The sequence below is a fragment of the Anolis sagrei genome, chromosome 3, assembly GCF_037176765.1.
Source record: "Anolis sagrei isolate rAnoSag1 chromosome 3, rAnoSag1.mat, whole genome shotgun sequence".
Classification (NCBI taxonomy): domain Eukaryota; kingdom Metazoa; phylum Chordata; class Lepidosauria; order Squamata; family Dactyloidae; genus Anolis; species Anolis sagrei.
The window spans coordinates 42,877,954-43,454,669 of NC_090023.1; the positions used below are offsets into that span (position 1 = coordinate 42,877,954).

At 39.6% G+C, this 576,716-nt stretch overlaps 11 protein-coding genes and 1 long non-coding RNA gene across 25 annotated transcripts; 6 read left to right on the plus strand and 6 right to left on the minus strand.

The window, feature by feature from the left end:
* Positions 1–93,270: 93,270 nt before the first annotated feature.
* On the minus strand, positions 93,271–165,690 carry IMPG2 (interphotoreceptor matrix proteoglycan 2). Of its 3 annotated transcripts, XM_060770706.2 has the most exons (22): positions 165,249–165,690; positions 163,163–163,426; positions 148,214–148,380; positions 137,254–137,285; positions 137,133–137,156; positions 127,104–127,133; positions 121,609–121,658; positions 120,728–120,813; positions 119,939–120,100; positions 115,253–115,311; positions 113,779–113,796; positions 112,187–112,431; positions 109,955–110,019; positions 107,966–108,302; positions 104,548–105,896; positions 103,630–103,849; positions 101,876–102,086; positions 101,259–101,447; positions 100,593–100,791; positions 100,080–100,159; positions 99,108–99,176; positions 93,271–96,234 (listed from the first exon to the last, which is right to left on the minus strand). In XM_060770706.2, exons 1-21 carry the CDS (start codon positions 165,325–165,327, stop codon positions 99,137–99,139), a joined length of 3,906 nt encoding a protein of 1,301 aa, XP_060626689.2. In that variant the 5' UTR covers positions 165,328–165,690; the 3' UTR covers positions 93,271–96,234; positions 99,108–99,136. The 3 variants fall into 3 exon arrangements, with proteins under 3 accessions (XP_060626689.2, XP_060626690.2, XP_060626692.2); XM_060770707.2 differs by lacking the exon at positions 127,104–127,133; XM_060770709.2 differs by lacking the exons at positions 93,271–96,234; positions 99,108–99,176; positions 127,104–127,133 and having other exon boundaries at positions 100,076–100,159.
* A 6,591-nt stretch (positions 165,691–172,281) lies between these two features.
* Positions 172,282–214,482, minus strand: SENP7 (SUMO specific peptidase 7). Of its 6 annotated transcripts, XM_060770699.2 has the most exons (25): positions 214,372–214,482; positions 210,717–210,761; positions 209,434–209,483; positions 208,536–208,643; positions 207,199–207,293; positions 200,865–201,062; positions 199,304–199,498; positions 193,804–193,907; positions 192,266–192,423; positions 191,404–191,743; positions 191,130–191,293; positions 189,707–189,844; positions 189,140–189,173; positions 187,488–187,658; positions 186,685–186,938; positions 183,490–183,626; positions 182,126–182,242; positions 181,725–181,844; positions 180,293–180,385; positions 178,842–179,059; positions 178,029–178,078; positions 176,539–176,579; positions 176,089–176,157; positions 174,720–174,870; positions 172,282–173,700 (listed from the first exon to the last, which is right to left on the minus strand). In XM_060770699.2, exons 3-25 carry the CDS (start codon positions 209,473–209,475, stop codon positions 173,563–173,565), a joined length of 3,135 nt encoding a protein of 1,044 aa, XP_060626682.2. In that variant the 5' UTR covers positions 209,476–209,483; positions 210,717–210,761; positions 214,372–214,482; the 3' UTR covers positions 172,282–173,562. The 6 variants fall into 6 exon arrangements, with proteins under 6 accessions (XP_060626682.2, XP_060626683.2, XP_060626686.2 ...); XM_060770700.2 differs by lacking the exon at positions 210,717–210,761 and having other exon boundaries at positions 209,434–209,480; XM_060770703.2 differs by lacking the exon at positions 210,717–210,761 and having other exon boundaries at positions 183,490–183,623.
* Positions 214,483–214,553: 71 nt separating this feature from the next.
* Positions 214,554–220,416, plus strand: LOC132772023 (putative protein ARB2BP). The gene is made up of 3 exons (XM_067466636.1): positions 214,554–214,621; positions 217,386–217,446; positions 219,213–220,416. Exons 2-3 carry the CDS (start codon positions 217,441–217,443, stop codon positions 220,257–220,259), a joined length of 1,053 nt encoding a protein of 350 aa, XP_067322737.1. The 5' UTR covers positions 214,554–214,621; positions 217,386–217,440; the 3' UTR covers positions 220,260–220,416.
* A 1,395-nt stretch (positions 220,417–221,811) lies between these two features.
* On the minus strand, positions 221,812–225,478 carry TXNL4B (thioredoxin like 4B). The gene is made up of 3 exons (XM_060770696.2): positions 225,299–225,478; positions 222,690–222,841; positions 221,812–222,154 (listed from the first exon to the last, which is right to left on the minus strand). Exons 1-3 carry the CDS (start codon positions 225,470–225,472, stop codon positions 221,989–221,991), a joined length of 492 nt encoding a protein of 163 aa, XP_060626679.2. The 5' UTR covers positions 225,473–225,478; the 3' UTR covers positions 221,812–221,988.
* Positions 225,479–225,566: 88 nt separating this feature from the next.
* On the plus strand, positions 225,567–230,462 carry TRMT10C (tRNA methyltransferase 10C, mitochondrial RNase P subunit). Its single transcript, XM_060770694.2, has 2 exons — positions 225,567–225,675; positions 228,488–230,462. The coding sequence occupies exon 2, from the start codon at positions 228,514–228,516 to the stop codon at positions 229,810–229,812; it is 1,299 nt and encodes a 432-aa protein (XP_060626677.2). The 5' UTR covers positions 225,567–225,675; positions 228,488–228,513; the 3' UTR covers positions 229,813–230,462.
* Positions 230,463–235,917: 5,455 nt separating this feature from the next.
* PCNP (PEST proteolytic signal containing nuclear protein) lies at positions 235,918–248,596 on the plus strand. Its single transcript, XM_060770693.2, has 5 exons — positions 235,918–236,000; positions 243,849–244,069; positions 245,461–245,535; positions 246,271–246,326; positions 248,249–248,596. Exons 1-5 carry the CDS (start codon positions 235,946–235,948, stop codon positions 248,373–248,375), a joined length of 534 nt encoding a protein of 177 aa, XP_060626676.1. The 5' UTR covers positions 235,918–235,945; the 3' UTR covers positions 248,376–248,596.
* Positions 248,597–252,512: 3,916 nt separating this feature from the next.
* Positions 252,513–279,042, minus strand: ZBTB11 (zinc finger and BTB domain containing 11). Its single transcript, XM_060770692.2, has 11 exons — positions 278,357–279,042; positions 272,732–272,967; positions 271,745–271,976; positions 270,087–270,952; positions 268,582–268,761; positions 267,283–267,516; positions 265,729–265,873; positions 259,687–259,804; positions 257,566–257,724; positions 253,974–254,149; positions 252,513–253,287 (listed from the first exon to the last, which is right to left on the minus strand). The coding sequence occupies exons 1-11, from the start codon at positions 278,664–278,666 to the stop codon at positions 252,776–252,778; spliced, it is 3,168 nt and encodes a 1,055-aa protein (XP_060626675.2). The 5' UTR covers positions 278,667–279,042; the 3' UTR covers positions 252,513–252,775.
* A 5,330-nt stretch (positions 279,043–284,372) lies between these two features.
* RPL24 (ribosomal protein L24) lies at positions 284,373–289,533 on the minus strand. Its single transcript, XM_060770691.2, has 6 exons — positions 289,422–289,533; positions 289,210–289,285; positions 287,429–287,539; positions 286,080–286,216; positions 285,470–285,533; positions 284,373–284,498 (listed from the first exon to the last, which is right to left on the minus strand). Exons 1-6 carry the CDS (start codon positions 289,424–289,426, stop codon positions 284,418–284,420), a joined length of 474 nt encoding a protein of 157 aa, XP_060626674.1. The 5' UTR covers positions 289,427–289,533; the 3' UTR covers positions 284,373–284,417.
* A 47-nt stretch (positions 289,534–289,580) lies between these two features.
* On the plus strand, positions 289,581–315,108 carry CEP97 (centrosomal protein 97). 3 transcript variants are annotated; one of them, XR_009631136.2, is made up of 12 exons: positions 289,581–289,703; positions 292,322–292,464; positions 293,655–293,813; positions 294,526–294,627; positions 296,024–296,137; positions 298,648–298,814; positions 300,745–300,909; positions 304,645–304,778; positions 305,861–306,635; positions 308,107–308,182; positions 309,015–311,083; positions 314,153–315,108. XR_009631136.2 is itself a non-coding variant. In XM_060770687.2 (11 exons), the coding sequence occupies exons 1-11, from the start codon at positions 289,640–289,642 to the stop codon at positions 309,723–309,725; spliced, it is 2,610 nt and encodes an 869-aa protein (XP_060626670.2). In that variant the 5' UTR covers positions 289,581–289,639; the 3' UTR covers positions 309,726–313,911. The 3 variants fall into 3 exon arrangements, 2 of the variants coding, with proteins under 2 accessions (XP_060626670.2, XP_060626671.2); XM_060770687.2 differs by lacking the exon at positions 314,153–315,108 and having other exon boundaries at positions 309,015–313,911; XM_060770688.2 differs by lacking the exons at positions 289,581–289,703; positions 314,153–315,108 and adding an exon at positions 289,831–290,099 and having other exon boundaries at positions 309,015–313,911.
* LOC132772019 (uncharacterized) lies at positions 294,861–323,520 on the minus strand. Of its 2 annotated transcripts, XR_009631137.2 has the most exons (4): positions 323,505–323,520; positions 299,506–299,604; positions 297,234–297,328; positions 294,861–295,149 (listed from the first exon to the last, which is right to left on the minus strand). It is a non-coding gene; the product is annotated as an uncharacterized lncRNA (long non-coding RNA). The 2 variants fall into 2 exon arrangements; XR_010909631.1 differs by lacking the exon at positions 294,861–295,149 and having other exon boundaries at positions 296,620–297,328.
* On the plus strand, positions 319,575–354,304 carry NXPE3 (neurexophilin and PC-esterase domain family member 3). Of its 2 annotated transcripts, none has more exons than XM_067466637.1 (6): positions 319,575–319,710; positions 331,435–331,691; positions 336,602–337,347; positions 344,098–344,171; positions 349,025–349,246; positions 353,666–354,304. In XM_067466637.1, exons 2-6 carry the CDS (start codon positions 331,599–331,601, stop codon positions 354,265–354,267), a joined length of 1,737 nt encoding a protein of 578 aa, XP_067322738.1. In that variant the 5' UTR covers positions 319,575–319,710; positions 331,435–331,598; the 3' UTR covers positions 354,268–354,304. The 2 variants fall into 2 exon arrangements, with proteins under 2 accessions (XP_067322738.1, XP_060626672.2); XM_060770689.2 differs by having other exon boundaries at positions 319,576–319,710; positions 349,040–349,246.
* Positions 354,305–369,897: 15,593 nt separating this feature from the next.
* NFKBIZ (NFKB inhibitor zeta) lies at positions 369,898–408,595 on the plus strand. 3 transcript variants are annotated; one of them, XM_060770686.2, is made up of 12 exons: positions 369,898–369,997; positions 398,112–398,254; positions 399,606–399,642; positions 399,746–399,849; positions 399,963–400,735; positions 401,424–401,529; positions 401,817–401,963; positions 403,050–403,113; positions 404,060–404,229; positions 405,291–405,401; positions 405,533–405,700; positions 406,865–408,595. In XM_060770686.2, the coding sequence occupies exons 2-12, from the start codon at positions 398,126–398,128 to the stop codon at positions 406,916–406,918; spliced, it is 1,863 nt and encodes a 620-aa protein (XP_060626669.2). In that variant the 5' UTR covers positions 369,898–369,997; positions 398,112–398,125; the 3' UTR covers positions 406,919–408,595. The 3 variants fall into 3 exon arrangements, with proteins under 3 accessions (XP_060626669.2, XP_060626667.2, XP_060626668.2); XM_060770684.2 differs by lacking the exon at positions 369,898–369,997 and adding an exon at positions 394,155–394,495; XM_060770685.2 differs by lacking the exon at positions 369,898–369,997 and adding an exon at positions 394,155–394,495 and having other exon boundaries at positions 398,115–398,254.
* The last annotated feature ends 168,121 nt before the right edge of the window (positions 408,596–576,716 follow it).

Genomic DNA, 576,716 nt, shown 5'->3' on the forward strand with positions numbered 1-576,716 from the left:
TATTTAGTAAATGATTGGAAATTACTGGTCAATTGACAAATTCTGATTCCTCTACTTGCATGTAGAGAAATTTGAATTAATCTACCTATTAGATTGTCTTCAGCTATACCAGAAACATGAGTGGGCTAATTGAATTAACAATATAGGAGTAGAGAGACAGAAGAAAAGTTGGATGTGGGACCAAGTGTTTGGAAGAAGTGCAATATGTGAACATGGAATGGTACAATGATAACTGGAATGGCCTGGACTATGATATTGGATTATGTGATTTTAATAATTTTAATGAAATGGTGGCAGACCAAGCAGTCCTAGTAAAGGCCAATGGTCTTACATTTTGCCCATGTCAATAATGGTCTGAATTATAAGGGACTTCGATGCTAAAGAGTCTGGGAGTCCTTTTGGACCCTCTGCTGACAATGGAGGCCCAGGTATCCGCCGTGAGCAGAACCGCCTTCTTTCACCTGCGGCAGGCTAGACGGCTGGCCCCCTACCTGTCCAGGGACGACCTAGCTACGGTGATCCAGGCCACGGTCATCTCAAGACTGGACTACTGTAATGCCCTCTACATTGGCCTCCCTCTGTCGGTGATTCGGAAGCTCAAGTTGGTACAAAACGCAGCTGCTCGGCTTCTTGCGGGAATTCCGATGAGATGCCACATAACACCAATCTTACTACAGCTGCATTGGTTACCAATTGAGCACCGGATCACTTTCAAAGTGATGGTACTCACCTTTAAGGCCTTGCATGGTCTGGGGCCAATGTATCTGAGGGATCGTCTCACCCCCTACCAACCCCAGAGATCCCTCCGTTCTGAGGACCAAGATCTATTGGAGGTCCCCAGTGTCAAGACCTTGCGTCTAACGGCAACCAGACGCAGAGCCTTCACAGCAGTGGCGCCATCAGTGTGGAATGTTCTGCCACCAGAAGTTCGTGCCCTGCGGGACTTACCAACTTTCCGCAGGGCATGTAAGACATACCTGTTTCGACAGGCTTTTAATGTTTGATACTGTTGTTTTTAAATTGTTTTAAATTGCTTTTAAACTTTGTTAGATTTTAGCTATTCTTGTAAGCCGCTCCGAGCCCCAGGGGAGTGGCAGCATATAAGTTTAAATAATAAATAAATAAATAAATAAATAAATGTCCAAGGTTGTTGCCTCCAAGATGTATGATCAATATGTGGGGAGGCAGGCCACAGCAACTATTAACAACAGAGGCAATAAACCAGCCTTTCAACAGTGAATATGCTACCAAGGCCCAAAATGGCTCCTGTGCATCTGATGCTCAGCCGAGATGATGAAGCTGTAGTCACAAATCAGGACTCTATGTCAAAATTGCCTGGACAACCAGGAAAACCATGGTTTGTAGCGAATTAATTTCTTAATGGGTTTATTCTGCATCTTCTTGGAAAGCGCAGGATAAACCCACTATTTCTGGTTATGGACTGCAGAATACTGTGGGAGTACCCACCCCTCCCCCCAAGCTACCAGACCCCTTAGAAATGTAATACAAACTTTTCTAAGTAGGGAGGAAAATTGCCCTCCCCTCTCCTGGCGCATCATTTCTATGCGCCAGAAGAGTCAGCTAAGGCTTGTAATGGAGTCCATGTATGTTTTTATTACTTTTCTAAGGGGTCTGGGGGCATGGGGGAGGGGGGTAGGGCCTCCAGACGTTCTCTCGGGCTAATCCTGAGAAAATGTCTGGACACCTACCCCAGAAAGTGCACACTTTCTGTGGTGGGTGTGGACAGGCCCCCAGGAAAATCCACATTTTTAAATGTAGATTCTCCTGAGATAAAGGCCTGTCTAGATCCGGGCCTGGAGGGCCAAAATTTGCCCATGACTGGTTTAAATTGTGTATCTAATAGCTGGCCTTGGGTAAATCACAATCTCTTGATCTCAGAGGGAAGCAAAGGCAATTGTGAACAAATCTTGCCAAGAAGACCCCATGATCGATTTGCCTTAGAGTTGTCATAAATCCAAAACAACTTGAAGGCACCAAAATTGAAGCAATGAAGTTTCCAGCTGCATTGGGAATAAGCTGTACAACTTGGATGGCTTGGATTTTCTAAATGTCTTGTATTATCTGTGATGATTTGACCATTAGACCAATTTCTTTCCACCAAATTATTTTCTTGGCAGGGCTATGTTGATATAATGGATGTGTGCAGGTATAAGAGATAAATTATTCATATGGGTTCTCCTTTCCATTGTGAATTACCATGAGTTAGAAAATGTCTTCTGCAGATATTTTAGCTTAAAATACTTTATGGTGATAGAATAAAGATAAGATTTTATATGGATTGGGGCTGAGGGGGAACACAACACATAATTTCAGCAAGGCTAAGCCAACTGGATTTTTAAAGAAATCATAGTATATACTGCCTCTCTTCATTTTAAAAATATAGTTTTTTCCCCTCATTTTGGATAAATGTTATTCTAAAAATATGCTGCAGCTAGCCACAAAATTTATTTTGAAGCTATTTCTGATAATCTGTCTTTATTCCTATAGCTTTTCTCAAGAGATGGCCACAAATGTTTCATGTGTTCAACAGCTCATGAGTTATTTGCCTGGATCAAAACAAAGATATCACATGAAAGAAGAAAAATCCAGAGTAACAGTTTTTATTAAAAAAGAAATCTTCCTTTCACCAATCTTAACTCAGTAGAAAACTAAAACTGTTATGTAGCTTTGTTTGAAAGCTAAATAATGTATATGTCAAACATGTAACTGTATTTGTGAGGAGCATATAAAATATTAATATAATAACATAATACCAGGGTAGTTTTTATATAATACCAAGGTAGTTCAGATGGAAGAGCTGGAACATAAGGAAGTACATGTGAAAAAGATCTTGGTGTCCTTGTACATGTGAAAAAGATCTTGGTGTCCTCGTGGACAACAAGTTAAACATAAGCCAACAATGTGATGCGGCAGCATCAATAGAAGTACAGTGTCCAGGGAAGTCATGCTACCCCTCTATTCTGCCTTGGTCAGACCACACCTGGAATATTGTGTGCAATTCTGGGCACCACAATTGAAGAGAGATATTTACAAGCTGGAATGTGTCCAGAGGAGGGCGACTAAAATGATAAAAGGTCTGGAGAACAAGCCCTACAAGGAGCAGCTTAAAGAGCTGGGCATGTTTAGCCTGAAGAAGAGAAGGCTGAGAGGAGCCATGATAGCCATGTATAAATATGTGAGAGGAAGCCACAGGGAGGAGGGAGAAAGCTTGTTTTCTGCTGCCCTGGAGACTAGGATGCGGAGCAATGACTTCAAACTACAAGAAAGGAGATTCCATCTGAACATGAGGACGAAATTCCTGACTGTGAGAGCCGTTCAGCAGTGGAACTCTCTGCTCCAGAGTATGGTGCAGGCTCCTTCTTTGGAGGTTTCTAAACAGAGGCTAGATGGCCATCTGTCAGGGGTGCTTTGAATACAATGTTCCTGCTTCTTGGCAGGGGGTTGGACTGGATGGGCCATGAGGTCTCTTCCAACTCTATGATTCTATGATTCTATGAAGATTGAGTGAAGGAAGGAAGCTTTTGAACTGTGGGGGTTGGAGGAAAATTTTGAGAGTGTCTTGGACTGTGAGAAGATCAAACCAGTCCATTCTCCAGGAAATAAAGCCCAAATACTCATGGGGGGGGGGGGGAAGGATATTGACGGCAAAGATGAAGTACTTTAGCCACATAATGAGAAGACAGGATAGCTCGGAGAAAATAATGATGCTGGGGAAAATGGAATGAAAAACTGTGCATCAACATACAATACACTTCAACATTCCATGGATGTAACTGTAACATATGTGACCAAGCAACATCAGAGTGTGGCCAAGATGGCAAAAAGTTATTAATGAGGAGGAACATACAAAGTCAAAGAGGCTCCAGCAGGTCTTCTCTCTTGAGTAGGTTCCAGATCCTGCTGTTTGGAAATAGTATTTTGGAATGGCATTTAGTGATGATAATGAAAAACAGAGTCAAAAGAGGAGATAACTTTTAAATTGTTTATCTCATATTGTACCCATACTGTTACAATTAGCATTCACACCCAAGTCAGTAATAGTTAAATGAATCAGTGCAGAACACCAATAAAAAAGATAGTTGTTTTCCAAGCCTGCTGACATGTTTTTCCCCAAAACTACATAATAGCCAACACATCATTTCAGCTTAGTGGTAAAGACATTCAAAGCCACAACCAAATATTAATTTTAAATCAAACACGGGAAAACAAAAACAGTATTGATTACTTAACATATCAAGTAAATAATTTCCCCTATAGATTCTAAGCAAAGAAACTGATTTCAAAAGTTTTAAAAACGTAACTCTCAAGGACTATGAAATCCTTTCCCACAGACTATTTTTCCTTGCCAATAACTACAATACAATATAGCACTATAATGATGGTCCTGCTATGACAACATTCCACTAAAACATATTTGCTGAAAATAATTATACCCAAACAAAAGTAAAGTTAAAGTCCTCTTAAAATCCAGTGGGACTTAGCATTAATTATGTTGTGACTAACAGATCCTATTCCTTTTTTGATGGAATCTAAGGCCAACTGTTTTTCTTTGCGTAAGAGCCAAAGTGTGAGGCTCATTACAATTTTAAATGTTGCTTCAAGGAGCATCTTTTTTGATGAATATTGTTGTCTTCCATGAAATGCTAAAAAAAAAAAGCCAGCCCAACGAAGATATACTGCTTATATATAAATAAAATATATTTTGTGGCAGTGAGTAGAATCAATAGGGTTGGAGTCACCCATTGGAGTCATCAGAAACTGTTACTATTTCAGGCCACTGGTTGTTGCTCATTGGTTTTTATATTGTGTTACCTATCTGGTTGTTTTATATTGTTTTCTGATGTTGTTATTGAATTTTAATGTGCTATTTTAATTATGTTGTTGGACTTGTTCCCACGTAAGCCACCCCGACTCCCTTCAGGGAGATGGAGGCAGGATACAAAAATAAAGTTATTGTTATTATTATTATTATTATTATTGCAGTAGTTATTATTATTGCTATCATTATTTATGTTTATTTCCATCCTGGTTTTTCTCTCCACAAGGAGACTCAATGTGACTAATATTATTCCCATGGACCTCCCATACCAGATCAGACCACAACATTGTGGCTAACACTGGATCTACACTGCCATATAATCCAGTTCAAAGCAGATAATCTGAATTCTATATGGCAGTGGATCCAGTCTAATGTAACAGGACATTTAACAAAATCAGCATTAGAAATTTCAAAGAGTAAACCATCATAGAATTTTAACCTTTTAGGTATATATACATATATTGGTGTTACAATTTTTTTGTGGTCATATATATATATATATATATATAGGTATATATATATACCTTTTTTGATGAAGCATTGCAAAAATTGATAGGCAGAGATGTTGGTGTCATTCTTGTCTGATAGTGACACCCAATGTCACACTCTTTGCATCCCCTTAATGTTGTGGCTTGTAACAGCCAAAATTTGTTGTAAATAGAAAAACAGCCTAACAGATTCTTTAATTTTACGAATTTTTCTTGGAATATGCTTGCCTTGATTCTGCTGTTGTTTTACCTCTTAAATATTCAAAAAGAATTATATTTTAATAGGGTTTTTTTGCTCATTCTCACTACAGTATATCTGATAGGGCTGTGGAAAATTTTCATTTGTAACTCACATATCAGATCCAATTCGTTGGATTCATACATACAAAACACAAGGGATGGCTATGCAAAAAACGTAAGATTCAAAACACTGAGCTATGACTTTCAGATGATTTAAATAAATTTCATAAATGGTTCCAGGTCTCCATTGCGGGCACTGCTTCTCCCCCAAAAGAGCTGGGTTTGGTTCACCCAAAGGGCCCTGAGGAGGATGGTGAAGCTGGAGTGGAAGGAGAAGCCCTACTCCTTCCCCAAAGGGGATGATGAGGGAGGGAAGGAGGGAGGGAGGGAGGGGGGATGCCTGGCTGGATGGCCAGGCAAGGAAGAAGCCCCTCCGGCACATGGCTGGCCAGAGAGAGAGGCAGAGACCACACTTACATTGAGGCTTTAACACAGACAGCTCCAATCTTTTTAAGTGAGCAGAATTCTGGGAAATGTAGTTTAGGGTGGGGGCTTTTGAATTAGCTGGGGCTGCTGACATGGAGGCAATGCAGCATGTGCATTTTAAAAGTTAACCTTTTAGGTTAAAGTAGCTTCTCCAACTTGAACAGGGAAAACCCAAGTCCTGCTGAACTGGAAGAAATGCAGCACCTGCATTTTAAGTCACTTCTCCAACTTGGAGAGGAAAAACCCAAGCTCTTTAATGCGGGAAGTGAGTACAATTTGGGGAAATGTAGTTTAGGGTGGGGCTTTTTGAATTCTCTGAACAGAGGCCTTCAACTTCTCTAATTACATTTCACAGAATTCTGCTTACTGCCTTGTGCCTCCTCCTCCATCTTCTTTTGGTGGGGGAACACCTGTATTCATTCTCTAAAGGGATTTTGAGATAAAAGGGCATTGTTGGGAGATGAATCAACCCTGTGAGATAGGCAAAGTTGAGAGGAGTAACTCCAAAGTTTATCTAATAGGTTTCCTATTGTTGTTGTTGTTGTTATGATTATTATTTCAAAGGCTGGGTGGGCATCTATTGGGGGTGGTTTGACTGTGCTTTTCCTGCCTGGCAGAAGGGTGTTGGACTGGATGGCCCCTGGGTTCTGCCAGTGAAATAGTACTGTTAAGATTTTGTTGGTTAAAATTCCCTTAAAATCAATGAATGTGCAAATCTTTATAAAACTTTGGGGAGGGGGGTGATGCTCTGGTTATATTGTATCATTTAATAGGAATAGGAGGCCCCGGTGGCGCAGAGGGTTAAACCCCTGTGCCGGCAGGACTGAAGACTGACAGGTCGCAGGTTCGAATCCGGGGAGAGGTGGATGAGCTCCCTCTATTAGCTCCAGCTCCTGATACGGGGACATGAGAGATTTTTGATAAAACATCAAAAATCACCCAGGCATCCCCTGGGCAACGTCCTTGCAGACGGCCAATTCTCTCACAACAGGAGTGCTTGCTCCTGACACGACAAAAAAAAATAAATTAATAGGAATTTAAGGAGATAGCTCTTGTAGGTTTTTTTAAAGTTGTTCATAAAAACGTTTTAAAATTCCCAAAAAATCAGTGGATGAGTGAATTGTTCCGAATCTTTAGTGGTAGTGGTGGAGGGCAGTGGTAAATGTTTGCTACCATTGTGGTTCTAAAGATGAGGGAGAAAGGAGTGCAATTACTTAATAAAAAAGTAACATTTTTTGTTACGATACCCCTAACAATATTTTAGAAACGATTTGCCATCACCCCCTAATTTAGTAGTGAATACTGAAACATTTTTTCATTGACCACACAGGCCAAATATCTGACAGTATCCACATATCAATATATATCATGTACTGCAAAAGGCTGTGAGTTTTTCAATTCTTACTTCATCAACTGGTAAGATGGAGAAACCAATATAGGAGATTTTTTATTCAGTGAAGGACTAGATTAAATTATTGGTTCATATCTGTTAATTAATGGTTTCCTTAAGAGGCTTGGGCTGTTCATATAAACCAGACAATTTTGTACTGACAAGTTCCAGAATCAGCTCAGAACATTTTGGACTCCTGCGGCCATTAAGAGCACAGTGTTCTGTCAAATGAAATTCTCTGGGGTGCAGTCATGCATTTTAGGAATATTTCTGGGTTCCTTTAAGATGGCCTGAGGACATTTACTGCTGCTGTGACCATTTTTGTTTGCTTGTTCTGAAATTATCCTGTTATCTGAGGCTTCTTCTACACTGCCATATATTTCAGATTATCTGCTTTGAACTGGATTATAGGAGTCTACATTGCTATATAATCCAGTTCAAAGCAGATAATCTGGATTATATATGGCAGTGACCTCTGTGACCAAGTCTTGAAGGCAGACAAGAGGACATCCACTCTGAACAAATTTTGCTAGAAATAAATGCTCACCTTAGGGTCACCATAAATTGGAAATGGAAATGGTTTGAAGGCACACAACAACAACAAATGAAGCTGAAATGTACTGACACTCAAAGAAATACAGGAGTTCAAAGAAGAGGTGATATTACCCTCTTCCTATTTATTTTCCCTGTGGTTCGGTTGTTGAAAAAGGCTGGTTTCTCAATTCACAAAATATTCAGTAATTCATTCAGTCATATAATTATTTTTGGTTGTAAAGATGAAAACTCATTGCATTTGGAATTATTAATTAATTAATTAATTATTGTATTTATATACCGCCTTTCTCACTCCTGGGGTGGTTTACAACATACTAATGGCAAAATTCAGTGCCAACGTACAGTACACAAAGAAATTATAACTAATTACTACACATAACTATGAAGTTAAACTCAATTAGAACAATTCAACATAATACACACATAAAATTTAAACATTCAGACAAGCATTAAAACCATCCTAGTATAAACATTAAAATCCCATGATCAAGAAATCGTATACCATAGCCATTCCTAATTGTCATTGCAGATGTTCCTTAATTATTCTTTATACTGCATTAGCCAAAAGCTTGATCCCACAACCATGTCTTTGTTCTCTTTCTAAAGATCAGGAGGAAGGGTGCTGGTCTAATCTCACTGGGGAGGGAGCTCCAGAGCCGAGGAACCACCACTAAGAAGGCCCCTGTCCCTTGTCCCCACCATATGCACTTGTGACGGAGGCAGGACCAAGAGCAGAGCCTCTCCAAATGATCTTAACCTCTGTGATGGTTCATAAAGGGAGATATGTTCAGACAGGTAAGCTGGGCCAGAATGAACCTCTGGGAGTATTAAACCCATATTTATATGGAGAGTGGATACATTTGGAGTTTGTTCTGCTATTAATTTATCTCCAGCATTTTTAACACCACATTTCATATAGGAAAATAACAAGAAAACATAGAAAAATGTACATCAAAATTATTATCTTGTGTTTTTAAATATGGTATCAATGAGACTGGAGAATTAACTGTAAACAATAATCAACTCTCTAATGATGTGTTAATAATATTTATTGCAGGGGAAACGCAGCGCAAACATATATAAAATATCTTGTGGAAAATATGATAAAAGTCCTGTCTTTCTAAATAATTTATATATCGCATGTGGTTTGTATAGTGAATAAGCTGCTAAAAAAGACAACCAAACAATAATTGTGGTGTTGATTTTACCAGCACAGGGAATATGTGAATCATGTGGAAAACATGTGGCAATAATTTCTTAATCCAGCAGATACATTTGGAGAGTATCTTGCAAATTTAGGAAAGCATTGCTGACATAATTGATCTCAGGGGTATTTTTACAGGATATAAACAACAAATAGCCCAGCTTTTAATGCTATGAATTGAATCCAACCATTCTCATTTTGTTAAATTCACACTCTGTGCTTTTGCTGTAAAGCTCAAATGAAAGCATGTTGAAATTTCATGCATTCTGTGGAATGGAATTAACGATGTGCCCCTTCACATTTTCCTCTATGTTGTTGCATTTTGGATAGGTAGAAGCCCTGCCTTGAAAAAAAGTTTTCTATTTAATAATGGGGTTCTGTGCAAATGGTCACCTCCAATTTCTTAGTATTCTTGACACTCATGTAGAAATATTTGCCAACTGACTTCCTTCTTTCAGCTCACCTTTAACTCACAAATGTGGAAAATCAGCATAAAGCAGGTCCTATTGTATAATGACAATAATGGCATGAACAACCCATTAGTACACCATCTCCCCAAGACAAACTCATCTACTATGAGCAAGAAAGCCCATCAATAGCCCTGATCATTGTGCAATGATCCTTATCCACTTTTATTCCAGCATGCCAGCACAAAAAAGATGTCATTGGGCAGGATTATCCTCATTTTTCTCTTTCTTGCACTCCCTCTTTTAGTAATTCATTGTTTAAAGGTGTTTTTCTTTTTTTTAAAAAAAAAATACTATGCTTCACTGGAATTCTGAAGTTGCTTGTAAAAATATTAATTTAAAAACCTTCATGGAGCAGTAGAACTGCAGGAGGACACAGTTATGTCCCTAAAGCAGTGGTTGTCAACCTGTGGATCCTCAGGTGTTTTGGCCTACAACTCCCAGAAATCTCAGCCAGTTTACCGGCTGTTAGGATTTCTGGGAGTTGAAGGCAAAACATCTTGGGACCCACAAGTTGAGAACCACTGCCATAAAGAGAAGTATAACTGTTATAAAGAGAAGTATAGAAGATACATTGTTGGAGTTTTGAAAGTATGGAGAGATACGATAGCAAGGGTGATCATTCTGGAGATTTGTTGCTATCCCAGGTGGAGCAAATGCCACAGAAAGCAGCTTCATCAAATAAAATTCCTTGTTTTAAAACTAAAATTTAATTTTTACAGGGTTTTTTTTTTGTAAAGTGGCAGTGTTTTGCATAGCCACAAGGGTGACAATGTTTTCTAAACTATCAGAACATCCTAAACCATCCGAATGTTATAAACACAATAGAACGTTAAACCAAAGTAGTAATGAATCTGCCCAAATTCAGGAGTCCTTGAAGGTCAAGCTGGAATAACAGAAGTACAAATCATAAACAGATAAGGGTGAGCCAATTCCGAGTTCCAAGTCCAATTTGCCAAAGTCAGGCTAGAGAAGCAACAGAGTCAAGTCAGGAACAAGCTAAAGCTGAGGTGACAATCCAGGGTGAAAAATGCCAGTAGCTCAAAAAACAGCAAAGTCAGGTACACAAAATACACAACGTTGTCTGCCAAAAACCCCTCCAAACTTAGAGTTTTTCATGATCTCAGCTGTTTAATGCTAATTTCTCTGCTAATCTCAAAGACCTGCGATACTCTGTACTCTCTCTTCTGTGATCCAAAGGTAGGGGTATATTTAATCCTTTTCTAGCTTTTTTGAAGTACTTGCTTCACTTGCTCAGACTGCTGGGAAGGGATTGCTACTGTTGAAGGTTCATCTTCAGCAGTGGCTGACTTAAATTGAAGAGATTGTTCCGATGACCTCCATCTCCTCCACTGTCTTGTATCCTGGTTAGATTCTGAGTTTTCAAATGAGGAGGAAAGGTATACTGGGAGAGATTCAGAGGGCCCACAGGAGACTGGAAGCAGCCCAGAGAGGGGTGTTTTGGAATATCCTCCTGGCAGTAGTTTCCAAGGAAATGGAGAAGGCGATATCCATTTCCATGGGAACCTACCAGAAGTGTAGGCTTAGAGAAATGTGGGAGATGACTGTTTGTCTAGGCCAAGGAGATTGGAGTTGAGAAGACAGGGCATGCAATGAAGACACTCACTTCTCCCAGTGATTTAGAGATAAGGAGCGGGAGGGCAGGTGCGGGAGAAATGATCTCATGGGAGGTATTCTGGCTCTTTAAAAGTGGTTCATGCTGGTACATGCTTTGTGGGAGCAATGCTGCATTGAAGTGAAGAGTTCTCAATTTCTTGGGACCTACATTCATGTATTCAAATTTCAAGCTGTTCTTACTTTTAGTTCATGTGTGGCCTAGTTTGTCTGCCTTGGATTCATGTTATATTGCCTTCGGAAATCTTGGGACATTGCTGTTGGGGACTTTCTTTGATTGGATTTTTGGACCCTCAATTTTCATGGAAATTACCTTTTGAACTCTGATTTTCTTATTTGAATTTGCTTACTTTTTATATACTCTGCTTTTAATAAATTTTTACTCATTAGATTGCCAGGACAGTGTGTTGTTTGTAGTGAAAAGAGGCTTCAAGGCCCTAATGCAATACACTGCCCCCTCTAGCTACTCCTCGTCCTCACTATCAGAGCCGGCCATGACACCAAAATTACCTCATCTGGCCTTAATCTGTGTAAAACATGAAACCCCCAAATGTAGCAAAGAAGTATCACTAGTAATTAGCTGGCACAACTAACCTTGGAGAAACCATTGTAGAATAGGCAGAACAGAGAACAGAAAAGGCTTTCATGTGGCAGCAATAAATTTAAATACTCATTCTTTTTTTCTTTCTGTATTTCTGGGTGTTTGTTCTATACTTGTTGGGGTGCTTTGATTGTGTATTCCTGCATGGCAGGGGGGTGGAATAGATGGCCCTTGTGGTCTCTTCCAATGCTATGATTCAGTGATCCTTATTTGTCACAACTTTAGGGGAATTGGCATGGGTACTGGATCTGGGTAAGGGATCAAGGGGTGCACAATGTAATCAGGTTTGGACCAACTTGTGGGACAGGCGTCTCTATGAAACCCCCTGGTAGCAGGGGAAGATGTCCAACAGATATGATTTCCCACGTGGGCACTTCCCTTGCCATCCCATGCATTGCCGCAGTGGGTTGGAATTGATCTTATTGATGAACAGGCAAGTTAGTTGATGCTTGGATCTGGACCCATGTATTCAGACCAACTCCATTTACTGCTATGACTGTAACGAAATATCTAGTTAAACTATGGGTTTTAATAAATGCAGGCCAGCTAAGCTACAGCTGCTTGGTTTTTGTGTTGCCATAGTAACAAAGTTTGCAGTAGAAATGGATCTATTTCAGCAGAGCTCAGGAGCCAAAGGGGATGGAGCTAACTGCCAACAGGAGGAGAGCGGACATTTTAAAAATGTTAGCCAGTCTTTGGCCGGCTGAGCCAAAGGAAGGTTAGTTCTGGCTAGGTTAGAGCTGGACCAAGGAGTTTAAGACTTCAGCCTTGATATTTAAGGAATCAACTGAACCAGTTTTGAATTAGTAACTAGCTTGTGAACTAGGGGAAAGGAATTTCCAGTAATATTTTGTGTCTTCAGTGGGAGAGCTGAAGTAAAATAAAAGGCACAACCATACCTAATGTCAGTCAGATAATAAAAGTATACTCTGAGAAAGAATAATATTTTAAAGTAAAAAAAAAGTTAGTAAAGTCAGCTTGGCAAGAAGATAAGCCATTCTGGAAGTTATATAGAAACTGTTTCAAGAGTTTGTGATAATAAAAGTTAACTGTAACTGCAACTAAGGATTACTGAGAAGAAATTACTGTGTAACAACTAAGCTTTGTGTGCCTGAGAATCCTTAAATAAATATTTCTTTGTTCATTGAATGCAATATTCCTGCTTCTTGGCAGGGGGTTGGACTGGATGGCCCATGAGGTCTCTTCCAACTCTTTGATTCTATGATTTTTGTACAACAAAGACTTATGTCAAGTTTCTGAAGTGAAGATTTACCTCAAAGAAGACGGGTGAAGATCTTTTGGAACAAGATTCAATTTATTATATTTGGTTACACAAATTAAAGTGTCACAATCAAGGTATTTGAAAACCCAAACCTCTCTCATCTCAAGCCTCATACTAGTCTCTGTCTCAAGCCTCACACAAATTATACATATATATATATATAGTGCTCAGTCACAGCTACGCTATACATATATTTCTACTATTTACTCCCCTCATTGTCCAGTTCGTTTTTGTTGATTGTGTTCCATTATTTCTTGGTGGCTGTGTCGTCCCATGTTTATTGGTGGCAGCGGTGGGATAATAAAATATAGGTCCTTCCTGCCCGAAGATTCATAACTGTATTTCCTTGCCTTTGCTGTGCATCTCAGTGACCAATAAAGTTGAGGCTAATTTTTAACAACGTTAAGCAGAGTAGTGTATTTTTTTCAAAGCAATCCACACAGTTGGAATCCAACAAATCAAAAAAGGAAGTTATGGGGGGACTTCATCTCTCTAAACTGCCCTCATTTAGACCTACCTGTTGGGACAAGTCAATGTTGATTGCTCCCAGCTGTGCCAGCCACATCAGCAAGTGTGTTTTTTTTGGTGCAAACTGGAACACAAATATCAGCCTTTGTGATAAGACTTTTCCCTTCAAGGATTGCAAACACAAAGAGGAAATGCAACATCAAAGCATTATGTTGCCAAAAGCCTAAGCCTCTTTTCCCAGAATAATCAAGCATCATTTAATTACATTGACATGATAATTGCCTCATGTACCACCCTGCAATGAAGTAAGTAGGAATCTTCTGGCAAATAGTGGGGGATTTCCAATGTGGAAGTTTCATTATGTGGGTTTGGGAGTTGTTTTTTTTTTTAAAGAAAATCCCTGAAATAAATTCTAAGATGAATTATCCCACATGTTGTGCTTGGAGATATTCCCAGTGATTTGCTCAGCAGGAGACAATTGGGGAAAGGCTCCAAGCTCACCGACCCAGCTCCAGTTTTGATACCATAGTGACAGTTTATTTTCTAAATAAAACAGTGCCATCTAGTTCTTCCCTTCAAGTTTTATGTTAAATATGTATATTCGTATTCTAAATTCTTTCCTTCTCCTATTTGTGTCTAGTCCCCTAAAGCAATACATGTGAGGGAGAGGATGAAATCACAAAGAAAACTGTCTCTGCTATGCTACATCTGGATAGACAATAAGTTAACATCAATGTTATTGAGTTGAAATGCTCATCAGCACCAACTGCTAGATGATTAGGAAGAACACAGTACCTGGATTAACAGGCAGAGCAATTACAACATTCAGTTCTCCTGGCAATCTTACTATGTTTGGCCTGAATTCTTCTAGACAGAGAGAAGATAGAGGCACCTCTTTTTTGGCATAGACAATGGCATGCTCACCTGCAGTTTAGTTCTGCTGAAATACTACACCATCTCAAATTTCCTTTAACATCTGTGCTTCAGTTTCTCCTGTGCATAAAAGCTGTCCAGCAGAGGTTTGTCTAATGGAATGTAGCTACACACTGAAAGTCCCAGGTGAAACATTACTAGAACCTATAATAAACTGAAGCACATATTTATTTCCATTCTTCTCTCCCACCTCCTTAGTATTTTGAGCAGCTGAATGTTGCCATTACGAAGCAACTGGAAAACAGAAGATTGAAGAAAATGCCACAATTTTGTCATAGACACCCCATCTCCTAGAAATGCAAATAAGTTTTAAAGCAAAGTAGCTGCTCTCTGCACAACTAAATTTAAGCCAAAAATATTTCATTTCACTTTGGATTTTGAAAGGCTGTACAGCAGTGAAGGTAACAATGGAGCATCCAAACCTCAATAGTTACATCCCTGGCCTGACCTTGTTCATGGCTGAGTAAGACCTTTTTAACCACCTGAGTAGGAGATAGGGCTTTGAAATATAAGTGTCTACCTATTATTGGCTGCCGAGGGCAGATTGAAATGTTACTTCCTCATGAATGGGGAAGAGAAGACTCTGATGCCTGGAGTGAATAGGAAGCTGTAAGTAAGCAAGTTGACCTCACTACCTCTGAGGATGCTTGCCATAGATGCAGGCGAAACGTCAGGAGAAATGCCTCTAGAACATGGCCCTATAGCCCGAAAAAACCTACAAGAACCTAACCTATTATTTATTAATTAAAAGGATGCCCAGTCAGCTCTCCACATTTGTTAGGAGTTATGAGTGTAGGAGTTCTCCAAAAGTGAAGAAACTGCAAATAAAAGACTTCCAGATTATTTTTAACCTAAGAAGCTCTCTCTAGGAATCTCTAGGTCCTCCAACATTACTCTGTGATCAACCGCTGGTAGAAGTAAACCATATAGTCACATTGGAGGATCCAGGAATTCATAGAGGGAACATTTTTATTGTATCCTCAAAAAGTAAAAACTCCCAAATATGGAAGGCCAATTGTTATTCACTTCTTCTAACACATAGAGAAATTATGCTTTGTTTGCTTAATATCTCAGGATATGTTGAGGCAACCAGTGACAGAAATCTCTGCAAATGCAGAATGGGAATTTTCCCCATAGGAGTGAATTGTTCACATTGATGTGGGAAAAAAATGGTTGCGTGCATTCATAGATAAGCCACTTCTTACTCATCTCAACCCAGACAGTTAGGATAAAATCTACTTTTATTTTTCTGGATTGCTTTCTGGTTGCTTGACTTGTGGAATGTCCTCCTCTTGCAGGCACAACTGAAGCAGACTTTGCCTTTATTACTGTGCCATGTTAAAACCTGGCTGTTCATCCAAGCATTTAAAGCCTAGTGAGATTATGAGTTGTTCTGATTTGTCAGTTTACAGCTTTTGTTTGAACTGTTACATTTTTTAAGTTTTTAAAATGTTGGAGATGGTTTGAAAGTGATTTTTTGACTGCATGTTACCCTGAGATATACTGATGTGGGGCATTATAGAAACACAGAAGGGAGGGATGAAGGGAGGGAGAGAAGGTCATCAGACATTAGTGGTTCTCAACCTGTGGGTCCCCAGATATTTTGGCCTTCCAGAAATCCTAATAGCTGGTAAGCTGGCTGGAATTTCTGGGAGTTGTAGGCCAAAACACCTGGGAACCCACAGGTTGAGAACCACTAACATAGACAGACAGACAGTAGCCTTATTCAAAGTTTATTCAAGTGAGCTATTCAAGTTATTCAAGCCTAAACACATATGGAAGTAGAGTGTACTACTCCTCATCTGTGTTGACTGTGTGATGCTTTTTTTGAATGGAGGACAACTTTTAGAAGAAGGGGACACCCCTTTATCAATAGAAGCTATCTGCTGATTTCCCATTTTCCTTTTAAGAAAGACTTCTATTAATAGAGAATAAGAGGAATGCACATGGCTGAAGGGGGAGGAAGCAGGTATACACTGCAGGGTCCCAGTGCTGCAGAGAAGGTCCCAGGATCTGACTGTGTTACATATGTTGTTGTATTTCACAGTAATAGAGTCATTATGTGTGAAATCCATTAATTTACATGCATTGTCAGATTAGTGGATTTCAAAGAAAACTATATAGAAAATTCTGCATTACAAAATACTAAAGAGTTTCAACTAGTCCACTCTTACTGTATGAGAGCAGTTATTCCAAGCAAGGGAAAGAAAGTCACAGATTAATATATGGACACCGCAGTGCTGGCAAGTAGGAAGAAGATAGTGAGAGTGGTAGAATAGCAGTGTCAGAAAAAGTCATAAGTAAAATGTAAGATCTCTGACTGGAAACAGAAGCACTGAGACAATCAGATCATTGTGGCTTCAGCTGCCCAGAGAAAGAGGAGTAGCCGCAGAAAATCCTCTATTTTGATGGCCCAGGTGAGCAGCCCTCACAATTCTTTGCCAATTCCTCTATCTCTGAGACCAGCTTCCAAATATCTCCTGACAGTTCCAGATTGGCTGTCTCATTCAGAAAGGGGGGCGGGGGTGCTGGTTGTGAAATACTTGAGGGACTCTGAGGGAACAAACTAACATATGGCACCCATCCCCCCTCCATTTTTTTCACTTAGGGTTGATCTTGCTATCAGAGATCCTAGAAATGCACCCTTTCCCTACATGTGTTTTTAGGGTGTCTACTTCTTTAATGCCTAGGTCCAGATCCAGACAGGCCTTTATCCCAAGAAGACATGGAATAAATCCACTATTAAATTAATTTGCTACAAACCAGGGTTTTCCTGGTTTATAGTGATTAACTTGGGACTGTCCAAAACATTGTCTGGACAGCCCCTCCTTTATTGCGGGAGTTCCTGCAATAAAGGTCCTGTCTGGACAGGCCCTAGTAGTGATGGTCTACAGCATGATATTTCACATCAGGAGAGGGTTCTAGACTATTGTGTCACTCCATCCTCTTCCCTATAACCTACTCAATTTTGTTTTTTCTCTACTCAATTTTTGTCTCTACTCATTAGCTCTTTTGTATTGCCCAAGTCTACAGTCCTCCTTCCCCTATCATTTTAAGTTTCCTCTCTTCTTTTTCTTTCTTTTCCTAAATTCTTTGGCTTTTTACTTCATCTTTTTCTCCAGTTATCACTTTTCCCCCATTCTTTTAGTCAAAACCCTGACAATGGACACTTGTGGTCCTTTCAAGGCTCTGCATCATGCTCTAGTTCCCAATGCTCTTAAGGATGCACAACTCAGCTTTCATGCATCCTGCATGTTTCTCAGCTAGATACATACCACTGATAGGGTCATATCAGATCATTTCTTTCCACTCCAGAATGATACATGGATTCCTTATTCATTTATTTATAATTTTGAAGGTATGCCAATAAAGGGATGAGGTGTATTCAGGTGAAGTTCAGTTTTGGTTCAGTTTTGGCTGAAAAGTAAGCCGCATCAGGTCCTTCAGGAGATGCTAGCGGGGTACAAATAAAGTTTAATAATAATAATAATAATAATAATAATAATAATAATAATAATAATGCAGAGGAGTAGAGGACAGTGTGGAATATGTTAACATAATGGAAAGGCAGTGAGATGGGTGGGAAACTTTTTCATCTTTTCTGGTTGGCCAAGAAATTTCTCCCCACCCAACCACTCCAAGGTACATGTAATTTCAAAAGCATCATAATGTTTTGCAGAATCATTTACATAACCTTTTGACATCTCTTTTGTCATTGCATACCAAACAGATTCCATTCCAGTTTTCTCTGGCACCCCTAACTGTCATGTCCTTGTTTGCAGATGAATCTTTCCACCTTGCAAACAAATATCCAATTACAGTTTTCCCTGCCTTGACAACACTTATTGAAAAGTTTTTCTTCTACTCAGATGGACACTGGGCTGTTCGGCTAGAGTAGACAAACTAGATACTCTAGTGAAAAAGCCCTCTCTCACCATTCTTTATTTCTTTCTTTTGTTGTGACTGCAGCAAGATAATTTTCTTGGGTATATGTTGGACACAGGGGAATGGGGGAGGGGAGAAAAGACAGAAACTCTTGCGTGTCCAGAGTTCATGACTATTTTTCCCCTCTACGGATTTGTATAATCATTTTAACACTGCTACACTGTTGTTTTTCACTTGATCTTCATCTGGAAAACATGTTTAATGAAGGATTCAAAGAGGCTTCACATTACACTTGGCTTGTATTTAGCACTGGCCTACTTCCAAAAAGTCAAAACCCATACACATCTACAAACGCTCAACGCAAATGCTAACACTCTCATTTGCAATGTTAATCCCTAGAAGACAAAAGAGCTTTGAATAATAAATCAACACATTCTGATAGCATGCTGAGATGTTTGTATAATCCCAGGAGGTTCAAACCCAATTCCAAGAAGGCATCTGAAGGGAATACGGAAACAGAAAATCCGATCTTTTATTTAGAACACACCCTTTCATTTTGGTATTGTCAACACTTGATAGCAAATAATAGCTAGCTTGGTTGCTTTCAGAAAGCTGTTGTATAGCTTTATACTCTAGCAAATGTGAAATAAGGGCAGCACAGGACCAGACAAGAAGTGTGTTTTACCACAACATAACAAAGTTCTTGCTAACCTACAACAACCCATTTCATGAATGTATCTTTTGGACTCTAACACTAGGAGAGAAAACTGTGGGAGTTCCTCTGTGTAAAAACATGTAATCATCTTTCAGCAGTGATAACCAGGTTTATTTAATTATTTGACTTAAAGTTCTGAGCAAAGAATAAGTATGTGCTGTAAACATTGTTATTTTCAGCCTGGGTTCTCAAAGCAAGGCCACCACCTTCTGAGAATACAGTCAAAACTTTTTATGTAGGGTTCATCCAGAAGGGGAAAATTCTCTGGAATTATTGAGAGTGTCATTTTTTTTATTTTACTTTCATATTCCCAAGTCTTTATACAAACTCTTTCTTGAAATATCACAGGCTTCCCTTCTCCCCCCTTTCCCCCCTCCTCACCTTCCCAATGATGATATGTCACATGTAAACTCATGCAGCATTTCAGAAATTGATTTTCACCCATTTTCATTGAGCTGATTCTCTCATTAGGACCATTTTGTTTTGTTGCAAGCATCCATCTTTCACTTGTGCAATTTCTGTTGAACCGCTGTCCCGGAAACAATAGCTGTGTTTACTGGTGAAGACATCTTTGCTACTTCTGGGATAATACAAACAGGAGCAAGGTTGAGATAGATTTCATTTTGGAAAACACTGGGTTAATTTAAACTGCCCTTGGAAGTAGGAATGAAAGGTCTATGGTGATGCTGGGTGTTCCCCTGAAATACTTCATGATGAACAAAAGGTCATGTGGATCTCCAAAAGAAAATCCACTGGTATATAAATGAACTCATCTGTCCAGTTTTAGATATGTTTGAGATAATTCTCTGTGCCATCTGGCCAGGACATTTCTTACTGCAAAACAGCAAGCAAGTGTGTGATCTGAGGTCTGAAATAGTCTGTAGTGATCATGTAGTCTGCAGGCCCTTTTATAATTTCTCAGTAACCATAAAGGAAGCTGAGGAACAATGACTTCAAACTACAAGAAAGGGGATTTTGCCTGAACATTAGGAAGAACTTCCTGACTGTGAGAACTGTTTAGCAGTGGAACTCTCTGCCCCGGAGTGTGGTGGAGGCTCCTTCTTTGAAAGCTTTTAAACAGAGGCTGGATGGGCCATCTGTTGGGGGTGCTTTGAATGTGATTTTTCTGCTTCTTGGCAGGGGATTGGACTGATGGCCCACGAAGTTTCTTCCAACTCTATGATTCTATGAATCAATACCAGGACATATATACAGGAAGCAGTAAGCAACAGGATGATAGATAAACATTACTAGAGAAGACTTGAAGAAGGTTATTATTTCCAATAGTGTTAAACTTTCAGACTTTTTCTCATCTGAAAGGGCCTCTTGGTGGTGTAAACAAGTTTTTTCTATTGTGTTAGCAAGACAGTCATCATTGCAGTGGTCTTCTATCTCAGTGTTTTCCTGAATCCCTTTATATTTTCCAATTTCTTAATTTTTCCTATTTTAGCTTGAATTTTAACAGTTTCCCCATAGACCCTTAATATGTAAAATTGACCCCAGATGCTTAGAAATGTTTCTTTCATTTTACTGTATTATTCATAATTCTCTTCTTCATTAATGAATGTAACTAACAAGTCCAGAAGGACCTTAGAAAGCCAGAATAAGAAAGTAAAATTAAGCTCAGGATAAAACAATGCGCATGGGTTTGATTTAGGAAGTTATGTTTCATTCAGTCAAAATGCAAAATAATTTTTATTTCATACTTTGGTTACTGGTAATAGAATCAAACAACTAGTCAGTGCTTACTGCCTTCTGTGTTGCGCTAAGAACCGCAAGGAATGTTTTTGCTATGTTAAGGACCACAAGTTACATTGGACCCCATCCGAGGAAAAGGTCATGCTATAAATTCAACAAATAAATACATAAAAATATTCAAGACATTTGCAGGTGCCTTGCTTTTGCAGCCTTTTGCTTCTGCGGCTGTGACATCCACTTGAAAGCTTTAAAGAAGTTTGACAAAGTCATATGTGGAATATCCTCAAGATACCTACTTACACACATACACTTTTATGTTTCATTTTTAAAAGAGCGATATTGAGAACATTTGTACTTCTCCTGGGTTTATGAGGCCCATCATAAATGAATATTACAAAACAAAATTAAGTCATATACACTCCATGTTGTTGACTGTTATCATTCTTTCTCTCAGTCTGGCGGAATGCCTGAGAGATTGGGTTGTTTGTCTGTACTGATTAAAAACTTGCCTTCTATCTACTGGCTCACTAACTTCTGCAGCTGGCCCAGGAGCCAAGCTATTCTCAGGTTGAAAGTCATGGGAATTCTCTAGTAGCAATTCAGACCCTCTTCCAGGGACCATACCATAATCCCCAAACCCTTCAGGAACATTCTCATAAAAAAGACACTTTGAACAGGAATCCCAATGTCACTCCCTGCATCAATAGCAATCTCATCAATAGAAACATCATTTTTCTTCGTGGTCTCTGCGAATGCACACTTGTGGAGAGACTGCGCCTGCGCGGGCTCCAACGGAAACTTCTACATTTTAAAACTTTCAAGTTTTGGCGGTAACCCCGCCCAGCCCCGGCAGGGGATAAAAGGGCGCCCCGCGCACACCGATCCAATTCCTTTTTTTCAGCCGCACGGCTCGCTTCGGTACTTCGATTTGGATAGTGATTCTTCAGAGACTTTCTCTTCGAGTTGTTTGACTGTATTATGTCAACAACTCGCTTCAAAAGATGCGCGAATTGTCCGAAGAAGATCCCTGATTCGGACAAGCACGCTCTTTGCCTTTTGTGTCTCGGTGAGGCACACATTACTTCTTCGTGTCGTCATTGTCAATCGCTGACGGCACAGTCCCGTAAAAATCGGGTCCATCGGCTTCGATACCTTCTCTACCAGCAGACGTTGGCTCCGGTGCCTTCAACATCGACATCGGCGTCAACGTCAGCCGTGGTATCCAGGCCTTCAACATCAGCTTCGACGTCAAAGGCGACATCGACATCAAGACCTGTCGATCCTTCGGCGGAGACCGAGCCTCGCCAGACAAGGGCGAAGAAGGCTGCACAGAAGAGGCCGAGAGCAGCTATGTCGACAACCTCTAAGGCCTCGGTGTCGACAGCTTCCAAGGCTACAAAGCCTACAAAGCAAAAAGCTCCATGCACGGTCACGACCGAGACCGTACACATCCGGCACTCTTCGACCAGTTCTGTGGCGTCGGTGAGATCGATCAGGTCCACGAGGTTGACGTCGGCGACTCCGCCATCTTCCACGGCGGTTTGCATCGCTTTTCGCCGGTCTCAAGAGGAGTCTCGGCGTGCTTCCACCTCTTCCTCCGTCCCGCCCACTCCGGGCAAGTCGGTGTCGAAGACAGCTCAGCCGCCGGCAAAGAAGAAGAAGAAGACGATGCCGCCTCCATCCTCGTCTTCTTCTTCTTCCCGAAAGCAGACCACCGCCTCCTCGGCCACCTCGTCGGCGAGGTCATCGCCTTTGCAGCCAGTTGAACCCCAACCGGCCCCTCAACCTGCCCAGGAGCCACAGCCTCTTCCAGAACGGCCGTCGGAACAACCCGAGTCCCCGGTGATCTCGGTGGACACGGTGATCGAGGCACCAACTCGACATGTGACAGCCAGACAGGAGCTTTTCCCGTCGGTCACGACCTTGACAACTGTGACGGCAAGACAGGAGACTTCTCCAGTGCTGGAGACTCCGGAAAGGGGCAGACAGACTATGAGATTGGCTCTGGCCCGTGCCACTCAGGCTTCAACTACAAAAGCCCCACCAGTGGCTCCGCTACAGCGCCCGAGTCAGGATGTCTCCTCATCCCCTCCTCCTCAATCCGTGGCGGCTGATGATGAAGAAGAAGATGGCGAGTTGCCGGGATCGGTACACTCGGGGTCTGTGTTGTCTCTCGGGATCGAGAGATCACCCACTCACGACGCCTATGAGGCTGATCCTCCATCTCCCACTGACAATGTCCGAGCCTTTGCAGATCAAATGGCTCGTATGGCTGAAGCTCTAGGCCTCGAGGTCAAGCAGACTTCCAAGGCGGTGCAAGACCCGGTGTTTAAAAGGGTGCAAGCGGAATCCCCACCCGCTCCTCTTCTACCCTTCCTTCCCTACCTCCTTGAAGTGATCCAGAGCTCCTGGAAGACCCCTTCCTCCATCCCTCCAACCTCTAAGAAAATCGAATCATGGTACAGAACGGACGATGAGGGCTTGGAGTGGCTGAAACACCATCCCGACCCTAACTCGGTGGTCGTGAAGGCGGCTCAGGGGTTCGGAAGGCAATCGTCGGCGCCGTCCGACCGTGAAGGGAAGAGGTTTGATGCGGTAGGCAGGAAGCCCTGGGGCTCTTCAATGCGGGAACGGATGACAAACTGAAGTCAAATCACGACTTCAAGACCTTGGCTTCTAAGTGTGGGTTCGAGAATCAGAACCAGGCACAGAGGACCAGATGGTTCCAGTACAAACGCCGACACACGGTCCCGTACCGCACCATACAATACCGTCAACCAGCCCGCCCTCTGCATACCTCCCAGCAAACCCATCCTCAGCAACCCCAACAGCAAAGGAGGCAGCACCAGCAGCAACGTTCGCGGTCCCGTCAGGCTTCTGGAGGCAACCAGGCCAAGCGCCGCATTTGACGCCCTAATGGACGATACCGTTTGCTCTTTCGTTACAGATGTTGTTCCCATGTCCCTCCCAATGGTACCCGCCCTCTTCCTTCCATCCGGCTCGACACCGTTCGGTGATCGCCTGACAAACTTTCTCCCTGCATGGGAAAATATCACCTCAGATGCATGGGTTTTAAAGATTGTCGACGAAGGCTATGCATTGGAGTTCGAAGAACTCCCACCAACAGGACAGATTGTCGATACCGAACCGTCCTCGGCAATCCTGGCAGAAGTCGAGACCTTGCTTCTAAAGGGGGCAATTTCCCCTCTCCCGGACTCTCAAAACCATCGAGCCTTCTTCTCCAGATACTTTACTGTCCCAAAGCCGGATGGCTCCCTCCGCCCCATCCTCGACCTCAGAGACTTAAACACCTTCATCGAACCTCAAAAGTTTCGGATGGTGACGGTATCGTCCATCCTCCCGCTCCTCAGGTATGGGGACTTCTTCGCGTCCGTCGATCTTCGAGACGCTTACTTTCATCTCTCAATCAGAAAGCATCACAGGCGCTTCCTGGCCTTCAGGGTAGCGGGACAGACGTACGTCTTCAACGTCCTCCCGTTCGGTCTCGTGACGGCACCGAGAACCTTCACCAAATGCATGTCGGTGGTCGCGGCAGCCCTCAGGAGGGAAAAAATCCGCATTTTCCCGTACCTAGACGACTGGTTGTTGGCAGCACGCTCCCCGGACCTTCTGCGCCTTCAAGTGGCAAAGACGCTTTCCCTCCTCGAAAACCTGGGCCTCCAGCTGAACGAGGAGAAGTCCCATCTCGAGCCTACCACCTGCATAAAGTTCATCAGCGCCATGTTCGATTCTCTCTCCCAGACAGTCTTCCTTCCGGAGGAGAGGTTCAGAGCTCTTCGAGCCGAAGCGCTCAGAGTGCGTCGATCCCGAGTGGTCCCGGCGAAGCAGATACAAGTCCTCCTCGGGCACATGGCCTCCACGGTGATGGTGACACCATTGGCAAGGCTCCGCTTCCGTCCCCTCCAGAGATGGTTCTTGGACCATTTCAATCCCATGCGGGACAGTGCTGCGAAACGCCTGCTGATACCGAAGTCGGTAAAGGACTCTCTAAACTGGTGGATGAACCGCCAGCATGTCTGCAGGGGCGTCCCGTTCCACCCAGAACCCCCAGCTGTCACGATAACGACAGACGCCTCGATGTTCGCATGGGGATGCCATACAGGAGAACTCTCAGTCCACGACCTCTGGTCTCCACAAGAGAGGCAGTGCCATATAAACTACCTGGAACTGCTGGCAATCTTCAAAGCCCTGAGGGCATTTGCTCTCCTGGTCACGGGGAAGTCGGTCCAGATCCTCACGGACAATATGGTGGCAATGTTCTACGTGAACAAGCAGGGAGGAACGGGCTCGAGAAAACTTCTCAAGCTATCACTGGAACTTTGGGACTGGTGTGTGGCCAGGTCAGTGTCGATAACAGCTTTGCACCTCCCGGGAGAGGTCAACGTCGAGGCCGACGCACTCAGCAGAACCAGGGCAACCTCTCACGAGTGGAGGTTGAACCCCGACGAACTGGCCGAGATCTTCAGGGATTGGGGCCTCCCGGCCGCAGACCTTTTCGCGTCGCCGCAAAACGCTCAGCTCCCTCAGTTCGGTGCCCGGCTTGCTCCGAACACGGTACCGGGATGTCTCGGGGACGCGTTCCTCCTAGACTGGTCGCGGCATCTGCTCTACCTCTTCCCTCCCTTCCCGCTCATCCCGAGGGTGATCGAGAGAATCCAGTCGGCACAAACGAACTGCATCTTGATTGCGCCGGAATGGCCACGACAACCGTGGTTCTCGGTCCTTCTCCAACTATCCGAGGGACGGATGAGATGCCTTCCACTTCGGCAGGATCTACTCTCCCGGGAAGACGGTCAGCTTCTCCACCCCGACCTCGCTTCTCTGCATCTTTCGGCGTGGAGGATCCAGTTCTGAGGTCCCTGTGTCCAGGAGTTCTCCCGATTCTGGAGGCAGCCCACAAGCCAGCGACCAAAAAGTGCTACTCAGCGTGCCTTAACCGCTTCCAGGCCTTCCTCTCCAAGAAGGGCCTAGACGATCATCAACCGTCGATACCGTCAGTCCTCTCATTCTTGCTGCACCTTACTGAACGGGGCTTGTCGCTGTCGTCACTCAAATCTCACCTGGCAGCTATCTCTTGGCAGCTTCAACGAACAGGAGAGGCCTCCTTGTTTAAGGAGAGCTCTGTGAAGTCTTTCCTGCGGGGTTTCAACAACCTACACCCCCCAGTCCGCTCCCCGACTCCGGGTTGGGACCTCAACCTTGTGCTGGCTCGGCTCGCACAAGAGCCTTTTGAACCGATAGCATCGATTGACCTTCGACTTCTGTCGTGGAAGGTGGCTTTTCTCGTTGCCATCACCTCGGCCCGTAGGCCTTCGGAACTTGCAGCACAGCGTGTGGACGAACCATATTTTGTTGTCCACGAGGACAGGGCAGTCCTACGTACGGACGTGACATTCCTTCCCAAAGTTGTGTCCCCTTTCCATGCGAATGAAGACATTGTCCTTCCCTCGTTGTGTCAGTTCCCCTCTACCCCGAGGGAAAAAACACTTCATATGCTCGATGTGCGAAGGGCTTTACTCTGTTATAGGGACAGAACTGCTCAGTCTCGAAGGACTCAGAGACTGTTTGTGGCGTATGCCCGGGAGAAATTGGGCCTGCCGATCACGGCGCAACGCCTGTCCCATTGGATCACTTCAACAATCGAGCTTTGTTACCAACTTGCTCGACAGCAACCCCCGTTGGTTGTCCGGGCTCGGTCAACCAGGGCTATGGCGGCATCGACAGCCTTCCTTAAAGGGATTCCCTTGGGCGCTATTTGCAAAGCGGCCATTTGGAAGAATCCCCAGACTTTTGTCTCACATTATAGACTGAATACCAGGTGTACACCTGACATGGCCTTTGGGAGGGCAATTCTGCGGTCGTGTCCGCCATAAACTTTGCAAAGTTTTTTCTTATACTTGATCGGTACCGAGAGCTTCTTCGGTACCGTATATTGTTGTGAATGTTATTTACCATGTTTTACTTGAATTCAACTGTTTACCGGTGCCAGTGAATGTAATTGTGCCTTTACACTTGATGCCTTACTGCCTGAGGCACAGGCAACATTGCACTATAGCCTAATGGGGCTCACCACGGGTAGTGTTTGTGTCGATATCGACGCCTTTTTGCCTCGCTAATGTGTTTTGCACTTGTTAACAAAAACTTTTGTGTAACTACTTAATGTGCCCTCATTGCAATGAGTGTCTTCGAAAATCACTTTGTGTTTTATTTCAAGGGTCATGAAACAGTTCTCATTGTTCAAGAATGCCCTCATTTATTGAGTGTCTTTCACTGTTGATTGGTCACTCTCACGTGACCGGGAGGATCACGTACTCCCATAAGTTTTATGCACTGTGCCCTTCTTCGGAAGTGATTACAATCTCTTGTTTGGTAACTGTTTGCACTTAATAAAATTGTTTGGCCCTTGACGTGAATAGTCGGTTTGCATTCTTCTCGCCTCCGGGACCTGAGCTTGCTAGTCTCCACAAGTGTGCATTCGCAGAGACCACGAAGAAAAATGGTAGGTTACATACCTGTGACCATCTTTCTTCGAGTGGTGCTCTGTGAATTCACACTAACCCGCCCAGCCTCCCCTCTATGCAAACCTCCAATTTCTCGCTACCGTAGCGGCGTAGGAATTGGATCGGTGTGCGCGGGGCGCCCTTTTATCCCCTGCTGGGGCTGGGCGGGGTTACCGCCAAAACTTGAAAGTTTTAAAATGTAGAAGTTTCCGTTGGAGCCCGCGCAGGCGCAGTCTCTCCACAAGTGTGAATTCGCAGAGCACCACTCGAAGAAAGATGGTCACAGGTATGTAACCTACCATTATTAGGTACATGAACCTCATTGTCATTCCCCACATCCAGAGTACTCTGATCATTAGACACAATCACAGGCTGAACTCCAACATTAGTAAACTTTTACTCATAAATAGACAAAGGCTTTCTTATGTTTGGTCTTTAGGAATTGTTTTCCAAGGAACCTATGCAAGTATTCACAGAAACCCTGGGCACTGTAGAAGACTGTGGAGTACAGTGGTGAATCTCACTATCACATGTTGTAAACTGACTGTATTTTCTAAAACGCATGCATGCAAATTACAAAGGCAGTGGTAGGCAGCTGCCTTTCAGCTGTTATTCTGATTATAAAATTCCTTATGAGTTTCCACAGAACCTAGGATTTCCCCAAAGATTGACAATTTCAATTATATTGTATATTCATTTCTTACATATTTGTCAAATAATTGCAAGTATTCAGTTTCATTGGAATTTGAATCTTACATAAGACATGCAAGTAGGATGTTTTCACGCTAAAACTGAAAAGAAGCCAGAAGAAGAAAACATCAGAGCAAAATCCATCTGCCATGCTCCCACAGGACCGATGACAGGCATTTCTCTCAATCTTACCACACTCCCAGGAACGTTTGGTGGGAATGTGTGAGAGAGGGCCTTCTCCATGGTTGCTTCTGCTCTCTGGAACTCCCTTCCTAGAGAGGCTTCGCTGGCTCTCTGCTGGCTTTCTTTCCTTCTATTCTAGCAGTTGTTTAGGAAATGGTTATTGTTTTATGTAATGTGTTCTCCATTTGAGTGCTGCATTTTTTTACTATGCTTAAACAAAGCCTTTCTTACATATTTCTGAAATAACTGCAAGTATTTTAATTCTATAGTTAGTTTAACATTTAAATTTTAACTGTTTGTACATTTCAGCTATGTGTTTTTAATTTTATCCCTTTTTATCTGCAAGTTGTCTTGAGATCCATTTTAGGGGAAAGGGTGGAGCAAAATAAAGACTGATTAATACCAACTTAAATGATACAAGGAAAAGAGAGAGAAAAGGGCAGGCTTAGAAGTCATCAGAAGTTCACTGCTGAGAATTCAGCTACATTATCAGAAGCTTAGGTTTCACCAATCACCAGGAAAATCAGCCAAAGTCAAGAGTCCAATATCAGAGAAGCCCACATTCAGGAGTCCTTGGAAGTCAAGTCAGAATAACAGAAGCACAAACCACAAATAGATAGGTGTGAGCCAATGCTGAGTTCCAAAGTCCAAGGAGTCGAAGTCAAGCCCGTGAAGCAACAGAGTTAAGTCAGGAACGAAACGAGAGTCGAGAGTTAGAAATGCCAGTAGTCAGAACAACAGCAGAGTCAGGATTCAAGATAAGAAACAATTACAATGGCCAAGGTCTCAGTGCAGAGTCAGAAATTATGGTAACCAGAAGAGCAGCAAAATCAGGGTTCGAGGGTAACCATACTTGAGTCCAAGAACTGGAAATACAATTTGTCAGAGTCCAGAAGTGAAACGCCAGGATTTCAATTGGTGAAACCCGAGGATATGGACAAGATACTTGGAGGAATGAGGCCTACCACATGCATCCTAGACCCCTGCCCATCCTGGCTTTTGAAGGAAGCCAGAGGGGGATTGGCCGAGTGGGTAAAGGTGGTGGTTAATGCCTCCCTTCAGGAAGGCAACATTCCAGCGAGCTTAAAACAAGCTATAATAAAACCGCTGTTGAAAAAACCATCACTGGACCCCACTCAATTTGTCAACTATCGGCCAGTTTCCAATTTCCCCTTTTTGGGCAAAGTCCTGGAACGTGTGGTGGCTTCACAACTCCAGGTATTCTTGGACAACACAGATTTTCTGGATTCGGCACAGTCTGGCTTTAGGCCGGGACATGGAACTGAAACAGTCTTGTTCGCCTTAGTTGATGATCTTCGCTGGGAGCTAGACAGGGGGAGTATGTCCCTGCTAGTTCTGCTGGACCTCTCAGCAGCCTTCGATACCATCGACCACGGAATCCTTCTGGGGCGCCTCGCAGGTATAGGCCTTGGAGGCACTGTTCTGCAGTGGCTCCGGTCCTTCCTAGAAGGTCGATCTCAGGTGGTGTTATTGGGAGACACCTGTTCAACCCCACAACCATTGTCTTGTGGAGTTCCTCAGGGTTCAATATTGTCTCCCATGTTGTTTAACATCTACATGAAGCCGCTGGGAGAGATCATCCAGAGTTTCAAGGTACGATGTCATCTGTACGCAGATGATGTCCAACTCTGTCACTCCTTTCCACCTACTACTAAGGAAGCTGTTCAGGTCCTGAACTGGTGCTTGGCCACTGTGACGGTCTGGATGAGGGTGAACAAATTGAAATTGAATCTAGACAAGACAGAGGTACTCCTGGTCAGTCGCAAGGCCGAACAGGGTATAGGGTTACAGCCTGTGTTGGACGGGGTCACATTCCCCCTGAAGACGCAGGTTCGCAGCTTGGGTGTGATCTTGGACTCATCGCTGAGCCTGGAACCCCAGGTTTCAGCAGTGACCAAGGGAGCATTCGCACAGTTAAAACTAGTGCGCCAGCTGCGCCCATACCTTGGGAAGCCTGACTTGGCCATGGTAGTCCATGCTCTAGTCACATCCCGTTTAGACTACTGCAACGCTCTCTACGTGGGGTTGCCTCTGAAGACTGCTCGGAAGCTTCAAATGGTCCAACGATCGGCAGTCAGGATGCTAACAGGAGCGGCACTCAGGGAGCACACCACTCCACTGCTGCGCCAGCTCCACTGGCTGCCAATTTGCTACTGGGCACAATTCAAAGTGCTGGCTTTAGCCTTTAAAGCCCTAAACGGTTCTGGCCCGACCTACCTGTCCAAACGCGTCTCCTCCTATGAACGAATTAGTACATTAAGATCGTCTGGGGAGGCCCTGCTCTCGATCCCGCCGGCGTCACAAGCACGCCTGGTGGGGACGAAAGACAGGGCCTTCTCAATGGTGGCCCCTCGGCTGTGGAACGCCCTTCCTGCAGATATTAGATCGACCCCCTCCTTGCTGGCATTCCAGAGGAAAGTAAAGACCTGGCTGTTTGAACAGGCATTCGACTAAGCAGTGTGATTGATTGACTGACTATCGGAACACAGAATATCGGATAATGAGTTTGGATTCTGATTTCATTGATGAGACCTGATGGATTTGTTATATTGATGTAGTGATGTATTGATATTGATGTTTAATGATTTATGATGCTATTGCTTTTAAATGCTTAATGATTTTGTATTGTGTATACTTAAATTGTTGTAAACCGCTCTGAGTCGCCTAAGGGCTGAGAAGAGCGGTATACAAATAAATAAATAAATAAATAATTTATTGAAAAAAAATCAAGGGGCAGCAGATCCAGGTTCCAGAACCAAGAATGTAACATTGTCTGACACCCAGAGCCACTATACAGAGGGGTCTTTAACTTGAGTTCTCAGCTGGTGCTCGTTTCATCATCCTTTCACAGCTAATATTTTATATTTGTGATGCCTTCCCCATTCCATAGAAGGATATATGCTTAACCCTTCATTAGCTTGATCCAAATGCTGGAGAGTGTCTGCTTCTGGTGAAGGCTAGGCCAGACAGGCTGCTGGGGGCTGCTAGCTCTGACACTTATGGAGCTGGACTGCTCTGTCCATCTACCATCATGTTCCTTATAAGAAGAATCATTTGACAGTGGAGGAAACAAGTGAAGTAATCCAGGCACTTCCTTCAGCTGCACTGTTTTTCCCACCCATCACTGGGTTGCTGTTGTAGTATTGTGCCTTTGAGGCATTTATGACTTATGGTGATACTAAGGGGAGGAGGGTTTCTGGGGCTGAGAGTGTTTGACTCACCCAGGGTCACCTATTGGGTTTTTATGGCGAAGCAGGGAACCATATTCAGCCCTCTAGAGTTTTAGTCCAATTACCAAAACACTACATTGTACTGGATCTTATCCAACCCCTTACCACTAGCTGTCCTTCGACAGAACAGCAATGAAGACTTGTACTGAACTATTTCCTATGTCCACGTAGTGCCATCTAATACCAGCTTTTTTTCTTTGGATCATGATCACTTGCATTATTATTGCATCTCTTTCTTCCACTCACACATCCACATTGTCTTTGTACAAATATTTACCTACTGGGGCTATACAGCACATCACATGAACTGCAATGACAGCATACGCCAAATAAATGCATTAGTTTTTTTAAAAGGTGCCTACAAGAATCTTTGTTGGTTTTGCTATATGCCATTATTATTAATTGCATTTTGTAATGTATTCTGTTGTTACTTGTAAGTTGCCTTGAAATTATCCCTATTCTGAAAAGTAGAATAATTGCAGTAATAACAATGGTGACAGTTTGATTTCCATGCTTTCCACATTTCAGTCATCCTTGTCCGTGAAGCAGTTTATTGCCAGAAAAGAATATTCTAGTTGAATATGAACAATACATTTCTTCTTACCATCCAAAATACTTCAAGTTCCTTTTAAATATATTCTATGCTTCTCGTTGAAGACAGCCAACATGTTATATAAAACTATATAGAATAAAATGATTTATTTCAAACTTCTGCTTTGACAGAATTCAAATTACAGTTACAGGGGAAAAATGACCACCTGATTCAGGGCCCTCCTGTGCACTAAGCATGAACAAATTATCTGAGCAGAAATCCATATGTTGCCAAAATGGAACCATTCACTCAGCAGACATGAAGAAATCTCAAGTTTGAAGGAAAAATACCCCTAAAAACAAAACCAGGAGAAACACCCAAAGTGAGAAATAACAAGTTCATTCAGCATGAGACACTGAATGAATAATCTACATTGTAGAATTAATGCAGTTTCACACAAACGTAATTGCCATGGCTGAATGCTATGGACTTACCAGGCATGTAGCCGGGGGGGGGGGGGGGCTTGAGGGGCTTCAGCCCCCCCCCCCCCCCAAATTCTCATGGTGGTTTGCGAAAAGGCCTTACTGGTGCATTATTTAAACTGTTATGTTTATTCATATCATGTTCTGATCACCATACTCAATATATCCCATATGCATGGGGGTATTGGGGTAATGATACAAAAGGTTTGCTAGGCTAGACCCTCTTTCACTCATTCTCCCCCCCCCCCCCCGAAACCCATCCCCCCCTGAAACCCCCCCTGAAAAAAATTCACACCCCCCCCCCCCCGAAACGAAATCCTGGCTACGGGCCTGGGACTTACGGAAGCTGAGGTTTTACAAGGTTTTTAGTCTTGTCTGTTAAAGATTGCTGGTGCCCCACCAAACTACAATCATGAGGGTCTCATAACATTGAGCCAGGGCACTCTTGAAATGGAGTGGTAAAACAAAATACAATTCTCATGTTATAATACAGTAATGTCCATGCAGGGAGCACCACAAGCATTTATAAACAAACATTATAAACAAGGGAAGACTCAAAGGGAGGGTTTTGCCTTAAATTCCACCTGATATAGCTCATGAATCCTGAGTCAATTCCAAACTAAGTTGACGAAAATTTGCCATCATTATTTGGTGGCCAAAATCCTTGCCCATTTCAGGAAAAATGTATTTCTGACCAAGTGTTACTTTCTCCTTTATGCGCGAAAGTACACAATGACACTTTTAATAACAGTTTTAATAGAGGAAAGTTGAAAGTGTGCACAAGGATAAACAACTCTGTCAACCTCTTTAATGTTTATACTTCTGGAAATGTAGTGTTTCTAAAAATAAACCTTGTACTGTTACATTCTGTTCAGTGTTCTGCACATCTAGTTCTGCTTTTACAACCAATGCATTGCATATTAATAAATAGCAGAAACCGCATGTAGTTACTTTGTAAAGACAAAATATTAAAAATTTATGTGAGCATTACAATGTTTTGCCTGTTTTGTTTAATACAATCAAGTGTGGGCTTTGCCACCATTCGGTGTATCCGTTCCAGCAGCACTTTTGTCTTAGGGCCCTTCCACACAGCCCTATATCCCAGAATATCAAGGCAGAAAATCCCACAATATCTGCTTTGAAACAGGTTATTTGAGTCCACACTCAGATAATGTGGGATTTTCTGCCTTGATATTCTGGGATATAGGGCTGTGTTAGAGTATTCTTATTGACTGCTCAAAAATCAGCATCTTTTCTCATGCATGCCATATCTTCTGAGAGCCTTTCTCCTTTCCCCCGGTCAAATGAAGAGCAGCTGGCTATAAAAAGAAGACATTTTTATATCTGTTGGCACAGAGGAGGAATGTCCTCCCTTGAGAGAATTGCCTGAGACCTACATTGTGCTATTTTCCACACCAGACAAATAATATTTTCCCCACAGGTTTTCTGTCTTTTGATACCCTTTAAAATATGTTGTAGCTTTTGAAATCTTTGAATTAGTGTTTCAGTTGCTGTTGGTTTAATTTTGGTTTCCCCCGGTTTGCAATATTCTATTGCAGATTTTTTAAAAAAATTCTATTTTATGGGTATCTACTTCAAACACTCTCCTGAAGGTCTCCAAAGAGCTTCAGGGGCTATAGTAAGTAAACAAGCAAGAAAATACACACAGAGAGACACATACATAAATGTATTGGCGAAGGCTTTCATGGCTGGAATCACTAGGTTCTTGTGGGTTTTTTTCGGGCTATAGGGCCATGTTCTAGAGGCATTTCTCCTGACATTTCGCCTGCATCTATGGCAAGCATCCTCAGAGGTAGTGAGGTCTGTTGGAAATAGGACAATGGGTTTATATATCTGTGAAATGGCTGGGGTGGGGCAAGGAGCTCTTCCCTGCTAGAGCTAGGTGTGAATGTTTCAGCTGATCACCTTCATTAGCATTTGAAGGCCTGCCTGAGCCTGGGAAAACCTTTTTTTTGAGAGGTGTTAAGATGTGCCTGGTTGTTTCCTCTCTGCTGTTTTGCTGTTGTAATTTTAGAGTTTTTAAATACTGGTAGCCAGATTTTGTTCATTTTAATGGTTTCTTCCTTTCTGTTGAAATTGTCCATATGCTTGTGGATTTCAATGGCTTCTCTGTGTAGTCTGACATGGTGGTTGTTGGTGTGGTCCAGCATTTCTGTGTTCTCAAATAATATGCTGTGTCCAGGCTGGTTCATCATACATAAATGTTTTGGCAAGACTTATGCTTGGGGCTGTTCAGCGCTCTAGGCATTGGTCACAATCCAGAGACCTGCTTTAGATATGACTAAAACATTTGCATCCATTGTCTTTGGAAAATTGAGATTGGCTTTCTATCTGGTACAGAGGATTCCTCTTTGGGGGGAAAAGCCAAGAATGTCTTGTTTGCAACATGCCATGAACTTCTGAGCTTTGGTCAATATGTGTTGTGTGTCTGTTCCCATGCACCAACAGATGTTACTTTGAATTGCACTTGACAGCATGCTCAACTAGTGTTGAAAGACCAAAGCCTTGTTTGTATTCTTTTCACAGCAGGAGCACCAAGACCACTCCCAGGAAGGCCAACTTTTTAGCCTCTTTCTTTCTATGGGAATTCCCAAAGCTAAGACAAGCTTAAGTTGAAATATTTCAAGGAATCAAGATTTTTGGCTGATTTTGCTCCTAGCTAAAGTCTGTTTACCTGCTCATTTTCCCTGTCAGTATGCATGATGTTACATAAACAACAGTTATTCCAAAGTACAGTGTCCGTACAAAAACACCTTTCCATGTGGCAATAATTACTCTCTCTTGCTAAATCTTCTATTCTGGTAACTTGCCTAAGTCCATATTATCACACATGACATTGCACCAAGAAAGCTTTGATAAATTAATAAAAAAAAGACTTCCAAGTGCCAATTTTCTCTTTCCTTAAAAGAAAATACAGTAATAGGCTGTTTTGAGAAGGGGTAATGTTGGTTTGTATCCAACCTACTACCACAGATCCTCATTTATTTCTATTTGATATTAGTGCCACCTAATAGAACCACCATGCCAAGTATGGACAACATTTCTAGACATATGTTATACAACTTCTTCACACACAATATTTCCCCCCCTTCCGACAAACTTCTAAAACAGTTTATAGATTAAGCAACACAAATGCCCTCATAAGGGGACTTATGCCTCTCACCCAATCTACTTCATCTGTGAACTGTCTCTGAAGAGTAGGGAAATGGGAAACTAGAGCTGGTTAGAAAGCACCTTCTAGGCTCCTGATGTGCATGGAAACAGAAGAAAATGGGGGGAAAATATCTGGGATGAAATCTGTCAAATTTGCCTATGTCGAACTATAATAATAATAATAATAATAATAATAATAATAATAATAATAATATCTATGGCGTTGCATTCAATATTTCAATGAAAGAATGACACACAAATCTCAAGTGTGCTTAAATACATTTGGAGAAAAATTATTTGTAGAATTGCCTCTTTCCATCTAATATTTTCATTGTGTTCCAAGTCTATTGGGTAATAGCTACTTGGTGACAGTTCCTGAATTGGGGAAAGGGGAGAGGGGGGATAATTTAAATATAAGTCTGGAATCCAGTAAATAAAATTTGACAGGTAGGTCTGATAAAACCTAAACTGGAAATGAATGAAAGTTAAGTGGGAGAAAGGAGGACTATCCATCAGTTTAGCAGTTGAAAGGAAACTCAATAAGGGATTGAATGAAATGAGTTGGATGCAGATCTATGAGGCAAAGATTTAAAAACAGTGGGCATAATTAATGTGATAATCAAAATGTACTGAAGTTTCAAAAAATGATGTGACTTTAATAGGGTTACTGTGATTTTTAAAAAGATGTAAAGATTTGTGACAGTAACAGTTTCTCTCAAAAGACTTTAAAAGGGTGGCTAACAACATTCCTTTCTGTAAAATACTATGCATTTAATAAACTCATGTAGTTAATTGTGTAGACTTCTTCTCATAATCAAATATTAAGAAAGCAAATGAAGCTTCTTAAGATTTCACACATTTTTATCCATTCTCATTGTCTTCCTCCCATGTCAAAAATGGCTTTAAATAACCTAATATAGAAATGACATTATTTTCATTCATAAAACATTCTGCGATGTCTGCCAAAGATGATATTTATGCAAAGGGATTAAAAACAAAATTAAGACATGAAATATCATCTTCCTTTTTGCCAGTTATAGAAGAGCCATGAAGATGTTTGCAACCTCTGTGATGGTGTGCCCATTCCAAATTTGTTCTTAAACCACATTGTTGGGTCAGTGGGGTGTTTAGGAGATGGGTGGGAAAGCATGACAGCAATGTTGTGCCACTTATATGTTTATCTGATACATACATGATGTGGTTTCTGTGCCTCGGCTGGAAAAGAACTCAGAGGTTTTTCATGCAAATATTTACATCTTTTAGACTTGTATTGTGCAAATAAAATTTCACATAAGCCATCAGAAATCTGAGTCCATTAATCACAGTCAAACTGAAATCCTCAAGTGCTTGTGGGAAGCAAACAGTAAAAATCCAATTAAACTTATATGTGAAGGTCAATGAAAGGCTCTAATGGCTCATCAAGCAACCCCATATACATGCCTCACTCTGAAGAGCTCACAGACTGAGGCACTACATTAAGATCCGTTAGACTGGCCACACTGTCTGAATGCTCGATCACCATCTCCCAAAGCAGTTACTCTACTCCCAGCTCAAGAATGGGAAACATAATGTTGGTGGAAAGAAGATGAGATTTAAAGATGAGCTTAAAGTCAATCTTAAGAACTGTGGAATAGATACCAAGAACTGGGAAGTCCTGGTCCTTGAGTGCTCTAACTGGAGGTCAGCTGTGACCAGCAGTGCTGCAGAATTCGAAGACGTGCGATCAGCAGGCGAAAGGGAGAAATGTGCCAAGAGGAAGGTGCATCAAGCCAAACCTGGCCATTATCTCCTCACTGCGGGAGAACATGCAGATAAGAAGAAGGCTCCACAGCCACCTACTGACCCACCACCAAGACACCACATCTGGAAGACTATCATCCTTGAGGCATCACCTAAGTAAGTAACATGGAGGCAGGTGAACTCTACAGAGAACTTGACTCTTCACTTTACTGAAGTGACAAATGCCAACACGGCTTTCCAGGGAGTCCACCAGGTCCAAATGCCTACAGTATGCTATCACATTACTTCCTTTAGGGGCTCTCACTACAAAATCTGGTGATAGATCATCCCGTACAAGCAAGGTTGTCTAGACATAAAGTCATCTCTTGAATTCCCCCACTGAGGGAGAGAAAGGGCACAGTTTTCAATCAACTACTTCTGGTGTCCTTTTTTACACTTCAGAAATGTTTCTTGCCAACCTTTCTAAATCAATGTCTTGGATCTTTTCTTTCCTTCATTGTGCCTGGTAAGCAGTTATTCTCCCTCCTGTTTCTAAAAGCCTTCCCATTTTTGTTAACATTTCCATGCTTCAATATCGGTTAACATGTAGGAATAGGATACAGTTGAATTCAGTAGTGTGTGTCGTAGTATCCATTGGGTGGCCACATTCTGACTCCATGAAACGCAACTGTAGGAGATACTCCCATAGAAACCAGTGGTTGCCCTTCAACCAGCAATCATCCATTTATTCAGGAGCATCCCAGATCTCTCCCTCTCATTGACAAAACAATGATAAATGACTCAATGGAGGTGTTCTGCTTCCCTTCTTTTTGTCTGTAAAGCCATGTTCAGTTCTTTAAAAATCTGATCTTCATCTCAAAATATGCTTATAACAGGGATGAGAGAATGTTGTAGATGTAGTTGGACTTCAATTCCCATCAGTAGCAGCAGCACAGCCAATGGTCAGGCATAAGGATTGTTGTAGTTCAAGTTCCTCACATGTTCCTGTTCCTACTTTATGATGTGCTACCCAAACAACCGGTTTACTATAAACTCACTTTGATTTCAGATTGAAAATAAGCAGTATCCTAGGACAAGTGTCATGCCACGTGACCTAATCCTGAGAGATCTTGTCATGGTGTTCACACTACAGAAGCTGGCTCTCTGCCACCTTACCCACTACAGAAAGCCAGAAGGTCCATGTTTCAGTTGTTCATATGTCAGCCAAAGGAGCAGCTGCCCTACAAATTCTTACCTAGATTAGCTTGCATGGTTGCCCTTTAACATTGCCTCTTTATTCTGCAAAGCTATATTCTAAAAGCTTACTCTTTATGGCAGTCCAGGCAAATATTATCTTAAAGGCTCAAGGAGAAGATTTAAGCAGCAGCTGAAGTAAAATTGTGCCATTATTCATTAATAGTAGAGCTTTTGATATACATTGCTTATGATAAACATCAAAAGAGACAGGCGCCAACCTTTTAAACTACTGACCAATCCTTGTATATTGCAGTGCCACTTGTTGAGACTCTAGCTAGCTTTCAAAATATTGTGCCAACAGAATAGTTTATACATACCCTTAAGTCAGACACTAACCAGATGCAGTGTGGACTGATACTGCTGACAGATGATTTACACTCTCCTGTTAAAAAAATCACTCCAGCTAACAAAGTGTCCATTTATAATTTACTTTAGGGTATATGACAGACCACAGGTGTTCTTCTTATAGAAAGAGTGGAAGTTAAGAGTTGAGCCAATTTGGAAGATTATGAATATGTGTGTAATGTGCCCTCAAGTCACCAAGTGAATTACATAGGGTTTTCTTACGCATGGAATACACAGATATTGTTTTGCCAGTTCCTTCCTCTGAAATATATTCTGCAGTACCTGACATTCATAGGTGGTCTCCCATCCAAGTCCTAATACCACTTAGTTCCTAAGGATATAACAATAATATCAATAATATAAATCACCAACCAGTTTTTAAAGCAATGCATATATTTGCCAAACTGTCATATTTATGTAATTTTAAATATCTGCTCTCTCAAAGATATTCAAAGCTCCAGGATACCTGTTTTGAAAGGCTGAGTAGCACAAGACATAAGGAGTCAAGAAACATTTGAATTGCTCTAAATATAGGATCTAAATATAGGATCTAATCCCCATCCTCATTATCTCATTCAGAAAAGGCAAGGAGCATACTAAACTATCATACTTAAATTGGAAATATGTTAATATGCAACACAACATGCAGTTTGGCCATTCCATGTGCCCCTGAAGAGTTGTGTAGCCCCACGGGTATTTTAATCACTGGTTGCTATTGAAATCTCCCAATTCAAACTTCCCATATATTTTATGCAAGTTCTTTTCCTGTTGTTATTCACTGATAGAAGGCTAGGGAGAAATTTCAATTCCTGTTGAAACTCAGTGATCTTTCTTCAATGGGTGGAGGGGGGTTGTTCTCTCAGGTGCCCTGTTCAAACAGAGTTGGAAACTCACAACGCAAGGTCTAACAGTAAACAAACAAGTAATTTAATTGTATTGAAGATCAGTACCCTAACTCCTCCCAGGGTCTAACTAACAAACAGTTTCTTGAAAGAACAGATGAAAACTTGGTGCTTAATTGGGATTCTCTTGATTTTTCCCCCAAAGAGATCTTCTTTTTAGGCTCTTCTCTGTATCCTTTGTCTACCTTTGACTTCTGTTAATACCTCCTGCTAAATCCCTTTTCTTCTTTAAACTGCAGATTTGGTCTCTCAGTACTTAAAGCTTGTTTCTCCAAGTCTCAAACTTAACTTCTTAAACATTTGGCTTATTAAACTTTGACTGACCTTTTTTAACTTTTGACTTACTTTCCTAAACATTCAGCTGAGTCTCCTTAACCTTTGCTATGGAAGATATTGCAGCCTCTAAGCTCCTTGGAACCCTTAGACTGAGAGCCCTTCTACACATGGGTAAAAACCCAAAAGTAACTGGGTTAAAAGGGAGGGGTAGCTAAACGATTTAGCCAAAGTGTGGGCAGAATTGGATTAACAGCTGAAAAGCAATGTATTGTCGAAGGCTTTCATGGCTGGAATCACTGGGTTGTTGTAGGATTTTCCGGGCTATATGGCCATGTTCTAGAGGCATTTTCTCCTGACATTTCACCTGCATCTATGGCAAGTATCCTCAGAGGTAGATTTTTAAAAAAGATTTTGGCATACTTGCATACATAATGAGGTATCTTAGGAGACCTGAGCACAAAATTCATGTATATTTTATTTACCTGTTTTAATTAATTGTTTAATGCTTTTAATAGTTTTGATGAATGTTTATAATTGTGACAGCACCAAATGGTGCTTGCTGTGAGGCCACCCTGAGACCCCCCCTCGATGGTGAAAAGGGCGGGTTACAAATATAGGAAATAAATAAATAAATAAAAACGTTGTGCACCCTTGGTGTAACGGCTTAGATGATGCAAATAGATAAGGAGTCGACCTGATTGACATTAATTATTATATTTTAATTGGTTTTTATATGGATTTTTATTATGTGATATCAAATGTTTTTAATTGATATGTATGTATGTGTGTATGTTCATGACATCTAATTGTTGCCAATCTGTACACCACCCTGAGTTAACTTCAGGCTGAAAAGTGTGGGATAAAAATGCTGTAAATAAATAACTAAAGGTCTCTTTTTACACAACAGGAAAATGATGTCACCACAATTCTGGAACCAGTTCATCTCATGTCAATTACGGCTATTACATAAAATGAAATCATGCTACTTTTGCCAATTTGGGACTCTGAAATCTTTTTGGCACAAACTGAAACAAACACTGTGCTCACATAGTATGGTTTTCTTGGAAAGTTCCTTGTGCATTTTGAAAGCTTTTAAATTCACAAATTTTATATTTGATAATCTTTCTATTCAGAAATAGGCAGAGAAAAATACCCCCATTTACAAACTATGATTAGGAATTTATACTTCATTCTTACCTAAAAATTACTTCAAAGGAAATATTCTGGGTTGGATCCAGTTGTGCTTGCAACAGGCTCAATAATATCAATGAAACACATGCTGGTCATGAATATCTTTTATCCTATTGATTTCTATTGACGCACAGTATCCTGAGTGTGTTATTCTGAGTCTCGTTCCAACCTGTGGTGGACTTTAAACAAAGCAAAACAAGTTCCACAGAATACAAAAATAATCTATATTTTTTCACAGCCACAATCTGATCTGGCCATGGTAACACATGCCCTGGTTACATCCTGTTTGGATTAGAGTAATGCACTATGTGTGGGGCTGTCTTTGAAAAGTGCCTAGAAATTTTAAATGGTCCAAAGATCTGAAGCCAGATTGTTAACTGGAGCTGGCTATAGGGAACACAAAATTCCCTAGTTGAAAACATTTAATTGATGTTTCTCCTATTTCCAGTCTTCGGCAGGTAAAAAAAGAACGGGAAAAAATCCCTACTTATTTTTTTTCAACATTCCCAGCCTTCTAAACAAAACATTTGCTTTAATGTTCTTTTTCTTGATTTATAACCCTTCCTTTCATTAGATCTTGCATTGGCTTCTGTCATTTCAGGACTCCGGGCACTTGTTTTGTTCCTTCTTATCAATTTACAACATCTTACCAAGAAGTCTGATAAAGATCAGTTTGAACTCAAGAGATATAAATAATTATATGGAGATGGCAGAAATAATTTCATTTAAATACATAATTATGGGTGCTTCCCCCACCCCAGAGGAGGAGTGTATTGCTGCTGAAGGGTGATAAATTCACAGTTGATTTTGCTGTTGTTTCGCTCCCAAATATTTTAAGTTGGTTGGTGTCTATTTTGGTACCAAACCGTTGGAGGAATTGGGTCTAGCACCATGAAAACGCTTGTACGCTTCAGAAAAGCTGTACAAAAAGCAGCTGTAGGCCAAAAGGGAATTTGCCACCTACATGCTTCATTTATTTATTTACTGTATTTATATAGCTCTTTAATCGCCCCTAGGGGGACTCAAAGTGCTTTACAACATATTAATGGCAAAATTCAGTGCCAAACATACATGTGAAAAGCAAATTATAATGTCAAACAATCAACAATAACATGTAACTATAAGTTAAAATCATTAAAACCATTAAAAATAAAACATAGCAACATTTATAAAACATAAGCAACATTTAAACATTAGGACATAGCATTAAAACATCATAATATAAACATTAAAACCACATAATCCAAAGTTGTAAACTGAAGCCATTCCAAATTGTCAATTACACTTACTCCCTATTTATTTCTTGCACTGCATTACTTTACTGGGCAAAGGCTTGGTCCCACAACCATGTCTTTGTTTTCTTCCTGAAGGCCAGGAGGGAGGGCGTTGATCTACTCTCACTGATGAGAGAGTTCCAGAGTCGAGGAGCCACCACTGAGAAGCCCCTGTCTCTCATCCTGACTAGTTGCACTTGTGAAGGAGGTGGAACCGAGAGCAGGCCCTCCCCAGAAGATCTTAACCTCTGTGATGGTGTATAATATCATGGTACAAAGAGAAGGGTAACTCTTAGGAATATGAAAAGATGGGGGAAAAGCAAAGAGAAGTTAAAGTTAAGAAATGGGTTTCTCTTCACATTACTTCAATAAATTTGATATTTCTACTAAACTCAGCTCCAGTATCATAACTTATTTTTTTTAAAGGAGGAAGAAATAGCGGATGTCTTCATAAGGAATCTATACTTTAAGCCTGCTTTTCTTGGAAGAAGGTCTCATGGAGTCTATTTGAATTTTCAGCATGCAAAGGACTGCAGTTTTTATGTCTACAAACAAGCCACTCAAAGGATGTACTGAATTTTCCAGACATGAGGCTAAACAGAATTGTTCAACACTGTGCATAGGTCTCAATGCTGACTGTCAGATAGTAACAGCTTAGCCACAGGCGGAACAGAATTCAGCAGGTGGATGTTAATCTGAGACTAATTCAACCTCAAAATAAAACATTAACTAGATACCAGTAATGGTAATCAAAGACCCAGTTTTAGTCCCTCATGGGATGTGGACAATTCTGTACTTGAAGCACAAACCATCAGCTGCTATAAGCAGCTGCTATGTGTAAGGATACCCACATGTTGGGGCAAGGAGGGGAAAGGCCTTTTTGAATCAACCCAAAATTTACTGATGTTGTTGATGACAAAATTGAGTACCTGACAGTGACATATCTGTGAGCACCCCCCTACACTATCTCATCAACATTTTATGTGCATATGTCATATTTATTGCATCTACTATTCCAGACCTAACATACAGAGATATGTTCCATCTTGAATCATGCTTTCTTACAGCTTTCCTGTTGAATAACATAATCCATAAGTAACATTCAGCCCTGGTGGCACAACGGGTTAAACCGCTGAACTGCTGAACTTGCTGACCAAAAGGTTGGTGGTTCAGTTCCAGGGAGTGGGGTGAGCTCCCGCTGTTAGCCCCAGCTTCTGTCAACCTAGCTGTTCGAAGAGATGCAAATGTGAGTAGATCAATAGGTTCTGCTTCAGCTGGAAGATAACGGTGCTCCATGCAGTCTTGCCAGCCATATGATCTTGGAGGCATCTATGGACAACTCCGGCTCTTTGGCTTAGAAATGGAGATGAGCATCACCCCTTGGAGTCGGACACGGCTAGATTTAATGTCAGGGAAAACCTTTAGCTTTACTTAACATTCAACAGCAAAGAGCATCAGTATCTTATGAGCCACTTGATGTATGCTTTCATGAAAGTAGTTAAACATATTAGTCACAGCACAGCAAAGTCTGGGATGGTTTAAGGGGAGGATTTAAAAGCGGGTGGATTAAATAAAACAGTACTGTATCTCAATTCCAACAGATCACATGTTGAGGTAACTTGGGAGCTGTACAGGGCCTTCATGTCTCCTCTGTAAATCCTATTAATATCAGAGTCAGCCCAGGGGATATTTACAGGCCTCTTGCCCATTAATAATAGGCAAAAATAACTGGCCCCTCTTATGCACAAATGGAAGCTACATGGCTTAAAAACAGAATATAGAATTTGGGTAAATTATAAAATGTGGACAGATCATTAAGGAAACTGAAATAGAGATTCATGCTGTCTTCTACTACCTAAACAAGCCACAGAATACATAGACTATATTTTAGAATTTTTTCCATAGAGCTAAATGGCTGCCATATTATACTGCATCACTATACCCAGAAAGGCTGGGCAGAGTTGTGGTGCCAGGTTATAAAATGGAATGAGTCCACTGGGAGACAAAGCAGAAGCTACAGGACTAATGCAGCTGTTCAAGAAGAGTCATCTCAAGTCAACCAGCTGCCTAGTGTCTGTCAGTGAGAGTCAGTCTGGAGGACAGTGTACAAATGCTCTCCAGGAGGCTAAATTAAGTCAGAACTTGAACTAACATTCACCAAGTCAGGCTTCTGACTGCTATAAGCATGATTTTATTTGTTAAAAGCTGTGTTCCAGGGAGGTAATGCTGCATCCGCATATTCTAGAAACAAGAAAAGTCTATTATTAAGTACAACTTTCCCCCAACTGGGATCATCAGATGTTCTGAACCCCATAATTCTTGTCCATATATGTTGAATGACATGTGACATGATTGGGGATAAGATAATTTTTATTTAACTCATCTGGAGAACACCAGGTTGAGAAAGATGCACAAGTGAACAGCATCGATACTGGCATGTCTCTAAGCCTGATTGGAATTAGGTTTAGACTCTATTCCAAATGCTAAAATTAAAGGGAATTGGACAGTGTTATAAGGATTAGTTTCCTGTCCATGCAAGAGTACTGATGATAAACAATGTCTTTATATTACCTGCTTTTATACCAAGATGGACTCTACATATTGTTCGACTACAGCTCCAAGAAGCTACTTAAGCTTGATCTCCAATAGGCTGAACAGCTATTGTTCCTCTATTTATACAAATTCTTCTACGTGTTATATATACACAGAACAAGGCAAGATCTCTTTGATGGCAAAACATTAGAACAACTGTCTGGTTTATTCTGGTTAAGTGTCTGATTATTACTGGATAAAATCAGTTATCAGAATTCCTTTCTTCCAGGTGTGAAAACAAAATTACTTTACTATAATATAGTTCCTAAATCTAATGATCTCACTACAGTATTATTTGTGTCATCTAAAGTTATAGCATCAGTTCTCTGGCTAAGGAAGCCCTTTTTACCACATATTGAGAGCCCATATCGGATTCTCCTGAGATGTAATGAAGATGAACAGTTTAAGATCAATGACATACATAGTTAGTTAGGTATGTATATATTGACAATATATTCACACTTCCCAGAGTGAATAGACACATCTCCTTGGTCAATAAATGCCTGCCTTCCAGACAAAATAAGCCATTTGAGGTTATTGTTTATTAAGAAAAAAGAATCACCAGTGTTTATCCTCCGCACAAACTTGTAATTCCAGTTTTGGGGACACAGTGGTCCAATAATGACAACTATCTCTTGAGGAATCTTCAAATGTTTTCTTGCTATCTTGCTGTTTTCAAACACAAGTTAATTTTTTTTTATCTGAGTATCCCCTCCCTGTTTCTAGCAGTTAAAAGAAAAAGAAACCTCTTCCCAAAGCTGTCCTCTGTATGGAAAGGGGAGACACTGTGAGACAGTTCAAGAGTCTGACAAATCTTTCTCTGGAAGTATATTCTACTGAATTTAGTACAACTGATCAATTCTGGCTGAGTGGCTCCATTTTCCCCCATCATGCCAATAATTGAGCATAATAATCTTGAGCAGTCTTCTCAACAACCTTAGGGTCTATAATTAGGTCTCCAATAGACTGAAAATAAATACATGTAGCACAATGGGGAAGCAAGGTATTTGTATAGTCTTGACAGGGTTCCAGCTGTATAAATGTATCTACACAGAGTGTTTTTTCACTGGCAATATCTAACACTAGTGGAATACAGCTACTAGGTTCACATGAACTGACATCCTTGCATATCCTTCTGGAATTTTTTTCCATTGGTTCACATGAAGTTAAAAATTCCTTAACATTATTTTTCCCTTTGGTTATGGTTGCCACCTTCATCTGTTTCATTTCTGGACCATAAACTTACTGCTTTCCCAGTTTCTGGAACTGTTCCTTCAGCATTTCATCACAGCTGTCAGACTTCTAGTCCAACTCAGCTTCCCTAAGGCATGCAGAAAAGACCAGTTAATTTATGGAGTGTGATTTCTCTCTGGTTTATGCATCCAAGAGGACAAGGACATGTACATATCAGGTCCACTGATCATTATCCCTTCTTGCTCATTTACACAGAAACAACTGACACCACCGGGCACCATGAAGAACACATCTGACTATGAAACTCAAGGGAGGAACAGCAGAGAAAGACATTGTTAAGGTATCAATGAGACTATATTTAAAGGGAGAGAGAGAAAACCTTGATAGCCTCAAGTCCTCTCCCTAGGAAGGACTTTATTTTCCTTAACTGAGCAAGAAGTAAAGCTTGTTTATATAACTGAACATGGAGTAGTTAGGATATAATTAAATTCTGAGCAATACAGTCCTCGGGTTCTGAAGTTACATTCAATCATTTCACTTCCATGTTGTGTTTTGTAATTTTATACAAAGAATATGGGATAGTATCTTCACCAAAAAGACTGTTTTCACATCTTGACCAGTACTGTTTCTAATCAGCCATGGTTGTTGGTGGTCTCATGTGGAAACATTCTTAGGTGGAACTGGAACTTCTGTATACAAAACATATGATCTATTGCTTAGTCTATAGCTCCTCTCTCACACATTGCATTGACACCCCTTTGCTATTTTACCAGAGACTCATAATTTGAGCCATCCTATTCAGCTGAAGAAATACTATGCTACAAACACCACATGATTAACATTTAAGTTTGGCATGTATTCATCAGTTTGGCAAAAACCTTTGTTTGTAAGCAATGGAATATTTTAAAAGACCCATTTTTATTACAGGGCAGGTTTCTTCATATCCTCCTACACACTTCAAATGTACGGTTGATTGTTCCATGTTTGGAAAGGAAAGTGCTGAATATGGCAAAACCACAACTATGTAAAAAGCAGGACACACAAAATAAAGGAGAGATTTATTTCAGGTTCATAAATCAAGACGTTTATACAATGCTTTTGTTTAAGCACATGACACAAGTTATAATCCTAAAAGCCTCGATTTCTAAGTGCCCCAAACCAGCAAGAGTCCACAAATATTTGGCTGGCTGGTATTGCTAGTAAGCTATGGTTTGCAGTCACTAATAACTCCTCTGTCCCTGGTGTATACAAAGAAGAGACCCCTTCATGAACTCAGATGATGCTAAAAAGTAGGAAGAGAGATGTTGCTTAGGAGGGAAAGATCTCTGCAGAAATATTCCAAAAGTTATGTTTTGGACCTTAAGACTGGATGTTTCAAAGAAATCTAATTCACTCAAAATATTTTTTCCAAGCTCTGGAGATATGTAATTGAATTTCTCAGGATCTTTCCTACCATCTGCAGAACCCCCTTATTTAGATTAATGCTTGAATGCAAAGAGGTAGTTTTAACACTTTCCTTTGTGCTGAATTTCAGATGTGAATCATTTCTCCAGAGTTGCTATTAACTGCAGAAGGGAAAATACATACTAATATTTTTGAATAGTGTTATTTCTACAAGGAAAGGAAAAACATAATGCAAGGAAACCAACTCCTGCCAAAGAATAATTGAACTGAACCTAGAGCAATTAAGAGAGCCTATTCTCTCCAAGAGAGAGAAAAGAAAACAAGGAAAGAGGTCATCTATGAATAAACACTTTAGAAGAATTTTGCCCATGGAAAGGGCGTTGCTGGACAATCTCTATTGAATGCCATTTGAAAAAGCCATTTTAACTTCACTGCCTGCCAGTTGTGGAAAGCACTTATTTTTTAGCATTGCTGAGATGCTAGTTATTTCTGCAGTGCTGAAGGACTGTAGTGAAAAAGGAAGTTATGGCCATGTGGGATTTAATTTGCACATTTAAGTGTGTTAAACTTTGTGCTTGACAGACCAATGTTTGTGATTTGATTCCATAATGGCCAAAAATATCCATTCCTCTGTAGCTGCCAGATGACTTGTACAATGCAACATCTAAAATCAAACTTATATGAGTTTTAGTAGGGGGAACTCGCCCCTTCATCTATGACTCAATAGATGGTCAACCATCAGCATTGTTCGTGATTAGAGATTGTGGAAGCCATACAGCAGGAGGGTCGCAGATCCTTGGTAGGTTCCACATCTATCAATTTTTTCATATATAGGTGACAACTTGACCTTCTGAAGTAAACTTTCTTTCAGACAGATAAACTTTGTCCTGTTTTAAATGGACAACTTATTTTGGGGTGATTTTCTATTTCTACTATACGCAAGCTACCATTAAGGACTTTCTGCTTTCCATGGTTATGGTTGATCTCTTCTACCCAGTTGATTAGAGTGGAAATCATGTGGCTTTCCAGATGGATTATAGCTGCCAATTTTGCTCACCACAAATGTGGTTAGAGCTTCTGTATCCTGCAGTTTGAACATATGGAAGGCAACATGAATCCCACTAATGCTGATTCAATTCAGAAAATGGCAGTTAAGATTGTTGAAATATTGAATAAAATTACCTCCCATTATTAAAGTGCTTGCAATATGCTTTAGTTCACAGTTGTCTGTTTCAGTATGGTTTTATAGTATCTTTCATTGTGTTGTTTTTTCAACATTTTACTTTTGTTATAAGATGCTTCATGAACTGTATGAACAGAAGAGCATGTCACCTCTAAATATTAAATAAAAGGTTTGTGAGAGGCCCTTATTAAATCCTCTTGAATGGAATACGTTAGAACATGGCTATTCTATTCTTTCACCTGATAGTACACACAAGTCTTTTTCTCATGAATCATTTAGACATCTTGTAAGATTTCATTCCAAAAACAAGGGAGCTTCTTGTAAGAAATTTAGCCAGTTGATCCAAATCTTGTTGAAAATGGCACATTTCCGCTGTTGACAAGGTAATGCAAAAGCCTCTGATCTGTTTGTTTCTTGTATAAATGATGTTATGTGTTGCAATAACAGGGACAAGGATGAGTGAAGTTTTGAAAGTACTCTGGCTTTTGTCACAAAAGAATTATTCTCTAATGAAAACACAGCAGGTTTCCTCTTCCACAAAGAATGCATCTGGGGAGATTAGAATCAGAAGGAGGAAAGCAACAGAATACTCCGAGCCCTCAGATCTGCAAATTAATTAAGAAAGCATTAATATACTTCTCATTAATTAGCAATAGTCCAGATTTAAGACAATTGTGGTCTATTTAAATAAATAATTTTCCTCCATTCATTCATTTTTTACGGATGGGAAAAAATCTCTGAAAGTTCTTTGTTTCTATACAAACCAAATTTATTTGGGGGATCCATATGATGTTTTCATCATATTGAAGCATTTCCTGGGAATACCTGGCATTATCAAGGATGTTAATTCCTGCTTCTCTTAATCCAGTGTTTTCTGAAAGGAATTTCGTTTTGACAGTCAGTTTGTATTATACTGGAACTACAGTAGTTAAGATGACTGCCACCAATTCGGATTACTGCAGATGCAGACTGCAGCCAGGAAATCAGAAGACGTTTACTTCTTGGGAGGGGAGCAATGACCAATCTTGATAAGATAGTGAAGAGTAGAGACAGCCTACTGGCAACAAAGATCTGTATAGTTAAAGCAATGGTATTCCACGTAATAACCTATGGATGCGAGCGCTGGACCACAAGGAAGGCTGAGTGAAGGAAGATAGATGCTTCTGAACTGTGGTGTTGGAGGAAAATTCTGAAAGTGCCTTAGACCTCAAGAAGATCAAACCAGTCCAACTCCAGGAAAAAATGCTTGACTGCTCACTGGAGGGAAGGATATTAGGCGCAAAGATGAAGTACTTTGGCCACAAAATGAGATGACAGGAAAGCTTGGAGAAGATAATGATGCTGGGGGAAATGGAAGGAAAAATGAAGAGGGGCCCACCAAGGGCAAGATGGATGGATGTTATCCCTGAAGCGGCTGGCTTGATCTTGAAGGAGCTCAAGGTGGCAACTGCTGACAGGAAGCTCTGGCATGGGCTGGTCCATGAGGTCGCGAAGAATCAGAAGCGACTGAATGAATAAACAACAACATTGCTTCCAATAGCTGTGTTTATTGGAGAGTTTAGTAGCTCTTAAGCAAAGGAAAGCTAAGGGGTTACACCAAAACAAAATAATCATAACTTCTAACTGGTAGAGTACAACCCTGTACCCATAGGATCAGTACCTACAATTTCATCTGTCCTTATTTGACAAAATATGCTCTCTCTAGCAATTTTCAAGGTTCTCTGGGTGGTTCTATGTCATTTTAATACCACTCAAAATTATCCAGTTTCCTGTGTCCATGGTAAGTAAAGGAACATATCCTCTGTGAACATGACAGTCATACTGCATAATCTTACTGAAGTACTTTACCATTTTGACTAAAACTCTTGAATTATAAATAGGCCTCAGTGGAGATTGGTGAATTTTTTTTAATGTTCCCTAAGTCAAGATAAGAAACATGAGCCATGGAAAGGAGAGGATGATGAAGAAGAAAACCCAGGATATTTCCAAAGAAGTAGCTGCATTAATCTGTTGCAAAACATAAAAAGTTGGTTTCAAAGAAGCTACCACATTTCTTTTTCACTCATTCCCTTCCTGTCATCTTTTTTCTTTTCTTTTTTTTTTTGCTTCAAGAAGAAGTTTTTGATACAAATTTGGAAATGTGAAGGTAAAATCAAAACAAAAGAAATTGATGTTTTTGAATACACAGAACTCGCATTACTAACAGAAAATACTGGGAGCGTTTGGTGGGTATTGACTTTGAGTTTTGGAGTTGTAGTTCACTTACATCCAGAGAGGACTGTGGACTCAAACAATCATGGATCTGGACCAAACTTGGCATGAATACTCAATATGCCCAAATGTGAACACTGATGGAGTTTGGGGGAAAATAGACCTTGACATTTGGGAGTTGTAGTTGGTGGAATTTATAGTTCACCTACAATCAAAGAGCATTTTGAACACCACCAGTGATAGAATTGAGCCAAACTTCCCACACAGAACGCCCATGCCTTGAAGGAACTCGCTGGCACGAGCCTCCCTTCAACCTCGCATGCTCTCCTTCGCCCACACATACACATTATGCTGCCATGAACTGAGCATGCCTGCTCTCCCTCCCTGCTTGGAGTCTCAGAAACAGCCCTCCCCTTGGCTGAAAGGCCTGCCAATCACAGCAGAGGAGGGCTTTTGGTGGGAGGATTTGCCCTCTGTTTCAAAAAAGGAAGAGAAGGACAGACAGAGAGATCTTCAGCCTTCTTTGCCAAAGGGAAGACCATTAGAAATATATGTTTTCTTACAGTCTTTGGTGACCCCTCAAACCCCCTCATGCCCCCCCCCCCAGGGGTCCCAACCCCCAGGTTGAGAAAGACTAATTTAGAACAAAAATACCTTGATTGCCTAAAACTCTGACTAAATATTATTTAAGTATTTAAGCAAGGAAGGTGCTGGGCAGAGCTGCAGCTCACTATTTTGAGAAAGAGGAAAGGAGGTAGGAGTCTTTATGCAATCAGACATGAAATGTTTCCAAGGCCACATGCTCTGGTTGCTCATATTCATGGACACTTTTATGACCATGTATTGCAACAAATGAAAAAAGCTCTAAAGAATCCTATAGCCTAGAGGCATGCAAGAAACCTTTATATTACCTAAAGTCCTGTTGTCTTAATAGCAAGTAAGAGAAAGGGGTGTAGACAGAATGCTTCATTGAGCACTATTTTCTATCACTTTCGAGTAAACCAAATATGTTAGGGCTGTAATGAAAGAAAAACTAGACAAGCAAATCAAGAAATATAGTCTTTCAGTCATCACTTATCTTGAAAGGAAAAGCTTTTGCTTAACATGTCTATGAAAGCATGCAGAGAATCAAACTCTGTGTAAATGGAATTCCACAAAAAAGTTGGCTTCTCTTCTGAATTTTGGAATGACTTATTGTATATACCAAAAACACTAAGACGTTTTTTCATACATTAAGAAGGATTTGTGGTTTCATGCAAATTTGAAACATCATTCCCTACTAAGCCATGTGGGGCTAGGAATGAAGTAAATGAAGATAGCAAAAATGACAAATCAGTATCTAGGCATGATTAATATCCTTTTAGATTCTTGCCTGTAATGTAATAGATTGTTCAAGCATGAATTAAGCAAAAAGGAGAAATGCTGTGTGATGTAGTCTAAAGAAAGCCAGTGCAGTGAAAAATAGGAGGCATAAGATCTCCAAATGGATATATATTAAATCTTGTACATATAACACTAACTTATTAACATTTTTTTTACTAATAAATGTCTAAGATTAGTTTAGTAATAAACACAACTAAACAGGAATATTTTTTAAAAAGGAACAAGTTAGTGGGAACAATCAGGAAGAACTTTTAAGGAGAAAAACAAAAGACAAGGAACTTGAAACAAGAGCAAAAATAAGAAGCCAATTAAAGAACACAAGATTATTAGGTTTAACAATAATGGACAATAAGACCCCTGATTTATATGGAAGATACAGTATATACTCGAGTATAAGCCGACCCGAATATAAGCCGAGACACCTAATTTTACCACAAAAAACTGGGAAAACATATTGATTCGAGTATAAGGCAAAGGTGGGAATTGCAGCAGCCACTGGTAAATTTCAAAATAAAAATAGATACCAGTAAAATTATATTAATTGAGGCATCTGTAGATTAAATGTTTATGAATATTTACATAAAACTGTAATTTAAGATAAGACTGTCCAACTCTGATTAAAGCATTATGCTAACCTTCTTCAATGTAAACATGCTTATGTATCCTTCTAATAATAATAAAGTAAGTAAAATAATAAATGTAATAAAAATAATAATAGAGTAAAATAATGGAAATGTAATAATAACAGTAATAATAGAGTAAAATAATAAATGTAATAATAACAATAGTAAATAGAGTAAAATTATACATGTAATAATAGCAATAATAAAGTTAAATTATATAAATGTAATAATACTAAATAGAGCAAAACAATAAATTTAATAATAATAACAGAGTAAAATAGAAATAAACTTGACTCGAGTATAAGCCGAGGGGGACTTTTTCAGCCTAAAAAAAGGGCTGAAAAACTAGGCTTATACTCTAGTATATACAGTACATCAACTTTGGGGGGAGGTTAGTAGTTATTTATTTTATTTATTTTTTATCAAAAGCATTGCATACATAAGTATAAAACTGATAAAAATAGAAGGAGCACAGGTGGCTAAATACTTTTTGACCACAACTGGGCAACAGCAACCACATTGTCTGTAGCTTTAAACAATTCTTCCTCTGTACATGAAGCAGGATGTTGTGGACAAGCATACAGATGCAGAGTAGTCTGTTCTGCTCCACAGTCGCACAAGGTGGAGGATTCTTTTAGGCAGTTCCATTTTGCCAGGTTGTCTTTTGATCTGCCCACTCCACTTCTAAGTCTGTTCAGGGATTTCCAAGTTGCCCATTCTCGGTTTGCCCCTAGGGGATCATCCAATGGGGATTTCTTGATTTAGCTGCCCAGAGGGGAACTCTTGTTGTTGCTGGAGGAATATTAAGAGGAGTGGTGGTTTTCATTAAGCTTTTCTTGATTTGAGTCCACTGGGAGGAGGCTGATAGCTATGCAAAGGATGGCTTTCAGTGTTCAACCTTATTTCTCTCACAGTTAGCAGCAACTTCCCGTCGCACCTGGAAGAGGGGGGGGGGGTTTCATTGATAGTTAGCTTGTAGAATCTATCAACAGGTGTAGGTTTGAGACATCCTGTGATTATTCTGTATGTTTCATTCAGTGCTAACGTCACCTGCTTCGCGTGACCGGACTTATGGCAAAAGGCAGATATACTCAGCAGTTGAGTAAGACAAGGCCAGGGCTGATCTTTCCATCGGGGACACCGAAAGAGCCTCTTCGAAGGCTGAGTAATACAGCCGGGCGTTGCCTGGGAAATGTTTTTCCCAGGGCTAATCTTTCCAAACCCAAAATCATTGTTTTTAAACCTTTTAAAGTAGTTTAAAATTTGATGTTAGAGTAACAGAGATTAAAAACTGGATGTAATACAGTAAAATGTTATATAATGTTTTTCCCTTGGCCGCCATATCACTCTCCTCTCTCTTGATGATTTATTAGATATTTACTATGATTTATTAATTTACTAACACTAGTCTAAACACTCCTACTCTTCCCCATATCCCTACCATACCCTTTGGAAAAATATTAATAAAAAGAAATATTTTTTAAAAGCCAGGCACATGCAGAGGAGTTTGAACTGCAAAGTGTGACACCATTGGGGGGGGGGGGGGGAGTAACACCAAAATGTGCAGTTTTTCTGCATATTTTTTAAAAATATCCGTATAGGTAGATATAACCACAAACTTACATGTATTTTATCACTCTACCTACAAAGCTAAAACTCTGCTAACTTAGTTTTTGTACCTTAAGTAGGCTGCCCATGAGGAGGGAGAGGCCAGCTCCAGCCTCTCCCGCCTTGAGGCGTGGCCAGCTGGCCAATTTGCCGCCCCAGCTGGATGGCGGGAAACCTTCTGGGAGGAAGAAGCCCCCTCAGGCAACAATGGTGGCAGAGGATGCCCCGCACCACAACGTCCCTGGCCCGATAAGTCAGTCCATGCCTTTTACCAACATTGTGAATCCATACTGGAAGGATATTGACAGCCAAAGAAATTATTTTAAGGATGGTGTTAGATGATGTTGATGCAGAAGTCCTTTCAGTAATCTCATAGGTGCATTCCCATTCAATGTACGTAAGGCCCCTGCTATGTTGTTGTTGTTCATTCGTTCAGTCGTTCAGTCGTCTCCGACTCTTCGTGACCCCATGGACCAGCTCACGCCAGAGCTCCCTGTCGGCCGTTACCACCCCCAGCTCCCTCAAGGTAAGTCCAGTCACTTCAAGGATGCCATCCATCCATCTTGCCCTTGGTCGGCCCCTCTTCCTTTTTTTTTTGACTAGGCGGATCTTTGTTGCCAGTCTGCTGTCTCTACTCTTTACTATTTTATCGAGATTGGACATTGCTCTCCTCCCAAGAAGTAAGCGTCTCCTGATTTCCTGGCCACAGTCAGCATCTGCAGTAATCTTTGCCCCTAGAAATACAAAGTCTGTCACGGCCTCCACGGTTTCTCCCTCTATTTTCCAGTTGTCAATCATTCTTGTTGCCATAATCTTGGTTTTTTTGACGTTTAGCTGCAACCCAGCTTTTGCGCTTTCTTCTTTCACCTTGATTAGAAGGCTCCTCAGCTCCTCCTCGCTTTCGGCCATCAGAGTGGTGTCATCTGCATATCTGAGGTTGTTAATGTTTCTTCCAGCAATTTTCACCCCAGCTTTGCATTCATCCAGCCCCGCACATCGCATGATGTGTTCTGCATACAAGTTAAAAAGGTTGGGTGAGAGGATGCAGCCTTGCCGTACGCCTTTCCCAATCTTGAACCAGTCTGTTGTTCCGTGGTCAGTTCTGACTGTTGCTACTTGGTCCTTGTACAGATTCCTCAGGAGAGAGACAAGGTGGCTTGGGATGCCCATCTCACTAAGAACTTGCCACAATTTATTATGATCCACACAGTCAAAGGCTTTAGTCACAGTCAAAGGCCCCTGCTATATTACCATATAATCCAAATTATCAAAACAGATAATCCACATTATCTGCTTTGAACAGGATTATATGAGTCTACACCAGTGGATCTCAACCTGTACGTTCCCAGATGTTTTGACCTTCAATTCTCAGAAATCCTAACAGCTGGTAAACTGGCTGGGATTTCTGGGATTTGTAGCGCAAACACCTGGGCACCCACAGGTTGAGAACCACTGGTCTACACTGCTATACAATCCAGTTCAAAGCAGGGGTCCATGAAAGACATTCCTTATCAAGACTGTGATAACTTGAATGTATGAGTAGTATATAACATTGATCTAGACTAGCTCAAGATCTTGTACTAATTTTTCTATTTCTTTCGTGTTAGGACAAAATGCCTTTCTTCTAGTCATTACAAAAAGGACAAACTAGTCCTATAGGAGAACTATCTTTAAAACAAAATTAAAAAAGCAAAGCAAATGAATTCTGGAATAGCTGCTGGAAATATGGTGATTACGGAACTTATCTTGGCAATGGATTTTTGTTAAGGTCATCTCATAGGTACACTGTTTATAACAGTGCTGTCTTTCAGACCTTTCCCAGTCTATGTTGTTTCAGCTGCTTCATTTGGATTTCCTATTCTCCCTGAGTACTTTTAATCATTATTGCTTATTAAATGCCCAAGATCACTTTTTCCTGTCAAGCTCATCCAAACTGATTCTTTTTCAACTGTATGCTGTCTTACTAAGTAATCCAAACATTGGTGCATATTTTTTTATTACCTAATTGATTTTCAAAAACCTACTCCTTTTAGGATTTAGTATTTTTCTGCACATTTCAAGGTGTTGTTTTTGTTGTCATTTTTATCTATCATGATCTACAAGATTCCTCTAGCAGTGGCACCCATTTGAATAAGATACATTTTGGTTCAAAATACATTTTTTCAGATTTCATTGTGATCATTAATTCTGATAGTTTTTATAAATGCAAAAATACTGTTTGGGCATCAAAATAACTAAAGTTTCCCCCTTCCGGTTGGAAATATATTTTAAAAACAAACATTTCAAAAATTTGGATAAGAAGGGGGCATAGAATTTGGAAAGACCTTATCAGATTCCTCTTCATAGTAGATATGGGAAAGGGGGAGACAGGAATCAGGGCCACACAGTCATAAAACCCAGAATATCAAGACAAAAAAATCTCACAAATATCTGCTTTGATCTGGGTTACCAGAACCCTCATTGCCATACATTTCTGAACCCACACTGCCATACATTCAGGGCCATTGTTGAAAGGGGGGGGGGTTAAAAGTTGAACCATGTCCTGAAATGTGTAAGGTCAAAAAAGAAATGTGGTTTACTCATAAATTGGTTAACCAGTTAAAATTCATGAGTAAACCAGAGTTTTTTTTTGGGGGGGGGGGGGGTAGAACCCTTTCAGGTACTATGAGGTACTATGTCAGAAAACAAAAATGGCAATTTCTTTATTTGCAGTTTTTCACTTTTATGGGGGTCATCTACCCTTAAACCCAGCAAATGTTGAGGGGTGATTATAGAGTGCATGTGTCGAGTACAAGGTACATGGACTAAATCCAGCCCACCATCATTTTGTGCATCCCATGAGATTTTTGATGCCAGGGCAACATAGTTACATTTTTACAGTCTTACAATTACAAATAACTCTTTGAAAGCAACCATTGGCCTGATGGGTACTCGGTGAAAATAGTTTGACACCCCTAATGAAAAAGGGGGGAGCGAAAGAAAGATGTGTTCTGTGGTTTTCTGATGACATTAAAACACAAAATGGAGGGGGGGGGAATCAAAATTGCTTTGTTTCATAGAACCTCAAAAAAGTCTTTTTGAAGAGTTTCTGCACTGATGGTTAAATTTAGGACCTCATCATACTAAGATTTTTCAGCATCTTGGGCTGCTTCCAGGACACAAGGAAGGCAGAGCTTGCTGGAGCCCATCAGATGACGCAGGGCTACTTCTGGTGGGGCTCAGTGCTTCCAGCGTCCTTGCGGTATCCTAGGAGGCTGCCCATGTTCTCATAGACATGGGATGGGTAAGTGGGTGATGCGGGGTGCAGGTGATGGTTCCCCCCTCTGCCTGCTGGATTCACCCCACTAACCGGTGAATCCCTCCACTATTGCCTGCTCTTTTGATTTCAATGTGATGAGGTGCTTAATGTTGCATGAGTTTGTCTACTTGATTATAACACAATTTTCAGTTTTTTCTCTCTCTACATGTTGCTCAAGTTTTATTATTTAAGTTCATTTGCCCACTAATAACAAATGTAGAGCCTGAGCATCAGTCCTTATGTTGCCAACATTATGCTGTCCACGTATGAGGAAGCTGACAGTTGAATTGGGGTATTCCCAATATTTGTAGAAATACTAAAAAAGAAATTCTTGAAAAGGGGTACTCCAAACCATTGTAATGAGGACTGAATATATTACAGTAAGTGACCATTGACTGTAGAGTGTCTGATTTGTATGTGGGGTGGGATCTGGGGGAAAGGGGGTGGAATGGAATATCCTCCTGGCTGAAGATTTGAATAGGAGCACTATGTCCACACACTGTAACACTTTGTTGTTGATCCCACTCATGTGTTATATATATAGCATTGTTGTCAGTAGCAACAGTGTTTTTTTAAAGCAATCATTTTGGGAGAACAATGATAAACTTTTAAGAAGAATTTCTTACTTTAAAAAAAGTATTTTCAGATTCCACATCTGGGAAACATCCCACATGCTGAAGATACAGGCTTGTTAACTTGTTAGCTTTTGGATCTGCATTTGACTTCAACATCCGTCTTATAAAGGGACAAAATTGGTTGCATATCAAGAAAAGTGTGCATTAAAATACCATTTTCAAACCTCAAATTTCATGCAACTTCATGCCAGCATTCCTTGGGTTTCCGTTGTTTTGCATTTGTTTTAGAAGTATTCAAATGACTTTGTCCTTAGATGTGTTGGTATTTAACAGTGAAATTCTTTGCTGAATTTATAGCGGAATAGAGTGGGAATGTTAATGTCCGTATACTGAGGATGTCCTACCAATCCTCACGTCCATTGACTTCATAGTACATGTTCAATTGCCTTATCTTGAAGCAGCTATAACCATTCCAGGAACTGGGATCCCATTACCCCCAAATTAACTCACTGCAAGTAAAATTGATATTGTAATATGTTGTCTTCAAGGTCTGGTTGCAGAAATAAACTTGCTGCTTGCAGATTTCAGATAAGGTGTTTAAACAATGCGGTGTTGTGGTGTGAGTGTTGGACTAGGACTCAGTGAAGCCAAGGATTGACCCCACACCGGGTAGGTGACCTTGGGTAAATGACACACTCTCAGCCCAGGAAAGCAATGACAAACACCGCTGGATAAATCTTGCCAAAAAAACTCAGTGTGCAGCAGCTGGAAGAAGCTGAGGACATAGCAGGAAGCTGTGAGGAGGAGAGATAAACTGGAACATTTTCAAAGCAGCTGAAAAGATGAGGCAGCAGAGGATTAATTGTAGAAAAAAGTTTTATTCAGCATACATTTAATAGGCTCCAGCACACTTCATCAGATGCCATCTGCATTGGGGTCTGTAAAAGTTTGAGACAAATTAAAGTTGGTAGTCTTTAAGATACCATCATCATCATTATTATTATTTGGTTTTCCTATAACAGACTAACATAACTATTCCCCCTACCCCACCTAGAGTAGATCCAAGACTTGCATTATCTTCTGTAAACAAAACCTGAATATTAAGGCTATGAAGACTCGATATGCATTGAAATAAGGCCATATCTTAAGAATAGTAATTTAAAATGCTTATCTGTCTGTCATTTTATATTTGAAATGTCTTAAATCATTAGTCTGATGACTGATGTTAGCAAAGTCAAATATTATTTGATGGATGGATTGACTTAACAATCATCACTGCCTTAGACTTCTAAACTAGTTATTTGGAGGCAAGTATCATTAAACTAAAAATATGTCTTGTTTACAACTTAGTTGTTATAAGAATGATACAAAATTTAAGATAACATGTTTTAAATCTCAGGAGATTATTACATGAAACTGCTATTCCAAGGCAGTTCACTATCACTGGGACTTGCACCAGCTATATCACACCCTTCATCATTCATGCAATTGGTCTGCTTTAATGGTTTGTGACCCCTGACTTTGGGCCTATTTAAACAATTGGACTGGCTCCAGAATGGAACCAGTCACAGCTGTTCCTACTGCCATCCCGTATTTCTCAGACTTTTATGGCTTAGGAACACAGGATGGCATTTACCATCCCCTTCTGTTCTCTGTGCCACAGTGGTCTCCAGCAATGACATGGGTCTTACCTGTCAGCTATCACCTGCAGTGATGTCAGCTGGGCTGACTGGATGATTGAGGAAGGGAGGGGGGATATGAGGGGGAAATTCTTCCTCTCCCCCTTCCTTCATCAGCCCATCATCCCAGTTGACATCATTGCAGAAGACAGGTAGGAGCCATGTCATAGTCAGAGACCACCACTGCACAAAGGATGGAAGGGAACAATAAGGGTGGCTGTCCAGTGTTGTCAAATACTGGTAGCTGCTGAGTGACCAGAACTCTCTTCTGCCTCTGCAGCAGCCAGAGGAGTGGTTGTCTGTGTCTTGGATAAGTATGGATGAGAGTTTGCTGAGTGAAGGTTTAGCTGTTAAACTGAGCTCAGCCAGGGATAGCAACTCCCTAAGTCACACTCAGAAATAACTACTTAGCCTGCTGGCCAAAGACCAGCAGATAAGATCAAAAATGAGTAGATAAGGCTGAGGAAGAGTTAACTTTGCTTTCCTTTGTGGAACTGAGGAAATAAAAGACTCAGCCAGGGAGATCAGCATGGCTTATGGATACAAAGGCCTGCAATTGGGATCAGCTGTGAAAGCAGCATTTAAGGGTTTTTGAGCGTGTTATCTGATCATTGGTTGCAACTAATATATTCATGACTGGATCTTGCAACCTTGTCTCGCATGTACTTTTTGGAATTTGGATTGCTCCTGGACTACCTCTTGATATAATAGGTCAGTATAGATCTGCCTTAAGTCCAGCACTCAAAGCTCAAACCACTTAAACCACCACATTGGCTCAAATGAATATTTACTATATTAAGGGTCTGAAAAGAAAGCATCCCTTGGACACATACTCTTTGGCTGCATATCTACACATACTCACATCAAACAACTGAGTCCAAGAATATAGGATTCTTGGTATATCTACCAGGTTGCCATTTGGATGGTTGGACACCCAAAGGAAGTGTGATGAACTGTGAAGTGAAAAGCATTCAAAAATGTCATACACCAGTTCATATGTTTGGATATACACACACATATATACTTCATACCTCACACTAAGTTGACATTCTCCAGCATACCACTACCAAGAAGATGGTTTAACAATCAGCTGCTTATATAAAAATTGGGTCATAAAGGATTGAGCTGGTTGCAAAGGAAACAGGGAAAAGTTGGCCATCACAGTGGTATTTGGAAAGCTGTCTTACAGTAAATGTCACCTGCTAGGGGCCAAGTCTATAAATGAGCATTACAGCTGTTATGGTATTATGGCAAGGGAGCACACTTTGTTTTTCTCTTCTTTCTTGTACTTTTTATGTTGCTAAATGTTGGATAGTGAAATACTAAAGATTTGAAGTACTGGCTATAGTGCTCAGCATAGGTAAAAGAATGATGATTTGCCGGAGTGTCTTATTTGTTTGTGAATTCTTTCATGTATCAAATCATATGCTTTTCTTTACCTATTCCTCTATAATTATTATCTTTGCAATCAATTCCTTTAAGATCTTAATAAAAAACAATAGGAATCACTTTTAAGTAAACATGTTTATGTCTGGACTATTCTGAGGTTTCAACATCTGAATAAATGTTCAGTGTAAACATATCTCCTCTTTATTTTACACTTATATTAACATTCCAGATAAAGCGATCTATATAATAGATAAAAAGCAAACTAATGGATTTCAAGTAGGACCAAACATAGAGCAAAGGGAAAGTGATTTTATCCTTCATTCCTTACCTGCTCTTGAAACAAGGAAGGAAGCGCCATTCGCAGGCTGGATTGCAAGGAGGAGGAGATAGCCAAAACATTCAGGTCATTGAAGGCAGAGGCCAGGGATAGCTCCATCATCACTGGCTCCTTGTGAGGATGCAAGGGATGGGAAGTGAGTATGTGTGTGTTCTCATCTTCCTTTGAGTGGGCCAGAGGGAGAGAAGCACTTTGAGCTAGAGTGAAAGACCCCCACAGGCCACTTTTCTGTTCCTTGTGGACCACTGTTTGGGAACCACTTGGTTAGATAGTTTGAGTGATCCAAAGTGTCTTCCTTTTGTGTCCACTTATCCTGACCCAACTGTTGTTTGTTTGTTTGTTTGTTTCACACACTTTTATCCTGTCCTTCTCACCCCTGGAGGGGAGCTCAGGCTGGTTTCACAACACGCAATGATATGATGATGATGATGATGATGATGATGATGATGAAACTTTCTTTATACCCTGTCACCATCTCCCCAAAAGGACTCGGGGTGCCTGACATGAGGTCAAGCCCAAGCATTACAATAAAGCAAAGTAAAATACATGCAACAGATAATAACAACAAATCAAATGTGAACAATAACAAATTAATACAATAGGGCAAACACAAGATATCAAAGCATCATACAACGCTTCCCTCCCTATATGGAAATCTGCCCGCGTTGACTGGCTCCAATGGAGCCAGCATGGATCCTTGCTGCTCGGGCATCACTTCCCCAGTGTGATGGGGGAAGCATCACTGTGAGGGAGTGATGTGTGGGGCAACAGATTCACCCCGCTGCCTCTCTGTTTCTTCTGCAAATCCAGTTGAAGCATACTGCTTCACCTTACTCATGTGATAAGATTGTGATACTCAGGATGTATCTCCACCATATCTTTTTTGCATGAGTCCTCTCTTGACCTCCAAAGATGTAGCTAGTTCAGATCAGCACACTTTGTTCACATCCTATCTTAAAGTTTCCATAATAAAACATAGTTTCTTTCTCCAAGACATTGCACATGTTTGCTACTAAAATCAAGATCTTTATCAAAGTAATGGAACTGATTTTCAACAGGAGACCTGCTGAGAAAAAAAGTGTAAGAATTCATGAATGGTCATAATGTTTGAATAATGCCAGCTCTCTATCCAAAAAGATTCTTTGCTTATACCAGTTGGGTCTTTTTACCTTTTGTTTGCTAAATAATATTGCCAATAAGTACAATTCAAGGTAGTTTGTAGATACAAATATTTCCTGCACATAGCAAAATGTGTGTGGGTTGGGAAAAAACCCCACACATATCCTTCTTGAATGGATGAGTGATGAATTGGATCTGAAGCTTGATTTTAAAATTGTAAATAATTAATTTTAAATGGTCTAATTACTGTACTATACAGGATGTTACTCCTTTTGTTCCTCTCATCAATATGGTTTCAATAAAAACTAACAGTCATTCTAAGAAAAGGGACATTCTTTTGTAATTTCCTTTGAGGCAGTATCTTACTCACAAAGAAGATAATGACCACATTAATTCAAGGCACATTTTCTTTGAAGAGGCTGGCAGAAATGGGTGAATGCTAAACTATTTATGAATATGATGAAATAGTGGAGAAGAATGTAGTTACAGTGTGAGTTCATTCCAAAACCCACCAAAGAGGGATAAAATGAAAGATTTGATTCCTTTGATATCCCGTATGAATTAGAATTGAATGCTACAAAGAAATTGGATAATTATGTTTGTTTGTTTGTTTGTTTGATTGATTGATTGTTAGATATGCTAGTCCTCAGAAAGGATTTCCAAAAGCCTTCATGTATCTTGTAGATTGTGAACAGTGCCTTAAATCACCAGCATTCACTTCCATGCTTTCAGTTACCACTCAGTACATGTAACAACCTACTGCTGGGATAGGTAATTTGTCATTGTCCAAATATTAGACTGTTAGCATGGCCTATTAGAAGGAATTGGTTGAATGCCAAAACATCTAGGCATATCATTTTGCCTACCTTTCATTGTCTTCAGCTAAGCTTTATGAGATAAACTTCGGAAAGGATGATGGTACACATCTTTGGACTACCACCCAAAATATTAGTATCCCTTCAATGCATCTTAAATAGCATCCATATAATCACATGCACAGTTCTTGCAAGAGCCTCTGTACACAGTACACACACCCTACCATAAAACCCCAAGTATGCTTTACCCCCCACTTTAATTAAATTTCTGATGAAGTCTGTTTATGAAGGCTGATGCCACAGTAAATCTAGTAATCATTAAGATGACTGAGAACTTTGCCTTTTGTGGAGAAAATGTTTTTCTGTAGGTGATGATATTATAGAAGTGTTAGTAAAGGTTTTCCATGAGGCTTTCCAAACAACATAACCATATGAATGATATATTTTCTCCTGATCATATCTAACCATAGGGCTTTAGTTATCACACATCTAGGAAGTGATGTATCACATAAGGTAAAGGAGGAAATGTTAACATATTTTAATTTATGATGGGTTTTGAGGAGCAGACTAGTATGCTCCTCAGCATACTACTCTGTTTGACTTTGTTGTCTTTATGTCACCTCTGATATAAGTGGTAAAGTTTTATTCTGGGAAGTATCCCATTACTTTTTGATATCTAGCATGGTGTAATGATTTGGGCAATTATGACTCTGAAGACCAGAGTTCAGAGTTCAGGCATGGAAATCCAATGGGTGACCTTGAGCAAGTCACTTGCTTCAGCTCCAGAAAACCCCATGATAGGTTCACTTTAGGGTTAGCATAAGTTGGAAACAAATTGAAAATGCAACAACAACAACAACAACAACAACAACAACAGCAACACTTTAAGAACACCATAGTACGCTAAGTATATAAGTACTGGCTATTCTTCATAAACCTGGCAATCCATTAAGCTATGTCAACATACTTTTACCGAAATCATTGCTTGATTTAGATAAAACAAAGAAAACCTTTTACTTTTAGTAGAACTTTTGGTTTACTCCTGAATAAAGTCAAAGGACGATCAACTTGTTGCTGTCCCTAGAATTACATGCTTATAACTCTGGGAAAAACCCTCTGATAATATAAATTATGTCATCTTTAAAATATGGAATTAAAAATTAAAACAGTAACTTATCAAAGATTTGGCAAGACCTGCACCAGTTCTTTGAAATGTTCACATAAAATCCAATTTTATTAGACTTTAATTATTGCTTCCTATGATTGGCTAATTGATGCCAATATATGTCAGGAAAACAAAAACAAAAGACAATTTGCAATAGTAATATTAATTTTCACAATAAAGCTGACATTTAATATCACTTTTAATGACTGTCTAATTTGTTATGTATTTTTATAATGAATCTCTTGTTGGAATACCCATAACTGGCTGATGTTTTCCCTTGTGTACTATCCTCACCATAACTAGAGTAATTAATACTGTCAAATAAGTGAAAAGGCAAGTGCTTCAAACCTCTAGGCAAAGTATTGCAATTTGGATGGTCTGTTGGAAATAGGCATCAATGGTATTTATCACTGATGGAAGAGGCAGCTTTTAACTGACTTTGTTTAGGAACTTATCACTGGTCTCTATTTTATTTTCTGTCTGATTGTTTCATCATTCATAGCAGCTGTTTTATATATAAAAAGGTTGCAGACCAAGCTGGAATTTAGCTTTAGGCTACTAGAGCTTTTATTTTAAATTAAATTATTTTCTCTCATTCAAAAGAACAAATAATCAACATTAGCAACTCATCTGAGACAACCTTTCAGACAAGAAAATAAGTACACTCACCTGGCTGGTCTTCATAAACTTTCATGGAAAAACTGGCAGTTCATTGAGATTAGCAGGAAAAAAATGGAGACAATTCTTAAGGTATTCTGTATTGATGTACTGAAAAAACATCCAGTTCACTTACTGTATATACTTGAGTATAAGCCGACCCAAATATAAGCCGCGGCCCCTAATTTTACTAAAGAAACTGGGAAAACGTATTGACTCGAGTATAAGACGAGGGTGGGAAATGCAGCAGCTAATGGAAAATTTCAAAATAAAAATAGATATATAAAATTTAAGTATATAGATAGATACATATATATAGGTTCATTAGGGGAAATGCTTTTATAAGATTAATGGATATTCCTGACTTGCAAGGGCTTCTCTCCCCTCCTTTCCTTTTTCAAAACATTCCAGCCTGGGTAGGGAAACAGAGCAGAAACAGAAAAGAAAACACACTGGTTAGGGAGGGGAAGATGAGAGAGAAATATATCATATATTTCAATCCATTGCCTCCAGGCTACCCTGCCCAGCTTGAGCCCATTATAAGCTGAGGGAGGCTTTTCCAGCCCATAGAAAGGTCTGAAAAACGTGGCTTGTCTTCGAGTATATACGGCAAGTCTGATATGAATGATCTCAAAGACCTTCTTCAGGTACTATATAAAATAATAATATGTGACAAAAGATCAGTACATAATAAAACAATGCATAGTTTTATAATTTTTCTTCTTTTTCTTCAGTAAATGATGTAAGAGTTTCAAATCCAGAAATTTCTAAAGTAAAATTTCAAGCAGAGATATGTACAAATCAATATGGATTTCATACGCTTTATTAGTGTGCACTGTTTGATTCTGGATTCATGTGTTGTCACCATTAAACATATTTATATCCATTTTTTTCTGCAGATTTCATTAGATGCTCTCCTTTTGCGTCCATTTAATTGAGATAAAGATACAATTATCTTACGTCAAAACATGTTTTCAAACTAATGCATGGGGTGTGTATAGCTTTGTTTAATTGTTATTAAGTAGATGGTCATATTTGTCGTTTGTTGTGACCTGGCTGAAAAAATGAACAGTTGTGCACCACATGAGCATGTAAGTTCCTAATGCTTTGCCACCTCTCCCATACTCAGGGCTTCATCACATTGGATATGTAAAGGATATGGGATAGTTGGTTTTCCATTAAAACCCCATTTGGAAATTAAACAGATGATTTCCCTACCCCCATCAAACCCTTCTCCTACACCAATATCTTTAGGATTTATCTATTTGATTTGCCATCACATGGTTTCCTCTCATTGTCTCTCCCTGGTTTCTCTTTTTAAAAAAAACCTTCTGGCTTATAATCCTGATGGTTCAATTTACAGCCTGAAAAACTCACAACATATATAAAGGGGTTATTCTTATATTTCAGAACTGAGAACAGGAGGGAAGGGGAGAATGATACTTTAGCTCTCTAATGTCTCTCTCTGCTAGCCTTTTGATAGGCAAAACAAAAGCCTGACAGCACAGTAGGAGTTTCAGAGAGGCAATTGAGTTCAAAAGGACCTTTATAACCTAGAAGCGAGATAACACATGAAAAGGGGGGAATGTTGAAAGAGGGAGCTTGCTACGGTTATGGAGACACTAGAAGAAGCACAGGATTTGCATGCTTGTTATGTTTTTCTCCTGAATGTTTTGAATATCTTTCAATGTTTGCTATACCTTCTCAATCCCAAAATGGTAATGGTGAAAGAAAGAAATTAATACTGCCCATGTCGGTTCCTCCCTCCATGGTGACGCAATTGTTATATTTACAAATGGCCAAGAGGGAATTCCCATCACATGTTAAATTGGGCATTTTTACACATATCTACATGGGAAAGTGAAGGATACGTTGCTTGCCAAACTGCTTAGGAATTGTCAGGTAAACCCACACTTTAGAAATGGCAAGATACCTCTCCCCACATTTGAAGCTTGCATTGTGTGAAGGTCACCATCAATTGCCGTTTCTTAAGTATGCTGAAATGCTGATTTTATTGCATTTGATGAAGTCATTAGTGAGACTGGGGTTAAGTACCAGTAGTAAATTCATTATTTCATTTTCATTTAGATACGTTTAAAATCCTTTTTAAAAACTGTTTGCTTTGCCTCTCAATTCTGCTATTGGGATCTTATAAATGGAGGAGATTGTTTCACATGATATTGTTTATTAGCTATTAAAATTGTTTTATGAAACTAATCACTTGATTACTTATTATTTAATAGTATAAACCAAAATGGTGAACTTGATGAATCTGTAGCCACTTAATGTCTATTTCTGATTAGTTTTAATTTATGGCCCTATTTTGTAAGTAACTGCTACTTTGAGAGAAAGAGTCCAAAATGTCTATGACATGGTTGTTTAATATTATTCATCGGTATGAGTCCACATTCTCTATATTTTTGCCAGGTTTGGAGAAAATTGTACTTTTAGAATTTCTCCCTGACAGTATTATAGCTTCTCTATGTATAATTTTATTGGCCAGTATAAACAAAGAAGAACATATTGGCAGAGTTTTAAAATCGTAATAATCTCCGGGTAGATCATCTTGACCTAATAATTTAATAGGTTTGAGTCATTTGCTTTTTAATGTAGCTTCATCTGCAGTTATCTTTTGTAGAAAATATTATTGATACTTTCTAGACATATTTGTTTTCCTCTAGATCAGTGATTCTCAACCTGGGGTCCCCAGATGTTTTTGGCCTTCAACTCCCAGAAATCCTAACAGCTCGTAATTTCTGGGAATTGTAGGCCAAAAACATCTGGGGACTCCAGGTTGAGAACCACTGCTCCAGATTATATCTGATGTTTTCATGTGCTGGATGTCCTGAGTGAATTAAAGCATTTTATAAATTCAATTATTTTATAAATTCAGTTATTTTTTGAGTTTAATAGTTTACACTCCTCATCATACAGACTCTTTTCTCAGCTAATTGACTAATATCTTAGGACTTGAAGTTGTTATCCCCTGGCATTCACACAGACTGTGATAGGGGTAATTTACTGGAATGACCATACCTTTTACCACATTTCTCCATGATAGTGCTACACAGAAAATTCACTGCTCCATGATCCCACAGCTATATTTCCTATTATGGCATGTCCTCCCTCCTATGGTTCTGCTGCTCATTAAAAAAAATATATTATTATTTGACAAACTACTTCGCAATTCCAGCAAATCTATCAAAACATTAAATCTATCAATTATTACAAGGGAGAGTGTGAGAGCAGGATGATCCCACCCCAGAAGCAGGTTCAGGAACATGCTACCAGGTATGGAACCATGGTGTGATTAGGGGTTATTGACATGTTTTCCTATCAATAGCAGGGGATGGGTTTTTCCTGGGAAGTGGTTGATCAGCAATAGCATTCTGCTATAGGAATCATTACCAAAGGTGATGACCCTGCTTCTGTGTCGATTTGTCACATTTGTGCAATAAAATCCTTAGATCTTTGTCCTTGAGTTACATTTTTTTATTTAAATGACAAAATATTATGAACCAAGTAATTCTGTCTTCTTTTACTTTTAACCGAGTATGCTTAGCATTTTGCCCCTTCCATCTATGTGGTTTATCTTTTTCTTCCTCAACGATATCAACGTCTGGATAGTAGGTTTTCTTTTTAATGTGACTCTTTTCACATATGATGCCTTTTCACTTTTTTCCCTATATAGATGCCTAATTTATTGTTTCCAAAACTGAGGTATGCTTTATTTCAATTTATTTATATGGGGCCCAAAGCAGCATTTACATATGCATATATAATCATGTGTGCTTCGATATTTTGTGGCTACAATTAAGAAGTCAGTTATTCTTGCATATGCTTTATGCTGGCTTGAGTAATATGTATTGTTCCATGTTTTAGTCACTAACAAAATTACAGTTTCCTCCATTGTAATCAATGTTCATTTCTTTTATTTCATTCTTATTGTTAATATTGTTTTTAATTATTACCATGAGGTCTATAAACTGAATCTCTATTGTTATACCCAGATTCATTAATACATTATTAGTGCACATGAACATCTGTTAAATATCTCTAAGGGTGTTCCACTTCATGTTGAGACCGTGCTAGGAAACCGGGGTCTAACTTTATTGGGGCGGCGTAATAGTCTCCTGCTTATGCAATTTTTATGAGCTGTTTTTATTTCTGTTTCTGATGGGTTTCTTGAAGCGGTGTTACATTTTTTCTCTTCTTTGTCAACATGTTTTGAATCCACTTCCCTTTTACTTTTTTCAACATTTTTACTTTTACATTTACTTTTTACTATGTGGCCTTTAATCTTTTAAATCGTACTAAAGATCTCCGTGAGGTCAGTAGGCATATTGTTTAGTAGAATTCCAAAGTTCAATCAAACAGCGAGCAAGATAAAGATCAATGAACAAAAAAAAGGGCCATTCATTCCCATCATTATTAATAAAACAGCACATCTGTAGAGCAAAGGGTAGGAGGGAGGCCTTCCAGATTGCTACTTGTTTGTCATCTTCTTTCACTGTAGGGCACCTTCAACTATTTTGTATTGCCCTTTTTGCAGGACTGAGATCTAGACAACAAGCTACAACAGCAAATTTCTAAACTCACCACTACAAACCCATATTGAGCTCAATACACACTACATCAAGAACTCAGCCCACTTCATAGAAAAAAATCAGCAATCTTAAGCTCAACACCAATGACAAAAAGCCCAGATTTGTAGATGACACCTTCACCATTTGGAGCCATGGAGGAGAAGAACTAAACAAATTCCTGGACCACCCCAACATCATCCACCTAAACATCCAATTCACTATGGAAAAATACAATGAAGAAAAACTGCAATTTCTAGATGTCCTAGTCATCCACAAACCAAATTAACAAATAAAGTGTATTCTAAAGTGTGTTATTATTTCCTTCTCACTTCCATCTTTCATTGTTTGCAATGTAATCCATATCTAATTAACAGCAAACAACATTGTCTGGTATTGCTACCTAGAATATAACGCTGAGATCCTTGTAGAGCAAAAGTGTAATTAACTGTTAATGTCATTTTTGTGATTAGGAATCTCTTCTCTTCCAGCCTACATTCCTGTGGATTTCAATTTATTTGCATTCATTCCAAACACAGCAAAGCACAAGCTGTTTTTATCCTCAGTTGTTCGCATCTTCATGTGTTTTAAATGGTATGCTGGGATATTTTGGCACATCAGTTATAGTTCTGAGTTTGAATAGGATTAGATTCTTCTGAGATCTCTAACTGTTTTTAAAGCCATTCTCTTGTTTTCTTGACTTTATGTCTTGCCATTTGTCATTTTAATGTGGATGATCATATTTGTTGTACTTTTCTTCATCTTGGCTGTTGCCTCCAGTTTCAACTTCAAAATGATTGTGGAAATGCATTTTTGTTATTTTGTACATATTTATGGTAAATGGTATGCAATTCCTGTAAAAAGGAAAATCCTAAAATATGGTATCCCTCCCTGATGCGGGATTTTGGGTAATGTAACTGAATGGTTTTCTTCTTTGGAGGGCTTCCTGGCAGAAGTCTTGGACTAAAGACATATTATTGCCTTTAAATTCTATGATTGTTAAATGTACCATTGCCGTATGGAGTATTCTTTTACAGCACTGTTTATAATTGTAACTAGAATGTCTCTTGGCTACCTCCCATTTTGAGGCTTGGCAATAAGGACTGAAATATGCAGATTGGGAGACAAAGTCTTAACATGGGGATTAGGAAAACACTTTGGTTATTTTCCTCAAGAGATTCTCTGCTTTTTCTGACCCCAGTGGGCTAAAGGGCTGACATTTCCCTGTATAATGTTCATATTGGCAAAGGGGGAAAAGGTTTGTTGGGATATGTTTGTACCTTCTGTGTTGTTTGGAGCTGAAATTTGGGGCCGTTTTGCACATGTATGGGTGACAATGTGCCACATCCTGTTAGTTACAGATATACATGTAAATGTGGCTTAATGTGTGTATGTCTTTGGTGGGGTGGAGTGTGGGCAAAGTTTTCCAGTCTTTTGTGCTCTATCCAAAATCCTCCCATCCTGGCAGCTGTCAAGCTATGGGAGAGATACTGCCTCTGGGCAAAAAAGAAATTGCCTCAAATCTCCCATCCCACCAACAAGCTCCCGTTTCCACCAAAATCATCATGGTGGAAGAAATACAGAACTGCATATAAGCATTGACATACTCCATCAGCTTGAAGTAGGCTCTTGGCCATGGTTGTAGAGCAGGCCTGCACAACCTGTGGTCCTCCAGGACTTTGGCCCCCAGAATTCCTGAACACTGGACAAACTGGCTAAGGCTTCCGGGAGTCTGGTTCCCTAACACCTTGAGAGCAACAGGGTGTGCAGGCCTGTTATAAAGCATCTACACCAGTTGTTCTCAACCTGGGGTCCCCAGATGTTTTTGGCCTTCAACTCCCAGAAATCCTAACAGCTGATAAACTGGCTGGGATTTCTGGGAGTTGTAGGCCAAAAACATCTGGGGACCCCAGGTTGAGAACCACTGATCTACACTAAAGTTTTAGTTTCTCAACAAAATGATTGGTGGAATTCAAATACCCTATCTTGTAACAATGCAATCCTCCAAATGTTGGACTGGAGTTTCCATGGTCCCTTATTGCTGGCTATATTGTTCAGATTAAGTTCACAATTCAGCAGCAGATCAGTTGCACAACTTCAGCACTTTCCAGTAGCTTCTTCCTGCACAGTATTTTCAGTCAACTGCTCCCACAAACTGCAGTCACTCTGGAACCTTTTACAGACACTTGAGCACATGCCCGGCCATTGTCAGTTTTACCATTGTCTTTCCCCCAGTCTAGATGACATTACAAACTTACCACAGCATACAGTTATATCTTGTCTTAGCAGCCAGGTTCTTTTAATCAATTACATAGAGCTTTCGACGAACAGCATCACAGCACAAGGAGAGAGTATACACTCTACATGACTTCCTTATATACAATTCTATACAATTACACATAGCAATTTCTGATTGGTTCCCAACTCATTAACTTAACTCAGACCCAGGATTACATCATTCACAGTCACCTGGAATAAGCTGGAACACATTCCCCAAATGAAGTTCTATATACAGTTAATGCATTACTCAGCATTTCCAATAGAAGCCCATCAGCAGTGCATGACCCAGCTACACTACATTACAATACAGTGTAAAACCTGACAAATACCCTCTCTTGTAACAATGCAATCCTCCAAATGTTGGACTGGAGTTTCCATGGTCCCTTATTGCTGGCTATGGTACCTAAGATTGGGAGGAACTACAGTCCAACATCACGTCTCCCACCATGAAAACTGGCTATAACGTTTTCTAGGAAATCCCAGTTTTCCTTTCTGACATTTGTACTTTTAGATTGGTGTGCCAAATCAAGATATGATTTTAGGCCTTTTTTCTTTGAAGAAGTATAAACTGTCACAGAAGTTACTGGATTTTTCTTTTTTGTGAAATTCAAGTTGTTTCTCACAGCTGGAGATGGATTGCTATTCTAGTCTGCCTTATGGAATCACCCTCAAACTGGCTGATACTATTTAAAATATAGAGATAGTTATTGCTACAAAAGGCAGCAACTCTTTCATTTCCTCTCTTCTTCCATCATGTCTTTACCGTGCCAAGGTACAATATGCTTTCCACCTGTATCAGTGAAACTAAAACCTGTTTAAGGTTCTTTACATTTCTTTCCTGAAGGACCATGAGTTACTCACTCATCAACCAAGGGATCAGGAAATTTATCTTTGCTACTGCCTTTCCTCCTAACTTTTCATTAGTATTGTTGATATAGATTCTTCGACTCTTATAGCCACTAGTTCACCCCCTTGTTTCCTTACACAATACATTCACATGATCTAAGAAAACATTGAAAGAACTAACTAAGGAATGTGCATTCTTCTGTGTATTCTCCACTAATATTTGGCAAATTAAAAATTCTATATTGCCTTGCTATGAGCTTGAGAACTGCAAAGCATGAAGTCATAACCTTCCTCGCCAAATTATACTGGAACCACCAGAGAATTTGTCATGATCAAAATAAGACTTGAGCATAGTGCTTTTTTCCAGCAGTTATATATGCATGGGAAAAATTACATAAGAATAAGGATTTTAGAGCAGCCTCTGTCCTTGTTTTTCAGGTGTGACAATTTAGTTTGTTAATATTGAATAATAGCACAATTTAAAACCAAGCAAATCCTCAGGTCTTATATAGCACAAGTCATGATGAACTATAACATGTCCCCATCTGCCCTTTGCAAATCAGTGCAAGTTACTTCATGGTGCAAAAATAAAACTAACATTGAGGAAGAGGGTTTGACAGCACAGGGACCTTTTTGTACTCATTCCCAAGTGCTTAAAACACTTGCTGCCTGTATTACTATGCTAGCCAAGATGTTATCTTTATACTTATCATTTTGTCATCTGTTGAAAGATTAGTATGTAATACGAACTCCACACGAATGCTAGTGTTTTCACAGGCCTATTTACTTCTCCATAGGCAAGGGAAGGGCTGAAAAACATTTTAAAAAACCACATCTTCTCTGAATAACCAAAAGGGAAATTATATGTCTCTGCTCCCCAATGAAGAAGAATTTATCATTGTCCTGTATTGTGGCATGGGATCTTGAAACACCTTGTGTGTGGAGCATGTAAGAATGCTTAAACCCCCTCTCCAGAGTCGGACAAGACTAGACCTAATATCAAGGGAAAACTTAGCCTTAATCTTTACTTAAGAATCTTTATTCCATCCACAACTATGACTGAGATAGTAAGTAGGGAGACCTAGCTATAAAGATTGAGCTATTCCCCAAAAACTAGCTTTTTCAGCAGTGCAGCTTCTCTCCCATGACCATTTTCATTATACAGGAAAGGAGGGAAAAGAACAGATATGTGTCTTCATACAGCACCCCAAGATACAGAAAAATAACTGGATGCCTCTCATATCATCCCTCTTCTTTCCAGCAATATAGAAATGATTGAAGTGGATGGGGATGTACTCTTAAAAGGTAGGTTTTGGGTAATACATTTAGTTTTTCCACATAAAACCACTGTGAAAGTGGATTGTGATGTTGAGAGGCAGACTTACACTACTGAACAAGATACCAGCCTATGTGTTTTAATTAGAACATTACTGGTACAGTTATGCCTTGTTTGATTCAGCTAAAATTTGCAAATTATCATATATATATTCGAGTATAAGCTGATCTGAATATAAGCCAAGGCACCTAATTTTACCACAAAAAATGTATTGACTCGAGTATAAGCAGAGGGTGGGAAATAGATACTACTAAAGTTACATTAATTGAGGCATCAGTAGATTAAATGTTTTTGAATATTTACATAAAACTAATTTAAGATAAGACTGTCCAGCTCTGATTAAACCATTATTCTAACCTTCTTTAATGTAAATGTGCTTGCATAGCCTTCCAATAATAATAGAGTAAAATAATACATGAAATAATAATAATAATAATAATAATAAGAGAGTAAAATAATGGAAATGTAATAATAACAGTTATAATAGAGTAAAATAATAAATGTAACAATAACAATAATAAAGAGAAAAATAAATTAATAAAAAATAATAGAGTAAAATAATGTAAATTTAATAATAATAAAGTAAAATAATGAACAACGAATGAACAACGAACAACGGTCACGAAGAGTCGGAGACGACTGAACGAATGAATAACAACAAAAATAATAACTGTAACAACAACAAACAACAACAACAACAACAAGAAGTAAAAGAATAAATCACCTTGAGTATAAGCCGAGGGGGGTTTTTTCAGCCTAAAAAAAGGGCTGAAAAGCTCGGCTTATACTTGAGTATATATGGTATTCCATGTCCTACACCATTTTCTGCTGAAGATTTAGAACCTGGAATAATTTAAGGGTGATATATTCGCTCAGTGAATGAGCTGATTCTAGGCCATTCTGTTCCCAAGCAGAAACTTACTTCTCTGCAGGCACCTGTAAATCTAGGTGTCAAGGTGTTAAAGTAATTGTCTTGTATTTGCTGAGAAGCTTGAGGCATTTTGACCTATGTGTCTTCTTAAAGTCTTCCTCAGGGTGCCTCTTAGATTCAAAACATCGGAAACACCAAAAACATTTGCTGGCAGAATAAAAACATGTACATGTTCATCTTCTCATTCTTTCAGTGTACTGTTTCGGAAGTCCCAGTTTAGAACTTTATGGTGTTTCAGTGGTAAGTAGAACTTTCTGATGTTTCAGTAGATACTGAAGACCTTCAACCTATTGTGTTTCAATCTACTATTAATATCTCTAATTGACATGATCTTATAGGGAACCTTCTTCCCTGCAATTTCCAGCCCTGTCCTTTGAGTACAATAGTGCCATGATTGTAAACATGAATTTCAAACACAAATGGAATCTAGCTTATATATTTGTCAGTGCTCAACTGGATGCTAGCACTAGGTCTTTCTCTAGAAGCATCTTGCATATCTTAAACTACACATCCCTACATTATATCATTTCTTTTAAAAAAATGCCCCACATTGATCTTATTTTCCTTTGTAGGAAACAGTTGGGAAATAGCAGAAATGGAACTGTTCTGGGTTGTCTCTATTACCAATAAATACTTTGCCATCTTCCCCAAGTAGTGGACTTTCCCCTTATTTTATTGCTTTCAAATAGTAAGCATGGTTGACTACTCAGCGTTTCTCTTAATTTCATGTATTGCTGACAATATAGTGTTACAGATATGTGAATGACTTCTGCCCTCTAGTGAGAGACTGTTATATTTCATAAAAGAAAAAAAATATTTGCAACTTTTGAAACATTATTGCATTGGCAGAATTAATGCAAAACCGGCCTTTTTTTAAAAAAAAAGTTTTTCATTTCAAATAAATATTTAAGGAGTTAACACTCCAAATGATGCATCACAGTTGTTGTAAACCCATCAAAATAGAATATGAGGGGAGAGTCTATTAGCTGCAATCAAATGCACTGTGTGTGTTCAAAGTTCATTGTATATGCTTCTCACTGACATAAAAACAACTTAGTTTATAACCAAGACATCTTATTTATTTCAGTGCAGTTTTAATTCAACTAAATTTGGTTTCTGTTCAGAGTTTGTTTGCTTAACTAAAGCAGATACATCAGTAAATTTTAATATATGCTGGATTGGTGATTACAGCTACTAGCAAGTGTTTGGCAGGTTAACCGCCAGCTGCAGTAAATCTTGCCAATTGAAAGATTGGCAGTTCAAAGTCTGGGTCAGGGTGAGCTCCTGGCCTTTAGCCGAGCTTCTGCCTACCTAGCAGTTCAAAAACAAATGTGAGTATATAAATAGATACCACTTTAAAAGTGGGGAGGTATTTAAGGCACCCGTCAGGAAATGCCAGAAAAATGCCAGTGATTCAATCAAGGAGGAAATTTACAAACAAAGCTCTTTGGCAGGGAAAATGGAGCAACAGCATCCCCCCCTTGTGGTTGGAACTGAGCACAGCCTCCAAGATGCCAAAGATAAGAAAGCCTATATATATCTCTATCTATGTTCAGTTTCCTGTCTTGTCAGTGTATAACAGCATTGAATGTTTGCCGTATATGTGTTCTGTAATCCGCACTGAGTCCCCTTCGGGGTGAGAAGGGCAGAATATAAATACTGTAAATAAATAACATAACATAATTTTCCACTGTCAAATAATAAACTTAAAATAAATTATTAAAACAATGATGGGGTACTTACAAAAACATGTGCTACCTGCCTTAAATATTCAGTATAGGTGCATAGTGGCCCAAATGCAATGTCAACATTTGAAAGCAATTTGCAGTTATTTACAATTTGCTTTATTTTTCCTTGACAAAATCTAGCCCCCCAGCAATATCAGTCTATATGCAAACTGTTAGGTGCATATAGATTCCATTGAAAACCATGAATCAAGTTAAACATTACTTAAAATAACATTGCTTTTAATGGGACTCATGTAGTGGAACCACAATGGTGCAATGGGTTAAAGCCTTGTGCTGACTGAACTGCTGACCTAAACATTGGTGGTTCAAATCTGTGAGGTGTGGTGAGCTCCCATCTGTCAGCTCCAGCTTCTCGTGCAGGGACATGAGAGAAGTCTCCCACAGGATGGTAACACATCTGGGCATCCCCTGGGCAATGTCTCTGCAGACAGCCAATTCTCTCATACCAGAATTGACTTGCAGTTTCTCAAGTAGCTTCTGACATGATAAAAAATGAGACTTGTGAACTTTATATTATCTAGACTGAGCTTGATATAGAGCAAGATAGTTCAACAGTGGAATAGACTGTTTTGAAGAGGACAGGTAGGACTTTATCCCAGCCCTGTTCCTTCCTCTGGTTTTAAAACATTTCTAAACCATAGAGGCAATGAAAAGTGATGGAGCCTATTATATGATGCAGACAATCCACTCACTCGTGGGATAAGGATAAAAAATAAATCAACAGATTCAGACATTTCATAACTAATGAACAACGGAAGGCTGAGAAGAGATATGATAGCCATGTATAAATACGTGAAAGGAAGCCACAGGGAGGAGGGAGCAAGCTTGTTTTCTGCTTCCCTGGAGACTAGGACGCGAAACAATGGCTTCAAACTACAAGAAAGGAGATTCTATCTGAACATGAGGAAGAACTTCCTGACTGTGAGAGCCGTTCAGCAGTGGAACTCTCTGCCCCGGAGTGTGGTGGAGGCTCCTTCTTTGGAAGCTTTTAAACAGAGGCTGGATGGCCATCTGTCATGGGTGATTTGAATGCAATATTCCTGCTTCTTGGCAGGATGGCCCATGAGGTCTCTTCTTGACTGGATGGCCCATGAGGTCTCTTCCAACTCTTTGATTCTATGATTCTATGAATAGAGCAATTTGCAATGCTATAGGACTAAACACCACGATTACATGACGCTACCCCCCCCCCCCCCCATGGGATAAGGTCCGTAGACTCTACTTCTTTGGAAGTGTTTAAATAGGGTCGGTTGTGGATCTTTCATAGGCATTGCCTACTCAGTCATTTTTTAACTATGAATCTTAAACACATATCCTATGTTTACGGTATTTTATTTTGTTCTGTGTATTTTAATATATGTATTTTATAAAAATATATTTTAATATATGAATTTTATGCAATGTTTTAGGAAGTGTTTTAATAATGTTGTGCCCCGCCTCAAGCCCCAAGGAGAAGCGGGTAAGAAATAAAGTAGTAGTAGCAGTAGCAGTAGTAGTTATAATTGTGTGTTTCTACATGGTAGGGGTTAAACTCTATGATTCTATAAGAATATATAGTTGTATCCTGTTATTTCTATCTATTAACACATATGATGTTACAATAACCAAGTCCTCTACCTTTTGGGCAACAGGTAGCATAGATTACTAATATTGACACAGACATAGATTACTAATATTGACAATTTGTATAAAGAATTTTTTTTGTTGTGTCAGGAGCGACCTGTGAAACTGCAAGTTGCTTCTGGTGTGAGAGAATTGGCTGTCTGCAAGGACGTTGCCCAGGGGACGCCCAGATGATTTATTTTATTATTAGTACACTTGTATACCGCTAATATCTCAGCCTAAAACGGCGACTCATTGCGGTTTACAACATTTAAAACAACAATAATTCCGATTAAAAATATAAAATACATACATACATATACAATACACAGTATTGGGCCACCAATACAGACCAATGCATCTCTTAATTAAAATCATAATCCAATTTCGTTGTCTATGATTGCCAGTCCTTGATCAAAAACTTCATCGCATCGGATTAGCCGATTTGATGTTTTATTATCCTTGTGGGAGGTTTCTCTCATGTCCCTGCATGAGGAGCTGGAGCTGATAGAGGGAGCTCATCTGCCTCTTCCCAGATTCGAACCTGTGACCTGTCGGTCTTCAGTCCTGCTAGCACAGGGGTTTAACCCACTGTGCCACTTTATTCTTATAAAGAATAAGAAGTACTCATTTCATTCCATTTCTCAGAATTCCATGGATATTCATGCATGCGTGCATTGCTATACATCTTAGTACACATTTGCCCCATGGCTTAAAGTGATTTATGAGTATTTTTCAAGTTCACCCAATCTAGGTATATGAATTTCCAAGGCCTGCTGCACTGCGTGACAAACACACAGGTCTTTCTTAGCTCTGATATTATGAGCTTTTGGGAACTTTCTGACTCAATTGGAAATTCCTGCACAGGTACAAGGCAAGTTAAGGAAAACTTCTGCTGCCTGGGACTGAAAGCTCTCACATTATAGCCCTATTCTTTTTCTCATTTGCATCACTGTCAGAAGCTCTCAGAAGGTCTAAGCAGTAGCAGATTTAATTTCCTTCTTCTTAAGTAGCTCTCAGTATTGTACGCCTATCTTAACTAAGACTAGGCAATACAATTCTTTTAGTCCTATCAGCACACAAGCTGTAATCTAGTTGATTGCAAGAGCTCTGTAAATAGGATCAGTGTCCTTTTGCTGACTTCCAAGCAGAAGCAACATATGGGGAAGCAGCAGGGCTTTTTTAGTCAGCACAATGCATGTGATCAAGGTCCAGTGAATTATCCATCTGTGGCTGATAACATCAGATGAGGAAATTTAGCCTTACAATCCTCGCTGCCATTATAATTGTACATGAATGTGATTTGTTTAGAATAATATGAAAGGAATGTGATAATGTTATGAGAGGCAGTTATATACCACAATTATCGTGCAAAGTTTTGAGTGTATGAGGGTAAAATTGTACAATAAGGAATATAAGAAAAGTAAATTTGTTTCTTTTCCAATTGCAGAACTGACTTGACTTTTACCAGCAGAATCTGAGATTCCTGAATTACTTCCCCAAGATTCAGTGATATTTTAATGCTTGGAACACGAACTAGAGCAAGTCAAACACATGGGATTCATTCAATTCCATTTTCATGATGGATATAACCAATACTTTTTTTCAGTGTCCGCAGGATAAGCTTCCTTTACAAGTGCTTAATTAATTAATGCTCCTGTCCTGAGAGTGCTGCGAAGGTGTCCCTGGGGGATATGCTATATCAGAGACCTGTCCTCAACCACTTACAGCACTGCAAGCACCTCTTTGGTCAGTTGTTCAGAGGCATTCTGGATATGCACGAGTTGAACATCCCTTATTCAAAATCCAAAATTGAATGGCTAAGATGCCTTTACTCGCTGATGGTTCAGTGTACAAAAAGTTTGCTTTAAGTTTTATACATATTGCATAAAATTATCTTCAGGATATGTGTATATATGAAACATAAATACAATTTCTGTTTACATTTGGGTTCCATCTCCAAGATATCATATTATCTAAATGCAATTATTCAGAATCTGGGGGGGGGGGGGGGGGGGCAAAATTCAAGCCACTTCTGGTCTCAAGTATTTCAGATACTCAACCTATACATTAAACAGGATTTCCAGCCATGCAAATCTTCATACATGTCCAAAACCTATTATTATTATTATTATTATTATTATTATTATTATTATTATTATTATTATTATTCTCCTGCTTCATCTCCCCAAAGGTGACTGCAGCAAACCTGGAGGTGATTAGATAGCATCCCTTATATTGCAGATTAATTATCTCAATCATCTCCTTGGATTATTTCTCAAATATCAATCAATGGGAGGAAATGTCTACTTCTCCTTTTTTTTGTAATGGACCACAATGGCAACAGTGCTATGCTTCCTTTACTTCTGCCCCTCCAGTATTCCCTGAACAGAGCATGGTTGCTCCAATGGCAGATCTCACTTCCACCCAGCTAGCTAACAATGTTGAAGATCCTACACTAGGAATGCAGAGTGTAAATATCTACATGTGGAGTTACATGACCTTTGTATTGAGTGGGAACATTGCACAATTAGATATGCCACCACATGTGCGGTTAACCTATACTATCACCAAGTTCAGCAGGATCATATAGATAAAGACTGGCCAAGAATCCACCTCCACCTGGCAACTGGCAAAAAATACACAATATTGCTTCTGCAAATTTAAACCAAAAGTAGATAATGTGCATAGACAACAATGTCCAACTGGTTCCATAGTAGAACCTACACCTCTGTAAGAGAACATGATTCTCGCCATTGTCATCCCCCTGTGCATACGTTCAACTAGAGATATACAATTATAAGAATATTCTAGGTTTTCTGTTATATGAGGAGAAATATATATTTTGTAGGCAAAATTACGTAAAAGTGATGATTGACTCGTACTTGCATAAAAATGTATTCATTAGGGCAAACATGAATTCATAATTACTGTATTCTGGTGGAAATTGACCATAGAGCCATGTTGAAAGATCTAGAGATTTCTAGATCGTTGGTCTCAAGTGTTTTTAGTTGACATTTTTACACTTTCAATGAAGTCCTGTGTCTCTCAGCTCCAATGAATATGAAGGGCTGATTGTAGTTGTTGGTTTATTTTATTTTAATTTTTTTTTTTGCTGTTTAGTAAGTCTCAAACTATCAATGTTTTCAAGCTGGTCAGTACTACCAACCGTTTTGCTAATCCCAATTTGGTTTTTACCATACTGTAATAATGACACTTCTGTGGGAGTGTGGATGGAATTCCCTCTTGGTGGGAAATAGCAGTCACACAAGGTAAGCTGGGCTCATGATTCAGTCCTTCCCACACAATCTGCATTCGGCATGCTATATCAGCTCCAGGTGTCCAGCAATCTGCAATCTCCACCTTCTAAAAAAAGGAAGTGTACCTTGCTACTAAAAATATCTGTCGCTGTTTGGCTGGGCATTACAATCTGCAAAAGCCTCCTGGATATTTATATCTGTGGTTGCTGTCAAACTAGAACCAAAGAGAAGCATCACATACTTTTATAATGTTATAAAAAGGGGAAATACTCATATTTTTGTGGGCGAAACATTGAAAGTAAATGTATAGAATGTACATATGCACATAGAAAGACAAATAACAAAGGTAACAAGCAAGTATTCTGCTGTGACTGAGAAAATATGGAAGTCAAGACAAGCAATATAAGTTTTCATGTCATTGTGACAATGATGTTTATTTCCTGCCATAGCTTTGCAGGAACAAGAAGACACCATCTGATTAATGTTCAGATCAATCCATTTCTGGCAAGTGCCTGCTGAGCCTTATGCTTGATTAGTCAGCTGCAAGCATGATAGTCAACTATATTTAACCCAGCATTTTCCATCAAATGGGAAAAACCTTCTCATCTGATTGATGGGAAACTTTGCAATATACTTTTTCCCAGCCTCAGGACAGAAGAGTACGAGGAGACAGAGAGAAGCTGACAGATTACTCCATAGGGACTGTGACAACTTTTAACTTTTTCTTATTATTTTCCATTGGGACATTAAAATTCTATAAACTGAAGTATGGAAGACATACTCTCCTACAATTCTGGTTTATTCATTCATTTCGAGCATGAATCTAAGTGCTTCAGTTCTGAGCTAAAGATCATGATTAACCTTATTGTCCAGGACACTGGGCTTTGACATCACTTCTTAATAAGGTGTCACTAAGGTAAAATGCCTAGGCGGAAAGGTGAACAAGAAAGGTGACAAGCAAGTACTCTGTTGTGTCTGAGGAAATAGCATAATGCCGTGGGTGGTGACAGTAACCTGAAAAACCGTTTGTGTGGTTTCCCATGTGTACACTTCACAAACTCTAATATGATAAGTATCTGCAATTTATATGACACTTGCATATTGTATTTCAAGTCATAGTACTATATAAAATCAATTAAATATGAACCAAGCAAAACTATTGTGTTCAAAATAACTTTAACGTTATAGTTGTTATTGATTTCATGTCTCTTGCCATGATACATTCTAGCACTGGTTGCTGGAATCTCAGTTCTACTTAGTCTACAACCAAGGGAAAGACAGCTGATCAATTATGTAAAGGGTGTCATGGGGGTTATGTGTGCCAAGTTTGGTCCAGGTCCGTCACCCATGCTTGCCACAGTGGCCTGTGAAAGTGGCAGCCAATCAGAAAGATGCCATATACACCACCCTCCCTCCGCATACAAACACTGACTTTTATTATATACATAGAAAGATTGTCTTCCTGACAAATATAGTGACAGTAGGTTTGTAACACTTGTCAGGAATTTGTTGTTGTGTGCCTTTGAGTAGTTTTAATTTATGGTGACCCTAAAGTGGACCTATCACCGGGGGGGGGGGGGGGGACTTTTTTGGAGGGTGTGTGCCATCTTCTGATGCCAAGTGTGGCTTGCCCAAGGTCAGCCAGTGAGTTCCCATGGCTGAGCAGAGATTTAAACCCTATTCTCCAGAATCCAAGTCCAATGCTCAAAACACTATGCCATTCTGGCCCTTTGGCAGGAATAGGACCACAACATTGTTGCAATAAAATAAACCCTTGTTTGTTTTGTAATTAGAGTGGAGGATTTGGAAGATCCAGGTAGAAATCCCAAAATAAACCATGGAATTAACTCTCAAACTTTGAATCAGAACCTTGTTCTCAGCCTGATCTACTTCACAAGTGAGAGGGAAAATGTAGGAACACAGGAAATTGTCTCATATTGTTGATTTAACTGGCATGATTTTAAACACATGTTTTTATTAATATAATGTATTTTAAAATGAATTGTTTAACTGTATTTTATGTTTGTGATTAACACTAAAACAAGTGCTTGTTGTAGAACTGTCCTGAGTCGTCCCCCCCCCCAACCTGGAGGGGGGGTGTGAGAAGGACGGGGTACAAATGAAATATGAAATATCAAAAATCAGGGTTTCCTTTTGGGATTTCTTTGTGGGAAGGATTCATTTGATATTTTCAAACAAAGTTTAGTTCAAGCCATGAATGAATACAAAATCCTCAGATGCAGATGACCAACTTTAGCAAGAGAAAAACATTTAAATTCCTGAACATTTTGAAATCAAGCATGAATCTGTAAGGCACTCCAGCTCACAATGTTAAACAAAATTTATGAATTATTTAACAAATTTAACCCTATAATCATAGAATCATGGAGTTGGAAGAAACTACAAGAATCATCAATCCAACCTCCTGCTGTGCAGGAATACACAAGTAAAGCACTCTTGGCCAACCGGCCTCTGCTTATAAATCTCTAGAGGAGACTCCACCAAAGTCTGAGGCAGCATATTTCACTGTTGAATAGTTCTTACCATAAGGTAGTTTTTTTTTCCTGGAGCCCATGGTGGCGCATTTGGTTAAAGAGGTGAGCTGCTGAACTTGCTGACCGATTGGTCGCAGGTTCGAATCCGGGGAGCGGTGTGTTAGCTCCAGCTTCTGCCAACCTATTAGTTCAAAAACATACAAATGCGAGTAGATCAATAGGTGCCACTCCAGTGGGAAGGTAACGCCGCTCCATGCAGTCATGCCAGCCACATGACCTTGGAGGTGTCTATGGATAACACCAGATCTTTGGCTTAGAAATGGAGATGAGCACCAACCCCCAGAGTCGGACACGACCGGACTTAATGTCAGGGAAAAACCTTTACCTTTACCTAGTTCTTTCCCCTGCAGTTTGAATCAATTGATCCATGTTCTAGTTTCTAGAGCAGACATGGACAAACCTCGGCCCTCCAGGTGTTCTGGACTGCAACTCCCAGAAATCCCAGCCAGCTTTCCAACTGTTAAGAATTGTGAGAGTTGAAATCCAAAACACCTGGAGAGGCAAAGTTTGCCCATGCCTGCTCTAGAGCAACAGAAAACAAGCTTGCTCCATCTTTAATGTGACTTCCTTTTAAAGGCAACCGTGATGCCTCTAACAGCATTGTCTTTCTGGTGGAGGTATGTATGGGCATTAAATTCATAGAAATAGAACTGGGGGAAATGGATGTCAATCCCAATAGTATGTTGTGCCTCTTTCCCTATGCTCTATTTCAACAATTTTTAAAAATGAGATAAATTATTTATTTTAGCATGAGGAAGTGAAAAGAGTAATTCATATGAATAAGTCTAAAAATAAAATCACAGGCAATAATGGAATCACTCCACTGTTTGAAATGATCTACAAGCCAGAGCCCTGAAGTTATCTTATGTTGAATCCCCTTTCGGGGGGGAGAAGGGCGGGGTATAAATATAGAAAATAAATAAATAAAAATTGTGGAACACAATTGTCAGAATCTCCAACCAGCCTTGTTATCTGGAGATTCTGAGATTTATAACCCCCAAAATAACTTTCCCAAACTTTTCTGAAAACTATTTAGGCATGAAAAGGACCAAAACATTAGTTGTGTGGATCCATATAGCTAGTCAGCTTTTTGTACAGAATGATGTCACAAATTGCGAATTGCAAAAGTATAAGAAATGCTTCATGCCCTCTTCCTGGACAGGGAGATATTTTCTCCTAATTTTATGGTCTCCTTGAACAATAGTTGAAAGCAATTTTCACAAAATAAAGCCTTGACGTTTCAACTCACTCAAACCTATCCAGATTTATTGGGTTCTTCTCATGGGATACCACATCAGTGTAATATGTCTAGTATATTTGCTTTTGCAGACTTTTGAGAATCCAAATATTTGGCTCTTCCCCAATCCATTTGGAAAGAGACAGAGGTACAAGTGGTACATTCAAAGATGAAGCATAAGGCTCTGTAGATTTGCCTGACAACAGTTTCTTTAAAGGGAGATGTTTATTTGTCTGGACAAAGCATATTGAGATTTTTTTTCTCAGAACAAAAAATTGAATCTGTCTGAGATGGTCAGTACATTTTGGCTGCTCAGAGAAGTTAGATCTCCCTTTTGATGATTATAGAGCTAAACTGTGTTACACCACCTGTCTGTTCTAAACTGGATTGAGACTTCCCTCATGCCCCACTTAAATTCTTTGCACTAATAAATTAACAGATGGTAAGTGCTCATCTAGCTGGATTTGAACCAGTAATTGGGAGGAGAAAGGTACCATATGCCGATGTTAATCTCCGGAAGCAACGGGGCCCTCAGCACACCTCTTTTTAATCATGACTTAAAGCAATTCTTCTGTTAGCACTTGCCAGGTGATATACTGGCATCTGAAATCTGTGCATGACTACTTGAAGAAATAAGAATATCTTGCTTTAGAAATAACTTGTTCATACTACCCTGAGTTAATACTTAAAACCCATTCAATGGGCAGCTGAACAGTCTGTGAATACTAGGTTTGTCATAATATGTTGCAACTGGAATTTCTTTCTATCAATTCATAATTTTTTCACAAGCTGTTCCTATTTGGGGATTTCCAGCTATAATAATAAGAAAGCTTGCTGGAGCTGGAAACTGCCAAATAAAAACAGTCTGTCAATTATAATTATAGCAAATATATAAAGTCTATTATTAATGAAAGCTTAATGCAGGCAGAGTACATGTCTTGTGAAGGTGTCTGATTAGAAAACAAACTTTAATCAACCAGGCATTCTCTCCTGACGTTTCACCTACATCTATGGCAAGCATCTGAGGATACTTGCCATAGATGCAGGCGAAACATCAGGAGAGAATGCCTCTAGAACATAGCCATATAGCCCAAAAAAACCTGCAACAACCCAGACAATTTATTATTAGATACAAACAAATTCAGCTTAAGAACAAACCTACAGAACCTATCTTGTTCATAACTTGGGGGCTACCTGTACATGGTGGCAACATCTGCATGGAGACTTCCGAATGTCTGTATTCTTGTAATTACCATTTTAGATACAGGATGCGCCAATTTTCAGTTGGTTGAGTTTGTGGATCTGAAGCCCTCAGATCCAGAGATCTACTACACTTACCTTTTCAATTGTATCCATATTGATGGCTCTAATGGTTCCACTAAATTCCTTGATTTGTTTCATTAACATTACTGACTGCATGATCCATAGTACACCAGACTATAAGGTTTCACACTACTTTGTGGTAAGTATCAATAAGCTGATATTGAAAATAAAAATTGCCATAATGTATATTGTGCTTTACAAAGAAGTTAATTATGTGAGCTTAACTAATGACAGGGGCAGGAATTCCATATCAGCTACTTCGTTCTCACTCGGAAACATCATTTACCCATGCTCGGATTGCTAGCAGAATGGACTTTCTTTTAATTAAAAAATGAGTAGACCTCTTTTTTGCCATGCAGCTGGTGCTCAGTCAAGAGAGGAATTGTGGCAATAATGTCAAAATCGTTCACTAAGTAGAAATCATGAATATAAAAGAATTGCTATTTCTTCTTTATTTACGATACCTATTTAGTCACACTTTGACATTGCTATGGTTGTAACTCCCCCCCCCCCCCCACTTTACAAACATTTGCTTCATTGAGAAAAGGACCAGAACTTATTCAGCTAAGTATCTCAACCCTGAAAATCTATATTTTGACTCAATGTGGGGCAGAATCTTTAAATTATACAAGACAGTTTAAAATAATCAACATAAGAATTCCAAGCAACCAGTCAACAGAAGAAAAAATTGAACTATGGAAAAAAAACTTCTGTGGCTGCTCAGATGAACAGGAGGCATATTGAAATAATAAGCACATGGTTTACAGTTTAGCATGATAGAGAAAACATACTTACCATCTGTTCTTGACCTAGAGTGCATTAAATAACATTTATAGAACTGAAAGAAAATAAAAACCAAACATCCATCAGAAAAATAGCAAATGCTGCAGACATCTACATGAGAAAGGTATTTTTTCAGTATGTTGCTTCACTGAGTTTGCACCTCTGGTTTTTCTCTTATTCAAATAACATATTCATGCTGTTATTACATGGCTACAGGGAGCACACAAGTCTCCTGTTGAAACAGCTCCATTGGCTGCCAATTCATTTCTGGGCATAACTCAAAGTATTAACTTTGACCTCTAAAGCCCTATGCGGCTTGGATCCACATTATCTGAAGGACCACATCTCTCTTTATGTTCAGAATACTACAGTCATCTGGAGAGAGCCCTCTCTCCAGCCTATCACCTTCTGCATCTCTGGTATGGACAGAGCATTTTTGGTAACTGCTTCCAGACTGTAGAACTCTCTTCTTAGAAAGACCAGAATGGCTCCATTCCTGCTTGCCTTTTGTGGTCAGATGAAAATGTTCCTCTGCTCTCTGGCATTTATGGACTGATGAGAGGCAGGGTTTGGGGGAGGGTTTGGGGGAGGGGGGTGACTGGAATTTTGGAGGGTGTGGAGTTTTAATACATTTTAATATTTTAATGTTTAATAGTTTTAATGACACAACATTTCCATTGTCAGTGTTACTATTTAGGGGTCTTTTCTTACTTTATAATTCCACTTTAACAGCCATGGACTTTGAAAGCTTGTATTTTAGAGAGCAGCAATTAGAATTCTCTACCAGAGAGCATGAGTTACTTACTTACCAAATTGCAAAATCCAGGACTGTGCAAAGGAACTTTTGTCAAAAAGGTGCACCACCATGGCTTGATATTTATTCCCTGTTTAGTCCACAGAACAGTCATGGTACTGCATAACTATCCTTATAACTATTCAGCATGGTTGATAGAGACGAGGGAGAAGGCCTTCTCAGTGGTGGCCCCCTGGCTTTGGAACGCCCTCCTCAGAAAGATTAGGCAGGCCCCCACAGTGTCCTCATTCCAGAAGAAATTGAAAACTTGGATGTTTGGATAAGCCTTTGAGAATGTCTAACCCCAATGGTCCGCAATTAATGACAGGGTACTGCACTTTCGTCCCATGCCCTAGTTCATGAGCTACAACTTGCACTATCCTATTCTCCTGTTTCTGGTTATGGTTGGCCATGTTTTAAAACAGTTCTCACCATAGGCTATTGGGCACTGTTTGAGTTTAAATCATTGTTTTATATGCTAGTGGATTTATCTCTTATTGTATTGTGTGTTTATTTTATGTGTTGTTCTAAGCACATGGTGCTGTATGTTAGCTGCCCCAAGTCCCTTCGGGGAGATGGTGGCGGGGTACAAAAATAAAGCTGTTGTTGTTGTTGTTGCTGCTGTTGTTGTAGTATCTATTTATACTCCACTTTATCGCTCCTGCAGGAGAGTCAAAGCAGCTTAACATGAAAGCATGCAAACATTAAAACAAGATTAAATATAAACAGCATTTAAAATTCCCAGTTAAAAACCATTAAAACAAATTTGAAGTTTAAAAATCACAGCACCCCCCAACTTGATATTAAAAACCTTCATCTTTAAAAGCCTGCCTGAATAAAAAGATTTTAGCTACTTGACTACTTTTCTTCCTCTTGTTCTGCTCATGGAAAACTTTGTCTCATACAATTTTCTCCCATATTGTAAATCTGTATACAAAAAGATCTGGGTCACCTTAGAATTAGAATAGATATATTAAGATCTAAACATATAGAGACTAGCTTTCAGTCCATCAGTTGTTTAAAATATATTTCAACAGATGTATAAATATGAATTTCAATGTTGAAACATACAATATTATATTACTTGAATTAATTTTATAAGCATTTCACTTTCATGTTAGAGGTCATCAGAAATTATAGTGCATAGAAACTTAAAACAGAACATGGAGAACCAACATTATTTTTTGGTGCATAGCTCGCAGAATGGTCTATTGTCTATACTGGCCATGTTGGTAGGGGGATGCTAGAATATGTACCCTCAAAAGTAATTGTTAATCTCCTCCTTACTACAAGAATTTTGCATACTGATAAGCCTTCCTTGAGTGCTGCAAGTAACTGAAAAATTGGGTGGCAGGTACTCATGTTTCTAACAGTTGTCGGTGTTCAGAGTGACAGTTAACAACTGCATGGGAAGAATGCTGACCTATTTATAGATAATTGGAAAAAGTGATTAATTAATTTCGCTTAGGGCCCTAAACCACAAAATGATGCAGAAGTAATTTGACTGGGCAGCACTACTTCAGTGAATCTCAGATAACCAGATGTGCTGATGGTTAAGAAATCTTGTCAGAAGTCTTTAACTCACGTGGAGGTACAATCCATTATAAGGAGCTGAACTGTCTTGTTATGGTCCAGCTACTTCTCTTTCACTAAGTGTTTTATGCAAGAGCTTCCAGCAGCCTGTGTCTGCTGTTAGTTCTGTTAGACACTAATTGGAGGAATGCATGGCATCTGGTGCCCTTACTTATTTGGTTTCCTTTACATTACTTGTTCTGCATTTTATATGTCTGTGAAATTCCAGACATATATATGATGGAATTATGTTTACCATTGTTCAAAGCATAGTCCTTGAGTATCTTATTTATTTCAAACATCTCTTCTAGCTCTTCAACTAAAAAACATAGTCTTACCCTCAGGCATATCATGTAAAAGACACCACAATATAACAAAATTGGAGGAAACGGAGAAAAGAAATATTTGTTATGTGCCTTCAAATTGACTCCAACTTATAATTACTCAATCAGTTGACTCCAACTTATAGTTACTTATTAAATTCCTTCTAAGACTGAGATATTATATCTTGCTCAATATCACCCAAGAAGCCAGTGCTGAGCAGGGAATCAAACCCTGGTTTCCCAGACTCCTAATCCAACATTCAAACCACTACACCCCACAGGTCCAGAAAAGCAGGTGTGTGTATGCCTGTTAACTTAAGATGACCCCATGAATTCCAAAGGGCAAGGATTCTCAGGGGTAGTTTTACCCATAACACCTGGCATTAGTTGGTGGCTTCTCATCCAACTCCTAGCCACCAGTTTTGATCCTGCCAAAGTTTGCCCATGTCTGTGCTAAAGTAACTTGTCCTTCACCTCCACAGTCCCAATACTTAGTATAACATTTGTGACTATTTCTTCCTACCATGGGAAAAAGTCTGCGTGATAGCCATTTTAATTTTTTTATAGGATACCTTATATCCTGGAAAATAAACCCTAATATGATTTTTCAGGATGGTCATAGTATAAGCCTTACCCCCAATATAAGTTCCAGTTAAGATTGTTGGCCAGACGGATGCATTTAGTACATCCATTGTAACACACAACAGATGCATTGAATTTTAAAATAATGGTATTCATATATAATAAAATATAAATACATATTATTGTCATTAATACTTAAAATAAGTGATAATATAAATCATAACCATGTATTTGTAAATACCCAAGGGTGTGCCTTTGGACTAGAGATTTTTGTACATGAATAAAGGAATAAATATAGATTGTTGAACATGAAAAAACAAAATAGCCCTAAAGCATTTTTGGAGCAAAAATTAATATAAGACCCAGTCTTGTTTTCAGGGAAATACGGTACCACATATGTCATCAGTGTACTTTGGAGTTATATATAAACATTCCAGTTTAGTCGTATAAACCTATTAGCTTTATCTCTCTTTCTGGAAGGAGTAGAATGGGAAAGGTGCTTGCTTCCTGAGCAAATGCTTATGGACGCTTGCAGTGTGTACTAGGAAATGACTACCTGCAGGTCAAGCAAGGAAAACCCTTCATTTAGTCCTCTGCCAGGCTTGAGCTGCCTCGGGAACTGCTCTGCGGTGCCCTCCTTCTCAGTGAGAGACAACTAATCTTTCACAATATTCTTTGGTCTAATCCTCTTTCATCAAGCTAAGAGAGTTCTTTTGTGATTTGCGTTCACAAGACTGTCTATGGAAAATTAAATATGGATTGGGTTTTTCTCACAGTTATACACTTTTCCCTTTCTCAATCATAGTACCAAAATTTGAAGTTTACCACTGCCCTTTAGCTTAACAAATGGATTGCAAGTCCAGCTTTTGAACCCCACACATATTTGAATCCCATGATGTCTAGAGTTGTTCATATATTTACATGAAAAATAGGGAGTGGGGATGAAATCCGGCTCAAGACCTCAGCTGGGCAAGCAGCTATAACACTTTCTTCCTGCACTGTCATCCTGCTAAGCCTCCTCCCTCCTGAAGATAAAACTAAAAAATAGCTTCAAAGGTAAATGGAAGGAGAGAAATTTCAGTGATAAAGGAGCTGAGCAGCAAAAACTCATGGCTCGTCCCAGGATAACATGGTTTCAGTCTCAACTATCCCTCTGGCTCTGCTCTTACTCCTTACACAGTCATGCTGGAGAGCAAAGGTATGGGACCACTGATTCAGGCCTTGCTACATACTGAAATCACCAATGTCTGGAAAAAAAACCCCATAGATATTTCAAGATAGGCTCTAGCAATTTGGAGACTTCTTAGATCAGTATTTCTCAACCTGTGGGTACTCAGGTATTTTGGCCTACAACTCCCAGAAATCCCAGCCAGTTTACCAGCTGTTAGGATTTCTGGGAGTTGAAGGCCAAAACATCTGGGGATCCACAGGTAGAGAAGCATTGTCTTAGACACAGAACTCCAGTGTAATCCACTGCCCTTGAATTCCACACTAGGCTACAACTGGTCAGAAATGAAAAAATTATCAGAGTCAACTATTAAACAATTATAATGTGTATGGAAACATTGCTAATAGTGTTCAATAATAATCTCATACGTACTTGAAACAAAAAAAGTTTTATTGCAGTGAAAATAAGCAGATATTATACATATTAAGAAAAAATATTTCCTTTATACACACAGAAATTGTAATTTTGGTCTGACTGGAACCTGATCAAGGCTAGCATTCAGGCAATCAGAAACTATTGTTGAGAAAAATGCATAGGACACAGTATGGGGATTTGAGCTACACTACAAAATATGTCTCACACTATTTGATACATTACTTTAAATCCATGTCTGCAGGTTTTAAATCTGCTAACATGATTAAGGTCAATTTCTATAACTACAGTGTATTGGTATATATGAAGCTGAGTCTGCACTGCAAATTATACCAGCTTACATGTTATGCAGCTTTGGTTTGTACTGCTATCAGCACATTTAGTGGGTTCTGTGTTTCTGTGAATTGTCTCTTTTCCTTTCTCTGTTTGCTAGATTGTACTAGGATAACAGATGGTCTTTGAGATACAAGGGCTAGAATGCATATGAGTGTGAGAGAGGGATATTGGGGGTGAGGGGAGAAAAATAAATAAATTAGAAGAATTGTGGACATGTCAGCTACATAAAAATAGCATGTTGTAGACATTGTGGACAAGCAATATTGAGGAGCTTGTCAATATTGAAAGAATACTTTAATTTCCACCCTACTATGAGCACCTTTACTGTTGTCTTTTTGCTGAACTAAATACTGATGTGGTACTGTGAGGGGTGCGGGCTCTTTAAATTGGAGTGATTTTTTAAAGATAGGATTGCTCAGTGCCTGGAGTCCAGTTGTGCAGGGAAAAGGCACTTCTAATTCACCCCAATTGAAGTTTCATGTGCTGTAAAGCAACAGTGCAGACCAGCCCTAAATGGCAGATTTTTGGTAGAGTACAAAGGCAAGCAAGAAACATGAAGATATGAGTAATTTCTCATGCACCATTTTTACACATTAATACATTTCAGAACCAGATCTTATGACAGTGTTCCCCAAATGATGTCCAGATGTGCTGAATTAAAACACCCACCATTCCTGGTATGAAAGCCATTGGTAGTGTGGGCAGAGGTTGATAAGAGCTGTAATCCAACTTGTTTAAAGGGTGCTAGTTGGGGAATGCTGCCCTAAGACATACCTCCAACTGCAAATTCCTAAAAGGACTTTGGAGTAGTCTTCCTTCCATTTGTTGCTCAATAATTCCCATTTTCAGGAATTCCTCAATTGTTCAAATGCATTGCAATGGCTTTGGGAAGCCCAGACTTGCAAACATCATAATTTTAAGGCTGTGGGATGGAGTTACAGAACAATAATCACAAAACAGAAGCTATTTCAAGTGTGGGGAGGAAACCACCCACATTGGTTTGAGTAAAACTTTGAATGTGCCTTGATTCCTGAACAAGGAGCATATCTACTACAGTACTAATTTTAAAAAAGAGTAACTGTGCTGGATTTGAGCCAACTTTACCTTTAACAAAATTCCTTTTCCTTACCCTTCCATGCCACATGACATCATATTGTAATGCCAGCTAATTTAAAGCAGTGATTACCAAACAAAAAGTCTATGAGTTCACATGATAAATACATGTAACACCTATTATATCCACTGGGTTCTCTATTTGTTGCATGTAATAAAACTACGTGGTTCTCTGCCACAAGTCCATAATATATTTTTTTCTATCCAGAAAAATTAGTATGTGCTTTGCTGAAACAAATAATTAGTTTTTTTGCACTCATTTCACTCAAGAAGGGCAGAAAGCTTGAGGGAAAACCTTCATAGCAGTCCCAAAGAATTAAGGAGTTGAATAATATCTGTCTAGTGGATGAATGAAGTGGATTATTTGAATCCAGCCCTAACTTTAATTATGACATATAATAAACTATTCTGAAAAGAACCAGTTACTGGGAAAGAATTAGAAATACAAAATACATACACTAACTTAATAGCTTTTTTTTTTAACTTTCATGTTAATTCAACATCTGACAAGTTAAACTCTTGATAGTTTAAAAGAAACGCTTTTAATTAATTCTAGGATATTCTGCTGTTCTTGCCTCCAGGCATCTGTCTCTGTGATATATGTACAAAACTAATATTCCATCATTCTGCCATTTCTTCAGGTAGAGAGGATAATGTCCTAGGTGGTTTGATCCAGTTTCTCAAGCTTAGGTATAACATGAAAGGCAACAGTAGGAGAAGCTACAAAAGTGTAAGAAACATAGCAATAAGAAATTTCCTTTCTACAGTGGATTCTATACACATGCAATCAGAAGGAAGTACGGTTGATTCCAGCCTTAGCGTGTTCCTAGTAAAAGATTTTATTTTGGAAAATTTATCTAATTTTACTTAATTTTTTTGGCAGGGGAAGTTAAGTCTACCTTACACACAAGACAACTAGATAACGTAACATCTGATTTTATTTTTACTTACTAATGGGCCAAATTGTTTCCTTAAGGACAGAAAACAAGTGTTTAAACTTGTCACATGCAATCCAGCATTGATAGTCCTACCAACACATGCAATCCAGCATTGATATTCCTACCAACAATGTTTAACAGAAAAAACTTTCCAAAGTAGAGATCACCAGATATCAGTCCATATTTAAAAAATGTATTTATATATAAAAAAGAAGAATGAAAACCCCATCCACAGGATAAGAACAAAATAACTGTGGAACATTCGGTTTTTCATTTAAATATTTTAAAAATCTGTTCTTTGTGACAGGTATGTGAAACTGACTTTAATGATCTTTGAAGCTCTATTTGATCTTTCACAATGTTCAATTGCATTCATAAAGTCCAATGTTACATAGCTTTCCATAGTTATCCATTCAGAGGAAAGGAGAATCCATTCATGAGCAATTAAGATCCACAAACTTCACAGAAAATACTCTATGTAACTTTGCAGCAAGATCAGCATATCCTCCTTGTAGTAATACTGTCCATCATGATCTCCTGCAATCTTTCTACTGGATCCAGTTTTTAAAGCACCTTCCTAAAGATAAATAAAGACACCAGGGATTAATTCATTGTCAACAGGTGAAACTCAGACAAGAAATAGATTATTCTCTTCCACTTTCTGTTTTCAAAAATTCCACGATGATGGCCATCTAAAAATTACAAATCTTTTAGCTAACAGTCATTTGGGCCCAACTATACTATTAAGTTTTTGAAGAAAGAGGTCCCATCTTTAGTGTGTAAACAATCCCATCTTTAATATTATTTCTAACTCAGGCTAAATGCTATGATAGCCGGGGAGTTTTGTATAGCATTGTAGACTAACAAATTTATTACTGACATGTCCATTCATGGACATTAACATTCCAATCATTATATGCTTACATAAGCATGCCTTGTGCATAATAAATGTTAAAACTTCAAAGTACTACAAGAGAGCTTCAAGGCTATGGAGCCCTAATGTTAAAAAATAACTTCAGGGACTGATTACTAGTAAAATGAAGTCATGTGCCTCATTAGCATCTTGCATCAGAAATATAGCTACAGTATTATGGTTATGTACTGTCTCTAAATTTGGTCTTCAAAACTCACTTAAAATTCAAGCAGCCACACCAAGAGATAGAGAGTTCTTCACTGCTGGTGAGCAGGGTGTTAACAGGTGGTGCATCCAGACCACTCCTCCCAGTAAGCAGTGGTGCAATGAGAAGAAACAAACATTCCTCCCAACTCCTTGTCACACTGCGGCTCACTGCATCATAACCCACCCTCTGGAATCAGATAATTTAGACAGAGAGGAGGGGACAGGCTGCCAGGAATCTACAGCTCCTGATCATTATTGTCTTGCTGCGCTAAGGTTGAGGCAGAGGGTATCCCTGCTCCCCAGTAGGAGGCTGAAAGTGCTGAAGTTCCATTGCCATTATTTATGAAGCGATGAATAAATAAGGAGAAATTTTGTCTCTCCCAGCCATCATTAAGTAAAATACACTGACCTAATTAGGCTCTTGATATCTTGAAGCAACTCTAAATCTCTCAGCCACTCTGGCAGATTTGTTGCTTTCAACCCACATCTTGGCAACTAACAAAACTCTTCAGAGTTCATGTTCTTCCTGACCTTAGATTGGCTAAGATTTACAGTTGCTTTACTTCTTATTGGCTTTGTTTATCTGGATGACTGACTTGCTGAACAGCTTCTGGATTGACCAATCTGTTGCTTCTCCTTTTAGCTTTCTGGATACCCTGTGGGTAACCTGGACTGAATTAACTATGCAATATCTCTCGTATTCTAACCATCTAGGACAGGTTTTCTCAAACTGTGAGCCTCCAGATGTTTTGGATTTCAGCTTCCACAATTCCTAACAGCTGGTAAACTGGCCAGGATTTCTGAGAGCTGAAGTGAGAGGGGGCTAGATAGGCCATCCTTCAATTCTGCACCTTAGTATGGATGTCTGGATTTTAATATGGATTTGGAGGAGAGGGGCATTTGTGATCAGATCAATGGTCCAATGATCATAAATGTGAATACCAAGATTGTAAATCTCATCTATAAAATCATAATTGCCTAAGAATTTGCCACCCATTGTACTGAAATACAGAAAAAGAAGAGCTATGCAGATCCATTTGACATATATGATTGAAAAGTAACTTATTTAAATACAAGAATGATGCTTGTGTACTTTTCTATTTTTAAGACTGCCCTTCACCCTTCTGAATACTATGGTAGCAAATTAAAACCATAAATATTACAAAACATTTCATCAGAACAAAGAACAGTACTAAGAACAAAAAAGCAGCCAATTAAAATTCCTTGCCAAAACAAAAAGGTTTTGAGAACAATTGCAGTGTTGGTGCCAGATGCATTTGTCTGAAGGTTTGGGCCTCCTTACTTGGAGTTCCACAACTGAGAAGGGTGTTACACTTTGTTGTAACATAGTGTACCTAAGATAATTGGGAAAAGGCTTTTTGTGATAATCATTCACAAGCTGATATAAGGAAAAGTGTGCATGCAGATATTTAATCTTTATATGTTTAGGGATTGAGCATCAAACACCTTGAAACTGGGTTGCTGTAAGTTTTCCAGGCTGTATGGCCATCTTCCAGAAACATTATCTCCTGATGTTTTGCCCACATCTGTGATAGCCATCCTCACAACCTCTGAGAATGCCAGTGATTCTGGCCATGAAAGCCTTCAACAACGCCTTCAACTGGGTTCAGAAATAAATAGTCAGCCAGTGCAGCTCTTTCAGAACTGGGGGTAATATAATCCCACCTGGCTATATTGATCATAGTTGTGTCTGCCATATTCTGCACTTGGTTAAACATTTATATCATCTTGAAGTACAACCCCATATATAAATCCCTCCAGAAATGTAACGGGACCATGTATTCCTCTCCAGGAAAAGGGATGATGGATAAATAAGCCAAAGCTGGCTTTGGCTTATTTGCTTCTAGCTAGGAATCTGAACCTCAAGTAACAATGTTGGATCAAGAGGTGCATTGCTGTGCCGCTGCTCTTTCAGACTTAGCGCAATCCCATCTGGCACAGGATGTACATCCAGTTTTTAAATACAAGAGCCAACTACCTAAAGGGCTTTCCTTTTGATGGGACACGGTCTGAATGTATTGGTTCTCATACACCTACTCTTTCAGGTTTCCCATCCTGTTCTTGAACACAAGAACCACCTAATAGTTTGTTTCAAGTACCCAGGACTAAGACTGCAATGAGACTTTTACAAAGGAGTAGGAATCTTACATTCCCCCCCCCCCCCAGTTATCAGAAGTTGCAATCCAGCCTTATCTGATGAGTCATACAATACCCCCCCCCCCCCCCACTTTAATGTTAACAAGATTGTCTAGCAACCACAATAACAGACATGGTATTTTACAAATGGCTATGCATTCTTCATATATTACCTTGTTGGATTTGTAGAGTTCAAGAAGGACTAACTTGTAGGATTTGGGTTTCTGACAGCTTTCAAACTCCTATTTTAAAAGAAAAAGTATGGAATATTAGCTAGTATTAAACAGAGAAACTGAAATGTCTCAGTGGTTTTCTAAGAATTATTTGGTTTTCTTTAACTTTGCGATTCTTAGAAATAAATACTGTATAATAACAACATTTCTACTACCTTATGAATATGTATCTATCTGCCTTTATGTTCAGGTAAGGTAAGAATAGATTGAACTTGTAACTGCATGATAATTGTCCATAATCAGCTACTACTAAAGATTCATAGTAGGTATCAAAATTATCTCATGTCTTTTGTTGAATGGCTTCCCAAACAGGGAGGTTTTATGTCAGTATCAAACAAATATCCAGGCTCACTTTTATTTTTATTTTTTTTAAAATAATGTTAAGAAACTCTAGATAAAATTCATGACACATAATGTAGAGGAAATTGCACATACTATGTTGGTAATTAAGATGGGAGGGAGTACTGATGTGTCATTGTCAAAGCATAACTATATTTTTAATAATATGTCCTGTATGTTCCATGCTGAAATTAAAGTCACAATATGCACAGTGCAGGACTACTAGAAATTAAAATAATGAAAAAAGTAAATAAATTCTATTGTAATAATGAAGAAAACATATGATGCTTAAATTGTACTAATAGCTACCACTTTTTCATAGTATTGTATCCCCATTGTGTTGTAGAATCAGCCTTGTACTTACTTTTATACTGTAGTGTACGTACCCACTACAATATGATCATTTAGCTGATCACTAGGTATTTACAGAAAATTAATACAGAATGCTATTCACACTAATTTTAATAAAATCAAATGAACCCCAGATGTGCTCTTTGAAAGGGATTTTCTTGAAAGACAGTGAAGAGATATGTTTACAGTTGCGCAGAATAATTCAGAAAACATTGAACTCACATCTGATGCTGTCTTACAAACTCTGCAAACTGCCGATCTTTTGCGTAAAGTTCTATAATTCGTATCCTGTCCTGAATCTCCTACAGAACAACAGAAAAAATGATTGTACAATAATTTTTAAATCTAAATGAAATGCTACCCCCCCCACCCCGCACAGATTAAACTTGTACTACACTTATTTCTGCCAACCTAGCAGTTGAAAACATGCAAATCTGAGTAGATCCATAGGTACCACTCTGGCAAGAGGGTAACAGCTGCCATGCCGGCCACATGACCTTGGAGGAGTCTATGGGAAATGGAGATGAGTACCACCCCCAGAGTCAGACTAAACTAGACTTAATGTCAAGGGAAAACCTTTACCTTTATACTTATTATAATTCACTATACTTATTATAATACAGAATATCCCAATTCTAAATTTATTCTTTTCAGCACTTTTAAGTGTGCTTTATTAGAACTAAAACTAAGGATAGGACTGAAGGGAAATCAAATCAAGTAGATAGATGTACGCACCTCTTTCGTTAGCTCACTGTGTTCATAAATGTGTCTAATCTCATCACTGCTGTACTCAGTAGATGTTTCATTGCTTGTTGAGCTGTATGAAGTAAGCTGGGGATATCTCCGATAGTAATGGCTATGTCCAGTGGCATCACTTTCATACATTGGGTTGTATTTTACTGCATTTTCAATTGATGAGAGGCTGTCCCCTTGACTAACAAAGAACACATGTGAAATATTGTATATCTTCCTTAATAAAATATTTTCCAAAATTGAATTGACATTATAATCTCTCTAGGAACATATTCAAATATTGAGGGCCACTTGAAAATACTGCAGGCTCTTCACATTAGCTGGGATTAGAGGTGCAGGGCCTCACAAAAATGGAAAAAGCACACACACACACACACATATCACTTTTTTACCCTGAGACAACACTTCTTTAGGAATCTCAAGATCCTCCAGTGTGACTCTATAGTGAACTTCCAGCAGAAGTTGATAATAAAGTCACACGGAAGGATCCAGCAATTCCTAGAACAAATACATTATACAAATCTGTGAATTTCAAATCCATAAAAGTAAAATCTACAAATGTGGAAGACCAATTGTCCTATCAGTTAAGAAGGCCCACTAGATTTATACATGAGTATAAACAGTAAATTATTTCTGATTGATACTTACGCCAAGGAGTCTTCAATTTCACTCTTTGAGTACTGGTCTCGAAGGGTTCTGGCTAGGAAGAAAATGACTGCAGATGCTACAAGAAGGAAGCCAGCCACTGAAGCAATTGCAATGCCCACAACAAGTGGCTCTGAGACATACTCTTCACAGTGCTCTCCTCTGTACCACCAATTTTCACCTACACGGCATCTATTGTCCATGAACACCATTGGGGAATTGATAAAAAAACCAATGTTATTCTATTGTGAACCTCTTATGATAAGGGACATAGGAACTGCTAGCATCCACCAGTACAGATTAACTAAGCAAAGTACCAGGAATTGTTCAACTGACTTTATCTGAATTGTATGAAAAGAGGAAAGGGACGTTATCAGGCAGGTTTGAGTTACAATATACTTCCTACTGGTGGATATCATCAAATTTTATTTTGTAGCAACCAATTTATTTAAAATTGATAATGTCATTAGAAGGCAAACCACATGTTTTTGCAAGGCAAACTAATTAAATATAATTTATGTTTTAATCTCAACATACATGTCAAAACTGGAGTAATATTGATGAACCAAACCATGTGGTTTTTCGGATTTTGTAAATTAGTTGAACAAATCTTTACTCACCTACATATTGCCCCTTGCCCTGGGATTATGTCACATTTGCCATCATTTTGACAAAAGTCTGGTTGCAGATCACAAATGCTATTACATGGCAATCCTTCAATGCTTAGGTATCCAGGATAACAAACACATTCAGCTTCTCCACTCCACTGGTTCACCAGGCATTCAGAGAACTCATTGCATGCTTGGAATTTGCAAGGATCCGCTTGTTCTCCTGAGAATGCCAAAAGATAGGCAAGTACTTTTATTAGACATTTTGGAAAACTTTCAACACATTTTAATTATCATAAATATAACAAAGGATTTCAAGAAAAATGAAATAACTACATTATTAAAACCAATCTATAAAACATGGTTGCTATTATAAAACCTGATTTAACAGGGTGATACTATTGCTACTCAAGTCAATGTATACAACCTGAGTCTATGCTGAATAGCACTTATATAGGAAATTTTCGTTTGTACCTACTGAGCAGCATGTTTTGAAATTTGGAAAGCACTGTCCATTCACAAAGAGCAATAATGCTCTGATGGAACAAATTTAAGAGACTGGTAAATTGAAGCCCTTGCTATATCCCAATAGCCACTGTCCTGGCCTCAGAGAGAGAAAAGAGGCTGACATAACTCCATCATGCCACAATCCAGAAGCAGATGTAAGGCCCACTATCTTGGCCTCAGAGGGAGAGAAGAAGAGCCAGTATCTGATAGACCTAATACTCTTCCCCACTTATGTTTCCTTTTACGTGTGTGTCATGTCTTCTTTGGAATGTAAACTTAAAGACAGGGAACTGTCAAATTTGGAATTTGTAAATTGCCCTGAGAGCCTTAATAATAATGGTAATAATAATAATAATAATAATAATTATTATTATTATTATTATATTCCACCCTATCTCCCCAAAGGGTCTTTGTGACTGATATAGATACTCCAAATAAAACAAATAAATAAATGAACAAATAAATTGTGTACCACAAAGCCTCAGAGCCAAATCTAACTTCATTGATGATTTCACAGATTTCTTACAGGGATTACTGAGATGGTAATATGTCTTTGAACATTCAAGAAGCACTATCATTATCACTCTTCATATCCCACTTGTACCTAATTCCCACTGAGGTAATAACTCAGTGGCTTTGCCCCTTCAGTCTGAAGCTGAGACCTTAAAGGATACAGGATACCTGCATACAGATCAGTTGTTCCCAAACACCAGTGGTCTGCAAGAACTAAAATATGGTCCGCGGCCTCACCATTACCACACCATTGCAATGAGAGCAACTGTTCTCACAAAACCCTCATATTGGGCCGAGGCTTACTAAATATGGTTTTCTGTGGGCAAGCAGATGGCAACTAATGGATGGAATATGTTTTGTACTAGAAACTAATGATGATGTGGTCTATGCAATGCAATTTTCTGAATCAGCACCCCAAATAACCAAACCAAATCTAAAGTTGACCAAAATCTGATTTGTAACCCTTTTGGTACTAATGTTGAAGAGTGGTCTCTGGTCAAAGTGGTCCCTCATCAAAAAAGGTTGAGAACCACTGATATAGATAATATGATAGAAATGAGACTAATGTGGAAGTTGCCTCTTTAATATCACATTTTCTATATGGAGGTGGGTTTTTTTTTTGTTTCCTTGTTTTAAGAGCATTTGGTTACTTAAGACTAGTCTGAAATGGTATAGCCCAGACAAGAGTTTGCCATTTCATTCGGAACACATCCTCAGCATCTTGTAGTAAGCAGGATGCATCATACCTGATTCTACATCGAGAGAGTACTTGTCAATAGCCAGGTTCATAGTCTGGTAGGCAGTGTTGCAAAAATCTTCCAGAATCAGGTACACAGCATTTGTCACATTGCGAGGAACAGGTCTTGCAAACTTCATTCGGCTGTTGACTACAATACTACCATTTCTGAAGTTCAGAATTTCTAGATTCTGAAAACCCGTTAGATTGGACTGTAGATAAGGAACAAGCTACAATATAGGAACAAATGAATTAATAAATAAATGAAGTATGCATCCTTTTCTACACACTCAGTCTTAAGGTTGTAATTTGGTACACCTTTACCTGGGAGTAAACTCTATTTAACACAATAGTGCCTGCTTCTTCATTACAGTTCAGCTTTGCTCCTTTATATGTTTTTTTGTGTTTTATATGATCTAAGTGCATATGCACTTTTAAGACTTACAGTTATCATTTAAAAATCAATTAGTAATACAATAGTAGCACATTGTTGGCAATGCATGTTGACCGCACATTGGAAGCGGATATCACTAATCTGAATCCAGATTGTTAAAGTAACATGTTACCCCCAATTTGCCTAGTTGACCATAAAACTACAGTATTATCTTCATAATCATTTAACTTATGCTTCATTTAGTCATTTAGGTGATCCATCAGACAAAACAATTCATCTGGCCATAAAGAGATGCAAATCTTATGTATGTTATATCTTGAAATGTTTCCTTTTTCTTGAGAAATCTGAATCTCTGAATCAAAGTATTTAAATATCAACACAAGCCCAGAGTTAAGTTAGCTACTGCAGTATATGCATCTCAGAAGTGAATGACTTTCAATCAGCCTTTCAAAAGGGTACATGTCTATATTTGCAACAGCCAATGGCAAACTCATGAACAAACAAAACAAAACTGGATTGTAAAACATCTCTTACCAGTTCTAAGAATCTCTGTTCCAGGGCTTTATATTCAGGGGAATTTTTGTTAAATAAGTCCTCAGAAAACATCATGTTGGTAACTCGAAGGCTAAAGAATACCACTAAAGCACGTGCAGGGACAGTAACATTGCTGAGATTTTCATGGGTAGCCCCAGCTACACTGGCCATTTCTGTAGAATGGGCACTTGTAGACAACTCCAATTGACCATCTGTCATACTTCTTCCTTCTTGATTCATTTCTGGAGAGTAATATGTCGTATCTATGCGGCCTTGATCTGTAACATCCAATACTTCTGTGAATAACTCTTCATCCATTTTAGGTGAGATAACTGTAGGCTGAAATACAGTTGACTGTGTGGTAGGCACATCAGAGAGTACATGGACAGGATACTCTGTTATAGTTGTGGGTGAATGTACATCACTGTCAATGCTGCTAGCAATACTGATGTGGGTTGCACTGTACTCTTCAGTGAAGTCTTTGGGACCAGTTACTACTTCTATTAAGTAAGGAGCCACAGTTGAAATTTCAAAACTAGTTGACATTACTGAAGTTGCAAATTCATCTGCAGGCCCAATTGTGGCACCCTCAGTAACAACAGAAGGAGTAACAACATGTTTCAAATCAATTGAGCCAGAAGCTTCTTGAGCTGTTGAATCAGGGATCTGATGTTCTGTCATGAAATTGTCAGTAACTGGACTTTCCACAGTAGGTTTTGCTGTTAAAATTATTTCTGGTTTCTCGAGTCCCATTCTTGGAGAGCTACTGTCTGGCTGTTTTATTGTAATGGCTACAGGAGGAGAATCTGTTGGTGACAGCTCTGTTATTATTTGCTCTTGGATTTGTAAATCCTCAGTAGAATCTTCCAACTGCACTATGCTATACATCTCGGTAGATGTAGTAAGAACATTTTCCACTGAGATGTCTTCTATTTCAAAAGGTGACTGAGAGATGACTTCATCTAATAGGTCCTCAGATACATAGTCTTTTGAAGAATCCAATATAAAATTTGAATCTTTATAGTCATACATACCCGACCCATCTGTCTCCAATGTAGGTGTATACCAAGGCCATATGTTTGTTTGTGGTTCAAATCCTGAACCAGAACCATAATCGTCGATATTTTCTTCCTCTACATATATATAAGGTTGTAGAGTTTCCTCTTCTACAAAACTTGTAGGTAACACTTTAGCAGTGCTAGCCTCTATGGCTGATACAGAGGCCATTGGTGGCACAGGAGTGAAAGGAACCACAGACTCACTTGTGGGTGAGATTTCCTTTGGCACAATGTGACTGGCAGGACTTGAAGGCAAAAACAAACCTTCTGATTCATCAACATCCTCAAGCCCTAAAAAAAAAAAGTGCAAAGTTAAAATGTATATCATGAGACTTTATGCCCTCAGACCCCCCAGAATTTTGCATTCAAGGTAGCTTGCAAAGCAAAACATCATACAAGATATAAAAATAGGATAGCAAACAATAACAGAAGACAATGCAAATATAATAAGCCAAGAAGAGCAACATAAGAACATTTCCTAAAAATAATAGTCATAAAAAGAGCAACATTAACCATGTAAAGCAAGACAACACACAACCAACAGACTTTTCATCTAGATATGTCTTAACCTATTTCCCCAAACATCAAAGTTTCAGGATATGCAATTCTTGCTCGGTAAGGCATTCCACAAGTTGGGTGTCAGCATAGAAAAGGCCTTACCCAGGTGACTGCTCAACATGATTTGCAGCACTGTAAGATTCAGAGTAACCCTCAGATTTTAAAGACATGCGGGTGGAAATATGGAGGAAAGTGATCCATAAATTATCCCAGTCCCAAACTTTCTTGAGCTTTAAAAGTCAACAGGTTTTTGAATTTTGAAAAATTCTTGAACTCTTTGAATCTTGATTTTACCACCAGTTTGGTCTGAACACCTTGCTCCACTCATCACCTTGGCCACAGAATTTTGCATCCACTGCAGTATCCAAATTCATTTTAAGGACAGTCCCATACACTATCAGGAATGCCTGTTGATGATTTAGCTAAAGCCAGAGAAAGGGATCCTTTGTCAATGTTGTCATCTGTGCAGCTAACAGGAATGCCAGTCCAAAGAACACCCCCAACATCAGGCCTGATGTGTGGAGAAGGATTACAGTCTCATCTGAAACAGGCTGCAAACCCAAACCGAAGTAAGGTATTTCACCTAGCAAAGGTACTCTCATTCTTCTTGGATTAAATTGCAGTTTGTTCAACTCCATCCCTTTTCTCAAATTAGATGAACAATAGCTCAAGATTGATAGGCTCCCTAGGATCAGATGTGAATTACAAACAAAACTGGGTACCATCTTCACATTAGATGCGCAACCCAAATCTATGAAAGGCTTAATCCAGTGGTTTCACACTGATCAAGACTTAAGGAACTTTTTCTGTCTGGAGGCTGAATTTCATTCAGGAGGAACAGGGCAGGGTCAAGTACAGAGTAGGTAAGCAATATAAAGCAGGAGGGATGACATATGTTTCTTACCAAATTGGACATTTACCCAAGAAGCATTCAAAGCACAGCTTTTCTATTCATGTTCACTCAGAAATGACCCCTAATGCAACAGCTTTCCTGCCTGCAAATCACTGCTTGCTTCTATGTAGGCTCATTAATGTTTGAATACCTTCAAATACCCTCTTATCTCTAACCACTGATCAGAGACAACAGCAGAAGAAGCTTGTAGGCCAGGTAGAGGACCCCTGCAGACTGGATCTGGGGTATGGCCAGAGGATGTCCTCCATTCACTGCTGAAAATGAACGTATCACGGTAAGAGCCAACGTTCCCTGATATAGTTGTTGAATAGCAAGGAGAATAAGGTGGAACTCAGTGAACCTCAAGGGGCACCAGCCAAGAGGAAGAACATTAGCTTGTCACAACTACCTTCTGGGTCCTCCCTCCCAGGACCATTTGGAACCAAACTGATGCAGTGTCCATTCCCATGAAGGATATCAAAGTATTAAATGCTTTTGAGAGGTTTCTGGAAACAACAGATCACATTCCCCCATCCATCTGCCCATGGAAGTCATCCACCAGAACAACCAAAGCAGTTTCCTCCTCTAAAGCAATCCGCATACTAAAATATCTATATTGTCAATATCTACAATATTATCAAGGTCTACTAAGAAATATGAAGCCTCTCAATAGAATCTCAGTGCATTGTTTACAAAATATCAATTACCTCTGATGTATTTTAATATGTTCATTTGGTAATTTCTTAGTGTTTGGACCACTGCTGAAAAGGCCCTGCTATATGCCTTTAAAATACTGTATGAAGCTTCGAAGCAATCTAACATTTTTTAAGTCCCATCTATGAGATCCCTAGAAAAAAGTCTTTCTGAGACATGTAACTCTGCTCTAAAGAGACACAACAAAATGACTTACCATGTTCTGACAAAGACAAATTAGAAAGGCTGTCCATGGTGACAGGGGAGTCAGTCTCTAATATTGATGGTGTGATAGGATGCAATGTCTGTTCTTCATCCTCAAAAAGTAAATCATCTGGGGAAATTGTGGTGCCATCTTTTGAATGTAAAGTAGGCTTTGGTGTCGAACTCAGGTTACTTTCGGGGCTCACAGAACCATCTGGTCTTAACCAGATTTCATTGCCATTGAATTGTTCCGTATCATAGACAAAACCTGGTCTGGTGAAATCAAGTGGCAAGATGTTGCTTACAGTTGACTCATCTGCAGAGGGCCATTCAGATACCACAGCATGATCCTAAAATACAGCAGCATTGCAGTTATAGATGAAATAATGATAGTAATATGTGATATGACTGTACAAATCATGAGGTGTATAACTCCCTTCCACATTTCACTTTTAACCAGAAGACCGGTATACAAAATTGCTAAATAATAATAATAATAATAATAATATACAAAGACATAAGCTCTTTTCAGAATGAAAAGCCAAAAACTAGAGCTATAGTTGTCTCAGCTCTAAATGCTATAACTCCTTTTTATAACCCTACTACATCCCACCTTAAATGTCATGGCAGTTGGGGAGGGGTTAAAAATTATCAAAAGCTGCAACAAACCATATTTTCCAGCAGTTCACATTTGAAAAATGAGACACTTGTGGCTAGTATGTGGTCAAAATGATACAAACTATTAATGAGGAAGAACAAAGATGCCAGGAGAGGCCAGAACAGTTTATTTTTGCCTGATGCTTCTGAAAGGGGTAAAATTATGCCCCTCTTCTCTTCACGCTGTGTTGAATTAATAGAAAACAAACTATATTTGTACTTTGAACTCAGTTTGTACCAACTGAAGTAAGCCAGAGACAAAGAGGGAAAGTGGGAGAAGAAAACAGTTGAAAAGTGGGATGACAGAGGATTAAAGAGATGGCCTTTGACAAATTGGCACAGTTTGAATACATGTTAAAATCTCAGGATTCCATAGGAATTTCCATGGCAGTTAGTGGAATGCAAATGGACCCCAGATCACTTTGCAGATATGGAGAGAAAAAATAGAGAAATTAACATCTACCCCCATAATCATGCCCTTAGGACCCCAAAGGATGGAAAACTCAAAAATGGAAAATATGGACACGAAAATGGCAAATGGAGAAAGGATTAAGCATCCATCCCCACTTCTCTGCTCACCTCCTCTCTCCACTGAACGCTTTAATTTAAAAAGCAGCTCAGTGCATATATTTTCATAAAACATGGTGTGAAGCAGACAGATTTATTTTAATACTCCTCTTCTACTCTTCCCTCATATCCACTGTTTATCACACTTAAAGGAATCTCAAAAATGTGAGCATAACTGAAAATATAATACTGTGCAACCCTAGAGAAAATATTCAGAATGAAGTACCAAAATAGCCAGAAAGACTGGGAGCAATTAGTTTTCAATAGAAATGTTTTGAACATTTGAATATGGCTGCCAAGAATTACACTTCATCATTTATTTCAATGCAGAGGCATGTTCCTATGACATCTAATATTATTCAAGTGATTCTCAAAACGGCACATCACCTTAAAAGATGTAATATTATTTTGGCAAGTTTTTGCACATGCCATTTGAAGGAGTGGGGAGGGGACCCGATTAACAGGATAGAAAAACCACTCTGCTCTGCAAAAACAAAATATTTTCCACCATTTTCTGCCAGCAAGACATTGTACTCAGTCTTATATTATACTGCCTCACAGAAACGTGCAAAACAATTTAACATAAAACCATCACAAATTATCAAAATCATATGAAGTACTTGCTAAATGCAGACTTTGAGAACATTTTGATTTTCTAACGAACATTTAATGACTAGGTTTAACTTTATTATACTTTAAACTATTTAGATTATTTGGTAAATGGTTGGAAGGCAAAGAGCAACTAGAGTAAGATGACAATGCAGGAAAATGAACGTACGTAATCAATAGGCTTCGTAGTAATTCGAGATGGGGTTTCAGTCACAGATGAGTCCACTTCTCTTACTGTGCAAAAAGAAAGAAGACATTCATTTAAACTATTGGGGTTCCAAATTGACTTTTGTATTAGCTTGGTAAAGAAACACGTGTGCTTTTAATTAATATGGGTAGGAAGCATTTGAAAAGCAAATGTAGAGCAGAGGTGTACAACTCAACTGTTTCTACAAAGACCCGTTAGTCCATCCTGAGAAGAATGACTTAAAATGGAGTTTGAAAATACAGAAAGGATGATGTCAGGAGACATCTCCATCTAACAGGGACACATATTTTTACAAATAGATAATGTCAATCATGTAATGCAAAAGTGCCCACGCATCTCTAGGCAAAGAGCGCATGTACAGCTTTTTAATTGGCTAATATATTCCCCTCCCTTAAAATGCATTGGTTTAGTCACAATAGCTGACACAAAAACTTCTCTCACAAGCTATGGCTTGTGTCCCTTGCAAAAGGCACCCATAAGCTTATGCAAAATGTCTGTATTTCTGATTAAAACAAACACTGATGAATCATAGAATAATAGAGTTGGAAGAGATCACATGAGCCATCTAGTCCAATCCCCCTGCCATGCAGGAAAAGCACAATCAAAGAACTTAAGTGACAACTGCTTTCTTGTGTTTTCCTTAGAGCCTGCCTCCCTGGAGGATTGGGAGTTAACAATCAGATATCCATGATTGGACCAAAGAGTCAGATTGCTTTGTTTGACTTTTGGCAAAGGAGAACATAGTCTCTGTATCCCAGTTAAATTCATGTCAGAATAAATGTTCTTAATATTCCCTTGGATATACGTGCAAAATACCTTTCCTGGTTTTTTTGGAGGGGAGGTTGTTTATGTTCAACTTCCACCAAAGAATCTCATTACTGAACCTAGAGATTCCTAGGTATTTTTTCTATGAATCTCTAAAATCTCTAGCATGGTGCTATGGTCAACTTCTGGTGGGAACTGACTACGGAATAACACTGAAGGACATAAGAGAGCCCCTCACCTCAACACCAACTGCTGCTCTGGGACCATAGTAAAGAGAAGAGCCAAGAAGACAGTGCCATCTTGTCTTCAGTGTCATCAGTGAGGAGCCCCCCCCCCCCCCAACAACCACTGCTGCTCTGGGACCAGAGTAAAGAGAGGGGTCCAGAAAGATATTGCATTTATTTTTTTATGTATTGTGTTGTATATTACTTGTAAGCCACTCTGAGACCCCTTTGGGGTGAGAAGGGCATCATATAAATGTCATAAATAAATAAATAAGAGTTCCCTACAGACAAAACTTTAATCCAATCTGTGAATAATGAAATCTGCAAAAAGTCAAACTTTCAAATGTGGAAGGTCATCTGTATTTAATTGTCTTAGTTAGGCAATAACCTACCATAGGCAAAAAATAAATACTTAGAATTGTCTTTGTTAGACAATTAAAGGCAAGTACCACTTAACAATACATTAACATACCATATTTACTTGAGTGCAATGTTCCCCCTTTTGGGCTAAATTACATGGCCATAATTGAGATGCATATTAGAATCAGTGGCACATTAGAATGGCACACATAAACCCACCTGCGTGAAAAGGAGTGGAAGAGCCTGGACAGGGAGGTTGGGGGGGGGGCATGAAGAGGCTGTTTCCAATGGTGGTAGTAGCCTAGGGGCTCCATGGCACCCATAGAAGGAATGCTTAGTTGGTGACCCAGTCATTCCCGCTGGTTATCCATAGACCCTGCATGCAGTTCCCAACTGGCATCATTCACGAGCTCTTCAAAACCTCGCTCTTGGTTTTGAAAACTTTGTAAATGAGGCCAGTTGGAAATCATGCAAGTCTGGTGAGTTCGCCAGCCTTGGCCTGATGGAGGGGCTTGACTTCCCAACTGGCCTCATTCATGCTGTATGCTCTCCTGACGGGGCATGACTGAGCTGTTGGGTGCAAGCTGTTGCAGGGAAATCCTTTTTCTTTTTTCTTTTGTAATATGTGCCTTCAAAATTGCATTACATTTGATGGTGCATTATACTTAAGTATATGAGACTTGTAAAGTTCTGATGTTGACAAGCAAAACATAATTTTTGACATAGAATTTAAACAGTAGACTTGGTACATATCACATTCCACTAAATTCCTGTAGGTTGTTGGTAGTATCATAACACATATTTCACTAAATGCGTCGGAATTTTATTTTTATTTAATACACACCATTAATGAGTTGGAGAGAATCAGGATCCAAGTTCAATGAAGCATTCTCAAGTAAAGTGTTCTTGTGGAGGATTTCAGCAATATAATGTCTGAAGTCACTGACTGTGTAAACAACGGTTGGGTTATCTTCAATCTCTAAAAAGGCATTGTCCTCCACTTTGTTGGACTGAAGATTGATGAGGTCCCAGGTGGCATTGCTGATAGCTTCCCCATCAAAAACCACTGTGTACAGAACTTCCATGCCACTAAACATTTAAAAAGGGAACTATTAGAAAGAAGCACATAATGCACTACTTCTGTTAATTTTCAATTTTCACCAATAATATACTATTATATTATATTTAGGTAAAGGTAAATGTTTTCCCCAGAGTTGTGTCCGACTCTGGGGATTGGTGCTCATCTCCATTTCTAAGCCGAAGAGCCAGTGTTGTCCGTAGACCCCTCCAAGGTCATGTCGCCAGCATGACTGCATGGAGTGCCTTTACCTTCCTGATGGAGGAGTACCTATTGATCTACTCATATTTGCACGTTTTCAAACTGCTAGGTTGGCAGAAGCTGGGGTTGACAGCGGAAGTTCATGCCGCTGCCCGGATTCAACCCTGTGACCTTTTGATCAACAAGTTTAACAGCTCAGTGGTTTAACCCTCTGTGCCACCGGGGGCCCATATATTATATTTATGATCTTATAATTAAGTTTAAATATGCTATATGAGCAATATTTAATACAGTTCTCAGGCTTGGAAAATGTTGTTCCTAAGATTGTAGCAGTTATTGAGAATGGATTGATAGTCCGAGGGCTGGAGAAAAGCTGATATCTGATAGACAAACAGACTGATAGATAATAGCTAGATGACAAATATAATTATATTATATTTATGATCTTATAATTATTTTTGTCATCTAGCTATTATCTATTGGTCTGTTTGTCTATCAGATCTCAGCTTTTCTCCAGCCCTCGGACTATCAATCCATTTTCAGTTACTGCTACATTCTTAGGAACAACATTTTCCAAGCCTGAGAACTGTATTAGATATTGCTCATATAGCATATTTAAACTTAAGAATATTTTTAACCAGTGGCATGATTTCCATCGGGACTACAGCACAGGATGAAGTAAATGCCAACGGTTGTCTCCTTACTCTGGCTGCGATCCTTACAAAAGTCAACTAAGGCAATTAGCTTTGGGAAAATAGCTTCCACTGGTTCCAATACCTATTGTCAGCTATTTCATTTCATTGCAAAAGGTCTTTTGAGGTCATAATGGATGTTACATATGAGTCAGCTGTTCAAGTATCAGCTACTGGCTGCCACTGGTACAGCTGCTCTGAAGTTACAATTAGCATCACATTTCATAGCCTGCTCTGATATCAGAGCATGGCTTTGACTGCATAGCTGCTGCTTTGGAACACTGTAGAATTCAGCTCAACTAAAGAACTCTGGAGTTTATTTATTCCAACAGCTTTTTTAAAAAAATGCTGTGCAGATTAGCTTCAAAGCAATGGTGTATTTCACTTGCACCATTTTCCCCGCTTGTAAGGTGGAAAATTAATAAAATACCATATGCAAAAATAATTATTTAGATTTTTTTTTACCTGTCATCCTGAGAAGGCCTAAATGATGGAAGAGGAAGAAAAAAATAGAATAATATGTTTCCAAATTAAACAGTATTAAACAGTGGTTCTCAACCTGGGGACCCCAGATGTTTTTGGCCTTCAACTCCCAGAAATCCTAATAGCTGGTAAACTGGCTGGGATTTCTGGGAGTTGTAGGCCAAAACACCTGGGGACCCACAGGTTGCGAACTACTGCCCTAAAAGCTAGAATTAGACAAACTAGGATGTTTTCAAGAGAACAGTACAAAGTTAAATGCAGTAGTGTCTCACTTATCCAACTTTTGCTCATCCAGTGTTCTGTATTATCCAACACAGCCTGCCTCCCACACAGAGCCACAGCTGTTTCAATACATTGTGATGTTTTGCTGTTAAATTTGTAAATACAGTAATTACTATATAACGTTACCATGTATTGAACTGCTTTTTCTGTCAATTTGTTGTAAAATATGTAATTTGATGTTCAATAGGCTTTTCCTTAATCCCTCCTTATTGGCCATTTTATTTGCTTATCCAATGTTCTGCCAGTTCATTTATGTTGGATAAGCTTTTTTTAAAAAAAAATCATTTTTATTATTTTAGTTGATACATCCCATCAATTAACAAACTTTTGCCATATAAGACTTTTCTCAGTATAAATTATTCCAAAAGTAAATATACCTTAAATGACACTTTATACATTCATTTGATGTGTTATGTTGGGCAAGTGAGACTACTCTATGAGAATTATTTTTCATACTGGACAAAATTTTACCTCTAGTACAATTCAATACATTTTAAAATCCGAAAAGCCATAAATATACAGTTTTTCTTGGTCCATGTTGTAATATACAAAGTTCTGGACTTAAGACATACTATTAAATGCAAAGCAAAAGTTAGAAATAAAGCAACACATTTCTATGGTTTCTACCAAAGCACTACTTTGAAGCACTTGATTTCTAATCATTAGATAACTAAACATCTGGCAGGTAAAGATTGGATTGATTCATATACAATGTGGTACTATAGACTGCCAGAAAGACAAATAAATGGGTCTTAGAGCAAATAAAGCCTGGATACCAGTGAAAGACATTATTAAACTGAGCCTATGATACTTTAGACATATCATTAATTGGCATAGCTAACTGAAATATGCAGGGGGAAGCGGAAAGCAAAAGGAGAAGCAGAAAACCACGTTACAGGTGGGCAGACTCAATAAAGGAAGTCATGGTCCCGAATTTACAAGACATGGGCAGGGAAGTTTATGAATGGGCATTTGGAAATCTCTCATTAATAGTGTCAGCTATTATTGCTATTATAATAGATCATGTGGTTTCTCGGGCATAAAATAGTTCAACAAGCTATAGTTTATCAAGCCGGTGTAAATCAAGATTAAATTAAATCTAGATTATATCAGCAGCCTCAATTGCATTAACATATAAAGAGATTTATTTTTCTTTGCTTATAGAATGCCATACCTGAATTCATTTACATAAATATTCTTGTATCCAGGGAGACCTTCATATGCATTTTGAATCTATTTGAAAAAGAGTGACAAAGATAATAAGGAACTTTTCCCTTCCAAGATGCTGATAGTTTATTTCACCATATTCAGTTGTTACTCATTTGTTTTACACACTCTCAATTTAAGTTACTTTCAAGTGGCTATGGTGTATTCCAATGCATCCAAAAGGCACCAAGTAAAGCAAAGTTGATTTCCTTCTTCTATCATTATATTGCAAATGCAAAAATATGATGCTAAGGGAACCAAGAACAGTTCCAAATCCTTGTTCAATCTTGAAGTTTATCAGGTGGCCTTGAACAAGTCAATACTGCTTAGCCTATGCTAACTCAAAGGATTGTTGTAAAACTAAGATCTCCAGTACGAGATAGATCAAGACAGAAACAAATATAGAGAGACAAAAAGCAACACAATTTTTCCACCAAATAGATACTGTGGTCAAAATGAAACAGAGTAAATTATAGCAGAATTGGGAATGGGGCAATTCCTTTTCTTTTCCTTTCACTTTGCTATAACATCCTGTATGCTATTTAATCAGTTCTAGGATGTTAAGAAATAATCAAAGAAGATGTTTGATGGTTCAGAAGGCTGCACAAGGTAGAAGACAATAAGACGATTTTGCTACAAGATATGTATGCGCGTGCGCATTCAAGTCAGCTGTTGACTGTAGGCAAGAAATACTCAGAGGTGGTTTTCCAAGTACTAGCCAGGATTGATCCTCTTTGATTTCCAAGATCAGCCAGGATCTGGTGTCTTATGGTATTTAGGCAGAGTAGAAGTACATTCATACAACATTGGATTTAACCTTTTATTCTAGGTTTTCAAAATCTTTTTCACTGGCTTAGATGTTCAATCTCCCCATTTTCTGAATTCCTAACTTTTCAAAGTGACAGACACGAGCAAGACCAACTTATCTGTAATGATGATGATGATAATAATATAAATTAATAATAATAATAATTTTATTTATAGACCACCCTCTCTTCCCAAGGGGACCTGAGGTGGTTTACACATAAAAAAGGCAAACAAACTCAAATACAAACAATTTAAAAATAAACAGGATAATATAAAAATAATAACAATAAACTTGTGACCAAAGGGAAATTAACACCAAAATGAGGAGCAAATATCAATAATTGAATAAGCCTAATTACACTATTAACATAAATTAACCATTTAAACATAAAGCCTAGAAAAGACAATTAAAATACATTAAAATGAATATCAAGGTTGTTCTTCTCATGTACCATAGCAGCAGTGGAATACCGATAGCATTCCAATGGAACTGAAATATCCTAATCCTCCATAACAAATGATCCACAACAAACAAAACTATCACAGCAGAAGGATACATCAGGTTTCTTCTTTCTCCTTGCAATGAAAGTTCTCTGATTCCCATTTACATAGACAATCTAATGAGATCTTCATGAAAAGGGACATCAAGCTACTAAGGCCCGTTGGAATGCATCATAAAGGCTATTTCAGGTTTCAATATATGAAAAGCAATCCTCCCCATCTATAGATAGAGCTATTCAGACAAGTAAAAGCTTTATTTTCATAAAGTTTAATTTAAACACTGTTTAATTATAAAACAGATTATGCTAGCCATTGAAGTCTATAAACAGACTTGCAAAGGTGGCATTGCAGTTTAGAAATGAAAAATGAAGGAATTGTAACACTGTGCCTTAAATCAAAGGACAATGCGACTTCATGCACAGGAAAGCAATTTGCCTCTTTACCTTAGTATTTATTTCTTCGCAGTAAAAAATCTCTGCATAGAATCAAAACTGTCCAAGCGCTGCCAAATTGGAAAGGTGTCTCTGTCCAAGCACAGAGAGAACTAGGCAAAGGATGAAAGAAACAACCAGCTGCCAAAGTGGCTTTTGTCTGATCAGACATTTCTTTCATTTATAGTATGGCACTGCTTTGTGGTTGCATTTCCAAGAAAACTAAGATGTCTGGACTAATGTGGCCATGGATAGCTGTTGCAGTGATTCTCTTTGGCTATGGGATGGAGTGGGTGTCTATTTTCCATAAGAAACACTGTCAAAAGACTAGACCAGTACATAAATTCAACAGGGATTGCCAAGGCAAGATCAAGGTGAGTTGGGAAAATGATACCATATCTCTTATTTCAAAAATTATATAAAATAATTGTCTTAGTAAGTTGACAAGGTTAGTGAAAGAGTACCCCTGGGTAATGATCATACACATCTTGCCATGCCAACTGGCTAAGAAGACCAAGATAATGTTACATTTTTGGAATATGGTACTTGTGAATGAGACTGTCCATTTCTTTTACTAATTCGATCACCCAGGCTGAGCTAATGTGTGCCTTAAAAAAGACAAATAGATCAAAACTTGTTGTTTTTCTCTTTCAAGCAGTCTGTAATATAAACACAAGCAAGGTCATGGGAAAGGGCAAAATTTGATGAAAAGAGGAAGGTTTAGAGTTACTTCAATGATATTACAGCAGTATGAATACACCTGCATGGGTGAATTTATATCCTGTGAGAGGGCAGAGGAAGTTCAGAGGATTTCCAGGTCACAAAGAATGTATTTTATTTCATTGTCACCCTCCCTCAACAGGGATCCCAGATTAAGCGAAAAATAAAATCCACAGATTTCATAACTTCACACAAAGGTTAATGAACAAGTGAGAGAAGGGCAAGTATAGAGGGGTACATATGGGCTCCTTTAATTGGAAGGCAGTATGCCAGTGTACAGGTATGTGACCCAAAGCCTAAAATATATAATAAGAAAGGTGGATAAACCAGACAGTGGCTGTTTCACTGTTTTAATTTTTTAACTACAAAAATAAGGTAGTATATATGATTTTGTTCTACTTGACTTCTTAGGTGGTGATTGGTAGAATAATGTGCTCACTGAGATACTTTGAAAAGGGTGAATTGCTTTAAGGCCTGTTGAGATGATAGCTTTTTCTGCCATTGGCATTCATAAACTACATAAAGTAATGCAAACACTGAAGTCATTCTCACAACTGTAGCATTATTATTTGCAAACTATATAGCTGGTTTTGTGCTGCAGCAATTCATAGAAATGGGGTACATATACCAAAATAAATATGTATCAACTTGGACTGGACTTTTGCAGTAAAGTGTATTGGAATGTGAAAAATTATGCTACATTTTAGACCAGATATTCCATGGTATACTGCTCTGGAGTTGCCCAGAGCCTTTTTGGTGTCCAGACAGCCAACTAGGCCATGGGGACATTGACACTACCCCTGACACTATGTAACCAGCCACAAGGCGCTCCTTCCCAGAAACTTGTTGGTAACATCACTTTCCCTGACCACATGGTTGTTACCTCACCAGAAGCTATGTTGCCAGCAAACCTCTGCAAGAGAGCTGCCTGTGGCCAGCAATACAAAAAATGGGTTTGTTGGTCAATGAAATACGGATAGATCCAACCTGATTACTCCAGGTTACTTATTATTCCTGATTACTATGGAAGCTCCAGAGTAAATCCCATCTATCATTGAATTGGATTAACAACTGGATGTAGCCATTTACAAAAACATCCAGCTGTTGTCAATCCCAGAACCTCAACCAATGGCTGATGCCAAATGAGAGACTCCCTCCTGGGCACACAGAAAACTGGGCGACTTGGAAGGCGCGAAACAGACTGTGCTCTGGCACCACGAGCCAACCTTAAGAAATGGGGCTACAAAGTGGAATCCACGACGTGAATGTGAAGAAGAGCAAACCACAGACCACCTATTATAATGCAACCTGAGCCCTACCACATTCACAATGGAGGACCTTCTTATAGCAACACCAGAGGCACTCCTAGTGGCCAGCTACTGGTCAAAGGACATTTAATAGAATGCCAAGTTTTCAAACTTTTTTAAAAAAATACAATACAACTGTTTGGTTTGCTCCTGACATGATAAATAAAATAATAAATAGCTGTATGTCAGGTGGATTCTTTGCAGCAACTTAAAATAGGACCCACACTATTTGGCCCATGTAGACATAGCCTCAGTCTATCCTTTGAACTAACAGCTGCTAAACGGTTAGCTAAACAGAAACCCCTAGAATTTTAAATTCCTCCATCTAGAAGCATCATCACACTGAGGTCCCAATTGGGGTGATAGCAGGGGGGTTCGCCATGGATCATGGTGAATTCAGCATGGGGCGTGAGGAACCCACTATCCACATTGCTAGCATTGCCCCTCACCTCATCCCACAGGGGGAAGTATTGCCACCCAGTTTCCTCCTCTTCTTCTCTTATGACAGTTCAACTTCAAGCACAGAGCCCCACCAGAAATAGATCTACATAGTGGGCAATTTTTCCCATGTGATGAAGTCATAACATTCAGCTCAAAGAGATATGTGAGCCAAAATATTAATATAATTTTTCTTCAACTACTTCATCTTATTGGATCAAAATTCAAGAATGATGATCCCACATTATATGATAATAAATTTTACCAAGAGCGTACTGGTCTCTCTGGAAACCAGACATTACTCTCACTGTATAGTTCTGAAGCTCAAATCCTTGAAGAATTTAACTAGTATCCCCCTCCCGAAATACACTACTGAGATTACTAAAGCCACCCAAACAATCTCCCGGACACATAAAGCATATAGAAAAGTATGCAGGTTAACACAATTACTTCAGAAACAAACTGCAGTGAGAGTTGCTGGTACTCTTCTGTAAAGGGGTCACTCAGCTCCTCAGTGAATTTTTCCTCTGGAAGAAGTATGCTGAACTCGACCATCTGTTCAGGTGACGGTTTCACCAGTTTTTCATCATCTCTCTTTATCTCATTATTGATCTAGCAAAAAAAATAGTAGATTTAGAAATCTTCCTCTCAACAGTACAGTTTTTGAAACAGATTACCCTATCTACTCATGTATAAGTCTAGAAACGTCAGTAAAAAAAAATCAACCTCCAAAACCTGGGTCAACTTATTCAAGGTGAATGTGAATACTGTAGCTTAACTCTTTTCAATAAAGTCTCTGAGTCAAATGGTAAAAGGTAAGAATTTCATTTGTTCCTGGAGATCCTAAGCACTGACCTAACTCCCTCCCCACCACTACCACTCTCTTTGTCATGGCACTACTTCTGGCCTGTTTGAATGCCTGTGAAGGGAAATGGTAGAGGTAGCATCCCCCTCCCCAAAGTGATATTGGAGAGCTGGATGAAGTGTGTAGATGGTGTGTAAATGGAAGTTAAGGAAACAGAAAGTTCACATTTTTGTCTCTTATTCTGTTGTGAGCTTAGCATAGGAGTAGTTGAGAATGAGAAAGTGTTATATTGGAGGGCACTGGCTGTGGAGGACTACTTTCACCTCCCTGAAATATTGTTGAGCCATAAACATTTTTCTTTAAAAGTGGTATCAATTCTAGAAGTGTCTTTCCCTTCTACTGGACAAGCATAACATAAAGCCCATTGCACATACTTCTGAGTATTCAATCTTTTCAGTGGTAATGTCTGAAGGGCTCTCAACTGACACTACATCTGGCGGTGGAACATTAGCAGCTGCATCTAGGAAGGAAAGACATAACATGCCTTAGTTAGTTAAACATCATTGTACCTCCATATTTGCAGGTTTAATGTTTATGAATTTGATGATGTACAGATTTGTTTAAAATGTTCTATCTAGAAATCTCTAGTTGCTTCAGTGGTCAACTTTCTCCAGTTATGCTGGAGGACCTAGAGTTTTAGAGAGAACATCGCTCTAGGAACATCTAGATCTTCCAGCACAACTCTATGGTCAACTTCAACTGGGAGGACCTAGATATTTCTAGAGAGGTGTTCTCTCAGATAAAAAAAATCACAATTTCTTTATTCACAGTTTTTCACTTTCACGGTGGTTTTGTGCTGCTAACTCAGTGAATGTGGAAGGCTGACTATATTAGCTCTATGGTAAAATATTATTATCTCCTCTACTCTAGTTCATACCACACAATAAAGCTTTAAAAATACTAAATTGGTGAGAACCAGACCTAGCTATACTGTGCCTTGATTAGACTGACTGAAATAAATTTTATTTAAGTTTCTAGTGACTAGCTCAAGTGCTATTGATTTCAACAAGTGTGCTTGATGTATGTCTAGTATTCATCCTATGGATTTTTGTAAGCTGCAGCAGCACACATATTGACTTCCTTCATTGTGAATGATGCACACCCCACAGCACAGAAAATTGTGTAGTCTAAAGAGTACAGGAGATACCAAGAGCACCTTGATATTCCATTAATCATTCCTTTCATTGAAAATTGAAAATGTCACTCTCCCCATCAATTTAATAAGCAATGAATAATTAAATACAGAAGAACTGACCTCTTAATGTGGTAGCATCACCAGCTGGAGAAGGTGTTGGTACCCCAAAACTGAAAACCAAAGATCACAAAAAGATTAATGGTAAAATTTGGATTTATGTATTTCCTTCTTTTAAAAAAATAGAAACAAAACCGTATGTAAGCGCTGGGAGAACTTTAACAAACTGGGAAGACTGGCTCATCATATAACTTTGATGCAGTGCAAGCTCTAGTTTTCTCAGGCTGTGCTGGGAGCGCCATAATACAAGGATAGGTTATGAAGGATGGGTAATAAGCCCCTTCTCCAGTGTGCCTCCCCTTCCATGAGACAAGAGGGTTAGAGTATAGTATATGCTGTAACTATCGCAATTTGATGATAGTCCCAACGGAGTCTCTATCAACTTGTTCGTGTTTTTAAAATGTCCTGATCCCGCATTTTCCCTTAGTCCTTGGCTCACTTCAATTGCTACAAATGGAATTAAAGGGACAAAAAAGTTTACATTCAACATCTGTAAAATGTTGGAGGGTATGCTACAGGTGAAGTCAGCAGTGCCTCCTCTTCACTGTTGTTCCCATTCCCACTTCACGTTTAGGGAGAAGGCCGATGAATGAGAAACAAGAATTTGACTACGCGGGTGATGATGGGGAGAAGTGTGGCTATAGCGGCATAAGCTTAACATGTTGACTGTCACTGCTGTTGCTACAGAACTCTGATGACATTTTCTTACCGGAGATTTCTCAGTATTATTATTGTAAGTGGCAACATGAGAAAAACAAATAGGACATCACCAGAAATCAGTGGAAAATCAATGCTGGGGGAAGAAAAAGAGAGGTTTGATCTATTTTAGGGGGATCAGTAATTCTTTGAGGAGAACCAGGGTACTTCAAATCCCCACTTGATCATGGAAACCCACCTTGGGCAAGTCACACTCTCTCATCTTCGGAGGAGGTAAAGGCAACCTCTCTCTTAACAAATCCTTCCCAAAAAGCCTTATGATAGGGCCACCACCATGACAAACAAACAACTTGAAGTCATGCAACAAAAATTCTTTGAAAATGCATTTTCATCCTCAGAGATGTGTGACAGGTGATACTTAAAGGACAAGCAATTAATCTGACCATACATCTTACAAAATACTCTGCTTATATATCTCATGAAAGCAGTATGGTTGATAAAGCAGAGTTCTCAACCAAAGGGGCCTCTGTAACCATGTTCAAAAATAGCTTGCATTTGTTTCTTTGCAGTCTTTTCCCATTTACACAGGAAGGGTGGGAATTGAAGGGATGGAAAGGATCTGGAGGACATGTCTCTGTTGCTTTCTACATGCATACTACAATTAATCATGAATGGCGGAGTTTTGTACAAGAACAAACAAGGCAGGGATAGGCCTCAAAAGGTCTGCCTTTTCTTCTTAATAGAATCTAGGCTCAAAATTGTGCTATTGCTAGCTTTTTAACATAACACTGGTCTAATGGAGGGAATGAAAGCCTAGGAGGGGATTGTGGCAAAGTGGTTTATAATTAAACTGGTCTAATGAAGGGAAGCACAACTTTGCAAGAGGGGATGGTTGCAAAGGTTTTTAAAATTACACTGGTCTAATGAAGTGAAGGAAGGCATGGGAAAGACTTATCAAGCCAAAGCGGTTTAAAATCCCCCTGCTTCTCCCCCTCCCCAAAGGAATGAGGTCCATAGTAATCTTGGCTTTAGATATTGAAGTTTTGCCTGATAAAAAAGTAACACGGAGAGGAGGAAGAAAAGGATTTTCTGTGTGATGGTTCGAAGATGGGCAACAATGGGGAAAATATTGGGGGGAAACTGAAGAGGGAAACACATGTGATGGGAAGACAGAACTTAAAATGAGGCAATTGGGATCATAAGATACAATTCCCTTCACTTGACAGACGGTGCTCCATTATTCTCAAGGTGCATGTGATGTCCAAAATCTGCATACACACCCTCAGCATACCACACTGTAACCCAATCATACAGGAATGCCTAAAATTATTTATTGTAACATTTTACTCTGAAGGGAAAGAGTGGGCTCTGCTTCAACCCTTATGAAGGAATCAAAGATGAAATGCTACTGATTAGCACTTCCTGTGTCTCCTTCAACTCTCATAGCATCCAAATATAAAATGAAACATACAGCTCTGAACAAAGACACACAATGTACCAACGACTGAGCTGACTTTTGAACGGAGCTGTACTGCATCTGAAAGTATCTCTTGCATGTGCAATGCTAGATTTTGGTCAAGAAGAACAGTAAAGAGTGGCCTTAAACAGAACTTCAGTGGGTTAATAGACAACTTATCACTACCCATAGCAGAACATTAACAAGGTAAAAAAAAACCCAAGGAACTACAGGGATTTAAAAATATACTTATTGTGGCTCATACACAAACAGCAAATGACCCAGGATTATTGTGACCACCAAAATATATTTATGTTATATTTATTCTATATCTACCTTCTGTTCAGAGAGTAACACTGATTAAAGTATGTGTGTGTGTCCACTACACCTCAATTACTGATTTCATTGTCAACTGTGGAAATGAGCACTGGATAGAACATGGTGGTGACAATGATAGTAGAATCCTTTGTTGGAATTGAGAAAGAAGAATTTGTTTGGGGGGAGGGGGGAGAGAGATTTGGTTCCATAAAGCTGGATGTTACTTTTATAGATAGTCACAATTCCACCCCCAAATCAGGAGATGCATTTTCAAGTTTGGTATCCATATTAGGGTCCGTTGTCCTATGAAACACGTAAGAGTGGACTACATCCAAATTTTAGGAATCACTGAAGTGCATCAAAATATCAATTACCACCTTTTTTTACTACCTCTCTGACTTCGTACCTCAAATCTATAATCAGATTCTGGCTGATTTTGTCAAAAGGGAACCTTCAGACATACTTAGCATTTTTTGATTCTCTAAAGAGCAAATTTAAAATTTAGATGGTTGGAAAGATGTGTACTTTGTAACCATCACAAAGAAAACAACAAAGAAGTTCAGTTCCATTCCCTCCTTTCAAGACACTAAGACAGGGCTACACTAAAAAATCTCTGGATGTTAGGATGGCTTTTGGCAAGTGAGTGCTGCCTTCTTTCCCTCCAACCAAGAAGAAGCTTTTTAGGTGCAGCATGCAAGCTGGAAGAGTAGTCAAAGGTCAAACATTCATATAAATATTGTGAAGTCATTTCCTCTCAAGCAGGACAAATCACGAAGAAACTAAAGAGCACCTTTTGGGAGGATTAAAATAGCTATGGAGGCCCTTCTTGTTTGCATGAAATAAAACATCAGCACACATTCTCTCCTACCACTGTGTTAGGGCTCAGCAACAGGATGCTGGGGAATCCTCAGAGGATGAGAGGATGATGGTTTTTTCATTGAGTCATTATGTAATCAGGCTGAAACACAGGCTGAATTGCAGGCCTTAAATCAGAGAGAAGGACTAGCAGTTACAGAGGATGTTTGGGATCCCGTTTCTCATGGGAATTGGCGTTCAACAGATGAGGAGTTTGCCTGTGATATCAGATTGGGCCTCTGCACAGAGGGAGTGAAGGGTAGATTAATTAGACAGAAAGACTCTGTGAGAAGTCCTTGAAACTCCATGAGAAGTCTTTCAAACCCTGGTGTCAAAGAGATAACCTCGTGGCATCTTGGTAGGGCCTGAGCTTAAATTAAGTGATGTTTTCAGAGTGTTTCCAGAACAGATAAGTTTGCTATAGAATCAAGTTCCTGGATCACCTCTCATGCTCATTAATCTTGTCTCCGGTGTTTGCCTATGTTCCTGTAAGAGTTTTGCCTTGGAATAGCTACTCTTTTCATGCTTATGGATTTATGCCCATGATCTTGATTTCCTTGATTCCATGTACCTTGTCTTTATGGACTATTGAACTTTTTATATATTTACGACTGCTATTTTATAGCACCTTTTCTATTTGGGGGGAGGTTATTCCCCTTTTGTATATATTTTTCTAAATAAACTGCTGTAATTAGATACTACTGGATTTTGGTGTGGTGCTGGGTGAAAAAGGGTGACCTCAAGGCTAGAATGCAACACACTCCTTGCTTGCTTTTCTGAAGTATGACTACTGCTAAATTAAATAGTGAGGGAGAAAGACCTCCAGCTTGCCAAAGTCTCCATTGACAGAAGCAGGTTATAACTTATTAAATTATTTGGAGGAGAAGCCAGACCAGATTGGTTCCCCTAGTCAGTTATCCATAAGAGGAAGAACTTTATCATGATGGAGGACCACAATTCTTCTTTGATCCAAGGCATGGACACTTAACAAGGAATTTTCTGCTTATGGATCTGATAAATGTTATCAGGAAATGGACTGGGATTTAAAAGTATGTGTAAAGAGGAGAAAAAGTGAGAAGGGTCTCAGAAACAAAGAAGTTGAATGACACTAGATCCCTCTAACATCGGCTTGAAGTGGCTTGAGGGCAACTTGACCTATATTCTTATTCTTCACATTAAATAATAAATAAATTCTGTAAAAGGAAAGCTACTTTGCTAGGTAGATTATGCAAAGAGCATTTTCACCGGTTTACTACTGGATGTTATTTGGTAGGAAAATACTTTATCCAGTTTCCAATACAACATTACCAAGTTGGTTTGCAATATCATAAAAAATGAAAGAAAATCATATGGAAAATAAAAAACTCAGCATTTTCCAACAGTAACGCCGATCTTCCTGAGCCATTAAAAAACCACCATGCCACTGAAAGTAACAAGAACACTATTAAAAGCCAAGCAATTACAATCACAGGAAAACACTTCCACTGAGTATTAAAAAGTCATAACATTTGGCTTCAGATATATAACTGTTACTGAGAAGGCCCAATCTTTGGTGACCATGCTACCTCACTTCACAAATGGTGTAGTAAAAAACAGAATTCTGAGTTTTATTTTTATTTACAGAAGCAGAAAATGAGAGCTATTAGGTTTTTAATATGCAGATTAAAAATACCAAAAACCGGAAGTATTTAGATACCTGTTAAGCGATGCAATGTTGCTATATTTAAAGTCAAAATCCTAAGAACAAATCAGACAAAAAGTAAGAGGACCAAATTTATCCTTAAATACATACTTCTGAAGTCAATTATGTAACCATAAGAACAGAAGCTGTCTTTTAATTACCTTAGTCTTCCCTTTTGTATATATTACAATTATAAACAGAAATATATGCTGAGTTGGTTCAGAGGGAGCATACCTACACACCTCTGCTTCTCTTGAAGAACTGAAATTCTTCTGAAAGCCCAGACCCAACATCCAGACATTTCTGATGATAATATCCAAAATGAAATATCTATTACCCTTTAAATAAACATACTGGTAAATAGATGACTGCCAGAAAACATATAGTTACAATAGAATACCAAGCTGGGCAGTGGATGAAGAGCTTGACCTTAGCTACAGTCACACAGCCCAATGACTTCAGTGAGAAAAATTTGGTCCAGCTGCGGTAACATCTAGATAGAAGGACACAACAAGAACATCTATTGCCTACCTGCATATATGAAGCTCTGGACCAGCTTGGCTGGGTATTAAGCAAAATATTAATGTATACATGTATCCGTGCACGAGCAGGTTCTTAAAAATGGATAATGAGTAATAGAACATCAGTAAAAACAGAGGAGTTAATTCATTCAAGACTATGTATCTTAAAATTTGGAGGTCATCCAGCCACAGTAGTGCCCCAAATATGAGAGAGTTCATACTTACTTCTATAAAATATCAAAATGTACAATGAATTTGCCTGTTAATTTTTACAGAGATTTTCAGCCCATGAAGTAACTCAATCTCCTAATTTCTTTCATAGTTTACTAGTGCTTGTTTTTGTCACAGTGAGGTATGATGAAGATAACTGAGCTATATTGGTTGTAAATTCTGGTTAGAATAAAATCTCTGTAAATAAAATAAACAGGTAAATTTAACTGTGGTGTCACTCGATCCCTAGTACTCTAAAACGGGTGAAATTACACATTTACATTTGTAGTTTGGACTTGCATGTTTAATTTTTAATTTTTTACAAACTAGAAGAGCTAAGTTGCAGTGAGTTTTCCAGGCTGTATGGCCATCTTCCAGAAGCATCCTCTCCTGACGTTTCACCCACATCTATGGCAGGCATCCTCAGAGGTTGAGGGATCTGTTGGAAACTAGTCAAGTGCGGTTTATATTTCTGTGGGATGTCAAGGGTGGGAGAAAGAACTCTTGTCTGCTTGAGGCAAGTGTGAATGTTGCCAGTGACCGCCTTGATTAGCATTTAATGGCCTTGCAGCTTGTGGACAATTTCAACAGAAAGGAGAAAACCATTAAAATGAACAAAATCTGGATACCAGTATTTAAAAAAACTTCTAAAATCAGGACCGTAAATAAATAGTAATATTCAAAAAATAGGGGAATTCCAGACAAGAATCAATCAGGGCCAGTTAACACCTCTCAACAAAGGATCCCCAGACAGCAACCATCCAGGCTTTGAAGCTGCAAGGCCATTAAATGCTAATCAAGGTGGCCAATTGCAACATTCACACTTGCTTCAAACAAACAAGACTTCTTTCTCCCACCCTTGATATTCCACAGATATGTAAAACTCAGTTGCCTAGTTTCCAACAGACCTCACAACCTCTAAAGATGCCTGCCATAGATGTGGGTGAAACATCAGGAGAGAATGCTTCTGGAACATGTCCATACAGTCCAGGAAACTCACAGCAACCTAGTGATTCCAGCCATGAAAGGCTTTTGACAACACACAGAAGAGCTAGTATGATAAGGAAGGGATGCATAGAGACAAAGGGTTTTTCTTAGCATTTAAACCCTTATTGGTAAGACATCCATTACATCCCGTAGCTGTTTGTTATATTAGAGAAGAAGTAGCATGGGGACGATGGTGTCCAACAGAATAATGATAGAACAATAAAAGTATCTTCCCTTCATCATGATCTCCCCGAACTTCCACCCAACATTCGAAGTTCTGTAAGGTAAACATGCAAGTCCAAAACAATTAAACAATCCTTATAAATTGTATCCCATTCTTTAGTTTTACAACTTGCTCAACAACATTATCTTACTTTTATAATATCTTAAGGACTCTATTATTTGTTGTGATTCCAGTAGAACATCAAAAGAACTAAAATAAGATCGAAAGCAGTATATACATATATATTTTTGTGAAGCCTCCTTGTTTTCCATTGAAAGAGTCATTGAAATGTTTTTTCTTGCATAATCATTTAAAAAGCATAACTTTGCTCTGTTGGCTGGCCCCATATCTCTGATCCTTCTTCTTGTTAATTTGTGGATACATTCATGTTACCCAATTGTTCTAATTGAGGTTATTGTTTTAGCTGCTTTGTTTTATGTATTTTTAACATTGCATTTTATTGTTGCTTTATTATCTTGGATTATTTTTCATTGTACATCATTATATGGTGTTATACACCATAAAAAGATATACTGTTTAGAAAATCCATAATGAATTTGTGATGCCAGAAATAATTTTATTGTGTATTCCCCATTTTCTATATCTCTTTACTAGTTAAAAATCCCTCCAAAAGGAAGTATTAAACAGCCTGTACATGAAAAAGGAGGTAAGAGTGTGCATGTGGAAAGAAATCTATAAATTCCTTTTAGCCAGTCTTCTATGCAATTGATGGTTCAATTGGCTGAGGCCATTTTCCACATCCAGCAACAATTCATCTACACTATATTCTCTTTTATTGTTATTAGTTACCTGGAGTGCTGTTTGTTCGAAAAGCAGGATACATGTGTAAGAAATAAAAAATTAAATAACACTGGGATAGCAATCTAGATATGACATATCTTGTGTTTCACAACTGTGATAAAATGGTAAAGCATTTTATGTGATGGATTAACTCATTAAACCAAAATGTTCCACTTCGTAAAGGTAAGCATGACATCGAAGAATCTCCTACCTATCTTTCAGGATTAGAAAATTAATCTCATACATTTTTAGATTCACTTGTATCTATTTCAGGAATGTGGATCTATATTCAATCAAATGGATTTACAAGATGGTTTACAGTCAAAGGAAACCGACATATAATAAAGGAAGATGCAGAATTCCAAGTAAAACAAAGAAAAGTATCACTGGTATTGTGAAGCCGCAGTGAAACTATGAAACTATGGAGCCACAATGGTGCAATGTGCTGGCTGCTGCTAACTTGAAGGTCTGTGATTTGAATCCGCAAGATGGGGTGAGCTCACATTTGTCAGCTCCAGCTTCCCATGCAGGGACAAGAGGATGATAAAAATCAGGGCGTCCCCTGGGCAACATCCTTGCAGAAGGCCAATTCTCTCACACCAGAAGCGACTAGCAAGTCATTTCTGACACAAAAACAACAACAACATGGCATAATGAAACATGCAACAAAACAAACATCATAAACAAAATGATGTCCTCCATTTGTTAAAAACTCAAGTGAATACAATTGTTTAATCCTTGCCAAACTCTTTAGAAAACAGACACTTCAAAGGCTACTGCTGAAAGTGTGTGAATGCAGAAATCTATGCACCATCCCTACCGGAGTGAAACCTACCATAAAGCAGACACTTCCAAGGCTACTACTGAAATTGTATGCATGCACCAATCTATACACTGTCCCTACCGGAGTGAAACCTACCATAAAGCAGACACTTCAAAGGTTATTGGTGAAAGTGCATGCATGCAGAAATCTATATACTGTCCCTACCTGAGTGAAAACTGCAATTCCAGTTGGGCCCATCTGTAAATGCGTCCAAACCAGAATCAATATTATTGGGTGGTTGTTCCTGTCTCATCCCAGAATATAACTTTCCTATAGATGCTACAGCAGAGGTTCATGCTGTCAAAGTTAGGAAAAGGTATAGGCTGAAACACTTGAAAAAACCTTATCCAAATGTCTTTGTTTATGGCTTGGGAAAAAAACTCTCCATATCCTGCCACCTGCTTTGCTTATTCTTGTTAACATAAAATACATTTATTTATTGGGAAGATCTGGATGAATGTTGTTGTTATATAACTTGTAAAGTGCCACGTCTATTAACAACAACAACAACAACAACAACAACAGTAACAACAACAAGAAAACAACAACACAGTTTTATACCGACAATTAATATACTACCCGGCTATATAGCAAACAACAATTTTATACTGACAATTAATATACTACCAGGCTATACAGTAAACTCTGAAATGCAACATAAGACCATAAAATTTAAAGAATACAAGTATTAAAAACAATATGCCAGCTCCACATCTGTCAAATGTTACCAAAATATAGCATCTGTAATTAATTATATTACAAATACAGTAGAATGTCCAAACTGACTCTGATAAGCTGGCATAACAATGGTGGCAGTAAGCACAAAAAAGGCAGTATGTCTGTATCAAGATTTAAAGAATACCAGATGACAGAGGGGGAGAAAAGTTGATACTGAACTTTTCCAAGTAGAGAATTCAGTGTGGTGTCTGAAAGATAAAAGTGCTAATCCTGATCGCCTTAATAGAGTTCCTTTGAATATCTCCTATTGAAAGGGTGGGAATACATATAGTAAGTAGTACTGTTCCAGAACCAGGTTATTTAGATACTGATTTGATGGGAATAAGAAACCATTTAACTTTTAATTAAAAGCAATTCTAAGTAATGATATGATAATCTATGCTTCTCGCTCTTGTCTATAGGCCAGAAGTGGGAATTGTGTAAGCCTCCGGATGTTGTTTAAGTTTAAGATCTAACCAGCAAAGCTATTGGTGAAGGGTACTGGAATAACAGTTTGAGAGTTACATGATTTTCATCTTACTGCACTGTCAGCCGTACTTCCAGTAGTTGTGCCTCTGCCCCCCCCCCCCCCCCCCCCGCCGGAGTGAACTACAGATCTAGTGTTCATTTGAGCTGATCTGTGGTCACAAAGAAATTGTGAAATTAGCAAAAATAGTGTGAGATGGGGTCCATAACAGTTTCTGTCCATTTCAGTGCTTGGCATTATGAAAAGGGGCATTCCAATGGGTGGTCCTTAGAATAACAAGTTGTCATTCTGTCATTGCAATTTTTAAAAAAAATAGAAATGACAGATATTGCGGAGTAGAGGCATTGGACAACTGAAAGAACAGGTGGTTTTTCATTTGCTAGTTGGTATAAAAATATTTTTTACTCTTAAGTTCTTTAATTGTTTTCCAAAAAGGTGTATTTGTACTATGTGTATTTGATGTAGAGTTGATATCAGCACTGCAGAATTTAAACTAAATAAAATACACTAATATAATCAGAGAACTTGTTTATAAAATGACAGTTATGCCTCAATTACATAAATCATGTCACATGAAACATAGGTGAAGTCTTGGGAAGATACGGTATTATCATGGCTGCAGTTCTGCAATTTTATGTCAGACTGTTTATAAAACACTGTAGTACTATTTAGATTCTAAAAAAAAAAGAAGATGAAATTAGCTTTTAGTAAAGCATTTTTCATTATAACTAATTTGTATTCTTCTGTTTTGAACCCATGTCCTTGATCACTAGGGCTTATGGCTATGAGTGGTAGGTGGTTACTTTTCAGTTCTCATGTACTATATATACCAGGCACAAGCAAACCCAGGCCCGCAGGCTGGTCATGGCCCTTTGGGCTCTTTGCTCTGGCCCTCATCTGCTCTGACCCCCCCCCCCTTTCAGTATGCAGATGCAGTGGCCAACCTCATCCCCAGTCTAAGAGGAGGGCCGAGTCAGAGATACACCATTGCCAAGCACTTTCTGGAGGGTGCTTGACAGCAGAGTGTTTATCTCCTTCCTCTGGGCCCTGGGAAGACCGGCCACTGCCTTCTCAGGGACCAGAAGAGTTGGGGAAACAAAAGCATCACTGCAAGCTGTGTGTTTGGCTGGCCTCCTCTGGACCCAGAGAAGGCGGGCCACTGTCTTCCCGGGACCCAAAATAGCTGGGGAGGCAAACACACTGCCACCGCTTGACAATAGCATGTTTCTCTCCCCAGAGATAGGCCCGCCTCTTCCCTCTCCTGGCCCCAGCCCTGCCCTTCTGGCCATGGCTCCATCCACTTATGGCTCTGATCCTGGGCCCTCCAGCCCATGACCCCACCAGCCCATGACCCCACCAGCCCATGACCCCACCCCTTCTGGCCCCATCTGCACTTCCTCCTGGCCCGCCTCTTGTGGCTGGGCCCACAAGGAGGGCCCAGGGCAAAAAAAAAAAAAAAATCTCCATGCCTGATATATACTAATGTATGAATCAAAAATTCAACCCAAAAAACAGATTTTCCTATGTCTTGGGGAAAGGCCATGAGCCATTTTAGACACCCCCCACTCCTGGGAGGAGGGGTTAATAGTGAAGTGTTGGTATGGAATAGAAGTCTGGTTTGATGCCTGTGCACCAACATTACATGTGAAAAATGTGCATATGAAAACACTGGCAGTCATTACATTTTGAGTATACATGATTGTGCTTCATTGTTTGTTTGTGTGTGTATGTATTAGCAACACAACAAAACTGCTGTATAGTGGGAATCAGCTTAGTTCCCAGATTATTTGTATAGTTAGACAGCAATGGAAGTGAGAACAAGCAACTATATTAAAATTAATTCTACTTCAGATGTATTTTTATTATTCTCTAACTGCTCTTTGAAAGGGAACAGCTTTTCCTGTCATGTTTAATAGAGAGCAGCATAGTTCTTTGACGTCTAAATACAATCCCTAGTTACAATGCCAGTTCATTGCTTCTTGGAATGTCTGGACTTGGAAAGACTCCCAGGCCTTCAACTGATTGGGTGAAAATGAACACATATTGGCATTTCAGCCTTGGAAACAGAATCCAAGTTCCTGGCACTTGGGTACACATGTTCCAGTTCTTCTAAAGGCACTATGTTGTAAATATGTCTTTTAAAATTACTTGAACTTGTTTGTAATACAGAGGAAATGGCTTGTTTTTAACAAATCATTCTTTACATTAACTTTATTGTTCTGAAAGCACGACACCGGCTTAATTAGCTCTTTGTAGTCATTTTATTTAAAACGGCTAAATGTCAGATTATGTAAAATAGTGCAGAGCTAAGAAAAACTAATATGAAACTGTTCAGAACCTATATTGAAAGTTGCATCTTGACTCTTGAGATTTGTCAATATATTCAAATTTCTGTTTGGATACAGACAGGCTACACAACCTGTGGCCCTCCAAGTATTTGGGCCTCCAACTCCTAAAAGCTCTGTCCAGTTGTTCCAATGGTCAAGAACTCTGGGAGCTGGAGTACAAAACACCTGGAAAGCCACAGGTTGTTCAGGCTGGAATACAGATGTTACACTGAAGTTGCATTTAGTATATATTTAGCTTTCCTTTGCCACACTGTGTGACCCTGCAAAAATTTCAGTCATACTCATGATGGATCATTGTACTGGGGAACTGAACCAATTAGATTCCGGTATCTCCAATCTATCTCAATGCAAACAAACTAAAGGTTCTGGAGCAGCTTTACAGAAGACAGTAGAGAATACAACCCTTGCATAAAGTCATTTGCCCATCTTTAGCCTATCTCATCATGTCCATTCTATCACATAAACATATGGAAGAACTTAAAGGAAGACTGTATCTGTCATAGCATTGTTTTCTTCAGACGAATGATCAGAAGAAATCAAGCTAAATTTGTACTTATGGCTCTGTGGTGCAGTTTCATTTACTGTTTCTTCTAGCTTCAGAAAGATGTAAAAATGCAAAAGCTAGGGAGCTAAAACAATCTACGCATATAACCAGAAATGACCAGTCTGTCAAGCTTTACTTTTGCATTTTTCTCCAAACTCAGAGAAAACACAAAAAGGGCAAAGCAAAACAAAACTCATACTGTTTATGGACAGGACTTTCTTCTGATTCTTGCTACAAGGAGGGTGTGCGCTTCTGTGACCACAACAATGCATAATTCTTAAAGTCATGAACTGGATGTTGACTAGATATAGAACAAAAGAGATCAAAGGATCATGTGGGCATCATTTTCCTGGAGTATATAAGACCTAAATATATTTTGTAAGATCTACTAAGGTAGCATGGACAGGAATGATGCAGAAAGATGCAAATCTATGAAAATAATATTGGCAATCATGTGGTAACCTAGAACTTGGAAGAATCTGAATTGTCCCATAATCATACTGGTGCCTACAGTCCCTTCATGCCCACTGGTGCAAAGAGCAAGCTAGAAAACGTACAAAGAAAATTTTTCACTATAATGTATGTTCCAGGCCTATTTCAGCCCAAAATATCTGTTCCAAAGCTATCTGGGCTAAATCTGTACTGCCTTTTTTGAAACCTGAGGGCTTGTCTATACAGGCTTTAAAATGCAAAGTCAACCAGAAGTTGCTCTTGGGTGCCCAAACAATGTTGCAGGACTTCTGGTCCTTAATATGGTAAAACTCCCCCATGCTTTAGACAGAGTGCAAACAGCATGACCTGCTCTTAAGCAAACTAACCCACCATCCACAAAGGCTGTGCCATCATCCCCATTTCCCACAGGAAAAGGGGGTTGAGTCATGTTGCCTCCTGACACTTCAACAGATAGCCACAGAGCTCCAATATTGGTAACAGGGACAGGAAGGTTAACGTGATGGTCTGGCAATGCTGAATTAGCTTCAGTCCAGCTTGACTACACCTTGCCACTACTGCAGGATAGACGCAGAATACGTTACCATGTCTAGGATTTTGTGGTATGTGTAGATGGACCCTGAGTTGCCATCAATGCACAAGATGCTTGCTTGAGCCATACATTATGACAGGAACTTTTAGTAGCAATTTAACATTACATTACTCGTATGTTATAAAGAACAAATGGGATATAATGGTTTGGGGGTTGGACTAGGACTCCGGGAAACTAGAGTTCGAATCCCCACATGTGCATTGAAAGCCACTAGGTCACCTTGGACATGTCATAGTCAAAGAGGAAGGCAATGATGAACCTCCTCTGGACATACATTGCAAAGAAAACTCCATGATAGGTTCAGTTAGGTTCACCATGCATTCAAAATAATTTAAAGACACATAATAGCAAACTTCTCAAGTGCAAAGGCTCATGATGTAAAGTAATCTGGCATAACAAACAGATTACTATTTTAATCCAAACTTTTAGAAGGTTGAGTTTGAAATCTCATGTGGACTCTCATAGGTAAAAATCAATGGGGGGTTTTCCGTGCAAACACACAATAGCCCTTCAAAGTACATTAGCAAGACAGATGCTGAAAATAATTTCTGTTCTCACTTCATCTCTTCTTTAGGGGTTAATGTTTTACAGGAATGAGATACAATGTAAACCTTCTGTACTACTATTCTTGTTGTTGGACAAGTCACATTACTAAATCTGTAACTACTTATGCTGGCATATAAAAGATACAACTGTCACCAAATATGAGTGTTATGTTACTATAAATAGATATGATAGGAGAACCAAGCATAACAACATTGGAAGGTACCTAAAATGAATCCATTCTCCTGGCCAGTGCCCTAAGTACTTTGTTTACAAATAACCTCTTTAGCATTGTATGGAACAAAACACGCGATGGGAGAAACTGGGTAGATCTGATTTCCCTGAAATTTGTTTCAAATCAGAGAATTTGTAAAGACGAGAAAAGGCAAAACATTCAGTCGTATGTGGAAAACAATGTGTGTTTAATTTAGTTTAGTACCTAAACTTGTCAAATTTTGTTATTTCCCATTTTTAATACTACTGTGGTTATGCAATCATTTTATAAGAACAGTTATATTTTGTTTTAATGAACCTTTTATGTTATCTGTGTTTTAATGTCAACTTACATACCTCAATCTCCTGTCAAAGAATTTATTTGTAGTGATGGTCAATGGCAGCTGTGCCCCTTATGTGTAATATTCAGACACACATTTCAAGGGTTTCTCAGGTGAGCCCGCAGACCCATTTTTTTTACAAACTATTTTCCTTTGAATAGTAGACATTTATGCTACTTTTCAAATTGGTTTTGACAACCCTTTCAGTTTTGAAAGTTATTTGGCATGTAGGAGGTGTGGCTGCCATCCAAAATATATCATGCCCAAACTCCTTTAGGTGCAGGACATCAGCTACCCAACTCTTTGATTTCAAAACTGAAGGGTTCCTTGTCAAACACCAATTAACAGAATAAGAGTTTTAAATTTTTCCTTCATAGGTATGATGTTATTGGACATCAAGCCAGACATCTGAACAAGCAAGGCTCTTTCCATTGGCACTGTTTATATCCTTCAACAGGTTCTCTGTTGTAATTAGAACACTGAGCAGAGGAGGGACATCACCACTTCAAGTTAATGGTTCTCCAGCTCAGACCTCAAGGCACCACTGAGTGGTACATTCGGCACAGAGGCACAACAGAACATGTGGGCTAGACCTGGTTGAAATCTCCATGTAGGATCTTCAATTTGTCTGAGCCTCTAATAAAGCTTAAGGATGTTCAAGAAACAGATTAAACATTTTCAAAAGATCCTACAATGATTGTTGAAATAAAGTGAACATAAGGTATGACAGAGAAGCTTAAATATAGCGTAAATGACTTACCCACAGGACCAATCACTGCAGGAACTGACAAGAAATCAGAATAAAAGATGTATAAATGAATGAAATGGTGCTTCATATCTTTTACAATGTATTTTAAAATAGAGGACATTTAGATACTCACCCACCCACTGCTTCTTTAGCATAGGATAGTTTCTAGGGGAAAAAAGAAAAAAAGGAAAGTCCAAGTAAATATTTGCACTATGAAATTTAAAAAAATATGTGCCTTTGCTAATAGCACTCCCATAGTTTCTATTGTAGAAGAGCATACATAGCCTTCTCCAATGTTGTGCTCACCAAAAGTCATAGGCTACAATTCCCATCATGATTGACGTTACAGTGAATCACAAACCTATGTTGAACAAATTCACAGAGAGAAAAGTCTTGGCTGTATGCTAAGGCCATGCTATTCATAGAGCAGTGGTTCCCAGCCTTTTTTTGACCAGGGACCATTTTGACCAGGAACCATTTTGACCAGGGACCACTCTCCAATATTAGTACCAAAAGGATTACAAATCGATTTTTGGTCAACTTTAGATTTGGTTTTGTTATTTGAGGTGCTGATTCAGAAAATTGCATTGGATAGACCACATCAGCTCTAGTTTTTGATACAAAACATATGCCATCTAGTAGTCGCCACCTGCTCACCCAGAGAAAACCATATTTAATAAGCTTCAACACTATAAGAGGGTTTTGCGAGACCAGTCACTCTCGTTGCAACAGTGTAGTAATGGTGAGGCCATGGACCATATTTTCATTCTTGCAAACCACTGGTAGTCCATAGACCACAGGTTGGGAACCACTGGAGTAGAGGAATATATCAACCCATTGTATTATTATTAAGCTTCAGCAGCTTTTTAACATATTTAGACTTTATGTTAAAATATTATTTCTCATAATCTGTGCATAATAAATTTAGGAGTTCAAGGGAAAAATATATAGCTCAAGACACATCTGTTTTCCTTATGTTGATCTCAAACTCTGTTTTATTCCAGACGACAAGCAGAATTGAAAGGCTATACCCAAAAGATTCAAATTTGTTAAATAAAAAAAAACCTTTAGAAGTGTGTCCCCAAAACCAGACTAGGAACAGTTAAATCAGTAATCTCTATTTGAAAATTCTGGTTACTAATGCCAGTGCAGATTAAATACTAATACAGATTACAATACATATGCTTCAGAGACTTTAAAAAGTTCAATCATAAAATGATTTTTTTTCTTTACACACTGAAACAGTTAAGTGGTTTTTTGTACAGGGTGAGGCAGCTCCACCTCTCCAATAACACACCATCATGGTTGCAATTGGAAAACGGATATATGTGGTAAATCGAAGGCCACAATTTATTAGTTACTGCTGCAATGCAACACATGTGTCCTAGATACTGGCACTGACCAATCCAACTGTTAATGGATGAAACCATTTGTTCAGCCTGATACCAGATCCTTCAAGATGACAGGGAGTTGCCACATGGAGACCCTTCCCATATGGACACCTCTCCTGACCCTGCGAAGACAGTTGACCTTGGTACCCCTCCAGACCTGCCTCAGCTGGCACCCCTCATATCCCGTAATGCAGCAGGACCCGTGCCAAAGGCCACAGCCTTTAATTGGGACAAGAAAAAAAACAAGTTTACAACATACAATAATGGAACCGATGAAAAGAAACATCTGCATGCTAAACAAAAATGCAAGCATTGAAAAATAGGTGGGTAGGAAAGCACTCAAAGACATATCAAGTTCCCAGAACAGCCTAATACTTCAGGGGCAGACCTGATTACAAATGGTAGTCTTCATTCTGTCCTACCCCTTGGTCAATAGGATTAAATCCTGAGGTTTAAACCTTTTGGCTGCCGCTTCTTGCTCCTTCCAGGCAAGCAGCTGAACATAGCTTGTCAAGAGGAGGAAGAAATTGATAGTTGCGTATGGCAGCCCCTCCAATGTCACTCCACCCTTCCTGCAAATGGCCCAACACAATAAGGACACAATAGGGACTTCATTCCATGGCTTTAGAGCTGTTTCCATACACTTTGGAAACAGAGCCCCACAGGAATCCGATGGAGGCTATCACATGACGTCAGGACACTTCTGGTAGGACTCTGCAGGGCTCAATTTTTGTTGCACATGGAAATGGAGCCTTAAAGCCAATTCAGGAGTTGGGCGTTACCTGACTCCAAATGGTAGAAAGCAGGGCAAAGACAAACCTTGTTGCTGAAAGGACTTAGGATGACTGGTGATCCCCCAAAAATGGGGAAAGACTGGAGGGAATAGGATAAGATGGTTCCCTCCACTTTCCCACCACTCATGAGATGAGGTCCATAGTCATGATGGAAAATTGCATGTTTAGGGCAAGACATCTCTGCGATACCACACCATACAGATATATGTGGTGAATAAAAGCCCACAACTTATTGGTTACAACACCAATGCAGTTGGCATACATGGACAACTTTGGGAGGTGGAGAAAGAGCAAGCCTGTCCCCAGCTACACAATGATGTGTCAAATCTAGACCATGAATACTCCTATGTAATTGAGCCTTCTCTGAAATATATAATGAGGAATGTATCAAATGATCAAGCACGACGAAATATTACAAGAGCTATTGTTGAACCCTGCTAGAAATATTACAGGCTGCTTGCAGTCTATATTATGTACCCTTGCTTGGGAGTAAGCTACACTAAACACATGGATGGTACTTCTGAGTACCTGTTGTGTTTATAAGAGTCAGCACATGTAAAGATGCTTAGTGATAATGGATAAGGAAAGGAATTTGCCTGTTGTCTGCAGGTAGACAAAATTACTACAAACATGCTCAATCACTTTTAAAACGGTTCCCTGTAAACATATATGCATGCATCTTTGGATCTAAGCCATTATTTTTAATATGAAAGAAAGAGCAGAAAGTGGTATTAGTGTTGCAACAGAAGCCATTTCTTTGCCAAATCCAAGGTGTACTCCACTTCAATTAAAGTACCATAATCCAGTGCAAAATGGTAGGAAGGAAATTAGCAGTAACACTTTGTTGGCTTTTTATGTGAGACACTACGTTTACTAGATTGTATTCAATTTGTATTAAATTCAAAGTTTAAAAGCCTGTGATTGGACAATGTAATTTAGCTGATGCACTCATGAAAGCATCAAAAGAGCTAGCTCACATAGTCTGGAAAAGATTCTGAAAGTGTTGCAGAACCTGGAAAATACAGTTAGGTTGTAAATGAAATTATACCTTAGTGACAGATATATCATTTAGAAATGTCAACTATTATGTTTTTTAAAAAATCATCTGTGAGCATTCTTGATGTGGAAAAACTCTAGTAAAAATACTCTCCACAAAATTTAGATTTACAATGGACAATTCTTTCTCAGGGTGTATCTATACTGTACAATTAATGTTCCTTGACGCCACTTTAACTGACATGGCACAATGCTGTGGAATGCTAGAAGTTGTATCTTTGCCGAATAGTTCTTGTGCCTTGCCAAACAACAACTCCCATGATTGTTGGAGCACTGTCAAGCTACATTAATTCTACAGTGTAGTTGGATTATTTAAGTCACACATACCATTACACAAATGAAAGGAGTTTTATGTATAATATTGTATCTTCATTACATATCTTTAATAAAGCGCTTATTAAAAGACATGTTAAAGTATACATTTGAATGTATATCTTAATCCTGTAACTTAGATGCACAATCATATGAATTGTACAGCTTTCTGAAACAAGCACTGGAACTACTGAATAAAGCAACAAAACATCAGGAAGCACTGACTAACTGTAATTGCCTATTAATTATCGACTTACCTACTTTACAACTTTACAGCACAAAAGCTATTTTTCTGAAACACACTGCCATCTAAATTGCTTAAACAACTGACCCGGTCAAGAGTAGCAGGCTTTAAATAACAGTTACCAGAAGTGTTTGGGATTGATAGTAAATGTAAGTGTGCTGTCATGTTGGATTTTGAGGGATTAAGCATCCCTGTCTAGGCTTAGGGCTCTTGAGGAAGTAGCTTTTACAGAGTGTACAATATAATCTCTAGAGTCAAAAATACTTTTATAATTGCAAGATATCAATATTCAGGAAAAAAAATCAAATGTAATATATTGAATAGATGAGTTAAAAATAAAGGCTTCACTTGGAGCACAGTACTTAACAATGCTGATGGAATTCACCAGAAGGTCTGACGTTAATATTGATGTCCATAATTTATAGATTTGTTATATTTACTTGATTCTAGTGTTCACCTTTTCTGACTAAATAACCTTCCCAAAATTAGAGTGTGCATTAGATTCGCGTAATGTGTTAAATACTTTTTTGAGTTTCAGGGTTTTGAAAATTGAGTTGCACATTAGAGTCGATGGTGCATTAGACTCAAGTAAATATGGTACAGTATTTCGTTTAGGACCTCATCACACTAGCATCTATCCAGTTTAAATCCAGTTGCTGCCTCCTGCAGAATTCTGAGGTTTTTAGTTTAGTGAGGCTCAGGACCATTCTGGCTGAGCATTTTAAAGGTCCCTCCCTAAACTACAAACTCCAAAATACTATGGGAGGCAGCACCCCAATTTAAAGTGGATAGATGCTCTAGTGTGATGAAGTCCTTAATCTCTTTCTTTTGAAATCCCTTGTTACAGTCGTTGTGGTGCAACAGCAAGCCCCCTTTGATTCATTCCTAGTAGGCTACTTGACTTTCAACTGTTTGAGAGTTTTTAGGTCAATCAAAACAATATGTGGTGGGCAAGTACTGCGGCCACTCCCACTCCTCTGAACCTCCCACACAAAGCAGCCCCACATACATCTGTGCTTTTTCACAAATCCTATCACTTTCTTTAACCATTTTGTGAAAATGAAGATGTTTGGAAGAAGTATAGAGTTCTGGTGTGCTTCTGGAAGTATTTCCACGTGTCTTCCTGTGTTTGGGGACTTTCTGCATGGATTAGGGGCAAAGAATGCAAGAAAATTGTGATAATTAGAAACATGGGTTGCGGGCTTTAGGAGACTCATAAGCTTCAGGAAAACAGATCTAGGATCCAGAGACCACGTGGACTGCAATTTTCCCATCCTTGCTCTAAACAAAGGTCCATGGCTTTCTTGAAAAGCTGTACCTCAAAAAGCCTAACTTGGCCTTGGTAGTCCATGCCTTCGTTACATCCAGAATAATAATAATTAATAATAATAATAATAATAATAATAATAATAATAGAATAGAATACTATTTAAGAAATAAAAATAATAGAATAGACTACTGTAATGCACTCTATGTGGGGCTGCCTTTGAAGCAGCTTCACTGGCTTCCGACAAGTTTCCAGGCCCAATTCAAAGTGCAGATTATCACCTACAAAGCCTTATATGATTCAAGTCCAACCTATCTTTGAGACCACATCTCCTTCTAGGAGCCGATATGTGCTTTGATATCTGCCAAGGAGGCCCTTCTCTCAGTCCCATCACTGCCTCAAGTACGGTTGGTGAGAATGAGAGAGATGGCCTTCTTAGTGGTGGCCCCCAGCTCTGGAATGCCCTCCCTAGAGAGATTAGGTTAGCCCCCTCTCTCTAAGTTTTCTGATCCAGTTTAAAAACATGGCTTTTTAAACAAGTCTTTGAGCTTGAATAGATTTTAAAGAATAGTCTGAGGATTTAGTGTTGGCTTCACTTTGGCACTGGGTTCATTAATCATAAAAACCAGTTTTATCCGCAGTTATGACTGCGTTTTATGCATTTTAATTGTATTATGTGATTTTATATGTATGGATTATTGTGTGGATGATTATATATGTGTAGGCAACTGTAATTTCATGTTTTTATTGTTTTCAGTTCTATGCATTCTTTATTTTATGTGCAGTACTTTGGAGTGCTTTGTAAGCTGCCATGAGTCCCTTCAGGGAGATGATGATGTATCATCATCATCATCATCATTCACATGTCCCAGCTGCAACAGACCTGACATAGACATGCTTACATTGGCATGCTGCTTACCCATGGTTAGCCATGAGTTATGGATCTTTGGTTTGATATGGTGTTTAAACCGAATCATTAATACCACAGTTTAATATCCAAAAACATTTCTTCTGTGTATTAACATGGCCTAAGCAGAGCCTAGAGAGGGAGAGAGATGCAATGATTTGAGTGTTACGATTCTGGAGACCAGGGTCTGAATCCTCACTCAGCCCACAAATCACACTGCCAGCCTCAGAAGAAGCAAAAGCAATCCCCTTCTGAATAAATCTTGCCAAGAAAATCTCATCATAGTTTCACCTTTGGGTTGCCATAAGTCAGAAAAAGATTGAAGGCAGACAACAACAACTTCCTTTAGATTAATATTAATAAAAAACTTTGTACCCAGTAGATTCTGTTCATTTCAGTGGAGATAAGAATTACATTCAAACATTTGTAGAGCTGCCTGATCCATTGAAAGGATGCTGATGCCACTGAACATCTTGGGAATAGACCAATTAGACAGTCCATTACATTCAATTCTGAGAAACAAATTACTATAATTCTCCTGTTTCCAAATGTCAGCTTCCTATAGTCAAATCTATTTAGTGTTCTTAAAATTAAAAAACAAGAAACATTACAATAATTGGGTTGCTGTAAGTTTTTCGGGCTTCTAGAACATGGCCATATAGCCAGAAAAACCTACAACAATAACTACTACTTAACGAGTAGTGTATAATCTATACTATAATTTAAAATGTTTGTTTGTTGTGCTATACAAATAAATCTATATATTTGATCAAATACTGCTATTTAGTGGAAGGGAAACAAAATAGTCAAATTTTTGGAGTTATTTTGCCAATTCCTCCATGTCTCTCCCAAACATTTCAGATTTCTCCATTTTGTAGGGAGCAGGTTTGTGAAATGATATTGACCAAATCTGATATTTATGTTTAGATAGATATCCCACAGATTTTCATGCAAGTTTGGGACTTACTGGAAAATATTTTCTCCCCCTACCAAAAATTGCTTGAGTTCCATTTTGCATGGAAATTAGAAATGTAAAGGATTCTAGGTGCTTCTCTTCAAACTTTCAATTAATTCATATCATAACTCAATACAGCAGGTCGGTTTCCTGGTATCACATAATAATGTATGCAATATCATATAAGGCTTATATATGTCAGTACACATATTTGTCAGAATATATATATTTATGAGTTTTATTGGTAAATTCATATATATATATATATATATATATATATATATGAATTTACCAATAAAACTCATAAACCTAATAATATTAAACGTCTGGCTTGGAACTGGAATTATAGATTGGTAGGTTAATTCACCATATGTGCTAAATTTCAAGATATTATAGCTGTGTGGACATCATCATACAAGCCATTTGGATATAAAAGTTATTAAAAAAATAAAATAGAAGTCCTGCTTGTTCATATCCTCTCTGTGACATATTCATTTCTATCCAATAATCTTTGCCAAAGAGTTCCAGAGGAAGTCACTTGCTCTGGCAGTATGACAACTTGATGCTGAACATTTTGCACTTCTCATATTAATACAACAATTTGATGCTGAACATCATGTTTTGGACCTTTAGTGAAATAATAAATGAAGAGGGGAGTAATTCTGTACTTTGGGAAATGAGTGTTCCTGAAGGAAACACACTGAGGATCTAGAAACCAAGAGATTACATGGAATGAAGAAAAGAGAAAAAGTGCTATTTGTGGTAGACCTCTAAGGCTCCACCTACACTGCCATATAATGCAGTTTGACCTGCATTATAATGGTCAGTGTAGAAGCAAATAATCAAGACTGAACTGCATTGAACCAGATTATATGAATCTATATAATGCCATATAATCCACTTCAAAGCAGTTAATCTGCATTCTGAAACTGCATTATATGGCTGTGTAGATGGGGCTTAAGATGGTACTGCTCAAAGTGGTGGTCCCATGACAAGTGCCATTGCCCAAGACACTGACTGCTGATCCATGGAAAATTTCCACCAAAGAAAAAAACAATTCAATGCAATTGAATATGTTGAAAAGGTAAATATTAAAATGTAATTACACTTATACAATTATAAAAACAATTAAATTTAAATAAACAATTACAATTTGTTTAAAACAATTCACTAAACCAAAACTACACACATTGGACCTTTCTTTAAAAACGTTCTCTTTTAAAAAGCCTTATGCAAAAGAGTTTACCCTGTGACAAGAAGGACAAGGAGAGGACCCTTCCAGCCTCCCTGGGAAAGGCGTTCCAGAGTATAGGTGCAGCTGCCAAGGAGACCCTTTTACACATCCCCACCAACCGTGATGTGATGGTTTGGAAAGACCATCACCTCTCCCACATCTGAGTAATTCTGCCTGAGTTCATTGTCCTGGAACTGGTGTTCATTACAGATGAATCTTATTTACTACGGCGCTCCACAAAGGGGGAAGAAAGGGAATATGTTCTTGACAATTAAGCCTCTGAGGATTAGGATATCCTCTTTCTGATCCGGTATTAGTTTAATTCTATGCACTCGAACAGTGGTATGTGCTTGTGCATATAAAACCTAACTAAATATTTCAAGGACCTATTATGTGCTGCTTGTTGACTTAAGTTGATTTCCTCATATTCCTTGAGTTTTCTTAGGCATTGAATATTAAGAGATGGTTATGCCAAATACTTCCTCTGAAATATAGCTCATGGCATGGGGCATTTGTCTATGCTTCGTCATCTCATACTAACAAGGGAGCATAGCTACACAATCATCTGCTACCCTTCCCACACGCCAGCACACTTTGCTTCCAAGATCAGATGGGATTCAATGCCTGTAGCTCTCACTATCAAATTATATATAAATCACATTGTTAAAATATGTGTTTTAGGTGAATAAACAGAACTGCACAAATTAGCAATATTTTAGCTTAATTGTAGATTATCCCATCTGATACAGTACCACTGTGCTCCCAGTTGGTTATGTTTTTTACAGTATTATTGCAAAAATAGTACTGTGATATTATTTAACACTGTCTTCGAGAAAATATGAGAGCAGCTCTAAATGATACCACAATATAATTTTTGCTATTTGTTTTACCCTTATCCAAGTCACTCTTCTACATTATGCCAAAGGAATTTGGTCCATACCAGCACTGCTGAAAATAATGCAGCCAATAGAAAAAGGAGTCTGGACAACACTTTGAGAGTATTTCATAATAAAGTTTTATACAGCTAATTCCCTGATAAAGTTTTTAGACAGATACAAAATTTGGTCAACTGCCCATCCTCATCACCCTATCACTTTACAAATCCATGTTTGAGACTAATAGATACCATCTGGATGTCATCAGATTATTTTCTCTGACAAGAGCAATTAGCTTCTTGGCTGAAAGGTCAGATCTACTTTGTCTATATTTTCTTGGCATGCTGGGCCTTAGAAAAATGTTGAGTTTAGGAAAAACCAAGGAAGGAATCGGATATGGAGAGTGACCAAAAAAAGAAAGAAAACTGATTAAGTCCACCCTTCTGTTCAAATTGGAGCACCAGCAATGCTCGAGCCAGACATATTGTTCCATAATCTGAAACAGGTTTACTGTTTAAAAATATGATGTCTGAAGAACAAAAGGCATGAGGGGAGCCAGCTAACTTGAAAGGTTTATCCTCAGATTAACCATATTCACTCTTTGACTGTGTTCATTTGAACAGAGATTCGTTTTACCCACGGGGAAGATTATCACAATGAATACAGAACAGGAGTTCCATATCTTTAATGTTAACAAGTCCATGAACAGGAAGATACAATGTAAAGTTCTGCAGAAAATTCCCTTCCTTTTCATTCCAAACCCACACTTCAAATGCAGCATCTTCATCATTTAATTGCTGATGGAGATATGAAGGCAGAGGGGAAACATCCAACTATGTTCCTGTGACTAAATACACAGCATTGAAGGATGAGATCAATTTTGTGCATCCAGTTTTAGGAGCATAGCTACACAATCATCTGCTACTCTTCCCACACGCCAGCAGCCTACAAATAGACATATTGGGCAGGAAGTTATACTGGGCTGCAGCAAAAGAGAGCTGAGGGAGAAGACATTACTTGGTACCACCAAAAGAAATGTACACTATATCTTCCTGTCCTAACATCAAAACCAAGATTACAATTAAGGAAATAGGAGCTCAGTCCCATGGCCTGACTATACAATTTTAATTCCTGTATAGTCTTAATTTGCAGCACAGGTGGAAATAGTGCATTCTTCAGGTGTTAGAGAAGTAGCATTCACAACTATCTTTACTATGAACCATGTATTGATGGGAGTTGTAGTCCAGTATCATCAGAAAGGGTGAACAATTTCCATTCTTGCTCTACAGCAGGGGTTCTCAACCTGTGGGTCCCCTGATGTTTTTGCCTTCAGCTCCCAGAAATCCTAACAGTAGATAAACCGGCTAAATAGATAAATTGTAGGCCCAAACACCTGGAGACCCACTGGTTGAGAACTACTGCTTGATAGTGAGCTTCAGATGGCATTCACAAAGCAACACAGAACAATTTGAAATTGCCTAAATTAATATCAAAACAACAACACCAAAACTAAAAACAATGCAAAAACATAACAACTCATCAAAATAGCAAAATTATCAGAAAAATACCAAGAGTGCAAGCTAAATCTCAATGTTAAACAATGCAAGGGTAACTGTACTTGTTACTGGAACTTTTGGAGAAAGTTGAACAAAAGACTCATGAGGCTAATGAAGAATAGAGAAAATTGGAGAGAAATAAAAACATAACGGAATCATTATTGCCAAGTGGAAACATATCAGTTTGGGGAGTGTCCGTGCTAGTGTTTAGGAAGCAATATGAATAAAACACATTTCTTCAGTTCCACTGAGACCTAAAGAAGCATCACTGGCCATTAGGGCCCCAGTGCTATTGCCACTTACCTGTGATGGAGCCCTATTGAACTCAGAAGTTTATATCTGAGTTATAATATTATCGTGTATAAGATTGCACTAGACCTCTCTGTTCTATATCTCTTACTGTTTCTCCCCCAGGCCCTGACCCACATACTTCAGAAAGTTTGTGAAGAACAGAAACTATGAAAAAAAAAGTAAGGATTCTGTAAAACCTATTTGTCCTTACCTTCAATAAGAGGTTTTGATGTTCCTCTGACTGACTGAAGTTGGAGCCCATCTCAAATATACTCATTGTTCCCTCCTCACAGAGATTTAGCCACTTTTGATATTCTTCATGTCCTGGAAGCCTATCCCAGAAAGTTTTGAAGACTTCCCATACTGCCTCCTGACACACTGAGGAAAAAGAAAAATATGTATTTTTAATCTGCAGTTGTTATGATTATCTATCACTATACAGTTCCTCACTGGGTCAAACTAGTAGACAGCCATTTTATCTAGCACCACTTTTTGAGCAAGACAAGGGGAAAAACTGCTTTGAAAAGTAATTTTTGGACCATAACTATCATAACTCCTACAATTAGCATGTCAGCTAGAGTAATCTTGGAGTTATAGTCCAAAAGCTCCTTTTATATGTTTGGGAGAAAAAGAAATGTTTGCAAAGTCTACACCAATATTTGGTGGTTCCTCCTTCCTGCTACACCCACCATGCCAAACTGTTCAGTTCTAAATGGTTGTTCAGCCTTCAAGAGTAGATTTTGAGGAGTCACCCAAAATTTAGAGTGAACAGAAAAATGTTGGGAAATCCCAAAAATTTCATAAAAACAAGTGAATAATTCAGATATATAGCCAGTATATAGGTCATTGGTAAGTGCTTATCGTAACCCACCACACATAGAATCTTCAGTCCTGCAGATCACAGAATGATCTGGCTGGACCTTATGCTTCTGCCTAATGAACACAACAAGAATACAAATGGAGATGAAAATAAGGGTACACAAAAAGCAAATTGATGCCAGGCAGCCTTCCCTAACCTGATAGACTCTGCATGTATTGGTTTACAATTCCAGATGATCGTTTAGATCAGGGCTTCTTGACCATTTTCTGCTCACAACCCATTCCCGACTGATAATTTTTTGTCTGATCCCAGGTAATTAGCTATATAAAATAGGAATAAAAACCAAACATTTATTGAAAAAAAACAGCATTTGTAAGGTTTGCTAAACTAGTTGATTTTCCTTTTTGTGGAGTAAAGCTGGAGCATTTTCTGAAGAGCCCACTGTAAACATGGCATGTTGCTAACAGGTTTGTGGAAATGATTTACATTCAGAAACCTTTTATTTTTGTCAAATTTTGTGACCCCAACATTGAGACTCAGAGTTTAAGAAGCAGTGGTTTAGATGATGATTATAGGATTTATAGCCAACACATTTGGAGGGTACCATGCTGGGAGAAACTTCACTAAACATTTTAAAATAGTCTACAAAGTATTCTCAATACACATGAAACTGAAATGGATGGAGAATGGTTACTCTGCAAAAGTGTGCTGAGACAAGTGGCAGCCAATAGCTGCCACTGCAGTGAATTGGTGATACTGTCTTTAGTCTGCATTTTAAAGGAGCTATCAAAGGTGCTGAATCTTATCCCCAGAATGCTTTCCTTACTTTGGATAGCTCCTTTAAAGTTTGGAATTAGGCATGAAGTGATTTCAGTGGTCTACTGATATGAGAGTCACAGCTGCCATTCACAGAGAAGGGAATAAAGCTCCTGTAACTCTCAGTAAAAGGATAGCTCACCTTTAGCGGGAGCTAGACTTTCTGTTAATGTGCACCAAGCTCCTACCTAGCGACTCTCCCTCCCTTTTCACCCTCTTCTCTCTGCCGGTCAGAGCAGTTGGTTACATCATGTTCACACAGGAACCTTTCTGTGACCCAGGATAAATAAAGGAACAGGAAGGATTTTCCTAGTTGCTTAATAAAAAAAAGAAGAAGTTGGGACAGAATTGAAATGGTTTTCCATTCAGCCTGCAAACTGAATCTCAGCTATATTGCCGGTAGATCTTATTGTGAGACTCTATTCAGAAGAGTTGTTTTTCATGTGAAAGTCTTTAGATTCAGAGGCAGGACATGGGAAAGGCAAACCTTAGAACTGTTTTAAGAAAATACAGGTTGAGTGCTCCTTGTCTGAAATGTTACTATCTTGGCTTCCCAGGAGGTCAATTTTTTAATTTTGGAGTATTTTGGATTTTGGAATTCTAGGAAAAGGGTGCTTTACCTGTACTTTTCTTCAGGCTACTAAGGAAGGGTGGAGAACAGAGCAACTCTCCGTTGCCTGTTCTTGCAAATAATCTGAACTTAATTTTCAAGACAAATCAGCTCCTGTGCTATCAGCTTCAATTTAATCAAACTCTATGTAATTTAAAATAATTGTTCTCTCTGTATTTTTTCTGTTCATTGATATACTTAAGTGATCTCTTGTAGCCTGAGGATGATGGTTCATTGATAGACATTTTGTTTCACAGTTTCCTAAACTGTCTCTCTGACTTCATGGTAGTAACAATAATAAATGTAGCCAACTGACATTGTGCTGGCTTTCATGGTATTCAGAATTTATGCTAGAGGTAACCATAGCAGACATATTTTCTAAGGACTTCATCATATGCAGACTTTCCCCCATTTCTAATCAGAGTCCCACGGAAGCCAGCAAATGATATAAGACTATTTCCGGGGGTTGCCCATGGGACTTCAATTTTAATATGTTTAGAAACGGGGTATTTTTGGAGCTGGGTAGCTATTGATTTTAGACATTTCTATGTGCTTAGAAGAAGGAAAATACATGCACTTTAACATGTGATGGCAACTGTTGGATTTCTTCATGTAATATCATTTTAGGTGTCCTTTTTATGATACTGTCATAGCTACTTTGGTTTTCTGTTCAACAATTATGTCTTTAGTAAAATTCACTTTTTAAAAAAATAAAAGAAAAAGCTGGTGTGCACTAGCTTAAGGGGTGACAGATAAAAATAAGAACCAGTGTGGAGTGGGTGCAGAAAATTATTAAAAAGTGTTGACCATAGTAGTTAATGGTGGAAATTTGGGTTTCACTTGAGACAGCTAAATTGGTGGTGCTTGACACATTGGAACAAGATGGTCTATTTTAATTAATAATAATAATAATCATAATAATCCTTTATTTATACCCCACTAACATCTCCCAAAGGACTCAGTGCAGCTTACAAGAAGCCGAGGCTCAACACATCAATAAAACAAAAGCATAACAAATACAACAATAAATAAACCCATAAACTCATAAAACAAAACAATAAACATTAAAAGACTAGCAGTAAACATTAGACAATAACACCATGACGCATTTAAAACTAAGGCCAGGCCAAATGTAATGATTAAAAATTTTAAAAATGCTGGACATGACAAGTGAAATGGATAGGTTTTTGGAGATAGATGCGGTGTGCAGACAATCTTAAATCTCTAGTAAAGTGCATTTGGGACATGATGCTTGGAGCTTCCTATTCTGGGAAGGCACACTGGAACAACCACGTCTTCAAGCTCTTCCTAAAGACTGCCAACATTGGGGCTTGTCTGATGTCCTTGGGGAGAGAGTTCCAGAGTGGGGGGCCACCACGGAGAAGGCCCTGTCCTTCATCCCCAACAATCGGGCTTGCGACGCAGGTGGGATCGTGAGCAGGGCCTCTCCAGATGATCGGAGAGATCGTGTGGGTTTGTATACAGAGATGCGGTCACGCAGGTAGGCGGGTCCCAAACCGTTTAGGGCTTTGTAAGTAAGCACCTGCACCTTGAATTGGGACCGGAAAATGAACGGCAGCCAATAGAGCTCCTTAAACAGGAGGGTTGACCTCTCCCTGTAAGGAGCGCCAGTTAACAACCTGGCCACCGCCCATTGGACCAGTTGGAATTTCCGGGCCATTTTCAAGGGCAGCCCCACGTAGAGCGCATTACAGTAGTCCAATCTGGAGGTGACCAAGGCATGGACCACCCTGGCCAGATCCGTCTTCACGAGGTACAGTCGCAGTTGGCACACAAGTCTCAATTGTGCAAAAGCCCTCCCAGCTACTGCCAACGCCTGAGCTTCAAGCGTAAGTGATGAGTCAAAGAGGACACCCAAACTGTGGACCTGTGACTTCAAGGGGAGTGTAACCCCGTCCAGCACAGGTTGCCACCCTATTTTGTTGTTGTTCATTCGTTCAGTCGTCTCCGACTCTTCGTGACTTCATGCCACCCTATAGCTGTGAAGAATAGAGAATTTGGATCATCTGGGCTTCTCCTATCATGTAATGCTGTGGGTTTTGCTATGGGAAGGAAAATGTTGCACTTCTGGTATCCACAGCACTTAAAAGCACAGTAGCTTTGATCTACTTTGCACTTGGCCACCTTAGTTGCTGAGATAATGCCACTTATCATTAATGCTGTCATTCCCCACCCAAACCAAAGAAAACATACCAACAGGTTTTCATTATTAGAGAAAAGTAGCATTGTGACAATCTTTGGAACTTCAAAGAAAGAAAGTGACAAATAGAGTTTTCGTTATATGATGTATCTCTATATTGACAAATTTCAAAGGACTCTGCTCTCCTTACCCTGCCCAAATCCCCGGCCCTATAGTTTGCTGTTCTACAGTTTCCCAGGCCCAGCCCTTTCTGAGAGCCTGGTTATGCTCATTTTAGTATCCCTGGTTCTTGAATTTTGAACATTGGTTGGATGGAGTTTTAATGCTAATGCTTTATACTTTTATATCTATTTAACTTTATTTTTAACTGGACAAATGTTCTATCTGACTATGTTTTTTATTTTAACTGTGTGTTTGTTTTAATGGATTGTTTTGTCTTATGGACATTTGGTCCCATGTAAGCAGCCCTTCGGGGAGATGGTGGCCGAGTATAAGAATAAAGTATTATTATTATTATTATTATTATTGAGATAATTGGAGTGGTGACAATCTTCATTTTCAAAGAAAGTGACAAAGAGGGTTTCATTGTATGGGATTTTTTAAACTTTAGGAAACCAATCGAATGAAATAAAGATGTTAATGAATCAACAACTTAATTTGCTTGATGTCTGAGGGAATAATTCAAGTCAAACCCCTCTGTGTGACAATATGTGGAGGAGGAAAGGAATGTTATGGAAGGAAAAGACTGTATCATCAATCAATCAATCAGACTTTATTTATATCTTGCTCCATCTCCCCATGGAGACTCAAGGTGGCAAAATATCATGACATCATTTTGTAATACGGCACAACTCCTGAATCCACAGGACCTGTATCCACAGTTTCATTTATCAACAAATGGCAAGATATGTCATCTCTAGGCATTTTTATGTCCTCCAACATAATTATCTGGTATCTTGGATAAAAAGTCATTCGTTTCAATACGTTTTGCATATCAGTGCAAAGTCCAGGAATATATTCCCCATGGATATTGGGGTCCTATTGTACTTGAATTTTCCTCCTCTCCCTAAGTCTCTCTCTTTCTCTTATATGTAGCTTTAAGCTATAACTTTTTTGGAATTTAGACTTCTGTGCTACTTTTAACAATGCATGGAAGAATGCTAGTGCTATAAGTATATTAATAGCATTTGCCTCCAGCAGGATACCTTCTCTGTTATCATAAGTAATGTGCCTTTTAAGGTAATCGTTCTCTGTTTTGTTCTGCCTCTAAACAATGGCTTCCCCATAGAGACAGAGAGACATATAGACATACACAAGTGTACTTCATTTTCAAGGTATTGCATTCACATTTCTGAAGAGGTTTGTCTGTCTCTGCAGAATTGACAAATGCTAACAATGACCTGATGAATGAAAGGCTTAAGAGTAATTGGAAGAGTTCAATGAGGGCAAATTACTTTAACATGAAATAATTTTCTTATTAGGGACCCCTGTTGATTTCCGTGAGGGTTTCAGGCTCCTTGTCCTCATGATGATTATGTTGATGATGCTTTTTAGTTCGTCATCTTCTCATCAATTTTTGGATGAATTAAGTAAAGCTATTGCATTGAAATGCAAGCTGTTCTTTTCCTCTAACTGCCTCAATCAGCTCTTGCTAGCTTAGGGATTTAGTATCTGCCCTTCCAGTTAGTAATAGTTAGTGTGACAGCCACCCCACTGCGTCCACTTGCAAAATCTCAGCACCATCTGTAGGTTCTTATTGCATTAACCAAACGTGAACTTATAAAGGTAGGCCTTTCTTGCAGACAGAAAGGATAAAGCTTTGGGAGGCCAGTGCACCTTCTGCTGTGCCAGGCAAATCCATGAGGATTGTAGTTTTCCACTTTCATTACTTAGGAAAATGGGATATACTATATGTGGAGTTTCTTAGGTTTGCATTTGGCAATATGAGTATTTTAAAAGAAAGAAAGAAAAAAAGAAAGAAAGAAAGAGTTATTTTTCTCACATTCAAAGAGCTGAATGTGATTTCAAGGATTTCTTTAATAGGTAAAAAGAACCATTTTCCATTTGCCTGCTCAAATGGACCTAAATCATAGCATTCTTCGAAACTAGCCACTTTGGGTTTATTTTTAGAGAGACAACATGGGATAGAAATAAATATAACAACAGCATCAACTACTATTACTGCTACTACTACAAATTCTGGGGATAAGCAAAAGCACATCAATTGGGACCAACTTCTGAAGCAAATATTAAAACAGCATCACATTGTCAGTCTGCAGTTTTGTATGCCACTGAAGTCCAATGTAATGAATGTTTATTTATTTATTTATTTATTTCACTTGTATACTGCTTTTCTCACCCCAGGAGGGGACTCGAAGCAGTTTAACATAGTTATGGCAATATTTAATGCCTCACATACATATGAAAACTAACATAAAACAACAATAACATACAACTATCGATTAGATCATAAAAATGTAACATTTAAACATTAAAACATGGAGTTCAAAACATATTAATATAAACGTTAAAATCACATAATCCAAAAATCATGGTCCAAGGCCATTCCAAATATCAGATATCAATTGCACATAATACCTGAGCATTCCTTGTATTGCTTTCCCCAAAGGCATGATCCCATAGCCTTATGATCCCATATACTTTTTTCTGATGGCCAGGAGGAAGGGTGCTGATCTGATTTTGTTAGGGAGGGAGTTCCATAGTCAAGGAGCTGCCACTGAGAAGGCCTGGTCTATCGTCCCCACCAGTCACATTTGCGATGGCGGTGAGACCGAGAGCAGGGCCTCCCCAGATGATCTTAACCTCCGAGATTGTTCATAGAGGGGATACATTCAGACAGGTAAGCTGGACTGGAGCAGTTTAGGACTTTATAGGCTAAAGCCAGCACTTTGAATTGTGCTCAGAAGCAGACTGGCAGCCAGTGAAGCTGGCATAACAGGGAGGCTCTCTGCTCCCTGTACCCCGCTCCAGTGAGCAGTCTGGCTGTCGCCTGTTGGACCAATTGGAGCTTCTGAACAGCATGTTACAGTAGTCTATTCAGGGTGTAACCAGAGCATGGACTACCGTGGCCAAGTCTGACTTCTCAAGGTACAGGTGCAACTGGTGCATAAGTTTTAATTGTCCAAAAACTCCCCTGACCACTGCTGAAACCTGGGGCTCCAGGCTTAGTAATTAATCCAGGAGAACTCCCAAACTGCGAACATGTGTCTTCAGGGGGAGTGTAAACCCATCCAACACCGGATGTAATCCTATACCCTGTTCAGCCTTACGACTGACTAGGAGTGCCTCTGTTTTGTCTGATTTGATTTCAATTTGTTTGCCCTCATCCAGACCATCACAGCTGCCAAGTACTGGTTCAGGACCTCAACAGCCTCCTTAGCAGTAGGTGGAAAAGAGTAGTAAAGTTGAATGTCATCGGTGTACAGATGACATCCAACTCCAAAACTCCAAATGATCTACCCAAGTGGCTGCATGTATAACACAACCAATTATACCATAAGCACATTTTGAGGCTAAACCAAAGGCAAACCCTCCTTTGAAATGTATTCAGAAAAATATTGTTTTCCTCCCTCATTTGTTTCCAAAAGCATGATTCCAGAGTTACCAGGAGGCAGGTTTGCATTCTTAAAGGAGTGTGTGTGTGTGTGTGTGGGGGGGGGGGGGGGGGTTACTGTGGAATGAGTGGTGCCATTTTCTGCCTGGTACCATGCTTGCATTTTGTCCCCAGAAGATAGCATGCATAGGTTCTGGGAAGAGGGAAACCAACAGCTAATGGAATTTAAACCATTGACTGTTCGGCAAAACCTTCTAGCACTGAGATATATAAAAATGTCTCCAAGTGCACCAACATCAATTTGTGTCAGACCCTCATGGCCCAGGGTAAACTGTTGTGCACATGCTTTATTGTCACAACTCTTGTAGTAGGTGTAGGCATAGTATCCAGATCCAGGAGGAAAGCATTTGTATGTTAGGAGAGTCCAAAAAAGCATTATAGGGGTCTCATTAATGAACTTTGAGGGTATGTTTGGTAGGACTCATGCCTGGATCATGAGGGTGTTGGAATCCTACACCATCACATGAGAAGGAAGCTACACAGTGGCATCTGGCCATGTAGTCTTCCATAACCATCATCCTAGGTATTGGCTTTTCAGCCAAAGGCAGGTTGACTAATACTGAGATATGGTCCCATGACAATGCCAATATTACATGCAGCTATAACCAGTAAAACGTATGTTCTTATTTTCTCCAATTTTGTGTGTCATGTTATATTTATTAGGAATCAAAGGAGCAGTGGACTCTGCTACTTTGAATCTACAAAAATCTACAAAAAAGTATAATGTCTGTCAGAGTCTTCATACCAGAGGGAGGTGCCCAGAAAGGGATGCAAGATAGAAATTTCCTAAAAATCTGAAAAATGTAATGGATAGGGAGTTGAAAAAGAAGAAATTAGACAAAATTGGAAGTTGGATGGAACAAATAAAGGAGAAGAGCAGCATTAAGGAAATCCTAGGTGAATTAAATATATCATGGCTCCATTGGGTCCAACTGGACCAATGGTTCAAAAATTGGAAAGGAAAGAGCTCAAGGGAAAGAGAACCAACAAAATTTGAATATATAATATTAAAAGAACAGGCTAAAGAAGAAAATGAGCATAAAAAAGGGATAACAAGTATGATATACAAAATATTAATAGAGATTAAAGGAGGGAGAAAAGGGATACAAACAAGGGAACTATGAGAGGAAGAATTGGGAATAAAAATAGGAGAAAGGAATTGGGAAAAATTATGGAGAGCAAGACACCTCAAGAATTTATCAATTAGGATAAAAGAAAACTACTACAAAATGGTATGGAAATGGTACCTGACCCCAACAAAGATACAAAATATGGATAAGGGTTGTTCAGAAAAATGTTGGAGGGGTTGCCAAGAAAAGGTAATGTATATCCACATGTGGTGGCAATGCAAATATGTACAGAGGTTCTGGGGAAAAGTTATAGCAGAAATAGAAAGTATTATAAGAAAAAAAATTAATATAAATTCAGCGACTATACTGTTATCTATTTATAATACAGATGAATGGAAGGAAAATTAAAAGAATTTGATAACTATGTTAATGGCTGCAAGGCTACTAAATAGCAAAATATTGGGAAAGAGAAGTGGAAATTAAGATAGAAGAATGGTACAAGGAAATTTGGAAATTAGCAATAAATGATAAATTGACATGCAATCTAAAGGTTAAAAAAGGCCTAAGGAAGGATAATGATTTTTAAAATATATGAAAAATATTTATTGAAGAAACATTAAGGAAAGAAGATGGGAACCAACCCCCACCAGAAGAAATGAGGTTCTGGTGGGAGTATAAAGAAAAATAGAACTCCGGAGATGGGGAGCACAAGGGGTAGCACAACTGGCTAAGAAGTAATTATCATCATGTTCATGATCATGATCATGATCATCATCATCATCATCATCATCATCATCATCATATTTAATTACTTATTAATCGCCCTCCATCCGAGAATGCTCTAGGCGATTTACAGCTAAATTGTAAAAGATAAAATACATACATACAGAATTTAAAAATTAACAGAGATCGAATGCTCTAGTAAAAAGCCAGGTCTTAAGTGCTAGAGTAAAAGGCCCTAAGTCACGCATGGCTCTCATATAGGGTCTTTTACTTTCATATAATTACTTTATGAATTATAAAGTAATTATATGAATTATAGAGAATTTTTTTTGTAATGAAATGAATATGAATATAATAAAAACTATTAGAAAGATGAAATAATATCCATTAAAGGCATGGGAACATTTTCCAGTTTTCACTCTGGCACCCCTACCTTTGGATGGATCTCCATATGAAGTCCAATGGGTTTTTATGGGTGTGATGTCTTCTTTGGAAGCTTTTAAACAGAGGCTGGATGGCCATCTGTTGGGGGTGCTTTGAATGCAATTTTCCTGCTTTTTGACAGGGGGTTGGACTGGATGGCCCATGAGGTCTCTTCCAACTCTATGATTCTTTGATTTTTGATTCTATACTGTAGCTCCTTTTAAAATGATCATAAAGCAGCTCTCCCCCACCCCAAATATACTACATACACATGACAAAATATCGGGTTTACTTTTTCTAGTCTTTGTTTAGGTTTGTGCAACCCTTTGGCATCCTATAAATGTGGTTCTGAATCAGAAGCACACATAGGGATGAGGCGATTTAAACAACTTCTCCCTGCCCAATGAGATCAGGGTATATGATTGCTGGATAGAATGACTGGTTAACAACATGAAGTTGTCCAGGAGGGGTTGCACCCTCCATTTGATGGTTCTAGAAAAGCCGTGGGAAAACTTTGGCCCTCAAGCTGTTTTGGACTTCAATTCCCACAATTCCTAACACCCTACCAGTTATTAGGAATTGTGGGAGTTGAAGTCCAAAACACCTGGAGGGCCAAAGTTTGCCCATGCCTGGTCTAGAATTACTGGGATCAAATCCCCTATACAATCTAGTTTATGAATATCAAGGGTCTGGAGAGCAAGCTCTATGAGAAGCGGTTTAAAGAGCTGGACATGTTTAGCCTGCAGAAGAGAAGACTAAGAGAACACATGATGGCTCTGTATACATATGTGAGGGGAAGTCATAGGGAGGAGGGAGCAGCCTTGTTTTCTGCTGCCCTGGGGAATAGGTCATGGAACAATGGCTTCAAACTACAGGAAAGGAGATTCTACCTGAACATGAGGAAGAACTTCCTGACTATGAGAGCTGTTCAGTAGTGGAATTCTGCCCCAGAGTGTGGTGGAGGCTCATTCTTTAGAGGCTTTTAAACAGAGGCTGGATGGCCATCTGTTAGGGGTGCTTTGAATGCAATTTTGAAATGTGTTGCAAATGCCAAGAGGTCACTGTAACAATTATCCTTGATGGGTAATTCCTTCCCGATGACTACAGCCATTTCACAACTTTCAACCACCACATTTAAGGGGGTGTGATGTGAGAACAGATTTCATCTAAAGCAGGCATGGGCAAACTTGGGCCCTCCGGGGTTTGCCCATGCCTGATCTAAAGAAATGCTACTGTTTCTATTCACTGTTTTTACTGTGCTCCTTATCTGAATTAACATTACTGAAATATTCATAAATCTGTCTATTGCTATTTATTTAAAGGAGATAGTTAATTTTTTAAAATAGGCATTGTACTTTTCAGGAAGTGCCCATTTGGCACAGATTTTATTGTTCAAGGGCTATTTATCTATCCAAAGAGTAAGAGTGATTTAGCCTATTACATCTGATTCTACAGAAAGGGATTTGCTGGGTTAACTGGAGGGACAGTACATGACAAGCACTTGATGGCTGTTAGGGGGTGGGGCGACTTGGTCATTTGTGTAAATGAGCAGTGCTCAGATTTAATCCAGATGTAATCCAATTTGTACTTCTTAAGGGCTGAACCATGTATTGCAACTAGTAGTATATTCACTCGGGGAAACTATCCTCCTTGAAAAGTGAACAGCCAAATGTACCAGAGCTGAGGAGTCAAGTTAGTAATAAGGGAACCTCACTCCTGAGAACCTCACTCCTGAGGATGACAACCTACAAAGACACAACATATAAGGGAAAGAAGTGATGGAGAAGGAAAGCAAAAGCACCAATTCTCAGTGTTATGCAGTTTATGTACTGACCAATTTTTCAGGAGACAGCAAGTTTTTACAAAGTTATAGGGAGGAGGGAGCAAGCTTGTTTTCTGCTGCCCTGGAGACTAGGACATGGAACAATGGCTTCAAACTCCAGGATAGGAGATTCCACCTGAACATGAGGAAGAACTTCCTGACTGTGAGAGCTGTTCAGCAGTGGAACTCTTGGCCCGGACTGTGGTGGAGGCTCATTCTTTGGAGGCTTTTAAGCAGAGGCTGGATGGCCATCTGTCGGGGTGCTTTGAATGTGATTTTCCTGCTTCTTGTCAGGGGGTTGGATTGGATAGCCCACGAGGTCTCTTCCAAATCTATGATTCTATGATTCTATTCTATTCGGCCAACCTAGCAGTTCGAAAACATGCAAATGTGAGTAAATCAATAGGTACCACTCCAGTGGGAAGGTAATGGCGTTCCATGCAGTCATGCCAGCCACATGACCTTGGAGGCGTCTACAAACAACACCGACTCTTTAGCTTAGAAATGGAGATGAGCACCAGCCCCCAGAGTTGGACACAACTGGACTTAATGTCAGGGGAAACCCTTTACTTTTACCTTATTGTACGAAAACACCTCAAAAAGTCTTGAAGAAATAGCCTTTTACAATGCTTCAAATATAGCTGTAAGCTATCAATCTTCCAGGTCAGAACACCAACATATGAGGTCTAACTGGAATCTGCTAGTTTCCTGTTATTGCAGCCACTGCAGGAAAGGTTTCTGAAGGATACCTATCATCATGCCATCAAAAGAGATGGTCTTGTTGCTTTTCCTCATGGGGCAATCAGTTCTGATCACCTCTGTGAGGTTAGGCCTTTGGCCCATCTAGTAGAAGAAACAGTGTATGCTATGTGGAGGGATGTTTATCTTCTATGGCCTCTCATCTTCACAGACAAGGGAAAAAAGATTCAGAAGATGAACCAGTTTCATACTAATGGCACACAAGAGCAATTAAGTCTTAAACAAATATAAATTAACTTAATGATGACCCAGACTGACCCTGGAATATGACCTGGATTATGTGATTTTAATTGTTGTTTTAATGTTATGTTTTAATTGTTTGGTTTTAATGCTTTTGTTTATTCATTGATGTATGTGTACATTTGGCATTGAATTGTTGCCTTTGTGAGGCCACCTTGAGTCAAATGTATTGTCGAAGGCTTTCATGGCTGGAATCACTGAGTTGTTGTAGGTTTTTCAGGCTATATGGCCATGTTCTAGAAGCATTCTCTCTTGACATTTCGCCTGCATCTATGGATGCCTCACAACCTCTGAGGATGCCTGCCATAGATGCAGGTGAAATGTCAGGAGAGAATGCTTCTAGTACATGGTCATATAGCCCAAAAAACCTACAGCAACCCAGTTTGAATCCTTTTCAGGGTAAAGAAAGGTGGGGTACAAGTATGGTAAATAAAATAAATACAATGTGTTTGTAATTGATGGATATATACACACTGTCAAAAAGTAATCTAACAAAGTTGCTTTCACTGTACTGATATTTTCATCTGTGTATGTTTGCCTTCAAGTCACCTGTGGACCTATGATGACCCCATGAATTTTCTTAGTGAATACTCAGAGGTGGCTGTGACAATTCCTTTCCCTGAAATATAACCTACAACACCTGGTATTCATTGGGGGTCTCTCATTCAAGTAATAATTAGGTGTGATCCTGCTTAGATTCCAAGATTTAGATAGGATCTAGTGCTCTAAGCATTTCCATCTATGCTCACCTTTTGTCCTCCCTGCAACAGCTGTTAGGGGCTGCTTTTAAAAATTTCCTAGTTTAAAGGAATGCCAGGTTGGGACAAATAAATTTTAGAAAGGGATAGCATAGGAAACTCTGCTGCAAGTATGAAGCTTGCCATGTATTATTGTCATTCACTTTGGTAAATTCCTATCATGGTGCATCTTAAACTTCTGTAGTAGTAATATAATAATATACCACCATCCCCAGAGCACTTAAATCTCTAGCGGCAGCAAGGATGTTAATCTTAAACCTCCACCCACATGCTCATATAGGCTCTGGCCCTAACCTCAGCATATAGCTTATGGTTGTATCTGTGATCTTGCAGTCTCTCTCCCTCACACGTACACACACATCATCTCCAGGTCAGCAGGTTCAGTGCCTTGAGTGGCTGGGCCTACACTGAATCCCTTTGCAAGTTTTATGGGAACATTATTATTTCATAGATATGAGTGATCTCTTTTCCTGAGCTTACAAATCTCAGAGATGAAGAGCTTCACACATGTATGAAATAGATCACATGTCTCAAGGAGCTGAGAAGGTGCCAAAAATACAGCTTCTATTAAGAAGCATATTTTGTGGAAAAGGGAAGGTAAAAAGGTACATATGAATCTTCTGCAATCATAATAATTTGGTTGATATAATAGTAGATGAAGACTTCCTTGATAGTAAAGATCTATAAATCATGCCATAATCGGGTTGAAAAAAATAAATGTAGTATTCCCTCCTTCAACTCTAAAGACATAGCTATCTATTTAAAGTATGCCATCAAAGTCTAGGTAACAGTAGGTCTGGGTACTCCATCTTCAATGTTCTTTGTGTTGCTTGCTTATCCAAGTACATCATGGTGGCCTATCTTTTATATTTCCCATTGCCTTACATTACCACATGAATACCAACATAACTCCTCTTAAATTGACCCACAAATGAGTTTCTTCACCTTAAGGTGAGCAAGGCCATTACTAGCCCTTTTAATTATCCAGAAACAGACATTGTTGTAATTTTATCATTGTTATTTCCCTTGCTTAGTCTGATAGTTGCAACTACTACTGCTGCTTCTTTCACTACTATGACTTTAGGGTATCCCCTGTATTGTCTGTGGGCAGATTGCATCCCTAAAATGCCTAAGGCTATATCATGAGGAAACACCTTTAGACAATCAAAAAAACAATACAATTAAAAGTCATTCAAGTAAGTCCATAATAAGGAAATTATTCACCAGACATCAATTTGAATAATTTGTATAATTGGTGGCTTCCAGACACTCAGTGTTTGAATCCTTACATCTCAAGAATGTGAGTCTTGTTTTGCTTGCTTACCTCTGAGTTTGAAATATTTCAAATGGTTGACAAGAGCCTGTTCCATAGACTCATCTGGACATATTTTAACTCCAGTAGGAAAGAAAATTGATCTTTTTCTTCGAAAGTGCATGCGCTTGCTTAATTTCTCAGATTCCCTGAAATCAAGAAGATGCCTAGAATCCAGAAACTGGGGGTGGCTTCTAATTGACCGCCAGCCATTAGGTGGAAGATCTGGTGTGGGTTCCTTCATGTCTATATCTTCTGCAGGTAATTGGGTCACATCTGAAAAAGGACACCACAAACATATCCTTTTAAATAGCCACACATACAAAGTCACAATACCACTGAGGTTTACTAAGAAATACAGTCCTCAACAAAATGTTTTACGAAGTATTGTGCTTATTTCTTTATCCATTTAGATAACTTGGAAGCTAACAGAGAAGATTTTGACTTCCATATTGTATGTTTGGCAGTGTGTTTATCATTACTACTGTTATAATGATGTATCACCATGCACAATGATTTATTCACTACTCTACTCATACTATAAAAAGGTAATTTTTTCACATAATCAAAGTTGATAGTTAGTATTATCACATAAATGTTGTTAAATATTTAAAAGCAAGGTCTCCGGTGGCACAATGAGTTAAACCCTTGTGCTGGCAGGACTGCTGACCAAAAGGTCAGTGGTTTGAATCTGCAAAATTGGGGGAGCTCCTATCTGTCAGCTCCAGCTTCCCATGTGGGGGCATGAGAGAAGCCTCCCACAGGATGGTAAAACATCCAGGCATCCCCTGGGCAACGTCCTTACAGCAGACAGCCTATTCTCTCACACCAAAAATGACTTGCAGTTTCCTAAGTCGCTCCTGACATGAAAAAAAAAATATTTCAAAGCAAAGTAGAAACTTTGCCTATTAGAGTTCCCAAACATAAAATTGAATGTTAAAATGGCTTTATTGATTGGATGCCATGGATAAAATAATGGCCTCTACTTCCACAGACCAAGAAAGCAGAAATGCTTCATCTGACTCGATTGCTAAGATATCTTGTTTTGCTGCTTAGGGCTATGATTGGATCCTCTGTGTTCTTCCCAATCGTTTTTTCACCCAGAGGTATGCATTATGATACCATTGGTCATATCACGAAACACTATTGTTGTTGCAGACTGATCCCATAATATTACAGGGCTTCCAACAGCTTGTTTTATATTAAATATTTTTGGCTATTTTTATAACCGGACAGCAACAAAAAGCACATACACAGAAACATTGTATTCTTAGGCTAATGTCATAAAAGAATGAACCAGTTAAAATCAGCAAGGCATGTTTGAAAAATGAGTTTGAGGATAAGTTCTTATGATATATTTTGAATGAATAAGGTTTGGTGAATTCATATGGTGTGGCTGAAGTGATTATTTTGCGTATTGGCAAGATAATAATTTTGACTCAAAATTAGAGGGGTGGGGGGAGGCACCAAAATAATTGAATTGACCAGTGAATAACAGCAAATATATGCAATGTGGATTACCAGATATCAGTGAATTTTGAAATATTAACATAAGGCTTTTAAGACGATAATGCTGTAATTTGGGTGAGAATCAGTAGACAGATGGTCTATAGTAACTAGTATACAAGAAACCATTGATGTTTAAAATCTGTTTTAATATTGGATCTTTGATATCAAGGCAAAACAAACAGATACTCAGTTATTAAAATCTTAAGAGTATATATATTTAAATGGGAAGTATCATATAAATATATATTGACATGCTACAGAAGGTTATATATAATAAATAGCATTTACTCATTTCTCCTGTCAAGTATGGCAGATCTTGTTGAAAGCCTCAAGAAAGAGACAGAATTTGAATGTCTTATCTGTTAAGTATATTTCTTCTCATCCAAATTAAAACATGAAATTAAACATAATGATTTGACCCAGATTCAGAGCAGGCTTACTCAAATAAATGTGTCTAAACTTAGCTATTATCACAATTAGACTTGATTTCACTGAATTATTCTAAATATAACTCAGTCCAAAATCAGCCAAATATTCAAAGGAGACACATAATAAGTGCTAGAAATGAAAATATGGAACATATTCTTACCTGCAAATGCTTGAAAATCCCTTTCAAAGAACACAAGTAAACACATTCCTAAATAGATTTTCCAAGAAAAGTCACACATAATTCTGTCCTTTCTTTTAAGGCAAAGGGAAAAGAACCAAGTCCCTTTTTAGAAGTGTCAACTGTCCTGGATGTGTTAAACATCCAAGGAGATTTTCTTCTTGGAGAGGCTCTGGCGTCACATCTAATTGCCTTTCATAAAAGGTTAGGACTATTTTCTACCACCACCTCCAAAAATCTTGCCAAAACGCCTAGATTATTTCCTGTTTAAAAGGAACGATTCCATTCTCATTTTGGAAATCACCAAATGTGCTGCAGGAGAAGCGTCTTGATGTTAGCCAATGGACCACGGAGACAATTTTTTCGTTCTAAGCTGCCTGCTAAGCCAGCTTTACTAGAGCTTGTCATGTTGTTAACTGGCAGCCTTCGCAAGGACAGTACCTTTCACACTTAATTAAGCACAATTTTGATTGACTTCCCTTTAAAAAAAAAAGCTTGTTGTCCAGGCAAATAATGTATGCTAGCATCATGGTTAGCAGCAACTTCTCAAGCTATTCATGGGTTACAATATGAGAGCATGAAAGAGCACAATTGATTTGATTTAGCATTATGGCCAGGTATAATGAAGGAAAGGCCCCTTGGTGATTCTTTCATGATTCTTTCACCCTTTCAGGTGGTAAGGCAGAAGCATGCAGCTCCATGGTGATCTTTGTCTTTTGCATACTAATATTTTGACTTTAAAAAGAAACATTGACAATAACCATTATGTGTGCACTGGGAACTACAAAAAAAAGTTGAGTGTTCACTTGTTTGACCATTCTTTTAAATCAATTATACTTGTATTTCTGAGTGGCCATTTAGGGCTTTAAAGGTTGGCACCAGCATTTTGAATTCTGCCCGGAAATAGACTAGTAGACAAGGCAGCTGTTTCAACGGGAAGTCACGTGATCCCTGTAATCAGTCCGGTCAATGGCCTGGCTGCAGCATTTTGAACCTACTGTATTTTCAAACAGTTTCCAAAGGACATTCCACTGATATATAAACCTCACTTGTCTAGTTTCCAATTGACCTCACAACCTCTGAGAATGCCTGCTATAGATGTGGGTGAAACGCAAGGAGAGAATGCTTCTGGAACATAGCCACACAGCCTGGAAAACTCACGGCCACCCAGTTTCCAAAGGCAGTCTAAGTAGAGTGTATTAGAACAGCCAAAATGAGATGTAATCAAGGCATATGCCATCCTAGCCAGATCTGACTTCTGAAGAAGCAGATACAGCTGGCACCCTGGTTTGAACTGTGCAAATACCCTCCTTGCTACAGCCAAAACCTAGTGATTCAGATTCACATCTTGAGTCCAGGAACATACCCAAACCATAAGCCTAAGATGCCATCCCATCCAGCACAGACTGAAATCCTATGCCCTGATCAGCCTTCCGACTAACCGGGATCATTTGTCTTATCTGGATTTAGTTTCAATTTGTCCATCCTCAACTGACAGCTGATATTGAATACAAGGAGTCCCAAGAATGTGATAAAGACTCCCAAGTTGTAAATATATTGCAAATATTTCAGTAAATTGTAGAATTGTAGAACCACAGAGCTGGAAAGTACCACCACCAGCACCATCCATTTCCATTTCAACATGGGGGAGATGCAGACCAGATGCTTCACTTAAAAGTTGCCAGGAAAAGAGCATTTACTATTTTTTGCCCACATGGCAGAAAGATTTGTGAAAATGTTGAGCTTTTAGAGAGATTCCTCGAAAACTACATTGGACTGATTAGAGAGCATCTAGTGGGTGGCAGGGGAGAGAAGTAGCACATGGTAAAGCAATGGTTGAATGGAAAGCCTATGAATGGCTGTAGAGCAGTGTTTCCCAACCTTTTTTTAACCAGAGACCACTTGATCAGAGACCATTCTCCAACATTAGTACCAAAAGGGTTACGAATCAGTTTTTGATCAACTTTAAATTTGGTTTGGTTATTTGGGGTGCTGATTCAGAAAACTGCATTGGATAGACTACAACAGCTCTAGTTTCTAATATAGAACATATGCAATTCAGTAGTCACTTCCAGGCACCACATGGAATGGCTCCACTCAAGTGAAGGGTGAATGAGGAGAAACAGCAGTCAGGAGGCTTGTTGTTGCACATTTTGTGTGTTGCCAACCTCTTCCCTCCCGACATTCCTGTTGCCTCGGCACTATAAGAGGGTTTCACGTGACCAGTCACTCTCGTTGCAACGATGTATTAACAAAGAGGTTGTGGGCCATATTTTAGTTCTTGGGGACCACTGGTGGTCAATGGTCCACAGGTTGGGAACCACTGATGCACAATATAGATATCTTTTTAAAATATGAGTGAGAATGTGCATGCATGAGCCTTCTGTGTTTGCACAATGTGAGCCTTCTATGTTTGCACAACGTGAATGAAGAGAAGGCAGTAGTTTTAAGTGGCTTGCATTCAAGTTACAACATATTGTCTTTTAGAATCACTGCCACAGCAATCATTTGCTGAATGTTTACCTCTTCACCCCGTGACGACCTTTCTACAATGAAACTCATGTTTTCATTTAATTTCAAATGGAAAATTACTTAGGGAACCCTTATATAGTTGTAAAGTAAATGGATTGGTCATCTTTAGTCTGACACAATATAAAGCAATTTCTTTTGTTGCTATGAGTGTATAGTGCTGGCTGAGTGCTTTCCTGAAGCTGCATTTTCACTTAAATAAATAGGTTGCAGTTATCTGATTTTTGGCAATTTTCTTCTTTACTTCACCCTCATTCAGAGGGATCATGTAACTCTTGAAGGAGCCTTCAGGGAAATATGCAAAGAGAAAGGTTTAGTCCTTCTATATGCACATTTATTTGGATCCAACCTTTTCTTAAAGGGAAATCTTTCACATTGCAATACAAATCTTGTGGCAAGAACCAACATTGTAGAGTTGATGTAGCATTGAAGAGATATGAAATCCAGGTTGAAAATGCACTCTGCAATAGAACATTGGCCAAACCCACAACTTTACAGGGTTGTTGTGAAGATTTTTCAGAAGGGGGATCAGGTACACCAACCCAAGTTGCTTGGAACTATGAAAGTGACAAATATGGAAAATTGTGTTGCTTCATTTCCTCTGGAGAACATACACATGCATTGAACAGAATCTGACTAAAAATTGTTGCAGTGGAAAATACAACAACATCACAATTTATAATAATACTTAAGAAACATCTCCCCCATACCAGTCCAAGTAATGTGAGCATACTTAATTATATTTGATATGAAATATAAAAGTATCTGTTATGTTTGCATTCTCCACAACACAGGGCTTCGTTTTATAGTTGACTATAGTGGCCTTCTTATTTCCCTTATCATTTATATTATCTCAGCCCATATCAACTCTAATGTAAGACAAACCTGTCAAGCAACATCGGATTGTATATGAGAGGAGTTATTAAACATTTTCCCTTACCCACTTTTATTTATCATAGGATGCTGAAACTGCCCATGTGTAATGATGTAAGTCTCTTTAGGTTAAGTGCCAGTTTACAACTCAGAACTGATAACGGACTTGATTTTACAAGTGCTGAAGTGATATGAGATTTGATAATGGACCCAGTGGAATACAGAGTAGTCATCAAGTTCCTTTACTTGAAAGGCCACACACCAAAGGAGAGGTTTGATGAAATGAAAGATGTTTATGGTGAAGATTCCCCATCATGTGATGCAGTCAAGAACTGGCATCATCAATTCAAATGTGCTTGGACTTCGGTGCGAACAGCTCCAATTCCATTAAGTGGAGGTCACCATTTTGGAAAATCACTGTGTAACCATTCACCAACTAGCCCCAAATGTCAAGATTAGTGTGGGGGGAAAAATCATCCAAGACCATCTTCACATGCATAAGGTATCCGCTCGCTCCCCCCCCCCCACCCCCGGGCTGCTCACACCTTTCCAGAAGCAGGAATGAGTTGAATGCTCTCAGGCTATATTGATTATGTTCCATGGAAACCAGGAGGACCTTTTCAAAAGACTAATTACACTGGAAAAAAGCTGGGTGCATCACTATGAAACTGAGACTAAAGTCCAGTCGATGCAATGGAAGCAACCTGATTCACCGCCTCCAAAGAAGGCACGTGGCCAACTCTCCGCAGGCAAGATCATGCTTACAGTATTTTGGCACCAGCACAGAGTAGTATTGATGGATTTCCTAACAAAGGGTGCCATGGTCACTGGGACATACTTCACTGCTGCGGAAACTGCAGGAGGCCATCAAAACCAAGAGACGTGGCATGCTCAACAAAGGTGTCCTCCTTCTGCAAGACAATGCACCAGTTCACAACTCACATGTTGTTGCCCAAATGGAAGCATGCTCCTTTGGCTTTGACATTTTACCACATCCCTCTTATTCACCCAATCTCGCACTTTTTTTGAAGGGAAACATTTTTCAGATGATGCAATACTGATTTCTGAAGTCACAACGTGGGTTTTGGACCAACCCATCGACTTCTACAAGTAAGGTGTTTACAGTTGCTTTAAAAAATGGGAGAAGTATGAGTCCCTAGGTGGCACCTAGGTAGAGAAGGACTAATAACTGTGCCAAGTTTCATTGCTCTCGGTCCATAGGAAGTGGGTCAGGGGAAATGCTTAATGGATGCCCCTCGTAGCTCTTGACAAAGAGGCTGCATTCATACATGGCTCAGTTTAGCATAGTGCCTGCTGGTGGACCTATTGAACCATTGAAGCCCTCTTCACAGTGACTCTGTGCCTGGTGGGAGCAGGGTCATCACAGAAGTGTCCGGCTATGTCTCATTTGCCAGACATGAAGCAATTTCACCCACCAGTATCCTTCACCATTCAGAACATTTTTCATTTACCACCTGACTATGAGGACGTAGCCAGATTCCTCTGCATACTCCTCAGTCCTCCTGGGAGAGGCTTCTATTATAGGTCTAGGGGAAGTGGGGGATATTTGGGTTGCTCTGGGTGTGGAAAAATACGACCCCGACCTCTGCAGCTTCCAAAACAGACATACACACAGACGTATGATTAATACATGCTTGCAAACCAGAATGTGTATGTTAGTGAGTATCAAGCATACTTAAGTTTAAAAACACAAAATATGTAGTTTGAAATGCTGAAGGTCACACTGCAACTCTTAATGGACACAAAAAAAGCAAAGAAAGCAAGGTAGAAATCCAAACAGCAAATCCAGGCCACAAAATATAGGCCAAGAGCCGCTGGTAAAGCTCTTGGCCACTCCTTGTTAATTATAGAAGCATTTAAACCATCTTCTAAACAACTTTTTCTTCTTCCTGTGACATTTGGACACTTACTGCTTTGGATTAATGCCACTCCACACAAATCATTTTTGCTAAATAGAAGTAACTTGCTTTATATAACAGAGAAATATGTTTTTGGATGCAATATCAAAGGTCTCTTTTGCGAAGGTCACACTTGTTTTGAAACCCACTGCAGATTTCAAATACGAACCTAATATATACATCCTGCCATTTCCAGAACTGTCGGCGTACATGCAGTTGGCTCTTTTTACTACACAGCAATTATCTCAAAGGTCATATGAACGGAGTCTTCAAAATCACTGGACTTTGACATTTTAGCAGGCAACATTTTTGCCAGGCACTAAGGGAATATAGTGATCCAATATAAGTAATATGTTGAAAACAATATGCCTGTGGTAAAATAAATTTTCACTTCAAACTTTTGGGCTTTATTCTATTTGAATCATGAATGCTATGCTGTTTATAATATGATGGCTGGCATTGTACAGTGGTTTGAGCACTAGACTACAACTCTGGAAACATGTTGAAGGCTTTCATGGCCAGAATCACCAGGTTGCTGAGAGTTTTCCGGGCTGTAATGACCATGTTCTAGAAGCATTCTCTCCTCACGTTTTGCCCACATCTATGGCAGGCATCCTCAGAGGTTGTGAGGTATATTGAAAACTAAACAAGGGAGGTTAATATATCTGTGGAAGAAAGAACTCTTGTCTGTTGGAGGCAAGTGTAAATGTTGCAATTTTTATCACCTTGATTAGCATTTACAAAGCCTTGCAGCTTCAAGGCCTGGCGAATTCCTGCCTGGGGGAATCCTTTGTTGGGAGGTGTTAGCTCGCCCTGATTGTTTCATGTCTGGAATTCCCATTTTCAGAGTGTTGTTCTTTATTTACTGTCCTAATTTTAGAGTTTTTTAACACCTTGGGCAAATCACACACTCTCGGACCATAAGTCACAAATAACTTGGAATCACATAGGAATGCCTTGCAATGTAGGGATTTTAATTTTTGAAAGAAAAAAATATTTTGAAACAGTGTATTAATAATTTATTTGCTGGGTATAAAACAAAAGAAAAAAGCCTATGTTCAGTAGCAGTTTCCTTATTTATAGAATCAGAGTTGGAAGAGACTTCGTGGGCCATCCAGTCCAACCCACTGCCAAGAAGCAAGAAAATCGCATTCAAAGCACCCCCCAACAAATGGTCATCCAGCCTCTATTTAAAAACCTCCAAAAAAGGAGCCTCCACCACACTCCAGGGCAGAGAGTTCCACTGCTGAACAGCTCTCACCATCAGGAAGTTCTTCCTAATGTTCAGGTGGAATCTCCTTTCCTGTAGTTTGAAGCCATTGTTCCGCATCCTAGTCCCCAGGACAACAAAAAATAAGTTTGCTCCCTCCTCCCTATGACTTTCCTTCACATATTTACACATGGCCTCCTCTCAGCCTTCTCTTTTGCAAGCTAAACATGCCCAGCTCTTTAAGCCACTCCTCATAGGGCTTGTTCTCCAGACCCTTGATCATTTTAGTTGCCCTCCTCTGGACACATTTCAGCTTTTCAACATCTCCCTTCAATTGTGGTGCCCCAAACTGTACACAGTATTCCAAGTGTGGTCTGACCAAGGCAGAATAGCGGAGTAGCATGACTTACCTGGAACTAGACACTATACTCTTATTCCTTCTGTTAATGAATGCAGCAGAAACATGCAGACAAATGAGCTCAAATCTTTTTGAAAAAATATCTGAATTTATTCAGTTAGTTTATCAAATATGGACCCAATTCAGATTTAAATATGGAACCACTTCACAAAGCTTTAATTCTTTATATCTATTCCATGAATAGCTTTAGCAACAAGTGTGAATACTTGAGAGATTCACAAGTATTCTGCTTTTCAATACATAATGTCTCTAACCATGATAAATCTTTTGAGCAACAAAGTGAACTTTTGTTTTAAAATCAAGGTTATTCTTTACATAACATTTGTTTACATTATGAACATCAGCTGGTTTACGAGACTGGGACTTACTCCCAGCTCTGAGCACAGGAATGCGGAAAAGCGCCTATTTCTCACTCTTGAGATAAATATCACAAAACACTAACAACTTTTAGAAGGATGACACTTTACTAGCTGTAAGCTAAAGCTGCACCCAATATAGCAAAGACCATAGGGCCTTGTATTAGTATATATTAAAATACACAGTATTCATACTAAGTGCTGCACAGCAGAAAGAATAGGACTTTAAATCTGGTGTAAGTTATCATCATACATGGAAAAAAGTGACATCAACTTTGCCTTCCTTTGCACCCTGTATAAAGCTCATTACATTTTTGGCATCAATCCATACTCTGTTCTTAAATTTTAGCAGAACTTGGCAAAAATAGTTAGTGATCTATAAATCCCAGAATCTCAATGGTCATGGCAGCTGTGGTATTATGGAAGCTGTAGCCCAAAAAGTAATCTCCTAATTTCCAAGTTTTAGAAATGAAAACCAGAATGCTTTAGTGGGCATCAGCATCTGAAAAAAGCCAATATATGTCAAGTACTCTGAAGCGGATATTCTCCTATATTAACTATAAATATAAAACCTTTTATCTACATCTTTTATGGTATCTGAAAGAGCACATGGCATGACTTTTTAGCATGGAAAACAACCCTAAGATGGTATCTTTATGGCTCTCTCTCAATCTCTTTCTCTCATGCAGGCACAGATTTTTCAGTTAAGGATCTATTTGGAAGGAAGCAGATTTCTGTTATGATGCTTCTGATTTTCAAAATAAAAATCCAAGTAGATAGTATAACCAATATTTACATTAAATAATTACAATTCATATGCCTACATTGCCTGCAATACAAAGCAAATATAAAACCCAAGACAAACACAGAAATACAACATTTTATGCAATTGTTCCTTTTTCCAAAGATGGAAGCATAGCTTCTGCTGATTGGATTTCCAATGTTTCTGGACAAGAGTCTTGTGTTTCTCAAGATCAGAAGAAAAATCTGGCTAGCTTTTGCTGCCCTGCTGCTGCTGCAAGTGAAGTTGCAAGATCAAGTCTCTAATTTCTTCCCGCTTGCTTCGTACTAATTGGCGAGGGAACCATCGCTCCAAGCGCATTGGGAACTCAAAGTTAACAATAGGGTTCTGATGATTTAAGAGGGAGAGAGATGTTAGAATGTTATTCTGAAGATTAAAGTCAAATATCACCGTCTCTTTGCAAAGATCTCAGATGTCCCTAACGTTTAAAATATGTTATCTGAAGGAGAAATACAGCCAACCCTCCACATTTGCTGGGGTTAGAGGCAAAAAATCACCATGAAAATGAAAAACCACAAATAAAAAATTACTATTTTATTACCCAGGAAGCTGACTGTTCTCTCTTGAAATCTCTAAGTCAGGTCTGCATAGCCTAGGCCCTCCAGGCACTTTGGACTTCAGAATTCCTGACTACTGGATAAGCTTGGTAGGGCTTCTGGGAGTTGGAGCCCCAATAACCTGGAGGGCCACAGGTTGTGCAGACCTGCTCTAACTCCTCTGGTATGAATGGATAAAGTTGACCAAAGAGTCACACTTGAGGATTCAGAAATCCCTAGAGAGGAATTTACCCAAATCCATGAATAATCAAATCCATAAAAGTAAAAAACAAAACACAAAGGGGGAAGGAAGACTGTATATATTATCAAACTAAAAACAGTAAATATTTCAGTGTTGTTATGAAAATAGCAGTTCAACGATGGATAGAATTGTGATTGCTGAATCAGCAAGTAACTAACCCATATGGAGGGCCCTGGGACAGAACAGACCCATGTACTAAACATTATACTGGAAGACATTATAGATATATGCTTTGTTAAAGGTTTTTTTCTGGAATTATGAAACTACAAGCCTGAAGGGCTTTAGCATCATCTAGTCAAATTTCCAAGCAGACTAGTTTGATTCAAACCAAGAAAAATCAGTTCTACCAAGCTGGTCAATCCTATATCAATTATATTAAAAAAAAACTGATTCAAGACAGATATAAGAACAGAATGCATAATAATGGACTGAATCTATAATTCCTCATAAAAATAAGTGGAACCTATCAAAACTGACTGGCCTTTTCAGTCATTGATTTCCCAGAAAAGTTAAAAACAAAACAAAACAAAACAAAAAAATCTTTGTACCTGGAAGAAAGTTTCTACATATTGCAGTAAATATACTCCACAGTCACTGCTATTATCTTGTTTAGGGACTCTTGGATAGAAAGCCACCATCGCAGATTTGTTGAACTCCCGATGTGTTTTGCATTTTGCTTCCCATTCTGCTTCTAGATATCTGTAATAAAAGTGGTGGGGTGAATCCGAAGTTAGTTACCCTTAGGTCCCATTTAAATCAATGTGAAAAGTTAAGTCATAGCTGACTGAAACTTCACATGTCAATAAGACCTAAATATGACTAAAGGTAAAGGTAAAGGTTTCCCTTGACATTAAGTGTAGTCGTGTCTGACTCTGGGAGCAGTGCTCATCTCCATTTCTAAGTCAAAGAGCTGGTGTTGTCCGTAGACACCTCCAAGGTTATGTGGCCAGAATGACTACATGGAGCGCCATTACCTTCCTGCATTAACTCCTAAAAGCAGTACCTATTAATCTACCCACATTTGCATGTTTTTGAATTGCTATGTTGGCAGAAGCTGGGCCTAACAGCGAGAGCTCACCCTACTCCCCAAATTTGAACCACTGACCTTCTGGTCAGCACATTCAGCAGCTCAGCGGTTTAACACACTGTGCCACCACTCACCTAAATCCAACACACTCTTTGGATACTTGAAAAATAATTAAGAGCCATGTTTAAACACTTGGTTATTTTTTTTAAAAAAAATAACAACCCTTTGTTGTTTAAAGATTCAAGAATGGTGCACAATCACTTTGTACTAAAATATAATGGAACAGCAGGAGAAATCTTGACCTATTAAAGCGTTGTTTCAGGTTTATCTGTTGTTGTTGTTGTTTTTTAAAAAACAACATTAAAATCCTGGATAATCAAGAACATTTTATTGATGGCTGAAATACTCTCTGCCAAGAAAATGGTTTCAATAAAGAAGATAGCTGGGCAATGGTCCCAGAAGCAGAGGTCGCTGAAACATTGGTCAACTTTATTTATTTTAGCTTGGATAGTATCTTGCATGTTCAGTTCTGTTTCATACAGCCTTACTGTATAGATGTTTATAACATACCTAGCCTTATTACACAAATATTTTCAATCAGACCACCCTAAAAATTTCATGTGAAATTTTGCTTCTTAAATCAGGACAGAAAATTACTCATCTTGAACATTTAATGATGACGCAAGGAAAATGCAGGTGGGCAAGCTATGCAATCTTCTAAGAGACAAATCTTATGCTTTTTGGCTCATGGGAGGGGGAACATTCAGGGTCTAAGGAACACAAAGCATCATGGGACAGGATTTCAACATGTTATAATGGAGAATCTCTTGTCCTATAAATTAATTCAACATAATCTGTTAAAATGCAGAATCAAATAAAAAGCTACTCACTCTCTCAAGACCTGAACTGTATTCCGTGAAGAGCTTGCCTTCAGAGAATCTAAGATGAGGATGCATGGCCTACATAAAAGGGGGAAAAAACTATTTTCAGTTTCCACTGCTCAGTAGTTCAATTCTTATTTGTTCTATTCCAAATTTCAGCTGAAATTTAAAACTGTTATTAAGAAGTTAAGAAAAACTAATTTAGTTGTTGCTTTGTGCTTTCAGGTCATTTTTGATTAGTGGTAACCCTAAGATGAACCTCTTGCAGGGTTTTCCTGGCAAGACTTGCCTTCCTCTAAGGTTGGGAAAACATGACGTGCCATATTCACCCAATTTTCAATGACTGAGCAGGGATTCCATCCCTAGTCTCCCCCTAACCAACATTCAAACCACTACTTTGTCCTGGCTTTTTTACAAACTACATTGCATTGACTTATTATTACTCATGCAAATGCTTACCGTTTACAAAGTTTCTTGTTTTTGGAATTGTTTGAAGAGCTCTGTAAAAAAATTGGCAAATCAGAAGAAGTAAATTAAAGTTTCATAAATAATCTCAGGAATCCTTTCTCTCTCTAATAGGATAGATGTTAGGCCAGGGCTGATGCTGCCTTTGGGAGGACTTAATAGTTTTCCTATTTCACATAGCATCTGGGAGACAAGTATTTTCCTCATCTGCAGCATGACACTCCTGCCACCTATGGTTAGCAGCTTGCTAGTCTCTCATTTGTGTGCGTTAGAGACCACAAAGAAGCAAAACTGTGTTCTATTAGCCAACAAAAATATTTCAAAACAAATACTGAAAAGCTTGCATTTCTACGCCCCCAAGTGCACTGCAGTTGTTTAATAGAGCTGCAACATAGTTATTATAGCAAGCAATTGCTTTCAGCCATCAATTTGTTTTTGCAATTATTTTCTCTATTTTATGACTCGTGGTCTGGACAAACAGCAAAAACAGCTACTGCATCATTAATTGAATGCCCTAAATGATTTGAGGCCATGATAACAGAAAGACCACTCTTCCTGTATGAGCCTGCATGTTCTTAGGAGGAGGTCCTTTTGCATGTCCCAATACCTTGTGAAGTTGGGTTGATGAGTATATGTAACAAGGCTTTATCTGTAGCATTGCTGTGAAATTGGCTTTCACTGGAGATTAGATTGTTCTCCCTCCTTCATGATCATGTAAAGACGTTTCTTATTTAAACAGGCATCTGGAGATTAGATTGTTCTCCCTCCTTTATGATCATGTAAAGACCTTTCTTATATAAACAGGCATCTGGTGATTAATTGGTTGTGGTGAGTCCTTTTTATTCTACAATAAGACTCCTGTACCCACAAAAGCTACATTGCAAAACCCACTGTGTAGATCTGAAACTGCAGATAACAACAAACCTTATATTTTGACTTGGGTCAGAAGCATACTGGAGAACCTAGGAGGGCCACAAAGATTTAAGGGCAGGGGTAAAGTTCTGAACATGGATAAGTGATCCATGAATAAAGGGTTTGTACTATTTTATATTTTTTTATAATCAACCACGTTTTAATATGATAGCTTCATAATTTACTTTTTTGACTTTTCACTCATCAGATTTTTATCTCTGGCTTGTTTTAACTGTATTATAAATCAATTATACTCCAGTGTTAGGAGAAATAAAGCAAACTTTGATATTTTCCCATGCATGCAGCCTCTTCATTCCTCCTGTCAAGTGTAGGAAGAATCCAGAAATTCTTTCCAGTCCTTCCAAACCAGGAAACCACAATTATATGTACATTTAATACCTCAACTTATTTCAGTTTCCTGCCACAGCAAAATCAGGAAGGAAGGTTCATTAAATATGGTTTTATTGCTTATACCACAAAGAGAGTGAAGGAGCCACATGCACAAACAAAATGATTATACTTTAGCATAGTAAATCAAAATAGAGAGTATTAATAAGGTCAAAGGCACTTACTTTGGACATACTGGAATCTAATCCTGGAGATACAATTGCTGGTTGAACATCTAGAAGTTAAAAAAAACCCCAATGTTATGGGGTTGGGCTTATACTCAAAATGTATGGCATGAACAAAACTATACCTTACCCTCACTGTATATTTTAAGAACAATAATCTAACCACAATAGCATCAAAGTATAAAACTAATATCTATAACAAGTAAGCCAGGGAGGGCATGGTCTACCCAAAATACTGCTGCAGCACGCAGCCTGAGAAATGCTGCTTAAAATGTGCAGACGTTCCAATTACAATAGCTTGTTGCAACCCTTATATAGGTCTTGTTAAATAGGTAGTACAGTAGATGGTTTGAAGGCCCTCTAGTGAAGATTATGGCTGTGGAAAGATCTGAATTGGACAGTTCCTGATTGACTGCCTAGTCTCTCAGCTAAAATACAACTACCAATAATACTATTAAGACTACTACTACTACTACTACTACTACTACTATTTACACCCCATTTTCCCCAGGACTGGGACTCAAAAGTAGCTCTCGACATAAAAAACATGTAAGCTTCACCTGCTTTTGTGGTTATTGACAATGCCACAATGAAATCCTACTGATTTCAATGGATCAATTCTTATATTGACTGTTTAAGGTGTAATCATGAGCATTAAATTTATTTTTTGCAGTGTACGTGGGCTACAAATTGTTCTCCGAAACCAAAGGCTTATCTAAAATTCACCTACTGACGTGTATGAGAGCTGTATGTTGTTTTTCACCCCGCCCCCAAAACCATATAACATTATCCAGCATATGGTCTTCTCCTTACCACTGGCTTGTAGGTTGCTGTTTATGCATGGTTCCTCTTTATTACTCCAGGAATCATTGAAAACCAAGACACTTTCTGTTCTAACATCCTCAGTTTTAGTTTCTGTCTGATGTGGAGCTTTCTGGAAGTTTGACTGAAGTGAACACTGGTCTGGAGAGCCTTCATATATAACTTCTTCTAGCCACGGGAAGCAAATGATTGCAATGTACCAATGTGACCTGGTAAGAAAAGGGAGAAAAGTTCAAGATTGGCTATTCTGATAGGAATGAACAAATGAATTAATGAAGGCACTATGAATGTGCTGTCATTCCCATTAAGACACAGTAATCAAGGTGCTCATTTTGTAGGAAACAATCCTGAGGCCATTGCTCCCAGTTTTTTCATTATCATCATGATGCCTAATTAAATGATACCCAATTATGTAATTAATTACAATAATTTTAACCACAGGCATACCTCAGCTAACAAAGTCTATGGTAAAGAAGCTACTTTTTACAAAATCTGTTTATACCTGTCTAGTCCTTTTTCTTCTTACTGCCTTGTCTAGCTCAAAGTGTTTTAGTTGCATCAGCATTAGGATGTTGAAGGAGAGCTTGAGAAACAGATTATTAATATCAGGTTGCAGCAGCTTGTCTGCAGTAAACAATGCAATACATCTGATCTCACTGTAACTGGGTGTACCTGCCTACAACAGGCAAGGTAAACAGTAGTTGCTCTCTTCAGAATTCCTTACTAAGCATGCATGAACACAGAGAAAAAGGAGAAAGCAGATAGGTCTGTGTCAACAGCTATCCCCAACAAGGTTTTTTTTTACAAAACTCTCTAGGTTTGGTCACCAGAAAAAAGTGGAGGCCAATTAAAAAAGGAAATCATCCTAGCATGCACTTTGTAAAGAACTTTCCAATTGTCTCTAAAAGATTTAAAAGTTTTTGAGAGATTACTGTTTTTTTGTTTTTTTTTTATTTCATATCTGCATATGATTGATTTGGGGTTAAAGGTTTGCTGAATTATGGGGTTTTTTTGGTCTTCAAATAAATTTTGTTTTCGAAAAAAAAGAAAATTATTATTTTTAATTCAAACGAACAGTAAAAGGGAAAAAGAAGAGGGAAATGGGAAACAAGAGAAGGTATAGTATATAAGTTATGAAGCCGTGTTAGTTAAACAGTTTTACAATGAGTGTTAAATCATCGAAGACATGGGGGTGGGGGGGGGGAGAAGAGGTATGATTATACATATTCTTTAGTATAGGAAAAAGATCAGAGAGAGAAATACGTTGAACTGCTCTTTTTATATAGTATAGGAACCTATGCCTATTCTTTCTGTGTTATTTTTGTCTCTGGTACTAACCTTTCTGTTAGAGAAGCTATATTCAGGAACACATGTACTTTTATTTTTTCTTAGTACAAATTACAAAGACAGAAAAAGTCTGAGGTCTCAATGCAGCAACTTACTCTTCATTCACAGGTACAAAGATGTAGTCTTTACTAAAAATGTTTACATAGCGCGTCCACCTTTTTACTCCTCTATGTCTTCTTTGTGCTATCCTGTATGGATATAAAACAATGGTTACAGTGCTTATCAGAGACTGAATGAAATATATTTATTTTTCTGCACATATCAATCATAGGGGTTCTAGACAGTTTTATATGCCATAATACTTAACTGGCAAGATAAGTAAATTCAGCTTTTTGGACAAGCTGTTCAATTGTTCAGAACAGCAGAGCCTATCATCTGAATTATTCCCATGCCCGTGAGATATGCTAGGGAGGAAGTCAGATGTGACTGAACGAAACATTACTTTGTGTTACCCAAATATAGGACTGGCTTCAAAAGAAACACAGGCACAAATGCTGAACTGGGAGCCTTCCCTATACATTACTGGGAAAGAATGTCACCCTTTTCCTTTGCTCCCCGCCCCCCCCCCCCCCAAATGCTATGATCTAGAGCAGGGGTATCCAGCTCATTTTCATCAAAGGTCACATCAGCTTTACGGTTGTCTTCAAAGGGCCGTTGAATTCATAGATGGAGAACACAGAGGACTAACTACATTTTTTTTTTTACATAGTGGTCGTGTTCTTTAGTTTTTATCCAATTTTGGTCCCCAGCTGTCATGGAACGATAGTTCCCATCACTTTTGATTATATGCCATGTGGACTGGGGTCGGGATAATGGGAACTACAACCTAACAGTACTTGTAGTTTTGAGGTTAAGGAAAGGTCAAAAGACATTTTATTGTCAGACATCATAGCCACAAGCCTTGCATCTAAATTCAAACCTCACTATCCTGAGTAACAAGAACAAATTGCAGCCTTCCAGATGTACAACATGAGATTTAGTAATGATGTCTAATGATGTTGTAGTCCAGCATCTGGAAGGCCACATAAAATGACATGGTGGGCTGTATTTGGCCTGTGGGTCTTGAGTTTGACACATGTGGTCTAGAACGCCACATGAGGCATGATTATTTTAAATACAGGTATGTATTAATGCATTTAAATCAATTTCCAGTTTATATGTAAAGTTGTGAAAACTGGACAGTGAAGGAACCTTACATGCAGAGAATTGACTCATTTGAAATGAAATCCTGGAGGAGTGTCATGGAGACACCACAAACTACCAAGATGACCAATAAATGACTCCTAGCTAAAATGAAGCCTGAACTCTCTCTAGAAGCTGAAGTGACTGAACTGAGACTATCATGTTTCAGTTTTATCACAAAATGGCATGATCTGTGGAAAAGACAACAATGTTTGGTAAAGTAGAAAGACCTGACCAGGGCAACCAATGACTGAGATCCTTGGATAGCTCTCATCCAAAAGATACCATAAGTTAAAGTTGCCTCAACAACAATTAAACAACACAGAACATTTAAATACAACTTACGAAAGACTTGGATCTTCTTCTGAGTTTTTCTCTGTCCTGGTCAGGCACTTATAGAAGAAACTGCTAAATATATGTGAGCGGTCAGCAAGTTCTTTGGGAGTCTTTTCCAATAACAGATACCTACCAAAACAATAAAAGATGGCTAGGTTTCTTAATCTGAAACTTTTTCTAGTCCAGCTTATTTCCATTAACTCAGAACTGTACTGACAACACAGATTCTTCAGACTATATTGCTGTGCACTATTTTAAGAGACCATTTTCCTTGTAAAGGAAATAAAATCCGTCTCAATGCTAAAACTTCATTTGGCCCCAATGTCTATTGTCCTGGCATTAAGTGGTAAAAGACTGCCTTGATATCAAGCAGACACCACTTGAGAACAAAATGAAAATATATTATTTACCGAAGGTAAAAGTCAATGATCACATCATTCAGGTATTCTCCATATTCTAAACATTCCAAATCCTCTTTTGTGACACCTAGTCCCCCTTTGGCAGGTGGAGGAGGATAAATGATCAAGCTGGAAGACAAAAATGACAATAAACATTCTGAAAGTCCAAGGCTTAAGACAATTGAAAGGAAAGTATGGATCTGGTCCTACTGACGTTTGTGAGCACACACTAAACCAGTGGTTCCCAACCTGTGGTCCGTGGACCACTAGTGATCTGCAAGAATAAAAATATGGTTTGTGGCCACACCGTTACTACACCATTGCCTCAAAACCACGTGGCAACAAGAAACGGAAGACGAGAAGAGGAAAAGAAGAGACCCTGAAGATGATACCGGGAAGTCACAAGCTTTTTATTTTTTTTATTTTTTTTTTATTTTAACCCCCCCCCCTCACCACTACCCTAAACCCTCCCCTTCCCCCTTATCTCCCCACTACCTCTCCCATCCCTCCCGTTCCTATCAGTCCTTGCCCATTGCCCCAAACACCCCCCCCCAAATCCTATCTTTCTTTTCTGTCTTTGCTTTTAATCTCTTGTGAAAAAAATTCAATAAAGATTATTAAAAAAAAAACCACGTGGCAACAAGAACGACTGGTCTCGCAAAACCCTCTTATAGTGCCATGGCAACAGGATGTCAGGAGGGGAGAGGCTGACTACCCTCAAAAGATTACTATGACCACATCAGCTCTAGATTATTAAATATGGCTTTCTGTGGGTGAGCAGATGGCAATTACTGGAAGGCATATGTTCTGTATCAGAAACTAGAGTTGATGTGGTCTGTCCAATGCAATTTTCTGAATCAGCACCCCAAATAACCAAACTAAACCTAAAGTTGACTGAAAACTGATCTGTAACCCTTTTGGTACTAATGTTGGAGAGTGGTCCCTGGTCAAAGTGGTACCTAGTCAAAAAAAAAAAAAGGCTGGGAACCACTGCTCTAAACCCTCTTTTCTGTAGTGGTGAAGCTAGTGTGATCTGGGAAAGGAATAATAGTCTAGAATTCTGCTGCCATGGATAGATCATGAACCAGTGTTTAGTATTTGCTGGAACTCGGGCTCTTCATAGGATGGGAGACACATTGAGAGGGACTCCACAAGAAACCTGTGGATCCTAATGGGTTCTTGATGGCTTTTGGGAGGTTTCCGGCTCTGTTGACATGTGATTATGTCACAGCCTTAAGCTGGTATAACACTAGAACTGAAAGAGCAGGCAATATATACTGCCTTTTGAGCACAGGTACCATGATAATCTACAGCAATAAATTAGGTTGTCCTCCAACTTCTGGATATTTCAATATTATGTAAATAACTAAACATACTTTTTTATAGGGCCATTTTCTGTCAAGTCCTTCCATTTGTTCATTTTCGCCGAAGAAATAGAAAAGGAATATAGACCATTACTTTGCTTTTGCAGTAGAGTGTAATTGGGTTTGGCAAGGATAGCCTTTGATTCCTGCTAAAAAGAAAGAGATTATGTTCAAAATCAACCATATGTTCAATCATTAATTGTATAAGAGAATGTAAGTAGGACCAATGAAATTGTAATGCTGGCTGCAAGAAACAGCTCATGATCTTAATTCAGTAAGATATTTATTGTCTTTCACAAAATCTGTAATTTGTACTGGAAGATCCATGATAAAATAATCTCTATCACTTGCCTACCTTTCAGCCCTTATTTTAAATTTCTGGTATGTGTGTCTTCTGCCTATAAAACCCGTATCTGCCAATCACGCCATCTCAAAATACACCCAGAAGAAAGAAAGCTTCTCATCCAGATATTTCTAACACTGACATTCAGCAGCCTGAAGTAATATCTTACTGTTATTGATGTATTTTCCAAAATGATTACCAAAGAACCTGATGGATACTGATTTTGTAAACATTTAATCATGATTTTTTATTTTTAAAAATAACAAAAGAATATAGTTTATTGCCTTTACATTGTACCTTCTCTTGGAAATAGCTTATAAATGTTGATGCCTCAACCAGCAATGCAATGTAGAGGGTTATCATCACCAATCTGACAGAAACTGAAATGGAGCTGAGTAACCGCAAACAATGCTCAAGCCCCAGAGAAATTGGTATTATTGAAAACCTGGCCTGGCCTTTAAGAGACATGTCTGGAGACAAAGGAGTCCAAAGGTATAAATAAGAACATAACTAGGAATTCCTACCACCTGATATTAGATTGAACCTAAACCTGGATTTCTCATTGACTGGAATACGCTATTAAGGTGCTAAACAAATTATTAGAATTATCAAAATACTATTGTTAGCACATCTATCTTTACTCTACATTCTGCATAACATCTTTAACAAGAGACAACTGAAATTCGCTTCCCAATGAGATTAGATTGGCGTCCTCCCTCCTCACTTTTAGGAAAAAAACTAAAGTCGTGGTTTTGAAGTTAGGCTTTCGGCTAGTGGACTTAGCAGCACTCAGACACTGAACCGGACCATAGGATTATGACAATAGGAAACGGATATGGGATTTTGGTTAGGCGACTATGTTAGTATATGAGTATGTGATTTTAATTAATGTTATTGTTATTTTTTATGTATTTGATTTTATGTTGTTGTATTGACATTATGGCATTGAATTGTTGCCCATGTAAGCCGCCCTGAGTCCCCCCTCGGGGGTGAGAAGGGCGGGGTAGAAGCGATGTAAATAAATAAATAAATAAATAAATTCTACTGATGTGCTCAGAGTTCTTAGTTTGTTCCTGCAATCATCAATGAATTTATTTATTATTTATGTACTCTATTTGTATACCGCCTTTCTTAGCCAATCAGCGACTCAAGGCGGGTTCCAACAAATCAGTACACATAAAATCATAATACAGATTAAAACATTAAAACAGTATAAAACACAACAAGAGCAATGAAAACAACACAATTAGCGTCTCCTTATTATCAAGCATTGTCCAGTTCCATCGTCAAGTCATTCGATTTCCTATATTAGGTCCACAATCAGGGAAAACTCTACCCATCTACCTCCTCATTCAAAAAACAAGAGCTGGGCTGCAATTAAGAAGGTAAAACATATAAAACCATAATGTTGGATCATGTTGCAGCAATTGTGTGGAGTTCTTTGTACAGCAATAAGCCAACCCCCTTTTTGTAGTGCGTCTTTTATTGTTCTTCAGTAACTCTATCTCACTCACTCTCTTTGCTCTAACTACAGAGAAGCTAGTGCTTCTTTTATTGTTCTTCAGTTACTGCACCCTGGCTTGCAAATGACCCAATAATAACCAGGTGGTTAAGTCCTTAATGCTATCTGTTGGAATGGTCCTGATTACATTACAAAACTATAACTGATCAGACCAAAGGCTAACCTAGCAGTTAACTGATTGCACATGGCAAGACTGAGACAGCACCTTCCTGTTCAGGCTCCCCAGCAAATTGTGTACCACTGATACAAATGGTACTGGAGGGAGTACATATCAGTAATTACAGGTAACCACCTCCATCCTCCAGAAATGTATTCAATCCTGTTTTAAAGCTGTTTACATTGGACATTAGGAAGAACTTCCTGACAGTAAGAGCTGTTTAGCAGTGGGGCTCTCTGCCTTGGAGTGCAGTGGAAGCTCCTTCTTTTGAGGCTTTTAAACAGAGACTGGATGGCCATCTGTCATGGATACTTTGTGCTTTTCCTACACAGCAGCAGTAGGACTAGATGTCCATGTGGTGTCTTCCAATCCTATGATTCTATGATCACCACTACTACTTCTGGTGGCAAAACCAACACTTAAACTATGCACTGTCTAGAGAAATACCTCCTTCTATCTGCCCTGAATCTTCCAAAGTTTACTATTACTCACGTCTCCATTACATCTCCTCTTACTTGCCCTACTTCAGTTTTATTTTAAGTTCCTTATTATTATTCCCAGCATCCAATCTGAGTTTCTTGTGTCAGTTGTTCATATCCATCACAACTCCAAGGTTTCTTTTCTTACTTAAGACACTGCCAGCTTAGCATTAATGTCTATGAAGCTAGATTCCCCCCCCCCCAAATACATAACTTTATACTTGTTTACACTAATTTGCCATACATATATTCTCATGATTTGGATAAAAGCTTTAGATAAACTGTATTTTATATATACTATATACAATTTTTAAATTATTCAGCATCATCAGCAAACCTGGCCAAACATTCTTTATCCCTTAATTCAAGATAATTTATAAACAGGGACTAGATCTATAATATCAAAGCTGTAAACACACTAAGGCTAGTGAGAACTTCACATCACAAAAAACATACTACTTAATTTTCAAACTGAGAAAAAAATGTCCTGACAAACTTCTTAATCTGTAATGTGCCACAAGACGTTTGTTCCAACTGATTAAACACAGCTACACCTCTAAAATAGTAAATTGTAAAGATTCTGAGATGTAAACGTTAAAGGTGTTAACAATGCAGAGAGTGTTCTCACTGGCAAATTGGAGATTTTGTGTAAAATTTTCACAATTCTTCTTAATTGAAATGTTTCAGTTGAGACTAATTAATTTACCTGTGATGGCTGCTTTGTTAGCATGGATGCATTGTCCTTTTGTAACTGCAGCTGAAATGACTGATAGCAATAATTCATGAAGGCGTTTTCTTCCCATGAAATTTCTTTTACGGCTTGCTCCCAAAGTAAGGATTCAGTGAGTTCTGGGGACATGTTTTTCTTGCTCACTTCCACAAGTATTTTGTTCAGCATGACAAACTCCTCTTCTGAAAGTGGCTCAGGCATTAAAATAAAAATGAACTCAATGTTTTTGTCTGTAAGAAGAATAAACAATATTTGGGGGGGGGGGAGAAGGGTGTTAGAATGCTACTCTGGGTTTTATGCAGCTACTTTATAAAAGAATTATAAAAAAATATTAAAATGTTTATAAGGTTTTCAAATTTACCTGATACAAAACCTCCGACAGCAAATGAATTATGGTAGAAACATACAAAGGATTGTTCTTTTTAGCGTAGACAATTTTTTATTATCCTACATACCTATTTGTAAATTAAGTAAAAAATATGGACTGACTTAATCATGTGTCCAGGCACCTTAACACACACACACACACACACATATACACACCATCACCATTTGTGAGTAGAGTGGTGAAAGGCAAGAGGAGAACCCAATGGGTTTATGGATTTTGTTGAGTCTCAAAATCCATAAATTTGGCCTCCAAACCTGTCCTCAATTTATAAAAGAGGTTGATTTATACATTACATAGTTTATATAGCTAAATCTAAATGCTGTTAATATATAACTGCACAATGTACACATTTCTAAGAAAGCCTAAATACATTTTAATTAACTACACACACCTTGCTTGTTTAAGATGGAAGTTCCTCTTTCCTTTTCAATCCGTTTAATGTAATCTGGTGACAGCCAAAGGAAAAGAATAGCCTCACTCCCCAGATCACTGTTCATCCACAGCCCAAACCTTCTTAAATGCAGTAAATCAAGTGACAGTTCCATTTTCTTACCAGGGTCCACTGCGAGGAAAAATAATATAAAATCAATAGCAACATAAAAGATTGAATTGATCCCACAATTGGAACATTACAATTTTCCATAACAATAATAACTCTAGGTAACATCTCATTCCCAAATTATTTGATTGGAGGGATTAGGGAAGAGCGAGGATCTTTCCATTGGCAGAGAGGAGTCTTTGATATACTTATGAAAAGTTCTTCCAGTGTAGAACTACTGCAAATATACCTCAAAATGTGATGTTCTGGAGGAAGATTGCAAGAAACTTTGGACTTGATGGGTTCAAAGTCCCATTCCACCCACACCCTCATTTTCCTCCTACAGGCCAAATGACCCCTTACGTAAACTAGTTTATAACTGACAAAAGGAATCCCCTAATCCTTGAAACCCATTAAAGAAAAACAAAAACAAATAAAGAACTTCTGGGGTGGGGAGGTATTCCAAGCATGTTTACTCTAAAGTGTGACCTAGTAGGGCTTTGAAAATGCCAGATTATTACTTCATTCACCAAACTCCAGTTTTGGACTGCTCATAAACAAGTTTTAAACTATAAATGGAAAATAATCAAATCTGTCATATTTGAAATATTTAAAGTCTTCTCAACTTGGATCCTAAATATCTTAAAAAGTCAACTTTTCTTTCAAAAATAATTAGCCTATTAAGTCAAATTTAACAAGTCTGGTATTTTACAAAGCATAGTTCTTTATATCATTTATTAAGTGCATACATACATACATTTACACCAGGTCAGGCTAGTGCTCTATTTAGTCCAGCACTGACTGCTTTGGTTTGCCAGAATCTTAGGCAAAGTGTTTTTGCTGACTGGTTCATTCATCTTGAACAAGAGATGCTCAATATTGAACCAAGCAGCTTTTGTAGGTGAAGCATATACTCTACCACTATTTCTATTATAACAGTATTCTAATCTGTTTAGACTACAATTACTATAGTTTTCCTGGTAATGCTGGTTGAGGCTGTTGCAAATTCTAGGCCAAAGGAACAAAATTTCCAATTCCAGCTGTAGAAATAGTTTGGATTAGGTATTCTAATTTTATGGTTCAAAACACCTTTAAGAGCACGTTTTGATTTTATACCAACAGCTTACATTAAAACAGCAAATACGAATGTTGCTGTGAAAACCTATTTAAAGCAGCCCTTGAAAGGTTGGAAGTTCAAATCCGGGGAATGGGATGAGCTCCCACTGTTAGCCCCAGCTTCTGCCAACCTAGCAGTTGGAAAACATGTAAATGAGAGTAGATTAATAGGTACCGCTTCTGCGGGAAAGTAATGGTACTCCATGCAGTCATGCTGGCCACATGATCCTGTAGGTGTCTACGGACAACACCAGCTCTTCGGCTTAGAACTGGAGATGAGCACCAACCCCCAGTGTTGGACAGAGTCGGACACGAATAGATTTAATGTCAGGGGGAACCTTTACCTTTGTAAGATGCTGTCCAACACCTTACATAGGAAATATTCTTACCTTCAAATGGGATCTTGCCATATCCAGGTGTAAACTTGAAAGTAAAAAAAAGTGGAACATGAAATTAATATTGTGAAGAGAACTATTGCACTTCATGGTTGATCTCACAAAAATGGAATTTCGTCATAAACGCTAAAATTTGACTTTTTGAGTTTAACATTAATAATTGCCTATGAATTCGTAGTACAATTATCTCAAAGTCTTTTCTATAATGACCATGCATATATGGTCAATTTATTTTAAAATCAATGATTAGGATCCAACACTAAACACCTGTATCCCTGACCCCGGCTTTAAAACGTGACAACTATTTTTTGTGACTTACAGAACTTTCAGTTTATAATTGTGTCACATGCACTAATCAAACTCTTATTTCATCATTGTAGGGTGCATTTATCAGATATATCTAGCTCTCAGTAAGTACACTCTGAATTTCATCAGGATATGCATCTAGAGTGCTGACCTAGAAACCTAGGGTAGAATTCAAAGAGCTGCATAGGCTCACATAAGAAGACTTTCAGAGTTCTTTCAATTTTCATTTTATCTTAATAAATAAAATAAACTTACTCTGGCACAGCCTGTTGCTTTTCCTTTATATCTTCCAAAGAAAACCTTTTCAAATTCTATCTCTAAGGCAAGATCCATCATTTCACTAGAGGTGCTATAGTTTGTGGAGGGCTGATATTTTAGTGGTTCATCTGAAACCTATGAAATATAAATATGTTATCTTAACTCTTTTTTCCTCTATTTTTTCATTTTTATTTCACTTCAAAAACATTGCATAAATTAGCATAAAGGTGATAAAAATAGGAGCACAAGTGGTTAAATATATTTTGATCAAAAACGGGCAAGAGCAACCGCATTGTCAGTAGCCTCCAACAATTCTTCCTCTGTATATGAGGCAGGACATTGCAGACAAGCATACAGAGTTGTGTGTTCTGCTCCACAGTCGCATAAGGTGGAGAATACTTCTACATAGTGCCATTTTCCAGGTTATCTTTTGATCTGCCAACTCCATTTCTGAGTCTGTTCGGGGACTTCCAAGTTGCCAATTCTTGGTTTGCCCCTGTAGGAAGACCCTTGTGGGGTGCTATCCATTTGAGATTTATTGGTTTAGCTGCCCAGACGGATACTATTGCTGTTGTTGGAATAATGTTAAGAGGAGTGGTGGTTCTCATGAAACTCTTCCTTGATTTGAGTCTACTAGGAGGAGTCTGATAGCCATGCAGTGGACGGTTTTCACATTGTTCAACCTTATTTCTCTCAGTTGGCAGCAAATTCCTGTCATATATCCAGGAGGAGGGGGCAATGCCAGTTAACTTGTAGAGTTTATCAAGAGGCATCACTTTGAGACATCCTATGATTATTCTGTATGTTTTGTTCAATGCTATGTTCACCTGCTTCGTGTGGGCAGACTTGTGCCAAACAGGGTAGGCAATTTTTTCTCAGGATACCTTTAAATTTCTTTTTTCAAAACAAAGTTTGGAAAAAGATGGGGGAGATTTAAAGCCAGTGGTCATGCTGTCTAGTAGATTCTGGGAGATGCCATACAAAATTCATGTTTCCAAAACTCTATAAAGAGGAACTTCTCCATAGTCCTTAAGTTTATATGGATAACAATAATCAGAGTTTTGATTACTATCTATACAAGCAAAAGTTAATATATCATAATGAGCCACTGAACATCAAATTTTAGTTTTTAATCACATGGTGGTGACATATTCATATTTTTTAATCAAGAGAAGTATGGTCTGCATTCTAATTCTGATGTTAGGGTGGTATTTACAAATGCAATTCACTATAGGCCCATGATTTTCTGAAGCAGGGCTGCCGAAAGCAAGATTGGAACTGATATAATATTCTTACTGCTTTCAACAAGCAAAACAAAGAAAAACACCAGTGATTTGAGTGACATATAAATAGATATGTTTTTTGTGTATAGCGGTAAATATATAAAACCATCATGACTGCATATAGAGCAATAGTTTACTTGTTCTGTTTTGCCTCCAGATATGCTCTCTGATAGCTCTTCTGACAAAGGCACTTCAGATTCTTGTTCTGATTCTTTCTTCAGGGGAGAATGGCCTTTCTCAGTCTGCAAATACACTGGTTCTTTTGCTTCAACACATCCTTCTTCATCACTAGACAGGACAACTGAAACATAGCAACACAAGAGCATGTTATTGGTATAATTTAATTTAATAATATTTATTTTTGTCTAGCTATCTATTTTTTACAGAAATAAAGATAGGGGAGTTATATACTTGGATCAGGTGAATCTGTTGTGTCTTTATTTCTTTCAGATTCATTTAGTGGCTCTTCTGGAGGCAGAGTTATATTCACTTTCTTCTTTCTAGGAGAATTGGTGGCTGGTGAAACCTCCTTGTGTTTCCTGGTGATAGAAGACTGAGATCTGCTGGAAGAAGAGTTTGAGGAATTTTCATTTGGACTGTTGACATGAATGTCTTGTTTACTTGTGGTGATTTTTTGAGTCCCATCCGATTCCACAGGCTTGGGATTATTTTCCTGCTGAGAATCGTTTGTATGGTGCTTGTTTAAGTCTTTGCAGACAGATGATTTGATTTGATCCCTCCTTTCTTCCTTCTACCAAAACAAAAAACAAAAACAAAGTATGATGATTTTCCCCCCTAAGTGATGATTTCTTCACATCCTGATAATTATTAATACATTTTAAGCAATGCCTGCTGCTTTATCAAACCAGATGAAATGCAAGTGACTAGTGTAGTGAGGCCCCATTCAAGTTGGGAGGGGAAATACTAAGACCTCTTAGACCTAGTATATATACTGGATGTCACTTGAGCAGGGATACACTAGAAAGTCTTAGTCCTGGTATGTATAGTGGATTTCACTCTTGTTACACTCATGCACCCTGATCACATTCATTTTTCAAAATGTAATAATAGTACTCTTATTTTTTACATGTCACCTTATGGTTCAAGGCAGGAAAAAAATGGCTTCCTGTAATGCAAACTGTGACCTATCCCAAGTTCTGACCATAGTAATGTGAATTCTGTAGAAAGAAAGAACTCATATCCCCAAATTGATATATACTGATTATATACAGAATTTATATATATATAAAAAAAACATGCACAAGTTACTTACACATGGCGGTGATGAATATGCATTCTGTTGATTTAAGAAAGTATCACTCCTTCTATTTTTTATCTCATTATTTTGAGAGCTTGCTTCCCTCAGACAAACACTCTTGGAATCTCTTCTTCCTTTCACTGGCCAATCTCCTTTATTTTTTACACTACAGTCTTTATTTAAAAACAATAACAACAAGAATTAATAGTTAAATGCAAGCTAACATTTATTTAAGAACACAGTTTTACTGCGCTAAATCTAGAACTTATGGAATAAAAATCTACATTAAATGGGACAAAACACTGCCATCCTTTGCATGTTACTCAGAGATAAGTCCTAGTGTATTCAGTGATTCTCACTTGGGCTGAGAAGATATAAAAAGGTAGCTGGCTGAGTGTCAGCTGCATTAAGATCACTCTGACCAGAAGGTCATGAGTTCGAAGCCAGCCAGGTCAGAGTGAGTGTCCAGCCAATTGTGTAGCTTGTTGTCGACCTTTGCAAGCCGAAAGACAGTTGCATCTGTCAAGTAGGAAAATTAGGTACCACCTATGTGTGGGGAGGCTAATTAACTAATTTATGAGGCCATAAAAAGACTCCAGCAAAAAGCACTCCAGCAAAACATGCGGGGAATGCGGAAGTACTTCATCAGTGTTGCAGATGGACAATGAAAGCGACAGCTCCCCTGGCGGCTAGAAAAAGTTAAATAGCCTCTGTGTATGTCTATATATGTTGTATGCTTAATTGGCATTGAATATTTGCCATATATGTGTACATTGTAATCTGCCCCGAGTCCCCTGCGGGGTGAGAAGGGCGGAATATAAATGCTGTAAATAAATAAATAAATAAATAGCTTAAAAGTAACTTCTTCACCAGTTCCAAGCTGAATTCTGACTTTGCAATAAAGGAAATGAAGGGATGGGAGTTCCTACTGTTATCTCTGATGACTTGGTTTACATTGCCAGTCTCACAGTCAAGGAATTTGACTAATTTTTAGTCTTTTCTGTTTGCTTCTTCTCCCATGATCTCATTCTAGAGAACTTCAAGTGTTGCACATACATGCATCATTCTCATTGGTCCTAATAAAGTTATTGCTCAATATTTTTACAGCAAAGAAGTACTAACTTTGTTTTATTTCAGTAATCTTGTTAGAAATAGTGTCTCTATGTGAATACAGCAGAATAGTATCTCAAGAAATCCTACTGGTCTGCTTTATTCAGCTATTACAGGTGGTCCTCGACATCTGCAGATTTCACTTGCTGCTTTGATTGTTCATGGGTTAGAGTAACAAATTATATCTAGGAATCTCTAGGTCCTCCAGTGCAACTCATTGGCCGTAATCTGGGGCCCTAGAAATGCCTAGAGAGCACACTTTTCGAGGCATTTATAGGTTCTCCAGAATGCTTGTACTGGAAGCTGACCACAGAATTGTGCTGGAGGACTTAGAGGTGCCTTGATAAAAGTTCTCTCAAGTAAAAAAAATTAGTGTTTTTTTTAATTGTGGCTTTACCACTTTTACATCTGGACAATTCATCAAATAAGTTTTAATAGCAAACCTTCTAGCACCACATCACATCTTTGTAGAGTGAACAAAGCATTATTACTTTCACAATTATTTGAGTGGTTTTGGTTGTTTGGCTTTCTCCGATATCTTTCATATCTGTGCAGAAAAACAACAAAATGTAAATACCCTCTACATTTTAAGCATGATAAATAGTTACAACACCAATTGTGCTTGTAGCTTTCAAAACACTCACTTCATTTAAGGTAATGTATTTTCCCCAAACAAATCTCAACAAGACTCGTAGTTCTTGTCAAAATTCACATCAGATTTGTAAGCCTAGATGTCAATGTAAATATGTCCAATGGTCAGATTTGTAAGAATTTGGATAATATGAGTCTAACACCCTCTTGTTCTTGTCTGCTCTACAAGGAAAGAAATGAAAATATCACTGGAGATATAATTCTGCTTTCCTTTATGTATGTTAGTCTATACACAGATATGTATGCTTCAATCCCAGTTACTGGCGACTAACCACCTCATCACACAGGGATAACTTCTGTGGCCTGCGCCAATTTAGCCCCGGCCACCCACCGAGCCTGCCGGCTCCCATCACATGACGCTGTGCCAGCTCCATAGGTGAAGGAGGGTGGAGCCGGCACATGCCGCTGGCAGGGCAACATAGAAGGGCTCTTGTGTTGCCATTGCAATGCATGAGGAGAAGCTGCATGCTCATGTTTCCCCCATCTGATCGTCCTCAGGTGGAGCGGGGCGATGTGGGGAGTGGGGCGCCGGATTACCCACGCCCCTCTATAATTTGGAGCAACTGTGGCAGCCATCTGATGAGGTTGTAAGTACCATTGGATGCATTTACATTAACATCTAGGCCTAATTTTCAAGGAGATAAAAAACTGCATTTGGATCATAACTCTTCAGATGATATATAGCTCATATGACTAAAGGCTCCTCTACTGTAGTATCTTTTTCAAAGGAAAACAGGTATCGGAAGGTAGATCATACCTTATACTACTTCTTAGCGTGCGTATTTTCCAAATAAAGTAAATAACCCTGGCCTAAATTTTGTTAGTAATTCAAAAAAGTAAATCAATTTGCAATTTGGATTTCATTTAGATCTTTGAATGAAAAACTATTATTTCATGTATGTTAATATGTAGGTTGAACTTGTAAAATTGAGATGCATTTATACTAACTCAGGGAAAAACAGGCATACAAGTTATGATCAGTATTCCCTTTTTAAAATGTGCATAACATAACAGGTATGTTTTATTGGTAAAGGCTAGCATTGTAGAAGGTAAGGGGTAAGTTAAATGTTTCATCTCCTGCTGTAATTCTGAAGAAAATCCCTGATCTTGTATTTCTGCACTGAAATTCCCACTGGAACCATGTAATACAAAGTTTGCAATTTAGGAGGGAATGTAAAGAGGCAACATTGATATGAAACAACACATTCAAGTGTTGACTTCAAAAATCTAGCTGATCTTGCTTTTGTGCTTCTTTTTTGAGCTCGAAATTGTTCATGTTGTTATACAGTACAAAAAATCAGCTGGATCATATGTTAAGTGCATCCAGGCAATTCCTGCAAAAGTCTGCTCTACTGGATTCTGTAGGAGACAACCAAGAATAAGAGTCATAATCCTAATCACTCAGGTTTTTGTGGTATGTCCAAAGCGATGTACTGTGCAAATACTTGGGTCTGAAAAATATGTCATTATTCTAGCATCAATAATAACCCAATCAAAGTTAGCATCTACAAAATGCTTGCTTCATCACTGCAAATTATAATTCAGCTCCAAAATACCATAGCAAGAGATCTGTTCCAGTAGCTCCTTACACACAAGGGAATGTTGGGTTCACACTTTCTATCCAGTGTTAGACAGAACTCTGAATTTTCCTTAACATTCAAATATCACAATTAACAGATATGGTACTTTAATATAAAATAAGGACTCCAGGATCCAAAGTGGAAAAACTATTGAATGATTTATATCTGTCTGTATGTCTTGCATGTCAAAAATGGCATTGAATTTTTGCCATGTATGTGTGCACTGTGATTCGCCCTGAGTCCCCTATGGGGTGAGAAGGGTGGAATATAAATACTGCAAATAAATAAATAAATAAATACGACAGTTTTTAAAATGAAAGGACCATATTCCCTTTAAAAATATATATTTTTAAAATATATTTCATTTTCCTTTCTAAAAACTGCATTGAAAAAATCAGTCCCAAGAAACAAAATTGTACTCTTTATTTCAATGTCAATGTTTTCCCAATAGATTTATGTATTTGACTCCAGACAAAAAAATGCTACACAGGATTTCAAATGTCCCCATGAAGGTTCACAAGGAATAGCATCTTCATTTGCTTCCAGTTTAGAAGCAGTGCAATACAAGGGGACAAAAGGATGGACAGAAAACTAAACTTGCTATTCAGCTCAAATAAACAAGCCTATGCAAGCTTAAAGTAAGAACTCATTAAACACACCAGTAGATTTTTACTCTTTTACCATTTATCTTCTGTTCTGTTTTCTATTCTGTCTGCCCATTTTCACAAATTCTGCAAGCATGTTCAACACAAAGCTTAATTAAAAAATGATCATTGGGAAACTCTGTATATATTATTTGAAAATCTTACTCTAGGAAACATTTAAATTATCCAAAAAACTATCTCTTTTCTTTCAGACATCATACTATTAAAGAATAACATGGATGCCCCATTTCTGAATATTTTATGAAAAAGGAAACCATTCTTAAACATTACTTATTTTGAATACGGCTAATCCAAAGTCGTGTTGAGAACTGATGGCCCAATTCAACTGCAGTGTAAAAAAACTCTACGTTAATGTTATATCACCCCATTAGCAGCACGGCTGGTAGGCACCTGAAACAACAGTTAAGGTCTTAGACTGATGTCCAGTATTGGCCTTCCCTCTTTTCATACTATTTTCCCAGTTTTTTGTTCTTTTTGACATATGTTTTCAGTAATGTCAAAAATTCTGCCCGTTTCAAAGCAATCTATAGACTTCTTTCCAAATGTTTTAAAAATGATATAAGATTATAAGACCAAAAAGAAAAATCATATAGGATTAGAAGTCCCACAATGTCCACAAACTTGCCTATGGAAAACCCACCACTAGAATGCACCTGTACTTCCAGTAAATGTTGCAGAGGCATATTGAAACATAACCATGCCAAATACCACCAATTGCCAGCCTTAACCTACATAAAGATGTTCTGTACCTTACAGCAATAAATTCTACAGTTTAATGGCATGCTTCCTGAAATATACTGCCTATTATCAACAGTAAATATTTACTGTTTAGATTTTTAAAAATCAGGATGTTGTTCATCAATGCACAATATATAAATACCCCATACTCCAAGAAATAGCTATTAATTTGGACTAACAGGGAAGTCTTGTGCCATTATAATAGGTGTGTATATTCCAGGGTACAACACAAAGGGATAAACAGAGCAGATTTATCTGTTATGAATATCCCATGGTACAGCTTCATTGGATAACTTGATGAGAGAAGAAAAGTTTTCACTGTTTCCTTTCCCCATTATGTGTCATTTCCATACTATTATGTCTCCCTTACTTGTTTTTATTTGATCACTCTTGTCTGAATCTTTTTCCAGTTCTACAATATTCCCTTTTAGGTCTGGTGACCAGAACTGCATATAGTTTTCAAGATAAAATTCAGCTATGGGTTTCTATAAGAACAGTTTTATATCAGCAGTAATATTTCCAAATCCTTTTCTAATCATGTTCAACATAAAATTCCCCCGTTCATTTGCTTCCAGTCTTGAAGCAGTGCAAGACAGGGGGTCAAAAGCAGTATATACTTGAGTTGGCATTTTCTCATGGAAATCATCATGAGATCCCTTTCATGATCAGCTACAGCCAGCTAATACCCCATCAGTGTTTACATTTTAAATAACTGGTTTGGACTGAACTTTAGAAGGAACAGTGAGAGTGGTTCAGCAATGGAGATGAATGCGTTAGTGAGATGGTGACATCCCATCTCTAGATGTCTTCAAAAAAAGCTTGGACAGCTACTTGCTGGGGATGCTATAGCTCAGTGGTTCTCAACCTGTGGGTCCCCAGGTGTTTTGGCCTACAACTCCCAGAAATCCCAGCCAGTTTACCAGCTGTTAGGATTTATAGGAGTTGAAAGCCAAAACATCTGAGGATCCACAGGCTGAGCACCACTACATAACTGGAGATCCTGCAGGCCGGGCCTGATTTCTCAAAGAGCTCTTTAAACTATAATTTTATAAACCTGGCATTGCACCCAACACATGCACAATTTATCTCCATTGACTCTCATGTGACATTGCACTGCCCATTCTCTCAGTTTGAGGAGATATTCCAATCCCTTTGCAAACTATTTCTAAGTAATTTAGTGTTATCGGTAAACTTGGCCAATATACTAGTCATCCCCCTATAAAAGGTTAAACTGTTCCTAGTATAAATCTGTTAGGACGCCCATTCTAATGCTGTCCTTGGTTTCAGGAACAATTTATACTTGTTTTTTAACCTGTTTTGATGCATAGGAGGAGTATGAAGTCTGTCCACGAGCTTTTGAGTGGTATTCTGACAAAAGCTTTTTAAAAGTCCTATTAACAACATTTACAAGACTACATCTGTCCACATGCTTATAAGAGCTTTTCAAAGAGATAACCAAGAAGTATGGAAATCATGACTCGGCACTTTGTATGTTTTTAATTTGTTTACTGTATCTATATGTTTTTATTGTTTACACTTTTTTAACTGTTTTATAATTTAATATGGTATGTTTATTGTTATGTTCACGATGCAGTACTGAATGTTTGCCATAGTTTGTAAGTCGCTCTGAGTCCCCTTCAGGGTGAGAAGGGTGGGGTATAACTATAGGAAAGAAAGAAAGAAAGAAAGAAAGAAAGAAAGAAAGAACAGTAAAAGTTTGTCAAGACTGGGCCTGCTTTTGCAGAAATCTTATTAATTCTATTTCAGCAAGACTTGCATTTTTATGTGCTCTTTAAGTAGCTATACATATAGTGTGCTGCACTCCAAAATTCTTCTTGATATGCTTAAAAATAACTTCGGTTTTAAGGCCCTGAGTATATATGTTGAGATTTGAAGAGTTCACGTTTATTCATACGAAAATGCAACTCTGATTTAACCTTTCAAACAAATACAGGCAAAAGATGTTAAATCTGAGCAAACTCCTCAAAACATTTTGCTCCACAACAATCACTCCACAACAATCACTCTAATACATGACTATAAATGAAAAGAGATGCTAAAGAAGTGTGCATACATGCTCGCTGTCAGATATACATAAAGCCAGTTACCTGAAATGTCACTAATTTCAGTTATGGAATTGAACATGTTTATACCTTTTTACCAGTATAAATCACCTAAAACTAGAAGTACTGTGGACTGTGCTTTGTGATTATAGTTCAAAAATATTCCTGTATACACCGATTTCAATCAGATACCAGTTTTATTTATAAGAATAAAAAATAATAAAAAGACTGTGCTGAACAACATACCTTTTAGATAAAATACATCTTTGTTGAGAGCTTATTTTTTTACATGAGCCTAGGCTGGCAATAGATGAGGAGGCTTGTTCACCTGATTGCAGCTTGTTAGCATCAGATAGATTAGCATCAGTTAAAAGATCCTTTTGCATGTATTTTCTTCCTGTTTTCGTCCTCAGAACATTCGTCAACATAACTTTGGGTTGCCTGCCATACATATAATAATTAAAGTTCTGAAATCCATCAAAAGAATGCTTGGTTGAATGATTATATCACAGCTGTTTAAGAAATCTCAATTTTTATTAAGTGAAACTACCAAGAAGCTGACAACCATGAGTGTAAACAAGAGATGACAAGTAAGTGAAGTGTCCCAATGGACAGATGAAGATCCGATCAACTAGAAGTATTAATGTTAATTTCAATTTGCCTTTGCCATTTTAGCTGTTGGCCTTTCATTTCATGTCAAGAAAAACTCCAGCATGCATAAAATCACATAGTAAATAAACTAAGACTGAATTCTGAAAATTGGAAAGCTATCTTCAACCAAACTAGATCTCTATTTTTGCAGCCATCAGTTAAGCAGACTGTGTAATTATCTCGGTTATTATTTTACTTTCCACTTGGATGTATCTTAACAGACTCTCCATCAGTATTCATTAAGATGAAATGATAATGCATAGTTGTGATTTTAATACAAAGAAAAATTGTTCTTCAATAATTTTCCATATGAATTTGGGGGGCTCTTGACAAGATGCTTTTTGACGCCTAAAAGACAATTGTTCTCCTCTTAGTGGCCCCATCACTGATCCTAGCTAAATCTCTTCGATCTAACCTACATCGAGCGCGCAAAAGGAGAGTGTAAGGCAAGCAGAAACTGCTGCTCCAATTTCTTGCCACAGCTTGTTTACTTAGAGATAAAAGGTAAGGAAGAGGAGAAGCTAGGCTGTGGTGCTCTGAAAGAGGCAAATTACAAAAGAATATCAAGCCCTGGTACCAGGTTGCTTTTAATCCTTTTACATATCTCTTATCAACCAATAAATTATTTTCATTCTCTGCACTCTTATAGTCTGTGCATGAGATATGAAGTGGCAGTTTGAATGTATAAAACCATGTTCAGTTCTATACTGTAAGTCCTATAGAAGAGGCATGAGGTTGATAAAAGAATTGGTAAGCCATGGATATGTCTTCTGGGCAAAGAGGAGAACTGAAGTAATAGTCCAAAGAGGATATTAAAAATGAGAGGAAAAACTGAAGTGTTTCCTTTCCTAGGATGTTAATACATACTGCTCTTCAAGTGAGTAAGAGGAGGAATTCACCAGGAATGCAAATAAATTAGTTTCACTGTTAAAAAGCAACTAATTTTAAGTTTCACAAGATATGCGAGTCAACAAATTCTTTCTCAACTGAAAAATGATGTTCCAAAGATGCCTCATAACACTTTACTGAAAGTGAAAAATGGCTAATGACAGCAGTGTAACATGGAATACCTATTCATGAAAAACATTAACATGCAATTTCTTTTAACAATATTTAGGCAAAGCTGCCTGAAACAGTCAGACTGAACAAAACATACCTTTTAGATATAAAAAGGCTTTCATGAAGAGGACTGAATATTTGCCATATCTCTACAGTGTCAACAGACGATGGGGTTTGTTGATCTGATTGCAACTTGGCACCATGAGATAAATTAGCATCAGTTATAAGCTGTGTCTCTGTGTATTTTCTTCCTACTTCCGTCTTCAGGACATTCGTCAAGATAACTTTGGGTTGCCTGCCATACATATAATAATGATAATGATAAATAATGAAGTCTAAATAAGAGAAATGAATTCAGTGAAGTTTCCTGTACTAATCTGAATGTTATATCCTAATTAAAGAATACTTCAACCAAAAACATGTACTGTATCTTACTATAATGAAAGAAGTTAACTTTCTTCTTCGTCTAATATATCTGCATATTCATCCTTGAGAGAACTTTCCTCACTTCATATTGAGAATTTGGTCACTTCTATTTTCTTTGAAACGATCCTTGTGAATTATGCCTGAAATGTTTGTTATGCCTTGTTTTGGTGACATCTGCATTTGTGGCCATATGCAATGCCTTAATTGAAAAATCATGAACTTATAGAAATATAGTAAGTAAAGCTAAGACTGTCTGAGGCACAGGATTCCTTTGTCACAGATGAATCCTGAGGAAGCCAGAGAAATCAAGAATCTAGTCCAAAATCATAGCCAGAAGTGCCAAAGCTGTGGTTTCTTCTTCTAGGTCCAGTTCAACACAAATGAAGATAAAGGAACTCTTCTCTTACCTGTGACAAATTCATTTTCATCAGAGGAGAAATATCATACAGGATTGGGTGGCTCCTTCCACTCACTCCAGATAGACAGAAAATAATTGTGTGAGAGAACTACCCTTAGAATTGAAGAAATGAATGTTCCAGAGGTAGAGAACACCTTCAATAATTTATTAACATATAAAGCTGAATAGATATGAAGCCAGGTAAGTCTGAAGTATAATTGCTTATTACAGGCAAGAGCTATGTACAATCTAACACCTTTGTATACCAGCACCTCACAGGGTGGGAAGGACGTTAGTCCCTTGTCTGCTGAAAATGGTAAGAAAAATGTTCCTTTTTCCAGTGGATAAAAAAGTAACATACAATAATATTGGGATTTGTCAGAGTTTCCCACGCTAGAGTGTATTGTGCTGGATCCCAATATATTTGGTTTTCACTGCCTGCTGTAGGACCCTGCAATCAAAGCCAATGTCATCTGATTCAAGGTGGTTGAGCATATGGTTATAATGATGGGTAGCCTAAATGTGGCAGCACTGGAAATTTCTGCCAGGGGAACATTAGTGGACAACACTGCTGTTGTTGTAGCCGCATAAACTATGTTCCCTGGAGATGGAGTCCCCAGGGAGTCACAGCAGGTTATAATGCATGGTCTGATCCACCTATTCAGGGTGGTGGAAGACACTGTCTTGCCCTGAGAGGGTGGCTTGAAGAAGACAAATGGCTTCAGTGAAGCAAAAGCTGCTTGTCATTCTCAGGTATGAGGTATGACAAAAAAAGTAATGAGACTGATCTTCTTTTAACTATGAGTTTTATTCTGTGTCCAAATCAAGGTTATTCCCTTCTAAGTAGTTCTCTTGGGCAACTACACAGTGACGTTGTTCCCATTGTTCATAGCATTGATGAAAGGCTTCTTCTTGAATGTGTTTCAGCTCATCAGCTACACTCTTCAGGACATTATCCAAAGTATCAAAATAGTACCCTTTCAGGTGATTTTTGAGCTGGGAAAGTAAAAAAAGTAACAGAGACTGAGATTTGGCTAACAAGGGGGCTGGGGAACTGTGGGAAAGCTTTTTTCTGCCAAAAATGCATTAATGGAGACTGGCATCCGACACAAGTTGTTGTGATGCAGCATCCAAGTGCATGCAATGCCTGGTTGCACACATGCCACTCTCTTCCTGTGCCTTTCGAGGGCTTCCCAATAAAAAGTTTGATTGATACTTTGTCCTGGAGGCACACATTCCTTGTTTGAATGCGATTTTCCTACTTCTTGGCAGGGGATTGCACTGGATGGCCTACGAGGTCTCTTCCTACTCTATGATTCTATGATCCTGTCAGAATAAAGAGTATCGATTTGATTTTTGATTTGTTCATTCTCACTTTCTTGAGACAGGGAGAGTTTGCAGTGTGCCATTCACATCTTTAGCGTTTGGTCTCAATGCTAAGAATTCATCAACTGAAGAATTTTTGCTCCTTTTCAAAACAGTTCAGAAGATCAACCCAACTAAGCCTTCTGTTCAGTTGTGAGGTTTTTTGGAACAATCTTGACACACACGTTTATCGTGCCCTAATCCTGTATTAAAATCCGATGGATGATAACTTGGCTCAAATTGAATTCACAACTGATTTTCTCAAAGTCAGTCAATGATCTTACATCAGAAGAGTCCTCATCCTTTCCACACTGTTGTCCATTTTTGAGGTTGAGGATCGTCCTACATGAGGTTCTTCTTACATTTATTCTTGGCCCTCTAAAAAGGCTTTGTTGCATCTGAACTTGTGGCCTGGATAGCTAATGTTCTCCATAAACCCTATGTAATTTTTCAGAAGTCACAATAGCGGATTCACCATTTTTTACACAAAATTTGATAGCACAACGTTGCTCTAATTTTTGCCGGTCCACTTTTTTAGTGTTCCTCACAAACACAATATTACATCAGACACTTTTAACAACTAGATAGCAACTGTAACCAAGTTTAAACTTGTGCTGAGTTTATGGCAGGGGTTACCCTAACTGCCAGGTGAAGGGAGAAGCAGCAGTGTTGTTGGTTTGTGCACAACATTGCCGGTCTCATTACTTTTCTGTCATACCTCTTATATACAGAGCGCCTGCGGTTATTCAAGTTGCGCCATATCTTTTTCAATTCTTTCAATGGTCAAGGGCTGAAGGGTGAGAGGACTACTTCCTGTAACCTATGGAAGGTGGAATGAGTCGCCCTAAAGGGCTGAGAACGGCGGTCAACAAATGCAGCTAATAAATAATAAATGTACATTGGGAATGAAAATTGGCCACCACAGAGTCAGATTGAATGATAGAGATCCTTGTGCACTGGCAGGGCACCTAGCTGTGGCTGTCTATGTACCAAGGTTACAGCAGTCAGGGAGAGAATCTTACACAATTGGTGCTTCAGGAAGGATTCCCATAGATGTTTAAATGGTGGAATCATCGGCACCATCAGGATGTGTATAGGTCCTGGGAAGTGATTGGTGCTAAACACAGAGCAAGTAATAACAAACCTTTAAGAAATCTTTGCACATGTGGATGGAAAGCCTTAATCTATGGAACTGTACATTAAATCAAATTTGAGCATATATATTATCAGACAGCACATTGTGTGGGCTGAGTGCTAGAATGGGAGACCAGACCCAAATCTCCACTTGGTCATGAAAACCCACTTGCAAGTCACAATCTACCAATCCCAAAGAAAGGAAATGGGGAAAAGCCCTTTTTCGAAATAAATCTTGCCAAGAAAAAAAAAACCCTAGTGAGGATGATATGACGAGACACAACACCAAGCTGTGGGCTCACAGAATGCAAGCAGAACATTGCTACAGGCTAAATTTCATAGGGGGGGGGGGGTTACCAAAACTACATCATAAACACAGCCCCTTCAAGAAAATAGTATGAAATTTGTAGGATTGCTACAAGTCAACACACATATATACCAACTAATCTTATATAAAATAGCCTGCAACTTGCAGCAAAATCCATTATGCTAAGATGCATGTTCTAGGGCTTCTAAGGTCCATCTACATTGAAATGCAGTTTCAAACCAGTATTGAACAAACTGGTTTTGCTGTGCTGATAATTACATAGGAAATCCTGAAACCAGGGCCTAGATGGTGATCACACAAACTACAGAGAATTGATGCACATTGAAACTTTTCTTTTCCACACCTTTGTGAGAGGCTGCCACAGTCTGAAGCTAGCTTTGAATTGAATGAAATGGTCAGTGGAGATGGGGATTAAGACAAGTACTAATATTTTCAGAACAATTGAGTCCTCTAGGTTAAAGCTGAATTTTATTTCTGAGCTCTGGAATCCAAAGATCAAGGACTCATGGAGTAATAGGCCCATCTGTAGGAATTCCTATGTAAAATGTAACTTTTGAAACTAATTAACAAGTACTTCTGCTTGTCGAAACCCCTTCAAGGCTCCTCCAGATGGGTGTTTGGCAATGACTCTTTAGAAGAAAAAACTGCTCTAATTGTTTTAGTGACTTCAGAAAAAGGAAGGGGATAAAGAGGAAACTCTTATTTCTGATACCAAATTCACAATAACTTTTATTTGTGGGGAGAATATTTCCTTGGCAAAAAGAGAATCCTGTTATATGTAGATTGTGACAAAATTAGGGATCTGTATAACTGCATTTTGTAAACATATAAATATTTGTGTTGCATGTGTTGATACTGTATATGGCACATACAAAGCAGGTTCTAAGTACTGAAAAGTCACTTGCTTCTCCCACAGTTAAATATGTTTTTAAAAAACCCTTCACATATCCAAAAGCTTATCTCCCAAAGAAAATTTAATTCTCAGCTTCTTAGATAAAGCTAATTTGTAGGCCATCTACACTGACCATTTAACACAGTTTCAAACCGGTATTAAGGAAAGTAGTTTCACTGTGTAGATGATTACATAAGAAATCCTGAAACCAATTTGAGGCTCAGATGATAATTACACAAGCCACAGAACATTAATAAGGTCTTTCTTTCATGCATTTATGTTGGTGTTTGCTGTCTGGCTGCTGCAGTTTGAAGCTATCTTTGAACTGCATTAAATGGTCAGGGTAGATAAGGCCTCTGTGGACAGAAAGATGCAGTTTCACATTTAAGCACTCAGCATTTGTATAGCGCTTGGTAACAAACTTGGCCAGAATGATATAAGCTAGAGTATATTGTACCATAAGTCTAATACCAAATAAAAAATGAAAAAGAACCCAATGAAATTAATATACTGTATTTCCTCGCATAATAGTCACACTTTTATGCCTTTTTTACCAAAAGAGGGGAATACTTTTTTTTGTTTTTAAAACTGCCTTACCTCTGAGGAGGAGGGACGATGCAGCCCCAAACAAACAGCTCCATTTCTGTTTTTTTTTTTAACTGTCTTGCCTCTGAGAAAAGAAGGAAGATGCGAGCTCCAAAAAGCTCCATTTCAGATTTCAGAGAAAGAAGGAAAGGAGAATCTGAATCCCAAAGGGCTGTGTGACGATTATGCGAAAAAAGGCTACGAGCCAATTTTTGGAGACAAAAAAGGGATGAAACTATTGTGTGGTGGTGACTATTATGTGGTGAATTGTGGTACTTGTATAGGCTCATTCTTTGGTTCTACAGTTATACCTAGATAACTGTAAATGCTCGCTTGTTATTTATGCTTGTAGCACGCATTCAATTATACATGAAAACCACTCCTTTGACAAAAGCTAGAACAGTGGGGAACCAGGTTGTCTGCGCTGAACTCCCGAAAACAACTGTCTCTCTGCATGGAGCCTTAAGCCTCCCTTGGCAGAGGAAGGAGAACTTCCTTCTCAGCTAAGATAAGCAATGGAAGCTTGGCTGTATTTATTTCAGCAGAGGAAGGAGACAAACTCCTTTCTCAGTAGATAAAAATGGCAGAAACAGCTGCACTTCTCTCAGTAGGGGAGATGAACTCCTTTCTTGGCAGAGAGGTCTATGGCTCCATGCAGCAGAGCATTACCCCAAAACAAACAAACAAAACATTGTATTCACAAGGATTCCTGTAAAATACAGGTTTTAGTTCCATCATCCATTGGCTTTCATAATGATAGGTGCGAACGCAGTGTTCTAGGGGATAACTTTTGAAGTATTCCATTTTCCCTTTTCCCTATCTGTTTGTTTTTGCATGTGAAACAGAGACCAGTTTGGCTAATTTCTAAACAGGCCAGGTGAAAAACTTGGCTTAATAAACTGCTTAGCATGAGGTACACCAGTGCCACTAACCATGTGATGTTGGCATAACACTGCAGTGCCACTAACCATGTTATGTTGGCATAACACTTGACAAGAACTACATTAGTTGCCTTTTTAAAGAGGGTTTATGTAAATATTAATAGGATATTACAGAGAGAAGGAGGATGTTCCACTAAAAAAAGGCAATAACATAGTGCTGCAACAACATAGTGGTGATTTGAAATTGATTTGATTGATAAAACTGACAGCACTCTCTATACAACAATAGATGAAGAAATGGAAATCCCACCTTACATTTTAGGGACAACACACAACTCAAGAAATGGAAGCTTCTGTAATCAAATGGTGTGACTGTGAGTTAGAGAGTTGATCGCCCCTGCTTTTTGAAGCCTCATCACTTACCCATATCCAGATTCTTCATCACTAAAGCCATACTTCTCTGAGTGCCTTTTCCTTTTCCAGTTTGGGTGAAACTTGTTTTGTGATCTTGATGTCCACTGAAATAGGCAGAGGAAATTAAAAGATAGATATTAAGTATGTGAAAAGATAGCAAAGGGAAAAATGGAAAATTGAAGAAGGGACTACTTTAAAATTGTAAAAAAAAAAAACCCAACAACAACAACAAAACCTAATATTATTTTTTCAAACAATAAAACACCCCAGTGTGACAATGTAACACCATGACATCAACATGAATGAAAATGTTGTTTTCTACACAGTAGGAATAAACATATTAGTCCAAAATATATACAAGGATATTATTTCAGGAATTCGTTTTGTTCGGATTCTAGCTTACAGAGGAAGAATTAGGTAGGTTTGAATTAAAAAACAAAGGTCACAAATGTTTCCATTAGCCCCTATTGAAGAGAACACAAATTTGCTTGTTTCTGCAATTTAATTGTGTAAGTGGAGTTACATGTTTATTTTCCTACTGAGAAGAACCACCAAATAATATACAGCTCAGTCTTATCCAAGGGTGCATCTATACTGTGTAATTAATACAGTCTGACATCACTTTAGCTGGCATGGCTCAGTGTTCTAGAACAGGGGTCCTCAAACTAAGGCCCGGGGGCCAGATGCGGCCCTCCAAGGTAATTTACCCGGCCCTCGCTCAGGGTCAACCTAAGTCTGAAATGACTTGAAAGCACACAACAACAACAATCCTATCTCAGCCAATAGCAGGACCACACTTCCCATTGAGATACTAATAAGTTTATATTTATTAAAATTGTTCTTCGTTTTAATTATTGTATTGTTTTTAAGTGGGGTTTTTTTGCACTACAAATAAGATATGTGCAGTGTGCATAGGAATTCATTCATTTTTTTTTTCAGATTATAATCCGGCCCTCCAACAGCACTCCAACAGTTTGCGAGACTGTGACCTGGCCTTCTGTTTAAAAAGTTTGAGGACCCCTGTTCTAGAATCATGGCAGATGTAGTTTTATAAGATCTGTAGTCTTCTCTGGCCAAAAGTACTGATGCCTCACCAAACTACAAATCTTGGGATGTTAAAGAATGATACTGGCAATAGGCCTGGTAATCTCCCCCATTTCAAAACCACAGCTTCCACTAGATCATCAATTTTATCAGCTGAAAAATATTTCAAAACATTTATAAATATTTCAGTTTCTGCAAATTTTCAACAATTATAGATTTAAAAAAAAAAAAGATCAATGCTTATTCAAAAATAGTTCTAGTCTACTAAACTCAGAGTAGAACTGACTATAAATGCTATTTACCCCTTGTAATGGATTATCCCACTGATGAGCATCTGCAAGTCTTGACAATGGAGATTGAGCATGGACATCATCTGATTGTGTTTCTGATACCTTCTTTGGTATTCGATACTGAAACAAGAAAGATCATGGATTCACATTACTTATACAAGCAGGAAACAATATCCAACACCAAATTAAAGTACAAAAACAAGTTAAGATTCAATATTTGGTGATTTTTACATAACACAAAAATGTATTGACTCGAGCCAAGGTTGGGAAATGCAGCAACTACTGGTAAATTTCAAAATAAAAATAGATACCACTAAAATTACATTAATTGAGGCAGTAGTAAGGTTTTTTTTTTCATATTTACATAAAACTGTAATTTAAGATAAGCCCGTCCAACTCTGATTAAATCATTATTTTAACCCCTTTCAATGTAAATGTGCTTATGTATCCTTCCAATAATAACAAAGAGAGAAAAATAATAAATGTATTTATAACAATAATAATAAAGTATAATAATAAATGTAATAATTATTATAAAGTACAATAATAAATTTAATAAACATAAGAGTAAAATAATAAATGTAATAATAACAGAGTAAAATAATAAATGCAATAACAATAATAGAATAAAATAATACATGTAATAATAATAACAACAGGGTAAAATAATAAATAACTTCAACTCAAGTATAAGCCGAGGGGGGCTTTTTCAGCCTTAAAAATGGGCTGAAAAACCCGGCTTATACTTGAGTATATACAGTAATTCTGCCTTTGTTGCTACAAACACACGTTTCCTTTCTAAAAATGTTTCATATATTTTAAATTTTATTTCTATACATTGCTTCCTCTATTTGCAGAATACCATCAGACAAACTGCCAAAATAAGGGATGTACATTAGGGGCTACTTACTTTATGTTGAACTAAAGATGATTTTTTCCCACATCCTTCCATAATTGCTGCTGAAAAGAAAAGATTAAAAAAAACAGTATTCTGCATCTTGTTATAAGAAAGCATTGTCAAAAACAATTAACTAGGAATCATTGAACCTTATTAGATAGAACCTATTTCCAGCTCTTAAAAGTACAAACATCCCTTGTGAATAAAAACATTTTTTCAATAATTGCTCTTCTGTACAGAGAGAAAAAGGTAGTCAAAACATAAAGAGAAATTCAAGGATTGATTTCTTATTTGGCAGCTAGATTCAATGCTCTGCTGGTGAAACTTTTGGAACTTTCTTCCCCTGTCATCCTGTCAATGCAATTAAACTGCATTATGAAACTGCATTATATGGGAGTGTAGAGGGGGGCCAAGCAGATAGGTCGCTTTTGTATAAAATCAGTGGATCATTCTTTTGAGTAGATATCACAATCAAAAGAGAAACTGAAATTGCTGCCTTGCGTGCTTCCATCCAGGATGTTTCTTTAAATTTGCGGAACCATTCAGCACTACAGGAAGTATACCTATATAGAGATTTACTCATGGTGTGATTGAGAATTATCTGTGGTTGGACGCAAAGTCTTAAGAATAACACAAGAGCAAATAAATGCAGGTCAAGTTCAAGTCCTAACTAAAATAGACTCATTGACTGAACAGGGTGTATTTCAATGCTGACATTATTTAGCAACTGATTCAACACATCTACTCTAGCTATGACTAGCAACTACAGTGAGGTTAGTACTTCTTTCTTAAGCTCCATCTACACTGACCATTTAATGCAGTTTGAATTTCAAGTATGGCAGCCGCACAACTAACTTGCACAAAATCATACAGAAGAAAAACTTGATGTGCATCAGTGTTCTGTAGTTGCGCAATCACCATCTAGGCCTCAAACTGATAAAGCACTTGCGCAGCTAAAATATTCTTTAGGCCACCCTCCATCTCTCTAATCTACAAGATGATTAACAATGTTTTTAAAAGGCTCAATTTTATCCTCCTTTAAAAACCAATAAACTATAAATTTCTCTTATTAAAAATCAGATTTGTAATTAAATGCACTTTATGTGGGAATACCTTTGAAGATGATAAATAATAATAATAATAATAATAATAATAAAGCTTTATTTATATCCCACTCCCCGAAGGGACTCGGAGCAGCTTACAACAAACAAAATAGAAATAAATAATAATAAACACAGATACTGTCAAAAATAACTCAATAACAATAACATTGATCAGCGCCCTTTTCTACTGACCTTTAGAACGAGAACAAAGACATGGCTGTAGCACCAAGCTTTTGGCTAGAAAAATAATGCAATATAAAGTATACTTAAGAAAATGTGCAATATTTATTTATTTCGGACATTTGTATCCTGTCCTATCTCGACCTCTGCAGTGGGACTCAGGGAGGCTAACAACCAGCACACCATGGTGCCCACAACCAAAAGCATAAATATACAATTTAAAGAAAAACATTCAAACAGTATAAAAACATTCAAACAGTCAAACATTTAAGTCATCATCCTAAAAGCAGTCTGGAATGGCTATGGTGTACGATTTTTGGATCCTGTGATTTTAATATATATACTAGGATGATTTTAATGCTTCGTCTGAATGTTTAAATTTTGTTTATGACTTATGTTTAATGGTTTTAATGATTTTAAGTCATAGTTATATGTAGCAATTAATTATTATGATTTTTTCTTTTACTGTATGTCGGCATTGAATTTCTGCCATTAGTATGTTGAGTCCCCCCAGAGGTGAGAAAAGTGGTGTATAAATACAGTAAATAAATAAATAAATAAAACAAGGCAAACACAAAACCTTGTACATATGAGTCAAAAATGGCAACTATAGTCAAATAATTATAAAATATAGTGCAATTTAAAACATCCCAGGACCTATTTTAGTTTGTAAAATGAGAGGATCTAGTTATTGGATGACTTGGAAATTTTAGGTGGAAAAGAACTCTTCTAAACACTCAGTAGGTCTAAATGTATCAATGTTTAGATTATGGATCCTCAAACTAAGGCCTGAGGGCTGCATACGGCCCTCCGAGGTCATTTACCCAGCCCTCGCTCAGGGTCAAATCTGGAACTATTTGAAAGTACAACAACAATCTTATCTCATCAGCCAAAAGCAGACCAACACTTACCATTGAAATACTAATAAATTTATATTTGATAAAATTGTTCTTCATTTTAATTATTGTATTGTTTTAAGTGTTTTTTTGCACTACAAATAAGATATGTGCAGTAGAGTGTGCATAGGAATTCATTCATATTTTTTTTCAAATTATAATCCGGCCCTCCAACAGTTTGAGGGACTGTGACCTGGCCCTCGGCTTAAAAAGTTTTAGGACCCCTGGTTTAGATTATACATCCATTTTTTACTAGTAGATCGGCTGCTGGTGTTTTTGAACACAAATTAAAGTGCTGATATTACAAGTCTAAATGGTTAATTGAAAGACTATAATCATACCTTTATAAAACTAAGCAGGCTTTACTCCCTATAGCAGGGTTCCTCAAACCTTTTACTTCCTAATCAGGGGTCCTCAAACTTTTTAAACAGAGGGCCAGGTCACAGTCCCTCAAACTGTCGGAAGGCCAGATTATAATTTGAAAAAAACATGAATGAATTCCTATGCACACTACACATATCTTGTTTGTAGTGCTAAAGCCACTTAAAAACAATACAATAATTAAAATGAAGAACAATTTTATCAAATATAAATTTATTAGTATTTCAATGGGAAGTGTGGGTCTGCTTTTGGTTGATGAGATAGGATTGTTGTTGTTGTTGTTGTGTGCTTTTGAGTCGTTACAGACTTAGGTTGACCTTGATCGAGGGCCGGGTAAATGACCTTGGAGGGCTGCATCTGACCCCTGGGTTTGAGGACCCCTGCCCTATATGATCCCAAAGAGTGTCCACAATTTTATGAGATTTTTAATACCTACTTTTAAAATGGTTTGAATTTAAAGAGAGTTTTATCATTTCTTCATATTTTAACTGGTTCCGTGCAGACAAACTTTGTTTCATGCCTAAAATATCTCAAATATTTGTATAAAATTACCTTTAGGCTGTGTATATAAGTTGCTTATGAAAAATCAATAAATTTCATATTTAGATTTTGATGCAATCTTCTGAATATCCTGTTATAGATATATATGCAAAACTATTCCCAAATTTTAAAAAATCTGAAATCCAGGATACTTTTGGTGCCAGGTATTTCTGATGAAGGAAACTGGTCCTCTACCAGGTGTTTATCAGCCAGGTATAAAATTTTGGAAATCTATTGTACTCCCGAATGAACCAATTAATCACAACTGCTTTTTGAGCAAGAAGGACAGTCCCAAAGGGTTTTGTTTATTTCATAGGATGTGTGTTTTGTACTGAAATATATATTATTCTTTTGTAAAGAAAATGGAATTGGCTCTTCAGCCCAAATAAAAAGGGTGACTTGTTTCAGATAAAAGACTCATTTTATTTATGACTGTCTCTATCCCATGGATCAAGCTTTTTAAGCGCTCAAAAGATGCATTCAAACTTTGTCACACCCTTCACATGCCCCCCATAAGAGGATTTTGGAGAGGTCAAACTTTCACCAACAGATTTCATACATTGTCAAAGGCTTTCGTGGCTGGAATCACTAGGTTCTTGTGGGTTTTTTCAGGCTATAGGGCCATGTTCCAGAGGCATTTCTCCCGACGTTTCGCCTGCATCTATGGCAAGCATCCTCAGAGGTAGTGAGGTCTGTTGGAACTAAGACAATGGGTTTATATATCTGTGGAATGGCTGGGTTGGGGCAAAGAGCTCTTCTCTGCTGGAGCTAGGTGTGAATGTTTCAACTGACCACCTTCATTAGCATTTGAAGGCCTGGCTGAGCCTGGGAAAATCTTTTATTGAGAGGTGTTAAGATGTGCCTGGTTGTTTCCTCTCTGCTGTTTTGCTGTTGTAATTTTAGAGTTTTTTAATACTGGTAGCCAGATTTTGTTCATTTTCATGGACAAATTCATGGACAATTTCAACAATTTCTGTTGAAATTGTCCACATGCTTGTGGATTTCAATGGCTTCTCTGTGTAGTCTGACATGGTGGTTGTTGGTGTGGTCCAGCATTTCTGTGTTCTCAAATAATATGCTGTGTCCAGAAATGTCTCTGGAACATGGCCCTATAGCCCGAAAAAAACCCACAAGAACCTACATTTCATACATCTTAACAAATAGTTCAATTGTATCCAAAGATTTGTTCTTGAATTACCTATACTGGCAAATCGCATTTGACAGCATAGACTCCCCTACACCTCTGCAAATAGCCTTCAAAATGCCCTTCATAGGACGGTTATCTGTTCCTATGAGGTGATGTTTTAGACAACATGAGCATGCGGCTGAGGGGGGAAAGGAAGAGGCCTGAGGCTGTTAGGAATTGTGGGAGTTGAAGTCCAAATTCTACACTACACTATAGAATTCATACAGTTTGACACTTGAACTGCCACAGCTCAGTGCGATGGAATGATGGGGTTTGTAGTTTGGTGAGGTGTCAGTGCTCTTTGGCAGAGAATGCTAAAATACTTCAAAAACTACAACTTCCAAGATTTCATTGGTTGGAAGTGGGGCCAAAGTGCATCAATTCTTCGTTGCTTTTCTCTGGATCCCGCCTTCCTCCCGACACGGGGACTCAATTAGACAAAAGGGGGTTTGCTTGTGAGCCAAACGTATACCCCAACCTTGGCCTTCCTCCTCGGGCCGAGGCCCTCCAAGCCTCCCGATCTCTCCCTTTAAATCCCTCTACGTAGGACGCCGGCGCATTTAAGGAGAGCAGGAGGGAGAGGCGTTTCCGGCTGCTCCGAGGAAGACAACGCCGCCAGCAGCGAGGCAAGTCAGCCCCTCGCTTTGGGCCTTCCCTTGCTCACCTGCCCGGCTCTAGGCCGCTCCGCGCCGCCCCCGCTTTTGTTTATGCTGACGGCCGCTATTCCTGCAGGACTTCTGTGGGCCGCTTCCGGTACAGGCAGCGCCCCCTCAGCCCCCCCTTTTTTTTTTTCAAAACTGCCATGGCAACACCGAATGGGGTTCTGGGATTTGCAGTTTGGGGCGGGGCCATTAGAACGCACATCCGCAGAGCTGCTTGGTCTGATTGAACTACAAGCCCCAGGGATCCAGAGGGTAGGTAGCGCCAAGTGGAGTGTAGAGCGATAGCAGTGTGAATAGTAGAGTCATCTTCGTGGGAATTTAACTCCTAATTTCAGAGACAGGCCATATTTTTGTGGTTGGAAGGCCCTTTTCTGTTTCCAAGCTTTTAAATCAGAGGAGAGAAAAAAGACTAAGGCATATCAAGGCAGAAAATCCCACAGTATCTGCTTTGAACTGCGTTATCTGAGTCCACACTCAGTTAATGTGGGATTTTCTGCCTTGATATTCTGGGGTATAGGGCTCTGTGGAAGGGCCCAGAAACACTTTTTTTAAGGTGGCACTGGGGTCATTTGCACTCAAGCCTCTTTCACTGAAACAGAAGTACCTTTCTGTTTCAATGGGCTGTGTGGCTATGTTCCAGAATCATTCCCTCCTGATGAAACATGGCCATACAACCTGGAAAACTCTCAGCAACCCAGTGATTCTGGCCATGAAAGCCTTTGGCAACACAGGAGTACCTTTCTTAAGGTGGCACTGGGATCGTTGGCACTCAAAAGACCCTTGACTGAAACAGAAGCGCCTTTCTTAAGGCAGAACTTTCCCTGGGGTCATTTGCACTGAGATTTCTTCCATTGTCCCTCCACACATTAACTGAGCATGGACTCCCCTTTCGCACAGCTGAATGAAATCCCACAGTATCTGCTTTGAATTGGAATATATGGCAGTGTGGACCCAGGGCTCTTCCACACTGCCATATAACCCAGAACAAGGGTCCTGAAACATTTTAAACAGAGGGTCAGGTCACAGTCCCTCAAACTGTTGGAGGGCAGCATTATAATTGGGGGGGGGGGGGGGGATGAATGAATTCCTATGCACACTGCACATATCTTATTTGTAGAGCAAAAAAAACCCACTTTAAAACAATGCAATAATTAAAATTATTAACAGTTTTAACAAATATAAACTTATTAGTATTTCTATGGGAAGTGTGGGCCTACTTTTGGCTGATGAGATAGAATTGTTGTTATTGTTGTGTGCTTTCAAGTTGTGTGCTGCCAAGCCATCAAATGCTAACTAAGGTGGTCAGTTGAAACATTCACACCTAGCTCCAACAGACAAGAGAACCTTTGTCCCACCCTGGTCATTCCACAGATATATAAACCCATTTTCCTACTTCCAACAGACCTCACTACCTCTGAGGATGCTTGCCATAGATGCAGGCGAAACGTCAGGAGAGAATGCCTCTAGAACATGGCCATATAACCCGGAAAAACCTACAACAACCAGTGCTTTCAAGTTCAGACTTAGGTTGACCCTGAGCGAAGGCCGGGTAAATGACCTCGGAGGGTCCGTATCCGGTCCCCGGGCCTTAGTTTGAGGACCCCTGACCCACAATATCAAGGCAGAAAAACCCACAATATCTGCTTTCAACTGGAATATCTGAGTCCACACTGCCATATAGTAAAGGTAAAGGTTTTCCCCTGACATTAAGCCCATTTGTGTCTGACTCTGGGGGTGTGGTGCTCATCTCTATTTCTAAGCTGAAGAGCCGACGCTGTCCGTAGACACCTCCTAGGTCATGTGGCCAGCATGACTGCATGGAGCACCGCCTATATCCCAGTTCAAACCAGATGCTGCTTTGGGATTTATTCAGCTGTGTGGAAGGGAGTTTGGGGCCCTTTCACACAGCCTTATATCCCAGAATATCAAGGCAGAAAATCCCACAATATCTGCGTTGAATTGGGTTGAGTCTACACTCAGGTAATGTCGGATATTTTTGCCTTGATATTCTGGGATATAGGGCTGTGTAGAAGGCCCTGGGATTTTATTCAGCTGTGTGAAAGGGCCCTCCAATAATCCAGTTCAAAGCAGATATTGTGGGCTTTTCTGCCTTGATATTCTGGGATACATGGCTGTGTAGAAAGGCCCCGAGTTCGCCCACAAAAGTTATACTTTAAAGCAGGCATGGGCAAACTTGTTATTCTTAACTGTTAAGGATTGTGGGAGTTGAAGTCCAAAACACCTGGAGGGCCAAAGTTTGCTCATGCCTGCTTTAAAGCCATTGCACAGTCCTGGTGTGTGTTGAATGTGGCCGCTATTGATAAGAGCTAAATATTGGAAAGTGGTTAAAGTTCCTGAGAGAATTAGAAGTCTGTAGGAGCCCTTCCACTCAGCCAAATAACCCAGAATATCAAGGTGGACAATCCACAATATCTGCTTTGAACTGGGTTATCTGAGTCCGCACTGCCATATAACCCAGTTCAAAGCAGATAATGTGGGGTTTTCTACAGTTGTGTGGGAGGGGCCCAGATTCCTCGTAAAAGGCCTTGGATATTCACCAGAACTCCAAATTCGTCCACCTGTGAGCTGAGATAGTGACACTTTGCTTTCTAATGATTCTGCCTGCACAAGCATTGTTTCATGCACACTATTCTTATTAATACAAAGATATAATATAGCGGTCAAGTTAATGGAGGAATGATTAGATCATTTCCAACTTGGTTGTTATGGGAGAGAAAGTGTAACAAAACCTCAACAGAATAAAGTTTAAGAACTACTTTAATGTCACACACGCACATCTGAGTATTTTAGGTTATTTTAAACAAAGAAACTACAATGCCAGCTGTTTGGGAATGGCTTCCATTAGTTATAGGCCTGAATACTATTGGTTGTCCCAGCTGCAGACTTATTAAATTGGTGGTGTCTGAACACTTATTATTATTATTGATTCAGTTGTAATGCTTTAATGGAGATTGCCAACAAGATAAAACTAAATTCAACTGCTGAATCTCTTTAGACAGATCTCTGAAGCAAATATAGACTGAATTGTCAAGCTTTTCCTTTCAAGCAACATGAATGTAAGTATGTCTGTGGTATTAAAGGTTATGGTGACTGCACTTTCCTTTTTCTTTCTTTTTTTTGAACAAGATGACAAAACAATACTATAGTATTTTTTTCGTGTTAGGAACGACTTGAGAAACTGCAAGTCACTTCTGGTGTGAGATAACTGGCCGTCTGCAAGGTTGTTGCCCAGGGGACGCCCAGATGTTTTACTATCCTGTGGGAGACTTCTCTCATGTCTCCACATGGGAAGCTGGAGCAGACAGACGGGAGCTCACTGTACTCCTTGGATTTGAACTGCTGACCTTCCTGTCAGCAGTCCTGCCAGCACAAGGGTTTAATCCATTGCGCCACCGGGGTTTCCTACAGTAATAATTAAGACTGAACAAGTTAATCATGTCAATAACAAGAAAACAAATTGCTTCTCCCCTTAGATTCCCAGTTCTCAGGGCAAGGAATAAAAATTTCAAGCTCAGAATGCTGCATATTTTTTAATTGAAGAGGCTGTGTTTTGTTTTGTTTTTTATTGAATGGCAGCCCTCCATTCTGGTTGATGCTTAATATATCATACTTAACATCAACACCAGGGATTGCCCTTTGTTGCATCACCATGCCCCCTTTTCTGTGATGATGGGTCATCCCTAGATCTCAGGATTTGGACGTGGCACAGTTCTGACTGGGCAACTTTATTCTCTACCCTGAAATTATCTGTTTATTTCTATCAGCTGCTTCTGTGCATGGCTGCCTTCAGAGAGTACTTCCTCTCATCTTCTGATAATTCTTGCGATATTTAAAGTGTTCTTTTTCTACCCATCAGTCTTTTCTTTACCAAGATATTGATGGACTAAATATAGAATATGAACTTGTATTCTTTTAAAGAAATAATCTTAGTTAATCCCTGGTTATGCAGAGGAATAAATTTACCAAGAAATACACTGCTAAGGGCTTGTGTGTGTGTGTTGTTGTTGTTGGTTTTTTTGAGGTTTTTTTTTTTTTTGCTGTTTTGCACTTTCTTGCTTCTTAATCACTTACAGGTAAAAGTAGTAATGTCAAATTAGGACAAACTGCAGATTCTCATCTATCTTTTAGTTAAATCAAATTTCAACTACTTACACTAAATCATTTTTTCCTACTTGAATTGGAACTGATAAATAATGCAGAGTGATAGAAACTGAAGGTACTGAAGTTATGTCTGCAAAAGAAAGATAAACTGTTAAATACCTGAACAACACCAGATCCTACTTTATCTCGGGAGCAAAATAGGGTCACCATCAATAAATATTCCTTGTCTAAGAAAGCCACTATGAAATTCATGGGGTTGCCATAAGTCACGGGGTTGCTATAAGTGTATTTTCAAGTCAACAGATGACTTGAAGATACACACAAACACATATGCTAGTCTCTTTATGTTGTTACAAGTATTTCAATAAAATAAATATCTTCAGGTTTGAACATGTAAACATGCTACATTAGATAACATTATAAACAGCACCACTTTTTACAGAAAACCCACATCATTACCACAAGGACCCACAAGTAAAACAGAAAAAAACAAGCAAAATGTTTAGGACTGCAAAGTAAACCAGCTCTGCACGCACACAAAAACTCAACACACACACCATGCAACAAAACCACAGTAAAACACCTAGGCTGACACACTACAGATATTCCTCCTTATTTAGTCTCATTACCTAAACAGATAAAATGTCATTTCTTGTTGTCATAATCTGAAAATATTTCAGAAATTATATATTTGACATTATATTTTTCCTTGAATGTGCAGTGGTTACAACTAAATGAAGACCTGAGCCTGAAGAGGTTTATCAATGATTCAGAGTGTCCAGAAAACCTCAAATATGACTTTAACAAAAATGGTGAACTTAGACATGAAGATACCAATGAACCTTTTATTTTTAATTATTCCCATTCTTATAATAGCAATCACAAACGCTATCAAATTCTTGGACATTCAATTACTCAGTATATATATGAACTTCTGGAAAAGGCTTTCAAACTGCAAAAGAAGTATATTCCAATAGATGCTCCGGTCAGTAACCTTTGCAGTTTCTTTTTCATGAGTGAGAATGCATTAACAAATTGCTCCACTCTAGTTGTCCTTCTTCAAGACCAAGGACCATCTCGTGCAGGTCAGTGGAGACAGAAGACCATAATTCATGAAAGTCTCCAACACGGATCTCAAATACCGTTCATTGCAATGGCTCTGCAGTGCTCTTGGGGTGTCATTGTTTTAAATCCCAATGACAATTTCATTGATCTAAAAATAGAATCTAAAATACCAGACTTCTCTGAGGAAGATCCTGCCCGATCTCTAAAGTCATCTTGGTTAATCCCAAAAAGGTGCAGCAGTAGTCCCGAAGAACATACAACCTATGTTTGGGACCACTTCATTTCAAAAACCACAGCTAGAAATGTGGCTTTCATTGCCCATGGCTATGGGGGATTGGTTTTTGTCAACTTGCTTAGGCAGAGATCTTTAGAGGTGATGAACAAAGTATATGCTGTTGCGCTTATTGATTCCAAACACCACATAATCCATCAGACGCAAGGCGATTCCCAGCTGCAGGAATGGATACAGAGACACTGTCGAAAGTGGGTAGCAGACAGTAAACCTTTGGATAAGACAGTCGGCTACTTCATGAAAGTAGATTGCCCTAGTGTTTCCGCAGGAACTGAAAAATATAGCTTGGTGCCTTCTTATAGCCTACAGTCAATCTTCAAGTATTTTAAAAATAAACTGAAAGTTGGCAGTAGAAAGCGTGTTGTCCGCTCGCCTATTGCAACAAGGAGCAGAAAAGTAATGAAAATGTAAGCGTGTATGTGACTTACGACCGTTATTCATTTTCTGTGAAAGATGTATACTGCCTTAGAGTTCTCAAGCCCATTTGTAAGGCATATTTAATTTAAGTAAGGGAGACTACTTATTTTGGAGGCAGTTTGGTTATAACTAAGTTATCAGACATCTAATTCTGAATTACAGCTGTTTATGTTTAATTTCAGTTGAGTATATTTCAAAATTTAGCATTACTTTGTACTTAAACATATTACAAAATGCTGTGTCACCAATCAGAAAAACAGCACCCATCCTTTCAAACCTCACTTATATGAAATTGTAATTCTGTATGAATATATCAATATATGACAATATAAGTTACAAAACACTGGGTCTGAAAAGTTTGTCAACTGCATGATTTACATGATAGTGGTTTTGGACATAATGTGTTTATTGAATTGCTTGGAACTAATTTAGTTTTAATACTTAAAAAACCTCTACTGTGACACAGCATATTATTTACAAACAAATAAATGCTGGACCACTCTAACTACCATGTTGAGCTGGGCATGTTTAGCCTGCAGAAAAGAAGGCTGAAAGGAGGCAAGATGGCCATGTATAAATATGTAAGAGGAAGTCATAGGGAGGAGGGAGCAAGCTTGTTTTATGCTGCCCTGGAGACTAGGACGAGTAGCAATGGCTCCAAACTACAGAAGAGGAGGTTCCACCTGAACATTAGGAAGAACTTCCTAACTGTGAGAGCTGTTCAACAGCGGAACTCTCTGCCCCAGAGTGTGGTGGAGGCTCCTTCTTTGGAGGCTTTTACACAGAGGCTGGATAGGCATATGTCAGGGGTGCTTTGAATGCAATTTTCCTGCTTCTTGGTTGGGGGTTGGACTGGATGGCCCATGAGGTCTCTTCCAACTCAATGATTCTATGATGTCAGACTACAAAGAGAAGCCATTGAAATCCACAAGCATGTGGACAATTTCATCAGAAAGGAGGAAACCATGAAAATGAAGAAAATCTGGCTACCAGTATTTGAAAAACTCTAAAATCAGGACAGTAAATAAAGAACATCACTCAAAAAGCAGGAAAATTCCAGACAAATAATCAGGGCTAGCTAACACTTCCCAACAAAGGATTCCCCCAGGCAACAACCAGCCGGGCTTTGAAGCTGCACAGACATTAAATGCTAATCAATGTGGCCGATTGCCACATTCACACTTGCCTCAAGCAGACAAGAGTTCTTTCTTCCACCCTGGACATTGCAGAGATACATAAGCATCATTTACCTAGTTTCAACAGACGTTTCAACCTCTGAGGATGCTAACCATATATGTGGGTGACACATCAGGACAGAATGCTTCTGGAACACAGCCATACAGCCTGGAAAACTCACAGCAACCCTCTACTGTGATTTTAGATTTTTCAATAGGATACATAACCTGTAGAATCATTTCTGTATCTGTATTAACAAAAACCCCATAGCATTTATTTGGAACCAGGACTTTCTTACTCTATTGCAGTTTTCCTGATTAAAACTAAGAAGTATATTGCAGCCCTGAACAAGTGAAATTAGAGATTCATCTACTTGTTAATGTACATAAATTTATTCAGAGAACGAACAAATGACAGAATGTCTGTCCCCCAGATGATGATCAATATGATCCTCAGGATAAATAAATATAAATATATTCCTTCAAAGTTGATAAAACATTCAAGGAAGACTTGAATAAGCAGTCTTGCTTTTCGTCAGATGAGGCATTTAAATGTCTTGGTAGAGAAGGTCATACTTGGGAATATTCTTTGGATCAATTGGACTTCGTACAATGAGCTTTCCACGCATTGCTCCACGGTAAATCACCTCAATCAAATCTATGAAGTCTTGTTTTGTTTTGAAACTTCCCACAAATTTTGTGTGATCTGGAGATCTAAGTAGGAAAGAAAACCAAAATGTAAATACAAGCAAGAATAATTTGGAGCATATATTTTGAATATTTATGGTTTGAAATCTGAACTTTAAATTCCTCTTTAATCTTTTAAGGAAAACTTGGTGAAAATCAGGGGATAACTATAAATCAACAGGTAATTTGAAGGCACATAGTCACACATATATTTAGGATTGAAGATATAGTTTCCTGACATTTTGAAGTATATACAATTTATATGTGTACCTCCAGAATACTCCATTTATTTATTTATGATATTTCTATCCTGCCTTTCTCAGCATGAAAGCAATGAAATTCACAATGAAATGAGATCTAAAATGAATGAATGACATAAATATTCCTGCTGTAACAATTTGGAAGTGCAGAGCAAAGTGCAGAGAGAATCATAATATGCATATACTTAAGGAACTGACACATCGCTTGATCACTGACACAATTTTAGCATCATAAATTATCTCTCTAACGAGCAATGAACACCCAATTAAATGACACATGGATTACATACAAGCCAACTTACCCATAATCAACTTTCATGTGCTGCCCATTGAAAAAGAAGACTGTTGATGGAATATAGCTGATGTCAAAATACTGTGTGTACACTGGTACTTTGTTTACATCCACCAAATAAATTGTGGCCATTTTGCTTAAGTCATGAGCTGTCTTTGCAAGCTGTAAACAAGGAAAAATAGGTGCTACGTGACTGAAGAGAATAAGAAATAAGGGTAAGTCTCAAATGACAACCCTTTATTCATTTAAAAAGGTAAAGGTTTCCCCTTGACATTAAGTCTAGTTGTGTCCGACTCCGGGGGGTGGTGCTAATCTCCATTTCTAAGCCAAAGAGCCAGTGTTGTCCATAGACATCTCCAAGGTCATGTAGCCGGCATGACTGCATGGAGCACCATTACCTTCCTGTTGGAGCGGTACCTATTGATCTACTCACATTTGCATGCGTTTGAACTGCTAGGTTGGCAGAAGCTGGGGCAAACAACGGGAGCTCACCCTGCTCCCTGATTTTAACCACTGACCTTTCAGTCAGCAAGTTTAGCAGCTAAGCGGTTTAACCCGCTGCACCACTGGGTCTGTTTAGTTATTCAGAAAGCAGTAAAAACAAAACCCATTGGAATAAATTCAAAGACATAGTAGCTGTATTAGTCTGGAATATCAATACAGAAAGGGATTTTGTAGCACCTTAGAGACTTTTTGAAGGAAAGATATTGGTGGCACAAGTTTTCAAAGAATAACTTCCTTTATGCATTATTTCTCTCAGTTACTCTCTAAGTCAGGAATGGACAAACTTCAGCTTCAGCTTTTCAAAAGAAAAAGTCGGGAATGGAGGAGATGTAGTTTTGAAAGGGAATTTTCAGAAACGTTCCCAATGCCCCAATGTCTTGATTTATTGCCATATTGGTCTGTTTCTGCAGTTGGCCTTTGTTTGCAGAAAATGCTGATGGTTTGAGCAAACGTTGCTGCAGAGAGAAAGTTATTTTTCAAGGATAACAGTACATCCGGACAAAACCAGCTAGCTGGTGGCTAGTTAGAACTCCCAAGTTTTCCAGTTGCTCTGGATTTATGTTTGCAACAGAATAACAGATAAGACTGATTCATTAAGACAGTTGTGGTCAGAGAACAATAGACTATATAGTTGTGCTGTAGCTGTGCCATTGTTAGAGTCCCACGTGTACTATTATGTCAGTCAAAATCATAAAGAACCAATGAGCAACTGTACAGCTAGCTTAGACAAATGAAACGATTTGTCTTTGGAAACCAATGAGACTGTGTATTCAATTTACTGCCAAAAATGATTTTAAAAACTCGGCAGCCCCATTGGGGGTTGTGACAAACGCTTCGATTGCATTCCTGTATGCATGTTTGTTGATATTAGTATGGCCACGCAATAAAGTATTTGTAGTAAGAATCCAACTTATGGCTTCCTTGCATAGCTTCACTGGGCTGTTGAGGGGACTCCTACGCTTGTGTATTTAGAGTGTTTGTGAGCTCATGCCCCTACATCAGTGCCCCTTCAAGCTGGCATGGGCTAATTTTGGCCCTCCGTAAATTTTGGACTTAAACTCCCACAGTTCCTGAAGTCCAAAAACTCCTGGAGGGTCGAAGTTTTCCCATTCCTGCTCTAAGTTCTACACTATCTGTTCATATAGTTCTCTTTTATCTCACTCTCTAGTTTGGGGACCTGGCGCTACCTGAGTGATTTGAGAAAGGCATTGTTTGTCTGTGCTCCAAGTTTAGTCCAGATCCAATGTTGGCTGGGTTCAGGTGAAGTATAGCTCCATGGTCCATCATCCTCCAAACCGCACCAAAAAATAGAATGGGTCATAGGGGCTCAGAGTGCCAAGTAAGGTCTTGATCAGTCATAGGTGTGGGTTGTAATGGTCTTAGGAAGTGAGTGAAGCAACTGCAAGCCCCATCATCCATGGTCCATTGGCCCACAAACCCCACCCAGATGTAGAGTGAGTCATGCGAGTTCTGTGTACCAAGTTTGCTCTTGATCAGTAATTGGTGTGATCTCTGGAAGTGAGTGAAAGTACTGCAAGTCCACACTCCTCCAAACTGCAAGATCCTTTTGCACACTTCTTTCTTTCAGTTAGGCTGCATCTGCACAGTAGAATTATTGAAGTTCGACACCAATAACTGCCATGGCTCAATGCTATGGAATCACGAGATTTGTAGTTTTACAAAATCTTTAGCCTTCTTTAAAACGACAAATCCCAGATCCCATAGCATAGAGCCATGGCAGTTAAAGTGGTATCAGACTGCACTGTGTAGATGAACTCCCTCCCACGTGTTTCAGATCCCTTGACAGACTTCTTTCTCTCAATTAAGCCTCTCAAGTGCCACATGATTCTTTTGCAAACAAAACCCAGAGCGCCTGACATGAAATGGGGTCATACAGTATCTTTATGTCACTACCATGTAATCCAGTTTCTGTATACAGATTAACTGCATGGAACTGTTTTTATACGACAGTGCAGACCCATACAATCCACTTCAAAGCAGCCAGTCTTCATGCAGAAACTGAATTACATGGCAGTACAGATCCAGCCTGAGGGAAGTGCCCCGTTTTTCTCCTCCTGTGCAAAGACAGAGTGACAAGAAACAAAGGCTGCTCACGATCTCATCCAGCTGCATACAGACGAGGTCGTCGTCCTTGCCAAAGCGAAGGACCAGGACTTTCTCCGCCACGGCTTTGATCGCCCCATCGACCTCCTTCTTGCTGGTGAGTTTGGGGAGAAAGAAGCTCATGGCGAGGTAAACAGGGAAGGCGCCCAAAGAACTAGTACGCATGCGCCCAAAACTTTCCCGGGAAGAAGCCGCTTGGTGCCTTCTGATTGGCTAGGAATCTGACCAATCGTCGAAATCCACAGTTTAGCTCCTCACTTTCCCTTCGCCTCCAAACGGAACTAGCTAGCAACGTACTGACTTCCGGGGGGAAGGTGATTTTTGGCGGACCAGACATGTGTGGAGGCCGCGCGGCCGCAGTTCTTGAGGTGAGTCGTAACGGTACCTCCCCTTTCCCCCTTATATTTATGGGGCGTAAGGTACATAACGGCCTAGGCATGGCTTTTGTATCTTCATTATATACAATATACACAAATGGGTTGCTGAGTGTTTTCCAGGCTGGATGGCCATGTTCTAGAAGCATTCTCTCCTGACGTTTCGCCTGCATCAATGGCAGGCATCCTCAGAGGTTGTGAGGTCTGTTGGAAACTAGGAAAATGGGGTTTAGATATCTTTGTAATGTCCAGGATGGGAGAAAATGACTCTTGCCTGTTTGAAGCAAGTGTTAATGTAGCAATTGGTCACCTTGATCAGCATTGAACGGCCTTGCAGCTTCAAAGCCTGGCTGGTTGCTGCCCGGGGGAATTCCTTATTAGGTGTTAGCTGGCCCTGATGGTTTTCTGTCTGGAATTCTCCTGTTTTCTGAATGTTGTTCTTTATGCCAAACCTGTTCAATTTACTGTCCTGGTTGTAAAGTTTTTTTCATACTGGTAGCCAGATTTTGTTGCCAATTGCTACATTAACACTTGCCTGAAATGGATAAGAGTTCTTTCTCCCACCTTGGACTTTCCACAGATATATAAATCCCTCTTGCCTAGTTTTTTACATACCTCACAACCTCTGAGGATGCCTGCCATAGATGCAGGTGAAACGTCAGGAGAAAATGCTTCTGGAACATGGCCATTGTTGTTGTTCATTCGTTCAGTCGTCTCCGACTCTTCGTGACCTCATGGACCAGCCCACGCCAGAGCTCCCTGTCGGCCGTTACCACCCCCAGCTCCCTCAAGGTCAGTCCAGTCACTTCAAGGATGCCATCCATCCATCTTGCCCTTGGTCGGCCCCTCTTCCTTTTGCCTTCCACTTTCCCCAACATAATTGTCTTCTCTAGGCTTTCCTGTCTCCTCATGATGTGGCCAAAGTACTTCAACTTTGTCTCTAGTATCTTTCCCTCCAGTGAGCAGTCGGGCTTTATTTCCTGGAGGATGGACTGGTTGGATCTTCTCGCAGTCCAAGGCACTCTCAGCACTTTCCTCCAACACCACAGCTCAAAAGCATCGATCTTCCTTCGCTCAGCCTTCCCTAAGGTCCAGCTCTCACATCCGTAGGTTGCTACAGGGAAGACCATGGCTTTGACTAGGCGGATCTTTGTTGCCAGTCATGGCCATACAGTCTGGAAAACCCGGTAATTCTGGCCATGAAAGCCTTCGACAACACATATGCAGAAATATTAGGAACTAATGCTTGAAGATCACATGATCAATAAATATATGCCCTTTTCATACATATTTATCATCCCTGTGTGACTTTTTCTTTAGATTATTGACTGATTTGTGGTCTCCAATTGGCTTGGTTTTAGAACTTCCCTTGTGAATTAGACAATGTTTATATAGCAGTTGTAAGCTAACGAGCTTGATGTATATCTTGGTTTGTGTGCGTGAAAGTAACCATAGCAGGGGATTGTTGGCTAGCAGTCTCTGATGCTTGTTCGTGAATTTCTGTGTGTAAATTCCTACACCAAATTTTCTATTTCCCTTCTGCACCACAACCACACTCACAATTCTTATATCTTAGATTTGCCATTTTTTTCTCCTTTTTTAAAGCCATTATTTTTTGGTGTAACACTTCTTCAGGTTTGCCTATTTCTTTCTGTATTAGAAGGCTGGAATGCATACTTCAGCTGATCGCACAGATTGAATAGTATGCACGTTTATTTCTAGAAACATAAGAGATCCCATGGTGGCAATTTCTGTTAGTAGCTTTTATATTACTTAAGATAATGAAGTTGGAAGAGACCACAATAGCCATCTAGTCCAACCCCTGCCATGAAAGAACAGACCGTACAAGTACCCTCAGCAGATGGCCATCCATCCTCTGCTTAAAAACCCCCAGAGAAAGAGTCTCTCCCATATTCCAAGGCAGCATATTCCACTGTAGAAAAACTCTTACAATCAGGATTTTTTTTCTTAAAATTTAACTAAAATCGCTTTTTTTGCAGTTTGAATCCATTGCTCCAGATCCTGGGGTACATCTACACTAAAATCAATGCAGTTTGACACCACTTTAACTCCCGTCACGAAGTGCTATTGGAATCCTGGAATTTGTAGTTTGAGGAGGCACTAACACTCTTTGATGGAGAAGGCTAAAGACCTTTAAAAATATAACTCCCATGATACCATAGCATTGAGCCAGGGTTGTTTGTTTGTTTATTTATTTATTTATAACATTTCTATGCCACTTTTCTCAACCCTGGAGGGGACTCAAAGCAGCTTTATACATAGGCAATTTGATGCCTTAAAACAATATACAATTAAAATGAACATTTAAAATAGAATAATAAAATATATAAAACAATTAAAACAACACCTTCACAATTAATTACGTAATCCACAAGCGTAATCTGGGCTGTTTCTATGGCCGTTCCTTGTTGAAGTGGTGTCAAATGGCATTCATTCTACAGTGTAGATGTGCCCTTTGTCTCCAGAGCATCAGAAAGCAAGCTTTGTCCCTTCTCAGTATTATGCCCTCTTAGATATTTAAGCATGGCTTTCATGTCCCTTCTCAAACATCTCTTCTCTAAGCTAAACATACACAGCTTCCTCAGCTTTGCTTTTAGACCTTGGACCATTTTGGTTACCCTCCTCTTGACATGTTCCAGCTTGCCAATATCCTTCTTGAATTGTGGTGCACAGAACCGGACATAGTACTCTAGATGAAGTGTGACCAACACAGATTAGATGCAATTGCATTTGTGCTTCCATCTAGTAATACTGATTTTTTTCTGTTTTCTTTCAATAATTGCAGAAGTGCTCCACACCATATTTCCTACTATGAATACTTTCAATATTTATCTGAATGTTGTCCGAAGATCTGTCTTCCAGTTGGCTGTACAAAATAGAATGAAAAAGGAAATACTTTTAGTAACGCCTGGCAAGATGATGACTTGCAGAACATTGGTTTTGTCTGCTTGGTTGAAGAAAAATACTGTGCCAAGTACAACTGAGAAATTAGATTTGGATGGATGGAAAGATGTAATGCGAACTACTGTGCAAGAAGAAAGTAATGAAGGAACATCAGAGAGTGAGGAAGACCCCCGTGCAGCAGCTACCAAGGAACTTATTGAGATGTGGAGGCTTTCAGGTAAAGCCGTTCCAGAAAATATCAGTGAACAGGATTTAAAGATCCTAATAGAATCTCCAACTAAAACTTCCAAAAGGAAATATTTACAATTCTTGGCTAAAAAAGAAATTCTGAAGAAAGTCCAGAAAGAAAAGAAGGAGAGAAAAAAGGCAGAAAGGGGAGAATTAAATCCACCAGCTCAGAAAGATGGTGATGGTGAGCTAGAAAATACATTTCTCTTGAAGTTTTGGTCCAGATCAGAAGATGCTCTCTACAACTGGAGAGCTGCACAGGCTATGATCTTTGGTCAGCCTTTGGTGTTTGACATGGATTATGAAAACTATATGTCACGTAGAGAAATGGAAAATGCAGTAAAACAGATGTTGGAATCTGAAGGCATGAATCGTAGGTCTCTGGACCCATTTCATTTGCATTATTGCAATCTCAAAACAGATAGTGCCTATCACAAAGAATTAATCAAACGCTATGGTGAGGCATGGGACAAATTATTTGTGACAGTGACGGAAAAGGCTCATGTTGAGGTCTTCCCAAGAGATCAACTTGTGTATTTGACTGCCGATTCTCCCAATGTAATGAAAAGCTTTGAGCACGATAAAATCTATATAATTGGATCCCTAGTTGATAAGTCTATACAGACAGGGGTCTCCCTCGCACGTGCAAAGCGGCTGAACTTGGCAACAGCCCGACTGCCTTTGGACAAATACTTGCAGTGGGAGGAAGGAGCAAAAAATCTCACACTGAATCAGATGATGTCTATCTTACTAACCCTAAAAGATACTGGAGACTGGAAGGAAGCTTTGCAGTTTGTTCCAACCAGGAAACATGCAGGCTTCATGGACAAACCTTTTTCAAAGAATCAGATGGAGGCATGGAAGCTGTCCAAAATGCATGAGAGAACTGTGAATCAAGAAAAGTCTCAGAAATCATTTGCAGGGAATTCTTCCAGAAACCAAGTGCAGAAGAAGTGGTGGGAGGACATATCTGAATAGCATATTAGCCAGCCTGTCATGCCTGACCAAAAAAAACTCATTTAAATCAATGTTTAGCTTTTCATTATTTGAAAGGTTTATCTAGCACTCTCAAGAGACAGTGGTTTGATTAAGAACATGTTCAACTTTTCTTTAAAAGTTGGAGAAATTCCCTTGAATTGTGCCTAGTGTCATTCACTGTTTAGTGATAGGAGAAAATAAAGAGATTGAAAAACCCAATGACAAGAATTGCGGAACTTGTGCATTTTGCTACTGTATAGACCCTCTTCTCTGATTTCTAGTGAGGGAATCAACGATTTATGGCCTAGCAAACAATTTTTTTCTGACAATAATATATATGAAGACAGAAAGGATTTGCATTCATAACTGCAAATTTCATGATGCAAAAAAAAAAAAAAGTTAACAATCCATTGATATAGAGAGGGAAAAGGAGACTCGTGGTCCAGGGCATGCTGATATAGCAGTTTTCTACTCTTGAGGCAATATAACTTGTAGTTGCTTTAAAATAACTTGTTTGAGCAATGAGCCCATGATTTGGTAGTTTACAATTCTGCCAATTTTATGGGGGTTTATAAATATTGTGGGTGTGTATAAATATTTGTATAGCTGTGGTTATGCTAGAAAATAAATTCTGGCCTGGCTTATTTTTATTTATTTGCTTTATTTTCCTCCCACCTTTTCCCAGTATTGGGACTCAAATATCAAGGCAGCTAACAGTAGATATGATGCCAGATCTCTTGACAATTATGTTAACAGGTGGGTGGATTAAGTTTTTAAAAAATTCAGGCAATCTGAAATTTGTAATTGAGTTCTGCAATCATGAGAAAATGAGATTTCAGTTCCACTTTCACTGCACCACACAGAATGGAAAACCACTTTGTGGCTTTTAAGGAGAGTGTCAATATCATGTCTAAGAGTGCATTCTACACATTCTACAATGCAGTTTGACACCAATTTCCAGGACTTAATGCTATGGAATCCTACAAGTTGTAGTTTGGTGAGGTATAGGTGTTGTTGGTGTTTTTGTTACTATTGTTATATAAATGTACATCTTTCTCAAAGGAGACTCAAAGAGGCTAACACTAAAAATCCTAGAAAGTGTGAACAGAAACTTAAAAATCATAAATATAAAATATAATTAAATATAATACTGTGTTATTACAAATATATAGTTAAAACCAATATTTTTGGCAGAGTACTGAATGAGGATATATTGGTTACTTTTTCCTTTATTCCATGTTGTGGAGTATTGTGTCAAGCTAGTTGAGGGTACAGTTAACGTGTTTAAAAACACAAAGTTTAAAAAATTGGCATTATGCTAATTGTCATTTGACCAGAAGCTGGCAATTTGGAGTGCCTCTGGTACCACTGTGAGAAGTTCCTCCATTGTGCATGTGGCAGGGCTCAGGCTGCATTGTAGTAGGTGGTCTGTGGTTAGCTCTGCATCTCGTGCCCAAGCACAGTCTGTTCAGCACCTTCCAGGTTGCCCAGTCTTCTGTGTGCCCAGGAAGGAGTTTCTTATCCGGTCTCAGCCACTGATTAAAGTGTTGGGTTTTAACATGCCACTTTTGGATTCTCGCTTGCTGAGGTGTTCTTGCGAGTGTCACTCTCAATCTTAGGAAGCTGTTTCTTGATTTAAGATGTAGGAGCAAAAAGACGAATATATTCCATAAATCCAAATCCAAGAGCAGATCGCCCCTTTCCCGGGTTGGGGGGGGGGGGGCAAGGAAGGACACCACGAAAGTTGAATCCTTAAAACTACAAAATGCTATTTATTGCATGGCTGACAGCAGTAGTGACAAACATGCACATTGAGAATGCAATCAAAGAGTTTGTCCAACCTAAAGTTAGTTTGCTTTGATTTTTATGACTTTCATTAAAAACAGAAGGCAAGGTTTGATTGGTATACAGAAATCAATCATCTAATTGGCCTTAGCTGACAATTATGGACTCTCATTGAGCCTTCTATCCTAACAGCAGAAGCCTACAACAATAGTACTGTTCAAATGTCTGACACTGAGCTGTGGAGCCACAGGTCGGCTTATCTACTTGTATGTTGCTTCTCTACATGCCTGTGAGAAATTAGGGAGTGAGGGTATGCAGTATTATCAAGCAATTTGTATCCTTGAGCAATGGAAATCACAGAGAACAATAACTTCTCTCTGTTGCAGCATTTTCCAAGCATCAGCAATTTCTGGCACGCAAGGCCTCTCTACAAACAGGACATCTGGGACTTGCAATCATTTGAAAATCAAATTTTAAAATCACGTCCCTCTCAATGGCATTGGCATGCTAGTTGATATCCGAACAGAGGATGGACCAGAGATGTCACTGCCTTGGTCCTTTCAGTATTGGCTGCTACTTCCTGGCGGATGTCAGGTGGTGCAGTACCAGCTAAACAGTGTAATTTCTCCAGCAGTATTGGGTGTAGATATCCTGTGATAATGTGGCACATCCACTGCTTTCACGTGGTGCGATGTATTTCAAACTGGGCATGCGTATTCAGCAGCGGAGTACCAAAGCGCAAGAGCAGATGTTGTCACTGTCTGGTTATGATCCCCAGGTTGTGCCAGTCAGCTTTGTTATGATGTTGTTTCTAGCATCCACTTTTTGCTTGATATTCAAGCAGTACTTCTTGTAGGTCAGAGAACAGTCCTGGGTACTTACTTTACTTACTTAGGCGATCCCTCATTGTCCGAGTAGGATAGTCTTCCTGGGTCAGTGTGCAGTGGGTCCGTAGGTGACTGTGGAGCCCTATTCTTGATCTTTTCTATGAGCTGGTAGAGTTGGTGTGTCAGCTCAGGTCCTCCCTCTTTAAAGATTTCAGCAGGGATCCCATCTGGTCTGCTGGCTTTGTTATTCTTCTGTTGGCTGATGGCATTGCTGACTTCTTCCAAACTAGGCAGTGCTGCAAGCTCATCCCTGGTTTGTTGTTGTGGGATTTGTGAGAGGACCTCTTCGGCCACATTGGAGCTGCGGTTCAGGAGGCTTTGGTAGTGTTCTTTCCAACGTAGTGCAATTGAGTTTTGGTCCTTCAGGAGTTTGGTTCCGTCTGATGAGCGTAGAGGCTGTATGCCATGGTTTCTTGGTCCATAGATGACCTTTGTGGCTTTGAAGAATCCCTGAGCATTATGGGTATCTGCCAGGTGTTGGATTTCTTCGGCCTTCTTTGTCCACCAGATGTTCTTGAGTTCTCTTGTCCTTCTTTGGACCTCAGCTTTTGCACTGGCATAGATCTTTTTCTTAGCAGCACAGTTGGTGTCTCTCTGCCATGCTTGGAAGGCTTTCCTTTTCTTGTCAATTAGCTGTTGGATCTCGATGTCATTTTCATCAAACCAGTCTTGATGTTTCTTGGCTGGGTATCCAATAGTTTCTTCGCAGGCTTGGATGATGGAGGTCTTCAGTTTGTTCCAATGTTCCTCAACATTTTCGGGGTGTACTGTGGGTAGATGGTTCTTGAGTGCTGTTTGGAGATGGGCTCGTCTGGAGGGCTCCTGAAGGGCTTGGGTGTTCATTTTGTGCCTTGTCTTCCTTCCTTGGAGTCTGCGCTTGGGAGCGATCTTGATAGCCATCGAGGATGGAATTAGCCTGTGGTCAGTCCAGCAGTCGTCAGCACCTGTCATGGCTCTTGTGAGGAGCACGTCACGGCGGTCTCTGGCGCGTGTGATTACATAGTCTAAGAGGTGCCAATGCTTTGACCGGGGGTGCTTCCATGATGTCTTGAACTTGTTTTTCTGGCGGAAGAGCGTGTTGGTGATGACAAGGTTGTGCTCCGCACATTTGGTGAGAAGCAGGATGCCATTTGAGTTGCTGTTTCCAACCCCGTCTTTTCCGATGGTCCCTGGCCACAGGTCGAAGTCTCGCCCGACTCTTGCATTAAAGTCCCCCAGGAGGATGATTTTGTCCTCCTTAGGTATCCCCGATAGGACGGTGTCCAGCTGACAGTAGAATTTCTCCTTGATGTCTTCGTCAGCATCTAGTGTTGGTGCGTAGGCACTTATGATGGTTGCCCGTTGGTTTTTGGCAAGATCGATTCGGAGGGTTGAGAGTCGTTCGTTGATGCCAGTGGGAGCTTCGGACAGATGTTTCATCAGATCATTTCTGATGGCGAAGCCAACTTCGTGCATTCTTTAGTCTTTTTCGGGCAGTCCCTTCCAGAAGAAGGTGTAGCCTCCTTTTTCTTCCTTCAGCTGTCCCTCTCCTGCTCTCCTGGTCTCCTGAAGGGCTGCTATGTCGATGTTGAAGCGTCTCAGCTCCCTTGCAATGATGGCAGTTCTGCGTTCGGGGCGTTCACTGCCACTGTTGTCCATCAGAATCCGTACGTTCCATGTACCGAAGTTCATTTTTCTTTTTTGGCCGCAGGGTGGTGACCCCACTGGACGCGGCAGTCCAGTCAGGGATAAGTGAGGCAGACTATGTTTAGGGCACCTTTTCTAGCCCCCTCCCCGTGTGGGGTGAGCAGAGTGGGTCCTTAAAAGGGCTGCTCAGTCGCGGATACAGCTGCCGAACTACTCAACTGCCTCGGACCTTGAGGTAGAACGACTGAGTCCGTACCCACCGCCCATGTGCCAGTCTGTGACTAGGGGCTTCCAGATTTCACAGTCCTGCCCCCGTCGCCACTCGCTGATCGCCATGGGGCTTTGGTTGGTTTGTTTTTGTTTTCTTTGGAAGACGCCTGTGCGTGGGTTTTTTTAATGTGTGGAGGTCAGTGCACAACTGATCAACACACAGACTTCACAGAGTGAGGTTCCACTGGTGATGTAGTTTAACACAATGACCGTGGCTTCTCAGTTTGTTGCAGCCTTCTTCCGCCTTCGCAGCCATTGTAACATGTACCATGTTATCCTCCGCCTGCTCCGCCGTTGAGGTCTTTGGGTCTTCGGACTGTGCTTGGTCTGCATCTTCTCCCGCAACGAGGGCATTGGTTTCCAGATAGAAGGCGGTCCTGGTCGGAGTTGGCTTGATGCGTCTTCCTCTCGACACGTTTCTCTCTTTCGCCCTCCATTCGTGCCTCTTCAAATTCTACAGCACTGCTGGTCACAGCTGACCTCCAGCTGGAGTGCTCAAGGACCAGGGCTTCCCAGTTCTCAGTGTCTATGCCAGAGTTTTTAAGGTTAGCTTTGGGCCCATCTTTAAATCTCTTTTTCTTTCCACCAACATTATGTTTTCCGTTCTTGAGTTCAGAGTAGAGCAACTGCTTTGGGAGACGGTGGTTGGGCATCCGGATAACGTGGCCGGTCCAGCTGAGTTGATGGTGGAGGACCATGGCTTCAATGCTGGTGGTCTTTGCTTCTTCCAGCACGCTGACATTTGTCCGCTTGTCTTTCCAAGAGATTTGCAGGATTTTCTGGAGGCAGTGCTGATGGAATCATTCCAGGAGTTGCATGTGATGTCTGTAGACAGTCCACGTTTCGCAGGCATATAGCAAGGTTGGGTGTGCTGCAATGCTCCAGTGGGATCCTTCCCAGGTAATCCTTAGAGCTTGAGATGCTTGTCTGTTCTTAAGATGAAAAGCACATGTCTGCATTTTAGATGGATTAGGAATCAGCTGTAATAGGCAGTAAGAGCACCTGAAGCTTCTGTTCAACCTTTTCAAAGCTCCTTGCGACTTGCAGCATTTTGTGGAGTACAGCACCCTTTTCTTGGAAATGCTGTTCAGAAGGAAATATGCCCAATAAAGACGTTAACTTTTATATACAACCCTCCTCCCCCCCACAAAAGTTAACAACATGTAAACATTAAAATATAATTAAATATAGGACTATTAAAAATGCATAGCTAAAACCAATACTCTGTGGCAGAGAAGGCTGAAGAATCCCAGGTTTGCGTAGAATTAAGACATGACAGTTAAAGTGGCTTCAAACTGCTCAGTCCCTAGCTGTGGTCACTTCATTGGCTCTCTTGGCGCTGAAACTTCAACTCCCAGAAGTCCCAGCCGGTTCGGTGGATTGCCAGGAATGCTGGGAGTTGAAGTCCCAGCGGAAAGCGGCTCGCGATAGACAAGAGATTAACACAGTCTAACGTTTCCCAAACCGGAAGTCTCGGCGCCTCAAGGCACAGGTCTTAACATACGGAGTGAAGGGACGCTACGGCGCATGCTCAGAACGCGGAGGGGAGGCGGCGGTGGGGGAAAATGGCGGACAGCAAGGCAGGCGAGGTGAAGCTGAAACGACCGCGGCTTGACGAAGGTAAAACTTGAGCCGTTATCTCGCGTTCCAGAGGCGTTTTTCCTGTCTGTGAGGCTGCGTTGGGAATGTGGGGTGGGATAAGAAGGAGGATTGGACCTAAATGGAGGGAGGGAGAGAGAAAAAGAGGGCGGGCGGGTGGTGGGCTTCAGGCATCTCCCTTCTCCCGCGGGTGGTGGGCCCGCTCTTAAAGGCGCCGCGCACTTATGGACGCCACCGAGAGCGCCCTTCCTGTCGACTTCAGGGCCCGTTTGGCGCCTCTGGCTTTCCAAGTTCAGCAACGCAGCGCTTCAGGAAAAACGCAGCAATCTCCTAAAGCTGCTCCTGAAGGGTTGCATTGCTCAACTGGGAAGCCAAAGACACCTATGGATCCATATAAAGCGCTCTGTCCAGGTTGAGTCGCCCTTCTTCGAAATGCTGGGGACATCATCTCCGAAATGATGTTTTGGGTTTCGGGTTTTTTTGTTTTGGAGGGTTTTTTTCCCCCTCACGTTCTTGGAATGCTCACCTGCGTATCCAAACATCGTGAGAGTCCTGGCCACGCAATTAAAGAATTAGAATAAAACCAAATATATCTATCTATCTATGCATGCTCTGTGCATAGTGAATACCTTAAAAACGAAAGAACCAATGAACGAAATCACACCAAATTTGGCAACAAAATGTCTCACAACACAAGGAGTAACCATCACTCAAAAATTATGATTTTGTCATTTAGGAGTTGTAGTTGCTGGGATTTATAGTTCACCTACAATCAAAGAGCATTCTGAACTCCATCAACGATGGAATTGAACCAAATTTGGCACACAGAACTCCCATGACCAACAGACAACACTAGAAGGGTTTGGTGGGCATTTACCTTGAGTTTTGGAGTTGTAGTTCACCTATATCCAGAGAACACTGTAGACTCAAACAATGATGGATCTGGACCAAACTTGGCACAAGCACTCAATACGCCCAAATATGAAACACAAATGGAGTTTGGGGAAAATAGACCTTGACATTTGGGAGTTGTAGTCACTGAGATTCACAGTTCACCTACAATCAAAGAGCATTCTGAACCTGCTTTGAGTCACCCTAGTGGTGAGAAAAGTGGTATATAAATGCTGTAAATAGATAAATAAACTAAACCCCACGAACGACAGAATCGGGCCAAACTTCCCACACAGAACCCCCATGACCAACAGAAAATACTTAAGGCCATCCAATCCAACTCCCTTCATCAGGGCAAGAAAACGTAATGAAATTCCTCCTGACAAAGAACCATCCAGCCATAGATAGATAGATAGATAGATATGATTCACACGCACACAGATATAGTATCATAGATTTGAAAGGGACCCCTAAAGAAGGACAATTATATGTCGCATGTTTCAGAGTAGGCAAACCAGACAATCTCCACATCAACACTGACATAGAAACAACGAGGAATACTGTTTACCCACAAGCATAAAGGAATGACATATATTAGAAACCATTACTTTATTTTCCAGATCACCAGACTGGGCCACAGCAATGCGTGGCAGGGGACGGCTAGTAGATTATATTATGGGATGAATATCCTCTTATTGAAATTGGGAGGGTGGAAATGTTTTTCTGGGTTTTTTTTTTTTTTTTTGAATACCTACATCTGTTTCTATGTACATCAGTGGTTCTCAACCTTCCTAATGCCATGACCCCTTAATACTGTTCCTCATGTTGTGGTGACCCTCAACCATAAAATTATTTTTGTTGCTACTTCATAACTGTAATTTTGCTACTGTTATGAATCGTCATGTAAATATGCAGGATGTATCTTCATTCACTGGACCAAATTTGACACAAATACCCAATCCTACCCAAATTTGAATACTGGTGGGGTTGCGGGGGGATTGATTTTGTCATTTCGGAGTTGTAGGTGCTGGGAGTTATAGTTCACCTATAATCAATGAGCATTCAGAACTCCACCAACGATGGAATTGAACCAATGTTGGCACATAGAACTCCCAACACAAAATACTGGAAGGGTTGGGTGGGCATTGACCTTGAGTTTTGGAGTTGTAGTTCACTTACATCTAGAGAGCAATGTAGATTCAAACAATGATGGATCTGGACCAAACTTGGCACACAGACCCAATATGGCCAACTATGAATACTGGGTGGACTTGGAGAGGATTGGCCCACAATTTTGGGAGTTGTAGTTCACCCACATCCTTCTGCATTTTCTAGTGGGAGCATTGATAAAAAAAGGAAATGATGACTTTTTTCTAATAAATAGCATTACAAATGACCTAAGCTGCTTCTGCTGCTCCTCCTGATGCTGCTGGGCCACTCTCAGTCCAACGTTGCGCGGGGATCTTTTCCCCCTGCCTTGAAGAGACTCGCGGCTGTGAACCTCCCTCCAGCCTCACATGCTCTCCCTCACCAGCACATGCACACCACGCTTTCTTGTTGCTATATGCCAAGCATGCCTGCTCTCCCCTCTCCTGCTTGGTCTCGGAAACAGCCCTCTCTTTGGCTGAGAGGTCAGCTGAAAGGCCGGCCAATCACAGCAGTAGGAGGGCTTTTGGTGGGAGGATTCGCCTACTGTTTCCAAAAAGGAAGAGAAGGAACCCCTTTGGCAGCCTTCTCTGCCAAAGGGGTTCCTAAGAACATCAGAAATATGTTTTCTGATGGTCTTTGGTGTCCCCCCCCCCCCCCCCCCCAGAGGTCCCAACCCCCAGGTTGAGAAATGCTGATGTACATAAACAGATGTCTTGGAGATAGGAACACATGTTCAAACAAGAAATTCATTCATATTTCCCTATATACTATGTACACATACTGTGAAGATAATTTTATACAGTAATTTTTAATAATTTGAACAAAGCTTGAGTACTTTGAACCATCAGAAAGCAAAGACATCAACTGGGAGCATCTATACCAGCCATGGGCAAACTTCGGCCCTACAAGTGTTTTGGACTTCCACCAGCTATTAGGAATTGTGGGACTTGAAGTCCAAAACACCTAGGAATTGTGGGAGTTGACAGTCCAAAACACCTGGAGGTCCAAAGGTTGCCCATGCCTGATTTATGCTGTAGAAATAATGCAGTTTGACACCATTTTTACCACTGTGGAATCACAAGAGTTGTAGCATTTTAAGGTCTGCAGCCTTCTCTGTTAAATAGTGATGATTCCTCATCATAGAAGTAATTCCAGAATCCCATTGAATTGACCCATGGCAATTAAAGTGATGCCATACTGCACCTGTGTAGTTGCACCCACATCTCAGCTACCCATTGGATTTTGGAGCAATCTGGATTTTGGATAAGGGACACTCAATCTATATAATTGGGACACTTTAATAAATATTTTCTTTGGTGGTATGGAAGATTTTGCAACTCTTCTGCCAATTGTTCAAATCTCAAGCACATTTACTATGGGGAGTAAGTCTTACTGAACTCTGTATGGCTTGCTTCTGAGTAGTTGTATATAGCAGGGTTTCTTAAACATTTTCCATTCGTGACCATTTTTCCTGTGAGATTTTTTCCCTCATCCTAGATATATAAAATACATATAAAAATCAAACATTTACTGACTACAAATCAGCATTTACTAAACAGGTTGATTTCCCCTTTTTATGAGGTACAGGTTAAGTATCTTCTACAGAGTTCACAGAAAACACTACATAACAGAGTTCTATAAATGTCTAAAATAGCCACTACATGATGTTCAGAAAATTTATACTGTTGCCAAATTTTTCGGGATTCCAACATTGAGCTAAGAGGACCCCATTTGGGGTCGGGACCCACAGTTTAATAAGGAGTAATATATAGGGCAGCACAGCTTATATTGTGATCTATAAAGACATTTTTCCTTGCAGGATATCATTCAATACATTATCCTAATTTTCATACTATAACACTTTTATGTTATTGGAGGACTGGAAAACTACCCTTACAGAGTTCAAGACATAAATCTAGGTTAAATGTAGGTTACACAAGTTCGTGATGCGTTTTGGTAGTTATGTGAATGCCTAAGATTTTTTTTTAAATGACAGTTTTGAAGCAAGACAGATGTTAATATTTGTATACTTTTTTTAATTTGTAGTGACAGCATTCCATTCTTTTTAGTATAGTGTATCCTTCTAGCCGAGGCATGGGCAAATTCCGGTTCTCCAAGTGTGTTGGACTTCAACTCCCACAATTTCTAACAGCTGGCAATCTGGCTGGGATTTCTCGGAGTTGAAGTCCAAAACACCTGGAGAGCTTAATTTTGCCCATGCCTGTTCTAGCCAGTCAGGCAACTACCAATTGAAGTATCTCGAAACATGTAGGAGTCAGATAATTCCTGATGCCCTAAAGAAGGTTAGCTAAGGCTCTGCCATGTGAGAAGAAAGGTTGAAAGTGTAGTTGCTGGGGAGGGTAGTGGTCACAAAGTTTGTTGGGTCCAATGGGTTATCGAAGGCTTTCATGGCTGGGATCACTGGGAAACGGTGAGTTTTCCAGGCTTTATGACCATGTTCCAGAAGCATTCTCTCTTGATGTTCCACCCATATCTGTGGCAGGCACCGTCAGAGGTTGTGAGATCTGTTGGAAACTAGACAGGTGAGGTTTATATATCTGTGGAATTTCCAGGGTGGGAGAAAGAACTCTTTGTCTGGCTGAAACAAGTGTGAATGTTGCAACTGGCAACCTTGATTAGCATTGAATAGCCTTATAGCTTCAAAGCCTGGCAGATTGCTGCCTGGGATGATTCTTTGTTGGAAGGTATTAGCTGGTCCTAATTTATTCTTGTCTGGGATTCCCCTAGCTGCCCCAGGACTATTTATTTGGATTGCCTATTATTACTGATCAAAGATACTATTGTTTTGTTTGCTTAAATTACTTTCAACTTTCCTTTGAGCCAGGATTTTCTAGAATCAATGTATCACCTCTGAAAGCTAGTAAAATGTGGCAATTCTAAGCAGTATTCTGCTTACATATTTCTATGTAAGCCATCCACATTCTGCACAAAAGCCATATCCAGACTGTCTTCCCCTAAGGCAGCTGTGGATTCTGTAGCGGGTTGGAACAACTAATTAAAGTATATATCAGTGTAGTTTTCAGTATAACTTAGCCATCCAAGAAGGAAAAGTTAGAACGGAAGAAGAAAGGCGCCTGCTGACAGTTCAATTCCCAGAGCAGAATTTGCTATCTCTTGATTATCTCTTTTTGCTTGGTCATCATAGAGGCAGAAAAGGGAAGGAATAGGTCTTCTCACAAAAAACAAAAAGCTTTTGTCTGGAAATGAGAACAAAAAACAAGTTAACAATGAACTAGGTGAGTTAGTGGACATTTATTTATGATGGTCAGAACTGATGCTTGGAAATACACTGTAAATAAGAGCTGCAGGCCCAGCTGTTATAAGTAATTTATAGGTCCTGTCTACCCTGACCATTTAATGCAGTTCTAAACTAGCTTCAAACTGTGGTGCCAGACAACAAAAACCCACAAAGCAAATAAAAGAAAGCACTTAATGTGCACCAGTGCTTTGTGGTTTGTGTAATCATCATCCAGGTCTCAAACTGCTTCCAAGATTTCCTGTGTAATCGTCTGCATAGCAAAACTACTTTCCTTAATACTGGTTTGAAATTGCATTAAATAGTCAGTATAGACAGGGCTCTAGTTAGCAGTGCTGGTCAGGAAACTTGCTTATAGGGACCCAAGTAATTCTCCTTTCTTAAATCCTATTACAATGAGATGTTTCTGCATTTCCTAATACCGGGAATTCCCATTGTAAACTTGACAGAGCAACCTTTTAGGAGTATTTTAAGGTCTACCTGTTCAGGCTGTACTTTGGAATGCAGGGCTAAATCAAGAACGGTTACTCTGAACCAGCTCGGGACTTCTGTAGTATAGATTAGCACAAACTGAAACAAAATATCACTATAATCTGAAACAAAATTTTCATGCTTCCATGTAAATGGAAAATACACATAATTCTTAAACAAATTATCCATATTTTTGAAACTATGTATGCATGCAAAATACTATATAGAAATAGGGGAAAACTGTCAAGGACCAAGGCCTGCATTGCTCACCTAGGGAATTTTTAAGGGCTGCATTCTTATTTGCATGGGTTTTTAATTTGTTATAGAGGTGCAGGGGCAATTTTAAGGGCTACCAAATACTTTTATTAGGGTTTCTGGATAATTTCCTGTTATCAAAAATACCTTTCCTGAGCCTAAAATGCCTTGGGGCGGGGGGGGGGGGGGGGGACGGGACCTGGAGGAATCACCTCTCATGCACAGTACAGGCCTTGGGGACTTTTTTTGACTTTCTCCCCAAAATGTTTGTACCCTGGGATTCACAAAAACAGCCCTGTTGGACTCCATGGAGGATGTATATTCCACATCTTTGCTGCCCAGAATTGGACCATATACTGTTTTGTATGAAAGCATGTTTCATTTTTGTAGAACAAATACTGGGTTTTTATTAGGTACTGATAAAAAGAGTTGGCTGGGGTCCAGAAAGGGCATAAGAACTGATATCACTATGTGAGATAAATGGGGGGGGGGGGGGGTGCGGTTTCCACCCCTTATGGCATCTTTCTTTGTGCCCCTAAACTCTGCAGAGCTAATTTTCAGACAAAGCTGAGAGCTATAGCATAAGAGGGGCATCTGTTATGCTAGTGCTGTACTACTAGTATGCCGTTGGCTTTAGTTGAGCAGAAATAGAATGGAGAGCATGAAGATTTGGGGCAAGTGCTAGAGCGGTAAAGGACAATGAAATAGTTAAAAGGGAAATAGCTGGCTTTTCTTTTTGTTTAAGGCTTAGTAATCCTTAATATAATTATATGAAAGTTTAATTTATGACCCAAAGCTTCTTCAATTACATAAGTCTTGACATAATACTATAACAAAGAAAAATATTGACTCACTTTTAAAAGATTGAGCATTGACGTAAACAATGGGTTTTATTTAGTCTTAGAGAAATCTTACTGAAAGGAATGACAATTCACTTAGTTAAGAGTAATGTATGTCTATTTTAACAGGTCTTTCCATATGTCTAATTAAGCTGGATCTAACACACTTCTTTTAACTTCACCTTTGTTCTCAATAATTTTCTCTTAAATAGTTGCGAAGCTTGAACAGTAACTCCCTCAGTGTTGTGTTCCTTACTGATTATGCTTATCTAATCCCCATTATTTTTCCATTCCCCATGAGACCTAAGCTATATAAATAAGTCAAATTACATGAACAACTGGTGTTCCTATCGCTGAATATAAATGCTATATATTCTTTGAAGATGTTGAGCTGTTTCTGAGCTGAACCTCTTAAATAACAACTGCAGAAGTGGAGCCATTTGTTTTTCATTACAGTAGACCAAGAGTTTTATAGCATCTTGAACAAGAACTTTTTAGTATGCATATCTTTAATTTAGAGGGCACTGTTGCAGCTATTAATTTAAACTACTGATCTATCAGGAAAATATAGAATCTGAGACAGACACAGTGATTATTGTGAAAAGAGACTTTTCTGAACCAGATTATTAAATATTCCAGATGGACAAATCTGCACATAAATTGCTGTGCCTTGAATGGCTCTTGCGGTTACTACCATTGTGCCATGCCTCCCTAAAGCTGCATCTTTTTTCAATGCATATCCAAAATATTTCAATATTTTCTCTGTGTAACTGGATTTTTTTAATGCTATACGTTAGTCAAGTGATTGGAGCTCCCTTCACTATATGTCTGTATCCTTACAGTGTGCTCTGTATAAACAGTTGTGGAGATGCTGACACTGTAAGTGCAAAAGTCTCCTCTGCATAACAGTGCTTTATGAGGTTGCTGCTCCCATCAGTCCACTCAGTAAAAATAGCTCATCTTGGTAAGTTGTTTCGACTTCACCAGGACCTGAAGAAGAGGCAGAAAAACCTGTGAAAACTAAGACTGTTTCTTCCAGTAATGGAGGAGAAAGCTCCAGTTGCAGCGTGGAGAAGCAGGCAGCTGAGGAAGAAGCTGAAGACTTCTCAACAAAGCCAGCTCCAGCCAAAATGTCCAAGGTTGGATTTGCAATTGGCACACAGGTTGCAAAAAAACCACCTGCAATATCCATCAAACTTGGAGCAAATGTAAGATCTTAGATTGTTTTCATGTGAACAATTGAACTTTAGTGTTTTTAAAAATGTAAACATTTTGGCAAAACAGTAAAAACTTCAAAATGTTTTATTTCAGACTTAATTGGGCCATAAGTGTTTGGAAAAAAACCCATATATTTTCCATTTTTTTCCAAATTTATTAATTGTTATAACATTTGCTTGGATTAGTTGGGGAACTGGTGACTTCTGCTCTAATATGCAGTATATCAGGGGTGTCAAACTCATTTTCAATGAGGGCCACATCAGCTTTATGGTTGCCTTCAAAGGACCTTTGAATCAATGGTCAGAGAATCTATGAGTACAGAGGGTTAACCATAATTTTTAACATAGTGGTCATTTGTTTTTACCCTAGATGTCATTTTAAAGTCAGACATCATATCCACAATCTTTTTGTTTAAATTCAAGCCTCACAATTCTGACTAAACAGAACAAAGTACAGCCTTCCAGGTGTTGCTGTATCACAACTCCCATCAGCACTAGTCATGATGTCTAATGATTACAGGAGTTGTAATCCAGCATCTTGGATGGACATATAAAATCACATCAGCCCTTGGGCCATGAGTTTGACACGTGCATTATATGATAATGTAGTCACTACTTAGCACTTAATTTGTAGCAAAATAATTTTGTTGTTATGTACATAGTTCTAATTCATATGTTAATAACAAGTGTTGTTTAATTAAATGTACTGCACTGTGTTCATTGATATCCAGATTAGTCTTACTCAAAGAGCCATGAGGGTAATAGTGCTACTAAAGCATTTAACACTGTTTTCTTATATTAACGACAACAGCAACAATATGGACAATAATAATAATAATAATAATAATAATAATAATAATGCCTGCCAGTTAAGATTCCCAGGGAGGCTTACAAAATAGTAAAACAAATGTTGCATTGTAAAGCAGCACAATATTGCACAAAAATTTACAACACCTTGAAAGAGTGAAAAACACGCTTCGTCGTGGATATAAGAATGTTTGCCAGGCATCAAAATAATTAAAGAATAGGCAGACATGCTCCCCTTGGGAGGGCATTTCACAAAGAGGAAACACCATTGAATACACTCCTCTCTGGTTACTGGTACACTTGATATCAAGAGCACGTGGAGAAGAATCTTAGCAGATTGATACAGGATAAGTTATTCCAACATGCGGTTGGATCTTATTCTTTGTTTAGGTAGTTCATTTGCATACGGTGTTGGTCTCTTTTGCCAAGCAATGGGGAAGAGAGGGAAGATTCTTACCATGAAATAGTTAAGATCAGTATCCTAATAATTCTGTCTTACAACATGAATTGTTCCTTCCATTACCAACTTGCATTTGCATTTCTGACTGTATTAACATAATTGTGTTCCCTTGCAGAAACCTAAAGAGCCTACTCCCACCCTAGCTGCAAAACCACTTTCTGTAGCAGCGATCTTCAATGAAGATGATGATGTAAGTCAGTAACTCCCCATAGAATGGAAACCTACTTTGTCCTTTGCCCCAAGTCCTGAGAGGGAGTCTTGAGTTATGTCTCTATTAGGTTACTGATTAAACTGGCTTATAATTTTCATAAAATGCAAAATATGTAAAATGTTCTTTTGGGGACTTGTAGTAGTTCTGTGAATCTGATTGTTCACATGTAAGAATTCTGGCATTTCTCCCATTCTTGCAAATACATGGCATATTGTAAAAATTTGATGCTTTTTCTTTATGTTCTCTTTTATACGTGGTAGAGGTGATTGTCTGTACTTTTATTTTTCTAACCAGATCAATGCCATCTGGTATCTATATATAAATTCAATTGTTATCTGAATTGAATTTCTGAGCCTGGATCTCTTCATTTGAGTATAGGAGAAATGTAAAGGTTTTTTATTTATCAGGAAATTCCTTCTTTCTCCTTCCTCTTCTACCTATCTTTATATATTAGGGGGATATGCTATTGGTAATGTTGCTGACAGTGTTGTGTTTGAGGAATATGAGAATTTTTTTAAAAGCACATGAGCCCCATCCACATCTGTTGGAATTTCTGAGCCTGGATATTGAGATGTACTTTGCTTCCCACATACAAATAAAGTACTTTACATATAACTTTTAAATTGAATAAGACTCATCATGCATTGCATTAACACAACATTATCAGTTGTTAGCATTTGTAGTTATTTCTCATGTTCATATTTTTGTAACTAGAGTGAACCTGAAGAGATGCCCCCAGAAGCTAAAATGCGTATGAAGAACATTGGAAGGTAGAGTAACTCTTGCTCATTTTGAAAGGATGGGGGGAGTAGAATATCTGCAGGATTTCCTGCATGTTGCTAATTTAGTAGTATATGAATGTCCAAAAACACTTTATAGTTTTGTTTTCTGTTAACAAGAAAAATTTATCATCAAGTTTGCAGATGACACCAAATTGGAAGGGATACCCAATACTCCAGAAGACAGGAGTAGAATTCAAAACAATCTTAACAAATTAGAGAGATTTGCCAAAATTAACAAAATGAAGTGCAATAGGGACAAATGCAAGATATTCCACTTAGGCAGAAAGTAGTATGTGTGAAAAAGATCTTGGAGTTCTTGTAGTCAACAAGTTAAATATGAGCCAACAATATCATATGGCGGCAAAAAAGCCAATGGGATTTTGGCCTGTGTAAATAGGAGCATAGTGTCTAGATCCAGGGAAGTCATGCTGCCCCACAATTACCTTCTTTCTTGAAATATTGTGCCCAGTTCAGGGCATCGCAGTTGAGGGAGATATTGACAAGCTGGAAAGTGTGCAGAGGAGGGCGACTAAAATAATCAAGGGTCTGGAGAACAAGCTCTATGAGGAGCGGCTTAAAGAGCTGGGCATGTTTAACCTGAAGAAGAGAAGGCTGAGAGGAGACATAATGACCATGTATAAATATGTAAGGGAGAGTCATAGGAGGGAGGGAGCTTGTTTTCTGCTGCCCTGAAGCCTAGGATGCGGAGCAATGGCTTCAAACTACAGGAAAGGAAGTTCCACTGGAACATTAGGAAGAACTTCCTAACTGTGGGAGATGTTCAGCAGTGGAACTCTCTGCCCCGCAGTGTGGTAGAAGCTCCTTTGGAGGCTTTTAAAGAGAATGACCATCTGTTGGGGGTGCTATGAATGCGATTTTCCTGCTTCTTGGCAGGGGGTTGGACTGGATGACCTACGAGGTCTCTTCCAACTCAAGGATTCTATGATTTTTTTATTATAATAAACCAAACTGCATTTTCATGAAAGCTAAGGTTGCAAATCCAGTTCAGTGGCTGAAACATTTCATTATATAGATACAACTCCTGTCATGGAATTGTTCCTATATTGAGTCAGCTTAGTAAAGTCTGTTGGTACCACCTAGAACAATTATCCAAGGTTAAATATGCAAGTCTTACAGGTACCAAGGACAGAACCTGCAACATTTTGCAACCTGCAACGTCTTGAATTTTTCCTGTGTCACTGAGAGTGTATTAAATACGTCGTTAACACCAAATATTCCTTTCTTTGTCCCCTCCACTACCTAGTGGTCACTATCTTGTTGGCAACACACAAATTAATAATTGGGTTCAGAGTGAGTGTATCTATCAGACTTTGCAGAAGGAAGTATCCAGTATCTTCTTTACCAAGGCCCCACCTTGGCATATAACAACAGCTGGGAGCTGCCAGACACAATCTATCTATATATAGGCTCATTGTAGCTGTTTTTGAGCCTGGCAGAGGAAGGAGCAGTATTAAATTTCTCTCCCTGTTCAAAAGCAGTGTAACTTGGCAATAATTCTGCAGTGAGGAAGCAGTTGGTTGAGGGAGGAGTCCCTCATAGATCATTGTAAAGACTTAGCCACTGCTAGTGTGATGCAAGTTTTCAGCAAGTGTATTCAAGTTAAATGCTGAATTATCTGTGAAACATGAGCATAGTGGCGTCACCTGGTGTTTTCTAGTGACATTAAGGAGATCTGCTTCAGTCACTGTATCCTCCGTGTAAGAATTACTCTTAGAGAGGCATCTTTTAATTTGCCTTATTCCTAACGATTACAATGAAAAATGCGACAACTTGTTTTCTGTGTGACAGATCTCTGATAGTACCTACTAGTACAGATTATGCTAAAGGATTTATCTGTGAGCACTAAAATTTGTTAAAATTAACCAGCTCCTTGGTATATTTTACCACAGGGATACTCCAACTTCAGCAGGACCAAATTCTTTCAACAAAGGAAAGCATGGATTTTCAGACAACCAGAAGCTATGGGAAAGGAACATGAAATCCCACCTTGGAAATGTCCGTGAACAAGAAGATTAGTTCTGTACTAAGATCTGGGGTGTTGGGGAAACAGGAGGGTATGATATTAAAGGAACAGTTTCCTTTTTTAGAGTGGTCTAAGGCTATTTTGGGTGCACAAAAATGCGTTTAAAAGTAGAGGTAATTTATGTTTTGTATACAGATTTCAAAGCATTTGCTAATTTTGTAGCTTTGTGTGTTTAATTTCACAAGGTTATGGAAAATAAAGACATTGGAAGTGGTACCTTTTAAAAGAATTTTCTTTTTACAACTATTCTTATATGAGGACAGAGAAAAGGTTACTGTCTCTTTGATCAATTTAAGTTAAATGCTGCTGCACTCAACTTTCCAGCTCCTCTTCTGTAATAAATGAGTTGCTTATCTCCTTAAGGCTATTTTCTTAGAGGGAGAACACTGTGTATAAGTCAAGTCTTACTAGACTGCTTCAAATTCTAGTCAGCATACAACCTGTAAACTAGAGTACTGTAAATCATTTAGTACATTTAAACATAACCTTAAAAAAACTTCTGGATGTGGTATTTTAGCTCTATAATCCTGTTTTCAAACTTTATGTAACCTCTGTAGCTTGTTTCACTCCTAGAAATGGGTCTTCCGTATGTATCAATATTAGAAAAGAACAAAGATTCATAACAAAAGGTAAATCAGTATTTTTGATGTTTTTTGTAATCAAGAGTCCGTCTTGATGAATGTTTGTTAGTGTTCTTTTGTCGGTTTGCAACAGATTCATGCAGTAATTATCAGCACGCAAAGACATTACCAAAAGAATAATTTTCCCTATTCTACTTTGGTTTCACTGTCCTCTGTAACCCTTTAAGGGGAATAGAAGCTGCACACAAGTAGACCTGTAGTTCATTGCTGAAGTGCAAAAATTAGAAATGTGCTTCCATATATTGATAGTTTGAAACTTTACTTCGGATGCTAGCAGAAACGTTCCGTTATATTTTCAATTAAGATACTATCCAATTAAAAGACAACCATTTAATCCACATTAGTATTGCTGTTTAATAAATAGTTAGAATGTGAGTAATATTACATCTTTAACACTGTCTCTTTTACTCTTATTGCTGAAACACTATCAACACTATCCTCTTTTATAAGCAAAGTTTTATGGCAGAGGGTATTAAAGCTGTTAGTTTTTGTCTACCTTCAGTCTTAAACATACAATGTCTTTTAGCAGGATTTCCAGTTAAGTAGTCTTGACACCGGTAGCCACTATTGCCACATCTAGTGGAAATAAATACATCTAAAATATTATATGGCTCTACATTCCTTGATGGTGTCTGATAAAACTGCAGCTTGCAGGTATACTATGGATTTGGCTTGAACCTTATGAACATATTCAAAATAACTGACATATTTCATTGTGCTAAAGTTTAGTATAGTTGAAGACAAATAGGCCTAGAGACAGCATGATGCTAAAAGAATGAAACACTCCAATAGCAGAGTTGAGCCGAGTGACGCTGTTTACACGGGTGTAGCACAAGAGACAGAACAATGTGTGATATGCATTGGACAGTGAAAAACTCCTGGATTCCTCCCTAATGCTAATCCATAAATCTAGGTTAACGAAACAGTTGGATTGAGACCATTGCATCAACATTTTCTTCTTGCATTTTAGATGATTCAAATATCTAGACCTCTGTTTAAGTTCTAAACATTTTTGTATTTTTATATTTGTATGCAATTTTTGTTTACAGTTAAAAGCGTATTATATCTTCTCTTTGTTATAAACATAAATGTAAATGTTATTTCTCTGTAGATGCAGTTATTCAACTACTTGTGAAAGTTCAAGACTTTTGGGGGGAAAGGTATTCCAAAGTCTTTTTGGCTCCCTACAACTGAAGCCAATGGCAAAAACCGTTAACAGAATTTTATTTAAGTAGGCATAGAAGAAAACCTTTTAGTCTATTAGTGCCTTCCTTAAAAAACCCCTTTGTTGTGTAACCAGCTCTCTGGGATTTTTCAGTTTTAGGCACTTAATTTGTCCCATGCTCTTTGCTCTTAAAGTACTGAAAAAGTATGTGTACCTTGTAATTTGGGCCTAAAATGACAAATCTCTTGAAGTTTCACAATTGTCATCACAAGTATAGGGAAGACTTCTGAGTATTTTCCATGATTCATCTCAAGTTGGGGAAGAAAAAATGGGAACAAAAGGTGTAACTATTTCTTGAGCTTTGCCTGTGTTGATGTTGTACAAAAGACATGAATTCTAGCTACTGGAGCTAGTATTTTAAGTATAAAAATTTGACAAGTAAAACTAGATTCCATGTCAGTTTCATATATTCTGAACAAAGGGAACTGTTTGTACAATTAAATTTACAAACACAAGTCTCTTAAAAACTACTTTGCTTAGGCCTCTCTTTCCTTGTACAGTCACAAATATACATTTTTTTTCTTCTAAATCTGTATGGCTCAGCAAACTATCTAAAATTTGATAATGAGTCGATCTAACCTTAACTATATTTAGAGTATATCTGCAGATACAGATTTTATCTAAAACATGAATGAGTGAATCTTACTGATTGCATGAAACGTGTTCTGCTTTATGGTAAGGTCAGCCTATAATGAAAATCCTTTATATTTTTTATTTTATTTTTTAAAAATATGTAATACAAAAAAGAAAAATTCTGTAGTAGATATAAGCATTAGCTATACATGTACTGTACATTGACATAACCTGACCATATGAACAAGAATGCATTTTCTTGATATTGATACCTATAAACTGCATAGTCATGGATGATGAATGTTTATCTTTCCAGTCTTAAATTATGAATCCTTTAGCAAGCATTAAATTATAAGGGATCCAATTATTATATTTAGAAAATAAATCCCACATTGCTGGAATATTTGTTGATGAGAGCAGAATAGGAGCTTCTCAATGTGACCATAAATTACTGGGGTTTTTTAAGTGTGGTTTTTGTGTTCAATCCTGAATTTACTTTAATATAAAGTAAAATAAGTGCTCCAGTGGAAAAATGCTGTTAACTAAAAAAAAATCAGTGACTAGCAGATTCTAGTTCAGCAATATGCATGTGTGCTTTCATGTCACATTTCACTTTACAGCAGCCACATGAATTTCCTGTCCTCATTTCATCAGATATACTTACTGCAAGATTAATTGTAGTGAGCTCTGTAGAAGATATAGTTACGTTCTGTGACATATTCAATATACTATAAATATGGGTTTTGATTTACTGTTCCTTCATTTGCATACCACCTATCCAGAATTTGCATAAAACAAAGGCTCAGCACCTTTACTAGAAAGGATGTTATTTATATAAGAGAATTGAAGCTATTAGTTAGGTCAAGCTGTTTTACAGATTCTGAACTAATCCAAAATTGGCCATTTAAAAGTGGGGGGTCGCTGCTGTTTATGATATTAGAAGGCTTTCTACGGATGGCTCTGTATTGTTTTGATCCATAAATAGTATATTGAGCAAAAATTCATGCAAGTAGACTTCCAAGTTGTGTAAGAGAATTGTAGTCTGGCCCACATTTTGCTTGCTCCTGCTCTAAATGTATCAATATAAATAAGCACACTTTGTTTTCATATACACAACATCTCTTCCCTTGTTCATTTTTGGGTTATAGTTTCTTAAATAAAGCATAATCTCAGCAGTATAAATATAAAGTATACATGTTTACTTGTGTCTCAAGAAATACTACCTTGAAATAATTTTCAGGATGTACAAAAAAAAAAACAGTGCAAGAATGTACACAGTCACTGATACTAGCCAGTTTCCTTACATTACTGCCTGGAACTGATTACTCAAAACTACCAGACATCTGGATTTGATTACATTTTGAGTTTTACAGTCATTGTTTCTTATAGAAGCCTCGAAGTGTAATAAAATAACAGAACTACATCATTCATATTTGTGTCCAAAAATGCTACGTAGATTTGACAGGAGACTCAGAATCATACTGAGCTGTGAGCACCTTCATGAACATAATGCTTTGTATACCAACACCTAGCCAAAAGTTTAATTTGTAGATAACACTCCTATCCTGAACTTCAAGAATATAGCTGACTTTTAAACAGAGTGGAACAACTCTTTGGATTACCAAACCAGAATATTTGCATAAAAGCAAACTGTTTGAAGAGGAAAACAAGAAATACATCATACCTACCACTAGCACACAAATGACTTTATTTTTTTAACCAAGTGATTACAAGTGATGCAGTAGTTTCCATGTAAGTCTACATGGCTTATTCTGTTGGCTTCATCGGTTTTACTTTGCAATGAATAGAAGTTAGTACTAAATCTTTCAAGAAATTCAAGGAATGTTTCTGGAATTAGGGTATTACTGTAAACATCCAGTCAGAGCATTAATACTTGGGAAATTGCACATGCTGCTTCACCTACATTATCTTCTGCATTAACAAATGTTTGTATTTAGTCCTGATCAGAAACATGTTCCACCTCCACTTCTACAGTCTGAATAGCTTCTGTAACTTCAGTCATTTTCTGTCCTTGTTGTTGCGCCAATACATAATTGACTACCTGCATGATACTTTGGTCAGAAAGAGTAGAAACTGTGGTACACTCTTCAGTAGCTGCAACAGTGTCGAGTGTTTCTTCAGTCATTACTACAGTCTCGATATCTTCACTACAAACCTCCGCCTCTTGTTCTGTCGCATCAGATGTTAAAATACTGATGGCATGTTCGACTTGTGTCCCTTGGTTATGAAACTGCAGTGTGTCCTTTTCCAGCATTATTTTACAAGGTACGTAATCCCGGTGGAACTTGGTCATATGTTTCCTTAAGGTGCGAGCGTCTATGTAGGCTTCGTTGCATACTGGACACACGTAGGGCCTCTCTCCTGTGTGGGACCTCACATGGCGCTTTAAAGAACGTGCATCAGCCCAGGCCACTCCACAAGTCAGGCACTCAAAGGGCTTAACACCTATTCAACAAGATACAGGAAGGGGGGGGGGGGGAGAAGTTGACAATCACATAGTTATCAGTAACTAAACATTTTTCTAACCATTTCACTGATATACATTCTGACACATCACTAACATGTGGCATGTCCTTTTGTAATTTTGTTATTTGGGTGCCAAACATTTTTTAAAAGCTTTACGGAGCTACAGTACAACTTGAAAGGCACTCCAACCTCTGCTCCAAAGACATTAAGAGTTAAGATCTTGGGTGTGTTTTCTCTGTGGTAAAATCCCACCTATACATTTAATTCACAAGTGCACCATTTATATCTAGCTAATTATTTTTGTCCCTGTTGCTATAGTCCTTGAACTTGTTTCCAAGCTAAGATGAACTTATTACAGGGTTTTCTTAGAAATATTTGTTCTGATGGGGTTTGCCATTGCCTTCTGAAGCTGAAATACTGCAGCCTGCCCAAAGGTCACCCAGTGATTTTCTGTGACTGAGCAGAGATTCAAATGCTGGTCTCGAGTTCTAGTCCAGCAATAAAGCCACTACATCATGTTTATCTTTGTTCTATATTACAACAGTGCTCAGTTTCGTTTTTCCTCCAGCATTACAAGTATTTTAATTTCTATACTAAAAATAACCAATTTTGTTCGTGCTTTTAAATAACAAAATATTTTTAAAAAAAGAACATGTTCCCTTTACCCTCATGATTATTCATGTGTCTTCTGTACTCTCGCAATTGGGTGAATTTTCTCCCACAGTGCTCACAAACACGTTCCAAATTTTGCTTTGCTCTTCCTTTCTTCCCGTGGGTGGCTTTTTTGACATGCCTTCTGTACAAAGCCTTCTCATAGAATTCTTTGCCGCAAATATTGCACCTAAAAGAAAAGGTGGAAAAAAGCTGCATTGCAAAACCCTGCAAAGATGGGCAATTCTTTTGACAATAACTGCAACAGTGCAAGATTTAATTTGTTTTCCTAACAGCCAAATGATAATGGAATTCTACAGTTGCTACCTTCTCTGAAGATGAATATGGCTGAAGGTGGGGTGTTAACTAAGAAACAAAAATTGGGTAAACTCACTGGATTTGTTTTCATACTTGAAGATTAATCATGCTTGGCCTAGTTTTCACCCAGATCAGATGACCTCATGAGTGTAAAATCATGATCACCTGACTTATAGTCTTCCAAAAATGTCATTCTATATTTATTCTTATCTCCAAAGTTCTCTGCCTGATACAGCTTTTTCTTGATCCTTGAAGCAACTTGCATAGTAGCTGTCAGCCTGCATTCATCTATCATCTAGGACAATCTGTTATACAAATTTAGATATTAAGAATCCTATCTTCACGAAGGGAAGTTAGAATATCTTCCAATCACTATGAATATAGACAGGCATCTTTTAAAAACAAAGCAAATTTTAAGCAACTTCTGAGGAAAAATTGTTAAGTTACGTAAGTATTTCTACTCCCATGTTCAAATTTGGCTTAAGCCATAAATTTACTAGATAGTTTTCTACAGGCTGTTCCCTCAGTCTCGTGCTCCCATTCCTTTAGAAAGAAACTCAAAACCTGGTTATGGGACCAAGCGTTCGAACAGTAGAATCAGCAATCATGATTGAGACCCAATTTGTGTGAATGACAATGGACTGACCTGGAGTATGATTTTAAACCTGCGTGGTTTTAAACAAATGTATTTTTTTTTTTGAGCCCCTGGTGGCACAGTGGGTTTTAAACCGCTGAGCTGCTGAACTTGCTAACCAAACAGTTACAGGTTCAAATCCGAGGAGCGGCCTGAGCTCCTGCTGTTAGCCCCAGCTTCTGCCAACCTAGCTGTTCAAAATGTGAGTAGATCAATAGGTACCACTCCGGCAGGAAGGTAACGGCACTCCATGCAGTCATGCTGGCCACATGACCTTGGAGGTGTCTTCCAAGATGGTTTAGAAATAGAGATGATCACCGACCCCCAGAGTCGGACACAACTGGACCTAGTGTCGTGAAAACCTTTACCGTAGTAATTTAATGCCTTAGTGAATTGTTTAAATTGCTATTATTATTTCTGTTGTTGACACTGAATGAATGCCTGTTGTGAAACTGCTGAGTCCCCCTCTGGGGGTGAGGAGGACGGGAAACAAATATGCAAAATAAACAAATAAATAAATTTATTTTGTTGTCATGTTGTGTAATTTCTGATTTATGGCAACCCCAAGGTGAACCTACCCCTGGATTTTCTTGGCAGGATTTGTTCAAAAGACATTCTCCTTGCCACCCTCTGAAGCTGAGAGTATGCGACTTACTCAAGGTCACCCAATGAGTTTACATTGCCAAGTGGGGATTCTATTCCTAGTCTCTCTGGATCAACACTGCCCTATATCCCAAAATCTGATTCCAGATTATCTGCTTTGACCTGGATTATATAAATCTACACTGCCTGATAATCTGGGACAAGCAGATAATCTGGGATCAGATCCTGGGATATAGGGTAGTGTAGGCCTCACAGACCTAATCAGACATTCAAACCACTATACCGTGCTGACTCTAATATGGATTACATAGCATCTCTAATATGGGAATAACAATACAAACAATTTTGTATGAAACCAGATGATAAGGGGACTCCCCGCAAAATGTGTTAAGAAAAGGAATACTGCCTTGAATCTAGTGGTTCTATTAAATTATCATGGCCAATATCTAGTGATAAAGCAATCCTCCATGAGTTACTCCAATCCCATTATCAATCCATCAACAGAAGATCATACATCTTGCAGCATTTAATTACATTTAAACTGAGGATATCTTGAGGTTTTGGGTTTTTGTTGTTGTCGGGTTTTTTTCCTTTTCCGCATCTATTGCAAGTTTCATTGAGTAACCTAGTACTGTAAATGTATGTTTGTACCTTCAAGACACTTGTTGACTTACAATGACCTCCTGAATTTCACAGTTTTCTTAGGTAAGCAATAATAATGCACTGTCGAAAGTTTTTATGGCCAGAATCACTAGACTGCTCTGAGTTTTCTGGGCTGTATAGTCACGCTCCAGAAGCATTCTGGAACACTGCCATACAGCCTGGAAAACTCATAGCAACCCAATACTGAAATGGTGTTGTTAGTTCCATCCTCTGAAATGTAGCATATAACAGCTGGTATTCAAATGGACTCTGCTTAGTTTCCAAGAGCAGATAGGATCTTATGGCTTTGGGATATTTAGTGCTGTAACAAAGTAATAAATATGTACTCCAAAGCTGTACAATTTCATAAACCTCTATCACAGCTCTTCTCAAACTTGTCCTACAGTAAATGCCCCCCCCCCCAAATGTTGACATTCTACTCAGGAAATACGGTCTTTTAGCATTCTGATTGTTCCTGCTTCTTTTCCTGTTCTTCAGTGTTTTTTCTGAGACAGGCGACAGGTACCTCATACGGAATTCTGGAGCTGCTGCTTTCTTTTAAATCCCTTTTCTAATAATATTTTTAAAGGCCAAGAACCTGGATCACAGAATTAACATTTTACATGGGAAACTGTTTAGTATTTGATCTTGGCTGGAAATCCCACCCTACTGCTTATTTCCGTCTTTTTTTGGTAACTGTCTATTTATTTCTAACTTTTGCTTCTTGTTATATCATTACTTTCTGCTCATTTTAAAAGGTACAGTACATGAAAAAATCTTAGTACTTTAAATGATTTTGAATACTATTTTATTGTCACAAAATGCTTCTTTAAAAAATGGATCTGGTAATGTAAATTTGAAAAGTGGAGCGTAAATACAATTCTTGAGTCAGTTACTGAATCATTAGGGATTTTTCCCCTGTATTCTATTGCCTGCAGAACTTCAGTCAAAAATGTTTTGGAATTCTGAGCAATTAAGCTGTTAGAATCATACGGAGTATGCCAAAGAGAAAATGATTTGGCTTAAAACAAAGTTTGCCAAATTGAAATCAAAGAATAAACAACAGGATTAAACAGTCTTATGAAATTACTGTGAAAATGAAGCTGTCAATCATTTTGGTATATACTGTTTCTTTAACACACCGAAACACAAAGCAAGAAAAAGTATTTTGCATTTCTCATATACACACAGTTTTTCTTGTATTGCAAAAACTAATTCTATACAATCAACTTTACATCATGATAGTGTTGTGACAATAATCAGCAGAGTTCCTTCATATTATTTGCTTCCCTTGGCTGTTATTCAATAAATCTTTTAAAAATATATCGTTACACATAAGCAAAATTATGCACACAGGCTTGACAATGTGTTTTCATAATGGGTCTATTTTCAGCTTTAATTAGACTTACCTGTATGGATCAGTCACAGAATGGGACTTTACATGGGAATACCAGTCTTTCTTCCAACTATAGCACTTCCCGCAGAATTGACACTGGAAAGGTTTTACTCCAAGATGCTTGTTCATATGCTGCCTGAGGTCTCGAGGTTCATAGAAACTTTTCTCACATCTGAAATGAAATGTAATTGTGTGCATTTGAATAAAGTTCTATACAGTGGAAAGCTATTAAAGTGCAGCATATGTCTTATTCAATATCTATACTGGGGATCAAGGGGGGGGGGGACTAAATTTAAAGTCAAAACACATTTAGTATCCCAGAACCTTTCCAATAACTCTAGGCAATAATTAAAGTTCGTTTTCTTTCCTATTCATAGAAACACTCCACTGGCACCACGATGTCCCTTATTATGTTATTCTAAATGGTACTCAATGACTCATTTAAATTATGACTCATTTAGACAATGAGAACATGGTAAGACCAAAACTGATTACAGGTAAAGCTTCATAGAAGACTCTGTCCAATAACTGCAGGAATGCTTCACATTTCTTCTAATCAATAGTTTTAGTTTTCTATGACGATGTCATGATTCATTAGATTGTTTTGCTTACTTTGGATTAAAACTTTGGCTTATGGATGCAGGAGAGGATGCTGTCTGTTTAAAGTACCCAGACAATAGTCCTTGCTGCCTAAAGAGAGCTATTTTACATATCTTTTGACATGCAACCGAAACTTATTTTATTTCAGCAAGACATTAGATAACCAAAATGTCTGCTGTATCAATTTGTTAAATTATGTAAATTTCAAGATGCTGTGATTTGGAGCACTAGAAAAGGGTAGGTGTGATGTTAATAATAGTAATACGGAGTAGGACAAGGAGACTACTGAAAGCTAATAGAGGCATACTTTGGGGAATCTCGAATTTCACAATAGTGAGAACCTTTGTTGGGTATTTTATTACAAAAATATGAGTCAAGCACTGAAAGAGTTGGTAGGCCGAAGACTGTTAAGAGTCAGTGGGCTAAAGCTAGTGTCATCCTGAGAAGAGTGAAAAGGCCAAAGCCTGTTAGTGTTATACCTCTGTGTGAGAGAAGCCTCTCTGTGTGAGATAACACCTCAGTGGGAGAATAGGTCTCAGTGGTAGTAGGTCTCACTTTGCAAGAAAGGCCTTAGAGTGTGAGGTATACTTCTGTGTAGGAGAAGCCTAATGTGAGAAAGCTCCAGTGTGAAGGCTGTTGTATGTAAAGCTACTGCATATTTGTTTATCTGTGTTATGGAAACCTTGTTGTTGTAAATAGTGCAACCATATTATTTTACTATAAAGGAAAGCCTCCTATCAAAGAGATAACATTGCTCTGTGTGTTTTTGTTCTGTCACTTTGGGCTACTGGTGCTGGGTCATGCTTCTGCTGATAAGTTGCTCTGCTATACATTTATGAGGGTCTTTTGTTATTAAGCCCACTCACCCAACAATTAAGCCAACTTGTCCTGCTTTAGATCCTAAGAGCTGAATATATCTTGAAGGAGAATAACTGAAATCCTGAAGGGGTCTACTTTTCCTTAGGAGGTGAAGGTGCACCGTAACAGTTTGTTATAGCTCTCTGATAAATCATTTTCTGTCAACATTATTAAATATTCTGTGGGCAAATGTTGACAAGATATCAACCAGAGCTCGACCATTGTGAAACAAAAGGTAAAATATGATGATGCTTGAACACCCCAAAATTTCCAACTGTACAAAAAGGAATCTACGGGGGGGGGGGGGGGGGAAGAAGAAGAACCCTCCCCAACTCAAATAGCCCCATAAGAACTGGATATACTCAGTGAATAAAGAAAACTGAATGGCTGCTTCATGAGCACTGGAAGAGAACAGAATATTCTGGAAGAAGGCATGATTCACTGAAATGAACATAAGCACTCCAATCCAGAAGCACTCTGTAGTAGGTTCCATTTATGTAGAAAATAAAACTAATCAATAAGAAACAAATCTAAAGAATGCTCAGCAATAAAAAGTTATTTCCTTATCCTATTTGTGCTTTCTTTGATAGTAATATTGGAATTTATTTTAGACCCAATGAGAGGGATCAAAGAAACTTTAAAGACTTCTAAATCCATAAGATATGTTTATACTTACTGGGTACACTGATATCCGCGAATGTCCGGTTTGGGCTGGTGCTTCTTTATATGTTTACTAAGTCCTGAAGCTCTGTAAAAAGGCTTTCCACACTGTGAGCAAATATATTTTGACTCTCCTGGGAAGGTAAGAGTGAATTGTCTTTAATAAATACTACCATGAAAGACATAGGAAGACATCGCTTTCAGCTTATTGAAAAAGAGTTACTTACACATGAAAATAATAATCAAATGCGTTGAAATCTTCTATTGAAAAAAGTGGGTTATTATGAGTGGCTGATGGTGTGATAAAAACTAGGATGCAGAAAGAATTTGGAGAAAACAGGAAGGAGGTTGTGAGTGGCTGAAGGGAAGGATTTAAGTAGATATATTGCAGCTGAAGGCACAACAGCTATAAGGACGCACTGAGCAACAGTGTAGTCTAATTATACACATATTATTCTTCTGCTTTATAGCAGTTAAGGATATAAAACAAACAACATACAAAACAAACATGTTGTTGCTGATTTTGTTCCCAGTAAGATGAGTGATCTTTTTAAAAAAGGACAGCCAGACAAGAGGAAAATAAATAATTGCTCAAGATCAAGAAGAGATGTTAAACAGAGACATATCTGTGAGGGAAGGGGAATAGGACATGAGATAAGAATTTGTTCAACAGTGATACAGAAATAGTAATCCTGATAGCAGATAGATGTTGAACAGAAAATAAAAAGAAAAAAAAGTCAGAGATAAGTTCAATAATACTGGAACGAGTCATAAATAGCCTATGAAAAGATGGGTATACAAGAGGTGTATATATGGTACTTTTGTATTGTCGAAGGCTTTCATGGCCGGAATCACTCAGTTCTTGTGGGTTTTTTCGGGCTATATGGCCATGTTCTAGAGCAGTGGTTCTCAACCTTGCTAATGCCGTGACCCCTTAATGCAGTCCCCTATGTTGTGGTGACCCCCAACCATTAATATTGTTTTCGTTGCTACTTGATACCTGTCATTTTAATACAGATATAAATCGTAATGTAAATATCTGATATGCAGGATATATTTTCATTCACTGGACTAAATTGAGCACAAATACCAAATTTTGTAATTTGGGAGTTGTAGTTGCTGGGATTTATAGTTCACCTATAATCAAAAAGCATTCTGAACTCCACCAGCGATGGATTTAAACCAAACTTGGCACAAAGAACTCCCATGACCAACAGAAAACACTGGAAGCGTTTTGTGGGCATTGACCTTGTGTTTTGGAGTTGTAGTTCACCTATATCCAGAGGAGCACTGTGGATTCATGCAATGATGGATCTGGACCAAACTTGGCATGAATACTCAGTATGCCCAAATGTGAACACTGGTAGAGTCTGGGGAAAATAGACCTTGACATTTGGGAGTTGTAGTTGTTGGGATTTATAGTTCACCTACAATCAAAGAGCATTCTGAACTCGACCAACAATAGAATTGGGTCAGACTTCCCACACAGAATCCCAATGACTACCAGAAAATACTATGTTTTCTGATGGTCTTTGGTGACCCCTTTGACACCCCCTCACGACCCCCTCAGGGGTCCCGACCCCCAGGTTGAGAAACACTGTTCTAGAGGCATTTCTCCTGACGTTTCGCCTGCATCTATGGCAGGCTTCCTCAGAGGTCTGCTGGAGCTGGGAAAAAAGGGGTTTATATATCTGTGGACTGACCAGGGTGAGACAAAAGGCTTTTGTAAGTTGGGCTAGGTGTGAATCTTTTCAACTGACCACCTTGATTAGCATACAATGGGCTGACTGTGCCTGGAGCAAACTCTTAATGAAAGGTGCTTAGAAGTCCCTGCCTGTTTTTCTCTCTGCTGTTTTAATTTTAGAATTTTTTTTTTTAATACTGGTAGCCAGATTTTGTTCATTTTCATGGTTTCTTCCTTTCTGTTGAAATTGTCCACATGTTTGTGGATTTCAATGGCTTCTCTGTGTAGTCTGACATGGTGGTTGTGAGAGTGGTCCAGCATTTTTGTGTTCTCAAATAAAATGCTGTGTCCAGGTTGGTTCATCAGGTGCTCTGCTATGGCTGATTTCTCTGGTTGGAGTAGTCTGCAGTGCCTTTCATGTTCCTGGATTCTTGTTTGGGCGCTGCGTTTGGTGGTCCCTATGTAGACTTGTCCACAGCTGCATGGTATACGGTAGACTCCTGCAGAGGTGAGAGGATCCCTCTTGTCCTTTGCTGAACGTAGCATTTGTTGGATTTTCTTGGTGGGTTTGTAGATTGTTTGTATGTTGTGTTTCCTCATCAACTTTCCTATGCGATCAGTGGTTCCCTTGATGTATGGCAGGAACACTTTTCCTCTGGGTGGATCTTCATCTTTACTCTTGTGGCTTGTTCTTGGTCTTTCAGCTCTTCTGATGTCTGAGGTGGAATATCCATTGGCCTGTAGAGCCCAGTTGAGGTGGTTCAGTTCATCTTGGAGGAGGTGGGGTTCACAGATTCTTTTTGCACGGTCTGCCAAGGCTTTAATGGTGCTTCTTTTTTGACTTGGGTGATGGTTGGAGTTTTTATGTAGATATCTATCTGTGTGTGTGGGTTTTCTGTAAACAGTGTGACCCAATTGTTGATCTGGTTTACGGATGACTAGGACATCTAGAAAGGCAATCTTCCTTCCTTTTCTTTTTCCATAGTGAACTGGATGTTAGGGTGGATGCTGTTAAGATGTTCCAGGAACCTGTTGAGTTCTTCTTCTCCATGGCTCCAAATGGTGAAAGTGTCATCCACATATCTGAACCATATAGTGGGCTTTTTGGTTGCTGTTTCAAGAGCTTGTTTTTCAAATTGTTCCATGTAGAAGTTAGCTATGACTGGGCTGAGAGGGCTCCCCATAGCTACTCCATCTTTCTGTTCGTAGAATTCATTGTCCCACTGAAAATAGCTGGTGGTGAGGCAATGGTGAAACAGCGCCGTGATGTCTTCTGGGAACCTCTGGTTGATGAGTGCCATGGTGTCTGCAACTGGGACCATGGTAAATAGAGACACCACATCGAAGCTGATCAGTATGTCATTTGTATTTAGCTTGAGATTGCTGATTTTTTCAATGAAGTGGGCTGAGTCCTTGATGTAGTGTGTTGTGAGCCCAATGTGGCTTTGTAACTGTGCAGCAAGAAATTTGGCTAAGTCATATGTGGGGGACCCAATGGCACTCACGATTGGTCTGAGTGGGGTGGAGTCCTTATGGATTTTGGGGAGTCCATAAAGCCTGGGTGGAAGGGCTTCCGATTTACATAGCTGCTGTCGTATGTCGAAGTTGACTGAGGAGTTTTTAATTAGAGTGTTGGTTTTTCTGGTTATTTTGGAAGTTGGGTCTTGCTTAAGTTTTCTGTATATAGTAGGGTCCAGGAGTTTTTTGATCTTCTCCTTGTATTGCTCTGTATGCATGATGACTGTGGCATTCCCCTTGTCTGCTGGCAGAATGAGGATATCAGGATCTGAATTTAGGTCTCTAATGGCTTCTCTTTCCTTCCTAGTAATGTTACTGGAGGGGAGTTTTGCCTTTTTCAGGATCCTTGCTGCTTCCGCTCGTACTTCTTCTGCTTCCTCCTCTGGGAGGCGGTAAATTGCTGATTCGACATTGGCAATGATGTTTTCTACTGGGATCCTGGTGGCGGTTACAGCAAAGTTTCCTCCTTTCGCTAGTATGGATACTTGGTCTTCAGAGAGTTGCCTGTCTGTCAGGTTGATGATGGTCCGTGATGTATCCAGTTCTGGTTTCGGCTGTTGCTTTTGTCGTTTGTAGAATTTTTGTTTTTGTCTGTTGGTGTGGACAACCATGTTTTTCTCCATTTTCCTGTAAGTGAGATTGTCTATTTTGTCCCAGTCCTGGGAATTCATCTTCTGGCTGATATTGATATGGAGATGCAGCAGTTCCTTGTCTGTGTTTGCGAGTTCTTTGCGGATGGTGTGGATTCTCTCTCTTAAGAGGTTGCGTTCCAGGCGGTCATAGATCCGGTGAGCCTGTGGTGTTTTGAAAGTCCTTTTGGCTGAGAGGAATTGTGGGATGGTATCTGTGTCTCTGCAGCGTAGAAGGAAAGTCAGGGAGCACAGTAGATGTGCTTTCCTGGTCCTTAGTTTCTCCAATTTCCGTGTGTCTTGGAACAGTTTCTCCCCGTAGAGATGTTCAATGTATTGTCGAAGGCTTTCATGGCCGGAATCACTCAGTTCTTGTGGGTTTTTTTCGGGCTATATGGCCATGTTCTAGAGGCATTTCTCCTGACGTTTCGCCTGCATCTATGGCAGGCTTCCTCAGAGGTCTGCTGGAGCTGGGAAAAAAGGGGTTTATATATCTGTGGACTGACCAGGGTGAGACAAAAGGCTTTTGTAAGTTGGGCTAGGAACATCTTAACAGCATCCACCCTAACATCCAGTTCACTATGGAAAAAGAAAAGGAAGGAAGATTGCCTTTCTAGATGTCCTAGTCATCCGTAAACCAGATCAACAATTGGGTCACACTGTTTACAGAAAACCCACACACACAGATAGATATCTACATAAAAACTCCAACCATCACCCAAGTCAAAAAAGAAGCACCATTAAAGCCTTGGCAGACCGTGCAAAAAGAATCTGTGAACCCCACCTCCTCCAAGATGAACTGAACCACCTCAACTGGGCTCTACAGGCCAATGGATATTCCACCTCAGACATCAGAAGAGCTGAAAGACCAAGAACAAGCCACAAGAGTAAAGATGAAGATCCACCCAGAGGAAAAGTGTTCCTGCCATACATCAAGGGAACCACTGATCGCATAGGAAAGTTGATGAGGAAACACAACATACAAACAATCTACAAACCCACCAAGAAAATCCAACAAATGCTACGTTCAGCAAAGGACAAGAGGGATCCTCTCACCTCTGCAGGAGTCTACCGTATACCATGCAGCTGTGGACAAGTCTACATAGGGACCACCAAACGCAGCGCCCAAACAAGAATCCAGGAACATGAAAGGCACTGCAGACTACTCCAACCAGAGAAATCAGCCATAGCAGAGCACCTGATGAACCAACCTGGACACAGCATTTTATTTGAGAACACAAAAATGCTGGACCACTCTCACAACCACCATGTCAGACTACACAGAGAAGCCATTGAAATCCACAAACATGTGGACAATTTCAACAGAAAGGAAGAAACCATGAAAATGAACAAAATCTGGCTACCAGTATTAAAAAAAAAAATTCTAAAATTAAAACAGCAGAGAGAAAAACAGGCAGGGACTTCTAAGCACCTTTCATTAAGAGTTTGCTCCAGGCACAGTCAGCCCATTGTATGCTAATCAAGGTGGTCAGTTGAAAAGATTCACACCTAGCCCAACTTACAAAAGCCTTTTGTCTCACCCTGGTCAGTCCACAGATATATAAACCCCTTTTTTCCCAGCTCCAGCAGACCTCTGAGGAAGCCTGCCATAGATGCAGGCGAAACGTCAGGAGAAATGCCTCTAGAACATGGCCATATAGCCCGAAAAAACCCACAAGAACTGTATGGTACTTTTCTTTGAATGTGTAAACCACAAAAATTTGCAAACCAATTACACATAAAGCTTAAATACATAATTTGCAGCAAGCGTTTCCACCTGCTGGATGCACACCATTGCAAACACTGTAAACTCCTGTAAATGTCAGAGTACTTAAAAACGGGGAATCAATTGAGAGAAGCTGCAGCCATGACACATCTTGACCACAGAGTGTGTGGGATTAACCATCAAGGCTAGACATGCAAGCAATTTCAGGATCAAGGATTAAAAAGGAGGAGATTTATATTCTGCTAATTCAAAGCAGCTAACAGGGCAGTTGAGAAGCAGTAATAACAAAATACAGTGCCTATAAGCAATAAAATGCAGAACAAGCAGTGACTTCAGAATATCCAGCCAAATACCTGCTATAAAATGCTTCTAGTCTTCTGCTGAATTTTAGGTAAGTGCTGAATTCCAATTGTCAACTAGTAAATTATGTGGTTGAGTTTGATATTTACCATTTTCAATATACACATTCCTGAAAACTGTGAAATTTAATATTTCATTTACCTGTGTGAATACTTATATGCTCCTGAAGGCTTCTTTTTGTGACAAAGGATTTATCACACAGTTCACATTTAAACTGCTTCTGTGCCTCGTGGAGTGCAAGGTGCATTTTTAAACCATGTTTATAAGTAAATGACTTTCCACAAATCTATAAAATACAAAGTTGCTAATGTTAATATTGTTGAAAACTGGAAGCAACACACAAGGATACAGGGCAGTGTGCTGAATTTATTGGTATGGTATGATCAGGGAGGGGATGACACTATCCTTTTTATCAATGCCAATAAATTTTATACCAGTGATTCTCAACCTGTGGATCCCCAGATGTTTTGGCCTTCAAGTCCCAGAAAGTCCAACAGCTTGTAAACTGGCTGGGATTTCTGGGAATTCTAGGCCAAAACACCTGGGGACTCACAGGTTGAGAACCACTGTTTTATAGCAAAGGAAAAGCTATTTGAGAAGGAGATAAACTGACTATTGGCAGGAGCACTTTAACATTCCAAGAAAAAAGAACATTTCAGCACAAAAGCAAAGACTTCTCATAATATGAGGTCTTTTGTAATAATAATCACCTAGCTAGAAATTTTAAAAAGTCAATTCTAGTATCAAAATCTGAAATGGCAAAATTACAAATTTGGCACTTAAAAACCAGCACCTATACGGGCACGTATCCAAGCTATAAAAGGTAGTTATAATTAAACTCACTATATGTGGGCTGAACATGTCCAGGGAAGAATCATTTAGATAACATTGGAATTCAGAGGCCGGGGGGGGGGGGGGGGGGGTAATGGCAGAAACTGCGAAAGACTAGGATTTCAACTAAAATCAGTATTTCCCCTTGACATTGAGTCTAGTTGTGTCTGACTCTGGGGAATGGTGCTCATCTCCATTTTGAAACCAAAGAGCCAGTGTTGTCCATAGATGCCTCCAAGGTCATGCGGCCGGAATGAATGTATGGAGCGGCCGTTATTTATTTATTTACTACATTTATATACCGCCCCTCTCAGCTCACAGGCAACTCGGAGCGGTTTACAGTCAATATCAAAGACATAAAATACAATTTAAAAACAATCAATTTAAATATAAAACCAAGTAAAACAATCAATATCAATAAAAACATATATCAATTTGAGTCTCCTAGTTAAAAGCGTTATCCAATAACATCGTTGAGTCGTTCCGTTTTTCTACATGTCCGTTATATTGTGTCTGCAAACGCTTGCTCAAAGAGCCATGTCTTGACCTGCTTTCGAAATGTTAAAAGGGAAGGGGCTGATCTAATATCCCTGGGGAGGGATATTCGCTTCCTGCCGGAGCGGTACCTATTGATCTACTCACATTTGCTTGTTTTTTCAAACTGCTAGGTTGACAGAAGCTGGGGCTAGCGGCAGGAGCTCATGCCACTCCCCAGATTCGAACCCCCGACCTTTTGGTCAGCAAGTTCAGCAGCTAAGCAGTTTAACCCACTGTGCCACTGGAGGCTCCAAACTATAAGAAACATTGTTCAATTACAGTGAGAATACAGTTAAAAAGGTGAGGACATCAAGTTTTTCTTCTTACCTTACATGCATGTGGTTTCACTCCTGTATGTTTTAACATATGAATACGCAAAGAGTAAAGTTTAGGTAAACTTCTTCCGCATATATCACAGATGAACTCCCGCTTAGTTCTGCCCTTCACAGCTCCTCCACTTTCTTCTATACTGGCAGTTGCAACAGTCACTTCATTTTTTCGCGTGTGACGAACAAGGTGAGCTCGCAGTGAGGCCCCATACTGGAACTCTTTTTTGCATAGCTAAGGAAACAAAAGTTTGTACAGATTTTAAATTTGAAGCAGTCTTGGCCTGAAAAACCCAAGATCATGATGTCTTGTTATAAATGTGTACATGCAAAAGTTAGTCCTATGTCTGCATCTCTTATTTGAGGGGAAAAAACTCATTTACACATTACTGTATGACTACTATTGTTGTTTATTTGTTTCCAGGCATTGAATGTTTGCCATTTTTGTTATTTCTCTAAACTGCTCTGAGTCCCTTTCAGGGAAAGTGGGCAGGCTATAAATACATTATTATTATTATTATTATTATTATTATTATTAATAGCACTACTACTACTACTACTAAAGTGTATACAAATCTCTCAAGTAAGATCAGTGAAATCTAAAATGCTAAGGTCTGCCCGGATTCAGATATATTCACAGTCTGCAAACTTGAAAGTAGCTACTGTTTCAAGATCGAAGGACTGTGACCTAAATCACACTATTCATTCCACCTAAAGCAGATCCACTGAATCAGTGTGAATATAGCAAGTCAATATTTGTACGCATTCTACTGATTCAATGATTCTATTTCTGTAAGAACTAGCAACTGAATTTAGGCTTGTGAATTTAGATCTGTCTTGGGAATTGAGGCATATGCATCATTAATTAGTTCAAATTTAGAATAGTTGGCTCATTCAAAAGATTGGTGTGTGAAATATTACACACCAATTACATTACATCTAGGTATCTGTATGCAGTCTACAGTTGTTTGACATATCATGTGGAGCAACTGCAGACTGCATACAGACACCTGGATATAAAGAATAAACAAAGAGTGTCCAATGTAATTTAGTATAGTAGTTTGAGAATTAGACTACAACCTCTGGAAAGATCAGGGATCTATTCAGTCACAGAAATTTATTGGATGACTCTGGACACTTCGTGTTATCTCAGCCACAAATAAACCAAAACAAAACCCAAACCCCTTCCAAACAAATCACACTAATCGATTGATACACCTGAGGATGGTCATATATCAGAAATGACTTGAAGGCACAGCATTTCAGAAGTGCCTTGCAGAATAAATTAAGAACAGCTTACTGGACATTTATAATTTTTCGTCCTTTCATGCTTCAATGTGTGCATTATTAGAGCGTAACGTCTTTGAAAAATCATTCCACACTCATGGCATTTGTGCTGAGCTTCTTTTTCACTGTGTTCTGTGGTGTCTCTCTTGGGCTGCTTCATCTTCCTGCCTCTTTGAACTAACTTCATGGCAACCTAATTGGAAAATTATTAATTAAAATGAACATTACACAAGCAAAAATGAATAAAATCAACTGTACAAACAAAGAGAAAGAATGATCCATTATACATAGCACCTGCATTTGTAACTGTCTAATGGATGTGAAGAAGATAAGTGATTATGCTCATACAACCTACCTCTTCACATCAATTCAGACTTCTACATTTAACAGAGCACAATATACAGTTAAGCATTAAAAATCAAATGAAAGTTTATTTCTCCATACACAGCCCACTCCACCAAACTACATACTATGTAGGATACATATTGGCTCAGCTGACCCCCCAACTTGAGTTTTATACCTTGCTGCTGAGATTCTCAAACATTGTCAAGATAAGTCTCCTCAAAGCAGACTGGAATGAGATCAAATCCTGTCAATGATGGATCTCATGCTGTCTTTCACTTTTTAGGGAAATGGTAAAGGTTATTAGGAAAGGAAGCCTCTCAAGTCCTGAACCAGTGCCTGGCTGCTGTGATGGGCTAACAACCTGAAACTTAATCCTGACAAGTTTCTCTTGGTTGGTAGTGGGGCCAATCAGGGAATAGAGTGGGTACCTGTGCTAGATGGGGTTACACTCCCCCTGAGGACACAAGTCCACAGTTTGGGGGTCCTCCTGGGCTCAGCGGCGACACTAGAAGCTCAGATGTTGACGATGGCCAGGAGGGCTTTTGCACAATGAAAATTTGTGCGCCAATTGCACCTGTACCTCCAAAAGCATGATCTGGCCACAGCTGCGTATGAAGATGATTTGGAAACTAATTATTGCAAAGAGCAGCAGCCAGATTTCTAATGAGAGTTGACTACAGGGAGCACACCACTCCCCACATAAAGCAGCTCCAATAGCTACATGAGTGTTTCTGGGCACAATTCAAAGTTCAGGTTATTACCTATGAAGCCCTTTACACTTCGGGTCCAGCCTATTTGCGTAACCGTGTCTCCCCCCACAAAACCATTTGGTCCTTAAAGTCCTCTGAGGAGGCCCTTCTCATGGTCCCACCACCCTCACAAGCATGACTGGTGGGAATGTGGGAAAGGGCCTTCTCAGTCGTAGTGCCCCAGATCTGGAATGCCCTTCCAAAAGATATCAGACAAGCCCCCTCTCTAGGTACCTTCAGGGAGGAATTGAAATTGAATTTTATTTGCCTGGATGGTGGCATGGTTCTGTTTTTCATTGGTTTATTTAATTACAACTACTTGGAAAGTGACAGTGAAATTTTAAAAAATATTACAAATGTCTATAAAACTATGTGAAATTCTGTTTTACGATTTTGATTAAGATTTTAAAGAGACTCATCATACCTGCTGGATGGCTGATTTGGGGGCTGGCTTTCTACTCTGTAGCTTCTTCTCAATACCTTTATGCAATCGGATATAGTCGCCTTCAGTAACCGAACGTTGGCGAAGTTTGCTTTTGTAAGTGTCATCTTGACTGGAAATAGAGGTCTCCAACTCTGATTGTGAAATACTCTGCACTTTGCATGGCCTGCCACGTTTCTTTTTCAGTCCTTCCTCTGATTCTTCAGGAATCTCAGGGATCTCAGCTGCTTCTGTGTTTGCTTCATTATTTTCAATTTGTTCACTGATTACATTCTGATCAGGATCACATCCTGTTGGGGTACTGATAATTTCTTGGTCCACTGCTGTAGGCTCAGGCTGCATTATAGATATATTCTGATCTGTGGTACATTCCATTGTTTCATCAGCATTTTCTTTATTTTCAGTTGTTTCACTTTCCGTTGTTTCTGTTCTGGGAGACTGTACGGGTGGTTCTGGAGGATCTTCCACAATAGTCTCTGAAGCAGTGTGAGCCTCAGCCTCAGCCGTGGCCTCTGCTTCTATTTCACTGCTTGGATATGTTCCATTCACAGTTGCTACTGCCGCTTCTGTAGAAAAAGGCTGCTCTGTTCTGTCCAGGGGGGTTTCTTCACGTTCATTTGGTTCTAAAAGATTCTGAGATACCTCTACTACTTGAACATCTCCTTTCTGATACACTGTGATTTGTTTCTCTTCCATCTGTTTGTGCACAATTTCACAGATTTCCAGGACTTCTGTCATGAGGAGATGTTGAGCTAGTTCAGCTACTGCGGCCATGTTGCAGAAATCAAAAACTAACTCTGAAGTATAAGCAAATTCCAGCAAAGGGAGAAAACTGGCCTTGCGGAAACCTGCACCAAATCAGAAAAAAATACTTTTAAAATAGTTTGTTCAGATATGATTCCTTATTTCCTTAGCCAATAAATTGCTTTTGTTACTTTCCAGGTGAGGTGCCTTCTTAAGTCTGTTGCACCAAAAGCAACATTTTAAAATTCTTATGACATTTTAAAATGAGTGAGCTCTGATGGCATAAGATTACTGGACAATGTCCACAAAGTCTTATAATATAATAAATTTGTTTGTGTTTAAGATTCCACCTGGTTATTTTGCTTCGTTTTTACTTATTAAAAAAATTATTGCTGGAAGGCATCTTACTTTAACACCTTGAAATGCAGTTAGAGGAATCCATCTAACTCAGCTTGCATGCCAGGAGCAGTGGCGCAATGGGTTAAACCCTTGTGCCGGCTGAACTACTACCTAACGGTTAGCGGTTTGAATCCACAAGACAAGGTGAACTCCTGTCAGCTCCAGCTTCCCATGCGGGGACATGAGAGAAGTCTCCCACGGGATGGTAAAACATTCGGGAAAACCCTGGGCAACATCCTTGCAGACAGCCAATTCTCTCACACCAGAAGTGACTTGTAGTTTCTCAAGTCGCTTCTGACACAAAAAAGCTTGCAAGCCAATATAAACAGGGTGCATAAAGAGAAATAAAATCAAGTACCCAGAATTTTCAGCTTCACAAAGAGTCAAAATAAACCATCGTACTACTTCCAAATGGACAGCACGAAGTTGTCTATTTTAAAACAATTGTCTCTAGTGTTATGAATGTAATGCACTCATTTTCTTTATAGATTGGTTACCTGAAAGATCCACCACAGCTTCGTGACTAGAAACAGCTCCCTTTTCAATGAAGAGTTCTCTGAAGTATTCACTGTTGGCCGCCAAAATAGATTTGTGTGCTTTGTGTACTTCTCCCTCAATTAGCAAAGTAACATCACAAAATTGATTCGAAAGACGCTGCTGATTCAGTTGGTTCAACACTGACTGACAATGCTTTGGAGAACTTTGTTTCACAAGACCTTTACTGTCAACCTGTATTTAAAAAAAATACCAGACATGAGAATTAAGGTCTTAACTTACATTGTGTTTATAAATAATCCAAACATAAAATAAACTGTAGTAATAATAATAATAATAATAATAATAATAATAATTTATGTCTAGACCGCCCTCTCTCCCCGAAGGGACTCAGGGCAGTTTACAGACACAAAACAAATAAGCAAACATTCAGTGCCTCAAATGAATACAAACACATCAAAATAATACAAGATAATGCACAGAAACAACAGTAAACTTACACCAAAGAATTAAGAATCGAAATGAAAATAAAAAAACAATCCATAAGACATAGTAAACTAAAACATGAGCCCCCGATGGCGCAATGAGTTACACCCTTGTGCCAGCAAGACTGAAACCTGACAGGTCACAGGTTAAAATCTAGGGAGAATGCAGATGAATTCCCTCTGTCAGCTCCGACTCCCCATGCGGGGACATGAGAGAATCCTCCCACAGGGATTGTAAAACATCAAAACATCTGGGCATCAAAACATCCTTGCAGACGGCCAATTCTTTCACACCAGAAGCAATTTGCAGTTTCTCAAATCGCTCCTAGCACAAAAAACCCAGAAAACTAAAACATGTGTAAAACATTACAACATATACCCTAAAAGCAAATAAGATACAATTACATTAAAAAGGGCTTTAAAATTGCTAACACCAGTATTCATTTAAGATGAACCGTAGAAGCCATATTAAGTAATAGTTACTTAATATGAAAAGTTACTTACAAATACAAGCTCGTGTTTAGCAATTGGCTTCTTTTTCACAGGTTTTGGTGATGCTGATGGAATTGATGCTGAGTTACTTATTTCATCATCTGTTTCATTGCTATCTTCATGAGACATTGCATCTAATCCTAGCTCTTCCAGCATTTCAGATGGATCTGATAAAGACCTGGAGCGATCCAGTTTTTCCTGGCATTTACTACATTCTTTAATGTAATCTTTAACTTGCTTTAGAATACCTAAAATAAAAATATAAAAATCCTTATTTATTCGTAAGAATATCTTCATCTTTCTGGTACAACTGTTATTTAGGAAATAGTTCCCTTAACAACAACAACAATTCTTGATTTCCTCCCATGTCATTTCCATAATAATATTTTTTGTTTCCATTGATATATTTTCCTTAATAATTATCCTTTGTTTTTATTGATAATTCATCAAAGCAAAATAAATTTTGTATAAGAGCATCATGTGCTGACTCAAGACACACACTCCTGTAGCCTACATAAATCCATGCACAAAAAATGGCAATCATGCATGTTAAAGAGATGACATGGTTCACATAGACTATGTGGAACAATCATGCCCATACTTTCCATTCTATATGCTGCTTCTTGTACGTCTGGCTGAGAAACAACAATGCATATAGCATACACATTTTGTTCAGAGGTAGGAAAACAACACTGCATAGAGTCCTAAGAACATGCATTTTTGTCTGGCTCAATAATGTGATCACATATTGAAATAAAGTTGGTATCTTTAAGATTTATCAATACTGCGTTTAGCACACTAGCTTATGTGTAATTTTGTCCTTAGCTATATTTAAATATTTGAAAGGCTGTTATATTAAAGAGGGAGACTGATTGCTTTCAGCTGCTCCTGAGATTAGAACACAGTGTAATGGATTCAAACAACAGGAAAAGTAATTTCACCTCAATATTTGGAAAAACTTACTGATGGTAAGAGCTGTGGAACATGCTGCCTCCATGAAGTGTGGTGGAGTATTTATCTCTGAAGGTTTTAAAGAAGAGGCTGGATGGCCATCTGTTGGGTGTGTGTTCCTGCATGGCAGGGAGTTGAAATGGATGGCCCTTGGGGGTCTCTTTTAAAGCTAGAATTCTGTGAAAGCTCTTGTCAAGACTTAAGCCTCTAGAATAGTACATTCCAAACTGTGTGTCACAACACACTGGTGTGTCAGCTGTTGTCCACCAGTGTGATGCTTAAAAATGCTCCTCCCCTGTTCCTACAGGTCAAGGCGGGTGTCGGCCAGATGGGCCTAGAAGCACAAGTGGGAGCAACAGCGGCAGTGGCCACCACACTGGCAGCTCTGAGCCAGAGGCCCTGTGCTGGCTGTCATCCTCCTCCCCCTCTTTGTAATCTCTCTGCCTCACCCCAAATAGCAGTCCCAGGTCCCTTCCACACAGCCATATAAGCCACAATATCAAGGCAAAAAAATCCCACAACATCTGTTTTGAACTGGATTATCTGAGGTCCCTTCCACACAGCTGAATAATATCTGACACTAATCGCTTTGAACTGAAATATATGGCAGCATAGACTGAGGGCCCTTCCACACAGCTCTATATCCCAGAATATCGAGGCAGAAATCCCACAATTTCTGCTTTGAACTGGGTTATCTGAGACCACACTCAGATAATGTGGGATTCTCTGCCATGATATTCTGGGACATAGGGCTGTGTGGAAGGGCCCTGAGTCCACACTGCCATATATTTAATTTCTATCCTTTGTAATTGGCTCTGCCCACTTGGCTCATTTTTTTGTTATTTTATGTTATATCCTGTGTTTATTTTATATTACTCTCTTTTGTTATTTTTTTGTATTTTATTTTAATGTATTATGGTATGATTGTATGTTTGTATTCTTTCTGCCTTGTTGTAATTGCTGGGCTTGGCCTCATGTCAGTTACCCCGAGTCCCCTTGGAGAGATGATGGTGGGAAATAAATAAAGTTGTATTATTATTATTTTATTATATACTAGCTGTACTTGTCACGCATTGCTGTGGCCACCCTTCCCTCCCTCTTTCTTTCTCTCCTTCCTTCCTTCCTTTTTTCTTCCTTCCCTCCTTCCTTCTTTGGTCTGCATCAATAGGAGCATCGTGTCTAGATCTAGGGAGGAAGAACTTCCTGACTGTGAGAGCCGTTCAGCAGTGGAACTCTCTCCCCGGAGTGTGGTGGAGGCTCCTTCTTTGGAAGCTTTTAAGCAGATGCTGGATGGCCATCTGTCAGGGGTGATTTGAATGCAATATTCCTGCTTCTTGGCAGGGGGTTGGACTGGATGGCCCATGAGGTCTCTTCCAACTCTTTGATTCTATGATTCTATGATTCTAGGGAAGTAATGCTATGCCTCTATTCTGCCTTGGTTAGACCACACCTGGAATATTGTGTTCAATTCTGGGCACCACAATTGAAGAGAGATATTGAGAAGCTGGACTGTGTCCAGAGAAGGGCTACTAAAACGATCAAGGGTCTGGAGAACAAGCCCTATGAGGAGTGGCTTAAAGAGCTGGGCATGTTTAGCCTGAAGAAGAGAAGGCTGAGAGGAGATATGATAGCCATATATAAATAGGTGAGAGGAAGTCACAGGAAGGAGGGAGCAAGCTTGTTTTCTGCTGCCCTGGAGACTAGGATGCGGAGCAATGGCTTCAAACTAAAAGAAAGGAGATTCCATCTGAACATGAGGAAGAACTTCCTGACTGTGAGAGCCGTTCAGCAGTGGAACTCTCTGCCCTGGAGTGTGGTGGAGGCTCCTTCTTTGGAAGCTTTTAAACGGAGGCTGGATGGCCACCTGTCAGGGGTGCTTTGAATGCAATATTCCTGCTTCTTGCCAGGTGGTTGGACTGGATGGCCCAGGAGGTCTTTTGCAACTCTATGATTCTCTACGTCAGTGGTTCTCAACCTTCCTAATGCCGTGACCTCTTAATACAGTTCCTTATGTTGTGGTGACCCCCAACCATAACATTATTTTCTTTGCTACTTCACAACTGTAATTTTGCTGCTGTTATGAATCCTCTTGTAAATAAATATCCGATATGCGGGATGCATTTTCATTCATTTGGAACAAATACTCGATACACCCAAATTTGAATACTGGTGGGGTTGAGGGGAGGATTGATTTTGTCATTTGGGAGTTGTAGTTGCTGGGATTTATAGCTCACCTACAATATCAAAGGGCATTCTGAGCTCCACCAAGGATGGAATTGAACCAAACTTGGACACAGAGCTCCCATGACAATCAGAAAATACTAGAAAAGTTTGGTGGGCATTGACCTTGTGTTTCGGAGTTGTAGTTCACGTACATCCAGAGAGCACAGATGCATCTGGACCAAACTTGGCAAGAATAATCAGCATGCCCAAATGTGGACACTGGTGAGGTTTGGAGAAGATAGACCTTGACATTTGGGAGTTGTAGTTGCTGGGATTTATAGTTCACCTGTAATCAAAGAGCATTCTGAACTCCACCAATGACAGAATTGGGCCAAACTTCCCATACGGAACCCCCATGGCCATCAGAAAATACTGTGTTTTCTAATTGTCTTTGGCGACTCCTCTGACACCCCCTCACAGCCCCCTCAGGGGTCCCGACCCCCAGGTTGAGAAACACTGCTCTACAGCTTTCCTCCCTTCCTCTCCCTTTTTCTCCCTTCTCTACCTATTCTTGGACTGTAACTCCCAGCAGTCCTCCTGATTGATCTGCCTACCTATTATCTATCTCTAATGTATATATCTTATCTAGCTGGAGGATTGTTATTTATTTATTTATTTCACGCATTTCTACCCCACCCTTCTCAACCCCCAAGGGGGGGACTCAGGGCGGCTTACAAAAGGCACAATTCGATGCCAACATAAACATAACTGGTGAGACTGGTGGGGACGAGGGACAGGGCCTACTCAGTGGTGGCCCCTCGCCTGTGGAATTCACTCCCCGGGGAAATCAGGTTGTCAACTTCCCTCCTCTCCTTCAGAAGAAAGCTGAAGACATGGATATGGGACCAGGCATTTGGGTAATCTGACAGATTAACAAAATAACGATGGCTAGAGTGGGAAAGGACTAAGGCAATGCTAAATGGATTGACGGATTTTAAAACTTGATGAACGCGGGCTATAGAGCGGGTTTTAGTTGATATTTTTTGTATTGTATTGTAATGTATTAATTGTTTGTTTTTAATCTATTGTGTTATTGCTATTGCATTTTATTGTAACAGTTGGCATCGAATTGTGCCGGATGTAAGCCGCCCTGAGTCCCCCCTAGGAGGTGAGAAGGGCGGGGTAGAAATGACCGAAATAAATAAATAAATAACAATGGATAAAACAAGTAAACAGCAATTATAACAATTAAAACAGTCAGTCCATACACTAAAATCAATAAAAACAATCTAATGCTCAGCGTTCGCCATCTCATAGTCCGTAAATTCATTCCACATTGTCAAGTACTCTCGATTCTGGTCATCATTGTCCTTATCTAACCGCCAGATTGCCCGAAAGCCTGGTCCCATAACCATGTTTTTAATTTCCTTCTGAAAGAGAGGAGGGATGTCAATGACCCAATTTCCCCGGGGAGTGAATTCCACAGGTGAGGGGCCACCACCGAGAAGGCCCTGCTCCTCTTCCCCGCCAATCTCGCTTGTGATAGAGGTGGGATTGAGAGCAGGGCCTCCTCAGAAGATCTCAAACTCCTAGGTGGGACGTAGAGGGAGATGCGTTTGGACAAGTACGCTGGGCCGGAGCCGTACAGGGTTTTGTAGGTCAAACTCAGCACTTTGAATTGTGCTCGGAACTAATTTGCTTGAGTATTGTATTGTTGTATTGTGTTTTTGAGGCTTCGGCCTGTGTAAGCCGCATCGAATCCCTCGGGAGATGCTAGCGGGGTACAAATAAAGTTATTATAATAATAATAATAGTGGAGCTGACATAACAGAGGGGTGGTATGCTCCCTGTATGATGCTCCGGTGAGTAATCTGGCTGCCGCCCGCTGGACTAATGGAAGTTTCCGAACAGTCTTCAAAGGCAACCCCACGTAGAGTGCGTTGCAGTAATCTATTCGGGATGTAACAAGAGCATGGACCACTGTGGCCAGATCTGACTTCCCAAGGTACGGGCGCAACTGGTGCACAACTTTTAATTGTGCAAAAGCTCTCCCGGCCACCGCTGAGACCTGGGGTTCCAAGCTGGGAGTTGCAGTCAAGGAATAGGAAATATGTACGGATTGGGTGCTCTGAAAGAAATCCACAGATATATAAATCCAATTTGCCTAGTTTCCAACAGACCTCACAACCTCTGAGGATGCCTGCCATAGATGCAGGAGAGAATGCTTCTAGGACATGGCCATACAGCCAGAAAAACCTTCAACAACCCAGGAAGACACTGTCAAAGGCCCAGCGACGCTACTTGAAGGGCGGTGCTCTCGAAGGAGGAGAGGGCCTGGGGGTGTGGCTTGTGTCCCTGTGTGCCTTGGCGGCGGGGCGAAGCTCTTGCGCCCCCTCGGAGTGCCCTCGCTCGCTCCGGCGCCATTCGGCGCCGGAGCGAGCGAGGGCACTCCGAGGGGGCGCAAGAGCTTCGCCCCGCCGCCCTGGGACAGAAGGAGAGCTGCCCCGCTTCTGCCGTGCTCACCTCTCCACCAGAACCTCCTGGAGAGGCGCTGCCATGTCTGGAGGCGAGTGCGGTGGGCGCCTCCGGGCTCCAGGTGCGCGGCCCGGATGAGCCTGGCCCTCCGCTCGGCCTGCAGCACCACCTCGAGCTCGGCGAAGCGCTGCTGGTCCCTCTGGCGGCGCTGGTAGTAGAGCACCCCTCCGCGCACCACGTAGCAGGCCGCGGCCTTGCGGATCTTGCGCTTGGCGTTGCCCTCCGTGCCCGGCGCGTAAGGCTCCCGCTCGTTCGTCAGGTAGCGCAGGATGGCCAGGTAGCTCTCCTCGCTCGACATGGCGACGGGAATGGCAATAATGACAAGCCAGCCTCTCCTTTTCCTCCTCAAGTTAGGCGTGAGGCCTACTGAGGGGACAAGGCCGCTCGAGTAGTTCCTCCGTGAGGGAAAATATATAAAAGGGGGGTGAAATGCCTGCTGTCACAGGTGTTCAAGGTGGGAAAGAGCCATTTCCCGAAAAGCAATAAAAAAAGGAAAGGTATCCAAAAAAGCAAATCCAAATATAGTTGTCCGGGTTTTAAAAAATAATAATAAAATAAAAAAGCAGTCTAGATCCAGAGGTGGAACTGGAGTTCCGCGGTCCGCGGCGGCGGCGGGTGGGAGGAAGGAGCAACGGAAAGACAAAATGGCTGCTACACAACCGGAAGTGAGGTCGGGGAAGATGTAGCCTCAGCCCTTCCCGGCGAGGGAAATGGGGCGGAAGGGTGTTCCTGTTTTTTGAGAAAGTGTCGGCGCCATCTTAGAAACGGGCAAAGCGGCGCCGAAAGGCCAAGTCTAAGTGCAGGAAGTCGTGTGTGAGCAGCCAGGGTTTGTTGGCGGCCATCTTTGAAGCGGGCCAATTGCCCCACCCTTAGATGAAAGTGGGTTTCCTTAAACCAGGCATGGGGAACCCTCGGCCCTCCGGGTGTGGTGGACTTCAACTCCCACAATTCCTTGAGGCCAAGGTAAGCCTTTGGGGCAAATGCCGAGCCTCAAGGAATTGTGGGAGTTGAAGTCCACCACACCTGGAGGGCCGAAGGTTCCTGACCCCTGCCTTAAACCAATGGTTCTCAACCTTCCTAATGCCGCGACCCCTTAGTACAGGTCTTAATGTTGTGACCCCCAACCATAACGTTCTTTTCATAACTGTAATTTTGCTACTGTTATGAATTGTAATGTAAATATCTGATATGCAGGATGTTTTTTTCAGTCACTGGACCAAATTTGGCACAAGTACCCAAGACGCCCAAAATTGGAATGCTGGTGGGATTGGGGGTGATTGATTTTGTCATTTGGTAATGCTGGAGTTGCTGGGATTTATAGTTCACCTAAAATCAAAGCACCTTCTGAAATCCATCGATGATGGAATGGAATCACACATAGCACACAGAGAAAATACTGGGAAGGTCTGGTGGACATTGACATTGAGTTTTTGGGGTTGTAGTTCACCTACATCTAGAGAAAACTGTGGACTCAAAAAATGATGGATCTGGATCAAACTTGGCACAAATACTCAATATGCCCAAATGTGAACACTGGTAGAGTTTGGAGAAAATAGACCTTGCCATTTGGGAGTTGGAGTTGTTGGGATTTATAGTTCACCCACAATGAAATAGCATTCTGAAGCCTACCAACGATAGAATTGGACCAAACTTTCCACACAGAACCCCCATGACCAACAGAAAATACTATGTTTTCTGATGGTCTTTGGCGACCCCTCTGACACCCCCTCGCGACCCCCACAGGGGTCCCGACCCCCAGGTTGAGGAATATTGCCTTAAACTCTTATATCTATCTATCTATCTATCTATCTATCTATCTATCTATCTATCTATCTATCTAAAAATGCTCTGTGCATAATGAGTACTTTAAAAACAAAAGAACCAATCAGGGGCGGCTCAACCCATTACACAAAGTAAACATTTGCAGTAGAGTTGATTTTGCCCAGGGGTGCTCTTGAGGCGTTCTTGGGGGGGAAATAGACCTTGACATATGCGAGTTGTAGTTACTGGGATGTATAGTTCACCTACAATCAAAGAGCATTCTGAACTCCACCAATGATGGAATTGAACCAAATATGGCACACACAACTCCCACGATGAACAGAAAATATATTTATTTATTTATTTATTTACTTTGCTTATATACCGCTGTATCTCAAGCCCGAAGGCGACTCACAGCGGTTCACAAACAGTAAAAATATATGTCAGTTATTTGGGGGGGGGGAGGGGGCAAAATACTGTTTGCTTACTGTTGAAAATTACCTAGGGCCGCCTCTGGAAGCAATGAACGATATCACACCAAATTTGGCAACAAAACATCTCACAACACAAGGAGTGACCATCACTAAAAAAATTATAATTTTGTCATTTGGGAGTTGTAGTTGCTGGGATATGTAGTTCACCTACAATCAAAGAGCATTCTGAACTCCATCAGCGATGGAGTTGGACCAAACTTGGCACACAGAACTTCCATGAGTAACAGAAAATACTGGAAGGGTTTGGTGGGCATTGACCTTGAGTTTGGGAGTTATAGTTCACCTACATCCAGAGAGCACTGTGGACTCAAATAATGATAGATCTGGACCAAACTTGGCACAAGTACTCAATATGCCCAAATATGAACACAGGTGGAGTTTGGGAGAAATAGACCTTGACATTTGGGAGTTGTAGTAACTGGGATTCACAGTTTACCTACAATCAGAGCGTTCTGAACCCCACAAACGACAGAATCAGGGCAAACTTCCCACACAGAACCCCCATGACCAACAGAAAGTACTTAAGGCTATCTAATCCAACTCTCTTCATCAGGGCAAGAAAGCATAATCAAAGTCCTCCTGACAAAGAGCCATCCAGCCATAGATACAGATAGATGGATACGATTCATACACACAGAGATATAGTATCATAGATTTGAAAGGAACCCTTAAAGAAGGACAATGATATGTTGCATGTTCCAGGGTGGGCAAACCAGACACTCTCCACATCAACACTGACAAAGAAACATCAAGAAATACTGTTTACCCACAAGCATAAATAAATTACATATATCAGAACCCAACACTTTCTAATTACTTTATTTTCCAGATTAACAGACTGGGCCACAGCAACACGTGGCAGGGGACAGCTAGTCACTTTATAAAGCTGGACACCCTGAACATAGGAATTGGCTGGTTTTAAACTGTGTTTATATGTATTCTGTTTTTGGAGGGCCTAATAGTCTTTAAGGGAGCCCCCAGTGGTGCAGTGGGTTAAAGCGAACGGTCGCAGGTTCAAATCCAGTGAGCGGTGTGAGCTTCCGCTTTCAGCCCCAGCTTCTGCCAACCTAGCAGTTTGAAAACATGCAAATGTGAATAGATCAATAGGTACTACTCCGGCAGGAAGGTAACAGCACTCCATGCAGTCATGCTGGCCACATGACCTTGGAGGTGTCTATGGACAATGCCAGCTCTTCGGCTTAGAAATGGAGATGAGCACCACACCCGAGTCAGACCCGACAGGACTTCATGTCAGGGGAAAACCTTTACCTTTACCTAATAGTCTTTTAACTGGGTTGTTGTGAATTTTTTGGGTTGTATGGCCATGTTCCAGAAGCATTCTTTCCTGAGGTTGTGAGGTCTGTTGGAATCCCCCAGGCAGTAAGAAGCCACATCTTGAAATGGCTAGGCCATTTAATGCTGATTAAGGTGGCCAATTGAAATATTCACACCTACCTCCAACAGACAACAGTTCTTTCTCTCACCCTGGACATTCCACAGATATATAACCCCCATTTTCCTTGTTTCCAACAGTTCTCACAACCTCTGAGAATGCCTGCCATAGATGCAGGCGAAATGTCAGGAGAGAATGCTTCTGGAACAAGGCCATATAGTTCAGAAAACTCACAACCCAGTGATTCCAGCCATGAAAGCCTTCGACAATACAGTCTTTTCACTGTTTATGTTTACACTATTGTGCCATTTTGTTTTTATTAATATGTGATCATTGTCTGTTATATCATTGATTCTATTCGTTTGATTTGTTGCAAGCTGCTCAGAGTCCCTTCAGGGAGAGAGGGCAGGATATAAATAAATATTATTTGAAATACAACAAAATTTGTACACAGCAAACAAGATCACTATGCTGGTTGTTGTATTGGATCACACATCGGACACTTCCAAAGTGTCTAGGACTGTGTGACGTATCGGCGAATAATGCATTCAGATCCCAGTAGGGTGGCCTTTTGCAGCTGACGGATGGAAGATTATTATTATTATTATACTGACACAAAACACAGTATGTCACAGCAAATGAGATCTATATGCTGGATTTCGTATCACAAAATTACAAGTCGAATACTTCCCAGCATTGCACTTTTTGCCCCACCTGAAGAACATATGCATTTCATCTGAAACAAACCAAGGACTTTGTGATGTTGTGACTGGAGTGCAGATGTTAAGAGATAATTGTTGTAACTCTTCTGCATATTTCAATTCCTAAGTGTTATCTGCTTTAATAGAAAAAATAAACAACTGCTGGTACAGGCAGTCCGTAAGTTACAAACATTCGACTTACAAATTGCTCAAAGTTAAGAACAGGGGTGAGAACAGGAAGTGAGAGAAATCTACCTGCAGGAAGGCAAGATTCACTCCTGAAAGGTATCATGGGAAAAATGTGTCTCCACTGAAGCTTTATCACCAATCCTTGTTTTTCAAAATCCAATTTTCAGAGAAAGTGAGGTAAAATGTTCTGAACAGGGGCGCAGGCAGCAAACAAAACACCACAGGGGTGTTAACCCTTCCCTATGCTATCCAAAGCTAAATATACACTTTTGGCAATAATTAGACATAAAAATAGGAACCTGTTCAGACTTACATATAAATTCAACTTAAGAACAAACCTACAGAACCTATCTTATTTGTGCCTTGGGGACTGCCTGTACACTGAAGTTTAGCCATTATTTACTTCAGCAGGGCAGAGGTAATAGTGGAATGGATCAAAATGTAGTTTCAGGGTGGCCTTTTTAAAGCTTCCTGATACTAATGTTATTCTGAAATATCTTGCAGTAAGCTTCTTAGACCATATTTCACCAAGAACTTCTTTGCACAAACTACATTTTGCTTATTTTTTATTGTTGAGCTGAACATTGTTTCAAATAAAACACTCAAGATTTATTGTATAGTTTAAGCTAACTAAAAGCAGGGATTTAAGACCTGAGTTATACTGGCAATATGGGATCCAGGTTTCTTACTAGGTATAGAATGATGAATTGACTGTTTTCCGGGCTGTATGGCCATGTTCCAGGCTTTGGAGCTGCAAGGCCATTCAAGGTGGCCAACTGCAAAATTCACACTTGCCTCAGACAAGAGTTCTTTCTCCCACCCTGGACATTCCACAGATATAGAAATCTCACTTGCCTAGTTTCCAACAGACCTCTCAACCTCTGAGGATGCCTGCCATAGATGTGGTTGAAATGTCAGGAGAGAATACTTCTGGAACATGGCCATACAGCCCAGAAAACTCACAGCAACCCAGTGATTTTGACCATGAAAGCCTTCAACAATACAATGGATTATGATTGCTTGCATAGTTAGGAATTTTTAGGTACTATGTCTTTAATGTAGATGTACTAATTGAAAAGATTATTCCAGTTAAGAACAAATCAAGCTGTACTGGGGATGTTTATGATTAGAAAGTAAATGTTTTATGAAAGCTTTGTGTTAGGGGAAGTGAGATAATATGTACAGCCATTAGTTCTAAGTTATTTATTATTGCTGCCTGCGTTTAGTAGTTTTCATATATATATATAAATATAAATGTAGTTGTGTTAATAATGTACTGATCTGTGTGTTGGACTTTAACCGTTTTGTTTCTTATATTGTCTATGCGGTTTTCTCTTATATGTTGTTTCATTTATATTACTAAAATTGACAGTAAAAATATGGTATCAAAAGACAAAATTATTTTGAAGATCTTTAAAGAAAGAAAAATACTACAAAAAAAATCACCAGGAGTCATTAAAAGCAACTAACTTATGTCAAATGTTTATTTGATGTAACCAAATCAGCACAAGTTAGCGTTTCCCACCAACACGAGGAGCAGAAACTTTCACAGGCTTTGCAATTTTTTGCTTTGGCGCGGCCTTTGTAGGTGCCTGTAAAAAGACAAAAGATACAAATAAGATTGCATGACTTACAATCAAGTTGCTACTATATATTAAAGAAAAGGCTCTTGGGGTGGTTGGGTTGGGATTATTTGAGAGAATATTAAATTGTATCAGAAACGTGAAGCTCACTCCAGACTACTCATCAGGATATCCCAATAAACACTTTGTGGAATACCCAGAAAGTGTTCCACTATGTGTACATTTATTTTCTTTCCCCACAGGGGCTGACAGTTACTTCTCTTCTGCAATTACATAATACCTCCCTCCATTGATCAACCGATGCTTCATAATCAAGATATGACTAGCTGGGTTACAGCTAGTGTCTATACATTCTTTGAACTGACTAGCAGACTAAGGAAATTTTGTAATTTTATGGTTTTGGCAGTTTTGTTGCCCCTGTGTGTTTTCTCAATTGTTGACTTGAGCTGGCTTGGAGAGGGAAGAATAGTAGATCTAAGTGCTACTTAAGATCATTCAATTTTTTTGTTTGGTTGTACTGCACTGAGGAACTACTCAAGACGTTTGAAATTCAAAACCAGGAGTCATAGGCATTCTTAATAGCATAGTTATATTTTTTACATAGAACAGAGTCCCATTGAATTCATGAGAATTAGCACAATGTAATATTAGTACCTGTGATGAATTCGTATTAGGAAAATAATTGTTATAGTCTACCATTTGATGTTGATAATGTAAAATCTCATCTTAAGAGAAGCAGCTTGAAACATATTAGCAATGAATAAAAAGAATACAGAGAATGCAAATTTCCACATCAAATTATTACAAAACATATAGGAAACTGGCACTGAACCCTCAATTTTTATATTTGCATATTGTGGGTTGAAAAATCTAGATCTAAGCAGTATGTAATTATTTGTAAATACATTTGGGATTTTTTTAATGGAGAAAAGGAAAAAAGCACATGCAATTTTTAACATAAATCTCTGAAGAAGCATTACCTTTGTTGTGGAAGGTACAGTCTTCTTAGTTGCCTGCTTAGCCTTCTTTGCTTCCTTGGCAGCCCTGTTAATTATAATCACAGCATAACTCAATTCATACAACAAAATAAAGTAAAAGGGCACAGCAGAACATTGCAAGCTGCTGATAAAGCAATCCCATTCTGAACATGCACCAAAAGGAAAATAAACACTAACTAGCATAACTGAGATAGAAGCCAATTAGTGATATTTTGGCACTGATGCTGAAATTCTAAAACTCTTGGAGCCCTTAGAGAACATATTATTGTGGGAAACATCCCTGAATAACCTTCAAGTCTCCATTCAGTTTGTTTAGGTAAGAGAACGGAGAATACTCTTAAGTGCCATGAAACCAGTACAATACGGATACATCTCCCTCTCCATTTCAAACTTGGAAATCAGGCAGTAGAAAGGAAAAGATCCCATTGTATAGGATCACAATAACATTTTTTTACCAAGGCTAGTCAAAAGCTTCAGCATCATTTTAAAAAAATTACATTAATTTCAGTGTATCTTGTTTACACTGAATACAAAGAGGTAGCCATGGAATGGTAAATAAATGCAAACCAAGAAATATGTGGTAACTGCTCACCTAATAGCCTGTTCCCGTTGAGCTTTTCGCACCTCAGGCTTTTGATTCCTCTTGGCCATGATTTCAGCCAAAGAGGCTCCTGTGATGGCTCTATGGCCCTTGACAGCGCGGCGAGTACGTTTCTTTTGTACTTCTTCCTGAAAAATGGAAAAAAAAAAGATGGAACATTAAATACTTTCTGAAGCCATGTGGAAGGAGTAAGTGCAATTTTTTGTAGGCCTCAAAGATTCTGCTCATATTTTAAGTTTCTACTTTCCTAACATACTGTACCTTAAATTAAAAAGCCTTGGTGGAAAAAATGCAACTATATGTGTAGAATATTTTTAGCACCATCTTTGAAAGCTGTTATAATTTTAATCATTTCCAGCAAAACTAAGCAACTACCTATTTAAAATCTTTGCTACAGTATTTATTGTGGAAAAACAAATCACAAAAATACCATCCTTGTTATTTTATATCTGTCTTTTAAAAAACATTTCTATAGTTGCTAAATGCAAACAAATCGGAACTAGGTGAAAAATCGGTGATACAACTCACTTCTATTTTGGTCTAAGCCAGTCCCAGTGTGTTTCTCAATTTTATGCTCTGTCATTTTATCTGATATTTCTAACTTGCTACCTACTTTCAACATTTCAACAAAAATTAAATCAATTTTGGAAAAGCAAACTATAGAGAAACCTCTATATTGCTGGAAGGATAAACATCTTAGTATTATCTGAGGTAAAGTGAGAGTGATTCAATGGCTGCCTTATGTATGAATTGATCAAAACTGAAATCCCTTCAATAGGATGCATAGAAATTCACGGAGCCTAGAACCATGACAATATATATTTAGGTTGTTTGTTCCATTTTTTGAGACGCACACTTAAACTACTTATCTGGAACCAAACCCTAACAAGTTCAACTTATTTGTAAGTAGAAAACATGGGACTGTGCTGAAAAGCCCTTGTTCCTGCTTTTAAAAGCTAACTACAGATGTTTAAGGAAACATCGGCCTATTAGTGCTAAACCGTTCTTCGAGTATTTCCAAACTATACTTGTCAACCTATACACATGCACTTCTGTCCTTTTCAAAAGCAGTTCAAGGGAAGCATAAATGTCAACAAAATGCTAAAACCAGTTCTCTAGGAAAGGGATTATGAAAGATTAAAGCCTCTATCTTAACAGATCATGCTACATCCCTGGATACAATACAACACAAGAAATATTTAAAAAGTTAAACCAAAATAGTAATTTGTAATTTATTAATGCCATTTAATAAAGCAATACTGTAAGTGATTAGAAATGCAATGCAACTATGATAATTTTTCAATTTCAAAGACTCAACAAAGATATTACAACATATTTACCGACTGCCCTTTCTTGTGCTTCCGCCTGTATAGAACAGTCCAGTTGATCTGGCGGGGGTTTCTCTTTGAGAGGAAGGCAGACTCACATTTTGCATTCAAAAACTGGAAAACCTGGAACATCAGATGATTTTTTAGTCAAGTTTGGAAACATCTAACCACAGACACAGCTCATATTACCATAAAAGTTCAAATACTGTCAAATTAAGTTCTTTCTGATAAATCATGTAAGCCACTTGTATGCCCCATTAAAAACCTTACAGGTCCACACCAGCTTCTATCACATATGTAAACTTTGTGTATGGTGAGAGATGGACTAGAAAGCTCTTTCACAGGATCTAAAATATTATAAATCCAAAAAATGCAGTGACGCTAAGGTCTCAGATTACTGGAACCACTACAGGATGAATACCACTTCAGTGCTCCAAAATGCAGTAGGTGGCTGAGATACTGGGTGCATCTACAAATTGACACTTTTAAGAGCTTTGGCTCAATGCTGTGGGATCCTGGGATTTGTAGTCTGAGAGCACAGCACACTTTGCAGAAACAGCTTGTAAAACTACAACTCCCATGACTCCACAGCATCATGGCATGGCATTGAAATCGTGTCAAACTATGTAGACGCACCCAATAACAATTTCAGGATGATTTTATTTATATCATTTCATGCACACAGTGCTGCACAGCCTCTTAAACCACTCAGCTACTGAACTTGCTGATCGAAAGGTTGGCAATTCAAATCTGTGGAGCCGGGTGTGCTCACACTGTTAGGCCCAGCTTCTGCCAATCTAGCAGTTTGAAAAAATGCAAATATGAATAGATCAGGAATGGGAAAACTTTGGCCCTCTAGGTGTTTTGGAGTTCAACTGGCTGTTATGAATTGTAGGAGTCAAAGTCCAAAACACCCAGAGGGCCGAAGTTTTCCCATGCCTGGAATAGATCAAGAGGTACCACTTCAGCGGGAAGGTAACGGCACTTCATGCAGTTATGCCGACCACAAGACCTTGGAGGTGTCTACGGACAACGCCAACTCTTCGGCTTAGAAATTGAGATGAGCACCACACCCCAGAGTCAGACACGACTGGACTTAATGTCAAGGGGAAACCCTTACCTTTACTTATTTCATGCACAAAAACTACTCTAATTAGAATTAATTTTAGGCTCTGTGTCAGAAGTGTATATGAAACACAACTGGACCCTCATCTTTTGATTTGGACCCCATCTCCAAAGTATCTCTTTATGTAAATACAGCAGTCTCGCTTATCCAACATAAACGGGGCAGCAGACCATTGGATAAGCGAAAATGTTGAATAAGTCGGGATCAAGGAAAAGCCTATTAAATGTTGAATTATGTTATGATTTTACAAATTAAGCACCAAAAATATGTTTTATAACAAATCAACTGAAAAAGCTGTTCAATACATGGTAACATAATATAGTAATTACTGTATTTACGAATTAGCACCAAAACATCACAATATATTGAAACAACTGTGGATCTCGGTGGGAGACTTAACAGTGTTGGATAATGCAGAACACTGGATGAGCGAAGGTTGGATAAGCGAGACTCTACTACAGGCATCCTCAAACTGCGGCCCTCCAACTCCCAATTCCCTAACGAGCTTGTTCAATGGTCAGGAATTCTGGGAGTTGGAGGCCCAAACAGTTTGAGGATGCCTGCTCTACTGTATTAAGGGTGCAGGGAACTCTAGGACCAGGCCCCAGAGGATAACAAGGCCCCATTGTATGATTTCGTCGGCTCCTTGGCCCATCTTTTCTCTTGCCTTGCCATCTGTCCTCGCGTAGCGTCGGCCGTGGCCCGGGTAGATCTTGTACCCACTGAAGCTGCATAGCTCGACCCTGAAGCGCGAGAAAGGAAGAATGGGGAAGCGTCAGCGAGCGACAAAGCGCGGAACTCACAACCTTTCCCGCCCCACCGAGCCCCCAAACCGGAGGATGGCGCCGGATTAAACACCGCCTCATCCCGGTTCCTTACTTCATGATGGCAGCCGGCTCGCCTCGGAGGCAACTCCAGCGGCGAAGAGAAAGAGAGGATCATGGGAAAACGCCTTCTTATACTCCCCGCGCGGGGCACGACGGGAAACAAGGAGGTGCTCATTAATAGCCGGAAATATTTTTTTTCCGCCGAGTGGATTTGACCAATCAGCGTCCGGCGCCGGCGCGGTTGCCTAGCGTTGGGAGCAAGCGGGAAATATGGCGGCGGCGACCGAAGGGAAGAGGCCTGAGGCGTCGAAGGCAAGAATGAGCGGCAAGGAAGGTGCGCCTCTCGGTTCAGGATTGTGTGCTGTCGCTTTGCGAGGAAGGCAAAGCGGGGAAAGGCGGCAAAAAGTACCCCGGCAGGGCTGTTTGGCTTTTCAGCAGGTCCCCCCGCGGGGCCTTGTGGGAGTTGTAGTCTTTGTCCTCGCTCAACTTGGTTGGCGTGTTAAGTGTGTTGTTAGGGCTGGACTACAAATCCCAAAAGATCTTGCGCAAGGCCGTTGTCTTTCTCTGCTTTGAGAGGATTAGGAATAATGTGACAAAGGCAATTTGGAAGGAGAACAAGGAAGCTCTGTCTGCTGTGAGGGGGGGGAAAGCAAAGCCCCTTTGTCTCTAAATCTTCCTTCCTTTGCGGCTTCTCTCTATTCGTGCATATAAAGTGGATTTCTAATGGCAGGTGCGGTCGACCATATAAGTGTAACAGACAGTGGTTGGGAGGTGTTTCTGTCATTCCTTTTTAAAAATATCTAGCTGTTTACCCCTCTGTATGATGATCCTGATACTGGAGGTAAATGGGGTGGTTAGAATGAGGAACATTTCTGTGGAACAGGCTCTTTATCTGACTTATTTCTGCTTTGAGTGCCAAGACTGAGGCCTTCTACTATTATAGTAATAACAATAGAGCTTTGAATACTTGGAAAAATGCAGAAATGTCTGTATTTGAATGTTAGGCAGTCTTGAGGAATCAAACCAAAAATCTTGAGCAACTTTTTCGCAAAGAAACAACCTGTCTTCGCAGAGAATGGTGTTGCAGAAAATGCAGGTTTTGGGTTGTGAGTTTTCTGGGCTGTATGGCCATGTTCCAGAAGCATTCTCTCCTGACGGTTTGCCCATATCTATGGCAGGCATCCTCAGAGGTTGTGAGGTTTGTTGGGAACTAGGCAAGTGGGTTTTATATATCTGTGGGAGAAAGAACTCTTGTCTGTTTGAGGCAAGTGTGAATGCTACAATTGGCCACATTGATTAGCATTTAATGGCCTTGCATCTTCAAAGCTTTGGCCGCTTCCTGCCTGGGGGAATCCTTTGTTGGGAGGTGATTGCCTGGTTCTGTTTCTTGTCTGGGATTTCAATTGAAATCCCCAATCATCTGGACAATTTCAACAAAAAGGAAGAAACCACGGAAATGAAAAAACAAAAACTGGCTTCCAATATTAAAGAAACTCCAAAATCAAGAACAACACTCAGAAACAGGGGAATTCCAGACAAGAAATAATCAGGGCCAGTTAATTCTACTATACCACTGTTCTGCAAAATTATTAGTAATATTACATGAAATATACAATGGAATGCAGTATAATTTTATTGTAAAATAAATTGTGTTATAAAATAGTAAGGACAACGGAGTGTGTTTGAACATGCACAGAGTACCCATCCTCAGCTTCTGAACATTGAGATGTAGCCTTTTCCCTAAAAATATTAGAATTGGGGATAAAGTCAAAAGGTGTGGCTTTCTACCAGGTTTGGAGCATAAGCAGAGGCTTTTGGTTAAAAACTATATGAAGCATGCTGATCTGTGATTTAATTTTGCACTATTTGTTTCTAAAAATCCTCAATGCTTAGGAATGTGAAGTTATCAACCTATTTGCTACTATTCTCTATTCATAGAATAAACCATAAAGTTCAGTCCTATGCATGCCCATTGCCCACATAGGGCACATCTGCACTAACTATTCAATACAGTTTCAAATTGTTCTTCAAGAAAATGATTTCGGTGTACAGGAGATTATAAGAAGAGTGGAGGCCTTTAAAAGTGTTGTCAGGGGTTTTTTTTCTGCTGTCAGAAATTTAGAGACCCTTCCTTGACTCTCTAGGCCCCAGGTTTCTCATTTTAGTAAAATAAGCTTTCAGGTATGAAGAAAACTTATGGTATGTTTTGGTTATAAGAAGAAGAAAAAAAACCCTCTCAAGCTTATGTTTTAATCTGTATTGCAGTTTTGTATGTTTTTAACTGTTTATATGTTTTAGCTGTTTTATAATTTAATATGGTATGTTTATTGTTATGTGCATGATATTGCATTGAATTTTTGCCATAGTTTGTAGTACCCTTCGGGGTGAGAAGAACAGGGTAGAAATGGAGTAAAAAATAACATATTGTACTACATTTTCATATCAAAATTTAATAAACACCTTACTATCTCCAAGGAATGCATTCAGAACCACTTTACCATGGTAGATTAGCAACAGTGGCAACAACAGTTGGGTGGGGCTGTTCTGCAATAACAACAGCGAGAAACAAGTAGGAGAAGACAGGTATAGACCTTACTTTATTATGAAACTTTTCCTTGGTGTGTATTGAACACTCTTTGTCAGGAATATGAGACATTTCAAAGCACCTGGTGCATGTCACATATGCCGAATGTCATCTCAAAAAAACTCCTTAACTAAATAGCTGAATGGCACCATGTTGGTGAAGCATCGTTTGACTTAAAAGTTCCACCAAATGAGTTGACATTCCAGAAAGGCAGACAGTTGAATGAGCCAGACCAAACACAAACCATTTTTAGGTGTTAGAATCTGGGAAGCAGGTGACATGTGTTTTTTAACACTGGTGCATGCAACAGTATGTAACATGACCATTTTTGAGACTGATACACTTTGATCTTTCCTCTATTCTCATAGGTTCATTAGTTAATTGGTCAGGTCAGGGTTTACAAAAGTTGGGACCCACTTTATCCTGCGATGCTGATGCACATACTTTGGTTCTGGATAAAAACCAGCTAACTAAATTGGAGCACCTGGAGAATTTCAGGAACCTGCTACAGGTTAGTTGTCTCTGTGATAGAAACATGCCATTAGCCTTTTTACAGTTGCACCCCCAATGTTTTGGTATATGTTCTTTTTGTAGATTTTCAGTAAGTTTCATATTGAAGCTATGCCAACTTTAATAAGTATGAATATAAGATAACATGTTGAATTCTGCAAGTTTTCATGCATGTTTTTACTTTAGTAAAGCAGTTGTTTTGAAGTGGGCTTTCATACAAATGCTAGATAGCGGGGGCTGTATCAGTATTACCATATTAAAAATTTCAAGGAGATTTTACATTTGCATATATGGCAAATGTAAAACTTGCCTACATGCGACCTGTGTCTTTTTCATAAAAGCTTTGTAAGTTTTCAATAAAGAATTCTAGCAACAATTAGCTATCACTCCTTTAACAGCCCACTCACTAGCAGGAAGAAAGAGAAAAGGACTGGCAGGAGACAGGAAGAAAGAAAGGGAAAGGTTTGACTTTGATTCCACCCACCACATGAATGTGGCATCTGAAAGATTTGTGAGTGTAATGCAGCCCTCAGGAGAAAAAGAATTACCACCCCTGACTAAATTAATAAGAATAGACAATAGCTATAAAAGAGAATAAAAAGGCTCACACAATGCCCTGTCCTCTGTAAATGGCAATGAGTGGCTGTTTGAGCAGAAACTAGTTCTCCAAGGCAGGGGTGGAAAAAGTGCAGCCAGCATGCTGCTAGTGACCTCCATCAAGGGTCTCCAAGCTTCCCTAAATATGTGTGTGTCTGAACACATCGAAATAACCATAAGTAGTAATACACTTGGAGAGCTAGCATGTAGACCAGGATTTTATTTGCTGTTCAGCCATAGAAACATACTTAGTGACCTTAGATGAGAGAGACACTCTCAGCCCCAGAAAGTCCTTGTTCTGTGCCTTCAAGTCACCATACATTGGAAATAACGTGAAGACACGCCGCAGCAGCAGCAGCAGCAATAATAGCTTTAATTACATTAATGAGTTCATGTGCTAGATTCTATATGGGCAGTTGTGAGGGTGTCCTAAGGAGACCAGATTGCAGTAAGCACTTGAAAGCTATTTTATGGTTGCCAGAATGAGTTGAAATATGTGTAGTCCTCTGTTGTGTCCTATCAATGGACCTCAGATATTTTCATGTGGTGAGATGAATCTCAAAATGAAGTTTCTTTTATCTCCCTATTTTGTAGCTGTCAGTAGCCAACAATCGGCTGGTGAGGATGATGGGTGTAGCCAAGCTGACTCAGCTTCAAATATTAAATTTGCCAAATAACAGTATTAGTTATGTAGAGGGATTGAAGGATCTAGTGCATTTGGAATGGCTAAACCTGTCAGGAAATAATTTAAAGGTAAGATTTCCTTCTTTGAAAATAGCATATGTTAACCAAAAGTACTTGTGCTAGGGCTGATCTTTCCAAATTGGAGAATGTTCATACAAATGTTATGCTAAAAAGTATTAAAGGTGGATTTGTTATGAGCATAAAAATAGAGTAAAATAATAAATATAATAAAAACAATAATAAAGTAGAATGATCAATGTAACAACAACAACAATAACAATACATTTATTATGTATTTCTAACAGGGTAAAATATTATTATTATTATTATTATTAACTTTATTTGTACCCCGCTAGCATCTCCCGGAGGACTCGATGCGGCTTACACAGGCCGAAGCCTCAAAACACAGTACAGTAAAACGTAACATCACAATAACAGCAAATCAAAACAATAAACAAAATAACATAACTCCACAATAACTAAGCAAATCAGATAATAAGCAAAAATAACGACAATGACAGTACATCAAGACCTTATTAAATCTTGACTCAAATATAAGCCGAGCGGGACTTTTTCAGCTTTTAAAAAGGGGCTGAAAAACCAGGCTTATACTCGAGTATATACAGTAAATTCATCTTTGATGTTAGATTTCAATTACACTTGAATTACTTGCAAAATATTTTCTGCTAATTTCAGATAAATGAATAGATGAATTGTCAATTCAAAAACAAATGCAATGTTTACAAACATTCATAATACTAACATTTTTCTCTTTGTATAGACTATAGATCAGATCAATTGCTGCACATCTCTTCAACATCTTGACCTGTCAGACAACAATATATCCCAAATAGGAGATATCTCTAAGCTCTTGTCTCTAAAGGTGAATGCTGTTTGGTCGTTCTGAATCGGATTTTTTTTTTTTTGCTGCAGTGACTAATTTATTATGACAATATTCTAATATTCTACAATGATGAGGTGACAAATTCCATTGCATCCAGTGGGACTTTCTGCTGGGTAGTCATATGTAGGATTGCATGGTAACACACTTTCAGATTTAATTTTGGATGTTCTGTATAAAATAATATTTTAAAATAGGTTGGATCTAGAGCAAGTTCATCACACTGCGGGATATTGTAGTCATAACTTGTCCCATTCATTTTACTGTATCAAATCTGTGACTAGCTTTCTTCATTTCATTTATCACACTACTGAATGGGCAGCTTTGAGAACTTCATTTGTATCCCTGGAATTCTTGAGGGCCTTCTTTTTGCTGAAGCAGCTGCTGTCATTGAAGAAGCTGTAGAAATCACAGTTATTTTACTAGGAAACAGGACTCAGAGTGCACCCTGTTTCCCAGCACAAAATAGTTCTAAATATTTGATAAGTTGTCAGGAGCCCAATTCTGCAGAGAAATCAGAGGCATGAGGAGAGTTGCTCTAATGTGTTGCATTTCTGTAGTTCCAGTGGGGAAGACAAATCACATTGTCAGCTGAATTTTGGGGTAGTACTTGTAGTGCCAGCGGCTGCTTAAATAATAGTTGAGGCCACATGATAAAAGAGGACCATCTTTTATCCTTTGAGTTAAACCAAAAGGAACTGTCCTATGGAATATAAAGAGTGAGCTATTCTTTTGATATGTTGTTTGCTATAAATTTAATGGAAGTACTGTGGTCAGAGGAGCTCCCGGTGGTGCAGCAGGTTAAACTGCTGTGCTGCTGAACTTGCTGACTGAAAGGTTGGCGGTTCGAATCGGGGGGGGTGGAGAGTGAGCTCCTGCTGGTAGCCCCAGCTTCTGCCAACCTAGCAGTTTGAAAACATGCCAATGTGAATAGATCAATAAGTACTGCTCCAGCGGGAAGGTAATGGCACTCCGTGCAGTCATGCTGGCCACATGATGTAAGAGGTGTCTAAGGAGAATGCCAGCTCTTTGGCTTAGAAATGAAGATGAGCACCACCCCCCGAGTCGGACACAACTAGAATTATGTCAAACTTTTACCTTTACTGTGGTCAGACATTTAACAATTTCTAGAATCCAACATTGCACTGTTATTTTTAGAGTGGATTCTAGAGCATGGGGAACTCTAGAGTGGGGAAAATCTCTGTCTTGCTTCAATTAGTAGAAGTAATTCTGGCAGTAAATCAATTTGTATTCTATTCTGTTATTTCACAATTATATGTTCTAATAATAAATATATCTTTTAAAAAATTCAAACCACTTTATGTAGTGTGAATCAAAGGTCATATATAACATTTGTTTCTTTCTGGTGTCTCTCAAGACTCTGTTGCTGCATGGAAATATTATAACAACATTACGGACGGCACCTACTTGCTTGCCACAAAGTCTAGCTATTCTTTCCTTGGCAGAAAATGAAATCAGAGACTTAAATGAGGTAGGAATAATATATTTCAATAAAAATGAATGTACGTATCATAATAAGTAATTTATTTTACATGCTGCTTTATTGTATTTTCAACAAAATTTTCATTTATTGCATTTTTAATTTTCTACAGGGAAACTCCATAAAGTAGGCTGGTGGCATAGGGCAGTTGTGAGTTCCAAAATTAAATCAATAATTAACAATTATGAAGCAGTTATTTCTGAAGACATATATGACTGTTTCTTGTAGTGACAATACTTTTGTGATACACCTGGATTTTTATTCTTAAAATTATTTTAATGTCCTTAACAATTATTAAGCACTGTACAAAAACTTTTAAAATGAGCCATCCCTATGTGCGTGATATAATTTAATAAAAAGGAAATAGTGAGGATAGAATATACTTAAAGAGAATATTAAGAACCAATTTCAAAAATTAAAACATTCTCATAGCAACTAGCTTGAATGAAGTAATAAAGAGCCCAAATAACTCCTATCGCACTGCACTCTTAAAGCACTATATTCCACTCTAATTGTAATGGCAAGGCTGTATGAAATCCTGGGATTTATGGTTTAGAGAGTGGCATTTAGTATTCTCAGTCAGAGAACTCTTGGGTCTCACTTAAACTATGAAACCCAGAACTTATATTATTTTGACATGGCATTTAAAGTGGAATATAGCATATGATAGGGCCAAGATGACAGAGTGAGCTACTCTGTCTCATCTCTTTTTGGAGTTCTGTGCGAAATGGCAACTAAAGAATGAGGGGAGCCAAATGTCAGATAGGCTTTTTAATTGATCACTGTCATGCCTTTCCTTCCAGAAAAAAATGGTGTTGCATTGCAGTGCATTTTGCTTTCTATTATTATTATTATTATTATTATTATTATTATTATGCTTTATCAACTCAAGTGGAATGCATTGCTGCAATGAATCTGCTTCTGCTTGAATTCATCAGTGCTTTTATGAAACTATTTTCAAACAACACAAATTTTAAATCCCCTGATTTTCAAAATGTTTTGATTGACCTTCTCCCATAACAAATGTTGCTGTCAGTTTGAACTATAGAGCAGGAATTGATGTCTCTTCCTGAAATTTTGAGCTTACCTAAATGTTTGATTAACATTCTGGATCAAACATGGCTCTGAGATTATGTTAAACACATACAGTATATGCCAAACACTGGAAAGCCACAGAGGTACCTACTATAGAAGATTGGGAAAAATACATTATTGACCTGCTTATAATAGATAAAATAACTGTATTCTTGAGAGGAGATCAATTAGAGGATTTCATTAAAGAATGGCACCCAGCGATCCAATACCTAAATATAAAAGTAAAATTAAACTTGATGTAAAAATACGTACAGGGGATCCTTTAAGACTGTAAACAAAGAGGAATTTATTACCAACTTAGAATTTATGCTCTTACTTGCCCTACCCAAGAAGAAGTCAGGGGCTCCTTAAATAAAGATACTATATGAGAAATGTTAGTGAATTATCAACAGCATGAAAATATAACATTATATGCAACAAACGTATATATTGTATGAAGAAATATATAAATAAATAGAATTTTTTAAATGAATTTAAATCCCTTAATTTGGTCGTGTCAGGAGCAACCGCTCCTGTTGTGAGAGAATTGGCCGTCTGCAAGGACGTTGCCCAGGGGACGCCCGGATGATTTCTGATGTTTTATCATCCTTGTGGGAGGCTTCTCTCATGTCCCCGCATGAGGAGCTGGAGCCTATAGAGGGAGCTCATCCGCCTCTCCCGGGATTTGAACCTGTGACCTGTTGGTCTTCAGTCCTGCCAGCACAAGGCTTTAACCCACTGCGCCACCGGGGGCTCCACACAATCCCTTAATGGGTGTCAGTCAATAATATTGACATATAATGTTGCATCTACACACTGTTCTGTCTTAGGAGTATTGAAATTGCTCAGAGGTGTCATTTGCATGATGAGAACAGCTTTCACTTCAAGCAGCTGAAAAGCAACATATAGCTCTAAAAAGCAACGTATCTCTAAAAAGCAAGAAGCATCTATTAGCTATTCTGTTTTCCTGGTTATAATGCTCTAGAGATCGCTCAAAAGCTCTCTTTTATGTTCTGAAGCATATAAACAATTCTAAATACTATGTAGTAGTCACAACCATGTACATATATCAGTTGAATACAGTCATTTGGTTACAAAGGCTTTAATAAAATGTCATGTTCTAATTTGATGGTGAAATGAAACCAAAGACAGTGAATATTGGGCTTTCAATCATTATTAAATTAATCCAAAATAAGCAATGGTCATAATTATAATCTGATTCATTATATGTGTGGTAGTCTTCTAGACACACAGAACATAAAAAGTCAGTGTATTTGTCAAAAAGTCAGACAAATCTAGCAACTCCTCTAACCCTCTATATATCAATAGAATATTACTTGACACGATCTTCGGTTTTTGAAATTGCCGAACATTGACAGTACAGTTGGTCCACAAAGCTTCTGTTTTACTTTAATTTTTTTTTTCAGATTTCTTACTTGGCTTTTCTTCCTGAACTGGAGCAATTATCAATTATGAACAATCCCTGTGTGATGGCCACACCTTCTATTCCTGGGTTCGATTATCGGCCATATATTGTCAGTTGGTGTCTTAATCTTAAAGTCCTTGATGGCTATGTGATTTCTCAGAAGGAGAGGTGAGAAATTAAAGGCACGGAGGAACAAACATCACTTAATGGCAACAACATCCTTTAAGGGTTTTAAAAATGAAATTACTTGCCTCCCTACTTCCGTTTGCTTTGAATTTCTAAATAGCTACTGCTTTTATCATTAACTAGCTTAGTCAAATAGCAGCTGTAGAGCAGTGCTACTTGGAGGGGGTAATAAATATCACTAAACAGCAATAAAACCTTGCATATTTGTTTTTTATTAAAATTAATTCCATTTCTTTTTGCTTTGAACTTCTAAATGACTACAGCTTTTACAATGAGCTAGGTTTGCCAAGTAGCAGCTGAACAACAGTATAACACAAGTGTTGCAGTCTATGTGCTGGTCTCTGTGCCATTGAGTGCCCATTTCTAAGAAACTATGTTAAAATGGTAACAAAATAGCATAGATGTGGGGCTGGTTCCATAGTCCACTGGGAAAATATTGGAATCTGCATTATATATCTTGAGAAACACGGCTCTACAGAATATGCATGGATTTTAATGTTCTTTCAGGTAGGAATATACTACAATTTCAGCAACTGCAGGAATTTCTGTGGTTGTTAAATTGAATGCATAGCCCCTGAAGAAGGCCAATCAATAACACTACGTAACAAAATTTGAAACAATTTCTGTTCCAGGTTTGAAAGTATTATTTCCTGTTTAATTGTGTGGTACTTACTTTGAAAGTAGTTGTTATACTCCGGAAGCTTTGTTTTTGTGGCTGCCACAAACTATGTTGAATTGGTTGAGACTACAGCAAAATGTTCTGCAGGATGTCCTACAAAAAGAAAGGTTTTGCAGTTTAATAAACCTTTTCCATATTTTTATGATACAGCCAGGAAATGACATTTATAACCAGGAACAAAAATTGTATTACATAGTGTAGTATAGAAGCTTTCTATAAAAGAGAATAACCAGCCTGTTTAATAAAATATGAACATTAACAATCACACGAAGACCTGTTTCTTCTTTTGCCTATGGATTCAAATACATGCTTTCCATTATGGTTTTGGTATGGAGATCCTTCTTTCTTTTGGAAAATGGCATTTATAACCTTTTGGATAAACACCTTTTGGAGATCATAATTTTTTTTTAAAAGGTTGACCTTTCTGAGAGGAGCCAAAAACCCTTTAGAGTAGAATCTTCTCTTGTGATATACAACAGATATAATTATGCAATGCAGTGGTTTCAGTTGTTTTGACTGAATAAACTGTTATCTCTGATCTGTTAGGAAAACAGAGATTTTGCCAGTGCATAAAAAACAACAGTGCTTCAGAAGTGTTTTTCAGTGCCCAAAAATATATACTTTCCCATAAAACAACTTGTTTTATATGTTGCACTCAAGAGACAAAAATGAAGTAGACTTTGATAAAAATAACATATTTGGTTTACTCACAACCTTCATGCGTTCAGCATACACTGGTATAAAACTTATCAGTGCAGTTTCAGATAACTTTGAAAGAATTCTCTGTGCCATCGAGCCAGGACATAGCTTACAGCAAAACAGCAAGCAACTGTGTGATCTGAGGTCTGAAATAATCTGCAATCTCTCTGTAGTCTGTCTGTAATCTTGTGATCATGTGGTCTGCAGCCCCTTTTATAGGTTCTCAGGAACCATAGAGTAAAGGAAGTTGCATACCAGAACATACATACAGGAAACAGCAAGCAACAGTATCGTAGGTAAACATTACTAGAGAAGGTTTGAAGAAGGTTGACATTTCCAATACTTTCAGTGCTTTCCTGCACTTACTTCTAGAATTGGCAGTAGGGTTTTGTTTTTGTTTTTTTTTGTTTTTTTTGGGGGGGGGGTCATTTTATTATACAGTATAGCTCTTTGTCTGTTTCAAATCCAATGGGCATTTCAATACAAATTTGATATTTCTGACCAAGCTGATGGCTGTCCATTTTTTTCCTATAGCTTGAAAGCAGAATGGCTTTACAGTCAGGGAAAGGGAAGATCATTTCGACCAAGCCAGCACATTCAGCTAGTACAATATCTGGCCAGTGTGTGTCCTCTTACTACTATGTTTGGGCTCCAAACTGCTGAGGATGCCAAACTGGAAAAAATACTACATAAACAAAGGTAAGATCATTATATGCTATTGTCAGTGGATAAAGTAAACAAATAAATGCATTTGTCTGTGTCAATCTGAGTCTGATCCATTCATGGAGCATTACATACATTTGTAAATAGCCAATGATAGATAAGTCATTGGTGCAAAAAAAGATTTTAAGATGGTTTGTAGCATTACAGATTGGATTGAAGAACACAAAAAGCTGTCATGTCGTTAGCGTATCTGGTCAGTTATTTGTCTGTTCTGAAGGCTACCAGGAAAGGAGTTCCCTCTGAATACTCAGGTTTTCCAGGAACACTTGGCACATTCTTTGTTTTGTGCAGAAGCTAAATTTATGTGGCAAAGGTGTGGTATTTTATAGCAGAACAGTACAATAAAACACCTACTCCTTTAGCATAACAACAGAGAAGAAAGGAAGTAGACTGAATAACCCAGTTAAGTTAGCTGGGAACAATTTTTATCTTTGGAATATTTAAAAACAGAGTGAAGGATTCAGCTCTAATAACATTCAAAGTTATTAAAGTAACATGCAGAAGTAATTTCAGAATCACTAGCAATGATCTTTGAGAATTCTTGAAGAACAGGAAAGGTTCCAGCAGACAGGAGGAGGACAAATCTCCCCATCTTCAAACAGGGGACCCAAACAATTACTGCCCAGTCAGTGTGACATCAATACCAAAAAGGATTCTGGAGCAGGTCATTAAACTGTCAATCTGTAAGCACTTAGAAAGGAATACTATGCTCTCAAAAAGTTCAACATGGGTTTCTCAAAAACAAGTCATGCCAAATGAATTGTATCTCACTTTTTCATAGTTACATACTTGGTAGATGAAGGGAGTGCTATGGATGTAACATATTTCAATTTTAGAAAAACCTTTGACAAGATCCCCATGACATTCTCAAAAACAAGCTAGTAAAATGTAGACAAAACAACAATACTGGTAGGTGGGTTGGGGAATTGTTTCACCAGCCGAACCCAAGGGGTGCTCACCAATGGTTCCTCTTCATCCTGGAGAGAAGTGACTAGTGGGGGTACCACAGGGTTCTGTGCTGCCCAGTGCTATTCAACATCTTCATCAGTGATTTGGATGACAGAATATAAGGCACACTTATCAAATTTGCAGATAGCACCAAATAGGGAGGGATAGCTAGTACACCAAAGTACAGGATCAGAATCCAAAATGATCCTGACAGATTAGTGACCTGGGCCAAGAGTAACAATGAATTTCAACAGGGAGAAATGTAAGGTAATCCTCTTAGGCAGAAAAAAATTGAAATATAAGATGGGTGACACTTGAAAACAGTACTTGTGAAAGGGATCTGGGAGTCTTAATAGACCACAAGCTGAACATGATTAAAAAACAGTGTGACTCTAGGCTGCATTGATGGCAGAATAATATCGAAATTGAGGGAAGTCTTAGTTCTGCTTTGGTCAGATCTCATCTGGAATACTGTCTCCAGTTTTGGGCACTCCCAATTCAAGAAGGATATTGACAAACTGGAATATGTCCAGGGAAGGACAACAAAATTGTTCAAAAGTCTAGAAGCCAAAAACTACAAGGAGTGCTTAGACAGCTGGGACATGATAGCCATATTTAAATATTTGAAAGGATGTCATATTGAGGAGGGGGGAAACTCTGGATGGCGTGTTTTTAACTTTTAGACGTGTATTTAAACATGTATTTAACATGTATTTAACCATCTAACTTTTAGACATGTATTTAGACATGTATTTAACCATATCTAATATGTTGTAAGGCACTGTGTTGCCATTGTAAGCCACCTTGAGGTAGAGAAAGGCAGGGTATAAATATGGCAAATAAATAATGTCCTGCTGCTCCGGAGACTAGGACACAGAACAATGGATTCAAATTGCAGGAAAAGAGAATCCACCTATTATTATGAAGCTGTTTGACAGTAAAATATGCTGTCTCAGTGTGGTGGAGACCCCATCTCTGGAGATTTTTAAATAGAGGCTGGATGTCAAACTGTTAGGAGTGCTTTGATGTGTGTTCCTCCATGGCATGTGATTGGACTGGGTGGCCCTTGTGATCTCTTCCAACTCCATGATTAAATACTGTATATAGAAATGTAATTTCTTTTATGGCAAGCTGTCATGATGTCTTTCAAACAGTTATATACTCGTGCCATTTCTCCCATGGCTTCTATATCCACGGTCTGTGCCTATGCCTGTCTATGCCCTAACGCCAAACCATGAGACCTAGGCACCTGAAACTAGCAAGTATACCAAGGGAACCCTAGGGTGTGCACTTCAATTTGCTTGGTTTCCTAAAATAAGTTAATTCTAGTTACATTGAGTTTGATTATAGCCTGAATCTTTAGTCTCTATGTGGTAGGCTTCCTTAACCTCCAAAGATGATTAAGTTGCAGTTTGGCTTTGGCTTGTTAGTTTTTCTAGAAGGCCTTGAGATAGGTCCAAAATGCACAACCCAAAAAGGCGAAGTAGAAAAAAGAGGAAGAAGAAAAAAACCCAGAGAAATATACATAGAATGGGGAGAAAGCAGAGATAGCGACAGATGTAGAAAAACACATGGGTGCAAAGGAGTACATTTCACTCTGTAAGAAAGAGAGAACATTGGGGTATGTGAAAGAGCTTATTTTTGTGTAGTAGGTAGAGAGGAAAAAAGTTTCCTCCTTATACCTTCCCTGGGTATAGGTTGAGGCACTAAGGACTTCATCCCACAGAACAGGTCAAGTGTTTGGGAGTGTAGGTTTTCCATAAAGCTTCAGCATACTCCGTTTTGAAATTAAATGGAAGATTTTCTTACCTCCATAACACCTAATCGTTCTCTCCACTTTCTTGAAGATTTATTGGTTTCATTTAACATCAGATAGTAAAGACTTGTTTGCCCCACTCCCTCTCCCATTTTCTTTTCTTTTTTTAACTTCTCTCTTACTCGGGAGTTCAACTTACAGCCCGGAAAAGCAACAACCTATAGAAGGGTTATTCTTGTGTTCTTACAGGAAAATGAAGCTTTAGCTCTCTTAATCTCTCTCTGCTGTCCTTTTGATAGGCACAAGCAGCACAGCAGAAGTTTCAGGCAAGTGTTCAAAAGGACTATTATGACCCGAAACAGGAAGAGGGAACTGAAAGCTTGTTCAGGTTAAAGAGACAGAAAGTACAGGATTTGCATGCTTGCTATTTTCTTCTAAACGTTTTGGATATCTTGCTATACTTCCTCAGTCCCAAAATGGTAATAGTGACAGAAAGGAATCGATTCTGCCCATCTCAGCTCCTCCCTCCACAATGATGTCATTGTTTTATTTACAAATGGTCAAGGAGGGATTCCCATTATATGGCAAATAGGGTGTTTTTACAAGTCTATATTTGGGGAATGGAGAAATTAGTTGCTTGCCAATCAACTCAGGAATTGTGGGAAAACCCCACACTTTAAAAATAGTAAGATACCTTTGCCCCACATTTGAAGCTTGTGTCATGTGAAGGGCATCATTGGTGGCAATTTCTTACGTGTGTAGAAACACTTATGTTATTGTGTGTGATGAAGTCATAAGAAGTTCCTAGCCTATACGAAACTGGGTACTTCTGGTTTTCTATTTAAAGCAATGAAATAACAATCTGTCAGCTGCATACTGGACATAATCAATGAAAGGAACTACTTTATAGAAAGTATTTTACCCGTGTTTGCTATTTTTACTGCAAACTTCTCTGCTTCAATATTTTAAGTTAACAAATGAAACCAGGCTCTGATATTTGTCTTCAGGTTGCACCAGAAGCAACTAATGTACCAAAATCAAGCTGAAGATCCATCTGTATCTTCATCTCTGCACAAAGGGCTGCCTGCTACTAGTGAGCCGAACAGTCCTGTCCACAGGCCACAAATAATGACGGAAAGTGGTAAGATTCTCACTCTTCTGTTACTGGAAATTGGACCCTTATACACCAGTTAATAATAACAATTTCTGTTGGCTAGGGATCAAACAGTCATAGAACAGGGGCATTAGGAAAAATCTACATCTTTATGTTACATTACATTATTTACAACAAATGGGGAGTTGAACCTAAATGTCTGGGATTCTGGGCTACTGATAGATGGATCTGTAATATAAAATGAAATAGGTAAAGATTTCTTCTTTCAACCAAAACATGCAAAATGTCTTGAGCAGCTGTGTCACTTTATTTTGTCTCAAGTTCTGAGTCTTTCTCAGTGCAATCTTGTTTTATCCTTTTATCACTCTATGAATGAAACACCAGTGTTTGATTACTTTTTGCTTTATTGTGATTGATCTCACAGTTAGAGATCGTTTAAAAGATAAGGTGTTGTTTTCTAGTGTAACTTCTCTAAAGTCCACAGCCATCAAGGTAAGGTACCCCCTTGGAGTAGTTTTTGATGCAGAACCTGTAAACTCTTTAATGGGTCAGGTCAAATTTATTTCCTAGGTTCTGTCTTGTTCATACTGGAATTTGACAGAATGTAGGAAGCTTTTATGAATACAGTGGGCCTTCCTCATCTGTGTTTTCCTGATCCACATTTTCAACTGATCACAGCTAGTCACAGCCACTACTTAAAATGGCAGTGATGTGCACACAGACCATTTGTCATCACCATTTAATAATATGGGGCACCACCATTTGCATTATTGCCATCTGCAGTGGGTCCCAGAACCAATTCCCCATGGATCTAGAGAGCCCATTGTATATTCAAGACCACCTTTGGGCACAATAGAGACCTTTTCCTCTCCTTCATGACATGGCTGATCTTCAGCTTTAGTATACATTGTCCTGCAATTACTCCAGTTGCTGGACTGGTGTACATTGAAAGTAACGGAGGTGGGGGACGTTGAAGTAATGGCTAACAGGAAGATGCTCTCAGGGAGCCAGTTCTGCTTATTAGTGTGTTAGTGCATAATTGGTGTCTGACAAAATACATAATTATACAAGGCCTTATAGTCCATTTCTATTTCATTTACGTTTCCCAGAACCTGTTATCAAGAAGAATACTTGGGTTGCAATAAAATCCAATGATGACCATTCCTATGCACTCAAGAATGTGTCCCCAGCTTCAGTGCAGGCTGAAATAAGTACTTGTGAGGATTTTTATTTGGATGACATACAAACTGATGAAGACAAATTGAACAGTAGTCTTCTGTCCTCTGAGTCAACTTTTATGCCAGTTGCTTCAGGACAGTCTCCCGTATCTCCTAGTGTTGGAGAACAGAGGCTTCAAGGAATAGGTGCTGATATGGAGGATACAGGGGCTGCCGATTTGGAGATTAATAAACAAGATAAAGAAAAAGATAAGACCTCTATGGTTCTTGGAGAGTATGCCATCAAGTCGGCAAACATTATAAAAACTCAAAAAGAAGATCAAGACAAGGTCACATTGACCACTTCTAGTTTATCAGTAGCCACTGTCACTCTACCTGCTGGCATTAGCAGTTGTCAAGCACCTCCTGAAGACCATCTGGAGCAGAATGGCCTCAAGCAATCGAGTGCAGCTGAAGAGAACTTAATCAAAACTGTCACCTCTGCCAAACCTCTTGAAGATGTATCTGCCAAGCCTCCTGATGTATCTACATTAATTAAAGGAGAAGATGTGCTTGAAGAAATGAACAGAGCAGCCATCAAGCTTCAAGCCTGTTGGAGAGGATTTTATACAAGGAACCATAATCTCAAAGCCAAGGAGGTGCACTATGAGATTAGACTCAGCAGAATGCAGGAGCACATTATACATTTAACAGAAGAAATCAACCAGTAAGTGGCCAGCCATTTTCAAGATGAACGTTCACAATGTAGAAATTATATTGTTGCAATTGGAGGTTAATATTTAAACTTTACCTTGTTTACAATGACTCTTGAACAGTAGCAGGATGCAGCTGTTCTACTCTCCTCCGTTGATAAGGGTGTATGTTTTAATGTGTTGTTTCTTATTCTGTGTTCAGGGCAAGTTAAATAGGTACAATACATTTTATTGGTTGTCTCAACCAGAGTAGATAGATGAACTAAATGGGAACTTGGTGAGTTCGTACCTTTTTAAATTCTTTTAATATAGTGGATCTACAATTGGGAGTAGAATTTATTTATTATTTATTTATTTACTATATTTCTATACCGTCCTTCTCAGCCCGAGGGTGACTCAGTGTGGTTTACAAGGCCAGCACAGTTTGATGCCGCAAAATATAAACAGTTAAAAGCATATAAACTTCCATAAAATTCCATAAACAATAAAATCAATAAAACATAAAAACATAAATCCTTCGTATCTAATTTCCAGAATCTTTATCCGATTGCAATTGTCCAGGTACCGCTTTGGCGGGAAGTTAAAGGCACTCCATACAGTCATGCTGGCCACATAACCTTGGAGGTGTCTACGGACAATGGCAGCTCTTTGGCTTAGAAATGGAGATGAGCACCACCCCCAGAGTCAGAAATGCTTTGACTTAATGTCAGGGGAAACCTTTACCTTTACTAATAATACTTTTGATTTTTAATATACAAGAAGTGTAGAACATCCAATGGAATCCACAGAAAAAATAAGAGTACTGTCACAAGAGGCACAGTGTTGGGTCTCCCTAAGAGAAAATAGCAGGAGTGAAGTGCCTGAGCAAAGGCTTGGCACTCAGTTAGTGCTGCCCTAGATGCTAGCACTGAACAATCTACTTCCTTAAATAAGGCTAGCAGTGATCACTCACTTTGTAACAGGCTTCCAAAATAGCTCAAAGACTGTTCATTGAATCCAGACTGCTTCTCTGCAGGCTCTGCATTTGAGAAACTGTCTTTTGATAGAAAAGCTTTTCTACTGATAAACAGTCCACCTTTTGAGCAACTTTAGTTCTGTCTCTTGTTGGCTGGGCGATGATAATTATGACAGTTATGACACTTGAATGTTTAAATAAGGGTTTATATGATGTTTACGTAAAATTGTTTGTATATTTACATTGCTATTGTTTTATATGCTCATGTATTTTTCTGTGTGTTGCACCTTTGTGTGCTTTTGTGAGCTACCTCGAATACCCTTGGGGAGATGGTGGTGAAATATAAATAAAGTTTTATTATTATTAATGATTAGTAGTACAAAATTATACAGTTCATCGTTACCTAGTAAGTGTGTAATACTTACCTTCCAAAAGCCATTCTTGCAAGTCAATGGAAGAGTTAATCTATTACTTCAGTAAACATGTTTGGAAGGATCTATAACCATATTAAATGTATCTGCCATTTGTAGATTAAGGAAAGAAAAGGATGAAGAGAAACTTCAAAGACTTGTGCAAGAAGAAGCTGTTAAATTCCTTTGGAACCAGGTAAAAAATCATACCTTTAAATCATTTTCTAACTCCATATCAATAAAAAAACTAAGGCACCATAGAGAATAAATGGAAGAGAACTGTGTGTTGCAATCTCCGGTTGAGCTAAGGGATATTTCATAAAGAACACATTTTCTTATGGATATTGCTTTTGTGTGTTGTCGAAGGCTTTCATGGCCAGAATCCCTGGGTTGCTGTGAGTTTTCCAGGCTGTATGGCTATGTTCCAGAAGCATTCTCTCCTGATGTTTCGCCCAAATTTATGGCAGGCATCCTCAGAGGTCATGAGGTCTGTTGGAAACTAGGCAATTGGGGTTTAGATAGCTGTGAAATGTCCAGGGCAGGAGAAAGAACTCGTGTCTGTTTGAGGCAAGTGTGAATGTTGGAATTGACCAGCTTGATTAGCATTGAATAGCCATGCAATTTCAAAGCCTGCCTGGGGAAATCCTTTGTTGCGAGGTGTTAGCTGGCCCTGATTGTTTCCTGTCTGGAATTTCCCGTTTTTTGAGTGTTGCCTAGTTTTCAACAGACCACACAACCTCTGAGGATGCCTGCCATAGATGTGGGTGAAACATCAGGAGAGAATGCTTCTGGAACATGGCCCTATGACCTGGAAAACTCACAGCAACCCAGTGATTCTGGCCATGAAAGCCTTCAACAACACAGCAAGGGCATCTACCTGGAACATGGAAAACTCACAGCAACCCAATATTGCTTTTGGCTATATAGCTTCAAGAGGGTGAGAGAAACTGCATGTTCACCAATACATGATATGCTTTTATGCCTCTTTCACTAATACTGTAATTTTTTTCTCTCTGTGGTATTTACAGGTTAGATCTATCCAGGAGTGGCAGCTTTCAGTAAACCCACATCTGAGTGCTCTCTGGCAATGTGATAATCCAGCATCGAACATTTTGAATCCCTCCAAGCTATCCATGGACTCTTCAGGACTCAATCAAAGGTCCTCTCCTGTTGATAGTTCAACGTGGTTAGTTTCAGCTGCTGAGGCTGGTCATCCAAAATATACACCACAGTTTCCTGACTCAGGCTTCCATTCCTGTGTGACAGACCAGAATTGCCTTAACGAATCAAAGTGCCCTGAAGAAACATGGGGGAGAGTTGATGAAAGCTCCCTGGGGGATTCTTTGGAAACAGTCAAACCAAATGAAGATGCCCTTCCAGGATGTCCCTCAGAAACTGAGATTATCTATAAGGAATGCAGTGAAGTGAGCTTCAGTAGCGATCAAGACAATAGTCTTCTCCAGCAGTATTTAAAGTCAGTTGAGCAGTTAGATAGGGCTGATGACAAGACAAGTTGTAGCAGTGAAGCAGAAAATAGCAGGCCTCCCACAGCCCTTTCGTCAGAAGACCCAAACATTGGATGTAATGCTGGGTTAGGCTCTCAAGAAGTGCGTGCGTCAACACAAGATGGAATTGACCATTCATCAGAAATCTGTCATTTGAAAGACAATAAGGCAGAAGGAAAACAGACAGATTGTGACACTTCATTCCAGGCATTTGCTGTTAGCATATCTGTGTAGCAGATCCACACTTTTTGTTATTATTTATACACGTTTTCTATACTTTGGGGAAGGAAGGAATGAGGGAGGCATGTTCTTATGGACTGTTGGAACAAATTTGATGGTGAACTGTTTTGCTAATCCTAATCTCTAACACTGTGTTAAATTGTAACAGGTATGTTTCACTATGATTAATACAGTGCACTTATTTTTTAATGCGATTTGAACAATGACAGGTTTCTAAGTAATATAATTTAAAAGATTCTGACTCCTTTTCATATTATCATGGTTGAACTAAGCAGTTATCCCCCGTGAAGAAAGATGAAGAATACAGTCTTACTATGATACTCATTTTAATAAAATATAGGGGAAAATTATGAATACTTGTAATATGAGACATATAGGAAGACAAGGCATTCACAATTAATGATAGGTTTTGACCAACAGTTTGAAAATATAATCTTCAACTCAGGAACTAAGCCATAATCTTACTGTATTTGCTCTCTCTGTTGCATGTATGCAGTAGGTGGGAGTTTAATTTTAGCCCTCCTGTGAATACCAAAATCCGTGGGTGCTTAAGCTCCATTATATACAATGCCATAGTAAAATGGTGTCCCTTTTATAAAATAGAAAAAAAGTTTCCTTTTTGGGTTTTTTAGAAAAATGAATTTAAAGCTGTGGATAGTTAAATCTGTAGCTTCAGGATCAGTGGATAGAGACCAACTATGTATCAAAACTTGAAATACTACATTTCAAAAGTCGCTCGTTACTTTACTCATTGCTCTGATCAGGCAATACATTGTTACAGTTAAACTTCAGTCCAGAAAGGTAACTCATTTATATATGGATTTGCCATAATATATAGGCAAATTTACTCTGGTTCCCCAAAGTAAGTCAAATCAGATAGTACACTTTGAAAATTCTGAGAAAAAATGCATGCAAAATGAACCACTCCTTCCTAGCTGCAGCGTGAAGCAGATACCTTTCTGCCTTTTCCCATTGCTCAGATTGAATAAGGCATATCAGGTCATGCATGAATAACAAGCAGCAAACTTATTCCATTCCACTGAGTAGTAGTGAATTACAACTTACTTACTTAGGCAATCCCTCGCAGCCCGAGGATGATGGCCCTCCAAGTGTAGTGTCTTGGCGGTGGATACGTAGGTGGCTGTGGAGACCTATTCTTGATCCACATGTTCTTCCACAGTGAGAACATCAGTTTCCAGGTGGTTCCAGTCAGGATTGCCTTGCACCTTCCTCTTGGCACATTTCTCCTTTTCGCCCTACATTCTTGCCTCTACAGCCATGATAACTACAGCCATGACAAGTAACTAATTGCCAATGTGACACAAGAACAAATGTCTTATGTCCTAGCTCTGGTACGTTTCTTTTTTTAATAAAATATTTACTTACTTGTACATACCTTACTCGTACATAAATTATGCTTTTCCAGAACTCAGGGAAAGTGTTCTCTAAAGGTGATGGATGCAGCAGGAGATGTTAAGGGCTAAAGAGGAAGAGAAGTCACCCTCTAGCATTACATTCCAGAGTTTTCTAAGTGAGGGTTGCTGGTAGAATTATTTTTATTGATTACATAGCAGAAAGTCGGTCATATGGGTGGGTGCGCCTTTTAGTTGTGTACAGTGAGCTGTATTAATTTGACAATTGAACTGTAAGAAGGATGGGCTGAATATATATAAATTGCCTTGGTAGATGTCCTTGTTAGTAAGAAGGCAACAGGGCTGTGATTAGAGCTGATTGCTAAAAAAAAGAAAAAGAACAATTCCTTATTAGAAAAACCATCCTTACTGCATTACAGAGACCTTTGGGTCTTGAGCTTTCCCAAGAGATGGCATGCACACTGTGTTTTTCTCTTTAGAAAATTGCCAAAATTGCCATGGGGAATTTTGCTGTAATCATAGAAAGAGGCATTTTGTCAAAGTGCTCATCACTTCAACTTGAACCTTCAGGTGTACTACTGTTGTATTTTGGAATTCAAGGTTTTATGCTGTGATCTTGTATTAGAAAAAGGAAGATGAATGGGAGAAGGCTCAGTTGGCAATTTGCTTAGAGCAGTGGTCCTCAACCTGTGGGTCCCCAGGTGTTTTGGCCTACAACTCTCATAAATGTATTTATTTATTTATTTACTTTGCTTATATACCGCTGTTCTCAGCCCGAAGGCGACTCACGGCGGTTCACAGCAATAAGAGACAGCAAAAATTCAATGTACAGTATAAAAACTTTTAACAGCCTAATCCATTACACAATTAATAACAATAAACAATTAACCAGCCAGTTTACCAGCTGTTAGGATTTCTGGAAGCTGAAGTCCAAAACATCTGGGGACCCACAGGTTGAGAACCATTGGTTTAAAGAGTCTTTAACCCTTATCTCGGCTGCCTTTGTTCAAGATAGCCCTTTTTTTTCATATTGCAATCTTTACTCCTTCACTCATTCTTCCCTTATTTTGAAATGTCTTGGCATTATGAGAAGTCGCTTTCGTAGTATGTGTAGATTATAGTCCCATTCCAGTTCTAAATATGAAATTAATCCCTGTACATAAAGCAGAACCACATAAATCCATTATGTAGATAAGAAATTGATTGATTAAATTACTGTTCTATGCTAGAGAAAGAGATGGCTGAGCACAAAACTTTCAGTGGGAAAATTACTTTAAGTGTATGCTTGAATTTCACCCTTCAAAATTGATGGGCGTTAAATAGGATTAATTTTGACTGTTTTAAACATTCTATACAATTATCTTTATAAAAGTAAATGTCTTTTCATGAAAAACAAAGGGATTAAGCACATCTGCCTTCCACTTAGCTTAATAAAACTTGTCTTCCATTCCTACAGAAATCGAATGAGAATGGAAAGATCCAGCATTTTAGATCATGCATCCTCAAACTGTGGCCCTCCAGCTGTTTGGGCCGTCAACACCCAGAATCCCTGACAATTGAACAAGCTTGTTAGGGCTTCTGGGAGTTGGAGGCCCAAACAGCTGGAGGGCCGCAGCTTGAGGATGTTTCTTTTAGATGGTTGGACAGTTGCAGAAAACAGAGAGGTGGAGTACAAATATTGACAGAACACTGAAATAAAACCAAAATTAAAAAATAGATAATGTAGCAATTTTAATACCTCCCCAGAAAGACAAAAGGTTTTTGTCAGTGCCATAACAATTCTACAGAAAACCACATTTACAAGTAAGCTTCGGGATTTCCATAGTTTTTATTTATGGCAATGGAGCTTGAAAAGTCATGCACAAAGGTTTTCCCTTGCAAATCTATATGTACTTCATACAAGGGTGTGTGTGTGAATTTTTTTATTATCATTTTTGCTATTCACATCTGCATGTGTGAAGATAATACACAATATAAAATACGAATGTCTACTCTTTCCAGCTTTGGCATACTAAAAAGTTCTGTTTGTTATGCTTTGCTTGCATAGAATGTAGGTATCAGTTACAGGACTTTGGTCACCTTCTACAGACCTACCTGTAACTCATATAAATATATGTAAACATGCAGAAAAAAAGCTGCGGCATTGCATAGAGCAAATATTAAGAAAAGGTTTGAGAGAAGTAAAAGTAAATTGCAAGTGACCAAATTAGCACAGGAAATGACTTAGTTCCTTTTGAACTATTGCTGAATTCGTAAAATGTGGATGTGTATTTATGTGTAACAGAGAAAGAGCTTTCTTTTTGCCAAAAGAACTGTAAGAAGCATGAAAACGTTTTCAGGCATTTGATTTACTGTTTCCAGTGGGTTACATGCATCATTATTAGACCATGAATGTAGTATAATCCACATATCCGTGAGTGATATTCTAGACTCTGACTTGATACGCAAAACCACAAACCATGGTGAATCCTATAGAAATGAAGCCCCAGAACACCAGTCATGCTGGAGGACCTAGAAAATGTTGAGAGAGACTGTGTCTTGGCAAAGAGAATAGATGAAGCCATGGCTACCAGTCCCATGGATACAGAGGTCATACTCTAGTTTGGTGGTTCTCAACCTGTGGGTCCCCAGGTGTTTTGGCCTACAACTTCCAGAAATCCTAGCCAGTTTACTAGCTGTTAGGATTTCTGGGAGCTGAAGGCCAAAAAAACTTCTGGGGACCCACAGGTTGAGGACCACTGGTCTAATTCTTGTTAGACACAATTATGTCTTATTGAGTCTAGGATCCCATGGCATTTTTTTTTTTTGCTTGTATGGGAATTATCTGCTAGTTCCCACCAGTCACCATAAAACTGGCGGAGGGGACAGTAAGGAGTTATGATCATCACCATAGTGGTGCTACATAAAACTCATAGTTCTATGTTATTGAGATGCTTGTTTCTCATAATGCCTCTCCCCCCACACTTTTTAACAAGACCACACTCTGCAAAAAGTTTCTTTTTTAAAAGTGCATTAAAATATAATCTATCTTTATTTCCTGCTGAACAGCCTTGAGCACTGGACTACCAACTCTGGAGACTGGGGTTCAAATCCCTGCTCAGCCATGAAAACCCGCTAGGTGACCTTGGGCAAATCACTTTCTCATCCTTAGAGGAAAGCAGAGGAAACCGCTGAACAAATCATGCCAAGAAATTTTTTAAAGGGTCACCATACGTAAAATAATTTGGAAGACCCAGAACAAGCAGTCGCCTCATAACTCTATGTGCGTTTTCAAGTGATTTATTTAAAGTTCTCTCTAGCATTTTTTCTTTTATGCACTATATTTAAACTCCAGTCATGTATCTAGATATTTATTAAAATCAAATAGTCTGCTTTTTTAGTAAATATTTTAGGACTGTGCATTTTCATCTTGGCCCTCAATTTTTTAAACAAAAGAAGCTGGGAATATTATATATTGGTAATAATAGCATGAGCAGAATTGAAAAGTTCAGCAAGTCCTGTGAAAGGTCTTCAGAGCTTTCAGAAAGACATAGTGCTTAAGATTATGCCTTTCTTTTTTATATAAAAAAGCAACACAGGAGGGCCTGAGAGAAACATGTACATTTGTGTCCATGAATGGCTGTTACCATTATGAAAAAAGGCAATATTATTTATTTCAATTTGCTCAGTCAGGAACAAATGTAAGTATTATTCACTTTAAACTGAAAGTGTAATATGAGTTTTATAACATTGTTTTTTACCAAAAGAAAATGGCCTGCATGCTACAGTTCTTGCAGATTTGCAATTCTGATTAACTTGCATTGATGTAACAGAATAAACACGTTTTCCAAATTATGCAGGATGCTCTCTCTTTTATGGATTATTCTTGATTTATTTTTGTTCCTGCTGTGGCTTCTTGAGCCTTCTTTCCCAATTCAACAGTTGGAAAGTTTCACATGAAGTCAGTCAGTGTGATGAAACCAGTGTCATTTGTGTGCAACTTCTAGGTACTACAGCTTTTATTTTTTTTAAATTTATTTTATCATAATTCAATACATGTGTTATACATTGTTTGTTTTACAGCAGACACATAATATCCAATTCAATCTACCATAAATTAACTTTTGGCATCTACTGTTATTTTCTGTCCCTCACCACCGTGTTTCCCTCCCCCTGAGCCACTGTTTTTATATATCATCTCTCCAAAATTTCATTTCCTCTTGTGGAGGTAACTTCCCATCTTCCTTTTAGAATCCTTTTTCTCTGTTGTCTTAACTATGTCTGTTGGAGGTAGGTGTGAATGTTGGGCCCTCCTACAGGAGAGACCCTGGAGCTTGAGTATTTGCCATCCAGCTTAGCTGCTCGCTCAGCCCTGGGCTTACCCATGGGGAGACCTGCAGCCACACTCACATTCCAGCCAGTGGATGCAACAGGCTCCAAGTAGAGAACATGACTCCCACCGCTTGCCACACAGCTACTTTAACAGCCACGCCACCCATCGTCCAGATATTGGAACACCTGTGTGGGTGCTCGTTTTCGGGCTTCCCCAGCCTTGCTTGTTGCCTGCTGCTTCTGGCCGTTTGTTCCATCAGCCCACTTTGGTTGGGATTAAATGTTTACTTTTAAGATGTTTTATTATATTTTGATTGAATTGTGTAATTGATTGTTTAATTGATATGTCATCAGTCCACTTTGGTTGGGATTGAATGTTTAATTTTAAGCTTTTTATTGTATTTATATTTGAATTGTTCAAATGATATGTCATGTTTATTTCTGTAGGTTTAAATTGATATGCTAATTGTTTAAATTGTTATATCATATTTATCATTATATGTGTAGTGCGGCATTGTATGCCACGGTCTGTAAGCCATCCTGAGTCCCCCATTGGGTGAGAAGGACAGGGTATAAATGTTCAATAATAATAATAATAATAATAATAATAATAAAAAGGCCACCTTACTGGGATCTGCTTGCATTATCCGCCGATACATCACACAGTCCTAGACACTTGAGAAGTGTCCGACGAGTGATCCAATACAACAGCCAGCAGAGTGTCTGCTGTGGACTCATCTTGCTGTGTTTTAAATAATAATAATAATAATAATAATAATAATAATAATAATAATAATGTTTCAGTTGGCCACCTTGATTAGGATTTGAAGGCATTACAGTTTTTAGGTGTGGCTTGTTACAGCCTGGGGGAATCCTTTGTTGAGAGATGATTAGCTGTCCCTGATTGTTTCTTGTCCGGAGTTCCCCTGTGTTTGAGTATTGTTCTTTATTTATACTGTTATAATTTTAGAGTTTTTTAAATCCTGGTAGCCAGATTTTGTCCATTTTCATGGTTTCTTCCTTTCTGTTGTCCAACAGACAAGAGTTCTTTCTCCCACCCTGAACTTTCCACAGATATATAAACCCAATTTTCCTAGTTTCCAACAGACCTTGCAACGTATTGTCGAAGGCTTTCATGGCCGGAATCACTAGGTTGTTGTAGGTTTTTAGGGCTGTGTGGCCATGTTCCAGAAGCATTCTCTCCTGACATTTCACCTGCATCTAGAGCAGGCATCCTCAGAGGTTGTGAGGTCTGTTAGAAACTAGGAAAATGGGGTTTATATCTCTGTGAAAGAACTCTTGTTTGTTGGAGGTAGGTGTGACTGTTTCAATTGGCCACCTTGATTAGCATTGAATGGCCTAGCAGTTTCAAGGTGTGGCTTCTTACTGCCTGGGGCAGGCTCGTAGCCAGGATTTTGATTTGGGGCGGGAGCTGACTTTGATTTGGAGTGGGGGGCTGGGGATCTACCTTAGCAAACCTTTTGTATCATTGTCCCAATACCCCCATGCATATGGGATATATTGAGCATGGTGATCATATCATGATATGAATAAACATAACAGTTTAAATAATGTACCAGTAAGGCCTTCTCGCGGACCACCCTGAGAAGCTCCTCAAGCCTTTCCCTGGCTACATGCCTGGCCTGGGGGAATCCTTTGTTGAAAGGTGATTAGCTGTCCCTGATGGTTTCTTGTCTGGAGTTCCCTTGTGTTTGAGTGTTGTTCTTTATTTACTGTTATAATTTTAGAGTTTTGTAATACTGCTAGCTAGATTTTGTTCATTTTTATGGTTTCATCAGGGCCAGCTAACACCTCCCAACAAAGGATATCCCCAACAACAACAACAAACCTTTATTTATATACCGCCCTATCTCCCCAAGGGGACTCAGAGTGGTTTCCAATAACACAATCAATACATACAAAGAAAACAGCATAAACATAAAATTAACAAGACAGTATAAGCATTAAAAACCACAATAGAACATAAGTTTAAAATAATCCTGCCTGTTTAAGGCAGTTTAAAAGGCCGGGCTAGTGCGATTTTAGAGGGCCCAGGAAATTAGGGAGAGTCTATGGCTGTACATTTCCAGGGCCTAATAGAAGAAAGTGACCTGGGTAATTGGTAGAAAAAGATATGTCCAATTTCAACAGTATCTGGGGCAGAGCTAGAACTAGTCGTTCTCAAAGGCTTGTTTAAACCACCAGATCTTCAGGCTCTTATGAAAGGAGGAGAGGGATGGGGTCTGTCTTATTTCTCCAGGAAGGGCGTTCCAGAGGCGGGGGGCCACCACTGAGAAGGCCCTCTCTCTCATCCCCACCAACCATGCTTGTGACAGTGGAGGGAACAAAAGGAGGGCCTCCCTGGAAGATCTTAACGTTTGTGCCGGTTCATAAAGGGAGATGTGTTCCAGAGGCGGGGGGCCACCACCAAGAAGGCCCTCTCTCTCGTCCCCACCAACCATGCTTGTGACAATGGAGGGAGCAAAAGGAGGGCCTCCCTGGAAGATCTTAAAGTTTGTGCCAGTTCATAAGGGGAGATGCGTTCCAGAGGTGGCGGACCACCACCTAGAAGGCCCTCTCATCCCCACCAATCGTGCTTGTGACAGTGGAGGGAGCAAAAGGAGGGCCTCCCTGGAAGACCTTAAAGTTTGTGCCGGTTCATAAAGGGAGATGCGTTCCAGAGGCGGGGGGCCACCACTGAGAAGGCCCTCTCTCTCATCCCCACCAACCATGCTTGTGACAGTGGAGGGAGCAAAAGGAGGGCCTCCCTGGAAGATCTTAAAGTTTGTGCTGGTTCATAAAGGGAGATGCGTTCCAAAGGCCGGGGACCACCACTGAGAAGGCCCTCTCTCTCGTCCCCACCAACCATGCTTGTGACAGTAGAGGGAGCAAAAGGAGGGCCTCCCTGGAAGACCTTAAAGTTTGTGCCGGTTCATAAAGGGAGATGCATTCCAGAGGCGGGGGGCCACCACTGAGAAGGCCCTCTCTCTCATCCCCACCAACCATGCTTGTGACAGTGGAGGGAGCAAAAGGAGGGCCTCCCTGGAAGATCTTAAAGTTTGTGCTGGTTCATAAAGGGAGATGCGTTCCAAAGGCCGGGGACCACCACCGAGAAGGCCCTCTCTCTCGTCCCCACCAACCATGCTTGTGACAGTAGAGGGAGCAAAAGGAGGGCCTCCCTGGAAGACCTTAAAGTTTGTGCCGGTTCATAAAGGGAGATGCGTTCCAGAGGCGGGGGGCCACCACTGAGAAGGCCCTCTCTCTCATCCCCACCAACCATGCTTGTGACAGTGGAGGGAGCAAAAGGAGGGCCTCCCTGGAAGATCTTAAAGTTTGTGCTGGTTCATAAAGGGAGATGCGTTCCAAAGGCCGGGGACCACCACCGAGAAGGCCCTCTCTCTCGTCCCCACCAACCATGCTTGTGACAGTGGAGGGAGCAAAAGGAGGGCCTCCCTGGAAGATCTTAAAGTTTGTGCTGGTTCGTAAAGGGAGATGCGTTCCAAAGGCCGGGGACCACCACCGAGAAGGCCCCCTCTCTCTTTTCCCCACCAACCATGCAGGACCAGAAGCAGACAAGCTTTGAAGCTGCAAGGCTGTTCAATGCTAATCAAGCTGGTCAATTGCATCATTCATACTTGCCTCCAACAGACAAGAGTTCTTTCTCCCACCCTGGACTTTCCACAGATATATAAACCCCATTTTCCTAGTTTCCAACAGACCTCACAACCTCTGAGGATGCCTGCCACAGATGCAGGCGAAACGTCAGGAGAGAATGCTTCTAGCCTGGAAAACCTACAACAACCCTGTGGTCTGACAAGCCTATCACACGGACACAAATGTGACATTATCTTCTGCATGTTTTGCAGTGCCAGAAGCTAAATTGTCTTGACGCATCCTGTCTCTGCAAGAGCAACACAGAACGAGAAGCCACCGCCCAAGGCAACCCTATGGCAAGTCAAGGATGCCGAGGAACCACCCAGGCGCACTGATGCTTGGGCTGATAGTTGCGCCCAATGGAAGGAGCGAGCCAAGAGGCGAAAGGGGAGCAGCAGTTCCTCCCGAGCCCCCGCCCCCCCCTTAATTCGGGGTGGTCTCGTCCATCTCGCTATTGGGAGCCCGCCCCTCCATGGGAAAGCAGCCAATCAGAGAAGAAGAGCGCTGAGCGAGGGGAGGTGGGCGAGGCCAGCGCGAGAGGGAGGGGGCTGCGCCTCTGCTGTCTCCTTTTGCCTCTGGGAGGGAGAGAGGAAGGCAAAGGCAGGCTGGGCACGGCTGGAAATCCTGGGCCTCTGAGTGGGGTGAGTTGGGGGTCTTGCTGGGAGCTTGTTCCTATTCCCCATTGGGTGCAAGGGTCTTAATTCCTGTGATTTAGAAGCTGTATAAGATTTGACGCAGAGATTGCATGGTGTGAGTGTTGCAGAAGGAATTGATGAGATTCTGTCTTGATCTCATGGGCTGCAGCATTATTTTTAAAAGATTTATTTTGCTATTATTATTTTGCTGAGATTGCTTTTGATTAGAAGGCTAGGTTAATGTTTGATGCTCATCTCCCCCTTTCCATTAATTACAATTAATCCTCACTTCTTCCCTAATTTGTCCTCTTTTTTTAGTGTATAATAAACTATATTTTTAGATGAGATTAGAAGTCCAGGTTAGTTTTTGATGCTCATCTCCCCCTTTTCATTAATTACAATTAATCCTCACTTCTTCCCTAATTTGTCATTTTTAGTGTATAATAAACTATATTTTTAGATGACATTAGAAAGCTAGGTTAATTTTTGATGCTCATCTCTTCCTTTTCATTGATTACAATTAATCCTCACTTCTTCCCTAATTTGTCATTTTTTTAGTGTATAATAAACTATATTTTTAGATGAGATTAGAAGTCCAGGTTAGTTTTTGATGCTCATCTCCCCCTTTTCATTAATTACAATTAATCCTCACTTCTTCCCTAATTTGTCATTTTTAGTGTATAATAAACTATATTTTTAGATGACATTAGAAAGCTAGGTTAATTTTTGATGCTCATCTCTTCCTTTTCATTGATTACAATTAATCCTCACTTCTTCCCTAATTTGTCATTTTTTTAGTGTATAATAAACTATATTTTTAGATGAGATTAGAAGGCTAGGTTAGTTTTTGATGCTCATCTCTTCCTTTTCATTAATTACAATTAATCCTCACTTCTTCCCTAATTTGTCCTCTTTTTTTAGTGTATAATAAACTATATTTTTAGATGAGATTAGAAGTCCAGGTTAGTTTTTGATGCTCATCTCTTCCTTTTAATTAATTTATTATTATTATTATTATTATTATTATTTACTTTACTTATATACCGCTTTTCTTAGACTTCAGGCGACTCAAAGCAGTGAACAACATCAACACAAAACATCACGAGACAAGTATAGGGCAATTAAAAACAATTGTAACATAAATCATTACAATTAATCCTCACTTCTTCCCTAATTTGTGCTTTTTAAAGTTTCTAATAAACTTTATTTTTAGACTGCCCTAAAGGGACTCAGGGCAGTTTACACATACAGAAGCAAACATTCAATGCCCAACATATAGCAAAACATTACAGCAGTAGAACATAATGCAAAATAATAACATTATACTAATTAAATACAATTAAATATCAAAATAAAGTCATAAAACAGCTTTAATTATTTTATTCATATAGTTATTTATATCAATATATTATATAGTATAAATATTGTTATATAATATTTATACAATAATTATAATAATTGTATAAAACATTACAGTAATAGAACATAATACAAAATAATAACAGCATTATACTAATCAAATACAATTCAATATCAAAATAAAGACATAAAACAGCTATAATTGTTTTATGAATATAGTTATTTATATTAATATATTATATAGCATAAATATAGTATAAATATTGTTATGTAATATTGATATAGTACTTATAATTGTATAAGACATTACAGTAATCGAACATAATGCAAAATAATAATAGCATTATACTAATCAAATACAATTAAATACCAAAATAAAGACATAAAACAGCTATAATTGTATTATTAATATAGTTTTTATGCTAGTATATAGTATATATGTAGTATAAATATTACATAATGTTTATATTATAATAATAATCATCATCATATAATTTTTTTAGTAATATAGTTCACCATAACAGCCAAACAACACAACACAACGTATTACAACCCATACACAAACCCGAAACTCAACCCACAGAGAATAAAATCATGCCCATGCACCCATCACCGTGACTTCCATTACTAAAGCACTGTGAAGCCTACAAGCCAATTTATCTCTCCTTGTTCATAATCTAATCATAGATTCCTAATGGTGCTTTTTTTCCTCCTGCAGTTTTCAGGTCAGATACAGAATGGAGGGGGTAAAAGGATGCAGTGACTTCCCCAAAGTATCCTTGGGTGCATCTACACTGTAGAATTATTATTAATGCAGTTTGACATAACTCAATGTTATGGAATTGTGGGAGTTGTAGTTTTACAATGCCCTTAGCCTCCTCTGCCAAAGAGTATCCAATTACAAACCCCAGGATTCTATAACATTGAGTCATGGCAGTTGAAGTGGTGTCAAACTGTATTAGTTCAGACTGTAGATGCAACCAATATTAGGTACTTCCTAATGTATCCCCCCAGTGGCGCAGTGGATTAAACCTCTGAGCTGCTGAACTTGCTGACCAAAAGGTTGGCAGTTCAGATCCGGGGAACGGGGTGAGCTCCCGCTGTTAGCCCCAGCTTCTGCCAACCTAACAGTTCGAAAACATGCAAATGTGAGTAGATCAATAGGTACCACTATGGCGGGAAGGTAACAGCGCTCCATGCAGTCATGCTGACCACATGACCTTGGAAGTGTCTATGAACAATGCCAGCTCTTCGACTTAGAAATAGAGATGAGCATCACCACCCCAGAGTCGGACACGACTAGACTTAATGTCAAGGGGAAACTTTTACTTAAAGTATAACAAATGAAAGGATGCAGTGACTTGTCCAAACCAGTCGTGTGCATCTGATGGTTGAGCTGGGACTTTGAACACAACTACCCTGAAGGGAAAGGGTTGTAATTTACCTCTTGGTCCAAAGCTAAAGTTACAGAGAGGCTTTCTTTTTCACTGAGTTTGTCCTTCTTGCTCCCTTCCTGACAATGCAAACCCTTTTGGTGCCGTTGCTGAAATTTTAGGCCTTCGTTTCAGAATTTCCAAATGGCTTTCGGCCAGATAGAATGGCTTTTGCAATCATGGATCTTATTGAAAAAGTAAATGTAAAATGGATCTGGATCTACTTGAAATCTTCAAGCTCAGCAAGGATTTTTTGAGTTTTAATAGTGTTGTTGTTTGTTATTGTTATATCTCTTCAAGTCATTTTCATCTTATGGCAACCCTAAGGCAAAACTGTTACGAGGTTATCTTGATAAGAGCTGTTCAGAGAGGGTTTGTCATAGTCTTCCTCTGTGGCTGTTTGTTGCATTCCACTTAGGGCCCTTCCACACAGCCATATAATCCAGACCATAAAGGCAGAATAATCCACAAAATCTGCTTTGAACTGGGTTATCTGAGTCCACACTGCCATGTATCCTAGTTTAGAGCAAATAATGTGGGATTTCTTTAATCCTTTTAGGAAATCTTTAAAAGGTGAAACCACAAAAGTATTCCAATAGCCAGCAGAAAGTAAGCTGTGTGGAAGGGGTCTTAATTGTCTGTTCCATTAACCATAAATTTGCAAATTTGGTAGACATAATTCTTTTGGAGTGTTGCCTTGCTGGCAACCCCTTATATATAACCTGTTCCACTTTTTTTCTAGATTGAGCACTGTTGTTGTTTTGGAGTAGTTCTGCTTTTTCTCTGTTGTACTTTCACCATTTTCTCTTTTTAGTTGTTCTTTTTGCTTAGGACATAACAAAAAGAGCCTTGTATTGTTTTTAATCTCTCTAGCAAGCCTGAATTCAGTCTACACTTTTGATTTTCTTACTTTCTGCTGGCTATTGGAATACTTTTGTGGTTTCAGCCTTTAAAGATTTCCTAAAAGGGATTAAAGACTAATTATCAAGACTAATACAGAGACTCTACCATTGTTGTTGTTCATTCATCCAGTCGTTTCCAATTCTTCATGACCTCATGGACCAGCCCACACCAGAGCTCCCCGTCGGCCGTCACCACTCCCAGCTCCTTCAAGGCCAATCCAGTCACTTCAAGGATGCCATCCATCCATCTTGCCCTTGGTCGGCCCCTCTTCCCTTTTCCTTCCATTTGTTGCACTCCAGCGTAAGAGCCCTCTTGTCATTAACACACCATACCTTGGTTTAGGAAAAATACAATCCCTTTTTATTGAATGATGAATATAAAACAGAAGTCCAAAGGTAAAGAAGTCAAAATGAAACAGCAAACAGCAATGTCCAGAAAGCTTGCAGAAAATCCGAAGCAGTAAAATCCAGAATACTCTCAATAGAAATCCATGAACAGATTAGCCCCTGCCAAATCTCACTTGAAGCCAGAAATTCCCTTGGAGACCAGGCTGCTGGAAACTGGAAAACCCTGGAGCTTTGTACTTGAACGAATCGATGCTTGGTCTGAGGAAATCCCCCCTCACGGCCACTCTTAAATCCCAGAAACGGATTCCGGCTAACTCTAATTTTTGGTTTCAGTTGTCGAATTCTCTTAGACCTACGTAAACATTGAGTAAACATTGAGTCTCCCTGCGGCTCTGGCTTATCTGTAAACTGTGGCTGTTATCATTGACCCAACCAGGTGTCAAGTTATCTTGCAAGCTCGAGCCAGAAGGAGAAGGGAGTGAATTTTCTTTCTCATGAGAACTTGGCTTTTTTCTTGAAGCCTCTAAATCAAAGCCTGTAAGATTTTTACTGCCCAAAGTGTCTTCATCTTGAACCTCGTCCTCATTGATCACTTCAGCCTCACTATCCAAACTAGGCCCTTCAACATTTACATCAATATTATCAGCATTAGGCAATACAATCAGAGACTCAGGCTCAAGTTCACACACAGGGTCACACACAGGATGAGTCCCAACACCATTTTCCCCAGCATCATTGTCTTCTCTAAGCTTTCCTTTCTTCTCATGATGTGGCCAAAGTACTTCATCTTTGCCTCTACTATCCTTCCCTCCAATGAGCAGTCGGGCTTTATTTCTTGAAGTATGGACTGGTTGAATCTTCTGATGGTCCAAGGCAGTCTCAGCACTTTCCTCCAGCACCACAGTTCAAAAGCATCTATCTTCCCGGGGAGAGTGCGGATGAGCTCCCTCTATCAGCTCCAGCTCCCCATGCGGGGCCATGAGAGAAGCCTCCCACAAGGATGGTAACACATCAAAAACATCCGGGCGTCCCCTGGGCAACGTCCTTGCAGACAGCCAATTCTCAAACACCAGAAGCGACTTGCAGTTTCTCAAGTCACTCCTGACATGACAATAAATAAATAAATAAATCTTCCTTTGCTCAGCCTTCCCTATAGTCCAGCTCTCACATCCGTAGGTGACTACGGGGAATACCATTGCTTTAACTATGCGGATCTTCGATGCCAGTGTGATGTCTTTACTCTTCACTATCTTATCGAGATTGGACATTGCTCTCCTCCCAAGAAGTAAACGTCTCCTGATTTCCTGGCTGCAGTCTGCGTTTGCAGTAATCTTTGCACCTAGAAATACAAAGTCTGTCACTGCCTCTACGTTTTCTCCCTCTATTTCCCAGTTGTCAATCATTCTTGTTGCCATAATCTTGGCAACAAGACTCTACCATATAACCTGATTTTACCTCTATGGTTAGTACCCGGTCAACTTGTTTTCGCTGAATAAGATAATTATTATCAGATTAGGGAACCAAGTGTTCTGTACTTTAGACAGAATCGATACCAATAAACAAACATATGACGTAGGTATAAGGCATGATCTGCCCTATGACCCCAACTAAGGTTAGAATAGTACCTTAGTATTGGTGTCTTAATGTAATTACAATAGAAACTATTTTTTATTATTTATTTATTTACTATATTTCTATACCGCCCTTCTCAGCCCGAGGGCGACTCATTTGCGTCCCAACAGACAGGCTGCTGTCTGCTGCTACAACCTTTTTTTCCATTTTTTTGTACATGTCCCTTTAAAATCTTAGTTCAATTGAAAGTTCTCTGCCGATTCCATTCTGGTTTGTTTAGATGCCTCTCATCTCCCCATCCTTATTGGAACTATTTGAAGCTGTGTCTTCCATATCTCACTTTTAAGAGACTCCTTTCCATCATGAACTCCCTTCTTTGTCTGACCGAAGGGTCACACCTTGCCTTTTCCTAAATTTACTGAAATCAGCTTTATTAAAAGTCTAGAACAGGCATCCTCAAACTGCCCCCCCCCCATTGTTTTGGCCTCCAAATCCCAGAATTCCTGACCACTGAACAAGCTGGCTAGGGCTTCTGGGAGTTGGTCTAGAATATGTCTGACTATGGGTGCCTGAGCATTTCTGCTTTATAAAATGCTTTGGAAGAATATAATGGTTCCCACCTAAGGATTCTGTCACTTTCACCCTGTTAACCAAGTCATCCCTGGTTAATCAGATCAGATTTAAAATAGCAGATCCCCTTGTTGCCTCCTCCACATTCAAGACAATATACTTGGCAAGTGAGGAATTTATTAGACCTTGTATTCTCGGCAGAATTGGACTTTCAGCAAATATAAGATAGTTTAAAACTCCCATTATACATCTTTTATTTTTGAATGTGTGGTCATCTGTTGCAGAAACGCAATCTGGCTTCGGGGATCTATTGTAGGCTCCCATAATGGCATCTCTGCTGAGTTGCTGTGAGTTTTCCGGGTTGTATGGCCATGTTTCTAAAAGCATTCTCTCCTGACGTTTCACCCACATCTATGGCAGGCATCCTCAGAGGTTGTAAGGTCTGTTGGAAATTAAGTAAGGTTTATGTATTTGTGGGATGGCTAGAGCAGGAGAAAGAACTCTTGTCTGTTTGAGGCAAGTGTGAATGTTTCAGTTGGCCACCTAGATTAGTATTGAATAGCCTTGCAGCTTCAAAGCCTGGCTGCTTCCTGCCTGGGGGGTCCTTTGTTGGGAGGTGTTAGCTGGCCCTGATTGCTTCTTGTCTGGAATTCCCTTGCTTTTTGAGTGTTGCTCGTTATTTCCTGTCCCAACTTTAGAATACTGATAACCAGGTTTGTTCATTTTCATGTTTTCCTCCTTTCTGTTGAAATTGTCCACATGCTTATGTATTTCAGTGGCTTGTCTGTGTAGCCTGACATGGTGGTTATTAGAGTGGTCCAGCATTTCTGTGTCCTAAAATAATATGCTGTGTCCAGGTTGGTTCATCGGGTGCTCTGCTATGGCTGACTTGGATTAGTCTGCAGTGCCTTTCATGTTCCTTGATTTGTGTTTGGGCAATGCTGTGTTTGGTGGTCCCTATGTAGACTTGTCCACAGCTGCATGGTATACGGTAGACTCCAGCAGAGATGAGAAGATCCCTCTTTTTCCTTTGCTGAACGTAGCATTTGTTGGATTTCCTTAGTGGGTCTGTAGATAGTTTGTAGATTTTGTTTCTTCATCAGCTTCCTTATGTGGTCAGTTGTTTTCTTGATGTAGGCTAAGAACACTTTTCCTTTGGGTGGATCTTTGTCTTTACTTGTGTGGCTTGTTCTTGGTCTTGCAGCTCTTCTGATGTCTGTGGTAGAGTATCCATTGGCCTGTAGAGCCTACTTTTTAATACAGGCTACCAATATTTTAAAAACTCTAAAATCAGGACAGTAAATAAAGAGCAACACTCAAAAACAGGGGAATTCCAGACAAGAAACAATCAGGGCCAGCTAACATCTCCCAACAAAGGATTCCCCCAGGCAGGAAGCAGCCAGGCTTTGAAGCTGCAAGGCCATACACTGCTAATCAAGGTGGCCAATTGTAACATTCACACCTGCCGCAGACAAGAGTTCTTTCTCCCACCCTGGACATTCCACAGATACATAATCCTCACTTGCCTAGTTTCCAAAAGTCCTCACAACCTCAGACAAAGCTTGCCATAGATGTGGCCGAACGTCAGAAGAGAATGCTTCTGGAACATGGCCATACAGCCTGGAAAACCCACAACAACACTGATTCCAGCCATGAAAGCTTTCGACAAGACATCTCTGCTGTTTGTTTCCCCTTTAATTTTTGCCTGGATGCTCTCAATCTGGCTTCCAGGATTTAAGTCATGGATCACAGTTGTAAACATCCTTGATATATAATTCTCCTCCTCCTCCTTTCCCATTTGGTCTATTTTTCTAAAATATCTCATACATTTCTATTACTATATTCCAATTATGTGACCCATCCACCAGGTTTCAGTAATGCCTTGTTATCAACCTTCCTAATGCTGCGACCCCTTAATACAGTTCTTCATGTTGTAGTGACCCCCAACCATAACATTATTTTTGTTGCTACTTCATAACTAATTTTGCTACTGTTATGAATCGTAATGTAAATATCTGATATGGAGGGTGTATTTTCATTCACTTGACAAAATTTGGCACAAATACCCAATACGCACACATTTGAATACTGGTGAGGTTGGGGGGAATGATTTTGTCATTTGGGAGTTGTAGTTGCTGGGATTTATAGTTCATCGACAGTCTAAGAGCATTCTAAACTCCACCAACGATGGAATCGAACCAAGCTTGGCACACAGTTCTTCCATGAGCAATAGTAAATACTGGAAGGGTTTGGTGGGCATTGACCTTGAGTTTTGTAATTGTAGTTCACCCACAACCAGAGAGCACTGTGGACTCAAATTATGATGGATCTGGACCAAACTTGCTACAAATACTCAATATGCCCAAAATGTCAATACTGGCGGAGTTTGGGGAAAATACACCTTGACGTTTGGGAGTTGTAGTTAAAGTAGAATGTCGATGGTGCGTTTATTTTGTGTTCCTGCGTGGCAAAACATGAGAGCTCTAGGTATGAATGATTTTCAGTACCTCACGCTCCTCAGTGATTTTGGGGAAAGAATGAAGGAGGCATTGAGTGGCAAAATTCTTATTTTGGGGATTATTGCCCTCATTTTACCCTCATTTCCAATAATTATGTCACAACAAACTTAGAGAAACTGAGAGAAGGTTGCTGCAGCGATAGAGGTTTGTTAGCTACACCATCAGCTTTGTGATTATGAAATCCTTAGAAAATAGGTCATGGTGTGCAGAGAACCAGTAGGGAGATCCTCCTGTGACCAGTCTCAAAGATATGTCAGGCCTTCTATCTTGTGAGTTTCAAGATAAAGCATAAATACTGTGCTATTTGGTTTGAGGAAGTAGAGGAGAAATGCCAGCCACATTTCAAACAACAGAAACCATTACAGGAAGTCTCTTTTAGATTCCTGTTATTATTCTTTCCAGATCAGCATTATACATCCCCATAGCAGAGAGCATATTATTCTGACATCCACTGAACACATGCTCTTTTGATTATTTATCCTTAGAAAATAGTCCAATTTTACATGACAAGCCTTTCCCTCCTTTATAAAATTTATTTTCGCATCTGTGTTCCCTTCATTACATGGAATCATTTTTCAGAATGGATTATAATCACTGTAATCACTTTATATAATCCGCATAATAGCTCACATACAGCCTTTTTGCACTGCAGGATATTTACCAGATTTAAAAGAAATGGTTATATGGAAAATCAATCAAACCGAGGAGGCGAAAGTGTGACAGAGGGTTATATAAAAGTGTAAATAAGAGCATTTCCTCCTAGTGGCTATACTAAAAAGGGATTTGTAGGAGCTTTAGCCAAAAAAGGATTCAAGCACCCAAACACGAATCAAGGAACATGAAAGGCACTGCTGACTACTTCAGCCAGAGAAGTCAGCCATAGCAGAGCACCTGATGAACCAACCTGGACACAGCATATTATTTGAGGACACGGAAATGCTGGACCACTCTAACAACCACCATGTCAGACTACATACAGAAGCCATTGAAATCCACAATTTAAACAGGAAGGAAGAAACCATGAAAATGAACAAAATCTGGCTACCAGTATTAAAAATTGTAAAACCACAATAGTAAATAAAGAACAACATTCAAAAACAGGGGAATTCCAGACAACAAATAATCAGGGACAGCTAATCACCTCTCAACAAAGGATTCCCCCAGGCAGTAAGAAGATACACCTTAACAGACTGCTTAGCAGAGTGAGTAGATTCCAAGAAAATGCTCTAGTTAGTATTTTATGATATGTCAGAGTGTGTGGGTGATTATGTCCAGAGAAAAGGAGTCTGGGAGAAACAAAGGAGTCAAGCCAATTCAGCCTTGATTTGGGATGTCTAGTATAACACCTGTGGCCACTGGCTTTCCCACAAGCACTACTTCTGCTGCTCAACTCTCATATATATATATTTTTAAAAATATCCGAATCACATGTTCTCTCTTTTTCTGCAGAACAAGAGCATGTAGATCTAGAGTCATTCATAACGAATGAAAATGGTCAGCAGCTGCCCAAACAGTGCCCCCCTTCCCAGAAAAGAAATGAAAAGAGACCCTGGTTTTGCCTGTCTTGTTTTGAAAAGTTTGGGATCTTGCAGGGAGACCTTGCAGTGTTCAGGGCAGTGAGGCAATTGTAGAAAGTGCTAGGTGGAACTGCAGGAACATTGTGGGATGGGAGAGATGTAGTGGAGGAATGGGATACAATGTTGTGTGGCAGAGTGCCTGAATGGAATGTATATATTTGCATTCTTGCAGAGGTGGTGATGTGGTTCTGAAATTTTGGTTGCCTATACTGTAGAATTAATGCAGTTTGAACCCACTTTAATTGCTATGGATTATTGCTATGGAATCATGGCAGTTGTAGTTTGTTAAGGCATTAGGACTCTTTGGTAGAGAAGACTGAAGACCGTGTAAAACTACAACTATAATTCCATAACATTGAGCCATAGCAGTAGTAGTGGTAGTAATAATAATATTATAATACATTTTGAATGATGCACGCAGATCCAAGTAAGGTGGCCTGTTGCAGTCGAAAGATCGTGATTTTATCAATGTTTATTGTTTCCAAATGCTGGCTGAGATCTTTTGGCACGGCACCCAGTGCGCCGATCACTACTGGGACCACCTGTACTAGCTTATGCCAGAGCCTTTGCAGTTCGATTTTGAGGTCCTGATAACAGTTGAATTTTTCCTGTTGTTTTTCATCAATTTGGCGGTCACCCAGTATGGCGACATCAATAATCCAAACTTTTTTCTTTTCCACAATCGTGATGTCTGGTGTATTGCGTTCCAAAATTTTGTCAGCCTGGTTTCAAAAGTCCCACAGTATTTTTTGCATATTCGTTTTCCACTACCTTTGCATGTTTATCATTCCACCAGTTCTTTACTGCTGACAGGTGGTACTTGTGACATAAGTTCCAATGAATCATCTGGGCGACGGAGTTGTGCCTCGGTTTGTAGTCTGTCTGTACGATGTCAGACTGCATTACTTCTACAGTATAGAGGCACCTTGAGACAGGGAGCTTGGGAAAACTGTATAGAATCCCACAGTCAGCAAGTGGTCATGGTTTGCTCTGGGGTAAGTTTGTGTATCCACTTTCTGTTTTGTACCAAAGTTCTTGGGCACATTACTCATGTGTTTGTTCTTAGGAGCAATGTGTATTTTATATGTTGATATATTCATATAGAAGAAATAAAATGATGTCAGAAAGGCCTACTTCTAAGAGAAGAAACAAACCATTATAATATGTGCCAAGGCACTGCAAGATGAGTTGGATGTGGCTCCAATGCAGGAATGTTTTCATGATCAATATGTTCTTCCCAAGTTCAGTTCAGGTCACAAGGTATTTGCTCCCCTTGAAAAGGGATCCACAAAACAAGCCTCCAGTTTGAGGCGTATTATCTGTTTATTTTTAGCCAAGCCAGTTCTAAAATTAAGTTGCAAGGTTGACTGTAATGTGATATATATTTGAACGTGTTTCTGCCACAGCTAAGAAATAATGCTTGTCATTCCACAATCTGCTTTTCTTTCAGCTCTGTTTTTGGAGAAGGATATGTATATGCAGAGGAAGGTGCAATGCAGCAGAAGGCTCCTGGTGACTTTTCTTTTGTGAAACCAAGTAACAATGACATTGGTGCCTGCAGAGCATGGGCAATGTGGCAGCATCTTACGTGAGTGAACGAGAGAGAAAAGGATCATGTGGCCCACTTTCTCCAGAATACAAATTTTGTGCTTGGTTCTAACAGTGCTGGCTATCCTAGGTTTTGTTCATAACTTTTATCAGGTTGAGGTGAGTAATTCAACTCTTAAAGTAGTGGGACTGAACTTTTCATTTACCCCTATTTTTTCATTGTTTTTCTTCTTACGGTTTTCGCAGTTCATGTTTATGTGTTGTTCTACTCTTTTGTGCTTTTAATATCCACGGGTGTGGGCAATTTTTCCACTGGTTTGATTCCACTGGTGTGAGCAATTTTTCCACCCTTGCTGATCATACTTGCAGCGGAAGGGTGCGTCCTCTGATTACAAAACTAATTAAGTTCTTGGTATTTAGGCTGTTCAAAACATGGAAGCATTTCCCACACTTGCAGCCCAGGTTACTGCATAAAAATACTTGAAAAATTGTCAGGTGGTTCCTTGTTATCTCAAAGTGCATGTTTTTGCTGTTCTGGTCAACAGGTTTTCAAAAATAAAATGTTTTAAATTCTCTCTTGTGTAATAATAGTCCCTTGCTAAAAAGAATAGAACTGTAGTATTTCTAGAAGGCAGTTCTTATAACACCTGCTATTGCCATTATGCTCTTTTTGTAATGGACCAAACATACTACCAACCCCAAAAATTGCTGTACCTCTCTCGTAGTTTGAGACCAAGGCCATCAGACCACCTGATCAGTCATTACTGTCACTGGTCTAATCTGCCCCATGCCTACAATGTAATCCAAGTAAGGCAACTCAGTTTGTGCTGCTTTACATTTCTTGAGATTGGCAGTGAAACCACCCTGTCTGAGAACCTCAAGAGCTCTCTGCAAATTAACTAGGTGGGCTTCCATGAAGAGTTGAAAATAATAATGTTCTCGATATATGCAACAGCACAATCCTGTACTGGTTGTAACACAATATCCATCAAACGCTGGAAAGTAGCTGCTGCTCCATGTAACCAAAGGTAAATTGGTAAACTGCTCGTAAAGTGTTACAGGAGTGACAAAAGCTACCTTTTCCCACGACTGTTTCATTAAAGGAACCTGCCCATATCTTGTTAAATCTAAGGAGGTGACATTTTTTTATCATTTTATCTTGTCATTTGGCCCGCCCATTGTGTTCAACTTTTCATTATATTATTTTGTACTGTTTATTTTATCTTGATTCTATGATTCTTGTTACTTTATGTATTTTATTGTGATGTAATTTTTTTGTTGTTTTGTACTTTATTTTGCTGTATTGTATCTTTGGGCTTGGCCTCATGTTAGCCACCCTGAGTCCCCTTGGGGAGTTGGTGGCGGGATATTAATAAAGTTTATTATTTATTTATTTGTAGTCCACCCTATCTCCCCAAGGGGACTCAGTGTGGCTTCCAACATAATAAAGGCAAACATTCAATGCTTATATAAAACAGAAGTAAAAATATAAACAACAAACAATAAAATACATTACCATCTGATTGGACATCAATACTAACTGGCTTCTCTAAGGACTATGAAACTTCTCAATGACCCCCATTTTTAATATGATCTCTACGTCCATATTGATGGCATCCTTTAATTTTTGGACCATACTCATACTGGACTCCCTACTATGTTCTCTGGTGTGGTTGATATGTGATGTTAAATTAAAAAACATCAGGGCATGTCCTTTTCAGTTTTCTTACCTGTATGACCTGTTCTGAAGTAAGTTGTCTCCTAGAGCCATTGGGAGTATTCTGTGCTACATCTTCTACAGCACCTCTTCCTCTATGACTGCCTCTAGGACCTTTTGCCCCTTCCACTCCTTTAACAGATTAATATGGATGATGTGAGTCTCCTGCCTCTGTCATTTGGGCTTGATCTCATAATCACTTCAATGGGCCCTTGCCATTGGGCAAACAATTTTGCCTCTGATGAGGATAGTAAGAGTAGAACCATCTTTCCTAGAAGAAACACATGCAGCCTTAACCTCTGATCATAATAGGACTTCTGAGTTGTCTGAGCCTTTTCCAAAGGCTCTTTTGCTATCTGGAGACTATCTTAAGGTGCTCCCTCATCTCCAGAAGATGCTACAATACTAAACGAGTGAAAGGATTTCCTGTTCCCAAGCCTCCTTAACCAGATCTAAAATTCATTTTGGTTGCTTCCCAAAGAGCAACTCAAAGGGGGAAAGCCCAGATGAAGCTTGGGATACCTTGCAGATGGCAAACAATAAGGAAGGTAATAATTTGTGTCATTCCCTAGGTGTGGTGCCTACTAATTTCTTAAGCATGTTTGAGGGTGTGATTAAATCTTTCTACCAATCCATTAACCTGACAATAATATACAGAGGTCTTTATAGGTTTGATCTTCAGAGGTTCCCAAATATGCCTCATTGGCTGACTTCCTGATCCATTAAGATCTCCTTCAGGAAGCTAACCCTTGAAAAAAATGGGTAACAACTCTTTAGTGATGGCCTGAGATATAGTAGATCTTAAGGCAGTGGTTCTCAACCTGGGGTCCACAGACATTTTTGGCCTTCAACTCCAAAAAATCCAAACAGCCAATAAACTCACTGGGATTTCTGGGAGTTGTAGGTCAAAAGCATCTGGGGACCCCAGTTTGAGAATCACTGTCTTAAGGGAACTGCTTCAGGGTATTTAGTAGCATAATCTATCAGTACCAATATGGGATATGCCTAAGTCCAAAGCAATTCTCTCAGAAGAAACTGCGACCACTGTCATGGGTACTAATGGGGCAGGGACCCAGGGTAGGACTTGTGTTTTTCTGGTACTCCAGGCATGACACACAATAGCATTGAACCTCTTTATCGATCGAACTCAAAGGCTGCTCACAAATGCTTCCTCTTCATTCTGGAAAGAAATTACGAGTGGAGTGTGACAGGGTTCCATCCTGGGCTTGGTTCTGTTCAACATCTTTATTAATAACTTAGATGAAGGATTAGAAGACACGATCATCACGTTTGCAGACAAAATTGGGAGGGATAGCTAATACTCCAGAAGACAGGAGCAGAATTCAAAACAATCTTAACAGATTAGAGAGATGGGCCAAAACTAACAAAATTAAGTTTGGGACAAATGCAAGATATTCCACTAAGGAAGGAAAAAATGAAATGTAAAGATACAGAATGGGGGACGCCGGGTTCAACAGAAGTAAGTGTGGAAAAGATCTTGAGAGTCCTCATGGACAACAAGTTGAACATGAACCAACAATGTGATGCAGCAGCTTTAAAAAGGCAATGAGATTTTGGCCTGGATCAATAGGGTGTATAGTGTCTAGATCCAGGGAAGTAGTGCTACCCCTCTATTCTTCCTTGGTCAGACCACACCTGGACTACTGTGTCCAATTCTGGGCACCGGAATTGAAGGGAGATGTTGGCAAGCTGGAATGTGTCCAGAGAAGGGCAACTAAAATGATTAAGGGTCTGGAAAACAAGTCCCATGAAGAGCGAACTAAAGAGCTGGGCATGTTTAGCCTGCAGAAGAGAAGCCTGAGAGGAGACATGATGGCTATGTATAAATATGTGAGGGGAAGTCATACGGAGGAGAGAGTAGGCTTGTTTTCTGCTGCTCTGGAGACTAGGACATAGAACAATGGCTTCAAACTACAGGAAAAGAGATTCCACTTGAACATTAGGAAGAACTTCCTAACTGTGAGAGCCGTTCAGCAGTGGAACCCCCCTATCTGGACTGTGGTGGAGGCTTCTTCTTTGGAGGCAAACAGAGGCTGGGTGGCCATCTGTCAGGGGTGCTTTGAATGTGATTTTCCTGCTTCTTGGTAGGGGGTTGGACTGGATGGCCCATGAGGTCTCTTCTAATTCTTTGATTTTATGATATCCCTGGCCAAAAGAACTTCTGGAGTATTCTGTTTAAGGCCCCTAGCCAAATATCCCGCAATAGGGATATCATGACCAGCCTCATGATCTCTAAGTGCAGGGCATGGAGAACTACTAGCTGCCTCCTTTACTCCCCTATGTCTTACTTCTTGGCCAGTCTATAGAGATTTCCCACTATCTCAAATTGGGAATTTATGGAGTCTGCAGTCCCCTGAGAGTGACTCAATGTGTAAGTCAAAGAGGAATCATCTTGTTGCTAAGCTACTAATTGGGTTGAGAAAATTATCCCTAAAGGAGCCTTCCCCATCTTCAAGCATGCTGGGGTCAGTAGTCTAGTTAAAAGTGGCCAATCTCTCCTCAACATGGCCTCTTCTGACAACCTGGGTACAACTCTCACCTTGTCATTTTTTCTGCCTTGTTGCCTTTATCATAGCAAAGGTGTATATGGGGGTATATGGCTTTATACCCCCATGAATGCATTTACCACAGAATTTCCCACAAGGAAGGGCCAGAATCCTGAATCCACCAAGGTTGTTAGTTTGACCCATCCACTTCTGCTGGCACTACTCTTCCACTTGGGGACAAAACCTCACCTGAGACACTACCCATGTATTTTCCAGCTCACAGTCCATAAATGACCGATACCAGCGCACATGTCCCTCCTGTCCACATTTATAATGAACTATGAGGTCACCAGTTCTCCCTTCCTTGACATCCCTTGAAAGCAGAGGAATTCCAAAGAGTCCGTAGCCCCTTCCTGTTGTCTTGTTTGTACAATGTGTAGACTTGGATTGTCCTCCCACACCTTTTGGCTTGTGGCAAACATTGGTTAAGCTGACTGCCACTTGGTTGTTTGGGTGCCCCCAGGGTATACCTGGTTAAGGATGCCTGCTCTCAGCTTCTTCTGCCCCAGCAAAAGGGAGCAGCTAAGATGGCAAAATACGGAACAAATTTTGTAACATCCTACCAATCCCAAAACACATTGCCAGCTTTTAACACACAATTTAAATCTCCCATTAATCACACAAATAGCTCTAACAGAATTTGATCTATTGATTTGCTTTTTAAGAGTGTATTTGTATGTTGTTTCTATTGGAAGTTCCTTGTGTAGCTGTGTTATGTCAGTGTTAAGAGATGAAGATGCGGTTTTTATATGCTTTTTTTCAAAGAACTTCCTTTTTTTTTAAAGAATACAACAGATGTAAAGTGGTTGGTGGAAGATGATTACCAGCAACCTTCATCACAGTGGACTAAAATACCCAGAAAGTTGTATTGCGGCTATGAACAGCAAGTTTTGTCCATAAGAGAACGAGAGGAAGAAGAGGCCTTATTTGCATCTTTACAATGGCCCAAACCTCATGCAGACAAAATCCCCTTTGTGAGGAGTACAGACCCTTCCCTTAGCAGCTTTGTAATACTGAACCCCCATAAGCAGTTCAAAGTTGGAGATCAGCTGGAGGTACTGGTTCACATGCGGGATTATGAAGGGCTGCCAAAACAGTATGGTGGAGACTACCTTCAAACAAGAATCCATTCTGCTCCTCTGAAAGCTGGGGCCATTGGAAGAATCTTAGATTACCAAAATGGGACCTACAGGCTTTTTTTCACTTTACTCTGGGCAGGAGAAGTCATGGTATCTGTGTCTTTGGTCCACCCAAGTGAAGGGATCCAAGTCTTGCAACGTTTACGAGAAGAAAAGCCAGACAGGACCTATTTTAAAAGCCTGTTCAAATCAGGAAAGATTTCAGAAGCTACTGCGTGCAATGTGTGTTTGCCTGGAGATATGCCGGTCTGCAACTTTACAGATCCCTACACCGGGGAGCCATGGTTTTGCTACAAGCCACGAAAACTCTCCTGTGCCACCAGAATCAACCATTACAAGGGGGGATATCAAAAGGGCCTTTTGACCTCAGAGGAGAGCCGACTTTTCCAAAGGTATGTATTCTCTGAGACGCGACTGGTTTTTTTTTTTTGTTTATTTTGGTTTACCAAAATGAAACCCTGTTCCATTTCAGAGACCCAGTATAGCGTAGTGGTTTTAGTGTAGGACTAGGACACTGGAAGATTAGAGTTCAAGCCTTGCTCAGCCATGGAAACCCAGTGGGTGACCTTGGGCAAGTCATATTTAGCTTCAGAGGAAGGCAAGGACAGCAGCTCCTCTCTGATAGCTTTGCCTTTCAGAACTAAAGTTGCTACAAATGATTTGGAGCTAGAGATCAATAACTCAATTTAAATTGCTTGTATTGTTGGTAAACGTTCCTGCACTGAAGTCTTTTTGAATGCTGAAATTCTTCATGGAAATGGGTACCAAGTAGAATTGCCATATTCTAGTTCTACGTATCTGGGTAGCTGTTTTGCATAAAGTACTGCAAATTGTTCAATTCATAATAAATCATAGAATCATAGAGTTGGAAGAGACTTCGTGGGCCATCCAGTCCAACCTCCTGCCAAGAAGCAGGACAATCGCGTTCAAAGCATCCCCAAGGATGGCCATCCAGCCTCTGTTTAAAAGCCTCCAAAGAAGGAGCCTCCACCACACTCCAGGGCAGAGAGTTCCACTGCTGAACAGCTCCCACAGTCAGAAAGTTCTTCCTAATGTTCAGGTGGAATCTCCTTTCCTATAGTTTGAAGCTATTGCTCCGTGTCCTTATCTCCAGGGCAGCAGAAAACAAGCTTGCTCTCTCCTCCCTATGACTTCCCTTCACATATTTATACATGGCTATCATGTCTACTCTCAGTCTTCTCTTCTGCAGGCTGAACATGCCCAGCTCTTTAAGCCGCCTCTCATAGGGCTTGTTCTCCAGACCCTAAATAATAAAAACGTTATATATATTCCACCCTATCTCCCCAGGGGGACTCAGGGCAGATTCCAACATACAAAGGCAAACATTCAATGCCACCATAGAACAAACAAGCACCAATATAATAATCCCAAAAAACAACATCAGAACCTAACATCACAAAATTAAACAAAATGTAATCAAACAAAATTATATAATGACATAAAATCTGAACATAAAACATCCACATTGATTTACAAAAGCCAACTAAAGTTCACAAAGTTATGTGGGTCAGTTGTGTGGCCAATGATGGTATCTGGGCTAACATGGACTAGCATAGCCTGGATACAATAATAGTTCTCAACTAGAGGACCAGTAGTGGCCTCCCATTGTCTAATCCTCCTCCTCTCCATATGTTAGTGAGCAAAAGTAAGTCTTCAGTTGTTTTTTGAAGGAGAGGAGATATGGGGGCAGGTTTATTTCTTTAGGGAGGGAGTTCCAGAGGTGGGGGGCGACCACGGAAAAGGCCCTCTCCTTCCCACCAGCTGTACTTGAGATGGGGGTGGGAAGAAGAGCAGGGCCTCCTCTGCTGAGCACAGTGCTCAAGCTGGTTTGTAAGAGGAGATGTAATTGGTCAAGCAGCCTGGATCTGAGCCATTTAGAGCTTTAAAGGTGATGACCAGCACTTTGTATTTGGCCCAGAAGCAGACCAGCAGCCAGTGGAGTTATCAAAACTGGGAGTAGATCTAACCCTGTGTGGGGCTCCAGTTAGTAATTATTATTATTATTATTATTAACTTTATTTGTACCCCGCGAGCATCTCCCGAAGGACTCGATGCGGCTTACACAGGCCGAAGCCACAACACAATACAATAGAAACAAACAAAGCAAATTAAAAACAAAAACAAATCAAATCAAAATTAGCAATACAACAGAACTATACATCGGGACAATATAAAAACTGGTTCGGCCGGTGAGAGGTACAAGGTTAAAAGTGCTGAAATGGTAGGAGGGGCGTCGGGATTAAAGTACGGTGTGCAGCAATATTAACTGTGCTAAAGTGCTATTAGGACTTGGGATGGGGGGTTCCTAATCCGGGAAGGCACAGCGGAACAGCCAAGTTTTCAGGTTCCTTCTGAAAGCTGTTAGTGTAGGGGCCTGTCGGAGATCTTTTGGGAGGGCGTTCCAGAGTCGGGGGGCCGCCACGGAGAAGGCCCTGTCCCGCGTCCCCACCAAACGTGCTTGCGACGCAGGCGGGATCACGAGCAGGGCCTCCCCAGATGATCGAAGCGAGCGTGTAGGTTCGTAGATGGAGATACGGTCACGCAGGTAGGGTGGTCCCAAACCGTTTAGGGCTTTATAGGTAAGCACCTGCACCTTGAATTGGGCTCGGAAGATGAAAGGCAGCCAGTGGAGCTCCTTGAACAGAGGGGTAGACCTCTCTTGATAATGAGCTCCAGTTAGCATTCTGGCTGCTGCACGTTGGACCAGCTGCAGTTTCCGAGCCGTCTTCAAGGGTAGCCCCACGTAGAGCGCATTGCAGTAGTCCATTCTAGAGGTGACCAAGGCATGGACCACCCCGGCCAGATCAGCCTTCACGAGGTATGGTCGCAGTTGGCGCACGAGTCTCAGTTGCGCAAAAGCCCTCCCGGCTACCGCCGACACCTGAGCCTCAAGTGTAAGCGAAGAGTCCAGGAGGACACCCAAACTGCGGACCTGAGGTTTCAGGGGGAGTGTAACCCCGTCCAACACAGGTAACCACCCTATACCCCGATCCGGCTTACGATCGACCAAGAGGACCTCTGTCTTATCGGGATTGATCTTCAGCTTGTTCTTCCTCATCCAGATCGACACAGCGGCCAGGCACTTGTCTAGCACCTGAGAAGCCTCCTTGGAGTTAGGTGGAAAGGAGTAGTAGAGTTGTGTGTCATCTGCGTAGAGATGGCACCCAACTCCAAAACCCCGGATGACCTCTCCCAGCGGTTTCATGTAGATGTTGAAGAGCATGGGAGACAGAATAGAGCCTTGCGGGACCCCACAGGTCAAAGGCCAGGGGTCCGAGCAGGCGTCACCCAGCTTCACCATCTGAGTTCGTCCCTCCAGGAAGGACTGGAGCCACGACAGAACCGTGCCCCCAAGGCCCATCCCAGAGAGACGACCCAGAAGGATACCATGGTCGATGGTATCGAAAGCCGCTGAGATGTCCAGGAGAACCAGCAGAGTCACACTCCCCCTGTCCAGCTCTCTGCGGAGGTCATCCACCAAGGCGACCAAGGCTGTCTCGGTGCCGTGACCAGGCCTGAAACCGGACTGTGACTGATCTAGGTAATTGATGTCATCTAAGAAACCCTGGAGCTGAGAGGCGACCACCCTCTCCAGCACCTTACCCAAAAAGGGAAGGTTGGAGATTGGCCTGTAATTGTTCAGCACCGTGAAGTCAAGGGAAGCTTTTTTAATAAGTGGGCGAACCACAGCCTGCTTCAAATTAGATGGAAAAATTCCTTGCTCCAACGATGCATTAACAATCGGTACAAACCAGTCCAACAACCCCCCTCTGGCTGATTTAATGAGCCAAGATGGGCAAGGGTCAAGAGATGAGGTGGTCGCTCTCACAGCCCCAAGAATCTCCTCCACGGTTTCAGGAAGAACAAGCCTAAAAGAATCCCACAAAATTGGATAAGCAGGTACCTCCGTCACCTCTTCTGGCACTGCGATGGAATTGGAGTCGAGCTCGAGACGTATCTGGGCGACTTTGTCTGCAAAATGGTGTGCGAAATCGCGACACCGAGCTGCAGGGTCGTCAGGGACCTCCTCCACCACTGGTGGGTGGAGGAGCTCTCCCACGACCCGAAACAGCTCCGATGATTTATTTGCTGCAGACGCTATACGGGCGGTCGTGAATGATTTCCTGGCCACCCGTATAGCCGCGGAGTACGCCTTAAGAGAGGCTCTAGCCCGTGCTCGATCAGACACATCTCGAGATTTCCTCCATTTGCGCTCTAGCCCCCTTCTCATATGCTTCATCACCGCCAACTCCTCGGTAAACCAAGGAGATGGCCTGTCACGGCGCAGCGAGATGGGGCGTTCAGGTGCGATCGTATCTAACGCCCTGGCCATCTCCCCATTATAGAGAGTTACCAAGGCGTCGATAGAATCGCCAGGTTCCAAGGCAGGAAGAACCCTAAGATTCCTCAGGAATCCATCCGGATCCATCAGTCTCAATCTGGCTGCTGATCTCTGAACCAGTTGAAGCTTCAGAACTATCTTCAAAGGCAGCCTCACGTAGAGAGTTTGGTAAATTCTACTACAGTGTTTTGATTTTTTAATTTTTATATAATAAGTCCAAATATGAAAAAACCACCCTGGTGTAAAATAATGAAGAGAGAATTGGAAATGGAACAGAAAAAAATCTGTTCAGATTTTTTGATCATGAAGCTTACTTGGGACTTTTGGGTGGTCTCAATTTCTCAGCCAACCCCACCTAAAAGGATGTTTTGTGAGGATAATCAGAAAGAAAAACCTTGTAAAGCAACATGTGTATTGCTGCCATGATTTAGCCTAATTCTGAATAGTGAACTTTATTTGATGCTAAAATTGTTTACCCTGAACAATTCTCTAGGATAAATACATTTAAAAAATTCTTTCTTCCCATTAGAGCAAAATGAAATGGCAAACAGATTATTAGAAGCCAACCAATTCAATGCCTATTGATCCATGATACTTATTCATTCATTCAATCAATCAATCATTACTATATTTATATCCAGCCTTTCTCGATCCTGAAGGGGACTCAAGGCGGCTTACAATATAGACAATAACTCAGTGCCTTAAAGGCAATATACAATTAAAATATTTAAATTAAAATTATTAAATAAAATTATGATGTGAGAGTTGGTCACTACCATTGATAGAGAAACTGATGCAATAATTAAGAGATTATTTAAAATATAAACAGACAATTTCAGTCAAGTTTGATTTGATTTTATCATGTTCTTGTACAATCAGAGATCCTCCTAAATGATCTTCTAAGTGCCACTTACATGTTTGTGTCAAGTGTATGCCAATATTGAACACCTTTGATTTGCAAACTGACAGCATAAACAGCATGTTATTCCTGATTTCAGGCATTTGTAGTATGCTTCTCTTTCAAGTGTAGTTTTTGTTCATTTGTTATGTTTTTGGTTTACAGTTTATTTTTATTTATGCTGTTTTATCTGTATTGTTATAATAATCTTGCATCAAGGATGTCTCATTGAACTCAGTAGATCTTGATCCTTGCCAATTACATTGAAAAAGTGTTTGTTTCTTTTTTGAAAAAATCAAACATGAGCTCAAACAGACTCATTTACTCATGCCAGCATTAGTTTCCAGCAAGTGTTGGGCAAGCTGGAACCAAACCATACTGTACTCTAGCTGTAAATAGAACTGTTGCCATCAAGCATGATTTGCTTCCATGCTGACCTCGAATAAAGTCCTTTCACACTTCTAGCTTCCCAAAGTCAGAGCATCTTTTAAAAAGATTCCACATCCTCATCTGTCCTTTCTTTCTCTGGTATCCCTGGATTTTGTGCTTGTGTAACACACTGTTTTCTTTTGGGACTACTTGGAGAGATGCTGCTGGGCAGACACATGCAATACTCTTAAATCACAGCATCATTGTTTGATGGGAATAGAGCTACACATTTTGCTCCAAAGTTCAGCTCTCATAAGGATTAGAGACTTGCTTTTAAAAAATGAAAGCTTGGAATCCATGCCAGTTAATGATGCAGATGAGCAATAGGTTCCAGATAAAACCCAGTCAACTGGTTAATCTCTCAATCCTAGTACCAGGCAATCAGAAGTGAATGTATTAATCTCTGCCGCTTAATTGTGATGCTTTTAATTTGTTTGAAAGGCATACATGAGGACACTTCAATCAAAAATGCTAGCTTGCAGTTGTCAGAGATCAATTAACTTGGATTAGTTGCTAGTATCGTGCACATTCTGTTATTTTTGGGGTTGCATAACAGTAGTAAGAAGTTCATTTGGTAAAAATGATTTAGTTCCATGCGGGTGTGCATACCTTTGAGCCACCTGTTAATTTGTGGCGACCCTATGAATTTCATAGAGTTTCCTTAGGCAAGGAATACTGGGAGGCCTTTTGGCAGTTTCTTCCTTCGAAATATAGCTGACAGCACTAGGTATTCCTTGGCTGCCTCTCATCCAAGTACTAACCAGGGCTGACAATGCTTAACTTCCAAGGATTTTTTTTTTCATGTTAGGAGCGACTTGAGAAACTGCAAGTCGCTTCTGGTGTGAAAAAATTAGCCGTCTGCAAGGGCGTTGCCCTCGGAATGCCTGGATGTTTTACCATTCTGTGGGAGGCTTCTCTCATATCCCTGTAACAGATGCTGGAGCTGACAGACAGGAGCTCATCCCGCTCCCTGGATTTGAACCGCCATCTTTCGGTCAGCAGTCCTGCCAGCACAAGGGTTTAACCCATTACACCATTGGGAGCTCCTACTTCTGAGGCTAGATGGGATCTGGTGCCATTAGAGGTTTATTTAAGGAACGGTTACATTTTGTTTTGACTTATGTCTGCTCACCACTTGGGATTCCATGTCCCATATGAAGGATGGCAGCACAAGGGTTTAACCTTGCATATGTGTTGTGTACTAGTGCAGAAGGTCTGTACTCTAGTTTTTATTTTAATATAGGTCTGTAATTTACTATAGGTCTACAATCAAAAGAGGACTTAATACCTTTAACAGTATTAGAGTTGTTAGTATCATGGGCTCTTAGTGTTTGACCTGGCAAGCCCCTATACCTTAAATATACACACATGTGACCGGATACAAAACTACGTTAACAAATTGAATGTTGTTTTAACACTTGTGTGCATTTCTTTTTTCTTTTTGAAATACAGTGGTGTAAATATCAAAGTGCCAATAGCCTCTCGTGGACCTGATACTGTGGTTGTGAGGCCCTCGGGACATGCAGGTAAAGGATTTTCTTTTTCTGCAGGGATGGGTAATTTCAGATTTGTGAAATTATTGTAACCCATACCTATTCTTGTTGTTTTCTGGTTTGGAACTGGGGTTGAAAGGCACAAAAAAGAGCTACATTTATATAAAATATGACTACCCAAAATCATACTTCCTTATTGTAAATTTATCTGTAAATATATATATATACTGTTTTATATATACTGTTTTGAGTATCCATTATTGAATATTCTTTGGGACCAGGAGTGCTTGGGATTTTGGATTTTTCCAAAAAGAAAAATGGGTTCCCCTGAAACTGTGGAGACCAAAATCCACTGATAGTGGTGATATGAGAATAACTAAATTAACCCAATGTATATATTACAAATACACATATCAAAAACTGCCATATACACATAAGTAGAAACAATTGGTTCTTCTCTTGAAGTATAAAGCAAAGTCTTCGTTTGAGAAAATGTCCTTTCTTTATTACATGTGAGTAGACTCCAGTAGTCACATGAATTGACTCCAACCTGCTATCGGTTTCGACTCACAAGACTATTCGTCAGGCGGTTGGGTTCAAATTATCAAAAACAAGCTCAACTTTTAAGGTGAGAAATTCACCAACAGTCTTCTGGTGGGGTGGATCAACTATTCTTTGTTGAGCAGTGCACTCTGCAAGGAGTTTTATTCCCCCAGATTTTCGAATATTTGAACATACATAATGGAATACTGTAGAATTGGGACCCAAGTCTCAAGACTAAATTCATTTGTGTTTTATATGCACCTTATACACATAGTCCCCCTCGATGGACTGTCACCTTGTCGTGGTGAGGGGGCTTGCGTGTTCCGATGAACCTGTGGGCACAACAACTGGAGTCGTGCACTCCCAGGAGTGGCCGCGGGGGAGGTCCCAGACCAAGCACAGTCCGAAGACCCAAAGACCTCAACGGCGGAGCAGGCGGAGGATAACATGGCACATGCTACAACGGCTGCGAAGGCGGAAGAAGGCTGCAACAGACTGAGAAGCCATGGTCATTGTGTTAAACTACATCACCAGTGGAACCTCACTCTGTGAAGACTGTGTGTTGTTCAGTTGTGCACTGACCTCCACACATTAAAAAAACCCACGCACAGGCGTCTTCCAAAGAAAATAAAAACAACCAACCAAAGCCCCATGGCGATCAGCGAGTGGCGACGGGGGCAGGACTGTGAAATCTGGAAGCCCCTAGTCACAGACTGACACATGGGCGGTGGGTACGGACTCAGTCGTTCTACCTCAAGGTCCGAGGCAGTTGAGTAGTTCGGCAGCTGTATCCGCGACTGAGCAGCCCTTTTTAGGACCCACTCTGCTCACCCCACACGGGGAGGGGGCTAGAAAAGGTGCCCTAAACATAGTCTGCCTCACTTATCCCTGACTGGACTGCCGCGTCCAGTGGGGTCACCATCCTGCGGCCAAAAAAGAAAAATGAACTTCGGTACGTGGAACGTACGGACTCTGATGGACAACAGTGACAGTGAACGCCCCGAACGCAGAACTGCCATCATCGCAAGGGAGCTGGGACGCTTCAACATCGACATAGCAGCCCTTCAGGAGACCCGGAGAGCAGGAGAGGGACAGCTGAAGGAAGAAAAAGGAGGCTACACCTTCTTCTGGAAGGGACTGCCCGAAAAAGACCAAAGAATGCACGGAGTTGGCTTCGCCATCAGAAATGATCTGATGAAACATCTGTCCGAAGCACCCACTGGCATCAACGAACGACTCTCCACCCTCCGAATTGATCTTGCCAAAAACCAACGGGCAACCATCATAAGTGCCTATGCACCAACACTAGACGCTGATGAAGACATCAAGGAGAAATTCTACTATCAGCTGGACACTGTCCTATCGGGGATACCTAAGGAGGACAAAATCATTCTCCTGGGGGACTTCAATGCAAGAGTCGGGCGAGACTTCGACCTGTGGCCAGGCACCATAGGAAAAGACGGGGTTGGAAACAGCAACTCGAATGGCATCCTGCTTCTCACCAAATGTGCGGAGCACAACCTTGCCATCACCAACACGCTCTTCCGCCAGAAAAACAAGTTCAAGACATCATGGAAGCACCCCCGGTCAAAGCATTGGCACCTCTTAGACTATGTAATCACACGTGCCAGAGACCGCCGTGACGTACTCCTCACAAGAGCCATGACAGGTGCTGACGACTGCTGGACCGACCACAGGCTAATCCGATCCACAATGGCTATCAAGATCGCCCCCAAGCGCAGACTCCAAGGAAGGAAGGCAAGGCGCAAAATGAACACCCAAGCCCTTCAGGAGCCCTCCAGACGAGCCCATCTCCAAACAGCACTCAAGGACCATCTACCCACAGTACACCCCGAAAATGTTGAGGAACATTGGAACAAACTGAAGACCTCCATCATCCAAGCCTGCGAAGAAACTATTGGATACCAAGCCAAGAAACATCAAGACTGGTTTGATGAAAATGACATCGAGATCCAACAGCTAATTGACAAGAAAAGGAAAGCCTTCCAAACATGGCAGAGAGACATCAACTGTGCTGCTAAGAAAAAGATCTACGCCAGTGCAAAAGCTGAGGTCCAAAGAAGGACAAGAGAACTCAAGAACATCTGGTGGACAAAGAAGGCTGAAGAAATCCAACACCTGGCAGATACCCATAATGCTCAAGGATTTTTCAAAGCCACAAAGGTCATCTATGGGCCAAGAAACCATGGCATACAGCCTCTACGCTCATCAGACGGAACCAAACTCCTGAAGGACCAAAAGTCAATTGCACTACGTTGGAAAGAACACTACCAAAGCCTCCTAAACCGCAGCTCCAATGTGGCCGAAGAGGTCCTCTCACAAATCCCACAACAACAAACCAGGGATGAGCTTGCAGCACTGCCTAGTTTGGAAGAAGTCAGCAATGCCATCAGCCAACAAAAGAACAACAAAGCCAGCGGACTGGATGGGATCCCTGCTGAAATCTTTAAAGAGGGAGGACCTGCGCTGACACACCAACTCCACCAGCTCATAGAAAAAGTGTGGGTGACCGAGAAAATCCCAGCAGACTTCAAGGATGCCACCATCATCACCCTCTTCAAAAAAGGGGAAAGAACAGACTGCGGGAACTATCGAGGTATCTCCCTTCTAACCTCTGCTGGAAAAATCCTCGCAAGAATCCTTGCAAACCGCCTTCTGCCCCTCTCAGAAGACACCCTCCCAGAATCCCAGAACGGCTTCCGCCCCTCCAGAGGAACTGTGGACATGATCTTCACTGCACGACAGCTCCAAGAAAAATGCAGGGAACAAAACCAACCTCTGTACATGGCATTCATCGACCTTGCAAAGGCATTCGACACAGTGAATCGCAGCGCTCTCTGGACCATCCTCCAAAAAATCGGGTGCCCAAGCAAATTTGTGAACATCCTGCGGCTCCTCCACGATGACATGATGGCAACAGTCTTGGACAGCAATGGCTCCCAAAGTGACCCATTTAAGGTGGAATCGGGTGTCAAACAGGGATGTGTTATTGCCCCAACTTTATTCTCCATCTTCATCGCCATGATACTACACCTTGTTGATGGGAAGCTTCCCACCGGAGTGGAAATCATCTATCGGACAGACGGCAAACTATTTAACCTCAGCAGACTGAAAGCCAAAACCAAGGTCACAACAACATCTGTTATAGAACTCCAGTATGCTGATGACACTGTCGTCTGTGCGCATACAGAAGAAGATCTACGAGCCACTCTCAACACCTTTGCAGAAGCATACACAAAGCTTGGCCTGTCACTGAACATCGAGAAAACCAAAGTGCTGTTCCAGCAGTCACCAGCCGTCCCCTCTCCAATGCCAGAGATACAGCTTAATGGTGTAACATTAGAAAATGTCGACCATTTCCGCTACCTTGGCAGCCACCTCTCCACCAAAGTCAACATCGACGCCGAAATACAACACCGCCTGAGCTCTGCAAGTGCAGCATTTTCCCGAATGAAGCAGAGAGTGTTTGAGGACCGGGACATCCGTAGGGATACTAAGGTGCTTGTCTATAAAGCTATTGTCCTCCCAACCCTGCTATATGCCTGTGAGACGTGGACTGTCTACAGACGTCACATGCAGCTCCTGGAACGATTCCATCAGCGCTGCCTCCGGAAAATCCTGCAAATCTCCTGGGAAGACAAGCGGACAAACGTCAGCGTGCTGGAGGAAGCAAAGACCACCAGCATTGAAGCAATGGTCCTCCAACATCAACTCCGCTGGACAGGCCACGTTGTCCGGATGCCTGACCACCGTCTCCCTAAGCAGTTGCTCTACTCCGAACTCAAGAACGGAAACCGGAATGTTGGTGGACAGGAAAAGAGATTTAAAGATGGGCTCAAAGCCAACCTTAAAAACTCTGGCATAGACACGGAGAACTGGGAGGCCCTGGCCCTTGAGCGCTCCAGCTGGAGGTCAGCTGTGACCAGCAGTGCTGCAGAATTCGAGGAGGCACGAGTGGAGGGTGAAAGAGAGAAACGTGCCAGGAGGAAGGCGCGTCAAGCCAACCCCGACCGGGACCGCCTTCCACCTGGAAACCAATGCCCTCACTGCGGAAGAAGATGCAGAGCAAGAATAGGGCTCCACAGCCACATGCGGACCCACAAGGAAACCCATGATGGAAGACCATCTTACTCGTCCAACGAGGGATCGCCTAAGTAAGTAAGTATACACATAGTGACTCTGGTTTTGAGTCTTCTCCATTTTTTTCACTCCTTCTGAGAATTGAGTCATTACATCAGAGTTGGTTTTTACAGGTTATATTACAGTTTCTGATTGATGTAATATGCTCTTATTTCCTTTGTATTTCTGATTAATAATTTCAGAGTTGTTTCTTTCAGAGATGGACAGTCTAGAAAGATCGCAAAAGCCTGATGTATTCCCTTCTGGCTATTTTTACCAAGATGAATGGCAGCCAAGAACACAATGGATTCGTCATTTTAACAAGTCATCAGAGGTCACTGAATGTTTGCAGGATAAACTTATCCACTTGTTTGGTGATTCTACAATCAGGCAGTGGTTTGAATATCTAACAGCATTTGTTCCAGGTTATTACTTTTTTGCCTTACTTTTGCTTATAAAAATCTATATTAATAAAAATGTAATGTTTGTTTGTGGGATTAACATAACTCAAAAACCATTGGACAAATTGACACCAAATTTGGGCACAATACACCTATCAGGCCAACAGGTGACCATCACTCATAAAAACACTGAAAAGCACAGCAGAAGGGACTTAAAAAGCCAAAAAATAAACAATACATTGCAACACATGTACAAAACCACATACATATATGCAAACACATATATCCACTAGGCCTGTGCGGTTTCGTTCGTTAATTCGTTATTTCGTAATTAAATCGTTATTTTTACCATATCCGACGCGATTTCAAAACACATTTTCAAACCCGGAAGGGTTTAAAAATATCGAAACAGCAGCCCCATATATTTTACGAGCTTCAGCTCGTGTCGTTAATGGGATGGAGGCTGCTGAGTGCTGCTGGTGCTTGGGAGCCAATCCGGCGCTCCCAAGCACCCCAGCAGTGCACCGTGGCAGGAGCCGGAGCCGATTGGATGGCGCGCGCTCACCCTTACAACCGGCCTCTGCGCGCCATCCAATCGGCTCCGGCTCCTGCGCCCTCCTCCTCCTCCTCCTCCTCCTGACACTTCCTGCAACACAGCTGGGGGGAGGAGGAGGAGGAGGAGGAGGAGGAGGAGGATGGCGCACGGAGGCCGGTTGTAAGGGTGAGCGCGCACGCGCCATCCAATCGGCTCCGGCTCCTGCGCCCTCCTCCTCCTCCTCCTGACACTTCCTGCAACACAGCTGGGAGGAGGAGGAGGAGGGCGCAGGAGCCGGAGCCGATTGGATGGCGCGCGCGCGCTCACCCTTACAACCGGCCTCCGCGCGCCATCCTCCTCCTCCTCCTCCTCCTCCCAGCTGTGTTGCAGGAAGTGTCAGGAGGAGGAGGAGGAGGAGGAGGAGGATGGCGCGCGGAGGCCGGTTGTAAGGGTGAGCGCGCGCGCGCCATCCAATCGGCTCCGGCGCCTGCGCCCTCCTCCTCCTCCTCCTGACACTTCCTGCAACACAGCTGGGAGGAGGAGGAGGAGGGCGCAGGAGCCGGAGCCGATTGGATGGCGCGCGCGCGCGCTCACCCTTACAACCGGCCTCCGCGCGCCATCCTCCTCCTCCTCCTCCTGACACTTCCTGCAACACAGCTGGGAGGAGGAGGAGGAGGAGGAGGAGGAGGAGGAGGAGGAGGAGGATGGCGCGCAGAGGCCGGTTGTAAGGGTGAGCGAGCGCGCGCCATCCAATCGGCTCTGGCTCCTGCGCCCTCCTCCTCCTCCTCCCAGCTGTGTTGCAGGAAGTGTCAGGAGGAGGAGGAGGAGGACGCAGGAGCCGGAGCCGATTGGATGGCGCGCGCGCGCTCACCCTTACAACCGGCCTCCGCGCGCCATCCAATCGGCTCCGGCTCCTGCGCCCTCCTCCTCCTCCTCCTCCTCCTGACACTTCCTGCAACACAGCTGGGAGGAGGAGGAGGAGGAGGAGGAGGAGGATGGCGCGCGGAGGCCGGTTGTAAGGGTGAGCGCGCGCGCGAGGAGGAGGAGGAGGGCGCAGGAGCCGGAGCCGATTGGATGGCGCGCGGAGGCCGGTTGTGTGAGTTTTCAGGGCTGTATGTATGACCATGTTCCAGAAGCATTCTCTCCTGACATTTTGCCCACATCTATGGCAGGCATCCTCAGAGGTCTGTTGGAAACTAGGCAAATGGAGTTTAAAAAATGTTTTGTAAATATTTACGAAATTTCGTAAATAACAAAACATTTTTTTTGGAAAGTTTTGTAAATATTTTAAATAACGAAACAAAAAAACACCCCAATTACAAATCGATTTTAGAAACAAATTTTTTCTTGATCAAACAGGCCTAATCCACATATATACAAATATATACACACATATATACACACACAATGGATGTAGAGCTTCTGGGATTTTATTCCTATCTTTCTCATTTGGCTGAAATCTGTGTTTCTCAAGAGATACTGTACATACATTGAGCAGAAATGCCAAACCAGTTCCTCCCATCTACCAGTGCTATTTTATTCTATGATTTGCCTAAAGATTGCTTCTTAGTTTGCAGGCTTCTGCTCTCAAACAATATTTGCATTGCCAAATAAATTAGTGCTGGCAGATAGAAGAAAGGAAAGACATTAAGAAGTAAAAAATTTAAAATGAATATTATATATGCAAATATATGCATGTGCATTTAGTTGACTGCAGAGAGAGTCCATTGGTGCAGAAGGGCAAAAAGAGCTGCAGTATAATACACTAACTTCATAGTTAATATATTTAATCAGAATGTTTGTCAAGGGAAGTAACAGTATGGGATGGAATTCTGAAAAACTGTACAGATTTTTTTAATGTCGTGATCTTGGTGGTATGTTAAATTCAGGAACAGGGAAGGCCTAGAAAAGGATCACCAAAATGGTCTTTAATGAGGAATAAACTGTTTATGTGGTTCAGTTAAAAGAAAATATTTCACAGTGGGTTGCTGTGAGCTTTCTGGGCTGTATGGTCATGTTCCGACATTTCACCCACATCTATGGCAGGCATCCTAATAGGTTGTGAGGTCTGGAAACGAGGCAAGTGAGGTTTATATATCTGTAGAATGTCCAAGGTGGGAGAAAGAACTATTGTCTGTTTGAGGTAAGTGTGAATGTTGCAATTGGCCACCTTGATTAATGTTTAATGGCCTTGCAGCTTCAAAGCCAGGCTGGTTATTGCCTGGGAAGATGCTTTGTTGAGAGGTGTTAGCTGGCCCTGGCTGATTTTTGTTTGGAATTCCCCTGTTTTTTTTTAGTGTTCTTTATTTACTGTGCCGATTTTAGACACCGCTGCAGGAGTTTACTGTATACCATGCAGCTGCAGATAAGTCTGCATAGGGACCACCAAATGCAGCACTCAAACACGCATCAAGGAACATGAAAGGCACTGCAGGCTAATTCAACCAGAGAAGTCAGCCATAGCAGAGCACCTGATGAATCTGGACACAGCATTTTATTTGAGAACATAGAAATGCTGGACCACTCTAACAACTACAATGTCAGACTACACAGAAAAGTCATTGTAATCCACAAGCATGTGGACAATTTCAACAGAAAATCATGAAAATGAACAAAATCTGGCTACCAGTATTAAAAAACTAAAATCAGGACAGTAAAGAAAGAACAACACTAAAAAGGGGAATTCCAGACAAGAATCAATAAGGGCCAGCTCACACCTCCCAACAAAGCATCTCCCCTGGCTGAAATCAGCCAGGCTTTGAAGCTGCAAGACCATTAAATGCCAATCAAGGTGGGCAATTGCAACATTCACACTTGCCTCAAGCAGACAAGAGCTCTTTCTCTCACCCTGGACATTCTACAGATATATAAACTTTACTTGCCAACTTCTGAGGATGCTTGCCATAGATTTGGCCGAAATGTCAGGAGAGAATGCCTCTGTAATTTGGCCATACAGCCTGAAAAACATGCAGCAACCCAGTGATTCCAGCCATAAAGCCTCTGATAACTCAGTATTCACCTTATTTAATGTAAATATGTGTCCAGGTAGGGCCTAAATGTACTGGATCCTGACTGATCTTGACGCAGCTGCTGTTTACCTGGGAAGGAACAGTAACTGCAGGATTGGCCTCTTTCTCAGCCCACCATTCTCTCAATATCAATGCTGCTTAAAAACTTAAAACTTGACATAGGACATACAGGAAAAAGGGAATGTTGAGCAGGTATAAAAAGACTTTGGAGGAAGTAACTTTTTTGTCAGATCTTTTATAATTTATTTATTTATTTACAGCATTTATATGCCGCCCTTCTCACCCTGAAGGGGACTCAGAGTGGCTTACAAGATATATATACATACAATATATTATATTATTAGCATAGTACAACATCAGTATTAAATATTACTATATTGTAATATACCATTATATTGTAATATTATTAGTAAAATATATAATTATAATATCATATTATTATTAGTATTATATTGCAGTACATTATATTATTATAAATGTTATATGCATATACAATATATTATATTATATTATATTAGAATAGCACAGGATTGATGTATGGCTGTATTTTACAAATTTTAACAGTTACAAATGGTGACAAATTGCCATCAATGAAACTGTAATAACAACAACAACAATAATAATAATAATAATAATAATAATAATAATAATAATAAAACAACTTTATTTATATTCCGCCCTATCTCTCCAAGGGGACTCAGGGGTGGATTCCAACAAACAAAAATGGCAAACATTCAATGCCTCAGTACAATAAGAAATGTAGACATAATATCCCAAAGTACCCTTACATTTATAGATTAAATAAACATAACCTATCTAAAAATTATATCTTAACATAAAACCCAAATGTAAAGTATAAAATTGCTTTTTATTTTTCAGATCTCGTGGAATTAAATCTCGGGAGCGCTAGAAAGATTGGTCCTTTCATGGCTGTTGACACAAAGCACAACATCCTCCTCAAGTTCCGCTGCCATGGCCCTCCTATACGGTTTTTCACGGTTTTTAGCAGCGAGCTGCACTACATTGCCAATGAACTCAACCGCATTGTTGGTGGGAAGAATACCGTGATAGCCATAACTATCTGGTCTCACTTTAGCACTTTCCCAGTAGAAGTGTATATCAGGAGACTGAGAAACATTCGCAGGTCAGTCATCCGACTTTTGGATCGGAGCCCCAAAACTCAGATAGTCATCAAAACTGCCAATGTCCAGGAGCTTGGGCCGGAGGTGAGCCTTTTCAACAGTGACTGGTATTCTGTTCAGCTTGACGCAATCATGAGGAAAATGTTCTCAGGAACTGGAGTGCATTTTGTGGATGCTTGGGAGATGTCGTTAGCACATTATTTGCCGCACAAACTACACCCAGACGACGTCATTGTCAAAAACCAATTGGATGCTTTCTTGTCTTTTGTGTGCCCACCCGAAACACCCTATAATTTCTTAAGGGGGATACATAATCAAATGTCAAATCTTTTTCTGTAGTTCAGTGTCAAATACATCTTCTGGAGTTGCTGCTTTATCGTGAGTTACTACTGATTTTGGTTTCCCCCAACCTGCATCTAATCTGCACAGTTTACAGTAAAGCACATGCATTTATATTTCCAGTGTTTGGGGACCAAGTTTTGAAATCACTTTTGTTCACAGACAAAACACTTTACAACACAGCTCTATGTGTAGGTGTCCATAGTTCCACTTGCCACAATTGTCATGGTGAAACGAGATAGCTGTTATCAGAAGGAAAGGGAGTAGAAAAGTACTGTTTGTTTCTGAAATCAGAGGGCCCGAAAGCTTTGCTGTCAGGGCATTTGGGCTGAAGATACTGCTACTGACTGACTTGTTCATAACTGTGAAAACAGCAGCCATCATGTACTTAACCTTAGATGAATAAGACAGCCTGCCTTGTCTTATGGAGACCTGGTTAGATAAGACGGATGAATGTATATTAATTTCTCACTGCTTCACCCACTGTGTTTGCCATGCAGCGACCATTTGAAATTCTACTCCAGGGGTCCTCAAACTAAGGCCTGGGGCCAGAATACGGCCCTCCAAGGTCATTTACCCGGCCCTCATTCAGGGTCAACCTAAGCAGACAACAACAGCAATAATCATAGAATCATAGAATCAAAAAGTTGGAAGAGACCTCATGGGCCATCCAGTCCAACCCCCTGCCAAGAAGCAGGAATATTGCATTCAAATCACCCCTGACAGATGGCCATCCAGCCTCTGCTTAAAAGCTTACAAAGAAGGAGCCTCCACCACACTCCGGGGCAGAGAGTTCCACTGCTGAACGGCTCTCACAGTCAGGAAGTTCTTCCTAATGTTCAGATGGAATCTCCTCTCTTGTAGTTTGAAGCCATTGTTCCGCGTCCTAGTCTCCAAGGAAGCAGAAAACAAGCTTGCTCCCTCCTCCCTGTGGCTTCCTCTCACATATTTATACATGGCTATCATATCTCCTCTCAGCCTTCTCTTCTTCAGGCTAAACATGCCCAGTTCCCTAAGCCGCTCCTCATAGGGCTTGTTCTCCAGACCCTTGATCATTTTAGTCGCCCTCCTCTGGACACATTCCAGCTTGTCAATATCTCTCTTGAATTGTGGTGCCCAGAATTGGACACAATATTCCAGATGTGGTCTAACCAAGGCAGAATAGAGGGGTAGCATGACTTCCCTGTATCTAGACACTATGCTCCTATTGATGCAGGCCAAAATCCCATTGGCTTTTTTTGCCGCCACATCACATTGTTGGCTCATGTTTAACTTGTTGTCCACGAGGACTCCAAGATCTTTTTCACACGTACTGCTCTCGAGCCAGGCGTCCCCCATTCTGTATCTTTGCATTTCATTTTTTCTGCCAAAGTGGAGTATCTTGCATTTGTCACTGTTGAACTTCATTTTGTTAGTTTTGGCCCATCTCTCTAATCTGTCAAGATTGTTTTGAATTCTGCTTCTGTCCTCTGGACTATTGGCTATCCCTCCCAATTTGGTGTCGTCTGCAAACTTGATGATCATGCCTTCTAGCCCTTCATCTAAGTCATTAATAAAGATGTTGAACAGGACCGGGCCCAGGACAGAACCCTGCGGCACTCCACTTGTCACTTCTTTCCAAGATGAAGAGGAAGCATTAGTGAGCACTCTCTGTGTTTGTCCACTTAACCAATTACAGATCCACCTCACCTCATCAGCCAAAAGCAGGCCCACACTTCCCATTGAAATACTAATAAGTTTATATTTGTTAAAACTGTTCTTCATTTTAATTATTGTATTGTTTTTAAGTCTTTTTTTGCACTACAAATAAGATATGTGCAGTGTGCATAAGAATTCATTCATGTTTTTTTCAAATTATAGTTTGAGGGACTGTATCCTGGCCCTCTGTTTAAAACGTTTGTGGACCCCTGTTCTATTCTATGGGAGTAGTACTGGAAAAGGTGGTGGTGATGGTGGTGGTGGTGGGGATTTCCTTGCCACCATTCTGTGCACTGAAAGTTTTCCAATACAGTATTGTCAGGTGGCCAGAGGCTTGTGGTTTCTTGCAGAAGTATTCAGCTTCTTTTGACTCCTCACCATTTTGTTGTGTAATAACCAGGATTCAATTCTCCGCACTTCTATAAAACTGAGTTTTGTGGATTATCCAGGTGATATTTGTCCAGTGGGTGATTTTTCCCATTTCACTTGTGGATCTCTCTAGCTTGGTTGCTTTCCTTTTTTTTCGTGTTAGAAGCAAATTGAGAATATACTGCAAGTTGTTTCTGGTGTGAGAGAATTGGCCATCTACAGAGACGTTGCCCAGGGGACATCTGGATGTGTTACCATCCTGTTGGAGGCTTCTCTCATGTCCCCACATGGGAAGCTGGGACTGACAGACGGGATCTCACCACCTCTTGTGGATTCAAACTGACAACCTTCAGGTCTTCAGGTCAGCAGTTCAGCTGGCACATCGTTTAACCCATTGCACCTTTCTGACTAAAGTTCTCCTTACCCAGTCACTGAGTTTGCATGGACAGTCTTCTCTAGGTAAAATCACAGTAGAGCCATATTATTCTCCATTTTGTAATAATAGATTTAATAGTGCTCTGTAGCATGTTCATAGCATGGGACATATTTTCAGAACCCAACCCCTACTGGAAATTCTGCAAAGCTTTCTCCTGGGCTTGTTATGATAGTTCCTTGGTTTTTATGTTCTCCAACAAAATATGGGTCTTCCAGAAACAAGTATTTTTCATGTGAGACCCATGGAATTGAAATTACACACAGATCTATTCCATCTTAGCTAGTTATGTGATTTCTGGAGGTAATGAGTTGTGCCAGAGCGTACTCAGGTGTATCAGAGCTAAGCAGGGTAAAGAGATGAATGGGGTAAACACCTAGGCAAACACCAAGTGCCAGTTGTTCTTGTTTACTGTGCCACAATAAAAATATTTTGTACCTTCACGGTGTTGTTTCTCTGGCGTGAGTCAAGTGGTAACAATACACTTATATCTATTTCAGTTTTGTAACACTACAACATGTGGAAAAGTGTGCGTAAATACTTCTGTGAGGCACTATATATTATATGCTGGTCAACAGGAAGGAAGCAGACTGCACAAGAGCTGATTGTCATCCATTGCTTTCTGCAGACATGAAACAGATAAAAGTAGAACTTTAGATGGTTCCTGGGAATTTTCTAAGAAATGTGGTTTTTTTAAAAAGGAATTTGACTGTGATGGAACAATTTCAGAATAGATAACAAACTACAGTAGGAACTTGCGTAAGCTCAAATCTACTAGACAATTTTAGGTTAGAACAATGGTTCCCTTCGATCCTCCAGGTGTTTTGGACTTCAGCTCCCACAGTTCCTAATAGCTGATAGGTAAAGGTAAAGGTTGTCCTCTGACATTAAGTCCAGTCATGTCTGACTCTGGGGTGTGGTGCTTATCTCCATTTCTAAGCCAAAGAGCTGGCGTCCGTAGACACCTCCAAGGTCATGTGGCCAGCATGACTGCATGGAGCTTCGTTAACTTCCCGCCAGAGGTCTCACATTTGCATGTTTTCGAACTGCTAGGTTGGCAGAAGCTAGGGCTGACAGCAAAAGCTCATGCTGCTCCCCGGAATCGAATCTGCGACCTTTCGGTCAACGAGCTTAGCAGCTCAGCGCTTTAACCCACTGCACCACCGGGCATTGATAAGCTGATAAGCTGACTGGTATTTCTGGGAGTTGAAGTTCAAAAGTCCTTCCACTGGTCTAGAAGAATATCATGTGATAGTTTAAGGACAGGTCTACTGAGAGCACACTGAAGGGATTCCAGTGCACTGAGCTGCTTACTATTTATTAGAGAAGTTTAATGTGTATAAAGTTAGGCTCAGAACATTTTACTGCTGAGGACACATGAACAAAATGTTGGATTTTGATTTTTTTTTTTTAGCTTGATACTTCTATTTATTTAAAACTTTATTTATTTGTGATTAAAGTATTTCTTTACCTACAATAATGTTCCATGTGTACGTTTTGTAGCAATGTTGTAATGCAACTCTTTAAAACCACAAAATTGTGTGCCTCCCCTTTAGAAGTATGTAGGTTTATAGCTTGGCTTATCATGCAAGGTGGCTAGATAGGTGGATAATCTTCTGACCTGAGAATTCAGCCCTGTCCCATCTGCACTTTTAATGAAAGGATAGCAGGGACTGCTTGCTACTTGCCCTCCAGATCTCGAAGCAGGGTAATGCACAAATTCAGCCCTGCACTCAAGCAATACTAGCAGGATTGTTGTAGGTTTTTCGGGCTATATGGCCATGTTCTAGAAACATTCTCTCCTGACGTTTAGCCTGCATCTCACCTCTGAGGATGCTTGCCATAGATGCAGGTGAAATGTCAGGAGAGAATGCTTCTAGAACATGGCCATATAGCCTGAAAAACCTACAACAACCCAGTGATTGCAGCCATGAAAGTCTTCGACAATACAATACTAGCAGGAGCCAACTAATCCATGAATCTCATATGGAAGAGACCATAAGGGACATCCATCCCATCTCTCTGCCATGTATGAACACACAAACATCACCTCCAACAGATTGCCAGAGGAGACTCCACCACATTCCCAGGCAGCAATTTCCACTGCCTAACAGTTCTTCCTAATGTTTAGTAGGCATGGGCATTTGGGGGAAACCTTGTCCCATTTCTTGTCCCTGCTTTCTTTGGGGACCCCGATTCCTTTTTTGTAAGCCTCCCAAAATTGGGATTGTTGCTCTTGGTTCTTTTGTTTTGGGACCCGAAAATCTGACCATTATTGGAGGGGTTTCCCACTCACTGGCTCCCCTTCCTGGCATGCGTTCTTACCTGGCACCTGCTGTTTCTGCTCTTAGAGTAAGAGGTCCTCGGCTGTAGGTACTGGCAGGCACATGCGCTTTCCAGGCCTACCTGCATGCCTCGCCACACACACACTCTCCTTGGCATGCAGACAGGCTCGTAAAGTGCTCATGCCTGCCAGTGCCTACACTCTGGGCCTGCCTGCCTGCATGCCCCGCTACACTCTGAGTGTGTGTGTGTGGCAAGACATGCAGGCAGGCCCAGAGCAGTCCTTTTTATCCTGGGCGACGACTGAGCCAGTATAGACTTCATTTTGGTTTGTTTCTCCATAGTGCTAATGGGTTAGGTCAGTGTTTCCCAACCTGGGGTCCCCAGATGTTTTTGGCCTACAACTCCCAGAAATCCCAGCCAGTTTAACAGCTGTTGGGATTTCTGGGAGTTGAAGGCCAAAAACATCTGGGGACCCCAAGTTGAGAACCACTGGGTTAGGTGCTCTTCGTTCCACTCCCCAGCTGAGACCTCTCTGACTTGGTTGGACCTGCTGGTAGTTACACTACTGCCAACACAGCTCTCAGCATCCTTGGAGCAGTTAAGCCCCCCCACCATCACAAGGTGGCACCCATTGGGGAATAATGATGATGATAATGATGTTAAAAATGAGAGAAGCCTATTATTATTATTATTATTATTATCATTATTATTATTATTATTATTATTATTATTATTATTATTATAGGTTACTCTCTTTTTAATAGCCTCTCCTGGCCTGAAAATGGCCAGGGAGAGGGGTAAATGTGGTAAAATTGCTTCCATGTTTCCTACAGGGCATTTAGGGTCAAAAGCCTTTTTAAAATAAACATCAAGACTCCTAGTTATACTTTGCCCACTCTGCTTCAACTATTCATCTTGTAAATCAGAACAAACATGGTTAAGTGTGTTTTGGAATCCCAGTTTATAATCCACTACACTTTACAGCACCATTAATTGCTCCCTTTGTTTCCAAGCTAAATTTGGCGCTCATGTGCATTGAGCTGTGTGCACACCATTTTTTACATCTTTAAAAACCAAAACAAAATTAAATGTTACACTTGAAGGACACTTGAAGGAAGTTCTATATCACAGTGGGAATCCCTGCCTTTTTTTTTTTTTTTTTTTGTCGCGTCAGGAGCGACTTGAGAAACTCCAAGTTGCTTCTGGTGTCAGAGAATTGGCTCTCCGCAAGGACATTGCCCACGGGACGCCCAGATGTTTTGATGTTTTATCATCCTTGGGGGAAGCTTCTCTCATGTCCCCACATGAGGAGCTGGAGCTGATAGAGGGAGCTCATCCTCGCTCTCCCTGGATTCGAACCTGCAACCTGTTGGTCTTCAGTCCTGCTGGCACGGGTTTAACCCACTCTGCCACCAGGGGCTCCTATCCCTGCCATTGATACTGCTGATTTCTCTCTCCCTCTCTCCAGTTCTTTAACTCATATCCTCAATAATACACCGGGGATTTATTTACTAATAAGTGGTACCTTCAGTGAAATCTTCCAGATGCTCCAAACCATCTTTACCCTACCTTTTCCAACAGTCAGCACTCTGGTGCCTGTGAGTATTCAATATAATTAAGATTCAGCTACAAACATGGATTTTAAGGCCCTATTTTCAATGCTACTAATCCTTCAGCTTCATCATGATTTCACTGTGTTCATAGACAAGTCTGCTAAATGCTTGCTACTTTAAAGAGGTCATAAGCATTGCCCGTGCTCACTTACAATCCCAAGCAATTACTTTGATTTTCAAGTTTGTTCAGCTGCTGAGAGTGTTTCCAGTAACAGAGGAACCATGTGTGACAAACACATTTGTAAAGCAATTAAGTTATTGTTTCTCTATTGGCCCTGCATATGCTTGAACGCTAATCTGGTTACATTGTGTTACCAAAACACTTGAACAATCATACTGATTTAAGTTACATTTGCCATTCAATTTCTTACTCCATTTTTCCATGTCCAAAATTGAAAGCTGATCCCTGCCTTCTTTCTGCTTTGTAATATCATATGCATGAGAAATTCCATTTTAAATAAATCTGATTGTACACCTATGCACAATGCAACCTCAAATATAACAATGTGTTGTGATAAAAAATGTACATAAAAACAAACATGATATATATCTTTTGTGCCACTTTTGAAAAGGGAGATGCTTCTAGAAGTCTCCACATGGTTACATACTTTGCACTTTCCCTTAACAGCAGAGCATCAAAGATTTAAGGCATTGCTATACTGCAAACTTCATTTACATTCTATCTTGGGTACCTGGCATTGCCAGGTTATTTGAAAAAGTCAATTTTTAAATTGTACAAAATGCATGAGGTTGTGGATTAAGTACAACTGATATCGTGCCAGGTTAATCCCAATCTCCATCAGTACTTGAAGTTTGTTATGTTGCGCAAGTTTGCTCTAGATGTATCATTGGTGGGGTTCAGTGTGCTCTCTGGCTGTAGGGTAAACTACAACTTCCACTATGGTGAGTCAGTCCCCTCAAACCCCTCCAGTAGGTTGAGTTAGTCGTGGGAGTTCTGTGTGCCAAGTTTTGTACCAGGTCCATCATCGCTGGAGGTCAGTTTCTCTAGTTGTGTGTGAACTACAACTCCCAGAAAGGAAGGTCAGCCCCCCCCCCCAAAATACAAAAACCACCCTCCAGTAACCAAATGTCAACATATCAGCTTTGTGTGCCTAGTTTGGTCCAGATCCATTGGTGTTTGGATTCCCAGTGCTCGCTGGATCTAGGTTAACTACAACTCCCCCCAATCAAGGTGAATTTTCCCCAAAGACCTCCAGTATTTTTTTGGTGGTAATGGAGGCTCTGTGTGGCTAGTTTGGTCCAATTGCATCATTGGTGGAGTTCAGAGTGCTCATTGATTGAAGGTGAACTATAAATCCCAGTACCTACAACTCCTATAAATCATGGTGAATTCTCCCCAAGGCATTTTACAGAAGCTTCCCACTTCCAGGTCAGGAAGAGAGATGAGCTCCTGGAAGAGGAGAGTAGTTTTCAGGGAATTAGGGTTTTCTTTTTGTTTGCTGGAGGTTTCACGTTGAGTGGGGTTTTTTGTACCAAGAGGGCCCTCACTGTTATGAGCTCGTGAAGCAGTGAAGGTACCAAAAGAAACAAAATAAATGAATTCCATACACAACTCTATTATCAGGCCAAGCATCAGTCTGGCCATCTATACTGGCCACTTTATACTATCAATTGAAAACCAACTTTGAATACATCTTGCTTAGAAAAATCTATGACAGGGTTGTCATAAGTTGAAGTTGCTAAAGTATTGGAAGGCATTTAACAAGAACAATAAAATGGTAGAAAGGGCTTTCAGTAAATTCTGCTGTAAAAACACTGTACTATCTTTCAGTTGCCACTAGATGGTATTGTAGATTTTCATGTTAGTCTTTCTTGCTTCATGCTCTCTTTTTTTGGTGTGAGTTGGCAATATATATTGTTTTGTTATATTTATGACCGCAATATGGCAATGTTAAAAAAAATATTCAGCCTGGGGTGGTACAACTGGCATTAGTTTAATAACCAAAACATAAATTTCTGCTGAAAGAAACTGCCTAGAATTTTTTTTAAAAAAACTGGAGAATTTGTGCTGCTGTTATAAATTCAACATAAATCTAGCGTCTGTATTCCCACTTTACATCCATATGTATATATTCAAACATTTTGCGAAAAGAATTCTAGCCCCTTGAAATTTATTTCACAGAATGCTTATTAATCCTAAAGGTATTCCCCCAGAAAGCCTTATTTCATATCTTCCAATTGCTGATTTGTCTAGAACAGGCCCAGTTTTTCTGATGCCACCTCACTGTTTCAGCTGCTCTTAAAATATTTGTCTCTGCCTCTCACCTTCCCACTTTATTTTTAACTTATTTCAGTTAATGCAAGTGGTTTCAATGTGTAAAAGTAGTTTGCACACACAAACTCAGTTGTGAAAGAGGAAGAAAAGGTGGGGTGTAGTTTTGTCTATTCAAGTAGGCTACAAGGAACGCAAACTGCTGCAGCCTTTCCTTGCTTGTGCGTTCTTCCATGTTAACAACTTTTGCCATCTTGACCACACTTTGATGTTGCTTTGTGACATATGACCTGGTTTTTGTTTGTGAAGTGTTGGAGGGAACCACAAGCAATGGATCATGGGATTTTAATGTTATACAAAGATGTTTTTATGCTTTGTCTGAATTTTTAATATTTATGTATGTCTTATGTTTAATGGTTTTAATGGTTTTAAGTTCATAGTTATATGTAGTAATTAAATAATGATTTCTTTGGGTACTGTATTATTTATTTCTTTGCGGTATTCATATACTGCCCTTCCCAACCCCAAAGGGAACTCAGGGTGTTAGTATGTTGTAAATCACCTTGGATCGGGGTGAGAAAGGCAGTATATAAATACAAAAATAAATAAATAAAGGTACTTCCCTGAAAGCAAATTATAGGAAACTCCTATTGGGAGTTTTCTGAATCCAACACAACACATTGGGTTGGATTCAGACGAAGGCATCTGAACTTCACTTCCACCAAAACCAAGGCTATCCTTTCCCATTCAAATCAGTATAACTTGCAGTTGAAGAATTGGGCTGTACTCAATAAAAGTTTATTATTAAAGGCGCTAAAAGTTTATTTTTTTATACCGAGACATGATAAAATGGTTAAACTAACTTAGTCTTGATTTAATTTATTATGTTGTATAGCCCTTGTTTGTTCCCCAACATACTAGTGTATAAGTCATCCTCATGTAAAATTCGAGGGCAGGTTTTGGAGCCATAATTATGGATTTTGAAATGACTTGTGGATAGGTTGAGGGTCATTTTGCAGAGAGGGGAATGCATCCATGCCAGCCGCCCCTGGCTAACACTGCAATTTTCCTACCCAGACATTCAAAAAGGCCAGAAGTTGCACTGTGGAGTAAAGAGTAGAGGGAGTTTGAGACTTCTTAGCTTTGCCTAGCATTGACTCAGCTCTTGCCTTTTGCTACTTAGAGAAGTGATGGTTACTTTAAAAAATCAAATTAGGGTACAAGTACTCACATTGACCCTTGGATAAGAAAACCCAAGGGATTTGAGATGATTTTTTGACTAAAATGTCTAGACTTATACATAAGTAGATTGGGTAGTTATGTTTAACAAAATAAAGTCTACCAGAGCTGAAAACTGAAGGAAGAGACAGTGTTTGGGGTAAGGAGAGAAACATGCTTATTTATCTGTTTCATCAATGCAAATTTCTTGTTGACCTGCCTTGCTATTTTTTCCCTCATAAAAAATATACGTTTAATATCAGCTTTTCTAGAAATTGAGGACAGTTTGGCATTCTTTCAGTTCTCAAATAAGCATCTAGCATGATATTGCAGGTAGGTAAATGGTTACTATATTCTCCCATTAAGAGCCTGTCTAAATTTTAGGGTATGCAGGGGAGGCCTTTCACTGCCCCACCACATGGGTTCGGGCTCAGAGTAAGTGCAATGACTCCTTAGGGAAGTCGAGGGAAAGTGCAATTGTCAGAGGGCTGGGTTGCCAGCGTATGGGAAAGAGCTTTTGCTAATGTCCTGCATTATCTATATTTTTTCATTTTCAAGTTGTGGCTTTGTCTGTTACTCAGTTATTTAAGAGATACCAAATTTGATTGGGAAATACAAAGATCTAAATTGAACCATCAGCTTGGTCTACAGATTCATTTTTTTCCAGGAGAAAAAATGAAACAGAAGCAGATAGTTAATGACTTGTTTTTTAAAGGTCCTATTGAAACACCAGGCAATTATTCTTAATCACTTATGGATGATCTAAATGTTCCAATTTACCCCTTTTCTGTCCAATGGGCATGTGAAATAGCTTGTAGTGCCAAATAAAATGTTTTGCACATCTGAAATAAGTCAAACATCTCTCCCTAGTCTACTCATCTCTCTCACTTTTAAATGTCTTCATCAACATGAATCATATATTATGTTCTCTCACATACTCTCTGTCTCCAAGGATCAGCTTTAGCGTAGACTTAACTTGTCACCTCCCTGCTTTTTCTGTTTCTACATTCCTCCCCCCCCCCCCCAGCTATTATTGTATCATTAGCTTTAGTTTGCTTTTGGGCAGATGAAATGGTAAGCACAGGACGTTTTTAACACTGCAATTGACAGAACTGAAGCATGAAGGTCCTTGAAAAATCAGTTACAAAGCAAATGTTGGTAATTCCTTCACTCAAACAGACACAGATTAGCTGTTTTGCTTCCACTGTTGCCAGGTTTTGCAACTGCAGATAAAGGTGCCTTTGTCTGCATTGTAAGATATTCAGTCCTACTTAATTCATTCTCTTCACCAGGAAAAGCTGAAGATTGTTCCATTACTAAAGGAAAAGTAAGCACTAAAGCAAATAATACCCTAAACTGTTTTCTAGAGATACAATCCTAATTCCTAATTTTGTCATGATGATATTTTTATTACCTTGAGTGTATTATTTCTGAACTAGATCTTCAGACAGTACTATCCCAAAGACTTTTTGATATTTTGCTATATAGTCTTGTGTTTAGTAGCGTATAGAAACATTTCAAAGGCAGCAGTTCTGTGAATACTTGCCTTGGGAATATCTTATGTTGAAATGAGGAAACCATCATATCAATTAAATCAGTGGCAGGAATGCATAGCCCCCAAAATATGTAGCCAGGCCAATAGAGAGGGTTGTAAGAGTTATAGTTCTAGATGAATTGAATGCCTCGTATCTTCTCCATCTCTGGAGAAAACTTAGCACATTAAAATACCATATGTTGAGTCACATTATTAGACCACCATGTTATACAATTCATTACTACTGATTCTGACAAGCAGTAACTCTTAGGTTTTCAGGCAGAGAACTTCTCTGGCCTGATTTTCTGACAAGACAGAGGTCCTCCAGGTCAGTCCTTCGGCTGAATGGGGTATAGGGTGGCAACCTGTCTTTGACGGGGTTACACTCCCCCTGAAGACACAGGTCTGCAGTTTGGGGGTTCTCCTGGACTCAGCGCTGACACTTGATGCTCAGGTGTTGGCAGTGGCCGGGAGGGCCTTTGCACAGTTAAGACTTGTGCGCAAATTGCGACTGTACCTTGAGATGTCTGACTTGACCATGGTAGTCCATGCCTTAGTTACCTCAAGTTTGGACTACTGTAATGCACTCTACGTAGGGCTGCCCTTGAAGACAGTTCAGAAACTACAGCTGGTGCAAAGGTCGGCGACCAGATTGTTAACTGGAGCAAGTTACAGGGAGTGGTCAACCCCTGTTTAAACAGCTCCATTGGCTGCCGATAAGTTTCCAGTCCCAATACAAGGTGCAGGTTATTAACTATAAAGCTCTAAACGCTTCGGGATGTGCCTAACTTCATGACCGCATCCTCCCCTACAAACCCACATGGTCCTTAAGATCTTCCGGGGATGCTCTTCTCTCTCTCCCACCCCCGTCTCAGGTGGGCTGGTGGGGATGAGAGAGAGGGCATTCTCGGTGGTGGCCCCTCGTCTCTGGAACTCACTCCCCAGGGACATTAGGCTGGCACTCTCCCTATCCACATTCCATAAAGAATTAAAGACATGGATGTTTCGTTGTGCATTTGACTGATGACCCCTTTGTATCATGACCCGAATTCCTATATTATATTACTATATATATTTTCAAGTTAAGCTGAATTGATCCTGTTAAATTGCTATTTCCATGCTATTTCCTATGCAATTAGGTGTTTCTATCCACCTTTGAACCATCCTATCTTTTAATCAGTTCGTAGAGTTCCCTCTTCCCCCCTCCTCCAAAAATTAGACTGCTGTTGCCTTGATGTTTGTTTATTACTGTTTATGCTGTTTTATACTATTTTAACTTGTTATTGTACTGTTTTTAATTGTATTTTGCCCTGGGCTTGGCCCCATGTAAGCCGCTCCAAGTCCCTTCAGGGAGATGGAGGCGGGGTAGAAAAATAAAGTGTTCTTCTCTTCTATGTTCTAGAAGCTCTATAGACTATGAAACCTTATGGCAATACAGTATGAACTATACCAAGTAACTGTGGCTCCTGACATATTAATTGTATATAATGCAAGGCAGGGACTTGAATAAGGGGAGGTAGGGAGAAAAAGAGATATTACTTTTATACATTCTTGAACATGGAACATTATTTCCTTACCAATAAGGAGAATCAAGTGGGGAGATAATATGCCAACTGACGGCCTCTCCCATGCTTATTTCCCCCTCATGAATGTGTGAACATGATTACAAGATGTAAAGTGAAAAATTACCATAATTATTCCATGTTAATTTGTTTAATCCAAAGGTGTCAGGTAACAAATGATAATAGCTTTCCTGGCTTATTTAATACTAGAAAACCTGTTGCATTTATTTCCTTAGGCTTCTTTAGACTTTTTGGAGTAAACACATACAACAAAAGAATCTTGTTTTGATCATTCAGTGATGGGCTAGGTAAGCACTGCAGCCTTCATCTGCATATTCCCAATAGGAGATAGTCTATCCCCTAGCCAAATGAAAGTGTATGTCTCCTAATATGAGCCTGACCAAGTTTTAAAATGGGGGGGGGGGGTGTCCTCTCAGTTCCAGCCATGGCATGTGGACAGACCTTTTTGGCTGTTCACAGGCTATCCTTAGTCCCCTCTCTGCTCTGTTTTTACATGCAGATGAAGACTGTTTATTTACCCTGTTTCCCCGAAAATAAGACCTCCCTAGCATGATTTTTTAAAGGATTTTTTGAGGTTGCTCAAAATAAAAGCCCTACTTCAAAAATAAGCCCTAGTTACTTCCACTATTTTAAAAGTCAATTGAAATAGTGTCCAGACAGCTATACATAAGCCCTAACACATATTTTGGAGCAAAAACAAATATAAGACCCTGTCTTACATTTGGGGAAAACAGGAGAGGCTTCTGAGTGTTGACAACCTTAGGCTCCATCTACACAACCACATAATGTGGGATAGCACTCACATTATCCCTGGGGTATTCTGTTCATCCAGGTTTATTTTGGGTTTAAAAATTATCTATAAAGGTCCGAATCTTCCCGGTTTCCGTGGGAACTGCTCCTGGGATCCCAGGAAGCATCCTCGCAGCCATCCCATCCCACACTTTCTGGGCTCAGCCAGCTAAGGAAGATGGGATGGCAGTGCCACCCCCCTCCCAAAAAAAATTGGCCCCCAAAATAAAATAAAAGGCCCCTTTTCTGAGGCATGAAGCATATCTTTGCTCCGCGGCATTGATAAATGACGCTAGGTAGTCTTGGAGAAAGGAAGGGGAATTTCTCTCTCCAAGGCTCTCTGATGTCATTCAGTAGCACGACTGAACAGAGACAAGCTTCTTGCTTCAGTAAGGAGGCCTTTTATTTTATTTTTGGGGTGAAATGGGGTGCAGAGAGGGGAGGGAGCCAATACTCCTGCCCACCTGTGCCAATTGTGCATCAACACAGGTGGTGTGAAGGCCATTCCCCAGGCAAAAAGGTGGGATTTCCACCTAAAGTCAGGCTTCAAAATGTGACACAAACTGCCATTTTAAATAGTAACAGTGAATGCTTCTGGAACATGGCCATACAGCTTGAAAAACTTACAGCAACCCAGTGATTCTGGCCATTAAAGCCTTCAGCAATACATTAAATGCCAATTCATGATACATTTCACCCCGAGTGGAAGGACCCCAGCCAGAAAGAAGACTCTTTAATGGGACTGTTTTGTATTTATTTTGTATTTTTGTTGTCATTATTATAACTCTAATGGCCATTAAAATATTTTAATTTTTTTTTTAAAAAACACACACACATTTGTACTATCTATAGTATTTAGTTTTAACTGAAATGTGTGGTTGTGTTCCCATGTTGGGAGAAAGGCAGGATATAAATTCAATACATAAATAAAATTTATCTGAAGTATTGTGATTTGCAGTTCAGAAACACATTCTTCACTGTTATTATACATGCCTCATGAGATATAGATATATCTAATTTCTTGTGCCCATATTTCAAAATTTGCATATCATGTACTTAATGCACTTGGATTCTTCTTGGGGAAATGTTACCTTTTGGCTTGGAGATTTACAGGCTGATGTTATTTATACTTGTAAGGCAGCACATCCCATCTGATTCTGGAAGCTAATGGGGACTAATGCAGACTAGTTTACTACTTGGATGGGGAGGCTGCCAAAGAATACCAAGTCCTGTAGGCTATATTTCATAGGAAGGCAATGGAAAACCACTTATTCCATGCCCAAGAAAACCCTATGAAATTTATGGGATCACCATATGTTAGTAGGCAACCTGAAGGCACACATACATGGATGCAAATTTCTTTGGAAGTAAATGCTAATGAGTCTGAGACTTAGTGCCAAAGAGATGTGCAGAGGACTGCAGCCAAAATATCCCCCACACCACCAAAAGTAATAAACAGTTTAATCATATGCAACATGCCTAGGCCCATTCATTTCAATGGGCTCAGGCACACCCAACTTTGCAGAGGATCAGGATGTAATGAAATGTTTCTGCTGCTGGGGGAAAGGAGCTTAAAGTGCCCGAGGACAGTTGAGTTCTGCATGAACGTGCTTTGCTGATAGAATTATATAATCAGTCTTCGGAGTATAGGAAGGCTTCACCCACACAGCACTTCCTGGCTTCAGGGAAGGTTTCAAAATGCTCATCTCTGAGAATAGGTTGCAATCATGGGCATCTTCCCACTTACTCAGACAGGAGAGGGCAGAGGTTCACACATGTTTGCTTCATGCCCATGACATCTGCCGTAGGTGGCACTGTGGCTGGGCGTAGAGGGAAGTCCCGGCAAAGAGGCTCCAGAATGAATTCCTGTGTTGGCCTCTGGCACACAGTGTTGGAAACCATTCAGCAAATCCGGGCACAGGAGAGAAGAGTGTGAGCCTGTGGGCTTTCTCTGCTTCTTTTTGAGTTGGCATGGTAAGTCCTGACGTGGATGTCTGTGCACACACAAATAGTGCTGGATGCTATGGGTATTTGGCGCTGTCTGCTTTTAGAGGTAAGGTGCTGGAAACCTCTGTATATATCTAATTCAGATGAAGATTTCATTCACTGCCCTGCATTTTCCTATAAAGATTGGGCTGGTGCCCTTGGTGCTAAGCAGCAGAAGACTTTCTTTGCTTTAGAAAGCCTTTGAGGGCCTATTGCTCAGGGTTAAAAGAGCCTTTCATAATGGGCTGCTTCATAATATTTGTCATTTTTAATGACTATAAATTTAAAATGCTCTTAATTCTCTTGACAATATAATTATAAACTTTTGTGTGATTTGTGAATTTTTAGCTGTATTTCTTTTCTTTTAACTTTTATCAGTTGTCTTGAGTCCCAGATAAGGAAGAAGGCAGGTTGTTGTTATTGATGACGCTAACTTGTTTTGCTAACAATGTTGGTATGCCAACCTTCTTCCAATCTTTTACCATAAGGATGAATAACTTCAATTGTTGATTCTATCATTGACACCACTTAAAGTCTTTTTTAATTGCAATGACATGTTGGCTCCTGAAAATACATTATGGGCTTCACCCTTTTGCCACTTCTCCACTGTCTATCACCATGTGAACAAAAAATGTTGCCCTTTTCTTTTAAAATAAGGTGTTTGGGGAAGTGCTACAAGGACTAATTGCTGACAGGTTTCCACTTAAAGCCACCTTTAAGTTTTAAAAGGTCTTTAGTCTTCTGTGCCAATGAGTGCTGGTGCCTTACCAAACTACAGTTCCCAGGACTCCATAGCATTGAAACATGGTAGGTAAAGTGGCATCAAACTGCATGAATTTTACATGCAGATGCACCCCTAGTTTCATAGAATCATAGAGTTGGAAGAGACATTGTGGGCCATCCAGCCCAACCCCCTGCCAAGAAGCAGGAAAACCGCATTCAAAGCACCCCTGACAGACAGTTTCATTAAAATCGGGCTTACCAGCCTACATTCCATATCTTTTTCAAGTTATTGAGCTGGAAATATAAACATCCTAGGTGTCCCTAGGGTGAATCTTCATCCCTTTTAACTTCATTGGAATCTAAAAGATGGAAATAAGTGTTTGTACTGCCATCTGAAAAATGAGTCAGATCCCCAAAGCCATAGAGGTGTCTTAAGTGGTTCACCTTTTAAGAAAGGACTGGTGTTTCGTGCTGTTACTCTTTTACTGGTGACGTACAGGACTTTATGACTACGCTAACTGTGGGCCCTGCACCCCAGGCGATCACTGCAATGGCACGATTGTTGAGGAAAATTATTCCCCAGTCCCAAAGAGTGGAGGTGCAACAGGGCTGAGTCAGCCAGGGCCAGGTAATACAGGAAACGGGCCTGTCCACTTCTGGATTCATCTCGGTCATCTAGCTGATAACAATCATTCTTCCATATTTTCTAAAGTTGGGGCACCAGAGTGCTGTGAAAGTGAAAATCTGCAAATTAAAAAGAATGCTTTTTAAACCTAAGTATTTATCAAGAAACACCTTTCTAGGAATTGCTATGTCTTCCAGCATGACTCCATGTTCAACTTCTTCTGAAAGCTGACTATAGAATCACACTGGAGGACCTAGAGTTCACTAGAAGTTCTTCTCTCTAGGAATCTCTAAGGGTGCATCTATACTGTAAAATTAATGCAGCGTGATACCTTTTTAAGTGCCGTGGCTCAATGCTATGGAATAATAGTTGTAGTTGTACGAACCTTCTCTGTCCAAGAGAGCTGGTGCCTTACCAAACTACAACCACTGTGATTGATGGCATTGAGCCATGTGGTGTCAAACTGCATTAATTTTATGCTGTTCTGCAATTTGGTTTTTTTTTTTTTTAAAAAGGCTTATTTTCTGCCCCATCCAAAGAGCACTGTTAGGAGTTTGAGAATTGGACTGTGATGCTAGAGACCAGGGTTCAAAGCAGCTTCCTTTGCGGTCAGTGGTTCCCTTGATGTATAGTAAGAACATTTTTCCTCTGGGTGGATATTTGTCTTTACTCTCATGGCTTGTTCCACCCAGAGGAAAAGTGTTCTTACCATACATCAAGGGAACCACTGACCGCATAGGGAAGCAGATGGAGAAACGCAACGTGCAAACAATTCACAGGCCCACTAAGAAAATTCAACCAATGCTACATTCAGCAAAGGACAAGAGGGATCCTCTCACCTCTGCAGGAGTCTACCGTATACCATGCAGCTGTGGACAAGTCTACATAGGGACCGCCAAACACAGCATTGCCCAAACATGAATCAAGGAACATGAAAGGCACTACAGGTTACTTCAGCCAGAGAAGTCAGCCATAGCAGAGCACATGATGGACCACTCTAACAACTACCATGTCAGACTACACAGAGAAGCCACTGAAATCCACAAGCATGTGGAAAATTTCAACAGAAAAGAGAAACCATGAAAATGAACAAAATCTGGCTACCAGTATTAAAAAACTCTAAAATCAGTACAGTAAATAAAGAGGCACATGCAAAAAAAACAAAACAAAAAAAAAAACAGAGGAATTCCAGACAAGAATAAATGAGGGCCAGCTCACACCTCCCAACAAAGCATCTCCCCAGGCAGCAATCAGCCAGGCTTTGAAGCTGCAAGACCATTAAATGCTAATCAAGGTGGCCAATTGTGACATTCACACTTGTCTCAAGCAGACAATAGTTGCTTCCACCCGGGCATTCCACAGATATATAAACCTCACTTGCCTAGTTTCCAACAGACCTCACAACTTCTGAGGATGCCTGCAATAGATGTGTGCAAAATGTTAGGAGATAATGCTTCTGGAACCTGGCCTTACAGCCTGGAAAACTCACAGCAACCCAATAATAACACTATGTAACAAAATTTGATTTTTTTCTGGTTTGAAAGTGTCATTCCCTGTTTAATCGTATGGTCCTTACTTTGCAAGTTGTTATACTCCAGAAACCTTGGTTTTGTGGCAGCCACAAACTCTGTTGAATTGGTTAAGACTCTGAGGCCCCTTCCACACAGCTGCATGAAATCCATATTGAACTGGATTATATGGCAGTGTAGACTCAGATAACCCAGATAAAAGCAAATATTGCCAAGGATGATCTGCCTTGATATTCTGGGTTATATGACTGTGTGGAAGGGCCCTGAGATATTCATTGAAAAACTATAGCAAAATGTGGTGCAGGATGTCCTGCAAAAACATTTTGTTTTTGCTGTTTTATAAGCCTTTTCCCATATTTTTTATGATAAAACCAATTAGGAAATAACATTTATAACCCAGGAACATAGTGTAATAATCCTGGGGACTGTAGTTTTATGCAGAGCCCTTCCACACAGCCACACTCTTGTTACATCCCAAATAGATTATTGCAATGTGCTCTATGTGGGGTTGACTTTGAAGATTATTTGGAAGCTTCAATTAGTCCAATTTTTTTTGTCGTGTCAGGAGTTGCTCCTTTTGTGAGAGAATTGGCTGTCTGCAAGGACGTTGCCCAGGGGACGCCTGGATTATTTGATGTTTTTATCATCCTTGTGGGAGGCTTCTCTCATGTCCCTGCATGAGGAGCTGGAGCTGATAGAGGGAGCTCATCCACCTCTCCCCGGATTCGAACCTGCGACCTGTCGGTCTTCAATCCTGCCAGCACAGGGCTTTAACCCACTGCGCCACCGGGGGCTCCTAATTAGTCCAATGAGCGGCAGCCAGATTGCTCAACGGAGTGGGGTACAGGGAGCATACCCCCCTCCCTTATGTTTGCTCCACTGGTTGTCATTTTGCTACCAAGCACAATTCAAAGTAGAGGCTTTGGCCTATAAAGCCCTATATGGTTCCAGCCTAGCCTACTTGTTGGAACGTATCTTCCTTTATGATCCACCTCAGGGATTAAGATCGTTGGAAGTGGCCCTGCTCTCGATCCTGCCACCCTTGCAAGCACTACTGGTGGTGACTAGAGACAGGGCCTTCTCAGTAGTAGCCCATTATCTGTGGAACTCACTCCCTAATGAAATCAGATTGGCCTCCTCTCTCCTATCCTTTAAATCATGGTTGTGGGACCAAGCATTTGATAAGCAGACGCAGCAATAAGAATGCAATGACTTATGTGACTGACAATGGACAGACCTCAGATTATGACTCTGGACTTGGATTTGTTTAACTTTAAAATTGATGTTTATAATTTAATGTTTTTAACTAATGTTTAATTGTGATTTTATTAAGCTTAAGTGGCTGAGGGGGAAAAGGAAAGGGCCCGAGGCTGTTAGGAATGGTGGGAGTGGAAGTCCAAAATACCTGGAGGGTCCAAGTTGGCCCATGCCTGAAGTAGATGTACCCAGGGCTCTTCCACGCAGCCATATAACCCAGAATACCAAGTCAGAAAATCCTAGAAATCCCACAATATCTGTTGTCCAAATGTCCGATCACCATCTCCCAAAGCAGTTACTATGCTCCAATGCCAGAAATACAGCTTAATGGTGTAACATTAGAAAATGTTGATCATTTCTCCTACCTTGGCAGCCACCTCTCCACAAAAGTCAGCATTGACACTGAAATACAACACTGCCTGAGCTCTGCGAGTGCAGCTTTTTTCCAAATTAAGCTGAGAGTGTTTGAGGACCGGGACCAGGACCACCTTCCACCTGGAAACCAGTGCCCTCACTGCGGGAGAAGGTGCAGAACAAGAATAGGGCTCCACAGTCACATACGGACCCACTGCCAGTACACTGATCTTGGAAGACTATCCTACTCGGACAATGAGGGATTGCCTAAGTAAGTATACTCCCAACTGAAGCACGGGAAACATAATGTTGGTGGGCAGGAACACAGATGTAAAGATGGGCTTAAAGCCAAACTGTGGCATAGAGACTGATAACTGGGAAGCCCTGGTGCTTGAGCGCTCTAACTGGAGATCAGCTGTGACCAGCAGTGCTGCAGAATTTGAAGAGGCACGAATCGAGAGCAAAAGAGAGAAACATCCCAAGAGAAAGGCACGTGAAGCCAACTCTGACCGGGACCACCTTCCACCTGGAAACTGATGTCTTCATTGTGGGAGAACATGCGGATCAAGAATAGGGCTCCACAGCCACCTATGGACCCACCACCAAGACACTACAATTAGAGGACCATCATCCTCGGGCTACGAGGGATTGCCTAAGTAAGAAAGTAAGCAAGCTTTGAATTGGGATATTCACACTGTCCTATATTCCACTTCAGAGCAGAAAATATGGGGTTTTATTCAGCTGTGTGGAAGGGGCCCCAGAGTCTTCGGGAAGCACCTGTTTTCTGTGTGAAGCAGTCTGTTCTCATGTTCACTTGAAACACCAGGGTTTCAGTCCTTTTTGTCAGAACGAAACTGTCTTGGAGTTGGCCAAGGTTTTGTGTCTTCTTTGAGTCCCTTTGTGGGGAAAAGGACCGGATGAAAACAAAGTCAATGCAAAAGGAAAAGAAACAGAAGCCCCCCCCCCCCAAGCCTCCTCTGGAGGCCCATCTCCTCTGGAAGGGCAGCTGGGCGCAGGCTTCAGGAGTCCTCTCCAGGCAGAGGCGAAACCGGCCCGGGTTTTCCAGCCACTCAAAGCGGGGAATTTCCACCCTCGTGCTCCCTTTTCCGGGCTTCCTTTCGCGTGTCACACAACCCTTTCCCCCTCCCGCTTCGCAAACCATTGCGACACAGAAAGAAAACCGCGTCTGAATCACTGAGACAAACCACCCTGGTGCCTGTTTTGGAAGCGCCTCCTTCCCTCCCTCCCTAAGAAGACGTCGTTTGTGTGAAACTTTCGCTTTGGGCTAAAGAAAGAGCCCGCGAAGGGGGTGGGAAAGTTTTCCCGTTATTTCTACTCAGTTTTTTTAACACATTGGCCTTTGTCATATATATACACGGATCACATTTTTACTGAGGAAAGACAGCGCCTTAACCAGCTGGCTAAGCGAAGGCTTCGTTTCTTCAGATTTTAGCCTCTTTCCTGAGCGATGAAGGTACAGATTTCCCCCCTTCTCTTTGTTTTAAGGATTTTTCACACTGAAGAAGGAAGAAAAAGGCCTATATTTACTATGATTGGAGTTTTGAGGGCTTTCAGAGAAAGAAGAATCCTTGTTGTGGCTCTTTCCAACCATTTCCCAGTTGAATTTTTCTTGCCTGTTGTGAGGGGTAAATAAGAAGAGTTCATCTCTTTGGAATGAATGGTGTTTGATTCCACTTTAACTGCCATGGTTTGATACCATGGAACCGTGGGAGTTCTGGTTTTACAAAGCCTAGAGCAGGCATGGGCAAACTTCGGCCTTCCAGGTGTTTTGGACTCCAACTCCCACAATTCCTAACAGCTGGTTCATTTATTTAGGTGATCCATCATAGCTCAATGATGGTGGTCCTCCAAGTGTAGTGTCTTGGCGGTGGGTCTGTACATGGCTGCGGAGCCCTATTATTGATCCGCATGTTCTCCCACATTGAGGATATCTGTTTCCAGGTGGCTTGACACACCTTCCTCTTGGCACATTTCTCCCTTTCTCCCTCTATTCATGCCTCTTCAAATTCTGCAGCACTGCTGGCCACAGCTGACCTCCAGCTAGAGCGCTCAAGGGTCAGGGCATCCCAGTTCTCAGTATCTATGCCACAGTTTTTAAGGTTGACTTTAAAGCCCATCTTTAAATCTCTTTTCCTGTCCACCAACATTACATTTCCCGTTCTTGAGTTGGGAGTATAGTCACTGCTTTGGTAGACGGTGATCGAGGATTCGGGCAACGTGGCCAGTCCAGTGAGGTTGATGGTGGAGGAGCATTGCTTCGGTGCTGGTGGTCTTTGCTTCTTCCAGCACACTGACATTTGTCCGCTTGTCTTTCCAAGAGATTTACAGGATTTTTCAGAGACAGTGCTGACAGAATCTTTCCAGGAGTTGCGTATGACATCTGTAGACAGTCCATGTAGGGTTGGGAAGACAATAGCTTCATAACCAAGGACCTTGGTCTCCCTACGGATGTCCCGATCCTCAAACTCTGCTCCATTTGGAAAAATGCTCTACTAGTAGAGCTCAGGTGGTGTTGGATTTCAGTGTCAATGTTGACTTTTGCCAAGGGACCGGAAATGGTCATCATTTTCTAATGTTACACCATTAAGCTGTATTTCTGGCATTGGAGAGGGATTGGCTGGTGACTGCTAGAAGAGCACTTTGGTAACAGCTGATAGGCTTTTAGGAATTGTGGGAGTTGAAGTCCAAAACATCTGGAGGGCCAAAGTTTGCTTGTGCCTGCTCTAGAGCTTTCTCTGCCAAAGAATGTTGATGCCTTCCCAAACTACAAATCCCAGGATTCCATATCATTGAGCAATGGCAGTTAAAGTGGTGTGAAACTGCATTCCTTCTACAGTGTAGATGCACCCTAAGAGAACCCCCAAAGTGCCAAATCCCCTCTTAGATTTGAAAATGTATCTCATGTTGTCATTCCTCAGTTGTTGGAGTTCAGGCATGGGCAAACTGGGGTCCTCCAGGTGTTTTGGACTTCAACTCCCACTGGTATGCTGTTAGCAATGGCGGGAGTTGAAGTCCAAAACACTGGAGGGTCCAAGTTTGCCCATGCCTGTTGTAGTTCCTCGGATTGTTGTCTTACTGGTAATAAACCATGACATTATTTGCAGAAATGGCTGGGATCAGAGACATGTTTTACATTTCATAGTAGGCCAACTCACAGGTTCGCTGTCCAGGTGTGTATGCTGGCCCCGATACAAATGAAATTAATTGTGCTTGGACCGTCAGTGGAAACAATTAAGAGAAATTAGTCATGCCTGGCAGGCTTTATTGATCTAAAAGGAACTTTAAAGAAGAGCTAAGTGTAATTAGAGTGAGGCTGATAATGGGAAATGAGGGGGAAATGGATGACTGAGCTGTCTGGTGTGTAAAGCAAGCTATTTAACTGGTTATTCCAGAACTACTGGTTTATAAGACAAACAGCCAAATTATTGTACAGCACTTTTGTTGCTGTTAATTGCTGCCATGTTGATTCATGGCGAGCAGGTGAAGGAGAGGACTCCTGGGGCTCCATCTACACCAGCATGAACAAACTTTGGCCCTCTGGGTATTTTGGACTTCAACTCCCACAATTCCCAACAGCCTACTGGCATTGTGGAAGTTGAAGTCCAAAACACCTGGAGGGCCGAAGTCTGCCTATGGCTGATCTACACTGTAAAACTAATGCAGTTTGGCACAATGACATGGGATTGTGGGATTTGTACTTTGGTGAGTCACCAACTCACTGGCAGAGAAGGCTAAAGACTAAAAATGAAACTCCCACATTTCCATAGCATTGAGTGGTGGCAGTTGAAGTGTTGCCAACTGTTATTAATTTTACATTGTAGATCAGTCATGGGCAAAAGAGCTGGGTATGTGTAGCCTGCAGAAGAGAAGGCTGAGAGGAGACATGGTGGCCATGCATAAATATGTGAAGGGAAGTAATAGGGAGGAGGGAGCAAGCTTGTTTTCTGCTGTCCTGGAGATTAGGATGCAGAACAATGGCTTCAAACTACAGGATAGGAGATTCCATCTGAACATTAGGAAGAACTTCCTAACTGTGAGAGTTGTTCAGCAGTGGAACTCTTTGCCCTGGAGTGTGGTGGAGGCTTTTAAACAGAGGCTGGATGGCCATCTTTGGGGGGGGGGGGGGTCTTTGAATGTGATTTTCCTGCTTCTTGGTAGGGGGTTGGACTGGTTGGCCCATGAGATCTCTTCCGACTTAATGATTCTAGATGGATACCAAGTTGACCTGTCCTCAACAGTCCTTCTCTGGTCTTGCAGACTCAGGGTTGTGGCTTCTCCGATTAAGCCTATCCATCTGGGAGTCAGTCTTCCTCTTTTCCTACTGCCTCCCGCATTACCAAGCATGATCATCTTTTCTAGTGAATTATCTCATCTTATTGTATGACAACAACCGTTTAGTCATTGTGGCCTCTTAGGAGAGTTTAGGCCTGATTTGATTTTTGTCTTTTTAAGCAGTCCTCAGAACTCTTCTCTAGTACATTTCGAATGGGTTGATTTTCCTCCTATCACCTTTCTTCACTGCCTGGTTTTCAAAACCACAAATGGAAATGGGGAATACAATGATATGGACCATCCTGACTTTGTTATATAGTGATATAATGTAACACTTCAGGATCTTATCTAGTTCCTTCATAGTTTTTTAAAAAGAAAAATTCTTGACTGTAGTGTCTGATTAATGATTGAGCCAAAGTATGGAAAATCAGTATCTTTGTTGCGTATGTTAAAGTTATATGTAAATCATCTGTGGTTATTATTTTCTGAATTTTCAGCTGTAAACCTGCTGTCATGTCAACTTTGTACCTCAACTTTCTTCACAGTTCCAAGTCTTTGCTATTTGTTTTTAGTAGTGTGATGTCACCTGCGTATTTAATTGCTAATGTTCCTTCCTCCATTTTCCATGACTCCTTCCTCTGCATTTAATCCTCTTTAACCTACAGACTTTACGGTCTGTCAAATGTATTGTGACATGAGCTTTTGTGGATGTAATACAGGAATGCACACCTGAAATGACATAACGTTATAGCAGGGGGAAAGGACAGTAGTGAGGTCAGAGGGAAAGGAAATGCACAAAGTATCAACTGCAGTCATTGCTTTTAAAGCTAAATTGTATTTAAAATCATAACAGTAACCATTGATAAAGCTGTAACAGTATCACACAAATGAAAACACACTAGCTGAGTGGGATTTGAGATTTTTTTCTCCTTAATACATTCAAAGGAACTCGTTTGGATTTGGAATACTCAAAAGGCAAGGTTCCTTCTATGGTGTCTTCATCATCATCATCACCTCTTTTCTCTGTTAGTCTAGCTCAGTGGTTCTCAACCTGTGGGTCTTCAGGTGTTTTGGCCTTCAACTTCCAGGAATCCTAATAGCTGGTATACTTGCTGAGATTTCTGGGAGTTGTAGGCCAAAACACCTGGGGACCCACAGGTTGAGAACCATTGGTCTAGCTTAAAGAGGAAAGTCGTGGCCTTTGAACCTGGCTTTGTTTTCCGAATGTAGGAAACCTAAAGTCCTTTCTGTGCCTTGTTTTAAGCTTTTTACCTTGGACCTGTCATATTATTATATCTAGTCAGCACTTGCTTTGCAATACTGGCCAACTCAGGCAAGTCACACTTTCTTCGGCTCAGAGAGAGACAAAGGCTACGCCCCTCTGAGAAAATACTGGCAAGAAAATACATGATAGGGTCATGCTAGGTTTGCCATAAATCAGAAGCAACTGCAAGACACAGAACAAAAACAATAGCAAGGCATTTGAAAGTAAAGTATTTGAAGGGATTTCAAGCTGGCCGTTTCTCAAACTGCACTAGGATGTTAATGGTTTTATGTCTATAATCTTTGATTAGGGAACTCTGATCATAGGAATGGGAGCCCCTGGTGGCAAAGTGGGTTAAAGTGCTGAGCTGCTGAACTTCCTGACCGAAAGGTCGCAGGTTCAAATCCGGGGAGCGGCGTGAGCTTCTGCTGTTAGCCCCAGCTTCTGCCAACCTAGCAGTTCAAAAACATGCAAATGTGAGTAGATCAGTAGGTACTGCTCTGGCCTTAACGGTGCTCCATTCAGTCATGCCGGCCACATGACTTTGGAGGTGTATACAGATAAAGCTGGCTCTTTGGCTTAGAAATGGAGATGAGCACCAACCCCTCAGAGTAGGACATGACTGGACTTAGTATCAGGGGAAAACCTTTACCTAATCATAGGAATGGATGGTTAAATGGCATCATATAGTTTTTACAGGTTTTTTTAGTCTTTAAAATTGTTTATACTTATATTATTCTGTTATTTAGTTTTTAATAATTAATATGTGATTATTTTTGTACTTCATTTATTGTATTCATTTGTGGTGTTCTAAGTAATCCCGAGTCCCTTCAGGGAGAGGGAGCGGGGTAATAATAATAATAATTATCTGCATGTTTGCAGAAAAAATGTGACACATTTAACTTTGTCAGCAGCTGAAATCATTATAATAGCATGACTTGCACAATATACTTTTACATCCTTGTGACTATTATTTAATTTTCATAGCTATTTTGTGTATGGCAAATTGTGCCTCTTAAAATAGTTTGCTTTTCTGGAAGCTTCACAAGATATTTTTTAATTTAAATGCATCCATTGTGTGTTATTTTGGTCATTATCTGTGAAAACCTTCTTCCATAGAAACCATTTTTATAGTGCTTGATGTTCAACATATTCTGCTCCACACATAGAAAATGGCTGCATCCCTAGCAACACTGCCTTTTATGGAAATACATTTTAAAAGCTTTTGTTGTTTTAATATGGGAAAGTTCACAACATCACTGTCCATTAAGCAAAGAAGTGTACGTGAGTGATTTATGATAAAATTCTTGCCTACATTTTATTTTCTCATATGACAGCAATAAATCATGCAGGCAAATAGTGCACGTAGGTTGTGCTACAAGCAACAAACAAGACATTCAAACAATGACGGGAAAAAGGAAGGTTCTGACGACAATCTTAATCTAGGGTGCTATTAATGTGGAGTCAGTCCTATCTATAGATAGAGCTAATTCATGGTGGCAGATATTTAGCATATAAATAACTCTGCACCATAGAGGGTATATGCAACTTTTGTGTTTTCATTCACTGGACAAAATTTGGCACAAATACCCAATGTGTCCAAATTTGAATACTGGTAGGATTGGGGAAGGGGGTCGATATTGTCATTTGGGAATTGTAGTTGCTGGGATTTATAGTTAACCTACAATCAAAGAGCATTCTGATCTCCACCAACAATGGAATTGGACCAAACTTGGTACACAGAACTCCCATGACCAACAGAAAATACTGTAAAGGTTTTGTGGGTATTGACCTTGAGTTTTGGAGTTGTAGTTCACCTACATCCAGAGAGCATTGTGGACTTGAACAATTATGAATCTGGACCAAACTTGGCACGCATACTCAATATGCTCAAATGTGAGCACTTGTGGAGTTTGGTTAAAATATATCTTAACATTTGGGAATTGTAGTTGCTGGGATTTATAGCTTGCCTACAGTCAAAGAGCATTCTGAACCCCACCAATGATAGAATTGTACCAAACTTCCTATACAGAACCCTCATAACCAACAGAAAACAATGTCTTTTCTTATGGTCATTGGCGATCCCTCTGACACCTCCTTCATGACCCCCCCCCCAGGGGTCCAGACCCCCAGGTTGAGAAACACTGCCTTACAGTTCATTGCCTGAGCTGTAGATGTCCAAGCAATCCAAGGGCTTGTATATTTCTCTTAGATGAGCATCTCTTCTACTGATAAATCTTTTTCTTTAAAAAAAGGGATGTCTATGTGAGATGTTACTACACTTCATGCATCTGAAGAAATGGGCTATGCATCCACAGAATTTCATGCTATAATTTGGTATCATAGGATGGGTTGTTACACTGCTGATCTTGTCATTTTTAATGATCTTGCAAGGAGCTCTAGTGGTTTCATTTAGAATGCCATTGACTTAAAATCTGCTCTAGATGGATGGGTAGGCAGATTTGTAGATAATCTTCAGTAGTTGTTTAAACATATTTAGTTGAGATATAATGCAGAAAGCATATTAATTCTGCCCCTCAATTCCATTACCCTTTATATGCTACAGAAATTGAGGCTGAAATGCAGTTTCTACTATTTGCAGATACTTTCCATATGAGTTTCACCCCTAGAAAGCAAGAGTTCCAATTCACACAAAGCAGCTCCACAGACAACAAACAGCTTTTGTTTCAGTCAGCCTCCATATACAGGAGGCAATGGAACCAGGGTAGAGTGGAGCTGACATGTTCCTTCTTGCATTTTGACTAAGCATGCTTAAATTCTGATGGAATAGGGTTAGACACATATTATATACAGTTCTCTAAGCAGTGTGAGCTCCTAGGAAGACAGTGCCAACTTTTGATATGGTTCGCTTTGGAATAAGGCCACTGGAGAATTTTGTAATATTTGTATTTAGTTATAAGACCTTGTAAAGCTCTCCTATAAGACAGGGGGAGGTATTTTCATCAGACAGCAGGACTGGGATGAATGCTACCTGTGCTTCAGAAATCCTGTTGGCAATTCAGTAAATGCTGCAGCAGGACTGGGCAAGCAACGTCTCCCCATTGGCTCTAAATGTCTTGCTCAGAGGATTCATGTTAAATCAGATCTTTTGTTGTTTAGTTTCTGATAGGCAGTAGGCTGCCATTCCCATTCTGCTCAGTGTTTATCAGATTTTCAAGACTGACAAGTTTTATTTTTCAAGAGTGCTGTTTCTAGTCTTCTTGAAGTATGCTCTTGAGACTACCTAAAAGAAACAGTTCAACAAGAAAATAACAGTTTCTGATGTAAGACAAGTAAGTATAAATATTACAGTATAATTGATATAGTGCAATATAGCAATATTTAAAACTGATATTGTACTATGTTAATAATATATTATATGTATATATACCTTGTAAGCCGCTCTGAGTCCCCTTCGGGGTAAGAAGGGCGGCATATAAATGTCGTAAATAAATAAATAAATAAATAAATGAAGACACGAAACACATAGGGGCCTGGAAGGAAGTATCCAGACCTAACAGGCTGGTGTCTCAGGGTTGAAGAGGAACATGTAACTGTAGATGCTTTCCAAATATCTCAAAATTAGTTAGTAGCATGTTGCATATTACTTGAGAAACTGAGTAAAAATACATGGGACCAGGCTCATAATTTAGTCAAAGTTGCAGAGCTGAAAATGATAAAAAAAATTAATTACTGCATATTTTATTATATAATTCTGTCCTACCAGTTTTCTGGCTTCAAAATCATAACTTCCCACATTTGCCCTGTTTGTTTACTTTTTATTTTTTTTTAAATTATAGATAACTGCAATTATGCTGGATGTTCCTGGCATTTATATGAATTTCTCTTGTTGATTAAGTATTTCCTCACTGTCCACAAAGCATCCAATGCCAGTTTTGCAAAAGTTTCAGCTTGTGTGTGCCCCTTACAGCCCAAAGCAAGATTTGACTATCACAAGTACACCTTCTCCTTGCAGAAAACACTTCTTACTAGGATAAGGCTAAATGCATCTTTATTTTTTCATTAATATTAGGTGTGCTTAAGTGGGCCTTATTATAAATTTCTTGCTTCTCAGCCATTTGTCCAGTTACATATCAATTTCATAAGTTTCATGAGCCAAGTGGACAGCCAAGGTGCTGGATTGCAAGGTCACCCTTTACTGCTTTGCTGAATTACTTTATAGTAGATTCGTTAGGAATTTCAATTTTTTTTGGTAATTCCCACCCACTGTAATCACAGTTCTTCCAAGCAATCCACTTTTTGCTAGATAAGGACAGAATCGTGTAGCCTACCAGGTATTGTTGGACTGCAACTCCATTTCAGTCTTCCAATTTTTAGCCAGAGAGAGAAGGGGGAGAAGCGGAGAGAGACAGAGACAGGCAGACATGGAAAGTAATCCATAACCAAAAATGTAGCTTTAGTTGTTGTGTCTGACCTAATGGTCAGCTAGTCCACATTGTCTGAGACTTTATCAGATTGATACCTGGAGATGCCAGAGACTGAAGTTGGGATCTTCTACATAGACAGCTTTGTGTTTTGCCAGAGTTGTCGATCCTCTTGTTGTCTGTACCTATTGCTGTGCACATTTCTTAAGGTTACCTTCAGGTCAGTTCTTATCTTGACCCTTAGACATACCACTAACAGGAAGGCAGAGTGATCAATTTATCTCCTTATAATTTTTATGTTCCTAGAAAGTAATTTCTCAAATTGCTTAAAGTCTTTCAAAGAACCATAATTCCTTAATAACTGAATATATGCAATACCAATAAATTCAGAAACAGAGTTTTGCTCCTCAAATGTCACCCTGACAGTAAGACATGTTATCCAATGATAAATATTGGTGGTATGATTTTCAGATTATCTACCTATGTATTGGTACTGTAAAAATTGAAAGGAAGACAAATTCTTGGATTAGCCTGATTTATGTTATAATGATGGTGGACCACAAGCTTTATGTTAAAGTGATGGCGGACTGCAAGCTTTGATAGATCCATTTCAATCCTTCTTAATTACCCACAACCTTTGTAGAAATGCTTGATTTGTAATTGGTCATTAATCTGTTAAGGGCTGCAAAACAGAAATGTCTTAGATTTGGAAAAAGAAACTCTTCCTGTGAATTTTCTGGGCTATGTTCCAGAAAAATCAGAGCAGCCCAATGATTATGGTCATGAAAGCCTTGAACAACAAACTCTTCCTGCTTTGTTAAATTGGTATTTCTTTTTCAAAAAAGCATTTGGAAAGTTGCTAGAATGTGTTGAGTTAGAGATTATCTTATAAGTAAAAGTAGATTCATGGAATTGCAGAATGGATTTGCTATGCTTCAGAATAACAAATTTGCATTATTATTCTTTGCTTTTACTGATCTGAATTTTTCCTCAATTGGTAGGAAGACGGTGTCTAAGATACACTGCCATGTAACTATTGCTGGAGTAATAAAATGAAATGTAACAAATAATAAAAATAAAGAGCAACTGTCATGTGATATATAACACTATATAAAATCAAGGCAAATAAAGAGAATGCTAGCATAAAATTCAATGGGATAGCACCTTGAAGATGAAAACATTTATTGTGGCATAACGTTTTCTAGTTTGGGTTCATGAAAATGTGTGAAACAAAAATTTTAAGTCTTTGTGCTATGACAATGAAAATCAAGAAGGAAAGGATCAAAATGAAATCTGACAGTTTTTGATCTTTCAGATCTAGTTTTTGTGCTGGATAATGTACCTTCTCTCTTTGCTTCTTTCTGATGGACAGTTTTGGCATTTGAAAACAGCAGTTTCTTTATCTATCTCATATGTTGACTTATTCCGTCAGAAAATAACACTTGTTTTATTCATAAAAAACAAAAACAATTTGGCCTCCTGATCCAACAAATATTTATGATTTATTATGGTTTAGCTAAACATTTGTTCTCTGAAGACAAGATTGCAGCAGCAACCTTTGTGTAAATTAGCCCAACTTCTAGTTTTATGTTAGGTTGGGAAGAAAAAAAGAGCAGACCCACTGACATCAATGGCAATTGCTTTGGTACAGCAAATATTTGTGCAGCACTATTTGCTAATTGTAAAGTGTTTACTTTGACAAGGTTCTTGTGACCCATTTCCTGTATGATGTCAATAAAATAATCTTATCAGTTCATTTATTTTGCTCATATTCTGTGGGTTCATTGTGATCTGTGTTTAGGAAAAGAAATGTGGCACATGCTGTTCAAAGGGGAAGATCAAGCCAAGTTGTCTTTTATCCTGATATTTGACATTAATACTGAAATCCTGTACAGTTACTTCTAAGCTGTGGTCAAGGCAGATGGGATGTTAGTTCTGTGACTTCATGATTGCCTTTAAGTGTTGTTTTGAGACTTCCATAGGCTTCTGAAGATTGTTTCTGGAAAATAGGAAGTTCCCAGAGAAGATTTTTCTTGGGAACTTGGTCAAGTTTTATTTTTTTTTCTCAAACCACCAAATTCTGTGTGAAGTTTGGGGGGGGGGGGGAACGGGACGGACGGATACAGGGAGTACATACTTCATACTTCTTAAATATCTTGTTTTGCCCTAAACTCTTAAGGTCTTTTTAAAAGTGGTGATTTATTTTCCAAATCATCGTGGAGTCAGCAGCTGTTTGGATATAAGGTGGCTGCCTGAAATAAAAATGGACCAGTCAATTGCATTTTTCATACTTGTGTGGAAAAAGGATTTTTCATGATTAAGTGAAACAATGTAAAGGTGTTGTTCAACAGAGTTGCAGAGACAAGGTATCCCCGGTACCACATCTATAGAGGACACAACTTTGTAACCTCAGAGCTTTTGAACTTTGGACTTTTAACTGTATGTTTAGGTAGTAACTGTGGCCAGATGTGCATTTGCTGAACATTAACCGGCGTGCCATTAACAACTGTCCCTGGAAAATGTAGTGTCTAGGTGAAATATATTTGAGCTGCATTGTCTTTGGATTACTCAATACACTCAAGATGCCACTGTCTTCGAAAAATGCCTGGAATCATTCATTGGTCTTGAATACCTAATTGATTTCAGCTGCCTATGGGGCAAAGATACTCAGTATAGTGTAGTTATTTGAAGGCTGAACTACAACTCTGGAGACAAGGTTTTAAATCCCTGCTTGGCAATGAAAATTTACTGGGTAACCATGGGTAACTCACACTTTCTCAGCCTCAGAGGCGGCAAAAGTAAACCCCCTCTGAACAAATCTTGCCAATAAAATGGCGTGATAAGTGCACCTTAGGGTCACTGTAGATCAGAAGTGACTTAAAGACAGACATCATTGGAACCTTGTGATCCTAAGACATAATAGAAATTGCCTTTCACTCTGGATGGAGAAAATAATTATTTTATATGGGTTTTTGTCATTATTTAGCAAAGGCTTCTCTTGTATGTCCTAATAACTTCTGAAATAAATCTGGTTGGGCCAAGGAGAGGATTTTTCAGTAGGTGAACCTGAATTTGGAACTCTCCACCAAGGAAATCGACCTTCCCACCCCTTTAATGCCCTTTTGATGACTGTTGCTTTAATTTTGCTAATTTTTAAAATGGCAGTGTTTTTCTTAGTTTATGGTAGTAATTGATTGTTGTTATCTGCATTCCAACAAATTTTGACAAGTTTGTTATTAATTCCCAGAACACTGAAATGATTAAACATTCAGTAATTTGAGATAGTTATGCTTTCTGCAAGAAGCACTTCAAAAAAGATAGCTGTTCCGTTTCATAAAGCGTCAATAATTCTTTCACAACCACTTTTAACCACGGATATGACATACTCCCATAATTCTTTCTGTTCCCAATTCTGGAAGGGGATCTTGGAAGCTCAACATTTGGAAAGCTGCCGATTCTTCAAACCTTCCCCAAGTAATATCTTTATTATTTATATTTTATTTTTTATTGTTGTGTTTTAGTAGGATTTTTGTGTTTTATTATGCTTTTATATTAATCTGTCTGTATGATTTTCTTCTTGGCAATTGAATGTTTTGCCTTATATGTTGGAAACCGCCGTGAGTCCCTTCAGGGAAATAGGATGGTATACCAAAAAAAGACTTTATTTATTTATTTAATATTAATATTTAATATTCATATAGCACACCATTTCCTAACCCAAATGCTCCAGGGTTTTCCTGTATATGGTTCAAGTAACTGATACAGCAGTATCCACCATTAACTAGTAAGGAGGAATATATATATATATAGAGAGAGAGAGAGAGAGAGAGAGAGAATGTCAGGAGTCTAATAGATTGAACTCAGCAGTTTACTTGATATTATGTCATTAAATAAGTTGCTGAGTTCAATCTACTACTACATTCAATTCAGAAATAGTGAAAAAAAATCCCTTCATTGGTATCATTGTCTCACAGTACAGATAAAGGCAAGGGAATGAAGTGTCAAGGCAGAGGAAGTGCATTCTGTCAAATGGCCAAAAAAAAAAAAAAAAAGTACATGCTGAGATTTATCTGGGGACTTCCAACTTGATGTTCCGAATCACAGTGTTTCCATTCCTCTGCATGACTCACTAGGGATATTTGCAAAGCTGCAATACAGATGGGAAAACACACACTGAACAATTGGTACTGTGTTGGTGGTAGAGACTGGCCACTTTTCCTGAGACAATATACATATTATACCAATGTGCTTGCTCCCAGTTTTCCAGGCAAACTCTCTGAGCTGATATATGAGACACATATACACTTCAAAAAAGTATAATTATGTAACACCTTCTATCAAAATTAACTACATCTAAATAAAATTGGTAGACATGAGTTAAATTTAAGAACCAAACAATTCAGTGCTAATTGCTTCATTTAAGGAAATATGAAAGAAATAAAGTCAGGTTTTTAAAATCAATATGGCAATTGAATTATTTGCTAACAGGATCTACTGAAATATGTCTTGGCCATTATTTTGATAAGATCGTTCCAAATCACTGTTGAGGTCCGCCTCCCTCTTTCAGTCTGTGATTGAGTCAACTGCTCTGAACTGCCCAGTCTTGCAAGGCCTCCCACTCATCTCAGATGTTAACAGCCTGATGAGAAATGCAAGATCAACTATGATTTGGAAACCCTGTTGAAGAGGAAATATGTTTTGTTTTGTCCACAGAGGAGAAATAAAACCTCGATTCTTGCCTTGTTCGGCTAGGAAAAGATTTTGTCTACCCAGGCTCCAGGTTGAGAAGAGGAAGCCATACACATAAACAAACATGTAACATTCCATATGATAGTAATATATTTATTTGGCTAGTAAAATAGGAACAATATCTCTGTGCAAAGTTTCAAACCTGACAAATTAGTTCAAAAAAAGCAGGGGAAACGGAGACAGGAATTATGAAATATCTTAAAGTTCCATAGTGGGAGTTATAATACTGTTGGAAACACTGGCATATGTCTGCATCCATTTACATATGGATACAATAGGCTTTTTCCCATCCCAGAGTTATGTTCTCCACCATTTCTATGTCTCTACTTTCAATTTGTTTCAATCCTACAGGGATGCTAAGGTGAACCTACCAATTGTGCACATCTATCACAGGATTTTCTTGGCAGGATTTGTTCAGAGTGAGGTTGTGATCTCCTTCCTCTGAGGCTGATAAGAGTATGAGTTGCCCAAGGTTGCCTAGTGAGTATCCAAGTGGCATTTGTACCCTCTTCCCACAGGTCACTTCTTCACACGGGTTCTCAGTTCTATGTCTAAGGACCAATAAACATATCATACCCTTAAGAACATTTCAGTTATCTTAATTTCCATGGAAATTATTAGCTTTCCATGGAAATTAAGGCACACCATGCTTACACAACTGAATCACAAGAAGAGCTCTCAGAAAATTCCTTTCTAGAGCTAGAGCTCTGAGAATGCTCAGCCAGCAAAGCCATTGCCTGCAGGATTTTGGAAAATGTGCAAGAAATCAAAACAGGCCTTTGAAGAGCTCTTGATACTAGTACTGTTATTTGTCAAAATGGAATGGGTTTATGGCTGTGCTTCTTTCTGCAAATCTCTAACCTCCAAACTTAAAAAGGGGTTTCCATGGAACTCCATGGTTGAGCGGGGATTCAAACCCACAGTCACAGTCCAACACTCAAAAATCTACACCACGCTGTCTTGCTCCCAATAGTCAGTTCAAACCAATCAAGCATTAAGGACCAGCTAAAGTTTCCAGGCATTTTTCAAGGGCATTTCCATGTTGAATTGTAGCCCAGAATTCAAACCATTAACTGTATACTCAATACTGTTCGTTCAGTATTGAGTATACAGTGGCTTTAGAAAGGAACACACAAGGCTGCATGTTAGAAGAGAATTACTCCTGTAATTCCTCAATCCTCACTGTATAGCACTTCAGTAGCATGTGAAAAATAACTGATGTTTTGTAATTTTAGCTAAGAATGCTTCAAACACTCATATACCAATTGTGGCTAACTCTAGCAAAGGAGAGGTCATGGATGTAAGGCAGGCTTCATTGATTCTGGAACGCCCTTCCTTGAAGCTTATAATTCCAGTTCCTTCCAGCAACAAAGATTTTGTTTTATTGTGGCATCTTTTTGAAAACTGGGTTTTTAAAGGAGTGTACTCTACCATTTTTATTGATACTACTTTTTAAAATGGGGTTTTCATCATTTTGAACCGTTATGGTTGAAATGTGGTTAGTTCCATCTTAAAATGGATATTTTGGAATGTAACTGTCAATGTTCTTATAATTATGCTTTATGACAAGCCGATCATTGGGCTTTCTTGTCATGACTTGCTCAGAGAAGGCTTACCATTGCCTTCTTCCAACTGAGATTTGAAATTTGTCTTCCCAAAACCTAATCCAACACTCAGACCTCTGTGCTACACTGACCACTATTTTACAGGAGATAACATTTCAGATCTATTGTATTTTAGCTTAAAGCTTTCCCAATTCTCCATTTGGGGGAAAAGACAGGATATAAAAAACTTGAATGAAAACTCATTATATAACATTAAACAGTTCAAAATATTGTTACATAACTTTGGCTAGATAAATCATTCTTCTCATCCTTGATGAACTGCAATACATTTTTGAAGGTTATTGTATTATAATTGTATTGGAATATTGTAATTTAATGACCATCTTGTTGTTTCCTGGGAAAATGGACCCATAATGTAAATTTTATCCCTTTGGAATCACTTCTCACCTGGAGGAGCCATGGGAGATTGCAATACAAAACTGTACAAAGAAAAGACTTTATCAGTTCATCTGAGCCACTTAAATTACTTTTCCACCAGTTTAACATATCAGAATACACACTGGAGAATCACTTCCTCAAAAATATTCCATTATAAAATACTCCAGAGGGAAAACAATTCTGCATATATTTACTGGAGATTCAGAACAGTGGTTTCAAATTACAGGGAAGGATATACCGCTGGAACATTAGGAAGAATTTCCTGACTGTAAGAAATGTTCAGTAGTGGAACTCTCTGCCTCAGTGTGTGGAGGAAGCTCCTTCTCTGGAGGCTTTTAAACAGCCTGGATGGCCACTTGTCAGGGGCACTTTGATTGTGCTTTTCCTGCATGGCAGGGGCTTGGACTAGATGACCCATGTAGTCTCTTCCACTGCAAATTTCTCTTCTTCATTTGCAGTATTTTAGTTCTGCCTGACTATGCCACTTTCCATTATTTCATCCTCCTGTCTTCGTCATATTTTTTTCTTGTTGTAGTATGCCTTTCCAACTTATGGTGACTTTAAGGTGAACCTATCATGGGATTTTCTAGAGCTGAGAGTGCATGACCCATACAAGGTCACCCAATGGGTTTCCATGGCTGAGTGAGAAATTGAAGTTGGCTCCCCAGAGTCATAGTTTGTTGCTCAAACCAAAACATCATTCTGGTTCTCTTTGAAGTTATGCAAATCTTTTGTAGTTTTCCGTTCTTAATATGCAACTATAAACCTACTTTTGCACCTTTTTCTTATATTTCTTCAGTAAGCGTTATACGTCTTCCAAGTATCAGTTTTCTGGCATTATCTGCGGCACCATTCACACTTGCCTCAAGCAGACAAGAATCATAGAATCAAAGAGTTGGAAGAGACCTCATGGGCCATCCAGTCCAACCCCCTGCCAAGAAGCAGAGTTCTTTCTCCGACCCTAGATATTCCACAGATACATAAACCTCACTTGCCTAGTTTCCAACCCCTCAACCTCCAAGGATGCCTGTCATAGATGTGGGCGAAACGTCAGGAGAGAATGCTACTTTTTTTGTCGTGTCAGGAGTGACTCCTGGTTTGAGAGAATTGGCCGTCTGCAAGGACGTTGCCCAGGGGACGCTTGGATGATTTGATGGTTTTATCATCCTTGTGGGAGGTTTCTCTCATGTCCCCACATGAGGAGCTGGAGCTGCTTGAGGGACTTCATCCGCTTCTCCCCAGAATTGAACCTGCGACCTGTTGGTCTTCAGTCTTGCCGGCACAGGGGTTTAACCCACTGCGCCACCGGGGGCTCCAGAATGCTACTGGAAGATGGCCACATAGCCTGGAAAACTCAAAGCAACCCAATGCCAAATCAGTTCCTCCAATCTAACAGTGCTTTTATTCTATGGTCTTCCCAACAATTGCTTCTTAGTTTGCAGGCTTTTGCTCCCAAACAATATTTGCTTTGCCAAATAAATTAGCCCGTTAGCAACCCATTATTATTATAATTATCTATAGCTGAAACACTTTTTTTGTTCTTTTCATTACTATGCTTTTATTAAGTATTTTATTTGATGTTAGTGCTTTGTTTATATGTACTTTTGCTCTATTGTAATTTGTCTGGGCTTGGCCTCATGTTAGCCACCCTGAGTCCCTTCAGGGGTATAAATAAAGGTGGAGGGTATAAATAAAGTTTTTATTATTATTATTATTGGCCTGAAAATCTATTCCTGGTGATTTATTTTCTTTTGAAATCATTACCATTGTGTCCATAGGGTAGGGAGGATTGCAGACAAGAGGGAATGGTCTAGGTTTAACTTGATCTTAACAGCATTTGGTGCTGAAGAGGCCTAGGCCTTGGAAGAGACACTTTCCTGGACTTTTTCTACACTTTTGCAGAAATCAGTGCTTCTAACCCAGGCACAGGCATACTTGGGCCCTCCAGGTGTTCTGGACTTCAATTCCCACAATTCTAACAACCTCGGGCCCCTTCTTTTTCCTCCTCAGCCGCTTAAGGGCCTGAGACTGTTAGGAACTGTGGGAGTCCAAAACACCTGGTGGGCCAAAGTTTGCCCATACCTGAGCTAGAACCATTGTTTGCTCTTCTTCTTCCAAGTTTTGTCCCAACTTGGATATATTTGTAGGCTGTTAGGAATTGTGGGAGTTGAAGTCCAAAACACCTGGAGGGCCGCAGTTTGCCCATACTTGAAGTAGAACCATAGTTTTCTCTTTTGTATTGTCGAAGGCTTTCATGGCCAGAATCACTGGGTTGTTGTAGGTTTCTCCGGGCTATATGGCCATGTTCTAGAGGAATTTTCTCCTGACGTTTTGCCTGCATCTATGGCAAGCATCCTCAGAGGACCTCACTACCTCTGAGAATGCTTGCCATAGATGCAGGCGAAACGTCAGGAGAAAATGCCTCTAGAACATGGCCATATAGCCCGGAAAAACCTACAACAACCCACTTTTTCTTTTTCTTCCGAGTTAGGATTGTATTTTTGGTCTATTGATAGTCCCAACTCGAATAGATTCTTAGGCTGTTAGGGATTGTGGGAGTTGAAGTCCAAAACACCTGGAGGGCCGAAGTTTGCCCATACCTGAGCTAGAACCATTGTTTGCTCTTCCAAGTTGGGATTGTATTTTTGGTCTATTGATAGTCCCAACTCGAGTAGATTCCTAGGCTGTTAGGGATTGTGGGAGTTGAAGTCCAAAACACCTGCCCAGACCTGGCGCAGAATGAGGTAGCCAAGGCGCGGGCCCTGCAAGGCCTATTCTCACCCTCCTCCATTTTAGGCGCCTGGAGCTTCCTCCCTGCGGGGGCGGCTTTCTCTCTCTTTCTCGCTGGCTGCCTGTAGGCCTCGGTCACGACTACCAGGCCTGCCTCCTTCCTTCCTTCCTCGCCCCGTGGGCCAGCCCTTCTCCGCCTCCGAGGGCGGGGAGGCCGTATAAGAGCCGCGGCGCCGCCTCCGCCCTCGCCGTTCTCGCCCTGCCAGCTCAGCCAGCGCCTTCCTCCCTCATTCCCTCGCAGCCATGATTGTGGACAGTAGCCGCGACCCGGACAGCGACTTCGGCTCCTCTTCTTCCTTTTCCTCCTCCTCCTCCTCCTCTTCCCTCGGCAGCCCCTTCAACTTGGCCTTCTTCTACGGCGCGTCGCCCAACTCCAGCGAGGGCAGCTGCTCGCCCACCCACTCCGCCCCGGGCTCCCCGCCGGGCTCCGACGCCGAGCTTTCCGGCCACGGCTGCCATGGCGACGGGAGGCAAGGGCTTGCTGGACGGAGCGGTGCGCGCGCAGCCGGAGAAGGTACGCCCTTTCCCAGTATTTGTTTACATTGCGAGGGTCTCCTCTCGCCTCGTGAGTTCGCGCAGGCGCAAAACGCCCTCGCAGCTGAGGCGCTGCTTACCCTCAGAATTAGGCACTGCTTCAAACTCTCATGGCTGAATTATGGAACCCTTGAGAGCTGTAGTTTGTCAGAGAAGGCTTAATCTACAATTCTTTCAGGGCCCTTCCACACAGCCCTATATCCCAGAATATCAAGGCAGACAACCCCACAATAGCTGCTTTGAACTGGATTATATGGCAGTGTGGACTCAGGGCCTTTCCACACAGCCCTATATCCCAGAATATCAGGGCAGACAACCCCGCAATATTTGCTTTGAACTGGGTTATATGGCAGTGTGGACTCCGGGCCCTTCCACACAGCCCTATATCCAAGAATATCAAGGCAGAAAATCCCACATTATCTCAGTATGGACTCGGGCCCCTTCCACATAGCTGAACAAAATCTCGCATTTTCTGTTTTGAACTGGGATATATGGTAGTGTGGACTCAGATAACCCAGTTCAAAGTAGATATTGTGGGATTTTCTGCCTTGACATTCTGGGATATAGGGCTGTGTGGAAGGACCCTGAGAGAATTGTAGATTAAGCCTTCTCTGACAAACTACAGCTCTCAAGACATTTTGAGTTGTATGGCTGTGTGGAAGGGCCCTCAGATAACCCAGTTCAAAGCAGATATCGTGGGATTTTCTGCCTTGATATTCTGATTTATATGGCTGTGTGGAAGGGCCCTCAGATAACCTAGCTCAAAGCAGATATTGTGGGATTTTCTGCCTTGATATTCTGGGATATTGGGCTGTGTGGAAGGGCCCCCAGATAACCCAGTTCAAAGCAGATATTGTGGGACTTTCTGTCTTGATATTCTGGAATATATAGATGTCTGGAAGGGCCCTTAGATGGGGCCCATTCACACAGCCATATAACCCAGAGTATCAAGGCATAATAACCCACAATATCTGCATTGTACTGGGATATATAGTAAGTGTGGATTTAGGGCTCTTCCACACAGCTATAATCCAGAACATCAAGACAGAAAATTCCACAATATCTGCCTTGGGCTGGGTTATCTGAGTCCACACTGCCATATATTCCAGTTCAAAACAGATAATGTGGGATGTTATTCAGCTGTCTGGAAACCAGTTCAAAGCAGCTATTGTTGGATTTTCTGCCTGGATTTTCTGGGTTATATGGCTGTGTGGACCCAGAGTCCACATTTCCATATATCCCACTTTAAAGCAGAAGATGTGGGATTTTGTTCAGCCCTCAGTTGTGGTGCCAAACTATTCATTCTGAGACCCTTATTTTGTTGTATTGAGAGATATGTGTGAGAAACAACAGGCACTGAGCTATGGTTCAGGGTGCATCTGTATTGTAGAATTAATGCAATTTGGCACTACTTTAACTGCCATGGCTCAGTGCTGTGGAGTCATGAGTGTTGTTGTATTGCAAGGTCTTTAGCCTCTTCTGCTTCACCAAACTACAAATCCCCAGGACTCCATGACAGTTAAAGTGTTGTCAGACAGCCTTAATTCCACTGTCTAGGCATGGGCAAACTTCGGCCCTCCAGGTGTTTTGGACTTCAACTCCTAACTTGTGGGAGTTGAAGTCCAAAACACCTGAAGGGGCCAAGTTTGCCTATGTCTGATCTAGATGCACACTTCTGACGTGTTTTGTGCAACGCTTTCACTTTTGGCTGTTTGAAATAATGAAAAAAAGACCGTGGGATTTGTATATGTGGCGCTGTGTGTTGATGCCCTTGTAATGCACATATCATTCACTGTGCCTATAATGACATCTATAGGAATAAATTATTGGCTGTGCGTGTTGTATAAATGAGGAAAACGACACATACCACAGGCCTTGTGCAATTTGCAGTGTGTGAAGGGCAAGATCAAAGTCATTTGGAGTGAGTTTCCAAGCTTCAGTTGCTAGAGGTGCTTTCGCTATCCAAGGAATAATTTTTTGTATTTTGAAAAGATCTGTCTCTTGAAATGTTCTCTTTTCTGGGAGAACTACAAAATTGCTGTTATGTAACGTTAAATTGGCAAATTCAGACATCCGCCAGTCTTGAATGTTCTCTCTGTGAAAAATACCACAGCAATGGCAATGAAAATCCAATTGTTTGTAATTTCTTGGTTGATTTCTGTGGATTCTGCATAATTGTTCTCTATATTGGCTCACGTCTGTGTGTACATCTCGGTCTGATTTCATTGAGTTTATTGAAGGAGAGAAATGAGAAAATAATTGTCATGCAAATTGACAGATTCATCTACACGGGTTGAATATTTTGGAGAACAGTGTCTGTTTTATTGGTAGCATTACTAATTTCAGATAATTAATGCTGATGTAAAAAAATTAGTATGGGATACCTCTACATACATACAATAAGGTCTATTCAGACTTGTAGGTTAGATCAATTTGTGAAGAAAACTTCCACTAGTTATGGATTATATTTTAAATCAGGAATTAAATCAAGGTGCCATAACAGTATTTGGGGTATATGTGTCTAGAATTAAGATTATGTGCTAATTTTATTTATCTAGTTGGATAGATGATTTACCGAAAGGCTGCTGTTGCTGTCTGAGAGTTTTCATTTCACATTAGTGTTTTGACTAAAACTTTGCCTGTCATATTTTATTAACTGTTGTCTGGGTTTTATTTTATATATTATTAAATTAGGTTGACAGTTTACTTAGGTTTTCCTGATAATGGTCCCCTCCCCACGAATTCTATTGCTACCTTAAATTATTGTCCCTTGAAAACAATGTAATACAAGAAAACAAGTTGCCTTCATTAGGCATTTTGTTTCATTTTTTATGAAGAGTAGAAAATTCATCCTTACATTGTGAGGGTTTTCTTGATAGAAATTCCAACTCAGGAAAATCATTAAAAATGGTTTCAATATTTCTTAAACTATAGTGCTTCTATATTTAGAGCAGGAAGTATGTGTACTTTTTAAAATGAAGTCACAACTTCTCTACCAGACTGTAAAGCATTTTTGTTTCCTCTTTTCACTTCCCCCTTTTTAAGCCTTTAATATATGTTGCATTTAAAAAGGTGATGAAATAAGCAAACCAATATTTTGAGCTGAACGCTTTCTGATTTGGGACATGGGATTTTATTTTAGAGGCAATAAGCACAAGTAATTCTTCAAATCTATTTACATAAAGTCATTCTGATGCTAATTTATGCTTAAAATGGAGAGGCTGCACTTTTCCCATCCCTCTGGCCAACAAAACAGAGGTACAGATTGAAATATGGATGCTTGTATGTCTGGAATCAATACAAATGTTTTTTCCTTATGGAGTACTTAGTAGTAGAATTAAGGTACAAGCCTAAGAAGTTTTTAAATTAGTGATTGGATGCATTTTAGATTTCTTTTTAAATCATTGAATTTTTATCTGTATATTTTCATTTACTGTACCAACAACTATTTTGTAGTGAACACATAGGGTATAACGTTAATACATGAATTGCCAGAAAAAACTGCACAATTTTCTTTTTCTTGAATAACTGATTTTCTTGTTTAGCAGATTAAGGCAGTAGACTGATTTTGTTTGTATGTTTGTTTTGGGTCTCAGCAGTTAAACAACATATGGGGGGAGGAAAGCAACAGAGAGGACCTTTCCAAGGTGTTCGTGTGAAAAACTCTGTGAAGGAACTGTTGCTGCATCTTAGAAACAGCAAACAGATGTCCTCTGATCATGGTGCTGGTGAATTAAAGGTGGGTTTTTCAAAATTAAAAAACTAGCTCAGGGCAACTTTATGTGTTGTATAATTAACACACATTATTGTGAGACCTTTGTAGTAGCTTGTATGAATTTGACAAGAGGTGTGACAAATTAGTTGAATGTGTATCTGTTATTTGAGTGGAGTTCTTCATAACTGGAAGACATTGACTGTTCACTGGTGCTTGGGATATAACGCTATGGCATTGCATTTGCATCTAGTAATGTGAATTGCTGAATATTTTGCTAGCTAGAGCTTTAGCCTGATCAAAAAGGGCAATTGATTTTTTAAGGAGTATTAGCTATTTGATATTTCTAGTGAAAATGATTGAAAGCACTGCTATATAGATGGATTTATCAATCTGGGATGTATGGATTAAAAAAAAAAAGGGGGGGGGGTCTTTTGGTCTTCAGGACATTCCAGACCTGGGTGGATAAATTATCCCTCCCGCCCCCCCCCCCCCCAATATGTTTTTCTTGAAAGTGTTTTTTCTAAAAGGTTTCTACAGACATACCTGCCTATAAAATCACATTGCTGTTTAAGACACTTTTTTCAGGGAAGGTACCATCTGAAGGACACACTTGATGCTGTCACAGTTTTTAATATTCCTCTAAATCTCTTCCATTTACAAATAATTAAATAACTGATATTAAGTAATTTTACTAGGTGATTAAGGCACTTTTCCTAGTAACTGAAACACAAAGGCAGTCATATATTTACCTTAGCACATGCTTACATTTAAGATTCTGAAAATAAATACAAATAAAATAAATAAACTTTCTATCCCACCCCCTCTCCCCAAAGGGACTCGGGGCAGTTGTTGTGTTATAGCTGGATATTATATAAATGCCTTCTCAAAAAGCAAAAACAGAACAAGAATTGACAATTTGTCTAATTGTTTTCAGAAGTTATATATATCTTTGTAAACTTTTCATTCTATCTACTTCTCTTCATGTCTGCAAGTAACATTGTGAGAGGTGTGGAGGATCAGGTGCAAAAGTTACTTTGTTGCACATTTATGAGGTTTTTTAAAAAGTGGATATGTAGTTTAAAACAAGATAGTTTGGAAATCCAGTAAAGTTTTCTGCTTTTGTTTGGATGAAACAGAATAAACATGGAGAAAAATTGTAACTAGTAATGGAGTTGAACTAATAACTTCTTAGTAGACGTTTTTTGAAATTTAAAGAGTGCACTAAGTTTTCTGTATGTTTATTTTCAATTCTGAAATTTTATATTTAGTGTATATCGACATTAGAAAGTGATAGTAGTTTCTATATCCTTTAAGGTGACTTAAGGAACAGATCTTCATTTTATGGTGAATAATGTCTACTCTTCTTTTTTAATAGGCACAAGGAGGATTAGTACATTATGATCCTTACACAGGTAAAATTTAAGAAATATTTTCTTTTAGTATTTTAAATTTGCATTTAAAGATTTGTAAAGCGGGTTACAGAGAAAATTAAGCAGATTTTCTTTATTTTGGTAGAGCTGAAGAACATAATAACCCGCAGCCGGAAGCGAAAAAACCATGAATCTTTTCCTGATGCACCTAGTTATAAAAGATCAGCGACTTTCCAACCTCACCTCTTGGTAAGATTTTTTTGTCAGTGTTTCCATATGCATTGCTTATAAGTCAAAATGTATTTTCCACTGCTGAGGATGTGGTCAGCTAGGTTTGAAAATGTGCACGTTTTATTTTGCAGACACCTCCACAGACACCAACATCGATTGAAAGCAATATGGAGGATGCCCATATGAATGAGCCCAAACAAGATGGCAGCTGTGACATGCTGCAGAACATTATCAATATTAAAAATGAATCCAGTCCAATTTCCCTGAACACAGTACAAGTTAGTTGGCTTCACAGTGCTGCGAATCCCAACTCTCCAGGAGAACAATATCAAGAGATGGCTGGAACACAAGCCTTTTCACCACCTCAGAAGTACCAAACATTTCAAACAAGCAGTCCACCACAAATGTTGGAATTGCCCCAGAATTATCAGTTTTCACCCCCACAGACCCAGGAACTGTCACAGCACTACGGCCAGAATCCACTCCTGGAATACAGACCACAGTCTGCAAGCAGCCAGTCTTCTGACTATCAACAAAGTCTTTATGAAAGCCAAGAGCTGTCATATGGCACTACTTCGAGCTTTGCTTCTCTCTTAAATGACTCAGAAGATCTCGATGCCATCTCCAGTTCGCTCTCTCAAGCCCTGTCTGGTGGCCACCAGCAAACTGGTATGAGCAGCCACTCTCAGGCTTATAACCAGTTTAGCAGTGATATGTGCAGTGGTCTTGAAGAGCATGGCTTACCGATGGCTGCTTCGAATATGCCTCTGCAACACCAGGACATTACTGGAAACACAGCGCAGCTAGGCAAGTCATTCTTCCAGTGGCAAGTGGAACAGGAAGAAAACAAATTGGCGAACCTTTCTCAAGATCAAATCCTTGCCAAAGATTCTGACGGTGACACGTAAGTATCGTCTACAATTGCAACTGCAATGGAGATTATTTATTGTTAAAGTTATTTATTAAAATATGCTTACTCTGGCCTACACCACAAGACAGAATGGCCTACAATTAAAATCAACATTAACTGATTAAAGCAACTTTAAATAGTAACAATAAGGCCAAAAACAGTATTGAGCAAATCAACAAGTTCAAAACAGATTAAGAAGGCTGAAACAGCTTTAAAAAATAAAATAATGTGTCAGTAGGATTCCCCTGTTATACGGTATGCATTTTGATAATACTCATTGTACTGAATGAAGAACACAACAGTGCATTAAAAGTGCAAGTCATGGAAATGTCTATGATGCCTCACTAAAATAAATGCACAAGTTAGATCACCCAAAGTGGTGATCTCCAGACCAGTGCCAGTTTGCCACTCCAAGCTTCTGATCCATGGTGAATTTCCAAAAAGAAAGAGACATTTCTAGCCAAGAGCACATCCCTAGCACATTAAGTGGGGGATGTCTATTTGCCGCATCAGTTTAAGAAATGTTGCATTGGATGACCTAGCTCCGATCCTTTCTGTCTGCATATCTTATAGGTTGATTTTGGGGAGATGTTTTGACTTCAGCTTCATTTTTTTCCATTTATATTTTCTTAAACTTTTAAGATACTAAATAAAGATATATTTTCTTTTCCTCCTCCCCCAGGTTTCTTCATATTGCAGTTGCCCAGGGACGCCGGGCAGTATCCTATGTCTTGGCGAGAAAGATGGCAGCTCTCCGTATGCTGGATATTAAAGAGCACAATGGCCAGGTGATGTTTTTACCATATGTTCCATCATTTTGTGCCTTTGAATATTTAGCATTTCCTGGACTTAAACAGACATACTGGAATGTCTGTTAATATTAACTTTGAAGGTTAGCATGCAGGCTAATTTGTAACAGAGTTACTGCAGAAGTCAGCTGGCTATGCCAGAGCTCTTCAAGAGAAGCATTTGAAATTATCGATTGAAAATACTTTATTATAGCCTGGTGTGCTTTTTATTACTATTTCCTGATAAGATTTAGCTGACCAATACATCTGCTTTCTGTTATTAACAGAGTGCCCTGCAAGTGGCTGTGGCAGCAAACCAGCATCTTATTGTACAGGATTTGGTTAGCCTTGGGGCCCAAGTGAATACTACAGATTGTTGGGGCAGGACACCATTGCACGTGTGTGCTGAAAAAGGCCATGCACAAGTCCTTCAGGTAATTTAGCAGATTCATCAGTTTCTATACTGTTCTCTTAATACTGCAATATATGTTGGAACTAGTCATTGTACATGAAGGTTTGAAGATACTCGCTTTTCCTTTAATATTATAGCACAGCAAGTGTTGTGCTTACAATGCTGTAGCCCTTACTCAGCACAAAATGTTCAGGAGCAGATGACCTTTATTTTTCACTTGTAGCAAGTATCTCTTCTATCTTCCCAATACGTCAACTTATCTGTATATACTCGAGTATAAGCCAACCCAAATATAAACTGATGCAGCTAATTTTATCTAAAAAAAAACCTGGGAAAACATATTGACTCTAGTATAAGCCGAGGGTGGGAAATACAGCAGCTGCTGGTAAATTTCAAAATAAAAACAGAGAATAACAATAATAGAGTAAAATAATAAATATAACAATAATAGGGTAACAATGTAAATGTAATAATAATAATAATAATAATAATAGAGTAAAATAATAAATGTAATAATAATAATAATAATAACCCAGTAAAATAATAAATAACTTTGATTCGAGTATAAGCTGAGGGGGGGCTTTTTCATCCTAAAAAAGGGCTGAAAAACTCAGCTTATACTGGAATATATGTGGCACTCCTCTGGGAGGGGTATATATGGCCACCAAAAGGTTCTTGCCCAATTGAGGTTAATGACTTGGCTGGTAAGGTGGTGTACATCTTGCAGTGTATTTGTACACAATGCCCTAGTCTAAAGAAACTGAGAAAGCAACAGCATTAAAGTGATTCAAATGTATTATGAGATTCTAATAAAGGCTTGAGTCTTGCTGTAAAGAAATTATGGGAAAGAACAGAGGGAATTATGGTTACATATAAAGATGAGAAATATTGCATGACAATTGGAAAAATAATCTTAGTATACACTTACAAAAATATCACAGAATTTTCAGAACACTAACAAGTTTTTGTGGAACCAGAAAGACTTAATAATTTTCACTTGGCACTGGTGTTCATGGCCTAGAGTCCACTTCATCAGATGCATCCAGTGTTTGGTTAAGGTTTTCCATAATTGCATGGCATTAATGTATACTCTCATTCTCTTCTGCAGGCAATCCAGAAAGGAGCTATTGTAAGCAATCAATATGTAGACTTGGAGGCAACTAATTATGATGGTGAGTGTCTAGTATTCGTTCTTTGTTAAATTTGGCAAACATTTTGAAGAAAAGCATGCAGAAATTGTTTGTCAGTATTAATCTTTGGCATATAGCATGCCATTTAATAAAGTAGTGCTATTATATTGTTAGTAACATCCATTTTAAATTAGAAATTGAAGATCAAAAAGAGCAAGAGGATCGGAACTTGTTCTGAATCCCTTTAGTTTGTGAAATATTGGTTTGTGTTTACTCCTAACCCTCCAATTCCTCAAGGTATTAAATGTGGCCTGTTCAACTGTATTGGAACTCCAAAAGAACTGAATATGGATTAGCAGAATAAATGTGTTGTGCAATGTAGGTCATAATGACTGTGGAATGTAGGTCACACTCAAGAGAGCAAATAAAAACTAGAAGGAATAATCTACTACTGATTGAAAAGTTTATTCTTCTCCCTTGTTTGGATAGCTAATCTATTTACCCATATGCATTGTGTTATTATTAGGGGCCTTGCACATGGAAAGATTTCTCAAAGAATACAAGCTGTTTTGTTTTAAACACAAAATGTTCTTAAACCATGTTGTTATTCCAACCTGGGAGCCTATGCATTGAAATGAGATATTAAAGGATTGATTCACAGTTAAACAGTTTACTGGAGACTGCTAATAGAATTCAGGCACATAGGTGTTAACTTTACACCTTTATTTATTTATTTGCGTTATTTGTATACCACCCTTCTCAACTCTGAAGGGGACTCAGGATGGTACACAGTGTTGAATTGCAAAGAAAATTTAAAAAGTCATTCTATTTATGTAGAACTTGAAGAACAGGAGAAATCATCTTCAAGCATTTCTGTTGCAAACCACCCCAGTAAGCTGAGTATTGGAATGACTAACTGGAGTCTGTATTTGGAGTAAATGATCCAAATGGCTGCTGGTTATGCTCACTGGTGTGTTTCCATTTTAAGGTTTGACAGCATTGCACTGTGCAGTCGTAGCCCACAATTCTGTGGCGCATGATCTACAAGGCCAGCATTCACCTCATTCTCCTGAGGTGCAGGAACTGAGGTTGAAAAGCAAGAGGTTGGCAGACACCATTAAATTTCTAATCCAGATTGGGGCATCTGTGGAAGCTAGGGTAAGTAAGATCAGGAAACTGGAAAATAAATGGAGATTTGTGTTACAAAATTATGTACATGAATATGTTGAACATATTTTTAGATCTGGAGATTTGCAAACAAATTCATAGACCTGGTGAAAAAAATGTAATTGATAACACATGCTTTTCCCTGAAAAATGTTAATGTTCTCTTAGGCTTCAGTGTTCACAGATCTATCTGCAAATGATAACACTGGCCAACACACGTTTTGGTACCTCGAATGTTAGACCTGTTTCTGGGTAGATTTGACCTGCTGATTCAAAAAATAGAACCAGTTTTCCCCTATAAGCTCTAGTTTTTCAAAACCAGAATACATGTCATATGCCAGTCTTCATCTGCTCACCTATAAAAAAGCATGGTAACCATATCTAAAAACTAGAGCTGATGTGGTCTATCCAGTGCAATTTTCAGAATCAGTGCCCCAAATAACCCCAAAAACAGACCTTCTTTACTTTGAACTAAATGGAAGCCAGTTGCAGCTAAGTTCCATTAAAAATGGACAGAACTAAAATTCAGTCAAAACCACAATTCTAAGCATTTTTACTTGGAAATAAGTTTAATAGAAATTAGTAGTGTGATTTCCTTTTGAGTAAACCTTCCTAGATTGGGCTTTGACCCATTAATTTAATTGGTATGTTAGGTATGAGTGGAGTGTGCAGATATTAATGAGTGTAATTGTAAATTGCCTGTGAGTTTTTCAGGGGAGTTGCTGCTTCAATTTAATTTTCCCTAGTTTTTCCAGAGTCATTATAGTAAAATAGATAGCTCTGTTGGAAATGGAGAAAAACTCAAGATTACTGTATATCCCAAGCTTTGATTATTGGATGATTTAAAAAAAAATGCTATCTCTTAGGGTCAGCTCCTGTGCATAAAATGGAAATAGTACTGTTAACTACAGTCCTTGACTTGATCAATAAAATTATGTAGTGCATTTAATGTTTTCATATCAAATAAAGTGATTTTATATGCCCTTGTACTGTGTAGTATTTTATTGTTTCATGTGTGCAATTAAGTGGGTTTTTTTGTGTGTGTCTGAACAGGATCGTAAAAGTGGCCGTTCAGCCCTACACTTGGCAGCCGAAGAAGCAAATGTTGAACTCATTCGCCTGTTTTTGGAGCTGCCCTCTTGCCTCTCTTTTATCAATGCCAAGGTATGTAAATATTGAGTCAGGGAACTGAAATCACACTCACACTGTCTCTAACTCCTAGGTCCTTGATTGTGGTAATGAACCATCCCATCCCATCATTTTAAAAAATGTTATTTCTCTCTTACCTCAACCAGGCTTACAATGGCAATACAGCACTCCATGTAGCTGCTAGTTTGCAGCACCGGGTGACTCAGTTGGATGCAGTTCGTTTGTTGATGCGTAAAGGAGCAGATCCGAGTGCCAGGAACTTGGAAAATGAGCAGCCTGTTCACCTTGTTCCTGATGGACCAGTGGGAGTTGAGGTAGGAGCCCAAAAAAGGTTGAGATATTGTTTGAGACTGCAGTGTGTCACTGGATGCTTCTTATTTATTTTAGAATTCCTATTGTAAAGATAGTACAAATAGGAGTCTGCTTTTTATTTTCCCAAGAAAGTGAGGAGTGTATCAGTTAATAACCTTTATGGAACACCCACTGACCGTTCTCATATTATTGTGCACTTGTGGGCTCCCCCCTGTTCACTTTCTGACCTTTTGTTAAATACATTGCGAATAATTTCCTGTGTTCAGATTCTATATATTACAGTACAGTAAAGCTCCTGATGTAGATATGTTGTTTGAGCCCAGTGTTGCTTATTTGCATAAACAATCTCAAGAAATAGAGTCTAATGTACTATGCAATGTTTTAAAAACTGTAAAGTTAATGTAGTTCCATTGACTTATTTGAGCTTATCCAGCAATCAACTAGCAGAAGCTGGATGGCCATCTGTCGGGGGTGCTTTGAGTGTGATTTCCCTGCTTCTTGGCAGGGGGTTGGACTAGATGGCCCACAAGGTTTTAAATGGTGTATTTTAATATTGAATTAATGTTTTTAATGTTTATGCATGGGTATATGAATTCTTGTCTCGGCATTGAATGTTTGCCGTATATATGCTGTGCTCTGCCCTGTGTCCGCTTCGGGGTGAGAAGGGCGGAATATAAATGTTATTTATAAATAAATAAATAAATAATAAATAAATAAGGTATCTTCTGATTCTATGATCAAATCTTCAATTCAGTGCAGTTATAGTTGGTCCTCTACATCCACTGGGGTTTGGTTCTGGGACCCTACATGGATGCCCCAAAAGCAAATGACTCCATATTGTTAAATGGCAGCATCTGCATTTATGTCACCACCATTTTATATATAGAAAGTGACAATCTGCAGCCAGTGAGAATCCAGGAGAGTCCATTGTATGTGGTTTTTTTCAACCATTGAATTGACTTTAAAACTTTAGATTCATACATAAAGGTGCTAATATGTCCCATTATATAACAGGTATCCTGTTTGTATTTAGGGACAGGCTACTTGGAAGTAAATCTTACTAAGTTCAGTGGGGTTTTGGTCTTCATAAATACAATTGCCTTATATGTTCATAATGTTTGAATGAGAAAATATTGACACCGTGTTACTTCTGTTTTGCTCTTCAGATCAGACGGATTTTGAAAGGGAAGACCACCCAGCACCGATCATCCCTCTGTTAAGCTCCATGAGTACCAATGACCTACACTCGCTGTCAGTTAGGCAGCCCTAATGTAACTGTAAATAGACCATTTGTCCAATTGAGGCAAATGTTAGTTGTTTCTATGAAACAAGAATATTTTGTTCACTATTATATAGTGGGTTAATGGAAATTCTTCTGAGCAGATGGGAACGCTTTATACCCAGGTATTCTGTCTCAGTTTGAATAACTGACTTAGGCGACAATCTTGGCCATATTTATATGGGAAGAAGCCACATTCAATAGTGACGATTTCTGAGTAGACTTGTATAGGACTGCATGTTACTGACTTCCAACGGCAGCATAAGTATTAAGCATGAACAAACATTATCTTTTAAAGGGAAACTTAGAACATCTTAACGCTTTTTGGGATATGGATACGTTAGAATATGTGTCTAGCATGACTTTTTATCATAATATTAATGTAAGTAGTTACTTTGTGATTTTTAATGTTAATTTTCTGAAGTTTGATAAAGCACCTATTTTGATTTCACAATTCTATATAGAGTGCAATTACATATTATAAGTTTTTAATAATATTTATGTGTTTGTATTGAAAGAATTGTTTTTTTGTGGGGGATGCTTAGCAGACTGGGAGAAGAAGGGAATATATTCCATCTGTGCAGTTTTCATCAGCCATAGTAGCAGTTCATTAAAAGTAACTTTAAGAATAATTTTGGATGTGTGTTTTATTCCTATTACAAATTGTCAGGTCAAGCTCTGTATATTATAGTAATGTAGTCCTTCTTAAAGGTCTCCCTACATGTGGTTTAGAAATCCCAATTTAGTTGAATTTTTTTAAATGCCTGGGTGAAGCAGTCTTAACCACCAATGCAGCTTGTTGAAGGATATTAAGATCAGGGAGAACCTTCTCCTATGGCCCTGGAGAGTTCTACGGGTTTGAGTATAATGCTGTCAAGGAGACATTCTAGGGCAGTTAGGATTTAGGATTGCATTTTTTGACCTATCGATAGTCCCAACTAGAGAAGATTCATTGTTTCAATGATAAATTTGATTAGTCTGAACTTGTGCACATTCCACTGACTGCACATTGAGAAGTTGAGCATGGCTTCTAGCATATCTGGCAGCTGAATTTGCAGATGGCATGTGGTTTTTCAGGGAGGTGAAATGGATCTCTCTAAAACGTGTCTAATAAAAAGTTGCTAGGTACAAAATGGACTTTTGTTTTGAAGCAATAAGATTCTCTTCTTACATTCTTTATGCTGAATTTGATTCTTTGTTCTTAAATTGAGAAATGTGCTTCTCAGGGCTCTGCATATATTTAGTTCTGTTGTAGTGTTTTACCTTATAGGTATAGTAGGTATTAAAATATTAATGTTTTAAGAAAGAGGTGGGTTTCTTCCCCTCTCCAATTTTGGATTGTTATTTTTAATGACTGTTAATAAAACTTCTTCAAGAATGTCCTGTCGCAATTGCTCTCAAAATGGTATGGTTTGATTTTAAATTTAGTTCCATTGTATGCTTGCTGTTTCTTGAGTGACTATCCTGCCTTATATATTTTTTTCCATTGTAAATCTGATCATATTGTTTGACCAAGTATGTCTTGTAGACAAATTACTGGAGAAATTGTCCCTCCGCATATTAAAGCAGTTCTTAATCCTTCCAATAGCAGATGCAATAAATTTGTTTTAATCATTAACATTGGCGTCTTAAAGTTTGATTAATTTCTGATATTTGATTCTTTTTTACTGGTTCAAGTTAAAGATTATTTTTCATATAACATTGGCCAAATTGTTTCATTTGCTTCAAAGGGAAATTTGTGTTCTCCAGTTATATCATATGAGCATAGAATTTGGCATGAATTTGCATTCCACTTTTGTTCTTCCCCTTTTCTACCAAATATCTTATTTTTGTGAATGCACACTTTTGAAAATACATGGACAATGCCTAGCAAAATTTTAGAAGTTTATTGAGCATTATTTTCAGAAGGCACAGTTTCACTATTTGTGTAAATAATTAGTAAGATAAATGATGTGAAACAAGGAAATATGTGAAAATATGTCCAGTTTACACACCTGTTTCAAATTGTTCTCTCTCTTACACACAGAGATATATAGAGAGAACAAACAAGAACAGAACTCACTATTGCTTACATTAATAAGAGAATGCTGCATTTTGAGAACTTTGTATATCCAAGCGAAACACAGTATTGTGTATCAGAGAATGCAGCATTTCGAGAATTTAATATATCCAATTGAAAAGCAATAGTGTTTCTTTTTGGCCACCTCTCCTGATATTTCCATATAGGATGATCTAGCTAAATGGATTGCAACAAACAAATAGCACAAGTGATGAGGAAAGTCTAATAACCTTCACTTTCTTTGTTCTTCAGTTGAATCTCTATGTAAGTCAGAACAGGCACTTTTTAAAGTGTAGCTCTAGCCATATATGCACATACATACATACATACATACATACATACATACAAGCTTTGGATAGCATAGGGAAGGGTTAACATCCCTGTGGTGTTTGTTTTTCTGTCTGTGTCCCTGTTCAGAAGATTTCACCTCATTTTCTGTCCCTGTGATTACTGGAGTTTGAAAAAAACTGACTTGTGGAAACCAGGATTGGAGATAAAGCTCCAGTGGAGACACCTTTTCTCCATGATAACTTTCAGGAGTGAATTTCCATTCCTAGAGGTAGATTTCTCTCACTTCCTGTTTTCTCGCCCTTGTTCTTAACTATGAATCATTTGTAAGTCGGATGTTTGTCATGCAGGGACTGCCTGTGCTAAATATTTCAAATGTTTACAAAAACCTTTGGGTTCTGTTTCTACTGAGGGTTAGTAAAGGTAATGATTTCCCCTTGACATAAAGTCTAGTCGTGTGCTCATCTCCATTTCTAAGCCAAAGAGCCAGCGTTGTCTGTAGACGCCTCTATGGTTATGTGACCAGCATGACTGCATGGAGCGCCGTTACCTTCCCGCTGAAGTATCTATTTGCATGTTTTCGAACTGCTGGGTTGGCAGAAGCTGGGGCTAACAGCAGGAGCTTACGCTGCTCCTTGGATCTGAACTGTCGACCTTTCAGTTAGCAAGTTTAACCCACTGTGCTACTGGGGCTCCTACTCAGGGGTACCTAACTGTTATTTAAGATCGGCTTTCTACTAATCTAATCCTATCGACTGAAAGCCCTCTCAAACATGACTTGATATCACTCTGGGTACACCCAATGTTGTTTGGTGTGGCAAACTAAAGCAAAGATGAGCCTGGTTACTACATGGATAGGGGTAAAGGTAAAGGTAAAGGTAGTCCCCTGACATTAAGTCCAGTCATGTCTGACTCTGGGGTGTGGTGCTCATCTCCATTTCTAAGCCGAAGAGCCAGCGTTGTCCGTAGACACCTCCAAGGTCATGTGGCCGGCATGACTGCATGGAGCGCCGTTACCTTCCCGCTGGAGCGGTACCTATTGATCTACTCACATTTGCATGTTTTCGAACTGCTAGGTTGGCAGAAGCTAGGGCTGACAGCGGAAGCTCACGCCGCTCTCCGGAATCGAACCTGCGACCTTTCGATCAACAAGCTCAGCAGCTCAGTGCTTTAACCCACTGCGCCACCGGGATAGGGGACTATCAATAAATACCAGAAATCTGGTAAAACTCAAAAAGAATTCTACCTGAAAGCCCGCAGAGCTACTGCCAGGCAGTGTTGACAATCCTGGTATGGATGAAACAATGATCTATCTCAGTATGAGGAAGATTCTTATGTTCTACTCCTTACTTTAAAATAAAGTTTCACTACATCCAAATGAGAATTTATATCCACTTTCTTTTGGAAAACTTTTCCTTCAAGGAAATAATACAGCTTCCCTGTGCTATTCATCCCATTACCCAACTGACTTAAGATTTACATTTCACTGATATCTAAGACACATCTACTCTCCTTTTGGAAAAATGGATTGTCTCCCACCATGTTGCATATGGTAGTAAAGGTTAAGACTTGTTCTTTAAAACAACCATTTGAACAAATACACCATTATCATGATGTCTCCCTCAAAACTTTTTTTTGTGTAGACTTATGCCACCTTGTGTAGACTTATGCCACTGGATCCAGTTGACCCAGTTAAGCAAAAATACTTGGATTGAAATGAACTTAATCCCATTAAATTTTATGTGTGTGTATACATGTGCCTTCACATTGCCTGTTGACTTATGGCGGACACATTAATTTCATGGGGTTTCCTTAGGCAAGGAATACTCAGAGATGATTTTGCCAGTTCCTTCTGATGTCCTCAGGGCATTTCAGCAATTAAACTTGAATGTGAGATATTTTGCAACAAATTATTGTTCTCCACCCACAACCCTTTTCTACATTTTGCCTCTGTCTTTCATGGGCTTTTAACACTTACTCATCCCTCACTACTCTGTCTTCTTTTTTCCAGATAGAAAAGAGTATCTATCTATCTATCTATCTATCTATCCATCCATCCATCCATCCATCCATCTATCCATCCATATCTACATCTACATCTACATCTACATCTATCTATATAATAAAAGTGAATGTATGTACATACATATGTATGTGGTGACAATATATGTTTGTGGCTGATTTCCTATTGGTTCTCACTTCCAGAGACCACTGCAACCCCCACCAACAATGGACCTGGACTAAACTTGGCACACAGACCCTTCATAAGTCCTTGTGGGGTTTTTTTTTGTGGGGGGGTGGGGGGTGGAACTTGGATGATGTGGGTTGGGTGGGTACTGACCAACATCCAGAGACCACCGCAAACCCCACCAATGATGGATCTGGACCACACTTTGCACACAGACCCCTGTTGTGGTTAACTAGGATCCCAGTTAAAGGGTATCCATGCCTAGTGAGCTATGCTAAAAACCAGATAGGCCAGGACAGAGAAACCAACTCACCAAGTTGAAGACATCCCAAAGAGGTTTATTTCAGTTTGGCCAAAATGGATACATGTACAGCAATTATGCTTCAAAATGTACACATAAACATACAGAGAAAGACAAGATATCTAATACATTTCTGATAGCTATTCAGACCTCCAGCCCCTCCCCTGATTGGCCAGAAAAGAGGCTGGCTAGGATCCATGCCAGGATTGGTCGGCAGGGGAAATGGCAGCCATGGATTGGCCATAGTGGAGGACCAATCAGCTGCAGAGATGCCCCCCCCCCAAAGGGCACAGGGGGAAACCAAAGAGTAGTATGGAGATGGGCCTCTGATGAGCTCCAATATCTAGTTTTATGCCAAGCAAAGACAGGAGCTCTTAGAAAACAAAGGTGCAAGGCAGAGATGTTTCTTGGAGTACTCAAAGGCTTGGCTACCAAAAAAGAGGTTTAATACAAGCACATTATAAGCCCCTGTTTTTGTGGGAAGAAATCTCTCAGCTTGAAGTAAACCATATAGCTGAGAGGTTTGGGTTTATCTAGCCTGACAGGAAATCACCTATCTTTGCATACACATCAACAATGGGTCTAGTTAATGAAAAAAGACCGGGGGTTTGTCCACCCTTCCTGTCTAGGAAATCTCTCTGCAGGAAGGTAAATGTCTTGGTTTATCTGGTTATATTTTGGTAAAGAACTTTATATATATTTAATATATGAAATTGATGCAGTATAAAAATAATAAAAGTTATACAGAAAGTCATGAAGAATAGATACAATCTATTAAATGGTTAAATGGTTAGATGCGGGGCACGGGGCAGAGACTGTGCTGGTCTCCATCACGGATCACCTTCGATGCCAGCTTGACCAGGGCGGGTCAGCGCTGCTTGTGCTATTGGATCTCACAGCAGCATTTGACACAGTCGACCACAATCTCTTGACCCACCGCCTTGCTGTTGCTGGAGTCAGGGGGACAGCTTTAAACTGGCTGTCCTCCTTTCTTCACAACCGTGGACAGCAAGTGGAGAGGGGAGGCCTGCTCTCTGAGAGGTCCCCTCTATCTTGTGGGGTTCCTCAGGGGGCCATTCTCTCCCCTCTGTTGTTTAACATCTATATGCAACCACTTGCTCAGCTGGTTCGAGGTTTTGGGCTTGAGTGTTATCAGTATGCCGATGACACTCAGCTGGTGCTGAAGATGGAAGGCCGACCGGACTCTGTACCTGATTGTTTCCATCAGTGCTTCGAGGCCGTTACTGGATGGCTGCGTACCAGCAGGTTGAGGGTGAATCCAGCAAAGACGGAGATCCTATGGCTGGGTGGACCGGGCTGTGGGGACATCCATCTGCCCACCCTGGGTGGCGAGGCGTTACGCCCGTCATCATTGGTAAAGAGTCTGGGAGTCCTTTTGGACCCTCTGCTGACAATGGAGGCCCAGGTCTCCGCCGTGAGCAGAACCGCCTTCTTTCACCTGCGGCAGGCTAGACGGCTGGCCCCCTACCTGTCCAGGGACGACCTAGCTACGGTGATCCAGGCCACGGTCATCTCAAGACTGGACTACTGTAACGCCCTCTACATTGGCCTCCCTCTGTCGGTGATTCGGAAGCTCAAGTTGGTACAAAACCCAGCTGCTCGGCTTCTTGCGGGAATTCCGATGAGATGCCACATAACACCAATCTTACTACAGCTGCATTGGTTACCAATTGATCACCGGATCACTTTCAAAGTGATGGTACTCACCTTTAAGGCCTTGCATGGTCTGGGGCCAATGTATCTGAGGGGTCGTCTCACCCCCTACCAACCCCAGAGATCCCTCCGTTCTGAGGACCAAGATCTATTGGAGGTCCCCAGTGTCAAGACCTTGCGTCTAGCGGCAACCAGATGCAGAGCCTTCACAGCAGTGGCGCCATCAGTCTGGAATGCTCTGCCACCTGAGGTTCGTGCCCTGCGGGACTTACCAGCTTTCCGCAGGGCATGTAAGACATACCTGTTCCGACAGGCTTTTAATGTTTGATACTGTTGTTTTTAAATTGTTTTAAATTGCTTTTAAACTTTGTTAGATTTTAGCTATTCTTGTAAGCCGCTCCGAGCCCCAGGGGAGTGGCGGCATATAAGTTTAAATAAATAAATAAATAAATAAATAAATAAATAAATAAATATGATAGCTGTTGCTGGTTTGATCTTGATCTACTGATGGTTTGAGCCTGTATAAGTCTGGAAAGAGTCTTTTTAAAAGGGAAAAATTATATATTTATTTCTGAGCCCTAAGTGAACTATACATCTAAGTGAACTATACACCCCAAAACTATACATCTTTTGGGAGGGTTATGGTGACTCAATATCACCCCCATGACAAACTTTAAGTCCTGGTGGAGTTTGGGAGGGGACCCTGGATGATGGATTTGTAGTCAATACATGCATATCCAGAGACCACTGAGAACACCATCAATGATGAATCTGGACCATAGTTGGCACACAGACGCCCCCCGCCCCAATGACCAAGTTTAATCCTGGTGGGGTTTGGGGGGAAGGACCTTGGATGATGGGAGTTGCAGTACATACACCCACATTCAGAAACCACTGAGAAAAAGCAAAATTAAAACAGGGAAATAAAGAAGCAAAATTCATTGAGCAAAAACAGAGACTTAAATGCAAAGGCAAAGTATCCAGGTTCCAAAGGCAAATAACGCGAAGCAAAGTCCTTAAGCATTGGTTAAACAAGCATCCATGGCAGCAAGACAAGGTCTCCAGAAAATCAGGATCAAAGTCAAAGTCCCAAAGAGCCAGGAGCTTTCCATAAAAGCCAAGGTAATTTACAGAAGCTAACAGGGTAGAAGCCACATTGGACTGACAGCGAATACCCTTCACCCAAAGCATTAAATACGTTTTCCCAACATGAAAGCATTACGTTGACCTCTAGCTTCACGCTTGTTGGCACGGTGTGTGCTTCTTCGAACTCTTAATTGCAACCAGTCTTCTCTAATCAAATCTCAACTACTATCTTCAAGGCCGGTTACCTCATTATCTTTGCCTAGCTGGGCCTCGTCGCACTGGGAAACAGGAGGCCCAGGGCTCTCAGAAGGAGTCTCCACCTGGAGCTCCAAAGTTTCGCTATCTTTATCTGAAAACACATTCCTTTCTCTAGGAAACGGAAATGCTGTCTCTTCCTCAGAATCAACACTGTCTGCCTCATTTGACAGTCTGACCAGAACATGATAAAAAATCCCATCCTCCTCCTCATCCTGAGCAGGTTCAGAAAGCTCAGGCTCAGACTGAGCCACAACACATCTCCCCGGAGGTACTTGGGGCAGCTTACATGGGGACAAGCCCAATCAACAATTAAAAAATATAAGACATTAAAATGCAAAATACAAAATACAAAATACATAAACAACAGCATAAAATAAAATAACAATATTAAGAGAATATGAAAGCAACCATCAAACCAATAACCCTGCCATAATAATTTCTGGGTACAGGTAAGCAGTGGGCTAGTGGAAATCAATTGTGAAGATAGGGCTGATGGATAAAGTGTGAAGTCAAATGGGACCAATATAATAATAATAACAACAACTTTATTTTTGTACCCTGCCTCCATCTCCCCTAAGGGACTTGAAGCGGTTTACATGGGGATCAGCTCGATCAACATAGTTAAAATATCAACATAGTTAAAATAGACAACATCATAAAACAATATAGAACAACAACAACATAACAGAGTATAAAAACCACATCAAGCAACAACCAATGGCCTGAAAGAATAAGTAGTTTCTAGGCTTGGGCGGCAGCAGGCCCGTAGCCAGGATTTTGATTCGGGGAGGGGGGGGCTGAATTTGTTTCGGGGGGGGCTGAGTCTGAGTGAAAGAGGGTCTACCCTAGCAAACCTTTTGTATCGTTACCCCAATACCCCCATGCATATGGGATATATTGAGTATGGTGATCAGATCATAATATGAATAAACATAACAGTTTAAATAATGCACCAGTAAGGCCTTTTCACAAACCACCATGAGAATTTCGGGGGGGGGGGGCTGAAGCCCCCGGCTACATGCTTGGGCGGCGGGCTGGTGCAAACCAGTGGTAAGGACAGGGCTGGCGGATAAAGTGCAAAAGAATTAGGTATAGGGCAGTATGGAATAGGGGCAATGTAAAATGGAGCATGAGATTTTTGGATACAGGACAACAGCAAAGTGCATGCAGATTTTGGGTCCTAACTGGGTCAAGCACAAACACAAGCCTCCTTACGGTAGTAGGAACACATGAAAAAATAAGAATGAAGGAGACATTCAATACATGTGTGCATGAGCACTAAGTGAAAAATTGTGATGCTAGCCTTAAAAAAGGGGGCTTTTCTTGAAAAGATTTGGCCATGAGTCCAATGTTTTCTTGAAATGTTCTGGTAACTGTCCCAGAGGAAATTTAAAAGAAAGTAATTGATTGGTTTCAAGGTTGTTTCTGCATTTTTGGGGGCAACTTTAGAAGTGAAAAGAGGTTTGTTTGTTATTTTAAACTGTTTTGATTCTGGCAGGTTACTGTGACAGACAACTAAAAAGAAAATATTAAGGATGACCTTTACGTCTAACAATGAGTGCTCTTGTTAATGAGATTCCTCACAATTTTATGCATTGTTCAGTATTTCCAAAAAGCACTTGTGCTGAGGACTTGTAAGATATGTGCAATATTCCGAGAATTTATTCATTACTGTTTTCCTTAAGAGTGAAATGGTTGTTATGTCTTTAAACAGGTCACAGCCTTAATAAATGTAAATTATTAAATTTTTGCTTTGGAATAGCAGATCCCTTTCTGTCTTACATATTTTTGTTGTTGTTTATTCGTTCAGAAATTGCCTTTCCCTTTCTTGTCATCTTTAATTACAACCTGTTATAGCTCTCCAACTCCTCATGACCTCATGGACCAGTGCAAGCCAGAGATCCCTGCAGGCCATCGCCACCCCCAGCTACTTCAAGGTCAAGCCAATCACTTTAAGGGTACCATCTATCCATCTTGCCCTTAGTCGGCCCCTCTTCCATTTTCCTTCCATTTTCCCCATCAGCCTTATCTTCTCCAAGCTTTCCTGTCATCTCATTTTGTGGCCAAAGTACTTCATCTTTCCTTCCAGGACATTATTTCCTGAAGTATGGGCTGGTTTGATCTTCTTGCAGTCCAAGGTAATCTCAAAATTTTCCTCCAGCACCACAGTTCAAAAATGTCAATCTTCCTTCATTCAGCTTTCCTTATGGTCCAGCTCTCACATTCATAGGTTACTATGGGGAATACCATTGCTTTAACTATGCGGATCTTCATTGCCAGTGTGATGTCTCTTCACTATTTTATTGAGATTTACGAAGTTCATAATTTCTCTCAAGTATACTCTCAAACGTAATATGGAAACATAGGATGATATGTCTGCAAACTTCAATTGGTCAGTTTATTCCCTAAAGCTTATATGAAAGACTGGGCTAATGTTAACATGTGAGTGCCAATTTATTTAGCGATGCTCACATGAAAATTATTATTATAGCATGTTATTCCAACAGGAAAATAAAGCAACTTCCAAGTCTAAAGTATGGCATGAATAGCTTAATGTATATTGCTGTCACAGAATGAGATGTGAGTATGCTAAGGGCCTAGACCCATATTGTTAAACCGATGGCAACTGTTTTGTGCTTGTAGATGTCATATTTCATTATAGTCCCCCAGGCTTCTTGTTGGTTCCTGTCTTCTTTACCACCTGGAAATTGCCTCTCCCTTTCTTGTCATCTTTAATTACAACCTGTTATAGCTCTTCAATTAACTGGCAGTTTCTCTGCTGCTTGGCACTCCATTCAGTGTTTGCTCTCACGCTCCTCTTTAGATTTCTTAATTCCTCTGTTGGCATCTTCACCTCCACAATCTGCTCTTCTGTTTGTTCTTTATCTTCTCATTCAGGAAATAGTGGAGGTGGAAGAAATTCAAAGATAACTTCACCCAAATCTTCGAAGTAAAGCACGACCATGCCCAACTTTTCCCCAGCACAGTTACAGACTAGTCCCAAGCATATTAACACCAATATTCCAATATTTTTCCATTGATTTCAACCACACTTACTTTCACATAAACCAGTATGATAAAGACTAAGACTTAATACATAACTAAGGAATCTTTTCTGGCCAGTTCCCTAAAAACCCAATAGAAATTTCATTCAACCCTACTCTAATTTCTGGACCTCCTTTTTCCCATGCAGCTGATGCCTAGGGAATTACAGTTGTGGCAATTGTGTTACATTTGTTTTGTCTCAATTTGCCCCCTCATGTAGCTACATCTCAGGAAAAACCCTAATGCTCTTTGTCATCTCCCCTATCCTGAATGTTGCTTAACACACACTGAGAAATGCCCAATCAAAGCTCTGCTTGGATTGTACTGTGCCCCATTTGATAGCTCTCCGATCAAAACCCAAAGATTCTTTATATATGGCAAGGCTCCTATGAATCATCAGTTATTCCTGTATCGCGTGCGGAGGTGGAAGAGAACAAGCAATGAAATAGAGACTGGCAGCATTAGTCATTAAGGTGGAGTTCTGGCCAGAGAACACAGGAGATGGATATACCATGCAAATAGGTTTGAGCTTGGATTGCACCCTGTGCCTTTCTCTGCCATGGCATGCTGTGCGTGCGAGAAATAAAGGCCTGGTGGGATGTGAAACGCGGGGAGGGAAGTATGCCATTGGTTTGGATCTGTTTTAACCACAGCTGTGGTTAAACAGTGGCTGATCACGGAAGAAAAAGTGCTGTGGGGTAGCTCTTAGGAGGAGCTTGCTCTGCCAGTAGTGCCATGCAGAAAGCAATCTCACCACTGGGTATTCTCTGCAGCAAGGCTTAGCTTGTTTCTTCCTTGAAGAAAAAAAGGCTTTGTGCGTTCTTGTGTTTTGGCTTGCCCACACACCAGATTATTATTGCAAGTCAATTTATCAAAATGTATCAGAGTCCTTATCTAACTCCTTCGTATAGCATCTCTTTTGTACAACATCTAATTATACAAATGGAGATCTGAGTCTGTGGAGTTCAGGTCTAGCTAAGGCCCCTTCTACACAGCTGTATAAAATCCAGATTATCTGATTTGAACTGGGTTATATAGCAGTGTAGAATCAGATATTCCACTTCAAAGCAGGTCATGTGGATTATCCGATTTGATAATCTGGATTATATGGCAGTGTAGAAGGGGCTGAGTCTACACTGCTATATAATCCAGTTCAAAGCAGATAATCTGGATTTTATATGGCAGTGTAGAAGGGGCCATAGATAGCTACTAGGTTGGTCTGTAAAGAAGCCTGGCCTTTCATGGAACCCTACATGTGGAATGATCTACCTTGACTATTATTTTACAGTTCTATGAAATGAAGTCATTGATTACAATAGGTCTACTCTGAGTAGGACTATAATGGATCCTACCACAGATCATTACTGAATATATCGCCACAGGAAAAAAAAAGAATCAACAGCCCACCTAAATAATTTCAAACTAGGATATCTGGAAGACCTGTTTCATGAACCTCCTCAGAATATGAAATCCCTCAAAGAGGCTTTATTGTGAGTCCAGAACATGGAACAAATAAGTTACAAATTAACAGAAGTGCAGGTATCTAATTACTTTGATAGGGGGGAACAGTTTGATGAAGCCACATTTCAAGTCATATAATGAGTAAGGTGAGGGTTATTTTGTTGGTATAACAAGTAATGGTTTCAAGTTTTTCAGGTTTTATTCATTTTGTAAGAGAAAGAGCATCCCCCGTTCAAGGGTGATGGTAGATTCACCACACACTGTTGTGAAGGCTATCAACCAAAAATGCCACCATTCCTTTTTTGTTCCATGGGACAACAAACATTCAGGAAGGGAAATCCAGAAAAATAGCACTGTGAAAGTGGTGAGAAACATTAATCCCACTCATTGTTATACTTCTGGATGCTATGCTGGCAACTGTTAGCTTTAAAAACTCAGTACCAGAACTATTCTTACATTTTTCAAGGCAACCTTTTTCATATCTCTTTTTTTCTGGACTTTGTATACCAGTTACAGGAATTGTTTTTGGAAGTAATAAAATGTTAATAACTGTACTGTGGACAAATTGATTTTAGCTAAGAATAATTTTCAGCAACATAAAGCTGCAATCTTCTGTTCCTTTAACCTGGATGTAACCCCAACTGAACTCAGCAGATCTAGGCGTGAACCGACAGTGACGTATAGAAGAAAGATAACTTCACTGGAAAAAAAATCCAATCTATAATATTTCTATTTTATGATGCTTTGTTAATATTAAACTTCACATAAGAAAGTTGTCCTGCCCTGAGCTCCTCCGGGGAGAGAGGGTAGGGTATAAATAAAGTATTATTATTATTATTAATTTACTGACACAAAAACACTGTATGTCACAGCAAATGAGATCTATATGCTGGATTTCATATCACAAAATCACAAGTCGAACACTTCTCAAGCATTTTGAGACTGTGTGATGTATTTTCGAATGATGCGTGCAGATCCAAGAAGGTGGCCTTGTTGTTGTTGTTGTTTATGGCAGTGCTTCCCAGTGGTTCATGGACCGCTAGTCATCTAGAAGAACAAAATATGGACCGTGGGCTCACCATTGCTACACTGTTGCAATGAGAGTGACTGGTCTTGCAAAACCTCTTATAGTGCTGAGGCAATGGGGATATCGGGAGGGGAGAAGCTGGCTACCCATGAGAGGCACAACAAGAAGCCTCCTGACTTCTGCTTCTCCTCCTCTTCCCTCCCCATGCACGGAGCCATTCCATGTAGCCTTGGTGACTTCGTTTTTAGGACTGATCGTGGGGTTATTTGGGGTGTTATTTGGATAGACCACATCAGGTCTAGATTATTAAACAGAGTTTTCTGTGGGTGAGCAGATAGCAACTACCGGATGGCATATGCTCTGTATCAGAAACTAGAGCTGATGTGGTCTATCCAATGCAATTTTCTGAATCATTACCCCAAATAACCAAACCAAATCGAAGGTTGGTCAAAAACTGATTCATAACCCTTTTGGTACAAATGTTGGAGAGTGGTCCCTAGTCAGAGTGATCTCTGGTCAAAGTGGTCCCTGGTCAAATGGTCCCTAGTAAAAAAAAAAGGTTGGAAAACATTGGTCTATGGAAACATACCATAAAATATATTCTATATCTGCCTACCAGAGCTTTGCTAGAAAATGTGATGTAAATAATCATTTAAAGGAATAAACTCTCATTGAAATCTCCATTACCTTGAAGTGAGAAGGTCAGGTTGGCAAACCTAGGACCTTATCACATAGTCTTATACTCTGTTTCTGAGACTCATTACCTACACTTTTTTACAGGTTCTATCACATAAAGTTTGGTCTCCTTCTTTAACAAACTGTAGTTAACTGTAGGCAAAGAATCTCAGAAATGGAGTAAAGAAACACAGAATTGAAATCATGTTTTTTCCCTCAGGATGCATCAACTGTGTAACCATACTACAGCATGAATCCCATATGCAAACCATCAACTGTGAAGGTGACATCTCCTTGCTTACCCTGGGATTTTCTTTATGGAGGGAGATGCCATTAAACTAATTGATGTTTTGCTTTCCTAGTTTTCTTGCCTCTCTTTTTGTTTTCAAATTGCACAATTCATCAGTTTCTTTGCACCAAGGGACCAGTATGTGACCCCCCGACTTTGGAATACATTGTTCTGCGAGATTAGGCGAGCCTCCACTTTAGAAAGTTTTAAGAAGGATCTCAAAACCTGGCTCTTCCGTTGCGCTTTTTGTGATTAACCCTACAATTTTATATTGCTGCTATCCCTCAATGTTTGTCCTTAGAATACACCTCCTCCTCTCTTGTATGAAGACCCTTCTTGTCCCCACTCCTGAAGAGTTTCTCCCTCACAAATAATCTGCTCCACCCCATCTTACCCTGTGCTCTTAGCTTTAGTATTTCACTCTATACATGTGGCCCGCTCATTGTTACTGTGTTATAGATGATTTAATTTTAATTTTATATTGTTTGCTGTATTTTATGTTTTATGTAATTTATCATGTTATTGTTTGGTATTTTTGACTTCATTTATTATATTGTGCTGTAGGGCTTGGCCTCATGTAAGCTGCCTCGAGTCCCCATCAGATAGATCGTGGCGGGGTATATATAAAGATGATGATGATTCTAAAATCATGGTAAAGCGGGGGGGGGGGGGGTAATCAGCTGTTTCGTATAAAAGACTTCAAAACTGTGTAGCTGTGTAAGATTTGATTTTTTAAAATTATGGAGCGAGATGAGGAGTGATGTCAGGGAGCATGGGAATGATTGGGAGGAGCAAACCCATCTGCTGTATGATAAGTCGAATGGCAGTATTTCTAAAAGGTAGGAATTGAACAAAAGAGGGTGTGATGGACTCCCATTTGCATCCTACATACAGAATTACCATTTCCCTGCTTTGGGTTCGATGAGGTCAATAGATTCCTCCTGTACTATAATATATAGGTAAGAAAGGGAGATTCATCTCTGTTTTAATTTCCACCTTCTGATCTATAAGTTAGATCTTCTTGTTTATTGCAATAAACCCTCTAAATAGAAATAGCCCAAATGGCTTCTGCTGACTGGATTCAACACACATTGATCATGCTAACTGTTATGATAAGTGAGTCATAATAAAGACAGACATTTACTGAGATAATTTGGGATTATTAATGTATGGTAGACATAAGGGGATGGTTTTGAACTAAGACTGTGGTGGCAAACCTGTGGTACACATGCCAGAAGGGGCATGTAGTATCCTCTCTCTTGGCATTTGAGCCATCACCCACCCCCACTTGCCCACTCCTTCCTTTTCTCACTTACCTGCCCTCCCCACTCACCCCCTGCTTGCTCCCCCCCATTCGCCTCTCAAGGGCCCCCCTCCCCCCAGTTTGGGCATCCCGTCTCTAAAAGAGTCACCATCATTGAACTAAGAGAATGCACTTTGATCTGAAGTATTAAATTCTTCTTCATGATTAAATGAGAAAAATCAAGTTGTAAATTATATATATGAGAAATTCTCACATCTGGCATCCAGCATGTGCATGGAGAGACTATCATCCATGTCCCATCAATTCAGGGTAGGTCATGGTGGGATGAGGTGAGAGTGGGCTGGATTACAGTAGTACTGAACATTTCCCCTGGAACACCTTTCCTTGAGAGGCTTGATTGACCCCAACCCTTCTGTCATTCCAGTGCCAAATAAGAACATCTCTCAGAAGGGAGTGAAAACTACCTCTCTCGTGTTCTACTCTATGTTAACCCAGTGTTCTTAGTAACTGTAACCCTTTTAAACTCATGCCTAGTTCATGCTGGGCTAGAGAGCAGTTGCTTATGAGCAGGAGAGCATGCACAGGCAAGGCAAGAAAAAAAAGAAATCGCTTTTTGATCTTGTAGCTCTTTTGTGTGTCTAGTTTGGCTCCAAAAGAATTGATAGATCTGTGACTTGGCTATAGTTCAGCTTAGAGGTGGAACTCAGATAATTGAACTTTCCTCTAAACAATACCTCCCACCATGTGTTCGACACACATAGAGGAAGCTACTTGGACTTTTTTGTTGTCATGCTAAGCACCTTTCCTCTTGCTAAATCTTTCTGAACAATTGTTAATAGCTGGGATTTCAACAAAATGTTTCTACCGTTTCAATACTGTTCTTCCTTCTCCAATTTTCCTTCTATTAGCTCCATAAAAAACCCACCCACACGCAACTTATTAAATCAATAACGTATTTGTGTCATATTATGGAAAGACATAATGAAGTAGGAAAGTCAGTAAAGCTTGATAAGGTTGAGGCAGTAGGAAAAAAGGAAGACCACATTCCAGGATGATAAACAAAATCAGGGAGGCCACAACCTGAGACTGCAGGACCTGAGAAGGACTATTTAGGATAAGGTGACTTGAAGGTTTCTCATTCATAGGATCACCATAAATTGAAATTGACTTGACAGGATATAACAATAATACAGTCCAGGAGGTGTGTTGTAACTCATGCCACAAACAATTGGAGATTCTAGTGATTCTGCAATAACTTGTAAACAACAACAACAACAAAAATATTATCTAAAATGCATTGAGATATTATGTAGTACAAGTTGATGCATATTTATTCTGAAATAAGCCTCACTATATTAAACTGAATGCACAAGTAAAATGTATACCAGATTGTAATCTTGGTGCTTGATTGGATTTTTTGTATGCTAAATTTAATTTTTACACAAAAATTTAGACTTGTCTATTGGTTCCATAGTCATCTTTTCTGTCAAGTATTGCAAGAAGTCCTGCAGTTTTAAATATCCAATTGAATGTACACAAAATGGTTTTCGGTATTTATACAGGGTTGATTATCTCTGGGCAGAGTGTAGCCATTCCTGATTGTGCATATTTTGATACACAATTTTGTAAACTGTTGGTTGGTTTAGATAACCTTAAGGTTTCTTCCATCTAGCAACTGCATGACTGTAAAACCTGAGTTTAGAGAACAGGCAGACTGGTAAGTCGGTCAAACCAGTTGGCTTGATCTGATTTGGCATTATGTTACGTTAAGTAAATAACCTGGTGCTATGTTGCTATAGGAATGAATTATAAGCCCATCTTCCTGAACTAGAGGGAACTAGCCAGGAGCTATTCCAAGAAATAGTTTACTTCCCTGTAACTTGGCTAGAGATGAGGAAATCAGGCAACGTGTAGTTTCAGACAAACTGAAGCTACCTTACACTGTAGAATTAATGCAGCTTGATACTACTTTAATCACCATGGCTCAATATTACGGAATCCTGGGATTTGCAGTTTGGTGAGGCACCGGCATACTGACAGAGAAGGCTAAAGTTTTTTTTTAAAAAAAATTACAACTCCCATGGTTAAAGTAGTGTCAAACTGCATTAATTCTTTAGTGTAGACACAACCTGAGACTGAAGGTCCTTCCACTCTACACATATATATTGCCATGATTCTACTTTAACCGCCATGGTTCCATCCTGTGGATTTCTGGGATTTATAGCTCTCTGCCAAAAAGTTCTAGTCTCTCACCAAACTACTAACACCAGGATTCCATAGATTACTGCCACGACAGTTAAAGTAAAAGACAGTGACATCATCATGTAATGCCAAAGAACCCCGGGAAATCTGTGCTTTGACACATTTTTGGGCTTTGGTGCTCCCTGGAGATCTGAGATAGGAGCAGTGACCAGAACTTAATAATCTTCCCTTCTTTGAAAAACAAATTATCTCTCTCTTTTGAATTACAGAATTTTAGTTCAAATAAAAGGAACCTTCCCAAAGACTGAAAATGCCAATATATTTCTGGGGATCTCTTTCTAAAGAAAATCAAACCTGCTTCTTTCACTCCTTTGGAACTTCTTAGTGAGCAAAACATTTGAAAAGCTGTAGGAATATTTTATTCAACTTTTCTTCTCTCTATATGAATTTTTTCTTCCTAGGTTGGAAGTAATGAACTCTGTAACCTAGCCATCATGTCATTTACATGAACAAGGGTTTGCCTAGATTTGCTGTAGGTGTCTGTTTGGATGACTCACATTAAAATTAAATGAACTTCACACCTTATCTCTCAATTCATCAAGGCCAAGAGATATTTCCATTTGCCACTCCCTTAAAGGAAGCACACAAAGTAGAAAAAATAGAGGGAATGGGTCTGTGACTCATTATGGTTTGCTTAAATAAATAAATAAATAAATAAATTGGAAACATTCAAAAAGTTAATTCCCCTGAATTCATTCCAACTTTCAGATCCTTTTGTATATGATTGGATGTGTGGGTATTGTTACATGTGCCACAAAACAATTCAGGTTACATTGCAGCATGAAGGCAGCAAAACGAGCCATCACTCTGTGCAATCACATAATCTCAGGACAGAGCCAAAGGATTGGGCAGAATTCTAGGAAAGGTCTTACACAAACTCAGTGTTGAGATATCTCTGAAATACTTTGAAGAGCCATTATTTCATCAGCATGGGTAGTCCCGCCATTGAAGCACACTACAATGGTGCCATGCTGTCATTCTGTCCATAGTTGCTTTGGCCAAATTGTTACATGTTGGGCAAACGTTCGGTGATGGACTCACTTGGCTGGCACTCAGGTGAGTGAAAGGAAGTTCATCACCAGTGCTAACTTGAAGATTTTCAAAGTATTGGGTCACTGTCACAACTTGATGAGGTGGTAAAGTTTGACTTTGTGGAAGACGCCAAAAAATACAGAGTGAAAAGGGCTGTTGTAGGAGCAGAATGTTCATAGAATCATAGAATCATAGAGTTGGAAGAGACCTCATGGGCCATCCAGTCCAACCCCCTACCAAGAAGCAGAAAAATTGCGTTCAAAGCACCCCCGACAGATGGCCATCCAGCCTCTGTTTAAAAGCTTCCAAAGAAGGAGCTTCCACCACACTCCGGGGCAGAGAGTTCCACTGCTGAACAGCTCTCACAGTCAGAAAGTTCTTCCTAAAGTTCATATAGAATTTCCTTTCTTGTATTTGAAGCCATTGCTCCACCTCCTACTCTTCTAAAGGGATGAGAGTGTGTCATTCTGCTATCTGGAGGAGTCCCCCCAGGGGTGAGAAAGATGGCATATAAATACTGTAAATAAATAAAATAAATAAACTCTTCCTGAGTCCAGCAATTTAAAAGGTTTTGTAGTAGTTAGACCAGGCATGGGCAAACTTCGGCCCTCCAGGTGTTTTGGATTTCAACTTCCACAATTCCTAAGAACTGGTAAGCTGTTAGGAATTGTGGGAGTTGAAGTCCTAAACACTTGGAGGGCCGAAGTTTGCCTATGGCTCATTTAGACACCCTCTATCAACTCAGCATTGTTTCATCATATTGCATGACAGAACTGCCCTTGAATGATGTTAGTACTGTATATAGTTAAGGAAGAACAAGTTTTTATAATAACAGAAATATCGACTGCTTGAAGCAAAGAATAACATGGCAACCCATACCATAAATGAAAGCAACTGGCAGGTGAATTACACTATATGTCAACAGTGATAATAGTGTCCAACATCTTTCACAACACTTGCAAGAAGTAGGCATGTGTGGGGAGTGCGGGGCAGAATATGTGGCACATTCAGCTTTGCTCTCTAAAATGGCTACAAACCTAGGAGAAATGGTTGGCCAGCTGTTACTGCTATGTCATCTGACATCTAAGACAATTGTCTTGCTCTTCTTCATAATATAGCAATTTGTAATAAAGTTATGTCTGTTATTCCCATTCTCTCCTCCTTTCTTTCTCTCCTTCCTTCCTTTCCTTTTTTCTTTCATTCTCTCCTTCCTTCTCTTCCCTTCCTTCCCCCCGTTTACTTTCTCTTTCTCTTTTCTCCCCTTTCTTGCTTCTCTACCTATTCTTGGACTGCAACTCCCAGCAGTCCTCCTGATCAATCTAACCACATGATATCCTGGTTTAAAAAGTCTTAGGTTTTATAGAGATTTGTTTTCCTTTCTGTCTAAAGAATGGATAACCAAAAATGTTGCCTTGAAAAAATATGTGGATTTCTGTTTTTTGGGACTTAAAATCTAATTGAAATAAAGATCAAAACGATTGCTCCAATGCCTGGAACTGCAAAAGATTAAAATGGAAATTTTCTCCAGTTGCCCCGAGAAACAGTTGTATTGTTTAATATGGGAGCTGCCTTCTTGCAGGAACACTAGTATCTTCAGGCTCTGAATTGACATTGACTATAGAATTTGGACACTGGAGTTTTGCCGAAGGACCTCTTCTATCCCCAATCAATCAAGCCTTGTTTGAGCAGTGTCTTTCTAAGCTTTACAATGTTTTGTATTTTAACTTGCTTCTTGCCCAGCCACCTGGTTTGTCCTTTGACCCTGATTTAACTCATTTCTGAATGTGTAATAGCATGAAGTATTATTTGTTTATTTATTTTTATTTTTATACTAGCTGTACCCGCCATGCGTTGCAGTGGCCAAACTTCCCTCCCTCTTTCTCTCCTCCTTTCTTTCTCTCCTTCCTTCCTTCCTTACCTTTTTTTTTCTTTCATTCTCTCCTTCCTTCCTTCTATTCATCATCCCTTCCTCCCCCACCCCCTTCCCCTTTTCTTCACTTTCTTCCTTCTCTACCTATTCTTGGACTGCAACTCCCAGCAGTCCTCCTGATCAATCTACCTACCTACCTACCTACCTACCTACCTATCTCTATTTAATCTTTCTATCTTATCTATCTAGACAATTGCTGGGAGTTGCAGTCCAGGAATAGGCAATTGGAAATATGCAGGGATTGGGATGCTCTCAAAGAAATCCAAGGAGAAAAAAACTTGCAGCTTGGATGCAGTGCATTTGGATCATCCTCCTCTCCTAAGGGTCTGGTCTAGGGGATGCTGGGAACTGTGGTCCTGAAGAGAGTGTGATATGCTATTGTGTGTTTTGTTTGCCAGGGGGAGTTGTTTTGAGCATGTGCTGCAGTGTCTTTTTGCTTTTTTGGGGCGTTTTAAGTCCCTTCTGCTGTGTTTTTCAGTGTTTTTATGAGTGATGGTCACTCGTTGGCCTGGTAGGTGTATTGTGTCCAAATTTGGTGTCAATTCGTCCAGTGGTTTTTGAACATTACATTTTTATTTATATAGATGTTCTTAAGGCATCAAATTGTGCCTCTGTTGTAAGCCGCCCTGAGTCCCCTTTGGAGTGAGAAGGGTGGGATATAAATGTTATAAATGTTATAAATAAATAAATAAATAAATAAATAAATGTAATGCATAGGCATTGAAGGTGCTTAAACCATGAAGATGTAAGTCATATTATTAGGTCTGACTAGAGCAGAGTCATTGGACCCACTGGATTTTCCTATGTATTGACTTATTATTAAATAATTGATTCAATGAGTGGGTTTAGTTGGGACTAACAAAAGGATTCCAGTCAAAGGCCACTCTTGAATAGACACTAATGTGGGCTGCTGTTATAAACCTAAGTTTTGCCTACAACATTGCAATTCACTTTCCCCCCTATCTGGTTAGGTCAGAATTCTATTTTGACCATGTAATTCCATGTAAGCTGCACAGTTCTCCCAGTGTTGCCATTTTAAGCTGATGGAAAGTGAGGGGATTAACTATGATGGGTCCAACTATTTTCCTTTATTTCAGTGTGCTGAATGGACATCTTCAGGAATATCCTAGGGGCTCCCAAGGGTTCCTGCCAGTATCTAGCACAAGGTATCCAGTTAATGCAAAAGAACTGGATATATTGCCACCGATCACCTCACTCCCTGGCAAACTGGAAATGGCCATGATGTGGGGGGTATGGGAGATAAAGGGATATACTATGGAGATGTAGCTATGTAAAACATGTAGGTCTTTAATGCAGGATGGAGATGTATATGTGAAACATGTGGGCTGGTTGGGAGAGAAAGGGATACGCTATGGAGTTTACAAAGTGGGTTGTTGTGGGAGAGAAAGGGATACGCTATGGAGATGTAGCTATGTAAAACATGTAGGTCTTTAATGCAGGATGGAGATGTATATGTGAAACATATAGGTAGGCCAGGATGCTAGTTAATTAAAATATGTGATGATGCCCCACTTTTTGGTTTAAAGGAAAATTTCCAGTTTGACTTCCAACAAAACTTTCCTTTTATGATAGATTTAAGACAATTAAATATAACATCAGCAGTATGAAAAGAACAGCAAACAAACACTGAACAGCTTAAATGACTTGGGCAATTAACAAACTATATTCAGAGTTCCAGAAAACAAAACATGAAGGAGCAGGATATGTTCTGGAAAGCACCAGAAACAAAGATTGGCACCCTGTTAGTGATTTAAGTGCTGATAAATGCAATGATGCACACATAGGTCCTGTTATGGATGTGACTCAAGCAAGGGCTATTAACCTGCCCCTTTTATCCAGCCCAAACCCTCTCACTGTCCAGCAACTGTCAGTTGGGAAGGGAAAGAGATTTCAAATGATTAAGATCAGGCTGTCTGAAATTCCAGGAGAAGGAAAAGATGTGGTCTGCCTTGGTCAGACCACATCTGGAATATTGTGTCCAATTCTGGGCATCACAATTGAAGGGAGACGTTGACAAGCTGGAATGTGTCCAGAGGAGAGTGACTAAAACGATCAAGGGTCTGGAGAACAAGCCCTATGAGGAGGGGCTTAAAGAGCTGGGCATGTTTAGTCTGAAAAAGAGAAGGCTGAGACATGATGGCCATGTATAAATGTGTGAGGAGAAGTCATAGGGAGGAGGGTGCAAGCTTGTTTTCTGCTGCCCTGGAGACTAGGACGTGGAACAATGGCTTCAAACTACAAGAAAGGAGATTCCATCTGAACATTAGGAAGAACTTCCTAACTGTGAGAGCTGTTCAGCAGTGGAACTCTCTGCCCCAGAGTGTGGTGAAGGCTCCTTCTCTGGAGGCTTTTAAGCAGAGGCTGGATGGCCATATGTCAGGGGTGCTTTGAATGCAATTTTCCTGCTTCTTGGCAGGGGTTTGGACTGGATGGCCCACAAGGTCTCTTCCAACTCAATGATTCTATGAAAAGCAGATACATTCCATTCAAGAGAGTCAGGTAGACTGGGGATCAAACCTACATAGGTGAAGTGGGGACAAGGCTGAGAAAGAGGCTACGGAGACCCAATGGGTGTTCCTGGGCAAGGCACACACTCTGCCTGGGAAGAGGGCAATGACAAATCTCCTCTGAACAAATCTTGCTGAGAAAGCCCTGTGATAGAATAAACTAGGTTAGCCATAAGTTGGAAATGACCTGAATACACTAAACAACATTTGATTTGAGACCACACTCTTATTTCCCTCTGTACACCCTCCTGCCCCCAGGCAAGGCCAGATACTTCTCTATGATCTGAATTGCCTCCCTCTCTCTGCCTTCTTTATTAGTAAGTGACAGCAGGAAAAAGCAGAAATGTATGTGCATAGCCGCACACTCAAGTTGAATTTTGGCTAATATGTCACTAAAGAGAAGGGATCACCTCTCTCACCCCCCCCCCCCAATGTGGGAATTCAATGATGAACCCAACACTCAGTGGAGTTCTTGTGTGAACAGATGGCCCCTCAGAAATCAACGTCAATGAAACCTAGAAATGCGAAACCTTTTCTGAATCACCCTTTGGTGTGGTGTACAGAGCAATCTCACTTTCCCTCATCACAGCCACACTTCTCATGTACTAGTCCCTGGTCTCTTTCTCATCCTTGCTTCCTCCTTCGCTCATTAAAGTTTTCAAAAGTGAAATGCATCAGCTCTGTATCATCTGCAGCCTTGGTGCCACTTGCATGTTTTAGTGGGTTTTGGATTTTTAGTGTCTGAGGATCCATTGAAGAACTTGGTCAATTAATGTTTTGGATTACTATTTCCAGAATACATCAGCCAAAATAATAATAATAATAATAATAATAATAATAATAATAATAATAATTCTTTATTTATATCCCTCTGGTGGGCATTCATTTGAGTTTTGGAGTTGTAGTTCACTTACATGCAGAGAGCACTGTGGACTCAAGCGATCTGGACCAAACTTGGCATGAACACTCAATATGCCCAAATGTGAACATTGGTGGAGTTTGGGGAAAGTAGACATTGACATTTGGGAGTTGTAGTTGCTAGGATTTATAGTTCACCTACAATCAAAGAGCATTCTGAACTCCACCAACTATAGAATTGGGCCAAACTTCCCACACAGAACCCCATGACCAACAGAGAATACTGTGTTTTCTGATGGTCTTTGGTGACCCCTCTGACACCCCCCTGATGACCCCCCAGAGTCCCGACCCCCAAGTTGAGAAATGCTGTTCTAGATGAAAAGGGCCTTCTTTTTTGTCCTGGTGGATACAGCTCCTCTCCAGCTCAGCCTCTTTCTGAATGAAACTAGTAATTACAGATTTTCCCTGGGAATTATAACAAACTATTAATTCATAGGAGTTACACCAACAGGCATTTCTTCTATCTGGACATGGGAATTTAATCTAACTATTTCAATCAACCAGGGCTTTGTTGTCAAGCTGTAGACCCCTTGCTCTATAATCTAATGCCAATCATCCTACGCAACATCAATTATTTCATATAATTAAATTGTTCCTTGGTGCATCATCATAACTCCTTTTATAATTTGAGCCAGTGGATTCCCTTTGCATAAGCTACATTTTAAATTATGCAGTTCAGCTGCAAGATGCCTCCTTTGTGTAGGTGGGGATATTCTTGCTAGAACCCCTGATACTTCCCTCTGCTTCTCTCAAACATGTGCACACGAGCCTCATGTCTGACTCACAAGACAGCCCCCTTCCAAGAATTTACCAAAGCTTGGAAAAGTTACTTTGGACATTTTCTCAACCCACTCAACTGGCTGTGGTTTGTGATAGCTGCAGTGTGAATGTAAGTTTCTCACACTCCATTATATCAATTAGGATATGTTCCCTAAGGTTTCTTAACATGCACCTAGACTACCATATTGAGGTTGTGTTGAAATGCTTCGTATGAATGCTGTTTCAACATGTTAAGCTATTCATGTGTAGTAGCTAAGGTCGCTATGTGTTCCTTACTACAAGGGATGTTCGTTATTTGAGTTTGGACATTCTTGTCCCTTATAGGGCTAGCAGATGTCTTTTATTACAAAAATGCTTCTTATTTTTGGAGTTTGCTTCAAAAAATATTTAAAAAATGAGTGATAAGTGGCAGCACATTGTTGGCTAAGGAAAAGGTAAAGGTTTTCCTCTGACATTAAGTCCAGTTGTGTCCGACTCTGGGGGTTGGTGCTCATCTCCATTTCTAAGCTGAAGAGCCAGTATTGTCCATAGACACCTCCAAGGTCACGTGGCCGGCATAACCGCATAAAGCGCAGTTATCCTCCCGCTGGAGCGGTACCTATTGATCTACTCACATTTGCATGTTTTTGAACTGCTAGGTTGGCAGAAGCTGGGTCTAACAGTGGGAACTCACGCCACTCCCTGGATTCGAACCTGTGACCTTTCGGTAAGCAAGTTCAGCAGCTTAGTGGTTGAACCCACTGTGCCACCAGGGGCTCCTACATTGTTGGCTAGGAGTAAAATATTATGTACAAATCAAAACTCTCAAAATGTATCAAATCATTTCAGTGTGGGTCTTGAAAAATCGTGTTTTATAGAAAAAAATGCATATCCTCAGCACATTTTTTTCAGATGGATTTGATGCCTTTTGGAAATAAGCTCCACATTTGATGATATGAGCCAAAAATGTCTGCATTATGTAATTGTGGACAATATGTGAATTTTACAGAGAAATATATGGTTAACTCATCCAAAATCAATACTTTCATTTGGCATTAACAATTTCCTGCTTAATACTTTCTTCCTGATTGTCAACCTTGTATGTCATAAATTTTGACTTTGCTTTATTGCTTTTTAAAAAACCTGGCAACACTAGTGGTGAATTACAATACAGATGAATTGCTCTTTTGCTATGCCACTTCCAACCTTTTCTATTTAAGATACTGTGGACTATTAAAAAGAGAATTAAATAGGTTCTAGAGCAAATCAAGGGTGAACTCTCCCTAGAAGATGAGGTGACTACATTGAGGCACCTTCCACACTGCCATATAATCCAGATTATCAGATAATCCACATTATCTGATTTGAACTGGAATATATGAGTCTACACTGCCATATAATTCAGTTCAACGCAGATAATCTGGATTTAATATGGATTTAATAATAGACAGGGCCTAAGACTGTCATACTTTGGACATGTTATGAGAAGACATGACTCACTAGACAAGCCAATATTGTAGGGAAAAAAAGAAGACCACATTACAGGTGAATGAACTAAGGAATTTGCATTTTTAATGTGATGGGCAGGGAACTTCAAGCTCATTTCATTTCAGGAAAATAAAGATAAGACTGTCCAAAGGCCGCCAATGTCCAGGACAGAATCCCTCAGAAGGCCTTTAGACTCTGAAGACATCTTTCTTGCCTTTGTCAACACAGGAAATGTGATTCATTTTCTGGTAAAGAGAACTGCACCAGCAGCATGTTTTCGGCTAAGAGATGAAATCCTTTTAATACTTTTATACTCTCAAAGCAGCTCTGTTATTTACTTTGTCACTTATTTTATTACTGTTATCTTTTAAGTTGTTTAAGAACTAAGTGAAATTCCAGAGTTCTGCCACTTGCTACATGGTGTTTTCTATGACGTATGTTTTCAGCTCTATCAGATAAAGTATTCAAAGTAGTTAATCATTTTAAGGTATGATGCAGAGTCCAGAGTCTAGTTTATTTCCTATTTGGAATCTTGCAGGAAAGATGAACGTCTCTTTAATGATTTTTAAACTAATCATTGAAGCACAATACATCAAGACCTGAACACTGTTGATTATTCCTAGCTAGATACATTGATATTATTTTTATTTTTGTGGACTCAATGGGATTTACACATGTATTCACCTACCATTCAAAAGTTGTAGTAGATATAACGTAGTCATATCGTTAAAAAAAATACAATCCAACAATTAAAAAAAAATACTTCTTGCTAGTCAGATTAGTTAGTAGTGGCCTGGTGTTTTCATTGCTGTTATTGCTGATTTTATTTATATTTCAGTTTTCTTTCAAAACTAGTACTTAACATAGCTTATAGATTAAAACAGATACAATATAGAAAAAAAACATACAAATGCCTATCGTGGTATCATAAAATTATGGAGTTGGAAGGGGCTCCATGGGCAGTTGAGTCTTAACGCCCAGCTAATGCAGGATTTTCTATTAGAGCATCCCCAGCAGATATTTGTCTAGCCTCTGTTAGCATATGTCCATACAAGGGGACCTCACAACCACCACTCTAGTCAATTGGTTCAATATTTGAACAGCTCTTACTGTCAAAATGTTCCTTCTAATCCTCAAGTGAAATGATTAAAAAACATAGAATCATAGAATAATAGAGTTGGAAGAGACCACATGAGCCATCTAGTCCAACCCCCCGGCTATATAGGAAAAGCACAAAGTACCCCTGGCAGATGAACTTTCAATAACATCACAGGAACTTTAAAATAAAAGTCACTGAGAAATTACTTGGCTAAAAGTCCTTTCTTTTAAAAATAGCCAGTTTCTCAAAACCTGTCACAACAAGAATTATTTAAATGGTCTTTGCCTGTTCATGGAAGAAAACAAGGAGGAAGTTTCTCTAGCAAAGAAGTTCTAACTAGGAGCAGCCATCTCATAAGCTCTGTTTTGCAACTAGTTACTAGATGAGCCTGTGAAGATTATGAGACTGAATGAATGCCTTCTCCCAAATGTCTCCGAGCCTCCTCAGTTTCCATGAATATCTCCAGATGATACAGTGTAGCTTCAAGGAATCCTAAATAGTATGTATAGTAGTGCAGAAAGTTGATAGCTGATGTTCAGCAACATCTGAAGGGTCACAAAATTCTCATCCGAGGTCTATATCTGTGCAAGTCAAAGTGAGGAGTCTGTGGACAATGAGTAGCCCTAAGCAAACTGCTGATGTCTCTGGAAAAGAAATAAACTAATACTTATCACTAATGGACAAAAGTATGATGCCAATCCTTTGCACATTGGGGAAATATTGCCATGTCCCTATATCAGATAGCTTAGAAGAGCAGTAGCCTAGATGAATAAATTGTCTGAGCTAGGACCTCATCATATTAATGAGGTCCAGCGTTCCAATTTGCCAGCCTCCATGGCAAATTGGGGGGCAGTGAGGCAATCCTGGCACCCCATGCCCTGCCTCACTGCAAGCTGACACATGGGAAGCATTGCTGCAAGGCTTCCCCCTGTACTAGCCCTATTGTTCCAAATCGAACATGGGGAGGCTCCCATGTTGGCGGTGCAGCGTCCTACAACACTTCTGGCCCAGTTGACCCACAGAGCTCTGCTGGAAGTGAAGCTATGTCATGTGATGGGCAGTGTGCTCAACTGAGATCCATGCGTCAACTGGGGCAGAAGCATCATAGGATACTGAATTTCCATTGTGTGTTGAGGTCCCTAGTATGAAACACAGGAAATTGCCGTCGACCAAGCCATCTAATTCTATTGACTTTTCTGGGTAATAGTTTTCCTGAGCTTTAAACTGAAGACTTCCCGAGATCTAGTTGGAGATTTCAGGGATCAAAACCTTTCTGCATGCAAATTATGTGGTCTACCACATACTATGTTTATCATCAGTTCAATTTTACTTTGGCTGAAAGCCTGCCTATTTGCACATAGGGTGAATTTTACACACTTTGATTAACTTTTGGTTTGACTTGGAAGAATTGTTTGATGATACCTGAGGGGAAAGTCAGCTCACAATAATATCTAATTGTTGTTGTTTCTTGAAGACTCATTAACTCTGGTAAAAGCTCGTTTATCCTTTAATTTCCCTGCTTTGTGACACTTTAATTTCCCTGATTTGTTTGTTTTTTTTTAAATAATCTTTATTGAGTTTTAAACTTATACATATATTTGAGGATGGGAAAACAAGGGGAAAGGTATATGGGGACCGGGGGGGGGTGAGGGGTAAAAAAAAAAAAAAAGAAAAAAAGAAAAAGAAAGAAAAAAAAGGGGGGGGGAAGTGGGTGGGGGAGCGGGGTTAAATTTCCCTGATTTGTGACACTTTTCTTCTGATGCTTCACCAACTCAAAGATCAGAACATGCAGCCACCAACAGGTTAATGACATCCAACCTCATTTTTCCTGTCTATTAATTCCAAGGAACTGTTTTGGTATTAGTGTCTGTTGTCAATTATAGTGGATGTATTGGAATAGCATTGAAATGATGATTCTCTGCTATCAACTGGTCACGTTGTCTGAATGTCCAATCACTGTCTCCCAAAGCAATTGCTTTAGTCTCAAATTAAGAACAGAAAATAGAATGTTGGTAGATGACAAAAGGGATTTAAAGACTGGTTTAAAGCTAACCTAAAAATGTGGTATAAACACCAAGAACTGGCACTCAAGTGTTGTAACTGGAGGTTACTGACAGTGCTAAGGATTTTGAAGAGGCATGGATGCAGGGTGAAAGGAAGAAATATGCCAAGAGGAAGGCACATTAAGTAAATCCTTGTTATGATCACCTTCCACCTGGAATTCGATGTCCTCAATGTGGAAGACTATGCAGATTCAGAACAGATCTTCACAGTCATTTATTTTTTGTTGGTAGTTAGAATGCAATTTATCACAATATCCAAGCAGACTGCTGGTTTCAGCAGTTCTTTTCTCCCATTTAAAGTATGGTTAAATTGCAGTGTGAGTGTGGTTTCTATTTGCCCTCATCAATCCCCACCATGAACATGAGAATTACCCCTGTGTTTCCTCCCCTGTATCGCAAGTAGTACAGCTCCTGCCAAATCACAAGGCTTTTGGCCAGTTATTTTGAAAACAATATATTGAGACACCAGTTTATTTATATGCAATGGTTTACTTTCCCAAAAACTTTCAAGTTAGAACCTCCCTCTTATCTGTTTTCTCAAAATACTCAATTTTGGAGTATAGAAAATTGTGGACATCTATTCTTTTAAAGGACAGAAATGACTTGAAAGAACACAACAACATGCCTTATGCAAATTCAGACACTCTCCTCCCCAATTTGGATATCCTGTTTCCCCCAAAATAAGACAGTGTCTTATATTAATTTTTGCTCCCAAAGATGTGCAGATAACAGACTGAAATGTGCATTAAGCATACATGTGTAAGTGGGTCAGGCCAGAGTGAACATAATTGTGAATGTTGGACCATGCTGATCTGACATATACTACAAAAACCTACACAAAGATTAAGCAATATACTAGCAAAATATGTGATATGGCATGTCGTTGTAAAAACACTAGGTATCTCAATTGTGAGACTACACTGTGTAGGTGTGCCCACAGCACATGTTAACCTTTGTGCACACTAAGCAGCAGCTGCCACTGAGACACAAAGTGACTCTGACAGACTTGTTGGCCAGCAATCTTTCTACCACTGCTAACTAAACAAGAGCAAACTTGATCTGGAATTCAGCTTTTGTTGTGGCAACTTTCAACTGCTAGAGCGTGACCTTGAAAATGATGGTGTCTTGGCTACATCTATGTTCACGGCTAACAAATAACACACACACACACACACACAATCCTAATTTAATAATACAATACAATCTAGCCATTTTGCTCCCCAAAAAGAGTTGTACTAGAAACAGAACTAGATCATTTCATGGCCGACTCAACTGGAACTCCCCATGCACATCTATGGCCTCATCTACATTGCCATATATTGCAGTTTAAACTGCATTATATGATTCGTGTAGACTCATATAATGCAATTTAACTGCATCAAACTGTATTATATGAGACTACACTGACTCATGGCAGTGTTGATGAGGCCTATGTAAAAGCAAGAGTTCACGAGTCTAATGGCCCCGTCCAAAGTATATTTACAGGATTTTTATCACAAGGGTATTTAAGGCCAGATATAAGTAAGTTATAGGGGGCAGAAATTGCCTTGAACCACCACAATACCAAATTTGGTAGACAAATTTCTCTCCCCACCCCCTCTATATATATCCTACCCTTCTTCCAATAAGATATTTTAAAACCCAGATGATAAAACTTGGTGATATAAGACTTTATAAAGAATCAGACTTAAATGATCACAATAGTAGCACTTGTTTGGATGTGAGGGCAATTTGGGGAAGTGAGGGCGATCTGACTGCAACATCTGTCACCCCATTGATTGCCAGGGTTGATTCTGCTGATCTGGCTGGCTAGGCGGGTATCCCCTTCCTCCCTCACCGCTCCATGTGCATCCCTCCCGAAGCTGCACGCTTGGTGGAAGAGGACTAGCACTTGTTACAGACCAACAAAACTCCTTAGTTGCCTAAGGTCTACATGTTGCAAAGAAGATTTGTTATTGAACTTCTGATTTTGATAACTGAAATAACTGCCATAGTGGAAGAAAGTTAGTTTAGAGCAGCAAGAGTGGGGGTAAAGTGTGGGAAAAATGTAGATGGTGATTTTGCCCTGCAGTGGAGGCATTATTCGTTATTTTTTAAACTTGTTCCCTCATGCCACTTGGTGGGTAAAATTCAGTTCAAACTCAGTTTACACTGAGCTAATCTATGCATGTGTGTTGACTACAAGTACCTTATTTTGTTTGCTCCAGTCAACTAATTTATTTGCCCTTGTGAAATCTCCTGAGAAAGACTGATGTTATTTATGCCTTCTAATACTGTGGGTGACACAGACAGTTCCTGGGAGAATGTTTACTGAGAGATGATGTAAGACTAGTTAAGCCTAAGTTAAATACCATAAATAACTCTGTGCTTGGTTTGACGAACTTGGTAGCGTCAGTTTTGTTAAAAAAAATAGGAACATAATTTGATTTTAAAACTTTTTTTCTTAAACATTGTGTTAAGCACTTTCCATGCTAACCCCATGCCTCATAATTGCCCCAATTTGACAAGGGGCCCATGTACACTAACCTGTTAGCGAATCTGCTCTGTGGAGGCTGAACGACACACAGAGCTTATTTGAGTTAAAACAATCTTGAACCACATTGACAAATGATACTGGTTGTGCTGAATTATCCCTAAGAAACCAGGCCTAACCATGACATTGGCCCCATTTAAGCAATTGGGGTAGTTTCAAGATGGAACTGGCCACACTAGTTTACCAAATCATCCCATATTTTCCAGACTCAGGTGATCTGGGAACATGGGATGACACATACAGTTCCGTTACCATTCTCATAATAGTGGTGGCCAGCAACATGGCTAGTTTTGATTGCTCAGCATCTGGAGTGGTGTCGGCCAGGCGCAGAGGCGGCCCTAGGTAATTTTCAACGGTAAGCAAACAGTATTTTGGTGCCCCCCCCCCCCCCAAATTACTGATATATATATTTTCGTCATGGGACTTCTGTGTGCCATATTTGGTTCAATTCCATCATTGGTGGAGTTCAGAATGCTCTTTGATTGTAGGTGAACTATACATCCCAATAACTACAACTTGCATATGTCAAGGTCTATTTTCCCCCAAGAGTGCCCCTGGGCAGAATCAACTATACTGCAAATGTTCTGTCACGCACTGGGCCTGTAAAGAATTGCCTATAAAATAGGACGTGCAACTTGAGCCCAGTGGGAAGCCAGGGCCCCCGAAGAGAAGTTCTCAAGGATTTCCCACTACAAATGGTCTTTAGATGGCTTGTGAAGTATACCAAAGTCCTTTATTAATGAACAATCAAACAAAAACTTCTCTTGTCTTCAATAAAGTTAAACAAATGCTTCCAGATTTTTATGCAACTGGTGGCTTCCTAATCATGTCCACGATCCCTTTTTAACTTCTTCCAGGCTGACTGTAATCTAAGCCTTACTGATGTGGGCTCTGCTACCAGGTTGAACCAGGTCGAACTGCATCTCTTTCTCCAGTGACCTGTTTTCCCCCCACTTCTCCTCTAAGCTTGGGAAAGGCACGTCACCTTCCCAAGCCTAAAGGAGAAGGAGAAACAGGGAGCTTTCTCCAACATCCTGTTTCTCCTCTGAGACTGGGGAAGGCCTACCTTCCCAAGGCTCAGAGAAGAAGGAAAACACAGCACTGGTGATAGCCATCTCGCTAGTGCCATGTTTCTCCCCCGCCTTCTCCTCTGAGTCCAGGGAAGGTGGATCACCTTCTCAAGATTCAAGGAGGAGAAACACGATGCTGGTGAGAGCTCTCACCAGCGTCATATTTCTCCCCCTAGTTCCCTTCTGAGTCCAAGGAAGGTGGCCTGCCTTCCCAAGGCTCAGAGGCTCTTTGCCTTGGCCATCCCTTCAGCTGGGGCCACAGCGGGCAGCTGCATTCACATGCCCAGAGGAGGGCTGAGGCAGACGAGGGCTTGACAGTAGAGGCCAAAGGCCCGTGTTCAGCCTGCAGGTCTGGGTTTGTCCATGTCTGCTCTAGTGTAATTTTAAATGGACAGTGTAGATGGGGGCCTAGGTGATCAAGTATTGTAAGGTAGCTGTCAAGGCAGACTTATCTGGCTTTTTGTTTTTTCTCTGTTGTGAGGGATTCTGAAAGCTATTCACCTTGCTTATTGTGAGGTGGTACATATAGAATTAGCTATAGTTGGATCAATTAAAGTACAGCCCCATTATTTCCTATCTGAAGCTTCATTGCATTGTTTCATGCCTTCACACTGTTCAACAAACAAAAGAGACCATGGGAAGATGTCAGCTATTGTCAAAATAGAGTTTATCAGGTTCACAGCAGGTCAGTGTGTGGGTGAATCTTTAATTTTTATTTGACACCAACACTGTAACCTGATGCCAAAAGTTTGTGTTTCTCCAGACCATTTCCATCTCCTCAATGCTAATGCCACTAGACTGAAGTAGATAGGGGATGAGAGCAAGAGGAGGTGAGCTTAAAAAAACTTTGTAAAAAGTAACAGGGGTGGATGGCTTGTGTGGCCTCTTCCAACTCCATGATTCTATGATTCCATGAACTTCCTGTAAGTGGCTTTGCTAACTAAGACATATCATGACTTTTGTGCTATGTAGTATTGATTGAACTAAGCCAGTCTTTATGTTTCTCCAAGAGGAATGTATGTTGACATTACACATGAAGAGATGACAAAATATTGACTCTCAAGTTGGCTATCGCTCCAGTAAAGTTATGCTGAAAACACCGTAGACAGGACGTTCTGCTATGCTTGATCTAAACTTCAGATAAAGAGAAAACATGCAGTGAGATATGGTGGGTTTTGCCCTTTACAAAAACACAAAGTAGGAACCTTTCACCTTGAGAACATTCATGTAAGATCGCTCCTGTCAGCTTTTTCCTTGTTTCCCAGTTATGTTGCAATAGTGAAGATCACTATTTGCTAATAATTGCACCTTCCAATGCTATTGCAGAATTAGGAGTCTAGCATCCTGACAATTGTGTTAGCTTTAAGATGTATCCAGTTTACTAGAGATTCAGTTTGTTGTCTGTATATTTTCAAATAGGGACTGTGCTGTTGGGGAGATGTCGTGTCGAAATCTGTATGGGGAACTTCAGATCCTGGGAATTAAACTTGGTCCTCCTGTGGCCCCAGTCTAGGTTTTGGGTTTTCCCAGATAGTTAAACTTTGTTCCTACTATATTATCATTGGGTGGTTTCCCAGTTGTAGTATTTATTTTCTTTCTCATTTCAAGGATTAGTTATGATGCCCAGAACTTTAAGTTAAAACATGCTGGTATTTATGGGCTCACCCCACTGATTTTGGCCTTGACCACCACAGGAATGAGCTCCTTACCTAAGAAATAATCTGAAATTTAATTCAGCTCTGGAATTGAAGGAATATTAAGAATAACTTGAGGAGTCCCAAAGGCATGGAAGTTATCCAGTTTTAGGGTGCATCAACACTGTAGAATGCAGTTTGAGACCACTTCAATTGCCATGGCTCAATGCCATGGAGTCACGGAAACTGTAGTTTTACAAGGTCTTTAGCTATCTCTGAAAAGAGTGCTGCCTCATCACCAAACCACAACCCCCAGGATTTCATAGCATTGAGCCACGGTAGTTGAAAAAGTCTCAAACTGCATTAATTCTACAGCAAAGAAGTACTTTTGCTTTCTTTTGGGAGGAAGTCATTGGAGAAAGAGCTGTCATTTTGCATTGCTCTTGTTTATTTACAAATATAAAAATTGAGGGTGGTTGACATCCCATGGCCTAAATCCTTGAAGAGATAAGTGAAGTCCACTGCTCCCACACTAGGTCTTTAGGTAGGCATACAGCAAATGTCTTATTTTTTGTTTTGTTTTAGGAAGTTCAGAAAACAGCTTTTATTCCCATACATACACTGATGACTCAACTATAGCTGTGGGAATTGTTCAGAAAGGGAAGCCTTTTTGTTTGAATTGTACTATTTGTTTTGGAATATCATTTTATCTTAGTGTAGCACATGTGTTCCCTGCTTTTAGAAATGTTTTGCTGATGAAGCACAAATTTCAGAATCTAGTAAGACTCTGGAAGGAGAAAGGGAAGAGTTGCCACATTTCCTAAACATAAAGGCCAAAGCTAGTGAGATCTTTCACACACACCATTTTGGGCATGTTACTTTTGGACTACAAATCCTAGAATTTAGTCTTGGAATTCTAATCCAAAAACTAACTTACCTGAGCTGTGTACACATTTAAATTCTGCAATAGGGCAGGGATAAAGCTACCAATATTTCTGCTCTGCATTTGTGGAACTCAGCCTGAGGGATCAGACAAAGAAGGATGATGCTCCAGGCTTCGTGATGAGTTATCCTAAAGACAATGACGGTAACCTCTGGTTCTTACACAGTTTCTCCATCTCAATTATCAGTTGCTCAAGGCTCTTCATCACATGCTCTTTCTTTTCGTGACCACAGCTTATTAGCACAGGGTCAGAGAGATGTCATAGAAGTTCTGTAATACTATTGATATTTGTACATTATGGTCTTCCAGAAGTTGCACAGGCTAGTGTCATTTGTGGTGCTTTTACACAACATATTTTCAGCACTCTGATTTCACATTAACTGTGATGGCCACATCCTATGGTATTCTGGGATTTGAGGTTTAGTGAGGGGTTTAGAATTCTCAGTGGGACAATTGCAGTGCTTTGTTTGTGCATGTGCCTTGCAGTCACTTGTTGACTTATGGTGACCCCATGAATTTCATAGGGATTTCTTAGGCAAGGAATACACAGAGGTTATTTCTTCTGAAATACAGCCAACAGCATTTGATATGCATTTCTTTGGTGCATCTCTTCAAATTACTGCTCAGGGCTGACCCTGCTTAGCCTCCAAGATCAGACAGGATCTGGTGACTTTAGGTTCTTTGAGCCCAAATCTCCAAATGCCATTAGTCGTGGCCATGATAGCCAATGTGAAATCAAAGAGTTATAATTGTGTAGAAGAAAGGGCCCCTGATGCTGTACTTGGTGTTAGGAAATGTACAATTCTTATTGAGCTAGGTTTACATCATGTTTTTTTTTTTTACTAACCTAGAAGGAGAAACTTGGAATAGAATTTCTTAGCTCACTTTCTATGGTTACAACAAATATTCTTGCCTCTGATATGCAAACTGTGTGTTGGGAGAAAACCACATTTATTTTATCCCTGTAGCAGAGTCTCTTTTAATGTATTAATTTATTCTCATATATATTGCAGAGTTACACATTCCCAGGAATATGAAACAATGCATACAAAAATGTGAAAGTTGAGAAGTTGAGATTTCAACAATATCTGTTTGTTATTTATGTGCATACAAAACATAAATAGTGTATGGGGTGAAGTAATAAGTAAAAAGGTCTGCTGTGTACTGAAAATGTAGTAAAAAGATAACTAAAGCCTAACAGACATGATTATCTGGAGAAATATTTAACATATATAGTTATTCATCAGCTCAGTTTCTGTCCCTGCTTTCAATAGTAAAGACACACAGAGAATAATATAAAGAATTACAAAAATAATAACAAACTATTGTTTACATTGTATTGTCGAAGGCTTTCATGGCTGGAATCACTGGGTTGTTGTAGGTTTTTTCAGGCTATATGGCAATGTTCTAGAGGCATTCTCTCCTGACTTTTGCCTGCATCTATAGCAAGCATCCTCAGAGGGTGTGAGGTCTGTTTACATTATTTGTTGCTGTGTGCCTTTGACTTGTTTCTGGTCTTATGTTGACTCAAAATGAAGCTATCATGAGGTTTTCTAGGGCTGAGAGTATGGGACTTGCCCAAGGTCAACTTGTGGATTTCCATGTTTGAGTGAGGAATGGAACTCTGGTCTCCAGAGTCTCAGTTCACTGCTCAAACCACTACACCATGCTGACTCTCTAGAATTATTTGAAATATTCAAAACAGGACTTTGACATAAAATTACACTTTATTATGTATGAATTAAGCATGCATTAAAATCAAGAACTGAGGAAGTTCACCAGGAAGAACTTTCCAGAGTTCCAGTATCACAACTGTAATGATCTTGTCACTAGCGTATACCCCTCATATATGTAGCCCAGTATGAATCAAGAAGAAAAGTATCCTAAGCCAGTCTTTATAGTACAGGCAGTCCCCAAGTTATAGACATCCAACTTACAAATGACTCCTAGGTAAGAGTGGGGGTGAGACGACAGGAGGTGAGTGAAATCTACCTGTAGGATGGGAAATTTACTCCTGAAAGAGTTACCACAAGGAAAAAGTGTTTCCACTGAAGCTTTCTCACCAATCCTTGTTATCATAACAAGCCAATTTTTGCAAAATCCAATTATCACAGGGACAAAGTGAGGTGGATAGCATAGAGTGTTTGTTTTGCTGTCTGTGCCCCTGTTCAGAAGATTTCACCTCGCTGCGTCCCTGTGAGATATATAAGGCTGGACTTACACCTAAAAATGTGTTCTGACTTACATGCAAAATCACCTTAAGAACAAACCTACAGAACCTATCTTGGCATCTGTCTATATAGCCCCAAAAGTAACAGGAAGTGACACAGAAAGAAAAGTATCCTAAACCAGTCTAGAAGTAACAGAAAGTGTCAATGTTAAAATAATCCATGCATAATTGATGGGATACAATTTATGTTGAGGTCAAATTTTACTTCACTAGCTATATTTTAGAGAATGTAACTGGAAAAATAATATCTGAGTATTACTTGCCTAAGAAACCCGTAGGAAAGTCATGGGGTCACCATAGATTGATTGGTGACTTGAAGGTATATGCACACAAGTCAGAACTTATATTGATTAAATGGGTTTGCTATAGCTGAAACTAGCATTGATTTTTATCTGACTGTGATTTGAATGCTGGGAAAATGGAGTGTCCACACAAGAGGAGGCTAATCTAGGAAGAGTATATCTTAATCTTGTGCAACAAATGAGTCATCATAGTACATTTATGATCCTGGGCACAAGGGTCTTAGAAAAGTACTTGAGTTAGCTGAAAAGTATCCCAAATAGGTCAAAACAGATGTTAAGATGCAGATATTATGCTGAAAGAAACCAGACTGGAAGTGGGGAAAGAATCTGACATGCTGTGAAATATATATACAGATATTTCATGGCTAGGGAGCAAATGACATGATCTCAGAACAAGTATTTTTATTTTACTTCCTGTTTCTCCAGTACTTTTCACTTGCTTTAGAAGTGTGTGTGTGTGTGTGGAATTCCATTGGTCTGATCAACATACTTCACTCAAAAAGACTTGTACTAATATGTATGATAACACTGAACATGGGGAAAGACCATTGTTTTCGCCATTAGTAGGGAAACAGTAGTTGATGGGTGCTGGAAATTTCTGAACTTTTGATAGGACTTGTTGGGTGAAAGAGCTCTTGAGTTTTCTTCTGAGTCATTAGAGAGATTTGCCTACATAAAGGTAGTGTAGAAAGATCCTCTTACTAATCACTTGTGGGGATCCAAAAGTCATTATATTAATAGTATCAATAAAGGGTTGCAGCATCTTCTGAATCCAAGATACTAAGGTTATGAAATACAGGAGAGTATAGATTATTTGTAAGACTTGGTATACCCACTGAAGCATGTCTGATTTTAGGGTTCATATTACCACAATAACTGGCTAAATAATTGGTGGACCTCCCACAAATAGTGATATCATACATCAGAGCTTACCCTAACATCCAGGGAAAATGCAAAACCCAAAATGCATTTGTAACCCGCCCTCTCACCCCCAAGGGGGGGGGGACTCAGGGTGGCCCCACAGCAAGCATCTGGTGCTGTCACAATTATAAACATTCAACAATACCATTAAAAGCATTAAACAATTAATTAGAACAGTTAACTAAAACAATTAATTAAAAACAGTCAATTAAACAATTGATTAAAACACACAAATTAAAATCCAGGTCTGGGTCAATTCATTATCGCGAGTTGCTTAAATCTTCTTCCCACATTGCTGCTATTCAATGGTCGAATGCTTGGTCCCATAGCCAAGTCTTGAGTTTCCTTCTAAAAGACAGGAGGGAGGTGGCCAGTCTGATGTCCCTGGGGAGGGAATTCCACAGACGGGGGGCCACTGCTGAGAAGGTCTTGTCCCTCGTCCCCACCAATCACATTTGTGATGGTGGTGGGATTGAGAGCAGGGCCTCTCCAGATGATCTTTTACTTCATGATGGTTTGGACAGGTAAACTGATATGTTTGGACAGGTAAACTGGGCCAGAACCATTTAGGGCTTTAAACGGTAAACTGGGCCAGAACCGTTTAGGGCTTTAAACGGTAAACTGGGCCAGAACCGTTTAGGACTTTATTATTGTGGCATTTAGTCCTGTAGCATTACAAAGCACATAGTTCTGTTAGTCATTCCTTATCACATGTTGCTCTTTCTTGCATTTTCTCCCGAAATAATCCATTTTCAGATTTATCACACCAGTAATTGCAGTTCCTGTCCAGTCCATTTTTGAAAAGTAAAACCTTGGGGGAAAAAATTCTAGGGATATTGGGGCTTTCCCCTCCTGCTCATCCTGCTGCTCTGGAGGAGAAGAGAGGCACTGATTTATTGTGCTGGTAGTAGAGAAACCTCTTGGAATTCAGATCTCTGAATGAGGGAGAAATGGAGGGGGGAGCGTTGCGGGAAGAGCTCAATCATAAATTGTACCCTCAATGGAATAAAATTAAAAAAAAAAAGGGGGGGGGGAATAAGGTCCTTACCAGATTGTTCTATGAGAAGGAAATAGGCAGAAGAGGACTGTACAGTCCACTTTGAAGGAAAAGTAAGACGGAAATGTATATCGAATTGTGCCTTTTGTAAGCCAACCTGAGTCCCCCCCTAGAGGGTTGAGAAGGGCGAGGTAGAAGCACCCCAAATAAATAAATAAATAAATAAATAAATAAATAAATAAATGATATATATATGTAATAAACCAACACATAAATGAGGAAATAAGAGTCAGTTGAATCCTCACAAGACTGGACCACTGGAGAATGCTAGTGAATATCCCTAGAATTTTTCCCTCTAGGTTTTCCTTTTCAAAAAGCTTCTCCATTTGAAAAACACCTATTGCTTTATTAAGTACACTTATACCTCCTTTGTCTTTTAGCACAAAACCCCTTTAGAGCTTCCTTCCATCTAGGCACCAAACATACCAGTTTAATGTCAATACAGTGGCTGCATTACATGCTCTAAAAAGTGAAGGTTACATTAAATGCATTTGTATCTTAAATGAATTTCTTCCTAAGTACAAAGCCATTCTTATGTGAACAAAGAATAATGGAGCTGCCAATAACATAAGAATAAAAACAGTTCAGATGTGCCATAATATTTTTCTCCCAGACTATGCGATGGTTCATCTCGATACAACAATGAATACTCATCAGGCTTTTAAGAAGGGGTATTGTGGTGGACCACCTTACTGAATGCTTTAAATCACATGATGATATGATTACTCTGGGACAAATTTTGAAAAGATAATCCATGTCAGTATAGGAATGCTGATTTTGAAAATTCATGTAGTATGAATTCATCTGTTTGGAATGATAAGTTGTTGGACACTCACTGTTCCAATACTAAAACATTCATCCATTCTGTCTCTGCATCCGAGTGTGGTGGAAGCTCCTTCCTTGGAAGCTTTTAAACAGAGGTTGGATGGCCAACTCTCAGGGGTACTTTGATAGCACTTTTCCTGCATGGCAGGGGGTTTGACTGGATTGCCCATGAGGTCTCTTCGAACTCTATCATTCTATGATTTTATGATTCTGTATCTGGTATGTTTCTTCATGCCTAGTATGCAGTTTTCTTCCAAGGGACACATGGATGTTCAGGGCAAGATGCATGGATGAACTGCTGATTCTTCATGTTAAAAACTTGCAATTACACAATTTGAGCATCCCTTATCTCCCTAATCTCCAAAATCATTGGCATGGCTGGGTAAGATGTGACAGCTTTGCTTTCTGATAGTTCAGTGTAAACAAACTTTGTTTCACACACATAATTATTAAAAATATGGTGTACAAAATTACTTTCAGGCTATAACATGAAGAATCAGCAGTTCATCCACTTTTCATGTTCCACTAAAGCACATAAGGCGTAGAAATTGTTCACATTTTCGACCTCATCATAAAGGCCACTGGAATCACCATGAATCATGGCAATTACAGTAGTGCATGTTAGGGGCATGGGAAACCCGTTGCCCTGTGCCCTACATTGCCCATCTCACCCAGCTGATCATTCCATTGGGGGGGGGGGAGACATCGGCCATCTGCCCCCTGTCCCCTCCCCTGCCCATAGTGGAACATGAGAAGCCAGGAAACCACCCATATTGCTGTGGCGATGGCATTGCCCTCTTCTCTGCCCCCTTAAGCATGGAGTTCCACCAGAAATAGTTGTATGTTGTGTAATGGGAGCTGTGTAATGGGCTCCATGCTTAATGGGGCAGCAAAGAGGAGCATGCTGCCGATTCTTCCCTCATCTGATGCGGTTGTTTGTTTGCATCCTATCTCCAAGTTATCTCCTTATGTGTGTATATGTAAATACAGATAATTCAAAATTCAAAAGATAAATACATTCCAAAATGCTTCTGGTCCCAATGTTTCCTCCCATTTTAAATTCTCTGGAATTTTTATGAACTCATGGATTCTTAAGGAGTCTATGAATCATGAAGTGAATGTAAAGGCTTGCATAAACATGTCTTGCTTTGACTCCAGCTTTCTTCTACTGGTATATTTCTGCTTGATAGTCATGTCTTGCCTGTTAAATCCCATGGCAGACCATTGCTTTCTCCTAAGATTTCTCCTTTGATTTTTTTTTGGGTGCCTCTTTGTCGTTTTTTGTGTGTGTGTGTGTCTTTTAAAAAGTTGCCATTTTCTTAGCTGAAAATACAAATAAAGAAATCTACAAATAAGGAACTGAAAAGAGACAAGAGGAAGCAGGTAAAAATAGAATAAATAGGTCAGCAATCTTGTTTGTGTATAATGCTGCTGCTGAAACTGCTGACAACTTTAAAAATAATGTTAGAAGTGGGACAATTGATCAGGTTGGAGATACCCTCATACTGCGATTTAGAGAAGCATGTTCAGATGTGACTATTTTACTGTAAGCTGCCAACAGAGGAATTTCTATTAAAAGGGAAATAGAGGAACTTTTCTGGAAACCAAGGGCCCTTCCACAAAGCCATATCAAGGCAGAAAATCCCAAAATATCTGCTTAGAATTGAATTATCTGAGTCCACACTGTCATATATTCCTTTTCAAAGCAGATAATGTGGGATTTTATTCAGCTATGTGGAAGGGCACAGAGGAACAATTTCAGAAAAGTGTCAATGTATTTTGAGGAGTTTTCTATAGTTATAAAGAAATTCAATTGTATTTGTTTTCTATTTAGTTTTATTAATAATATTCTATTGCATTTTCACAAAAGGCAGTTAAAAATCATGGTTTTATGCTATATTTCAATAGAAAATCTGAATAAATCCTATTTTTAAAAAGAATTTGGAGGTATAATTTCCATTAATTTTTCTTGCAACAATCGGGGTACAATTAAAGGTGTTTCTGATTTTTTGTGCTTTTTTGTGCAACTACACATTCTTTGGGTGCATTTATACTGTAGAACTGATGCAGTTTGACACCACTTTAGCTGCAATTTCTCAATGTTATGGAATGATTCGAGCTATAGTTTTACAATTTCTTTAGGTTTCTCTACCAAAGAGTGCTGATGCTTCACCAAACTAAAACTCCACAAACTGCTTTATGAAACTGCATTATATGGCTATGTAGACAGTCTTACTTCCTTTGTGGAGGGCTTGGAGCTATAGCTTCATAAAAAATAATGTTCCAATCTCTGTAGCTTCCATGTATCTTATATAGCCTCATTCAGAAATTATTCCTTTGCACTAGTGGACAATTAGATGCTATCAGAAAGCTCACACAGAATATTTCCTTTTTTAAAAAAAACCTCTTGTACATATATATCCCACACAGGGGGTTTCTTAAACTCTTTTTTCATGTTTAGCCCCAAAATATCACCCATATACAGGAGAAAGGAATCTGCAAACTTGGGGAAACTTGAAATATATGAAAATGCCCACTTCCCCCAAAATTTAGAAAAGCCCCGAAGGCAAGAAAAAGTGAGCTCAGTGACCACATAATGTTCTTTCACTCTTGGTGAAATACAGGGACAGCTGGTGACTCTTCCCCACAGGAGTAGCAAACCCAGACTGGATTTTACTTCACTTCCTCCAACAGTTATTTTGGGTTGAATGGAAGTTTGGCAGTGCTGGAGAACATCTTTCCACATTTAATCACTATTTTTTACTTCACTTACTAGGTCCTGGAAAGGGCGAATTTTTCAGAACGAACTCCAAAACAACTTCATTCTCATGCACACATATTTGGGAATGAACCCCACTGAACTCAACAAGAATTGTGCATGTGTGCATGTGTATGCCTTCAAGCTTCCTGTTGACGTATGATGGTTTAATGAATTTCATAGGGTTTTCTTAGACAAGGAATACTAAAGGATGCACCTTTAGTATGAATGAATGCAATTTAATACCACTTCAACTGCCATGGCTCACTGCTTTGTGATTTTGTGATTTTGTGATTTTACAAATTCTTTATCCTTCTTCCTCTTATAAAGAGAAATATAACTTTAGGATGGGAAGGAGTGTGATTCCCATCCTAATGGGAATGACCCCGAACCCTCCTCCCAGTCCTTTAAAGTCTTACAATGATACAATTTTGAAATCAGGTGCAGTTTTTAGGCAATTTTCATCCAAAATCCCCACAATACACAACAATGCACAAATACTTCCATATTTGCACCTCCAATCTCCACAACCCTCCTCCAAGTACCTCAATTTTTGTCCATATCCTATGGACTTAACATATGTGCCTCCAGAATCACCAAGCATTGTGGCAAATCCAGTGGTGCCCAGCCTGGTTTCCCCCTACCTGATCCCACAGGGGAAGCATCCAACGCCTGGCTTCCCCCATTGATCTCTATGCAACATGGGAAGCCTCCCATGTTGTCACATGGCTGCATATGCTGGTTCCGCTTTAGTTTTGTGAAGGAGCTTTGGTGGAAGTAGCTGGACATCGTGGGATGGGAGCTGGTGGGCTGCATCGCAAAACTAAAGAGGAGCCAGTGTTACTGCCAAAATTTACCCTGTCTGATGAGGTCGCTAGTCAAAATGGTGATTGGAAGTAACACAACTTCACTTCTGGTTGCTATTTTGATTGGGATGCGGATGATAATACAAGTATTTTAGGCATGCAGATGGGAGCAGCCCAGTAGAGGGGTGGAGACTTCATGCAGTTATCCACTCGTGCATGTTAGTCAAAAATCTCAAATGGAGCAATTATTATTATTATTATTATTATTATTATTATTATTGTTAGTATACCCCACTTTATCTCTCGCAAAGGGGACTCAACTAATCAATGTCAGTTCCCCTACATGAAAATGGGGTGACATGATGAAAGAAACACCCTTCCTTCTTATGTCATTTAATGCAAAACCAGGCTTCTCCACTAATTAATGAAACAGGAACTGAGAAAATTACTTTGAAAGTCAAATTAAAATTATACAGCAAATTCCTGGATGGTACTTTTCACTCAAGATGACAAAAATTGCCCTGGGAATTTCTAGAAGTGTATTGAAACATCAAGTTTCAATGAGACATGAAATGGAAATCAAATTTCAGATATGGATAGATAAAACTGGTAGTGTTTGACATGACACAACCAAAGAAATACTTCAGGGATTCAATTTAAGTCGTGTATGAAATTGACAGACAACTTGAAGGCACATATAGACACAGAAGTACTGTGTGAACCTGGAAGTATTTCATTGTAGATAAAAGTGACTTACAATTATTATTATTAACTTTTGTGCAATGCTATTATAACAATTACTCCAGTCCTTTGGTGTTATGCTTGTCATAAAGTGACCTTTATAGTTATAACGTGCATGACATTACATGTTTATTTGTTTTGCTTTATATGTTTGTAATATTTTGATGTTTTCAAATAGTGCCTAAACAATCTACAAAATTAACTATTTAGTTCGTTTTGAATAATTATGCTAACACGGTAATAAACTACTTTGGTTCTTGAAATTGTAATAACAATGGCAATTGTACTTTTAAAGAAACTTCCCACGCTCTTGTTGGGCAAAGAACACTTTGAACAATAGAAGAGGTAGGTTAAAACCTACCCATAGTCCTTAAATATTCTGTTTCTCCAAAATGACTGGGCAATCATATCTTTTTAATTCCATTATTTTTTAATTAAAAATCACTCATATTCTCTTAACTGAAATAAAAAAAAACAATCTAAAGGTGCTTCACCTTGAATATATTGTGCCCACTGACTTCCTGCATGAGATTATAAATAATTCCATTCCTGTGTCTGATTCATTTTAGTTCTGAACAGCTAAAATGAAGAGATTGATTGCGCAGATAAGGCACTTTCTGTGAGTGTGGGCTGCTGAATTCACAGGAATTTTGCAGAACCGAGCACTGTTTAGATTTATTGCACCGATAATTTCCCTGTTCTCATCTAATATGCTTTGTGCCTAAAAACTATTGAATTTTTGACAGTGACCCTATAGTAAAACCTCCATTTGGAAACATAAACAAAAATGAAGTGGCATCTAATTTAAACTGTGGGGTGATTACATAAGGGAACCACTTGTGAGACACAGGAAGTCTACAGCTTGTTTTTTTCCATCTCCACTGATATTTTTTCATCTGATATATCTCAAAGATACACTTGCATGGTTTCAACCCATATATTTCCTGCCTCTACAGCTTTAGAGTCAGAAACTGAAGCAACCATGCAAATGTTTTTTTTTTCTGTTCAATTTAACTCTAACACAGGACTTGGAAAAGCTCCTGCTTTGATCTACAAGTCCCTAAATCCCTTTGCCAACATAGGTAATGGATATGTTTTCTGTGGTCTTCTGGAAGTTGTAGAATAAAATGTATCTCTCCCAAGTACTTTTCTGATTATGGAGGATTCGCTTTTATATTTTAAAGCATGCAACAACAATTTCAGATGAAACTGTATCATGGAAAAGTAGCTAACATGCCCCTGTTACTGTTTTGGTTGAAAAATAATCTATACCAGTGGTTACTAACCTTTATTTGACCAGGGACCACTTGAACAGGGAGCACGTTGACCAAGGACAATTTCCAACATTAGTAACAAAAGGGTTACAAATCAGTTTTAGTCAACTTTAGATTTGGTTTGGTGATTTCTGTGTGTGCATGCACGTGCGTGGAGCCCCGGAGGGAGGAAGTGTGACCGTGAGGCCCTTCTCTGCTTGGCACAGGCATCGGACCATGCCTCCATCTCGTGGGCGGAGTGGGGGGGGGGGGGGGAGGAGCAGGACGTATTTATTTATTTACAGTATTTATATTCCACCCTTCTCACCCTCCTCAAGTCTCATGAGAGAAGTAGTCTTATGATAATTCTAGGCTCCTGTGAGACTGGAAGATATTTTGGGGGTCCAGAATTCTTATGAAAGGCCCTGTTTGCATAGAAACTGAAGCAGGTTTTATATAACTAGGTCTCATGCTTTGCGCATTTCAGTCACTTACAAATGTAGAATTCAGACCAACTAGAGTGGGCATCAGCTTTGGTATTTAATCTTGCAGCATTTGATACAGTATGTGATTTTGCTTGGTACCAAACACAGCAAGGTTGATCTGTTATGAGTTTGATTGGTATGGGACTTGGGGCTACTCCAGGCCTGTAGCCAGGATTTTGATTCAGGAGGGGCTGAGTTTGATTTGGGGGGGGGGGGGGGCTGGCTGAGTCTGAGTGAAAGAGGGTTTACCCTAGCAAACCTTTTGTATCGTTACCCCAATACCCCCATGCATATGGAATATATTGAGCATGGTGATCAGATCATGATATGAATAAACATAACAGTTTAAATAATGTACCAGTAAGGCCTTCTCGCGGACCACCATGAGAATTTCGGGGGGGACGGGACTGAAGCCCCTCAAGCCCCCCCCCCCGGCTACATGCCTGGGGTACTCTTTCCCAAAGACCAAAAAACCAAAAAACAACAAAACCCCAAAACAAAACACATAGGGCCCCAGAAACCCTTCTGAATTAATGGGCCTTGGTAATTTTACTACTCTCTTGCCATTGGGATCTATAGCACTTGCTCAGTCTTGCCTCAATACTTTATTTTATTTATCGTATCAGGAGCAAACCAAGGGTACAGTTGGAAAGCATTTAAAAAGAACACATTTTAAAAAACAAACAATACTTGGTGTTATACTAAATGCTACTGATGAGAGAGTCCTCCAATACACCGAAGACATCAAGCTTGTTTAGAGGATCACTTGGCATGCTATATAACTGAGGAAAACTGCTTTGAGTAGCTGTCCCTATTGTGTCCCAGCATCTGCTGTCTGAGGTGGTTGACATATTGCCAGATGCAACCTTTGACAACAATGGCTTCTTCCTAGTCTTTTTTGAAAAACTGAACTGTATGATCATACTAGTTGTCAATGCATTGTTATAGCATTTTTTTAAAAAAATGGGAGAACTGATGTAATCATCTAGCAAAAGCTTCAAGATTGAATGAGCTGACCATAGCAAAGTTGTGAGGGGAAAAAAAACCATTACATCAACATTAGGAAAAAACCCTTCATTTCACTTCCCCATTTTTCCTAATATTTGGGTCATTACATCATGGCCAATATTGCTTAACAGGACAGTAATTTCAAGATATATGTCATAAAAAAACAAAGAAATGTCACCATTTTTATTATAATATAAACGAATAGCCCTTGACAGCTAACTCCAGTTGGGCTGGGAAGCTCTAGCACAGTGGTTCTCAACCGGTGGGTCCCCAGATGTTTTGACCTTCAACTCTCAGAAATCCTAACATCTGGTAAACTGTCTGGGATTTCTGGGAGCTGTAAGCCAAAACAACTGGGGACTCACAGGTTGGTCTGCAAGATAATTTCTCTCCCCCCAAGAGCCTTCAAAGCTGAATGTACTACCAAAACAAAATGCCAAAAAATTGAAATCTGTAAATCAAACTAAAATATTGCTCCGCAGCAAGTTAGCTAAAAGTTAGTTTTATGAAATAAGCATAAGCAAAATTTAAAAAGGGTAAAAGCGCAGGAGAGCGTGCATCCTATTTCAGGGGTGAATTACTGCTTCTGGAAACTTCTATTTTGGAAACTTGCTCTATTTGTGATTGAGAGCAGAAAAAGCATAGTTTCAGCTGAAACAATATTACTGTTGTCCACCCTAGACAATAGATATAAAGACAGGAATAAGAACTATTATAGCAAGTCATGCCTCCATCTGTGTCAAAATGATCATGTGAAGAGGAAGATTAGCCCATTAAAAAGGAAGGTGTTGATTGTGATGTATAAATCTATTTACCTTTAAGTCACCTATTCACTTATGCTGTCCTATGAATTTCGTAGGATTTTGTTAGGCCTGTGTTTCTCATACTGTGCTCCTCCAGGTGTTAGATGTCAGCTCCCAAAAATCCCAGCCAGTTTACCAGCTGTTAGGAATTGTGGGAGCTGAAGTCCAAAACATCTGGAGGAGCACAGTTTGAGAAACTCTGTGTTAGGCAAACAATACTCAGAAGTGATTATACTACTTCCTTCTTCTGAAATATAATTTACAGAACGTAGAATTCATTGATGGTCTCCAAGCCAATATTAACTAGGACCAACTCTGATTAGCTTCCAGGATGAGATAAGATTGGGTGCCTTTAGGTTCCGGTGAAAAAGCAACAAAGAACCAGTGTTTTGCTTGGCTATGAATTCAGTTTTACTGTGTTGGATGGGAATTTTTTCTTCTTCATGTGCCAAAAACCACATGGCTGGCTTTGGATGTTGTGTATCTTTTGCAGGATGAATGGGAAGTGTTATTATTACTTAGATTACAAAACATCATGGAATGGTCCTGCTAAATTTACTTGTCACATGACCAGAAAAATGTGTAGGCCAGCTAGGGTTGCTAGATCAGTTGTTCTCAACCTGGGGTCCCCTGATGTTTTTGGCCTTCAACTCTCAGAAATCCTAACAGCTGATAAAGTGGCTGGGATTTCTGGGAGTTGTAGGCCAAAAACATCTGGGGACCCCAGGTTGAGAACCACTGTGCTAGACTGAAAACTAGAGAGGGCTCCTGTACCTTTAATGGTTGTGTAGAAACAGGAATTTCAGCAGGTGTTAAAGAATAAAAGGTACAGGGATTCTCCCAGTTTCTTACTCTGGCAACCCTAGTAGGCTTATGACCCCTTATTTGTACAGAATCTCCAGCAGGTTTAGATAATCTATATGTGAGCTATTTTATGATCCTATGGTCTGTTGACATGAGTTACAAAGTCAGAAATAGAAGGGGTGGATGAGGCTTGTTACTAATCCATATTGATCTGATTGCTACCATCCTCACTGATTAATCTGGATATGACACCGTTTTAAAAAGCTTTTATTTACATAGGCTTAAGGGAGCCTTGCCTATGTTGTTCAAGGAGTTGGAAAGGCTTTGATCTTGGATGGCTTGACAACAGATGATCCAAAGGAAGTTTGCCACTTGAGTGTTATATTTGGAGGTTATGAAAGCTAATTGAGAAGGATGAGTAACAGCTGAAAGCCCCATTTCACACCCAACTTACCAAAATCCACTCTCTTGCTTTCCCTTTCTTCCTTCCCGCTTTGTTCCTCCTTTGCTCTCTCTTTGTCTTAGCAATTCCTGCATAATCACAGCAAAACCCCAGGTTAGGAGGTGCAATATTGAAATTCCTGGGACGGATAAAGAGTTTCTGTGTGTGTATGGCGTAGAAAAATGCTTCTGAAGCGATCTGATGTACGAGTAGGAGACCCACTTATTTTTTCCCCAGTATTCCGGGATTGTGACATAGCTGGCTGAGTGTCAGCTGAATTAAGATCACTCTGACCAAAAGGTCATGAGTTCGAAGCCAGCCCAGGTTGGAGTGGGTTTCCAACCAATTGTGTAGCCTGTTGTCGACCTTTGCAACCCGAAAGACAGTTGCATCTGTCAAGTAGGAAAATTAGGTACCACCTTAAAGTGTGGGGAGGCTAAATTAACTAATTTATGAGGCCATAAAAAAAAAGACTCCAGTAAGCACTCCAGCAAAAAGCATGCGGGGAATGCGGAAGTACTTCATCAGTGTCGCAGATGGACGATGAAAGCGACAGCTCCCCTGGCGGCCAGAAAAAGTTAAAATAGCCTCTGTCTATGTCTGTATATGTTGTATATCAAAATTGGCATTGAATGTTTGCCATATATGTGTACACTATAATCCACCCTGAGTCCCCTGCGGGGTGAGAAGGGCAGAATATAAAAGCTGTAAATAAATAAATAAATAAATAAATAAATAAATAAAATTCCAAGGACCAGCACCATGTTTGTACAAAGTAACTCCAATTGTTTCTTTCTTTCTGTCTTGGAAGTCCTCTTATATTCTAACCAGAATAATAAAGAAAGATTTCAATAGCCAGAATTGGCTTGTGCTCTAGTTGCAGGATCTATGACTCCTAGATTGGAGCTTCATTTGTACCCACAGTGTAGAATTACTGCAGTTTGACACTGCTTTAACTGCTATGGCTCAATGGTATACGAATCATAGAAACTGTAACTTTACATGTTCTTCAGCCTCTCTGCCAAAGAGTGCTGGTGCCTTACCAAACTACAAATCCCGGGGTCCCATAGCATCTAGCCATGGCAGTTAAAGTGCTGTCAGAGTGCAATAAGTCCACAGTGTAAATGATTCCTCCTATTATGATTTCAGATTCTTGTGGAGTTGTCCTGTTTTCTAAACTGAGCAAATAAGCAACAAAGACCAAAGAGTCTTGAGATTGACACCTTAAAGACCCTGAGATTTAATGCTTCAATAAATCTGTTAGTATTGAAATTGCTATATGATTCTTTGCTGTTTTTAATTGGGATTGAGTTTGCCTGTTATAAATGAGGTTACAGAGGAAGTTCTGTAATGTCTGTTCTTTCAACTGGCAGAGTTCTGTAATGTCCGTTCTTTCAACCCAACCACAGAATCTCTCTTCCTTTGTTCTCTGTGTTTGATGTCATTTCCTGTAGCGGGATCTAATTTCCTCATATGGATTAAAAATGTTGTGAATGATGATTCCCTTCTGAACCTTGTGTTCTACAGTAGTTTTTTTTTAAAAAAAAAGATGTACAGAAAATTGAATTGTGAATGGGGGATTGAGAGAGGTTTTTGTTTTGTTTTTTAAGTCACAGTGGAATGGCTGCTTGTTTCATGCTGGTGGAGAATCTTGGGGGATGGCAGGCACTGTCATTTCTGTACCATTTCCAACACTTCCAGAATTTCAGAATCAAGAGAACCGTCACTAATGAAAATGTTTCCCCAGAATTGTTGTTAGCCCCAGAAAAAAAAAATTCCTTTGGACATCAACAGGACATCCTTTTGAGACTAACAGGAAAAATTAACCCCTAGTCTTTGGGACCACATGAAATGTTCTCAATTGGCCCTTGCTGACTATTTAAATTTTTTTAAACAATGCACACTTATACACAATGGACATAACATCTAATCTGGCCCATTGAGGAGAGTGCTGCTAAGTCTATCTGCAATTCCTACAAGTTTAGCACTTGGCAAATAAAACATTTTTTTTCAAAATGTGATGTTCCACAATGGTTGTGTGAGATTCAGATCACCTGAGGCTATAGTTACTGAATGATGAAAATGCACATGCAGTTATCCAATTAGACTCTCAACTTAATGGTTTTATAACCTCCTTTTTTATATGGCAATATAGAGCTAGGAAAGGTTATTCCTTTGAACAACATCTTTGGCATCCCATGTGATCAGACCCCTCAGCCAGAATCCACACAGCACTCAACTTGCTTCAAAAGCAAACCAGTGGCCCTTGGAACATTTTTTCCCATTCTTCTGCATGACTCCTCATTCTTCTGCTTTAATGTCTGGTGTGATAGCATCACTGCATATGAATTCTGATACTAGAGAGATGGGACATTCTAGTTATGCAATAATGATACTTGTTCCTGTACAGTGTTTCTCATTTTACAAGGAAATATACATCTTGACTCTTGATAATTTTCATTTTGATTGGTTTTTCTTTCTCTGTAAATTGCTTAGAAACAGAAACAGATTCAAACTCTCTCTTACTCTTGTCTACAAAAGTGATACAGATTTCTGAGTGGAAATTTCAAGAGGTTAGCCATTTTCAGCATCTTTAAACAGGTTCATGTTTAAACATGGACACCACTGTGGTCAGACTGCAGCATGCATTGCACAAGCATGCATTTCACAGCATATGAAAGCATATGAGTCAGTATTATTGGTTTTATGTAGCTTCATAATTACTGAATCCTATCGTAAGGTTTTCTTGGCAAGCTCCTATCACAAGTTTTTCTAGGTGAAACTTATTCCAAGGAGTTTTGCATTGCCTTCCTCTAAAGGCCTTTCTACACTTATCTAAAAGCCAGGAGGAAGCGGGTTAAATAGACTATATAAATAGTCTTTGTCCCATTTTTCCCCTATGTTAGAGGAAAATCACTGCAGATTATGTCCCATCCACAAAGGTAGGTCTACCTGCTTACAGGCAAAACATTCCCTGCACAATTGTTCCTGAATGGCAAATGGTTAGACTGGATGGTCCTTGTGATCTCTTCCAACCCTATTTTTTTCATGTCAGGAGCGACTTGAAGAGCCCCCGATGGTGCAATGGGTTAAACCCTTGTGCCAGCAGGACTGAAGACTGACGGGTCGGAGGTTCGAATCCGGGGAGAGCATGGATGAGCTCCCACTGTCAGCTCCAGCTTCCATGTGGGGACATGAGAGAAGCCTCCCACAAGGATAGAAACACATCCAAAAATCCAGGCATGCTCTGGGCAACGTCCTTGCAGATGGCCAATTCTCTCACACCAGAAACAACTTACAACCCTGTGATTCTAGCACAGGTGAAACAGCAATATAGGCTTGTGAGAGAGGGTAACTTCTCTAGAGGACTCTAGGAAATGTGTATTTAAAAACAGGAATAAAACAGAGATGTACACCAGTAAGCTTAATACTCCTCCATTAATTTTACTGCTAAGATTAATGGAGGAGAATTAAGGAAAGGCATTTGACTTTAATCATGCAATAATAGATGTAATTTTATCAACCAAAGACATACTGAACGAACAGCCTGTGGCTTTGCAGAAAACAGAGCCATATACAATCATGTTGAAAAGATATATAGATCTTGATTCAGATGTGGCCAAAATGCACAGAAGATTAAGGTCCTTTTAGCTCTGCACCTGGTGTTGTTGATGGGCACTTGTGATAGTGACTGCTGAGTGATTTTTCATGTAGTTGTGGTGATTAATGTGGCTACAAACCACTAACTGAAGCAATGACACTGAGCAGCTCCAGGAAGCTGCAGAGAGATGAATGAGTCTGATTTTTAAGCCATAGTTTCAAGCAGTCAAGCCAGATTTTCCATGAGATCAAGACCTTGTGTCCCACATTGTCATGGGGTATTAGGCAGAGGTAGTCTTTGCAAAACTAATATGCCTTTTCTGTTCTGGTAGTGCTAGCTGTGGAAGCTAGGTCTGATTTCACTGACTTTAGCAGCTGTCATGCCTCTTATCTGAAGAAGTGCAAAAGACTTTCACATTTGTCACTAATTCCCATGTATCCCGTCAAGATTTCTGTGTCCAAGGACCTCTTTACACAGTCCAAAATTTGGTGGTGGCAATTATTTTTTTTTACCTCATCCATGGAACCTGATGGCTCCCAAAGTACTTCCAGGGCAGCTCCATGATTGAACTGTGGCAAACACCCTATCACCACAAAATTGCCACCCGCAGTTGACGGAAGGCTTCCCATGTGGTAGGGGGAAGCCAGGATGGTGTGGGGTGCGGAGCGATACGTCCCTATGCCTCCTACAAAGGTGCTGTTGGGATTGCCGCTATTTGTGGCAATACCCAATCATTCTGGTGGCGTGTGAGAAGAAGTCCCATATTTGGATGGAATGAAGATGTATAAACAGAGCAACTGAAATAAATGCTCTGGTTTCTGAGCTATCAACAAGCAACTAAATTTACATTATAATGGAGTAGTTTGTGATGTATGTTGAAAACAACTCCAATCTGCAATGAATGTTTTAATTTCCTGCTTTAAAATATATCACTCTGGCCATTTTCTAGTCTTACAAATTTCATTTCTTGCTTGTTTTCCTCCTTATTTCAGTTTTGCTTTCTTCTGTCTTTTAAAAACAAATGAAATCAATAACAGCAAAACAAACAACCAAACAAAAATCCTAAAGTTAGTACAGCTAGAATGATCAATTCAAGTTCATACATATTTGACTTTAGATTCTTCTGTCCAGGACCTGCAACATATAGCAATTTTTTTTCTGAGCTGGGCATTTCATAGCCATGTTATATTGAGTAGTTTCCAAAACCCAGGAGGAGTGCAGCTTCCTCTTCAACAATGTCCTTATTTCAACTATTTCTATTCTTTTCAGACATCTGTTATACTTCCTAAGGAGGTCACCTTATTTTAATGTTCCCTGCCATACAAATTATTAGCTATGAATTGATGTACATTCTGTCGTGAGCGATGCATCTGGTGGAGTCGTCATGCCTTTGAATTGAGGCCAACCCACACTGACACAAATTTGATGTAATAAAACTTTAGATGTAATGAAAGGGTCCATCTAGTTGGGTGGACATTTCTGTACTGCTGATTAAACCAGGGATGGTGTTCTTTGGACATATCATGAGAAGATATGGCTCACTAGAAAAGACAATAATACCTGGTAAGATAATAGACAGTAGGAAAAAGGGAGATCACACTATAGGTTGTTTACTTAAATTAAGGAAACCACAGCTGTTCCAAATGTGCAAGATCTGAGCAGGACAGTTGATGATGGGGGCTCTTGGAGGTCTCTCATTCATAGGGTCACTATAAACTGAAGTAAATTCAAAAAGCACTTATTTGCTGCAAGGAATATTTGACAGTGGAATAAGCTGCCATAGGGAGTGGTAAGATCGGTTTCTTTATAGCAGAGCTTTCCAAACTGTGTGTCACAACATATTGGTGTGTTGGCTGCAGTGCTTATTATTATTTTATTATTTCATCTACTTATACCCCGCCTTTCTCACCCCGGGGGGGGGGGGGGACTCAGGGCGGCTTACAAAGGAGGCACAATTAGATGCCCAAATCACACAACAAACAATACAAAATATAACAGTTCAACAATTAAAATGAAACATCAATGCTTTGGTGTGTTGGGCAAATGCAATGAGAATGAATTGTCGAAGGCTTTCATGGCTGGAATCACTGGGTTGTTGTCGCCTTTTCGGGCTATATGGCCATGTTCTAGAAGCATTCTCTCCTGACGTTTTGCCTGCATCTATGGCAAGCAGCCTAGGAGGCTGTGAGGACCTCACAACCTCTGAGGATGCTTGCCATAGATGCAGGTGAAACATCAGTAGAGAATGCTTCTAGAACATGGCCATATAGCCCAAAAAACCTACAACAACCCAGCAAGGAGAAATGTCAAAAATCTTGAAAATGTACAGTATGTTATTATCATACAAATCATATATTTTTATAAATATAAATGAAAGGTTTTCATGTGCTAGGTTGTGTTCCCATACATTTCATTATTACAATTTATGTAACTGTCTACATTTCTTATAAGGGGTTGGTTTAACCTCTGGTTTGCTAGTGAAAATGAATGACTGTTTTGCAAAATGAAGCATGTCTAAAAAGTGTATCACTAACACGAAATGTTTGGAAAGCTCTGCTTTAGAGATTGTTCAACTGAAGTCAATGAGCATCTTCCATGAGTACTGTGGTTGCATATTCCTGCATGGCAGGGGGTTGGAAAATATGGCCTTTATGGCTCCTTCCAAATGTATGATTCTATGGTTCTATGGTTTTAGTTTTATGCATATTTACTTAGGTGCAAATTCCTTTGACATCAGGGGAGATGATATGTTGCAAAAGGAATTAGGTTGCAAAAGTCAACATGCTGTAAAATGCATTAGGCTGCAAAAATGCTGAATTTGGCTGGATCAAACCCCACATCCTTCCACACACTGTTTTTCCACTGTGATTTACCTATATGCTCACCCACATTGTTCAAGGTAATGGAAATAAATATTAATTGAAAATGCTATATACAATGAAATCCTGATTCATATCTTTTTTAAAAAACCAGAGACCTTTGAGAAACCTATAGAAATGCTCTTGCTGCCACAAGAAGGAAAGAAACAGATAAGCTCTGTTTCAAAACAAGTCTAGTATCTGCTGCCTTGTTCTGTTGTATATTTTATCATTTCCGATATATGCTCTTCTGTTTTCACATAAAATCAAAGCATGATTGCAACAGTGTTTGTTACAGTCCTTCAATAAATTTTATGATGAACAGTAACTAGCATTGCCATGATTCAAAGCCTGAGAAAGTTTTATATATTGCTGGATAGAGAAAACTGAGAGCCGAGCTTCAAAAATTATTTTATTTATTTTTATTTGCTTTACATCCCTCCTTCCTTTCTCGCCATGGGGAGTTAAGGTGGTTCACAATTACACGACACAACCCAATACATTTAAAAATAGCAAATACAGAAATTAAAAACAATTAAATATTTGTATCATGGATATAAGTTAAAATACAGTTAAAATATAATAAAAACAATTAAAGTTACATTTAAACCTCTCAATCCCTCCCAGAATCCCACCTCCCCAGCTGCATGCCCCTTGTCTTCCCCCAAAGGCCTGCTCGCACAGAAAGTTTTTTTACTTGTTTGCAGAGAGCAAGCAGGGATGGGGCCATCTTCTCAGGAAGGTGTTCTAAAGTCTGAGAGCAGCCACTGAAAAGGCCCTCTCCTCTGTTCCCACCAAATGAACTTGAGCGGGGGGGGGGGGGGGGGAGAGAATGCCCTCCCCAGTTGGTTGTAGATGTTTGACAGGATCCTAGAGAGTGATACAGTCCTTCAGATAAAACCTAAAAAGGAACTTTTCCAACTCCGCCTTGGCTATCACAGCATATTCCGTGTTCAAATCAGTCTTGGGGTTGGGAAATCCAACCAACTTTTTTGGACCACAAGCTGGATTTTCCTCAGAGATTGAGAGTTCTGGTGGCATGCGGAGCTAAATGTTGGCAGTGAATGGGACCAAAACTAAAAAGTGAAGGGATACTATATCTTTCTCTTTCTTTGTTTGACACCATTATTACTCCCATTCTTATTCTCTATCCAGTTGCCTGCTGGAAGAGAGACATGAGTTGTCTCCATTAACAAGAAAAAAACAGACTCATCTTGCATCTGCAAATAGCTATTTCCACAATTGCACTGGAGAACCTAAAGATTCCAAGGGAGATGTCCTCTAGGAATCTCTAGTTTCTCCATCTTAACTCTATGGTCAGATTTTGGCCGAATTTAACAATAGAGTTGCACTGGAGGACCTACAGATTACTACAGAGAACATTTTAATCAAATCAGTAAATAACCAAATTCTGTAAATTTGACTTGACTGTAAAGCAATAAATCAGTTAAGATCTGCAAATTGTAGCAAGCTGGTGCTCTGCTAAGTGAGCTGGAAATTGGCATTCATTTCTATCTTCTTACCCAGACCTGAGCCCCCCTCCCCAAAACTGACACTGACCCATAAAAACTGGAGAATCCGGACCAGGTACTGTGATCTGGTAAGACTTTTTGTTTGTTCTTGCTACACCAAGAAGCATTTTTTCTCTCTCTCATTCACACACACACACATATTGGAGCACAGCACATTCCTTTCCATGACTTTCTTTATGGCAGACCAGCATATCTTGGTATTTGGAACAGATGCAAATTATAATTGTACAATTAGGTGATGAAATAAATGTTGACTTAAATGATAAATCCTGGAAAGCTGAACTGCTGAAAAAATAGGGACCATTAGACTCCTGGCTGAATGAAACCATCATCAAGTGCAATGCTATGGTGTTGACATGGGAATAATCATCATACTAATAATATTGAAGAGGGCAGTTGTTAAAATTTACAGCATACAACAATCAAAAATTAATATCTGTTAAAGCATACAAATTTTTTAAAAATGTAGTCAGTCTAGAACATTTTGCAAGGCCTGTGCCCCGTAAGCAGTCATTTCACAATCCTTCAGAAATGTAAAGGTCTTTACCTGCCTGTGGAACGACAGCAGGGAGGGTGTTAATCTACCCTCGCTGGAATGAGAGCTTTAGAACATGGGAGAAGCCACCAAAGAGGCCCCCTCCGGTACCACTAGATGTGTCTGTGACAGTGATGGGCTAGAGAGGAGGGTCTCACCAGAAGATCTAAAAATCTGGACATGTTTTATGTAGAATATGGTCTTTCAGGTAACCTGGATCCAAGATCTAAGTGGTTTTATAGATAATCGCCAGCACATTAAATTGTGCCTGGAAACAGACTGGCAACCAATGGAGTTGTGTAAAAAGGAAGTTGTTGCTCCATAAGCCCCCCCCCCCCCTGTTCCTTCAATTGACTTCGAATGTGACCTTGTCACGGGGCTTTCTGGGCAAGATGTGTCCAGAAGTGGGTTGTCTTTTCCTTTCTCTGAGTATGAGACTATACCATACTGGCTATCTATGCTTCCTTTGGATTAACCAAATTAATTTCCATATACATTTCAAAGGCAATCCACATCACAATAATGTCAATACATTACAAACAGCCCAGGGTGTATCTGAGGCATGTTTCACTGCAGCTCGACCCAATGTTTCTAGGAATGGGTGCAGCTGGCACACAAGCCTTAACTCCTGGCTAGGCTTGGAATGTGATCTCCAGGGCCAGGTTTGAATCCAGAAGTATACTCAAGCTGAGGACCTGTGTATCATGGAGAATTGACTCCATTTTGCTTCTCTGGACTTCATTTTAAAGAATACATTTTGTGGAGCAGTTTTGAATTATAATTTGTATTTCTCTCTTACAAGATCTTGTTTCAGATTTCTCTTTATCTGTGAGCAGCCAGGGTTTCTTTTTCTTTCCACTAATTTTACAGTTGAATGTATGCATATTTTCACCAGATATCTCTGCTATGAAGGTCAGCATTCAAGATTGTCCCTTCAAGGCATATATTTTCCGCAATCCTTACGCTTGAGCAATCTGCCATTATGCAAAGGTATGTTTGACAAAGGTCACACTGAAGGACTGACACATGTTCATACCATCTCCCTAACTGCTTCTGAGATTAAATATAAGTGCAGCAGTTTTCAAAACTTTATACTTGCCCTTCCTTTGTGATATTTATGTTCTGGAGGGAAAGGAATTTGGAAGCAAATGGGCTGCAAATTAAACTCCAGTTAGTTGAGAGTTCACAAACTTATCTTGTATCTATGAGGCAATGACGCATCAACCTTGTAAAAAAGGAAAAACAAGAATCCTGATGTCAGTCAAGATAAGTTCCTGAAGATTGAATGTAGGACAGGTCAAGATGAATTAAGTTGGAAAAGCTGAAAACATGTACACCGAAAAACAAATGAACATTATTCCAACAAGAACCATTGAATACTCAATGAATGAGCAACAAAAAGTTTAAGAAAGTGCGCAGCTTTAGCCTCTATTCTATAACTATTCATCATGTCACTTTATTAAAAGTTATGGGGGGAGAAAAGAAAGGTGTCTAATATTAAATTATCAGGACCTGGGCTAGTAAGTGGCTAGACTCACTGAGCTATTGTGATCGCAGGTGGCATCGGTAATAATTCTATAGAAACTCCTGCTCTCTCCCTTTGCTGAGTTGAATATGTGCAAGTTGCTTTTGCACTTTGAAACCAATGAAAGTAAAGTGAAGAAAAAGAGGAGAAATGGAGGAGAAAAACTGGGACTTTTCAAAAACATCTGAAAAAGAGGAGAAAAACTGGGACTTTTCAAAAACATCTGAAAAAGTGGGGTGACAGAAGATAAATTGGGAATGTGCCTCCAAAATCAGGGCAGCCAGGGAACATGCAGAAGTGATTTTAATAGTGATGGAGGAGACATTGAAGTTTCCAAAACTACCCCCTCAGAGAGGCTGATTCAAAACTGCTGAGTAGCAAATCTAGCTTGTCTTGTATTTAGCAGTAATGCCCATGAGTTAGAAAGCCAAAGAAGCCAATGACGACTCTGAATCAATAGTAAATGATGTGGCCTGTAGGCTATAACAATAATAAGAAAACTTTATTTATAGTCTGCCCTATCTACCTGGAGGAACTTAGGGCAGTTTCCAACACATATGGCAAACATTCAGTGTCAACAAAAAGACATATAGCAGATTACATTAAAACATGACAAGTCACAAAAAATAGAACAGCCATTACTATAAACTCAATAGTCAATATCAAATAAAAATTAACCAAAAAATAAAACAATCGTGACAGACATAATCATGTAAAATGAGTGTAAACAGAATAAGAATTTTAAACAACAAAAACCTTATTATGAGATAAACTCTCAGTTCCTCACTGTAATCCATGGCTCACTGTGCCTTTTGCCTTCCATAGTTATTTCATATCCTCAAAGAGTATGGGGAAAATGTCTAATCATGGCTTACCAGTTTCCTAAAGTGAAGTGGGCACATGGAGGAAGTTGAAGGGGGAAATATGTTCCTTTGTGGCCTGGATATGAGGAAGGGGAGGAATGTCACCCTCTTGGCTTCTGGAAATTGACAGTTCTTGTACTAAGCAATATCAGTTGTTAAAATTTATTGTCGAAGGCTTTCATGGCTGGAATCACTAGGTTCTTGTGGGTTTTTTCGGGCTATAGAGCCATGTTCTAGAGGCATTTCTCCTGACGTTTCGCCTGCATCTATGGCAAGCATCCTCAGAGGTAGACACCTCTGCAGGAGTCTACCGTATACCATGCAGCTGTGGACAAGTCTACATAGGGACCACCAAACGCAGCGCCCAGACACACATCAAGGAACATGAAAGGCACTGCAGACTACTTCAACCAGAAAAGTCAGCCATAGCAGAGCACCTGATGAACCAGCCTGGACACAGCATATTATTTGAGAACACAGAAATGCTGGACCACACCAACAACCACCATGTCAGACTACACAGAGAAGCCATTGAAATCCACAAGCATGTGGACAATTTCAACAGAAAGGAAGAGACCATGAAAATGAACAAAATCTGGCTACCAGTATTAAAAAACTCTAAAATTATAACAGCTAAACAACAGAGAGGAAAAAACCAGGCACAGATTAACACCTCCCAGCAACAGATTTTCCCAGGCTCAGACAGGCCTTCAAATGCTAATGAAGGTGATCAGCTAAACATTCACACCTAACTGCAGCAGGGAAGAGCTCCTTGCCCCACCCCAGCCATTCCACAGATATATAAACCCAGTTTTCCTACTTCCAACAGACCTCACAACCTCTGAGGATGCTTGCCATAGATGCAGGCAAAACGTCAGGAGAAATGCTTCTAGAACATGGCTCTATAGCCCGAAAAAACCCACAAGAACCTAGTTGTTAAAATTTCTAACCAATCCATTGCCAAGGAGTTCATGGTGACATTTATGGATGTTTTCCAGTTTTATTCTTGTAATCGACCACAGAATTGTGTGATATGATATTGTTCAGCTCCTGGAACGATTCCATCTATGTTGCCTCCAAAAAAAAAATCCTGCAGGTCTCTTGGGAAGACAGGCAGACAAACATCAGCATGCTGGAAGAAGCAAAGATCACCATCACTGAAGCAATGATCCTCTGCCATCAACTCCGCTGGACTAGCCACATTGTCCAAATGTCTGATGACATTGAAGCAGTTACTTCACTCCCAATTGAAGAATGGAAAATGGAAGATTGGTGGTCAGGAAAATAAATTTAAAGATGAGTTTAAAGCCAACCTTAAAAGCTGTGGTATAGATATTGAGAACTGGGAAGCTCTGGCCCTTGAGCGCTCTAACTGGAAGTCAGCTGCTACCAACAGTGCTGTGGAATTTGAAGAGGCACTAATAGAGGGTGAAAGGGAGAAAGAGGAAGGCATGGAAAGCCTAAACTGACTGGGATCACCTTCCATCTGGAAATCAATGTCCTCACTGTGGAAGAACATGCGGGTCAAGAATAGGTCTCCACGGTCACCTAAGGATCCACCACAAAGACCCTATTCTTGGAAGAACATCCTACTTGGACATGAGTGATCGCCAATAATGATTGTTCTTTGAAAATACATCCTGCAGCAAGCCTGTTTTGGGGGTACGTGTCTAGGAACACGGCACACACATATAGATCTATGCTCCAGCACCTCTTTCTGTGCCTTTTCAGAGTGGCCTTCCAAGACAGCCATATCATTTGCCTAATGGAGTGTTTTTTGACCTGGGGGTCGGGACCCCTGGGGGTGTCATCAGAGGGGTCACAAAAAACCATAAGAAAACACGTATTTCTGATGGTTTTAGGAACCCTTTTGGCAGAGAAGGCCGAAGTTCTCTCTGCCTGTCCTTCTCTTCCTCTTCCTTTGAATTCAAAACCAGCCCCCGCCCCCCCCCCCCCAGCCCCACCAGTATTCAATGTTGACCATGTAGGTAGTGTGTCAAGTTTGGTGCAGATTGCTCTTTGATTGTAAGTGAACTATATATCCCTGCAATTACAACTCCCAAATGTCAAGGTATATTTTCCCCAAACTCCACCAGTGTTCACATTTGGGCATATTGAATATTCGTGCCAAGTTTGGTCCAGATCTGCCATTGTTTGAGTCCATAGTGCTGTCTGGATGTAGGTGAATGACAACTCCAAAACTCAAAGTCAGTGCCCACCAAACCCTTCCAGTATTTTCTGTTGGTCATATGAGTTCTCTGTGCCAAGTTTGGTTCAATTCCATCATTGTTGGAGTTCAGAATGCTCTTTGATTGTAGGTTAACTAAATCCCAGCAACCACAACTCCCAAATGACAAAATCAATCCCCTCCACCAGGGCCGTAGCCAGAAAAAAATTTCGGGAGGGGTTGAAATTTTCAGGGGGGGGGGTTGAAAATTTCGCGGGGGGGGGGTTGAAACCTGCCTCCTAGCTCATGCTGAAGCAAAGAGCACAGCAGGGGGCAGAGCAGCATTCAATAGCCTGCAGCTCCGCCCTTGTCAACCACCTCCACCAAATCTGGCCTCCTTAATGAGAGCATTCAATATCGCCCCCCCCCCCACTTGGTTGCATCACTACTGTTCTGTTGCGCGCTGGGCCTGTAAATAATTGTCTTTAGAACAGGATGTGCAACCTTTGCCCAGTGGGAAGCCAGGGGGCCTAAAGAGAAGTTCTCAGAGGTTTCCACCACAAACAGTCTTTAGATGGCTTGAGAAGTACAACAAAGTCTTTTATTAATGAACAATCAAACAGAAACTTCTCTTGTCTTCAGTAAAGTTAAGCCTCTCGAACGCCGAGTGGACCTACCAGCAAGGCAGTAGATGTTCTCCACCTGGAGTTCTTTGGTCTTTAGGGCTATTTTCCTGGAAATTCTTTGGAGACTCTTAAGACCTTTCTCCCCCGGAAGGTCTTAAGGGTTGAAGCTTTTGTACAGGGGAAGCTTGCACACATCCTATACATATGCTTACTTTGCTGAGACTAACTAAAAATGGCTCCCTTCCCAATTGCCCTGAGCAAGGGGTGGAACCAAAACTTAACAATGATGGACAGGTGACTTGCCCTATGACTGCAACCAAAGAAGCCACCTATCTGCAGAGTCCCTGAAACCTAGGACTGCAAGCAAACATTTAATACAAAGCAAATAAAGTTGGAGCTCCTGGTACAGCTGTACCAGTACAACTACATCGGCTATTGCTGCAAGTAATGACAGTGTGAATAAATTGCTAATATTTGCTTGAGATAATGCTTGCAGTTCTGGAGGGACTCTTGATTTTTTGCATCTCATAGACTTAGCATGGGGATTTGGTTAACCAGTTAAAATTCATGAGTAAACCAGGTTTTTTAAATAAAATTGAAACATTTCGGGGGGGGGGTTGAACCCCTAAAACCCCCCCTTCGCTACGGCCCTGCCCTCCACCAACCCCACCAGTATTCAAATTTGGGCGTATCGGGAATTTGTGCCAAATTTTGTCCAGTAAATGAAAATACATCCTGCATATCAGATATTTGCATTATGATTAATAACAGTAGCAAAATTACTGTTATGAAGTAGCAATGAAAATAATGTTATGGTTGGGGGTCACGACAATATGAGGAACTATATTAACGGGTCACAGCATTAGGAAGGTTGAGAACTACTGGACTAATGCATAGAGAAAGCATTGGTTCTGAAGCTATTTGGCCTTTTTATTTCTCACCTGAACTAACCAATGTGCCCATTAGGACTAAGGCAGCTATCATTGAAAAAGAAAGTGGTTAGCCCAGGTACAACTTTTCTGCTTCTGAAATCTTTGAAGACTCCACAGACCTCCAGAAATGCCTCGAGACTGAACCAACAGAACACAACCAGAAGTGAGCAGAAGACATTTTTGCTGTTTAATAACACAGGAAGATATCTACTTAAAAGGTGAATTCTGATTCCTGGAGACTTCCACATGGGTCTTTTCACTCTTTTGTAGGACCAAAGGGACAAAGGCTGAAAAAAAAAACCCCTTGGAGGAGTGCATGCCACCCCAGGGTCACATGTTTTCCATTCCTGCCCAGAACTACTGGCCCAATGGTAGGGCAAATTGTGCTGGATGATGCTAATTATATTTTCACTACTGAGCACACAGTGAAACTGGGGGCTTTTGCTCTTACAGCACAGTCTCCTAATCAGCACATGGTCATCTCATTTCAAAAGGCCATTTCTGAGTAGTTTGGACTAAGCACCATGTGAGTATGAGGTATTTGTTACCCCATAGAAATGGATGTGTCATGACTCTCATTTCTGTTAAGTTTCATGCAAGGCTGAGCTCAAGCCACCTGTGGGTATTAAAACATGATGACCTTTTTTGTTTTTAAAATGAAAAGGTTATGGTCTGGGCTGTTCTAGGCCCAGGAGATAGCTTTTGATCAATAAGAACTAAACTAAAAGTATAAAAGCTATCTTTGAATATGCTTTGAATGTGATTTTCCTGCTTCTTGGCAGGGGGTTGGACTGGATGGCCCACGAGGTCTCTTCCAACTCTATGATTCCATGATCTCTTGGACCTTAAAACGACGCCCCCATGATATGATGAAATGATCCTTAGGTCAAGAAAGACATAAAAGATACCATTAAACATTTTCCCCCTTTCTTCCCATATTTTAATATGCAAACAGTTTTACATCTCGTAGCTTTTCTCTTGTTTTTGTTTTACCCAATGTCTTTCTTATTAGTATGATAGCTACTTTTACTAGCCCTAAATACTTCGGCACCAGATCCTCTCTGATCTTGGAAGCTAAGCATGGTTAACTCTAGTTAATACTTGGATGAGAGACTACCAACAAATACCAAGTGCTATATTTCAGAGGAGGTAATTGGACAAACCACTTCTGAGTATTCTTTGACTAAGAACATGTTATGAAATTCATGGAATTACCATAAGCCAACAGGTGGCTGGAAGGCACATTCAAATGCATGAAAGCTGTTGCTATTCCAGCATTCATCTAAGAAGTTATTACTCAAGTAATAATTTTTCCATGTAAGCTAAACTGCCAGTTACAATAGAACAAGCTATCAGATAAACCAGGTTTTTCATTGATTAACAGTCTTGATAACTCTGGTTAAAACTTGTTCAGACCAAGTGGTGGCAAGAGGCTTGAAACAGTTAATAATGGTTTCACAATTATCATTTTGGAGCTGGAACAAGCTGGTTCAGTTGAATAATGGATAGAAAGGTCAATCCTCATAAATCAGAGCCCTCTCCACAGCCTCGACATCTTTCCAACGTACAGGCCACGCATTTGTTTCGACTGCTCACAGCAAGGGTTTCATAATTATAAGCCACAGGCATTGGCAGTGACACAATTGCTGTGGCGCAAGAGAGACACTTTTTGGTTTTCCTCTTGCTCTGCTTGTCACAGGTTACTTATAGAGAGGTACTAATCATAAAAAGCTGGGCTAAAACAAGGCTGTTAACTTTTCAGTCTTGCTTGCCCTCCCCTTTTGTTTGGGCATAGAGGTAAGGTGACATGGAAAGTTAAACTGAAATGCTGCGTCATATTCTTCCATAGAAATTTGAGATTTTTGGGGAAGTTATTTCTGTCTTGTTATTTTCATGGCCCTGTTTGTCAGTGAAAGGCTTTGATGATAGCAGTTGCCAGGATGTGAGGCTCCTTCCAGGGAAAGCTAGGCTGGCTTGACTCCTTGTTGATCTTTCACCAGTAGATAAAGATTTTTTTTTTGTATCCAGTCAGGCTCTTGGCAATTAACTGTTTGTGGAAGAAGAGTATGTTAAAGAATGGGTGCTATTATTTATTTACTGAAATTATGTTACATGGTTTTAAATTCCCATTTTGCTAACATAAATTCTATGTATTATAGTTAGCCCTCCACATTTGCTGGGATTAGGGGCACAAGACACACGCAAAAGTGTATATATTGCAAATAAAATGGATGCTATTTATTCTTTATTGAAATTATTTTAAATGGTTTTTAATTCTTATTTTGATAAAATACATTTTATTGCTATACTACAGTCAGCCCTTCACGTTAACTCAAATTAGAGGCACAAGATACCCAAAAAAGTATAAACAGGGCAAATAATGCATTTTTTTTACCTGAGAGAACCTATCTCTAGGTATCTCTAGGTCCTGCAAGTGCAACTCTATGATCAGTGTCTGCCCGAATTTGATCACAGATTTATGCTGGAGGACCTCGAGATTCCGAGATGGACCATATTAACCAAAGCTGCACATGTGGAAGGCCAACCGTATACTTTTTGTGGTTTTTAATCTGAGTCTGTGAACCCCCCTCAAGTTCCAGTTTTAGGAGAAAGGCAGAATATTTATTAAATGAAATAAATAGCATTTAATTCATCTGTTGCACAGTTGTGTTGTCTATGCAGCAAAACACAATCCTGGAAGTCCAATCCATTGTGTGTGGCTGCATAAAAAGAGTTGGGGCAACTGGTTGACTCATCTGTTATTCCAGGGATGGACTGCACAGTGTAGGAACTACAAAATAGTGGTGATGATCAGAGTAGAAAACAGCAAGGAGAGAAACAAAGTTGAAGTTAAATCAACGGGTCTTCAGGGAGATTCTGTATCCTGAAGCCCTCTGGATTGCCTGGATAATGTTGAGGCTCCTTCCTAATACTGTGAATACAAATATTCTGTGTATTGTCGAAGGCAATATTCTGTTTCGTTCAATTGTACAAATATTCTGTTTCGTTCAATTGCTCAGACTTTCCATGATGTATCTTCCTCTATTCAGCTGAATGTTATTATGCTCAGAGTTTGTCCTCTTATCTCAAATTACGGTGCCTCCCACACTGCTCCAGCCCACCTGAGGTGGGTGTTCATTTCTTGAGAAATATTTTGAAAAAAGGGGAAGCATATATTTTAAATAGTTGCTGTTATTGTTGTGTGTCTTCACAATTTATATCAGTTGCTTCCTCTGCCTAGCACCTTTTCTATGATTCTTTCCGGTGGTTGCCTGCTGACCAGACTGTACCCCTTTCAATTGAGCTACCTTTTTCTTCAGGTGTGTAGATGTTTCACTCCAAAGGGTCACCACTACTACACAGAAAATCATTGGTAGCCCTCTCCCCTCTTTGGAAGAATTTTATAAGCCTTGTAACCTTAAGAAAGCTCAGAGCATCCCTAAGGATCCATCTTACCCATCATATTGAATTTTTGTATTGCTACCATCTGGCAGATAGTACAAGATGATAAAGACAAGGACAAACAGACTGAGAGATAGCTTTTATCTCAGAGCTGTAACTATATGGAACTCCATGGTTTTGCATTGATGCGGCATTGGAGGTCATGCGGTAGTAGTTGGATTGTGGAGGGATGGGTGTGTTGTTTTTGTGATGTGTGCTGAGGAACACATTTAATTTCATTGTACAATGTACAATACAATAAAGTTATTCTATTCTATTCACTTTTCAGAGAAGGCTTCTGTTTTATCCCACCATGGAGAATGATGTGAACATATAGAGCATATAGAGATGATTAAAGTATTCTTGATTATTGTGTTTTGGCTTTGGAGTGGCATTCCCATGTGGACTAGTCCTAGTCTCATTTGAGTCCCACTTTAAAGTTAGGTTTGGCCCCCCCAGTTTTTGGTTTTGCTAGTTAGTTTCTAGGTTTTGTCTTCTGCTTTGTTTCACTCTATTTAACCATGGTGGATTGTTTTAAATTGTTTAGACCATTATTTTCTCAATTATTTGATCTGGTATGTTTCCTTCCATATGCCTTCAATTGCTTCTTTTCCCCTTGGAAACTTGCAATAGATTGGCAATCTATTGTCCATGGGCTAGCACTAGTTGAATAGCATTAGTTTAAATCATGTTGGAATTGTTTCAGTGTTACATTCATTTTTGATTTATGGTCCCTGAGAACTCTAGATATCGGTATAGATATGACGGTGGCAGTTAACTTTAACAGCAAAATTAGGCAGTGCCAATGTGTTTCTAGGCTGTATCATCAGGAGCACAGATCAAAGTAACTCTGTTCTGTTTTGGTTAGACCTCACTTGGAATACCGAATACTGCATCTTGTTCAGGGCTTCACAGTTTAAGAAGGATATTGAGAAGCTGGAATATGTCTGGAGAGGAGTAACCAAGATGATCAAAGGTCTGGAAACAAAACCTTATTAGGAACATGCTAAACGTGTTACCGGCTGTTAGGAATTGTGGGAGTTGAAGTCCAAAACACTACAATTTAGCACAGGTTTATACTATAATACTTACTTATTTTAGCCCTCTTTGCAGATTCCATGATTTTATTTATTATAGACTGACTAACCCCATAGCATTCTGGGAAATGTAGTTTTATGCAAGCATATGGCTTAAATTGCTATAAATGGGGAAACTTAATTGGCTCATATTTCCCTCATTTTTAAAGCTATTGGGATGAAACTTGCTATAATGAGAGAACACATTTTTATTCTTTGCCTATCAAGTTTCATAATGTTTCACTCATCCACGGAATTTTTGGGAATTTTAAAAGTTTTTTTAAAACAACATTTTTTTAGCGATCTCGGCCTCTGCCTCCTCCTCCCTCCTCTGTCAGCCCTGATTAGCTGGAGAGGCAGGTCAACAGGTTTGGCTTCGCCTCTCAGCAGGGCTTGGTTTTTGAATTTTAGCTTTGCCAGTGCTACATCTGAACACCCGAATCTTAAGAATCAAAGGCTCCTTTTGATTCAATTTTTTAATATTGGAAGGGCAGCAAGCAGGTGTGTCAGAACTTGCTTCAAAAGTGCCAAACATCTGAACTAGTTCCGAACCAAGGGTATTTTGGGATCAAACGCACGAGCCGAATACATATAATAAAATAAACCCACTATAACTAAACACTGACATATAACTATAAATTAAAATAATTAAAACAATTAAATATAGGCAAATACAGCATATAAACACCAAGACAAAGCATTAAAAACATCCTAATATAAATATTGAAACCACATTTTTAAATATTAGAAGGATTGTCATGAAGAAAATGGAGCAAGTTTTGTCGAAGGCTTTCATAGCTGGAATCACTGGGTTGCTGTAGGTTTTTCGGGCTATATTGCCATGTTCCAGAAGCATTCTCTCTTGATGTTTTGCCTGCATCTATGGCAGGCATCCTTAGAGGTTGTGAGGTCTGTTGGAAACTAGGAAAATTGGATATATATCTGTGGAATGTCCAGGATGGAAGAAAGAACTCTTGTTTGTTAGAGCTAGGTGTGAATGTTTCAGTTGCCCACCTTGATTAGCATTTAATGGCCTGACAGTTTTTAGTGGTGGCTTGTTACTGCCTGGGGGAATCCTTTGTTGAGAGGTGATTAGCTGTCCCTGATTGTTTCTTGTCTGGAGTTCCTCTGTGTTTGAGTGTTGTTCTGTATTTACTGTTATAATCTTAATAGTTTTTAATACTGATAGCCAGATTTTGATCATTTTCATGGTTTCTTCCTTTCTGTTGAAATTGTCCGCATGCTTGTGGGTTTCAATTGCTTTTCATGTAGCCTGACATGGCAGTTGTTAGAGTGGTCCAGCATTTTGGTGTTCTAAAATAATATGCTATGCCCAGGTTGGCTTATCAGGTGATCTGCTATGGCTGACTTATCCGGTTGAAGTAGTCTGCAGCACCTTTCATGTTTCTTGATTTGTGTTTGGGCAATGCTGTGTTTGGAGGTCCCTATGTAGACTCGTCCACAGCTGCATGGTATATGGCAGACTCCTGCAGAAGCGAGAGGATCCCTCTTGTCCTTTGCTGAACGTAGCATTTGTTGGATTTTCTTAGTGGGTCTGTAGATATTTAGTAAAGTTGTGTTTCCTCATCAGCTTCCCTATGCACTGCAGTTCTTTCCAATTCAAAAAAATGTATGGCGTCCTCATGATTCACAGTTACAGATTTTAATGTGCATCCCTAGTACAATGCATAATGAGAAAAGTTACTTGTGGACTAAAATTCCCAGAATTACTCAGCTGCTTCGAGGGATCCTGCAAGTTGTCATTCAAAATGTTTCCAAGCTGCACGATGGATAATGTGATATCTGGTCCACAGTGAAATCCAAGCAGGAATAAAAACTTTGAGCAGAAAATATAGGGATTTCTAAAGGGAAATAAACATTGTTGAACACCTCTGCTTTAAGAACCCAAAATGCCCTTGCTTTTTGTAGAAATTAATTCAACAGATCTCTTTGTCATATATCAAGACAGCTGAGTCATTCATTACGCAACAACGTGGGTGTGCAGGGACTGGTTTCCTTTCAACCCTTGAGGGAGGGAAGGGATTATGCTCTCATTTCATCGGTGTGGTTTTGATACTGCAGCTACATGTTACAAACAATGAGCTATAAATTGATCCCTTTATGACACCTTTTATTGATGTGTTCCTTGCAAAATAAAAACAATAATATATAAGCTCATAAAGTATCCAGGTGTTGTCAACTCCATCATTAAATTTAATAGTTCAGAAGCCAGTGTTGCTGCTGTAATCTCATATATCTGTTCTGGACTGAGAAAATTTACAGGGTTTTTAATGAAAAGGTCTGAAGGACTGTACTAACCAAGCAAATGACTGTATTCAGAGGTTACTATCTTTCACAGCATGTGGCCCACACGTTGTGCTCTGGTTTCTGGCTTTAAATGAAAGAAATGCTTTTCTTGAGGTAAGATCAAATTCTTTGATGCTTCTTCCTGACTGTGAACTAATGGACAAACCACTACAAGGATTGGTGAAGCTATCATCTGTGTGTCATAAGTGCCAAATGGACTTCATGTGATAAGTAAATGGCACCATTAAATCCCAGACAACCTTCTGCATGTGTTCTGTTCAGGAGGCTTTTCTGGCTATAGATTCTGACATACCTAATAAACAGTGGATTCAGGCCAACTATCCACTTCGTGCCCTTAACAGATGGATGATCAATTGTTCTGAACATTACACTATACCTGGAGTAAATATGTATTTTGCATTTGGTGCAGGTAATTAGAAAACTATGTTTGTTTCATAAATTAGAAGTAGCCCTGTGTCATGTGACTCCATCCTGGCTCTTTCCTGGCTCTTTTGTAGGTTGGGGCAAAAGCCCCATGTGATGAGTTATCAAGTCTGTTGTCTAGGATATATCAGAAACTTTTCAAATGCTTCTCATTGTCTACCAGCCATGAAATGCCCATGCAGTGAGAACTCCAGCAGCTAAAAGCTTAGTCCTGAATGGAATTTGATAGTTGCATGCAGTCAGTAGAGAAGCTGACAAAGCTGCAATAAAACAGACTTTTGATGGTATCAACCAAGCTTAATTCCATTATAACATAATGCCCATCAGAAACAATGGAATGCTTCTGTGTAGACTGGGGGATTAAAATAGCCAGTACAATTTGATGAACCTGCATTTATAAATTATGAGCTAGAGACATAGCTGGTGGGGATGAATACATTCCTGTATTTTTTAAAAAATGTGTATAGAATCAGGTGGGATGAGGGCTGACTAGTAGGTATAGAGAAGGAATTGTATCCTTTCTTCCTTTTGTATTTCCCTCAGTTACTAGCACAGTCATCCTTCATTGTGTTTTGATTTCTGTGGATTTGATTAAAATATTCTCTCTAGAATACTCTTATGTCCTCTGTGTTCAATTTACTCTGGTTATACTAAAGGACTTAGAGATTTCTAGAGAAAATACATCTTGAGGTATCTCTATTGACCTTGTCACATGGCTGCCAGCACCTCTCTGCTTTGTTGGGGGGCATGGGTAATCGGTGCCTCACGCCCTCATCCAGGTGAGGACAATCACATGGGGGAAATGTGGAGTACATGTGGAGTGTATGGCTTCCCCATTGATTCTACGGCAACATAGAAAACTTTCTGTGTTGCCCTGCTAGTGGCATGTGCTGGCTCCACCCTCCTTCACCCACAGAGCTCCACTGGCATTGTCTGATGAGAGCCAGCTGGCTCCATGGGTGACCTGGGCTAAAAACAGTGCATGGTGCCTATTTTATCCCCATGTAAAGAGGTGGTTAGTCCTCCACTGCAATTCTGTGGTCAGCCTCCAGCAGAAGTTAACCACAGAGTCATGCTGGAAGACCTAGACTGGATCTACACTGCCCTGTATCCCAGGATCTGATCCCAGATTATCTGATTTGAACTGGATTATATATCTACACTGCCAAATAATCTGGGATAAACAGATAACCTGGGATTAGTTTATGGGATATAGGGCAGTGTAGATCTAGCCTTCGACATTCTTAGATAGGTTTTCTTGCAGGATAAAAATTTATTCAGTTTTTTACTTTCATAGAGGTCCTGTGACCCAAGCCTTGGTGAATGTGGGCAGCTAACTAAATTTTGTTTGGAAGTGACATAATCCAAGGTGTAGAAGGTGTAGAAAGGTTTAAGTTCCTTTCTGTAGATAATGGGACAACAATCAACCCTAAACTGGCACTATGTGTATACGAATATGTAAAAATGCGTAGCTTTTAGAGAACCTTGGTAATATTTAAGTAAGCATGGTTGTTGAGGTTTGGCACTACATTTCCCATGAAACATTATCTGAGTGTATTGCTATTTTCCCAACCATATTTGCAATCAGATGGAAATAGAAGTACTTAAACAGAAATGTGGATGTGGTTTCATGCCATCTCATGCATATTGTTTTTGTTAGTTTGCAATATAAACCATTATCTTGGCATCTGAAAGCAAACATATTATGAATGAAACTGTTTTCATATTGACAGCTGAAGAGACAGATAATTCAATGCTATACCTCCCAACAACTGGTGAAGTTTGTTTGGCAGCCCATGAAATGGCTGACAGATAGTTCAATTATTTTCTCTTTTGATTTAAGGAGCACAAGAAGAGGGTAAATGAAATTGTGAACCAAGGGCAAAGTGAGGAGGAGAAGGCAGTGGTCACAATATTGGCCTTTCCCTTCCAACAGGTTGCTCAAAATCTTGATTTCTACCCACATGGAAACCTACAGCTTTTCTCCTTCAGGAATACAACTGAGAGTTGGCAGCATAGGATGTGAGAATGAGTTGGAGCAAACACATGGCAGGATAAGAAATAATTTAGCAGTTCTACAGAAATACATCTTTGCCTACCTCTAACCACGGCACTTAAAGTGGTTTCAAACTTCTCTAATTGTATACTGTAGATTCACTAATGAGTTGGGATATTATTGAGTATTCCTAATTTAGAGTAGACCCACTGTGATTCCGGAAATTTGAGGTTTTTCTAAGCCCTGCAGAAACTGAGAGACACCATGGATGTTCCAGAGAATCAAGGACTTCACCAGGTTGAAGGCAAATGATAGAGACTTTATTCAATCTGCGCAGAAGGGACCCTTGTACAGCAGTGGGTGCTGAAATGGTATACAAAGCATAATCCAAAAACAGGCATCTTTATACACAAGAGTTTTCATGCATTAACATTGCCACGTTTTGAACCTCCCTCCCTTTTCCCCAATTGGCCAGTGCTGAGAAACCGCATGGTATTTTCCCAGTCTCTGATTGGCTGGGAGGTGGACCTTCACCGGTGTGCATCTTGATTGGAGGAGGCACCAATGATGCAGGTGGGGATCGCCTCTCAGTTGGGCAGGAAGGCTCTGGGACTTCCAATGAGCTGACGGAGGTGGTCCTGGAGGCAGAGAAGTCTCCAGGGGCTAAGCCAACCCTCGGGTGTGTAGCAATGGAATGTTGGAAACAAAGAAAGTCCAAAAGATAATTTGACAGGATTATGCAGATGCTGAGTCTGGTCTGCAAACACAATGAATGATATATCCCCAGACATCTTCCCATGCTGGGAAGACAAAGAAAGGGTCCCAGAAATGTCTGTTGCTGATGGAACTGCAATTAAGGTTTCTTCCTAGACCTTTGTCCCAAGGATAGCTGAGATCTCTAAAAGGGAAGTTTTGAGTGGTGGGCAGATGCCCTCTTGTTGACACTTAGGAAGATTCTTTGCTCCATAGATTATGTCCCATTTTTGGTTCCCACAAGGAATGTGGAGAGAGTATCTGGAATTGCTCAAGGGATTGTTTGAAAGGTTACTGTAGTTCATGAGTTCATGAACATTTGCCTTCTATTTCATATAGTTTTATTTATTTTATTTATTTATTTACAGCATTTATATATTGCTTTTCTCACCCCTAGGGGGACTCAAAGCGGGTAGTTCAATAATAATAATAATAATAATAATAATAATAATAATAATAATAGATACTTCATGTGGTGTTTTTGATATAGGTTTCTAGAGGGAAAGAGGGGTGAAGAGAGTGGGTGGTAATTTAGTTGGGGGAGAATGAAGCCATGAGGCAATCTTCAGCAAAACTCTGTTCTGCAGGTTGGCTCAGACTGAACAACTGAGCTGGATTTGTGTGTGGACCTGTATAGGGTTCAGGGTTCATGGAGGTCAGGCATGTAGCCGGGGGGGGGGGGGGGGTTGCCAACGTTGGATCTTGTCTGATGTCCTTTGGGAGAGAGTTCCAGAGTCAGGGAGCTACCACAGAGAAGGCCCTGTTCCTCGTCCCCACCAAACGCGCTTGCGACGCAGGTAGGATCGTGAGCAGGGCCTCTCCGCTTATTCATATGTTTATTCATAGCATGATCTGATCACCATGCTCAATATATCTCATATGCATGGGGGTATTGGAGTAACGATACAAAAGGTTGGCTAGGGTAGACCCTCTTTCACTCAGACTCAGCCCCCCCCCCCCCCAATCAAAATCCTGGCTACGGGCCTGATGGAGCTGGTGTGGTTGCTGATTCTGGAAGGCTCGAGAGAGGCTGTAGGGATGGTGGCCACTGCCATTCATTTGGCCCTCCATCCCTAGGAAACTTTAACTCCTGTGAGGACTTAAATTGTGTATCTCTTTTATTAGGGTGGGGTTGGGGGTGTTCAATAACAAATGAAACAATTGCTGATTTCATTGAAAAATCCAATTTGGTGAATGGATTTACTCTAGTTTAATGTTTGGGTGCAGGACATAGTATGGCAAGTGAAACATAGCTTGGAATGTTCCCTTTTCAGAGTTTTTGAGAGCCCATTCATCTTCCTTACATGGTGTTTTCTATCTTTCCATTTACCACATTGAATCATTATTCAGTGCCCACTGAACAAAGTTTCCTTTAATTGTGTGGTTTTTTTTTGCTACTTTGTTCCCCCATTGAAGTGGAGTAATATCTCTTCCTTCTGTGTGGATATTATACCTTTTATTTCGAGCATAGAAACAACACGGCTCACAGACTGAATACTGGAAAGTGTAGGAATTATGTGCATGGCAGAGCTTGTGAAACAGAAAGCATGTAGGGGATTGAGATGAAAAGATATGATCAACAGTAGAACATAGTAAATCCCCCAATTGCACAATGTGTGGCATTTGTCAAGACGCCCGTCTTAGCTTCAGATATGACAGGATTTATCATATGACTCTCTTGGCTGTTTGGCTTACTATTGTTTCCTGACTCAAACACCTGTAGTATAAAATGTAATGTTTTTTTCTTTTTTCTCCAGCAGCCAATGATTTAAGAATTTGGGAAAAGATCTTGCCAGCACAACTAAGGACTGCTACCTCATTTTTCTAGTCACCCATGTAAATTACAACCCATGTGTACTACAAATAAAAATGAAAGAAACTGATTCACATTCAATAAAGTAAATCTGTGCCTGCATAACTAACACTGATGACCTTTTCACATCAACTCATTATTCCTCTACAGTCACATTGTTGTATAATGGGTTTATAGAGCACTTTTGATATTGCATTTCTCTTTGATAGAGGAATTGTGTTCATCTGTCACTCTGTGGTCCCGCAACCATACTTTTGCATACTGTTCAGTTCAGTGGGTGACCTGGGTTAAAATCAGCATATGCCACCAATTTTAGCCCTTTGTGATGAGGTGGTAAGTCAAAATCAATTTGAAGGCATATAACAACAACAACAATCACAGTTACCACATGAAGGAAACTGAAGTGTTGAATGTCTCATTGCATTGATGACAGTTTATCAACTGAAGTATCTACATCACCCTCGGCTACCACCAGAAATTGCTTGTTGAGAGGCAGGCTCCAACATCTATGTGGAAGCTGTGCATTGCATTGAGCCACATTGGCTAGGGGGATTCTAAGAGGAGTAATCCATAAAAGGAACTTTTCCAAACATGTTCTAATATAGGTTGTTTGTGAGAGTTGCCACACAATTCATCACATCAGTGAATACACTAACCCTAAACACAGATAAAAAGAAGACATGTTTTTTTCTTTCTTCTTTCCTGGACTATGAAAGCTGAGCTCAGTTCTACTTTGGTATTTTTTACTTTAGTACTGTAGTACTTACTTACTTACTTACTTAGGCAATCCCTCGTTGGATGAGTAGGATAGTCTTCCATGGTCAGTATTCTTGTGGATCCGTAAATGGCTGTGGAGCCCTATTCTTGACCTGTATCTTCTCCCACAGTGAGCGCATTGGTTTCCAGGTGGAAGGCGGTCTCAGTCAGGGTTGGCTTGACGCGCCTTCCTCCTGGCACATTTCTCTCTTTCACCCTCCATTCATGCCTCTTCAAATTTTGCAGCACTGCTGGTCACAGCTGGCCTCCAACTGGAGCGCTCAAGGGCCAGGGCTTCCCAGTTCTCAGTGTCTATGCCAGAGATTTTAAGGTTGGTTTTGAGCCCATCTTTAAATCTCTTTTCCTGTCCACCAACATTCTGCTTTCCATTCTTGAGTTCAGAGTAGAGCAACTGCTTTGGAAGACGGTGGTTGGACATCCAGACAATGTGGCCGGTCCAGCAAAGTTGAGGGCGGAGGACCATCACTTCAATGCTGGTGGTCTTTGCTTCTTCCAGCATGCTAACGTTTGTTCGCTTGTCTTCCCAAGAGATTTGCAGGATTTTCTGGAGGCAGCGTTGATGGAATCGTTCCAGGAGTTGCATGTGACGTCTGTAGACAGTCCACGTTTCGCAGGCATATAGCAGGGTTGGGAGGACAATAGCTTTATAGACAAGCACCTTGGTCTCCCAGTCCTCAAACACTCTCTGCTTCATTTGGAAAAATGCTGCACTTGCAGAGCTTAGGCGGTGTTGTATTTCGGTGTCAATGTTGACTTTGGTGGAGAGGTGGTTGCCAAGGTAGCGGAGATGGTCAACATTTTCTAATGTTACACCATTAAGTTGTATCTCTGGCATTGGAGAGGGGTTGGCTGGTGAGTAAGGGGTTGGCTTACTGTAGTAAGCACAGGGCAATGGTGGTCATCCTATTGTGATGTCTTTCACTCAAATTCTATCATGGGTAATGAATGGGTTAAAAAAACTGAACCTGGTGGGTTTCTCAATAAATTTCTCTCCTATTTTCCAATGTTTCAGCATTCCTTTTTTTTTTTTTTTGCAAAGATAGATAAATGATTCTGTAGAAGAGATATTAATCACTGGAATTAAAGGAGGGAACAGATTTTTCATCCAACACAGTTTTACACTAGCAGAAAGTAGAATTACAAGAAGAAACATGCGGTAGCTACATTAAACAGGCATAACAGTTTGCTACAACTTTAAGTGCTAAGATTCCATCTTACAGAATTTTGGAATTTGTAGTTTGCTAGACAGTTCCAGTATGGCAACTGCAGGAGATGCAATAGAGTCTGTGCAGACTGGGGATTAAAATGGCCATCCTATTTCATAATGGCTTGAAGAATTCTTTCTCTCACCCTCGACATTCTGCAGATAGTTTCCAACAGACCTCACAACCTCTGAGGATGCCTGCCTTAGATGCAGGTGAAATGTCAGGAGAGAACTCACAACAACCCAGTGATTCCAGCCATGAAAGCCATCGACAATTCATAAGGCTTAGTTTAAAAATTCTGAGCTAGAAACTAGGGCTGTGTGATCGATGACAAAATGTTTCAAAACTCATTGCAAAATTAGGGGGCTCTGGCGTTTTGTTTCTGAAGTGTTTCTAAAGTATCATTAGTGAAATTTTAGTTACTATAATGAAAGTAACAAAATTTCATTACTTTTTCGTTATATTAATTGCGCAAGCCAATAAACTTCAGGGACTCCTTTCTCCCTACAAATGATCTATATCATGACCTGAATCATGACTTGAATCTGAATTCCTATATTATATTACTATATATATTTTAAGTTAAGCTGAATTGATCCTGTTTAATTGCCCTGTTTCCATGCTATTTCCTATGCTATTATACATTTTTATCCACCTTATTGACCACCTTATCCTTTAACCAGTTCGCATAGTGGTCCTCCTTCCCCCTGTCCAAAATTAGTTTGCTGTTGGTTTTGATGCTTGTTTATTATTGTTATGTTGTTTTATGCTGTTTTATGCTGTTTTAATTTGTTATTTTGTTTTTAATTGTATTTTGCTTTGGGCTTGGCCCAATGTAAGCTGCCCCAAGTATCTTCGGGGTAGAAAAATAAAGTTCTTCTTCTTCTTCTTCTTCTTCTTCTTCTTCTTCTTCTTCTTCTTCTTCTTCTTCTTCTTCTCCTTCTTCTCCTTCTTCTCCTTCTTCTCCTTCTTCTTCTTCTTCCCCTGTTAGGATTTCTGGAAGCTGAAGGCCAAAACATCTGGGGACGCACAGTTGAGAACCACTGGACTAGAGCAACAAATCAAATCTCTCCTATGTCCTCATCACAGGAACTTTTATGAGTGATGGGACAGAGAAAAAGTCCTTCCCTGAAGGTTTTATAACTTGTGGGGGATAACATGGGGAGACACAGATTTTTCAATCTTTGAACCTAAGATGTATAGGTCATAACCAGCACTCTAAATTGTGCCTAGAAACAGAGAGAAGCCAGTAAAATTGTTATATTTATTTATTTACGACATTTATATGCCGCCCTTCTCACCCCGAAGGGGACTCAGAGCGGCTTACAAGGTATATATACATACAATATATTATTAACATAGTACAATATCAGTTTTAAATATTGCTATATTGCACTGTATCAATTATACTGTAATATTATTAGTAATATTACATGTAATATAAATATATAATTATAATATCATATTATTATTATTAGTATTATATTGCATTACATTACAATATTATAAATATTATATGTATATACAATATATTATATATTATATTATAACATATTATTAGAATAGCATAGGAGACAAGGTGGAACTGTCCCCTGGCCCCCCTTTCTTCACTCCGGCCCAGAGTGACAGTTGGTGCTGGGGGAAGGGGTCCCCAACAGATAGCAAATGCAGGAGACAAGATGGTGTAACCTTGTAACCAGCAAGTGATATAGACACTGAGTAGGTTAACGGCATTGACTTCATGTGTATTATTAAAAATAGGCTAGCCTTGCTTGTTCTGCTTTGTTATGTTCTCTATGCATACAGGTTGACAGCTTGAAAAAAAGAGCCTTCATTTTATGTGGAATCTCTCCCTGTTATAGAGATCTTGATTTTCTAAGATACCAACATGAATTAAGAGCCTCCATAGATAAGAGCTTTAAGCATTTAGTCTCTGCAGAAAAGGATGACCAGAAATAGTAACAGAGGTTACTATTTGCCCCTTCATACATTTGACCTACACATACAGTAAATGTCTAAATAATTTTAACTGTTTGCTTGCTTTCTTCTAGTATCTCAAGAAGGTGCTTCATTTCTGTAGCAAAGGTAGCATTGATTCCTACAGGTCAAAGGCTTGATGCTATTTTGTTTGGCATAACAATAACTTTTTGTTGGCCAGCCTACTATTCACGCCTTTCAGACTGTTATGGTAGCCATGGAAATTATTGCTGTGAATCTGAGGTGTATCAGATGATTAGTACTTTGTTTCCACAACACATATCAGAGACCTGCCTTCAGAAGGTTTTGTTTAGTTCCATAGCCTACAATGAGCTTCTTTAAAGGTATATTTGTTCATCCCAATAGCTGTAAAAAGATAAAGCCTTTCGGGAATGTGAAGCACATATTTACTAAGTATACTAAGCTTGAAGGACAGGTTGAACAGGTGCCGCTACAGTACTGCGAGATTCTGGCTTGCTCTGGTTCGCACTTAACTGTTCATCTGGATTTGTTCAGCTGGAGATTGGTACATTTTGGCTGTAGCTTGAGCTGCAACCCCTGCTATAAATAACACAGGTGGAATTATTGTCAGAATGTGGGCAAAGAAGTGTTTGAAATTTTGAATTTCTTTGGATAAGAGCTACTTTCTGTTCCCTCTCAGCTAGAAAACTGGAACAAATCATGTTAAAATATCAGAAAGCAAATGTCAAATCCAATTCTGTTGCCTTATTTTTTCATTTAAATATTTTTCCATTTAAATATAACTTTCTTGTGTGGGAACCCTTGGGTATATCCACATTGAAAAGTTAACTGTCATGTAGTTAACAGTTTGTAGTTTGGGAAGGGCCTTCTTTGTTAGAAAGCTCTTGTCTCATGCTTCTCAGGCTATCTGATAGAGTGGATTGGCAGATTTTCCATTCTTGTGCCAGAGATCAATACCATATTTATGCCCTTTGACTGCAATTTTTTTTCCTGGAAAAAAATTAGCAGGAAACGTGTTGCAGATCAGCACTAGCCCATGGACCGCCACTTTGGGAAGCAGTGCTCCATCTAGTCCACAGTCCTGCACTAGCACTGCACTGACTTCTAGGTACTACACATTCCAGAATTCCCTAGCATGGAACCATGGCAGACAAAGTGATATAAAGTTGCTGTAACTTTATACCATTTAGGTGTGGAAGGAGACAAAATAACTTGTTGTACCTCCTTCTCCTGAAGATTTATGACGTTTGTATGTTCCTGAATATATCAGAATAATGAAGTAAACTCAGTATGATTAGGAGATGAGACAAGAGCAAAGTTCAGAAATGTTGCAACCTGCCTTAGAGCAGAGTAATTAATTAACTCCTAGGAGCAGAACTATGTCTAGTTTATATTATAGTGCACATAGATTAGTCTCAGCCATGATAAATCCTCTGTACTGTTCCCAAATATGCCAGCTGCAAATCTGTTGCAATGTGTTTAGTCCAGAAAAAATGTTGATGTTAACCACCAGGTAGAGCCAAGAGGAAAGCCTGACTCAGACATCAAAACATAACAAAGCTGATTTCCAACATATTTTCTAATACATCAACAGTAACATTTTCAGTTCCCCCATGTTGACTCTCAGAGCTATAGTGCACATGATATTATATATGCTGCATGAAGTTGAAGGTTATTTTTCCGTTTCACTTTCTAATACATAGACTTAAACTGATCAGTATCAGGACCAGCATATCTAACGGAAGCATGCTTTAGCTTGTGCTTATGCTTGCTTTTGCTTCCCTCTTCCATGTGTCCATTGTGACATAGAGTATACGTGCAAAGCATGTACATAGTGTTCTGTGGAACAAAACAAAGGAGAAAAGTTTAAGTTTCTTTGCACAAATTGTTTCCAATTTGGATTGGGTCATGTCCTTTGACTAGAAAGTTAAGCAGAGAAAAAAAGTTAAACCACACACTACTTGTTTAATGGAGTGTGTAACTCAACATTCAATGTTTATTCTTTTTGTAATCCTCAGTAAATGGGTCTATGATTCCACTGTAATATACATTTTTATGTACTACTGATTAGACTACTTTAATGTGCTCTATGTGGGGCTTTCCTTGAAAAGTACAGGTTGAGTGTCCCATAACTGGAATTCTGAAATCTAAAATTGTCCACATAAGAAGCTGATATTAATCAATCAATCAATCAAATTTTATTTATATCCTGTCCTATCTCCCCATGTTGACTCGGGGTGGCTTACAACATAAAAAATAGCCATTCAAAGCCACAAGAATACAAAATAAATTAAAAAAATACAGATAAATAGTATAAACGTTCAATTATAACCAAAACAAAATAAAAGAGCAAAAAAACCAAAACAAAACCAAAAACATTTCACAGCACCAGTAAAAAAATGAACTTAAAACCAGATCCATAGATTTAAAAACCATATCCAGCGTTAAAAGCCATATCCATAGACATAGTCCATTCCTTGTTCCCCATATGCCTGGGAGCATAGGTAAGTTTTAAGTTGCTTTCTGAAAGAGGGGAGTGCAGGGGCATTCGAAACTCTTTGAATACAAAACATGTTGCTATCAAGAACTAAAGTATATGCATCTGTGAATACTAAAAACTAAAGTACATTCTATGTTAAATATGTAGTGTAGACTATTTTAAAAATTCAAATATGCCGATACTGTAATGGAAGCATGCTTTAGCTTGTGCTTATGCTTGCTTTTGCTTCCCTCTTCCATGTGTCCATGCTGACATAGAGCATACGTGCAAAGCATGTACATAGTGTTCTGTGGAACAAAACAAAGGAGAAAAGTTTAAGCTTACTTGCACAAATTGTTTCTAATTTGGATTGGGTCATGTCCTTTGACTAGAAAGTTAAGCAGAGAAAAAAAAGTTAAACCACATACTACTTGTTTAATGGAGTGTGTAACTCAACCTTCAATGTTTATTCTTTTTGTAATCCTCAGTAAATGTGTCTATGATTCCACTGTAATATACATTCCACTGTAATATACATTTTGATGCATATCATGTATGAGTTTAAAAACCAAAACTCTGTTCTTATAATTGAAGCTATATATTTTTCTTTGCATCGACTTGCATTTGGAAAATGACATCTTCAAATAACAAGATAGATTCCAAGCTGTCAAGAAAAACATCTCTTTGCATTCTGCTCCTCCACCTCCCTGTTATGAAGTAACACAGAGCTTCTTTTCTTAAAGGTCTCTGGTCACATAACAGTAACCCATTCACTAGGATTCACTGTAGTTAAGATGGATGGAGTTACATCTATATTGCACTTGAACTAGAACCTCAACTTTAGAGCTTGAGGCATCCTGGAAAATGCCAGGGTGACCTTCTAATTTCTAATCTCAAGGCGGCATGAGACAGTCATTTCAGACGACAGATGTTGGGTATTGTTTATAGATGAGATGGTGGCAGTTGCCCTCACTTTCCAGTAATTGTCCCTCTCTATTGGAGAACAGTAGTGTGTGTTTCATGCTTGTCACAGCCAACACTTTATATTTCATCATTTTCTCAGGCTGGGGGATGCATCTACACTGTAGAATTAATGCAGTTTGACAACATAGTGCAATGCTATGACATGGCTCAATGCGATGGAATTCTGAGAGGTTTAGTTTGGTGAGTCACTAGCACTCTTTGGCAGAAAAGGCTAAAGACCTTGTAAAAACTACAACTCCCATGATTCCATAACATTGTTTGGTGTGTGGGTTATAAAGTGAGTGCAAGGAAGGTATATCAGCATATGACAATTTGCAGTTGAGGATTTATTTGTATTTTATTCTAGTTTCCCCTTTCAAGGCAGCAGCCACTATAGTTTTCACCTGTACTGTTGGCCCACCCAGTACAAAAATGTTGCCTTTCTGAACTGCACATTCATTTTTTAATGGAGTCAGTCATGAGACAACCACTTGTGGAAAAGGATGAAATAAATACTGCCAAGCTTGGCACTTGTTACACTGTCGTGCCAAAACAAAACAAATAAAAATTCCTTTCTTGCACAATGTGAAACTTTGATGATGACTCAGTCAACGGAACAGATCGTTCAGCTGAGTCACAGAAGTATAAGGGCTAATATGTCAAACTCCCTACCAGTAAAATAGGAAAGTCTGCACTGGGGTGGAGTATCTTGGTCAGGGGATCAATTTTGATTAGGGATGGGTCTTGGTAACATATTCCAAGAATGCCTGGGTATAAAGGGCAAGGTGGGGCCAAGGAGACAGCAGACAGGGCCAAGACAGGCTGGGTGAGGCTCTTATCGCTTTAGATACTTTGCCACCAAGGATATAAACACCACCTCCCTCAAAGCTCTGTGTCTACTCAGGGGTAAACTCTATTACAGCAACTTCCTTGGTTGCAAAGCATAGCTTATTTCAGTCCAGCAAAGCCCAGCTTCCTGTAAGGGTTAAACTTTAATTTTATTATATATACTCTGAAGTTTCTAATCACTGGTAAGAACAAACATCTGAATAAGCCTGCAGTACACATCTGAAATGAATTGTTGGGTGTATCTACACCGTAGAAGTAAGGTAGTTTGACACCACTTTAATTGCCATAGATCAATGCTATGGGATAATTTCAGCTGGAGTTTTCAAAGTGTTTAGCCTTCTTTGCCGAAGAGTGCTGGTCCTCAACAAGCTACAGGTGTACAGTGTAGCTCACATGTGTTAAATGCAAGTCCCATGGGGCAAATTCAGCTCACTGTATTATTTTATGTGGCCCACAAGGCTTTTGTTGGGGCAACATAGTTACATTTATATAGTCTTACAATTAGAAATTGCCACTTGAAGGCAGCCATAAGGCTGATGTACCCATCAGTGAAAATGAGTTTGACACTCCTTGGTAGACGAACCCCTTTGCCTTTGTGTCCAAACTTGTCTTTCCTATTTAAACCTCACTGTGCTAAAACCATGGCTTACACAGATCAGGTTAACATGCATTCACTGTAGAATTAATGCAACTGATGTCAGCTAACAGGTTTCATAGATAATTTTGGCTCTATTAACCATGATCAAACATGGAGAGAGAGCCAGCATTGTGTAGTGGTTTTATCATTGGTCTATGGTTGGATCTACACTGCCATATAATGTCTTCCAAACTGCATTTATACTATGACAGACCTATTACTCTGAAGACAAGGGTTAAATTCCTCACTCAGGCATGGAAAACTCTTGGGCAAGTCACACGCTCTTAGTTTAGAGCAGGGGTCCTCAAACTTTTTAAATAGAGGGCCAGGTCACAGTCCATCAAACTGTTGGAGGGCTGGATTATAATTTGAAAAAAACATGAATGAATTCCTATGCACACTGCACATATCTTATTTGTAGTGCAAAAACACTTAAAACAATACAATAATTAAAATGAAGAACAATTTTAACAAATATAAACTTATTAGTATTTCAGTGGGAAGTGTGTGCCTGCTTTTGACTGATGAGACAGGATTGTTGTTGTTGTTGTTGTGTGCTTTTAAGTTGTTTCAGACTTAGGTTGACCCTGAGCGGGGGCTGGGTAAATGACCTTGGAGGGCCGTATCTGGCCCCCGGGCCATAGTTTGAGGACCCCTGGTTTAGAGGAAGGCAACAAATAGATTTCCCTTAAATTTTACAAAAGTTGGAAATGAGTTGAAGGCACATAACAACTATAATCAAACTAGCATGCTTGAGTAGTTTAGGTCCTGGTCTGTGACTCTGGAGACCAAAGTTCAATCTCTGCCTGAACCCTGGAAACCTACTGGTTGACCTTGGTCAAATCACAACCTCTCAGCCTCATTGAATATTAAAGGCAAAACTCTTATGAACAAATCTTGCGAAAAACACTCCATAATGGCCTTAGGCTTCCCATAAGTCAGAAATAACTTGAAGTTGCACAACATCAGTACCACTATGACCACTGATATGCTACTTTCCAAACAACCTAGGTTGAATCTACATTGTAGAATTACATAGCAGTTTTACACCAATTTAACTACCATGGCTCAACACAGTGCAAACATGGGAGTTGCTGTTTGGCAGTTAAGGTGGTGTCAAACTGAATTAATTCAACAGTATAGATGCACCTCTAGACTTCATTTCATGCTTCCTGTCTGCACAGAGGGAAAGTCATACACAGAGACAACCAATATATACAGGCACACCAGACAGACTTTTCTGTAATCACTCTAATGAACAATAAGTCACCCAGAGTAATTGTTCTATATGCCTGTTGTGCTAATGAGCACATCATAATGATTTGCTGATGAAACTGTGTACTGTTTATATCTTTTCATGCTACTGATCAACAGAGATGCCTAATTAAAATGAAGCCCAAGGGACTCACTCTTTTTATGCTTTGCTTTTATAGCTTATCTGGAGCATTTCACAGAGCAAGTCCAACATGTGCAGCAAGTGGCAGAGAGTTTTTAATTGCTTTGTAGGTGGGTATTCCAGTAAGAGCTACTCGTAATTGCTGCCAACACATTTACAGTAAGAACTAATCAGATTACATGTTCTGAATGCCAAGGTGTGTTTGTGTGCCGAGAAGCTATTGACTGAAGCCACATTGTTTGTTATGAAATTGCCCCACTCTATGTGATTTGCTACTTTCAAATAATATCACTTGGGAGGAACAAGCATCTAAACCAATATGTTATTAAGATAGAACATGTGTATCTGCAACACAGCAAGCTGGAAAACATCATAAGCAAAGACTGGCACTAAAACCAGGGAGCAGAAATGTTTCCCAAACATTTACAGGGAAGGGCTGATGGGGTCATAACAGACAAAGCTATGATAAGCTATCTCAGCTGTGAATAGGAAAGAAGGACAGGCAAAGCCAGATTAAAGGTTCAGTTGGTCCAATGGCTCCAGGGTGATAGACTCATAGAATAATAGAACTGGAAGAGACCACATGGACCTTCTTGTCCAACCCCTTGCCATGAAGTTAAAGCACAATCAAAGTATCCCTGACAGATGGCCCTTCAGACTCTGTTTAAAGGTTTCCAAGAAAGGAGCTTCTACCACACTCATTTAAGTTCAGTTTTCTGGAGATGCAGAACAATAAGAAAGCACACTGAGCTACTTATGTTGGAAATAACTAATTCTCACAGGCCAAAGGTGAATTGAAATTGCAGCTTTATGGACTTCTGGGATAGGCTATCCTGAGGATTTGATGCATTTTGCCCTCTTTACAGAGGGAGCTTGGCCTTTTTTCATTTTTTTTCTGGACCTTGCAGAAAGGTCCAGAAAAACTGACACTGAAGCGGTATATATATTTCAGATTAAGATAGAACATGTGTATAGTATGATTTTACATAGGATTTGTGCTACATTAGAACAGTAAAGACAAATATCACTTAAGTAAAATAAACATTAGATATTAAATAACCAAAAAAAAACCCCTAAGGTGTAAACACTATACTAATCTGGGAATCTGCTATTGCAACACATCCAATGAAGTGGTTTAAAACCAGTATTAAAAAAGATTAGGACTGGGTGAGATGAAAAGGGGCTAGGGCCATGGTGTGTTTGTGTGTAGCTTTGGAATAAAGCTACACCAGCCCAGAAACTGGTGAAAATAATATCCCTTTCACTTCTTGCAGCCAGTCCCATCTACCTATCAGCCAATACATATCAGAACAAGCGCACATGCCCATGTATCAGTTTTAACCCATGTTGTTACAAGCTTGGACACTGTAATGTGCTTCAGTCACATGAATTCCATGTTTCTATTCCTGTGAATAAGGAGATGTGGTGCTTAGGCCAAAGATAGAGCTAAACACCATTGTATAGTACCATTTCCTTATCTTCAAATTTCCTGTTTAACATAATTCTGTACATTGCATGATCATGGAAAATATCTCACATAACATGTTGAACTAGTGTGTGCATGTGGATGTATGATTTAGGTAGTTTCAGCTTGATTTTACTAATATCATTCCTTCAAGTTGGTCAGAGTGGAGTACATAGTGTTGTTTAGCTATCTGGTTGAAAAGAGTTGAAGCTGAGACTTTTCAAAAGAGAAACAGAAACTGTTCCTGGTACATCATTCTCTTGTAACTTCCAAGTTAAAGAGGTCAACCAAATTCCTGAGTCAAGGTCCTGTCCTTTAAAATGCATTTCTGGCTTTCATCTCAAGGATTTGGGCCCTATTTTTAATTGAGTTGGATTCTGATCAGTGCTATAGGTAGGAAAGCTGTATTTTGCAAATGATCGCCCAGATCCTGGCAAAGCCACTGTAATACCAGCTCTTACTGATATTGTACATAGTCTCTATTTTCATAGCTTGCTGGAACTTTTTTAGCATATTTTAAATTGATTGGGGTTTTAATGCTGATTTATGTATACTTGGGTCAATTTTATTGTTATATTTTTCACCTTTTTGTATTTTGTTGTATTTGTATTTTGTTGCACTATTGAGTGCTTTCTGTGAGCCTCCCAGAGTCACTCCGGGCAGGATACAAATAAAATTTATTTGTGTATATATTTATTTACTTAGCTTCTTTACACACATATGCCATCATTTGACAGTTAAAAACTGTGATTGTGTGATCAAACAACTTGAGTGTTGTCAAAATTGTGAAAGTACAGATAAGATGGGAGGAGCTGCAGCAGTTTGGTTTTGCCCAATCCTGCTGGGAAGACCAGGATTTCATCACCTCCTCTTCTATCCCTCTGTTGAGTTAGCTGAATACAAACTATTTTTGCACTTTAAACTGAAATAAGCAACTGAAATAAATTGGAGACAAAGGGAGAAATTGGGAGGGCAAGAGACAAATGGTGACATTTTAAAAGCAGCAGAAAAAGGGGGATTATCCCATCCAAATTGGGACAGTTGAACATATCTTCACATAAACTTTGCTAAAATCCTAATAGACACATAGAACAGCACAGAATTAGAAAAAAATATGACCATTGGAAAATGAATAAACATACAATAAATAAAATAGACAATTTAAACAAACACATAATATTGGATGAGTTGCTGTTCCCAGAAGAAGATGCTGGTGGGCTACTCCAATGCAAATTTATTTACAGTATGGTTATTTAGCTAAACCTAGACTGCATATCTTGTAGTCTTATCAAATGTAGTTTTGCTAAACAAAGTTTCAATGTTGTGCTGGTATTTTGCTAGTATTTTGAATATATTAATGTTAACAGCAACATCCTTTCAGATTCTATGTATTTTCCAAACTAAAAAATAAAGCTTAACAATTGTTTTCTGAACTGACTATTCCAAGGATTTTTGAAGATAGTTTCAGCACCTTTACATTTCTCCTTCCTCTCTAGTCACTTCAAGAGACACGCAGAGTATGGCTGCCTCCTGGTGGTTGGCCGAGAACAAGAAATTAAAACACTGCATCTGGTTTCCACTGTGAAATGTTTAGCATACTGATTCATTCATTTAATTTACAGCCAGGACCTTGTCAAATGTGCCGTCAGAATGAAGGAAATGAAAATTATAATAATATTTTATTTCTAACCCATACCTTTCTCCCCGAAGGGACTCAGAAAGGTGCCTCGGTATGTCCCAATGGCAGTTGCACAGGGGGCATGGGGACCTGTCACCCTGCGGCCCACTCCGGCATGGCTTTCTCTCTGCCCCATCACATGGGGGAAGCCCACTTTTGGCTGCTCGACCCATCTTTCCTTATGGAAAAATAAAGAGCCTGCTATTGTTTTCTGTTGCCATTTTTTCAGTGGCGGTGACAGGAGCTTCAACTTCAGCCACAGAAGTGCCCCAGAAGTAGTTCTCTGGCATGGGATGGGAGCCATTGGGCTCTGTGGCTGAAAGTGTAAACTCCTGTTGCTGCCACCAAAAGAAGGTAAGTGTAAAGAGGTCCTCAGTCTTTCCTCCACTTCTTTTAGTTGATGCTCAAGATAACCAAATGTAGACAAATCAGTAATATCTTTACAATATATATATTTTAAAAATCTCAGTAACTAGTAAAAACATTTAAGGGGAAAATGGGATGGCAAGAACTAAGTAGGGATTTTGAATATGTGGCTTCCTGATATTGGTGGATTTCAACTTCAATGATACTTGGTTTCTGTAAAAAATGGCAACAGATTACAGAAAATATAATACAACAACATCACAAGACAGTTAAAGTAGAATGCATACACTATAATTGTGGGGCCCCAGGAATTTCATCTCCTTATTTTCTCCCCAAAGTGCCTGTTACAGAGCATTCCTGGAACAGGTTTTGATGCTCCTGGAGGAGGAAAGAGGGAAGGAAGAAAACCTATTGCACAGACATAATTGATCCAGTTGAAGTGCATAATTGAGCTCTGGCCCATGGCTTCCTCACTCCAGTTTTTTAATGATAAAGCCATCTTTACCATAGTTGTGTGCCATGATGTCAAGGCATGAAATCAGGAACTACAACCTGAGGACAGGTAAGAGGGTTCATGTGCTAGGCCAAAATTGATATTTTGACCTGAGGATAAGTTCTGCCTGACAGCAGGTAGAACTTCTACTCATTCATTCAACACACTTAGCAATCAAAAGTGACACATTTCACCGAGCTGTAAAGCACTATCCCTCGATACAATTGAGGCCATGCCCTACCCGGAAGTCCCTTCCTAAGCATCCTAAGTGGATGTCTTGCCCTTACCAGAAGACCCACTTTAATTGGATGGCCTGGTCTTGACAAATGTGCCGCATATAGGAGGGGCATGTGGAGGGGGCTATGAGATCCCACTATGAACATGTGACATTTCTGTGAACCAATAGAAGGATTTTCAAGATCTCATAAACCTGTTAGATGGAAATGACCTGAAGGCACTTTCTGGATTGGCCTAAATAAGTTATATTACCACTCCATGATGATGGGACACCATTGTGAACCAGGACCTCATGGTCAGTTTCTAAGATCTCTCTTGGTAGAGGGCAGCAGAGATGTGAGCCCCCTTACTGGACTGACCTGTCTAGAACCATGTGACCCCTCAGCAGACACATCTTGGCACAATTGATCAATAGGAAGGAGGCCCAGAGATTTGATTTTGAGCCAGGCATTCTGCCTTGTACAAGCCAACATTTTGCTTGGGCATGTTTAGAGAAGACAACATGGAGTTACCAACCCCCTCATCAAGGTCTACAGAGCAAGATGCTCAAATAACAGATTAGAAACTAAAAACATTAAATCAGCACAAGTTTAGATAGCAACACTTGCCTTTCAACTGAGCTACTTTACCAGAAAGCAAAACTTATAAATTGCACCAAAAAGGAACCGCATTCTGTCATGTTTTTTTGTGGCAGAAGGTGTGGTGGGAACACAAATTCATCTCATGTGCATTCAGTATGAAGATAAAATTCTCTCTTGTAGAGTTGTCTATGAGTGGATTGAACAATTCAAAAATGGTCATACTAGTGTGATGGATGCAGAGTGCTCCGGACATCCAGCTATAGCCACAACCACAAGGAACTAAGGAAGACCCCTGGGACTAATTTGTGAAAACAGAAGAATAACAGCCAAAAAAGGTTGCAGGAAAGCTGAATGTGAGTGTTGGATTTGCTTCTGACCTGAATCATGGTAGCCATAAGTTCATGGAAGTGAGTGCTAAAGCAACTTACATAGGAGCATAAAAGCAAGCATCAGGCAGGTGATATAAAAGCAGCAGTGCATCAGTGACTACACATCCAACCAAAAACATTTTTTTCTGTTGGTATTAAAAAGTTGGCACAACGCTTGGAAAAATGCATTGCAAAGGAAGGTGACAATGTAGAAAAGTGATGTAATATGTTTTTGAAATTCTTAGAGTTAAAAAAGTGCAGAAACTTTGTCAAGAATCCTCATATGTTTGAGTAATTTAAAGCATTCCCACATCATGGGAGACATAGTTTTACAAGATCTTTAATCTTCTCTGCCAAAGAGTGGAAGTGCCTCACCAAACTACAAATCCCAGCATTGAGTCATGATGGTTAATTCAGTAGAATTAATGAAGTTTGGCATTGTAACAGAGCAAGGAGTAAAGAAGTCCCTGCTTATAGAGAAACTAAACTATCTGCTCCTACTTTGAAATAAGACTGGGGCGGGGGGGGGGGGGGGGGGAAGAACAGCAGAACAAGTTGATAATGGACAGCTGAGTAAGAATGTGGAATGAGAAGGTGGGCTGGGGAAGAAGGATTGAAATGCTGAAAGTTGAAGAGGAAGAGACAACGTGGAAAGATGGGATGATTTAGAGACATTTATTTTGCCCTTGGACTTACAGTAAATTCTTTTGAGTATTTGCCAGCCTTCTGAGTGATGTTTGCTGACTCTACCAGAGAACTGTTAACCCTAGCTTCACCTAGAGTTTAGAGGAAGTGAAGTTTTTCCTATTTTGCCAAAGCTTCTACAAAGGTGAGGAAGAAGTAGTTGTTTTCTTTATCAGACTTTTTTTGGAGAGGTAAATACAATGCAATGAAAGCCTATAACAGCCAGAATTCCACAGCATTGAATTATGGCAGCTAAAGTCGTATTAAACTGCATTTATTATACAGTGTAGATATTATACTGTCTTTATACTGGTGATCAAAACAGGGAGATAGTCTTTATACTGATGATCAAAACAGGGAGAGCAGGAAAGTCACTTAGCATTTCATCACATTGAAGCAGGGAAGTGTTTGGTAGAGTAGAGCTCAGTCTGACTCAGTTTTGAAATGAAACTGGTGATTTCCCTACCTTTATCACACTGTTAAATGTATCTGTGTTACTCAGTTTACTCAGCATTCTTTCAGTAGATTTGCCATAACACTTTAATTGCTACCCATCACCCACCATCCTTTCTGTGTTTTTTGTGGGGAGAAACCTCCTCTCTTTGAAATGTCAGCTGTTATGTGTGTTAATTCTGGAAGCAAGGAGGGAAAGCAGTGATGTACTTTCTCTTTCTCTTGGTTGCCTCACAGAGAAGGGTGTGGACCTTTGAAAACTATAACTCCCAGAACTGCATATTATGGAGCTGTGGTATTTAAAGTAAGGTCCAGCTGCATTCATTTCAGAGTGCAAATGCACTCAGAGAAAATTCATGGACTTTGTGAAACTGCAATTCCCAAGACCATCTTTTGGAGACATGGCATTTAAAGTTAGGTCTAACTGCACTCACTCATTCCACCTTGTAGATGCACCCAGAGAAGGGTATGGACATTGGGAAACTATAACTCCGAGGAGGACTCCATTGCATAGAAACATGATATTTAAAGTGGAGTGCAAGGGCATTCATTCCATAGTGTAAATGCACCAAGAGAAGGGTATGGACCTTGGAAAACTATGGCTCTCAGGATTGCATAGTACAGAGTTATGGTATTTTAAGTGGAGTCCAAGAGCATTCATTCCATAGTATAAATGCACCCAGAGAAGAGTATGGACCTTGGGAAACTATAACTCCCAGTACTGCATAGCTTGGAGACATGGCATAATAATAATAATCCTTTTCTCCCAGCTTTCCCATGCAACACAAGGCACAGACATATCAAGGAAGGGAAGGGAAGGAAAGTACCCGGAAAGGCTATTTTTTTTAAAAAAAAGAAATTGTTCTAGCAAAGTAAAAACCTGGTGAGCAAAAGTTAATGTTTTCCCTAACACGGGTACTGTGCTGGTACATCTGTACCAGGAGCTCCAACTTCATTTTCTTTCTATTAAATGTCTACATGCATTCCAAGGTCTCAGGCATTTTGCAAAGGTGACTTCCCTTGGTTTGCATTTATAGGGCCAATGACCCATCAATCATTGTTAAGTTTTGGTTCCGCCCCTTTTTCCAGGGGTCTGGGAGGGAAAGGGAACCATTTTTAGTTCAGTCTTATAGTGGAAAGCTTAGCTACTGGACGTGGATCAGCTCCATCTGTAGACAAGCTTCGTTTCTCACAGCATCCGGGGGAAACAGCTCCACATCTTTTGTGGAAAAGATCCAAAAGAACTCCAGCTGGAGAATCTACAGAGCCTTGACTGGTAGGTCTACTTGAGTAACCAGAAGCAATTGGAGCTGGGAGTGGAGCCCACACCAGCAAGCATAGAAAGCAGATTGCCAGAGAGGGGTTAAAAAGGGTTTTTCTCATAAAGGATAGAAACATTTCTCCAAGCAAGGTGCCTGTCCATTGTAGACAAGTTAAGAAGCATTTGTTTGATTTGATAAAGATCTAAGAAGCATTTGATTGTTTGTTGAAGATTTAAGCAATAATAAAGGACTTTCTTAAACTTTTCATGCATCTAGAGACTTTTGTATAGGAAAATCCTTAGGCCTCTCACTTGAGGCACCTCGGCTTCCCGCTGGGCACAAAGAGCACGTCCTGTTCAAAAGACAATTATTATAGGCCAAGCGCGTGACAGCACGGGTACTTTTGGTTCTTGCCACAAGTTTCCCTCCCACAAATTGGGGAAACATATCATTTTAAACCTGAGAGCAATGAATGCTATCACATTACAGAATTGGCGAAACATCCAGATCACTATAAAAAAATCCACTTCCCCACTACCTCCTGAAACGTTTGAAAAGATTGCTGGCCCCCAGGCTTAAAATACGCAATTAATTCTCTATCCTACACTTGAACCCAACCTAATGACTTGAACACACTGACTTACCAGATTTTAAGTGTAGCACTCAGTGGAATTTAGTAAATGCAATGAAGTGGTTATAGTGTTACAGCATGTTTTAAGGCCTCATTATAAAACTGTTTGGAACATGTGTTTAGAATGCTGAAAAGTAGGCTTTACAAGGCATTTATTCTATCGTTTAACAATGCTTCTGAATAATAAAAGTTGATAAATGGCATATTTAAAACTGATGCCTGTTGTGAGACTTTGAAAGCTGTGTGATAAAGGTTTTTAAAATATTAAATAAAAACAGGTTGTTTAAAATGGTGCTTGTGATTATCATTAAAAGCCAGCTTCTGAAGATGCAGTAGATATGGGTGTGTGTTTAAAGGAGTTCATGTGCAAATATGTTTCTTTAAAAAATAAATCTATTTAAAATGGGTTGTTGTAGGTTTTTGGGGCTATATGGCCATGTTCTAGAAGCATTCTCTCCTGATGTTTCATCTATGGCAAGCATCCTCAAAGGTTGTGAGGTCTTTGAGGATACTTGTCATAGATGCAGGCGAGACATCAGGAGGGAATGCTTCTAGGACATAGCCATATAGCCCAAAAACCCTACAACAACCCAGTGATTCCAACCATGGAAGCCTCCAACAACTATTTAAAATGGATGGATGGACTTTAGATTTATTTTACATTATTTAATTAATTTAAATAAAACAATGTAAAATTAACCGAATAGACATAAAATAAATGAGGGGTTTCTTTAAATAAAACAGTTTAGAGAAAAAACATTCATATCAACCTCTCCGCCCATTTAAAATAAATAAATAAAAGGGCTGGCAGAGCATGAAATATATAAATAACATCACCTGGTGTGTTTCTCTGTGAAGCTCAAAAGAAAAAGCACGGATTGGTTTCCAGCATGTGGGTCCTACTGAGATTAGCACAAAGTCCCCTCTGGAAGTGCTGGGGATAGATATATCTTGTTTTTCTTGGGGTTGAAGAGATGTTTTAATAGCTATTCACAGAAAACAGAAAAAGCAGACTGTTGCAGTAAAATATGCTGAGAGAAAAGTATATGCCTTTTTGGGCTTCTGCCCTAGCTGCATGCTCAAGACTCTATTCTCGGTAAGTTTTAACTCCTTAGATGGGACAGTACTTTGAAAAAGATAAAGCCATTTATAAGTATGCTCTCTCCCAAGGTCTTCAAAAAAGAAATCCTGCCTTTCAGAGAGAAATCCACATCAGAAAATGAATAGTTTTAAATATCTTTGTACAATGTATCTTTATCTTTGAATCCATCTACAGCTGAGCCTTGAACCATAAAGTGCAATTGAGATATTCACTTTCAGTTATTATTTAACTGTTTTTAATTTGTAGGATGCAACTATGTTTGAATATGTTTTAATGGATTTTAGCTGGATTTTTAAAAATACTGTTTGTATTTAATTCTATTTTAAAGTTTGACTATTTGCATATTTAAACTGTATGCTAATGCTTTTATGTCAAGTTGCTTTGAGATCCCTTCAGGAGAGATAAAGCAGGGTATAGATAAATAATAATAACTTTATTTTTGTTCCCCGCTTCCATCTCCCCAAAGGGACTTGGGGCGGCTTACATATGGCACAATGTGCCTATAACAATGTGGCGTAAAACCACATGTAGATCACGTTTAATTAGCCCACACACATGGCCTTGCCAGAGAAGGAAGATATGCCACGCAGGTGAACAATAAAGAACAAGTAGTTTACTCTTCTTAGTTCAGAACAACATATGTACAATATGATCAGTTGCATCAACTCACTAAATGTCCTTTCATGAGAGATTTAAAATGGTCCTTTCTGTGTCCATATGAGTAACCTTCTTTCAGTAGCCAAGAAGAAAATCAGTTTCTCTCTCTCTCTCTGCGCACCTACATAGCTCAAGCCTGAACAAAAATGTAACAGTATCCACAAGTCCCAGGCTTAGCCATCCCCCCAGGGAGTGCCCTACCAATCAGCTTCATGCATCTTATTTTACAGTTGACACACACACTGATTTCTTGCATGCTCCAACAAGCAATGCATAATGAACACGCCACACTACATTACACTACACTATAAGATAATACGAATAACATATAAATCAAAGTTTAAGCTCAAAACTGCGCCAGTAACCTATGATGTCGTAAAACATAGCCAACTGCAAACAGGAGCAGGGAATAGGGTAGTGCAAATTGTAGCTAATGAACTAGGGCATGGGGCAAAAGTGCTGCGCTGTCGCATTAATTGTGGACCATTGGGACTAGACATTCTCAAAGGCTTGGAGAAACATCCAAGTCTTTAATAATAATAATAATAATAATAATAATAATAATAATAATTTTATTTGAAGTTAAATGGTGTTTGATAAAGTTTGTTTTTAACATGTTATGGAATATTCTTTTTTTTGGCTGACCCTTTAAAAGTTTTATAAAATTTCTCTGAGGCTCTGTGAATAACTTTGATTGGATTAGGAAGTTGTTTGCTCTATTTCAGGACCTTCCTGTTTTAAATAGTATTTTTTAAGCCTTCATTATCAATGGCTGTTGGATTAAAGCAAAGGATTTGTAGACTTAGCTTTAGTAGGACTATACCTCTGGACAGAGTTGATTGGATTAGGCAGTTGCTCCTAGGCTGGCTACATGGCTTTTTTTTAAAAAAGTGTGTTTGGCTAAAGAAACAGCATGGCCCAAATCTGCAGAGTGTGTGGCTTGTAGATAATTATTATTTTTTTTAAAAACTGGATATCTGAGTGGCCAGAGACCTGTGCTTTATAAAAACTCAGTGCCTTTTGTGAAAACAACTTCTCTACTAAATAAGATTGTTTTAAACCCTCATTTTAGGGGTTGTGTTGTGTTTTTGTAATAACTTAAATAGATAGTTTAGTTCAGGGCTTCTTAAACCCCTTTCCACCCAAGAAATTTTCACGTGACCCTGTAAAATATATAAATTAGGTATAAAAATGTTGATAATAAATCAGCATTTGCAAGGCTTGCTAGGCAGGCTGATTTTTATGCAGTAATAGTATTTTTACAGAGTTTACTGTAAACACTGCATGTTGTTGCTAAACAGATTTGAGTAAATGTTTAGGTGACGTTCTGAAACCTTTTACTGTTTTTAAATATTGGCAACCCCAAACTTTAGCTTAGGAGACCCCATTTGGGGGGTTGGAACCCACAACTTTAGAAGTAGTGCTCTACAGAACTTCTGTTTGCTTATTGCTTTCATGAGGGCCATATGCTTAAAAATGTAGAAACATCAAAAAGTATAGAAACAGATGGTGTGTGCGTGTTTAAGAGAGTGCTTTTTAATTTTTTTTGTTTCCTTTTAGGCAAAGATGTGAATGGCAACTGAAAGTGGAACAAAACACAGTGTGGTGCAATGGGTTAAACCCTTGCGCTGCTGAACTGCTGACATGAATTATAGAATCATAGAGTTGGAAGAGACCTCATGGGCCATCCAGTCCAACCCCCTGCCAAGAAGCAGGAAAATTGCATTCAAAGCAATTAGTCTCTGTTTAAAAGCTTCCAAAGAAGGAGCCTTCGCCACAGTCCAGGGCAGAGAGTTCCACTGTTGAACAGCTCTAACAGTCAGGAAGTTCTTCCTAATGTTCAGATGGAATCTTCTTTCTTGTAGTTTGAAGCCACTGTTCCACATCCTAGTCTCCATGGCAGCAGAAAACAAGTGTGCTCCCTCCTCCCTATGACTTCCTCTCACATATTTATACATGGCTATCTGTCTCCTCTCAGCCTTCTCTTCTTCAGGCTAAACATGCCCAGCTCTTTAAGCCACTCCTCATATGGCTTGTTCTCCAGACTCTTGATCATCTTAGTCACCCTCCTCTGGACACATTCCAGCTTGTCAATATCTCTCTTCAATTGTGGTACCCAGAATTGGACACAATATTCCAGTTGTGGTCTGACCAAGGCAGAATAGAGGGGTAGCATTACTTCCCTGGATCTAGACACTATACTTCTATTGTTGCAGCCCAAAATCCCATTGGCTTTTTTTTGCTGCTGCATCACATTGTTGGCTCATGTTCAACTTTTTTTCACACATACTACCGAAGGTTGGCAGTTTGTATCTGCGAGATGGCGTGAGCTCCCATCTATTCAGCTCCAGTTCCTGTCAACCTAGCTGTTCAAAAACATGCAAACATGAGTAGATAAATAGGTAGATAAAAAGGCAGGAAAAGGCAAAACCAGGAGGTGATGACGCAGGCTTGAAAATGGAAAAAAAAAGCACCTCCCCAGAGCAGGCATGTAGCCGGGGGGGGGGGGGGGGGGCTCGGGGGGCTTCAGCCCCCCCCCCGAAATTTTCATGGTGGTTCGTGAAAAGGCCTTATTGGTGCATTATTTAAACTGTTATGTTTATTCATATCATGATCTGATCACCATACTCAATATATCCCATATGCATGGGGGTATTGGGGTAATGATACAAAAGGTTTGCTAGGCTAGACCCTCTTTCACTCAGACTCAGCCCCCCCCCCGAAACTCAGCCCCCCACCCCCTCCCCTGAAATTTTTTAGCCCCCCCCCCAAAACGAAATCCTGGCTACGGGCCTGCCCCAGAGCCAGAGATGAGCACCATCTCCAGAAGCTGGAAATGAAAGGAGAAGCCTTTATCTTTGTTTGTGTGTCATTGTATATGATTGTAAAGGCATTGAATGTTTGCCTATGTATGTAAATACTGTAATCTGCTCTGAGTCCCCTAGGGGAGAGGGGTGGAATTGTAGTATAAAGTGTAGTATTATTATTGTGAAGATAGTATAAAGTCTGATTCAAAGAAGCAAAAGTGTGATAAATATGCTTCAGGTACACGTCCTGTTCCTGATGGTAATTTACACAAACATATTGAACTTTACTGGGATAAATCCTTGAAATTAACAGCTTTCATCATGAAAATTGAGAAGATGGTGACAAGTGGATTGGAGGCCCCAGCTATTCTAGAAATTTGTTGACTCAGTGATTCTAGAAATTTGTTGACTCATATGGCACTCTCTAAACGACCAAAGACTTGGGATCTGGAAGTTTCAAGGGATATTTTCCTCTGGTGTTTCATTATGTCAGAGAATCGAGATTATGTAGGCCCTTTGTCCTCTATTAGAATAGAGGATACCTAGGGAAAAGGCAGTCTCTTCAGCATGGTATAGAGAGAAATAGAAAAAAAACTTTAGATATGCAGAAAGAGCTAATGTTTTATTGCAAAAAGGATGTTGACATTTGGTTGGAGATCAATATCAAATAAGCATTGCATGGAAGTGGGAGAAGACAACAGACAAAGAAGGACAAGAGACCTCTTCCAGAAAATTAGAAACATTGGAGGTAAATTTCAGGCAAAAATTGGCATGAAAAGAAACAAAAATGCCAGGGACCTAACAGAAGCTGAAGAGCTCAAGAGAAGGTGGCAAGACTATACAGAAGATCTGTATAGGAAGGATAATAATATCGAGGATAGTTTTGACAGTGTGGTGAGTGAATTAGAACCAGACATCCTGAGGAGTGAGGTTGAATGGGCCTTAAGAAGCATTGCTAACAACAAGGCAGCAGGAGACGACAGGATCTCAGCTGAACTGTTTAAAATCTTGAAAGATGATGCTGTCAAGGTGATGCATGCCATATGCCAGCAAATATGGAAAACACAAGAATGGCCATCAGAGTGGAAAAAATAAACTTATATCCCCATACCAAAAAAGGGAAATGTGAAAGACTGCTCAAACTTCCATACAGTGGCCCTTATTTCTCATGCCAGTAAGGTAATGCTCAAGATCCTGCAAGGAAGACTCCAGCAATACATGGAGCGAGAGTTGCCAGACGTTCAAGCTGGGTTTCGAAGAGGCAGAGGAACGAGAGACCAAATTGCCAATATCCACTGGATAATGGAGAAAGGCAGGGTACTTTCAGAAAAACATCTATTTCTGTTTCATTGACTATTCTAAAGCCTTTGACTGTGTAGATCATAATAAACTGTGACAAGTTCTTGGTGGTATGGGTATACCAAATCATCTTGTCTCTCTCCTGAGGAATCTGTATAAGGACCAAGTAGCAACAGTAAGAACTAACCATGGAACAACAGACTGGTTCAAGATTGGGAAAGGCATATGGCAGGGTTGTATCCTCTCACCCAACTTATTCAACTTGTATGCGATATGCGTGGCTTGAAACATGCAAGGCTGGGGTAAAAATTGCTGGATGAAACATTAACAACCTTAGATATGCAGATGACACCACTTTGATGGCCGAAAGTAAGGATGAACTGAGGAGCCGTCTAATCAAGGTGAAAGAAGAAAGTGCAAAAGCTGGGTTGCAGCTAAACATAAAAAAACCCCAAGATTATGGCAACAAGAATGATTGATAACTGGGAAATAGAGGGAGAAAATGTGGAGGCCGTGACAGACTTTGTATTTTTAGGTGCAAAGATTACTGCCGACACAGTCTGCAGCCAGGAAATCAGGAGATGCTTACTTCTATTAGAGACCAAGGATATTAGAGACCAAGATGAAGTACTTCGGACACATCATGAGAAGAAAGGAAAGCTTAGAGAAGACAATGATGCTGGGGAAAATGGAAGGAAATGGAAGGAAAAAGGAAGAGGTGCCAACCAAGGGCAAGATGGATGGTTGGCATCCTTGAAGCAACTGGATTGACCTTGAAGGACCTGGGGGTGATGACAACCAACAGGGAGCTTTGGCGTGGGCTGGTCCATGAGGTCACGAAGAGCAGAAATGACTGAACGAATGAACAACAACAACAATTCATCTCCATCTCCCCAAGGAGACTCAGAACAGATTACAGAATACATATATGGCAAACGTTAAATGCCATTATACAATTAAAAATTAAGACAGACAATACATAGACAGAAGCAAAGGTTCCCTCTTTTTTATATTTGGCATCTGGAGGCTGTGCTCGACTCGGCCATGCCGAGGAGCCTGTTATCCATGGATGCATTCCTGATCAAATTGCCGGCATGTCTTCAGGGGTGCCTTTTACCTCCCTGCCAAAGCAGTACCTATTGATATACTCACATCGCTGTTTTCAAACTGCCAGGTAAGCAGAAGCTAGGACTGATGGTGGGGACTCACCCCAACCTGTGTTTTTTGAATGACCAGCCTTCTGGTTGGCAAGATTTTCTGCAGCTGGTAGTTTAACTCACTGTGCTAATTATGGCCTGAGTGGTGAGTGGGAGGAAGAAAGAGTTGAGAGAAGAAAGATCCTTTTCAATTTTTCACCCTTACAAATATGTCTCTTTTTTTGCAGGAAAACAATACTGTATTGTGATTCCAACTTTTAACACTTGCCACTATCAGTACAGGAAGTTCTCTACTCCATCTATGGCTTTCATATATCATAAGGAAAAGTTTGAGATTCAATAAGCCTTAAATGATGGATAGGTGATTATTTTCTTCATGGCTATGTCATGATTATAGGTAATACAAAACTAGTGTTTGAATTTAATGGGTGCTTTTATCATGGCTGCATCATGTGTTATCCTCCAGAGAAGAAAAACCCATTAGTGAGAAAATCATATGAATTTATCTGCAGTTCCACAGAGAAAAAGGCTACTGAATTCTAAGGCAGTGATCTGAAGCATAGGCAGTTTGGAAGCATGAATAGAAAAATCTAGTAAAATCAAGTTTGGAACTCCAACCATTTTTTTCTACAGATTATTTTCCAGAGTCCCTACAACTGAGAATAAAGATCATAGTGCTAACTATAAAATTATTTTTGACATTCTCAAAGACCTAGTATTTGCCTAGGTCTCGACAAGAACGGCTTACCCAGCTCATGAAATTGTCATACAGCAACCAGCTATTGTTAGAAATAAGCAGGAGTGGACACATCACGCTAAAACTCTCACCCTCTCCCCCAAAGTGGTTTTGGATAAACCTAGTCATTACTGAAGGATTTACAACTCTCCCTTATGGATGCTAACATGCAAAAACACTTACAACATCCATTTTCAGCTGTTCTTGTTGGCCCTAGCTATTGTGGGATTTTATATATCAAAAACATTTTGTTTTGGCTCAGTGGTGTAATACTATTTTTGCTGTTTGTATCTCTTTCCCCTCTGTATTTGTTTCTGCTTGTTTGTTTTTCTGTTTTATTGTATAACACACAGACACACACACACATATATTGTTGGGTAATTCTAGGAGTAGCTTACATAATCATATAAAAGGTAAAGGTTTCCCCTTGACATTAAGTTTAGTTGTGTCCACCAGGGTGGTGGTGCTCATCTCCATTTCTAAGCCAAAGAGCTAGCGTCTTCTGTAGACACCTCCAAGGTCATGTGGCCAGCATGATTGCATGGAGCACTGTTACCTTCCTGCCAAAGCAGTACCTATTGATCTACTCACATTTGCATGTTGTTGAACTGCTAGGTTGGCAGAAGCTGAGGCTCACCCCGTTCCCCGAATTTGAAGCAGTGACCTTTCAGTCAGCAAGTTCAGCAGCTCAGCACTTTAACCCACTGCGCCACTGGGGGCTCCCTAATTACCAAATGTACTAATATAATAAAGTAATAATAATATACTTTATTTATATTTTGCCCTTGTCCCCTATGGACTCAGAGCGGATTACACATTTACATATACAGGCAAACATTCAGTGCCTTTACAATAATATACAATAAGACACACAAACACAAAGGCAGAGGCTTTTCCTTTCCTTTCTGGCTTCTGGAGGCAGTGCTCATCTCTGACTCTAGAGAAGTGCTTTTCTCAATGTTCAAGTTGAGGAGCCTGCATTGTCACCTCCTGGTTTTGTGGCTGGCAAGATTGCTCTTTGACTTTTTCTGTTGAATTGGTAGCTATTTATTTACTCGCATTTGCATGTTTTCGAACTGCTAGGTTGGCAGGAACTGGTGCTGTCAGGTGGGAGCTCACCTTGTCTTGCAGATTTGAACTGCCAATCTTCAGGTCTGCTGTTCAGCCAACTTTCAGGTCAGCACAAGTGTGCAGTGGCACATTGTGCCACTGCAGCTCCTGAGCATCCTTGTTTTGTCTCTTCCCTCATATGATTTGTCCTAGTAAATTACATTAATTGGGACACACAAAAACACTCCAACATCAAAAATCCATGAATTTGTTGCAATCTTTTCCCTTTGAGGCCTCCGTTTTTTTTTATGATAAACATTCATGTAGCAATTTACTAAAATTAATTGTTGTTGTTTATTCATTCAGTCACTTCTGACTCTTCATGACCTCATGGACCAGAGTTTCATGCCTGTCGTTGCCACCCCCAGCTCCTTCAAGGTCAAACCAGTCACTTCAAGGATACCATCCATCTATTTTGCCCTTGGTTGGCCCCTCTACCTTTTTCCATTTTCTCCAGGATCATTATCTTCTCCAAGTTTTCATGTCTTCTTAGTATGTGGCCAAAGTACTACATATTTGCCTATAATATCCTTCCTTCTAGTGAGCAGCTGGGCATTATTTCCTGAAGTATGGACTGGTTGGATCTTCTCATGGTCTAAGGCACTCTCAGAATTTTCCTCCAGCACCACACTTCAAAAGCGTCTATCTTCCTTCACTCAGCTTTCATTATGGGCCAGCTCTGACATCCACAGGTTACTACATGGAATACCATTGCTTTAACTTTGCGGATCTTCGTTGCCCGTGTGATGTCTCTACTCTTGAGTATTTTATTGAGATTGCTTATTGCTCTCCTTCCAAGAAGTAAACGTCTTTTGATTTTCTGGCTGCAATCTGTGTCTGCAGTAATCTTTGCGCCTAGAAATACAAAGTCCGTCACTTCCTCCATGTTTTCTCCCTCTATTTGGCAGTTATCTATCAGTCTGGTTGCCATAATCTTGGTTTTTTAAAATGTTTAACTGCAACCCAACTTTTGCACTTTCTTCTTTCACCTTGGTTAGAAGACTCCTCAGCTCAGCTTAATCAGATTTCTCTATTTTTTAACAGTTGAGGAAGTAAGTTCAGTGTCTGTAAAAATAATATTCTAAGAGCATCAGATCCTTTCTGATCTTAGAAGCTAGGCTGGATGAGATCTCATTAGTACTTGGATGAGAGACCTCCAATGAATTCCAGGTAGTGTTGGATATATTTCAAAGGAACGAACTGTCAAAATCACCCAAGAAAACCCTTGCCATAAATTTTCCAGCCTCTTATAGTGAGTGCAGTTAAGACCTTGCCCACTCGATGGCAGCAGAACAGCATCAAAATACTTACATGTTGGAAAAAACGGGTTGCTGAGCAAAGGATTACATTATATTTCCAATATTTTGCACTCAACACTAAGTAGCATCTTTTCTAATTGCTTTATTAAGCAGCATTTTTTCAATTCACATTGATCAGTGTGCAGAAGCAATTCCGCAGAGACACTTTACCAGGTATTTTTTTTTTACATCTATACACTGAAATTATTAACGATATAATTTCCCCCATGCATTTCTTTGTCATTTCATTTTTCTTACATGTATAAAATGCCAATTTGCAGCCAGCTTGGGTTGAATTTATACCTTTTAACTGACCTGATTTGACAAGGACAGTCCCAATTAGCCCCCTCTGCCCCCTCTAATTTGTCAACTGCTTTTAAAAATGGCCCAATTTATCTCTCTCCACTCTGCTTTCCCCCTTCAGCTTACTTCAACTACTGCAAACTGAGTTCAATGTGCAAAATAAATTTGTACTCAATTCACTGGATGGATGAGGGGGAGGATCTTGCCCTTCCTCAAGCCACAGGCAAAAAGAACCTGCTGCTGCCTCTCCTAGCTTGTGTGCCCTTCTTAATACATTTTCCCATTTTGAGCACATTATGATGTTGCTTGGCCACATGTGTTCATAGAATCACAGAGCTGGAAGAGACCTCGTGGGCCATCCAGTCCGACCCCCTAAAAATCACATTCAAAGCACCCTTGACAGATGGCCATTCAGCCTCTGTTTAAAAGCCTCCAAAGAAGGATCCTTCACCACACTCCGGGGCGGAGAGTCCCACGGCTGTACAGCTCTCACAGTTAGGAAGTTCTTTCTAATGTTCAGGTGGAATCTCCTTTCCTGTAGTTTGAAGCCACTGCTCCTTGTCCTAGTCTCCAGGGCAGCAGAAAACAAGCTTGCTCCTTCCTACCTACTATTTTCCTTCACATGGGTTGTTGTAGTTTTTTTGGGCTATATGGCCATGTTCTAGAAGCATTCTTTCCTCACGTTTTACCTGCATCTATGGCAGGCATCCTCAGAGGTTGTGAGGTCACACAACCTCTGACCTCACAACCTCTGAGGATACCTGCCATAGATGCAGGTGAAATATCAGGAGAGAATGCTTCTAGAACTTCGCCCATACAGCCTGAAAAACCTACAACAATCCAGTGATTCCAGCCATGAAAGCCTTTGACAACACATTTCCCCCACATATTTATGTATGGCCATCATGTCTCCTCTCAGCCTCCTCTTCTTCAAGCTTAAATGCCCAGCTCTGTGAGTCGCTCCACATAGGCTTGTTCTCTAGACTTGATCATTTTAGTCACTCTCCTCTGGACACATTCCAGCTTGTCAACATCTCCCTTCAATTGCAGTGCCCAGAATTGAACACAGTATTCCTGGTGTGGTCTGACCAATGCAGAATAGAGGGGTAGCATGACACTCTATTCTTATTTATGCAGGCTAACATCCCATTGACTTTTTAAGCTGCTTCATCACGTTGTTGGTTCATGTTTAATTTGTTGTCCATGAGGACTCCAAGATCTTTTTCACACGTACTGCTGTCGAGCCAGGAATCCAGTTTACATCTGTCAAATGCAGGAGTATAGGTGTATTTGCACGAAGATCTGAAGTTAAATGCTTTTATTCCTTTAGGTTATAGTGGAAAATTTAGACAATTGCTAGATATCCTGACGGAAATACATAGGTTTCAACTCTGTACTTCAACTCAAGAGAACAGGTTACAATTACATGTTCTGACCTGGAAACACATTGGTGACTTTGGATGAACTAGTCTACATTCCCAGTCCCAAAAACCTGTGACACTTTAGAGTTGCGATAAGTCAGAAATGACAACAAATGTTCTGGGCAGATCTGTTTGTTCACAATGTGGAAAATCAGAAAAAGTAAACGTTTATCTGAGATGGGGCTTAAATTCTATTGAATCTAAAGTAGATTAGTCACCTAAGTTCATTCCTTGTCTGTGATAGCCTGTATAGCAGTGTTGCTTCTTTCTCTTATACAGCTAAAATAAATCTAACCAAACTCAGCTTATATCGTACTTACTTCGAAATCTCTCCTACTGAAATAAAGCCGCTTGAGGCTGTAGTCCTATGTAGTAATATCACCTAAATTTGCATGGAAGCTAGTCTAGAAATTCCTAAATGAATAGCAAGAGATGACTTGGAATCAATACTCTTTAATATCTCTTCCCCCTCCTTCTGCAGTTTATTTAAATAGTGCCATCAATATACATAGTGCTGTAGAAAAATAAAACAACAAAACAAACGTGTCTGCCAATAGGATACAATTTAATAAGAAAAACTGTTATTGATTATGACTTATTTTACATTTATAGTGTGATCTGCACAGTTTGCATGAGTAAGCAGTCACATTTGTCATCCTTCTGCATGCAAAGTTGCTTACTGTTGTAGCCTTTGCCTTTCTAAAAGAAATTAGAACTTCACCTCCTCAACAGAGCCAGCATCATGCTGAGCTCCACAATGAGCAAATATTCATGTTGCTAGTGTTAGAAGTGCTATCCAACATTAACAAAACACACAACTCTGCTTGTTGTTTTCATGTTCCCTGGCCAAGAAATGACCGGGAAAGCCAACCCAGTCTTGAGACTTTCATGGGGTTAACAAACTTAAGTACGGTCCACAAAGTTTCACGGAAGGAAGTAGTCCTGAGAAGAGTCCAAAGTTGAGATTGGAGTTATTGGAAAGATTAGTCCCAAAATATGTACTAAAGATCAAAGAACCATGAAGTTAATTATGTCAGGCAGGCTGTGTGGACATTTGGGAACAATTGTTCTTTTCTGCTTACTACTGATGGGCAGCTGCTGCCTGGGATGGACCAAGCTCTGCCTCTGGCATGACTGGGTTGCCAGCTTCTTCCATATCCAACTTGGGACAATCGTCTCAGTTCTCCTCCTCCTCCTGCTAAAAACATCTCATCCTGGCTAGTATCACATATACTTTGCTTACAATAGAAGAGTGGCATGGAGCCATTGGTGCAGTCTTTGACTTCAGAAGGCGTTCTGTACCAGAATCCCTTTGGTAATGTATGCCATCGTAAACTTCAGTTATGCTGGCATGTGAACTCTGATGGACCTCCCACTGTGCTGGGAAGGAAAATGTTGAATAAGGAGGTAGAAGATACCTGTCTCTGCAAGGTCTGTCAGAGTTCACATGTCAGCATAACTGAAACTTATGATGGCATACATCACCAATGGGATTCTGACACAGAAGGCCTTCTGAAGTCAAAGACTCCACCAATGGCTCCATGCCACTCTTCTATTGTAAGCAAAGTATATGTGATAATAGCCAAAAAGTTAAACGGTTCTGTGAAATAAAGGACAATATGCAATTGGGTGACATGTGTGCAAAATAAATGAATCTAGAAATTAATGTTGTTTTGTAATCTAATAATAATAATGGGAACTTTTCTCCAAGTTTCTATCACTGGATTTGTAACTGAAAAGTAAAATAGCACTCCTGACAGAATCAGTTCAATATTCACTAATGCATATTAGAAAACAAGTAACATTAAATAGATTAAATATACTGATATTTAAGAAAAATACTTGCATTGGGCTGGATTGTGCCAGGCACAGCAATTTTGTACTTCATTTATATTGGAGGGGAACATTTACATCATTTTTATATAGGCGTAGCTTACATCCTGACCTATATCCTTCCATATACACTGAGAAGCAAATATTGTCATTATAAATAACAACATCAGAATATAGCAATACTTTACTGTTCATGGAAATATTGCTTCTTTCCCTCAGTCCAGTAATAGGGAAGTAGCAGAACTAGTGGTTGATGATCTCTGTGTCAGCAGAGCAATGGGTCTCTTTTAAGTTTTATTGCAGACTTCAAGGAAGCTATCTATCTATACCAGTGGTTCTCAACCTGTGAGTCCCCAGGTGTTTGGCCTGCAACTCCCAGAAATCCCAACCAGTTTACCAGCTGTTAGGTTTTCTGGGACTTGAAGGCCAAAACATCTGGGGACCCACAGGTTGAGAACACTGATCTACAGTGTTGACGTCTAATTACACATTAGGTTCACCACCTTCGATTCACGATCCCATAGTAAGCTTTGAAAACAGCTGATTTGTTTATGATGAAGACAAAATTAAAATTTTCTCATTCCAAATATAACAAATGTGGCCTGGCATTGTGTTAGTAACATATACATGGGTAAATTTCCCGTATACCTGCTTATGTTGTTTTTTGGTGCACTTTTTTCCTTTCTCCACTCTGCATAGCCCAGGCCTCCCCAGTCCCATGTCTATTCTGTGCCTTGTGGAGAGCAGGTGGGTTGCAGTGCTGATGCCATTAGTTTGCATCTGACTATAGGGATACAGCTAGACACTTCTCCAATCCTGCCTGCCCCCCATGAGACATAGATGGCTATAGGGAGGCAGCTTCAGAGACTGACCAGTATGTCCAGGGTGATGCTGGCATATGGGTCAGGCAATCATAAATATATATGGCGAACTAATATGCTATGCTGACACAGCACAACACTAGTAATGCAATTGGCTTGAATAGGAATGAGGGTAGCCTTTGTTGCTCATAGAGTTTTCAACATGGACACAGTAATCTATGTTGGTCATTTAAAGCACTATCTCCAATTGTAGAGACGTACTGTGATTTTTGCCAGTCACCTCCTGCAGCTGTCCCTCAGCTTAAAGATAAAATTGTATTTTCAATTAACAAGTGGTCTGTTTGCTGAACTTGAGGCATAGCTTTATTGGGGGCCTATTTCTCTCAGCAATTCAAATGTAGCCAATAAATTAAGTATTCTACATAATGAGATGGACTTGTATATTTTAGCTGATTACTTGCTCTATATCATAAATAATGCTTTTTAAAGCCCCCCTCCCCCAATATATCCACAGTAATAGATTGAGTGAATTGCTGCAAATCAAAATAAATCTACTGTGCAAAAGAGATATCACTCTTGCATGGGAATAGCTCTTCAACAGGATTTAAAAACCTAATCCTTTCTAATATACATGAAGGTGGTAGCCCATAACCTCATGAGTATGGGCAATTGAACAAAATAAGCTGCTGGGATATTTAGATGAGGTTCCAATTCACTTTCCTCCCTTTTAGAAGACCAATGGTTTTGCTTATGCCTTCAGCAATTGCCATAAGAATTAAGTAGGATGGCCGCCTACTGCTTTAGTAGGCTGACTGAACCATAAAACGGATTGGGAGGTCTGTGTGCTGGAAGCCATTCCTCTTAACTGGAGTGTTTAATTCTTTGCAAGTAAACTTCAGCTCAGCAGTTTGGCTCCCTCTCATGTAATTTCGTTGTGTAATGCACAACTGGATTGTTACCAGTTAGTTTTTGAAGCTCTGCAGGAGGCACTATTTTATGACTTAACTTTCCAATTCTTGGTGCTAATTAAAATCCTTTATAATGCAATCCCAAACATGCCTACTCAGAAGTAAGTTTTGGCGAGTTTAAGGAGACAAATTCCCAAGCATGGATGTCCTGGATTGCACACTTTATTAAATATATCTATTTGGAGATCATATCAATACTTGCTGCTGTGCTCAATTGACATTTTGATATTTAAGTCTCTTAGCAGAGATTTTATCTTTTGGTATTTGTTGAGCAATTTGAAATGTCCTCACTCACCTTGAGTCTAAATATATTGAGGAGAAAAATAATCCTATACATGACAGTTAAGAAGTAAGTCCCACAAGTTCAACTGGGTTTACTCTTAAATTAGTGTTATCCAAGAATGCAGCTTTAAAAATAGTACATTTTATTACACTTGCTGAAAGTGGTAGGGTTGCAATAATGTTTATTGCAGAAACTATGCAGTATCTAATGTTTCGATATTCATGTATACCCACTTTAAACTTCAGCACACAACTTCGAAAATCTGTCTGAACCAAAGTTGTCAGAAACATCTTGTAATGTATCTCAAGATGTATGATATTCAGGATTGATGTTTAAACACGTGTCTTCTGTATGGGCAAGAGTGCATGGCATTGCCCTGAGATAAAAGTTTTGGCAACTAGAACTTCCTCTATTGCCACCAGAAAAAAACTGTTTGTATTACACAGATATTATTTTGACATGGAGTTAGATAACTGGGCCTAGGTTTTCTAACAGTTTTTAAGGAAAGTTCAAGCCAAACTTTGAAGAACTCCTGTTTAGTTGGAAAAGATTTATCCAGTGGAAATAATCTTCTTTCAACATAATTTAATAGAAGGTATTAGTAACTAATTTTAGAACCTCGTACATGAAAACTATATAGTTTCATGTACCATGCTGCTGTTCTGGAAGTGATGGAAGATAAGGCTATTGAAAGTTGCTAATCATGTAGTCTATATATTTTCTCCAGGATAATAATAATAATAATGATAATAATAATAATAATAAACTATAATAACAACAACTTTATTTATATCCTGCCATCATCTTCCAAAAGGAACTCAGGGCAACCTACAAACCATGTAGTAGTGCAGCAGAACAATCAAAATACAGTAAAATACATAAACATGTATAAAACAACAATATCAATTAAATAAAACAAATATACATAAGTGCAGCATATAAAACCCTTACTAATTTAAATAAAATACCCAATAAAATGCAGGAATATCTGCAGATTAGAACTGGTGTATCAATTAGTTCTTCAAGTTTTAACTGATGTTTGGACCATGTTCAAAGGCCTGCTTGAAGAGCCATATTTTTATATTTTCCCAAAAACTTTAGAGTGTGGGGGCAAGCCTAATTTCTCTGGGAGGGCATTCCAAACTTGAGGGATCACCACCGAGATGGCCCTCTCCCTAGTCCCCACCAACTGCACTTGTGAAGAAAGTGGGATCTAGAAGAAGGCCTCCCCAGCAGATTTTAGAGCCCGCAATGGTTTGTAAAGGGAGATACAATCACAAAGATAGGTTGGACCCAAATTATGTAGGGCTTTGTAGGTAATAACCTGCACTTTGAATTGGGACTGGAAACTTGTCGGCAGCTAGTGGAACTGCTTTAATAGGGGCGTGGTATGCTCCCTATAGCTAGTCCCAGTTAGTAATCTGGATGTGCCTTTGAATACTTGTTGCTTTAGAACATGAGACTTCAAGTAATATTGCATCCATGCCTTACTTATAGGTTTCATGTAGGTATCCAGTTGGCCATTGTGGGACTGTAGAATGGTGGATTAGGCAGGCTTGGATAACTGTTCATAGCATACCTTTATTCATAGTCATACAAATACCCTTCATCTAAGGATGACATATGTATCAAGGCAAAATGCATAGTTCTCCTTTTGCCTACAGTCTTGTGAAGTCAACAAGGCTGAGAGATATAAGTGTCTCAAGATCATCTGGGAGTAACTAAAAGTGCTTTACTTTTAGCACACTGTACTCATAGAAAAAATGTGAAGGATCGCCATATTTAGGATTATCGGCAGATATAGGAAGTTGCTCAGTAAGAAATTTGGAAATGTTCTGCATTGCTAAAACATTGCTTGTTGGCACAGGAGAGGACAGGAAAGCTGTTCTTCCAGCTTAGGTTCATTTCCACTAGGTGGCAATGAACTCTAAAAAATGCAGCTGGCTAGTCTTGCAACCCCTTTTTGCAAATAACTTATAAACTCCTCCGCAGTACACTTAAAAAAATAGCAAACATTTCTAGAAATGTGCTGTAAATAAATAATTGTTTCACTCCCATCGCTTGATTTAACTGGAATTTGATGCAAGACAACCTTGCTTTCATGCATGATTTCAGAACAGAGATCACAGAGAATTTGGTGAAAATAATTTGAAAGGGAAAATGAGAAGAGTCCATGGCATCTGGCATTTGGAATTACACTGCAGCATATGGAACATTTCCACTTTATGGGGAATTTTGAAATTCAATAGGCCAATAACTAAGTAATTATGGAACATGGTTATTGACATGTTGAGAACCTCCTCCTCTTTCTTGTTCCCTTCTTCTTTTGTTACAATGGCTACACCTGCTCCATAATTTACATTATTTATTATTGCTTTTTCTCATTGTTTTATATTTATATTCAAATTATAAAATTCTTGTTGGATCAGTTACCTTGTTAAGAATGTTCTAGCCAGACAGATGATACATGGAAGCCCATCAACTGTCCACAAAGGCAATAGGCCTTTGTGACCAGTAACTGGTCTTCAGTGGCATCCTTCTTCTGAGTGCTTTGGGTGCATTCTTAGTAAGTCTTACAGAATTCCTGTAAGATATGTGGGCATTGGACTAAGACAGGGTGTCAAACTCATCAAACACATCAGCCCTATGGTTGTCTTCAAACACATCAGCCCTATGGTTGTCTGCATTTTATTTCTTATAGGAGAGATAGGATATGAAGTCATAGGGAGGAGGGAGCAAGCTTGTTTTCTGCTATCCTGGAGACTAGGACGCGGAAGAATGGTTTCAAACTACAAGAAAGGAGATTCCATCTGAACATCAGGAAGAACTTCCAGACTATGAGAGTTGTTCAGCAGTAAAACTCTCTGCCCCAGACTCCTCCTTCGGAGGCTTTTAAACAGAGGCTGGATGGCTATCTGTTGGGGGTGGTTTGAATGCAATTTTCCTGCTTCTTGGCAGGGGGTTGGACTGGATGGCCCATGAGGTCTCTTCCAACTCTATGATTCTATGATTCTAATACTCTCATGCTATAGAGCTGAAACTGAGAGGCAGTTTATGGTCAATAAAAGTGACTTACAACAGACTACATCTACACTGTAGAATGAATGCAGTTTGAACCCATTTTAACTGCCATAACTCAATGCCATGGGACCATGAGATTTTTACCTTGGTGAGCCATCAATATTCTTTGGCAAAGAAGGCTAAACACCTTGGAAAACTACATTTTCAAGATTCCATAGCATTGAACCATGGTAAAATGGTATCAAATTGTATGAATTCCACAGTGTAGGTGTATCTCCACACGCACCTTCCTTCTTAACAAGAGGATCTCAGTCCCCAAAAGCAAGGCATTCAAATCCTTTTTTCTTTCCCCAAATTTTCCAGTTCCCATTTGGACTGATTCATAAAGTCATGCCTAGTAAACAAGTTAGATTCTATTATGCTTTCTGCGTCTTTTTTCATCATTATTTTTGATATCTTTGGAAACATGAACATTCTCCTTAACACAGGGACACTTGCCTGTGTTAAGGAGTCTGTTTTGGCTCCATTTCTGTTGGCACTCTCCACCAGCTATTTAGAAAGAGCAATAACACTTCTAACATGCAAAAGGATTTTGTAGTCTTTGTGTTTGTCATCATCACAACAAATCTCTGACATACAGGGCACTGTTATTTCCATTTTACAAAGTAAGCTCTGAGGCTATGAGCCATATTTACTTGGTGCTGCCAGCAAAACAAACATACAGTCTGTTATTTGAAAGCAGCTGATCACAAATAAAGAGTAAATTGTTATTAAATGGTATATAAGGGAGTACGGTTTTATTTGATATCCTACATGGAAATGTTCTCTAAACCTGCTCCATTTGTTAAAATCTTTCTTCTCTTCACTATGTATCTCAGTTTTAAATATGATCCCCTTCCCATTTATTTCAAGAAATAAAATAATACACATGAAGTGCTTCCATGCATTTAATAAAACACATTTATCCCCTATTTAAGGAAGTAAAAACCATGCACATTAAAATGCTTCATGCATTTAACATCTCATGCTGTTTAGCCCAAATCATAAAGCCTTTTAGAATGAGTGGCTCATTCCTCCAGTCTCTTGTCCACCCACTTTGCAAATTGGAAAAAGTACTTTTTTTGTTTGCATGACAAAACCAGACATAAATGACAAACCTATTACCCACAGTCAGATTTTTTTTCACCTCTGTCCCCCTGGCATTCTGGAAATGGAGAGAAAGCGGTTTGCTATTAATGCATTTCCAACTACATTTAGCATGAATAATAATGATCTCATTAAGGATTGACAAATCTGTTTTCTTACATGGGGTGCCTTGGATTTCCATAGATAAATTGAATGTTAGCCTTTGAGTGAGTACAAATTTGTAGATAATTAAAATCACGATTAGCCAAAAGGAAGGTGAAAAATTAGGGTCAGAAGCAAATCGTTTGGAGTCACACACCTTTGCCCTTGTGCTTCTGTCAGTCAAAATAAAGTTTAAACTAGTTTGGTATTGGGAGAAGGTATGTGAGACTCTGAGGTGTCAGCAATAGGGATAATGGTTCTCTCTCATTTCTTTCCTCCCTCCCAATTAAAGCACTTTTCTGTAGATGAAGAAAAGGTCAAGATGTTGTTTCTCATCTGAATCTCAAACTTTAAGAAGAATGTGCGAAGGAGTATAGCTTGTTCCTATGGCTCTGTGCTTCACCCTGCCATTGATGCAGGGAGGGAAGGTGGTGGTATATTAGCATTGGTTTCATATCTACCAGATGTTAGTTATCGGAGCTTTAGGCCATTAGTCATTTCCAAATCTAGGAATCCCTGAGGAATAAGTATTGTCAGATAACTCAAAACAGTATTGATGACTTAAAAATAGTTTTTTTTAAATTGTACAAAATTCACAGGATAGAAAAACAATTCTAATATTACAATTAAATCCAGTTAAAGCACACTAAAAATAACAAATAAAAATCCAGGTAATTGTATAAGGTTCAACTTACCTGCATGATTAGTACTCAAAAGTCTGTCAAAACAGCAGGGTCTTCATCAAAGAGGGTAGGGAAGGTATCAATCTAATTGTTCAGTTGGAATCCTATTTATGCGACTGCATCTCCCCCTATGAACTGACTTTAAGATCAATTGGGGAGCCCTTTCTCATGGTCCCACTTCCATCACAAGCACCTTCTCGGTGGTGACCCACCGGCTCAGCAATGCGCTCCCCAGAGAGATTAGACAGGCCCCCACACTATTAACCTTCAGGAAAGAGTTGAAAACATGGCTCTAAGAGCAGTTTTTTGACAATGGCTCAATGGCTTTACATCAAACAGTGAATAGAAGAATACAATGAAAAATCTTAATTGGGACTTAATTAGGACAGTGGTGGGGAGGTTTTAAGGGTAGCACAGTGTAAGTATTATGCATTATCTATTTTATCTTATTCATGTATTATGTCCTTTTTGTCTGTTATGGTTTGATTTATTCTTGTAATTGGTGATTGTTGGTCGTGTATTTAATTTGAAATATTTGTTTGCTTTATTACATATTTTGTGATTTTATATTATTGTGAGTCACTCCAACTCCCTGCAGGGAGTGGGAGTGGGATATAAATAAAGCTATTATTATTATTATTATTATTATTATTATTATTATTATTATTATTACTACTGCTACTACTACTACTATTATCAATGATGGCTTCCTTCAGAAATCTTGTCAGTCTATTTGAATCCCTCCTTGTACCTATCATTATTGAAGCCACATATGTTTTCCTTTCTCAGAGGTAAAAATCCTGTGGGACTTTAAGAAATAGAACATGATATACTGGATGTAATTGTGGATAAGATGTAAGAATGTGGTAATCTTGGGGGAGGGTAGAATCAAAGATTATATAACAACAACAACTTAAATAACCTTTACTAATTTCAAACAACTAATTCAGCTTTTACTTCATTATCATCTTCTGAATAAAAGAAGACAAAAACATAAATCAATGCAAGTCAAAACTCTTCACAAAATTCTTAAATTATATCCAATATAAAAACAATTGATTTTATAGAGTTTGGCACCTTCACATTTCAAAACATTATAAAAATATTCCATTTTTCAAAAAAGTTATAATCTGCTGGTTTGCCTTCTGGAAGTCTAATAACATTTGTTAGTTTCCACATGAACAAATTCCCAAATTTGCAGTAACCATTTCTAATATTGTATAATTGCACCATCCCACCTGCAACGTATAACTAACAGATATTCTAGCTGCCATAGGAAAGTGAATAATCCTTTTCTGATCCTTTAATTGGACTACTGATCCCACATAATCAAGCAATACAATTAGGAGCTTCAAAACAGGATTATGAGAAAACCATTTCTTCTGAATGTCAGGAGAATTGTTTTTGGAGTGAATTTCAGGCATGATTCCAGGTTCTCTGGTTCTCTATGAAATTCAAGTAGAATGGAATGAACTCTTTGTTTATGGAGCCACAACTCAGTAAGGTAAAACTACATGGTTTCTTTAATCATATGTCCCACAACCTGGAAGACATAAGACCTATGGGTTTGAAAAGAACCACAACTTTATTACAGGGCTAAGAAAAAAAAAAAACCTCTCTCAAATGATGGCTGAACAAAATGTGTCCCAAAGCAGTCTTTTACATGTCCATCACCCATCTTTGGCAAAAGGAAATTTCTAGACCAGATAGCAGAATGTCCCTAACATCATTATTATTTTAAAATCATCAGTAAAATCTCATCATTTTTTTAATTTTTATTTTGGGAGGCTTGGGCAGACTTTGTGTCCCCTGGAGGGTATTGTGCCAGAAAATTGACCATTTCTATTCATTGAAGTTGTTCAACCTAATGTCTTCCATCCCAAACAAGGACTTTCTAACACTGAAGGGCAAAATGGGGATAGCACTCTTCACTCTCTGATGAACAAGACCTGACTCACACATGTTCGCCTGACTCACCCATGTTCCCATCCCACAGGGCCAAACATCTGTCACCCAGCTTCCGCCATTGATCCAAGGCAACATGGGAAGCTTGTGCCAGGTTGCCTTCTCCTTTAAGACTGAGCCCCGCCGAAAGTTGCAGTGCATCATTGCTCCGTCTTAAAGGAGAAGGTGAATCAGCACATGCCACTGATTTCACCCCCATGTGATGAGGTCATTAATGTTGCACCCAGAAGGCACCAAATATCTTGCCTTCATTCTCGCTGGCCATTCTTAGGACAGTGCTCTCAGAACTGGTTGGGTCACAGTATGGAAAGTTAGTTTTAGCACTGCAACTCACAAACATTCCTAGTCAATCTGAACATTATTACCATTTAAACAACAGTATTTTGTTTTATATATGAGCATGTGCAGACTTTATACAGACGTTCTTTAGCCCTCTTTTTTTCCTTTTGGCAATGCAAAACTGGCCATCCAGCTGATCTCATAGGACTTCATGTATGTATGTGTATGTATGAAACACTTTCCCCATAAGAAAGACTGGTGATAATGTAATGTCAGTTTTTTATGTATGTATTTTCCACCTTTCTCTGTCTGCTGGAATTTGCTCAAAATTGTCAAATTCAAATGTGGAAAAAGGTGAAATTGACAGATTTAGTATTAGTTAGAAAGTAACTTCTCTGCAATAAAGAAGCAGGTGAAAGGTAGAATGAATACATGCTTTAATTTTTTTCTCCTTCAAAGTTGACAATGTTTTCCCCATAATAAACATTGTAATGTGTACTTCTTGACCTTGGATGTCATAGCTGATGTCTTGCATCAAATACAAAGTCACAGGGTCGTGGCTATGCTTTATCTCCCCAACTCACCCCCCAAAACACAGTTGAATAACCAGTGTACCATTATCACAAATGGGAACATGAAAGAGGACATGAAGTTCTAAATACAATTTGCAACATTGTTCTGACTAACAAGATGTCAGCAACATGTTTACATTTTGAAAATGGAGATTTAGACTAGTCCACCACAACACATCATACACAGAAACATTCAATGCAGCAGGCTGAAAAAAGGTATCTGAGAGCAGGAAATATTGTGCTAATCTCAGAAGAATTCACCAAATCCCTTTAGATATATAATTTGAGAAAAGGAGCATAAATGGTTAAATTGCATTTTATGGCAAGCACATATTGGCTGCTGAAAATGTTCTTCCTATGACATGCTCTCTTTTCTCTTTCACTCTAAGATGTCTCTTCATTTACTTGTGATGTAAAGTTAGATGGTATGACATAGTGGTTTGGCTAACAGATTGTGAATTTGATGTTTGCATCCCAACATAGCTTTGAGGTCTAGTGGTTAGCTTCAAGAATTGGTCACTAGCCTTATCTTCCTAACAGAAATTGCAGGGCTGTTGTCAGTATAACAAGGCTGGAGGTTCCTGTAAGAACTAAAGGGTAAGAATAAAAATGCAATACATATTTTTAGAACATTACTGTGCCAGCTCTTTATCACTAGGTACCTTTAGATAGGGATGGGAAAACAACAATACATTGTCATCTCATCACCAATAAATCCATCCATCCATTGAGATGTAAAGTGGTGGCAGGGTGTGTGTGTGTGGTGTGTGTGTGTTTGGGGGGGGGGGTGTTAACTGTTAGTTATTGTATTATAACTCCAAATCACCCTTAATTCTTGATTATGAACTGATGGGAGTTGGAATCTGAAAATACCTGGAGGCCACAGTAATTGGAAATGTTACTTTGGGGATTGTTTTGCTCCCAGAATCCTCCAGTTATTGTGGCTCTAGGGCCCTTCTACACAGCCATATAACCAAGAATATCAAGGCAGAAAATTCCACAACATCTGCTTTGAACTGGGTTATCTGAGTCCACACTTCCATATATTTCCATTCAAAGCAGAAAATGTGGGACTTTATTCACTTTATTACTTATCATTGGTATTGTTAACTACAAGAGGGGAAAAATAAATATGCATATAATCTTTTTTTCAAAATGTCATCAAAAGCAATATCTTAAGATTTTGTGGATTGCCTTTAAAACTGGAAAGCAATTTAAAAAGAAAATACTGGATTCACCTGTAATGTATAAGACCTAGTTATTCTTTCTGCGTACGGAAATCTCTTTTCAGGTTTGCTCAACTTAAACATCAATAAACTGAAGAAAAAATGGTTATACACAATGGCAAGCTACAGTCAGTAACTATAAATGTTATTTTTTTCTTTACATTTCTTGGCAGCGAATTCCGATATGAAATTATTGAAAGTAATTTTTCTTGAAAGGCCCCAATTTCTATAGAGTAACCCTGACCATGGTTTATTTTAAATAAAGAAAAATAGAGAGAATGCTTTTTCTACAACACCAGATGAAATGAAAAGAGTTAGATAAAGGTAGAAAGCCAGAGAATGCTTTTAAACCTGTAAAAGCAATTATTAAGTCAATAGCTATATACACTTAGCATGTTAGGTGCACTTTGTGAGTCAGCCTATACATTGCTGATGCCTCCACTGCCAGACACTCTTTTCTCGCTTCAAAAAGCATAGCTTAAACAATCTAATATTAGAAACACTCAGGGTGGAAAAGTGAGCCTACAAAAGTGACCTGTTGTCCCTAATCTAAGCAAATATGTACCCTGCCCCAGTTATGGTTACAAAGTAAAAAAGGAGAACTAATATTTTTTGTTTTTAAGTCATTGCTATTTTAACGACAGTTTTAAATCAACCACTATTAGTTCTACCTCCTCCAAGGTGACCTGAACCACCTAAACTGTGCTCTACAGGCCAATGGATACTTCAACACAGACATCAGAAGAGCTGGAAGATCAAGAACAAGTCATGAGAATAAAGACGAAGATCCATCCCGAGGACAAATGTTCTTACCATACATCAAGGGAACCACTGACTATATAGGGAAGTTGATGAAGAAATGCAACTTACAAACTATCTACAGACCCACTAAGAAAATCCAACCAATTTTAGAAAAGGACAAGAGGGATCCTCTCACCTCTGCAGGAGTCTACTGTATACCATGCAGCTGTGGACAAGTCTATATAAGGATCACCAAGTGCAGCACCCAAACACGAATCAAGGAACATGAAAGGCACTGCAGGCTAACTCAACCAGAGAAGTCAGTCATAGTAGAGTGCCTGAATAACCAACTTGGACACAGCATATTATTTGAGAACACAGAAATGCTGGACCACTCTAACAGCTACCACGTCAGAGTACACAGAGAAGCCACTGAAATCCACAAGCAAGTGAACAATTTCAACAGAAAGGAAGAAACAATGAAAATGAACAAATTCTGGTTACCAGTATTAAAAAAACTCTAAAATCAGGCCAGTAAATAATGAGCAACACTCAAAAATGAAGGGTATTCCAGACAAGAATCAATAAGGGCCAGCTAACACCTCCCAACAAAGGATCTCCATGGTAGCAACCAACCAGGCTTTGAAGCTCAAGGCCATTCAATACTAATCAAGGTAGCCAATTGCAACATTCACACCTGCCAGAAGAAGACAAGAGTTCTTTCTCCAACCCTGGGCATTCCACAGATATATAAACCTAACTTGCTTAGTTTCTAACAGACCTCACAACCTCTGAGGATGCTTGCAATAGATGTGGGTAAAACATCAAGAGAGAATGCTTCTGGAACATGACCATAGAGCCCAGAAAACTCACAGCAACAGGCCACGAAAATCTTTGACAACACACCACTAGTTCAATTTTGTTTTAACAACACTGTGGCCAAGATCCTACATTAAAGGCTTAGATCCATACCTTCACAGTGATGTAGCTACATTTCTGATATGGTATGAGATTCTAGATTGAGGCATCATGCTTGGTTTCCTTTGGCACAGTAAGAATACCCATCATGCAATGGAATCCATAGCACTATTATGCCCACTTTGCAATGAGTGTGAAACTATAGTTAACCAGGGTTTCCTCCTGATAATAAAAAGCTTGTAACTTGGCACAATTTTATTTTAAATAATAATACATTGAAATCAACCCCTCCTGCCTCCCTCTCTTGTCCAAGTTGTATAGGAATCCTTGCTAATGACAGCATCAGCAATGATGCTCAGGAACTCTTTGGAGCTCTGTGGTCACCACTACAACAGAAACAGGCCTACAAAGGTAAAATAAGCTCATTCAGGCAAGATAGAAGTGCCCATGCTCAATCAAAATACAGATCTGGAATATGGACTCAGCCCATGTTAGATGGGGTCACACTCTCCTTCAAAATATATGTTCTGAGTTTGGGGGAATTCCTGTAACAGCCCTGAGTCTGGAGTTCCAGGTTTCAGCGGTGACCAGGAACACATCCACTCAGCTAAAGCTAGTGCACCCATTGTGCCTGTTCCTGGAGAAACTTGATATGGCTGTGGTAACATACACAGTGCTCATGTCCCATTTGGGTAATGTAATAAACTTTACATGGCGCTGCCTTTGAAAAGTGTCCAGAATCTCCATTTTGCTCAAAGAGCTTCAATCAGTTTCTTTATTGGGTTTGCTCAAGGGAGCACACAACTCCCTTATTGCAACAGCTCCACTGACTGCTGGTCTGTTTCTTGACACAATTCAAGTGGTGGTAATTACCTATGGGCCCAGACTACAAAATAACATAGTTCCCGTTGTGAGCCCATTGGAGCTCTAATCACACTAGAGAAGAAATCCACTTAAATTCCAGTTTCTGCTTCCTGCAGAATTCTGGAGTTTGTAGTTTAATGGGGCTATTAAAGGCTCCTCCCTAAACTACAAATCCGAGAATTCTGCAAGAGGCGGCAACTGGATTTTAAGTGGATGTTTTCTCAAGTGTGATGAGGTGATTGGAGAAGCCTTCTCAGGTTTGTTTGGTGGGTACAAGTGATCCTTTTTCTGGCTGCTCCCTGATTTTGGAGGCAATAATGTCCCTGCGCTTGCTTTCCTTCTCTCAGCAAGTTGAAATATATTATGTTACCAGGTCTTTAGAAACTTTCTGCTTTATTGCTTTGTATATTCCCTTTTAATCACTTTTATGTTTTTGATGTTTTCAACTTTATCAATTCTTACTGTTGATATTTGTCCCTTTATTGAGCTTTGATCTATATTAACTATTTGTTGGTTGCCTTCTTAAAAGGCAATATATATAAATGATAACAACATCAACAATAATAAAGCACTACCCAAAAGTCTAACAAGCTTCTGCTTGAAAAAAGCCCATCCACACTTAAGTAGTTGATCCCATTGTCTAACTGCTTTTACCACCAAGAATTTCACTTTATATTAGCCAAAGGAAAGCTAAGAAGGGTTATTTGATCAATATGATTTGTTAGAAGCTCTCTTCAGTTATCAGCAATATAGGTGTTGATGGAATTATGCTGTTACATAAAAACAGTAAGACAAGACACTTAGTTTTCATGACTTGTCTGGAGTTCTTAAATATTGTACTGTTTATGACAACACATGTTTATAAGTTATGAAGCAATGATAGTTAGAAACTAAAGACATTTCCTAGTGGTGTTCAGCGTCTGCAATAATTCTTCCACAGCCCAAGATCCTTTCAAATAAAGTTCAGCCGAATGAATTTCCTTTTTTATTATTTGAAAAATGCTGTTGCAATTGATATAAATGCTTCAAGAGCAAGAGGGGAATGTTATTAGAAACATGTCGCTTGAGGCGTATCTTTTAATACAACAACAAGCATGGGGGGTTGGTGAGAAGGTGACAATGCAGGGATTGGAAGATGGAAGAAAACAGAGGCATAAAACACAAAGATTCACATTAGAAATATTCTCTGAAAGTGCAAAGTGTGTGTTTAATGCTATATAATGCAGATTAATATAATGGTAAATTTTGTTAGATGTTATACACTGTCTAATTCTGACATCAAACCACCACATTCAATTTGATGTCATGAGAACCATGAGAAATCGATTGTTATTTGCCAGAAACCATAGTAACAACAACAAAAATGTTGCATTTTGGATCATGTATTTTAGAAATCAAATCTTTAAAAGATGTGTCTGTGTTGAAGACAGGGAAATGCTCCCATGCATACAAATTTGAAATTTTCTTCTGGGAAACCAGAACCAAAACAAATGCAGAATCAGCTTCTCTAAGACAAGCTCTCTGTAAAGTCCTACAGCTAGGCAAATATGTTAATGGAGGAGATACCATTTAAGGATAGTTAGAAGCCCAGTCAGGAAGATGGACTGGACAATTTGAGCATCTCGCATTCAAAGGGATTTCAAATAATAATACAACATGGGACTAGTCTGGTTTAACCCCAGCTTAAGTTAACTCGGTTGAAAACCTGAATCAAGAACTGGGAATTTGGTTCTCCCTGGAGTTAGGGGAAATCCAGAGAGCTGGGCTTGTTCCTAACCGGAAACAATAGCAGCTGTATTGACTGCCACTCTGCATTTCTCAGTCTCAGGCAGCTTGGGGGGATGAGATGGCAATCCCCTGTCATCCTCTCCCCTTGTGTCATGGCAGTCCTCAGCCACAACATCCCCCATCTACATTCTTGTGGGTCCTCTGGCTGACATCAGCCAGAATGCTTGCTTGCTGAATGGGATAGGATGGGAGAGGGGATTTCCCACTTCCTTAGTGATGTGGTACTCTGGCTAGTTTCAGATAGAATACCCATGAGAAGTTAGTTGCAGCCACAACATGGCGGATCAGAGGGCGGGGGCAGGGTGTCTTATTGAGAGTGACCAGTGACACAAAAACATAGTCAGTGTGAAGGAACCAAAGTTGCAAAAAGCAGGAGTACCCCTTCCCATTCGGGAAGGAGCAGTGTGTATTGTGTCTTCTTGTTTATCTTAGTGCCTAATTTGGTAGAATGCAGAGGTGAGCTTAAGCCAATGAAAGTAGAAGATTTTATAATGTGACCAAATATGGGAAACTTGACCTAGGCTAGAACTGTGACCTGAGATGTTTACAAGGGGGTATAAAAATCCACCTGTGGCAGTTTCCATTTTTGAGCTGAGTTGCAGCTGGTACCGTCCACCTTTACAGCTGTAATAAAGTTGCTTTCTCTTGGAGCCTGTCTGAGACTGTTTTTGAGTGTGCCAACTCAAACTGAGAGCCCGGGACAGTGACAGATAACCCGGGGGGCTATAAATCTGCCACTTCAGGTGTGGCTGGGCAGGTGGTACTCACTGTTACCTCTCAGGCCATATAGGAAATCCCAGTTGGGCTGCCATGCAGGGACAATCTGGCATCCATGACACCAGATCAGCCCCACATTATTGATCAATGTAGAACCACCCTATGAAAAATAAAGTATCCTGGCTAGAATGTGACATGTTAAACCTCCAAAGAAATGTGTAATTGCATAAGATAATTTCCTTAGTTAATGAATCTTCCTCTCTTCCATAATTAAAGCCTTGTGCTTATTCCCTGGAATACATTTCACGAGAGTCTAAAATTTAACACATTCTTAAGGGGAATGGTAGTGGTGATTCTATTACTAAATAATAATGTTTGTAATCTCCTGTGACCAAAATGGTAAACTCTAGCTAGAAGCATAAAGCAAAGAACTTTCTATGCTTCTACAAAAAGTAATGGCTGATGAAACCAAGGCTGTTTCATTGGTGTATAGAGTTACAGTCACAGTCATGGATACATGGAGCTATGCATTACTTTGGCTATTTTATTTTATTTATTTATTTACAGCTTTTATATTCCGCCCTTCTCACCCCGCAGGCGACTCAGGGCGGATTACAGTGTACACATATATGCAAACATTCAATGCCAATTTTTGACGTACAAACGTATACAGACATACACAGAGACTATTTAACTTTTCTGGCCGCCAGGGAGCTGTCGCTTTCATCGTCCATCTGCGATGCTGATGAAGCACTTCCACATTCCCGCATGTTTCCCCACTGGAATTCTTTGCTGGAGTCTTCTTTATGGCCTCATAAATCTGTTAATTTAGCCTCCCCACACTTTAAGGTGGTACCTTATTTTCCTACTTGATAGATGCAGCTGTCTTTCGGGTTGCAAAGGTCGACAACAGGCTACACACAATTGGTTGGAAACCCACTCCAACCTGTCTTTGAACTCATGGCCTTTTGGTCAGAGTGATCTTAATGCAGCTGACACTCAGCCAGCTGCACCACAATCCCGGTGCTAATATAAATACAGTAACCTGTTTTTTCTGAGGTTGTATGTGGGAATGAGATGATGCTCAGTGTTGTTGATTTTCTATTTCTTTTCTTCATTCATTTTCTGAACCAAGTTAACTACTCTTAACCAACGTTCAATATTGAAAGCCAGATATTTTCCCATGATAGCCCTTCCAGGAGTGAAGGCTCACAACCTCTGAGGATGCGTGCCATAGATGCAGGCAAAATGTCAGGAGAGAATGATCCTGGAACATGGTCATACAGCCTGAAAAACACACAACAATCAAAACTTTTTCATATTTTTATGATAGAATCAATTAGGAAATGACATTTATAACCCAGGAACAACAATCATGTTACATAGTGGGTTTTTTGCCTTAAATATTTCATCATCTTATATTTTAAATTCCTCCAAATGATTTTATTGCACATCAACCAGAGATCTGATGATTTAAGGTAGAGCAAATCAATCAATCAGTCTTTTATGGTTTGTTTGTTATGCATGTGTTTGTGCTTTAGATTTATTCTCATTGTTAATGTTTAAATGATTTTAAACATTTTAAAATTAGTGCTGGTTTTAAACGTTGAATAGCATAATTAATTGTTTTTTAAAATTTTATACGAATTGCACATTTAAAAGATGTATTTTATTTCAATCTACATTGTGAGCCACCTTTGATATCACATGGAAGAAATTGAATACGTAAATTGAATTAAGTGAATTAAATTGTTCCAAAAACACGATAATCAAGGTACTTGGGAAAGCAGTTTAGTAAGGGTGTGTGTGATACATCTGAGATTGTCTTTTCCCTACTTTTGCTATTTTGGTGACACTATATGTTCTTCATGATCATACATGTCCCAGTTTTCATCTGTGAAATGTTTTAGGATATGTAGGCAGAAAGAAACCTGTTGTCTCTTATGTCTTAAAAGGTTAAACTCAAACTAGAGAGGCCCAGAAATGAAAGAAGATAGGGGTGATTTCTAATGTAAGAGAGACTGGGTGATTTAGGCAACGCTCTTAAAAAAAGGGTGAGCTCCACCTTGGACAATGAGTTGCCAGTGGAACAGGTCCCGTGTAATTTATGAACTGAGCAAATGCAGCTTCCTTGGCTAATTCTAGACATGAATCTTCTGCTGCTGCCAACTCTCAGTGGTACCATCAGTTCTATTTAGGGTTGTGAGTACTTTGGCATTCTCTGCTGTTTCTACTCTCATATAACTGCCAGGTGGGCTAGCTGGCTAGACAGATTTTGGACTGCAGCTACATTAAATTTCAACAACTGATTATTTGTATTATGGAGATGCCACTGCACAAAACATGAGTGGGGTGAAGTGCACCCTGGGGTTGCATGCAATTCTAAAGCTCTCTCAATGCAATTAAATATTTCTAAAAAAAAAATCATTGTGATGAGAAAATGCCCAAATCACAGATATGTCTTTTACAAACCATACTACATGAAACAGTCTGAAGTATGACTGAGGATTTCATCACACAAGTTAGGCAAATCGACATTGCAGCTGGATCATGATCTTTGGTGATGGTAGCTCTCACAAAACACAGTATGTATCCCACTACTAGGTTGTTTCCCCCCTTATTCTCCTGTCTCTAGAAGAGAAAGGGACCATCACACTAAGGTAGGTAGTGGAATCAGAGCAGGATAGGAAGCTATTTGTTGGGTAAAACCTACAAATAGCTTCCTATCCTGCTCTGATTCCACTACCTACCTTAGTGTGATGGTCCCTTTCTCTTCTGTTTCACATGCTGGCAGTCACATGATAGGATAGTTGATCTTCTCCTGCTCCCTCCCTGCCACTATTTTCAAGGAGGTTGCTTTGCTTTTTAGAAATATCTTTGCTGATTTTAAAAAAATGCTAAAAAAGTTCAATTGTGCTAAAAAGTGAATGACAAGGCAGAATGAGTAAGGAAGATGCGATTACAGACATTGTGCTGAAAAATGATTGTGGAACCACAAATTAGCAGAAAATAAAAATTCTATTTTTTAGTATTGCATCACCGACATCAGTAAATCCCCCAGACTGACTATGTGCTGTGTCTTAATATACCTAGCAAATGATATTTATATTTGAAATGGTATGGTAGAAATATTTTAAAATGAATGTTTTTACTATGATGTTATATTATGTGCTTTATGTTTCAACTAATGGTCTTTTCGTTGTCATAAAGGCTGTTGCTTCTGTTGTCGTTGTTGAATTAGCTTAATTGCACTAATGCAGAATGGTACAATATTGAAGATGCCTCAAGTTCACATGTATTCATTATCTATACTAAAGCAACTATTGCGGTTTGGTGCGATATGTTCCAGAATCCACCTCAAATTTATAATATGTTTTAAAAAATCTAAAAACCATTATGTCCTGACTGCTGATTCTAAAAAAAAAAATGATCCTCATGTGAGCCAAATATGAGAGTAAGTCTGTATAAATGTGCACCACTGAATTCAGTGGGATTAACTCTGAAATACAGGTGTGTATGGTTTGGTGTCAATGCTGTATTCTCAGGGATTGTGTGAAGAAGGAAGTTCAACTCACTGAACATTCATTCCAAATTGATATATTGAAGACCAGACTTTTGTATGGTCTTCACATGGGGCTAATTAGCTGTTTTAGTGCTTTTGGCTGGGGCTTGGCCAAGGCCTGCCACGTGCCATCAGATGATGCTCGGCAGGCTCCACCCACATTCCTTCCAATGGAGCTATCCACACTTTCATCCTCTTTTCCTCATATGATGAGAAAAAGGAGGTCCTAGAAGCCATTTCATACTATGCAGTTATAGTGCTATGATTCCAATTTAACTGCCAAGGCAACAGCCTATGGAATCTATGAATTTTGCAGTACTATTTAAGTGATGCTCATGCAGGGGAGGTATTGAGTCATACAATTATTTTTGCATTTTATTTATTTATTTATTTATCCCATTTGTATGTCCCCTTTTCCCATAGTAGGACACATTGTTATTCCTTGCTTTGGATAAGATCTTATAGATGTGACCTGTGCACAGCTGGATTATGAAACAGATGCTTGAAACTTGCTAGTATTCATAGTACCACTGCATTTTCAATTCTGTTGCCCTCTATGCATTTTTCCATGGATAGCTTTGTTGGAGCAGCAGCTGTGCCATCTGCCACCAATATTATTTTGGTTCTTTCTATTTGGGGGATAAATTTCATAAAGTGTATTGCTTATACACACACTTAATTGAACAAATGTGAAATCTCTCCAGTTAAAAAAATGCAAAAAGCTTTCAAAGTGACAAGCAGTGTCCAATTTCCATTCAAATGGTTACTCCAGGGCTTTAAAATATGTGTGAATTCATCAAACACAGGCAGATAATATATCTGAAGCAGATGGTATATTTTTTGCAAAGGGAAAAAGTTAAGTGGCTTTTACTATCAATCTTATTTTTCTTTCTTTTTTGGTGAAGGGCTGACATAAAAAAGATGTTTGCACTACTGACATGCTCTTTAATAATTTTCCTGCCTTATGTTTTCCCTCAAGAGTATGGTTAACTGAATAGGAAAATCTATTCAGAGTGTTTTATGTTTAACTATAACAAGCCATTCAGAAAATCTGTGACAATCTACTGAAAAAATAACCTCTCTTTGTTGGAAAAGTTTCTTTAAAAAGAAACATCTCTGTTCTCTAGATTCTACTATACTGAAAATGTACCTTCCCCCACCCCTCCTTTTCTCTAGGTTTCATAAACATGTATAAAGATGTCTATTAGAAATGTGGCTCCAAAGATTTTTCTACTTAAGACAAGTGCATCTTTTTTCCATTTGATGTGCAGAATTTGACTAGATTGCTAGTTGAATCTTACTATAATGCTGTCAGTGGAATATCACCCAAAAACAAACCTAAGGGCCAATTTTCTCCCACTTCCTGTTGTCTCACCCCCCTTGATAGGGAAGTGGCCAGAAAGGCGATCAAATAGCATTAAATGGTATGGCGTACGTCAGTGCAAATTACAAGTCTGGATAGGTTTGAAGAGCACAGAAGAACACAGAAAAGTTATTTTTAAACTTATTCCTTTCAGAGTCTCTGAGTCAGCTGACAGAAAGTATACACAATTGGTCTAATTTCAGAGCATTTGTAGGTTGGAGAATAGCTCGCTGGTTTAATGGCATCTTTTCTCTACAGGTGGCCTAATTTCTTTATCTTTTAAATTCTGGAAAAAAAGAACAACCCAATTCGGGCTGGCTTCTACACTTGCCCTGTTGTTTGGAATTGGCACCTATTGTTCACAGGTTTCTTTTTGGAGAGTGATACCACTGCCAAATTGCCAAAGAGCTCTCCATGTTGTCTCCTCATTATTAGTGCTATAGATATAAATGGGAGGGAGAGGAGTGGACAATTCTCACTATTTAAATGAAATACCTCCTTTTACTCACCAATTAATTTCAGCTTTACTTCTTTATATTGGATGACCCTGAAAAAAACAAAACAAAACAAAACAAAAAGCTTTTATTGCTCCATTTTTCATAGGTGAAAGAAGAAAGTGCAAAAGTTGGGTTGCAGTTAAACATAAAAAAACCCAAGATTATGGCAACTAGACTGATTGATAACTGGCAAATAGAGGGAGAAAACGTGGAGGCAGTGAGAGACATAGTATTTTTAGGTGCAAAGATTACTGCAGACGCAGACTGCAGCCAGGAAATCAGAAGACGCTTACTTCTTGGGAGGAGAGCAATGACCAATCTTGATAAAATAGTGAAGAGTAGCAACATCACACTGGCAATGAAGATCCACATAGTAAAAGCAATGGTATTCCCCATAGTCACCTATGGGTGTGAGAGCGGACCATAGGGAAGGCTGAGCGAAGGAAGATAGATGTTTTCGAATTGTGATGTTGGAGGAAAGTTCTGAGAGTGCCTTGGATCATGAGAAGATCCAACCAGTCCATACTTCAGGAAATAAAGCCTGACTGCTCACTGGAGAGAAGGACATTAGAGGCAAATATGAAGTATTTTGGCCACATAATGAGAAGACAGGAAAGCATAGAGAAGTCAATTATGCTGGGGAAAATGGATGGAAATAGGAAGAGGGGCCGACCAAGAGCAAGATGGATGGATGGCATCCTAGAAGTTACTGACTTGACCTTGAAGGAGCTGGGAATGATGATGGCCGACAGGAAGCTCTGGTGTGGGCTGGTCCATAAGGTCACAAAGAGTCGGAAGCGACTGAATGAATGAACAACAACAATCATTTCTCAGTATATTTCCTTTAAGGGGGCGCAGTCTTCTATTTAAATAATACATATAAAAGTATCATGGACTCTTGTTTAACATCCACTTCCTGCTTGTCTATAATCTTATAGGATCCTCTATATGTTATTTGCATACTAAGATTAGCAAAGAAACATGCATTTTCTCCCATTTTTCCGATTATTTGAAAACAACAACTGTGAAACACGCCCAGCCTCCCAAAAATGTTGTTATTAGACTGACAGATCAGTAACCACAGCAGAATCAGTAAGCTTCTACTTGTTCACATTCAGACGTAGTAATTCTTATTCTAAAACTAATAAGCAGGTATTGACTTTCTTTAGACTCAGCATCACAGTTCATTGATTGGAGAAGTAAATACTGGCTAAATTAAAGCCATGGTCCACATGTTTCTTTAACATACATTACATCTAACGTAGATTAGAAAAGAGTTCAAAAATCCCCATGATTCAATTATTTTTAGATGTTCTGTATTACACAACTACTCTGGAAGTAGGATATCATTTTCTTCTAAATTGTGGAATGGTGTCTGTAAACACTGGTGCTATTGGATAAAACTATTATGCATATTCACGTATAAGTTGAGTGCAGGGGTTTGTTCCAAAAATAAGACTTTGTTATGTCCTGTGAATAAAGTGAGGGTCATTCCACAGATTGGGAAAAGCACAAATGCAGCCTCAGGAGCCAACTGGAAAACAGGTATAGGAGCACTTGAAAATGATAATAGGAGATGAGTGAGTCTACAAACAAATCTAATTGGCTTTGGAACATTATGATTTAAGTCTCTGCATAGGTGCATAGGTGCAAGACCCATGTGCGCAGTTGGCCACTCAAGGAGTCAGCCACAGATAAGCAAACCATCATTAGATCCTAGAATGAAAGAATGGAAATATTTAAGTGAATTGGTCTGTAGACTTTAGCCTTTTGCAGCAGAGCACAACCGCTGGAAACTTCTATTGATAGACCAACAAAATGATAAGCTTATAGTCTCTTCTCCATAGAAGCCAAGCAGGAGTTCACAAGCAGAACACAAGAGCAATAGCACTCCTGTGCTGTTTATTCCAGCCACAAATAATGAAGTAAGCTGCCTCTGATGCTTTATACATAGTTATCAAGGCTAGTAGCATTTGATTGGCAAATTTTCCATGAATTTGTCTACTATCTTTTTAAAGTTATCTGGACTGATTGCAATCACTTATATCAGTGAATTTCCCAGACTATGTGTCATGGCCTAAATCTCACATCATTCAGCATAATTGGATGAACTCAGGTTATGTATCTGAAAACAGACTGCTGCAAACAAAATGATATACTCAAAAACATTACTGCACATTGAATTATGTCATGTGATTCAGGCTAAGCCACATGTTATGGGACTAGGCCGCAAACAACTTACAGAACACTTGCTGAGTGGGAAAGTGCATCCATGAAAGACAATTCTGTGATCTTTGTTTTTCCATTAAACTGATCTTTTAAACTGTCATGAAAATGTGCCTTTTAAATAAAATCCACACACTCGTATATATTTACCTTTTCCTGTCAAAAACATTATTGCAAAGTTTATGATTATTTTCATTTTAGAACATAATGATAGCACAGTGCACACAGTCTGCTGAAAGCAAGCCAAAGTGTGTCTAAGGGCTCAGTATTTCAGCGTAAAGCATCCATTTATCACTGGAGTGCCTTGTTAGAAAGTTGTTTTTGCTCTTAGCACTAAATGAATGTTCAATTTCCAGACTTATAGAAATGGAGCTAAAAACACTGCAAACTGGATGACTGTAAATCATAACACAGTGTAGTGGACCAAGAAATCTACATAGTCTTCCACATAAATCAGCCTCCGGCTTTCTACTTCAGTGAATTTCATTTTGGGAAAATACTTTTGGAACTGGAGTTTTGTTTCCTAGAGTCAAGGATCTAGATGTTTTTGGACAGTGGAACCAATAATGTATTGTCGAAGGCTTTCATGGCTGGAACCACTAGGTTCTTGTGGGTTTTTTCGGGCTATAGAGCCATGTTCTAGAGGCATTTCTCCTGACGTTTCGCCTGCATCTATGGCAAGCATCCTCAGAGGTAGAGGTCTGTTGGAATTAGGACAATGGGTTTATATATACCTGTGGAATGGCTGGGGTGGGGCAAGGAGCTCTTCCCTGCTGCAGTTAGGTGTGAATGTTCAGCTGATCACCTTCATTAGCATTTGAAGGCCTGCCTGCGCCTGGGAAAATCTGTTGCTGGGAGGTGTTAATCTGTGCCTGGTTTTTTCCTCTCTGTTGTTTAGCTGTTATAATTTTAGAGTTTTTTAATACTGGTAGCCAGATTTTGTTCATTTTCATGGTCTCTTCCTTTCTGTTGAAATTGTCCACATGCTTGTGGATTTCAATGGCTTCTCTGTGTAGTCTGACATGGTGGTACCACTGACCACTGACCGCATAGGGAAGCTGATGAGGAAACACAACATACAAACAATCTACAAACCCACCAAGAAAATCCAACAAATGCTACGTTCAGCAAAGGACAAGAGGGATCCTCTCACCTCTGCAGGAGTCTACCGTATACCATGCAGCTGTGGACAAGTCTACATAGGGACCACCAAACGCAGCGCCCAGACACGCATCAAGGAACATGAAAGGCACTGCAGACTCCTTCAACCAGAGAAGTCAGCCATAGCAGAGCACCTGATGAACCAGCCTGGACACAGCATATTATTTGAGAACACAGAAATGCTGGACCACACCAACAACCACCATGTCAGACTACACAGAGAAGCCATTGAAATCCACAAGCATGTGGACAATTTCAACAGAAAGGAAGAGACCATGAAAATGAACAAAATCTGGCTACCAGTATTAAAAAACTCTAAAATTATAACAGCTAAACAACAGAGAGGAAAAAACCAGGCACAGATTAACACCTCCCAGCAACAGATTTTCCCAGGCGCAGGCAGGCCTTCAAATGCTAATGAAGGTGATCAGCTGAACATTCACACCTAACTGCAGCAGGGAAGAGCTCCTTGCCCCACCCCAGCCATTCCACAGGTATATATAAACCCATTGTCCTAATTCCAACAGACCTCTACCTCTGAGGATGCTTGCCATAGATGCAGGCGAAACGTCAGGAGAAATGCCTCTAGAACATGGCTCTATAGCCCGAAAAAACCCACAAGAACCTAGGAACCAATAATTCTTACCTTATTAGTAGATATTTCTGAAAGGTAAATGCAGGAAGATTGGATAGTGGGGAAGCTGCATTTTTATCAAATTTCCAGGTTACCAAACTACTCTTTTGTTACCCACTTAGTTGTGGTTAAATATGTAAAATTATTCTGAAAATGACACTATTAATGGTATATAGAGAGGTTACTATGTAAGAATCTGGAAAGGACTATGTAAGAACCTATGTAAGTACTGGTCCCATCATTAGGTAGAGTAAAGCCTTATGTCTCGGGTGGCAGATGCTAGGAGGGTATAGTAGGGTGGTTAAGCAGAACATTGTGTGTCATATGGATTGTTCTGTACTGCAAATGCCTTCTTGTCGCAGGTATATTAACTTTTAATCTTTAAGTTTTGTCTCTGGTATTTAAATATATGCTTTTGTAGTTGCTTTTTATCTATGTTTTAATATCAATAGATGAGTTTGACTATGGTTGTTATTATAATTATTATGTGGTAGAAAATGCTGCCCTCATTACTAAGATGGAATAATTAATCAATGCTTGAACTGTGAGGGGAAAATGCCATTTTGGTTTCTACATTAGAAAAAAATGATATATTGGCTTAAGCCTGAATCTGGGAGAGAAAGGGTATGTTAAAAATGTTTGGTAGCCCTCCAAAATTTCATTGGTGAAAACTGAAACATCTGTAGCCAAGCAACATTAAGGTATGACTAAAATGGCAAAAGTTATTAATCAGGAAGAATAGACATGTTAGTTTGTTTTTCTTTAAGCCTGCGGGACAGCGCTCGCAGTGCCGCCTCACCTATAACATGGGGAAAAGTATAGCTGCCTGCCTTCCCCCCATGCTGTCTCCATTGCTGGTAACACGAACACGGGAGGCTTCCTGTGTTCTCATTAGTTTATCATAGATTGCTTTCCAGCCCTGCTGGAAGAGCCATTTGATGGGATCCAGTGGGATCTGGTGGGTTCCATCCCAAACTGAGCTGAAAGCATCCTATGATGGGCACATTTGCCCATGTGATGAAGTGGTAAGTTGGATTCCAAAGAAGTAGCAGGGAAGACATATTCTTGGCACAATGAAGATGCAGACTAGCTAGTAAGTTTAGCTAGAAGGGAGAAATTCATAAACTATAATCATAAGATGATTAACTTTTGGTGAATCAAGTCTGGCACAAGCTAACCAATATATCTTATCTACTATGAAAGGGAGCTCTTGAAGGGCTCCAGTCATGAGACTTGTAGTTTCTGCTGCTGACTTAAGACTACAAAAATAAGAATGATTGAAAACCAACAAACCACAAAACAAGAATAGCAGCTTGCTAATGTATGCATGACATTTTGTAAATAAATGGAATTGGTTCACACACACACAATAACACACTATACATGTGGAAATACCTTCATATTGATGTGAGCCACCCATCTGAGAAGAATATTTCTCAACAGAAGGGTCTAAAGATGAGGAAAAACTTTGCCATCCTTTATAAAAGTTCTGCTACTTTGTTCTGATCATTGAAGAGTGAGGTTTCTAGAATTTAATAAGCATTGCAGCCCACATTTTGAATAAAAGATCTGTACTTTATAGAAGGCTCACATAATTCCAGATTTAGTCACATAAGAGTACCGAATAACACACGACAAAAGACACCAGAGAAATATAGATGGAAATGAGAAATTTAATTGTACCCTCCATCTCTATACAAACAAGAGTCTCATGACATAAGATACCATTGATAAACCATTGGCACGAAAGGGAAAGTTTTCCTTTCACTTTTCATTTAGGAATTTCTTTATTATTGGGGATTTCACATGAACTTTTGTTATATTTCTTTGCCTTATTTTGTTTTTTGCTCAATTGAATGCAAGTACAATATCTTATGCTTCAGAGACTGGGATGATATGAAACTCCAGTAAGACTGTCTGATCCATAAATAAAACTGACACATGTCAAAATACCCAGTTGTGTCTTCTTTCAGGGACAATAATTGACACAACTAAGCAGTCTGTAACTGCATTCGCCGGCTATGATTTTTTGACAGAAGAGGCCTTGTTTGCGTAAATCCGTTGAATACAGATGGGAGTGTGATTACATCGCTTACAAAAGGAGAGACTGAATACAAATTTGGGAGGGATAGAAAGTGTTTAATATCTTTTATTGTTTTCATCAGAATTCCCAATCTCATTCAGGCAGATGGCTCTGATCTTTATATCCATGTTCAAAAGGAACAGAAGGACAATGAAAAAAGGGCTCTTTGAGCAAAGAACGGATTCTGTTATCACATTACAAGTGAAGGTCCATTTGGAACCCTATTCAGTCATAATGATCAGTGTAAGGTTTTTGTTAGATACCTTCCATGGTTGGAATAGAATTGTTCTTGGGCTATACGTGTGTGTGAGGAAGTGAGACAGCTGAATCTCTCATAAAGGGAAAAAAGAAGGAACATAAAAGTGAAAATCAGATCAGAAAAGCAGGCAAGGCAGGAACTTTTATATTTAAATTAGCATGACATTTATGTAGGTTTCTACACACAACATCTTGTTTTGAATGTCAGAGCTGTTTGTACATAAAACAAATTGGCAAACAATGTAAAATTGGATAAGAAGCAAATATTTTTTGCTCCTTATTGTTCAGATATATATTGTGTTGCATCCGGTCACTTTTGGATTTGAACATGCCTTATGATGGGAGGCATAAAAGAATGTCTATACATTCTTGATGCTTCCAAAGGGGCTACTGCCATTTTTATGAAAAAAAAGGGAACACAGACCCACTGAGATTTCACGTGCTGCCTACTCCATGAAATTTGCTTTCATTGTAAGCAATCAATAAAAAGCCTATGCATTTTTAAAGGAATGAATGTGATCTCCCATTGCCACACACACATTTACAAATTGGTATCCCTTCTGAACATTTCAGCCAAAAACGTTTGTGCCATTGGTACATATAATTACCATCAGACCCCTTACTGTGAGCTGAGTGTGGGTAGATTAACTTTGCCAGTCACCCATATGCATCTGTCAGCAGTTGAGTAAGCTGCTTTTTTTGGACTACAACTACCTGAATCCCCCACAACCCAGTCCAAAACCCAGGCTGACTAGACTCTAGGAAGAGTCAGGGTCTTAGTAGCAGTGAAGAGTCACGTAAGGGGTGAGGGAGAAGGAGGGAAACAGCATGCAGGGTGAGCGAGGAAGAGCAGCAGCATGCACGGGGTGAGGGAGGAGGAGAGGAAATCCACACAGAGAGAGGGAGGAGGAGATGAAGCATGCATGGAGCAAGGGAGGAGAGGGAAAGAACTTGTGGGGAGAGGGAGGAGGATGAAAGTGTCTGCAGGGTGAGGGAGGAGGAGATGAAGTGTGCATAGGGTGAAGGAGGAGGAGAAAATGCCTGCAGGAGGAGGAGGAGAAGCATGCACGGGGTAAGGGAGGAATAGAGGAAGGAGAGTTGGGTTGCTATATGGAGAGATGAGGGTCCTGGCAGGAAGGCATGGGGCTGAAACAATGGCCTTCCTGCCAGGACCCTCACCTGAGTATAAACCGAGATGGGCTTTTTCAACCTAAAGAAATGGCTGAAAAACTCAGATTATACATGAATATATACGGTAAATCATAACTATTTCATTCAGAATTACACAAAAGTAACTCACTAACATCAGTGACCTGGCTTAGAACAGAGTGAAAGTAACACCTTCCACTGTTAAAGCACTAGCATCACTATGGAAAATGGACAGATAATCACTAAGGCTCCATTTAAACTCCCATATAATGCAGGATGAAACTATGGTCAGTGTGGATTCATATAATGCAGATAAATATGAGTCTACACTGACCATATAATGCAGTGTAGATGGGGCCTAGGGCATACAAAGCACTGGAAGATTTGGTTCAAACACCTGTTAAAAGAAGATGGTTACACAAAACATGATGTTTGGTGATGATGTTTTGCACTGTAAATAATGATAGCAACTGAGTCAAGAGGAGAACTCACCAAACATAGGTCCAGGACATTATTATTAAATCTGGAGTTTTTCTGTTTCTCTACACTCACAAAACTGTGCTTCTGTTTGATCAGGCCTCTTGAATCTGAGTTACTTGAGGATTTTGACTTCATGGCCATCTTAAATTTCTTAGTTTTGAACAGCTTAATTGAATTGGCTCCTATGGCATCTCAGCTACACTGGACCTTCAAAAATAATTATGAAAGAGGATTGTGTCAAGCCACTCTGAAGGAGGAGGAGGAGAGGAGAAGGAGGACAGAGCTATATCTTATGGTTCTGCTGCATTTATTTGAATCTGGAGGATGCATATGAAGATCTGGGGCAGTTCCAACACAATTAAACATTTCCCCCATTCTCAGATACAACTGCCAGAAGGCAGGAATGTGTCCACATTGAAAAAGATGCACTAGGGTACACTCTGAATACTATTAGAATGATTTTGTTTGCAAAACATTCTTCATTTTCCTTTCCAAGATTCAAATATCCATCTTTCTTAATGTTAGCACAGAATGGCAAATTGTCATTAAACAGCACTATAAAGAAAATCCTCTCTAAATAGTATTGTCAGTTTATGTTTCTATCAATACTTAATGCATCTGAAGTGAGTGTTTTAGTTTAGGTCATCACTTCTAACAGGCTAAAGGAAATTGCTGTACATCTAATTTTCTCATCAATAATGTAGAGTTTGTAGGAAAACCTCTTACTGTCGTATAAGGAACAGGCTTTCCCTGTCAGAAGAAGGCCCATTACTTCAGACAAGTGACACAGCAAATAATATAGTGTGTTGTCCTATAAATTTGTTGCTTTTGTTGTTCTCAGTAAATCTATAAATTATAGCTGCCTTAAGGCATACCTTAAGATATTTTGCCATCTGTAGTTACATAACAACAACAACAACAACAACAGTAACAACAACAAGATTTTATTTATATTCCGCTCTATCTCCCCAAGGGAACTCAGGGTGGATCACAGTACACATACACGGCAAACATTAAATGCCGTTTGGACAGACAGGACAAAGACAGACAGAAAGGAGGTATGTTGTGTCGACGTCCAGCTTTTTGGCGCTTTTTGGTGCTCAAATCCAGCCACGGGGGCGGGTGTGTGTGTGTGTGTGCTGTCACTCCATCCTCTATGACGAAGAGCCATCAGGACTTCCTCCTTCCTTTTTGTCGCCGGGCATTTTCTGATCTTTTTCTTTTTATGGTATGGTGTTCCCACGCTTTTTAGCGGTACCTCATTTTGCTACTTACTGCTCTAAGTGGTTTTCAAACTGCTTAGGTAAACAGTGAGCTGGGCTGACAGTCAGGTACTCATGCCGACCCAGGGCTTCGAACTGGCAAACTTTCGGTTGGTAGATCTTATAACTGCTGGTGGTTTACCAGCTGTGCTAAAGCCCGGCCCTCCAGTTACACCGGTCAATAGCACCCCTTTCTTCTTTTAGGTTGAAGTGTACAGTATGCAAAGCCAGTAAAGTTATTTTCAGCAGGTGGGAGAGAAATTTCATGAGGTCCTTTCGCTGGCAATAAGACAATAATGAAGATAATAATAATTCAAACAGCCAATGGTTTACTGCAATTTTGGAGCACTCCAAATCAGAATCCTGAGGTCAACATCTCACTTTTCCTAATAATTGGAGCATTCCAAGTTTCCAGCCTCTATTTTTTCTTTGTAATAACTATTTTTTTTCATTTTTATCATATTTCATTCATGCTAAAATAAATATTTTATACTATTACAGGATATTTATCTCTTTGGAAGTGATAAATATCTTGTAATAATATAAAATATGAAATATAATGTATATAAAATGTAATGTAATAATATAAAATATAATTAAAGCCGAAGAGCAGGCATGTGGTGGTTTGAGTGTTGTAGAGTCCAGAGTTTCAATTCCTGCTTTGTCATGGAAACTCACTGGGTGACTTTGGGCAAGTCACACTCTCTCAGCCTCAGAGGAGGGCAATGGCAAACAAATTGCGCCAAAGGAATTATGTGATAGTTTCATGTTAAGTTCTCCAAAAGTCAGAAATGACTTTAAGGCACACAATAACAACAACAATGAATGTAGTTTGTTGGTGGATATATCTTTGAAGGATCATTATATTTTGGAGGAGGACTGTAGGAAGTCACTTTTGGAGGGAAGAGTATGTATTTAGTGGGCAAGAGTTAGAGAAATAAGGAAGAATTGGATGCATGATGGAGAAACAGGAGACCAATGGGATCAAATATCATTGGAAATTACCATGAATTGCAAAGAAATGTTCATTGTTATGTGCCTTCAAGGCCCTGCCAAATTATGCCAATTCTCTTATGGGTTTTTTCTTGGCAAAATGTATTCGAAGGCAATTTCTTTTCCCTTCCTCTGAGACAGAGAGAATGTGGTTGTCTAGGATCACCCAATGGTTTTCCATGGCTGAACAGGGATTGTGTATACACATAAATAAAGAAACCCATTAAGGAGAGAGTTTGGAATCCTAGTGATTATACAGAACAACACAGCAACTGCAAACACATCTATGTGCATATATATGTGTTTTTTTCCTAAGCATTGTTTATTCGTACCAGATTACGAAACACGTTGCAATGAATACTATCTAAAAGAAATCACAATGAGAGTAATAAAACCAGTTGCAGCAGAAAAGTATGTGAGTGTCTGTTGAAGTGCATATTTCCCCTTTTCCCAGTTCTCTTGTGTCTCCTGCCTTACCATTGCTTCTCTATAATTTGTTTAGGGACACTTTGGCACAGGCAGAGCATACACTGTAAACATAGCCATTGGTTGCCTCTCAGAGTGCTTTCAAAGAGCTGCTGCAAACGCCAAAGAGGAAATGACAATGAGGGCAATAGAGATGATACCTGCTGCTCCCTAAAGTGTTTTTCATTCCCAATCAATATCAAAGCCAATCAGAAATGAAGAGAGGCATCAGAAAGCCCGTCACCCCACACGAAAGCATGTAGAGAAGTGCTAGTTAAAATCATGGTCCATGGACCACAATTTTGAACTATTGGCTACCAGTCCATGGTAAGTTTCCTGGTAAGAAAGAAACAGTTGTAGTTGATGGTTCCAGATATGGTGCTGGTCTCTGGCATTTTCACAAAACATTCTGCCAATTTCCCGTATCAGACAGATTGTGGTAGAGGGCACATTTATATTGTGTTTTCAAGTGCAATCCTTTGTCCAGAGCATCAGTTTAATTGCTGCTGAGTTAGGGATGCCTTCAGCATGTTCATTCCTCCTAAAAGTAACTTTCTAAGTTCCAAATAGCTGAGCACACCAAGATTGCTGAACTCTGAACTTGTTTCTTTTTTGAAACCAATACCTTTGCATTGCTGTGCCAGCATTGTTAAAGATACATGTTGCATATGGAATCAAAGAAAAGCCCCACAGAGCTGTATTACAGTTGTTATGTTTGGGAGGAAGGGAAGAGAGGAGGATCATTTGTTGCTCAGTGTATTGTATTATGCTAGAATTTATCTTGCCAGTCGTAACCTGCAAAGCATCCCAATGGCAGAGAGAGTTGTTTTTCTGCCTCAGCACTTTTTATTGTTTAAATTGCTGGTCTTTCTACCTAAGGAAGCCGAGGGGAAGATAGGGGAAGAAAAGCCACCGTTATATTACTAACATAGCTCATTTGTATTGCTGCACGTCCCGGATTTTCAGATGCTAGGAAAAGCTGTGTCATTGCTGGTTGGTTGCTTGGCTCGCTACAAAGCTGTCATTTCTCTGTTCAAGAGTCTAAGCAATCTCATTTATCTCCATAGAGGTGCCTTCTGTGTCTTGGCTGGAGAAAAGGAAAGGTGCTATAATAATAACAATGAAAAGTGTGTTAGAGGAGGCTGGTGGAACCTCCCATGGCAAACACACTGACTGTCTGAAAGGTAGTTCACTTTGAAACTCTGTTCTTTGGCATGCAAGGAATGATTTTTTTCTTACATGGGCAATTGTTTATTGTCCCGTTTATAGCTTTATCTGTAATTTCAAAATAGGAGTGGAATGTAAAAAAGCAGCTCATGAGGAATGTGAATATCCTTGATCTTAAAACACTTTGTGAAGCCAGCATGAAAAGTGTCTATGGAGCCTTTGAGAAGTTAAACAAGGTTGTGAAGGCTCCAGTTGTGCCCACTCTTTCTATCACAGGGCCTGGAATATTAGGAAGAAAACCTTGTGCTTTACAATTTTAGTAAGAGGCCCCCCGAAATTTAGTTCAGTTTGCATTTCCAGCAATAGAGCATTTTCCCAACCTGTTAATTTCATAGTTACTTTAATTGGTAGGTTATAATTGAAAGAATCAGTGCAGTGCATTGGACTATGGGTCTGGATATCAGGGTTTGAAGCCCCTTCAAATTATAGAATCATAGCAATAGAGTTGGAAGGTATCACATGGGCCATCTAGCCCAACCCCTTGCCATGCAGGAAAAGCACAACCAAAGTACCCCTGAAAGATTTCCATCCAGCCTCTGTTTAAAAGTCTCCAAAGAAGGAGCTTCCACCACACTCTGAGGCAGTGCATTCCAGTGTTGAACAGCTCTCACAGTCAGGAAGTTCAGGTAGAATCTCCTTTCCTGTAATTTGAACCCATTGCTCCAAGTCCTAGTCTCCAGAGCAGCAGAAAACAAACCTGCTCCCTCTTCTTCATGACATTATTTCAAATATTTAAACACGGTGATCTTCTCTCGACCTTTTCTTCTGCAGGCACTCAGCCTTGGAAGCCCACTGGATGATCTTGGGCAAGTCACACTCTGTCATCTTCAGAGGAAGGCAAAGACAAATTCCCTCTGAACAAATCTTGCAAAGAAAACCCCATGGTAGGTTTGCCCGGGATCATCATAAATTGGAAATGACTTTAAGGCATCCAACAACAAACAAATTAGCAGACCATTACATATGTTACCATGGTTGATGTTGCTGGTGCTATCAAATGCCTACATGACTTCAAAGGAGGGGAACCCATCAAGTCCTGTTCATAAAAGAGCCCATCAGTTTCAGCCACCAGTAACCTCATACAATTGGTCATCCTGCAGGGTGGTTATAACTGAAATTAGGCCCTGGTTATCTTCTAAGACCCAGGATTACCAGGTCAGGTCTGTTGCAGGCCCTGGGATTAGAGGGTCAAAACCTGAAACTTAAAGGCTTGTGTTGTTGTTGTTGTTCATGCATTCATTCGCTTCCAACTCTACGTGACTTCATGGACCAGCCCATGCCACAGCTCCCTGTCAGCCGTCACCACCCCCAGCTCCTTCAAAGTGAAGTCAGTTGCTTCAAGGATACCATCCATCCACCCATCTCGCCCTTGGTTAATCTAATTATAAATCAGGTTAAATTATGGTTTCCCATCACATTACCTATGTAACACAAGAATCAGGACTCAAATCCAGTTCATATGTAAGAAAATGGTGGTTAAACCAGAGGTTTTGTATTTTGGCTCTCAAGTAGGCAGAAAAAGGGATGACAGGAGGGAAAAAGTGAACACAAAACAAATCTGAAGTTTTTGTCTGAAATCAGCCAATGAAGGATTCCACATTTTCATTCTTTACATCTGGATAGTGTAGTTGACTGACCCTTTGATTTCTGTTATGGCTTCCCAATTTCATAGTTGTCTCCAATCTCGTGTATACTTTCCCTTACTTCTTCATCTGTTTTACTTCCTGCTAGGAAAGTGATATGCCTTTAATGATCTCTATTTATCATCATTTTTACCCAAAAGATTTCCAAAGAGATACTCAAAAAGAAACAGAACATGTACCTCCTTGCTGTCCTTGCACAGAATAATTGTTGATGCACTGTATTAATCTCCTCATGTAAATCTTTGCTTGGCTGTGCTGCATTTCTTCAATTTGCATAATTGTTTTAATTGCATCATTTGTGTATGTACATTTTATCACATATTTACAACTATTTTCTAATTATAAGTCATTAAGAAAAACAGAAACTCATTACCAGATGTAATCATATATAATTAAACGGGGGAACCTAAACTAGCTTTATATTGCAACAATTCTGCTATATGAGAAGCTAAGCAATTTAGTAAAACTGCAGACATTTCTAAACTTGGGATAGCTTTCTACATTAGTGGTACTGCTACTACAACAACTACCAAAGATGTCCAGTCTACTGTCTTTCTAGGAGGTTAAACATGAACAAGCTCTTCTGATATACTGGGAACAATAGGGCTAAGTAGCCTAATGGAATTCGTTTCTGTCTGATCTTGGTCAGTCCTAGTTAGGGCTTGGATGGGAATAATTCGTTATTAGTTATTTCCCATATTTATACCCCTTTCTTCTAACCCCGAGGGGGACTCTGAGTAGCTTACAGATTGGCCACTTCAGTGCCACATTACAGAATAAAAATATATAAAATACAACACATTAAAACATCAACAAAATAAACATTGTTTTTGTTGTTGTTCATTCGTTCAGTCGTTTCTGACTCTTTGTGACTTCATGGACCAGCTCACACCAGAGCTCCCTGTCGGTCGTCACCACCCCCAGCTCCTTCAAGGTCAATCCAGTCACTTCAAGGATACCATCCATCCATCTTGCCCTTGGTTGGCCCCTCTTCCTTTTTCCTTCCATTTTCCCCAGCATCATTGTCTTCTCTAAGCTTTCCTTTCTTCTCATGATGTGGCCAAAGTACTTCATCTTGGCCTCTACTATTCTTCTCTCCAATGAGCAATCAGGCTTTATTTTTTGAAGTATGGACTGGTTGGATCTTCTTGCTGTCCAAGGCACTCTCAGAATTTTCCTCCAAAACCACAGTTCAAAAGCATCTACAAAATAAACATACAAACACATAAACTGTTAAAACAATATAGCTAAAACTGTGATCATCCTTTATGTTGCTACATGTCAATTCTGTGTTACACTATTTCCGAATGCTTGATCCCAGAGCCAGGACCTAACTTTTTTTCTAAAGATAAGGAAGGAGGCTGGCAATCTAATATCATTGGGGAGTGAGTTCCATAGCCAAGAGGCCACGACCGAGAAGGCCCTATCTCTCATCCCCACAAGTTGCTCTTGTCACTGGGGTGGGGCCAAGAGCAGGTCTTCCCCATCATATCTTAATGCTATAGTTTGTTCATAGGGGGAGATACGATTGGACAAGTAAGTTGGACCAGAACTGTTTGGGGCTTTATAGGCTAAAGCCAGCACTTTGAATTGTGCCTGGTAGCAAAATGGCAGCCAGTGGAGCTGACGTAACGGGGATTGTATGCTCCCTGTACATCACTCTAGTGAGGAACCTGGCTGCCTTCCATTGGACTACTTGGAGCTTCCTGACAGTTTTCAAAAGCAACCTCACATAGAGCACATTGCAGTAATCTATTCGGGATGTAACAAGAGCATGGACCACCCTTCTCAAGTCTGACTTCCCAAGGTATGGGCACAACTGGCACACAAGTGTTAATTATGCAGACTCCCCTGGCCACCTCCAAAACCTGGATTTGAGGCTCAGCGATGAATCCAGGAGAACTCCCAAGCTGTCTTATTTGGATTCACAATTCCTCCCCCCCCCGTACCCAAATCCCTCCAGCTTCTCCCAGCACCCGCTAAGTGCACAAAGTGCAAGTGCGATTATAAAGTGCTGTGCCACAAAGGCTGTTGCTTGGTGAAGTGGCCCTCTGTGTTGTCACTAGATTGGTAGCTGCTTGGTGAAGGATTGGCTGTTTCTATGTGAAGTGGCCCTCTATGATGCCACTGGGAAAGAAAAATAATGTGTATAATGGGAAGGCAGGGAGAAAGGAAGGCAAAAACAAAAAAGAGATCATATTGCCATGGAGATCTTCTCAGAGCTGGAGAAGGGAGAAAAGCAGAGGGGAAAGAACAAGAGAAAGAGAAAAAGAAGGGCAGGAAAGCCTGGGGTGGAGTATGCAGGAGGTCAGTGGCCACTTTGACACCTAGGCAATTTGGAGTATAACTGCTAGTTAGTGATGGACTGAATAGGGCTCCCTGGTGGTGTAGTGGGTCAAACTGCTGAGCTGCTGAACTTGCTGACTAAAAGTTTGGCGGTTTGAATCTGGAAAGCAGGAGTGAGCTCCCACTGTTAGCCCCAGCTTCTGTCTACCTAACAGTTCAGAAACATGCAAATGTGAGTAGATCAATAAGTACTGCTTCTGTGGGAAGGTACCGATGCTCCATGCAGTCATCTTGGCCACATGACCTTGGAGGTGTCTACGGACAACACCAGCTTTTCGGCTTAGAAACTCCTTAGAGTTGGACACAACTAGACTTAATGTCAGGGGAAACCTTTACCTTACCTTAATGGAACAAATGTTTTTTTTTTTTCAATGGAGTTACATTTCCTGTTATAGAAGACATTCAGGATGGGATTTTTTTCTGAATCTCTTCAGACTTTTTGGATACATTTATAGAGTGAGTTGCACCACCTCAGCAATGGCCTTTTTATTGCGTCCTTGGATGAAGTCCACTTCATAGTGAAATGAATGATATGATTAAAAATGGATTGGTATCTTGATGCCATGAAACTAAAACATATGGCAACATTAAATTAAGGCTTCTTTGAAGATAACATTACAATCAAAATTGACTTAATAGATTAGAGGCACTGCCAGAATCAGAGCTGAATTTTGAAATAATTACAAATGAATATATGTCTTAATATTAACAGTCTTTTGAAATCAAAACACTGCTGTAATTAATTATTTTATAATTGGGATTTTAATAATTGGAGGAATAAAACACGAACCATCTAACAATAATCTGTTTTACATATATGTCTGCTGAGAGAATGAAGCAATTTCCTCCTTGGGAGCCTGCCAGATTTTGCTTTATTCTCAATCAGTAGGGAATTTGCTCATAAATCTTTCATGTAGCAGTGATAGATTTTTGCTCTACAAGGCTGTGTGGAGACTTCCCTTCAATCCTGGTGCTATTTGCATTTCTCCCAATGAATCAGGGTGGACTCCTAATATGAATGATAGACATGCACTTTTGATACCGAATGTGATGTACACATTTCCTCTACATTATTGCCCTCTACTAATTATGTGCCCCTCTCCTCCCATGATCATGTAATTTCATGCATCTTTTTCCTTGCTCTTCTCTCCCATTCCATCACATCCTGCATTTGCACACCTGATTTCCAACTTCTCTCCATTGATCATCTGAACTGAATCTGGTCCTATCAAATGACTACTATGTGCTGAACTGCTGATAGAGCTTTTTATATCTTCAGATTTCAGTAGTAGACTATTCTGTCTTAAATGCTTTCAGATTGTTTTAAATTAGTACTGCTCAAAAGAATCACTAACTGAACTATTTTAAGATTCCTTGTATTCTAATAAGGTTTGTGGGCTCCTATGATGCAAGAAAGATTGGATATTAATTTTAAAAGGTAATAAAGGCTGGAGATTTAGCACAGCTGGTAAATCATCAGCAATTATAAGATCTATCAACCAAAAGGTTGCAAGTTCAAAACCCTGGGTTGGCGTGAGCGGCCAGCTGTCAGCTTATCTCATTGTTTACCTAAGCAATTCAAAAACAGCTTTAGCTGTGATTTGAGAAATTAGGTACCGCTAAAAAGCAGGGGAGGTGTTTTATGACACCATAAAGCAGGGGTCCTCAAACTTTTTAAACAGAGGGCCAGGTCACAATCCCTCAAACTGTTGGTGTGCTGGATTATAATTTGAAAAAAACCTCATGAATTCCTATGCACACTCCACATATCTTATTTGTAGTGGAAAAAACACTTTTGAACAATATAATAATTAAAATGAAGAACAATTTTAACAAATATAAACTTACTAGTATTTCAATGGGAAGTGTGGGCCTGCTTTTGGCTTATGAGATAGAATTGTTGTTGTTGTTGTTGTTGTTGTTGTTGTGTGCTTTCAAGTCATTTCAAACTTAGGAGGACCCTGAGCGCAGGCTGGGTAAATGACCTTGGAGGGCCATATCTGGCCCCCGGGCCTTAGTTTGAGGACTCCTGCCATAAAGAAAGAAGATCAGAAAATGCTAGGTGACCAAAAGGAAGGAGGAAGTCCTGATGGCTCTTTGTCATAAGAGGATAGAGCAACAACACCCCCAGGACTCCAGCCCAACCTTCCATGGCACCTCCTTCTGTTCCGTCTGCCTGTGTATTGTCTCTACAAAAGCAGCATTGAATGTTTGCCATGTATGTGTACTGTGATCCGTCCCGAGTCCCTTTGGGATGAGAAGAGCAGAATATAAATAAAGTGATAATAATAATAATAATAATATTAAATAAGCAGCTTGTGTCTAGAAAATAAAGATAAAGATTCAATGCGGGTTGAATCCATGGGCAGTAGGTATACCTCCCGAAATAGTTGTTTATCTTATACCTACTGTTGCCCATGGATTCAACCCGCATTGAATCTTTTTGATGTGGTCATTGTTGGTTGCTTAGACATCTCCCACATTTATGATTCTACACTTCCAGTCATCTCTCTTCCAATCCATGGAAATACTAAAAGGGAAAATCAGGCTAGAAGGAGCTATAAAGAGAAATGTAGGGCAGAAGTAGGTGTGTGGAGACAACTATGGATAAAAACAAAGAAAACTGCATCGTTATTCTTGAACTACCACTTTATCACATGCATTGCATTCTATTGAGCCACCTACTTAAGAAATGGCAACCTACTGTGTTCATCACATGACACAAGCTTCAAATGTAGGGTAGAGATATCTTGGAGTTTTTTTTAAGTGTTTCAAAAGGGTAATCTTTTCAGATGCTTTCTAAGCCATTTCAGGCATTCTCTTGTGCTTTATTTTTTAAAAAAATATACACATTGCTTCTCTTGAGCCTTTCCATTGTTATAGTGTTGCATCTGTGAGCTTTGGTTGCTATACAGAGACAGAGCTGAGGTTTAAACAGAGCTTCAGGAGCTGAATTCAGAACAGGGATGGAGCCAATGTAGGTCTAAGGAAAGCAAGAAAGAAGGGGTTGAATGGAAACTTCTTGGGGTCTGTGGAGGGGTCCCACCTCGCTGAGTGAGGACAGAGATCCCCGGAACAGCTTTCTCTAGACTGGAAGTGATTGACGGACGAGGGCTGGTTCCTTTCCTACACTGAACTTTAATTAAACTCTCAAAATGTTTCAAAGCTTTAGGCCCATCTCTTTCTTCTTCACATCAACTTTAACTGCTAGAAACAGTTAGAGATATACAGAAAAAGATCTGTTTTGCTGGTGATTCTGGTTCTGATTCAAATGAGTTCTAGTCCCTTCTCACAAATGATTATCTGACCTACAAACAGGATCATTAGTACAACCAATTTCTGCTGCTAGGCATAGCTCTTGGCTGTTAATTTAATTTGGGGAACTAGGACAGGTAAGTATATGAGTGCGTCTACACTGTCGAATTGTAGCAGTCAGCAGAAGAGAATAATTTTAAAAATATATTAAAGAAATGAATATGGAAAACCTACCTTCAAGAGAGAGAATTCGGCGGCATAGGAAATTCAATAGAGAAGTGTTCCAAAAGGCGAAAGTAAGCTTCGCAGATTAGGCTCAAGGAAGTTAAATATTAACGGGAACATGACATTTGGGAAACAATGGTGTCTGACGTTATAAGCATCATCAAAGGAATATTGTTGGCAGCCAGACAAGGACGCTTGCGTAATTGGTCTGAAACTGGGAAAGGTCAGTTAGCGGCCTCTGGTGGGTCAGTGAGGTAAATAGCAGGCAACTTCAGATATATTCTAAGAGGTATTTCGAATATGGGAATAATTAAGATTTGGAATACGTCATTGTAATGCGTCATCATGATGTATGGGAAAAGGTCCTGCGTAATGCCTCTATTAATGATTAGATTTATGTAAATGTCAAGACAGTTGTACGCATGTCTAGACCAGTGGATTCTGCTATAAATATTGAACCCTGACTGACTTACAAGCACGCTTCAGATCATGTTCTGAGCGTCCTATCAACTTGATAGTAAATATGCCTGGAATCAACTCGCAGTCTCCGTTTCTTCATTTCCTGCTTGATTGTGCTCTAAATTGATCCCGGGTAAAGATCTTGCCGCAACAGAATTACAACTTCAAATGTCATGTATTGGTGCTATGGACTGATGGATTTTAAATATTTGTAATGGTACATAACTTTCCACAATAGCAGCTATCATTTACTGTCAGCAATTTTCTTCAAAAAAAAAAAAATGGGGGAGGGACAGTGGGCGGGGACAAATCTCAGCTTGATTTACCATCAGCTGTGTGATGGTAAATCAATTTAGGATTCCTGAGTAAAATTGATAGATTGAAAAGTGATGAAGGTAGGAACATCACCCATTTAATTTTAAAACAGAGTATGCCTAAGCTGAATGGTAAACCTATTCTCTCAAACACTTGACCTGTTCAGTGAGGTGATGTCTCTGGAATATGATGTATTGTTTCAAGTGTTCGACTTGGGCAAGGTTTACTCACTCAGCCATGGACCTTGGGGAAGTTACGATCTCTCAGCCTCAAACAAAGACAAAACCTTCTGAACAAATTCTGCCAAGAAAACCTCATGATCTAAGACCACCATAAGTCAGAAATACCTTGAAAGCACACAACAACACAAATGAATTCTTGAACTATGAGGACTGCTACATGTTCCCTTGTTCAGAAAGTTATGCTAAATTGCACTGATTATGGATTTTAGGAAATGATCAGACATATTTCTTCCCCTTGTTATGCCTGCAGCGTGATGGAGGTGAGAGGGACTCATTTCACATTTTAGTTTTCATTTCCTCTGCCAACACAGTTGTAACGATTAAATGTAATCATTTGCTTCTCCTGAAATAGTTGTTTATCTTATACCTACTGCTGGTAAGGAGAGGGGGAATATCACTTTTTATTATCTACCCCATGCTCATTTTTGCAATTCATATTGTGGTCTCTTTCCCAAATCTGAGTATAATTGTTTAGAAATGTTGCCTTGGTAAGGAAGATTCCCAACGGCTGATTTCTCTTACCTGATGAAATTGAACCATCTCACAGTGATGCTAAATCAGTTCCTGCCAGAAATTAGTTTATCTCATGGCTCATAACAATTCCCTTCAGCAATGCAATTTTTATTTGCCTTCAGAGGAGATTAGATTTCAGCTTGGCAGGTGTCAAAGAATTTGCCACAGTTGGAATATTCTGGGATCCATTGGTTGTGGTTTCACCCAGTTTCCCTTCCAGGCCAAGGTCCACTGCATCTTTTGCTTGGACCAGATCAGAGAGTTCTCTGGGGTTTTGAATTAATCACATGTGTAATTGATAGTTGTTTGGGGAATAGAGAGCCATTGGCAAGCAATTCTTAGCTGCAAACCTGTGCTTCCTACCACTAAGAATGATATGGCTGTACAGGAAAGTGTTCTAGTTTGCTGATATACTTCCTTATTATTAAAGCCCACTATTTTTTCTGTAGCTTTCAGCAGCAATGAATCTTTCATCCTGCAGTGTGCTATAGTACAAGTCTGTGCTGAAGAAAATGGTTGTTATTGAAATTATTGATCATCTAAAAATTGTCCAAGAATGGGCTTTATGAGTGTTGGGAAACTGACTGAAGAGAATTCTAGACAGGGGAAATTTTTATGGTTCAGGACTTATTGTGTGAAAAAAAAAACGAGCATTTTGTGCAGAAAACACTTTCATATCAAAAAATATATAATATGGGGAAACAATACATCAGTTAGGAGATTTGCTCTAGGATTGTGGATAAAAGTAAATGACAGAGAATTCATATGGAAAATTTTAAAATGAAATTTTATACTAATTTGCAATGTTGTTTATTAGCAATAATAATAATAACTTTAGTCCTCTAATTACTAGCATCTGACTTAGTAATTACTAAAGAAAATAAAAACAAAACCCTATTTCCCAGGATGGAACATTTTAGTCCTCCAGAATTTGTTCCAGAATCCACACAGAACAAGACCCACATCATGCACATCCTGGGATATAGAGCATGTCTACAGTGACCGCTTAGTGTGAAAGGTCCCAAAACACTACATGGAGCTAATTTGTAACATGGAGTAAGGCCACCTTAATGTGACATTGACCAGCATTAACCAAAGTTGTGAGTACTCGGAATTCAGCTTTGTTTTCTGCTGCTCCAGAGAGTAGGGCCAGATTTTATGGTTTTAAATTACAGGAGGGTAGATTTCTCTTGAACATTAGAGCATGCTTTGGCAATAAAAATAAATATCTGGAGAGGTGGTGAGAACTCTAACTGTGAATTTCTTCAGAAAGGCTGGACCTGCTGGAGATTCTCTAGTTGGAGTTCATTCACTGAGTGAGTGGAGAGAGGGTGGCCTATTGTGCTCCTTCCAATTCTATGATTCTATCATTCTCTGAAGTACTTGGGGACTTAGCTGTTTAGGACACATAGTATATAGTATAGTATATTCAACTTCATAATATAATGCTCACTGACTGTATATGATTCAATGGTGATGGAAGATCTTACTGAAGTGTGCATTGCTAATGTTTTCAATCATCACAAGCCATTGATATTACTGCATGTCAATAGAGAGAACACAGAGATGGAAGAACTATTTGAGCAACTAGGAAGAAGGTCCACTCACTTCCATGAACTGGCAGAAATATACTTTTCTACACTCGTTTACACAACTATGAATGATCCACTTCCTGCTTTAGCTTTGCAGCTCAAGTAAAACACTAACATTGATAAAATGAGGAGATGGGAAATAATAACTCTGCAAAATGTTTGGATAGGTTCTCACCATAGGTGGCTGTATTTTTTATTGAATGCACAATAAAATAGGAATCAAAGAGTTTTTAGACTGCAAAATGGTTCCAAGCTTTTGTTCTCCCCAACTTCAAGCTAACCTTTCCATTCCCATTTTTAGGGGGATTTTTTTCTCTATTGGGTCAGTTGTGCTTCAGAAGGATTACATTACTTTATAGCTTCCTGCAGACCCAAGTTCCCCAAACTTCAGAAATAGAAAATGGAAATAAACCGATATGGGGAGGTGGCAGGCCTTAAAATTAATAGAGATAAAACTCAAATGCTCACCAAAAATATGACGAAAAAGAAGGAGGAAGAACTACAAAAAAGAACATCGATCAAGATAACAAAGAAAGTGAAATACCTAGGGATCACAATAACAAAAAATATACAACTATATAAAAACAACTATGAACAGAAATGGATCAAAATTAGAGAAAAATTGAAGAGATGGGAAACATCAAAATTAGAGAAAAATTGAAGAGATGGGAGACAGAGGAGGGCGACTAAAATGATCAAGGGTCTGGAGAACAAGCCCTATGAGGAGCGGCTTAGGGAACTGGGCATGTTTAGCCTGAAGAAGAGAAGGCTGAGAGGAGATATGATAGCCATGTATAAATATGTGAGAGGAAGCCACAGGGAGGAGGGAGCAAGCTTGTTTTCTGCTTCCTTGGAGACTAGGACGCGGAACAATGGCTTCAAAGTACAAGAGAGGAGATTCCATCTGAACATGAGGAAGAACTTCCTGACTGTGAGAGCCGTTCAGCAGTGGAACTCTCTGCCCCGGAGTGTGGTGGAGGCTCCTTCTTTGGAAGCTTTTAAGCAGAGGCTGGATGGCCATCTGTCAGGGGTGATTTGAATGCAATATTCCTGCTTCTTGGCAGGGGGTTGGACTGGATGGCCCATGAGGTCTCTTCCAACTCTATGATTCTATGATTCTATGATTAAATCTCTCCCTGATGGGAAGAATCGCGGCGATTCAAATGAATATCCTGCCAGACATACTCAACCTTTTCCAGTCAATACCAATAATAAAGACCAAGTTGACCTTTAAAATCTGGCATAAAGACATCACAAACCTTATTTGGAAAAGAGGCAGGCACAGAATCAACTTCATAAACATGTGCGATAGTAAGAAAAGAGGGGGCATAGCCCTGCCAAACCTGAAGCTATACCATGATTCAGCTGCCATCTGCTGGATAAAAGACTGGATAGGACTTAAGGAGAGAAAACTACTAATCCTTGAAAGCTTTGATTTAATGCAGGGATTGCATAATTACCTCTGGAGAGGGAAAATAAAAGGAAAGAGTAACTTCAGAAATCACTTTGTTAGGGATCCCCTCATTCAAATCTGGGAAAAATATAAAGCAAAACTTTATCAAAAAACACCACTTTGGTTCTCCCCTAACGAGGCCAGCCAAATCAAAGGAACAGCTAGAGAAACATGGTTAACATACAAAGAAATATTTAAAAACTCACCCCAAGGGCTCTCAATCAAAACCCAAGAAGAACTAAGATTGTACGACCCCACACTTTCCTGGTTCCAATATCACCAAATAAAAGAAAGCTACAACAGAGACAAACTGATAGGCTTTCAAAAAGAAGACACGATATGTGAAAAAATCTTAAAGACAGACAATAAACACATTAAGAAAGCATACCAGCAGCTACTGACATGGGAAACGGAAAAATAACAAATAAAAGTCAACATGGTTAGATGGGCCAAAGATATAGGCCACCCTATCAAATTAGAAGAATGGGAGGAAGTATGGACAAAAAACCTAAAACTTACTTTATTTGGTAAGATATCAGAGCATCACCATCCCTCCTCTCCTTCAGGAGGAGAGTGAAAACTTGGCTATGGGACCAGGCCTTTGGGCAACCAGGCAATTAAAGACCAGCAGGACGGACGAAATGGTATTAAAAGCGGATCTATGAGACAGCAAACACTGACAATGTAAGGGAGGAATTTAGGTTTGTATTGTTTTTATTGATTTTATTGATTTTTACTGGAATAATGCATGAAGCTGTTAGTAACTGTGAATTTTACTGTAAGTTGTGATGATTGTTGTGATGCTGGCATCTAATCGTGCCTTACTGTGTAAGCCGCCCTGAGTCCTCTTCGGGGTGAGAAGGGCGGGGTATAAGAACCCCAAATAAACAAATAAATAAATACCTATGCAAATGAAATCAAGGAAAACTGGTCCAAGCTTTTCTACAGGTGGTATTTAACACCAGAACAGATAGCCAAATTTAGCAAAGGAAAGATAGAAGGGAAATGTTGGAAGTGCCAGGGAGTCAATGGAAGCTTCATACACATGTGGTGGAGTTGTAAGAGAATTAAAACCTTTTGGCGCCAAATTTGTATAGAGGCAGGAAAAATCCTCCAAATAAAAATTAAATTAAAGCCAGAATATTTATTGTTGGGAATCATAGACTTTAAGTTGGAAAAAAAATGAAAACAAGATCTTTTTTTACCTTTCCACAGCTGCCCAAATTAAACTAGCACAATATTGGAAATCCAAGGAGATACCAAGAGAAGAATGGATTCTAAAAATATATGACATAATGAACATGGACTTGCTGACGAACAAACTTTCAAGCAACTTAGACAAAACAAAAAATACGGACTGGGATAGATTCCTGAACTATCTCAAGAACACAAAGAAATGAAAGAAAAGAAGACCAAACATTGTCTATAAAACAAGAAAATTTGAAAAGATGTCAAAAAGAGGCAGAAAACAAGACATATCCATCTCATCTTCACAGACCTACTCAGAAGTTTTTTCTTCACTCCCTATCTACCCCCGCACCTTCCCTTACTTCAACCTCTCCTATGGGAAAGAATGTAGTAAATGGACAAATGAAGTAGAAATGAATGAATGTATACTAAGCTCCCCCCTTCCCCATAGGTATGGATGGAATCCCCTCCCCCCCTCTACCCCCACACCCTTCCTCTTCCCTCACGCACCCCCCGATTTTTTATATCTATGTATTTAAAAGCTTAATAAAAATATTTTTTTAAAAAAAAGAAATAGAAAATGGAAATGATCTGCAATACTTTAGTGTTGCAATCACAAACACTTTAAAGGGCCAGACTCAAAAGTTGCTTCAAAACAGAGTTTATTAAAACAAAATAAAAAGGACATAGAGGTACTTAAATGCAGTGCCACTGGTCAAAACTCAAGAAACAAACCAGACCTGGTCCAAAAAGGTTGACAGAATTATAATCCGGATAAACTGGATGCAAAAGAAACAAATCAAACAAAGCACTCTGAGGTAAAACAAAAGGCACAGTACACAAATGGTTAACAAAAAGGAGGGGCCGCAAGAAGAGAAGCCAAAGTCCAGGGTTGAAGCGGGAGAAATCCGAAACAGCACTGCTCCAGTGTCCGCAGAAGCAGCACCTTTAGCCAAACTGGTCCAGGTCCAATCCGGGTCAGTAACATGCAAATGATCAGGAAATCCAAACTGCAGATCCCAAACCAACGCTGAGCTCGAAACAGGCAGCATCAAGTCCACTCACAGCACCCAACACATGAACGCTCATCAACACCTTGCCTTCTGCAAGGACCCATCACCCCTGAGCCCACTTTTATTTACACATCATCATCAGAAGATGAACTGACCACCGGCACATCAGAATTCCCCGCAGCTGCTCCCAGCTCTTCACGTGAATTCCCTTGTTCTTCGCTCCAAGTCCTCCATCTCCTGTCAAGACTTAGGTCACCCCAAGACTCAGTTGGATCCCCTGATTGCCAGTCTTCACCCCCAGAGAACCCCATAAAGGTATCACTAGTTGTTGACTCCTCACAAATAGCTTGCACTTCTCTTATCTTAGTCCAATCCATGGTGTCTCCTTCTTCTCCTTCACTCCTTGACCCATCATCCCCAGAGAATCCCTCAAACAACTCCTCATCTGTAGGTGCTGTAAATATGTTCTGGATCCTCTTTCTCTGCTGCTCATCATCAGATTCCTGCTCCCGAGTATCCCTTTTTCCCCTTCTGGCACCCATACTACTGTTTGTAACATTACTCACAGGCTCTACTACAACATTTAGGGGTGAGATTTTGAAGGAAGCTACAGCCATAGAGGCCACTGATATTCAGCCTCGACTTTTGTTCCCTATCCAACAATGTGAAACAGCATCTAAAAAGGCAAATGTGATTCTGGGCTGCATCAAAAGCAATACAGTGTCTATATCAAGGGAAGTAATTGTGCCCCTCTTCTGCTTCGATCAGACCTCACCTGGAATATTGTGCATCACAATTCAAACGAGATTATTGACAAGCTGCTCTGGAGACTAGGATTTGGAACAATGGGTTCAAATTACAGGAAAAGAGATTCCACATTAGGAAGAATGTCCTGACTTAGCACCTCTTCACAGTGGGCATTTTTGCCCCGTTTTGCTGCTTTGCTTTGCAGCAAAGGCAGGGCCTGGTGTGTGCCCACTTTTCTCCCAAAGACTATGGTGAGAAAAGTATTGGGTAGCTCTGATTGAGCAACCTGTACTTTCCTCCCTATTTCCCCACTGTTCAACAATGGAACTCTCTGCCTCGGAGAATCAAAGAATCAAAAAGTTGGAAGAGACCTCATGGGCCATCCAGTCCAACCCCCTGCCAAGAAGCAGGAGAGTGGTGGAGGTTGCTTGTTTGGAGGCTTAACAGAGGCTGGGTGGTCATCTTTCAGGAATGCTTTGAATGTGCTTTTCCTGCATGGCAAAGGATTGGACTGGATGGCCCATGTGGTCTCTTCCAACTCTATGATTCTGTCACAAATCATACTTGCTTTCAGCTTGCATGCCATGTCTCCAAATCCATATTGCTAGGATGGAAGCAGCATGCTGCCTGTTAACCTGTTGTTGGTTTATCATTTGTTGTTCAAGTGTGTAATAAAACACATTTTTGAATTGTAAAATAAGAAGCAAATAACAAGCCTACCTAATTCACATATTTGAGTGTGCATGCAACCGTTGTTTCATTTATTTACAGAGTCCAGTAAACTAGTCTCACAGAAATGCTTCTGTTTTTTTCTTTATTGAATCTTGTCAATAGAAAAAGTATTCTTTTTTTCTTTAAATGCATCTATTGCTATTTCAAATCTCATACAACATACTCAGCATGGGAGAAAAAGAAAGATGATAGAGTTTTCAAACTAGGTCAAACAAAGTCTGATGGTTTTAGGTTTGATTTATGTTGCCAGCAATTGAAACTTTGTTTCCTCCTCATGAGGGAAATAGCAGCTGGGTTTCTATGCTCAGGAAATTCAGATTGAGAGAAAAACGGTATAGGATGAAAAATTTAACCCCATCTCAGGTGCTGCAGCTGTTATGATCTTCCTATCTGACACTTGTTTTTATTTCTGATCACAGATTTTCAAATAGTTCAATCCTCAGAATAGTCCAAAGAGATTTTATGTGAAAATTACAAAACTGGAAATTGCAGTCATCACAACAGTATTTCCGTGTGATGATGATGAAGCTGAAAAAACTGCAAATAACCAATGCGGACAAGAGGAACATGGAAGAAATGGAGTAGCCTTCATAATTAATAAGAAATTCGCTAAAGCGGTGCTTGGATACAACCCAAAAAATGACAGAATGATCTCAATTCGAGTGCAAGGAAAGCCTTTCAACATTACAGTGATCCAAATATACGCCCCAACCACAGCTGCTGAAGAAGCAGAAGTAGATCAGTTCTATGAGGATCTGCAGGACCTACTGGATAATACACCAAAAAGAGACATTATTTTCATTACAGGAGACTGGAATGCCAAGATGGGAAGTCAAATGACAACTGGGATCACAGGCAAGCATGGTCTGGGAGAACAAAATGAAGCGGGACGCAGGCTGATAGAATTTTGCCAGGAAAACTCGCTGTGTATAATGAATACTCTCTTCCAACAACCTAAAAGACGGCTTTATACATGGACCTCACCAGATGGTCAACACCGAAATCAGATTGACTACATCCTTTGCAGCCAAAGGTGGCGGACATCCATCCAGTCGGTGAAAACAAGACCTGGGGCTGACTGTAGCTCAGATCACGAACTTCTTATTGCCCAATTTAGAATAAAACTAAAGAGATCAGGGAAAATACACAGACCAGTTAGATATGATCTCACTAACATTCCTAGCGAATATACAGTGGAAGTGAAGAACAGATTTGAAGGACTAGATTTAGTAAACAGAGTCCCAGAAGAACTATGGACAGAAGTCCGCGACATTGTTCAGGAGGCGGCAACAAAGTAAGTTCCAAAGAAAAAGAAAACCAAGAAGGCAAAATGGTTGTCTGCTGAGACACTGGAAGTAGCCCAAGAAAGGAGGAAAGCAAAAGGAAACAGTGATAAGGGGAGATATGCCCAGTTAAATGCGCAATTCCAGAGGTTAGCCAGAAGAGATAAGGAACTATTTTTAAATAAGCAATGCATGGAAGTGGAAGAAGACAACAGAATAGGAAGGACAAGAGACCTCTTCCAGAAAATTAGAAACATTGGAGGTAAATTTCAGGCAAAAATTGGTATGATAAGAAACAAAGATGGCAGGGACCTAACAGAAGCTGAAGAGATCAAGAGAAGGTGGCGAGACTATACAGAAGATCTGTATAGGAAGGCAGCAGGAGACGACGGGATCCCAGCTGACCTGTTTAAAATCTTAAAAGATGATGCTGTCATGGTGACAGCAAATATGGAAAACACAAGAATGGCCATCAGACTGGAAAAAATCAACTTATATCCACATACCAAAAAAAGGGAAATGAGAAAGACTGCTCAAACTTCCGTACAGTGGCCCTTATTTCTCATGCCAGTAAGGTAATGCTCAAGATCCTGCAAGGAAGACTCCAGCAATACATGGAGCGAGAGTTGCCAGATGTTCAAGCTGGGTTTAGAAAAGGCAGAGGAACGAGAGACCAGATTGCCAATATCTGCTGGATAATGGAGAAAGGCAGGGAGTTTCAGAAAAACATCTACTTCTGCTTCATTGACTATTCTAAAGCCTTTGACTGTGTGGATCATAATAAATTGTGGCAAGTTCTTAGTGGGATGGGCATCCCAAGCCACCTTGTCTCTCTCCTGAGGAATCTGTACAAGGACCAAGTAGCAATAGTAAGTACTGACCACGGAACAACAGACTGGTTCAAGATTGGGAAAGGCGTACGGCAAGGCTGCATCCTCTCACCCAACCTTTTTAACTTGTATGCAGAACACATCATGAGATGTGCGGGGCTTGATGAATGCAAAACTGGGGTGAAAATTGCTGGAAGAAACATTAACAACCTCAGATATGCAGATGACACCACTCTGATGGCTGAAAGCGAGGAGGAGCTGAGGAGCCTTCTAATCAAGGTGAAAGAAGAAAGCGCAAAAGCCGGGTTGCAGCTAAACGTCAAAAAAACCAAGATTATGGCAACAAGAATGATTGACAACTGGAAAATAGAGGGAGAAACCGTGGAGGCCGTGACAGACTTTGTATTTCTAGGTGCAAAAATTACTGCAGATGCAGACTGTAGCCAGGAAATCAGAAGACGCTTACTTCTTGGGAGGAGAGCAATGTCCAGTCTCGATAAAATAGTGAAGACTGGCAACAAAGATCCGCCTAGTCAAAGCCATGGTATTCCTTGTAGTTACCTACGGATGTGAGAGCTGGACCTTAGGGAAGGCTGAGCGAAGGAAGATCGATGCTTTTGAGCTGTGGTGTTGGAGGAAAGTGCTGAGAGTGCCTTGGACTGCGAGAAGATCCAACCAGTCCATCCTCCAGGAAATAAAGCCCAACTGCTCACTGGAGGGAAAGATACTAGAGACAAAGTTGAAGTACTTTGGCCACATCATGAGGAGGCAGGAAAGCCTAGAGAAGACAATTATGCTGGGGAAAGTGGAAGGCAAAAGGAAGAGGGGCCGACCAAGGGCAAGATGGATGGATGGCATCCTTGAAGTGACTGGACTGACCTTGAGGGAGCTGGGGGTGGTAACGGCCGACAGGGAGCTCTGGCGTGGGCTGGTCCATGAGGTCACAAAGAGTCGGAGACGACTGAACGAATGAACAACAACAACCAATGCAATGCCTGACTTGACAGTAAAATGGCCACAACTTTATTGACATTACAGCTGCATAGGTCAATCTTGAATAAGACATAGGTCCAAGATTAAATTCCAGGTCTTGAATGACTCAAAACATTCAACCCAACCTGGCCATATAGAAGGATCTATGAGAATGTTAACAGATGAAGCTACTCAGGTGTAATGTCATTGTATGGTTCCATTGCTACACAAGGTAAGACAAGACAAGCCTTTTAAATTGGATGTTATCCAATGTACCTCCTTCTCAATATCCTAGAAGGGGTCTTCTTGTGGTTAATTATGGGTTTGGACTAAAAATCACAGGTCAGGTCTTATCCCATGCCACATTGCCCAGTGTTATCACAACGAAAGACAAAGAATGAATGAGTGTAACACAAACAACCAGTTACCAGCTATTGGCTAACTCAAACTGGAATGACCTGCTGAATAGAGTTTGCAAATGTTATACTCAACTGACACCTTCAGCTTCAAGGTCCAATGTTTAGAAAGCACTCTCCACTACAGCTGCTAATCGGTTGCTTCTTTGCAAGCCCATGAAAACATTGAAGGGAACCTAGGAAGATGGTGCTACACTGGAGAAGGAAAATGATGGCTCTGTTCTTTGTCACTCAGTTCACACAACACACAAGTCTGGAGATGCTGCTTCTAAAAATCGCTCGCATATTGTTCTACTCTTAAAGATTTTTAATTATCAGTTTAATTCCTGGGCACTCCTAATCTTATCTAATTTTATAAACCAACCTGGGTTGAACCTTGATGTCTCCAACTGTCTTGATTTGGAAGGGGCAGCCCAAATTAATACTCTGCTGCCCCACTTTGTTTCTCTTTTTCCCACTTTCCCCCTTTGTCCTGAGTTTGGAGTCCATCCAAGTCTAAGTAGTCTGCACTCATCCCAGTGTAGGCACTAGGCAGGGGTGGGGATTAGGGAAGATGTTGGACTCTTGTCCTTCCCGGTAGGCTCAGACAGGAGCAAACTGCTGCTCTCTCTCCTAGGTTGTTCATTCTTTTTTTACTTTTACCACCTTGTTCACACTCTGATGTTGCTTTGTGACATATGTGTCCTAGTTTCTGTCTCTGAAATGTTGGAGAGTACAAAATGATTCCTACAGTGTTTCTCTGTCCCCTCTTTTGTTCTTTTTTACTTTTTTTTTCAAAGTCTGTATATCTGGCCTCTTGAAGATAAATGCATATGCATTGGTAACATCTGTAGTTTGGCGGTACCGGCTGTCCTTCTGTAGAGTTGTACTGTTGGAACAAGAAACATATTTTGGAAATGTTTCATGTTCTCTTCTTTGGTAGTTAGCGGGAACATCTGACAACTGAAACCCGTTAGTTCATTCAGTGATCTTTCCAAATTAATATTGAATCTTAAGACTTTGCTTTTCTGGGTTGTGTTTGAAAAGGATGCTTTTTAAAATTTCAAAACATCTCAGTTTCTCCCTTTTTAGCTGCATCATTCAATTCCTTGTCTTTCAGAGCTTCTATCAGAATTCCTTTTTAAAAAGTCTCAATTCCTCTGGGACAAAATGAGCAAAGTCATTTTGCCCTAGGTTATAATGTTGGGGGGATATAATTAAGCAGTTGGCTGCCATATAATGTATGATATTCATATTTAATTTTTGTACACCCTACTTGCCCAAGAAAATAATACTGTTTTGATTCCTCCAGAGTCTTTGGAGGATAAATAAACAATTACAAGATTTATATAAAGAAAAATTTTATATCAAGAAAAAAGAATTAAAACTTAAATCTAAACTGGACATAAAGCAAATATTAAATGCCAAAAAATGGTAAACCATCTAGTTTGCCTACTGTAATAAGTATTATCTTTGCTTATATTATTTAGGAAATACATAAGGATAATTAAGATCAATGTAACATTACAAGCAATTCAGGGAGGCAGAATTAGGAGAGAAGATGTAGCAGTGGGAAGGGTTGTTTAAAATCTTTCATTGGTGGCTGTTCTTATGCTTCAAATAAGACCTTTCAAAACAGTATTCTATTTTTTCTACAATGACGTCCCATTTTCTTTCTACCACCAGAATTGAATTGATGCTTCTACACCATCAACTCTGCTGGACTGGCCACATTGTCTGAATGCCTGATCACCGTCTCCCAAAGCAGTTACTATACTCCCAACTCAAGAATGGGAAACGTAATGTTGGTGGACAGGAAAAGAGATTTAAAGATGTGCTTAAATCCAACCTTAAAAACTGTGGCATAGACACGGAGAATTGAGAAGACCTGGCCCTTCAGCACTCTACCTGGAGGTCAGCTATGACCAGCAGTGCTGCAGAATTTCAAGAGACACAAATGGTGGGCAAGAGGGAGAAACACACCAAGAGGAAGGCGTGTCAAGCCAACCCTGACTGGGTCTGCTTTCCACCTGGAAACTGATGTTCTCACTGTGGGACAACATGCGGATCAAGATTAGGGCTCCACAGCCACCTACAGACCCACTGCCAAGACATTACACTTGGAGGACTATCATGCTCGGGCTACGAGGGATCACCTATAAAGAAAAGAAGAAGAAGAAGAAGAAGAAGAAGAAGAAGAAGAAGAAGAAGAAGAAGAAGCTGCCATATATTCCAGTTCAAAGTAGATAATCTGGATTTTATATGGCAGTGTAGAAGGGGTCTAACCGTTTTTCATATTCCACATTGAGTTTGAGAAAGCAAGACCACAAACTCAGTTTGGGTAGGAAGAAAATTTTGTCTCTGTCTTTCTCATGTAGTGCAACCAACTAAACTGCAACCAGGTAGTTAGAGGATAAACATAAATAAGTTAACTGATGGAGTTACTCATCCAGTAGGAGAAGTTTCTGGGTATTTCAGAGAGATTGTACAGCTGCAATGTTGATGGATCACCTTCACTACATCCAGGAAACTTAGCATTGCTTCATCATTGGAAAACAGTATTTAGAGACCCCTCCCCCCCACCCCAAAGGAAAAAAATAGCAGAAAATGAACAAGACATTACATTTCCTTTTACAAGGAACACACCTGGAGGTTTTTCATTTCTGCAGCTAAGGCTGCTAATTAGACGGGAAGATTTTAAAATGCTATTGCTGTCAATTGTGGGGATATTCTGGCTGCTTGGGGTTTCCACTTAGCTGCCTACGCATTTTCTAGATTTGTCTTATCTTCTGATCTCTATTATTGCATTTTAATTAAGCCATTTGGGGAAAGCTGGTAATATATTTTAAAGGTATATCTCTCTTTTTAAAAATATTGTAAAGGTGTATGATTTAAACATATATTAAATGCATTTTAAAAGCACTTTAACATGGTCTGTTGATTTCTTTCAATAAAGTTTGATGCTATGATGATGTCCATGAAGGTCATAGAATCATAGAATCAAAGAGTTGGAAGAGACCTCATGGGCCATCCAGTCCAACCCCCTGCCAAGAAGCAGGAATATTGCATTCAAATCACCCCTGACAAATGGCCATCCAGCCTCTGTTTAAAAGCTTCCAAAGAAGGAGCCTCCACCACACTCCGGGGCAGAGAGTTCCACTGCTGAACGGCTCTCACAGTCAGGAAGTTCTTCCTCATGTTCAGATGGAATCTCCTCTCTTGTAGTTTGAAGCCATTGTTCCGCGTCCTAGTCTCCAAGGAAGCAGAAAACAAGCTTGCTCCCTCCTCCCTGTGGCTTCCTCTCACATATTTATACATGGCTATCATATCTCCTCTCAGCCTTCTCTTCTTCAGGCTAAACATGCCCAGTTCCCTAAGCCGCTCCTCATAGGGCTTGTTCTCCAGACCCTTGATCATTTTAGTCGCCCTCCTCTGGACACATTCCAGCTTGTCAATATCTCTCTTGAATTGTGGCGCCCAGAATTGGACACAATATTCCAGGTGTGGTCTAACCAAAGCAGAATAGAGGGGTAGCATTACTTCCTTAGATCTAGACACTATGCTCCTATTGATGCAGGCCAAAATCCCATTGGCTTTTTTTGCCGCCACGTCACATTGTTGGCTCATGTTTAACTTGTTGTCCACGAGGACTCCAAGATCTTTTTCACACGTACTGCTCTCGAGCCAGGCGTCACCCATTCTGTATCTTTGCATTTCGTTTTTTCTGCCAAAGTGGAGTATCTTGCATTTGTCGCTGTTGAACTTCATTTTGTTAGTTTTGGCCCATCTCTCTAATCTGTCAAGATCGTTTTGAATTCTGCTCCTGTCCTCTGGACTATTGGCTATCCCTCCCAATTTGGTGTCGTCTGCAAACTTGATGATCATGCCTTCTAGCCCTTCATCTAAGTCATTAATAAAGATGTTGAACAGGACCGGGCCCAGGTCATTGTGATTTCCCAACGGTTTACACTTGCGCTAAGTTCATAGCAACAGGAATGGGAGTAATGTCGCCCAGAAAGCTTAAGAATTGCAATCTAAGTAATTATAAGATCATATCTCTTTGATATAAACATTGCTGCAATTTGCCTCTGCAGTGCCAGCCCCCCCCCCCCCCCAAATGAAATGTGACATTTAAGGAGCTTTCTTGATTAAAGCTGTTGAAGAAATAAATAATATAGTAAACCATAAGATGCTAAGGCAGGGAGTAGGAAGAAATTCTACATTCAAATGGAGCAATAATTCTCAAAGAATGATTTCATCCAACATTTGATTGTAAAGGATGTTTAAATGAAAATTCTCTAATCACACTGGCTTATAATGCTTTCATCGTTTTGCATAATAGAGTTTTGCTTTTATCATTATACTTAGCAAGCTACTATTATATCTTCCCATAATCTCTATTATGTAAAACAACAAGAACACTAGGCACTGTTCCCCTTTCTATTTTCATGCACCTCATTCAAAATGTATCATATGAATATTTAAGAATTAATTGTGCTGTTGTTTGCTTTGGAAGCACAGACATCCAGAATTTTATATGTCTACCCTGAATGTGACTGAGATATGTTCCCTTGAGGCAACAATTCTAGCAACGATAAGGTCATAACCAGTGTTTGCTATGAAGGAAATAAGTGCCGCTACATCTAATGTTTTCTTAAATGATTCAGAATATTGGAAATTTAATGGTAATATCTTGAAATTATAATTAAATGCATTAAAATAAGTTTTGCACATTTCAGTATGAGTGCATAGACTTCAATTTTCTTGTAAGTGGGAAGCATTTGGGTATGTGGAAGTCACCCAAAGTTCTGTTTCATCCCAGTGGGTTTACTTGACATGCTTATGACTTAAATGATTGCTGGAAGTAAGAACAGAATGCACAAAGAAAATGGTGATGACTTAGCCAGTGAGTTAATGTTATATGAAGAAATGCCTCCCCTTTGATGACTCTCATGTGGCTTACATTATGCTACAACCTGGGCCATTTTCTCCTTGAATATACTGAAGAGTAGGGTTGTGCATTCAGGGTAAACCCTGACCTGTTTAGTGTCTCATTTTTCAGTGGAGGTCCAATCCATTTTTGGGAGCCTCCCAAAATTGGGAGGGCAGATATCTGTTTTCATTCTCTGGTGCCGAAAGATCCGTTTTCTATCGGCCCATTTGGGGGGGGGGGGTCCCACCCAGGCTCTCCTTCCCGGCACATACATTAAGGAGGCTTCTGTTGGAGTTCATCTTGTGATTGTGTCTAATGATCTCTGGATGTTGGGAATGTCAATGATGTTTCTGAGGCTCATGTATCTAATGATGTGTATAATGATGAGGTTGCTCTAGATGCAGAGAATGACAATGGGATTCCTGTCCAAAGTGTCTTTTCAGATGAGAAAGTTCCTGAAGGGCTTGGGGATGATGGTATGGTCCCTGAAAGAGGGCCTGAATTGCTACCAGAGAATTCCCAGGACTTTGAGCCTGAGAAAAGCTCGGCACCTGGCCCAGCTGCAGAAATTAATGAGCCAGTAGATAGAAGGCATATTTTCAGTTAGTACAGGCAAACAAACCAATCTCTCAGGTGTTCTGCCAGACTGAGAAAGAGATTGATAACAGAGTCAAGGCTGAAACAAAATCCATTACTGGCTGCTTGGGACATAGAGAGAAGATTAGGGGATAAAAGTGCCAACTACAGAGTCTGTAGTCAGATGAAGCAACATTGGAATTGAGTCAAGACGTATTTCCTGGTCCTTGGAAGCCTTGTCTTGGATAGATTCATGTGTTAAGTGCCCTGTTTGATTTCATGATTCAAGTTTTGGAGTTTTACCTTGGAAGTTTCTGGACTATTTGTTTCTGGTTATATTTCTACTTAATTGGATTTACTTATTTTTATGGAGTGTTTATTTACTGCTACTGCTTTTTAATTATCTTCAATAAACTGCTTGCATGTGGGCCGATAAAAAATGGATCTTTTCTGGCCTGGAGTGCAACAGTTTCTTCTTACCTGCTGTTTCTACTCTAGAGGAGGCACTCGGCTGCAGGTCCTGGCAGGCGTAGGTGCTCCTGCATGCCACACACACTTTCTCCTTGGATAGAAAGTGCATGTGTGGCATGCAGGCCCAGAGTGCCCACACCGGCCAGGGCCTACAACTGAGCACCTCTTACTCTGTGATGCCGAAAAGCAGGCCAGGAGCAGGGACCCACTCCTGCTTGCTTTTGTCTTGAGCTGATTTTTGTAGTGGGAGGGGCCTTCCTGTTAGGTGCTTTCAAAGAAACGAAAGACATGAAAGAAATGAATGAAATGGGAGAAACAAATTCAGCGCACAACTCTACTGAAGAGGGCACAGCCATAGATGTTCCAGACTGCTAATGTCTTAGGATGATGGTGGTAGAATTCATAGATTTGTTAGGATTTGGTCTCTTTTCAAAGTGAAGATCCAATGTTGTAACTTGCCATAGTGTTAATATTTGAATTAACCAATATCATTTTGGAAAATCATGATTTATGAACTCATTATCACTTGATATAGCTTTTTTTTGCAGCATCCTAACTAAACTTATGAAAACTTCAAGCAGAAATCAAATTAAAACTCCTTTAACATTTTCAAGCTGATGATATAAATTATGTCTAGTTCTCAGGACAATTTATATTATTCCTTGATTTTGATGGTGTATTGATCCAGTTCCATGTGCCGCCTCATGCAACAGTGCATTGATGTTAAAAGCTTGGCTTACAAAAGAAAATAAAGCTCATAAATAGAATATTGCTTTCAGTGCTTCCCCTTTCCCCAAACATACAATTTGGCAGTCAGCACCATTAAGCAAAAAAGATTATAAAAGTAAAATGCATTGGAGAATTTGTCATCTTGAAAGTTGTGCACTGTCCATTAGCTATGCATGACAGCTCACCAGGGTCTTGAAGAAGAAACAAGGAAAGTAACTGAGATTGCAGGAACTGTGGATTGCTATATGCCTAGTGACTTGTATTCACTTTGTGAGGACAAAATACGTTGCTAATGTATTGTACTACTATACCCAATGTATAGGTGTTAGAGTTTCAGACAGTCACTTTTCAACTTCAGTTGAAAGAATTCCCTGTCTGGGGATTTTGGGCATTGTAATCAAATAATAACTTTTCCAAGTTCTGGTGTACTGAGGCTTTTGCATTTCTCCTGGCACAAGGAACTATTGCTTGAAAGCAGCGGTGAACAAAATCTGAGTTGCAGGCTGCAGGTGCCCTAGGTCCTTCAAGTGCTGTTTAGAGGAATATGGAAAGCATTTGGCCAAGTTTTTGCCCCGTTGGGCCAATTTACATAAAAAATACCCCAGGAAGCTCTTTCTTCATTATCATCTTTGTAGCTACTGTTTTGTTTCTCTGATAGAGTTTACATTGTATCTCTCTTATTCCTCTCTTATGCATATTTAATTTTGCAGGACATATTCCTGAACAAATAGTTCAAATGTCCCAAGACAAATATGTGTTGAATTAGTCCATCAAAATAGTTTTAGAATTTCTTCATCATTGCTTAGATTCATTTTCTCTAAATTAGATTATTCACATCAAGCATTTGCTTCAACAAATGTATGTCTCCACTTGCTTTTCCTCAGCTTCATTCTTCTGAATAGCATCATGAGGTGACCATTTCAGGGAGAAGGACATGGGAGCTATGAATTGCATGGTCTCCTTCTTCCTTGTCTGTCTTACAAATTCCAAGCCACATTGTCTGTCTCCTAAGGAATCTGTATAACAGTCAAATAGCAATGGTAAGAACAGACCACAGAGCAACAGACTGGTTCAGGATTGGGAAAGGAGTACAACAGGGCTGTATACTCTAACCTTACTTAGTCAACTTGTATGCACTATACATCATAGCATTGTGTGGGGGTTGATGAATCCAAGGCTGGAGTTAAAATTAGATATGCAGATGATACCACTTTGATGGCTAAAAGCGAGGAGGAGCTGAGGAACCTTATAACCAAGGTGAAAGCTGCAAAAGCTGGGTTGCAGTTAAACATAAAAAACAGACTGATTGATAATTGGCAAATAGAGGGAGAAAATGTGGAGACAGTGACA

Excerpts from the sequence above, each read along its gene's own strand:
- TRMT10C (XM_060770694.2), top strand. The coding sequence starts at position 228,514 with ATGAATACTTTCAATATTTATCTGAATGTTGTCCGAAGATCTGTCTTC.
- RPL24 (XM_060770691.2), bottom strand. Across the intron at positions 287,540-289,209 it reads ACGCGAGGACAGATGGCAAG|GTTTTCCAGTTTTTGAATGC; the intron begins GCAAGAGAAAAG and ends CTGATGTTCCAG. Across the intron at positions 285,534-286,079 it reads CAACGGGAACAGGCTATTAG|GGCTGCCAAGGAAGCAAAGA; the intron begins GTGAGCAGTTAC and ends TATAATTAACAG.
- TXNL4B (XM_060770696.2), bottom strand. The coding sequence starts at position 225,472 with ATGCGTACTAGTTCTTTGGGCGCCTTCCCTGTTTACCTCGCCATGAGC. Across the intron at positions 222,842-225,298 it reads GTATGCAGCTGGATGAGATC|CTTGCAAAGACAGCTCATGA; the intron begins GTGAGCAGCCTT and ends CCTTGTTTACAG. Across the intron at positions 222,155-222,689 it reads CACATGAAAGTTGATTATGG|ATCTCCAGATCACACAAAAT; the intron begins GTAAGTTGGCTT and ends TTTCCTACTTAG.
- ZBTB11 (XM_060770692.2), bottom strand. The coding sequence starts at position 278,666 with ATGTCGAGCGAGGAGAGCTACCTGGCCATCCTGCGCTACCTGACGAAC. Across the intron at positions 271,977-272,731 it reads CTAAACACGAGCTTGTATTT|GTTGACAGTAAAGGTCTTGT; the intron begins GTAAGTAACTTT and ends TTTTAAATACAG. Across the intron at positions 253,288-253,973 it reads ACACATGAATAATCATGAGG|GTGTTAAGCCCTTTGAGTGC; the intron begins GTAAAGGGAACA and ends CTTGTTGAATAG.
- IMPG2 (XM_060770706.2), bottom strand. The coding sequence starts at position 165,327 with ATGTGTGACTTTTCTTGGAAAATCTATTTAGGAATGTGTTTACTTGTG. Across the intron at positions 163,427-165,248 it reads GGATTTTCAAGCATTTGCAG|ATGTGACCCAATTACCTGCA; the intron begins GTAAGAATATGT and ends GTCCTTTTTCAG. Across the intron at positions 108,303-109,954 it reads CTACGAAGCCTATTGATTAC|GATCATGCTGTGGTATCTGA; the intron begins GTACGTTCATTT and ends GCTGTATTTTAG.
- SENP7 (XM_060770700.2), bottom strand. The coding sequence starts at position 209,475 with ATGGAAGGATGTGGGAAAAAATCATCTTTAGTTCAACATAAA. Across the intron at positions 189,845-191,129 it reads CTGGAGGCAAAACAGAACAA|GTTTCAGATGAACCACTAAA; the intron begins GTAAACTATTGC and ends TATATTTCATAG. Across the intron at positions 174,871-176,088 it reads ACAGTTCAGGTCTTGAGAGA|ATATCTAGAAGCAGAATGGG; the intron begins GTGAGTAGCTTT and ends CTTTTATTACAG.
- NFKBIZ (XM_060770684.2), top strand. The coding sequence starts at position 394,225 with ATGATTGTGGACAGTAGCCGCGACCCGGACAGCGACTTCGGCTCCTCT. Across the intron at positions 400,736-401,423 it reads AAAGATTCTGACGGTGACAC|GTTTCTTCATATTGCAGTTG; the intron begins GTAAGTATCGTC and ends CTCCTCCCCCAG. Across the intron at positions 405,402-405,532 it reads TCTCTTTTATCAATGCCAAG|GCTTACAATGGCAATACAGC; the intron begins GTATGTAAATAT and ends TACCTCAACCAG.
- NXPE3 (XM_067466637.1), top strand. The coding sequence starts at position 331,599 with ATGTGGCCCACTTTCTCCAGAATACAAATTTTGTGCTTGGTTCTAACA. Across the intron at positions 331,692-336,601 it reads ATAACTTTTATCAGGTTGAG|AATACAACAGATGTAAAGTG; the intron begins GTGAGTAATTCA and ends TTTTTTTTAAAG. Across the intron at positions 349,247-353,665 it reads TCTAACAGCATTTGTTCCAG|ATCTCGTGGAATTAAATCTC; the intron begins GTTATTACTTTT and ends TTTATTTTTCAG.
- PCNP (XM_060770693.2), top strand. The coding sequence starts at position 235,946 with ATGGCGGACAGCAAGGCAGGCGAGGTGAAGCTGAAACGACCGCGGCTT. Across the intron at positions 244,070-245,460 it reads CCATCAAACTTGGAGCAAAT|AAACCTAAAGAGCCTACTCC; the intron begins GTAAGATCTTAG and ends GTTCCCTTGCAG. Across the intron at positions 246,327-248,248 it reads CGTATGAAGAACATTGGAAG|GGATACTCCAACTTCAGCAG; the intron begins GTAGAGTAACTC and ends ATTTTACCACAG.
- CEP97 (XM_060770687.2), top strand. The coding sequence starts at position 289,640 with ATGGCGGCGGCGACCGAAGGGAAGAGGCCTGAGGCGTCGAAGGCAAGA. Across the intron at positions 289,704-292,321 it reads AAGAATGAGCGGCAAGGAAG|GTTCATTAGTTAATTGGTCA; the intron begins GTGCGCCTCTCG and ends CTATTCTCATAG. Across the intron at positions 294,628-296,023 it reads CTAAGCTCTTGTCTCTAAAG|ACTCTGTTGCTGCATGGAAA; the intron begins GTGAATGCTGTT and ends GTGTCTCTCAAG.